The sequence below is a fragment of the Cryptomeria japonica genome, chromosome 10 (assembly GCF_030272615.1).
Source record: "Cryptomeria japonica chromosome 10, Sugi_1.0, whole genome shotgun sequence".
Classification (NCBI taxonomy): Eukaryota; Viridiplantae; Streptophyta; class Pinopsida; order Cupressales; family Cupressaceae; genus Cryptomeria; species Cryptomeria japonica.
The window spans coordinates 11600625-12177340 of NC_081414.1; the positions used below are offsets into that span (position 1 = coordinate 11600625).

At 38.1% G+C, this 576716-nt stretch overlaps 2 protein-coding genes across 5 annotated transcripts; both read left to right on the forward strand.

The window, feature by feature from the left end:
• The first annotated feature begins 147120 nt into the window (after positions 1–147120).
• On the forward strand, positions 147121–438363 carry LOC131069371 (translation factor GUF1 homolog, chloroplastic). Of its 3 annotated transcripts, XM_058004740.2 has the most exons (22): positions 147123–147635; positions 168482–168658; positions 192694–192783; positions 200144–200200; positions 200647–200712; positions 259966–260028; positions 260514–260558; positions 260746–260846; positions 278977–279073; positions 295526–295597; positions 324649–324803; positions 324932–324989; positions 330851–330931; positions 331061–331147; positions 332140–332211; positions 332374–332508; positions 332740–332813; positions 392587–392674; positions 424234–424311; positions 436504–436579; positions 436832–436872; positions 438008–438363. In XM_058004740.2, the coding sequence occupies exons 1-22, from the start codon at positions 147402–147404 to the stop codon at positions 438101–438103; spliced, it is 2043 nt and encodes a 680-aa protein (XP_057860723.2). In that variant the 5' UTR covers positions 147123–147401; the 3' UTR covers positions 438104–438363. The 3 variants fall into 3 exon arrangements, with proteins under 3 accessions (XP_057860724.2, XP_057860725.2, XP_057860723.2); XM_058004741.2 differs by lacking the exon at positions 295526–295597 and having other exon boundaries at positions 147121–147635; XM_058004742.2 differs by lacking the exon at positions 168482–168658 and having other exon boundaries at positions 147122–147635.
• On the forward strand, positions 182958–186658 carry LOC131036195 (uncharacterized). 2 transcript variants are annotated; one of them, XM_059212100.1, is made up of 7 exons: positions 182958–183201; positions 183522–184207; positions 184327–184559; positions 184660–184812; positions 184905–185305; positions 185419–185827; positions 185927–186658. In XM_059212100.1, the coding sequence occupies exons 2-7, from the start codon at positions 183570–183572 to the stop codon at positions 186523–186525; spliced, it is 2433 nt and encodes an 810-aa protein (XP_059068083.1). In that variant the 5' UTR covers positions 182958–183201; positions 183522–183569; the 3' UTR covers positions 186526–186658. The 2 variants fall into 2 exon arrangements, with proteins under 2 accessions (XP_059068083.1, XP_059068082.1); XM_059212099.1 differs by having other exon boundaries at positions 182958–184207.
• Positions 438364–576716: the final 138353 nt, after the last annotated feature.

Sequence of the window (576716 nt, forward strand, 5' to 3'; positions counted from 1 at the left end):
AAAGCTCTTCTTTGAGTTGGTTCTTCTTTGATTGGCTCCTTAATCAGGGCTCTTCTCATCATTAAATTTTCTCCATCTTCAGGAGCTAAGCTCACATCTTTTGTCTTGTTGTTTTCTGCATCTTCTTGTGCATATGTCACTCTTCTTTCACTTCCTTGATATGAAGAGGATTTCTCTGGACATCTATAGGCAGGGTGACCCAACTTTTGGCAATTGTACCACTTCATGGTGGAGAAGTAGGACCCTCTTCCCGGTCCACTAGATCTACCTCTTCCTGGGTTGATAGATGATCCCCTTCCTCTATAGCTTCTCTTGATATGTGAATCCTCACTTGTCTCTATAAGCTTGGACTCTCCTTGGGACCTTTGATCTGCCCCTCTTCCACCAAAACTACCTCTTTGGCCTATACCATCTTTTCCTCTGCCTCTTCCTCTATTTCTTTGTTCTTGTTTCTTTTTACTCTTTTCCTCCACCTTCAGTGCTGATTGATAGCACTTATGCGCAGTGTTAGGACATAACAAACTCAACTCCTCTTGAATATTCCATCTCAAGCCATTCAAGTACCTGGCTACCTTGATGCTCTCATCCTCTACCACCTTGGATCTTAGACACAACTTCTGAAATTCCTCAGCATAGCTGCTCACATCCAAATCTCTTTGCCTCAAGTTTTGTCTCCTCTTGTGCAACTAGATTTCATAATCTTCAGGGATGTATGCCTCTTTCACCTTGGCTAACATGCCCTTCCAAGTGGCTATGTGGTTCTTACCCTCTTTTTGCCTCTCTTCTTGGATAAACTTCCACCAAGTCAAGGCTGCCCCTCTCAATCAAGACTTAGCTACCTTCACCTTTTGGGCCTCACTGATTCTATCACACTCAAAGTGATTCTCCAATCCCTCTATCCATTCTAGGACTACCTCTGGCTCCATTTATCCATAAAAAAGTTGCACTCCTTCTAAAGATTTTCCTCCTAAGGCTTTAATTTCTTTAAGGAAAGGTTCTTCAGGTAGAATGTGGACCGCTTTATGAGTCCTATACTCTTCTACAACTTCTTTGTCTTTCCCCTCATTGACCTTGATTGTCACTTTCTTAGTTTTGTCTTCAACTACATCTAGTTTGCTCTCCAATTGTAGCAATCTTTCTTTCAAGAGTCTATTTTCTTCTTCTTGGTCTTCTACCTTCTTGGCTAACTCTACATTAGTCACTATTCTGAGACTATTTTCTCCTACTGATTCAGTATTTGACATCAACTACTTTCTTCCCAAGTCTAAACTTTCTTTGATACCAATATGATAGGGAGGCTACCTAGTTTACCATCAATTAGGATTCTTTGATGGTTTCTTCTATCCCTTCCCGGGTTCCAATTCTATCCCTTTAGACTTCTAAGGGCTTCCCTACCATTTGTTTGTTTATCTCACCTTCATCAAGCTCACAAAGTAACCTTGCTCACTATATCCTTGTAGGGCTGCAAGACACACACACACACATGTGTTCTCTCTTTGCAAAACCACCCATCCTGTTTGGTTTGGAAAATACTCTCCTTTTGGTTACACAATATCTAAGTTTCAGGCGTATAGCCTTCTGTATCTTCTTCTAGTTCTCAGCCATATCCTTCCCCGTGCAAGTTATCTCCTTCAAGTTATTGACACCTATCCAGACTATCACCAAGCTCGCCTAGGGCTAGTTTGCAAGAATAGCTAATGCCATCTCCTGGACTCTTACCAATAAAACCCTACTATACATAACTGGTGTTGCTTGACAATCTCCAATGATCATGTGGAGTCTCAAGTCAGAGCCATGCGTTTATTAAAAACAGGGAACAAAAACTGAAAAGGAAAACTTTATTTACAGATTCTGAGCTTATGCACGGGTTCAAACCAGCAACTCACAGAACAAAGAAAAGAAGCTTTACATTAATAGCATATGAGAACTTCAGAGATTTTTAAAACATTATTTCAAATCACGAACATAACGTAAACTCTGATTGGAAACCAGAAAATGGACTTCTCTATTGCATTTTAGAAGAAAGAAACAATCGTGTTCTTTGAGGCAATTGACAATCAATGACTGAACCATCAACCTCTTACAGATGTCTATTGGGTCTTTTATACATTTTCTCTTTTGTTATGAACTTCTCCTATTGGACCCGTGCACACTAGTTGGTATCCAAATCACAGGAGGTGTGGACCTGTGCACACACCAGCAGTTCATTGATGACACAATGATTCTGGACAAAGGGAACTTGAATGAAGCCAAGGAAATTAAGAGAATCTTGCACTCTTATGGGTTGGCATCAGGGGAAAATTTCAATGGGGAAAAATCAAAAATATTCTTTTTTAACATGACAGCATAGGAGGAATCTAGAATTTCATCATTTTTAGGTTACGGAATTGGTCATTTACCATGTACATATCTAGGAATGCCCTTGGATAAAGGCACCAAGACCAATAAACTTTGGGATCCCTTGAATGAGAAGGTTAGGAAAAAATTGTCATCTTGGAAAGGTTTATAGCTGACAGGGGCAGGAATATTAACACTTATTAAGACAGTCTTAGCAGCGGTGCCCATCTACCTCCTATCGTGTATCCCACTTTTGAAGGGGGGCTACAAGAAATTGACTCAAACAATCATAAACTTCTATTGGCAAGGCACAGAGGAAAGAAACAAACTTAAACTAATATCATGGGACAAAATATGTTGAGATAGATGTGACGGTGGTATGGGGATTAGGAAACTTCTATGGCAAAATAAGGCCTTGGGGGTAAAACTAGTTTGGAGATTATACACCTCCTCAAAAGCCAAATGGGCCAGAATTCTTAGGAATAAATTTCTGACAAATAATCATAGAGAGGCAATATTTAGGGATATGGATCCACCCAAGGGATCCAGAATCTGGAATTTCATAAAGAAATGTTGCATACTCATATCTAACCACATATACTGGGACATTCATGATGGCAAATATGTCTTGTTCTGGGAAGACTCCTGGAAGGAATATCCTCTGATAGACAAGCTTATAGATACTACTAGTATAAAGGAACAATTGAAAGTCCTATGGGGAAATTATGTAAGGGAATATATAACAATGGAACCAAACTCGACAATTTGATGGAAATGGAAAGACATGCATCCTTTCATGGTGGATAAAAAATTTCAAGAACTACATCAAATACTCAGATGTAGGATGATAATCTTCAGACATGGGTCAAATGAACTAATATGGTCTAAATCTAAGGATGGGTAGTACAACTGTAAAGACGACTTCATAACCATATACAATGAGGAAAAGATATGCAAGGATTACATCCTGACTAAACTATGATGGGACAAATTATGCCTCCCAAAAGCTGGCTTCTTTGCCTGGGCTGCAATACAAAGAAGGGTTCTCACAGCAAAACAATTTAAACTTAGAGGTTACGAAGGTCCTTCAATCTACCTCTTATGTAAGAAGAATGAGGGAACAAATGACCATATCTTAACAACCTGCAATTACTCATAGAAATGTTGGTATTGGTTGATGGCCCAACTAGGATGGTCAGGTGCTCTTATTCCCTTCCTAATAGAGTGATTCAAAGGTTGGTCGATCATCAAAAAAAATACTGTGTTCCACAACTTATGGATTTGCAGTCTAGCTATAGTCATCTAGGAGATCATGAAGGAGAGGAATAGGAGAATATTTAAGGATACATAAATGCAAGTGGAGAATCTCATAACAAAGGTAGAAGCCTCTATCACTGAAATAATCAACAGCAAGAATTATATTTACAAACTGGGATAACTTTATCAGAAATTTGTCGAAGGGGATCAAGATCCTTCCCTTTGCCGGGAAGGAAGGCATAGATAAAACTGCTATGAGGAAAGCATGCAAATGGCTACCCCCGAGGAATGGGTGGTATAAACTCAACTTCAATGGAGCATCCAGAGGAAACTAGGGTTGGCAGGTGCAGGCTATATAATGCATTCGGACAATGGTAGTTGCATTGGCTCTAAATCCATACATTTAGGACAATGCACTAACAACACCACAAAAATGTTTGGCCTAATAGAAGGATTAAACCTTTGTAGGAAATTGAAAATATCCAAATTAGAAATTGAAGGTGACTCGACCATTATAATGAATGCAATCGGAACCAAAATAATGCCAAACTGGGAACTTAGAAGCCCTTTGGACAGAGCTCTATCATTACTACAAAGCCTCTCAGATTACACAATAAACCATATATATAGAGAGGTTAACTCATTGGCGGATAATTTAGCCAATATAGGGGTAGATGGAATTAATAAAACCACGTCCTCCATCCCCATTTACTCAGAATAGTCAATGCACGGGCAGCTAGATGCATCCTGCACAGACACCCAAATCTTAGTACTCATTTACACTCATCCCCTACTCTCATATTTTCATCCTCATGCTCTCATCAATATATATATATATATGTACAATTATATATATATAGATATATATGTATATTTGTATATATATACTCATCTATGATAAACATAGATTCTTAGATGCCCAGGTCTTAAAATTTATTCATATACATCATATACTCTCATATTTTCATATACTCTCTCTACTCTCATACTTTCATTCTCATGCTCTCAATCGACATATATATATGTGTGTGTGTGTGTGTGTGTATACATAAATATATATACATACATATATATATATACATACATACATACATATATATATACATACATATATATACACAGGTATATGTATATAAATATATGTAGACATATATATGTTTAGTTATATGTATAATTGTTATATATATATATGTAGATGTATAAAAATGACCATATTCCTAAATGAATATTTTATGTTCATTTCTCTATTTAATTAAATCCAATTTAATTAAATTACCCACATTCCTCTATTTAATTAAGTAAATTACTCAATTTATTTAAATTAAATTCACTATACCCATTTAATGAATAAATCATTTTATTCAATTAAATCCAACCTATCCACTTTTAATTAAATTTAAATTTAATTAAATAGTTGTCCTAAATTGAATAAATCTAATTTATTTAATTTCCCCATTACAATTAAATTGAATTAAATTAACTTTATTTCAATTAAATCCTATTATCCCTCCATCCACTTGCATTTTCCTACATCTCCCACTTGCATTCTAAAACCTATTTCTAATCCCTTCTAGACTCTTCTAATCACTTCTAATTAGCCTAACCCATCTTCTAAACTTTGTCGCATCCCTAAGCAAGGGGGAGGTCACTTCTCAAAACCTTAAAGTCTTTGATAACCATTAAAGGCTTCAAGTCTTCAACCACTTAATTTCCCAAAGTCTCCCAAACCATTAATGGTTAATTCAACCCTCTTACATGGTTAGAGACTTTTTGCCTAGCTTAACCTTCATCCAACCCAAAGGTCTCATCAAGCCTTTAATGCTTTGACCATGATTATCTCTTAATCATTTGCACAAGGGTTTATCCTTGGATTAACTCTTAATCCGATGGGTAAGCCTAACTTAAGCTTAACCCTTATCTCTAGATAACCACAAGGTCTTCTCAGGCATTTAATGCCTCCAACCCCTTCTCTCAACCCAACCCTATGTTGACACTTGTCACCATTTCATTGGTGCAAATCGCAAACATGGATTCCCAACTTTCAAACTCAACCCTTGATCAACTCTTTCAATCCTGACCATCCATTGCCCTATTTTTGCTATAAATAGAGCTCTCATTCCTCCATTTTGAGATATCAATCCAAGTTTGTAGTATCATACTTATGCTCAAATACATTCAAGCTTTCATACCATTTTATGCTCATCATTTTAGCCTCTCTTTTCAATAGGAAATAGTCTAAACATGCATGTTTAGAATATTTTATTTATCATTTAGCTCAATCATAGACTAATATAGTATGTTAGGATAGTATTTATACTAACCTTGTCATCTTATAATCTAGTTTATTGCATTTTAAGATCATGCATAGTTTAGGATGCATTTCATTCTAAAATCTATCAAAGCATCCCTCGTTCTTGCATTTGCCATCCCTAAACCATTTTTCTCAATGATCTTAGAGCAAAAACATTGGTTTGAGGGACCGTGTAAGATAGAGAACCATGGGACCAACCTTGGGAAGCTGAGTGATACTCCATTACTCCATAGCTTGCACCAAAAAGTCTTGTGGGTGTGTGAGCAAGGCTCCCTAGAGCTCCATTTTCACATATTGAGTTCTATCGACCCGCTTTTCCCGCACACATTTCTAGCGCCCACCGTGGGGCCGGACCCCATATATCAAATCGGTTTTTCAATTTAATCACTTTTGCAGGCACGCAGGAAAAATGAATTAGCGCATTAAGGTAACTGTTTAGTGCATCCAGTTAAAAGCCTAGCGCATTCAATTCACTGTTCAACGCATGGAGTCCATCATCTAGCGCGTGAAGTCCATACATTAGCACATGACTTCCTCTAATCTTTTCCTGTAGGTCTCGGCGTGGGAGAAAAACAGAGCAGCGCTTTCGGCGCACAGAGTAGCGCATCCCGAAAATAGTGTAGCGCGTTGAAACCTTATTTTAATGCATCGAGGTTATATTGTAGTGCGTACAGTTTGTTCTGTAGCACATCACAGATAGAAAAGAAAAATACTAAAATTGTAACCGAAAGTTAAAAATTAGACTTGTGGAAGTCCACCAAATCATCTAACGTTTTTTTTTTTTTTTTTCTCTGGTTTTCTTGCAGGATTCTAACAAATTTGTTGCAGAAAGGAGCTTAATCTTAGAATATTTAGATAGTGAGGATTTTCACTAACTTAGTTAAGTTAGTTTAAATTTTTGAATGTCTTTTATTCTTAAAATTGAACTCACTTATTTCTTTTGGGCTATAAAAAGAACCACTATCAGAAATTTTCTTGCTTTTATAGGAGAAAAACTTTATTTGGGCTCTAAAAAGAACAACATAAAAAAAAAAAAAATTCGCAAAAATAGAGCTTAAAAAAAGAACCTCACCATCCTTTGGTGCATAAAAGGATCCACTTTCATTTTTGCAAAGGAAAGAACCGCACCGCAAAAGGTTTGTTACAATTAAAGAGGGAAGTGATTCCCCTTTTTTGTTTACCGATTTTTATTTGTTGACCAAATCGAACCTTTTGCTTTGTTGACGCGGTTATTTCCTTAGATTAAATAATCATTGCTATGGGGAAGTAAAATTAACACCATGTTTTTTTGGAGCAACATCTCCCAATAGAGATTAGAAAATCACTAAATTGAAAGTTTAAAAAGAATTTGTGATTGCCTTAAATCGAAAGAGGAAGGTATATGCTCTCCCCTTAACTGGGTGATCCAAAAAACCAGACCTCTCTTAAAAAGCTTTCTTTCCTTCAAAGCATTTTACATCCTTTACCAAGTCTGCCTTCCCAAGGAGTTGGAATCAACTCTTAAAGTCGTTTATGGCTAGTGTGAAGGGAACGACCTAAGTGGGGAACAGCTTTGACGCCAAGAATTCCAACCCACTATAATCAAACGTGGAAAGTGACGAAAGTCCTTTTCAACGGTTGCGCGCAGCGATTAGCCTTCCCCCAATATCCTCGAGATACGTAAAGCCTTTTTTCTAAAGGTTGGGAAGCCTCCTGAGGGAGTTTATCGCTGACGGCCGAACAGGAAGCCTGATTACGAACCATAAAAATAGAAGCTTTGAACCGAGTCAGTAACCAGACATTTATAACATCATAGTGCAAGGGTGGGGAAGAGTCCGCCCCCCAGATTACTCACCGTATATCTCCCAAGATAACTACTCAACTGTGAAGCGATTCACTTTGAGTTAATTTGTGGCAAAAAGAAAAAAAATGGGTGCCCTCTAGGGGGTGACATGGTTGTTTGAGCTGACGGAGTATCGAGACTAGTGGGCTATGATGTTATTTATGACCTTTGAATAAAGAGTCTTTCTGAAGTGTATTATTCGTATCCAAACCTATTAAAACGTTGGGGATTTGAACACATCCTCGCAGAACATACACTTTTTGTTAGATTAGGAAAAATGGTTGTACTTTTTGTGTCGTGCTTGCATTTACTACTTCAGAAAATCATCCATCAAACCTGAAAAATTTACAAAAAAACCAACCAAAGGAAAAATCAGGGCAGTTTAGCGCGTGAGGTACTTTTGTTAGCGCATCCAACCATCAAGTTAGTGCGTCAGTTCTAAACAGTAGCATTTTTATCCCAAAATCAAAACAGTGTGAAAATATTTAGCGCATCAAAAAAATAGTCTAGCGCGTGGAAGTTAAACATTAGCGCATCAGGTCCACAAGTTAGCGCGTTACAGGCCCTGGGTAGCGCATGACTTTTTAAACATGCAGAACAAATTTTTGAGCAGCCAACTCTTTAGCACGTGTCTAGGGGCAACCTAGCACGTGTGGTCATTATTTTAGCGCGCAGAGTAATTTAGGTAGCGCATTTAGTCTCTATTTTAGCGCGTGATCAAAACATATAGACAGAGGGCAAAACAGTGATAAATTTTAAAAAAATTGAAAACATTTTCAAAAGTCTCTCATTGTCAACAACACTTTTCATCAAAACAGAGTAGTGAAAACAAACCGTTAAAAACTATTTCTTGAGCTAAATTTGTGTCAAAACAAACGTTGTAAAAATCTTAAACTGATCACACGATAAAACGTATCTATCTTATCATAATCCGGAAACCTCATCATCAGTATCAACAGAATCCTTTACCATCTTACGGATTTCATCTCAAAAACACTTGTTTAAAGATTTCAAGTTGTCAAATCAAGTCTCCATATCGGGAGGCTTTTATCCATATCATTTGACATGCTTTGTCGTGAAGGGGCATCTAAACCTTCACTTTGATAGAGTAAGATTTGAAATTTTCCAAACAAGATCAACTGAATCGAAACAAATCAAAGGAAACCATTGATCACTCATGCATGACTAATTCCCATATTCTGAGAAGAAAGAACCTTTATCGTAACATCACGTTGAAGAAACAACAACCTAGTTTTTTCAAGTTCATCAAGAGAAATAAGTTTTTATACATCAATCGTCAACTCTTCAAATCTCATCAGGTATTTCTTCATCACGTCAAACGTTATATCCAAAACAAATCCAATGAATTTGACAAAGAACCCTTAAAAACAAGAGCCTACTGTCAAAAGTCTGCTTTTAATCAAATCATAAACCGCAGAGGAAAGATCAATCCAGCATTCTTGCCCGACGAGTGTATCACTTATAACACATCTCGACCAAAACCACCCACCCCCGAGCAACACATCAAAGAGGATTTTGTCCCCTTCGTCATAGAAATTTTTTACTAAAATGCCTGTTACTCGCTCTCAAAGAAACCAACAAAGCGAGACAGACGTAAACTCTAGTATAAATCGAAGGTTGTCAAATCCTTTTGAAGTTCCACACTTAGAAGAGACTGAAATTTGTGAAGCACTTCTTTAGGAATGTCAGGAAAACCCTTCATTCCAAAAGCTTGTAGAAAGGCTTATGGAAAATGACAAAGAAAAGTATCTACTCATGCTCACAAGTAAAGGCGTTAAACTTCCCAAAGATTTAGACACAAACATCTTTAAAACCAGATCTCAACAATATGCATATCAAGAACAACAAAGAGAAGAAGAAACTCGTAACTTTGAACAACACATACCTGAGCAATATATTCCAGAACATATACCAGAAATGCGTATACGTGAGCTAGAAACTCCAGAGCAAAATATACCATTTAACACACCTTTTCAGCTGTGAACTAATACAAAGGAAGAACTTTTCCCTCGACAAGACAATGTACCTTTGGCTGCCCTTACTCAACAAATGCAAATGTTACAAAGGCAAATATAGGATATGCAACAAGGGACAACAATATGGTACTCTTTAAATGAAATCTATCCTTATCCTTTCAACAGGAGATTACACATGATCCCTTTTCCTCCAAACTAAGATGTGCCTAAATTTGACAAATACGATGGAAAAAGTGATCCCCGGGATCATGTTCGAGAATTTTGCACAATGAGTCTTGAATTTGCTCATGATGACACCTATCTGATTAGGTTGTTCCCAAGAAGCCTGGGAGGGCAAACAATGGAATGGTTATCCAAAATTACACCACCTGTCAGATCATTTGATGAATTGGTTAACAAATTCATAACCCAATATTCCTATAACATTCAACATGCCATAACCATGCTAGATGTTTGCAACACCAAACAAAAGAACAACGAAACATTCATGATGTTCCTTCAATGCTGGCGACGTATGGTATCTAGATATCCTCGAGATATTCCTGAAAAGGAGAAGATGGAAATCTTCATCGACAATCTGAATGGTGAAATGAGTTACAGGCTAAAACTTCAATGCATACCATCTTTCGCTAAATTGATTGAAAATGGCATTCAAGTAGAGGAAGCATATGTCAAAAAGGGAACACTCAAATTCTACAAGGAAGGAACAAACTCATCAAACTACAATAACCAGAACAACAACAACTTGGACAAGTCTCGATTCTGGACTCGAAACAAAAACGAAGGCAACAATGAAACGCATGATCCGAAATCTAAGCAACCAGTGCTCGCATTATCTGGAAATTCTCAGGCTACGAAAAATCCTAAAAATGTTAATCCAAATGCTAACACATATGCACCAAACACCAATCAAGGACAACTCAACACAAACAACACCAATGATACTCAAAGCAAAAACATGAATCCAGGACCTAACAACAATTCACGCAACAACACAAACAATTTCCATAAGCGTATCTTCACACCACTGGGGCAATCACTAGAATTAGCATTCAGAGAACTTTTGGCGAACAAGATTCTTTCTTTGCCTCCAATCAGCAACTATGAACCCCAAATCAAACCACCTTGGTGGAATTATTCACACTATTGTGATTACCATCGTAACAAGGGTCATCAGACGAACGATTACATGAGATTAAAACACATGGTGCAAGATATGATTGATCGAGGTGACTTAACGATAGATGGTCTCAAAACAAATAGTGATCATGGAGCCTTTAAAAATCCTCTCCCAAATTACAACAAAGATGGAGCTTCAACCTCAGATGATACACGTGGAGCTCGTATCAACCATATCTACAACAGCACCATAAATCACATATCAGCTGAAGATCATCAAGTAAATGTCATCACCATCTGAGATCAGCGTAATCATGAATCTGTCAATGTAACAACCCGAACTCAGAAATATGTCTTAAAAGGACATACGTCCCCTGCAACTACTACACCAAAAATCCAATATGACTTGGTTAGCCAACTACATAAAACTCCAGCTCAGATATCTATACTGGAATTGCTGAAACTATCACCGAAGCACAAAGACATATTGGAACAAGCGCTATTGGAAACCAATGTACCTCAAAATATAGATACAGACATATTTCAAGCCATGGTTGCCCATATGACTGGACCTCATAACCTCACCTTCTCAGAGCATGACAATGCTTCCTTAAGTCATCCGCATAATACTCCTCTCCATATTGAAGTCATTGTTTGCAAACACCGAGTAAAAAGAGTCTTAATAGATGGAGGAGCCGAACTTAATATATGTACTTTAAAGCTTATCCGTGCATTAGGCTTTTCAGAAGAGTCTATTGATCCTTGTAAGAAGATTACCATAAAGGCATATGATGATGAGGAAAGATCCTCTAAAGGAACTATGATGTTACCCATTCAAGTAGGACCAATGCAAAAAGATACTATGTGTCAGGTCTTAGACATAGATCTCACCTACAATATTTTTTTAGGGCGACCCTGGATACATGAAATGCAAGAAGTACCTTCTACGTATCACCAGTGTGTCAAATTTCCTTATGATGGACAAGAAATCTCCATATCTGCTAATCACAATCCATTTCAACATTGCAACGCAATGGGGGCAGCCCAATACAGTTTGGTTCCTCATAATAGAGAAAAGCAGCGATCTTCAACATCAAATCTACAAACAACAAAGTCCAACTCCTTATTTGGAGATTTCAAGCAGCAAATGCAAATCAAAGACCAAGGCATGGGAGAATACTCTTTGGAGCCCCTATGTTTGGCCAAATTGCCAACATCACCTAGATCTCATGGATTGCCTACTAGATCAACGCATCTGGTAACTCAACCCATCACCAAATTTGATGGTACCTTCATCCAATTGGGCACTCTAGCACATGAATCAGAAGACAAGGATATTCTTAGCTGGTTATACAAAGATGAGGAAGAAGGTAACAGAGCAGCTGCTCTGGACATTGTTCTACCAACACACCTATATGGAAAAGGATACTTAATCATGCAACAAATGGGATATGATGGTAAAGGGCCTATTGGAAAATGCAAAGAAGGAGTCACTGAACCCATAGATCTTCCTTCACAGCCTAGTAGAAACAAAGCAGGATTGGGTTGTAAGCTCACTTTCCTATTAAGAAAGCCACCCCGCATAACTACAAAACCTCAATGGAAGGAAAAGAAGAAGTACAAAGAAGAATCCTGGCAAGAAACACTCTTTGAATTAGCAGAAACAATCCGCAAGGCACGGGAACGTCAAGATCAGAAATTACATCAGGGAAAGCTTCTAAGCCACAAGAAGGCCATATCTGTAGCAGTAGCTCATATTCAAACACCAATATCTCAAGAACAAATAATATCATCTCTGGATACCATTATTCCTCCCCGAGGAAGCACAATCTATGAACAAATACAGAAAGTAGAAGCAGGATCTGACACAGAATCAACAAAAACTATTAAAATGGCATCCATCATCAAAGATTTGTTTTCACCATACAACATACCTATTTACAGCACTGATAGAATCTGGGATGATGCCTCTGAGACCGATCCCAATGAATATGAATGGGGTACCTGCTCCAATGCTACTACAGATATCCCTAATGATACTGACTCCATATCCCTTTCTCAAGAAGAACATAACGCAGAAGATAGACCTCTTGAATTTGGACCACAGAATATCTATGATGCCAAGGAAAGTGAACAAAAACATTATGAACAAGTCTATACAGAAGATAATACCATCGAAGACCTCGATGAAATCCTGGACTTCTTTAAAACCAAGAACAATCATGATAAAAACTCTGTCCTAACACTTACAGTAGCAGAACTTGATCCACCTAACTATTCCTTACCGCTTGTCTTTCCTAAACTCATCGACTGGGATGAACCTGAAATCCATGATATACCAATTTTCCTAGATGATGAATCTATTATCCATTACCTATGTACCGTAAATCCGGAAACAGGCTCTACCAGTGAACAAAGTAACGATGTCTGCTAATCAGAGAGTGCCAAGTCTCTCAGTCACAAAAATAAATCACAAAAAAGATCTAATGCTGAAAACCAGTCAATGGCAGCTCTAGATCATAAAAAAGTAAAAATAAAGGACGCATCTGAGGGTGAAAACCTTTTTAAGGCACCTAACGATGGGAGACTTGACACTCTTCCTAAGCACTTTCATGAGTGATCACCCATATTGATTGAGCCCACTCAATCAATCAACATTGGTACCATAGAGGCAATCAAAAACATACACCTTGTAGAATCTCTGACAGAGGAAGAAAGATCAGCATTCATCATTTTCTTTAAAGAACAACAAATTAACTTTGCTTGGTCATATGTCGATATGCCCGAAGTGAATCCACATTTAATCATGCATCACTTGTCCATCTCTTCAGGAGTTAAACCAGTCAAGCAAAAGCTACGAAAGATGAATCCACAGGTAGCACTCATGGTCAAAACTGAACTAAAGAAACTATTAGATGTCTGATTTGTCCGACCCATTGACTATGTAGAATGGATTTCCAACATCGTTCCAGTATCAAAACCATATGGTAGTATCAGAATATGCACTGACTTCAGAGACGTCAACAAAGCTTGTCCAAAAGATGACTTTCCTCTGCCTAGTATCAACATAATTGTAGATCTCACAGCTGGCCATGCAATGCTCTCACTAATGGATGGTTTCTCAGGCTATAATCAAATCAAAATAGCTCCAAAAGATCAAGATAAAACCGCATTCACCTGTCCTTGGGGAACGTACTGTTGGAATGTTATGCCTTTTGGCTTAAAGAGTGCAGGGGCCACTTATCAAAGAGCAATGACAACAATATTCCATGACATGATGCATACCTTCATGGAAGACTATGTTGATGATTTACTAGCTAAATCCTTCACCAGAGAAGAACATCTCAACATCCTAACAAAGATTTTTGATCGATTGGAGAAATTCCAAGTCAGGCTCAACTCTAAGAAGTGTGTCTTCAGGGTTACATCAGGCAAGTTACTAGGCTACATAGTCTCAGCTAAAGGTATCGAAGTAGATCCAGCAAAAGTACAAGCCATTATGGAAATGCCACCACCAAAGAATATCAGTCAACTCAAGTCTCTACAAGGATGACTTCAATCAATCAGGCGGTTCATCGCTCAGCTAGCAGATAAAAGTCTACCATTTAACCATTTACTACACAAAAATGTACCATTCAGATGGGAGACCAAGTGTGCAGAATCTTTCTACCAAATCAAACAGTACCTAATGAATCCACCAGTTCTAGTATCACCAGTCGCAGGAAAGCCTCTTATCCCATATATCTCAACAACAGATATATCACTAGGGGCACTATTGGCACAAGAAGATCAACAAGGAAAGGAATGGGCCATATATTATATCAGTAGGACATTGAATGGCTATGAACTCAACTATACATTCATTGAAAAAACTTGCCTAACAGTGGTCATCACATCTCAAAAGTTTTGACATTATATGCTAGCACACACCATTAAGCTAGTCGCAAAAATTGATCCTCTCAAATATCTACTCAGCAAGGCATCTCTTACAGGTCGATTGGCTAAATGGGTCATGATTCTCAGTGAATTCAACATTCAATACATAGAAAGACGAGCCATCAAAGGACAAGAAATTGCAGATCAGCTGGCTGAAGCACCGCTACCAGGAAAACAAACCATGGAGATTGAATTTCCAGACAGGGACGTTCTTGCTCTTTCTACCAAACAATGGACCCTATACTTTGACGGATCCTACACACAACATGGTTCAGGTGATGGCATTCTATTCATCACTCCTGAAGGACACACTATACCAAGATCATATAGGCTTATGTTTCCATGCACAAATAATGTGGCGGAATATGAGGCATTGGTTATAGGCATCAAAATGGCCGTAGAATGGAAAATCACAGAGTTAAAGGTCTATGGAGACTCACAACTACTCGTCCATCAAATCAACAACAACTATCAGACAAAAGATGACAAGCTACTACCCTACAAGTGAATGGTAGATGACTTCAAACAGTATTTTGTGCACATCACCTTCGAGCAAATACCAAGGTTGAACAACAAAGCAGCCGATGCAATGGCTACTATCGCTTCATTACTACAAATTCCAGAGCAACAGAGTCATTACGAGTTCCTGGTAGAGCAACTGTTCTCCCCAGCCTATGACCACTTTGAATCTCATGTTATCTATGCCTTGACTGGTTCAGATCCTCCATTATATGGACCAATATACGACTACCTCAAGAACAATATCTTACCCGTTGACCAATCCCGTAACCAAAAATGTAACTTTATCCGGCAAGCTGCCCGTTATACCCTTACCGCTGATACTTTGTATCATCGAGGTCTAGATGGTACTCTTCTTCGTTGCCTTGATCGTAATGATTCCGATTCCGCTTTACATGAGCTTCACGAAGGTATTTGTGGCACACATTCAAGTGGTACTACTCTTGCTAAAAAACTTCTAAGAATGGGATAGTACTGGCCTACAATGGAGAAAGACTCATATCACTTCGCCAAGAAATGTCCTAAATGCCAGATCCATGGTAATTTGATACATGCACCAGCATAGGAACTGCAGCCATTTACAACATCCTGGCCCTTTTGTCAGTGGGGACTAGACTTAGTTGGCAAAATTCATCCTTCATCTTCAAATGGACACAAGTTTATTATGACAGCAACAGAATACTTTACCAAATGGATCAAAGCAGTTCCCATGACCACAGTGACTGGGAAACAAATTGCCTCTTTTATCCTCAATTATCTAATTTGCAGATATGGTATTCCAAGTTCAATCATCATAGATAATGGATGACCTTTCAAAAACCAAGATGTACAAGAACTGTGTGAAAAATTCAAAATCCAACATCGGTTCTCTACACCATACTACCCACAGGGAAATGGTCAAGCAAAAGCATCTAACAAGACAATACTGAAAATCCTAAAGAAAACATTGAATGATGTCGGCAAAGATTGGCACGTCCAACTCAATCCAGCACTTTGGGCATACAGAACCAGCATCCGCACATCTACCGGAGCAACACCATACTCATTGGTATATGGATCAGAAGCCATTTTACCACTGGAAGTAGAAATCCCATCTCTCAAAGTCTCTTTGAAAGGTTTAATCCCAGATGAAGAGTATCGAGTTAACCGACTGCAAGAACTTGAACTATTAGATGAAAGACATCAGCATGCTTACACTCATCTCAAAGCATATCAACAACGCATGTGTAGGAGCTACAATCACAAGGTCATCCCTCGCAACTTCAAAGTTGTAACCTAGTCCTCAAAGAAAATCCAAGAAATCGGCAAGATCGAGAAAAGAAAGGGAAGTTTGAACCTAACTAGTTGGGTCCCTATGTCATCATATCAGTCTATGGATCAGGTGCCTATCAGATAACAACTTCAGAAGGAGATGTGCTTGACAAACCAACCAACAGCATCCATCTGAAGAAGTACTACACTTAAGTAGCCTAGTGCACGGAAAAAGCCAAAACAAGCAAAAAAATCAAAAATCCAGAAAAAGCAAAAACACAAAGTACAATAAAAACAAATGGTGAAAACCTGATAAACAGGCGCTCTTATGAAAGAATGGCTCCTCTATCTATCTCCATACCATTTTATTCATACAAACACTATCGGCCATCACCCGACACTTAGCACATATCCATTCAGGACACACTTAATGCAGTCACTATCCTGGTTCATCCATATATATCCTCTTAACACATTCCACCATGGCTTGGAAATCACTGTACATATTCACATCAAGAGACACCCTCAGCTAGGGGCATTAAAATCGTCCAAAAACTTGCAAACATTCAAGACATCAAAATTGTTTACAAAACTCAAAAACCTGGCATCCAACAACTAAAACTACGCTTCATCGCAAAAACAAAACACAAAATTCACAAAAAATACCAAGGATGGATAATTTTCTGAAGTACTGAATGTTGCATTATAGCATAAAAATCTTGACTAGTTTTGCATTTTGAACTTTTTCAATTATTGGATTCTCTTCCTTTTCTCACTAAATGCTTCAAAGCTAGAGATCATGGGGCACTTCCAATATTTTCTTAGTCTTCTGTCTGGGAGCCGATCAATTGTACTGTGTGAATACTTGCCTCGAGACATGATACATCGAATATCACTGAAGGCCTAATTCCACTTCATGCATACAAATGATTTAATCTTGTCTGTTTACGCAATCCGCACTCAGGTCGTCCTGGTTCAATTATACCTTGACGCTTGTGCTATCTTGCAAAATCAAAACATCATGTAAATTTTTCTCAGGTCATTATGGTTCAAATATACCATTGTGCTTGTATAAATTTTCAACATATCCATAAATCAATAAATGCTCAATGATGATACCTACAAAGAAAGCAAACAACATATGGCTATATCGGATGGCAGAATGAGGATGCTACCAAAAACATAGGTGCATGTCATTTTAACATAGTTGCATATCATTTTAACATAGTTGCATATCATTTTACAATTAGTTGCATGTCATTTTAACATAGCTGCATATCATTTTACAATTAGTTGCATGTCATTTTAACATAGTTGCATATCATTTTACAATTAGTTGCATATCATTATCATACATCTCAAAGATACATTTCACAGCATATAAAATCATACATCTCATTTTCAAGATACATCTCAAAAACGTATTAAAAGCATACATCCTGCATCATACATTATATCATATCTTTAAGCATTGCATCATCATCACATAACAAAAAGAACACATAAACTCATCCATCCATATAAACACACCACATGATCAAAGACAATGATGCCGTATATATATCTCCAAAAATGATCAAAATGTACAAAATATATCATCATTGTGTCCAGTACAAAGAATACAATGATCAAAAATACAACAGAGACCACTTCTCTCAAGTATGGCTATCCCCTGACGGAGATGGTCTAGCTCCAGATGTCCCCACCCCTGGATCTTCAGGGGGTCCTGTCTTGATGGCCCGGTCACACCTCGGCTCTCGGACTGCGACCCAGTATCTCGAGATCGACTAGATCTCGACTATGTGAAGCTCTGTACTCGACGATCCCTGGGTACCGCAGCCTCATAGTGCCAACGGTAGTACTCCGCCTCCTGAGCTCTCAATGATAGCTCTCTCAGGGTGTCCCTCATCGGACCACCCGCTGCTGCAAGCTCCTCCGCTTGACCCCTTCGCTCTATCTTTGTGTCCCGCTCAATGGTCAACTATGCAATCTGCCGCTGATATATCAAAACCTGTGCCTACAGCTGCTGTACAGTCACCTGCAGGGTCTGAATCTGAGCATCCTCAACATGAGTAGGGACCCAAACCCGTAGCGGTACCTGTGCAGGAGCATCCCCTCTAACTCTGCCTGTCCTCGGTGCTGGAGGTGGGAGCACATCTATCCTCCTCCTCTGCACTGGTCGCATCGCCTCATCAGTACCCCCCACTGCAGCTAGCACCTCCCCCACCCTCCCCTCTCCACCGGCTCCAATAGCTAATCCGCCTCTCCCCCTGTCTATCACTGCCTGTCTAATTGCTCTCTCCACACCTCTATCTCCTCTCCTCCCTCTATCTCCCCGCCTCCCTCTAACTCCTCTCCCTCGTCATCCTCCTCCATCATCTCCATCATCCTCATCATCTCCCTCTCCCTCCTCATCATCATCATCGAATGCCATCCGCATCTCCTCGGGATCAGATATCCTGGCCACCGCTCGCGCAGCAAACAATCTCACGAACTCATCAGTCATGCTCGCATCCAAAATCTCTGGGGCATAATCCCATATCTGACCTACCAAACTAACAAACTCCTCCACCGCTACCGCGCTATCAATGGTCGAGCCCCAATCTAATACGTCCTGCCTCCGCCGTGCATATAAGCAAGCCCCCTGAGGTATGCCCTACTATCGACCAAACTATCTCAAAACTCTGGTGACCACAAACCTCTCAATAACAAATGGGGTCCTCCCAATCAAATATCTCATCATGAACACATAGGGCATCTCCAACCCGTCCTCCACCCACACCTCACACCTTGTGTACGGTCGCCATGTGACCGTATCGATGTCATCCAGCACTCTCCTCCAATGCTCTAGTTTGCCCAGCTTTCGCTGGACAACTAGACCCCTATATCCATAAGCATATGTGCATCCCACAGGCCTATCTCTATCTACTAATGGCCTAGCAGCTGGAATGTGCTCCCAGCACCATACCTGTAACAGCGTCATGCCAGTCGACAAACTGCCATATCCTAGGTATATCACCTCATGCAGGCCCCTGTACAGATGGGCTAGCATAGCCAATCCCCATGAAAACCTACGGCCTTGTGTGACCATCTCCTCTAAAACTAGCCCCCATCCCACAGAGAATCCCTTCGACCTGCGATCAGGACAAAGGAATCCATCGATAAACCTTGCCAGTACTGATGGAAGTGGTGCATAGTCCAGGTCTAAAAACTCCTGCCATGGGATCTCATATCCACAGACTATCTCATCGTGAAAAATGCGATGAAGTGCTTTTGTACCACCCTCCTCTGACTGCTCATATGGTAGTAGTGCACCTACTACTGGTATGCGCAAGATATTGTAACAGTCCTTTGGTGTGACTGTCATCTCACCTGTGGCAAAATGAAAGGTGTTTGTGTCACTGTGCCACCTCTCTGCAAGTGCTGTAAGTAGCCCCCAGTTCACAGTGAACCAAGGCATATCCAACAGGGACGTCAACCCACATCTCTCAATGATATCCAGGTCGACCTGAGTCAACCGCGGTATCAATGTCCACGGCCTCAAAAATCGCTCCCGCGACTGAACCACACCCAATCACTCATGTCAACAAGCAAAACAAATCCAATATCAATTTTCCACATCAAAACAAAGGTATCAAAATCAAACTCACATCAACAACATGAAACAATTTGCTCATCTACATCAAGTTCAAAATCTTCTCATTTCATATCAACTTGTAACACAACTCAAGTTATCACAAACCATATCAACACTTGTAACACAACTCAAGTCTCCAAATCCCATAAACTTGTAAAACAACTCAAGTTTCCCACCCATATCAGCTTGTAAAACAACTCAAGTTTCCAACCCATATCAGCTTGTAACACAAATCAGGCTTCACACATTGAACTTGAAACAGAGTGCCAAAACAAATCATGATTTGATCAAATCAACACATTAAATATCTATGCATAACTTGAAATATCGCAAATCAACACAAGTTATATCGACACTCATATTGGACAAATCAGTAAAAACTATGACAACAAGACACAACAATTTCACATATCACCTCATCTCGCAAAATTTTTCCAGATGCGCTAAAACAGGTTGTCTACGCGCTAAAATCCATGCTTGCGCTAAGCTGTTTTTCCTACGTGCTAATCTATTTACCCTATGCACTAGACTGACTCTACGCAATCATCTTTTCCCCCCATGCGTCGCCCAACCTACCCTATACACTAAAAACTATATACACGCTAACTTATACCTCGCTGACGCTACCTGTTTGACCCTATGCGCTAGGTTTACCCTACGCGCTAAACCCCTTTACCCATGCGAACCCCTGTGACCCCTATGTGCTAGGTCTACCCTACGCGCTACTCTGTTAACCTGACGCGCTATCCTACGATCGACATGCACTATTTTCACTCCCTGCGCTACCCTAGACTTTCTATGTGCTACCATTTTTGTTTCGGACGCAGCCCTAAAATTCAGCTTCATGCGCTACCTAAATTTTCATATGCGCTACTTTGTGACTTTGACGCGCTAAAACGCTAAAACCGAGTTTCAAAAATCAAAAAATGACCAAAAATGACCAAATCAAAAATCAAAAAGGGGTCAAAAGTGATGACTTACTGGTGGTCCATATGTGGCAGGTCTCCGGTACCTCCGAACGCGCTCAAAACGATGCCTGGAATACGGGATAGGCATTTTGACTTCAGACCAAATTCTCTTTCTCCAAAGTCAACAATGAACAAATGAATCAAATTAAACCACTTTTCCCCTTTTATAGGAGGAAAATGAAATTAGGGTTAGGAAACTGGACATGTAATATGGTCGCGGTCTCCCTTATACCCTAAAATCTGTAAATTATCGGGAGATGAATCAATTTAAAACATTTCACATAGACAAAATCATACACACCGCACACAAATCATCAATTCCAATCCAAATTTTCAAAATATTGATTCATCTCCCGAGGGGGCATCATGCATTAAATCAAATAAGGGGCACGACTTGCAAATCATGAGAGCAACACAAAAATTTCATTTGATCATAAATCACGATAACACATCATTTTCTTTGAAATAACATGTGCACACACGTCACTTCAAAGAGGGGTAAAATGTAGACGTATAAAAATGACCATATTCCTAAATGAATATTTTATGTTCATTTCTCTATTTAATTAAATCCAATTTAATTAAATTACCCACATTCCTCTATTTAATTAAGTAAATTACTCAATTTATTTAAATTAAATTCACTATACCCATTAAATGAATAAATCATTTTATTCAATTAAATCCACCCTATCCACTTTTAATTAAATTCAAATTTAATTAAATAGTTGTCCTAAATTGAATAAATCTAATTTATTTAATTTCCCCAAATTACAATTAAATTGAATTAAATTAACTTTATTTCAATTAAATCCTATTATCCCTACATTCACTTGCATTTTCCTACATCTCCCACTTGCATTCTAAAACCTATTTCTAATCCCTTCTAGACTCTTCTAATCACTTCTAATTAGCCTAACCCATCTTCTAAACTTTGTCACATCCCTAAGCAAGGGGGAGGTCACTTCTCAAAACCTTAAAGTCTTTGATAACCATTAAAGGCTTCAAGTCTTCAACCACTTAATTTCCCAAAGTCTCCCAAACCATTAATGGTTAATTCAACCCTCTTACATGGTTAGAGACTTTTTGCCTAACTTAACCTTCATCCAACCCAAAGGTCTCATCAAGCCTTTAATGCTTTGACCATGATTATCTCTTAATCATTTGCACAAGGGTTTATCCTTGGATTAACTCTTAATCCGATGGGTAAGCCTAACTTAAGCTTAACCCTTATCTCTAGATAACCACAAGTTCTTCTCAGGCATTTAATGCCTCCAACCCCTTCTCTCAACCCAACCCTATGTTGACACTTGTCACCATTTCATTGGTGCAAATTGCAAACATGGATCCCCAACTTTCAAACTCAACTTTTGATCAACTCTTTCAATCCTGACCACCCATTGCCTTGTTTTTGCTATAAATAGAGCTCTCATTCCTCCATTTTGAGATATCAATCCAAGTTTGTAGTATCATACTTATGCTCAAATACATTCAAGCTTTCATACCATTTTATGCTCATCATTTTAGCCTCTCTTTTCAATAGGAAATAGTCTAAACATGCATGTTTAGAATATTTTATTTATCATTTAGCTCAATCATAGACTAATATAGTATGTTAGGATAGTACTTATACTAACCTTGTCATCTTATAATCTAGTTTATTGCATTTTAAGATCATGCATAGTTTAGGATGCATTTCATTCTAAAATCTATCAAAGCATCCCTCGTTCTTGCATTTGCCATCCCTAAACCATTTTGCTCAATGATCTGAGAGCAAAAACATTGGTTTGAGGGACCGTGTAAGATAGAGAACCATGGGACCAACCTTGGGAAGCTGAGTGATACTTCATTACTCCATAGCTTGCACCAAGAAGTCTTGTGGGTGTGTGAGCAAGGCTCCCTAGAGCTCCATTTTCACATATTGAGTTCTATCGACCCGCTTTTCCCGCACACAATGTATACACATATAAATACATATGTATATATATACACTCAGAGTATCAAATATCATGTGTTAGGCCTTTTTTCTACAGATGTCACTCGGTTGCTTGAGGAAATCATTCACTTGAGTCACCAGAGCAAATGGTTAACAAATGATCATTAATAGTTAATTAATTGCAATCTCTTGAAACGATCCAGCATGGCATCCTAAACACGAATAATTGTTAGACCCACCCGATAATAATGGTACTCACCTATCATGAGATGAGGAGCCACTCATGGCAGGATATCATATCTCTTAGCCACGGTTTTATTGTTAATCCCTAAATCAAGTGGCAGAGTCGGTTATTAAAATCCTTTATATCTAGAGGCAGTATCTCCACTCCAACATTGCACTCTGTCTTTAACAATGGATTTTGGTATTTTCTTGTGTCCGGATAAATGAGAGATGGCATTTTTCGGAGAGATCTCTAAGAAGCGTTGGTCAGTTATTCTAAGATTAGAGGATGATTTGGTCATCCATGCGACCAAGAGAATTATGGGCAATGAGATCCTGAACACAGAGCATAGGAAACGTATTAACAGTGACATCCCTGTTGGTTTTGCAACTATTCTACTCACAATGGGAGAGGATAAGGTAATTGTAGCCTCATTATGCAGGCTAATCTTTAACAACGAATACTTGGTTAATCTTGAGATGGCCATTAACTGTGTAGATGACAAACTCCTTATTCCCTACCCGGAAGACTACGTTAGGGTATCTGAGGCTATTGATAAGGGTGAATCACTCAGAATAGACTTCAAGAGACCCATTCTCATTGTCAAGGATTAGAAATACTTTCTACGATGGAAACCAGATATAAGAAGGAATATCATATTCCTCAAGCAATGGCTTGGTGTGGTAAAAGAGCACAAATGAGAATGGTGGGTAAATTATATGATCGATGAGAGTTGGGTACCGATGCAGGCCAAAATCCCCCAATGGCATGGGTGATACAGAGGCATAGGCTTCTAGAACGGAAGTTGCATATGAGAATGAGGGATAAGGGTATCCTCGTATCAAGGTTTTTGCAACCGGAGATGTCTTTGGCTTTGGGAGGTGCCTGTATAGTTAGCTTTGTTATATAGGTATTGAAGTATCTATAGTTTATAAACTATATGCCAATCTCTGGGTTGTTTTCATTTTGATAATGGGGATACCCTGTTATGCCCTCGGATATGTTTTTACTTGGATCCACTAAATACACATAAACATGCTTATAATGATACTGATACTGTTCTAATTTGGATAACTAAGGATAATGATATGGATAATGTTTTCATTTATAATATATAGAGTTGTAGTTTCTATCATAATCAGGGCATCTCTTTTCACACATCTTACATCAATGCATATACTCTAGTGGTAGTATTCATGTACTATCTTTTAGATAGGACTTATCAGCTATGGTACTTTCTATGTGTCCCTCCATGGCTATAATTTCCTTCAGTATGCAAGCGCAGTAAGTAACATTGTGCTCCAAACTGTAACGTGGAACTAACCTATGTGGTTTGTTTTTCATTGAATCATCTCCCTTAAGATACTCCATTAATTATATTTTCTAAGTGGCAAATAAGGTGCTAACATTGAAAACAAGATAGATGGAAGTTGTCGGTTTTGAGATGTGCAGGTTGTAGGTAGTCAAGCTTATAAGCTTGGCAGTGCCAGAGTTGGAGAGGCCAGGGGAGTCTGCCTATCTTGATACAAGTTGCTCCATTATATTATAGATATATTTTCATGTATCAACAGCCCAAAAGGGCAATTGTATGTATGGTTTCAACATAAATTATAAAGAAGAGTATCCCTAAATGCTCCTCTATTGTCCGCATGAAAATGCTATGTAATCTCTTAAGTTTTTTATTTTTGGGGCTAGACTGGAGGTTTTCTCTACCCAGCTCTTTCCTACCAATGCCCCTAGTGAGCTAGGTTGTATTAGACCTTTAAAATTAATAAAATGATTTGGCTATGGCCTTTTACCAATTAAAAAAAATGTTATAAAACCTCTAGATTTAATTTGAATTTGCAAATAAAAATATAAGGGGAATTTTTTTTGCACACAGTTCTTGCATAAATATCAACGTCCAAACAAGAGTGCCCCATGTAGTTGAAGACAAGAATATCTCCAAATTTTATTATGTGATATCTGATAAATTCTTTTCAGTCGTGCCCAAATTCAAGTTTATTATTTTTGTTTACTAACTACACCTTCCATTGTTGCCTAATTCTACCTTGCAATACTACATGGGTAGCTTTCTCATTTGATAATTCAATAACAAATGCAAGGGAAATGATTTGCATGTAACACATTCCACAATTGAATTTCACAACTTTCAACAAATTTACATGAGATTTTCTAAAGTAAAAAACATTGGAGGAAAAGAAGTATAGAACTTATCAGCTTCTCCGCAAATTCTTCAAGCATGAGCTTAAAAAAAGAGGCATGCCTGCCATGCGTTTTATAATAGTTTTGATACATCTTGCACACAGTACAAAAATATTTTCTATCTTTTGTTTCTCCATGGCAAGATCAATTACAATGGCTATAAAAATAACATAAGATAAAACTATTAAAATTTTGTGTTGGTCTAAAAGCAATTATCAAAGGTGTTTATATAGATGTTCATATTAATAATCAATAAAAGTTATAAAATAAGCTCAATGCAATTAAAAAGATTAAATATATTATGGCAAATAAAATTAAATATACAATATGATCCACATAAGAATTCTTAACTAAAATAAATTAAACTAAATAAATGTAAATATTATATTATATCTTTTCGTATATAAAACTATAAATAAAAATCATTACTTTTAAAACTTACATTCAAAGCGAAAATCTAAAATATTTATTTTTTATATTTTCTCTTTTCCAAATATTATTTTTTTAAATCACATAATATATACTAATCTTAATATTTGTAGAAAACATTTAGTTTTATTTAAATTATATTTTGTGGGTTTCATACTATAGACGTCTAAAATTAATTAATTTAGCCTTACTACATATTTAATCTATTTAATTATGTTATCCCTTTATGCTTCTCAGTATTAATTTAATTTAATTTAATTAATCATGTCACTATAGTCCAAATAATTGATTTTATTTAATAAATTAATCATCCCTTATTCCTCTAAAGTTTCCCAATTAATTATTTCTTCTAAATTCCCTTTAGTTAATTAATTCAAATTAATTAACTAAATCATGTGATTCCTACAAATCACTCTCCCTAATTCTTTATTAGGCTAATTAATTCTTCTAGAATGCCCACTTAGCATTATTTCCTAATTTTTAATTCCTCCAGTCATTCTCTCTCCTCCTGTCAAATCCTCCTACAAATCTCACTTATCTTCTAATCTCCTATTATCCCACCTAATTGCCTCCTTAATCATTTGCTAGTGGCTAATCCCCATGACTAGCCACCAAGTCAACCAATAGCCATAAATGACTAAGTCCTCTTGTCCCCTCCTCACCTTCCAACCTTAAATGAACCTAATTGGGTCATTTCAAGGATTTCAAAATTTCACATTCTCCCATGTCTCTTACCTTTCCAAGGAATTTTTAATTTCTTGTCCCATTTCATTTTCCCATGCAAGTCATTATTTAGGAATTTTTAATTCCCTTGTCCTCTCCCCAAGGAATTTGTAATTCCTTTTATTCCCCCAAGGTACTTGTGGATATCTTCCCTATGCACCTTGTGGAGTGTGGAGACAAGAAATGCCTTTATGGAAAATCTCTTCGTCTCCACACCTTGTCCTCTCATGCCCTCTCAATCCATGTGCCTCCTCTCCTTCAATCTCCACCCTTGATTCATCTTCAATCTTGATCGTCCATTCCTCTCCCTTCCAATCTATAAATTGAGGTCTCCTCCCCTTCGTTTTTCATCTCATATTCATGCAATCTTATGGTGCCATAATAGCTTTAGAGTTCTCATTTGTGCACGCATACTATAGTCAATTGAGAATCCATAATCACTTAACATCCATAGCAATCCACTTCCTCCACCTATCTTGCACTCATCATTCCACCACTTAGCCATTTGTTGTGCATTTGCAGAGAAATCCACATCAATCAAGAAGAGCAAATCCAAACAAGTGGAGCACAAGGGCGCATCTTCCACTTCATCAAGCCTAATTCGAAGGAGAAGGTAAAATAGTGAGGTATAATGGTTTGTTTTGTGTTTTAATTGATTTGTTTGCATATTAACCATTGAATCTTGCCTTTCTACTTTTTCCTTGCTTCATTTTGGCACGCCTGGTGGGACCCACATCCCTAAGTACTAATTAGAAATTTGAGTTCTTGTGGCTTTAGCTCCCAAGTAGTGGTTCAACACCTGCGTCTGCCGAACAACGTTTCTGGTTTGTTGTTTCAATGTTTCCGCTAGGGAACAACGCATGAGTGGAAATTTTGAATCTTTAACCTATCTTTTTGTAAGTTACTATCTTTTGACACCTCTACTATCCTGTGACGTCTGCGCCTAGTGTCTTTTGACACTTAGTGTTATAATTTACTTTTCACATTTTCAAAATATTTTAATCAGTTAAAATCAACAACAAACACCTAAAAATCAGTCCAAAAAGAACAAAAACAATCTTAGATTAGTATTTTACTTTCTATTTATGCAATTTTAGCTAATTTTTTCTAGGCAATTACTTATGTTTTCAAGTTTTTCGACGCATCAACACCTGGGCAGACGGTTAATTTCTACGCACTACTTCAACGTCCCCGTTGAGGTAGCAAAATCCCACTCAAATTTGAATTTTTAAAATTTTAAATTTTCAAAATGCGAAATAGGTGACAGCATTTAGTTCTATGTAATTCGACGTTTGTGCAAACGCTTAACATATGTGCTTTGATTCAACGTCTACGCTTTGCATAGTTTAAAAATTCAATTTTTTAAATTTTGGATTATGTCAGTTTTTCTCGCCCACTATTTGATAGGGTCTGCACAGACTCTTTTGATGTCTGTGTAGACATTTCAACATCTGCACAGGCGTTTTAGCGTCTATGCCTGTGGATTAGCGCCTGCACTATATCCTTAGTATTTTTTGGGTTACTGATCATATTTTTAGTTTTTCATGTTCATCTTGTTTGTCCAAGACATAATCATTAAACTACTAATCATTTTCCTGTAGCAGGCTAGTCAAAGACCTATTTTTCCCACTAGATGAGATTTTTTTGCAAATTAGTTAGAAAACCTTGAACATGTGGGATTAAAATGAACATGTGTATTTTGTGATTGGTGCGCTTGCACACTTATTGTTGGGTGGACCCATCGTTGCACTCAAGTATCCTCTCCCCTCGCCTTCACGGACCTTGGGTGTAAGAGAAAGAGTGGTCAACAAAACCCTCATTTTCTTTCTGTAGTAGAGGGGTATTTATTGATTAGGGATTTCATCACCCCACAAGAATACTTCAAATTGGGACAGGTCAGGGATATTAACTCTCCTGACATGAGCTCGAGTGGGTTTTTTCGAGCCACTATATAAATAAGTTGGTCAGGTGGTTGAGCTGCTGAGTGAATTCAACATATGTGGGGGCCCTCCCTGCACCAATAAGCTCAGTTAGAGCTTTAAGTGGCTTGCTTCGAGAATCCATCATTGGATCAATGATCCCTCATAAACTACACTAGACACCAGTTTTAGTAGCCAAAATCCTACATTTGATAGTGCGGGGGATGCAGATTATACCCCGAAGTTACTTCTCATGTACCCGCTCAGGATGAGACAGGAATTCCCCATATCATAGATCCTTGGATCTTTGGGTTAAGAGAATCTAGTATGCTCGAGAAGTGGGTGCACTATAAGGGGGAGCCAATGCTACTATAGTCTCTATTATGTCCGCCTGAGTGAGGTATCGCTTGTGTTAGAGGCCTATCAAGTGGTTTCAACTTTCCAGCCTTAAGTCGTATGTTTTAAAAGCGTGTCTTCATTTGTGCAAAACCTATAAATCTGTTTGGGCTAATCTAGGCCCCTATCAATTTTATGCTCAATTATTGAACCATTACACTTCGCCAATGTGTATACTTTGCTTGATGTATTCTTGCCAAGAGTAGTTGACAATCACCAACCTTTAAACATTTTTCCAAACATTTAACAATCCACCAAATTTGCATAAAGCCCAAATCATTTTTCCAATCCTCTAATTACCTTTATGCCCACCTCAATCAAGCATCCCAAGAGGTCAATCTATCATCAAGTCAAGAATAAGAAGACTAGTTTGAAGCAAACCCTCAAGTGTAGCGAGTTTCTATATATCAATTGCAAACTCTTGTTGAAACATAGAACCTTTTTGCATCGCTTCTGTGATTACCTTCATGGTCGCAACATTGATTTTGATGAAGAATCTATAAGGGAGCATGCTTTCCAACAGAGGTCAGGCCTTTCACAATCCATTAATAGGAGTGGTCGTATTACCTTGTCCTACCTGCCTGAGAATCCCATCACCTATTGAGTCATCCTAGGGCGACCTTTCCATTTCACCACACTTTCTTTTTTATAATCAATTTCCTTTTTCTTATACATTCATCATCTAATCATCTTCTAAGGACTTAGCATAATCAAATCCAATCAATTCCTATCCTCAATCAACCAATCATTTTAAATCCCAACCAATCAATCAATCAAATCAACCTCATCCAAAGGTTCACATCTTTGGGAAATTTTAATTTAGACCTTATCTTAAACCAATCATCATTTGGATTTTGTGCTTGGGAAAGAATCTACCCCAAGTACCCTTGCTTAATCATTTGGGTCGATCAAAACCCTAATCCTTTGGCCTTATTTTTTTGGGGAACACAAGTTCATCCCACGTAAGAGAACACCTAATTTTATTGATCATAATCCTAAGGTCTAAATTGCACTTAACCTAGTTGTCACCTTGTTTGTGGTTCACATCAATTCTACATCTTCCAAGATATCATTCAAATCCAAACAATCTTTTCCTAATCAAACAACCCCATTCAAATCAATTTCAATCCGAATCAAATCAACATCAAAATTTTCTAAGTCCAATCATCATCTCTTCTCATCTAAATCTTGCATCAACTTTCACCTCCAAGGTCACCCATGTATGGTCTTAACTCATGCTCAAAAGGCAAAAATGGCAGCCAAAGACTTTGGAATGCTCGATACTAGTATCCTCTACAATCAAGATCTGCCACATCAAGAGCAACAACTTGTTGATCAACTTGACCTCTCTCCACGTGTCCAAACATTCATGAACGACCCTTATAACCAAGACATGATGGATAAATTCATCAAACATGATGTAAATAGACTTTTAGCCGAACTCATCGCCCAAGGGGCACACTTGCCCCCTGACTTTGACAGATACATACTTGATAGGCCACCGCAAGGTGACCTTGCAAATAATTCCATTCATGATCCTCTTCTTCATCCTCAACCTGCGACATCCGCACCCGTAATATCTGCACTTGTGAATTCCTTTCCTATGATCACACTTCCTCAAATTTTCATTTCTCCTCATATTTCCAACCCACCAAATTCATCTATCCCTCTTCACAACATAGCTAATTACATTAACACGAGCTTACCTTCTGTTACTATAGTTTGATGATCACAAGCTTGGACCCACATCTCTCAACCTCTCCATTTTGCATATCAATACATTGGTGGTGGCGACATCCTCTCTTCATCTCATCAAATCCCAATGAATCACTACATTCCCAATGTCCAAAATCAACAACCCGATATCATAAAAGAGATTCAAGATATGAAGGACCTCATCAAAAATCTCAAGGAAGGGACAAATAAAATACCTTATTCTTTCTGAGAAATATGTCCATCTCCTTATGACCCGTCCATCTTTGTTGCCCCATATGTGCCTAGTTTTTAGATGCCCAAATTCAAAAAATACAAAAGCGAAGGTGATCCTAGACATCATGTCCGAGAGTTCAACTTTTTATGCCAAAAGGTTTCCTACTGTGACATCTATCTTAGGATACTTTTCCCAAAAATTCTTATAGAAGAAGCCCTCGCTTGTCTCTCTGCACTGTTGCAGGGTTCTATTACATCATTCCCTAACTTGGTTGAGAAATTTATGGACCATTATGCCTATAACATTGAGAATGATGCTTCCATGATAGAAATATGCAACACGAAGAAGAGGCCTGGAGAGACCTTCACCAATTTCCTTCAAAGATGGTGGCATCTCATCAAAATATTCCCTTGGAAAATACCAGAGCCAAACCAGGTTGAATTGTTTCAACACAAATTGATACTAGAATTATCCAAATCACTGACTTTTCAATGCTTGACCTCAGTTGCAGAAATTTCCAAAAAGGGTATAGCTTTAGAGTGCATGCTCCTAGAGGATGGAACAATAAAACCTTATCAAAAGTCAAATTGAAATTCCTCCTCTAACAATGACAAGCCAAAATTATGGTTCAAGAATAAAAATATTGTCAATAATGGGGTCACCAACATCAAGCGTGTACAAACTGTTGTCGCACCATCCAATCCCACCACTACCAATAACTTCTTCAATAATCGATCTAATCCTCGTAACCAATCTAACATTCAATCACAACCTCGCAACACCACTTTCGTCCAAGGTCATCCTCCCCGACCCAATAATCAACACGAGTACACCCCGCTAGGCGAACCCATTGAGGTTATTTTCCAAAAACTTGTCAAGGCCTAAACATGCCCTTTTGATCCTAATCAACCCATCCCTGATGGTATAATGAGAACGAGTACTGTGACTACCATCGCATCAATGGTCATGATATGCGTAAGTGCATGAAGCTTAAGAACTATATCCAAGACCTTATTGATAAGGGTGATATTGAGATTGATGTTCCAAAACCTGGTAACTCCAATGATAAGCTCAAAATCTACCAGGACCCATTCCTCAAACATGGTAAGGATAAGGCCTTGTCATCTAACAATGTCAATTATGACTATACTAATCACATCTATGGCTTTGACTCCCTGGTAGGTCGCATAGAGCCTGTTGTCACCCATGTGAATACCATCACAATCTGAGGAGTTGACCCTCCTCCTAGACCCAGGGTTACCATCCAAGGTGAACCTCCCCCACAATCATCCTCGCAAACCTTTCAAGACAAGATAGTCATTCAAGGAGTTGCACCTTCAAATTATTGCAATGTGACCACCCACCAAGGGAGAGTAACTATCAAAGGAGCTCCTCCTCCTCTGCAACCTCCTATGTCATCCACCCACCGATATGATCTCCTTGATCACCTGGGGAAAAATCTTGCACAGATATCCATCCTTAAGCTCCTTAAGACCTCACCTGTACATAAGGAAATCCTAGAGAAAGCCCTCCTCAAGTCTTGCATCCCCGATAACATCAACGTAGCCCAGTTTTAGGCCCTTGTCAGTAACCTTGCTGCCTAGCAACACCTTATTTTCACTTCCAAGAATACCCCACCTGATGGACCTGACCATACCAAACCCCTCCATATTGAATTTATTGTACAAAAACATAAAGTTAAGTGATTCCTTATAGATGGTGGATCTAGTTTGAATCTATGTACATACAAGTTAATCAAATGACTGGGAATCTCTGAGGACCCAATTGACCCATCTAGAAAGATCATTATAAAAGCATATGATGATGCAAAGAGATTTTCCAAAGGCACTATCATGTTGCCTCTTCAAGTGGGCCTAGTTGTTGTGGAAATAACTTGTCAAGTTTTGGACCTTGAACTTTCCTATAACAACCTCCTTGGCCGACCATGGATCCATTTCATTCAAGCAGTTCCCTCCACCTACCATCAATTCCTTAAATTTCCATTCAATGGTAGAGAGATTATAGTCCATGCGCACCCCAAACCCTTTGAGTATTGCAAACTTCCTCAAGGAAATCACCCCTACCACTACCCACTTAATAGGCATAATCCGCTTCCCCATCTGATTCATCTAATGTTGCATCCACCTCATCTAAACTTAAGAACAAGGTCAAAATAATTGATAACGGTTGTGGAGAGTATACCCTACAAAATTCTATTTATGTGGGTCAACTCCCACCCTCTCTTAAGTCATATGGTTGTTGGTGTAATTAATTATTCATGTTGGATATTATTACACCTTTCTTAAGTTTACTTAGGTACATGCATATCATACTAGTTTGGGTATGAGACACTTGGGTGTTTGTGCCACATTGGGATAGTGTGTGTAGGAGAATTTCCACCTTTTGTGGTCTTATCTTTTTGTTACATTCCACATTCGATGTGTGATCCATCTCTTGTGAAATATTATATTGTTTATCCTACCCACCACACCTATTTCCTACCTACCCTTGTTTCTCATTGAGCCACATGTCATTTTTGTGGTCTCACATATCCATATAGCCTTGCCTATATAAGCAGGCTCATATTCATTGTATGCAATTGGTTGATGATCCAGTTGATCAATATTTTTATCTTGATAGAATACAGTTTATTCCTATAATCTATTTTGTCTCTCTATTGTACTTTTCATTGAGCTCTTGATCTTGGCAAAATCTCACATGGTATCAGAGCCTTACACCATGTCACAAATTTTGATGGGCAATCATACATACATGGATGTGATTGGGAAAGGATCTATTGCCATTGGGGATAACTCCTTCAATGATGTGTTGTGTGTACCCCACTTGATAAACAATCTTCTTTTCATCTATCAAATCAGACATGAGGCAACTAAGAAAATTGTGGAGTTCACACCTAATTTTGTTATCATTGGAGACTTGGAGACTAGAGATATCATTGTGATTGGGGTGGTTGATCATTCATCTCGGTTGTACTCCTTTTCACATTTTGGTCCTATTGATTAGGTTGATTCTTCCTATGTTGATGATTCATGTTTTGAGGAGAACTTTGGGTACTTGAACTTGGGTGTTCTTACATGTGACCCCATTATTGAGCCTTGCATTTCATCTCCTCCTATTGATATCACATCACCTCTTGCACCTGATGATGCAACTAGTGCGATAGTTTTTCCTTCTTGTGATTCAGTGCAACGAGATATTTCATGTCTTCTAGCTTCAGTTCATTGGGATGACTACTTGACAGACATTGCAGGTTTGTTTGTGGAGTCCTACATTGCAGATTTGGGAGACATCATTAATGACATTCATCTTCTCTTTGATGAAGATGATCCTTCTTCGATTGTTCAAGGGAACACTCTAACCCTCTCGTGCATTCTCCACATTATCCTTCTTTCGAGGTTGACATGATTGTGGATATATTTGTACAACAGTTGGAGGAGGTTTGTTTATTCCTAGAGGAGACATGTGAGTCTTTGGCTATTGTTCTACTTTCTTATCCACTAGATCTTGGAGTGTCATTTTCAGCGGTGTGGAGCAATTCACCACCTTTGGAGGGGGTAACCTTCAGCATCAACATGGGGACACTTAAGTAGTTTTCAGATATTTCATTCATCATGAGCTTTTTTCCTACATCTTCCCTTCATGATTGAGGAAACTTAATGGATACACCTTTGGTTTTATTTCTTCCTAAGGGGAGGAACATTGTTTGACATTCATGAAGCAGTTTCTTCATTCATCATCAAGCTTCTATCATTGGTGCAGATTCTAGATTGAGGGGGGCTACCTAGTCTCTCTTCTTCTTCTCTCATATGGGGGGGACTTTTTCCTCACATGGGGTTTTGTTCTTCTCATACTTCTATGAGAGTTCTATGTATATAGTTTTCATCTCTCGTTTGGGGGAGGGTTTTTTCCCATTGGTTTTTTCTCTCTTTACCTGCTTTGTGAGAGATTTTCTTGCATTGGTTTGTGTGCATTTATATTTGTACATAGGTACCTAGCATGGCCTAGTAGTCAAGACCCATCTTTCATTGCTTATTTGCATTGTAGACTTAAGTTTATTCCCCTCAGTTGCACTTAAGGGGGAGTGTTGGTGTAATTAATTATTCATGTTGGATATTCTTGCACCTAACTTAAGTTTACTTAGGTACATGCATATCATAGTAGTTTGGGTATGAGACACTTGGGTGTTTGTGCCACATTGGGATAGTGTGTAGGAGAATTTATACCTTTTGTGGTCTTATCTTGTTATTACATTCCACATTCGGTGGGTGATCCACCTCTTGTGGAATATTATATTGTTTCTCCTACAAACCACACCTATTTCCTACCTACCTTTATTTCGCATTGAGACACATGTCATGTTTGTGTGCTCACATATCCATATAGACTTGCCTATATAAGCAGGCTTGTATTCATTGTATGTAATTGGTTGATGGTCCAGTTGATCAGTATTTTCATCGTGATAGAATACAGTTTATTCCTATCATCTATTTTGTCTCTCTATTGTACTTTTAATTGTGCTCTTGATCTTGGCAAAATATCACAATGGCAAACTGAAGGAAATCAAGAAACAAGAAAAACCCATTATCCAATGCAAAGAAACTACCTTCTAACTGTGGGGCCTACTTGATGAGAAAATTTTGGAAACCGATGTTACCTCTTGGTTGTATCAGGAGGAAGATGAAGAACCAACAAACATCCCAAAACATATGTATCCAAAAGCATCTATCATAGTAGATAATATGGGATACAAAGGACATGATCTTGGACTAGAAGAAAAAAGTATAAAGGCACCCATCTCTCCAAACCCCTATTAGTACAATAGAGGCTTGGGTTTCTCTCCAAAACCTAAGATCACTATCGTTGATGTCCAACCAAACCCTCCTATTGAAGTCAAAGATTTCGATGAAGAGGAGTTCAATGAAATGCCCTTTGAATACCTCGACGACATATTTCATGACACCTATGTAAACACCATTACTCTTGTCATCCCTTCTAATTCATATGAGCTTAAACTTGTCCATCTCGAAATCATTAATGAGGACCCACAAGGACCACCTATTTTGGATATCTGTGTCAATGATGATGCTCTTATAGCATTGCTTAACATGCAAGACCTTGAGGACCACACATTTGTCAATGGAATTTAGCTTCATCCAGAAGCTTACTTTGGTAGTCAGGTCAACTCCCTTAGTTGTAAAAATGAAAACAAAAAGAAAAAACAGAAGTCCCCTCATGAAAACCTTTCTAAGGCACCTTCGGACATAGAAAAAGTAAAAATAAAGGACGCATCTTCAAGTAAAAGCCCAGATCAGTCGCTTGGAGATGAGGGAATTGACCTCCCTACCATGGTTCCCCCGCAATAGAAAAAGTCCCCTCTACTCATTGAAGAAACTAACACAATCAACATGGGCATAGAAGAAACACCAAGGAATGTACTCATCACCAAGTCACTCACTGATCAAGAGAAGCAGAATTTTATAAACTTTCTAAAAGAAACACAAATCAATTTTGCATGGTCATATGCTGACATGTCGATCCTTGATCCTGACTTGGTGGTACACAATCTTGTAGTTCATCCAGATGCTAAACCTATCAAGCAAAAATTACACAAGATGCATCCTCAAATTGACCTCCTAGTTAAAGAAAAACTACAAAAAATGTTGGATGTCGGCTTCATCAAACCTATTGATTATGAGTCTCCAACATTGTACCTATCTGCAAGCTTGTCGGGGGCATTACAATCTACACAAAATTTAGAGACTTGAACAAGGCATGCCCCAAGGATGATTTTCCTTTGCCCAACATTGAAATGAATGTGGAATTGATAGCGGGGCATGACATGGTCTCCCTCATGGATGGATTATTCGGTTACAACCAGATCAAGTTCGCAGAAGAAGACCAACACAAAACTGCATTCACAACACCAAGGGGTACATTCTGTTACCAAGTCATGCCCTTTCGATTGAAGAACATGGGAGCAACCTACCAAAGAGAGATGACCACTAATGAGATAAAATAATGGCTCCATTTTGTCAGATTTTGTCATAAAACTCTTGCTTTGGTCATATATTTGGACAATGTTTAGGTCATAGAACTGACCTGGTTGATGTCTTTTTAGTATTATTGGATCTGATTTATCCTATGCCTAAGATTGTTATCTGGTGATATTTATACAGTCAAACTATGCAAATTATCTGAATTAATCTTAAATTATCGTTTAATTAATGTTATGTTAGCAACAATATATACACGTGCTTTTGTGCACATTAACTCCATGATGCAGGGTCAACCAAGATGAGAGGATGACTAAGCTTGTGATTGAAGAGACACATTGATAGGGAGGATCTTATTTGCTCAAGTCAGCTTGGCTCACTCCAAGGCTTTCTTCCTAGCCTAACCCAGGAATACATATCTATAATCCCCTAATCCACTCTAGGTCCTCACTACCAAGGGTTGTTACTCTACTCCTTGTGAATTCACTTTCGTAAATATGCCAACTCACTAATCCACTGAATTTAACCAGACACCTATAGGGTTTTCTCTACCATGGATTATGCCTACAACTTCTCCTAAGTTGTTTTCTCCTCATGCTAGGACCTTCTCTACATTCGATCTCATCTTCTTCTGGTCTGAGGCCGATAGCCTAGACTCCAGTCTATCCTGCAAGTGATTTCCTTTTTGGTCACTGATACCTAGTCGGGCTATCACCAAGCTCATTTAGGGCCATTTTACTAAAATGGTCGATGCCATTCCCTGGTCTGCTACAAATGGAAATATATTGTACATGAATGGCTCTTCTTGACAACCTCCAATGGTCGTGTGGATCCCACGATGGAGAGTTAAGACAGAGCCATGTTTATGACTGGTTGACACCAACAGAAAACAAGAAACAAAATGACAACTTATTTATAATACCGAGCTTGGCACGAACACAGAATTAGAACTCACATAACGTAGAAAAGAAACATCTACTCTATCACACGGACATTTATAGATTAAGCCATTATTTACAGAACTCTGAGAAGGGAAACAAAAAAATGGTCTACAAATTGTTAGTCAAATATGTTCGTTTCATTGAACTATCACATCCAACAATCCCAATTCCACCCCTTACAGAATGCCCATTGGGTCTTTTATATCCTCTATGACATGTCATGAGAACATCCCTAATGAACAAGATCGAACTCGACAGAATCGGTTTCCCACTGTAATTGTCCTTCAACCTCCATCGGGTCATTGAGTTCGCATTGCAACACTAATCAGGATGTCGCATGGCGGTTTACAAATCGCATGTTTTCCTATTGGGTCATCAGAGTAGTTGCAAAAAACTTACTCTGATGTTCGATGGCATTTCGCACATTGCACACTTCCACATTGGTTTCCATCGGGTCATCGGGTTAACATGGAGACAGTCTTTCCGATGGCCGATGGTGCCCTCCCCACAAAAAGCTTCCTTATCAAGTTGTTGGTTTATCCCAAAACATGTTATGTTGATGGTCGATGGTGCGCTCCAAACCACATGCTTTCCCATCGAGTCATTGGGTTAGCCCAAAACATGTCTTGCCGATACCTAATGGCTCTACAACGGACTCACTCTACTCGCTCCACTATGCTTGTGACTTCATCGCCCTATCGGGGTAGGTAGAAAATATCCCCGTCGATAGTTGATGGCACCTCATCGGGTTATCGGGATAGGTAAGCCAATACATGAAATTTTCAAAGGAATTCAAAATGCACTCGAAGGTCCAAACATACAACCTAATGGACAAACACCAGTCCTTATGCCAAAATTGCCAAAATTTGAAAGGGTCTTTGCTCACCCTTAGGTTCTCCTGCACCATACTCCCCACACGAAAAATCAAGTCCCCCCTTGGGGCGCCAAGGCGACATCAATTCCTTGTCATTTGAAATCATATTTTGCAACCTAAGTGGCTTCGACTTGAGGTAAGTTACGCCACTTGATTAAGTGTTCCATATACACGCCATGCCTCATTTTCTTCTACACCCGGGAATCTAAAACATGTTCTGCTTGTGGTTTAGACATCGGTGGTACTGGAATATCACGAAGAGTAGTCTCCCCTTCTGGGTGCGGTCCATCTTCCATTGCTATGGGACCTTTAAACGAAACCAAGTCTTGCACATTAAACAGAGGGGACAATGCCAAATCTGCTGGCAAATCTATCTTATAGGCATTTCAGCCATACTTAGCCAAGATTTTGCAAGGAAATATTCTCTGCATATGAAACTTACTAGGGACTCCCTTCTACAATCTTGCCTTGTTCAGATGTACCATCACCATATCTCCAACTACAAATTGAATGTCCTTTCTCCTCTCATCTTCTTTAGCCTTAATCCTTTGTGTAGCATCGATCAATGTTTTTTGCACTTGTTCATGCACCTCTTTCATAGACTGAGTGAAATCCTTTGCATGTCCACTTCTTCCTTCCAGTTATCCTAAATCTCTAAGTTCACATACACTACATGGGTGGAGTCCATAAACAATATCAAAAGAACTCTTACCGGTAGTTCTGTTGACACTGCCATTATATGCAAATTTTGCCTATGGTAGCATTTGATCCCACATTTTTCCGTATTCTTTTGTCAGACACCTCATAAGATTACCCAAAACTCAGTTAATGACCTCAGTTTGACCATCTATCTGTGAATGATACGCAGAACGAAAAGAAAAGTTAGTTCCCAGTCTTGTCCACAAATTTTTCCAAAAGTGTCACATAAACTTCACGTCCCTGTCTGAAACTATACTGAGAGGTAGCCCATGAATTCTTACCACCTCTTTGAAAAATAAATGTGCAATGTAACTAGCATCATGCGTAGTCTTGCATGGAACAAAATGACTCATTTTACTAAACCGGTCAACAATGACAAAAATACTATCCAGGTCGGTCTTGGTCTTTGGTAATCCCACAATGAAATCCATATTGATGCACTCCCGTGGTCTATTGGGAATTGGTAAAGGTTGATATAGTCTAGGATTTGAACTGGTACCCTTGGCTTTCTAACACACAATACACTACTCAACATACTTCCTGATATCTTTGTTCATTTTCTGCCAATAATAAAATCTTTGCACCAACTCAAGTGTTTTATTTAGACCAAAATATCCACTAAGACTTCCATTATGTTTTTCCTGTATGAGATTTTCCCTCATAGATCCTCTTGGCACACATAACTGACATCCCTTAAACAAAAGACCACTCTTCAATGTGTAATCTGCATACTGGCTATTGAAATGATTACTAAACTCACTGCATACCTTGTATACCTCAGAAAAATCTTCATCTTCCTTGTAAAGTTCCTTGAAACTCTCCACACCTATGCTCTGTAATGTCACTTCCTAGATAGTGAGAAGTCTTCTACTTTAGGCATCTACTACCTTTTTCAACTGTCCCTTTTTGTGCTTGAGAGTGAAAGTGTATGCCTGTAGGTATTTTATCCATTTGATGTGCCTATTGTTCAACTTTTCTTGTGAATTAATAAAACTCAAGGCTTCGTTATCTGTAAACACTACAAATTCTTTGGGCCAAAGATAATGCCTCCACTTCCTCAGAGCTTGCACTAAGGCATAAAATTATAAGTCATAGGATGAATATTTCTGCTTGGCTTCATTCAATTTCTCACTATAGAATGCTACTGGTCTTCCCTCTTGGTTCAAAATAGCTCCTACTACTATATGACTGGCATCACATTCTACGATAAAACTAGGATGGGTTGGGTAGCTATCCTCTTTTTGAGTAATTCAAACCCTTGGTTGGCTCCTTTAGTCCACCTAAACTTAGTTTTCAACCCACCCTTAATTGTATCAAGAACAGGAGCACAAATTTCACTAAAACCTCGAATGAACTTTCTCTAAAATTGGGCAAGCCCATGGAAACTTCTTACCTCAGTAGCATTTCTCGGTGTAGGCCAACTCTATATTGCTTCCACCTTGCTAGGATCCATTTTCAAAGTGCCTTGTGACACTACAAAGCCTAGGTAAATGAGGTTGTGTTTCATAAATTCATATTTTTCAAGGTTGATTTGCAACTGTTCCTCATGCAGTTTCCTTAATACAGTCTGCAAGTGTTCAAGATGCTCCTTCTCTATTTTGCTGAATATGAGGATATCATCAAGGTATACCACTACAAATATACCTATGTAGTCCTTCAACACCTCATTCATCAGCCTCATGAAGGTACTAGGGGCGTTAGTAAGAACAAATGGCATAACTAACCACTCATATAACCCCTCTGTAGTCTTAAAAGTTGTTTTTCATTCATCCCCTTCTTTAATCCAGATCTGGTGATATCCACTTTTTAAATCCAACTTAGTAAAATGCTTTGCTTCTCCAAGACAATCCATTAAATCCTCAATTCTAGGGATAGGAAACCTGTATCTTATGGTGATTTTGTTTATTTCCCTAGAGTCAGTACATAATCTCCATTTACCTCCTTTCTTGGTTGCTAACACCATTGGTACAACACATGGACATACTTTTTCTAATTATACCTTGGTCAAGTAGCTCTTGTACTTGTCTTGCCACTTCCTTGTTTTGTTCAGGAGTCATCTTATATGTAGCCTTATTAGGTAGTGATGCTCCAAGTATAAAGTCTATCTGGTGACTTACTGTTCTAGGAGGAGGTAGCATTGTGGATGTTCCATCACTCACAATGTCCTTAAACTATTCTAACAACTACTGAACCTCTTTAGGTAAACTTTCTTGTTTAATCTTTTCTTCTTGACTAGGTTTCACTAAGAGAGCATAATGTTCTCCATCTCCTTTCTTGAGATCTCTCAAAAATTATTTTCCTCTAGCCAACAACACATTAGGACTACTAAGCTTGGTTCCTTCATTCTATACCAAAGATTGAATCCTTTATGTCACCCCTTCTTTTGTGAATGCATAAGAGTTCTTCTCTCCGTCATGGATAGCTTTTCTGTCAAATTGCCATGGTCTGCCTAGCAACAAATGACAAGCATCCATGGGTAGAACATCACATAAAATTCTATCATAATACTTCCCAATTGCAAACTCAACCCATACTTGTTCATTTACTAACACATGTTGTCCTTTATTCAACCACATGACCTTGTAAGGATGACTATGTGGCATGCTACTCAACCCAAGTTTACTTACTACTTCTTCAGAGATGATATTGTCAGTTGATCCTGAGTAAATGATTACTTTACAGACCTTACTAAGTATCTTGCACTTTATTCTGAAAAGAGACCTCCTCCGTTTTGGTTCTTCCTTAACTGGATCCCTAATTAGCATCCTTCTAATCATCAGATTATCTCCACTCTCTGGGTCAAGGTTTACTTCAGGAGACTTCACACTACTGGAATCCTCTTACACATAATTAATTATTTTCTCTTTATGTGATGAGGTTGCCTTCTCCAAACACCTATAGGCAGGATGACCAAACTTACTGCAATGGTAACACTTCATGTTTTCAAAGTATGAACCTCCACCAGAACTTCCAGATCTACCTCTGTTGTTGTTGTTAGGACCTCTTCCTCTACCATAACTTCCTCTTCCACTGGATTCATTGGACTGCTCAGTCAATTTCGCCTCTCCTTGTGATCTTGTTTCACTTCCTTTGCCTCCATGGTTTCCTTTGAAACCTCTTGAATCTCGTCCTCTGCCTCTACTAGTGCTTTCATGTTTCCTCTTATTCTTTTCTTCTACCTTCAAGGCCAACTGGTAACATTTGTGAATGGTATTTGGACTCAAAAAACTTAATTCTTCTTGTATGTTCCATCTCAGACCATTAAGGTATCTTGCTACTCTGATACTCTCATCCTCCATCACTTTTAACCTTAGACACAACTTCTGGAACTCTTCAGTGTAGGTACTTACATCTAACTCCTTTTTCCTTAGGTTTTGTCTTTTCCTATGCAATTGTACTTCATAATCCTCAGGAGGATAAGTCTCTTTGATTTTGCTTACCATCCCTTTCCAAGTAGAGATGGGGTTCTTACCTCTCTCTCTCTCTCTCTCTCTCTCTCTCTCTCTCTCTCTCTCTCTCTCTCTCTCTCTCTCTCTCTCTCTCTCTCTCTCTCTCTCTCTCTCTCTCTCTCTCTCTCTCTCACTCTCTCTCTCTCTCACACACACACACACACACACACATTTTGTATAAATTTCCACCAAGTTATGGCAGCACCTCTCATTCTTGACTTAGCCACCTTAACCTTCTGGGCCTCAGTCACACCGTCACACTCAAAATGGTTTTCCATTCCTTCTATCCATTCCATTACCGACTCTACTTCCATCTTGCCACTAAACAGTGGTACTCGTTCCAAATAATTTCCACTCATTGCCTTCAAAGCCTTCAAGAATGGTTCTTGATCAATAACCGGGTCTGGTATAGGGACTTCATCCTCTATTACCAACATTTTACCCTTCTCGTCTATCTTCCCACTCACTTCTGTTGTCTTGACATCCATCACACCTAGTTTCTGCTCCAACTACTCCAACCTTTCCTTACGCAATCGGTTTTCATCTTCTTGGTCAGCGACCTGCTTAGTCAATTCTGCGTTGGTCACCATCTTTACTCCTTCTTTTGATACTAGATCAGCCTTACACTCTTCACCCCAATTCCTTGACTTTCTCTAATACCAATCTGATAGGGAGGATCTTAGTTGCTCGAGTTAGCTTGACTCGCTCCAAGGCTTTCTTCCTAGCCTAACCTGGGAATATGTCTCTCTAATCCCCTAATCCACTCTAGGTCCTCACTACCGAGGGTTGTTACTCTGCTCCTTGTGAATTCATTTTCGTAAATCCACCAACTCACTAATCCACTTAATTTAACCAGACAAGTACAAGGTTTTCTCTACCAAGGATTATGCCTACAACTTCTCCTAAGTTGTTTTCTCCTCATGCTAGGACCTTCTCTCCATTCGATCCCATCTTCCTCTGGTCTAAGGCCGATAGCCTAGGCTCTGGTCTACCCTGCAAGTGATTTCCTTTTTGGTAACTGATACCTAGCCAGGCTATCACCAAGCTTGCCTAGGCCCAGTTTGCTGAAACTGCTGATGCCATTCCCTGGTCTGCTACAAATGGAACTCTATTGTACATGACTAGCTCTTCTTGACAACCTCCAATGGTCATTGGATCCCACGATGGAGAGTAAAGACAGAGCCATGTTTATGACTGCTTGACACCAACAGAAAACAAGAAACAAAATGACTTATTTACAAAACTAAGCTTGGCACAAACATAGAATTGGAACTCACAGAATGCAGAAAAGAAACATCTATCCTATCACACGGGCATTTAAATATTAAGACATTATTTACAGAACTCTAAGAAGGGAAACAAAAAATGGTCTACAAATTGTTATTCAAAGATGTTCGATTTGTAGAACTATCACATCCAACAATCCCAAATCCACCCCTTACAAAATGCCCATTGGGTCTTTTATATCCTCTATGACATGTCATGAGAACATCCCTAACAGACGAGATCGAACTCGACACAATCAGTTTCCTACTATAACTGTCTTTCAACCTCCATCGAGTCATCGAGTTCGCACCGCAACACTAATCGAGACGTCCCATGCCGGTTTACAACTCGCATGTTTTCCTATCAGGTCATCGGAGTAGTCACAAAACACTTACTCCGATGTCCGATAGCATTTCACACATTGCGCACTTCCACATTAGTTTCCATCGGGTCATCGAGTTAGCATGGAGATAGTCTTTCCGATGGCCGATGGTGCGCTCCCCACAAAAAGCTTCCTTATCAGGTTGTCAGTTTAACCCAAAACATGTTCTATCGATGACCGATGTTGCGCTCAAAACTACATGCTTTCCCACCGAGTCATCAGATTAGCCCAAAACATGTCTTGCCAATACCTGATGGCTCCACAACGGACTCACTCTGCTTGTGACTTCATCGGCCTATCCGGGTGGGTAGAAAATTGTCTCGACGATAGCCAATGGCACCTCATCGGGTTATCGAGATAGGTAAGCCGATACAAGAAATTTTCAAAGCAAGTCAAAATGCACTCCAAGCTCCAAACAGACAACCTAATGGACCTTATGACAAAATTGCCAAAATTTGAAAGGGTCTTTGCTCACCCTTGGTGCTCCTGCACCACACATCATCATGTCCATGGATGCAAACCCAGTCAAAGTGGATCAGCGATAAAGGAGCTCGTAACCAATGGATCGCTTCTTCAGCAAAGTGATTAGTGGAGCATTTATGGTTGTTCCTGATGAAAAGTAAATCTAGGAAAGAAGGTTGTGCTATATTTTCTCAGTAGTAGGATAGTTGTTTGTTCTACATTTATATGTGTATTACACATAAAATGGCTATGAACAATTAAATAAATATTTTATATATTTAATATTTATTCTTCTATTAAATAATTAATTTATTTAATTCATTTCATGTCTTTCTATTAATTAATTTAATTGAAACATTTTATTAATTAATTCATTTATCATTTTCTTCTAATCAATTAATTAAATATCTAATATTTAATTATTCCTCTAATCAATTAAATATCTAATATTTAATGGTTATTCCTATATCCTATAGTCTCAAATATTAAATAATTCTTAATTATTTAATTTCATTTCCAACTCATCCTTTCATCTCCACTTCATCTTTCCTTTGCCAACTCATCCATCATGTGGCTAAATTAATTCAATAAAATTAAATAAATAAAATATTTATTGGCCACTTATCTCCAACCTCCAAAATAAATGAAATATTGTGTATGTACACATATTTCTTAACCTTCTTCTATATTCTCTCCAACATCCCTACATCTTAGGAAGGACTTGATTCCACTTGTCCTCTCATGCCTAAATCTTCTCCAGCCATCCGTAGATTCCCTCAGTCGGCAACCCAGTCAAGGTGAGATGAGTGACACTTGTCTTCTCCTTCCCCCTTTCTCTCAACTTTCGCCTTTGCTCATAGCCATTCAAATCTGCAAATCTGATCATGGCCATTGATCTAGGACACATCATCTTATCCTCTCAAATTAAATAAATGTGGGAGTTTGAGTTGAGACAGAGTTAGTCTTCAAGTGAGTTTTCAAGCTAACCATTTGTGAAAACTTATCCATCCGTGAGTTTTAATCTTGAAGAAAATAGAATAATCATTCTAGCATAATCATTTAGCATTGCATATCATAGTATCAATTAACTATCAGTTATCAATCCATTCTTCATATGCCATCTTGGAAGCTATCAGTGCTTATCTGAGAGCACATCATCTGCAACTAGGAACAGTGGAGTTAGGACACAATGAGACTTAAATCATGAAGGTAAAAATAATGTTTTTAATTTTAATATTAATTTCATGTAGTTTCATTAGTTGAGTTTGGATTTCCTGTAGCATTTCCTTTGTATTTTGTGAAACTAACATGTTGCAGATAGTATTTTAATGATGAAATTCAAGTCAACACATTTTGGCACCCACCGTGGAGCTAGAGCCTCGCATATGTCTTTCCAATATCCTGTCTAGTTCTAGCAAAAACAAATTTAATGCATTTGTAATCCAGATTCATGCATGTGTGAGTTCTGACAACGCTTTTATTTAATAGGTTAGCTCTTTTATCCTGCAGGTTAGCGCATTTGTCATTTAGGTTAGCGCTTTTATCAGCAAATCAATGCATTTAATCCTCAGAGCAACGCTTTTCTCCTGCAGGTTACCGCATGTGTCATTTTGGTTAGTGCTTTTGTCAGTGATTTCTCACTTCTTAGTCTGCAGAGCAGCGCTTTTGTATTGTTGGTTAGCACTTTTGTCCTCTAGGTTAGCGCTTTTGAGGTGAAAGACAACGCATTTGTTAGGATAGCGCTTTTATTTACTATGAGATTTTGCCAAGATCAAGGGCTCAATGAAAAATATAATAAAGAGACAAAATATTGATAGGAATAAACTATATTCTATCAAGAGAAAATACTGATCAATTGGATCATCAATCGTTACATAGAATGAATATGAGCCTTCTTATATAGGCAAGGCCATATGGATATGTGAGCACACAAACATGACATGTGGCTCAATAAGAAACAAGGGTAGGTAGGAAATAGGTGTGGATAGGTAGGAGAAACAATATAATATTCCACATGAGGTGGATCGCCCACTGAATGTGGAGTGTAACAATAAGATAAGTCCACAAAAAGTGGAAATTCTCCTACACAAAATATCCCAATGTGGCACAAACACCCAAGTGTCTCATACCCAAACTACTATGAAATGCATTTCCTAAGTAAAATTAAGTAAGGTGTAATAATATCCATCATGGATAATTATTTACACCAACACCTCCCCTTAAGTGCAACTTAGGGGAATGCACTTAGGTATACAATGCAACTAAGCAATGCAAGATAGGTCACATCTACTAGGTCATGTTAGGTACCCATGTACAAATGCAAATGCAAGCAAACCAATGCAATGAAATCTCTCACAAAATGGGGAAAGAGAGAAAACCCCAATGGGAAAACCCTCCCCCAAAAGAGAGATGAAAGTTATACAAGAAACTCTCATAGAAGTATGTGAAGGACAAAACCCCATGTGAGGAAAAAGTCCCCCCCATATGAGAGAAGAAGAAGAGAGACTAGGAAGCCCCCCCTCAATGTGGAATCTGCACCAATGATAGAAGCTCGATGATGAATGAAGAAATTATTCCATGAACATCGAACCATGTTCCTCCCCTTAGGAAGAAATAAAACCAAAGGTGTATCCATGAAGTCTCCCCAACCATGAAGGGAAGATGTAGGAAAAATACTCATGATGAATGGAATCTCTGAAAACTGCTCAAGTGTCCCCATGTCGATGCTGAAAGTTACCCCCTCGGTAAACTACGCCACGCTGCTGAAAAAGGCACTCCAAGATCTAGTGGAGAAGAATGTAGAACAATATCCAAAGACTCGTATGTCTCCTCAAAAGATAAAGAGACCTCCTCCAACTGCTGAACAAAAGTATCCACAATCATGTCAACCTCTAAAGATTGATCATGTAGAGAATGCACAAGAGGGTCAGAGTGATCCCTCGCAATAATCGAAGAAGGATCATCTTCATCAAAGAGAAGATGAATGTCATCAATGATGTCTCCCGAATATGCAATGTAGGACTCCACAAACAAACCTGCAATGTTTGTCAAGTAGGCATCCCAATCAACTGAAGTTGGAAGACATGGAATATCTTGTTGCACTGAATCACAAGAGGGCAAAATTGTCGCACTAGCTACATCATCAGGTACAATAGGTGGTGTGATATCAATAGAAGGAGATGATATGCAAGGCTCAAAAATGGGGTCACATGTGAGAATCCACAAGTTCAAGTGCCCAAATCTCTCCTCAAAATTTGAATCATCAACATAGGAAGAATCAACCTCATCAATAGGACCAAAATGTGAAAAAGAGTACAATCGAGATGCATGATCAACCACCCTAGTCGCAATGATAGCTCCAAGTCTCTAATGATAACTGAATCTGGTGTGAACTCCATAGTTTTCCTAGTTGCCCCATGTGTGATTTGATAGATGGAAAGAAGATTTTTTGTCAAGTGGGGTACACACAACACATCATTGAAGTAGTTATCCCCAATGGCAATGGATCCTTTCCCAATCACATCCATGTATGTATGATTGTTGTATACACCTAAAAATTGGCTATGAGCAATTAAATAAATATTTTATATTTATTTAATAATTATTCATCTATTAAATAGTTAATTCGAAAAGATTAATTTATTTAATTCATTTTCATATCTTTCTATTAATTAATATTTTATTAATTAATTCATTTATCTTATTCTTCTAGTTAATTAAATATCTAATATTTAATTATTCCTCTAATCAAGTTAATTAAATATCTAATATTTAATTATCTCCTCCAAACAATTAAATATCTAATATTTAATAGTTATTCTCCTATCCTATAGTCTCAAATATTAAATAATTCCTAAATTATTTAATCCCTTATCCAACTCATCCCTCCATCTCCACTTCATCTTCCCTTTGCCAACTCATCAAACATGTGGCTAAGGAAATTAATATTTCTTAATATTAATTCATCATTTATCTCCAACTTCCAAACTTAATGAAAATTGTGTACGTACACACATTTCATAACCATTTCCTATATTCTCTCCAACACCCCCTACATCTTGGGAAGGACTTGAGTCCACTTGTCCTACCATGCCTAAATTTCCTCCAACCATCCCTAGACTCCCTTAGTCAGCAACCCAGTCAAGGTGAGATGAGTGACACTTGTCTTCTCCTTCCCCCTTTCTCTCAACCTTCACCTTTGCTCACAGCCATTCAAATCTGCAGATCTGATCAAGACCATTGATCTGAGCCACATCATCTTATCCTCTCAAAGTCTATAAAACCAAGAGCTTCAGTTGAGAGGAAGTTAGTCTTCAAAAATAGTTTTCAATCAATCATATGCATCCGTGAGTTTTTGAAGCAAATAGCAAATATCATCTTATCAATATAATCATATAGCATAATCATTTTAGCACAATCATGTAGCTTTGCATATCATACTATCAGTTAACTACAAGTTATCAATCCATTCTTGATATGCCATCTTGAAAGCCAACAGTGCATTGTCTGAGAGCACACCATCTGCAACCAGGAACAGTGGAGTTAGGACACAATGAGACATAAGCCATGAAGGTAAAATAGTGTTTTATTTTAATATTTATTTCATGCAGTTTCATTTGTGGATTTTGGATTTCCTGTATGCATTTCCATTGTATTTTGTGAAACTAACTTATTACAGGTAACATTCTAAGGATGAAATTCAATCTCACACAATTGCCATCAAAATTTGCGGCATGTGGCAAGGCTCAAATGTAGAAAACATAGACTACGAAGATGTCATATGATGAGAAGCCCCTGAATCTAGAAGCCATCTCCCTGAATCATGACTTGCAGTAGCACAAAGAGCTTGTCCCTTTCCTTTATCTGTCCCAAAAGAGTGATCCTATCCTTTATCCTTATCCTTGGAAGAAGTCGATGTAGACATTCTAGAAGGTAGGTTGATTTTGTTCTTCTCAAGAAGATTCTTCAACTCATCAATATCCTTCTTATAACAATGATGTTCATCATGCCCCAACTTCTTGCAATATCCACAAAAAATATTGTCCTTATATGATTTCCTCTTAGGTGAGAATGGTGAATCACCTTGTTGTGGGGAGGAAGATTGTGCTCCATCTTGTTGTGGTTTTGACTTAGGTTGCTTTTCATTCTTGCCTTTTCCTTGATTGCTTTCATTCCCTTTATTAGCCACCAAATCTTGTGACTTTGAAGATTTGAGAATCCCCATCGTGGTCAACTTAGATTGCTCAAGTATCAACATCTTCGTGAATTAATCAAATGAGGGAGAAGTGTATGAGGAACCTTGAGCTAACCTATGGGTGTGAAAGCTAGATACAAAGGGTGCATACTCTGATGGAAGCTTGTCCAACAAGTTATAAACCAATTAAGCATCCTTTTTGTCAATTCCGCAATCCTTTAGCTTTGCTCTTAGCTCATTTGCTTTTGTGACATTATCTTGCATTCTATCAAAATCCTTGGGTTCCAAAATTGTGAGTTCACTATCAAGTTTGTAGCCCTTAATCTCATCAACTTGACCATACAATTTCTGAAAAATATCCCAAGCCTCTTTAATTGTAGTACACCTATCAATGTGAAAAATGAGGTCATCTGATACATACTTTCTAAGAGTTCCAAGTGCCATAGAATTCTTAGTAAGCCATTCAATTTCAGCATTAGGATCAGCCTTAGGATCAACTGGTGTTGTAATAGTTCCATTTACATAATGAATGAGTCATTTTTCCATTAGTTTACTCCATGCCTTAATTTTCCATGATGCATAATTATGAGGAGTTAAAAGTGGAACTTTAGGAGAACCCATAGCACCAAAATGAAAAAACACAAGATAGAGAGAGGCACAATCATACAAGACACCCCCCTCAAATTCACTCAATCAAGAAACCACCCCCCCCCCCAAATGGTGATTTGGCACTTTATACTTAGTGTGTATACAATGGGCCACTTGCAAAACAAGGCAAAGTGGACTTTTGATTTCAATTTACAACTTCTCAAAATGAGATATAAGAGACTTCAACAAATACTGCTAGTGATCTAAACTGAGATCCAAGCAAAATGCAAGTACCGAATAGGGCAAAAATGACCAAATATTGAAACTACAATTTCTACTCAAAATCATTGCAAAATAATGGCAGATTATGAAATTAGACAAAAAAATGGCACTTGAAAAGGAGGTCGTATGACCCCAAACGAAGCCTCTGAAGTTGCAAAATCGGGGATTAAACAGGCACAGTCATGAAGATCTATAATTTCTAAAAAATCCATCCATAAAAATCAAAAAATTCTTCCACCACTGCGAAGAGAACAAAATTCTACCCCATTTCAAAAAAAATTGCACTAAAAAAAGAGCAAAAATGAGCAAGATATGGCCTTCCAAAGTTGAACTGCAAAACTGAAAAGCTCAATGAGAGGGGGGGTTAACAAGTTTTCAAAATACTGCTGATGTGGTGCTGACATCAGCAAATGATGGGCCTAAAATTGATTCCTTTCTGGCCACCAAATTTTTTTTGCCTCCCTGCCCATTCGTTGTCCATACAGTACAGACTGGGTGACGTGGTAATCTGCGTGGCAGGGGACAGTGGCAAGCTGACGTGGCCGGTCCACGTGGCAGAGATGGAGCTTAGGAAAATTGTGGAATTCCACTGGGAAACACCAGAAGACGTCCGACAGGAGTCGGGGACCACCTAGGAGGCGCCAGAAGAAGGGCCCACGAGAGCTAGGGTACAGGAACCACCTTTGGAGGCGGTGCAGACCGGCGAGGGCGAGAGTACAGGGAGCCACACAGCAAGGATGATGATAGGATGGTTGCTGGAGAAGAACATCATCAGAGAAGGATTGATGGTGCTGACAAACTAGGAGGGTCGGCAGACTGGCGGTGTTGGCAGATGCGTGAACTGGAGGAGTCAACGTGGGGGGTAGTTGTCGAAAGGTCACGGGGGTCGGCCGGAAGGAGTACGGGCGCTGGCGGAGATGCCCGGGGATCTGCTAGAAAGAACACGTAGTACAACACCTGGTACAATGGCAACACGAATGGCAGGGGCCCAAAGTAGCAAAAAAACTTGTGGTATGAAGATCACAGGGGGTCTACGGACCCCTTAAAAGATTTTTTTTTTTATTTTTTTTATTTTTTTCACTATCGCCTTTTTTTCAAAAAAAAAAATTCAGAAAATATATTTAAAAAAAAAAATTGAAATCCATACAACTATAGTCAAAATAGGCGAAAAAAAATTATCACCAAATATAGTGAACTTTATAGTCAAAATTTATGGAAACGGCCTCCCAGACGCAACCGTGATGTCCAAATTGTTGTACGACGCCCCCCAAAAAAATGAAGATCCCCAAATCTGAAAGTTAAAACCACCAAAATGTCTCCAAAAGACTAATCAATGAAGCCCTATAGGCTCTGATACCATGTGATATTTTGCCAAGATCAAGGGCTCAATGAAAAATACAATAAAGAGACAAAATATTGATAGGAATAAACTGTATTATATCAAGAGAAAATACTGATCAACTCGATCATCAATCATTACATACAATGAATATAAGCCTGCTTATATAGGCAAGGCTATATGGATATGTGAGCACACAAACATGACATGTGGCTCAATAAGAAACAAGGGTAGGTAGGAAATAGGTGTGGGTAGGTAGGAGAAACAATATAATATTCCACATGAGGTGGATCACCCACTGAATGTGGAGTGTAACAACAAGATAAGTCCACAAAAGGTGGAAATTCTCCTACACATAATCTCGATGTGGCACATACACCCAAGTGTCTCATACCCAAACTACTATGAAATCCATTTCCTAAGTAAACTTAAGTAAGGAGTAATAATATCCATGATGAATAATTATTTACACCAACATTTACAACTAACAAAATTTTCCTGCAAGTCCTAATGTCCAAGAACTTAAATTTTTCAAACTACTAACATATCTATGTGCAGGGTTATTTTTAAGCAAATTTCATGCATTTCCTCATTTAGTTAATTAAGAATTTTATTTTGGAAAGTAACACATCATATCTTGCTCATTTAGCTTAACTAAGGGGATAAATTGGCAGCATGCAATTTGCATTTTGAGTGACTTCTTTAAAGTAGTTGCACATAGGCTCTAGGAGGCTAAAATAAACTTGTGTTTTCCATGCTTGATGAAGTAGTAGGTACATATGCTCTCACCGTCATACGGTGATTAGAAAACTAGCCCTACTTTCTTTTATGTGTAACCTTTAGAGGGCCTGCCTTCCCGAGCTACCTTGAGGGGGCCAGTGAGAGGGGAACGACCCAAAGTGGAAATGGGCTAATACCAAGTCCTTCCAATCCACTCTAAATAAATTGTGTTTATGACAAAAGTCACAAACAACATGTGTTGATAAGTTCATATCGACACTATGTTTCCCCATAAACTCTATGGAGTGTAACCTCTATAGGCTGGGAACCTTTTGTATTTACAGAGCTGAAAGTGTCGCATGTATGGCCACATGACTAGAAGCCTTTACTAAAAACCACTTGTAATAGTTGCCAAAATCCTTCTAATTGTTGGTGCAGGAGGTCAGACCTTAGAAGCGGCTCACACACATATGGTTCTTAGTAGAGATATAAATTTTTCCATGGGGAGTTTTCATGGAAACTGGTGCTTGGCTGCCCCAAAAAAGTGAGTGTCAAGGGTGGAGCTAGTGGGGTCAAGCATCTAAATATTTGCTTTGAATAGCGAGGCCTCAAGGGAAACCCCATGTGAGATTCAACAATTATTGTCTTAGCCTGCCATAGGATTTGCACTTACTTGTGCATTTTGTTTTTCAAACATTGTGTCTTCTATGTCTATAACATGCTCATAATGGTAAAAATTTGAACAAAATCATCATCTAAAGATGAAAAAAATTCCAACAACTTGCTGGAAATTTTGAAGAGAATCCTTGAAATATAGTCAGAAAAGTGCTTTTAAGCCACAAAATAGCACTTTTATCCAATAAGTTAGCACTTTTGACCAAAAAGGTTAGCACAGAAGCTTTCACATCTGAAACAAAGCATATCAAAACAAAATTTCAAAATCAGTATCAAAACACTTCTTGAGTAGATTTGTCTTTAAACTATCACACATTTTCAAACTAGTTTGATAAACTGGGTCACCAATCCAACATGCTATTTCCAAATAGGTTTCCATAAGCATAAAACATTCAACAAGTTATTCATTCAGACATCTTAAGTGCAAAATTCAACATCATTGTCAATTTCTCATCAGGATATATCAAATCCTCTATCACGAAACTTGATCAATCCACCTTGTGTTCATTATATTGGATATATCTTTCCTATTTTGAACCTAGGTTATATCAAAATCAGAATTGCACCCACATTGGAATCGAGCAAACTTGTAAACTATCATATGCTTATATGAATTTTAAGTATCGCCTTAAGAAAAGAAAACCTAGTTATAAAGCTACTCAGAAAAGGATAAGATTCTTGTATATCAATCGCAAGATCTTATTAAAATATAAGACATTCCTACACCGCTTTCGTCACTATTTACGTGGCTGCGGGACAGAATTTGACGGAGAAATTTTACAAGGACGTACTTTTCAAAAAAGAGACGCTTTATCACAATGAACAAACAATAGTGGTAAAATAAACAAAGCATACCTTCCTAAACCAATAATCACCTATTGAGTTGTCTTGGGAAAACTTCAAAAGTTTCGAAACAATCACATGTCAGTTTGGACTAGAGCTTAATGCGAAAAACTCATAAAACAACAAAAACAAATAGAATAAGAAGATAATTCAACGTTCCACACTTTTTGGTGCAGGGCACCTATCACTCCATGCAAATTTTGGTGTGTTCTTAAATCTTTTATGTGCCTTTTATGTTGTAATAAGCGGTCCAACCATTTGGGACTTAATGAAGTCATGGTTGAGTTGTCCAAGCTTTTGTTGTGTTCAGGATATTGATATCCTAGAAAGATGTAATGTTGATGTTGTTCACAAGTGCACTACTCTAAGAAAAGAGTCATCATGTAATAAGGGTGCAAGGTATTGTTTTATGTCTCCTATAATGTATAGAGGGCCTTTGGAGTCTTGGAGTACACTTGAGTGCAAGTTTGCATCCTAAGAATAAAAAAGATGTAAAAATGCTAAGCAACATTTTGCAACATTGTAAAAGTTGCACTTTTTGTTGTTGGCAGTGAAGAATTGGGTTCTAACCAACTAAATAATGATGTTAAAACCCAAAGACAACATCATTGTATACGTTCAAAGATTTGGAATGCAAAACAAGTTTTGGTTGTAAGAAAAGAACCTTGTTTTACACCGTTTTCACTATTTTTTCTTTGTTTTTGTTGTGTTGTACAGTCCAGTACGGACTTGTCAGAGGAACCTACTTGCAGGGCATGAAGGACTGGTGAATCTACTTTCCATCAAGGTATATTTCAAGGTCTGATTGTGTCTGGTTGCAGAGATTCAAACCATTCTCTGTGACTAGGTGCAAAACCCTTGTAAGCTAGGGTTTAAGCAAGAAATGGCTCTAACTTGAGCATCCACTGATGGAACCGGTTAAAATATGATGGAATGATAGGTTAGGGTCTGCAAACATGTTTCATGTGAGTTTTGTATCTTTGTAGACCTATTTAGTGGTTTTACAATGATACCCTAGGCTCACAACTAGGAGTTAATTATCTTGGATATATCTTTCCTATTTTAAACCTAGGTTATATCAAAATCAGAATTGCACCCACATTGGAATCAAGCAAACTTGTAAACTATCATATGCTTATATGAATTTTAAGTATCACCTTAAGAAAAGAAAACCTAGTTATAAAGCTACTCAGAAAAGGATAAGATTCTTGTATATCAATCGTAAGATCTTATTAAAACATAGGACATTCTTACACCGCTTTCGTCACTATTTATGTGGCTACGGGACAGAATTTGACGAAGAAATTTTACAAGGACATGCTTTTCAAAAAAGAGACACTTTATCACAACAAACAAATGATAGTGGTAAAATAAACAAAGGATACCTTCCTAAACCAATAATCACCTATTGAGTTGCCTTGGGAAAACTTCAAAAGTTTAGAAACAATCACATGTCAGTTTGGACTAGAACATAATGCGAAAAACTCATAAAACAACAAAAACAAATGGAATAAGAATATAATTCAACGTTCCACACTTTTTGGTGTAGGGCACCTATCACTCCATGCAAATTTTGGTGTGTTCTTAAATCTTTTATGTGCCTTTTATGTTGTAATAAGTGGTCCAACCATTTGGGACTTAATGAAGTCATGGTTGAGTTGTCCAAGCTTTTGTTGTGTTCGAGATATTGATATCCTAGAAAGATGTAATGTTGATGTTGTTCACAAGTGCACTACTCTAAGAAAAGAGTCATCATGTAATAAGGGTGCAAGGTATTGTTTTATGTCTCCTATAATGTATAGAGGGCCTTTGGAGTCTTGGAGTACACTTGAGTGCAAGTTTGCATCCTAAGAATAAAAAAGATGTAAAAATGCTAAGCAACATTTTGCAACATTGTAAAAGTTGCACTTTTTGTTGTTGGAAGTGAAGAATTTGGTTCTAACCAACTGAATAATGATGTTAAAACCCAAAGACAACATCATTCTACAAGTTCGAAGATTTGGAATGCAAAACAAGTTTTGGTTGTAAGAAAAGAACCTTGTTTTGCACCGTTTTCACTATTTTTTCTTTGTTTTTATTGTGTTGTACAGTCCAGTACGGACTTGTCAGAGGAACCTATTTGTAGGGCATGAAGGATTTGTGAATCTACTTTCCATCAAGGTAGATTTCAAGGTTTGATTGTTTCTTGTTGCAGAGATTCAAACCATTCTCTGTGACTAGGTGCAAAACCCTTGTAAGCTAGGGTTTAAGCAAGAAATGGCTCTAACCTGAGCATCCACTGATGGAACTGGTTGAAATATTGTGGAATGATAGGTTAGGTTCTATAAACATTTTTCATGTGATTTTTGTATCTTTGCAGACCTATTTAGTGGTTTTACAATGATACCCTAGGCTCACAGCTAGGAGTTGGTGAGACTAGGACATCAGAAGATGTACGTTTTCAGAGCATGCATGGATTAGTAGGATAGAAGTGGATACATGTTTGAATAACTCATTGAATTCCCTTTGATAAACCTTGATTTGTTTTTTCATAAGTTTTGACTGGTGAAGTCTTCTAAGGGCAAGTTTGCAAGTCACCTGGATAGGCCTAAAACCCTTGAAAATAGGACAGTTCTATAAACCCCATGTGTACAAAGAACCCAGATGCAATTTTTCAATATTGTATGTAACTAGGAAAAGGGTACTCATAAATGTAATTTATTTGGGGCCTTGTGTGGGTAGATGTGAAACCAAGCCCTTAAAACCATAATAGGAGGGCTAATTGAATTAGGCCTGTTTGGAGCCCGGTATAGCCAAGGTGACCTTGGGAAGGCTTTAAAATGGGCTTAAAGGTGATCAAACCATTATAAGATACCAAAGACACTGTGTAAAATCATTTTACACTCATGGAACAAGTTTGTGAATTAAGATCATTTGCAGAGGTTTTTGGAGCATTAGGAAGGTGTGATAGGGATTGAGGTGGAATCCTCATTAGGAAGAGTTGTTATAAAAAACTTGTAGCTATACCTTGGAGGAAATATAAAGTGGATTAGGCCTTGGAGGTATAACTATCAGAATCCTTACCAAGTACCATTGGATGGGCTTGAGTAGTTAGTAGGTTGGAGAGAAGAAGAAAGACAACTAGGTGATTTGGATCAACTCCAATAATCTCTGCATCAGAGTGGTATCAGAGCCACCCTTTTGAAAAATTGGTGTATGTTAGATGTTGAGGAATCAGAAGCAATTTCAATGTCTCCAAAGGAAATGAATCAAGGAGCCATCTAATAGATGGTGATAGAGATGCTAGAAGGATTGAAGGATTAGGAAGAAACTAAAGGGACCCAAGATGCTAAGAAGGAGAAGGGGAAGGTTAAGACAGAATGGGGAGATGAGACATATGAAGAAGTAGAAGATTAGGAGGACCAAACAACAGTAATAATACCTCAAGACCAAAAACTATTTTTGGCAGTCAAATCCATCTCCAAGGATAATTTGGATGGAATACCCACCTGTGGAGGAAATCTCAATGGAGAGGAGTTATTAGATTGGATAGAAGCAGTGAATAATAATTTGATTATAAGGAGGTAGTAGAGGAGAAAAGAGTAAATTTATCCAAGTCAAGATTGAGGGGATCATCCCTAGTTTGGTGGAATATGATGCAAGAAGAAAGGATACAAGTAGGTAAGAAAAAGATAACTTCATGGGAGCGAAAGAAGATAAGGATTAAAGCTCAATTCCTACCAAGGGATTATGAATTTCAAATTCACAAGAAATTGCAAAATTTGAAACAAAGGGAACTAGATGTCAATGCATACACTGAGGAATTACACAAACTAAATTTGATGGCTAGGAAACATAAGAATGAAGTGGAGAAATTGGCAAGATACACGAATGGTCTTAGGAAAAACATACAAGATGAAATAAGCATTTCACACCAAACATTGTTCACAAGTGTTTTCAGTTGGCATTAAGGGCAGAGGAAAAGATCAAAAGGAGAAGTGAGCAAAATCATAAGCATAGAGGTGGTAAGAACTTCAAGGGTAGAGGAACCTTTGGAAGAGCATAGAGTGCTTCAAGAAATGAAGAGCATCAAAACCAAGAAGGAAGTGGGGACTCTCAAAGAGGAACATATAGAGGATCCTTTAGAGGGAGAAGCAATTTTAGAGGAAAGTTTGGAAGCTTGGGGAGAGGAAATATAGTCTTCATCGGTAGGTGTTACCACTGCAACCAAGTTGGAAATACCATGAGCAGATGCTTGGAAAAATCCTCAAGTTCATTAAGTCCATACATGAGTGAGAGAAGGACTCAGTTAGTGCAAGAGGAGGATATTCAAAGTGTGACCTCTCCAATCAGGAAGGTAGGGCTAGTGACAGATGGGGAAAATTTGATGATGAGAAGAACAATGTTAAAGATACCCCAAGCTCAAGAGACACCACAAAGGAAAAGTATATTTAGGACCACTTGTAAGTCACATGGCAAAATTTGTAAGGTGATTGTGGATTCAGGTTCCATAGAGAATATTGTCTCAATTGAAATAGTGGATAAGCTCAAACTGAAAAGATTGACTCATCTCACTCCCTATAAGGTATCATGGTTCAATCGGGGTCAACATGTCTTAGTTGATGAACAAGCATGGGTGGACTTTGAAATTGGTGAATACAAAGACAAACTTCTATGTGACATATTGCCTATGGATGCGTGTCATCTGCTTTTGGGTTGTCCATGGCAATATGATGTGAAAGCTTGTCATGATGGAGAAAATAATTATTATCTCATCACCAAGAATGGTAAGAAGTATCAAATGGATCCATCACCTGATCCAAAGGAGGAAAAACAAGTAGGGTCAAGTGTTATGTTGATGAGTGGCAAAGAGTTCCTTAAAGTGTTAAAACAAGAAGGTAATCAGGGCTCTGCTATAGTGCTAAAGCCTAAAGATGAAGCTAAGTCAAATCCAATGAGTGAAGTGCCTCAAGAAGTGTAAGATTTACTAAAGAAATATGCAGAAGTTATAGGAGATGATATGCCTAATTCTTTGACTCCAATGAGGGATGTAAATCATCAAATAGACTTGATACTAGGGGCAAATCTTCCTAACAAATCTACTTATAAAATGACACCTAGCCAAAATGAGGAGATTCCCAAACCAATGCAAGAACTCTTAGACAAAGGGTTTATTAAAAAGAGTTTGAGTACTTGTGTTGTTCCCACTGTTCTAGTGCCTAAAAAGAGAGGAAAATGGAGGATGTGCACTAACTCAAGAGCAATTAATAAGATCACCATAAGATATCGGTTTCCCGTGCCAAGGATAGAGGACCTATTGGACAATCTAGGTGGAGCATGCTACTTCACAAAGGTGGATGTAAAATCTGTTTATCATCAGATAAGAATCAGAACTGGTGATGAATGGAAGACAACATTTAGAACCAATGCAGGCCTATATGAGTGGTTAGTGATGCCTTTTGGCCTCACCAATTCACCTAGTACCTTTCAAAGGCTCATGAATGAAGTCTTAGTTTAATTTATTGGCAAGTTTGTTATTGTGTATCTTGATGACATTTTGGTCTTTAGCGGGTACAAGGAGGAACACCTTAAGAATGTGGAGATGGTCTTGAAGAAGTTGAAGGAGGCTCAACTCAAAATCAACCTTGAAAAATGTGAGTTCTTGAAAATAGAGTTAGTTTACCTTGGTTTTGTCATTTCACAAAGTTGTTTAAAGATGGATCCAAGTAAAGTAGAGGCCATAATTAATTGGCCTACACCTAGGAGCATAAGTGATATTAGAAGTTTTCATGGAATGGCATCTTTTTATAGGAATTTTGTGAGAAACTTTAGCCATGTTTGTGCTCCTATCCTTAACACCATTAAAGGAGGGATTAAATGTCAATTTAAGTGGATAGAGGAAGCCAATAAGGGATTTGAATTGTTGAAAGCTAAGATAGCAGAGTTTCCAACCCTTGGATTACCTGCTTTCAATCAGTTGTTTACAGTAGAGTGTGATGCTAGCCAAAGGACAATAGGGTTCGTTTTGAGTCAAGAAAATCATCCTATAGCATTATTTTCAGAGAAATTGAATGAAGCCAAGAAAAGATACTCCCCTTATGATTTGGATTTGTATGCCATGGTGCAAGCATTGAATAATTTGCATCATTACTTGCTACCCAAAGATTTTGTAGTTTATACCGACAACCATGCCCTTAGTTTTCTTAATGGGCAAGAAAAATTGAATCAAAGACACCTAAAGTGGGTTGAATACTTACAATCCTACACCTTCACTATCAAGCACAACAAGGGCACTACAAACAAGGTAGCTGATGCATTAAGTAGGAGAGTCATGACTATGCAAGAGATACAATTGCAAAGTGTGGGATTGACTGAGTTAAAAAACCTCTACAAGGATGATAAAGACTTTGCTGAGATATATATTATTTCTTCTAATTTTTCTAACGCCTCACATGTTTCTTATTCAGAGTATATGATACAAGAGGGTTTGTTGTTCAATGGACACCTTCTTTGCATTCCCCAATGTTTTATGAGACAAAACATTATTCAAGAAAAGCATCAAGGAGGTCTAGGAGGTCATTTTGGCATAGATAAAACTATGGAGTAGGTTAGTAGGTTTTACCATTGGCCCAAGTTACAATCAGAAGTGAGAAGGTTTGTAAAAAAATATGCAATTTGCCAAAGAGAAAAAGGTTCATCAAGTAATGCAGGTCTGTACCAACCTTTGTTCATACCTTAGAGGCCTTGGGAATGTTTAAGCATGGATTTTGTGTTAGGCTTACCAAGAACTCCAAGGGGATTTGACAATGTGTATGTAGTGGTTGATAGGTTCAGCAAAATGGCACATTTTATACCTTGCAAAAGCACCAATGATGCCACCTATATTGTAGGACTCTTCTTCAAAAGAGATAGTTAGAAGTCATGGCCTTCCAATTAGCATAGTCAGTGACAGAGATGTAAAGTTATTAAGCCACTTTTGGAGAACACTTTGGAGAAAGTTGGGCACAAAATTATTTTGTTCATCTGCCTACCATCCTTAATCAGATGGTCAGACAAAGGTAGTAAACAGATCCTTGGGTGATCTATTAAGATGCCTCACCAAACAACATGGGCAAACTTGGGATTTGGTAATTGGCCAGGTAGAATATTCATATAATGACTCAGTTAACTGAAGTACAGGTAAAAGTCCCTTTGAAATAGTGTATGGTTTTAATCCTAGAGGCATACTAGAACTCAGGGATCTCAGTTCTATGACACCTACGAGTGCACAAGGTGAGAATTTTGCAGAAGAAATCAAAGGAGTGCATAATAAGGTAAGACAAACCTTACAACAAAAGTTCGAGCAGTATAAGATGAATGTTGATAAAAACAAGAAGGAATGTGCCATTTAAGATTGGAGATTTGGTCCTAGAATACCTAAGGAAAGAGAGAATTCCAAAAGGGCAGCCTACTAAGCTATTGATGAAGAAGATTGGGCCTCTCAAGGTGGTGCATAAATATGGTCAGAATGCATATGAAGTTGAGCTCCCTCCCACCTTGGGTATTTCTCTCATCTTTAATGTATGTGATCTCTATCCATACAAGGGAGAATCACAAACACATCAGTTGGACACCTCATCACAAGGTACTGAAGATTGGGTAAGTGATTTGCCATCAAGCCAACCAGTCAAGTTGGAAAGTATCTTGGATACCAAGGTAATAAAGAAGACAAGGAAAAGTTTATACAAGCATTATCTTGTAAAGTGGGTAGGGTTACCTGAATCAGATGTTATGTGGATGTCAGAATCAGATATACTTCATCATGGTGTGGAAATTTCATACCTTTTAACTCAAGGGACTTGAGTTCTTTGTCTCAGGGGAGTATGGTGTAGGGCACCTATCACTCCATGTAAATTTTGGTGTGTTTTTGCTACCCCTATATTTTTGCTCGTGCCTAAAGCCCTATAATTAGCTAAAAACCAGCTATTGCTAATGTTTTAATGTTGAAAGTTTTGGTCACCTTTGTTCAAACTTTCAAGGACCCTCCTGGACATCCCCTACCTGCCAATCACAAAGAAATTATTATTTTTCAAATTCTGTAAAAAATAACACAAAATCCTTTTGTAAAGATAATTTTCACCTCATTTTATCCAAAATGACCAATTTTGATGGCCAAACTCCATGTCGGTTGGGAGATTTTAATTCTTTTATTTTTGGGTTACTCATATGCCCAAACAATTAAATCCCAAGTCTTATGTGTCCTATGTAAATATTATTTATGGCTTATGCTCTATTTGTCTTATTTATTCTACAGTTAAAATTTCATAAGAAACAGAGCCCTCAGTAAAAAGTTATGCAAGTTTTTCTATGGAAGTCCAAAAGAACAATTGTCATTGAACTTGAACTATTGAACTTTCTTTGGTTCAAGGTTCAAGGTTCAAAGGTTCAATGCACAGCCAAATATGAAGACAATGTGATAAATGAAGCATATTGTGGGAAAAGTCTATAATTTTGAACCATTTGATTGAACCCCGCAAGTTCAAGGTTCAAGGTTCAAGCTCTGCAGGTTCAAGGTTCAAGGTTCAAGCCCTGCAGGTTCAAAGTTCAAGGTTCAAGGTTCGCAGGTTCAATGTGCGGGAAAATGGAAAGGAAAAACAATCAATGAAACATACTATGGGCGCAGTTTGTGTTTTTGAACCTTTTGATTGAACCTCGCAAGTTCAAGGTTCAAAGTTCGCAGGTTCAGAGTGTGGATGTTTTTAAAAATGATCATCGAGCCAAGAGTAAAAGTGTTTGGATGACTTTTGAAATAGCCACACTAACAAATACAAAGTCCAACCTTCATGTTACAAAGGAAGATTCGGCTTCTTGAAAGATGAATTAATTATTAATTTATATGTTGATAACAAAGGATAGCAATTGATAACATTTTCAAAGAACTATTTCAGCAACACGGTATTACAAAAAAATCTAAAGAGTTACAATCCTCCTCTATTCTAAAGAGAGCTTTGTCATAAAATAGAGCTCATTCCTTCAAATGGCAGCTCAAAGTCGTGATCCATGTGCAAGTTTTGACATGTATATTGTTTATAGTTTTCAATGCAACCTGTAACCACGAATTTTTTGAGACAAAAAAATCAATCTCGGTGTGGAGGCATAACTATTAATTGAACTGTTGGATTGTGCTGAATTTTTTATATGTTTTAGAAAACCTCACCGGAGAGATTGGAAAAATATTATCCCATTCAAACGTGATTAATCTCTGAGTACGGGTCTATTAAAAATTCCAAGATAAAAGATTTGAAGCAAAAAAAAAAGATAAAAGATAAAAGAAAAGATTAATTAATAATCTTTTCAAGAATCAGTTATTGATAACTGAAAGTCTCAAAGGCTATATATATGTACTGAAAGAAAAGAGCGGGGGCTCTTCTTTTTTTGATCTTTTGGGCTATAAAAAAAGGGGGCAGCATTGTTTTCTGGACCGCATAGTTTTATTTTTCAGAAGTGTTGAGTCTGTGAGCTGATGGAATGAAGAAGATTTTGTTGATATGTGGATTTGCCAATATTTTCTTTTGATTACAATGAGATTTGTTTCTCTTGTGATTACCATTCATTGTCTTTTCTATTATATTAAATTATGTATGCATTTAATTCTGAAACTTTGATTTCAGAAAATAATTTGTATGTGGAAAGAAATGTACTGTCAGCTCTTTGTCTGGGTTTTCTGATCCCCCTTGTCCTTTGAGGCATGAGAGAGACTCGATCAAAGTCAAGAGAATTTTGATCTATTGGAAAGGATATTTTCTTGGGTGTGGGTAGTTAAACTATGTTTTACTTATCTTCATTCACTTCATTATAAATTTGCTATTTGCATCTGTCTCATGACTATGAACAAATGTTAGTTGCCTTTATTGCTTTCTGGTTAAAAGCATATTCAGAAAATATACATTTTTATCCAATGAAGGGAGCTATACCTTCATATCAAAATTCAGAGAGCACTTGCACTCAACATTGCAAGTGATTCAACTGTTGGTTCTTGTTTTTGTCTTTCAATTTGGGTATTTGGGAGTCATTTTTGAAGGCATTTAAGAAGGAAAAATATGTTAACCAACATTTCTTAAATATTTTATGTGCCTTTTATGTTTTAATAAGTGGTCCAACCAATTGGGACTTAATGAAGTCATGGTTGAGTTGTCCAAGCTTTTGTTGTGTTCGGGATATTAATATCCTAGAAAGATGTAATGTTGATGTTGTTCACAGGTACACTACTCTAAGAATAGAGCCATAATGTAATAAGGGTGTAAGGCATTGTTTTAGGTCTCCTAGAATGCATAGAGGGCCTTTGGAGCCTTGGATTACACTTGAGTGCAAGTTTGCATCCTAAGAATAAAAAAGGTAAAAATGCTAAGCAACATTTTGCAACAATGCAAAAAGTTGCACTTTTTGTTGTTGGCGGTGAAGAAGTTGGTTCTAACCAACTGAATCATAATGTTAAAATCCAAATACAACATCATTGTATAGGTTTGAAGATTTGGAATGCAAAACAAGTTTTGGTTGTAAGAAAAAGAACCTTGTTTTACACTGTTTTCACTATTTTTTCTTTGTTTTTGTTGTGTTGTACAGTCCAGTATGGACTTGTCAAAGGAACCTACTTGTAGGGAATGAAGGATTGGTGAATATACTTTCCAAAAAGGTAGATTTCAAGTTCTGATTGTGTCTGGTTGTAGAGATTCAAACCATTCTCTATGACTAGGTACAAAACCCTTGTAAGCTAGGTTTTAAGCAAGAAATGACTCTAACCTGAGCATCCACTGATGGCACCAGTTGAAATATTATGGAATGATAGGTTAGGATCTGTAAACTTGTTTAGTGTGATTTTTGTAGCTTTGCAGACCTATTTAGTGGTTTTACAATGATACCCTAGGCTCACAGCTAGGAGTTGGTGAGACTAGGACATCAGAAGATGTGTGTTTTCAAAGCCCACATGGATTGGTAGGATAGAAATGGATACATATTTTAAGACCTCATTGAATTCCCTTTGATAATCATTGATTGGTTTATTTTAAGGTTTTGACTGGTGAAGCCTTCTAAGGCCAAGTTTGCAAGTCACCCGGGTAGGCCTAAAACCCTTGAAAATAGGACAGTTCTAGAAACCCCATGTGTACAAAGAACCCAAATGCCATTTTACTATAATGTATGTAACTAGAAAAAGGGTACTCATAAATGTAATTTATTTTGGGCTTTGTGTGGGTATATGTGAAACTAATCCCTAAAACCATAATAGGAGGGCTAATTGAATGAGGCCTGTTTGGAGCTCAGTATAGCCAAGGTGACCTTGGGAAGGCTTGACTGTGGGGTTAAAGTTGATAAAACCATTAGAAGATACCAAAGACACTGTGTGAATTCATTTTACACTCATGGAACAAGTTTGTGAATTAAGATCCTTTGTAGAGGTTGTTGGAGCATTACGAAGGTGTGATAGGGATTGAGGTGGAATCCTCATTAGGAAGAGTTGTTGTTAAACACTTGTGGCTATACCTTGGAGGAAAGCTAAAGTGGATTAAGCCTTGGAGGTATAACTATCATAACCCTTACCAAGTACCATTAGATGGGCTTGAGTAGTTAGTAGGTTGAGAGAACAAGACAGACAACTAGGTGATTTGGATCAACTCCAAGAATCTTTGCATCACTTTTGGGTATACAACTATTGATGAAGAGGTGGTCAATAAAAACATTAGAGACCTTGATAAATATTTCAAATTTGATAGACTAATAGAAAAATTATTAGCAAAGAAAAAGAGAAATATCTTTTAATGTTGGCAAAATTAGGAGCTAAATTGCCACAAGACTTTAACATAGAAGGCCTGAAACAAGATGCGGAGACAAGTAATACTCAAAACACAGATGATCCGAATAATGAAGATATAAAAAAAAGCCTTGAAGAAATAAGAAAAGAACATGATGAAACAAGAAGAGAGCGTAGTGATAGAAGAACTTATGAAGAGACAAGGAGAAACCGTATGGATGATCCATTGTTAAATCTCACTCAACAAATGCAAACTCTACAACAACAATAGATACCAGATATGCAGAATGGGACAAGCTCCAAGAAGTATTCAGTGGAAGATATATGCCCATATCCTTTTGATAAAAGTTTGAATATGATACCATTTCCACAGCATTGTGAGATCCCTAAATATGACAAATATGATGGAAAATATGATCCTCAAGATCACATTAGGGAGTTTTGTACTGAGTATGGAATTTGCACATAATGAAACTTACCTGATGCGTCTATTCTCTAGGATTTTAAATGGACAATCAATGGAATGGTTCTCCAGATTACCATCTGGAATCAAATCTTTTACAAGGACGTGCTTTTCAACAAAGAGACTCTTTATCACAACGAACAAATAATAGTGGTAAAATCAACAAAGCATGCCTTCCTAAACCAAGAATCCCCTATTGAGTTATCTTTGGAAAAATTCAAAAGTTTCAAAACAAACACATGCCAGTTTTGACTAGAGCTCAATACGAACAACTCAGAAAACAACAAAAACAAATGGAAGAAGAAGATAATTCAACGTTCCGCACTTTTGGGTATACAACTGTTGATGAAGAGGCGGTCAATAACACCATTAGATACCTTGAGTAAGATTTAAAATTTGATAGGCTAATGGAAAAATTATTAGCAAAGCAAAAAGAAAAATATCTTTTGATATTGGCAAAATTAGGAGCTAAATTGCCATAAGACTTTAACATAGAAGGCTTGAAACAAGATGCAGAGAGAAGTAATACTAAAAACACAGATGATCCAAATAACGAAGATATAAACAAAGAAAGACATGAAGAAACAAGAAAAGAACATGATGACATAAGAAGAGAGTGTAGTGATAGAAGAACTTGCGAAGAGACAAGGAGAAACCGTATGGATAATTCATTGTTAAATCTCACTCAACAAATGCAAACTCTACAACAACATATACAAGATATGCATAATGGAACAAGCTCCAAGAAGTATTCCTTGGAAGATATATGCCCATTATCCTTTTGATAAAAGTTTGAATATGATACCATTTCCACAACATTGCGAGATCCCTAAATATGAAAAATATGATGGAAAATCTGATCCTCAAGATCACATTAGGGAGTTTTGTACTGAGTATGGAATTTGCACATGACGAAACTTACCTAATGCATCTATTCCCTAGGAGTTTAAATAGAAAATCAATGGAATGGTTCTCTAGATTACCATCTGGAATCAAATCATTTGAAGAACTCATGAATAGGTTTATTTCACAATACTCCTACAATGTAAGGAATGAGATAACAATGTTGGATTTATGCAATGTTAAACAAAAGAATGGTGAATCTTTTATGATCTTCTTGCAAGGATGGAAACGAATGTTTAATAGGTATCCAAGAGATGTACCTGATCAAGAAAAGATGGAAATATTCATTGATAATATTATAAGTGAAATGAGTTATTGACTAAAAATGCAATGTCCTCCCTCTTTCGCCAAGATGATTGAAAATGGTCTAAAAATAGAAGACGTGATGGTAAAGAAAGGAGAGCTAAAACTTTACAATAATTCTTACAATAACAACAACAACAATGACAAACCCAAGTTCTAGTCAAAGAATAGGAATGTCATCAATGGAGGAAACGACAACAGTAATGCTACAAAACAACAACCAATCTTTAATCTATCAAGTCAAATCCCAAGCAATAACAATCAAGAATACAATAAATCCAAGTCTTTCTTCTCCACTCCTTGCAGTAAATTCCCAAATATTGGATAACCCTTGGAATCAGCTTCAAAAACTCTTCTTGCGAACAAACTGATTATTTTATGAGAAGTAAGAAGTTATGAACCACAAATCAAACCGAATTGGTGGAACGAAAATCATTTTTCCAATTACCATCAAAATAAAGGACACCAAACTAATGATTGTCAAAGATTGAAACATCTTATCCAAGATTTGGTCGATAATGGAACTATCACAGTGGATAGCCATAAGACAAACGAATCACACCTAGCCTTCAAAACTCTACTTCCAAACTATGAAAAAGGTGAACAATCCAAATCAAAAGATGACAAAGGAAAAGCCAAAGTGAACTACATTTATACATATGACGATGTGGTAAATGTCATCATCGTTAAGGATAACACACCTTCAGAACCAATCAATGTCATTACAAGAAGCAAAGAAAGGGTCACATTTCTAGATATAACAAATGAATCAACCTCCACTGCATGACAATATAACTTAGTGGAGCAATTGCAAAGAATACCTGCTCAAATATCAATTTTGGAACTTCTCAAAGTTTCACCTATGCATAAGGAAATTTTGGAAAAATCTCTAACGAAAACAACAGTTTCAAAAGACTTGGATGTAGATCAGTTCCAAAACATGGTGGGACACCTTATAGCTCCTCATTGCTTATCATTTTCTGAAAATGATGACGCATCCTTGCAAAATTCTCACAATGCTCACTTACATGTTGAATTCACCATTAATAAAACTCGTGTCAAATGTGTACTCATAGATGGTGGAGCTGGCTTAAACATTTGTGCATTAAGTTTAATAAAGGCTTTGGGATATTCAGAAAATGTAATAGATCCAAAGAAGAAAATAACCATTAAGGCTTATGATGAAGAGGAGCATTCTTCTAAAGGAATTGTGGTGTTACCAATCAAAATAGGACTTGTGGAAAGGAATACATTATGTCAAGTTTTAGATTTGAATCTCTCTTATAACATTCTTCTAGGAAGGCCATGGACTCACAACATGCAAGCAGTTCCTTCTACATATCACCAATGTGTAAAGTTTCCTCATGAGGGACAAGAGGTCACTATAATTGTATAATCTAGTCAATATTGCAATAATCTAAAGCCAACACAAGATACAAGAGTTCCACATAACAAAGAATCAATATATCCTACCAAAGAAATTCAAGAAAAGTTATGGGAAACCTTTGAGAAAAAGCTCAAATTAAATGATGAAGGAATGGGAAAATATTCTTTGCATAATTTTCCATTTTCACCTAAATCATATGAAAAACCTACAAATATCCAACCACGGATCTCAGAAAAATCAAAAAAAATGTTTAATGCAGAATTTGTTAGAGTTGGAACACTTGTAGAAGAAACTGAAGACAGGTATATTCTTGGTTGGTTGTACAAAGATGAAAATGAAACTATAGCAATAACTGAAGAAGTCAATATTCCCATAGAGCAATATGGCAATGGTTATAAGATCATGCAAAAAATGGGATATGAAGGAAAAGGACCAATTGGTAAGTGACATCAAGGTATTTCAGAACCTATTTGTCCTCACTCGCAATCTAAAGAAGATAAATAAGGACTTGGATATTCAAAACCACATCAAAAGAACCATAATTATCAACAACCAAAGTGGAGAAAGAAATCAGTCTCTAAAGAATAACAATGGCAAGAAAAGCTACATCAAGCAACAAAAATAATAGCCAATAAGCAAAAACAAGAAGAATATGAGAAACAACAAGAAGAACTTACAATCAAAAGAGAAGAAGAATCTTGTAAACAAGTTCAAGGAATAGGAGCAAATGCAAAATCTGAACAAGATATTCTAGAAGCAGTAAAAGCAAAGATGACAGAAATCAGAGAACTATTTGAACCATAAAATATTCATGTATGGTATACTAGTGTAATCCTAGACAATGGTTCAAAAATAGATTCAAATGAATATGAATGGGGTCCAGATATATCATCTAGTATATCAAGTGAAGAAAAGAATGAAGAACTATAGCTATCACAAATGAAGACTTGTCTTTTACAAACCAAAGGATAGAGTTAGAAAGAAGACAAGAAGAACTCAAAATCCAAAGAAAAGAGGCATATACAAGACAACAAAAGAAAGAGGATGAAAAAGACCAAGAAGTAATGCCACAAGAAGCACAAACAGATATGGATCAAGCATCAAGAAATATCAGATTTCTATCAAATGAGGAGTAAGATGTATCAAGGTATGGTAGAACCATAGAAGAACTAAGAGATAGTCAAGTAGGATTGACTATTAGTCCAGAAGAAGCCGAGTTCAAGAGAAGACAAAAGCTAGCAAAAGAATCCTCTATATCATATACACAATTATATCAACTTCAAAATACAAATGAATCTATTGAAATTAATCAAGAAGGAACTTGTAATACTAAATATGTGTGTGTTGATATAATCCATTCATTTAAGGGATAAATGTCAGATGAAGAGCCACTTTAGTGTGAACTACAAAATACCAATACTGATTTTGTTAGAACTGATTGGAGAACACTTGGGAGAGACTATCCTCAAGATCATTCTAACTATAACATCACCTACTCTACGCCAAATTATGACTATTATGTCATGAACCTTGAAGCACCTAACAATGATGATAAATGTGACCTACCCCTTCTTCATCCAGAACTCATTGATTGGGATAACCTAGAAAACCCTAAATTGGATGTCTTTTCCAATGACCATGACTTAGCCATGTATCTCAATGTTGTCGAACACATAACACCTAAGATATATTCCATTGCAGAATCAAGTAACATTTCTTACAGTCAGGAGAATGCCAAACTTTCCAGTCGCAAAATTGAAATAAAACAAGGAAAAAGACCTAGTGTTGAAAATCATTTCATGGCAACACTAGATCAATCAAAAGGAAAAATAAAGGACGTATCTAACGGTGAAAACCTCTTTGAGGCACAAAAAGATGGAAAGTTTGACATTCTCCCTGCATATTTTTAGGAGAGATTTTCTATTCTAATTGAACCAACAGAAGCAATAAACATTGGCATGACAAAGGATCGCAAGATAGTTCATTCTGCTAGATCGTTATCAAATGAAGAGAGGAAAGAATACAAAGAATTCTTCAGACAAAAATAGAAAAAAATTGCTTGGTCCTATGCAGACATGCTAGGAATTAATCCAGATCTTATCATGCATCATCTCAATGTGGATCTAAAAATAAAACCAGTAAAACAAAAACTAAGGAAGATGCATCCACACATTGCTCTTCTTGTAAAAGCTAAGCTAAAGAAACTATTAGATGTGGGTTTCATAAGACCCATTGCCTATCCAGAATGGGTTTCAAGCATTGTGCCAGTTTCAAAGCCAAATAAAAGCATAAGAGTCTGCACCGATTTCAGAGATTTGAACAAGGCATGTCCCAAAGATGATTTCCCACTACCCAACATTGATATAATTGTGGACTTATCAGTGGATGGATTCTCAGGATACAATCAAATAAGAATTGCCCCTAAAGATCAAGAAAAGACAAAATTCACCTATGCATGGGGTACTTACTGCTGGAATGTTATGCCATTTTGGCTTAAGAATGCAGAAGCAACTTATCAAAGAGCTATGACAACAATATTCCATGATATGATGCATACATTTATGGAAGACTATGTAGATGATATACTTGCAAAATCTCATACAAGAAAATAACATTTGAACATCTTGGGCAAGATCTTTGATAGGCTTGAAAGATACCAATTAAGATTAAACCCAAAGAAATGTGCATTTGGAGTAACCTCTAGAAAACTTCTTGGGTACATTATATCTGCTCGTGGAATTGAAGTAGATCCAAAAAAGGTCAAAGCCATCATGGAAATGGAGTCACCTAGGAACATAAGTCAATTTTGTTCTTTACAGGGAATATTGCAATCAATCAAAAGATTTATCTCTTAATTGGCAGATAGATGTCGTCCATTCACTCATCTTTTACATAAGAAAGTTCCATTCAAATGGGATCAGAAATGTGAAGAGGCTTTTATGCAAATCAAAGAATATCTCATGAATCCTCCAGTACTTGTATCACCAATCAAATGGAAAAATTTATATCTCAGTGACAAATGTATCATTAGGAGCTCTCCTAGCACAACATGATGAAGAAGGAAAATGAAGAGAAGTGTATTACATCAGTAGAACACTTGTTGGCTATGAATTGAATTATACATCAATAGAGAAGACATGCCTAGCAGTTGTATTTGCAACTCAGAAGCTGGGACATAATATGCTGACTCATTATGTGAAACTGATAGCAAAGATAGATCCACTAAAGTATTTGTTGAATCTGTCAACTTTGACAGGCAGACTAGCAAAGTGGGTTATGGTACTAAGTGAGTTTGATATAGAATATGTTGATCGCAAAGATATCAAAGGACAGGTCATTCCTGATCAATTAGTTGAAGCACGTTTACAAGATGACATACCATTGCACATTGAATTTCCTAATGCAGACATTCTGACAATAAGTACAAAATTTTGGGAGTTGTACTTTGATGGTTCTTATACACAATATAGATCAGACGTAGGAATTTTGTTCATCACATCTTAGGGACACACAATTCCAAAATCATATAGGTTGTGGTTTCCATGTGTATATGGTGAAAATGGATAGCAATAAACAACAATATTGAAAGACTAAAATGGACTCAACCACCAAACCCTAGCCTAACAATGAACAAAGATCCACCATAACATATGAAGATAACCTAAGACAATGCAAATAACTCAAAAATCACAAAGATTATACCATCACATGTCCACTAGGGTTTTGATCTCCATTCTTCCTATCTCCATTGATCTTGTTTAATATGCTTGCTCTCAGATTTTTATATGCACAAGAGCTCAACAAAGAACGGAATGTGGTTGCAAGTAGAATTGTAGTGTAGTTAAGTCCTCCAAAATTAGTCATTAGTCATTAGGGTTTGTCAATGAAGAAAGCATCTCCTTAAATAGAAGACACAATAAGAAATGGAGGGTTAAGATTGAGAGGTGTAAAAAAGGAGGTCGGCTAGGATTAGAGGGTAGGTATAAGAAATACCAAAATAATGAAAGAGGTAGGTAGTGTAGGAAATAAGAGATGAATGACATGTGTCATGTGTAGAAAAAGATAATGAATTAATTAAATAAATAAAGATTTATTTAATTAATAGAAGAAGTAGGACAATTAAATAAATAAAATATTTATTTAATTTAGGAAAGGGATAATTTAAATAAATAAATGTATTTATTTAAATGAGAAATAAGGCTAGAAGAGGATAAATGAATTAATTAAATAAATAAAGATTTATTTAATTAATAGAAGAATTAGGCTTAGATAATTAAATAAATAAAATATTTATTTAATTAGACATGACAATTTTGAGTGTCTACATTTTGCCCCTCTTTGAGACAATGCGGCTTGTCGCGTTGTTTCAAAGAAGATAAGATGAACTGATACAGAGTTGCCCCAGGATGGGAATGATATGCCCCCTCGAGAGATTGGATGAAAAAGTCTGGAAAGATTGCAGACAATCTCTCGATAAGAAAGATGGGATAGAATGGACTGATCAGATAAAGTGACAAAGTCACGGGATGAGGAAGACTGACTCGGGAAATGAAGACGAGGGCTAGGCTAGGCTATAAGATAGACCACGGGCAAAAGACATCCTCATTGTCATCTACACCCTTACGAGATCACAGTGCAGAGCGAGAAAAGAGCAGCAGCAGTCAGCAGCGATGGCATTCGTTCATAGATTCGACCGTGTCCGCCGATTCCAGCGACCAGCCGATGCAGGAGAGCCGGCGGAGGCGGAGGGGAGTGGTGGGAGAGAGACGGGTAGCACCTCGAAGGGAGGGAGGTCAGGAGAGAGCAGCTCCAGTGGTGAGAGGACGGGGTGGACTGCCCCTACAGGTGCCAGCAGCACAGGGTCCCAGAGAGGGACAGAGACAGGTGCAGCCAGAGGGACAGAGATAGGTACAGCCACAGGTACCCATACAGGCACAGGGACAGGTGCAGGCAGAGGCACAGGGACAGGCACCTGTAGAGGAGGAGCCACAGGCAGGGACGGAGAGCGGAGACTCCGAGGAGGATGAGGTGCTTAGGCTACGGGAGATCTGCCAGGGCCAGGCAGATGAGATTGAGGATTTGGTTCGAGAGAGGAACCACCTCAGGATCAGGGTCCGAGATACAGAGCGGGAGAGGGATCAGGCCATCCAGAGATATACCGAGGCCGAGACAGCTCTGAGGGCAGGTAGGCGGGCAGCAGAGGATGCAGGGGCAGGCTACGCATATGTTTTGCGAGCCGGAGAGGAGATCGCCTACTGGAGGGATCTATATTATGCAGCCGTGCCAGCAGAGCAGCGGGCTAGGAGCTTCCAGAGATCGTCGCGCACAGCGACGGCTACGGGAGGGAGCCGCAGGAGACAGGCATCCAGCGGTGGGGTTATGGGGCCTCCACCACCACCAGAGGGACAGGGGGATCCTAGGGCGGGTCCATCTATAGCTCAGACTCCGTCGAGGCGAGGCGGCTCCGAGGGAGGGAGTTCCTCATAGCTATAGTGGGCTCCCATTGTATCAGTAGATGTATCATTGTTGTATTGTAGACACCTGCGGGTGATTCTTTTGTAGCCATATGATTCTTTTGACATCATTGTATTATGACACATTTGATTATATATATGAGATGATTCATCTTTTGCGGCAGCTATATGCATGTGTACCTTATGTGATGAGATGTTCTTATGTGATGCATGTTTTATGATATGGATGCTTATAGGATGCAATGCCATATATTTTTGTTCTTTTATGTTGTATATGTGATGCATGATGCAAATGAAAATGTATGTGATGCAAATGAATATGATAATGCAAATGATTATTTACATAATGAAAATGTGAGATGTGCTAACATGTGTTGTATGCAGGATGTGATGCAATTATAATATCTATATGTGTGTATGAAATGCTTATATGTGGTGATGCAGGTGCAACTATATGAAATGCAAATGTTTTTGGTGTGTCATTATACTCAGTCATGTGATAGCGGGATACGCGGACTCGAGAAGGACAATGGAAGTCAATCAAGAAAGGGGGATGGAAGACAGAAGATATGAACGTGAAAGAGCTTCTTGTGCGTTATCATCATTGAGCTTTATTATGGCAGAATAGGTTATGACAATCGAGGCATATGTTCGGCCCAGAAAGTCATTGTACCTGTTTGCATGGAGATAAGACAGTCACAAACAAGGAATGCCCCAGTTCATACTAGACTCACAGTGTCCTCATATCCTTGGACAAGTCATAGCATTACTAAAAGACAATCTACAGACAGCAAATGCAAGTAGGTGACGATACCCCATCCTCGCCTTTCTAGTCAAAGACATCCTGGAGATAGAATCTCTAGTCAAAGACATCCTGGAAAAGCTAAAAGACATGTCACCAAAAAGATAAAACCAAAAGAAAACCAAGACTCGACACCAACATCCACTGTAGTCCTCAAGTTTGTGTCTCTTGTCACTTGTTTAAGTCAAATTTTGATTGTGGTCACAATGTTCACTTTCACAAAAAGGATAGATAGCACTGAACCATATGTTGTCTGAGTCTGTTGAAAGATTTGATTTTGTTGAAGCCCATTGTTGCTGCTGTGTCTCATCTGAAACTGACTGATTCCATGAAACTGATACTTTATTGTGGAGAAGGTGGAACTTTATTGCGGATCTGTGATGCAAGTGCTGCTTTATTGCGGATTACGCGCGGATAGACTGAAGAGAGCTGAAAGAAACTGTACTCCTCGAAACATGTGATGTTCTCAGTTCCACACCCATTACTAGACGTAGGAATTGGCCGTAGTCACAGATAGGATCTGATTTATTATGGATGAAAAGAGAGTGAAAAGGGAGGGTTTATTATGAATGGCTAACCAATCTTGGGTAGATCAATAACAAGCCATGATGGGAACGGGTAAGTTTATTGTGAGTGAATTGGTCGTGAGTGTGTGCAAAGTGAAAGAATGAAAGGGAATCCTGAAGGAGGGAGGAGCAAAGTCCCTACGCATGGCGCTGGTGATCCAGTTTTCACCATGGTACTTGCCCAGGGTGCCACCGAAGTGGTTTTCACCGTTGGACGAAATTATTTCTCTTTACTTTTTTGATTTTTCAATTTTTTTGTTGTCACAAGGCGCCTGTTTGCCAGGTTTTCACCAAGTAACGATTTTTTTGTTTTATAATTTTTTTTTGTATTTTTGAATTTTTTGATTTTTTTTGTATTTTTGCATTAGGATACTCAAAAAGAGCTTACGTGTAGAACCTGCGAAGGTGCATGCTGTTGATAGGATCCTCCAAAGATTCCCCTTCTGTAGTTGAGAGTTGATATGCCCCAGATCCATATGCTGCTGTGATGATGTAAGGACCAAGCCAGTTGGGTTCAAATTTGCCCTTCTTTTCTCTATCTTGCTGATTCTTGGGGTTCTCTCTGAGGACTAAGTCACCTACCTCAAATGTGCAAGGCTTGACCTTGTGATTGTAACTGCGACTCATTCGTTGTTGGTAAGCCTTGAGATGATTAAAAGCAGTGTGTCGTCGTTCCTCCAGCAGTTCTAGTTCTTGTAAGCGAGAGACCCTGTAGTCTTCATCGTTGATTATGTTTCTCAAGGAGACCCGTAAAGAAGGTAACTCGACCTCAATAGGCAAGATGGCTTCAGCACCGTAGACAAGTGAGTAAGGTGTAGCTCCTGTAGGTGTGCGGACACTGGTACGATAGGCCCAAAGTGCGGGATTGAGTTGGACATGCCAGTTACGGCCAGCGTCGTCGACTGTCTTTTTAAGTATTTTGAGAATTGTTTTGTTAGACGCCTCAGCTTGGCCATTACCTTGGGGGTAATATGGTGTGGAGAAACGATGAGAGATATGGAAGCGCTCACAGAGTTCACGAACATCCTGGTTCTTGAAAGGACGCCCGTTATCGGTAATAATGGAAGTAGGAATCCCGTATCGGCAAATGATGTAGTTCAGGATGAAAGTAGCAATTTGTTTCCCAGTAACTTGCATGAGAGGCACGGCTTCAATCCACTTTGTGAAATACTTTGTGGCTGTGATAATGAATTTATGTCCATTGGAAGAAGGAGGGTGAATCTTGCCTATGAGATCGAGTCCCCACTGACAAAAGGGCCAAGGAGATGCAAGTGGCTGTAGTTCTTGTGTTGGTGCGTGTATGAGGTCTCCATGAATTTGACACTGCTTACACTTCTTGACAAACTGATATGCATCTTTTTCCATAGTAGGCCAGTAATATCCAGTCCTGATGAGTTTCTTGGCCAAGGTAGGACCACTAGTATGCGGACCACATATCCCTTCGTGCACTTCTTGTAACGCAATCTGAGCTTCGTCACTCTCTAAACATCTAAGGAGGGTGCCATCTAGACCTCGTCGGTATAGGATATCAGCTAGGATAACGTATCGGGAGGATTGGCGGATGAAAGTGCGGCGTTGGTTGTTCGATAAATCGGGAGGTAAGATGTTGTCGCGAAGGTATGTGAATATGGAACCATATAACTGGGATTCAGGACCAACAACACATATCATTTCCATAGGCGTGATCTCATATGACAGAATCAGCAGGTTGTCAACCAGGAACTCATAGCAGGTCTCATTTTGCGGTAGGTCAATGAGTGAAGCAATTGTAGCCATGGCATCAGCAGCGCGATTCTGTTCTCTTGGTATCTGCTCAAACTCTATCTTTGCAAAGTGCAGTTTCAGATTATCTACCAGTTGTTTGTAAGGCATTAGCTTTTCATCTTTTGTTTGATAATTATCGGTTGCTTGACGGATGACAAGTTGAGAATCGCCAAAAACACGAAGTTCTTGGATCTTCCACTGAACTGCAATTCTTAACCCAGTTGTTAATGCCTCGTATTCCGCTATATTGTTGGTACAAGGAAATGATAAGCGGTATGACTTTGGTATATAATCGCCTTGGGGAGTTATAAAGAGTATACCCGCTCCTGCCCCATGCTGTGCGTATGAGCCATCAAAGTATAGTTGCCATGGCTTTGCAGGTGATATTGTTAGAATGGACTCATCTGGAAATTCTGACTGTAGAGGAACATCATCTATCATGGGAGCATCTGCCAGTTGATCTGCAATGGCTTGTCCTTTTATGGCTTTTCTGTCCACGTATTCAATGTCGAATTCACTCAAAATCATTACCCACTTGGCCAGTCGCCCAGTAAGTGTAGCTTTGTTGAGCAGATATTTTAGTGGATCAATTCTGGCAATCAACTTGGTCTTGTGAGTGAGCATATAATGTCGTAATTTTTGTGAAGCGAAGACCACAGCGAGACATGCACGCTCAATTGGTGTGTAGTTCAGCTCATATCCCACCAATGTGCGACTGATATAGTAGACTGCTTTTTCCTTGCCGTCAGGTATTTGTTGTGCTAGTAGTGCCCCCAGTGCTGTTGGAGTAGCTGATATGTAAAGTAGCAATGGTTGATCCGGAATTGGTGGCATCAAAACTGGCGGGTTCAAAAGATAGTCTTTAAGTGCCTGAAAAGCCTGTTGACAGTTCTCGTCCCATTTGAACTTAATGTTTTTGTGTAGCAGGTGCTGGAAAGGATTGCACTTATCTGCAAGTTGTGCTATGAATCTTCCTATAGACTGGAGTCTCCCTTGTAAAGACCGAAGTTGACTGATATTCTTGGGTGGTGGCATGTCCAAGATAGCCTTGACTTTTGCTGGATCTGCTTCTATTCCTCTTTTAGACACAATGAATCCTAGGAGTTTCCCGGAGGTTACTCCAAAGACACATTTCTTTGGGTTTAATCTTACCTTGTATTTTTCCAGCCTATCAAAAGCAACTGAAAGTATGTCCAAGTGTGTATTTCTGTCTATTGATTTAACCAAAAGGTCGTCGACATAATCTTCCACCTTTACATGCATGAGATCATGGAAGATAGTAGTCATGGCTCGTTGATACGTGGCACCTACATTTTTCAGCCCAAAGGGCATGACATTCCAGCAGAAGGTTCCCCATGGACAAGTGAATGATGTTTTATGTTGATCTTTAGGTGCAATCCTGATCTGATTATATCTAGAGAATCCATCCATTAAAGATAACATCTCATGGCCTGCTGTGAGATCAACAATTAAATCAATGTTTGGTAATGGGAAATCGTCCTTCGGACAAGCCTTGTTGATATCCCTGAAGTCTGTACATATTCGGATGCTATGATCTGGTTTGCTAATAGGTACTAAGTTGGAAATCCATTCGGGATAATCAATTGGGCGTATGAATCCGACATCTAGTAATTTCTCTAGCTCTGCCTTGACTAGCAATGCCACCTGTGGATGCATTTTCCTCAATTTCTGTTTTACTGGTTTTGCCCCCGGTTTGACTGTTAAATGATGCATTACTAAGTCGGGGTCTAGTCCAGGCATATCAGCATAAGACCATGCGAAGTTGACTTGTCGTTCCTTAAAGAAGCTTATGAACCTTGCTTTCTCGGCCTCTGTCAATGATTGAGCCAAAAATATATTGTGTGGAACCTCTGCTGTACCAATGTTTGTCTTTATAGTCTCTTCTACCAACATGGATGATTTTTCCTCGTATGATGCTGGGAGAATGTCAAGCCTTCCATCTTCGGGCGCCTCAGAGAGGTTTTCACCCTCAGATACGTCCTTTCTTTTTACTTTTTTAGAGTCAGAGAGCGCCACAGTGTGGTTTTCGCCATAAGACCCTTGTTTTGTCTTTATTTTCACATTTTTGCGACTAGAAGGCCCGACACCCTCACCAAAGTATGCCATGTTATTTAGCTCTATGGCATATCCTGCTTTATGGTCTCCAAGAGGAAGATCATCGCGAATGCCAAGATAATCAACAATAGCTTCGTCATTTTGAAATGTATCAATCTGTGGTGGTCCATCCTGATCCCAGTCAATGAGTTGGGGGTGAACGAGGGGAAGGTCTTTAGTGTTTTTAGAGTCCGCAAGGCTAATAGTGAAGATGTGGTTATATTCAGGTATGTCAAGGTAGTCATCGAGGTCGTCTATGGCACTCTCCTCATCAGTGTCGATCGTGAGTGAGTCCAAATTATCATCACTAGTAGCACCCTCAGGGACAGGTGTCCTCATCCTATGTGATCCTGACCTAGGGCCCTGAAACGAAGCTTGTGCGGGATCCTTATGGGTCGGTTCTTGACCAACTCTGAATTTCTTGTAAAACTCCTCCTCCTCTGTAGGTTCATCTGGCTCTCTAAATGTCTCATTAAGTTCATAGTCGCTGGAGGATTTGTCTGAACCCCATTCCCACTCATTGGAGTCTGTGGAATAATTATCCTCTTGTTGAACTTCAGCCACTTTGACTCGCCATATCTGTTTTGTTCTCTTGTTTTGAATCTTGGGATTTAGAAAACCAAGCCCCTTAGAGCGTTCCCTTCTTGTAATTAGCTCAGGTTGTAGAGGCTCCATGACACCTTCTTTGCGTAGTCCGAGAGGACTTTTTCCATCATACCCGAATCTCTGCAGAATTTTGAAACCTTTACCATAGTTTTCACAGGGTATTATAATTTGATCATGTGTATCATCTTCAGCGTCCTTATATAGCATTTTATATAAACTTTCTTCCTCTAGTTCGCCCCATTTTTGAAAGACGGTAGGATCCCATTTGAGGAGCATGATGGAGATTTGCTTATTAGGATGTGGTCTCCCATATTCCTTGGGGGAGTTCATGACTTGTCGTAAGAACATTGTTTGATTCAGAGTGTATTCTCCCATGCCTTTGTCTTGAAACTTGGCTCTAAGTTCACCTTGTTTGGATGTCGAGGGCTTTAATGACTCAGGATCAATATATGCTGAAGAAGGAGTAGCCTCACGATTGCTGGGAATGATAATCTCAGTATGTGATCTCAAGTTATTGCAATATATGAATGGATTTGGATCACCATTGACCGTTACCTCGACTCCATTATGAGGAAATTTTATGCACTGATGGTACGTTGATGGGACTGCTCTCATTTCATGAATCCACGGACGTCCTAGCAATATGTTATACGTGAGGTCTAGATCCAGGACTTGACAAATCACGTCCTTTGTGACTGGCCCTATTCTTAGTGGTAAGATGACTGTGCCCTTAGACGAACGCTCTTCATCATCATAAGCCTTAATAGTGATTTGGTTTGTAGCATTCACAGCTTTGTCAGAATATCCCAATTGTCTGATGGTGCTCAATGTACAAATATTAAGACCTGCTCCTCCATCTATCAGGACTCGTTTTATTCGGTGTTTATGTATGAAGGCTTCAATATGTAGAGGTGCATTGTGAGGCTGACTTATGGAGGCGTCATCGGCTTCTGCGAATGTGAGGGAGTGTGGAACGGATAAGTATCCCACCATGGCTTGAGACTGATCCACGTTTAGATCCGTAGGGACAGCAGTATCTCTCAAGGTTTTGTCAAGGACAGCTTTATGTGCAGGAGATATACGTAAGAGCTCAAGAATAGAGATGAGTGCGGGTGTTTTCCCTAATTGCTCTACAAGATCGTACTCAGGCTTAGTTGACGGAAGATTGGTATTCTTAGTAGAGGTACCTGGCAATGTGATCTTACCTCGACGGGTTGTAACATGACATTCAGAGGTAGATGTGGACGAAGATCCCACACCTTTTAGGACAATTTTAGGTCGTTGAGGAGGATTCTCAGGATTTTTATTTTTGATAGTAATGGTAGAAATATGATTGTCCATTGAGATGTGATTAATAGTGGAATCATAATTGTAAGATGTTCTGGTGTAATTGGCTTGATCATCTGTGACTTTGCCTTTTCCCTTGTCATGTTTCGGGAATGGTTCCTTAAACACCTCATGCTCTTGGTTAGATGAATGTCCCTCAATCTCAATATCTCCTCTGTCAATGAGATCTTGTACAATGTTTTTCAATCGATGGCAATTACTTGTCTTGTGACCCTTGCTCTTATGAAATTCACAATATTCATCATCATTCCACCAATTCGGTTTTACCTTTGGTTCATATGGAGGAAAATCTGGGACCGTGATCACTTTGTTTGCTACAAGCTTTTTGAATACTGATTCAAGTGGTTCTCCCAATGGAGTGTACTTCCTTCGTGGTTTAGCAGCCGTTTGATTGTTTACTTGATTGTTGGTAGAATTTGATCCAGAAAAGATGAACTTTGGTCTCACTATGTTGGCATCAACAACACCATCATTAACTGTGTTCTTGTTCTTGTTCCAAAACTTTGGTTTGTCCTTTCCCTTAAAGTCCTCTTTGTTTTCTTTGAATAGTTTGATAACTCCTTGTTCAATCAAGACCTTTTCTGTTGCTAGGCCCTTTTCAATGACATCCTTGAATGTAGACAAACAAGCTTTTCTGAGATCATAACCAATAGCCTTGTTAACATTTTGTGTGAACATTTCCACCATTTGTTTTTGCGGGATTTCACAAGAGCATCTGCTAGCTAAGTTTCTCCATCTTTGTAAAAATGACGCAAAAGATTCTCCTTCTTTTTGTTTCGTATTGCACAAGGTAGTAACTGAGACATCTGTTTCAATGTTGTAAGAAAAATGCTGAATGAATGCCTCTGCCAAGTCGCCCCATGACTTAATACCAGGAGGTAATTGAGAAAACCATTCCATCGCTTGATCTCCTAAGCTCTGTGGGAACAACCTCATTAAGTATGTTTCTTCTGCCGCTACCTCAATGCAAGCTGTGAAGAATTGTCTTATGTGTGCCTTGGGGTCTCCTCTCCCTCTATATTTGTCAAATTTTGGTGTTGCAAAGTGCGGAGGAAACGGAGGCATTGGAATGCTCTTATCAAAGGGATAAGGGCATATATCTCTCATAGTATATGTGGGTTTTGATGTGCCCATGTCTTCCACTTTCTTTTGTAGATCTCTAATTTGTTGCTCCAAATTATTTTTGGGAGGAGATGGATTTCTTGTAGCATATCCCATGTTTGAAACACCCATTTGAGGAGGAGCTTGTTGCATATATGGATGATACTGATCGTAGACATGTCCATATGGAGGTCGATATTGTTGCGACATGTATGGAGCACTTGGCATAATTTCTTGTTGAGGGACCCCATATCTGTTTTGTGTATATAAACCATATTCAATGGGCCTTTCATTTTCCATTGTGTTGCCCCCAATTTTGGCATGAGGTCTTCTTGTGTCAAAATTTTGAGGAAGTCCTTGATTATCCATTTGTCTTGGTTGACCCATATCTTGAGCATGTGTTTGAACATAAGGCCTCCATGATGGTCTTTGAGTGTAAGTATCATGCATTTGAGCTTGTGTATGTGGGATTGCTGGTTTTTGAAGTAAAACTGATGGTGACTCCGGCATCATATTATTTGGTCCTCCACTATTAGGTTGAGTTTGTTGTGAAGGTCTACTTTCCATAAGTTGAGATAAGTCAAAATCATGTGGTATTTTATCTCCACTTTGTGCCATCATGTTTAGAAAGTATTGACGATCTCTCCTCATTATCTCTTCAACCAATCTATTGAATTGAGGATCCATTATAGATTCTTGTATGTCTGCTGATAGTATTGAAGAATTGTCAACATTGTCATTGTGTGTAGCGTTGTGTATAGCGTTTGCGCTTTCCATATTTGGATTGTGTCTATAAACATTCATGTCTGGTAATGTAGTGTGCTCAGGATTGTAGAAGACATCATTGTCATACTCATAAGAACTCATGTTTACGGGCCCTTGAGCTTCTTTAGCTTTTCTCCTAGATTTTTGAAGACGGGTTTCAACCATGAACTAGGTGTTAGACCAATATGTGAGAGACTTAGACGAAAATGACAAGAGTATGTAAGACCAAGAGTTGTATGGAGTGTAAATGAATCTGAAGTTTACTTGCAATGTCCAAAGTGTAAGACCAAGTATGTATGTTGTAGAGTAGGTGTGACTTCCAAAGAGAGGATAGTTTCTCTTGATGAGGTAAGCTGACCTTGACTCTAAGTAAGACCAAATGAGACCCAAAGGTAAGAAACCTTGATGAGGGACCACTTAGCAAAGTGTAGTAATATGTAGTGTTGACAAAGTATAGTGAGGACAAGCAAGTGACCTTTTGACTCAAGTTTAGACAAGTATGAATGTAAAATGAGGTATGAAGTAATGATGGACTGTGTAAGACCTTAGAACAGGCTGAATGCTAGATGAAACCTGAAGAGACAACCTAGGAAGCTCAAGTATGCCGAAACTGATTTCTTTGTTTGCTTGACTGTTAAACTTTTTTGAAATCCTGACATAGACGCCTCTGTATACTTCACAGACGCGGTTTGAAGACACAGATGCTATTCTGTTTGACACAAACGTGATTCTGAGATTTCCTGTTGATGTTTGCTAAGACTGTAACAGTTTTTGCAATTGTGGACACAGACGCGCCTGTATACTTCACAGACGCGATTTCCAGACACAGACGTGTCTCTGTTCGACACAGACGCTGATAAAAACACAGACGCTATTCTGTACTTCACAGACGCGTTTATCAGACACAGACGCGTTTCTGTAACCTTAGTGCAATCTTTCCTATCTGTGAATTTGTTTTGCTGTGACCAAATCTGATTTTTCGACTGTTTTTCGTGACAAGAGGACACAGTGTTGATGACCCAATGTTTGCAGACTGTTTAGACTCCAAAAAGTGTGTTGTTTGATGTAAAAAAAGTTTTTGCATACACTTGAAGACACAAAAGACAATGTTTTGTTGTTTTGTCTTGATTGTTTGAATGTTTATCATAAGTCAAGCACAATTCTTATGGCTGGCCAGGACAATAATTGTTGATCCCACATGGGGTTTTACCCCCGAGGCTACGCTATTCAGAGCGGATACTTAGATGCTTGACCTCACTGGCTCCACCCTCGGCACTCACTTCTCGGGTCAGCCAAGCATCAGTCCCCATGAAAACTCCCCATGGCGAACTTTGTATCTCTACTAAGAACCGTATGTGTGTGGGCCGCTACCAGAGGTCCGACCTCCTGCCTCAACAACTAGAAGGATTTGGGCATCTAAAACAATGAGGTGCTAGTAAGGGCATCCGCTCGTGTGGCCATACATGCGGCACTTTCAGCTCTGTAAATACAGAAGGCTCCCAGCCGGTAGGGGTTACGCCCTACAAATGATCAAATAAATTTGATCAAACGGGTTTATGGGGAGACATAGTGTCGGTATGAACTAATCAGCACACGTTATTCATAGTTTTCACCATGAATACATTTGATTATAGTGGCTTGGAAGAAGATGGCTTTTCTTTTGCTACCACTTGGGTCGTTCTCTTCTCACTAGTAGTCCTAATGACCACACGGGAAGACAGGCCCTCTAAAGAGTAAACAAAAAGAGCCTATTGCTCAAAACACAAAAGACAATGATTCAATTTTAGTGCACCAATTGAAGTGTTTGCTAAGCTATGAAGACAAGGCACACAAATAAAATTACAAAACCCTAGCTAAGGCCCTGCAACAAAATTGTTAGTAGTTTGGGCTGTTTCAAATGATAACCCCTTCCTGCAAGCACACAAGTTAGATAAATTTTAAGAAAACCCAAAAAGACTTTGTGAAAAGGGGCCTTCAACAAAAACGTATTTGCCTCCAAAGCAAGCTGCACAAACCAGGTTAGCTAGATCTGCAAAGGTTAGCCAAAAATAAACCAGATCTGAAACCCTAAGTACAAAATCCGAAAACCCGAATCGAAAAACTTAAAAAAATTTGCAAAACAGAATGCACAGACGCTGTTATACCAGACACAGACGCGTCTGTCCGACACAGACGCGGTTCTGTGATTCGCAGACGTGATTTCAGAACACAGACGCCTTTTTATTCTGCAGACGCGATCAGATGGTTCACAGACGCGATTCGGGATCACAGATGCGATTCGAGATCACAGACGCGACTTTCGGAAACCTGCAAAAATATAAAATGACAGAAACACAGACGCGATCCAAGATATCACAGACGCCTCTGAAATACAAAAACGCGATCCGAACACTCGCAAACGCGGAAAAAACCTAAAATGTCGTCGAAATCATCCGATCTGCAACTTCAAAAATGCAAAATCTGCAACAAAAATGTTAAATGCAAAGGGACAAGAGTCCCACCGGGCGTGCCAAAATGTATATGGTGAAAATGGATAGCAATAAACAACAATATTGAAAGACTAAAATGGATTCAACCACCAAACCCTAGCCTAACAATGAACAAAGATCCACCATAACATATGAAGATAACCTAAGACAATGCAAATAACTCAAAAATCACAAAGATTATACCATCACATGTCCACTAGGGTTTTGATCTCCATTCTTCCTATCTCCATTGATCTTGTTTAATATGCTTGCTCTCAGATTTTTATATGCACAAGAGCTCAACAAAGAACGGAATGTGGTTGCAAGTAGAATTGTAGTGTAGTTAAGTCCTCCAAAATTAGTCATTAGTCATTAGGGTTTGTCAATGAAGAAAGCATCTCCTTAAATAGAAGACACAATAAGAAATGGAGGGTTAAGATTGAGAGGTGTAAAAAAGGAGGTCGGCTAGGATTAGAGGGTAGGTATAAGAAATACCAAAATAATGAAAGAGGTAGGTAGTGTAGGAAATAAGAGATGAATGACATGTGTCATGTGTAGAAAAAGATAATGAATTAATTAAATAAATAAAGATTTATTTAATTAATAGAAGAAGTAGGACAATTAAATAAATAAAATATTTATTTAATTTAGGAAAGGGATAATTTAAATAAATAAATGTATTTATTTAAATGAGAAATAAGGCTAGAAGAGGATAAATGAATTAATTAAATAAATAAAGATTTATTTAATTAATAGAAGAATTAGGCTTAGATAATTAAATAAATAAAATATTTATTTAATTAGACATGACAATTTTGAGTGTCTACACCATGCACAAACAATACTATAGAATATGAAGCATTGACTATTGTGCTCAAAATAGCTATTGAATGGAATATCAAGGAACTACATGTCTATGGTGATTCACAACTTATCATCAGCCAAATAAATAATGATTATCAAACTAAGGATGACAAGCTCATGCCCTACAAAAAGTTGGTAGAAGAGTTTAAAGAACACTTTGAAGAAGTATCATTCACTCAGATCCCAAGAAATGAGAATAAAGTAGAAAATGCAATGGCTACAATAGCATCTCTCTTGCAGAATTAGGAGAATCAACAGCGTTACGAGTTCCTAGTGGAAGATATCTTAACCCCTACTATTCAATCCTATCATACCTACATGATTTTTCATACGGCCAAACTTATTAGTACTTAAAAGAGAATATCCTTCCTCCTGACCTATCCCGCGATCAAAGAAGAAATTTTATCCGTCAGTCATCCCGCTATACTATTATTGTTGATACCTTATATAGGTGAGGTCTAGATAGCACTTTATTGAGATTTCTCGAACAAGAAGAATCTAAGAAATTTCTTAACGAAGTTCACGCAGGTTTTTGTGGCACACAATCAAGTGGATTAACACTGGATAAGAAAATTCTTCGTATGGGTTACTATTGGCCTACTATAGAGAGATATTCATTCACATATGCCAAGAAATGCAAACAATGCCAGATCCATGGGAGTCTCATTCATGCACCAGCACAAGAATTGTATCATATGGCAGGATCATGGCCATTTTCTCAATGGGGCCTTGATTTGGTAGGTAAGATAAATACTTCATCCTCTAATGGACATAAGTTCATTATGACTGCCACTGAATATTTTACTAAATGGATTGAAGTGGTACCTTTGACAAAAGTGACAGGAAAACAAATATAATCATTCATCTTGAATTATATAATTTGTCGCTATGGAGTTCCTATGACCATTATCCCTGATAATGGATGACCATTTAAGAATCAAGATGTGAGGGAACTATGTGAGAAATTCCATATCCAACATAGGTTTTCTACTCTATATTATCCACAAGGAAATGGTCAAGCTAAGGCATCAAACAAGACTATCTTGAAAATCTTGAAGAGAACAGTCAATGAAGCTGGAAAAGACTAGCACATTCAGCTAAATCCAGCTCTTTGGGCATACCGAACCAAAATCCACACACCAAGGAGGGAAACTCCATATTGCTTAGTCTATGGATCAGAAGCCATATTACCAATAGAAGTAGAGATACCTTCTCTACAAGTTTCCTTGAAAGGTCTTATACCAGAAGAAGAAAAATGAGTCTCTAGACTTCAATAACTTGAGTTGATCCAGGAACGTCGCCAAAATGCAATAGATCATTTGAAGGTGTATCAACAAATAATGGCAAGAAGTTATAATCACAGAGTCAAGCCGCACATTTTTCAGATTGTAGATATAGTTCTAAGGGAGAATCCAAGAAATTCGCAAGACCGAGAAAATAAGGGTAAATTTGAACCAAATTGTCTAGGTCCTTTTGTCATAGTAGCAACATATGGCTCAGGAGTATACAAGTTATCTACCCCTGAAGGTGATTGTTTTGATGAACCTATCAATTCTATCCATCTCAAGAAATTCTATGCTTGAGATTTAAAGTCCTAGAAAAATCAATAAAAAGCATATAAAGTCCTGGAAAAATCAATAAAAAGCATATAAAGTCTTGGAAAAATCAATAAAAAGCATATAAATTCCTGAAGAAATCAGTAAAAATCAAAAAAGAAGATATCCCTAAAAAGCATAAAACAGCAGAAAGAAAAAATAAATAAATAAATGCAATAAATTTAGATAGTGAAAACCTGATAAACATGCGTTATCTAAAAAGTGAGTTTTTCCATCTATGAGATCGCTTTGCACACCTATCCACTCCATCTTGTCACATCTACTGCTTCCATCTATCTAGCTCATCCATTTCATCTTTCACATCCTTTGCTATGAACCATTAGCAGAAAATATACAGCTTACCAACAGTAATCAATCTTTGACACACTTGTCGTAGTCATTGTCTTAGATTTTATCAAAATCAATCAATCTGCATTTGTATCCCACCATGGTTTGGATCTTGATCAATTCGTACATCCATAATAAATTTTGTTTCTGCTGGGGGAAAAATCCTAACTCCTTTTGCTAAGGTGATCTTTTAAATCTTTGAAAATTCAAAACATTCGGAAAACTTAGAAAAAACAAAAACACCTAGAGCAACAAAGCAACGAAGATCAAGCCCTTTTATAACAACTGAATCGTGAAACTCAGGATACAAAGATTCCACCAACAAGTAATAATAGATTATCAATGATCATTCATCAAGATGATTATATCAGTTAATGACCATGAGAACATGTGAATGCCATACAAGATTCATTGTTTATATCTTGATTTTATTGCTAATCATGTACTCTATGCAACACAAGGATGTCCATGACTAGAGAAGCTATGATGGAGCATAATTATTTTCTTTGATTGTTGTCAGTGGTTTATCTCTTATTAAGGTATGTACTTGTCTAAGGATATGATCGACAAAAGATTAAGGAGGATGTTTTGAGCCATGCATGAAAGGGGATAATCCTTGTCTATTCTGCTAGAAATACTCAGGTCACCTTGGTTCATTATATCAAGTTGCTTGTATTAACTTGCTATATCAAATTCCATGTAAGAAATAATCAGGTCAACTTGGTTCATTATGTCAAGTTGCTTGTATTCTCTTACAATATTTCAAAGCTCAATGATGAAATCAAACACTATTACAAGACAAGCATATGAAGAATGGCAGTATCATTTTTAGTTAGATCATTTTAGATTAGTTCATTGTTCATCTACATTATAAGCATTCATTGTCAGTTGCATTATAAGCATTTCATTTCATTCAGAGATCAACGGTCATAAATAAAGATTGAGTATACTTGGACAAACAAAAACAATTTACATTTGATCATTGTAGGTGCATTAATTTTTAGAATCATTTTAATAATCATCCATTTCATTTTGTTGCATTTCAATCATTGCATTAGTTTGCATTACATTAAGTCCATTTCATTTAATCGTATAGTATATCATCATTATTATTTGCATTATTATTGAAGTTCATTAAGATCATTTAGTTGTATTTTTGCACTTAGATTCATAATCATTGGAAGCATTACATATAAAAATAAAAAACATGTCATGTAGATCATTTGCATTTACATCATCTTACACATTAAAAATAAAATAAAATCACTCATTCATTTGCATTCCCATATAGATCATCGCATTTGCATCATTTAAGTAAAGCATATCATTTAAGTTAGTGATCATTTTCATTTTCATCCAAGCTCATCAAAATCAAAAATCAAAAGCATTTTTCATTTCATCATCATTGCATCATATAGAGCATCATCATCATGAAAATAAAGGAAAAGAAAAGATCATCATAAAATCATCCATGTAATTAATGCATATAGAACATCATCATCATATAGAGTAACATGTATCATATATATTATAACCATATAGAGTCCATGTCTGCATATAGATCATCATAAAACAATAAAACTCCAAGTATACAATGATATCGGATCAAAAATACAAATGCCTCATCAAATATAAATCAAGTCAAGGTTGTCTTGTACCACTACCACTTGACTTTGTCCTCCTCTGTTGTTGTGGGCGAGAAGATCCTCTAGATGCTTGTCTCACACGATCACCACTCGTCTAAGGAGGTCCCATGACTACACCACTGCTAGTATCCATCCTCACAGTGGTATGATAGCTACATGCCCTCTGGCTCTCTGTAACTAAATCCTCATATAATTGTTGCCAGTGTGATGTCTCATTCCCGGTCCGAAATAGTGCTCTAATGGTATCAGCTGAGAGAGTGTCTGATCCAACCTGCTGAATATGATCAAGGAGACCCTGAGTATCTTGTTGTCTCCTAACAGCCATGTCTCTCTTTGTCATGAGTATCTGTATTTGTGCTCTAAGTTGCTCTATCTGTGCTCTGAGACTATCCAAGGTCTTCTGCTTTGGCACGTCCTGCTGAGGAACATGACCCCCAATCCCCTCATCTCCACCTCCCTGTCCACCTACTGGAATCTCATCTTGAGTAGCTCTCAGAACCCGTCATCTAATAAGTGGAACATGATCCTCTAGATCCTCATCCTCTCCACCATGATCTGCAATAACCCTAGGGTCTGGCTGAATCTGACCATAATCAATGCCTCTCCCGCAACCCCCATCTAGTCTAGTAATCCTGCCTCCTCCTATAGAGGGTAACCCTCTCACTGATCTCATCCCTGCCCTTCCAGTATCCCTCCCAATCCATCCTACCTCTCTCCCACCCATAGGAAGTGGTCTCCCAATCTTGCCAACCGGTCCAAAAGGTCATCCACGGACTCTCAATCGACCTCCTCTTTGTCTGGGTCTCCTACCGCCTCCACCTCCATCTCCTCCCTCATCTCCATCACCTCTGGCCTCCTGAGAATCTCTAAGATCTCATCTCCATCTTCATCTCCTAATAATGGGATCGTCTGAATTGTCATCCTCATCTCCTGAGCTGGGAGGAGGTTCAGCTGGATCGGTAATATGAGGAAACAAGTGTACAAGCATGTACTGAGCATAATATGCAGTAACACCAGGATCTAGAATGTGTAATCTCAAATCATAAGACACCCTAGGAGTAGCCAGAAACTCTGCATGTGCTATCTCAAAAGACAAAGATGGTCCCCAATCTCGCCTATCCTTGTACCATTGTGCATATATCAGGACACCAGTAGGCATGTGCTGAATGATACCAAATTGTCTCTGAATGCGACTAATCAACTGCCACTGGGTATATGCATGAAGTTGTGGTACCAAAAAGGTGCCACACTTCAAAAAAATGAAAAATGCTCATAAGGCGCACGCCTTATCCTATAGGCTTGGTGTGCCAAGCCTAAGGCTTGGCACACCAAGCCTATAGTGTGTGTGCCTTATAAGGTGTGTGCCTTATGAGACAATGTGGGCTTGGATCACGGGTCAAGGGTCCCATATAACCATTTTTTAGTGCAGCTCATTTGGCTAGCGCCAAATATGGCGCTAGTCAAATGACTTCCATTGAAATTTTTTAACCTTTGATAGATTTCTAATCTATAACCTATAATCTATACTATATACCCTATAGTTTGATAGCCACAACCATAAAAATTAAACCATCTCAAGCCTATAACAAATACCCTAGATCGTATGACCAAATATGCTAAATCCTCGACCCTATACAATAACCATAGACCCTATAACCCAATATGCTAAACCATATGAGGTCGTTATGGGTCATATGGTGTCCTAAGGGCTCATATGGTGTCCTATGACCCCTTAGGACACCATACCACCCCTTAGGACACCATATGACCCCTTAGGACACAATGTGAACCCTAATGACACATAAGGGGTTATATGGTATCCTAAGGGGTCATAGGACACTATATGACCCTTTAGGACACCATATGACCCCTTAGGACACCATATGACCCATAACAACACTATATGGTGTTCTAAGGGGTCAAATGGTGTCCTAAGGGTTCATATGGTGTCTTATGACCCCTTAGGACACCATATGACCCATAACAACACTATATGGTGTTCTAAGGGGTCACATGGTGTCGTAAGGGGCCATATGGTATCCTAAGGGGTCATAGGACACTATATGACTAGTTAGGACACCATATGACCCCTTAGGACACAATATGGTGTCATTATGGGTCGTATGGTATCGTAAGGGGTCATATGGTATCCTATGACCCCTTAAGACACAATATGGTGTCGTTATGGATCGTATGGTGTCCTAAGGGGTCATATGGTGTCCTATGACCCCTTAGAACACCATATGACCCCTTAGGACACAATATGGTGTCGTTATGGGTCGTATGGTGTCCTAAGGGGTTATATGGTGTCCTATGGGGCCATAGGACACCATATGACCCCTTAGGTGTCCTTACGGATCATATTGTGTCTTAACATGTCATATGGTGTGTTATGACCCCTTAAGACACCATATGACCCCTTAGGACACCATACAACCCATAATGACACCATATGGTGTCCTAAGGGATCATATAGTGTCCTTAGGGGTCATAGGACACCATATGACCCCTTAGGACATAATATGGTGTCGTTATGGGTCGTATGGTGTCCTAAGAGGTTATATGGTGTCTTATGGGGCCATAGGGCACCATATGACCCCTTAGGCATCGTTAGGGATTATATTATGTCTTAACAGGTCATATGGTGTGTTATGACCCCTTAAGACACCATATGACCCCTTAGGACACCATATGACCCATAATGACACCATATGGTGTCCTAAGGGGTCATATAGTGTCTTAAGAGGTCATAGGACACCATATGACCCCTTAGGACACAATGTGAACCTTAATGACATGTAAGGGGTTTAATGGTATCCTAAGGGGTCATAGGATACTCTATGACCCATTAGGACACCATATGACCTCTTAGGACACCATATGACCCCTTAGGACATAGTATGGTGTTGTTACGGGTCATATGGTGTCGTAAGGGGTCATATGGTATCCTATGACCCCTTACGACACAATATGGTGTCGTTATGGGTCGTATGGTGTCCTAAGGGGTCATATGGTGTCCTATGACCCCTTAGGACACCATATGACTCCTTAGGACACAATATGGTGTCGTTATGGGTCGTATGTGTCCTAAGGGGTCATATAGTGTCCTATGACCCCTTAGGACACAATATGGTGTCGTTATGGGTTGTATGGTGTCCTAAGGGGTCATATGGTGTCCTATGGGGCCATAGGACACCATATGACCCCTTAGGTGTCGTTAGGGATCATATTGTGTCTTAACGGGTCATATGGTGTGTTATGACCCCTTAAGATACTATATGACCCCTTATGACACCATACGACCCATAATGACACCATCTGGTGTCCTAAGGGGTCATACAGTGTCCTAACGGGTCATAGGACACCATATGACCCCTTAGGACACAATGTGAACCCTAACGACACGTAAGGGGTTATATGGTGTCCTAAGGGGTCATAGGACACTATATGACCCGTTAGGACACCATATGACCCCTTAGGACACCATATGACCCACAATGACACTATATGGTGTTCTAAGAGGTCACATGGTGGCCTAAGGGGTCATTTGTTGTCCTATGACCCCTTAGGACACAATATGGTATCGTTATGGGTCGTATGGTTTCCTAAGGGGTCATATGGTGTCCTATGACCTCTTAAGACACCATATGACCCCTTAGGACACAATATGGTGTCGTTGTGGGTCATATGGTGTCCTAAGGGGTCATATGGTGTCCTATGGGGCCATAAGACACCATATGACCCTTTAGGTGTTGTTAGGTATCATATTGTGTCTTAATGGCTCATATGGTGTGTTATGACCCCTTAAGACACCATATGACCCCTTAGGACACCATACGACCCATAATGACACCATATGGTGTCCTAAGGGGTCATATAGTGTCCTAAGGGGTCATAGGACACCATATAACCCCTTATGACACAATGTGAACCCTAACGACACGTAAGGGGTTATATGGTATCCTAAGGGGTCATAGGACACTATATGACCTGTTAGGACACCATATGACCCCTTAAGACACCATATGACCCATAACGACACTATATGATGTTCTAAGGGGTCATATGGTATTGTAAGGGGTCATATGGTCTCCTATGACCCCTTAGGACACAATATGGTGTTGTTATGGGTCGTATGGTGTCCTAAGGGGTCATATGGTGTCCTAAGGGGTCATATGGTGTCCTATGGGGTCATAGGACACCATATGACCCCTTAGGTGTTGTTAGGGATCATATTGTGTCTTAATGGGTCATGTGGTGTGTTATGACCCCTTAAGACACCATATGACCCCTTAGGAAACCATACGATCCATAATGACACCATATGGTGTCCTAAGGGGTCATATACTATCCTAATGGGTCATAGGATACCATATGATCCCTTAGGACACAATGTGAACCCTAATGACACGTAAGGGGTTATATGGTATCCTAAGGGGTCATAGGACACTATATGACTCATTAGGACACCATATGACCCCTTAGGACACCATATGACCCATAATAACACTATATGGTGTTCTAAGGGGTCATATGGTGTCTTGTGACCCCTTAGGACACCATATGACCCCTTAGGACACAATATGGTGTCATTATGGGTTGTATGGTGTCCTAAGGGGTCATATAGTGTCCTATGGGGTCATAGGACACCATACAACCCCTCAGGTGTCGTTAAGGATCATATTGTCTTAACGGGTCATATGGTGTGTTATGACCCTTTAAGACATAATATGACCTCTTAGAACATCTTATGTTGTCATTATGGGTCATATGGTTTCCTAAGGGGTCATATGGTGTCCTATGGGATCATAAGACACCTAATGACCACTTAGGACACCATACGACCCATAATGACACCATATGGTGTCTTAAGGGGTCATAGGATGCCATATGACCCCTTAGAACACAATGTGAACCCTAATGACACGTAAGGGGTTATGTGGTATCTTGAGGGGTCATAGGACACTATATGACCCATTAGGATACCATATGGCCCCTTAGGACACCATATGACACATAATGACAATATATGGTGTTCTAAGGGGTCACATGGTGTCCTAAGGGGTCATCTAGTGTCCTATGACCCCTTAGGACACCATATGACCCTTTAGGACACAATATGGTGTCTTTATGGGTTGTATGGTGTTGTAAGGGGTCATATGGTGTCCCATGACTGCTTAGGACACCATATGACCCCTTAGGACACAATATGGTATCGTTATGGGTTGTATGGTGTTCTAAGGGGTCATATGGTGTCCTAAGGGGTCATATGGTGTCCTATGGGGTCATAAGACATCATACGACCCCTTAGGTGTCATTAGGGATCATATTGTGTCTTAACGAATCATATGGTGTGTTATGACCCCTTAAGACACCATACGAACCCTTATGACACCTTATGTTGTCATTATAGGTCGTATGGTGTCCTAAGGGATCATCACACACCATAAGACCATACTGACCCCATATTGTGCACTAGGGGCTCATATGGTGTCCTAAGGGGTCATAGGACACCATACAAACCATACTGACACCATATGTTGTACTAAGGGTTCATATGGTGTCCTAAGGGGTCATAGGACACCATATAACCCCTTAGGATAGAATATGACCCCTAACAACACCTAAGGGGTCCTATGGTGTCCTATGACCCATCAAGACACCATATGGTGTCGTTATGGGTTGTATGGTGTCCTTAAGGGTCATATGGTGTCCTATGACCACTTAAGATAGAATATGGTGTTGTTATGGGTCCTATGGTAACCTAAGAGGTGATATGGTGTTCTTGTTGTCCTCAAAATTTGATTCCCTTCAATGTCCTTAAGATAATATGGTCTAAACTGGGTGCAGAGAAAACATCAAAGATAAGGAAATTCCAGAGACAACATATGACAAGGTTTGATTAAACCTTCTACACTTCGGGCTTCCTTAGAGCCCAGGTGGGTATACCTTTGTGAATTAACTTCACACTTTTAAACAATAAACCCACAGCAAACCAGTCCAGAAAACTAGTGGATTTATTCACCTTGAAATCAACTGAAAACAATGAATAGAAACTGTACTTAACTTCAGCATTTTTGATCAACAAAGTATGCAATAAACAATCTCGAGTAACACCAGTGCCTTATCCAAGGTTACAGAGCCACCTAAACTCAAATAAAACTCCTGAAACAATATATCTTTATGCTTCCCGTCGGCTTGGTTTCCACTAATCCTGATATATGCCTGACACATACAAGAATTCAATCATTCTAGACTAAGCTATGGTCCTCAAAATTCAAAGTTCCTTCCAAAGAATTTACTGGTATGAGTGATCCCGCGTATTTAATTTCCCTCCTAAAGAGAAAAGCTAACAAACACTTATACTGAGATTGCTTTGCAATTCCATTCAAACTAAACAACCCTGGATTATTCAGAATAAAGACAGTAAATAAATTTGTGAACAAACTTGAAGACAACACATAACTTTTACTCAAAACCGATGGCCTGTATATTGATATTCATTTCAAAGAGTATTACAATAAATTCTGATTCTCCATTAGACTTAGAAAAGCTCAGATAAATTTCTGCAGCGTTTTCTTACAAAATTTTGTGATCCCTTTCCCTCTAGTCCTGGTATCCATTTATAACAACATGGATGCACAAAGCTTCGGACTTCTCGAGGAGAGTTTGTTACAATTATTTCCAAAATTGATGAGGTTACAATTTTTACGTGAAACAGTTATGCGCTCTTTTCAGCCTCTGTAGTATGTTCAACAGGTTGTTCAGTTGCAACCTCTTCTGGCTTTTCAGGGGCGCTCTCCAACTGCTCCAGATCATGGGTGGAATATTTAACTCCCCACTCATTATATGTCTCTTCTGTCGGCCATGAAAAACTAATCACATCATTTTTAACTTTAGTCAACCTTTTCCAAGAATTTCTCAGTTTGTTGACTTCTGAGTTAAGAAAACTATAATGTGATTTAATTCTTTCTATTTCCTATATGGTTATAACAAAGAAAGAGGTATCATCAAGATCAATGATTCCCTTGACCCTTGCTGACAACTTGGCTTTTATCTCATTGAGCCATATTTGCTTATCTTTCAGCTGATCTGGATTGGCAAAAATTCCTGGGAGCAACTCAAAAACCTGATCAGTGTATTCCTTCTTACATAAATTGACCTTCCTATCCACATTGTCTACATCTGCAGCCAATTGCATTAAAACTTTAGCAACATCAAAGGTAGATTTTATAATGGGATTGGCCCTTGCTTCATCACAGGAAACACATATGAACTCTAAATCTTGCTCCCTAGGCCTCCATCTGTCAAAAATGGGTGTCAAAATGGCCTTATCTCTCCTTAATTCATTCCATATCTCCATGACCTTTCCCACACTATTGTGAAGCAGTGAGGCATTTATAGTATCTGCAAAACTGGAGATTGTGGCTTTTATTTTCTCCTCATACTTCCTTGCATAAAAGGCCTGAGCTTGCTTTAGGTTCTCCAATTCTTGGGGAGTTATCTCAATCATTTGGGAGCTAGAAGGCGTAGGAGATGGTGGGAGCTCAATAATGGGGCTAGTAGGTGGAGGTCTTGCAGGAGAAGAGGCAATCATCAATGTTGAAGACTCACCTTGTTGGTGTTGTCCCATCAGCTGGCTCTGCAATTTGGCAATGATGCTATCTTTGCCTCTTACCTCCTCCTTGGCACTGTCATAGGCCTTCAAAACTGTTTCCAATTTAATCTGGAGGGCCTCCTTTTCTTTGGCTTCCTTCTCAACCACTGCAACACTAAATTTTGCAGTTTCTAGCACAGTGCTAGTAGCCTCTACTACCCCTGTACTCTCTACTCTTTTAACCATCAATCCACCAAGGTGACTTGACCCTGAAGTGTCTTTACCTTTCTTGTCCTCATTTCTTTTGAGGGACCACATAACTAGTGCAGCATTGTCCTTACTGAATGTAACCCCTTCCATGGGTTTAGTCTCTTTTCTTACTGCATCTAGCACCAGAGCATCAGCAATATTCCATTCTGGTAAAATGAGCACTCCAGCTTGTGCTACTAGATCCCTTCCCTGTTCAGGAGTGATGGTTTTGAATTCTTCCATCATCTCCTATTGTATTTCTTCCTCCACTGAGGCTGGATCTTTGTTAGGCTGCTCTGCCTTTCTTGTTTCACATCTAGCATTATATGTATCTATATGCTGCTTCCAGACAAATTGCATGAATGCTTCAGATGTGACAAAGTTATCATCAGCTAAAAAGGCACTACTGGCCTTCTTTATCTCAGGATCCCACTCTTGGCCCTTAAGTTCAGTTGAGGTGATGTCCATTTGTGCTTCAGTGGGCTCTTCTGGCATCCCTTCTTCCACTTCATCATAAGTGTATGCAATTTCCCCCAAGCTGCCCAACTGCGAGAGGTATTCAGTTGCTGCTTGTTCATCTCCTATGTGGATAGGGGATTGGGATGGGGAATACAAGGGTGTATCTGATTGCACTTCCTTCCCTACCCTTTGCTTCTTTGGACTATCCTGGATGTCAATGACATCTTGCACCTTCCTCTTTCCTTTGGATGAAGAGGGCTCCCCTGTTGTAGGCACCAGCACATTGTAACCTGATTTCTTATGCAGGGTGTAGTCACCAGGAGGGATTGCTTTAGTGGAAGCTGACTTGCCCAAAATCATTCTAGCCTTTTCAGGGTTGCTCTTAATTATAGCTTCCCTCTTTTCCTTTAGTGTTTGCATCACATCTTCGAAGCAAACAATCAAAAAATTTATTTTTTCTTCCAATGGGAAGAAGCTAGACAATGGGTCATAGCTAGCATCAAATTGATGCACAAAATCCAAGGCTTTCTTGTAAGCCACCCATTTTTCTTTCCTCAACTCCTGTTCATCTAAATCAAATTCATTCCTGATGAGGTCTTCAGGAAAGTGGAATTGATGAGGCCTACCTCTGCATGCTACCTTCTTCCTGAACACACCATTGTAGAAGTCCTCTGGATCAGCACATCTGGACACTGCAGTGGATAAATGGTAGGGTTTGAGGAAATCCTCAAAACAATTCCAGCCTCCCTTTGTAATTACAAATTGGTGGGCTATTGTAGCTGTAGGGAAAATAGTCCCTTTAGCTCTGCCTGTTAGCTCTGCCTCTTGTAGGCCACCAATTTGTCTAAGGATCTCAGCTATTCCTACTTTGAGAGGGACCTAGTATGGTAACAAAAATGGGGTGCCTCTGAAACCAAAAACTCTGAAAACCGTGGAGACTGGATATAGGTACATGTCACCCCAGTTATGAACAATTTTGATGTTCTCTGCAAATTCTTTTGGCCTTAGGAATTCCAGAAGAACCTTGGGGACTCTTGGGTTATCAGAGCAAAGGAGAGTCCTTATTTTGGATGCAAACTATTTATCGAACTTTAGGAAACTAGCATCCTCTCTATCCCATGACAACACAGTGCTCCATAGTTGTACTGGCATCTTCTCTCCTTCCTTCTCTTTTACCAGGTCCATTCCACTGGCGAAATAATCACCACCTTTGAAGAGGAAAAGGTGCATCAAGAGTGAGTACCATCCAAATGGCCTATCCACCTTCCCATTTTTTATTCCTATCAACCCTCCATGGATAGCATCAGCAATATAAGAAGCATAATCAAATGTGATAGCAAGAGAAGGATTCAAAATCTGAACAATCATTAACAAGTAATGATTTGGCATATTTGCTTCAGCGTCCTCTCCTAGAACTTGGCAAAGTGCCCAATACATGCCTTTAGCCCTTAAGGTAAACATACTCAATGAAAAAGGTTCTTGTGTGTTGGGCCCTACAACTGCTAACCCTCCTATTTTTAGGAAAAGTTCTTTAAGAGGCCCATTCCTAAGATGACTCCTCTATGCACTATACACTTGGGCTAATTGTGTGAAATTTATGGGTTCCAGGAAGTTTGTGAACTCATTGAGCCCAAACGTTGTTCTCAATTCCTCTGCATTGATTTCCACAAGGGTTTTTCCATTAACATCCCGGATGCATCTCGTGACTGAATCATAGTTCAATGCCATTTGGGTTAACAAGTCTGTATCCATGAACACCCCTGGGACTACCAATTTCCTGACATCTAGTTCCCAAATACTATTTTGAGGAGCGGGAGAATTCCTCATCCCAAATCCGACTCTGAACAGCCCCAACCCAGACAGTCCAACCTGTGGGTCTCTTAACCAATTACCTTTGTCATATAATCCTTCTCCTATCTTCAGACGGGGAGCCCTAGGCACTAACTCTTTGGCCTTTGATGCCTGGTTAGTTGACAACGTCAACTGTTCTAAAAAATCATCACATACACTTCTTTCTAGATAATCAACCTTGCCAGAAAATTCCCTTTTAGGAGCCATTGGAAAATACAAGAAAATGAATACACTCTTAAACAATCCTGCAATACGAGAATGATTTTATCTAAAAGCCACACAAGAATTGCTTCAAAACATGAGAGAACCTGATGCTTGCTTGAAGGAAATTGCTCAGCAACTGAACCGCTTGCTCTGTTTCAGAAAAGGATAACTCTACGTCTGCTCTTTTGCAAAAATCTTTTAAAAGATATCCTTACTTGGTTTTTAGGAAATCAAATGCTTATACTCTGGGCCTTAACTATAACATTGATTCCGCATGCTTCGGCCGTCCCTTCAAAATCGAATTCATACGAGAATTCATATTTTAGCTCCAACGGGTCGCAACCTTCCTGCAAGTGTCTCACTGTTAATTTCATTTTGACGGCTTTGTCTTTAGTCTGGGTCCCGTTATTCTATTCGCTACATAATACCACGTGGCACCCGACCATTGGCTTAGAAAATCCCTTCGCATTCCGTTTTGATACTGGCCGAATGCCTCCCTTTATACTGTGACGGGCCCACATTTTTCCCTTTTGGCCATGTCATCATCATGACACGTGGACGGCCCTCGTTAACTCTCGCTAATTCGCGGGCTTAAAGGGGAAGCATTTTACCCTTGCGAAATAGCGTGGGCCATTGGATCATCCTTCAAGTTGATCACTAATTAATCCTTTGAAAAGGTTCTCAGGAATGGTGGGCCCGCTGAGTCGTCACTAACACTTGGCACCTAGTCACCTGCTGCGCTGATTTGTCACTCTGTCACTTGCCAGAAGAAAAACCATGGGGGCCCCACTTTCATTTCAACAGGTCTATCTCCCACATCATCATCAAAACACGTGGACGGCTGACACTCATTCTCGCTATTTCATGGGCTTAAAGGGTGAGCACTTTACCCTTGCGAAATAGCGTCGACCGTCAGATCATCTCTGCAGTCGATCGGTATTTAACCCTTCGAAAAGGCTCTCAAAAATGGTGGGCCCACGGACACGTCACGGACATATGGCGCCTTGTCACTTTCGGAGCTGACTTGTCAATTTCTCATTTGTCAAGTAGGAACCATAGGGACCCACAGTTTCCTTTTAGACCGCGTGTCATCAAGACACGTGGACGGTCCTTGTTCATTTTCGCTATTTTGCGGCCTTAAGAAGTGATCACTTTACCCTTGCGAAATAGCGCGGGCCGTTAGATCATATTTCAAATTGATCAGCATTTAAACCCTTTTAAAGGTTTTCAGAAGAGGTGGACCTGCGGACATGTAATGGACACCTGGCGCCTTGTCACTTTTGGATCTGACTTGTCATTCTGTCATTTGCTGGAAGGAGCCACGGGGTCTCAATAAATTGTTAAGAGCTATCCCTGCCAGGTCATCTCCACCTGCGACCCGACTCATCTTTGGGGCCCACTTTTGAACCTTTAATCCTGACCCGCTGACTGTGGTGACTTGTGCCACGTGCTACCTTTTAATACGCCAGAAGAAAACCACGGGGGCCCCACTTTCTTTGACAGCCACATCCTTTGCTTCCTCCGTCATGACACATGGACGGCTAACATTCATTCTCGCTATTTCGCGGCCTTAAAGGGGAAGCATTTTACCCTTGCGAAATAGCGCCAACCGTTGGATCTTTTCTCAAGTTGATCGACGTTTACTGGGCCCGACACTTTAGAACGAAATAATACAAGGTGAAAATTTTTCAAATAATCAACGTAACCACCTAGGTTAATAATAAGGGGGGGACACTTCCTATGACCCCACGACCCATGACCTAAGTGAAATAAAGTAACGGCAAAATAGAAACCAGGGGGTTTAAAATAAAAAGATAAGGTCTGAAACTTAAAAAACCCTTAAACCCTCTAGGTTTAGAATAAAGCTGAAGCACTTGGGACTACACCCTATTCGAAAATTTTCAAGGTACCACAGCCAATTATGGGGAAAGAAGAACCCAATTTTAAAACAGTGATAACAGTTCTATGACCCCTTAGGTGTCGTTAGGGGTCATATGGTGTCCTATGACCCCTTAGGACCTAGAGAGAGGAGGGAGTGAGGAAGAAACTGAGGGAAAGAGGTGAGAGAGGGAATTAGATGGGTGTAAGGATGAAGAGGGAGATAGCTCAAGGGATACGAGAATAAGGGAATTGTGAGAGCTAGAGACGGGAGGGATAAAGAAGAGTATGTATCTATAAGAATGAAGAGCCCGAGAAGAGGTAAGCGAAGAGAGAATATGAGATCTAGTTCATAGAGAGAGATGGAACTACGAGGGAAGGGAGATAAAGAAGGGAGAGGTGAGATCGGGGTTTCTATGTACATATTTGGCGCTCTCCCTATTTGACGCTCGCCAAATGGAAAAATCCATTCATCACATTTGGTGCATGCCAAATGGCCCGCTTTGGCAAACACCAAACCTATGGGTTTAATTTGCCTTGGGCATCCAACCCAAAGGTTTGGATGATCATTTCAAGCTAGAGATGTGTTTTTATCAGAACATTGAAAATTTTGACATATTTTTGGTCGTGCTCTCCGTCAGGTTTGCACGCATTTCAATGAAGTTAAAAAAAATACCGTGGTAACCTTGAGCTCCCTCTTAGCTATCCAAGAATGTAATTTGTTTCAAATTTTGATTTCATTAAGTCTTTCATCTATAATTTCTTTTGTCAGTGTGTCCGGTTTTTGTCAAAAACCAACATGCACTATTTTGGGTATAGATTTTTACGCGTTCATCAGATTTTGAAAAAACTTCCATTTTTAGAAACTAGACTCTATTATTCACAATTTTTTAAAAAAAAGTTTTTATTTTTTATTAGTTTTCAATGATTTTAGGTGGGGGCATGCTCAAATTTCTATTTTTCCAAGATGTGTCCACTTCGAAAATTAGTAAAAAAACATTTAGTCATTAAAAAATTAGCTGAAAAATCTGGCATAAACTAAAAGGTGTTAGCTAATTTCTCATTGAAGTGATTTTAAAAGTTAAAAAAAAAAGTTAACATTTTAGGGGGGCCACAACAGACGCTATGTTATGTTTTTTGCATAAAAACAAGACCACTTTTTGCGGGCCCCCTTTTTGAAGCCCTTAATCTCCACCATTTTCCAAAAAAAATACTAGTTTAGAAAGTAGATTCGAAGCACTCTGACTCTTGTTCTTGTTGCATCTTCAAATTTGGGGTGTAACTATCTTCAATTTGTCATTGAAGTTCAAACTTTGCTGATTTCAGAAAAAAAAAAGAAAAAGAAAAAAAAAAAAAAAGTGGCATCTTAAGACCCCCTTTCGGTACCACAACTTGGTGCACATACCCCGCTCAACAATGTATGGAGTCCAGCCAATGAGATATCTACTCTGCATAATAAATGGTAATGTATGTGCATCATCTATCCATGGCTCACAATCAATATACGATCTCCAAATAACACTATCCAATGAATCAAGAACCCAACGCCAATACTCCATCTTACCCAAATTATGTTGAGTAAGGATACCTGCATATAAATAGACATATGGTTTCCTCTCACCACAAACTCTATGATGGATAGGCCGAGTAATAGAAATGTGCTCCCAGCACTAGATCTGTAAAAGTGTGCATCCTGATGACAGACTAACACTCTCATAGAAAACAACCTAATGAAGATCATGATACAAATGAGCGAGCATACAAACACCCCAAGCATATCGAGTCCGATGTTGCATCATGCTCTAAAGAATATCACCCCAACCAATAACAAAATCTTGAGATCTCATGTCTGGACAGATGAATCCCCCAATCAAACTTGCAAGAATCACGGGGAGAGTCTCATAATACATAATTATATCCTCCCATCAGATCTCTCCTCTCAAAATGCTCTCATCACCAAATACAACTCTGTAAGTGGCACAGGAGCACCTAGGACTTAGGATAGTAGCGATTTCTCAATTTTGGCTCGTACTAACCCTAGCCAAGTCAGTTAGTAAATAAGGACTCCGGGAGAGTCCAAGAGTTAGTGTTTAGAGTCAATGTAGGCCTAGGTTGAGTTCATTCTTCTTAGGTTTGCATTTTGTGCTAAATAGTGGTTTGAGTAGGTAATTGACCTTCTTGATGGTCAAAAGTGTCAAAACTTGGTATAGGCATTAGGGAGGGTTAAATTAGACTGAGACATGTTTTAAAAGTCATGTGTGAAGAGTTAGAATAGGCCTCATAGGTTGAGAAGGCCAAAAAGTGAAAAAGTGCAAAGTTGCAAAAAAGTTGTCATGACAACTTTTGTCCTAATTTGATTAGCGACGGAGTTAGGGATTGTCCAACTCCCTAGAAAGACCCCATATGTGGGAAATTCTATAATAACCCTCTCTTGAATGGTTACCAAGGTTGGAGACTTGGTTTTGTAAGTTCAACAATCTGAAACTACTCATTTTCAGACTAGTTGGCAGCATTTTGGCTTGTTTTGTTCATTTTTGAAAATGCAAATGGATTGAATCCATTAATCTAGTAATGGATTGAGTTTCTTTAGTGTGTTACATAGTTGTTAGTTCCATTTTAATCTTTTTAGATAGTTTACATTAGTGGTTTCTTGTTTTGGTTTGCACACAACCAATTTTGGCTTGTATATAACAGTTTTATGTAAAATGGTTTCCCCATGAATTCCACACGTGCTACCATCACGGCCTATTGGGAAATGAAGGGAAACCACTTGTATAGTATACATATGCAGGGACAAGTGTTGGAGATGATTTTCAATATGACTGTCACCTTGTTCTAGGCGAGTTCGTGAGCAACCTGGCTAGAGGAAACAAGGTGAAATTGAAGTGCAAAGTGCAGGGGTGAATGCCAAACCACCATCTAAGATTTTGCACGGGTCCATGAAGTTGGGACAAAGCTTCCAATGCAAGGATAAGCCTTGAAAAAATTATTTGATGCCCAAATACCAACTTGACCAGTCACTGTTGGCTAGAAGGCCTAAAAACCCTTCAAAACCCCCATTTTGGGGTTAGCATATTGTACGGTGGTGTAAGGAGCCAAAACCACAAAAATCACTTGATGTTAGGTGTATCTTTGAATAAAATCCAAACTTTCTAGGGGGTCTTTTGGACTATTTTCCTCCAAGCCCTAGAAAAAATGATTTTGGAGGCTTAATAAGGCTAATTCCTTGTAGCCCTTTTCTAGGCAAAATGGTGAAATCGGTAAGGAGGGAAAAGATTGAAAACCTCAAATGGTCCCAAAAGGCATTCAAAACATGTTGGTAGCCACCTCCACACCTTACATCAAATCACAATAGTAGGAGATCAATTTGACAAGTTGAAGCCAAGAAAGCCATAATTGAGCACATGGTTAGCATTGTAACTTGGTAGGGTTCCTAGCTAAAACACTTGAAGAAAACACCTTGGAATGGTTAAGAAGAAATACCTAGAAGAGATTGAGAAGGACTTGGAGGTCTAGAATGAAATTAGGCCTAAAGAGTTGGTGGAATTGAGCAACACCAACTAGGTGAAGTGTTGAGAAAACTAGGTGAACCGCTATCAGCAAGTCTCCATCCCTCCACGATCCTAAAAAATCATACTGGACTAACTCACTAGTGATGGGGATGTGGAGAATCCTGTAGACATCCTTGAGTGTCACACTAATCTCACCAGTAGGCAGGTGGAAAGTGTTATGCTCATTGTGCCATCTCTCTTCTAAAGCAGTCAACAATCCCCTATTATGGGTAATATCAGACATATATAATAAGTGACGCAATCTGCAGGTATCAATGTGTCTAATCTTAGCCTGTGTAAGCTCTGGCACTAAGTGGCGCATAGCCGAGAATTTCTCCCGACACTAGAGAACATCGAGTTTCTCCTGTTTAACAAGATAATTTGATCTTTATCAATCATCACTCATCTATCAAATCAAAGAAATCGCTAATCTATCACATTAACAATTAGTACATCTTTTCAAAATGAAGCAAATCAGGCTATCAAATCAATCTAAACCTATCAATGAGTTAAATCAAACTCTGTTATGCTCTTCATCAGAAATTGCATCAATTTCTTAGAGATAATCTATCAATCTATTAATCTATCCAATCAAATCAAATCAATCAATCGTTTATCCTATCAATCAACATTATCAAATTTCTATCAATCAAGACATCAATCGAATACCTATCAATCACAATTGCGCATCACAATGCCTAAATCTAATCATTAAAGTAAATTTTAACATGAACAACATAAAACAAATTCATTTGGAGCATAAGCGCTAATATTTTGACAAAAGCGTTATTCTATTGAACACATACGCTAAATCAAACATATGCGTGAACCTTTTTTGCAAAAGCGTTACACCTTGCAACAAACGTGTGAAATAGTCATTAGTGCTAACCTTTTTAACATATGCGCAAAGACTCAAAGCATAAGCGCTGACATAACAAATGCGCTAACATACATCTTAAAAGCATGAACAAAATAAACACAAGCACTAAAACTAGCAAAAACGCTAACATCAATTGCATAAGCGCTAAAATAAAGCCGAAAATCGAAAAAAAAATTTGAAAATAGCCTCACACGCCGAAAAACATGGAAAATCGTACAAGTTGCAAAACAGCTTGGGATAAGGTACATACTGGATAACCATAGTCAGGAGGTCACTAATATCGTCGAACGCGCTCAAATCAATGGTTCTCGAACCGGATCACCATTTCACTACCTCACCAAAGACAATTTTCTTCACAAGATGACAAGGATGCAAATGAGATTAAAATTAACTTTGGTTAATTTTATATTTACCATTTGGAAGGGTAATTAATGTTATTAAAATGGGGCAATTTTATTTATTTTTCACAAATGAATTTAATTGAAGGACCATTTCAATTATCATGAGATCAATCATTCAATCTAAAAATTTTCAACAATTTCACGATCAATCTCCCAAGGGGGCACAATCAAGATTTTTTATCTCCATTAGGCGCACTATCGAGACTTGATTTAATCTTTGAAACAATGTTGTCTCGAATCATTTGAAAAAGGGGCAAAATGTATACACATAAAAATGGCTATGAGCAATTAAATAAAAATTTAATATTTATTCTTCTATTGTACAACCTGAGTTAGCCTAGTGGTGGAGAACTTGTGCTCTTGAAATAGAGGTCATAAGTTCAAATCCCCCAAAAGGGGGTTAGGGTATGTACACCTTATCGGCTTCGGCCCATTAACTATATTAAAAAATATATATTCTTCTATTAAATAATTAATTTGAAAAGATTAATTTATTTAATTCATTTCATGTCTTTCTATTAATTAATTTAACTGAAAATTTTTATTAATCCTTTTCTTCTAATCAATTAATTAAATATCTAATATTTAATTATTCCTTTAATCAATTAAATATCTAATATTTAATGGTTATTCCTCTATCCTATAGTCTCAAATATTAAATAATTCTTAATTATTTAATTTCATTTCCAACTCATCCTTCCATCTCCACTTCATCTTTCCTTTGTCAACTCATCCACCATGTGGCTAAATTAATTCAATAAAATTAAATAAATAAAACATTTATTAGCCATTTATCTCAACCTCCAAAATAAATGAAATATTGTGTACGTATAAATATTTCTTAACCTTCTTCTATATTCTCTCTAACATCCCTACTTCTTAGGAAGGACTTGAGTCTACTTGTCCTCTCATGCCTAAATCTTCTCTAACCATCCCTAGATTCCCTCAGTCAGCAACCCAGTCAAGGTGAGATGAGTGACACTTGTCTTCTCCTTCCCCCTTTCTCTCAACCTTCACCTTTGCTCACAACCATCCAAATCTACAGATCTGATCGTGTCCGTTGATCTAGGACACGTCATCTTATCCTCTCAAATTCTACAAATATGGGAGTTTGAGTTGAGAAATAGTTAGTCTTAAAGTGAGTTTTAAAGCTAACCATTTGTGAAAACTTATGCATCCACGAGTTTTAATCTTGAAGAAAATAGCATAATCATTTAGCATTGCATATCATAGTATCAGTTAACTAGCAGTTATCATTCTATTCTTCATATGTCATCTTGAAAGCTATCAATGCTTGTCTAAGAGCACATCATCTGCAACCAGGAACAGTGGAGTTAGGACACAATGAGACTTAAATCATGAAGGTAAAAATAATGTTTTTATTTTAATATTCATTTCATGTAGTTTCATTGGTTGAGTTTGGATTTCCTATAGCATTTCCTTTGTATTTTGTGAAACTAACATGTTGCAGGTAGTATTTTGATGATGAAATTCAAGTCGACACAATATGTTGACTTCTTTTGATGTAATAAATCTTACTCACCTATTCCTTTGGGACGTGGGTTGATCAGTTGGAAGTTTGTTATAAGTTTTTATTATAAATAAGGTCTCTTTCCCCTCCCGAAGGTAGATGGAGTGATCGTAGAGTTAATAGTATTTTGGTTTCCAGACTTATGTATATTGAAATTAATTTGAAATAAATAAGATGATGGTATTATGAGCTTATCAATTATTATCTGAATTTTGGATATACTCGCTCAAGGGGCCCACTTGGTGAGTAGTTCCTATGCATTTGTTAGTTAATTTCTATTTGCTTGTAGTTGTTGTTTTGGTATTCAACTGTTCCTGCATCCACTAGAAACAGTTCCTATGTTTGTTCCTGCAGCCAAAGCAGGCAAAGAAGTCCCTCTCTGCTGAACACTCTCTACTGACCACTCTCTGCTGACCAGAACATTTTCATTAATAGCAGTTTCTTAAGTTGTTTTCAATTGTGAGTTTTGATAAAGTGTTAAGTCATTATGTTTCTGCATATTTCTTTCAAAAAAAATATTTTTCCTGCAGTGGGATAGAATGGCTTCAACTTGAGCTTAGTGCACATACAGTGCCGACCCATTTCAAGTTCACGTCCTTGGTCGATAAAGTAAATGAACCTTTTCCACAGGAGAGGTAGCTGCGCAGTAAGGATGTCCAATCCCTGAGCTGACGTTTCAGAACCCAGTTACTATTCCAATTGTGAGGACCAACATTTTTGGCGCCTTTGTCGGGGATGGTACCAAACTAAGAACCTGTTGTAGCCATCAATTTTAAGTATTTCAGTTTGTTTTAGGTTTAAAATTAGTTGTTATAATTCATTCATAAAATTTGCATGCATAGAAGAACAAGAGATGCATTATGTAGATTTCTTCCCTCGTAGTCTCCTCTTGAAATAAGCCCAAATCAAGCCCCGGATATAAATCATTTTGCTGAAGTTTTTGTGGAAGCTGGAAACCAAGGTATTTTTTATTTATCAGAAGGAGACCTTGATTTCTTAAACGAACCCCCTGAACAAAATATTTTATCTCTGGTTCCTTATCAACCACAAATGGTAGCTCCTGGGGGAGGAGGTCCACCACCTCCTAATCCTGTCTTTGAATTTCCTATTCTTGGCCTGCATGATAATGCAAATTTGAAGAATATACTAGCCTCCTCTCTTCCAAAGTTCCATGGCTTGATCACAAAAGTTCCAGATACTTATATGTTTGAATTTGATATTCTCTGCATAAGCTATGATTATACTATTGATGCCCATAAACTCAAGCTATTCCCTACTACTCTAAAAGAAGTTGCTCTTAGGTGGTTTATGAGTTTAGGTAGAGATGCAATAACTACCTGGGATGAAATGACGAAAAAAATATTGGAGAAGTATAAAGATTACTACAGAGGAATTGATCGACATGGTTATGATATCTTCCGCATGGCAGAAAAAGAAGATGAAAGTTTGGAAGATTACCTTGAGAGGTCTGGAAGATTATCTTGAGAGGTTTCCAGACTTATGTATATTGAAATCAATTTGAAATAAATAAGATGATGGTATTCTTAGCTTATAAATTATTATTTGAATTTTGGATATACTCACTCAAGGGGCCCACTTGGTGAGTAGTTCCTATGCATTTCTTAGTTAATTTTCATTTGTTTGCAGTTGTTGTTTTGGTATTCAACTATTCCTGCATCCACTAGAAACAGTTCTTGTGTCTGTTCCTGCAGCCAAAGCAGGCAGAGAAGTCCCTCTCTGCCGACCAGAACATTTTCATTAATAGCAGTTTCTTAAGTTGTTTTCAATTGTGAGTTTTGATAAAGTGTTAAGTCATTATGTTTCTGCATATTTCTTTCAAAAAAATTCTTTTTCTTGTAGTAGGATAGAATGGCTTCAACTTGAGCTTAGTGCATATACAGTGCTGACCCATTTCAAGTTCACGTCCCTGGTCGATAAAGTAAATGAACCTTTTCCACATGAGAGGTAGCTGCTCAGTAAGGATGTCCAATCCCTGAGTTGAGGTTTCAGAACCCAGTTACTATTCCAATTGTGAGGACCAACATTTTTGGCGCCTTTGTCGGGGATGGTACCAAACTAAGAACTTGTTGTAGCCATCAGTTTTAAGTATTTTAGTTTATTTTAGGTTTAAAATTAGTTGTTAGAATTCATTCATAAAATTTGCATGCATAGAAGAACAAGAGATGCATTATGAAGATTTCTTCCCTCGTAGTCTCCTGTTGAAATAAGCCCAAATCAAGTCCCAAATATAAATCCTTTTGCTGAAGTTTTTGTGGAAGCTACAAACCAAGGTATTTTTTATTTATCAGAAGGAGACCTTGATTTCTTAAATGAACCCCCTCAACAAAATATTTTACCTCTTGTTCCTTATCAACCACAAATGGCAACTCCTGGGGGAGGAGGTCCACCACCTCCTAATCCCACCTTTGAATTTCCTATTCCTGGCCTGCACGATAATGCAAATTTGAAGAATATACTAGCCTCCCCTCTTCCAAAGTTCCATGTCTTGATCATAGAAGTTCCAAATACTTTTATGTTTAAATTTGACATTCTCTGCATAAGCTATGATTATACTACTGATGCCCATAAACTCAAGCTATTCCCTGCTACTCTAAAAGAAGTTGCTCTTAGGTGGTTTATGAGTTTAGGTAGAGATGCAATAACTACCTGGGATGAAATGACGAAAAAATTATTGGAGAAGTATAAAGATTATTATAGAGGAATTGATCGACATGGTTATGATATCTTCTGCATGGCACAAAAAGAAGATGAAAGTCTGGAAGATTATCTTGAGAGGTTTATGTTCAGTGTTAGAAAGTCTAAGAATAACACCTTGAGTGAAGAATCCTTGAAATGATTTTTCTAAGGGGAATCAATGAGAATTATATTGAATCACTAGCCCTCATGGAAGGATGAGCCATTTCTCAAGCTCGATGGGATGACATCAGGAAGATCTGTCAAAAATACTCCAGGGCTTCTGCCAAGAATAGTAGATACTATAGGCATGAATCTTCAGCAGCAAAGGCATCTTCAACACTCTTATAGATGGAGATAACTCATCTACTAAAGGATTTAAAGGAAGAAATTATTAATAACATGGCTACTCAGTTGGATACACTTCAAGCAAAGAAGAAACATGAATAAGCAGAGGCAATGCTTGTTGAATTTTGTCCTCATTGTAGGCAAAAGAAAAAAGGACTGCAAATGTAAGCTTCTTGCTAAAATTGACAGTCACTAAGCTCCTCCATATTTCAAGCCAGTTTATGGAGACGATGAGTAGCTCTTCTAGATTGCACAACGAAGGCCAAGGCCCCCAAAGACAATGTATGCCACAAGATCCATTATCTTTTTCCGGTCCTTATATGAATTTATACACAAAATAATGAGTGGTGTAGACACCTAAAATTGTCCTGTCTAATTAAATAAATATTTTTATTTATTTAATTATTTTATCCTAAGTCTTCTATTAATTAAATAAATCTTTATTTATTTAATTAATTCATTAATTCTCTTCTAAAACTTTCCTCATTTAAATAAATACTTTTATTTATTTAAATTATCCTGTTTAAATTAAATAAATATTTTATTTATTTAATTGATCTCACTTCCTCTATTAATTAAATAAATTTTATTTATTTAATTAATTCATTAGCCTTTTCTACCCATGACACATGTCATTTATCTCTTAATTTTTCTCTTACCTACCCCCTTTATCATTTAATTATTTCCTCTACCTACCCTTTGATCCTAGCCGACCATTTATCCTCTTCACCTCTTAATCTTATCCCTTCATTTTCTTACAGTGTCTTCTATATAAGAGGTTACTATCCTTCATTATTAGCCCTAATCATCTAATTGTCAAATCTCTTATACAATCAAGTCTTCTTGCAACCAAGCTATCAACCACATTTCCATTCTTTGTTGACCTCTTGCGCACACATAAAATCTGAGAGCAAATATATCATATAAGATCAATGTAGATAGGAGACAATGGAGATTGAAACCCTACTTGACATGTGAATGGTCATATTACTTTATTTTGTTAATTTACATGATCTTAGGTATCTCTATTGGTATTGGTGAATATTTCATTATAGGACCTAGATTGTTTATATGGTTGGATCTTTATGGTTTTACAATAGTTTATCATCCATTTTCACCATACACATTTTTTGGCACGCCCAATGGGACATGGATTTTTGTTAGATCTTTTTTTTTTTTGTAGGTTTTTCTAACCCTATATTGTTGTTTTGTAAAACAATTTGGAGAATAACCCTGTGAATGCTAGGGTTTTGAACACAAGATTAAGATTTTGGAGAGATTTGATGAGATCTCACAAACGACTTGGAATTTTTGCATCAAATTTTTGTTTCGAGTTGGAGACAGTATTAGGAGTGTTCAATCCAAAATTCATTTTTTGGAGCATATTTGAATTTTCTATGAATTTTTATGATTTTTCAAAAAAAAAATTTGAAGAAAATTAGCGAAGTTTTTGGATTTTCTTATATTTCTGAAAATTTCTAAGAATTTTAGAGGGGATCTGTTCTTTGTGATTTTAATTTTTATGCAAAATAATTTGTGAAAAATTAGATCTCTAAAAATTAGGGTTTTGCAATGTTTTGATCATATCTCCCAAATGACTTAGAATTTTTGCATCAAAATATTTTTGCAAGTTGAAGACAGTAACAGGCGTGCATAGTGGAAAATTCAGATTTTTTGGAGCATATTTGAATTTTCTATGATTTTTTTATGATTTTTCATTAAAAATTAATTTTTGAAGAAAAATAGTGAATTTTTTGGATTTTCTTAAATTTATGGAAAGTTCTCAAAATTATACAGGGGGTCTATTCTTTGTGATTTTAATTTTGATTCTAAATAATTTGTGAAAAATTAGATCTTTAAAAATTAGGGTTTTGCAATGTTTTGATCATATCTCACAAATTGCTTGGAAGTTTTGTAGGATTTTTTTTGTGAATGGTTGAGGACAATATCAAGAGTTTTCAATACAAAATTTAGATTTTTTGGATCAATTTTAAATATTTTATGATTTTTCATAAAAATTAATTGTGAGAGCAAATTAGCAATTTTTTTGTATTTTCTTACATTTCTTGAAATGTCTTGAAATTATACATGTGGTACAAAAATTGATATAAAATGGGTTTCAAGAGAGCTATGATGAAGACTCTCCCTCAGAGCTAGCTAGTCTTAAAGGAATCTAAGCTCCCGAAGGACCAACCCCTGAATCATCTCGTCTGTCCGCTCATGTAGACCCTGTGGGACCATCTTTTCACCAAAGTTGTTAACAGTCTTGTGTTTTCCCAAATATCAAACATATAAATAATGTGTCTCAATCCCATCGCCTTGATCACGGAGTGGTCCTCAGCAGCCAATTTTTTTCGTAATCGTTGTGTCACAGAGAATCGCTCTCTAGACTCAATCCTAATGGTACTCATGTTCATCACATAGTGTTGCTTATCTTATCCTATCCTAGCCTGGTGGTACCTATCTCCATGGTGTTGTTTATCAGGCTCTATCCTAGTGCTTATGTCTATCACATGGCATTGCATCCTAGTGTATATGTTTGTCACATTGCATTTAATCCTATCTTGCTAGAGCTCTCACCGGATTTTATCAATTTGACGACTTATCCTATACTCAAGTTAGTAAACCTACCTATTTAGGGAACCTGTTTGAGTGAATCCTCTCAATAACTTATCTAATTGGCAACGTATGTTTATCATAGAATTGTCAATTCTAGCCTTGTTTTCAGTTTGTCTTCCCTAGGGCACCTGTTTGAGTGAATCATCTTAGCAATGTATCCAATTGATAGCATATGTTCACCACATAACTATCAATTTTGTCCTTTTAAGACATAGACATGATTTTGTTGATTCCTCTTGAGTTAGTCTTTTTCCTGTGTGACCTTGTCACCCTATCTTGTCAGTCATGTCTAGCCTTTCTTTCTTATCAAGAGATTGTCTGAGATATTTTCAAACATTTTTGTCCAATCTCTCGAGGGGGCATATCATTCCCATCATTGGAAAACTTTGTATCAGTTTATCTTATCTTCTTTGAGTCAACACGACAAGCTGCATTGTCTCAAAGAGGGGTGAAATGTAGACACCTAAAATTGTCCTGTCTAATTAAATAAATATTTTTACTTATTTAATTATTTTATCCTAAGTCTTCTATTAATTAAATAAATCTTTATTTATTCAATTAATTCATTAATCCTCTTCTAAGCCTTTCCTCATTTAAATGAATACTTTTATTTATTAAAATTGTCCTGTCTAAATTAAATAAATATTTTATTTATTTAATTGATTCCACTTCCTCTATTAATTAAATAAATTTTTATTTATTTAATTATTTCATTAGCCTTTTCTGACCATGACACATGTCATTCATCTCTTAATTCTTCTCTTACCTACCCCTTTATCATTTAATTATTTCCTCTACCTGCCCTTTAATCATAGCTGACCATTTATCCTCTTCACCTCTTAATCTTATCCCTTCATTTTCTTACAGTGTCTTCTATATAAGAGGATACTCTCCTTAATTATTAACCCTAATCGTCTAATTATCAAATCCCTTATGCAATCAAGCCTTCTTGCAACCAAGCTATCAACCACATTTTCGTTATTTGTTGAGCTTTTGTGCACACATAAAATCTGAGAGCAAATACATCAAACAAGATCAATGGAGATAGGAGACAATGGAGATTGAAACCCTACTTGACATGTGAATGGTAATATCGCTTTATTTTGTTGATTTGCATGATCTTAGGTATCTCTATTGGTATTGGTGAATGTTTCATTGTAGGACCTAGATTGTTTGTGGTTGGATCTTTATGGTTTTACAATAGTTTATCACTCACTTTTCACCATATACAAGTGGCAACCTCCGTATTCCCAAAACTTTGGGAACTATATACCTCAGCCTTGTAATAATTCCCAAAATCCTTGGCCCAGTTATCAAAATCATTCCTTTCAGTGGCAGCAACCACAAGGGAATTGGTCACAACCTCAGGGTCCATGGCAGCCATCCCAGAGTAATTGGTAGTAGTCACCTCAATGGAGGGAAGGTCAACAATGGCCAAATCAATCATTTGGTTTCCTGCAACCACCACAACAGTCCCAATAGCCAGCTTTAATGCCACCAGCTGCTAATGCTAATCCACCTAAGTCCACTCAATTGTCAACTTGTTCTATGCCAAATCCTAATAATAAACCTCAGCAACAACATAGATTTTATTCAGATGATCCTAATCAATATCCTGCATACTCTCTCAGTGTAAGTGACATTCACTTGCGGTCAGGAAAAACTTTACCTACCCTATCTCCTCTAGTTATAACTGAATTGCCATAAGAAGAAATTGCACAAGATACTATACCTAACCAACCTGCAAATCCTAAACAGGTACCTCATTCAAAACACCTCCATTTCCTCAATGATTGTAGGTAGAAGTGACTAGGCAACAAGACAACATAGCTTTTGATCTTATTGATCAGTTAAAAGATATGTGTAAATATTCCATTGTTTCAAGCTATTAAGGATATTCCGATATATGGTAAAGCTATTAAGGAGGCATGTTTAAAGAAATCTGGATGAAAGAAAAAAAACCCACAAACAGTCCATGTAATGGGAAAATTGGCTGATATTATGTTAGGTAAAGTTGTTGTCCCTTAGTATTTTTCCCCTGGCAGTCTTGTTGTGAAAGTGGTTATCAATGGAACTCAAATTAAGAATGCCTTGATAGATTTAGGAGCAGCTATAAATGTTATGACCAAGGATGTCATACAACAACTCAATATTACTAATCTTAGGTCTACCCCAACAGTCCTACAACTTGCAGATAGTTCCATTGTCTGACCCAATGGGATGGTTGAGAATATTGTTTTCACTTTAGATTCTTGGGAATATCTAGTTGACTTTATGATACTCTTTCCTAGAGAAACATTGGGGGGATATCTAATTATTTTGGGAAGGCCTTGGCTTCCTATAACTGATGCATACATAGGGTATAGATCAGGGGATATGACCATTTCAGATGGTATCACCACTGAAACACTTGCACTTTATTCTCCTGCACAACCTCAATTTGATGAAGAGCAAATAGTGTGGCTAGATGTAGGAGAAGAAATAAAGGAACTTAATTATGTTCAATAGCTTATGATGTTGATCAGGGAACCATTCATAGAACTCTAAGAGGATGATAATGTACTCTCTATCATCATAGAAAATCATTATGGTTCAACCCAATAGCTACCCGGTCTACCATTGTGTCCTTTGCATACTCTTCTTCTATCTTCCAATTTTTTGAGTTCTCTTGTAGCCATAGATATATTTCATACCTTACTGCCACAAGAAATCCAAACCTCTTGTTTAACTGAAGTGTCTCAAATTCAGTCAACTACTCAACTAGAGGTTGCTTCAGGAAGATACTAGAATATCAATAGTCAACTTACGACAAATCAAAGATTGTCTTTGACAAAACTACTCAAGACCCATAAACAGGCTTCTGCATGAGATTATCATGATATGAAGGATTAGATTCTAAATTGTGCACTCGTAGGATTTATATCAGAGAAGATTGTAAGCTAGTTAGACAACCTCAGCAAAGGATCAATCCTACTTTAAGGGAAATAGTCAAGGAAAAATTGCAAAAGTAACTCAATGCAGGGTTCATTTATCCTATTTAAGACAGTTTATGGGTATCTCCTCTGGTCATAGTCCCTAAGAAAGGAGGTAAATGGAGAGTTTGTGTGGACTATAGGGAGCTCAACACTACCACTAAAAAGGATCATTTCCCACTTCATTTCATTGATCAAGTACTATATTCTTTAGCAGGAAAATACTACTCATTTTTAGATGGGTTTAGTGGTTATAATCAGATTAGAATTATTCCAGAAGACCACAAAAAGGCAACCTTCACCTTCCCTTGGGAAACATATTCCTAGTAAGTTCTTCCATTTGGTTTTTGTAATGCTCCTACAACCTTTCAGAGGGTGGTCCTTGGTATATTTTTAGATATTTCCCATGATTGCATGGAAATCTATATGCACGATTTCACTGCTTATGAAATTACTTTTGAGGAAGCATTGCATAATCTTGGTAAAGTGTTGCAGTGGTGTGAGGATCATAATTTATCCCTAAATAGTAAAAAATGCTTCATGATGATGCAAGAAGAGATAGTGTTGGGACATCGTATTTCTCAAGTAGGCATTCAAGTCGACCCTGCCAGAATTGAGGTAATAATCAACCTCCTTGTCCCTATAAAATAATTTAGAATCAACACATGAAATGGCATGATAAATATATCAAATAAAAAGAATTCAAACCACGAGACTGGGCCCTTTTGTATGACTACAGGTTTAAGGATAATTTGGGGAAATTGCAAATGCGCTGGTTGGGGCCCTATGAAATGATTGAAACATTCCCAAATGGTGTAGTACAATTGGCTACTATTGATCTTGCAAAATTTAAGTTGTTGGTAAATGGTCATCAATTGTGCCTCTATCATAGCCCTCTTTCCAAATAGGAGTTCCTACATCAATTCATTACTCAAGAAGCTGTCGAGATTGTTGCAGAAAAAGTAGGGGGACTTGTAGTCCCACCTTCTTCCTAATTTCTTGCCGCATTCACTCATAATAAATACTTCCATATCCCATAGAGGTACCCTTCTTCGCCAATAAATATTCTACTTTCATCCTCACCCATCACTCTTCCATATCATTCCACTTTCGCCATTCATTTCTCCACCTCACCCGCTGTACCTAGTGGTTAGACTTCATACATGATGGAATTCTCTAACTGTTGTCATTATGGCACGATAATAGGTACGCTCGTGTGTATTTATTTTTGTTGCATGTATTTTTTAAAATTCATTTTAAATCATAATGATATTTGCATAGTTGATCTTGTAGTCACCCTTCGCATGTGTGGACACATGTTAAGCCTTAGGTTGGGGGGAAAGTATAGTGGTGAATTATTCTCATGAAATTATTCTTATGTAATTTCAAATAAAAGTTTAAATTTAAAATCATTATGGCTTGATGTGATATTTTTTTCTCTACTATACCTTATGTAGCTGTCGTTTTCTTGCTTGTCTTGAGTTATTTTTCAAAAATGGAGTTGTAGAATGGTTGATTGCAAAATAGGGTATATTTTATTTTGATAATTTGCAGAGTTTTAGGTGAAATTGAGCATATTTCTACAGTGGTGTGTTGTGAATACCAACATGGTAATGGGTGGTCTGCTAGTTCACCATTAATCTACAATGCATGATATCCTTTTGTAAGATCAGGTTTGCGAACCTGAATTCCACAACAGTGGCCAGTTGGATTATATTCTTAAGTTAACTGAGTACAATGAGGATGTTGCAAGAGAATTCACTTGTACATTTTCTGATGGGAAAGCTCGAGTGAAAGAGCTGAGAGTTATTGCAACAAAGGAGCGGATTGCAGAGGTAACAAGGTTGCCAGCCAACAGAGAGAAATACCTCAAAACAAAAGACGCACGAAGTGCGAGGGCAGAATTCACGCAACCGGGTGACCCACCTTTGGTAACAGATAAGCAGGGGACCAGACGAGAATCCCTTCCTCCCAAATAGAAAGAATTAGCATTTTATATCATGAAGTATTTGACTTGTGAAGGGAGATAATCATGCCTGCATTCCCACCATTTTAAGTTCCTGAGTCATCTATGCCACGGAAGAAGAATGAATGTTCCAAATATATTGTATAATCTTCTTTCCATCAGTGCAACGGAGACACAAAAAGGTATGCCTCACTCCATTACTCACCATTGTTTGATTAAATTATTGGTAGAAAGGTCTTTCAGATATGTTTCCTAGATGACTTGGGATGAATTTCTAAGGGTTAGAAGGTTTAGAATGAACGATGTGGGCCCAACAGAGTAGCCCTCGTCTCAAGAGGGGGGAAATTTGGGAGGACATGGCCCTACCATTGATCCCTCATCCTCTAGAATGTCACCAGTTCACGATCTTGTTGCAGCAAAGGAACCCTCGCTGAAAGAAACCTTTTCGGAGCCATCAGAAGCATCAAGAGGGATTCCGTTGCAAACCCCAATGAGAACTAGGGCCATTGTGAAAGGAGAAAGGTAAAGAGAAGCAAAGTGACATGGAGAAGAAGAAGGAGAAAGGAAAAAGTGTTGATCTCGCCCCTCCTATCATAAAGAAAAGAATAATCGTAGAAGAAGATTATCTTGCAGCCACCGCAGGAGCTGCAGAAACATCTAAAGAGTTGGATACAGAAAACCCTCCTGTAGCCACTAAAGAAATGCCTTTGAGAAGAATCCACAGGCTTTGAAGGAAGCCTAAAAATAAAAATAAGCTAGAGAAGCCAAGTGCCAACATTCCTGTTGACTCCCAAGAGAAAGAACCAAGCAATCATTACTGGGATGTTATTCCAGCTTCCTCACCTGTGGAATCGCAGGAAGGTGTGAGCTTGGGTGGGCTTGACAACTTGGCCTTTGTCGCAAAACAAATTGTTGAAATAAAAGGTGGAGCTGAGAAGTTGCAACCTAGAGTACTGGTTCCTAGACCACCCTCTTTTCTTACTAGTCATGTTGTTGCTCTTGCCTTCTACATGGAATGGGAGCTAGAGAAAACACAGATGCAAAAAATTATTGATCAACAAAAGAGAATGTTTGAAGAAAAAGATGAGGAAATTGGTCAGCTAAAGAATAAAGTGGATACCGTAGTCACTATGATACCACAACTAATGCAGTGCAGGGCACCACCTCGAGTCTACTCCCTTTATTTGAAAGAGCAGCATATTTGTTTCCAATTGATGAGAATTGTTAGGGGCTTAAGTCCTTCTTTAGAAACTCCTCAGGAGTTTTACCATGTCTATCAAATGTCTCCCGCAACTATCAAAAAACTACTTTGTGAGTTCTATCTACATAATTATGTTGTCCCTAATGATATTGACTGAAATCCCCTACTCTACATTGGAGATATTCAACTAAGGGCTCTCATGTCATGGATTCAAAATGATATTACTAGGGGAGAGAAATCTAGGGTACACAGGAAGGAGGAACTTCACCTCTCACTTGCATTGAGAGATGAATCCATGAATCCAATAAGGCTTTATTACGATTGGCAATTTTTTTAATATCAATCAGATTATGAGACTAACATTCTGCCCTTGAGAGAAGAAGCATTCAAGGATTATGAGCATATGGCTACGGTTGAGGGTTGGGTGGCAATTGGACACTTAGTGTAGTGCTGCAATAGTGTAAATGATGAATTGAAATAATTCGAGCCACATTCCTTATCAAATTATCATGCAACTCTAAGACGGGCACCCAAATATATACATTTGGGCATAACAAAAGGAAGACACTGGCTACCCCTTATATTTGAGCCACCTATTCTTCTCTGACCATTGATGGGATGCAGGGACAATGATCTGCCTTATGATGAAGAAACATAGCACTCCAGGTGGACATGGTTTGAAAATATGAAGGGATTCTATTGGAACTTGATTACAGGAGACACTAGATAGGTTACCCCCAGGGATTTCAGAGTTAATGCTAGAATTAAGAACTTCCTTGTTGCTGGAGGACCATCAAGAAGCTAGGTTGGGGGGATATGATGAGACAAAACAATGGCTCCATTTGGTCAGATTTTTTCATAAAACTCTTGCTTTGGTCATATGTTTTGACAGTGTTTAGGATATAGAACTCCCCTGGTTGATGTCTTTTTAGTATTATTGGATTTGATTTATCCTAGACCCAAGGTTTCCATATGATGATCTTTATATAGTAAAACTATGCAAATTATCTAAATTAATCTTAAAATATGGTTTAATTTATGTTATGTTAGCATCAATGGATACATGTGCTTTTGTGCACATTAACGCCATAATGCAGGGTTAGCCAACATGAGAGGATGACTTAGCTTGTGGTTAAAGAGACACATCATCATGCCGATGGATGCAAACCCAGTTAATGTGGAGCAGTGATGAAGGAGCTCATAACCAATTGATTGCTTCTTCAGTAGAGAGATTAGTGGAGCATTCATGATTGTTCTTGATGAAACATAAATCTAGGAAAGAAAGTTACGCTATATTTTCTTAGTAGTAGGACAGTTGTTTGTTCTACATTTATGCGTTGACTTCTTTTATCCTACTCACCTATTCCTTTGGGATGTGGGTTGATCAGTTGGAAGTTTGTTATAAGTTTTTAATTATAAATAAAGGTCTCTATCCCCTCGTGGGGGTAGACAGAGTGACCATAGAGTTAGTATTGTTTTAGTTTCTAGACTTATATATGCTAAAATCAATTTGAAATAAATAAGATGATGGTATTATGAGATTATCAATTGTTATATGAGTTTTGGATATACTCACTCAAGGGGGGCCACTTGGTGAGTAGTTCCTGTACATTTGTTAGTTAATTTCCATTTTGTTACAGTTGTTATTCTGGTATTCGACTATTGTTGCAGCCACTAGAAACAGTTCCTGTGTCTGTTCCTACAGCCAAAGCAGGTAGAGAAGTCCATGTCTGTTGATCAAAACATTTTCATTAACAAAAGTTGCTTAAGTTGTTTTCAATTGTGAGTTTTGACAAAGTGTTAAGTCATTATGTTTCTACATATTTCTTTCAGAAAAAATTCCTTTTCCCGTAGTAGGATAGAATGGCTTCAACTTGAGCTTAGTGCACATACAGTGCCAACCCATTTCAAGTTCACGTCCCTGGTTGATAAAGTAAATGAACCTTTGCCACAGGAGAGGTAGCTTCTCAGTAAGGATCTCCAATCCCTGAGCTGAGGTTTCATAACCCAATTACTATTTCAATTGTGAGGACCAACAACCACAATTATTCATGACCTACTACATGTATAATGGAAGATATGTTGATGACCTCCTTGGGAAATCTAAGACAAGAGATGAGCATATCTTGGTCCTAAGGAAAATATTTGAAAGACTTGAAAATTACAAGCTACATTTAAAATCCAAGAAATGTGTCTTCGGTTTCACATATGGAAAACTCCTTGGCTTCATAGTTTCCCGTAGAGGCATAGAAGTGGATCCTGCCAAGGTGAAAGCTATTATGGAAATGCCTCCTCCAAAGACTCTTAGGCAGTTACCCAGTCTCCAAGGAAAGCTTAATTCTATCATAAGGTTTATTGCACAACTTGCTGACAAGTGCCACCCATTTGCGCACCTCCTCATAAAGGATACAAGGTTCAAATGGGATTGTTTGTGTCAAAAGGCTTTTGAAAAATTAAAAGAATACCTAGCTTCACCACCATTTCTCATGCCTCCAATTTCGGGACAACCACTTCTCCTGTATATATCAGAAACCACAGTGGCACTGGGGGCATTATTGGCACAAACAGATGATAAGGGTAAAGAGCATGCCATTTACTACATCACTTGTACACTTATGGGATATGAGCTCAACTACACCCCTATAGAAAGGGCATGCCTCACACTTGTCTTCAGCATGCAAAAACTCTGCCATTACATGATCAACAATAAGACAAAATTAATTGCAAAGACTGACCCCTTGAAGTATCTACTATCAAAAGTTGCTCTCATAGGAAGAACCGCAAAATGGGTCATGCTTTTAAGTGAGTTTGACAACGAGTATGTAGACATAAAAGAAATCAAGGGACAAATAATTACAGATCAACTAGCTGACGCTCGAGTACAAGGGGATCATCCTCACATCACAAAATTTCCAAATGATGCCATTATGAGTGTTTCCACATCATCCAAATGGCAATTATACTTTTATGGCTCTTGCACACAAAATGGATTAGGGACGGGAATCCTACTTGTGAAACCTTGTAAGGTCCCCTTCTTCGTAGTGGTTAGTTCAGTTGGTCGTTAGCCTATTTCAAAGGCCCACGGGCTAGTCAAGAGAAGAAATTATGGTTTCCTATTTTCTAGGAGGATTCTTTGGTGTTTTCAGGGGGTGAGTGTGGGAGCTTGATAGTTTAGATTATGGATTCCTTTTGGGTTTTCAGAGAGCTTCAAGATGGTTTGACATGCATTTGCATCAGGTGACTTTTTCTGAACTTACTATTTTTAGTAAGTGCGACGACTATTCAGAATGTGGTTAAAATCACTTTGGAAACATTTACTATTTTTAGCAGTATGCTATTTTTAGTAAGTACTATTTTTAGCAGGATGTCAACAGGCTTGTTCAAATGGCTATTTCCAATAGGTTAGTTTGAGCAATTGGTCTTCCAACATTTTTTGGTGTTATTCTTGGCAAGGGTTCTTTAGCTCAGTTCAGTGACTATTTCTTGTAGGGCAATTCTCTTAGCTTGTTTCCCCATATCCTTGGAGCTTGTTTTGGCAAGTTCAGTATTTGATAAAAAAAATGGTGTTTTAAATTAAATTATAACTTAAGGCAAAGGTTGGACGATTTATTTTAAAGGGATTGCTTAAGCTATATTGATATCTAAGTCATTTCCTTAATTATATATTGGGTGATTTATTGTTGAGGAAAAATACTTTATAAAGTGAATTATTAATAAGGCAAGATGGACGTATTATGGAGAAATAGGTTAATTTTATAATATATTTCACTTATCTACCTTGGATGCCACATTATGATTTTATTGTCATTTTTATAAAGTATATTTGCTCCTATGAGAAGGTCGATTTGGAGAAAGGAGAAATGAAATGTAATTTCAAAATAATGTGAAGTGAATGTGCATTTGGGTTTGGCGTTCATTTGGAGAGAATGTGAATTTGAATTTGGAGACACAAAGTCTATAAATAAGAGTGTTGGGATCTTGTTTTTAGTATCCAAGAATTTTTATAATGAAATGTTGCCGAAATGCATAGTGAAAGCTCCAGGGAATGCTTACCTCCTAGCCATAGCTTGATTTCTTGCTTGCAATACAACAACTAGTCAAGCCAGAGACTGTTCTTCATTCAGAGGAGTGGATTGAAGATAATGTTGTAGATTTATATATTAGATTTCTGATTTTTGGGAGTCCTCTAGTGTGTTCTAGTTGCTAGTCACGGAGTGTGTTGAAGTGGATTTTGGGTTGCAGGTCTCTGTGTGTCATTCTCCTTGTTCTGGGTATTTCATCTATCTTTCTTTATGGTTTAGGCGATTCATTTTGCAAGTTTATAGAGCTTAAAATGGTTTTTTGGATTTTATTTTTGCAAAATCGTACCTTACCTGATCGTACCATGTGGCTATGAACTTTGGAATGTGTGCATAAATTATTGGGGTTGGTTTACCATGTTTTGTTGTCCTAAGAATGATCACCTACCTCCTAGTGATCATTTTCTTTTAGTTTCGTGTCATTTAGTTAAGAATTGGGTGAGTTGTGAGTGTTTTAGTGGGATTTGGTGTTGCTGGTCTATGTGTTTTCAACGTGCTAGGAGTTTATCAGAATTAGAGTTTTTGGTGTTAGGAGTTATCTTTTGAGTGTGTGAGTTCATTGGTGTGAAGAGAAAGGACTTGATTTCATTTGTAGCTGTTAGCCATGTTATTGCACTTGGTTCATCACTCTTATATGCTATGATTCATATTGTAATGTTGCTAGTAGTACTAACAATAGTTTCTATTGTTCTTTCTTGTCCCACTGCATAAGTGGAAGAGGTTGGCCTTGCCACCTATCTTTGGAATAGTGATTTCCCTTAGATTGTAATCCATATTGTGCATTGGAAAGCTGGTTAGTAGTACTAACAACTATCTAATTGGATTATTGCTCTTAGTCCCACTGCATAAGTGGAAGAGGCTGGCTTTGCCGCCTATTTTTGAATATTGTAATACCATCCTCCCACTACATAAGCGGTAGAGTTGATTGTAATTTCATTTCTAGTCCTCCCACTGAACAAGTGGTTGAGTGATTGCATTCTTCAATTCTTTAGCTTGTCCTTGGCTGGTTTACCACCAAGTGATTGCATTGTTTTCATTATCTTGTTGTATAAGCGAAAGGGGTTGACTTTCTGCCCATTATTGTATTTAGCTTTCAGTTGGTTTATGCTGCTAACAATCCTTGAAACTGTTAGTATTTTGGTATGGTTTTGTCATTGATGTCAACACCTACTAAAACTCTAGCACTTTGGAGATCCAGCAACATTCACCGATAAGCGACTTTTGCACAGTCACCGGTATATGATACACCGACAGGATATAATGATCACCAACACTTGGAATAGCATGGAAAACACTTGGAAATGTCAAAGACATTGTTTGGACATCTTATTTTGGAGAATTGCTTATTGGCATATTCGTAATTGCATATTTGTTGTTACTGGCAAATAGGTCCAGGGTTACACCGGCGGGTTTATCTTTTCCAGATCAGCACGACATATTATGAAGTTGATTAATTATTGTTGTAAATGCATCAAGCTGACATGTTCAATCGATTATTGCATCGAATATTGTATTATTTGTAAAATGATTTTATTGTAATATCTTGTAGAGCCGACCTACTAAAATTGGTCTTAGGTTATGGTATAAATGTAAGCCCTTAATTGTAAGATCGACAGAGGAGTGTGAAAAAGGATTTGTGCGAAGGTATATGTGAGATTAAGCAGAGCTATACACACAAACATCATTTGAAGGTGAAGCTAGGTTTTTGTGAAAGCATATCAGAATACACCGGTATTGAATCCAGCATATGAAGATGCTATTTTGAGCAGTACAATTTTATTGGATTTAACCATCCAACTGTAGTCAGTGTGACTCCCATTTGTGATTAAGTAGTGAGATCTAGGCGCTTGGCCTTTCTGCATGTGCAGACCCTATTTATGTACACTTACTATCTGCAGTAGTCTCATCTGATTGTGGGTAAGGTTTCCCACCATGGTTTTTCCCCTTACAGGGTTTCCACGTACAAACATTGGTGTTATGTGTTGTGGATGATTTTGTCTTTTAATTTCATGCATTAATCTTTATCAATATTGTATTTATCTGTTAAATATGTCCAACGGTATAGCAGACAGCTTCACCGGTATTAAGCAGTAATTTGATAAAGTTGTTTTGGTTTAATATTTTTAGACAACTAATTCACCCCCCCCCCCCTTTCAGTTGTCTCTGGGACCTAACAGAAACATTGTATGCTCTCACCCTCCCAGATTGGGCTCTCGGTGAACAAAAGGTAGAAGGGTTCCTTTTAGTTATTCTAGATTATTTCTCTAACCTTAATGGGTTACTGTGTTTGCTTTGTAAATCTTATTGTAAAATTTTTAAAAAAAATTAAGGGGGATATTGCAAACCTTAAGGAGATTGGATCCATAAGTCATACAAAATGGTCTTTTTATGCACCAACAATATAGCAGAATACAAAGCACTAATCATTGGACTTCACTTGGCTCTTCAATGAAAGATATTGGAATTGCAGGTTTACGGTGATTCCCAACTTGTCATAAAGCAAGTAAATGATAAATACTAAACAAAAGACGACAAGCTTATTCCTTACTTTAGTATGGTTGAGGATCTCAAGCAACACTTCACAGTCATTCAATTTGAGTAGATCCCGCGTATAAACAAGAGAGTTGTGGATGCTATGGCTACAATCGGTTACCTCCTCCAAATGTTGGCTAATAGTCAGAAGTGTGAGTTCTTGGTTGAGCAACTCCTTATTCTGGCATATGACATCCCTGAATCTAAAATGGTCTATGTCCTTGTTGGTTATGACTCCCCTTGGTATCAAGAAACCTTCATTAACCTCTGAGACAACATCATCCCACCCCACCTCACCAAAACCCAACAACAAACCTTCTTCTATCACTGCGCCCGTTACACTCTTTGGCGACACCCTTTTTCAATGGCATTTTGATGCATCCCTCTTAAGGTGTTTAGATAAAGAGGAGGTTGAATGAGCACTACACGAAGTGCACGAAGGTATTTGTGGATCACACTCAAGTGGCCTCATATTGGCTAAAAAGATCTTGTGCATAGGATACTATTGGCCTACAAAGGAAGAAGATGCATATCATTATGTGAAGAAATGTGTCCCCCGTCAGAAACACGATGACAAAATTCATGCACCCTCTCAGGATCTACAGCCGTTCATTACACCTTGGCCCTTCTCTCAGTGAGGGATCGATCTCATAGGGAAAATCTATCCCGCCTCATCCAATGACCACAAATTCATAATAACTGCCACTAAATACTTCACTAAATAAGTGGAGGCCATACCCCTCACCTTCACCACTGGAAAACAAATTTATAAGTTCATCCTAAATTACCTTATCTATCGATACAAAAATTCCTAAAGCAATCATCACAGATAATGGTAGACCATTCAAGAATTAGGATGTCAAAGAAATTTGTCATAAATTTGGCATTCAACATCGCTTTTCCACTCCATACTACCCTCAAGGTAATGGTCAGGCTTAGGATTCGAATAAAATCCTCATCAAAATTCTTAAAAAGATAGTCAATGAAGCTATCAGTAATTGGAACTTGCAACTCAATCTTGCCCTTTGGGCCTTCCGCACAAGCATCCATACACCCACATGTGTCACCCCATACTCCTTAGTCTTCGGTTCCAAAGTTATTCTACCCTTGAGATCAAGATCCCGTCACTAAGGGTTTCACTGTAGAACATCCTCCGTGATAAGGAATATAGAGTCGCTAGTCTACAAGAGCTTGAACTATTGGATGAAAGATGCCTCAAGGCCTTAGATCACCTCTAGGTATATCAGAATTGCTTGCAATTGAGCTACAACAAGAAGGTCTAAACCCAAGAATTTTACATCGGTGATCTTGTGCTTATGGAAAATTAGAGAAATCTACAGGGTTGTGAAAAGAAAGGCATGTTTGATCCTAATTGGCTCAGACCATATGTGATCACAACAAAATATGGATCATGTAACTATCAGTTGGCCACTCTTGAAGGTGAACCCTTGGATGAGCCTATGAACACCATGCACTTGAAGAGGTTTTATGCCTAGTCCTCAAGAGATTACCAATTTTCAAAATCAAAAAATAAGAAAAATACAAAAAAATGGAAAAAGGTAAAGAAAAATCAATTCGTCTATCAGTGAAAACCACTTTATGGCACTATGGGCAAGTAGCTTGGTGAAAATATGGTTTCAGGCGTCAAGGTAAATAAGAAACTAGATCCATCGTCTGCTCGGACAAATTGGCTTCCCCCCATCTCACAGTTTTGCCACTTTATAGTGTTCATGACCAAATTCTGCTTCACGACATATCCTTCCATCGCCCACTTGCCCGGTGTTCATATTCCATAAATCGAATAATCTGGCATGCAATTCACAATCACTCACCCATGGAGACGATCAATTTAAGTGTGTGAAATTAATTGACATGACTCAAACAGTCAAATTTGTAGTTTCAAATGCTCTGACGTGATGAGAGTCATCTAGTCACCTGATTCTCATATTTCATAATAAAAAATAAAATATTCTAACATCATTCTCGCATCCTAGCAATGAGGAGGATTGTACAAGCCTACTTATAAGGTCTTCTATGCAGGATGACACCCGTGTTGATTTACCATCATTCCCCCTACTTCACTTTGCAGCTAGTTGTCTCCTTCATTCTATAAGAAAATCAATCTTGTGACCCTTCATTCCATTCCCTCCCGCTTCACTTGTAGCTAATTGTCCCATCCATTTCCTAAATCCACACCATCACATAAGCCTTCCCATCCCACTTTTGGAATGTCTAATCTCTTAATGAATCTACATAATGGTGCCATTCCCTAGCCTCGCTTGCAGCCAATTGTCTCCTTCATTCTTTGATCCACGCCATTGCGTAAACCTTCACCACCTCACCAACGGATATCAAGGTTATTTGTATCTTCATGAGATGATGATCTTTTGTCCTAGCCATGAATAAGGATCACCCCAAGACATTGAGCTTTCATCCCACTATCCTAAGCTATCCACCCATCACATTGAGCTTCCATCCCAATACACTGAGCTTAATCCCCAATTTCTAATATTGAGATTCTTCTTGACTTGTACGTAGTCCAAGCACCCATCCACATGAGCTTAACCAAGTCTTTGCAGTCAACACCGCATCCACATGCATATGTCCATACCACCTGCTCTATTGCCTAATCAGATCCATCGCTTAGTTTGGCCGATTGGGATGCATCCTTCCCGTGTCTGGCAATTTATCCATAATCCTAAGCCCTACTCTTGGCAAGAGATGTCAGTTGGCCTTGTGAATTTTGTTTGTGTGATTTGGTCTTTTTGTTTTATTTGCATCATTTTGTCCTATGACTACTCATATCTATCCTGTGACTACTAGGTTTGCTCTCCACATTTTGCACAACAACAAATCCCTCCATCTCAATCCCATCATTTGTATTTCATCCTACAATTTTGCATTTTGGAGACCTCAATTTAATCACTTTCCTATTTTCTTCTATCTAGTCCTATATCATTGTACTACGATTGACACATTCTCAAAAATTGTTCCACTTGCATTGCATGTTCATTATCATATAGTTTCAATATCATTTAGTATATTTTCATGGCATTAATCATTTTTATATAGTTTCATTATCATCTAGTTGCATTATCATTTAGTTACATCTTCATAAGTTACATTTATCATTTATCATCTTTCATTTTAGTTGCATATTCATTTTAGGTGCACTTAATTTTGGATTTATGCAATTCAAACATTAATATCTCACGTGAATGGTAATGCACACCATTAATTGACCTCTTTTATTTATGCAATCATTAATAATCACACTATTCAATATAAAATGTTTGAAAGTAATCCCATTTACACACATTACATTGCATCTTCATCTCATCCTAGGTGTAGGAAACAAGATCTCGTTCATACATTAATTTTTTATGTGAATGGTCAAGTGACTCATCAATAGGCCACATAGTTTTGGTTTGTTATCTTTTAGTGATCAAATAAGGGTTTTCATTGCATCACATGGAGCTTTAGTACATTTTTACATTCATGCCATTTAATTATCACATTCACTATCATTTTAGGTACATTTCATTCTTAGAAGCATTGATCACATCATCATATACATATCACATTTAGCTACATCGCATCATAATATAATAATAAAAATTAAAAAACTATATATCATATAGGCATAAATCATCCACATGCATCCGCATCCACAAACATGTCAGCAATATCATCAAACTATCACACACATACATATATAATCATACATCCATCCCACATCACAAATAAGTCAAATAATATCCATCAAATGTATCTCATAACAATCATCGTCCATTGTATAAAACAATAATCTTTGTCAATCAATGTCCATAATAAAGTCCATATATGCATATACGATGCCAAAATCGCACCTCATATATATCAAAAAAATGAATGTGTCAATCATGGTACAATGATATATCCTCCCCGTAGGGTCAAAGTAATCAAAATGTCACATACATCTGATGAGTTCTATCCCACACTCTTTCTGGTCTCATCCCCACCTACCCCTCCTCCTCCTGATGGTCCTGCCCCAGGTGCTTGATGAGGCCTCATCGCCATTGATCCTCCTGACTTCTCACTACGGGTCTTGTGAGATTGAATACTCTTAGTGTACGACACAACCCTCTGATCTACCAGTATTACCCCATGATACAAGCCCCTATAATAGGTTGCCTCTCATCCCAAACTCTTTGTCCTTCACTGCGGGCTGGTCAGATCGACATACACCTCTGCAAACCCTGTTGGCTCCAATAATTGTCGGGCTGCATCTCGCTCACCCCACAACCTAACTACATTTACTTATGCCCTGGTCACCCTAATCTGGAGAGCTGCAAGCTCCTCATCCTACCTATCCATCATATCTCACAGCTATTTCATAACTGCTCCACTCCACGCCTCCTCCAAGAGAGCATTTGTATCATCTCTCTCCTGCCTCAGGGATGCCACCTCTGTCCTAGCCATCTGTAGGCTCTTAGTCAAGCCACCCACCTCCCTAGTCAGTCAATCTACCTCTGACTGCAGACTCGCTGCCCTTACCTTGTCCATTGCTAGCTCCTCCTCCAAACTCCCAAATCTACCTCGAGTAGCATCCCTCCCCTAAAACTTTGCCTTCAATCTACTCTCCCTCTCCCTTGCTCTATCCCTCTCCCATACCACCTTGTCCTACTCAACCTGTGCAACCCATCCTGCCTGTGCTGACACCTACCCCTGTACCTATATGTTCGAGATATCCATAGGCTTTGGCTATTCCCCTCTCCCCCTCCTCTTCTTCCACCTTGACGATCTATCTTGTTGGTGGTTGTACCTGTAATGGTACCTCTACTAGAGGCACCCTTTGTCCTCTCCTCCCTCCTCTCCTTTGTCCCCCTCCTCTTCCTCGCCTTTGTCCTCCTCCTGCTAGCCCATCCTCCTCTCCTCCTACAACCTCATCAACTAAAGGTCGTAGCTCATCCTCGTCCAGCACACTGGGTATGCTCAGTCTAGCTGGTCTGTGGGCCTCCCACTTATGCAGGTATGTCACTGTATAACCTGGATCCTCCTCTTCTTGATATCCCTCATCCCAGACAATTGTGTTTACTGTCTCCCAACTAATCTAGACCTCTAATGGTCTGATTGCCTGTCTCCATACCTCTGTCTCCCATGTAATATATGGGTATAGCCTCTCATAACTGATAAGATCCTGCACCTACCTGAATTGTCTCATAACTCTGTGCGGTGCATAATGCTCAATAACATAAACAGATCTGCTAAATAGCGAACACTCTGTTTGCGCCCACGCCAACTACCAATCCTCTCACCACCGCTCACTATCCATGTATGGGCGCCAACAAAAGAACATCATCTCATCAAAAGTGCACCTCCATAACCACATAGCCCCCATTCGGTGATAATGTAGCAGTCCTCTATACCTATTTACATATGGGAACCGATGCCTCCTGTCTTGTTGACCTATCGGTCGCGCCACTACGATATGCTCCCATGCCCAAATGTGAAGAAGTGTAACCCCTGTGTCGAGGTTTAGGTAATCTTGGTAGAGACATAGATGCATATCATGTTATAGTTGCCCGGGCATCGTTGCACCCCAACAACAGACCACACAGTCCTCTAGCATATGATAAATGCAGCAAGCCCATTCGATAGAGAATCCATGCCCACTAAGGTCTAGCATCAAGTGTTCGTTGATCAGTCCACATATCAATAATACCAAACATGATATATGTCTAATTTGCATCACTCAACCTAGGTGCATCCACGTCACCTCCATAGGTAGCGTCACATACTCGCACACATGTCTCAGGTAATACTCTCCTCCGTATAGCCTGTACTCGGGAATCATACCTCAGATGGGAATCTTTAAGATCCTCCAAACATCTAGTAATGTAATGGTGGCCTCTCCTGTCTGTAGTTGGAAGGTGCATGTCCTTCTATCGTAGCGCTCCACCAATGTTGTCATCATGGCATTACATTCCTGAATCCTTGACCATCTCCCAACAAACCCTATACCTACTGCACTCAGGATCTCCCTTTCATTTTCTATAAGTCATCTGTATAGCCTCATGGTGGGAGGCCAACGCTCTCATGATGTCAGTGGTCCTTCCTCCTCTCACACCCAATCAATTTACTTCATTAGCCTACTTATCCTGCCCTATGCTAGCCTATCTCAGCCTATTTCTATCCCATGCCATCCCAGGGGCATGCATGCACCCCCTTGAACCCATTCTACCCCCTTACCATCCCTCATTTTATCCCCCCTAGCCTCCCCGATGGAGATGTTGATCTCCCCTGGCGAAGACGTTGAAACCATGGCGCATGCGTCGCGGCACAAGTGGGGACAACAAACCATAGTCTCTACCCCCTTCTAACCCCTTTCACCCCCGATCAACACATACACTTGCGCTAGTGTCGATCCCCCTTTCTGCGTAATTTCAACGCCTGCGCATGTGTTAGTCACCTACAAAGATGTTGAACCCTTGCGGAGACGTTGATACGATGATCAACATCTCCACCCTACCTAGATTTTAGCCTATTTATTATCCCTAATAAATACCCTAGCCTATTAAACCATGAAGAGGGGTCGGGTACCTACCGGTGGGCCATAGTGCTATGGTCGTTGGTGTTGGCGAACCCTCTTGGCACAACGCTCGTGCACAGGAATGCGATCCATCTCTCTCCAAGGGCTCTGTGCTCTCCAAATCTCCTAAAGGTGTATGTGACAATGACCCTTCCTTGGGCCCCTTGTGGTTTATATAAGGCCCCCAATGGGCCTGTTTCTTCACCCATCTTCTAATTTGCCAATTTTCTTCTTCCCCTATCATTTCTTTTTCTTTTCTCTCTCATTTTCTTCCTTTTCTCATCATTTTCTTCTTTTTCGAGAATTTCTCCATTTTTATTTTATTTTAAAATTTCAGTTGAATTCTCAAGGGGCATATACCACCCGCATCTTCATGTTGGGGCATCCTTTTCTTGTCTTTTACCCATCGCCAATTTTACCGTTGCGTAAAAGAGGGGCAAAATGTAGACGTCTAAAATTAATTAATTAAATATTTAATTAATTTAGCCTTACTATATAATTAATTAATTTAATTATGTTATCCATTTATGCTTCTCAGTATCAATTAAATTAAATTTAATTAATCTTGTCACTATAGTCGAAATAATTGATTTTATTTAATAAATTCATTATCCCTTATTCCTCTACAGTTCCCTAATTAATTATTTCTTCTAAATTCCCTTTAGTTAATTAATTCAAATTAATTAACTAAATCATGTGATTCTTACAAATCACTATCCCTAATTCTTGCTTAGGCTAATTAATTCTTCTAGAATGCCAACTTGACATTATTTCCTAATTTTTAATTCCTCCACTCATTCTCTCTCCTCTTGTCAAATCCTCCTATAAATCCCACTTGTCTTCTAATCTCCTATTATCCCACCTAATCACCTCCTTAATAATTTGCTAGTGGCTAATCCCCATGATTAGCCACCAAGTCAACCAATAACTATAAATGGCTAAATCCTCTTGTCCCCTCCTCACCTTCCAACCTTAAATGCACCTAATTGGGTCATTTCAAGGATTTCAAAATTCACATTCTCCCATGTCTCTCACCTTTCCAAGGAATTTTTAATTCCTTTTCCCATGCAAGTCATTATTTGGGAATTTTTAATTCCCTTGTCCTCTCCCTAAAGAATTTTTAATTCCTTTTATTCCCCCAAGGTACTTGAGGATATCTTCCCTATGCACCTTGTGGAGCGTGGAGACAAGAAATGTTTTTATGGAAAATCTCTTGGTCTCTACACCTTGTCCTCTCATGCCATCTCAATCCATGTGCCTCCTCTCCTTTAATCTCCACCCTTGATTCATCTTCAATCTTGACCGTTCATTCCTCTCCCTTCCAATCTATAAATTGAGGTCTCCTCCCCTTCATTTTTCATCTCATATTCATGCAATCTTATGCTGCCATAATAGCTTTAGAGTTCTCATTTTTGCACCCATACTAAAGTCAACTGAGCATCCATAATCACTTAGCATCCATATCAATCCACTTCCTCCACCTATCTTGCACTCATCATTCCACCACTTAGCCATTTGTTGTGCATTTGGAGAGCAATCCACATCAATCAAGAAAGACAAATCCAAACAAGTGGAGCACAAGGGCGGATCTTCCACTTCATCAAGCCCAATCTGAAGGAGAAGGTAAAATAGTGAGGTATAATAGTTTGTTTTGTGTTTTAATTGATTTGTTTGCATATTAACCATTGAATCTTGCCTTTCTACTTTTCCCTTGCTTCACATACAATCAAATTGTAAATAGTTGTAATATATAGATATTCATAAGATAATATTAATATTAATAATTGATTAAAGCTATAAAGTAAGCCTAATATAAAGTATCTTTTTTAATTGGTATTCAATTTTTGTTTTTAAATATGTAAATAAAAAAAAATATTAATAAAATTTAAGAAATATGTAAATAGAAAAAATCATTTCTATTCCATCTTTAGAAATATGGTTTTTAAAATTCTTAGAATATTTTATTTCCTAAATTTATATTAAAATATTACAAAAGCGAAGATAACACATACATATATAGAATAAAGCAAATAAATATATGCTAAATACAAAAACATTATATTTTTTTTAACAAACAAATTTTAAAATAATATTTTTATTTAAGTTAAAAAATTTATTTATTAAATTAGAAAAAATCTATTTTAATATGTTTTTTTCTAATTGAAAAAATAACATATTATATGATTGATTAATAAATGGTTACATCTAGATAAAACCAGGTTGAGATTTTAATGTTGAACTAGAGCTTAAATCATTGTCTATTTGGGTTTTAGAAAAGTTTTTCAATTTACTTCCACTTATTATTAAGAGTTAAAAAAGTTTTTCAATTTACTTCCAATTATTATTAAAAGCTACATCCCTAAAATATATGGCCCGCAAGAGTGGTAACATAATTTATAAGGAAAAAAATATGATTGTTAGTACAATTTCATTACAATCTTGCTTGCACATTAGGGAAGATTGCAGCCAAAGACTGGTATAATTAGTTGAATTTCACAAAGCCCAAAATGACATAATTACTTAATTTCAACATCATCTTGCCTAGACATTCAAAGAAGAGACTCACATGGGCAATCAAAGTTATGTCCTCACATCATCTTTACTGGACATTCAGGAAAGATTCAGAAGGCAAAGATTGATATAAAGGAAAGATTCAGGAGGCATGAAATGCTTAGATTAATATAGTTTGATTCATAAATCAAAGACCCCTATCATTACTTCAATTTCCTCATAACATTGCACAAGCATGTGAGAATAAAATTCATAAATCAGAATTGAAAATGTAGAGATTGGCATAATTTTAATCTTATTTGACAATTGGAGACCTCAACTTTTGATAGCCCAGGCAGAAAATAACAATCTGGAATCTCTGTTAGCAGATAAAAAAAAGAATGGAAAGAATGGCAATCTGAATATAATTTGTATTCCCGTAAAAACTGTTTTCATCAAAATAAAATAAACAAGCAGATATAAAGAGAAGGCAAAAATAGTTGTAAACTGTTATACAAAACTGCTGGAACAAAAAAACCTAATAAAATAAACTAATGAAAAATTAATCTAAATAAAACTAAACCCCGGATGAGATATTAACATCCCCCCCTTAATCTCAAGGGGTTAAGCCGAGCATTTCTCTGAACTTCTCAAACTTTTCTTTGCCCAAAGCCTTGGTAAGAATATCTGCTGGTTGATCTGCAGTGGGGCAATATTTAAGGTATATGCTGCCATCTTTCACATAATGCCGAATCAAATGAAACTTTGTATTGATGTGCTTGGTGCAATCATGAAATACTGGATTTTTAGCCATTTTGATAACAGATTGATTGTCAATGAATAATGGAGTTGACGAAATATGTGGTGTCTACAAGTCTTCAAGAATTCTTCGAAGCCATAAGATTTCCTAAGTTGCTTCAAAGGCAGCCATATATTTAGCTTCGGAAGAAGAAGTAACCAGAACATATTGCTTTTTAGATCTCCAAGAGATGACAACAGATCCAAGATATATTAAATACCCGGATGTAGATTTTTCATCTGTGGAATCACCTGCATAATCGGAATCGGAATAGCCAACCAAAGAAAATTGGTTTGTCTTGGAGTATTTGAGCCCATAGCATTGAGTACCTTGCAAATAGCGAAGAATGCGTTTGGGAGCTAACCAATGAGTTTCTCTAGGTTGTTGCATAAACCTTGAAAGAACTCCAACAACAAAAGAAATATCCAGACGGGTAGTTGTAGCATAAGTCAAACTACCAACAAGTTTCCTGTAGATAGTTGCATCAACCAATGCTGAAGGGTCATCTGAAGAGAGCTTAAGATTTTGCTCCATAGGAGTACTAAGGGGCTTACAATCAACCATGCCAAACTTATGCAAAAGTTTACCAATATATTTTTGTTGGGTGATAAAAATAAAATGAGGTGTTTGAATTACCTCAATACCCAAATAGTAATGAAGATGGCCCAAATCAGTCATATCAAAACCCTCTGTTAGCAGATAGAAAAAAAAAGGAAAGAATGGCAATTTGAATATAATTTGTATTCTCATAAAAACTATGTCGTTCAAAATAAAATAAACAAACAGATATAAAGAGGAGGCAAAAATAGTTGTAAACTGTCATACAAAACCGTAGGAACAGAAAAACCTAATAAAATAAACTAATGAAAAATTAATCTAAATAAAACTAAACCCCTTATGAGATATTAACATCCCCCCCTTAATCTGAAGGGGTTAAGCTGAGCATTTCTTTGAACTTCTCAAACTTTTCTCTGCCCAAAGCCTTGGTAAGAATATATGCTGGTTGATTTGCAGTGGCCAATGTTTAAGGTATATGCTGCCATCTTTCACATAATGCCAAATCAAATGAAACTTTGTATTGATGTGCTTGGTGCGATCATGAAATAATGGATTTTTAGCCATTTTGATAGCAAATTGATTATCAATGAAGAATGGAGTTGATGAAATCTGTGGTGTTTGCAAGTCTTCTAGAATTCTTTGAAGCCATAAGATTTCCTGAGTTGCTTCAAAGGCGGCCATATATTCAGCTTCAGAAGAAGAGGCGGTTGGAACATATTGCTTTTTAGATCTCCAAGAGATGACAACAGATCCGAGATACATTAAATACCCAGATGTAGATTTTCCATCTGTGGAATCACTAGCATAATCAGAATTGGAATAGCCAACCAAAGAAATTTGGCTTGTCTTGGAGTATTTGAGCCCATAGTGTTGAGTACCTTACAAATAGCGAAGAATGAGTTTGGCAGCTAACCAATGAGTTTCTCTAGGTTGTTGCATAAACCTTCAAAGAACTCCAACAACAAAAGAAACATCTAGATGGGTAGTTGTAGCATAAATCAAACTACCAACAAGTTTCCTGTAGATAGTTGCATCAACCAATGCTGAAGGGTCATCTGAAGAGAGCTTAAGATTTTGCTCCATAGGAGTACTAAGGGGCTTACAATCAGCCATGCCAAACTTATGCAAAAGTTCACCAATATATTTTTGTTAGGTGATAAAAATAAAATGAGGTGTTTGAATTACCTCAATACCCAAATAGTAATGAAGATGGCCCAAATCAGTCATATCAAAACCCTCTGTTAGCAGATAGAAAAAAATGGAAAGAATGACAATTTGAATATAATTTGTATTCCCGTAAAAACTGTGTCGTTTAAAATAAAATAAACAAGCAGATATAAAGAGGAGGCAAAAACAATTGTAAATTGTCATACAAAACCTTCGGAACAAAAAAACCTAATAAAATAAACTAATGAAAAATTAATCTATATAAAACTAAACCCCTGATGAGATATTAACATCCCCCCTTAATCTCAAGGGGTTAAGCTGAGCATTTATCTGAACTTCTCAAACTTTTCTCTGCCCAAAGCCTTGGTAAGAATATCTGTTGGTTGATCTACAGTGGGGAAATATTTAATGTATATGCTGCCATCTTTCACATAATGCCGAATCAAATAAAACTTTATATTGATGTGCTTGGTGCGATCATGAAATACTGGATTTTTAGCCATTTTGATACCAGATTGATTGTTAATGAAGAATGGAGTTGATGAAATTTGTGGTGTCTGCAAGTCTTCAAGAACTTTTCTAAGCCATAAGATTTCCCGAGTTGCTTCAAAGTCGGCCATATATTCAGCTTCAGAAGAAGAGGCGGCTGAAACATATTGCTTTTTAGATCTCCAAGAGATGACAACAGATCCAAGATACATTAAATACCCGGATGTAGATTTTCCATCTGTGGAATCACCTGCACAATCGGAATCGGACTAGCCAACCAAAGAAAATTGGTTTGTCTTGGAGTATTTGAGCCCATAGTGTTGAGTACCTTGCAAATAGCGAAGAATGCGTTTGGCAACTAACCAATGAGTTTCTCTAGGTTGTTGCATAAACCTTGAAAGAACTCCAACAACAAAAGAAATATCCAGACGGGTAGTTGTAGCATAAATCAAAATACCAACAAGTTTCTTGTAGATAGTTGCATCAACCAATGCTAAAGGGTCGTCTGAAGAGAGCTTAAGATTTTGCTCCATAGGAGTACTAAGGGGCTTACAATCAACCATGAAAAACTTATGCAAAAGTTCACCATATATTTTTGTTGGGTGATAAAAATAAAATGAGGTGTTTGAATTACCTCAATACCCAAATAGTAATGAAGATGACCTAAATCAGTCATATCAAAATGCTCTGTTAGCAGATAGAAAAAAAATGGAAAGAATGGCAATCTGAATATAATTTGTATTCCCGTAAAAACTATCGTTCAAAATAAAATAAACAAGCAGATATAAAGAGGAGGCAAAAACAATTGTAAACTGTCATACAAAACCTTTGGAACAGAAAAACCTAATAAAATAAACTAATGAAAAATTAATCTAAATAAAACTAAACCCCTGATGAGATATTAACATCCCCCCTTAATCTCGAGGGGTTAAGCCGAGCATTTCTTTGAACTTCTCAAACTTTTCTCTGCCCAAAGCCTTGGTAAGAATATCTGCTGGTTGATCTGCAGTGGGGCAATATTTAAGGTATATGCTGCAATCTTTCACATAATGCCGAATGAAATGAAATTTTGTATTGATGTGCTTGGTGCGATCATGAAATACTCGATTTTTAGCCATTTTGATAGCAGATTGATTGTCAATGAAGAATGGAGTTGATGAAATCTGTAGTGTCTGCAAATCTTCAAGAATTATTCAAAGCCATAAGATTTCCCGAGTTGCTTCAAAGGCGGCCATATATTCAGCTTCAGAAGAAGACGCAGGCTGGAACATATTGCTTTTTAGATCTCCAAGAGATGACATCAGACCCAAGATACATTAAATACTCGGATGTAGATTTTCCATCTGTGGAATCACCTGCATAATTGGAATAGGAATAGCCAACCAAAGAAAATTGGTTTGTCTTGGAGTATTTGAGCCCATAGTGTTGAGTACCTTGCAAATAGCGAAGAATGCGTTTGGTAGCTAACCAATGATTTTCTCTAGGTTGTTGCATAAAACTTGAAAGAACTCCAACAACAAAATAAATATCCGGACGGGTAGTTGTAGCATAAATCAAACTACCAACAAGTTTCTTGTAGATAGTTGCATCAACCAATGCTGAAGGGTCATCTGAAGAGAGCTTAAGATTTTGCTCCATAGGAGTACTAAGGGGTTTACAATCAACCATGCCAAACTTATGCAAAAGTTCACCAATATATTTTTGTTGGGTGATAAAAATAAAATGAGGTGTTTGAATTACCTCAATACCCAAATAGTAATAAAGATGACCCAAATCAGTCATATCAAAACCCTCTGTTAGCAGATAGAAAAATAATGGAAAGAATGGCAATCTGAATATAATTTGTATTCCCGTAAAAACTGTGTCGTTCAAAATAAAATAAACAAGCATATATAAAGAGGAGGCAAAAATAGTTGTAAACTGTCATACAAAACCTTCAGAACAGAAAAACCTAATAAAATAAACTATGAAAAATTAATCTAAATAAAACTAAACCCTTGATGAGATATTAACACCCCCCCTCAATCTCAAGGGGTTAAGCCGAGCATTTCTCTGAACTTCTCAAACTTTTCTCTGCCCAAAGCCTTGGTAAGAATATCTGCCAGTTGATCTGCAGTGGGGCAATATTTAAGGTATATGTTGCCATCTTTCACATAATGCCGAATCAAATGAAACTTTGTATTGATGTGCTTGGTGCGATCATGAAATACTGGATTTTTAGCCATTTTGATAGCAGATTGATTGTCAATGAAGAATGGAGTTGATGAAATATGTGGTGTCTGCAAGTCTTCAAGAATTATTTGAAGCCATAAGATTTTTCGAGTTGCTTCAAAGGTGGCCATATATTTAGCTTCGGAAGAAGAGGCAGCTGGAACATATTGCTTTTTAGATCTCCAAGAGATGACATCAGATCCAAGATACATTAAATACCCGGATGTAGATTTTCCATCTGTGGAATCACCTGCATAATCGGAATTAGAATAGCCAACCAAAGAAAATTGGTTTGTCTTGGAGTATTTGAGCCCATAGTGTTGAGTACCTTGCAAATAGCGAAGAATGCGTTTGGCAGCTAACCAATGAGTTTCTCTAGGTTGTTGCATAAACCTTGAAAGAACTCCAACAACAAAAGAAATATCTGGATGGGTAGTTGTAGCATAAATCAAACTACCAACAAGTTTCCTGTAGATAGTTGCATCAACCAATGCTGAAGGGTCATCTGAAGAGAGCTTAAGATTTTGCTCCATAGGAGTACTAAGGGGCTTACAATCAACCATGCCAAACTTATGCAAAAGTTCACCAATATATTTTTGTTGGGTGATAAAAATGAAATGAGGTGTTTGAATTACCTCAATACCCAAATAGTAAAGAAGATGACCCAAATCAGTCATATCAAAACCCTCTATTAGCAGATAGAAAAAAAAAATGGAAAGAATGACAATCTGAATATAATTTGTATTCCCGTAAAAACCGTGTCATTCAAAATAAAATAAACAAACAGATATAAAGAGGAGGCAAAAACAGTTGTAAATTGTTATACAAAACCGTCAGAATAGAAAAACCTAATAAAATAAACTAATGAAAAATTAATCTAAATAAAACTAAACCCCTGATGAGATATTAACATGCCCCCCTTAATCTGAAGGGGTTAAGCCGAACATTTCTCTGAACTTCTCAAACTTTTCTCTGCTCAAAGCCTTGGTAAGAATATCTGCTGGTTGATTTGTAGTGGGACAATATTTAAGGTATATGCCACCATCTTTCACATGATGCCGAATCAAATGAATCTTTGTATTGATGTGCTTGGTGCGATCATGAAATAATGGATTTTTAGCCATTTTGATAGCAAATTGATTGTCAATGAAGAATGGAGTTGATGAAATTTGTGGTGTTTGCAAGTCTTCAAGAATTCTTTGAAGCCATAAGATTTTTCGAGTTGCTTCAAAGGCGGCCATATATTCAGCTTTGGAAGAAGAGGCAGTTGGAACATATTGCTTTTTAGATCTCCAAGAGATGACAACAGATCCGAGATACATTAAATACCCAGATGTAGATTTTCCATATGTGGATAGAAAACTGCAAGGGCCAACAAAGCACGAATGGTGGTCCATTTTGCTGTAGGTGCAAAGGTTTCATCATAATCTATGCCCTACTTTTGAGCATAACCTTTGGCAACAAGTCGGGCTTTGTGTTTGTCAAGTGTACCATCTGCTTTATATTTATTCCTAAAAATCCACAGGTTTACAACCAAGTGGAGGATCAACCAACTCCCATGTGCCATTTTTCAAAAGAGCATCATACTCATCTTGCATAGCTTTCCTCCATACTGTAATATTTTTGGCTTCATTATATGATGATGGTTCAGAGTCAATTATGAGATTGAGTTCACCAATGGTCTCCAAGTTATTTGCACTATTGGTTTGAGCTTAGAGCCTTGCTTTGTAAGAGCTTCTTGTACCCGTTTTACCTATTTCATCAGGTCTTAAATCTTTCAATGTTTGTTGGACTTGTTTTGCCCACTTATGAGACGACTTTGGTTGCATAAAAGATGTGACCATTTCATTACTAGATATTGTATTAGTGGTTAATGGTTCAAAGAGTTCAAGCTCATCATGATGAGTTTCTTCTTGGTCATTTATTGATGGAGCGACATGAATTAGATCACTTGGAGATATAGATTCTATATGTGGAATCTCACAAGAGTTTTCTATCCAAGGAGAAAAAATTATAATTGTATAAGGCTGTTTGAATTTACATTCATCATTTTCAGCAATGTTGGAGGTTTCAACAAATACAACATCATATGTAATAAAGAAAGTTTTGTTGACTTCATCATACAACCTATATGCTTTGGAAGATTCTGAATAACCACGAAAAATACACTTAATACTGTGATGCTGCAACTTACTTCTTTTGTCCTTGGGAATTAAAGCATAGCAAGTGGAACCAAAAATGCGAAGATGTCAAACAAAAGGAGGATATCCAAACCACACTTCATATGGAATAGATTGGTGTAATACAGATGATGGAGATCTATTACGAAGATAAACTGCAGTTCTTACTGTTTTAGCCCAAAAATGTAATTTGATTCCTTTAAAATATAACATTGCACGAACCATATTCATGATAGTTCTATTCATTCGTTCAACAACACCATTTTGTTGAGGAGTACTTGGAACAGTAAGATGATGTTGGATCCCATTTTGACGTAGATAGTCCTAAAAAACTAGAGAAGTAAATTCTCCACCATTATCTGTTCGAAGAGTACCAATTTGAGATTGAGCTTGTTTTTCAATCATAACACGAAACCTTTTAAAAATTTCAAGAGCTTTTGATTTTTTCTGCAAGAAATAAATCCAAGTCATGCGACTGTAATCATCAATAAACAACATGAAATACTTAGATCCTCCCACATAATTAACTGGTAAAGGCCTACATAAATCAGAATGAATAAGCTGCAATTTTCTTTGTGCTCTCCAAGTGGAGTGAGAAAAATAATTTCTATGTTGCTTGGCAAGAATACATGCTTCACATTTTTCAATTGTTTTAGGCAAAATAGGTAAGCCATCAACACCATTCTATTGTAGGATATGAATGTTATCACAACCAATATGCCCAAGTCTTGCATGCCATAAAAGAACAAGAGATATACTACCTTCTTTAGTAAGATATGCAAATTTTTTAGAAAAAGAAGAAGTGCCATTTAGTTTTAATAATCTCCCATCCTCACATCCGGTGAATACAACTTGATTATTTGATTGTTTTCTAACAACAACTTGCCCATCTTTTAACAGAATAGAGTAGCCTTATTGTCGAATCAATACTAGTGATAACAAATTACATTGCAATTGAGGAATAAACAATACATCATGAAGCACAAAGTCTAGAAGATTAGACAACTTAAATCGAATAGTTGCATTTCCAATAGGTTTGAGACTTGATTTATTAGCTAAATAAATTGGACCACATGCACTTTCATGAAATTCCTCAAAGTAATCACGTCAGAATGTCATATGTTGTGTGGCTCCAGTATCTAAGATCCAAGAATCATACCATGAGGAATTAGATGCAAAGTCAGAAACAAAAAGCACATATTGATCATTATCACTATCACAAGCAAATTGGGCTGCTCCTAGAATTTTATCATCTGAATGTTTATCATCATTATAAACTTTTGTTTTATCTTTTTGCTTAAAAGTATTTCTTTAAAACTTTCTATCTTATCCCATGACAACTTGCATTCATGTGCTTGATGACTTCCTTTTCTACAACATCTTTTACAATATAAATGTTGCCTATCATTTTGATTATCATTTTTCCTCCATTGATCTCTACCTTTGCCTCTATCATTATAACCTCCTCTTGAAGAGCTCTTATTTAGAGGTTTTTCTTGATGAGCAAAAAAAAACATTTTCATTAGTATTATCTATTTTTCTTCCAAAAGCTTTTTCATGTTCAGCCAACTTTTCAACCAATAAATCAAAAGTAATGGGTTTCAATTGGTTACTTGCTTGAAGGGACTCTAGATAAGTAGAATGTGTAGGAAGGAGTGCCTTAATAAAAGCAGTGAGATAAATATCAACTTTCCCACCAACAGCATTAACATCTTGTTTTATGGCTCTAATTTCAGAAGCCAAACTCATAACATCACCATTTTTTAATTCAAGATTGAACAATTTTAATTGTAACGGAATAAATTCTAATTCTGAATTAGAATCAAATAATTTCTTTAACTTGTCAAGGGCTTCCCAAGCAAATTTGCATCCTTGTATAGGACGATATACATCTCTATTAACTGAAGCTCTTATCAAAGCCAAGGCTTTTGAATTTTTATAATTCCAAATTTCTTTTTCTTTAACATAAAAATATACTCCAAACTCCAAAGCTTTGATACCAAGCAGATATAAAGAGTTTTGAATAACAGTGCCAGAACAAAAAACCTAATAAAATAAACTAATGAAAAATTAATCTAAATAAAACTAAACCCGTGATGAGATATTAACAAACTTCAACATAATTATTAACATAGTTTACATGAATAAGAATAAAACTTACTGAGAAAACTTTCTATTTAAAAGAAAAAAAAAACAAAAAAAACAAAACATTACAATGCATGAAAAAAAAACATTACAATCAATTGAAAAGTATTAATTGTTTAAGAACACTCATCTAGAATAATTTGCACCTTTCTTTTGCAAAAAGAATTGTCCCTAAACTAAAAGTTTCTTCTTGCTTTTGAATTCTCAAGGATAAGGATAAAAATGAATATAAAATAAAAATCAATATCATAATCTAAAAAACATTAGAAAACTATTCCAATATTTTAATTTCTTCTTGCTTGAATTCTAAGATAAAGATAAGAATGAATATAAAATAAAAATCAATATCATAATCTACAAAACATTAGAAAACTATTCCAATATTTTCCCTATCACATTTGATTTGCCATCTGATTTTTAAAAAACTCAAAAATAAAAACTCAAAAAAATTAAAGAAATGATTTTAATAAAAAATAAAAATAAAACATAAAATAATTCTCTTATGAAATATCAATGAGTGAGATGAAAGCATTAGTGTCATATAGATTAATGAATGTAGAAGCTTGTCTCGGTGGTATTACTGGGGGAGATTTAACTACCCAAGGACAAATGCTGTCGTCTTAAAAACTCCGGAAAATTAAATTAACTCCGCACAGGATAGGATATGACAAACATTAGTTGCAGCCTCTATGCAAGTTTTTGGCTCTGTGGCTACAAATACACACACTAGACAAGAAGTTTGGAGTTTAGAAATCCAAAGTTAAGAGTAAATCTTGAGTGCTTCGATGGCAGTGTAAATCTTTGGAACCTGAAATACTCTTTAAGTTTGGAGAGTGAGAGGCAAGCATAGCAATTATGGCCCTGCTCTCCTGCAAATTATTAGGCGTTGTTGAAGGTGCAGATATTTCTATCAGCACCGCATTTACAGGCAAGACATTAGTTGGCGTCTCGCGTCGAGTCTCGTCTGGACAAAATAATAAATGTCTGGCATGGCGACGGAAGCTCACCTGCCGCGCAGTCATGGAATCCGTGCCTGCTTCAAAATTACAGGCACAACAGAAGACCGCCGGCCAAGACCGTCTCTTAAAGGTCAGTAATAAATACAGTATCACACATTTTGTCAGAATTATTTGGGGTGCAGGCTACATGTAAAATTTATAACACCCAATAAGGAATTTGAGGGAAGCATAATCACTCTGTCAATGTTGTGATGGTTGTATATTGTATTATGCTTAAACCACTATATTCCTTTTTTTGATGATACGATCCTTCTCTCTCATTCTCAATGGTGGTCTAGGAAAACAAAATGATGCACTGGCCAGATTTTTTAAGCTTTACTAGCTTGTAGTCAGACTGAGTAAAACTTATGTCATGGTTTTGGACACTTGTATAATTATACTTTCCACTTTAAGTTCCTCAACGAAGGCGAGTCATTGAAGATCACAGTTACTTATACCTAGGGCCTGATAGCCTACTTGTGTGTTTATTTTATTGGACTGCATTTAGCCTGACGTGTGCCTCGCAACTACTGTTTGTATTATGTAAGGGCTATGCCTCACTTGTTCGAGATTGCAAATGCTTTTGGACATGCCTCTAGTGTAGTCCCTTAGAGATGTGCCTATTTAACAGAGTCTGTAATCCACAGTCCTTCATTGGTTAGAGGTTTTCCAATACTTGTTCCACTGATTGAGCTTTTATAACTTAACGAGTGCATCCTCATAGCCATATCTATGTATTCTTTTAGTTTCTTTGGGTTATTCAGTTTTCCTTTTTCTTGGTTCAAATAATGTTTTTGTTCCATTGTTGTGAGTGGTTCTTCAAGTACCCCCTTCTATTGTTTTTTGTGTTCACTAGTCCGATTGACTTGTTTTGGTCTGTTGTGGATACTAACATGATATAATTTTTATCCATAGTTGAAAAACTTGGACTCAGAAAAAAACTTGAGGAAAAACTCGGCGAATCTATCAAACATTTTAAAATAAATAATTTTTAAAATATTTTTAAAAACAGACATATACTGAATTTGTAGAACATATTATTGACATCTATCATATATAAATCATATCATAGACAAAAAAAAATACATATGAACGTTTCAGTACCAATGAAAACTATAAATCATAAATTTCATCTATGGCTAAAGCTCAAAAATGTTTGTTGCTGTTGTGTGGATGTTGCTGAAGTAGATGACGTGACTGCAATATTCTAAATAGGAGCTTCATTATGTAATAAACACCCTCAATTTTTTTTTCCCCACTATGAAAGCATCAAATAGACACGCTAAAATTGGTTTACAACTGTAATAAAATGCCATGTCAAGTTTACAATGCTAATTCCAAATGTTGAAATTAGCATGGCATTGAGTCTTACAGGTCTGATATGACACAAATAAGCAGTTACAAGACTGCTGTCAGCAGTTGCAGGTCCAAAAGCAATGTGAACCCTTCAAAACACCCACCAAGCTTGCATATAATGCTTCCCAAGAATTCCCAGCAGCATCACACACCCAAAAACTTGAATAAGAGGTAATAACAATATTTGCAGGTCTGAAATTGAAAATATGTTGCTAATGACAGGTCATAACTGTTGAAATGTAGCTAGGTCGAATCCCTAGCGTAATTAATTTTAATGTGGCCCTTGGCCTTAAAATTAATTGTATTGATATAATTGATTAATGTTTAGGGCTGAGCCCCAATTTGGATAGCTTGTCATTGGGCTGGGCCCAAATAGATATCAATGTAACTTGTGAATGTTAAGGGCAGGCCCTATTTGGGCGCTCAACTTATGTAACTTATAATGGTTATGGGGCAAGACCTATTCATTGTGAAACTTGTAATTCAATGGGTCAGGAGACTCAGGACCATTTGAATATGTAACTTGTAACTTGGGGTAGGTTCTATGTAATTTGCAAATTGAATTTGTAATTTGGCACCAAGGCTGACCTAGGCATAAGGGTTAAAGGCATGTATATAAAGGAAGTGACTTGAGGTCACAAGACACATTCAGGGAATATCCTCTATCTTCATCAAGTAGGGAATTGCCTTCTGTAATCAGCGAACTATCTTCAGTGATCAGTAAATCTCATTTAGAAGACAACGACCATATCTAAAGGATAGCAAATCAGTATTAGAAGTCAGTGAACTTGATTGGAAGATCAACGAACATAATCTAGAGGTCAGCGAACTCCTTCCAGTTGTGAGCGAACTACTAATCAGCGATCTTCCCTTGTGTTCTGATCTACAATCTTCAGCAAGCGAAGTAGAGTTACAGCCCAGGAAACCCTATCAAGACTGAGTGAACATCTTGCAAGGCTGAGTAAACTTCATACAAAGCCAGCGAACTCAAATCTGGGCTGCCAAATTGAGCTACAGGGATTTGATTCTTCAAATTGTATATCTCAGATAAGTTGTGCTTGTGCCATAGAAGGCTATATTGTAAATCTGCTCTATGGTTAATATAATACAATCTGAGATAGTTGTTGCTGGGTTTTTCACCTCCAAGAGGGAGGTTTTCCCAGGGTACATGTGTGTTATGCGTATGATTTACTTTGCATTCTGATTTTCTGTTCTATACTGCTAATTTTATTGCTAAAACTAACAATAACAAGTCCGATATGATTTAAGAGCTGATGCAGGTTGAAAGAAGGTTGTTGCAAGTCAAAACATGTAAAAAAGAATGCTAAAAAATCATCCAAACTGGCATATTCACCTTCCAGAGTTGCTGATATGAGATTAGACAGGTCAGGAATATTCAATTGAGGTATGACAGGTCTGAAAATGACTGTTGCAGGTTTGCTGTTCATAATTTGTAGGTCATAGTGTCATGCCCGCGCCATGATACCTTCTCACCATCCTTAGAAGGAAAATAAAAACGCCAATGCTCAGAAATTGTCTTATTTATAAGACTTCACAATTTTCTGTGATTTAGATTAAAGGATTAATGTAACAAGCAGCAGCTTGTATGATTAATATAAATACTAATCGGCCAAGACAGGCAGCAATTATCTTCATTAAAATAGAGATGAGAAAGCAACAAATTTATCCCATCGAAAGATAGCAATCTAAGTCAGCATCGATGCATAGACTTGTGTATACACAGCGAATACAATAAATTAAGGCGCATGTTAAAGATTTGTGTAGATTTGTGTTATTAATCATGTTGAGGAGCTATTTCACTTAGACAGCGATTTCATTAAGTTAAACAACAGCAATTTATAAGTGAAGAGGCAAAGGAGCTAGTTATAAAGAGAGGCTGTGACCGTGGGAAAGGACGTCACACACACACACACATATATGTGTGTGTGTGTGTGTAAAAGCAGATAGGCACTTAAAGGAAGGCATCAAAGAGATAAGATCATATATACAAATCTACAATCAGTAAACAGCAGACTGGTAATCCAGCAAGTGATTGGTATGCTATATATATATCCGTGCTCTTGGGCTTAGTTGTGATGGATAGTCTCCGGGCATCCTATCATGCTTTTCCTTCCAATCCTATGCTTGGTTGTTGGAAGTGAAACTATAGAACAGAAGTAATCATGTATGGGTTAGAAAGGAGACACTTTAGGGAGAGACAGCAGACTGGTTCCCACAATCTAAGCACACCACCCCTTGTTGGATGGATGGGAATTCCTGCCACTTGTGGGCCAAGGGGTTGAATTGTCTTAGTTGGAATTTTTGCGCTCTTGTGCTTAGTTGTGATGAACAGTCTCTGGGCGTCCTACATTCTTTTCCTTCCAATCCCTACCTATGGTTGGTTGTTGGAAGTGAAACTATAGAACAAAAGCGATTATGTATGGATTAGAAAGGAGACATGTTAGGGAGAGGCAACAAATCGGTTCCCACAATGTAAGCACACCACCCCATGTTGGATGGACGGGAGTTCCTACCACTTGTGGTCCATGCTCTTGGGTTTAGTTGTGAGGTCCATGCTCTTGGGTTTAGTTGTGATGAACAGTCTTTGGTTGTCCCTATCATGCTTTTCCTTCCAATCCCTACTATTGTTGATTGTTAGGAATTGTAGAATGAATCCAAATAGGAGAAATTTGCTATCCTTTTTTTTTTGAATGTAAATTGCTTATTTACTTTAGAAGTTCAATAGTTACTAAATGATTTAATTATAGAATATTATTTGTAAACAAATCATGTTGTTGGAATTGTTACTTTGGGCAAAAATCAGGGATACCCCAACAAGGGACATTACACATAGCAGCCATGGAAACCATCAAACCACCCTTCAAACGTGCATAGGATACCACCAAAGGTTTCCAATTAGCTTCACACATACCCAGCACTGTTGAACAGCCTCAGAATGATAGAGATTAACAAATTGCAGTACTGATAAACATTTTCAGTCACACCCAGCATTGTACTTGGTGCTGAAACAGGGGCGGCCAGAAAATAAAATATCACAAACTCCTCAAAACGTTGCTTACCCAATGTAAAATGGTATGAAAGTGAAGAACCAAGACAAGGTGCCACTAACAATGCTGAAAAAGTTCCAACAAGCTAGGCACTTCAGCCTAGGACTCTCATGCCTACTCCTGGGAAACCTTGCAAGTGGTACGATCCTTCATGGGAAATTAAATTATCTGCTAATAACCTAAAAGTAACCCTTCAAAATGGATGACTAGTCATAAGAATCACAACACAACCAACCCTTGTCAATTTCCAACTCATCCAACAATGTAATATCCTCCTTAATTTTTTTTGATTTTTAACACAACAAGACTCACCCGTTAAGGTTAGAATAATCAAACTTGCGCAGAAAGGAAATGCTGAAAGTAACCCTTTCACTTTCTGATCACCAAGAGCCCAGTATGGGAGGGTGAGAGAATACGGTGTCAAGGGGATCATTAGCTCAAATAACTGCTGGAAATGAAATCTCAAATACAATACTGGGCAGCAAGCCAGCCCCCTTCTGCTTATCTAGCGGGTGTAAGAACTTCTACAACAATATGATGGTGCAACCAGCCAATTAGAAGATTACAAATTGAAAGAACAACAATCACTCGACCGCTTATGCAGCGGGAGGACTAGAAATGAAATAGCAATCAACTCATCTGTTTATTCAGTGGGAGGACAGTGTTACAATAGATAAGAAGGCGGCAAGCCAGTCTCTTCGACTTATGCAGTGGGACAAAGAACAACAATCCAAGTATATAGCTGTTAGTACTACTAATCAACTTTACAATGCAAACATGGATTACAAAATAACTAGAATCACTGTCCAAACTAGGCGGCAAGGCCGACCTCTTCCACTTATGTAGTGGGACTAAGAGAGTTCAAATAAATTGCTGTTAGTACTACTAACCAACATTACAATATGATTCATAATGGATATTCAAATGCCAAAACCCAAACTAACAACTGCAACTTATTACCAAGACTCTTCACACCACACCAATAGACTCACACACCTGAAAACCAGCTTCAACCCCCAAAAAACTAAATCTGATATGAATGAACAGCAAGCTGGAAATACAGACCAGAAACATTAAATTCCTCACAAACACTTCTAAATCACTCCCCACACACTCAAATTATCTCTAAACACACTCCAAAGGCCCTAGGCTTAAAGTGACTAAGGCTACACTAAGAATTTGGCACCAACAAATCACAATCAGCATAACACACAACCCCGAACACCTCCCAGCAAAGACACCTACAATTGAAAGGTTCGACTTGCTATAGAAAATCCAATACTCCAAGATATTCAATAAAAACTTACAGGATGAATCGCCCAAGGCATAGGAAATGAATGAGGAAGTACCCAGAATGATCTGACACACGAACTGAGAGTTATGAACTAAAATATGCTACAACCACACCAAAACCAGCAAACTGAAAATCCACACACATCACTCCAGAATCATAAAACTAATACATAAATCTGCAACATTTTCTTCAATCCACTCCTTTGAATGAAGAGCAGTCTTTGGCTTGACTAGTTGCTGTATTGCAAGCAAGAAATCAAGCTATGGCTAGGAGGTAAGCGTTCCCCAAAGCTTTCACTCTGCATTTCGGCAACATTTCGTTATAAAATTGTTCTTGGATAGTCCCAAATGAAGGCCAAGGCACATATTTATAACTTCCTCCTCAAGTCGAACTTGTTTTCCCTCCAATATGGGATTAAACAACCACATTTCAATTTCCTTAATTTGCGTTTCATTTCATTTCTCCAAAATTGCCCATTACTTGGTGGCAAATACACTTTATAAAAAATACATTGATAAAGTGTATTATGGCGTTTAAAGAATGAAGTGAATTATATCATAAAATTGTCTTATTTTTCCTCCTAAGGTGTCCATATTGCCTTAACAATAATTCACTTATAAAAATATTTTCCTCAACAAAAAATCACCCCCATATAATTAAGGAAATGACTTAGATATCAATATAACTTAAGCAATCCCTTTTAAATAAATCGTCCAACCTTTGCCTTAAGTTATAATTTAATTTAAAACACCATTTTTTCATCAAATACTGAACCTGCCAAAACAAGCTCCAAGGATATGGGGAAACAAGCTGAGAGAATTGCCTTGCCAGAAATACTCACTGAACTGAGTTGAAGAACCCTTGCCAAGAATAGCACCAAAAATGCTGGAAGACCAACTGCTCAAACTGACGTGTTGGAAATAGCCACCTGAATAGGCTTGCTGACATCTTGTTAAAAATAGAACTGCTAAAAATAGTACTTACTAAAAATAGCATACTGCTAAAAATAGTAAGTGTTTCCTAAGTGATTTTAACCACATTCTGGGTAGATGTCGAACTTACTAAAAATAGTAAGTCGTAAAAAGGTCTTCAGATTGATTTGCATGTTATACCATCACGAAGCTCTCAGAAAACCCAGAAAAACCTAGAGAAATTAGCTGCTTTCGCCACCACTTACTAAAAATAGTAAGTTGGTTAAACTCCATTGCTTGCTATGCATGTACCCCCATTGCAAAGCTTTCTCAAAACCCAGAATCAGAATTGTAAAATTCCAACGTGCAAGCCACCAAAACTGCCAAAGCATCCTCCTAGAAAATAAGAAACCCTAATTTCTGCCTTTGATTGACCAACAGATCTCGGATTTGGCCAACACTCCCCAAAACCAACTAGAGTGGAAAAGGGGACATTACAAACAAGGTTACTAGTAGAAAATGAGTGGTATGACCAGCTAGGGTAAACACCAAACCCTCAAAATTGTATGGCTAGCAAATAAGAAACTCCAAATCTCCTCAAACTCATCAACAATCTCTACAAAATGACAAACAATCCAACCCTAGAATATCTCCAAACTTAGAAGTTTAGAACACATCAAATACCTTCATTTTGAAACCCCAAAATTGAAACTTTGATGAAGAACAGTGGTGTTTCCTGAATAGAACCACTCCAAATGTTCTTGTCCTTGAAAAAATTCAAGGAAAAACAAGTAGGTTCAATTTGGCAGCATCATGATATGTGTAATCTTCATCATATCCACAATGAGGCCCAACACCTCCTTTTATAGTTTTTTGGAGAAAATATGCAATTTAAAAATTATGAAAATCCCTTTTCCCTAAAAAATGATCCTTTTTTTTGAGGTTCTTCCCATAGTGTATTGGTTAAGTGGTGTTGTTCTTGTTGTGACCACCAAGGTTCAAACCCCTGCCTAGCCATTGTGATCGCAAGCTTGTGCCTTCGCTGATCTAATGTGCTCGTGGGTTTGACCCTTAGCATTGTTATATGGGGATGAGGTCCCCCATTTGTGACTTCACTGGTTCATAGCTCCGGGTCAAAAACGTTTCACGTGGAGCTGGAGGGTGTGTTGTGCCAGCATCACTGGTCAAATTAAAAAGTTTACTCGACACTTATTAAAAAAATGATATTTTTTTGGAATAATAATAACATTTCATGTTCAGAGGTCCCCTTAACTATGCGTCCAACTTTTAAACCATTTTATTCCCTTTCTAACAAGCTATTATACTAATCTGTCCTATTATTCTTTTTTAACGTTAGGCAACATTAGTGAAATATTAATCAATTATTCAATAACTCACCCAACTTGCGGAAACCATTGAAATTTAAATTATATCAGATTCTGATCACAATGGGATGACACTGAAGATGTAGGATGATGGTTGAAGCTCATCAAGTGACTTGCTTAAAATAGATATGCTCTCCAAGAAGTTTAGAGAACACCCAGAAGCTTGAAAATGCTTTAGAAAATGTCACTACAATTCATAACGTCCACTGAGCTAAATAACTAAGGAAAACAGAACTTTCATCCTCCAAGAAGTTTGGAGTTCTCCCAACTCACCTAGAAGCTTATGGGAACACTATGAAATTGAGCAAAAGCTCATGAAACAATGTTGTATTAAAACATGGGGACATTACACAATAAATACCTTATCCATAGTGATAGGATCAAGTTGTGTATGTGAGGAACCTACTCTTAATGCCTAACCAACCTTGCCTTTTGCCTCCTCATATGCTGCCACATCTGCTTCCCTGAAATATCCCACTCCCTTGTAGAGATATTACACCTCAACAATTACGATTTATGGAGCAATGTTTGCATTATTGAAGATACAGTAATCAGATATATAATAAAGATACAGTAATCAGATATATTGAAGATACAGTGATCAGATATATTATGAAGATACAATAATCAGATATATTGAAGTTATGGTGATCTACTATTCACTGTTTTTGTCACAGTCATGTATACTTACAGTTACAACGATCTACTATTATTCCAGTAATATTATTATTATTCTAGCACATCAATATTATTAATAGTGATATATTTGTAAATGAATCGAACATATTAAAAGAAAAAGATTCTTTGACAAGATGAATCGGTTTAGTTAAACACCGATTAAGAGCAGCCATATGAAACGGTGCATATATGTCTTACACAACCGACTCACTAAGAGTCATTGACATGGCCAAGGAATGCATTGATGTGGCCAAGGAATGCATTGACTTTTCAACGGAAGATAAGGAGGGGATTAGTAGTTAAAGATTACTCTATAAAGAAGTTTCGATAACTTTGATAATAATAAAATCAAAGACTTACTTTGTAAAAGTTTGGGTTACTATTATTTCCATTAAATAAGAAGGCATCAATTTGAATAAAGAAAGTTGTAATGGCAGTTGTTACTAATATTTACTAATGGGTATCTAAGAATACGTGACCATTCACGTGGGGGTATAGAGAATGGTTGTGTTCTTTTGTTTGTAGATAAGATATTATATATTGTAATTCAGTTTGAAGATGTGTGGAGTGTAGAAGAGAATGCTGGAAATATAGAGAAGCTGCTGACAGTTCGTGGTATGCAATAGATTGCATACATAAGTATATACATCACAAGGAAGTTAGAATATTGTTGTGTGGTGAAGCATGAAATTATAGAGTGAAGAATTTAATTCTGAATTTTTTTTTCAGACTGTGTGTAATGCGGAAGGTGCAAGAAATATAGAGTGTGTAATGATGAAGAAATAATTCTGAACATAAGAAGTATAATGCAGAGAGTTGAGTATGAAGAGTAAAATAAAAAGAATATATTTTGGATGAGTGTGTGGAAGTTTGAAGATGTATACAGCAGAATAAGAAATTAAGATGAAGCAGATATAAAAAGTATATATGGGCAGACTTATGATAGTTTTATAGCAGAGCTATGGAGAAGACTTATGTGCAGATTGAAGATATTATAGAAGATTATTGAATGCAGATTTCTGAAGATTTGTATAGACAGATTCATGAAGTATTTATGGCAGATTTATGAAGGACTGTGTGTGCAGATTTATGAAGGATTTTTGAGTAAGTGTGATCAGTTTATCAGAATTATTAGGAGGTGATTGTAGCGGTTTGAAGAAGGAAATTTGGGAAGAATAGAATCCATCATCCGTTGTTATAGCAACATTGTAAAGGTGGAATTTCAGATTTAAGTGAAGTGGGTTGGTGCGCACAAATTCTGAAGTGGGAGTTGGTGCTTCCAGTGGGTTGGTGCTCACACATTCTGAAGTGGGAGTTGGTACTTTCAGTGGGTTGGTGCTCACAAAATTCTGAAGTGGGAGTTGGTGCTTCCAGTGGGTTGGTGCTCATGAATTCAGATTTGGGAGTTGGTGCTTCCAGTGGGTTGGTGCTCACAAAATCAGATTTGGGAGTTGTTACTTCCAGTGGGTTGGTGCTCACAAACAGGCTTAGGGGTTGGTGCCTCTAGTAGGTTGGTGCCTACGAAATATTGTAAAAGAAGAAGTATATAAAAGTATTGATTTACCGTGGTTTTCTCCCGTAAGGCTTTCCACTTATATATCTTGTGTTCTACTTGTGTTCATATTATTTAGATCACATATGAATATTGGTGTGCAAAGAATATGTTAATAGATAAGTTATATTCTTGTGATTGAAGTTGAAAAAGTTTAAATTAGTAAAAGATTGTTGTTATACTCATTCACCCCCCTCTCAGTATAACCGTGTGCTCTTCAAAAAGTAGCTGATTGTGCTTGAGAATTATAATAGTCAATTACATAGCAAAGGTAGCAGTGGATATGTTTAATAAACAACAACGGTAGAAGCTATTGAGAACAACAACTCATGAAGACAAAAGTCAGCGACTTATATGCTCAAGTCAAAGACTTATTAAAAGATGATTAAGGAAGCAATAACAAACAAAACAACGATCCTCTTTGGTGTGATTTTGGAAACGTACACCTATATCTAGAAGGATAGCATTCAAGCTAGGGAAGATATTGTTAATTATTAAAATTAAAAAGGAGATTGTCTAGAAGACAACGATCAATTATAAATGACAGCCATTACAAATATAAGTAGCGACTCATTATCCAAGTACAAAGTACAATTGATTAAGAGATTAAAAGATGCGATCTATTATAAAGTGGTGCGATTTCATGAAAGAGTACTATCTGTTTTATTAATTATTTACTAATGAAAAAAAGTTGGTTTTTTCCTAATTAAAGACAGATTTTTAATATTTGCATTTGTTTGCAAAGATGCCTCCCTTAAGGAGGGCATAACTTTTGAGAAACATTGTGTCTCAATAAAAAGTCACATTCCTTGAGAAGAATTTGAAGAGATATATAGAGATTGGAAATGGAGAGGAGGGGGTGGGGTGAAAAAAGGAGATAAAGATGGAAATAGAAGATGAGCATTGGATCTAATAAACATTGAATATGTATGCTTAATACATGAAGCCTGATAGTATTCTTATGCAGAATTTTAATGATTATATAAATATTAATAATAATAGAATAATGATTTTTATTGTCATTATTATTGGAAACTGCTCTGCAATAATATATCATATAATAGGTGATTAATAAAAGGTATAATATAATATAATTCATTTATTTGTTTATTTATATGTTCAAATCACAATAAGGATTGCACACACACATACATAATTATTATGTAATATCAATAAGATTATATATATACACATACTATACATAATGTCTTAATTAGACAAATAACAATATTAGATTGTAAATCAGAAAGAGCTCATAAGATATTATTTTAAGTCATAAATATATTGAAAATAGATTAATTATGGTTAAAACTGGCCTAAATCCAGTAGGGGACATTACATGTAGGCTAAGGGGAGTGGGAAGGTGTTGACGTGTATTTTGTACACAATCATACACAGAATAAAATACCCAAGGGTACCTTATCCTCTCTTGAATAAAATCTCTAACTGCTGAAGATATCGCAAGAAGGATCAGTTAGGGTGACTTCAATGTTCTTTTAAGTAGGGTCTCTACGTGTGGATAAGCACCAGTGGTCGTTGTGATTGCTGTGTCATCAAGGGGCCTTACGTTTCCGAAGTAGAATTTCCTAAACTAAACGGATTTTCAAAAAAATCAAAAGAGTAGGGCTTGCAAGAGATCTAGTCTAATCTAATCCTAAGAATGACTCAATGCGGACGAGACTTGGCAAGATTCTACCAACTTCAATATTGCCATAAAATAACAACTCAATTGAAATTGATGCGATCTTCTAAGGTAACAAATGATTTTCAATTCACCAAGGATCATAGACACTACCGCAAAGGCACATATCCAAGATACAACAATGATTGAAGGTTTAAGTGATTCAAGTTTATCCAGTTGACCACGCAAGGCGTTCCTACAATCAGCAAGAAGCTAGTGGTTTGGAAAGTGAACCTCACCGACGATCAAGTCCAACACTTTGTCCTTCAAATTAAAACACTATTTTGATTGAGAATGATTCAAGAAAACGAACAACCATGAAGATAACCACAAGAATTGCAATAAAACACCATAACTTCAATATTTTATTGATCTCAAAGCCATCATGAACAACAATTGTTTGAAATTCCTTCTTCAAAGCTCAATCTTGCTACAAAATACTTGCTTCTATCAAATTGCTAATCTTTAATCACTAATGCTGATATCTAATCTCTAGTTTTCTAGTTACAAAATGAAAAGAAATGAGGGTATATATAGCATCCTCAATTACAATGAACGGTCCAGATCAAAAGAAGATCAATGGCCAAGATTATGACACCTAAACCCTAATTAGGGTTTATTACAAATAGCCCCCTTTTTACTGAACAATATTAAATGCATAGCCAAATATTAAATTTGGCACGAAAATCTAGGAGACATAGACCAATGACAATTAAGGTACCACATCATCTATAACAACCTCTCATCTAGAATCTTATTCCCTTTCCAATGCTCCTTTTTAGCATATGCAATGAATCTAGACACGATTCCTTCGATCTCAGCAATTGGAATCTCGGGAAGATTCTTCATTCGTTCCTCCAAGTGGATGACCTGATCGAAAGCCCTGAGAAGAGCAGCGTCCCATTCAGGTTCAAGTTCCTTGGTCTTCTCAATCAGGAGCATGGTAGCAAACATCTGGTCCCGTTGCTCATTTGTAATAGCCTTGATAATGCCACTTTCAATTATTCTCCTTGCGACAGGTGACGGCTTGCCAATGTAAGGGACCTCTCGAAACTTCTTCGTACTGAAGTTTCCCAAGTTGGTATCTCCAATGTTGCTCCACTTCGACATGATCTTGGTCTCAAATTCTTCGTTCTTTTGATCTTCCTTCATGAGAGCTGGATGACTGGTGGATGCTCCCGCTTTTGGGGTCGCCATTGTAACACCTACACAACATTTCATAATAGATTAAAGATTGAATTTAGGAAACTTCATGATAAGTCCTTGAGTTATCATTTCCTAAATACAATTGAGCTACTGGAAATTTCAAAATTTCAAAATTCAAAATTTAAGATCAATATTCAAAATTCAAGACAAGGGAAGACTTCGCCATACCTCACTTGAGAGCTAACTCTAAAAATGCAAAATAAGGAAATCGCCTAGGCAAAAAAATCGAAATTTGAAGTATCAATGCGATCCTCCTCTAGCAAAGGCGCCTTCCTTGTTAACTTCGCCAACTTGTGGGGTCTTCAATGTCTTGATGGCAAATTCGCTCCACTTGAACACAAACCAAGTTCGCACTCCCCTTTGAATGGAAATTTCGCACCTCGTAATTGTCTTCTCCAAATCGCATGCAAAGGATGATTGAATGATGTTTTAAAATGCCATATCACACCCCCTTTATATAAGCTTTTACCTCCTTAATTACCTCTAGGCCGACTTTTGGAAATAAGGCAAAATAAAAACAAATTTTAAATAAAAATCAAGGCCGACTTTTTTTAAAATATGGAAAATAAAACCCAAGAGCCCCAATTTATTTATTTAAAATAATAATTAATTAATTTAATGCCTTCGTATTTAATAGTTTCGATTTAAAAGACAAAATTAATTAATTAAATGTCTTGTGCGCACTTATTAAATGCCCATTTTATCGAAATTTAGCATTTGAAATAATTTGAAAATGATGTTAGCGCCAAAACATGGGAGATGTAAGGGGTACAAACCACATCGCTCTGGTCCCTGGGAGAGGGACAGGATCGATCTAGCATTTTGCTCTTGAATTTCTCGCCTTTTACGTTCAAAATCACTTCCTCCACGTTGAAACTGGCATCTACATTGGGAATCTCGAGCTTGATCTATTCAATTTTGTAGATGAATGCCTCTTAAGATCATTATCGCCCTGGTCCCTTGGAGAGGGACAGGAGCGAACTTTGCATTTACTCCTTGGTCTTCGCCTCTTTAATCACCAATTTGCATCACAAGGCAAGTAACAATTTTATCCTTTCATTCCATGCGTACTTTACTTGTCCTTTACAAGGCAAATTTGATATTCAAGTGAATATCGCCCTGGTCCCTTGGTGAGGGACAGGAGCGAACTTGCCTCTTTGCTCAAGTTGGTCACCTTTTGATGTTTGGTTCCTTGCTTATCATCTTCTCAAAAACATTTTCGACCTTGTGCGACCTCGCCTTGACGTGGTTTTTGAAAGAAATGACCAGTCTAGTGAATATCGCCCTGGTCCTTGACTGAAGGACAGGAGCAAACTTTAGTCTATGGTGCAAATCTTCCATCATATTGATATCAAATTGTCTTCAAGGCGTAAAATGATGTCCTTTATTCCTTCTTGAACGTATGAAATGGGAGTGACATTCAACATTTAAGCACATTTGACTATTTCGCTCTGGTCCCCTAGTGAGGGACAGGAGCGAACTTGGGTAATTTCATCAATTTCCATGGTCCTTGCAACTTTGTTCTTCTTCGAGGCGTTCCAAACATCATTGCCACCTTGTACCTTGGCTTGGAGTGGTTTAAACTTGGAGGAGAATATTAAATAGCCTTGATTTCGCCCTGGTCCTTGACTGAAGGACAGGAGCGAACTTTCACTTGTAAGCTCATTCATGCTTTGCCAACGTTTAAAACTATCTTCAACGGATCCGCTATGCTCCCCTTCGTTCACCTTTGACATGGAATTCGTTTCAACTTGGCAAGAAATTTGTCTAAGGAAGAAATCGCTCTGGTCCCTTGGAGAGGGACAGGAGCGCCTAGGACAATATGGGCTTCACTTGGCGTTTTACAATCTTCAAATTATCTTCAATGGGTTCGTTACGCCTCCTTTGCTTGCCTCAAACTTAACACTCACTTGATCTTTGCCCAAAACTTGTTTTATAAGGAAAATCGCTCGTGTCCCTGGGAGAGGGACGGGAGCTATCACTAAAATTCACCCTGGTCCCTGGCAGAGGGACAGGAGCGATTTTGCTTCTAGGGCCAATTTTCCTCATTATGGTACTTTCAAGTTATATTCAACTAATAAGATGTACTTCCTTTGTTCTTCTCAAATCGCGAAATCATTCAAATCTTTCAAGGACAAGGCAATTTTGGATTTCAAGCTCCGGTCCTTCAGTGAGGGACAGGAGCGATTTTTGTTCCTGGCACATTTCCTTGTTTGCAAATTTCTTCAAATTATATTCAATGGACAGAACATGCCCTCCTTTATATCTTCCAATCCAAAAATCGTCTTGATCCTGCAAGGACAGTGAAATTTTGAGAAACAAGCTCCGGTCCTTCAGTGAGGGACAGGAGCGATTTTTGTCCTTGAGGGCAAAAGTTCAACTTCTTATTGCAAACGACTCAATCCTGGCGCTCTATCATGTTGATTTCACCTTCCATTACATCCTTGACGCTTCAATTTGATCAAAATGAGGTCAAAATGGTCTAAGTGAGTCATTTCGCCTTGGTCCTTGACTGAAGGACAGGAGCGATTTGGCCTCAAACTCCAAAAATTTGCCATTTTCGAATCTCAAAATCCTCAAAGCTTTCAATTTACGTTCGACCGCATCTCCTGGCGACCCTGCACAAGACAAATGGAACAAATTAATAACCAGGATGCATAAAATATCATTTTCGCCCTGGTTCCTGGCTGAGGGACAGGAGCGAACTTGCTTCCATAGGCCAAAATATCAAGATTTTAGGACCTCAATCACTTCACAAGGCAAAATTAAGCTATTTCCAATGCCTAGGATCAATTATCAAAATTTCCAAAGTTTGGTCAAAATCACAAAAAATTCACAATTCCATCATCAACACTTAGGCAAAAATTCGGAGTTGCATTCAAAATTCCGACTGAACCTAGATAGACTCACCTGACCCCTGACAATTTACCCTATTTCAAAATTGCATCTTACGAGAGGAAGCTCAACAATCTCTCAAAATTGGACTGGACTCTGGCTTAAAATCATTGAAACGGAAACCCTAAGGCTTAACCCTGGTCCAGACGACTGACTCACCTACTCAAAACCCTAAAAGCAGAGAGAGAAACAGGCAAAACCGAGCAAAAAGAGGGGGTCCCCATTTTAATGGGGCGATGTGTGAAATGGTCACAACAGAAGGTAGGATGGAAGGGAAGGTGAGGGTGATTGGAAATAAATGGAAGTGGAAAGGGAGATGTGAGAGATGTGGTGAAGGCATAGAGGGGTGGAAGTGGAAAGTAGAGAAGATGGAAGGACTGTGAGATGAAGAGGGAAAGAGATGGAAAGAATGGAAGGGTGAAATGGTGAGGAATGGAAATGGGAGTGATCGGGTTTGGGCATCCATTGATAGTGTTGGGAGAAGTGGAAGTGATTATGCCTTTGAAAGATTCCAAACTGAAATCTTTTGTAATATCCCCACAATTTTTTTCAATTTATTTTCAGTTGCAATCACAACAAGAACCTCTTAAGGTTAGGAAATCGAGATACAATAATGCTGAAATTGTAACCCTTCCACTTTCTGATCACCAAGTGCCCAATATGGGAAGGTGAGAGCATACGGTGTTGAGGGGTCGTTAGCTTCAAATAACTGGAAATAATACAATGCTTGGGCTGCAAGCCAACCCCTTCCACTTTTCAGCGGGATTTGGAGAATATTAAAAATCACTTGGCGGTAAACCAGCCAAGGATGATGCAAGAAATTGAAGAACAATCACTCTACCGCTTATGCAGCGGGAGGACTAGAAATGAAATAACAATCAACCCCACCGCTTATTCAGCAGGAGGACTGAAAATGAGATTACAATCAACTCAACCGCTTATAGAGCGGGAGGACAGAATTACAATAGATAAGAAGGTGGCAAGCCAGCCTCTTCCACTTATGTAGTGGGCCAAAGAACAACAATCCAAGTATATAGTTGTTAGTACTACTAATCAGCTTTACAATGCAAACATGGATTACAAAATTACTAGAATCATTGTCCAAACTAGGCGGCAAGGCCAACCTCTTCCACTTATGCAGTGGGACTAAGAGAGTTCAAATAAATTGTTGTTAGTACCACTAACAAGCATTATAATATGATTCATCATGGATATTCAAATGCCAAAACCCAAACTAACAGCTGCAACTTATTACCAAGACTCTTCACACCACACCCATAGACTCACACACCTGAAAAACATCCTCAACCCCCAAAAACTAAATCTGATATGAATGAACAACATGCTGGAAATACAGACCAACAACATTAAAATCCTCACAAACACTTCTAAATCACTCCCCACACACTCAAATTATCTCTAAACACACTCCAAAGAACCCACACACTCTAAAACCAACTTCACACAAGGAAACACTCCAAACCAACAATTTTTCACATTTTGATATGCAACCCATGCGCTGGAAACACACAGACCAGCAGCCTAGAAACTCACAAAAATGCTCGTAACTCTATTCACACTCAGCGAAATTACCCCCAAACGGATGCAAATGAGAGATACAAGACAAGCGATGAGATTAGAACCAACAAACTGCACCCAAAACCCCCAAATGAATTTATGCATGCATTCCCAGGCAGCCTAGCATAGTACTGCTAGGAAAGAAATACGATTTGCATTTAAAAATTAAATACTCAACATTAAGCTCTACAAACTTACAAACTTGATCGCCTGTGGCATAGGAAGAGAATGAGCCACTACCTAGAATGATCTGACACACGAACTAAGAGTTATGAACTAAAACGTGCTACAGCCACACCAAAAACCAGCAACACTGAAATCCACACCCCACTGAAAATTTGCAAATGCACACTAAAATCGAACCACACATTCAAAAGATCCAATCACAGCTAGGAGTGATATCTCACACTTGAAGTCTGTCAAGAGCCCTAGGAGGTATTCACCCTTGAAGATTGTCTGGAGTCAGTCCGACAACATAACAATATATTTTCTCTGGATACCAAAATGAGAGCCCAAGTCACTTATTTTAACTTTTTGCTAGCCAAATTCAAATTCAAATGCACTCCAAATACACCCAAACCAAATGCCATTCCATTTCATCCACATTTGGCATTGCATTTCATTTCATTTCCTTGCACAAGTTCGCCCAATTCACATTCACCCAAAATTGCCCTTTTTAATAAATATAAGTGTCATAAAATAAAGTGTAAAGTGGGCGCCCAACTATGACTTCCAAATAAAAAATATTACTAAGGCAATATACTTAGAAAATTGCCCCATTTGCCTTGAGTTATAATTTAATTATTAACACCATGACGACCCCCTTGAAGTCATATGCAAATTTCACCCAAATAGACTTAGGATAAAATTAATATTTTCTCCCTTCCTAAGTCGTCCATTCATAAAATTATCAAATATTGATACCGCATACCTAAGGTATTAATATATTAAAAATACCTTCTCCTCAAATACTGATTATTGCCAAATTGAGCCGGAGACTGAAGTGCTCGAAATCACCAAAACTGAACCGAGTTGGGGCTCTGAACTGAACTGCTAAAAATAGTCATCTGAGTGAATACAGGATCTTGCCAAAATAATACTACCAGAAATAGCCACTGAGCTGAGCTGCAGAATCCTTGTCAAGAATAGCACCAAAAAAATGCTAAAAGACCAACTGCTCAAACTGACCTGCCGGAAATAGCCATCTGAACAGGCTTGTTGACATCCTGCTAAAAATAGAACTGCTAAAAATGGTACTTACTAAAAATAGCATACTTCTAAAAATATTAAGTGTTTCCAAAGTGATTTTAACCGCATTCTGAGCAGCCGTCGCACTTACTAAAAATAGTAAGTTTGGAAAAAGTCACCCGATGTAGATGCATGTCAAACCATCCTGAAGCTCTCTAAAAACCCAGAAGGAATCCAGAATCCAAACTGTTAAACTCCCACATATACCCCTTGAAAACACCAAAGAATCCTTCTAGAAAATAGGAAACCCTAATTTCTGCTTCCGACTAGCCTACGGGCCTCCGAACTAGGCTAACGGCCAACTGAACTAATCACTGCGGAGAAGGGGACATTACATCTTTACCAAACTTCTGATTTGTTTCCAATTTTTGTCTTTGACCAGTGATGGGATTTTGTCAAGTTTTTTTTTGGTTTTTTGATGTTTTTCTTATTTTTTTGTGTTTTTTTGACTTTGAATGAATTTTGAATGCGGAATAAAAGACAATAAATGACTGAAATATAATTCCAAAATTCTGAATTTAATAATAGCAAAATATAAAAACAAATCTTTGAAGATTCCCTACCAAGAAGGACAAATAGCATACTAGGAAGTCCCACGCCTAGCCTGGAATGAAGATTTTTATTGATATTTTGCAAAATAATGATGTCCAAAGCAAATCCCGGCTTCCATTGAGGTTTATTTGCTCTAACAATAATTATCAAAAACAATTCTTGCAAAATAGATAAGTCTGATGCTTATTCCCTCAGGGCCCCAGGAGACTTCACTGAAATTGGTCAAGTTTCCCCATTGATTTGCTCAAATCTCTCTCCAATGCTTGAGATGAACCTGAAGAAATGATTTATTTGCCAATTCCTACTGCTGATAATAATTTTTGTACAAAAAGACTAGCTGCAAACCCTTTATTTTATTTTTATTGAAACCCCAGGCAAGCTGAAATGGTACGGCTAGCTGGGAACTGTACGACTGACTCCAAAATGGCACAATTTTCAATGAAATGTCTCTTATTCCTGCTCAGATCTGAAAATCAGACCCTAATGATGTTGTATTACTCCAATTAGCTCTTGAATTTGGTTCTAATAACTTGATAAGAGCTTCCTTTGCTAAACAAATTGCTGATTAGTGCAAGGGATTTCATCCTATCACCAAGAAATGGAGGTTTTCGTCCTCAATTCCATTCCAGAACTCTGCCAAACTCGTTGCAGACCTTAGAAGATAATATCCTTTCAAAAAACATATAATTCAATGCCAAAATGATTGTCAAATTCACTTTTTATTTCAACTCTAACCCTAATTGCGAATTAGGGTTTCATCTCCCTTTTTATTAATAAAATAGTAAGTTCAAACTCCACCACCAAATCAATTGCATGTTATGCCATCTTGGAGTGCACGAAAAACCCAGAAGGAATCCATAAACAGAACTGAAGAATCCCCTCCTGACAACCTTAGAAAGCTCGTGTAGAACTCCACAAAAGTAGGAAACCCTAATTCTCCTTTCCAAATAGCCTACGGGTCTCCGGAATAGGCCAATGGACCGCTGAATACACATCACTGAGAAGAGGACATTACACAACCTTGGCTGGGCAAATGAAGTGCTGTCAATGCCCCCATTCAAAGGAAATTTTCATGCCTTAGCTAAATTTAGCATTTCATCCCTAGTTCTGCAAGCAAAAGATGTAAATCCTTCATTTCGAAAGCCTTGGAGACTTGATTGACCTCACTTAATCAAGAGAGAGAGACTTGACTTGATTAGCTCTTTACCAACTATACTTCTTCAACGCAAAGGCTAATAGCAAAAGACTCTACCAATAGCTAAGCTAAGACATCTAAGCTAGAAAGCAAAAAAATGGTTGCTATATAGTTTTATTATTCTTCATACATATTCATCATCATCAATGTTGATTGGTGCCTTCTTTATTTCAATATTTTGCTTACATTAATTGGAGGTTGAAAAGCACATCATAGTTTAACAACTTCATACTGGAGCTTTTTGTTTTGGACCATGGCCATTACCGGGAAATGCTTTAGAGATAGTAAATGCAGGTATAGCAAATAAAGTTGAATTTTGATTATTTGTAAACATGCAGGTGCCAGTTTCTAATATCAGGAATTTCTCTATAATTGCTCATATTGACCATGGAAAGTCAACCCTAGCAGATAAATTGTTGCAATTGACTGGAACAGTTGAAACGAGAGAAATGAAAGAGCAATTTCTTGATAACATGGATCTTGAGAGAGAGCGGGGTATCACCATCAAGCTACAGGTACTCTACCCTTCATGTTTTATTTCATTTGTCGCCCCATACCATTGCTAGACTTATACACTATGATAGTTGACATTTGGAGATTGTTGAGATTGAACTTATTATGCTATAGGTGTTAGAATATGTAAAACCTGTCTTATTGGGTTGCAGTGAGTTACCAGTTCTTGAGGTACACCTTTGGTTATGCTTATTGTGGTACTATGAACCTTGTGTATGGAGCCTATATGTGTCAGTAAGTCTCTTCATACTAAGTGGTCTTCATGTGTAAGGTATATACTTAAATCTATGCCATTGTTTGATTAGGCCATCCTCGTGTCATATGCATGAATGGTGTATGATGTATCAATAGAGGCAATGAATTTCACCCATTCATGCAATTCATTCCAGTTTTATTTTATATCACATAGTTGTTTCTGATCTTTGGTGTCTTTTGACACCTCAACATTGTGTTCTATCTCTGTTTCTACTTGCAAGTTTATATAGGCTGCTTCATACCTATTAAAGATTAGTTTTACTCTTCCATGTGATCTTGTGTATACTCCAAAAATGATGCCTTATTTCTAGAATTTCAATGAAACCTCTTGAGGCTATTTAAAAGCAATGAAAGAATAAATGATGCTTTGGAATGGGTTCTGATTGATTTTTTAATATTTAGGATCAACATGGAGATTAAAATACTTTTTGTTTATGTCGTAATAAGTTAACATAGATTCTTCTTTTCTAGAACAAAGGTGTCAAGGAATTGTTTTCTTCAACTAGATCATCTACCCAACTGCCTCCAATTTTCTGCTTTAATGTTCCATGGGAGCTAGATCAATTGTTATGATAGTAGGATGTTAGCTCATTTATTGCTAGAGCATTCCATGCTGGTTCATTTCTTCAACGCCAACTCCTTTGGATGTCTTCAATATCAACTCTTTCATCATGTCCCCTATAGCCACTTGAAATGCTTTGAGGAACATTTCGTTATCTTGTAAATTCTACTGAAAGCATCTGTTATTCATGTTTAGTTCATCCTTCAGCCAATTTTCAACATAAGAACTTAGTTCACCAATTCTAGAAGATCATTGATTCTTCCCTAATGGTTTTCCAGTGTTGACTCCCTAGTGATTTCTCTATAGTTCAGTTACATGATTCAGCAGACATCTATCTCATAATATTCTTATTGATGAAAATTTCATTATTGTTATTTTATTTCATCCATAAAACAATGTTCCACCATGAAAGCACAATTTGCTGAACTATTATTTGTAGGAAACTCTTTTCTTTATAATGTTTTTGGCTCCACATTAGTTGGGGTAGGATAAAATTTTAGATTTTGATTGAAAGTAAAATTACTACTTTAGGCAGTTATGCATGATGGAAAATGGTTCGACCATGTTGCTTTATACATTCCTTACAGTATGCAGTTTTAAATAATCTTCCACCAGCTGTAAAATGTATATACTCTGATCTTTTCCTCCAAAATATTTTGATGGGCTGGCACCCTGTGCTTTGCTTTCTTGCACTAATTAGAATATCAATAACACAATTCTTTCATCATATAGATTGCTCTTTTGTCACCGTGTAGGGTAGATGCAGAATAAAAACATTTTGGTTAACTCTCCCATTGGGTGAACACACAATTTGAAGCAATTCTTTTGGAAATTTTGGTTCATTTTCCTCCCACAAAAAGATCAAAATTATGTTTGGAACACACAATTTGTCTATCTTGGAGAGCAGTTCACCTTTCATATGAAAATTGGTCTTGCGAGCAAAATAATCATTCTTACCTTCTTTGACCTGCTGATAGAGCTCCCCAAAATCCTTGTCATGCTCATAATCCTCTGCATAAATGGTGCTTGCAATTGTTTCAAGAAGAGAAAGTGTGCTTACTACTGCCATCAAAGGCAGTTTAGACAACATCCACAAGTTTGTTAGTTATGCCCCTCTTATACTTTATGAATGAGTGAAATTGTTTTAGAAATCCCATCCACTTGTAGTGCCATGCTTGCTGAAGCTTGGATTGAACTTGCAAATATTGTAATGGTTGGTGATCTATGTGAACAATTGTCTCATTCCCGCTAATGGTTGGATTGATCTTGCAAGTAGTTTCCACTTTTTCACTACTTGCACTGATATAGAGTTATTTCTCGCGATTGCAATATCCAAGGACAGATCTATGATAGCACACAAGCTTACCACCTTACATTGGGACAGCTCCCATAATTAGTGATTAGTACCTGTTTCCACCTCAAGTGATTGTTGCAAATTTGGAAGGGCCAACACAGGTACATTGCTAATGGAAGAGAATAGAGTTAATAAATTTTCTCAAATTTTGAAGTAACCCTACAAAGCACCGTGTTTTGATGACACTTGTAGGTTTGGGCATGTTCAGTATGGCGTCCATGCTGAGTCAATTTGACTCACACCATGCCCAACTACACAACCAAGCTAGACTAATGATTGCTTTGCACGTTCACATTTCTTATCATTGAAAAGAAGCTCATGCTCATTCAAAATCTGTAATACCTTTTCTTGGTGTTTGACATCTTATCATAGGTCATGCTGAATATTGATATGTCATCCAAGTCGAAAATCACACACTCATCTATAAGAGGGTGTCATATCTCGTTCCCAAGCCTCATGAAGGTCACAGTGCATTGCACAAACCCAGAGGTAGCACTAACCACTTGGCAAGGCCTTGTCTTGTCCTCAATGGTGTAATATTGTAATATTTAGTGTGTAATGGTCATCTAGTTAGTTTTAGGAAGTTTCCTATCTGTCTTTCGTTCTCAATCGTTTCTTTTATAGAAACATCGCTTGTACTCTCTATGTAAGGAGTTTCATCATCTTTGTAAATAATGAATTATCATTTCATGGTATTAGAGGTTAGTAGTTTTTTGATGAATTTTTATAAAATATTGTGGTCTTTACCTAGAAATTTTGAGGAATTTTCTGGAAGTGTTTTGCTCGATTTAAAATAAAATAAAATCGAGGGTTTTTTGTTTTTGGTGGATTTTTTTTTTTAAATTCGTGTTTTTTTTCTTGATAATTCTGTGAGGAGTTTTTAGGAGATTTTTTTGAATGATTTTTTTAAACAAAAAATCGTGGGATTTATATTGTTCAAAATTGCAAATTTCTTTTGTAGTTGCGACATCTGTCTTTGGCTTCATAAATTGCGTTTTTTAATAAAGGTTTATTGATTGATTTGGCTCAAAAAATTGAGGGTTTTTCCTTCGCTGGAAATTGAAGGGTTTTTATAGTTTATTTCCAAAATTGCAGGCATTTGAGTTGCTAACCATGAAGTTTTTGTTTTTGATTGCGGCTAAAGTATTTCATCACGTGACTTGGTGATTGGATAGGTTTTCGCATGAAGGTTTTTTCCTACGATGGGTTTGATTATTCTCAAAATTATGGCAATGGCTCTGCAACTGCGTTGCGTTTAAGGTTTTTTTTGCGGGCTTTTTTCAATGTGAAAAGTCTGTTTGCCCTCTCGGGTGAATAACTTAAGACATAAAGGACATAACGCAGAATAATGCCGTAACTATCAGACAAAGTGTATTAGATGTTCTATTCATCATAAGTGTATGTTACAAGTTACATTCCGAAGTATAAAAGGGTACTGAGGGGGTGTGAGCGCCAACCGTCGCACCACAACTTCCACCCCTCGGTTGCCAACTAACCAAAACAATTACACATAATTAACTAATGTTATTCCCGTGTACAATAATGCCGCCAACATCATCCCCCCCAAAAAGAAAAGTCGTCTCCAGGCGACTTACAAAAATGGAGATAATGCAACCTAGACAAGATATCTGAAAGACTAGGGAGGGGGTTGAGAAAGCGTCATTGAAGTAGAAGTATGAGATGGCGGTGTCTGGGTCGCCAAGTAGGCACGAAGCTCATACACCTGCTGAGTGCGTGCAGCTACATCCCGTTCTGCTACGAGGACCTTCTCTAGAGCTGTCTTCACCATGTGTGCTGCCTCCAGTAACTCCTTCTCTTTTGTATCCACTGCCTTCGTCGCGGAGGCCAACCGTGTCTGCTCGGCTGCCAGGCGGGTCTCTACCTCGGCCTTCGCTGTCCGGGTCTCAGCCGTCTCTGTGCGGGCCACCTCTAGCTGTGCCAACAACTGCGCCCTCTCGGCTGCCCATGAGGCCTGCTGACTGGCCACCTCTCTCTCCAACGCTACTCGGGCAGCCTCCCTGGCTGCAGACTCCTGCTGTGTACGCCTCAATGTATAATAGGCATCCCGGTAGACCTGCTCGATCTCGCGGACCACTGCCATCACCCGACTCTCCACAACGGGCTGACGCAGCCTCCAAGCCTGGAGCATCTCCTCTGTCTCCACAGTCGGCCACCCCTGAGACTCAAAACAGGTAGCAAAGGCTGTCGGGCAGCCCACCCGCATAAACTGTAGGACCTGCTCTAGCTCCACCACCACCTGCTGCAATGCTTGCATCTGGGCAGCAGCCACCACCCGCCTACCCCTCGTTACCATATCAGCCATGTCAGCGAGATAGGTCTCAACATCCTCCCCCGTCTGTGCCGAAGACTGGGAAATCCCTGGTGGAACAGTCACCACTGTATCCTGCTGTGAAGGTACCGCCTCCGCCACTGAAGGTGTACCATCTCCTGGTGCCTGCCCAGAGGCGACCTCCCCTGCCTCGTGCCCAACTGTGAGTCCATGTGCCTCCCCTGACGAGTCGTCCAAGTGGACTACCTCCGCTCCAGTCTCTCGACACGGTGAAAATACAACAGCTCCCTCCGGCTATGCCAGTGTCATCTGAAACCGCTGTGTGAGCCAGCTCTGCATAGCCTCGAGGTCAGCACGCATCTCCGTGACCTGTAGATGGTTCACTGTCGTCGGCTCCTCCAACAACGAAGCCGAAACAGTCACCATAGCGTCACTACCCACGACCTCCAACCGCATGTGAGGCTCGGTATCCTCCACCTCCGTCTGCCCCTGCTCGACCACTACCCGGTGCGGTGACTCCTCCGTCCCTGACTCTGCCATGTCCTTGGTAAGTGCCGCTGTGGTTGGGCCCGTCGGTGCTCCCTGTTGCTCGTGCTGGAGGGGACCAAGTGTAATAGGTGTATGGCTTTGCCCGAAGGCCGGAATACAAGTGCCGCCTACTCTAGATGCTGGCACAGTCGTGCCCATTGGTAACAGAGGTGGGGCAAACCGGACTCGTACAGGCTCCTCTGTTGCCTGGCTGCTATCGTCCTCCTCATCTTCCTCCTTGGAATCCTCCGTGCTGCTGGACTCCCTCCCGCTGTCAGGCTCCCTTGAGGCCGAGGCCCTATCCATCGCCCGTTTCCACTTCGCGGAAGAGTGCCCAATGTCCAAGTGCCTCCAATACATTATTGGAGGCTCTGCCGTTGTCAATGGTCCCTGTGGCCGTACCTCCAACTCGTCCTCCGGCACTACTTCCCGCGTGGCCTCCAGGAATAACCCTATAGCGTAATGAGGCATATAGAATGTGTGATGCTGGAGCGTCAGAAACTCATACATATGCTTTGCCAGTAGCACTGCCCAGTCATACACGATGCCATTCATCAGTCCATTCATCAGCATAATCTGAGGGAGGGCAATGTCCGACGCCCTACCCGACCCTTTCAATCTGCTCTTGATGACATCCATGATGCACCTCCAGTGGCCCTCTGCAACAAAAGTCTTACGGATTCCGCGACTCTTCGTGGCTCTAGCCACGCTGTCCAACTCCGCTATGGTCAAATTCCGGGAGACTAATTTAATCCACCGCTCCTTTTCCTGTGTCCTTTTCCTGTGTCATCTTCTTGGCCTTCAAGTCTATTTTCTTACCCTGGCTGCCCGGAATGCCGAATACCCTCGTGAAATCCCTTGCTTTGAAGGATATAGTGACATCCCTCCGGAGGTATTCGAACGTGCTGGTGCATGTATGCCTGTCGAAGGTGTCCACCATGAAGCGTAGGGCACCCTCGTACTCCCGGATAGGGAACACGGGCATCCGAATAGCACACTCTACTTGTGCCTTCTGGAGGTTTTGCTTTACCAGGTCATTATCGGGGGTGTCCTGCCACCATTTTCGGCATTCTAATCCATTCAGGCCCTCGAAAGTAATATTCTGTGGCGTCACTATGTTTTTCGCACTTGCGGCAGCCTGTGGTGTTTTCTGTTTTTGTTTTTGCCGGGCGCTGGCATCCATGGTGCCGCCTGCAACACGCACTCCTGAAGCTAAAACCCTGATATTGCTACCCTTATCCCTCTGGCTGGTACTGGAAGAAGCGTGCAGCTGTTTCTTCCAACTCCTCTTCCCGGCTGAATCCATCGATCTCCCTGTAATTGATTTTTTTTTAGAAAAACTCCACCCTTCGTAACGGCCCTCTCTTTTTGGTTGCCGCCGTGCGGCTGCTTGGTCTACCTGTGGCTCTATTCCTCCCTTTGCGCTTGTTGCGCGTAACCCTTGCTGTTTGGTCTACCTGTGGCTGTGTGGGATTTGTGCGGCTTGGTCTCCCTCTTTTTGCCTTCGGCTGCTGCGCGTGTTGACTGGGCCGTGCGGTGCGTGGGATTGTGCGGCCCCTCTTTTCCTTTGGCTGCTGCGCGTGTTGATTGTGCGGTGCGTGGTGGTTGCTTCTTTGTGCGGCGGGGTGGCTTCCTCAGTGTGCGGCGTTTTAACCTTGCGCGGCGTGGTGGCTTCCTCGGTGTGTGGCGTTTTAACCTTGCGCGGCGGTGTCTTCATGCGGTGCTTTATATTTTCTGCGGCCTTCGGTGGCTCCCACCGCACAGTGTGACCACCGCACGGTGGCTCCACCGTCGGTGGTCCCACCGCACGATGGTTCCACCGCACGGTGGCTCCACCGTCGGTGGTCCCACCGCACGATGGTTCCATCGAACGGTGGCTCCACCGCACGATGGTTCCACCGTACGGTGATGCCACCTTCGGTGGGCCCACCGTACGGTGGCTGTTTTTTTTTTTTTTTTTTCATAATATATATTTTCCAAATTTTCTTTTATATATATATATTTTTTTCAAATTTTCTTTTATATATTATTTTTTTTTTTTCAAATTTTCTCAATTTTTAGTAGCGACTGACTGACTGGGGGGTTCCGGTTCCCTCCGTTCGTGATAGATCTTCAGTTTCGACCTGTTGACTGCGTCTGGTATTTCCTTCCCGTCCAGCGTCCACAACTTTATCGCCCCTTTCGTATTGACCTCATGTATTCGAAAGGGCCCTAACCATCGGACTTTGAATTTCCCAAGCTTAATTTCGTTCTTCCTGTTGAATTTTAGCACCAACTGTCCGGGAGTAAAATTCATTCGCCGGAGATGCTTGTCGTGCCACACCTTCCGTCTTTGCTGGGCTGTTTCTGTCGCCCACTGAGCCATCATCCTTCGCTCGTCCAATTTGTTCAACGCGTACAGCCTCTCCCTCAGGCTTTCCATGTCGCCAAGGCGATTATCCATGGCAATCCGCAGACTCGGTACCATGAATTCAACTGGCACGACGACTTCTTGTCCATACATTAGCTGGAAAGGAGTCTGTCCAGTAGTTACTTTGTAGGTCGTCCGGTATGCCCAAAGTACTGACGGTAGGCGTTCCTCCCAGTCATCCTTCTCTACTCCGCAAGACTTATATATCACCGACATTATTATTTTATTTGTGGCCTCCGCCTGGCCATTGGCACATGGGTAGTACGGACTTGAGAATGAGTGAAAAATCTTGAAGTCTGATGTCAACCGGTGTATGACATGGTTCACGAAGTGGCCTCCCCGGTCACTGGTCAACTGAATAGGTATACCATAACGCGTAATGATTTGTTCATAAATAAACTTCGCTGTGCTTACTGCCGAATTATCCTGGAGGGCCCTTGCCTCTACCCACTTGGTCAAGTATTCTGTCGCAACTATAATGTACCGGCACCGTCGTCTGCGGCTGGCCTTAAGAGGACCCACAAAGTCGAGTCCCCATCGCTCAAAGAGTTCTTGTGCGTGCGACGGGTTAAGGGGCATGAAGTCCCGCTTCAGAGGTTTGCCCGCCCGTTGGCAAGTGTCGCATCTCACGACCCACTCGCTGGCGTCGTGATATACCGTTGGCCACCATAGTCCTGCGAGAAGCACCTTTCGGGCTGTGGTGTCTGGACCCATGTGTCCACCTGCGGGCCCTTCGTGTGCCTCCCTTAGTACACTCGAGACTTCCTCTTCCATGACACAACGCCTTAATATCTGGTCCGGCCCCATCTTGTAAAGTAACCCATTGATGAGCGAAAAAGTCCTGCTCCTTAATGCGAGCTTTCTTCGTTCCCCTGGAGGCATACCCTCCGGAAATCGGGACGTTGATAGGTACTCACCAATCTTTCTGTACCATGACGGAAGTACGGCTATTTGGAATAAGTGTGCATCCGGAAAATCGTCATTTACTCCCTCTGGAGGTTCCCTTGACTTAATCCGCGACAGCTGGTCAGCTATGACATGGCTTCGCCCTGGTCTTACCACAATTAAAAATGTGAACTCCTGTAGTAGCAATAGCCAACGACTTATCCTCCCTTGGATAATGGGCTTGTTCACTAAATACACGAGTGCCTGGTGGTCTACGTAAAATGTGAATGGTGTGGCCAGGAGGTAATGACGAAATTTCTGTACGGCATAGACCATACCAAGTGCTTCACGTTCTGTGGTACTGTAGTTCTTTTCCGCCTTCGAGAGCAACCTGCTGGCAAAATAAACGGGGTGGTCCAGCCCGTGTCCTCCTACTTGGGCTAATGTAGCCCCGATGGCATAGTTCGAGGCATCCACGTGAACGTGGAATTCCTTATCCCAATTCGGGTATGCCAGTATGGGCGCTCCCATCAACCTTGTCTTCAGCTCTTCGAAGGCCTTGCTCTGTGGCTCTGCCCAAATGTATGGTTCCCCTTTCCTTGTCAACTTATCCAACGGGTGGGATATCTCAGCGAAGTTCTTGATAAACCTCCTGTAGTACCCCACATGACCAAGGAAGGACTTTACCCCCGTGACGTCCGTCGGAGGTTCCATTTCTACTATTACTCGAATCTTGTCCGGGTCCATTTTCAATCCTTCTTTACACACAATGTGTCCCAGCAATCTTCCCTGTGGTACCATGAATCTACATTTCTTCGGGTTGAGGGCCAACCGTGCCCTCCGACACCTCTCCAGGCATTCTCCGAGAGTTTTTAAGTGGGTGCCCTGTTCGCTGTAAATTGACCAATGATCCAGGAATGCTTTGAAGTTCCCCACCAACATCTTGTCGAATATGTGCAAGATGATGCGCTGAAAGGTGGCAGGCGCATTGCATAGACCGAAGGGCATTCGGTTGTATGCGTACACACCGTCCTCCACCACGAAGGTTGTTTTCAGCTTGTCTTCCTCCGCGATGGATATCTGGTTGTAACCAGAGAACCCATCCATGAAGGAATAGATTTCGTGTCCAGCTACTTCCTCCAAGATGCTGTCTGTGAAGGGTATGGGAAACGGGTCTTTAACGGTGACAGCGTTTAGGCACCGGAAATCTACACAGATCCGGATCTGATTGGCCTCTTTCTTGAGGGAAATCACAATGGGGGACACCCATTCGCTTGTCTGCACTCTGAAGATTATGCCCGCTTCCAACATTCGCTCAATTTCGTCATTCACTCGTACAACATAATTTTTGTTCATTCGGTACGGCCGCTTCCTCATTGGCTGGGCTCCTGGTACCAACGTTATTCGGTGCACACAGTTCTGGGGGCACGCCCTTCAAGTCCTTGTATGTCCATGCAAAGACATCCTTGTATTCCAGGAAAATTTTGAAGGCTGCGGCCTTCAACACTGGATTCCAATCATCTTCGACCAGGATGATCTTGGGGTCACTTGTCTCCCCGAGATTCATTTCCTTTAACTTGGCTTCCTGATACTTAATAGGCTCCCCCTTCAGGAATTGGTGTGCCCGCGCCTCATTCACTGCTGCCTCCCCTTCCTTATACTCACCATATTCTGGGGGAAATATATCTGGTTCTTCTTCGATGCTCAATACGTTGCACGAGGGTGTAAATAGTTCATAATCTCCCATTTGCCAATGGAAGAGGCCATTCAAGGAGTCCCCATCGTCTCCTGAGCATGCCTCCAGTTCTAACACCCCTTCATCACTGGGCTCCATGCGGCATCTATTTCCACCCTCCGCTAACTGGTGTCCCTCAGACTCCGAGTCGGAGTAAGAGGCTAACTCCTCGCTCACCATCTGCCTACGGAGGTCAATTACGTACTTCCTCCCGACGTTTTCCAAAGAAAGGGTATTTTGCTTCCAATTATGGTTCGCTTTTGCTGCAATGAGCCACCCCCGCCCCAGGATGGCGTCATATCCTTTCTGCTTTAAGGGAATTACCACAAAATCCAGCACGAATGGCTGCGTACCGACCATCACCTGCTGGCCCATGAGGGTACCAATGGGTTCAATCCCATGTTGGTCTGCCCCTAGCAGGTTGAACGTAGGGGGCCACAACGTAGGCTTTCCCAATTTTTTCCATGTCGCTTCTGGGAGTACATTTACTCCTGATCCTCCGTCCACAATAGTGTCTGTTAAGGTGGTCCCTAGTATACCCATTTCTACCACCGCTTGGTGGCGTCCGCTGTTGACTACTAACAACATGGGGTCGACCGCGGGGCTCGCGACCTCCCTAAACGCGGGGTTGGTTGTGGGGCGCACGACCTCCTTCGTTTTTACTTGTGGGGGTGCAGAGTTTAAAATAGCCGTTTTTAGCTGCGGCATACTCTCCAGGAGGTCTTGAATTCTCACCGGTACTTCTACCTGCAAGATTTGCCGTAAGATTTCCTCTTCTCCCTTCGTCCGTGGTGGACTTGCTGTCTGGTGACTGTTCTGTCCTTGTGCGGCTAGTTCTTTTGTGATCTCGTCTCTGGCCTCCCGCACTCTCTCGGTCTCTGTGTGGGGATTTGGGTAGGCAATCTTCTTAGCCTGTGCCCTTGTGATTGCCAATACTTCTGCCTTCGTAGGTTCTATGTTCAGAAGGTGTACACCAGGCTTCGGGCAATTTGCGTCCTCGTGGTCGCCTGGCCCGCACCATCGGCAGAGGTGCTGAGTGTTGGCTTCCTTCGTACAATCGCGGGCGAAGTGTCCCCACTGATTGTAGGCCCTACATTGAATCATTGGCCGGCCCTTGGCATCGTACTGGATCCGGTTTTTGTTGTTGTTATTGTTATTGTTTCTTCTGCCGCCGCCGCGTCTATTATCCCGGTATCCTCCAGATGATGCCGTTGTGTTAGTCTGCTGGCCCGTACCCGCTGGTGCGGATGTTGCGGCCTGCTCTGTGAACAACACCTGGTTCGGGCTTCGGGTTTTCATATTGTATGGGCACTCCTTGGTGGAGTGTCCCATCATTTGGCAAATCTCACAGAATGCCTTCTTCGGGCAAGTACCCTTTGTGTGGCTGTCACTCCTACAGTCTGTACACCACACTTCATTTTCTTCCGTCTTACTTGTACTCCCTTTCATGGCCTTGAATTCTCTCAGCATTCGCTTCATGTCCTTCTGGAGCGCGTGTACCTTTTTACCCGATTCGCTACTGCTACTGCTCTCTCCGTCAGAATCTTCGTCATCGTCCGATGAATATCTATTACTTTTCTTCGTCCTTGATGTTTTGTATTCGCTTTCTAGATCCATCGCCCTGTTATAGGCGTCGTCGTATGACGTCGGGGGTACAATCTTCATTTTTTTCCGTAGGGAGGATTTCAATCCTTCCACAAACCATCGTTTTTTTAAGCCCTCAGCAGGCTGGCTCTCCATTTTACCCAAGAGTTCTTTCAGTCTCCTGCTGTATGCCCGTACTGTCTCCTTAGTACCTTGCTTGGTACTATATATCTCTGTTACAATTTCGTTGTCGTCACGGAGCAACCGAAACTCCTCCGTGAATTCCTTCTGTAAGTTAGCCCATGTGGCCACTTTTTGCTTATCTATATCGGAGTACCAATCTATGGCGACTCCACGTAACGTGGCTGGGAACTGCTGTACCCAGTCATCCGGGCCTGTTACTCCGTTGGCAGACCAAATGGTTTCACATGTACGGAAGTGCCGTAAGGGGTCTTCCTTGCCGTCCCCTGTGAACTTTGGTAATTTTTGTTTGCTCGCCATCCCTGGTCGTCTTCCTAGAGGCGGTTGTGGCTGTGTCTGTGGTCCTGCGCTGCTACCTCCGGTAGTGTTGGTGGTGTGTCCTGGAGGTACGGTGTTTTGCCTGTCGCGTGTGGCACCTACACTCGTACTGTTGTCCTCCCCTTCGTTCTGACACGCTCCTACTCCTGCTTCCCGTTGGTGATCTTCACTCCGTGGCGTGAGGGATAAGTTCCTAAACTGATCCCGAGTCTCCTCGACTAGATTTCGTCGTAACCTTGTTTCTTCTAGAAATTCTTCGTGGCTCCGCGTCCTACGATGATTTGGCGACACGTAGAAATTTCCGTCGGCCTCTGCACCTTCCGTGACACCTCCTTGGTTCCCCTCAGGCCCCCCTTCGGCAGGTCGTCCTTCGGCAAGTTGCCTCAGCCTCCGTCTACGTTCTACTTGCTGCTCCAGAATCAAAGCCCTCTGCGCGGCCTCCCACTCGTTCGTTTCCGGTTTTCTATTCCTATCTTTATTCAATAGGTTTGGCATTAATTGTCACACATCTCCATAACTCTCAATTCTTAAATCAAAACATATCTTTATTAATTCATCTGCTCAAGTACAACTCGTGTCAATGACACTTTTATTTGAAAATAAGAAGTTCACAGTTCAATTCCCTCCTGGCCTGGCGCCATCTCTTTCTGTTTCCCGTCGGCTGTTTTCTTCGTAGCGTTGCAGGATTTGTTGTCGTCGCTCTTCCTGGGCAACTTCCTCCAGGCGGGCCTGTTGTGCCAGCGATGCCTGTGCAAGCAACCGGGGGAGGTGGTTCATTAACCGGTTTACTGCCGGGCTAACCTCCAGCGCTGTCCACACGGCACTTGGTGGGATTTCTGCCTCCGTCGCTTCTCGTCGAACGTATGTCTGAATGGCTACCTGGAGCAAAATCGAAAATTCTCGCGTTGCCGTGTCTTCTCCTGTGTAAAGTTCTGTCCGCGCGTCGTCGGCCTCCGGGTTTACTTCACCAACGGGTAGGCCCATTGTGTCTGTGCTCCATCCGTGTCTTCCGTTCCCGAGTTCGTCTAGGCAACGACGCCAAATGTTTGCCCTCTCGGGTGAATAACTTAAGACATAAAGGACATAACGCAGAATAATGCCGTAACTATCAGACAAAGTGTATCAGATGTTCTATTCATCATAAGTGTATGTTACAAGTTACATTCCGAAGTATAAAAGGGTACCGAGGGGGTGCGAGCACCAACCGTCGCACCGCAACTTCCACCCCTCGGTTGCCAACTAACCAAAACAATTACACATAATTAACTAATGTTATTCCCGTGTACAATAATGCCGCCAACAAAGTCGTGGGTCTCTTTTGGTTTTCACGACAAGTTTTCTAGGTTTGGTGGTGTTTTTCACTTGCGCCTAGGGTTCTGGTGTGGTGAGGGTTTCTTTTTGCATGATTTATTTGATAAAAATCATGTGTTTTCGGTTTTCTTTGCAACAGATTTCTGTAGGCTTGAACTAGGGTTTTGCATGATTTTTTTCCAAAAAAAATTGTGGAGGGTTTTCTGCACGATTTTTTTCCCAAAAATCGTGGTGGGTTTTTTAATGATTTTTTCCTAAATATCGGGGTCTTCGTTTGTTATTTTTTTGACTACTTTTTAAATCGTGGATTTTTACTATTTTTCCACAAAATGAAGGTTTTTGTCGATTTTTACACAAAATTGTGTGTGATTTCAGCATCACATTGAAGGTTTGACAATTTTGCCACAAAAATTGTGGCGCTATCTTACACGAACTTTCTTGACGATTTTTTAGACAAAATCGTAGGTTTCAATTTTTTTGCTGATTATTTACCAACAAAAATCGAAGTTTTTTGAGAAGTTGATCTTGGTTTCTGTTTTTCTAGATAATTGGAGGGATGGCTTAGTTAGCCAACATCATGTTGGGAGGCACTTAGAGGTTCAATGACAAGTGGTAAACTTGGTGTAATGGTTGGAAAATCAGGAGTTTAGGGTTTCACTAAGTAAATCCACAAAATAGTCCAATTAACCAAATTACATTGAAAGAGGGTTGAACCCAGAGAAACGAAAATCGCCTAAACTCGCCTGGACTCGGCGAGTCCAAGTGCGAGTCACCCTCGCCGAGTCCTGGGGACTCGGACTCGGACTCGGCCGAGTCCAGGCGCCAGACTCGCTAGACTCCCCGAGTTTGGCGAGTTTGGCCGAGTCCCGTGCTTGGGACTCGGCCGGCGGCGATGTGAAAGATAAGTTAAAAAAAAAACAATTTTAAATGGTTTTTTTGACTCTTTTTTTTTGTGTTATTTTTGTTTTATACCTAAAAGTGACTTTCATTTCATTCATTTGCAAAAATAGGAGGAGTAAAGTGAGATAAAAAGAATAACAAGGGTGCATTGAAGAAAAACCAGCAAGGAAGATTTCTTCAATTTCTTCAATTTTCTTCAAGAGTTCTAAGAGGTAAGTTGGTAACATTGTTTTTTTGAGATTTTTTTGTTTCTTATATGCAAAAATTCATTTTTCTATTCTTTTTTTTTTGAAAGTTTTACATTTTATTCCAAAATCTTTTCTATGTTACTATGTAGGCCCAGGGTTTGTAATTTTATTTTTTTTAAAGTAGGGTTTGACAAACCCTACAATTTAAAAAAAATAAAATTGCAAACCCTAGTTACCCTACTTTAGCTTTTTTGAAAAAAATGTTCAATGAGAATGAAATTATGAATGCACAACATAGAATGAATGTCTTAATTTATTTTTGCATTTGTAATGTTTTATTGCAGCAACCTTCACATTCTTATTTGCCTCAAGTTTCACAAAACAATCATACAATGTCCTCTTCTAGACCTCCCATTAGAAAGGACCCTGCTTGGAAATATCATGAGGATTTTCCAGGGCAAAGAAAAGGGCAAACAAAGTGTATATTTTGCAAAACAATATTCCATGGAGGCATATATAGATTGAAATACCATATTGCTGGTGTGCGTGGGCATGATGCCGACCCATGCACAAAAGCAGTCACTGAGGCCGTACGTGATTGCTATGTAATGGTTGAAGAAATTGAAAGGAAAAGGAAAGAAAAAGAGGATCTCACAGTCATTGGGAGACATGCACCTTTAGGAACAGGGACACAATTAGGTTGTGTTGGAGGGCCTTCTTACTTGCCTTCATATCGTCCCACTCATTTTGCTACTACTCATGCTTCCGGTTCTGCTTCTATAAGTGCCAGTGCTAGTGCCAGTGTCTCTGCCCCTTCTCATGTTCCTAGCACTGGCAGTGGTAGTGGGAATGTTAGCATTGGACCTAGGATTCGTAAATCTAGGTTGGATACCTTTTTTGCACCTCGCACTACTCCTGGGTCCCAACAGTCACTTGAGAGCATGGGTTGGAACAAGGAGGTCCATGATGCTGCTAAAATGGCAGTTGGCAGATTTTGGATCTATGGCAGTATTCCATTCTTCACAGCTAGGTAAATGTTTTATGTTTGATTGTTTTAATTTTTATAATTTGATTGTTTGTATTAATTTTTGTTGTATATAGTTCATTATACATAGTACATACTTATCTCATTAAAATTATTTGTGACAGGTCACCTTATTGGCAAGAAATGGTTGATGCCCTTACCATTTGTGGGGCGGGGTTCAAAGCCCCTTCTGAGTTTGATTTGAGCGGACCCATTTTGACTGAATTGGTGAATGATGTGAAGAAAGAATTGGGTGATCAACGCCAAATATGGAGCACTAAAGGTTGCACCATCATGACTGATGGTTGGACAGACAGGAGAAATAGAACTCTCCTTAATTTTCTTGTTTCTTCCGCAGGTGATTGATTAATTTTAGTTTCATTTAGGCATTAATTTTTTATTTTTCATTTAATGATTTATTGAATGATCATTGATCTTGCTTTATTTTTTTATTTCAGGGGGCACCGTTTTCATCAAGTCTATTGATGCCTCCGCCCATTGCAAGAATGCCACCTACCTATGTGAGCAGATAGAGGAGGTGATTAATGAGGTGGGTGAAGAGAACGTGGTACAGGTGGTGACTGACAATGCACCAAATTATGTTGCTGCAGGTAAACTTTTGATTACAAACTAATTTTGTTTGCAAATTAATTTCTATTTTGTAACCTCATTAATTACAATGCAACAAATTATGTTGTTGCAGGCAGACTATTGATGGAGGGGCACCCATCTATAGTTTGGACTCCATGTGCCGCCCATTGCATTGACCTCATGTTAGAGGATATTGGAAAACTTCCATGGGTCAAGACATGTGTAGAAAAGGCAAGAAATGTGTGCAAATTTGTATATAATCATTCATGGGTGTTGGCTCTTATGAGACAATACACAGAGCATAAGGAGTTAGCTCGTCCAGGAATCACAAGATTTGCCACAAACTTCATCACATTGCAGTCCATGCTTCGTTGTAAGATGGCCTTGAGACGTATGATTGTTGGTGAGGAGTGGTCTTCCTCATCCTATGCTGCCACCCCAGCAGGAAAAGATATGGCAGACTGCATTTTTGATGAGCGAGGCTTTTGGAGCCCTTGTGATGAGATAGTGAAGGTAATTTTTTTATAAATTCTACAATTTTTATTTAACTTTTTGTTTTATAACTTATTCATCATATTCTCTTATTTGCTCATGTTTTAAATTACACAATATTTTCAATTTTACAGTTTGTTAAGCCCTTGGTGGTTTTGTTGCGAGTTGCGGATGGAGAAAAGCCCGCAATGGGCTACATATATGAGGGCATGGATAGGGCGAAAGAGGGCATCAAATCTATCTATGTAGGAGATGAGAGCAAGTATGGTCCCATTTGGCAGATCATTGATAAGAGATGGCATCATCAGCTTCATAGGCCCATCCATGCAGCAGCCTATTATTTGAATCCGGCATTCCATTTTAGCCCTACTTTCAGGGCTGATGCGGAGGTCCTTGATGGGCTATACTCAGTCATGGAGAAGATGGCACCTGTTGGTTGTACTCAGTCAGATCTTATGCGAGAGCTACAGTTGTTCTCAAATGCACAAGGGGAGACCTTTTCTCGTCCTATCGCCAAAGAAAGTAGGACAACTATGATGCCAGGTAAAAATAAATTGTAAGGCTTAATTTTAGTTTTATTGTATATTGTTAAATGAGTTTATGAGAGACTGATTTTATTTATTTTTCTCATTTCAAACTCAGATAATTGGTGGAACTTTTTTGGCCCAACGACACCAAATCTTCAGAAGTTGGCCATTCGCATCTTGAGCCAACCATGCAGTGCATCTGGTTGTGAGTGCAATTGGAGTATGTTTGAGCACATACACTCCAAGAGGCGCAATAGATTATCCGTGGAGAAGATGAATGATCTTATCTTTGTTCACTATAACCTCCGCCTGAGAATGAGAAAGAATGCATTAGCTGACATCTCTCCTATCATTCTAGATGAGGTTGATCCTGAGGCAGAGTGGGCCATTGAGACAGATCTTGTGGCTGTCTTTAGTGATGATGACACTGATTGGATCGACCAGGTAGATATAGAGGCTGAGGCTGTAGCCATGGCAGAGGAGGAGCAGAGAGCACGAGCAGAGAGAGGAGATTCAGAGGCAGATGGTGATAGTGACAGAGATGGTGACAGTGACACAGATGTTCCTGATGTTGGTGAGCATGGCGTGGTGTCACGGGGAGCGGCTATGGCTGCCCAATCATCTATGACCTACCTTAGATGCCTTCGTAGGGGGGCGGGGCCTTCATCGGAGCCGACGTCGGGGCCGGAGGGTGCAGACTCCTCTGCGCCATAGGCTTGTAGATGTATTTACCTTTGTTATTTGTATGGAACATTTGATGATGATCATATGATGACATGGATTTTTTATTCCATGAGTTTTGTAATATTGTATACATTTGACAATATTTATATATCTATGTTTGTTATTTCCTTCAGCTACAATTTGCGTTTATGCTTATGTGATAGATCATAGATGTATACTTGTGTATGTATTATGTAATGAAATGAGCCAAGTTTGATGATGTTATTGTGTCTTATTCAATAAAGGGTGCATGAAACAAGTTTTAAATCTTAAAAAATCTCTAAATTTTTTGAGTTTTTCACTTTCCCGAGTCCAGCCGAGTCTGGAGCCGAGTCTGACGCCGAGTCCCGAGTCCGAGTCCGATTTGGCCTTGCCGAGTCCGAGCCGAGTCCGAGTTTCGTTTCTTTGGTTGAACCCAATAGATCTAGACTCAATCCTAATGGGGTAAGGTTTGATATTCTAATAGGATTCAACTGGTTTGTATTGTTTATCCTCTTTCTTAGTTGAATTTGTAATGTAATTGTGAAATTAGGGCAACACAATGAATTATTGAAGTAAATTGACAAAAATAATAAGCTACAGATATCCCATTGAGCCACAAACTTGGATCTGGGCAAAAGGAGATGTCTAGAACTTGTTTTCAGAAGTTCGGCTTGATTTTTCAGTACCAAGTAGTACAGATTCGCCTTGGTCCTCTGAATTTTCCACTGTCGAAAGCTGAACTTGTTCGTCACAGTTGACTTTGCTGGAATTCCTGAGTAAAACTCCACACCTATTCCCTGCACACAGAAAGAAAGGGAAATATGTTGGGAATAGGGGTTTTTACTTAGATCAAACCCCAGTTTTGGAATTAACCATGAAATTGAATTGACAAATGTAATTAAAGACTATAATAAAGTACTTTCCTTTTGAGGGAAAGATTGAATCTGAAATGTAATGCTTGAAACCACAATCTTTACCTTGATGAAGTTTTCTTTGTCTTCACACAAAGCTTTTAGGGTTTCATGTAGGATGTCTTCATAAAATATTGATCATGAATGCCATCATCAATGCATGCCATCTTCAATGCTTTATTTTGACTTCACTTTTGCTCCAATGCTTGATGAATGATTGATTGCTTGCTCACTTGAAATTGCTAGTGTAATTGAGATCTTGATTTCGGTTAGATTCAAATGAGAGGGGTAGATCTTCATTTATACTTGTTTGCCTGAAAATTCCATTAAATTTCTGGAGTAGGTTGACACAGGATCCAAATTTCTGCTTATTTGTGATGACTGTTATGAGGCTTCAATTTGGGGCCTAATTAAGAGGCCCAGGATGTGGTACGCCTTGTTCAGGACTCCAAAATGGGGGGAGAATTGGAAAGATGATGAAAACGCAGGGTAGATAGGTAGTGTGAGCAGAATCAACATTGCAATTAGGCCTTGGAAATCGGAATGCCAAAGTTGGGTGTAATATCCCCACAATTTTTTTTTTGATTTTTAAACAAGATTACAATCACATCAACACCTGTTAGGGATTAGAATAAGAAAACTAAACCAGCTGAAAGGAACCCTACACCTTTTGATCATTGAGAGCCCAAGCTGGGAGGGTGAGAGCATGAGGTAGCTTAGGGGATTGTTAGATGTAAACTTCTGAAAGTACTGATTACAATAATGGGCGGCAAGCCAACCCCTTCCACTTTCCAGCAGGAATAGAAAACTAGAAAGCTTGGCAGTAAACTAGCCAAGTAGAACAAGAACAAAACCAAGCACAAATCACTCTACCGCAATATTTTAGTGGGAGGACTGAACACTTACAACAAAGCTCAACTCAACCTCTTATGTAGCGGGAGGACTGAACGCTTACAACAAAGCTCAACTCAACCTCTTATGTAGCAAGAGGACCATTACAAACAAAATACCGCTTATGCAACGGGAGGACATAATTACAAATATCAAATGTAGGCGGCAAGCCAACCTCTTCCACTTTTCAGCAGGGTATGCTTTACAGTCTTGAATTGGTTGATAGTACTACTATTCAACCTTACAATATAGAGAGAAATGATTAGAATAGAAGAACAATGGGATCACAAATGAAAGCTACCTCTAAAACCAACTCAAACATTAAGCAACTATTGCTGTTCTTAATTCTGAAAGTGAATAACACGCAGACCAGGCACTACTGGAAACACCAAAATGCTCATAACTAACACAAATCTACTCGAAATCACACCAAATCAAAAGCAAATGACTAATATGGCATAAGCGGCCATTTTAGAACCTCAAACCTGCAACTCTGAAGCCCGTGACCAGCTGCACGCATCCCAAGGCAGCTAGGGGAGGGGTGCCCCAGCAGAAAAAATCGATCAACAATATAAAATTCAAATCAGAAAACTATCATCTCCCCTTTGGAGGACATCATCGCCTATGGGATAGAGAAAATCAAAGCCAATACCCATGTTGATATGCTTAGTAGACAAGGAGGTACGATCAAACTATTGCTTCAGCCAGTATACGCCCAACACACACACCAAAAACACAGCAGCAATTAGAAAACTGAAAATGTAGGAGCAAACTCCATCACTTTGAAGCTCAATCTACTTCTCTGAATGAGAAATAGGCTCTCTCACAGCTAGGTGCTATCTCTCAAGCACGAAACTGGTACAAGCTAGGAAGCACGCAACTTCGGAGCAAAGGTCTGGCACAATTTTGGTAGCACTTCGTTATGAAAATGTTCAAAGATGCTAAATGAGAGACCAAGCTCTCATATTTATAGATTCTAAGACCCCAAATTCACCTCCAAATGGCGTCCAAATTACACTTCCTCATTTGCATTTCATTTCAAACATGACTTTGCCTTGGCGTCCCCTTTCTTAGGCACAAAATTCGAACTTTTCCTTGGTCTCAACTTGCAACATAAAAGAACATTATACATGAGCGTATATTCCATCCTTGGGTGCCTGACTTAGGAGAATAAATAAATTTTGAATAAAATGCTCCTTTCATTTCCCAAGTCGTCCAACAATATAATTAAATATGAAACTTTAGAGTAAAGTATTAATATTTAATAAATCACCAGCAAAACAAATACTGATCAGTACCAAATTGAGCTATGGACTGCAGTGCTGAAAACCATTAAACTGAGTTGGGTTTGAACTCACAACTGAGCTGCTAAAAATAGAATTGCTTGAAATGACACTTACTAAAAATAGTATGTCATGAAAATAACTCCAAAAAGACTGTTCTTCGAACCCTGTAGCTCAGCTCGAGAAACCCAGAAAAACCTAGTAATCATGGCAATTGACACCAACTTACTAAAAATAGTAAGTTCAGCAAACTCCCCTGAACTGATTGCATGTCATACCATTGCGAAGCATATAGAAAACCCAGGAGGAAACTTTGATTCATTCTGCCAAACTCCAATCAAAACATCCCTGTAAACTGCGAAGAATCCTCCTAGAAAATAGGAAACCCTAATTCCTCATTCCAATCAGCCTACGGGTCTTCGGAATAGGCCAATGGACCTCTGATTACTCCTTACTGAGAAGGGGACATTACATGGGGCCTATGGGAGGACAAAAGTGTAGGGGAGTACAATTTAGGAGGGTCTTAGCAGAAAGCTCATGTTGCATAGTGTTTTGAAGTGGAGTCAACCTTCTATGCATTCGTAGCCAAATGACCTGCAGATTATGTCAAGTCTTTTGTATGGTAGTTAGTAGAATGGCCATTAAGGGAGGGTATTAAAGTAATATTGTAATATTTTGCGTGTAATTGTCATCTAGTTAGTTTTAGGAAGTTTCTTTTCTGTCTTTCATTCTCGATCGTTTCTTTTATAGAAATATTGCTTGTACTCTCTATTTAAGGAGTTTTCATCTCCTTTGTAAATAATGAATTATGATTTCATCCAAGGTGGACTTTGGGTGAACCCAAAGCTGTCCCAATTCTAGATTGGACCCATACAAGTATGAGGGGTGGGTAGGTGGGGTATGGTTAGGGGGCTGTTCCAAGAGAGCGTTGCAACATAGCAATGAACTGAAGAAAAGGAGGATGAACCAAATAATCACCAATGATACTGCAATGTGAATGAAAAACAAATTGAAAATGAGACTTATTTATAAAATAGTAGCAATCTCTAAGAAGCAATGAGGTTGCGACACTTTGATTATACATTTGGATAACAAGCGCTTTTTGCTTCCGAAAACTATTGTGGTGGTTGTAGAGAATGGACTAAGTTTTCCTATATATTTTTACTGTTTGATTTCCAATTAATAGATAAAGTGTTATGTCCTCTGCAAGTTCATGTACTAATTTCAGTATTTTTCCAAAATTTTGCCCTAAACTACCTTCTAGTTGAACTTGATTCTTTGTAAAGATAGTGATATCTCTTTGTAATGTCCCCTCTTTCCTATTTGATCACTCAGATACAGAGATTCATCTGCTCTCCATTTCCGTAGGTGGATTCAGTGCGTAGGAGATGTCAGTGCTGGCATTTGGGGTCCTTTACTTGACACTTGGGTGCTAGGTGTTATTATTTGAGAATTTAATGTTATTTTAATATAAAGTCACTTTTTCTAAAAATAGAAAAAGCTAATTAAAGTGACTTTAAGGGGTCAAGTTATAAAGTAATAATAAAACAGAAAAGCATCCCCATGGCATGCCCCCCTAGGCATAAGTTGTTTTTAAAAAGTGGCCAATCTCAATGTTGAATAAGATCCCCAAGTTGGGCAAACTTGCTTGGGAAATGATTATTAAATAATTTCGTTAAAAATAAGGCATGAGAACCCTAAAAGGTACGGTTAAGAGGCTATAAAGCAACAAGAGGAGCATTCATTTTGGCATCATTGAATTCATTTTTACATCATAGGTTGAGAATTGAGCTTTGGAGAAGATTTTTCAGCAGCATTTGAGTCTTTTGGGAACGAAAACTCTTTGAAGGCAAGTGTATTGGACGAAACCCCAATCCATAGGAGAGAGGGATTCACTCAGAATTCCTATTGGTGCATCAAAGAACACTTAATTTAGTGAATTGTAGATCTGATTGCCGATTTTGGAGGGTTTGTGATCTTCTTAAGGCAGCCATTGGACTTCCTAAGCCAGCCATACAACTCTTAGGCAGCCATACCACTTGCAGGAACCTTTGGTTGCCAATCTTGTACAATTCAGCCAATTGAGGGCATAATTCTCATGCCAATCTTATCATCCACATATCACAGCAGTATTTTGATAATTTCAGTAGGCCACAGGAATGAAATTCTCTTTCAGATTGTTGATTTTCTTGTAGTTTGAATAATTCAGCCTGGGAGCTAGGATCTTCAGTATTTGTTTTTAGTAATTGTGATAGTAGCAATTAAAACTAATTGGAGCCACTTGGGAGTTCCTATATTGTATTCTGCGTCAATTCTTCAATAAAACTCATTCCATGCTAGGTGTAGGACTCTTCGTATGTGATTCTGTTGTCCTGGTGAATTAGAATTCTTGAATTTGACAATTATTCTTCTACTGTTCCTAAATCTGAATTCTGAAATTAATTACCAGTCACTTTATTTCTGCATTTTGAATTCCAAAATTGTAGTACATTGGTTCTATTAATGATTAAACTCTATTCAATTCATTGGCATCAAACCCCCAAGCATAAAACTCAGAAAACACCATTAAAACCTTCAATTCAGCAGCATACAAATCAGATAATTACAAATTGGCTGGGGATCTTTCACTCTTGTGGATTCATCATTGGCAATTGTGTTTGAAAAAGAAATTCTCAATCTCTACTTTTTGGAATATTATTAAAATTTCAATCATCATATCCGTTATCTAATTTTGTGAGACCCACAAAATCGACTATGAAATATTACATGTATTCTTACACAAGTTAAAATCTATTGTCATACCTCCTCATACTACTTATTATTGTGTGAAAATCATTTAAAAAATGACTCTAAAATCAACAGGTAGGCTATTGTAGCATCATTTGTTGCTTGAAAGCACCTGCCAAATATAATTGTTACTTTAGAAACAACTCCTAGCATTACTTTTCTATTGTTCAGTTGCTTTAGCTAAATTTATTTGAAACTTCAGGTCACACATTTATTTACCTGATATACACTTTTTTGAAAGGGAACTGGAATAAATTTAAATTATATTGTGGATGTATTATTCTATAGATTGGGTTGTTTTTCAGGCTGCTCGAATGCGGTATCTTGGACAAAATGGTGAACCATACTGCCTAAATCTTATTGACACTCCTGGTCATGTGGACTTCTCCTACGAGGTAGGAATGTTCAGTGTACTTGGTAACTTTATTAATGTTTCCATGCTGCCAAATACTATATGGAATTATTTCTGCAAGCTAGTTTAGGAAATACAAAGCTGAATAATTATCATTTTAGTAGTATGGTGTTTACCTCCAAACTACCAGAAAAATGTATGTGGCTTTCATAAATGTGCTAGATTACAGCTATAGCTTTTCTGTATTTGTGTTGAAAGTTAATCTGATTTTTATATTATTGAAGCCAATAGTTCAAGTACAAAAGTCAATACATCTCCATATGGAGAAAAATGGCCAATGTTAAAAGAACTGTGCATTGTTGAGCTCTCTATTTTATGTGCTTGGGAGAGTTTTAGGAATATGTAAATGGATGTGCCTAAGCGGCACAACTGGTCATGTTGATGCTCTGTAAGAAATGATAAATCTTTGGGAATTTTCCAATTCATTAATAATACCTGAAACGAGAGAAATAAATAAGCATAACTTCAACACTAGCAAATACGAAAAGTCTAATTGTGGTAGTAAATTCAAGCTGATGATAGATATTTGAGCATTATGATGCAGTCTAATCCAAGCTGATTCTCATACAGTAAATCTGACTTTTCCCAAAGGAGGATAGCTACATTTTCCTAAAGATGTATCATTCTAGGTTACGGAAGAAAAATCTTTCATCAGAAGCATCAATTGCATTATATTCTAATCCAAGAATAGGGATAAAATGTCAAATGTCTTTAAAAGTTTGCAAAAGCCCCGTATTTGCCGATTTTCGGGAGACAAAGGTAAAATGTCAAAAAGTGAAAGAGTTCGCAAAATCTCCTTAAGGGCCGAAATTTGGCGAATAGGGATAAAATGTCAAATTTCTTTAAAAGTTTGCAAAAGCCCCATATTTGCCGATTTTCGAGAGACAAAGATAGTGTGTCAAATGTCTTTAAAAGTTTGCAAAAGCCCCATATTTGCCGATTTTCGGGAGACAAAGATAAAATGTCAAATGTCTTTAAAAGTTTGCAAAAGCCCCATATTTGCCGATTTTCGGGAGACAAAGATAACGTGTCAAATGTCAAATGTTTGCAAAAAAGCGTTTTAGCTCGAAGTTCGGCGCACCAAAGGGAAAACGTTAAAAGTGAAAAAGTTTGCAAAATACCCATGTAGCTTGAAGTTCGGCGATAAAGGGAAAACGTTAGAAAGTGCAAAGGTTTGCAAAAGCTCGTTTTGAGCCGAAATTCGGCGCAAAGGCAAAACATTAAAAGTGAAAGAGTTTGCAAAAGAGCAAATTGGCCCGAATTTCGGCGCATAGAGGTAAAACGCGAAACTTAAAGCAAACTTTATTTAAAAATGTCCATATAGCCTGAATTTTGGCGAAAAAGTTAAACGTCTGAAAATCTAAAAGTTCGCAAAAGCTCCATATTTGCCGATTTTTCGGGGGTTAAAGGCGAAATGTCAGAAGAGCAAAGTTTCAAAGGAAATTGCGGAAAGGTAAAACGCAAAGATGGAGGAAAGTTTGCAAAAGAAGGTTAAAGGCCGAAGTTCATGAGGTCAAGTGAAGTGTTTAAATTTAAAACCTTTCGAAATCGCCCCCAAACCTGTTTTCGCCAGAATGTTGAAGCGATTAAGCTTTAGCGTTTGCAAGAAAATCCCTCCTTTTCCCGAAAATCGCGAGTGATCAGGAAATCGCGAGAGGAGAATTTAGGAGGTTTCATGATTTGAAATTTGCAAAACTCTCCAAGCATCGAAATCGCGAAGTAGAGCCTAGGCGGTGTCTTAGGGTTTGCATGTGTTTCCTCCAGCCCGAAAATTGGGCAATTTGAAAATCACGTGAGTTAAAGGAAAGAGCATTTTCAAATTTTTTAGAACGACCTTGTAGGCCGAGCCTGCACAAAGCCCTTCTAACCCGAAGTTTGGGAAGATCGCAGGATTGACACCTTGTTTGCCAGGTAAGATCGCTTTGTCTCCTTTGAAATCATTTAAAATAAATGCAAGACTGGTCAATGTGTTTAAGCAGATAATATAAAATTAATCAAATGGTGAAATTCTGTAGACCGCATTTTTTTTCTTTTGAAAGGCATCAAACAAAGAATTTAAAGCAGAGTCTGTCAAGAAAATTAACCCAACAATGCAAATTTCAGACTTAGGAAATTTTGAACCTCATTTTTGAAAACTGAACTTAAAGACTTTAAGTGCAAATTTAGCAATCATTGAACACCCAAGCCCTGAACCCCAGCCGAGTAGCAAATTTTAAACAAAGTGCTTAATAACATTTCATTTCCAAATTAATTAGGCTCTTTTGCTGAAGCATCGTACTTTCTTTTTCCTTTGATCCTTGTGTGCTAGTGTCATCCTCTTTTTTTTGACTAACCTATTTGTTTCCTTCATCTCGTTTCGTAATCCGCGTCCAGTTGTGCATGATAAATGCCTAAATCTGCGGTAGAATCCTCAAAGACACCTGGTGCAGCCGGAACATTTCGGGTTTCTAAATCAGACATTCCCCGCAAAGGCGAGAAGATCAAATACTAGTACTAGAGAGGAGGATTGAGGGAGTCAAAAGTCCAGAGCATATGGGAAAACATAGGCAATACTGACTTGGGCCACAGGGACATTCAGGACTTCAGAGACCGGGTATATTCTCCAAACGCCTATGGCAGGCCTAGGTGGATGATGGAAAGTGGTATCGCCCAGGCAACAGGATTTCCTCCATCAGTGCAGAATTATGAGCTAGTAGTTGAGGCTGCCCGACATTATCACCCAGAGACCAGATTAGTGTTTCTGAAAAATATGGTCCTAGCTGACTTCACACCTGAGGCCATTGGCGAAGCATTCGACATCCCGTTCCCGGATAACCCCATTGCGACAACCATAGATGAAGCACAAGTTGCATATGACATGAACCCTGCTAAATGCAGGACATTGATAAACGAAGAATGGTATAGGGAGAGAATGCCTCCGAGTATTAGAATCAGGAAAAAGACCCCCAGAAGTGACTTTCACAATGAGCATGGTGATATGGTCACCTTGCTTAGCCGGGTTATGGGACTCCCTCAATCTAATTTTTTTGAAGAGTGGATGTTCTACTTTACGGAGCAGGTCTTTGCCGGGAAATCCAAGTTCGATTGGGCTCAGATCATCAGTGATAAAATTCATACCCAGTTGGTCGAACTTGAAGAGAGGAAGCACTTCACCATGACCTCTTACCTAGTTTATATATTCGCTCGACACTAGTCACTGACAGGGTTAATCAAGAAGGGTGAAATCGGGAACGGGCCCAATCAGATAAAGGTGTACGACTGCTATCCTCAGCTACATTACTATGACATAGCTCAGAGGTAAAAGAACAACCCGGCTTATGCAATTGGTCAATATGAGCGTGTCAATGACACCTTCACAATGCGCCTAGTTAGGTTGATGCAGGGGGGATTGCACATAAGGCTCTCAGAGCAGGCTACCATTTTGGTGCAAAAGTACGGCGCCTGGTTTATTCAATTCCCTAGGTTCTCCTATATCCGGATATCCGGCTTTGAGGGAGCTCCGTTCCCACTTCCATGTTATCCAACAGACAAAGTAATTCTTATGGAAGTTGCAAGGCAAGCACATCTAGCTGGCAGCCTACTCAGAGATAAGAAACAGTCCGGATTCACCTTCCCTATGATTTTGTGTAACCTCGATGTACATTTCAAGAATTCAGTGCAAGCCAATGAGTCACTTGCCGAGTTAGCATCTTATGGCCTATAGGAACATTTCCCAAGGAAATGTTTTGATCATGACAATTTGGCAAAAAGAGCCTATGGTAGGCGCTATAGAGCAAAGGAATCAATTGAGGACTATTGGAAGAATTGTTCTGATGACTATGAGGTCCGACGGTGTGAATATTCAAGGTTAAGTGTGCAGCAAATGCAACTTTATGAATATCGTTGGGTCCTAGATCAAGTGACAGACTCTAGCAATTGCTTGCAGGTTCAAGAGTTTGAGGCAGTAAAGTACCTCTTGCCGGGCATTGATTGGTCTCAGGATCTGATTACTGATTTTGAGGCAGTTATGGCAGCTCCGGGAAGGTACACCGATCATTGGATACACGAGCAGATTGAGAGACTAACCCATGAGGGAATTCAATTCACATACCATATGATGGGTAGTCTCGATTCTCAGTCCTCGGAAGATGAGGGAACCTCAAGTGCACCAAAGGAAGAGGTTGAGAAACCCGAAAGGAGGAAGAAAGCCAAAGCTAATAGAGGGACTCAGACGTCAAAAAGGACTAGAAAGGAAAAGATCCCTATTAGAAGGCCAGAAGTCACTTCATCATCCAAGGACCCCAGTTTCGAGGATAGTATCAATCCAAGAAAGATCAGATGATATAGGACTATTGAACTTTAGGGAACTCGTTCGAAACCAATTTCGTCTAAACCTCAAGTCCCCTTTGTGTTTCCAGCAAAACACATCAAACCGCTAAGCTATCCTGCAGTCAAGACCTGACAACCGAAACATTGAGGTAATCCCCATTGATCAAATTAGTACAGCATTAGGGATTCTTAGCATTCTATTCTTAGCATTAGGATTCTTAGCATTCTATTCTGCATTGGCCGGATGAAGTTATAGCAATGCGATTTTAGCCACATCAACACTAGTCTCCCTTCGTCCTTGGCCACAATTTCCCTCACATCTGGCCTATAGTTGCGAGCAATTGCAGCAATCAGATCAATATTCAGAAAGACATTGGGGCCACCAACCTTCCCAAATTGAAACTCGAGATGTTGCATACAGGCACCCTGTCCTTATTGTAGCACCTTCTTCAGAGACTGAAACCCGAAGGCTCAATTATGGGGTCCCTTTACACACTTTGTATAATCAATCAAGAGTTCATTTGGTCTAGCACCAAGCTTGGATCTCTTTTGAGTTTCAGTTGATCCTAGAAGTTGTGCAATGATCTCCTCTGAGAATTTCCTCTTTCCTTGGCTAGAGGATTCAACCATCTTCTATGATTAGGGTTTTAGGCAGATAAACACAAACGACCTCTAGGGTTTCAAAATTGACACTTTGCAGACAAGAACCCCTTTGAATCCCTTGACAATGCAACAATTCAAAGAGCTAAAGCTCAAAATAACATATAGAGATCACAGAATGAGACACGTATGATTGTCACTGCACAAAACCTAGGGTAAAACCCTAATACTTGAAAATTCAAATTGCAGAAGATACACAGAGCGCAAGGGAATAATACAAGAGAATAGAAAAATCAAAGTGGAATGAATTGGATAAAAAATCTAGGCTTTAATGGTGAAATTGGATCATTTACTGCAGGGATGTATGTGTTAGGTTGGCGCGAAGTAGCCATTAATTTTCATATTTGAACGTTGCAGTTTTAACAGCTGATTCCCTCTCTCAGGCGACAGCAAATGAGAAAAGGACACGTAATTTTCTTTTTATATTTTATAAAATGGCCACTGCTTTAAAAACTTTCGGAGTTGTGGAGTTAGGCTATATGAGCAACTCTCTTTAGTTGTGCAATTGTGCACTCAATCTCGGCCGTCGATCTCTCCAGATGCAAGTGCACATTATCTTGGCTACACGGTGGACATGCGGGGTTGACAATTTCTGTCATGTCACATGATAAAAATGTGTCATAATTTGACTGGTCCACATGTGATCAGTCATCCTTGGTGGGGCCCTCGTGCCATGTTCACGGGCGGGGTTGCGGAGTTAGCTTGTGCGAGCATATTTCTTTAGTCGCGCAACTACGCGAGAATCCTGACCATTGATTCTGGAGAACTTGCACGACAAAGATAACAAGGTATAGGCCATGTTGATGGGATGGCTACTGCGCGGGGTCGGTCAACGCAATTACTTAAAAGGCATAAGTTTTAACTAAGATGACTGAGAATGGGCTGCAACAGGTCAACACAAAAATATAACAAAATAAAAGGAAAGATTTAGGCATCAACACTAGGGTTTAGGGTTTAAGGTGTTTTAGGGGTAAAGTATGGTCTCTCAGGCCCTTAAACCCAAACAACACTTGAGAATAGAGGCAAAAATTTCACATCCCAACAGGTTCCTATAATGTAGGATATTAAACTCCTATATAAATATTATGTGTATTGAATGAAATCATGGGATGAAATAATAGACTATATTATTTGTGTGCAACCTTTTTAAAACTTATAAATGGAATTCTTGTTTTTTTTTGTTTAAGCACAATTGTGAACTTTGCATGAATCCACCATGAATTTGACTAGGAAAATATCTTTCATCTCCGAAGCCAAATACTCATAGGGTTTTTGTCCTAGTGTTTGAAGTTGAAGTCGCAGTCCAAACTTTGCAAATGAGAAATAAAGTGTCCAAGATGTGAAAATGAGCTCCTTCATTCCTCTTTTATAACTTTTGAGAAGTTAAATTTTAAATTCACCTCTATTAAAATAATAATTTTTTTGGCCCACATAAAGTGACTTTAATTTATTTCTCCTTTTTGACTTAAGTCACTTTATAAAAATTAATTAAATACAAGTTGCACGCAACCTTAATTGAAGTCAATTTAATTTAATTAGTTAAATTATATTCTTTTTTAGTTCTCCAAATTAAGCTATAGGAATAAAATAGGCTAATGAAACTCTCCCGAACACCTAAGTCGAAGAACCTCACATTACAGCCTCTCTAGGATTTTCTCTTCCTAGAACTTTCTATTGTTAGCTGGTGTACTCTTGAGTCCCATTTACCTACTTTTGGTCATTTGTGGACATTAATATGATTTCTTCTTTTTATCTTTCTTGTGAAGGCAGGTTATGACTTTGCTAATTTTGTTATTGTTTTGGGGCTATGGAAAAGGAATGGAACCTCTCTGCAGATCTTGATTCAATTGAACTCCAAAATTTAACAATGCTTGATTTTTTTTGGAAAAGAGAGATTTTAGAATTGTATATTGACAATTTACCACTCTGACTGACTGCATATAACTCAGTTTCTTGATGATGCCCCTGATTTAATCCATTTTAAAAATTTTACACTTGTTTTTTACAGAAACTGAAATGCAAAGATATCTACTCCCAGATAACACATGATGTTTAGTTTATATTCTTTTTCACACTGGCTAAACTTTTTACAACCGAATTTTGAAAGGGGTTATGGAAAAAATGGCACAATATTTAAAGATAAATTCATTGGTTTAAATTCATTGGTTTATCATGTCCATTATTTCATAGGAATTTTTTAAATATAACTATCTGATTCAGGCATCAATAATCTCATTTAAATGATTGCAGTAATGTGGTTAAATTGGAAAATTTAAAGAATTATATGATCAGCAGAGAAGTTACATCGGTCTCAAATAGAATATCAAAACTCTTAGTGGTTTGAAATGGTATTGCTCTTTGGATTTGTTGTGCAGGTTTCTCGATCACTTGCGGCTTGTGAGGGAGCTCTTCTTGTTGTGGATGCTTCACAGGTAACATATGATTATATATATGTAGAATATTGGAGAAATAGATCCTCTATACATATTCTATGTATATACATGTGTGTGTGTGTGTGTGTGTGTGTGAACATCTGCGTGTGTTCAGAACATCAGGAAAAATCCTCCTTTTGTTGTTATTTAGTTTTCTTAGTTGTCTGCTGCATTAATGTCTTAGAAAACCATAATTGGGTGGAAAAATTTCACACCATAACTTTAAAGGTATGCCATCATGACTATCATATGCTTGTAAACTGTGCAGAAAAGATCCCAAGAACACCAAAAGTAGAGTTATCTTGAGATGCATGTATTGAGTCATTAGATATTTGTGCTAGTAACATCCTATGTTTTTTGGTGTCAAGTGTATTATTTTTGCAGTTTAGACGCAATGAATACTGATGCAATCGCTTTAATTCATTTTATTGTTGCCTCTTTTGCAGGGAGTGGAGGCTCAAACTCTTGCGAATGTTTATATGGCTTTGGAAAATAATCTAGAAATTATTCCAGTAAGATATTTGCTTATTTCATTCAAAGTAATTTTTGTTTGGAATCTGCCTTTTGCATTTTTCTACTCTGATATGGAAACATATTGAGATGCTGTAAACCTCTTAAACTACTATGCCTTCAGAATAAATGTAACTATTTGTTTTGCTTAATAGAATAAGTTGATTGGTTGCTAAATAGCTGATTTTGCCTGAAAGACAGTTCTTTTAGTTTTTTAGAGAAATGCACTACACATCAAAATTCAGAATATAAAATTACATCAGTTCTGCAATAAGGTTATTAAAGCACAATTAAAAGATTTTGACAATCAATACAAACCATAAATAATATATGAAAATGAAAACAACACCCAGTATTTGTAAGAAGTCAAGCCACACAATTAAGAAATGAGATTTTCCAAAATGAGACAACCTTGAGAAAGGAAGCAAAACTTTGTACTTAAAGAATAATAGCAAATCTTAGAAAGGTAGCCATTCACAATTCAACCTCCAAAGGATTCAAAGATACAAGATTATTGTCATGGCCCTGAACCTAATATCTCAATAAATTCAAAATCTGAAATTGTTTAACAAGAAAATTAAATAGATCGTGATGCAAGGACAAAACAGTAAGGTTTGGTCCTCTCTAATAAGCAGTTAGTCAAGTGTAAACAATTTGTTAAGGATGATTCATTAAGGCAACAATTAGTTAAGAAAAAGAGCAGCAATTACAGTCAAGGAGGAGATGCCACCCCTCATGGGAAAGGCTCCAACCAAATGTCACAACTTTCCAGCATAGAAGAAGGGAATAAAAACGAGAGTACAGGTATAAAAAAGAGAGTTCGGGAACCATCATCGACAATAAATAAAAACAATCCGATAACAGTATCCTCATCAACAAGCATCAAAAACACATTATCAGAAATCATCGAAATGCATCTTCAGGAATAGCAGCACCAGACCAGCAGCACGTCAGCAATCAACCATCACTTGGCAATCAATAAAATCACCCAAGTAGAACAGGTCCTTCAACAACAATCAGGTTACAGCATGCAGCATCGAGTCTAGCAATTAACATCAGATCAGACAAGGTCCTAACCAGTCAACAAATAAACAGCAGTGGGGAGTTTCCCATTACGTCCCATATTCGTTGGTATAAGTAATACTCTCATATATTTGTTAATTCATTATATATATATTGCTGATGCTTAAGTGTATGCTTCTATGGTAGAGAATAGATATGCATACTGCCTGAATTCCACCTTGTGAGAGAAGGGCCTGAGGTGTAAGAAGAGGGTGGCAAGCGGGCTTGCGAGTAGGCCGTCCTAGAAGGACCATTGCGGCTTATGACAGAGAGGGCACTTACAGAGTCAAGTGACCCCCTTACAACCTTCCCTTGACTCCACAAGATGGCAACTGTCTGGAAAGAAACGAGACATGGTTGGGGACAGCAGATACAAGCCGCCAATCAAGCAAGAGGGCTGTGGTAGACATCCACTATTGGGCTTAGACATCCACTATTAGGCTTGGTGTAGAAATGGCTTCGGGTAGACTCATCATGTCTCTTCCCCCAAACCCTAATGTGCTTGGTAGTATTGTGGATAATCTATGAATATAATGCGATTTGCCTAACCCTAATGATTAAGTATATATATGTATATTGCACATGTTGTCCATGTTGTGATGCAAGTTTCAAATCTAGGATCGCATTATTGAAGAAATATTATTTGGTAAGTGTTGTGCTCGCACATCCTCGCCTCTAGCCTGCTATGTGAGAGAGGTTGGTGTTTTGTGGCAAAGATTCAAGCTTGCTATGTGATGTCCCCAAACAAGACCCCGTCCAGTATTGTTAATATTAAGAAAGCTCCTTGTATTATCTTTATAAATAATATTAATATTCAAAGCCCATACAACGAATGTCAATGAAGAATATAGGTGATTGTATAAGGAAAGATAATTGTGCTTATAGATACCAAAAGGAAGACTTAATAAATCAAGGATAAGAAACGATGATAAAAATATAGAGAAGAAATAATTAAAGAATAGAAAGAATATGATATGTGGAATAATACATAATCGGTTTTCCAAGCATGAAGGGACATTATAGAAGACATTAATATCATGGAGATGTTGCCACGTATACAAACATATGCTTGCTGATAATAATCCAAAGAGAATAGGAAGACATCTTTCTGCCGTCAAGCACTGAACCTTGATAACTACTACAATTATATCTAATATATTTTATTATGCCAAGCAAAGGAGCGTGGAGCAATGGATATGGGAAGTAGTTATATGGGCTCTTTGACTGGTCAAATGAAGAAAGTATACATGGAAAATGGGAGATAAAAAGGGGACACTACCTTTAGACACTAATATATAAAATAGCCATGATATCGACAACAATGATATTGAAGAGGTGTATAAAAGAATCGATAAAAGTTTATGTTGTTCATAATCATTGAAGTACATTGTAAGCAATTACGATGAATTATCAGTAGCACAGGCCTCCTACCACCATCACGACACTCACGTGTTTCTAGATGAAGCGATTAAGAAAGAATCGACATTATCTTTGCAAAGGATGAGATCATGTAATATCCCAGTTATTTTTTTTTTGATTTTTGAGGCCAACAATGGTCATCAACAAGAAGATAACCCGTTAAGGTTAGAAATCATAAACTGAAACATGATGGGAAAGTAACCCTTCCACTTTCTGATCACCAAGTGCCCAATGTGGGAAGGTGAGAGGATACGGTGTTGAGGGGATCATTAGCTTAATTAATTGAAAACAATGCAATGCTTGGGCGGCAAGCCAGCCCCTTCCGCTTATCCAGCGGGAAAGCAAGAAAACTTGGCGGTGAACCAGCCAAGTGAGATACACAAAAATACGAATCACTCAACCGCAATATTTCAGCGGGAGGACTGCAATTACATAACAATCTCAACTCGACCGTTTATGCAGCGGGAGGACCATTACACTTAGATATCACTCGACCACTTATGCAGTGGGAGGACTGAAATTACAATTTGCTTGATAATAGGCGGCAAACCAGCCTCTTCCACTTTTCAGCGGGATGAGAATTACAAAATAGAACTGGTTAGTAGTACTACTACTTAACCTTACAAAAATAGAAGATATGAGAAGAGAGTATTGCTGATAATCCCAATAAGAACATGAATTTTCTGCTAATATCAAACTGCAGGCTGGAATTGCAAAACCAGCAGCCTAAGAAAACTCTAACAAGTTCACAACTCTCTCAATACACATCCAAATCACCCAAAACCAGTCCCAAACCCCACACTAGACTAACTGCAATGACAACCAACCAAAACCATGATACCATAACCCCCTTATTGATTTTGCATGCATCCCAATGCAAAACAGAAAACCACGCCTAGCTTAGAATTTCGATTTTGTCTAGGAAATTCAAAACTTAACTAAAAATGCCACAAACTTACAAAGTATATCGCCATTACTGGGAAGGATGAAAGAGCCAATACCCATAATGGTCAGCCGCTTCAACAGAGAGGTGTGATCGAAAATGCACTTCAGCCACAGCCAAACCAGCAAGTCCCCAAAAATTGTTCCAACACCAAAAATGACTATGACATGCTCTGAGAATGTAGGAGATAACAGCACACAGCTAGGTACTATGTTTCAAGTACGAAACCGGGAAGCACTAGGGAGACGCACTCCGAAGCCTTAAAGTTTTATCGCCAAACCGGGAGCATAACATTACAAATTTTCAAGATGCCCAGAATGGGAGCCCAAGGCTCTTATTTATAACTTTCACACCATCAAATTCAAATGCAAATTGCTTCAAACTCAACTCTCTTCATTTGTATTTCATTCCAACTCACGTGGCCCCCAAGAGTGGCGCCATCCTACAAGTCAACCCTCACGCCAAAAGCATGGACCACGATTTTCACTTGGCAAACATTAGAGATAAAAAAATAAAATAATATCTCTCCTAATAATTTTGACGTCCCCTTTTGAGACATAAATTTCGCCAAGCATTTAGGAAATAATAGGCATTAATCCCAAATTCAATAAATCAGTAGCAATTAATCAGATTAATTAAATATTAAACCTTAGGATAAGGAAATAATATTTAATTGTGTCACATATGACTCCCGTATTGATTACTGTCAAAACCAGGATGAAACTGAACCAGGAAGACCACTGAACTGTTGCAGGATCTGCCAGAAATAGAATTATGCCATACTGCCACTTACTAAAAATAGTAAGTCATGAACTAATGCTCTGAAAAGCATGATCTTCGCGCCCAGTGACAGAGCATGGAGAGCTCAGTAGGACAGTATCACCAAAATAGCCATTCCCTGACTTACTAAAAATAGTAAGTCTTCGCCTCATCAATGCTGGACCCTCATTATTCATTGCACCTAGCCTGCGGGTCTCAGGAATAGGCTAATGGACCACTGGAAGGGCATCAACAAGAAGGGGACATTACAGATCAGAAGTAAATATTGATAAAGATGGTTGAACTAATCACCGTTTAGTATGCTGCGATAAGATACAACTCTGTAACTACAAACAAATAGACAAGACTTTGAAGATGGGAGTTGAGAATGAGAAAGAGGTTATCGGGAGCTGCTTGGGTGGTAGCTTAAGGCTACGGTGAAGGAAAAACATTCTAATCTATACAATGATTATCATTGTTGATCGTGGTAACTAAGCTACTAGAGATTGCCGCTGATGGAAATAAAACATTTACGCCAAACATTACAAGGGACGGAAGCTTAAGTAAAGATTTCCGATTATTAAAGAGGTGCGTAACATTAGTATGAGTCAAATATTGGTGTCACCATGGTTAGACACTGGACACAACTCCCTTATTGGGTGCTATTACATACAATCAATAATTGTTTCGAGTGAAAGGGCATCAAACTATTAAGGAAAGATGATTATTAGTTTATGAGTGACCAAAACCTTAAATAAGAGACAATGATTAATACAAATTGTTTATTAAGTATCATATCAAAGGCTGCGATGTCACTTGAAATAATAATAATCCATTTACAAAGATCAGCGATTACTTATATATATAGAAGGGTGCGTTTAATAATACCAATCCATAATTGTTGTGTGATGGAGTCATTAAAATAATCATCATTAAATGAAGGAATCGTTAAGGATAAAGGAGGAGATGTATCTATACCACATGACTTTTCACTTCATAAAATACATATAAGAAGTCATTCAATCTGACCATGGGAGGGATCATTGATGGTTTTGGATATCATTTCTTATTGCAGTTTGAAAGGGCTCGTATGAGCAAGGCCGAAGGCCCAATATCGGGTGCATGAAGCCAAGGATTATTTAGATCAGACAGAGCTTGACATCGAGTGAACTTAGTGAGACAATAAAGATCTTTTGCATATTTATCAATCTTTCATGTCTGGGACAGCACGATAATTTTATCCTTATTATGTTGAGTAGACCAAATCATCTTGCACGTGTCTTAAAGCCATATTAACGATAGCAGCCATTCTGGTAATAGCAGCATATAAGTGATATCAATTATAGTTCATCATTTACAAGTGGTATCCACTTCTACTGTTATTTTCTTAAATACTATTTTTCTGAAACTTGTGGGAATAAGTCTCTTGTAATTGATTAATTGAGTTAATTGTTCCCTAATTCATAAAGGATACCAAAAAGGGGACATTACATGCTAACCCGTAAAATCCCGAAAATGAAACGTCTAAACGCCTAGAGCAATAAAAGCTCGGGCCTTTTACTGCAAATCACACAAAGAACAAAGTTTGACTTTGTCTTTTCACCCTTCAAAGCACGATAAAAATACGGATAAGGGCAAAATGAAATAGGAGTCGTGTGTTTTGGCCGAAGTAATCCCGACTTGCGTCAAAGGGCAAACAGATAAAAATCAACGATATGCTTGAAGTAGCCCCTGTTAAAATGCTGATAAAACCCCCTGACATTGTTTCCAGAAGCCTTCGAAACTAACACTTGAGATCAGAGAAAAAATGTTAAAGTTCTTGTGTTTCGAAATGAAACGCTTTTGTATTCACTGAGGAATCCTGTGCTCTCCCAATGCCGAGAAAATACCGATAGGGTTAAGTCAAAGTGCGGAGTGCGTTTGAGGGCCTGAGTTCGATGATTTTGGAGGTCAAATCGCTTTGCCTATCATTGTGTTTGTTAAAGCCTCTGAAAGCCCTGATCAAAATGCCGAGCCAAGGCAAAAACTGTTGGAATAGTTGTCGTTGATGTCAAAGGGATTCATTGTTGTATGGAAAAGATCTATCATTGATGTCAAGTAACTACATTACATCATCATATCAGACAATAGCAAAGGATAAAGAAAAGCATTATTTGAATAGTCAATTAAATAGTAAACTTGAAGAAGTTTTGATAAGATTGAAACTACATGAACCTACAGATGACAACACATGTAAGTAATCAAAGTGGCAGTGATGAAGCAAGATAAAAGTACTCAAAAAGGAGTATCTCATATCTAAATGTCCTTTTCTTGCCGTGAGGTCATGCTTAGTATCGATTCCTTCTCAAACATAAGATTTGTATTCCAAGCATGAACATCATATTCAGTGGATCTATTACTCGTAAATTTTTGTGTTGATAACAGCAAACAAAGGTTATATAGTAATTGATACCACAATTACTCAAAAGATATAAAAGATATGAAAGATATTGATATCACAATTGAGATGGCAGTGACTATACATATCAAGGGTAGTCCGGTGAGAATAAAGACAGTAATTCGAATTGGAATGGTAGAAAATACAAAGGGCTATGATTGGTTATGAATACCGATAAGGATAGTGACTTAGAAGCATAAGAAATACTATAGATAATGATCTCTTTGTCTAAACATCAGCGAGTACATTTGACAGACAAGAGACATAATGGAATAGCGATTGGCAAATTAAAGACGTCTAATTAACGAAGTATTAGAGACAGCGATTCATAAAAGATGAAGTTGTCAAGACAAGTCAGCATACACGTCAGAAAGATATATGAATTAATACTTGTCAAAACAACGATTAATACTTGTCAAAACAACGATATATGAATTAAGTGTGCAGCGAATATCCTATGATTACGCATCATCATTTACACAGCATCGACTTTGTTAAGGAAAAATAATATATTTATCAATTCTATGAAGTCAACAACCAGCGATGATATTGGAGGATATATCTGCAGTTCATAGATTAAAAGATAATTACCAAAACAGACATAACAAAACAGTGTGTTATGATGCACAGCAATGATAGCAATGCTGGTAAATATCAAAGCGATTAAAGTCTTTCAAGACAAAGAAGGGAAGAACGTATTGATAGATTGCCGAGCAATACAATAGTGGCAGTATAATTATCAAATCTGTGATCTCTCATGAAGACATTGACTTACATAATAGAAAAAACATTTGTTAGTGGCAAACAATAATCATAGATAACATATACATGATGCAAAGCAGCAATAACAGATACAGTTTTCAAAAACAGCGACTTAAAGATTGTTCACTAAAAGAAACAAAGATCATTGATCTGTTCTAAGACAGCGATATGACTATGCAATGACAGAGATTACTCATGATTGGTCCGTTCTTGCATGTGACAAGACACGGTAATGTTTAAAGAAGCATTTGAAGTAATCTGTACGATCTGTGTTGAGCAAGTATCACAATGGGGATAATAATCAATGTAAAGACAGTGAACACCCACTATTGAATGAAGGAGGTAGCGATTAGTCATTGATATAACAATTTATGAATACACAGCGATCCAAGTCAAAGCCAAGGATCGGTAACCAGACTATTATGACAGCAACTCAATAATCATCGTTTATGTTTAATGTTTGTCAAAGACAGCGATTTCATAACACAAGGACGGTTTAATAAAAGTGAAAAGGTTAATCCACGTAAGCAATGTTTGAAGAAAAGTCATGCCGGACGACAAGTTCGATCAAAGACAATCATGTAATGACACAGATAGAAGCAGCGATTTTATTAAAAATATTTTTAATAAAGCAAAGTTACGATTTTTAGAGGTTGTGATTTATGTGGCCAAATGGTGCGATCCACTAAGAAGAAAATTTTATTAAGTTAAAGAAAAAAGGAGAGGTTTAGTTTAGAAACGACGTGACTCATGAAGAAAGTTAACATGAAGAGTTGTCTCTCTTCATAAAGAAAATTGAAGATATAAAAGGAACAAAAATGAGAAGTAAGAGTGTGTTGTGTGTACTATGTGAAATAAATAAAAGAAAATTCAGTTTCTAAGTAGAGAAGATTTATTACAACAGATGTGAATAAATGAGGTCGTGGAAGAAGTGAGAGATATGTGTGGAGTGTGGAAATTATATTGAATTAAGAGAAGCCTATGTATGAAGATTATATCAGAGTCAAGAAGGAGGTTATGAGGAATTTACAGCAGAATTAAAGAAGAGTACGTGGAAATTGTATTATTCTGATTTGTTACAGAAGAGCAGAAATAAACATGAAGAATATTTCAGACTTATGAAGGGTCACCTTTATTGGTGAAGAGACTTTTTGAACAGATTTGTGAAAATTTAATGAGCATATTTGTGGATACTTTATGAGCAGATTAGGGCAGACTTAAGAAGCATGTTGGAGCAGACTTATAGGATATATAAAATAGAGTATTGTGAGAAGTATGAAAAGATTTATAAAGTTTAGTGAAGATATCGTAATCAGTCTTGTCACAGATTTATTGTTAGCATTATAACAGTTTGTAGAAGGAAGTTTGAGAAGAATAGAATCCATCATCCGTTGTTATAGCAACATTATCAAGGTGGAAAATCAGATTTATGTGTAGTGGGTTGGTACTCACAGAATTCTGAAGTGGGAGTTGGTGCTTTCAGTGGGTTGGTGCTCACAAATGTAGAAGTGGGAGTTGGTGCTTCTAGTGGGTTGGTGCTCACATAATTAGGTTGGGGGGTTGGTGCTTCCAGTGGTTTGGTGCTCACAAAATCAGATTGGGGAGCTGGTGCTTCCAGTGGGTTGGTGCTCACAAACAGACTTAGGGGTTGGTGTTTTCCCTTACGGGTGTGAGTGTGTGTTTAGTGCATTGTAGATAACCAGAATATGACAATATACATAGAGATGCAGACAAATAGATGAACTCAATACTGCATTCTTATTGATAACATGTGCCAGTACATCAGATAACATCAAGCCCGTACTATCCTACCTCAAACTGGAAACAAGGACGACTATATAGGTGTCGACACGGTTACCCGGTGTCAACTCTCGGCAATCGTTAGTTAACCGTCGACCTTTAACACACAAATTAACACATACGTAATTACCCGACAACATCATCCCCCCCAAAAAAGAAGGGTCGTTTCCAGACGACATACAACCAAAATGGGAATGATGTAACATATAAAACAAAAGGAACTCAATACAAAGGGGGTATAGAGGGCGTCCCTGATGAAGAAGGCACGGGTGGTGGTGTAGTGGTGGAAGCCAATCGCTCACGCAGCTCGTACACCTGCTTAGTCCTCTTCAGATCTCGTTTTGCCACCATCTGCCTCTCCATGGCAGTCTTAACCATATAGGCTGCCTCCAACACCTTCTCCTTCGTGTCGATGCTCTCCAATGCACTAGCTAATCGAGTCTCTAATAGAGCTCTGGATGCTCTCTCCTCCTCCAACTGCGTCTCCATCCTCGCCCTGGTTGCCCTTTCCTCCTCCAACTGCGTACCCAAGGCAGACTTATGTGCTACCAGAACGTCCGTCGCTGCCTGAGCCTGTGCCAATGCAGCCTCAACCTCCTGAAACCTAGCAGCCATCTCCTCCCGAGCCGTCATTGCTGCTACGCGCAAGGCCTTAGCGGTGGATGCCATATGTTGTGTCCTCCTGAGTTCATAGTAGCCTTCTCGGAAGGCCTACTCCACCTATCTCAATAAGGACTGCATCTGGGTCTCTCCAACTCCCTCAGTGAGGCGCCAAGCCTCTAGCATCCCCAGGTTCTCCGTCAAAGGACATCCGCCAAGCTCAAAACACCTCACAAACTCTTCTCTGCATCTAGTGATGACAAAAGTCAACAATCTTTCCATCCGTTCTACCACCGCGACATCCTCCTGGAGTTTCGCAGAGGTCACAAGCCGCTGAGCTCTTAGAGTCATATCGGCAATGAACCGCTCAAACTCTCCCAAATCCTGCCGTACTCCAACTGTCACCCCCTCATCTCTGTGAGGACTCATCACTACATCCGTGGGGGGCGAATAAGCCCGCTGAAGCTCCCTACTATTTGGAGAACTCTCTCCCTCGAGATCAATAACATCTAGAGAATGCATCTCCCTGTCTGGAGATAGAGAAGCCTCGCCTATAGGTGGCACGTGTGTGAGCTGATAGCGGCTCAACCAGGCACTGAGGCCATCCTGGAATGCGCATGTCTCCACCATTTCCTCCTCTATATGACTTGGCACATCCTGTTGAATGGAGGCCCCCGCACCCTCCAAGATACCCGACTGCTCTACGGAGTCCACCACAAAGACTGCAATAGTAATAGAATCGGTCCCTGGTGTGGTCTCGGCCCTCGGTGGTGTCATAGTGATTGTCACCTGAGATTGCCCAAAACCAGGTACTGGCACGGTGGTGACTGTACTGACTGTCCCCAATGAATGTGGCACCGCCAACTAGCAAGTCACTGGTAGGCGTGCTGGTGCAAACTCGACCATAGCCGAACTCGATGTTGGAGCAGTGCTTACTGGTGAGGATCCTTCGACGCCAGCGAATTCCATTACTTCCTCATCCGGCAACTGGTCACCCCCTCTACCTGCCAACCAGAAACTCTCTCCGCTCACCTGGGAGGTGTTGGCGGATTCCTCCTCGCCACTATTAGCATCCTCCTCATCCGCGTCAGACTCCTCCGTCTCCGATTTCGTTTCTGACATGGCGGGCTTCTTCCGTTTCTTGCACAAATGTGCTTCAGGGCCATGTGTCAAAACATCCAAATGCGACCAGTAAAATATAGGTGGCTGGTCAGGTGCAACACGACCCTGTGGCTCCAATGGCTGGGAGCCTGGGGTAATCTACGTGCAAACTGCATCAAGAAATAGCCTGATGGCGTGATGTGGCATGTAGAATTTCTTATACTGGAGGGTCATGAATTCCTCCATCCTATTTGCCTACAATGATACCCAATCGTACACCACTCCATTGCGCAGCCTATTCATTAAGACAATTTGTGCAATAGCTATATCAAACGTACGATTGGCTCCTTTAAGGCGACTCTTCACCACGGACAACAAGCATCTCCATACTCCCTTCGCCAAAAATGATTTCTTGACCCCCCTTCCCTTACCAACACTTTTGAGGCTATCCTTTTTTGCTTGTGTGAGGTTATCCCGCAACATCAACTGTAGCAAGGTGGCACGGACATCTGGAGTGATTTTCTGCGAAGTATCAATTTTTTTTTCCCTTCACTCCAGGTATCCCAAAAACCCTTGTGAACTCGCTTGCCGTGAAGGAAACAGTTATCTGCTGATGCTAGTATTCAAATATGGACTGGCGGCGGTGTCTATCATAGGTGCCAATTATGGCAGGCAAAACTACCTCAAAATCTTTTATACAAAAAACTGGCATTTGTATAGCCCAATGTACCTGCGCCTGGCGGAGATGTTTCTTCATTGGGTTGTCATGAGATGTCTTCGTCCACCAATTCCTACAATCTAGTCCATTAAGACCTTCAAGCACGATGTTGTCCACTGTTACCTCTTCCTTCTCCTTTGCCGACTGGGTCTTCGGACGATTTTTCTTGCTTTTCTGAGTGCTGCTCATCCTCAGGTTACCTGCAACACGCACACCTGATGGCAAAAATCTCTTGCCTGTGTCCTTACTTGATTCAACGATTCTTCTCCCTGCTTGTAACTTTCCTTCTAACGGTTGCAACCGTTTTCTCCAATCCACCTTATTTCTGTTTGTGTCCATTGAACCGAGATTAATCACTTAATCTGGTTTTATTGCTCTTTAATCTCCTTGCACGTGCCTCTGGTACAGTCCAGTCTTTTCTAACTCCCCACCGTACGGACTTGTCTCTTCTTGTCTGCACTGTCCCCACAAACCGTACGAACTTGTCTTGTTGGCTGTAAAGTTTATGTTTTGGCAATATAGATTTCCTGCTTCGATTGTACGGTCTCTTTTGTGTACGACCATGCTTTTTTTTTCTTTTTCTAAATTTGTGTCTGTACGGCTTACTGTTCTTTTCCGTATGACCGTACGACTGTGCCTTTTTAATTCAATAAACTTTTGTCCTTACGACCCTTTCTATACGACCTTACTGTTCTTTTCCGTACGACTGTGCTTTTCTTTTTAAATTTTTTTTTTTAATTTGCTCACTCAGTTGGTATTGACCTCTTCCTGTCGAGCATCCACAATTTAATTGCTCCATTGGTATTGACCTCGCGCACCATGAAGGGACCTAGGCATCGTACTTTAAATTTTCTGGGCTTGATTTCGTTCTGCCCGTTAAATTTCAACACTAATTGCCCCAGAGTAAATCTCATTCGCCTAAGATGCTTGTCGTGCCAAACCTTCCGTCTTTGTTGGGCCGCCTCTGTGGCCCATTGTGCCATCATTCACCGTTCTTCCAACTTGTTCAAGGCGTACAACCTCTACCTTAGGCTTTCCATGTCACCCAGCCGATTCTAGATGGCAATCCGAAGACTTGGCACCATGAACTCCACCGGCACCACGGCTTCTTGTCCGTACATCAACTGAAAAGGGGTCTGGCCGGTGGTCACTTTATATGTTGTTCGGTAGGCCCAGAGTATCGATGGTAGTCGTTCCTCCCAATCATCTTTTTCGACCCCACACGACTTATAAACAACAAACACTTATTTTATTGGCTCCCTCGGCTTGCCTGTTCGCTCGAGGGTAATAGGGGCTTGACAGGGAGTGGAAAATTTTAAACTCTGTGGTTAGGAGTCCGATGATGTGGTTTACGAAGTGGCCCCCCCAATCGCTCGTCAGCTGGAAAGGAATTCCATATTGGGTGATGATCTGTTCATAGATAAACTTTGCAGTGCTGATTGCTGAGTTATCTGGGAGAGCTCGTGCCTCGACCCACTTTGTTAAGTACTCTGTCGCTGCCACGATGTATCTACATCGACGCGCTCTACTTGGCTTTAGGGGTCCGATGAAATCTAGCCCCCATCGTTCGAATAGCTCTTGCACCTGCGGTGGGTTGAGTAGCATGACATCCCTCTTAAGTGGCCTTCCGGCCCATTGGCACGTATCACAACTAATTACCCATTCTTGAGCATCGTTATAAAGTGTCGGCCACCAAAATCCTGCCAACAACACTTTCCTGGCTGTTGTATCCGACCCCATATGTCCAACTGTCGACCCTTTGCGTGCTTCACTCAAGACGCCTTGAACCTCTTCTTCTACAACACAACGTTGTAGGACTTGGTTAGGTCCCATTTAATACAAGAGGCCATTGATTAATTGAAACATCCTGCTATGGAGCACCAGCTTCCTCCTTTCTCCTGGCGGCATCTTCTGAGGAAACTATGATGTTGAAAGGTACTCCCCCATGCTGGTGTACCAAGCAGGCAAGACAACAATTTGAAATAGATGAGCATCCAGAAAGTCTTCGTTGACTCCCTTGGCCGGCTCGCTAGACCTGATCCTTGACAATTGATCAACGATCACATGGCTTTTCCTGGGTCGGACAATGATATTGAATGTAAACTCTTGCAGGAGGAGTAACCATCGGCTGATCCGTCCTTGGATGATCGGCTTGTTGACCAAGTACATCAATGCCTAGTGGTCCACATAAAATATAAATGGTGTTGCCAAAAGATAGTGCTGGAATTTCTGGACCGAATACACCATCCCCAGGGCTTCTCTTTCCGTGGTGCTGTAGTTCTTTTCGGCCTTTGACAGCAACCGACTCGCAAAGTAAACCGGGTGGTCCAATCCGTGGTCCCCAACTTGTGTCAATGTGGCTCCAATTGCAAAGTTGGATGCGTCCACGTGGACATGGAACTCCTTGTCCCATTTCGGGTACGTAAGAAATGGCACACCCACTAGTCGTGTCTTTAGTTCTTGAAATGCTTCTTCCTGCGCCGTTCCTCACGCGTACAGTTCTCTTCTCCGTGTCAATTTGTCTACTGGGTACGACACTCAAGCGAAGTTCTTGATGAATCCCTACAGTACCCAATGTGTCTAAGAAAGGACTTCACTCCAGTGACATCTGCTGGTGCCTCCATTTCCACGATCACCCGAACCTTGTCCGAGTCGGTTTTTTAGTCCATCCCTGCATACAATGTGTCCCAGTAACTTCCCTTGGGGGACCATGAATCCACACTTTTTGGGATTTAGTGCCAGTCGTGCCCTCCTACATCTTTCCATGCATTCCCCGAGAGCCGCTAAATGTGCATCCTGTGTGCTGTAAATTGACTAGTCGTGTAAGAAAGCCTTGAAGTTGCCCATCGACATTTTGTCAAATATGTGGAGGATTATTCTTTGAAAGGTTGCTGGCGCATTGCATAGGCCGAAGGGCATTCTGTTATATGCATAGACGCCATCTTCCACCACGAAGGTTGTCTTCAACTTATCCTCCTCTGCGATGAATAACTGGTTATAATCGAAAAATTTGTCCATAAACGAGTATATTTCGTGCCCGGCCACTTCCTCCAGAATGTGTCGGTGAATGGTATAGGGAACGAGTCCTTGATAGTGACTGCATTGAGGCACTTGAAGTCGACATAGATTCTGATCTGATTAGCCTCTTTCTTTAGGGATATCACTATCGGGGATACCCACTCGCTGGTTTGCACCTTAAAAATGATCCCCGCTTCGAGCATACGCTCAATCTCGTCATTTACCCTTGCCGCATATTTCTTGTTCATCCCTTACGACCTTTTCCGTACAGGTACGACTCCTGGTACCAAAGGAATCCGGTGTACACATAGTTTTGGTGGTACGCTCTTCAAGTCTTTATAGCTCCATGCAAACACGTCCTTATATTCCATGAAAATTTTAAATGCGGTAGCTTTTAATACAGGGTTCCAATTGTCACCTACCAGAATATTCTTAGGCGTAGCTTCTTCACCGAGGTTCGTGGCTTTACGGAAGGCTCCTCGTACCAAATGGGTTTTGCCATGTCAAACTCATGTGCTGGTGCTTCATTTACGGGTGTATCCCCTTCGGTGTACTCTCTGTACGCTGGAGGGAACTTGTTCTCCTCTGGCTCCTCTATCTGGAGCATGTTACATTGGAACAACTCATAATCCTCCATCTGCCAATGGAAGAGTTCATTCAATGAGCATATGTCGCCCTCTTAGCAACTGTCCAGTTCAAATACTCCTTCGTTATTTGGTTTCATGTTGTCTCTGCCTTCGTAGGAATCCCACTCCCATCTGTTTAAGTCTTCTGAATCAGAGTCCGATGCGAGCTCGTCGGTGATGGCCTGGTTCATGTGGTCAATGACATACTTCTGTCCATCTTTCTCCATGAAGAGGGTGTTCTTCTTCCAATTGTGATTCACCTCTGCTTTGACCAGCCACCCTCTCCCTAAGATGGCGTCATAGCCCTTCTTCTTAAGTGGAATCACCACAAAATCTAGGACAAATGGTTGTGTTCCGATCGTCACTTGTGCCATAAGCGTTCCCAGGGGTTTTATCCCATGTTGGTCCACGCCAAGCAAGTTAAAAGTTGGTGGCCATAGTGTCGGTTTTCCAACCTTCTTCCAGGTTTCTTCAGGAAGGACATTTGCCCCAAAGCCGCCATCTACAATGGTGTTTGTTAGGATGGTCCCGAGTATACCCATTTCCACGACTACTCGATGTCGACCGTTGTTCAATGTCAGGATCAAGGGGTCTGTTGCCGACCCGCTAGAGGCATCCGTAGCCTAGATTATCCGACTCTGCGCGGTTATTTATATTGAACGCAAGAGTGTCGTACATAGCTGAGGCATTGTTTCCAGAAGGTCCTTCACTTTTACGAGTACTTCTATCTGCAGCATTTGCTTCAGAATATTTTCCTCTGCCTCCGAGCAGGAGGTACTTGCCACCTTGTAGGTGTCCCTCTGTTGTGTCATCATCTCTTTCTCCACTTGGGCTTTCGCCTCCTGTGTTCGTTGTTTCTCCGTACATGGGTCAGGGTAGGTGACTTTCTTCGTCTTCGACCTTGTGAGAGCCAACACCGGCTCCTCCGTCCCCGTTCCCTCGATGTTTAGTGGGTTGACCCCAGATTTTGGGTAGTTTCCGTTGTCATGATCTCCTGGTCCACACCACTTACACAACTTTTGCGGGGTTTCTTCTGTTGTGCAGTCTCTGGCGAAGTGCCCCCACTGGTTGTAGGCCTTACACTGGATCATTGGTCGCCCTTTTGCGTTGCACTGGATCCGGCTCCGATTGTCATTGTTTTTTCCTCCCCGCTGGTTGTTCCAGTACCTGCCAGATGATGCATTGTTATTGGTGGGCTGGGACGTGCCTGCTATTGTGGACGTTGACGGCTGCTCTTGTGTAAAGAGGATTTGTTGATTCCTCGTCTTCATATTATAAGGGCATTCCTTCTTCGAATGTCCCATTATTTGGGAAATGTCATAGTAGGCCTTCTTCGGGCAAGAACCTTCGTGTGCCCGTCAGTTCTGCATTCAGTACACCATAAATCGCCTTCCTCGGTTTTGCTCGTGCTCCCCTTCATTGTTTTAAATTCTTTCATCATTCGCTCCATGGCTTTCTGGAGCGCCTGGACCTTCTTGCTGGATTCCCTGCCGCTGCTACTTTCTTCCGAGGAGTTGTCTTTGTCGGACGAGGATTTGTCCTTCTTCTTTTTAGATGTTTTATGTTCAATCTCTAGGTCCATGACCCTTTTGTACGCATTGTTGTATGATGTGGGCGGTACAATCTTCATTTTTTTTCGAAGGGAAGGCCTCAATCCTTCCACAAACCATCTCTTCTTCAGCTCGTCTGCTGGTTGGCTATTCATCTTCCCCAACAACTCTTTCAGCCTTTGGCCATACGCACGCACCGTCTCGTTTTTGCCTTGTTTCTCTTGTAGATTTTGGCCACAGTTTCATTATCGTCTTGTAGTAGCCGAAACTCTGCTTGAAATTCTTTTTGTAAGTTATCCCATGTAGTCACCTTTTGTTTATCTATGTTGGAGTACCAATCAATGGCTATTCCCCTCAGTGTGGTCGGAAATTGCAGCACCCACTCAGCCTGGTCCACCACCCCATTGGCGGACCAGATGGTCTCACATGTACGGTAATGTCGTACGGGGTCTTCCTTTCCGTCCCCCGCGAACTTTGGCAATTTTTGTCTGTTTGCCATCACACTTCTTTGTTGCATGATGCCTGCGCCTCCCGAACCTGACCCTCCAGAGGTTGGTCTTCTAGAAACTGGTGCATTGGTTCCTACTACGTGACTCTGACTTTTAGGATTGGATGCCGCCGAGCCAAACAAATTGCTTCTCGTACCATGCCCCTGTGTCCCTCAGGCACCTTCGGCCGCACTAGTATCCCCGACCTCTCTGTTCTCGGTTTCGGTCCCCTTCTCCCTTCTCGTCTCGTTTCCCCTAAATGGTGTGTACGGATCGACCGCATTCCCGTCACCGATCTCCTCCAACGTGAGGGACAAATCCCTCAACCGTTTCCTGGTGGTGTCGATTAGCACCGCATCTTGGCCCTTGCCAGAGCCATTGCTGCCGTTTCTGCGGCTTCCTTCCTTGGCAATCCTCTTGAATCTTCTTCTTCGTTCTGCTTGTTGTTCGAGAATTAATGCTCGTTGGTCGGTTTCAGAGTCCCATACGGATTCTTTTTTGTTTTTGTCCTTATTTAGCAGATTGGGCATTAATTCTAAATTCTCCTTATGAAATAGAACAAGACATCATATTAAAAAGAACACTTTTATTAATTCATCCCTTATATATAATGTATGTCCCCCTTCCTGTTTTTGAGCCTTTCGTCCTCGCCTTGTTGAGTTTTGCGCAGAGTGTCTCGCGTCCTTTCGAGCGAGTCCGCGACTGGTCCGTAAAGTGATGATGTCAAAGAAAAGAGCCGATGAATCCATCAGGCTAGTCTAGCCCTCGGGCATGAATGCCAAGAGTTTGTTCGAAATTTTGAAAATCGCCTTTAATAGGCGTAAGGTGATAGAAATTGGCGAAGCCCGCCAAGTAAGAGCAGTGCGTCTAAAGGTGGCACGAGGACCCAAAGTCGCCGTTTTTTGCACAAGGGCTATGAGGTAGATTGCATAAGGTTTGTCTCCGCGATGTTTGTGATGATTTTCGCCTGCTGGTGAAGGAGCGAATTTCCTGGCCAAAATGCCGAGGTTGTGAAACTTGCCCAAATGCTTTAGAGTTCCGAAGCCTCCAAAATCCAAAATTGGTAGAATCTGGCGAAATTGGCCTAAATTCCAAAATTTTGTTTAAGTTCCCAAAATTGCCTTATGGGCCGAATTTCGGACCCAGAGGCCAAAATGTTAAAACTTCACAAGGTTGAAAGACTGCTAAAATCGCCCAGGGGGCCGAATTTCGGACCCTGGGGCGAAATTTCCAGAATTCAAAGTTTCCCAAATGGTCCGAAAATGCTTTTTAATGTTGCAACAAGCCCCTTATGGTCCGAATTTCACTTAAAACCCCAATTTCGGAACCTGGGGCCGAAATTCGAAGTTTTGTCTAAATTTGCAAAAAGCATTCAAAGTCCGAAATTTGTAAAAAAATTTGCAAAATGTGTCCAATGGTCCGGATTTCGCTTAAAACATCAATTTTGGACCCTAGGGTTAAATTTGAAAATGTGGAGAAGTTGCAAAAAGCCCCTGGAGCCTCGAAATCCACTTAAGTCCCCCAATTTCGGACCCTGGGGCCGAATTTTAGAAAAGATAAAGTTGCGAAAACACCTAAACACTCCAGAATTTGTGAAATTGGCCTAGAGGTCCGAAGTTTTTTAAAGTTGCGAAAAAGCGTTCAAGGTCCAAAATTCATTGAATTTGTGAGAAATTCGTTGAATTTGTGAGAAATTCGTTCAAGGTCAGAAATTTACCTTGAGTTTGCAAAAAGGTGGCTAGGGTCCGAAGTTTTAAAGGAATTTGCAAAGCATGTTAATGGTCCGAAATTCGTAGAAGTTACGAAACATGCGCTAGGGTCCGAAACATATTACCCTAAAAATCGCAAAACGCCTTAGAACGTGAAATCCCAAACATTGTAGACGTCCGAAACACTTCCAAGTTTGCGAGAAGAGGCATTGAAGGTCCGAAATTGATAAAGGCATTAAAATTCATCCAAATACTCCGAAATCGCCAAGGACGCGAAAATCGCGAGGGATGCAACAGCTGCGAAGTTTGTGTAACTTGTAGAAGGCGCCCAATGGTCCGAAGTTCGTCCCTAGGGTTTTAGAAAACGCAGTTTGAAATTTGCAGAATAGCGCCAATGCTCTGGATTTCGCCATAAACTTCAAAACTGCAACGCGAAGAAGCAATGCAAGAAATTCGAAGATTGAAGATAAAACGCAGTTGAAATTCCAAAGTCCCCTACTTCTCCGAAATTCATCAGAAAGCAGATGAGAGTTAGGATTTTATAATTTGCAGGAGCTCTTCAAAACTCCAGAGTCACGTTGTAAGAAGCTTTCAAAATGCCATAAACCCCTCCATATTGGCAAAGTTTGTGTAAGAAAGGGATCGCGGAATGATTTGAAAGATAGAGCCAAGAAGCACGATTTGCATTCAAGGTAAAACACTGCATAAACTATTCCAAATCATTCAAGTTCAGATTACCAATTGCCCAAGGTAAAAACGTTTAAAAATGATAAAGTCTTTCCCATCCAACAGCCGTGAAAATTTGAATCAAGGAGATAACCGTTGGAATTCGAAACTTTGCAGAATTGTCCATTTGTCTTTATGCAGCAAGGTCAGGCAATTTCCTCGCCATCCGTTTTCGTCAAGTAAGTACGCTTTGTCTTTCTTGATCGTCTGAAATGCTTATAAATCAAATAGACATATGTGCGAAATCTGATTAAAATGCTTAAATTTTCAAAATCTGCATCTTTTTCGCTTGTAAAACGTTGTGCAAAGCAGTCAAAATTAAAAATTTGCTCCTAAGGTTTAACCAGAAATTGCATTTTCAAACTTAGGAGAATTTTTTGAGCTCTGTCCCTTTTGTTTGAAAATAAATCCAAAATGCCTAAGTGTAAGTTCGCGATCAAAAGCTTCATGAATACTTTGGTTTAAAATCAATCAAGCTTTTAGCTAGAAATGTCGCTCCATGCCCAATCTTAATTTTGAATTAATCCTTGAATGCTGGAGTATTCTCTATCTAACCTGCCTTACTTCTTTGTGTATCGCCTCGTAATCCGTGTTTGGTTGTGCAGGATAAATGCCTAAATCGGCGGTAGAATCATCAAAGACGCCCGCTGCAGCCGAGACATCGCGAGCACCCAAATCAGATATCCCACGCAAAGTTGAAAGGATGAAATACCAGTATCAAAGAGGAGGATTGAGGGAGTCAAAAGTTCAGAGCATCTGGGACAATATCGATGATACCGACCTAGGCCATATTGACATTCAGGACTTCAGGAATTGGGTCTTCTCCCCTAACGCATATGGCAAGCCTAGACAGATGGTGGAAAGTGGCATCGCCCAGGTGGCGGGATTTCCTCTAGTAGTACAAAACTATGAGTTAGTGGTAGAGGCCGCCCGACACTATCAGCCAAATTCCAGATTGGTGCTCCTTGAGAACATGACCATTGCCAACTTCACTCCTGAGGGCATCGGCGACGCATTCGACATTCCCTTCCCAAACAATCCCACAGCCACAATCATAGATGAAGCACAAGGGGCATATGACATGAATCCGGCCCGATGCAAAGCACTGATCAACGAAGAGTGGTACAAGGAGAGAAGGCTTCCAAGCGCCAGAATTGTGAAAAAGACCCCAAGAAATGATTTTCATAACGAGCATGGGGATATGGTCACATTACTTAGCCGAGTTATGGGACTTCCTAAATCCAACTACTTTGAAGAGTTGATGTTCTATTTCACAGAGCAAGTCTTCGCTGGGAAGTCTAAGTTTGACTGGGCCCAGATCATAAGCGACAACATCCACACTCAGCTGATAGAGCTTGAAACAAAGAAATACTTCACTATGACCTCTTATCTGGTCTACATGTTCGCCAAGAACCAGCCGCTGCCAGGTTTGATAATGAAAGGTGAAATCGGGAATGGGCCTGGTCAGGTAAAGGTCTATGATTGTTACCCGTAGCTGCATTACCAAGATATTGCTCAGAGGGAAAAGAGCAGCCCAACTTATGCAGTTGGCCAATATGAGCGCGTCAATGACACCTTCACAATGCGCCTGGTCAGGCTAATCCAGGTTGGATTACACATAAGGCTCTCAAAGCAAGCTGCTATTCTAGTACAGAGGTATGGAGCTTGGTTCATTCAGTTCCCAAGGTTCTCTTATATCCGAATAGCGGGCTTTGATGGTGCCCCTCTCTGACTTCCACGGTACCCAATCGACAAAATAATTCTTATGGACCTCGCAAGGCAGTCACGTCCGGCTGGCATCTTACTCAGAGAAAGCAAGCAGGGTGGATTCGCATTCCCCATGGTCATAGGCAATCAGGATGTCCACCTGAAGACTCCCACCCTAGCAGAGGAATCCCTCGCAGAGCTGGCCTCTTATGGTCTACAGGACCATTTTCCGAGAAAATATTTCGATCACGATAATCTGGCGAAGAGAGCCTATGGCAGGGGGTACAGAGCAAAAGAATCAGTTGAAGACTATTGGAAGAATTGCTCTGATGACTATGAGGTCCAGAGACGTGAATATTCTAGGCTGAGTGTGCAGCAAATGCGGCTCTTTGAATACCGTCGGGTCCCAGATCAACTCACAGATTTAGGGAATTGCCTCCAGGTCCGAGAATTTGAGGCGGTAAGGCACCTTTTGCCAGGCGTTGATTGGTCCCAAGACCCAATCACTGATTTTGAGGCAGTCATGGCAGCCCCAGCAAGATACACAAACCAATGGTTACATCAGCAGATTGAGAGGCTAATCCATGAGGGAGTCCAGTTCACTTACCACCTAATGGGCAGCGTCGATTCTCAGTCTTCCGAGGATGAAGGAACGTCCAGTGCACCCAGAGAAGAAATTGAGAAACCTGCGAAGAGAAAGAAGGCTAAGGCTTGCAGAGGGACTCGGACGTCCAAGAGAACGAGAAGGGAAAAGATTCCTATAAGGAGACCAGAGGTCACTTCATCGTCAAAGGACCCCAGTTCGTCCGATGATGTATTGGAATTAGATTATATACTTGCTCCGCCTTCTCAAAGTGACATTGATGCGTTTGGAACTGATGATCCTCCCGTGCCCGACATGCTAGAAGCTGAGCTAAGAGCCCTTGAATCAACCGAACCGGGCAACCAAATTGAAGAAGGAGAGATTCCATCCATCCAAGGGATCGAAGTGCATGAACCCACGCAACAAAGTCGCCATGAGTTGCTGCTCCACAATACGGCCAACGATGACTCTACCGTTGAAGGAGAGCAAAGGACAGAGGAGACTCGCGAGCTTGAAAGGACTGAAGAGCAACCATCACACGAAGGCGCTAGACAATTGTTCGGTGAAGTAGGAGAAAATTCAGCTGCAAGCAAGGAGCTTGGCACCTCTTCCACCCCTCCAGTAGCAGAACAACTGCAAATCGGTGACAAGTCGGCTGAAAACCTTAAGGAACAGAATGCAGACTTAACCTTATCGTCAACCCAGACAGTGCCTCAAGAGTGGTTGATTGCCAGAGCCCAGCGCAAGGCCGCCACCAAACCGTCTATTGATCTAGAGGACATTTTCTCGCGCATAGACCAAACGAAAGCTAAGGGGAAGAAAAAGCCTAAGGCATATTCTAGAGTGACCAAAGACGAGCAAAGGAACCACACTCTTCACATTGCCGCCCCGCTTGTAGACAAGCCAACATATCAGATCACACTGGCAGATTATAGCATCACAACTGTCCCCATTGGACGAAGCACTAAGGAGCAAGAAAAAGAATAATTCAAAGATTCAGTGCAGAATATACTCAGGCAGCTTGAAGAGATAACAGCTGAAAAGAACATGTATCGGGCTCGTGCTGAGCAGGCTGAGGGATACATCAATCAGCTCCTGAGGCCATTACACAATGCTTCCGAATCCCATATTCCCCTGATGGCATTGGCGCAAAGGACCACAACAGAATTTGAAGGAGTGCGGGACACTACAAAGGCTATTAGGGAATGGATGCAGGGCATCAAAGAGAGAGGGGAGCGAATCTTCGGGGATCTGCGCAAAATGGCCCTCCACAGGGAAGCTATTGTTATCAAAATGTGTAAACTGAAGAAAGAATGCTATAATATTCATGAGGTGATGGCAAAGACTTTGCCCCTTGTTCGGGCTTTATTCTGGACCTGTTCTCGGATTCCTGTTGCTAATGCTATTTTGAATCCTTATAGTATCAATACCTTCAAAGACTGGTATTGGACTCTCAACATGAAGGACGACATGAGGGATAGTATCGACAAAATGCATGATAAGTGCAATGACACTTTATCAAACATAAAAGACTTTGGTGAGAAGATCCTCAAGTCCATGGTTCCGGGTTGGAAAGACAGTATGGAGGATAGTGAAGTACAACCGCAGTGGGAGGACCGACTCATTCCCAAAATCACATACTCCATAGGGGATCTAGATTTCGCTTCTGAGCTTCAAGCAGACATATCATATTTTGAAAATCACAAGTCATACTGGAGAGAGGAACTGAAGAATTTAGATGACCTCCTACAAGGTATCAGTTACAAAATGTTTAATCCACCTATGCCGCCAACAACCGAATTATTCAAGTTATGCATGAGATTTCAGGACTACGTTCGAGTAGAACGTGCAGCTGATTGGGATATCTGGGGAGAATATTTGCATGACGAAGTTGAGTTCGTCACTGAAGAATCTAGAGCTGGAAAGGAAAAAGTGGTTTCTTAAAAAGTGCTTTTTTCTCTCTAAATCTTAAAAGTGCACTTTTGCACCAAAGGGTAATATTTGACTTCTAAGTCAACAAAAATGTAAAACTTTATTAATGCACCTTTTTGGATTATTTTTGAAATTGTTGTAATTACCTTTTTAGGTAGTTATTGCTCCTTTGGGGGTGGTTGTTGATATTTGCATCCGATTTATGGGTATGGGCAGCCATGTTTTATGGATGAATCTGGGCCACTTGTTTAGATTAGATTTGGGCCATTCATCCTGTTTTGAAGCTTATTTAAGGGACTGGTTTTCCCTCATTTGGTAAGAAGTTCTTGGATTGTTGCATAAGCTCTGGTGAAATTTACAGGAATTAATGCAAAGATTAAGACTGTTTTCAAGTTTCCTTGTGAGTGCATGGTCTCCTTCTTCACTTAATTTAGAAATCTTTCAGTTATGTTTATTTCCTTTACATAACATTTTCAAGCAAACATCCTGATAGAATCCTCGCAGTTCACACCATTAGGGAATGGCTGATTGCCTTTCTCTCTGCATGGTTAATCTGGACCTTTCATGCTTAGTTGGGTTGAATACTCACTATGAATGTAAAAGTTCTGATGTTGTACGTGATAACATGAAAAATCTTATTTTCCTTTGAAGATTGCACTAGATTTATGCCAACACTGTGCTTGAGTAGCTGGTAATGCTTAGTCTTGTTATTTGGAGGCTTCCGTTTGTTTGATGAAACTGCTATATTAGTTAAGATTTATATTTCATGTATCTCTCTCTCCCTATCCTTCCCTCCTTTTTCCCCCTTTTTTATCCAGAAAATCCGCAGTCCCACTAAAAACAGTATCAACTTAACCGAAATCATTTGGTAAGAAAGATCATAAAAGTTCCAGGGAACTCATCTATAAATTGCCTATCTCAACGTAAGTCCCCCTTGTGTTTCCAGCATAAACACATCAAACCACTGAGAAATCCTGCAGTCAGGACCTGACAAACGAAACCTTGAGGTTGTCCCCTTTGATCAAATATAAAAAAAAAAAAAAGCATTAGGGACTTCCTTATCTCTAGAGAGGATAGGATACTCAGCTGGTTATTCTATTCTGTGTTGGCCGTATGGAGTTTGCAGCGATGCGATTCCAGACATGTCAACACGCCCGTACATAGTTCAGGGATTATTTACCCCTCGTTTGGTTTCGTCGCGCTCGTAAAACTCCCATAGTATTTGCTGCTGTTGGTTCTCCCGATAGGTGTCTTCCCTGCGGTTTTGAAGAGCCAAAAATGCTTGTGCTAGAAGGTTGGGCAAGTTGCTCATCAAATGATTTACCGCTGGGCTTATACCAAGTGCACTCCACATAGTATCCTCTGGAACATCCTCGGTGGTGGCTTCTCTTCTTATGTGTGTTTCGATCGCCTCTTGGAGGATGCAGAAGAAATCTTTCGTAAGTGCTAGTTCTCCCTCGAACAGTTCTTCAGGCTCTTCGTCAGGGTTATTGCTCCTCCCTTTGGGCAATGGTTGTCCCATTTATCCACGTGCCATGTAGTATATTCCCGTGCTCTAGATTAATTTCGGCAACGGTGCCAGGTGTTTTCCCTTACTGGTGTGAGTGTGTGTTTAGTGCATTGCAGATAACCAGAATATGACAATATATACAGATGCAAACAAATAGATGAACTATATACTGCATTCTTATTGATAACATGTGCCAGTACATCAGATAACATCAAGCCCGTACTATCCTACCTCAAACTGGAAACAAGGACGACTATATAGGTGTCGACATGGTTACCCGGTGTCAACTGCCGGCAACCGTCTGTTAACTGTCGACCTTTAACACACAAATTAACACATACGCGGGTTGGTGCTCACAAACAAACTTATGGGTTGGTGCCTCTGGTAGGTTGGTGCCTACGAAATATTGTAATAGAAGAATTATATAAAAGCATTATTTTGTTGTGGTTTTCTCCCGCAAGGGTTTCCACGTATATATCTTGTGTTCTACTTGTGTTCACATTAGATAGATTACATATTAGTGTTGGTATGCAATGAATATGATAATGAGATAAGTTATATACTTGTGATTGAAGTTGAAAAGGTTTAAATTGGTGAAAATTATTGTTATACTGATTGACCCCCCCACTCAGTATAACCGTGTGCTCTTCAAAAACAAGCACAAATGAAAATATATCGGTCTTATGTGGGCTTTGTTGTTTTTAAAAGGCAAAAGAAAATCTCATTTTGGCCATCCTTAATTTCACCGACAAAATACCTACGAAGCTACTAATAAATCGACTTAAAATAATCTTGGGCATAAAAAGAAATGAGCCTTGTCATTGCCATGAAAACATCGATAAATATACTGAAATTGCCTAAGGTGTTGATAAAATAATAAAGGGAGTTATTTAAAGTCAAATTTGCATGTTTTGCCTTCATATCGCCAAGTTTGTGGGGCATGGTGTAATGGTAGTTCTTTCTAATTTTTCACACCCATTGCTTACCCCGAAAAGGTGCCAATATAATGACAAAGGTAAATCAAAAACAATAAAAGTTCAAACTTTTTTTTTTTAAATTGTTTTTGTTGTTCCTCCCAAGCCAAAAATTACACTGAAAAAGGGTGCTAGTGCAAGTATAGAATGAATAAAGTTCATGTGTTTAAAAGCAAAGCGCTTTCATATACGCTGATGATAATTCTGAAGTACGGGCATTCAAAATTTAAAAGGGAGGCAAATAGAACTTAAACAAAATCGTGCAATACTCCTGTTTCGCTAAGGATATCCCAACGAAATACAAAGAGTGTAAACCAAGAGAAAACCAAAACACTTTTCACAACACCTTTCAAACACCGAAAATCATACCGAATTGGTTAAGGCAGGTTGAAGTTTAAACCAAAATGTGAGAAGGAAGAAGTTGTATAGGCTATCTTCATACCTGAGAATGCCTTCATGAAGTCTCAAGGGGCATTTCCGGATCAAATCAAATTTTATTAACATTTATGCGTTAATATCAACTCACAACAACGCTAAGGATTTTTCTTTGTCTTTTCAAGTTTGAAGCTCTCAACGATTGAGTGATCATAAGCGAGAGCATCTCAGCGGCTTGCAATGCGAATGAAGAACGTGTCCCAAAGATCGGGAAGGCAAGACCACCACCACCGGACAACAAGTTGAAGTCCAGATCACAAGATTGAAGGCTGGCGATGCTACAAAATTATGGACAAAACACATAGAATGCTACCTTGGATATGCAGACCCAAAAATACATAGCTGGAAATTCCAGAAAATCAAGTTGTAAAAACTGAATTGCCTTATTGTAAAATAACTACCTGTTGGTCCCCATTAATGCAATTTAAAACAAAGGGGACACAGGTTAGTTATTTCTCAGCTACTTGATTTGCAAGATCAATGTCAAACAATTGTAGGCAGCTGAGAAAATGGTTGAGAGGGCAGCTGGGAAGTTACTAGGCATGGGCTAAAGTTGATAGGCTTCTAGAAGGCAAATTTGAGCATTTGGATGGATTCAATCTTGGCCTTCCATTCAAAAATGTAAAATCTATAAAAGGCCAGTGCCTCTCTTTTGTAAAGGGTTAGAAAGTTAGATAGTTAGAAATTTTAGATAGTTAGCAGATTAGGAGTAGAAGTAGAATAAAGCTGCTAGAAAGAAATTGTTGTAATGGCAGTTGAAACAAATAAATAAACATTGAAGTATGGTGTTTGTGATTTTGTTTTCTTTTGTTTGCATGGTTTCTCTTCAACTGATTAGTAGGAGTTTAGTGATTTTAATGGTGATATGTGAGGGTATTTGATTTGATTTCAGGTTCATACCATTAGGGGCTTGTTGATTGTAGGTTTCCGTGTATGGTTAGTTTGAACCCTTTTATCGTGCTTAGTTCAATTGTAGATATTTGTCTTAGTCTGTGCCAAAATTGAGTGCCTGAATGAATACCTCTAGTTTGAAAATCCTTCATTCCCGTGGAGCTTGCACCATCTTTGTGGAGTTGTGAGTATATCTTTGGCTAAGCAGGGGTTAGTTTATGCGAAATCTGTCTACTCGTAACATCAATTGTTATTTTCATTGTCCTTAGGTTTCTTAAACCCTATCCACTTTTGTTTATTTTTCCGACTTGAGATTCTAAGGCATCGTCAGATGCAGGCCAACTTGTTGCATTCGTAAGTCCCCTCGTGTTTACCACCAAAACACATCACTGTTGAGTTATCCTAAGCCGTCAAGACCTGATAGTTGGAACCTTGAGGTTGTCCCCTTTGATCATTTAAAACAACATTAAGGATCTCCTTATTCAAGAGAGGATAGGATACTTAGTATTCTATTTTGTGTTGATTGAAAGAGTAGCAATACAATTTCCTGCATCAATAGTAAGATGAAACTCTAATCCTAATTTGTTGCAATTGTGATTTTAGGGAAAATTCTAGGGCAAATTAGGAAGGGGACATTACATTGGTATCAAAGCATCTTTCTTGCCATCCTATGAAAAGTAGTAAATGCAAAATAGCCAAAGGGATCAAAGGGCTTTAGAAAGAGAAAGATGAAAGCTTGCATCCGCCATCCATCGTACGCCAAGCAACACCATGGGTGAACAAATGAGCAATGAGTTGAGGGCCTTCATGGAGCAAACTGCTCAAATCACTCAAGCTCTCATAGAACAAAATGAGAGGAATGAAAGAACCACCCAACTCCTCGTCCAAGCCATTCAAAATATATGCAGCATTGGTTCTCGATCCAATCAAACCAATGGAAGGGATACTGACTCCAACCACTCTGAGAATAATAATAATATCTTCCCAAGGGTATCCAACACTAGGCCAACAAGACCACCTTTCTTATCTAGGGAGGAACATGGGGAAGAAGAAGAAGCAAACACCCCACCAAGGGATAATGTTGTCGAAATTTTAGAAGCATACTCTAGACTTGACCCCGAATTAAAGAGAATTGTTTCTTTTAAGGATTACTGTGATGCCAAAATAAGAGCTATAACTAATAAGAAAAGAAAAAGTCAACACGAGAAAGACCTAAAGGAAAGGGTGAGTAAGATGACCCTTCCTGGCTTTGATGGATCGGGAAAACTCATGGCACGTTCATGGGTCCAAAAGTTGAACACTTATTTTTTCACTAAGCTCTATGATGGAGGAAAATGCCATAAAGTTTTTTGTGCTCCATTTGACGGGAATATCCCACGAGTACAAACTTATGCAATTGATCTTGAAAGATGTGGTTCATACAAGATTTAAATGTTGCCGGTGCATTGGTGAGTCCAAACGGCATGACTAGGAACTCAAACTGTTCGTAGTGACAGTGAAAAGCAGTCTTGCGTATGTCTTCTTTTTGGACTCGAATCTGGTGATAGCCTGAACAAAGATCAATCTTAGAGAAATACATGGTCCCATGCAATTCATCAACTAGCTCGTTGATCTTGGGAATGGGGTATCTATTCTTAATGGTCTTCTTGTTTAGGGCTTTGTAATCTATGCACATGCGCATACTGCCATCCTTCTTTTTGACCAAAACAACCGATGAAGCAAAGGGATTGGAACTAGGCCGGATGTGTCCCATGCTCAGTAATTCCTTGATTGTTTTCTCAATCTCTTCTTTAAAATGGCGTGGGTGTCGGTAGGGCATAGTGATAACCGGCTTGGCACCCTCTTCAAGTTCTATGACATGCTCAAATCTATGTTCAGGTGGCCTTCCCGGGGGAATTTCCCCAAACATGACGCTATGGTTATCCAACACTGTCTGGATATCATCATGATACTGTGGCTCACTATTGGGAGTAGGCTTGGAGGAAACAAAACATTGAACTGCCCAATCCATATCTCCATGCCTGAATAGAGCCTCCATCCTTGCTAAAACCACTCGAGAACCACCATCAGACATAACCTTAAGCTTTATCTTCTTACTGTCAACCATAAATTCTAGTTGCATTTGGCGAAAGTCCTGTACATATCGCTCAAGTGATTTTAACCACTGGAGTCCCAAGACAACATCAATATTATCAAGTCCAACAACATAGAAATCATCTGCTAGAGTGTAATCTCCCAACTGAATGCTAAGTTGGGGTACCACCCTGGTGCAACTCCATCATGTGATGCTTCTAAATCCTAATCTCAACACATAAGTCTCGACGTTAGGAGATATTTACAATGTTGGGCAAACAATGGGATAACCTAACCATTTGTAAAGTGATGAAAGAAACTTACAAGCCTTGCCTTGCCTAGGATATATATATTTTGCTGATGCTTAAGGAGATATATATTTTGTTGATGCTTAAGTGTATGCCTCTATTGTAGAGAATAGATATGCTTCAAAACTATTTCTACCTTTCCTTGTTGCGTGATCAAATTTAGGCGCATCATTTTGTCTTCATTCCAACTTTGATTAACAATTAAAAAATTCTATTTCTATTTGTGGTGGAGCTTTACAGCCATCGGCGCTAATTAGAGGAAATTGTCAAAATTGGCACTAGGTGGAAGTGTGTCCACTTGATCCCTAGTGGAGCTTTTGGTCAGTTAATGCTAGGTTGAGGTTTTCATAACTTCACACCTTTATCCACTTGATGGTAATTGGAGATATTTATCACTTAATGCCAAGTAAAGCTTTTAGATAATATCAATTTGAAGAAATTTTCCAATGATTAACTCAAAATTTTGAATTTCTTTTAAATTTCATTCATTATTTATTTTCAAACATTGATTTTTATAAAAATTCCGTTTGTTATTACCTTTCATCTTTTTGAATTCTATTTTCATGTTAGAAACTTGAAACTTGTCTAGTAACCTTTTGCCATTGTCATCAATTGCCATTTGCTGAAAAAAATAAAAATAAAAAAAAATGAAAAAACACCTTTCTAAAAATAGGAACTTTTGATTCTCGTGCCTCCTCAATTTTGGACACAGTGAAAAAACAAAAGGCAAAAAGCAAGAAACAAAAAGGTATTTTTAAAAATAGAAACTTTTCAAAAATAGAAAGTTTGATCTTTGGTGAGCACTAAAATTGCTTCTTGAATTTTGAATTTTCTATAGTGGCAATGTCATGTTTGGAAAATGATCCCGATATATGAATCCGTGGCCTACTGCAATGAACCAAAAAAGATTTGCCTTGACCTCAATCCTTCGTGCTTTTGCCTGTCATCTACCACCAAAGTCTTTCTTTCCTTTGCTAATGTTGGAGTTCTCTTAATGATTCAAAACTTGATAATCTTCATGACAAACAATTTGCATACGTTGTTAGTAGACTGTTATCACAAAAGCTTTCACCCTTGTTGAGCTATCAACTCAACAACCTTGTGAAACATGGAAACAACCTCAAAGTGTGGGACCTTGCGCAAGGGGGTTGAATCTCCGGAGAAGGCCGACTTCCTTCTCAATCCAGGTGCAGGTGTCAAACCAACTCAACGCTTCAAAACTTACTCTTAAGCCTATCCTAACAACTTGCAGAGGAAAAGGGAAGAGAGAAATGCTTCTCTCTCTACCCTAAATGACACAAAGAATCAATTGAAATACCTAGGAGATGCACAAACTTCAATTGTATGAATGCCTTAATGCATGTATGGAGGTTAGAATTCGTTGAATATCAAGAGGGGAGAAGGATTCCCACAAGTCACACTCAGAAATAAATTAACACAACATATATGAGAGGAGCCACAAGACATACACCTATGATGAAGGTGAGGAAACATACACCTATGATGAAGGTGAGGAAACATACACAACATATATAAGTTGAAGGAAGGCAAGAATGGTGATTTCAATTCATTATAAGGCCAATGGCCAAACTTACAGTTGCAAAAATGCAAGATAAATACAAGAGAAGTGAAAGAGCATAGAATAGCTCAAGACAACAGGGAGAGAACTCTTTACAATGAAGCTTAACAACCTTTATATAGAAAATTGGTTACAAGAGTGATCATGGCCCTTGTGTGTGTAGGGAAATGTTAGTCTGGGAGTGCAGGGAAGTGCATGCACCTGACTTTCTGTACATGCAAGGAACCTAGCGATACCTTGAAAATGCAACCCTGAGAAGGGTGGATTGATTGACCTTCCAAAGTCAGAGCATGCAGACATGACATACGTTACCACAACAAACATGGCCCTGTACCTCTCTTGATGGAAATTCTGCCAAAATCTTTAAATGCACTCCTGTGGCTCCACAAAAGAAGGTGCACAGGTCACAAAAGTCGTCAGAGCTTTTAAATCTTTGAGTGTTGATCATGTCATCCAGAAGTGTTGCAAGTCGGAAAGAAGTCCGAGGACTTTGGAAACTCGAGTTCCAGAAGTGGGGAAGACAAGGAAGAAACTTCAAAACCTCGGGGTTCCGGAGTTTTGGCAAAGGGAAGAAGAGACTAAGCAAAAGGGAAAGGGGAGACCTAGCAAAGGAACTTCGGAACCTCGGGGATCCGTAGTTCCGAAGATGGCAAGGAAAGGGAACTTCGGAACCTCGGGGTTCCCGAGTTGCGGGAAAACTGAAGAGGAGGGGGAAGGGAACGAAGGAACTTCGGAACCTAGGGGTTCCAGAGTTCAGCGAAGGAGAAAGGAGATGCAGCAAAGGGAAGGAACTTCAGAACCTCGGGGTTTTGGAGTTCCGGAGAAGGGAAGAAGACGAGGAGGGAACTTCGGAACCTCAGAGTTCTGGAGCTCCGGAGAAGAAAAGAAGAGAAGGCAAAGTGAAGGAACTTTGGAACCTTGGGGTTCTGGAGTTCCGGGGAACATGAAAGAAAAGGGAATCAAAGGGAATGGACTACCTCCAAACAAGACAACACTTCTCACCTCATAATTCTTCTGTTTTTCTCCTTGATCAATTGGGGCAACGCTGGTCCATGGATCGTATCTCTGATCGGTTTTTACTGATGGACCAAGGGTGTCATAAAATGACAACATGGACCAAGACAGATTGACACCTAGGAACTTGACTATTTTGATAGTGAGGATGACATAGTTGACATTTATTTGAGAAGAGTGACCCAACATTTGGCTGCAAAAATGATCGATTTTGAAGTATTTTAGAGGTCGCACTTTTGGGTAGCTCCAATTGTTTTTTTCAATAATATATTGTTATAATCCCTACTTTGACTTTTAAGTTGAAGATTCAAGAGTTAGAAAGAGGGGAAGAAAGAAATTATATTAATGTCCATGGATGACCAAAGGTAGGTGAATGGGATTGAAGAGAAAAATATGATCTATAAGTGCAGGTCAAGTTTGCAATCATATATCTATACTGACATGCATTTTCACCACATGTCTTCTTTGGGAGAAGCCTTTAAGTATATTACAAATTTGAAGGAAAAGCGTGGCGCAAATTTAAAAGTGAAAATTCCAAGTTCTAAGATAAGGAAGAGAATATACACTCAAAGGCTAGAGTCAAACTGAAGTCAATCCTAGAGAAAGAACACTACCTAAAAGTCAAAAGAAGCATCTAATACTACCAAGTGTTGCACTATATGCAATTCTAGAAGATACTTGTTGTGCTCGCACACATCACCTCGTCTATGACAAGGGACCCCCGTTTTGTGTCTAATCTGCCCATGTGAGAAAGAGGAGGTCTGACTGTGCGAAATCATTGTTGCTGGCATCCTCTTTAAGCCGCCAAAATAGCTGAATTTAGGCCAAGAGTTCGGTGACACAGCTGAATTTGCAAGATTGAAGGGAGTCGCTTTTGCTTTTGGCGAAGTAAAAATCACGCAAAATCTTCAAGAAACCCAAATTTGCTCGTGAGCTTGAGTTTGGCAGAAGACAAACAAAAAAGTAAAAATCACGCGACTTCTTCAGAGAGCCCGTAAATCATTAAAGAGAGGGTGAAATATCAACCTAAAGGTCGCGCATTTTGGTCTTTTAGGGCCGAATCTCTTTAGCAAGACACAAAGTCACACAATTTGTGCAAAATTCCTGAAACACAAGAAGGCCGAACTTCGGCATTTTCTAGCCCGCGATCATGTATTTCATCTCGTTTTGTTTTGAGATCACCGAAATGTAACCCGAGTTCCTTCTAAGGGCGAGCAAAGAATTGAAATCGCATACTTTTCCTCTAAAACTTGAGAAAAATCACGTCGCAAAATGAAACTCGTGAAAAAGGATGCTATGAAAGTCGCTTTTTTTTAAGGAGCCAGATTCAAACAATGTCGCATTCCTCCAATAGATGGCTGAAATTCATTAAATAAAAAGGTCCGATTTTTTTTTTAAGTAAAGGGGGGGGCATTTTAAAGTTTAGTGATTTTCTCAATTTTGTGAGAAATAAACAAGCTCGACATTTTAGTTCACTCTGTGCGAAATGTAAGGAGGGTCGAATTTTCTTTATTATTTGACTTGCAAGAAACATTTATAAATCGCACTTAAAGCCCAAACTTCTAATTTGCAAAGGGGCCTATAAGAAACTCAATATTTTTAATGTTTTTGTGAGGAATAGAACAAATCGCTCATTCCTGGTAGAGTGCCTGAATTCCATCTATGGCAGAGAGTGTTTAAGGACCAAGGCATGAAGTTCGCTCAAATTGCTCAATTAAACCCAAATTTGACATTATGCGTTTAAAAAATTCTTGCATCTTGGCTTTGAAGACAAAGTTCCTCGTAACCAAAGCCCAAATTTCCCCCTTAGGATAAACAAAGAATCAAGTAAAAGGGGCGGACTTTGTAATTAAGTGAGAATGTGTCTTAACCAAAATCACGCAAAAAGGCCAAATTGTCCAAATTTCATATTTTGCGAATTAAGCCTTCAAAGTTGCTAAATTGAAATCTCGCATTCCTAACCAAATGGCCGAACTTCATAGCAAGTCAAAGTTAGGCGTTGAGACTAAGTTAAAATCACACATTTTAATAAAAAAGAGAGAGCCTATTTTTTCCAAGGAGTTGACCAAGTGAGAGCTCGCGCATTTTAATCCTAAAACCCTAATTTTTCATGGGTGGTTTATATTGTTTGAAGGCAAACATCTTTCATTTTCGCCGAAATAATGCTCGACCCCGCCTTGAAAATTTAATATTTGTTAAATTAATTTATTTAATTTTTCGAGTAATTAATTCAAGTCGAAATTGATTGTTTGCAGGTCGACGATGTCTTTGAAAGAGCCAGGAGAAAGCCTGAAACACAAATCGAGGACTTGATCGCGATTAAAGCCGGAAGCATTGCCAATGAGGAACGCATCGCAGAGCTAGAAACAAAGCACGGAGAAGCGCGCCATCACCAGACAACAAGTTGAAGTCCACCCTCAAGATTTGAAGATAAAAGAACACTCAAAATGTGCAAACTCAGAATTACACAGCTGGAATTAATTCCAGAAAATCAGTGAAAAAACTGAAATGCTTTATTGTAAAAGTACTACCTGTGGGCCCCGTCTAATGAATTTAAAGTAAAAGGGGACACAGGTCAGTTATTTCCAACTATTGGATTGACCTGAATTGATGCCAAACAGTTGTAGGTAGTTGAGAATATGGTTGGGAGGACAGTTGAGAATTAATGGGCATGGGTTAAGCTGCCAAAGTTCTAGAAGGCAGATTGTGGCCCTTGGATGCAGTCAATCCTGGCCTTCAGTTCAATTTGTAAAATCTATAAAAGGCAGGACGCCTCTCATTGTAAAGGGTTAGATTGCTAGATTCTAGTTAGATAGTTAGAATTATTAGCAGTTAGTTAGATGTTAGAAGTAGTTGCAGTTTTTAGATTATTACGAGTATCATAGAACTGTTGCAGAAATTGTTGTAATGGCAGCTGAAGCAAATATATGAACATTGAATATGGTGTTTGTTGTCTTTGTTTTCTTTTGTTTGGATGGTTTCCCTTCAGTTGGTTAGTTAGAGTTCAATGATTTTAATAGCAAAGTGTGAGTGTATTTGATGCATTTCAGGTTCATACCATTGGGGACCTGCTGATTGTAGGTCACCGTGCATGGTTAGTTTGAACCCAAACTGTGCTTAGTTCAACTGTTGGTGTTTGTGTTAGGCTGCACCAGAATTGGATGTCTAGATGAATCCCCATAGTCTGAAAATCTTTTTATCCTTTGGAGCTTGCACCATTCTTGTCGAGTTGTGAGGGTGTCTCTAGCGAAACAAGAACAAGTTTATCGAAATCTGTCTACCAGTTGCATCAACTGTTATCATCGCTGTCCTTAGGTCTCCTAAACCCTTCTCTTTTGCTTTTATTTTCCAGTTTGAGATTCGTAGCATCGTTGGATGTAGACCAACTTGTTGTGAATGTAAGGCCCCTTGTGTTCCCAGTAAAACACATCAAACCGTTGAGTTACCCCGCAGTTGTAATATCCTAGTTATTTTTTTTTTGTTTTTAGGCCAAGAATAGTCATCAACAAATAGATAACCCGTTAAGGTTAGAAAGCATAAACTGAAACATGTTTTAAAAGCAACCCTTCTACTTTCTGATCACCAAGTGCCCAATGTGGGAAGGTGAGAGCATACGGTGTTGAGGGAATTGTTAGTTCAAATAATTGGAAACAATACAATGCTTGGGCGGCAAGCCAACCCCTTCCGCTTATCTAGCGGGAATGCAAGAAACTTGGCGGTGAACTAGCCAAGAGAGACACACAAAGGCACGAATCACTCAACCGCAATATTTCAGCGGGAGGACTGAAATTACATAACAATCTCAACTCAACCGCTTATGCAGCGGGAGGACCATTACACTCAGACATCACTCGACCACTTATGCAGTGGGAGGACTGAAATTACAATTTACTTGATAATAGGCGGCAAGCCAGCCTCTTCCACTTTTCAGCGGGGTGAGAATTACAAATCAGAATTGGTTAGTAGTACTACTACGCAACCTAACAATAATAAAGATGATATGAGAAGAGAGTAATGTTGAATATCCAAATAAGAACCTGAAATTCTGCTAACATCAAATCTGCACGCTGGAATTACAAAACCAGCAGCCTAAGGAATCACTAAAATGCTCACAACTCTCTCAATACATATCCAAATCACCCAAACTCAGTCCCAAACCCACACTCGACTAGCTACGATGACAACCAACCAAAGACAAGCTATCATAACTCCCTTATTAATTTTGCACGCATCCCAATGCACTTCAAAACCCCACGCCTAACTAAGGAATTTCGATTTTGTCTAATAAATTCAAAGCTCAACCAAAGATGCCACAAACTTACAGTGTATATCGCCAATACTAGGAAGGATGAATGAGCCAACACCCATAACGGTCAGTCACTCCAACAGAGAGGTATGATAAAAAATGCACTTCAGCCACAGGCAAACCAGCAAGTTCCAAAATCGCTCCAAACACCAAAAAGGACTAAGATACGCACTGAGAATATAGTAGATTACACCACACAGCTAGGTACTCTGTTTCAAGAACAAAACCGAGAAGCACTAGGGAGACGCACTCCGAAGCCTCAAAGTTTTGATGCCAATCTGGCAGCATAAAAATACAAATTTTCAAGATGCCAAGAATGGGAGCCCAAGGCTCTTATTTATAACCTCACATCACCAAATTCAAATGCAAATGCTTCAAATTCATCTTTCCCCATTTGCATTTCATTACATCTCACGTGGACCCCAAGGGTGGTGCCATTCCACAAGTCAAACCTCACGCCAAAAAGCAAGGACCGCGATTTTCACTTAGCAAACACTTGAGATGAAAAATAATATCTCCATTAATAATTTGACGTCCCCTTCTATTGACGGGTCTAAAGTCGGATTGTTGCAAACTCCATCCGGCCAACGCAAAATAGAATGTACTCGCTGAGTATCCTATCCTCTCTTGAGATAAGGAAATCCCTAATGCTGTTTTTCGTTTGATCAAAGGGGACGACCTCAAGGTTTTGATTGTCAGGTCTTGACTGCGGGATTATTCAGTGGTTTGATGTGTTTTGCTGGAAACACAAAGGGGACTTACGGTGATATGGATAATTGCCGGATGAATTCCCTAAAATTCTAACAGTCTCGTTATCGATTGGTTCCTGTTGGATGATACTATTTCAGCAGGACTGTGGGTTCTCTTCTTACTAAAAAAAAGGGGGAAAAAAGAGGGATAGGGAAAGAGAGGTACAAAAAGTCTAAATTATCTAACTAAGATAGCATATTAAGAAAACAGACCGACACCTCCAAATAACTAGATTAAACACTATCAGCCATTTAAGCACAATACTTGTATGAATCTAGTGCGATCTTCAAGGCAAATAGAGTTTTCATGCTATTAAACACATCTTTAGAACTTTAACATTCATTCAATAATTGTTCAATAACCGAACTAAGCATATGGACGGTTCAGATTAACCATGCAAAAGGAATGACAGTCAGTCAGTCCCTAATGGTATGAACAGCGAGGATTCTATTAGATGTTTATCTAGAAAATGCTATAGAAACAAAAGAAACATAACTGAATAATTCAAATTGGTGAAGAAGGAGACCATGCACTCACAATGAAATTGGAATAGTCATAATTTTGCATTAAATCCTGTAAATTTTGCCAGAGCTTCAGCAACAATCCGTCAACTTCTTACAAAATGAGGGAAAACAAGTCCCTTTAAATAGGCTTCCAAAAATAGATGAATGGCCAAGATCTAATCTAAAAAAGTGGCCCAGATTCATCCTTACAAAGGTACCCATACCCATAAATGGAGGGTAAATATCAGCAACTACCCCAAAGGGAGCAATAACTACCTAAAAGGTAATTAAAACTTATCCAAAATAATTCAAAAAAGTGTACATACACAAAGTTTTAAGTTTACAGTTGACTTGGAAGTCAAATATGACCTTTTGGCCAATAAGTGCACTTTTCAAAATTTAAAAAGAAAAAAGCACTGAAGGAAAGCACTTTCTCTTTTCCAGCTCTAGATTCCTCAGTGATGAACTCGACCTCGTCGTGCAGATACTCTCCCCAGATATCCCGATCAGCTGCATGCTCTACCCGAACGTAGTCCTGAAATCTCAGGCATAACTTGAATAATTCGGTCGTTGGCGGCATAGGTGGATTGAACATTTTGTAATGGATACCTTGTAGGAGGCTATCCAAATTCTCCAGCTCCTCTCTCCAGTATGACTTGTGATTTTCAAAACATGATATGTCTGCTTGAAGCTCATAAGCAAAATCTAGATCCTCTACGGAGTAGGCGACCCTAGGATTGAGCCGGTCCTCCCACTACGGTTGTACCTCACTATCCTCCATACTATTTTTCCAACCGGGAACCATGGATTTGAGGATTCTTTCACCAAGATCCTTCACATTTGATAAAGTGTCGTCGCACTTATCGTGCATTTTATTTATATTATCCCTCATGTTGTCCTTCATGCTGAGGGTCCAATACCATTCTTTGAAGGTATTGACACTATAAGGATTTAGGATAGTATCAGCAGCAGGGATCTGAGAGTAGGTCCAGAATAGAGCCCTAATGAGGGGCAATGCCCTGGCAATCGCCTCATTAGTGTTGTAGCATTCTTTCTTCAGCTTACAAATTTTGATAATAACGGTTTCCCTACGGAGGGCCATTTTGTGTAGATCCTTGAAGATTTGCTCTCCTCTTTCTTTAATGCCTCGCATCCATTCTTTGACGGCCCTGGCAGTATCTCGTACTCCTTCAAATTCTGTGGTGGTCCTTTGTGCCAATGCTGTCGGGGGAATATGGGATTTGGGGGCATTATGCAATGGTCTCAGGAGTTGATCAATGTATTCCTCGGCCTGCTCAGCACGAACCTGATACATGTCCTTTTCAGCTGTTATTTCTTCGAGTTGTCTGAGCACGTTTTGTACGGAATCCTTGAATTCCTCCTTTTCCTGCTCCTTAGTGGCTCGCCCTATGGGGACAATTGTGATGCTATAATCAACCAGTGCAATCTGATTTGCTGGCTTGTCTACAGGCGGGGTGGCGATATGAAGGGTACGGTTCCTTTGTTCATCTTTGATTATTTTGGCATATGCCTTAGGCTTTTTCTTCCCCTTGGCCTTGGCTTGGTCTATGCGTGAGAAGATGTCCTCCAAATCGATGGGTGGCTTGGTGGCGGCCTTGCGTTGAGCTCGAGCAATTAACCATTCTTGAGGTACAGTCTGGGTTGACGCTATGGTTAAATTGGCACTCTGTTCTTTAATGTTATCAGCCGGCTCACCGCATATTTGCAGCTGTTCCGTTACAGGAGGAGTAGAGGAAGTGTCAAGTTCCTTGCTCGCAGCCGAATTCTCTCCCACTTTATTGAACAACTGCCTAGTATTTTCATGTGATGATTGTTCCTCAGTCTTTTCAGGCTTGCGTGTTTCATCTGTCCTTTGCTCTCCTTCAACAGTAGAGTTATCCTTGGTAGTATTATGGAGCTGCAATTCATGGCGGCTTTGCTGGGTGGGTTCATGCAATTCAATCCCCTGAGCAGATGGAATCTCCCCTTCCTCAACTTGATTATCAGGGTCGGCTGATTCAATGGCTCCTAGCTCGACATCCAGCATGTCGGGTGCAAGAGGATCATCAACTCCAAATGCGTCAATATCACTCTTGGAAGGCGTAGCAGGTATATTATCTAGTTCAACTACATCATTAGATGAACTGGGGTCTTTCGATGATGAAGTGCCCTCCTGTCTCCTTATAGGGATATTTTCCCTTCTTGTTCTTTTGGATGTCCGAGTTCCTCTGTTGGCCTTAGTCTTCTTCCTTTTTTCAGGCTTTTCAATCTCTTCCTTTGGTGCACTGGATGTTCCCTCATCTTCGGAGGACTGAGAATCAAGGTTACGCATCAAGTGGTAGGTGAACTGGACTCCCTCATGAATCAGTCACTCAATTTGCTGGAGCAACCACTCGTCAGTATATCTTCCTTGGGCTGCCATAACCGCCTCAAAATCAGTGATTGGATCTTGCGACCAATCGATGCCTGGCAAAAGATGTCTTACCGCCTCGAATTCTCGGACTTGCACGCAATTTCCCGAATCTGTTAGTTGATCTGGGACCTGGCGGTATTCATAGAGTTGCATTTGTTGCACACTCAGCCTTGAATATTCGCACCTTCGGACCTCATAATCATCAGAGTAGTTCTTCCAGTAATCTTCAACTGATTCTTTTGCTCTGTATCGCCTACCATAGGCCCTCTTTGCTAGGTTGTCGTCATCAAAGCATTTCCTTGGAAAATGCTCTTGTAGGCCGTAGGAGGCTAGTTCTGCAAATGATTCCTCTTCCTGGGTTGGGTTCTTTAGATAGACATCCTGGTGACCTATAATCATAGGGAATGCGAATCCAGACTGCTTCTTGTCTCTGAGTAAGCTGCTCGCCGGACGTGACTGCGTTGCGACTTCCAGGAGAACTATCTTGTCAGTTGGGTACCGCGGAAGTCGGAAAGGAGCACCCTCAAAGCCAGCTATCCGGATGTAGGAGAACCTTGGGAACTGGATGACCCAGGTCCCATACCTCTGTATCAGAATAGTAGCTTCCTCTGAGAGCCTTATGTGTAATCCTCCCTGCATCAGCCTGACCAGGCGCATTGTGAAGGCTTCATTGATGCACTCATACTGACCAACTACATAGGCAGGGCTGTTCTTTTCCCTTTGAGCTATGTCCGAATAGTGAAGCTGTGGATAACAATCGTATACCTTCACCTGATCAAGCCCATTCCCGATTTCACCCTTCATGATTAAACCTGGTAGTGGCTTGTTTCTGGCGAACATGTAGACTAAATAGGTTGTCATAGTGAAGTACTTCTTCGTCTCAAGTTCGATCAATTGGGTATGAATGTCGTCGCTTATGATTTGGGCCCAGTCAAACTTGGACTTCCCAGCGAAAACTTGCTCTATGAAGTAGAACATCCATTCTTCAAAGTAATTGGATTGGGGAAGTCCCATAATCCTGCTTGGCAATGTGACCATGTCTCCATGCTCGTTGTGGAAGTCGCTTCTAGGGCTCTTTTTCCTAATCCTGATGCTTGGAGGTCTTCTCTCCTTGTACCACTCTTCATTTATCAGTGTTCTGCATCTGGCGGTGTTCGTATCATACACCCCCTGCGCTTCATCTATAGTTGTTGCTATGGGGCTGTTCGGAAAGGGAATGTCAAATGCGTCGCCAATGGCTTTAGGAGTGAAGTTAGGGAGGACCATGTTCTCGAGGAGCACCAATCTGGAGCTTGGTTGGTAGTGCCGGGCAGCCTCTACTACTAGCTCATAGTTTTGCGCTGCCGGGGGAAATCCTGCTGCCTGGGCAATGCCACTTTCCATCATCCGCCTAGGCCTGCCATAGGCATTAGGGGAGAAAACTCGGTTTCTGAAATCTTGAATATCAATATGGCCCAGGTCAGTATCACCGATATTCTCCCAGACACTCTGAACTTTTGATTCCCTCAGTCCCCCTCTTTGATACTAATACTTTATCTTTTCGACTCTGTGATGGATATCTGATTTGGACGCTTGTGATGTCTCGGCTGTAGCAAGTGTCTTTGATGATTCTACCGCTGATTTAGGCATTTATCTTGCACAGCCGGATGCGGATTACGAGGCGATATAAAGGAAGTAAAGTGGGTTAGATAAAGGATATGATAGCACACAAGGATCAATTTGAAAACCGAACTTAATGAACAACATGACTCTTTAGCTAAAAGCTTAATTGATTTAAACGGGTATTTATGAAGCTTTTCGAGTGCGAATTTATACTTAGGCATTTTAGGATCAACTTTTAAAATGGATGATGCTTTAAAACTTTCCTAAGTCTGAAAATGCGTTTTCTAGCTAATTCTTAGGAACAAACCCTGATTTCAATTGCTCCTGACGTCTTATACACGAGGAAAAAATGCATTTTAAGACTTAATCAATTTAATTGATTTTGCACATACACCTATCCAATTTTGCATATATTTCGAATGATTTCAAGAGAGGTGAAATTCACTTACCTGGCGAAAATGAATAGCGTGAATTCACACAACCTGCCCTGCGAGAATGAATTCTTTTGGATTTTGAAAAATCTCTGCCTTATGCCCTACATTTGAAAAGATAAATGCACAACTCGCGAATTTGGAATGGGAGGGTTTTGCAATTTTAAATTTTAACTGTTAACTCCCTATTCCAAATTTCGCGCCTAAGTTTGGAGAGAAAATGCAGCAATTTAAGAACTTAGATTTAGTCATTTTACCTTAGTGATTTAGCGATTTACTTCCTACGTGATTTACCTTGTGCGTTTTCTCTTTTACGGCTTCAAACTTGGGCGATTTCTGAAAACTCTCCAAACCTCCGCGTGAATCTGCCAAACTTTGGGAGTTTGGAATGCCTGTTTAAACCTCACGACATCTAACACTTGCCGAAGAAATTGCAATTTTACCCTCTTGGCGAATTTCAGCGAATGTAGGACATTTTGCAAGTTTGGAAATCGCGATTTACCTTCATAATGCAAACTTCAGTATTTAGGGGTTGTTTGAAAACCTTATTTCTTTCATTCATTTCCCCACAATGCGCCTTTCGGCATTCCATGTTGGTTTTCAAATTTTTAAAATCGTAACATTTATGTCCTTCCTGGCGATTTTCGGAGAATGGGGTTTCATGCATATTTTAAAATCGCGATTTTGGCTTCAGGGGAACTTTGATGCTTTTGACATGGTTTGAAAACCTTAGATATTGCAATTTTTTCCTTAGTTGAAACTTCAGGAGTTTTACACTTTTCGTAAGGTCTTTTCACTTTTTTGGCATTTTACTCTCTTCATGCGAATTTTCAAGGTTTGGAGAGCTTTTGCCAATTTCGGAGATATGGGGCACTTTGTAAACTTTCAAAACATTTCGCACTCATCCCTTGAAATGCGAACTTTGGGATTTTAGGAGGGTTTGAAAACTTTTAACTTAAACACCCCTTTTGCCGAATTTCGGCATTTTAGCCAGTTTTGAAAACCTTTTATGATTTTGATAATTTACCCCCATATGGCGAATTTCGTGGTTTCTACCCATTTTGCAAACTTTTAAAAACCTTTACAATTCTCCCCTGAAATGCGAATTTCGTTGATTTCGGGGGTTTTGGCAACTTTGCAAACTTTTCCGCACTTTACCCCAACTTCGGCTTCTTAGAGTGTTTTGCAAACTTTTACCACTCTTTCACTTTTCCCTTCAAATGCGATTTTCAGCATTTTAGGGTCATTTGCAAACTTCGGCAATTTGGGCCATTTGCAAGTTTTAAAACTTTTACTTTCCGCATTTTACCCTATTATGCCAATTTCAGCACTTTGGCGGCTTTTGCCAACTTCGGCACTTTGGCTCATTTTGCCAACTTTTCACCTTTTTCGCATTTGCACTCAAAAGTGCGAACTTCTGCATTTTGACTTATTTTGAAAATTTAGGCATTTGGAGCCATTTTGCCAATTTCGGCGATTTTCGGGCCTTGGAGGTAGTTTGAAAGTTTTAACTCTTTGCACTTTGTCCTTCTATATCCTTGACGAAAATCGACACCTTGGGTCTTCATGTGACCTTCAAACGCTTTATCTATTACTAGGGGGGATTTCGCCAGTTTCTACCATTCTACGCCCTTTTCAGGTGATTTTTCAAGTCTGAATGATCTCCTGAAATTTCAATGCCTGAAGGCTCAACTGATCTTACGGATTCACCGACTTCTGTTCCTAACATCGTCATCTCATGGATTGACTACGGGCACGCTCAAAAGGACGCAAGACACCTTGCGCGGAACCCAACAGGGCGAAGGCGAAAAGGCCAAAAAGAGGAAAGAGGACCCTGTCGGCGACAGGGAGCGTGGGCAACTCACAACACCTTCTAGACATAAAATTCGCCTAGCACTTAGGAGATATTAGGCATTATTTCCAAAATCAATAAATCAGTAGTAACTAATCAAATTAATTAAATATTGAACCTTAGGATATGGAAATAATATTTAATTATGTCACTTATGACTCCAATACTGATTATTGTCAAAACCAGGATGAAGCTTGAGCCAAGAAGACCACTAAACTGCTGCAGGATTAGGACCCTATCCATTGCCAGAAATAGAAATATGCCATACTGCCACTTACTAAAAATAGTAAGTCATGAACTATTGCTCTGAAAAGCCTGATCTTTGTGCCCAGTGACAGAGCATGGAGAGCTCAGTAGGACAGTATCACCAAAATGGCCAACCCTTGACTTACTAGAAATAGTAAGCTCTCGCCTCATCAATGTTGGACCCTCATTCTTCATTCCACCTAGCCTACGGGTCTCAGGAATAGGCCAATGGACCACTGGAAGGTCATCAACAAGAAGGGGACATTACAGTAGTCAAGACTTGACATTTGGAATCTTAAGGCTGTCCCCTTTGATCAATTAAAACAGCATTAGGGATTCCTTATTCAAGAGGATAGGATACTCGATATTCTATTGTGTGTTGACCGGATAGAGTTGTAGTAATACGAATTTAGCCTCGTCAACAATACTTTGCTAAGGTATCTTGTACTTGGAAATTCATAGTTGTCTACCATAAATGCAAAAGATAAAAGCAAGTAATTCATGCATGCCAACTTTTAACATTGTCTCGTCTACTAATCTAGATATAACTAAAAAGATTGCTCAATATTCTTAAATGTATACTTAAAACATCTTGTCATTGTTGTTAGTTAACATATTTTGTTTACCACATACGGTAAACGATTAAATACAGAAAGTAAATGCACAGAACATAATGGAAATATATTAAATAACCAATCTCTGTATTAATTCAACAGTCTATGTACATCAAGTGCTTATAACATTACACCCAAATACCACTATCATGAGGATACTAAGAAGGAACAGTATGAAATATATAATACCCGAAGGGGTGTGACCAACTGTCGCGTCCAATTGCCCTTCGGGACGACTAACTGATTGCTGTAACTCATTATTACTGACGACAACATAACATAATGATTATTCCCGACAACAGATTTGTCCCTTCGAAATAATAAATAAAGTGACTCTAGCTCGCCCAAGAATGGAGACAAAATTTTTAACAACAACTGGGTAAACTATGAATTACTTTCCCTCTAAATTTTATTTGTAATTGTATAGCTCCCTTTGTAAGATAGAATATTTTTTTGATTTTTGCCAATATTTAAAACTTTGTATACTTTTTAACCAGAGTGTAGAAAAGGTAACTAACACTTGCACATCACTATGCAGCAAATGCGAATACTTAAAATGAAACACAATAACAAAAACAAAAATATCAACTTTGAGTATAACGTCTCCAAATTATAAATACCCAAAAGTTTGCCCTAGATCACAATTTTTAATTAAAACCAAAGTAGGGTTAGAGATACCTTTCACTATGATTGAGATCTTGCAAACATGTTAGGAATCATTTACAATCATAATTCAAAAAATAGATATTTTAATTAGAAATCATCAAACATATATTAGAATTATGGAATCTAATCACAAGATTGCTTAAATTTGTTTGAGAAGGGTCAACCATAGAAGAGCTAAGGGTGACTCGATAGGGTGCCCTAGAGATCCTCTACACTAGGCACAAGGGTGGACCTTACCCCTCCCTCGGCGTCATGTGGCGTGTGCCATCCATTGAGGTGTCCTATAATTGTTCCCCTCAATCTTGCCACTTCTATCCTACTTCCCATGATTGAACATTCTTAATGCATTCATTTAGCATGATAGAGAGCATGAGAAGCATTTACCATAAGGTGCCCTGAAAGTCCATCCTTTCTAAGCCCAAAGGCAGTACCCTTGTACCCATTTGGCTCCTTGGGACTCCCTGATCTTATACCATGAGGTGGCGTACCTAGAAGATGACCCCATCATTGTTCTCCTACTTGTAATTCCCCATTTTCTCTACCATGGCTGGTTACAATAGTCAGATAGAATAAATATGCTTAACGTCTTATATCATAATCACATATTTCCTATATCCATATATTAAACCAGTCATAGATAGTAACACATCATGAAATCTATACCACAACCAATATATAAATTGCACTGCTGAGTATTATTGCTTTCCTTGTGATTTGATTTCCTTTTTTCCTTGTGTGTCTCTTCAAATGATGCTTCTCCTCCGTAATATCCCTGCCCTCCTCAATGGGCAAATAGTCATATGCTTTTCAAACACTTGCTGCCTTTGATAATTTTTTTAATTCTCAACCTTTCAGTTGCTTCCCATAAAACTCTTAATTTAATTTAATTTTAATTAAATTCTTTTGCTTTATGAATCGCTGTTATCTTTATTAACTCTTAATTGTTTAAAATGATATTCATAGGGGCTGCGATATTTGTGATAGCATATTTCTTTTTTAGAGAAATACACGGTTAGGTCAAGAAACTTCCCAGGCCTTAATAAAATCTGACAAAAGAGATCTATGTCAGAAATTGTCTCCTCAAGTGTTGGGGTTCCCTTGTGAAAGTGTACGGCTGGCAGCTCAAGGAAATAATGAACCAATTAATATCAATCTTTTATTTGAGTATATATATTTATATCATATTTTATTTTATTATTATATGTTTTGTAATATTTTATTTTATTGTTATATTAGAATATTTTAATTTTTTATTAAATACCATAGAAAGGGACATTTTATTGAGGCTCAAAGACTGTTTAGTTTCTCAAAATGAATCACTGCCGATACCAACACTTAGACTAAAATACCGACGTGAGCTGCTGACTTATGGTTAAAATTTTATCATGCTGAACTTCCAGAAAGAAACAAGATTTTCTTGAAATGAATATTCTACTCACAAAGTGTAATGTCCCCTTTTTAGCCGCTCTCATTTTATGATTGGTTAGCCTATCATTGGCCATCATAGGCTAAGTCAGATGTTTAGAGGGTCCCCAGTTGGTAGAGATCAGTGGGTCATTTCTCTCAGAGCTCAGTACGGGTATAGGTTTGGCCTTCACTGGACTCAGTTTGGTACACTTACTATTTATAGTAAGTCATCATTTTAGGATAGTCATGGTTTCTATTTATAGCAGGGCACCTGGACAGGCTATGTTTGCAGTGTCGACCCCTTGCACAACTAGTTTGATCAGATAATGAGGGGTTTACTATTTATAGTAAATTAGTGGTTGATAGAGAGGGACCCTTACTATTATTAGTAAGGTAGTTGGGTGCACAATGGACATAATGGTTAACTCCTAGGTTCAGGCAGAATTGAGAAATAATGATTATTTGTGGAGTTATGTTATTTTAATTATTTAGAAAGTGATTACTTTATTAATAATTATTTATAAATTGCAATTATAATGTTTTAAGTTCACTTTATATTCAATGGGGCCATGATCCTCGATTAAATGCCACTTAAAGTACATTATTAATTGCATAAAAGTGAGCACCCAATTTGAGGAGATAATATAAAGTTTTTATCAAAAACCTAAAAGTGGATTTCAAAAGGGAATTAAAGGCATTTAAGAGTTGTGAGGATATAAAAGGTTTCAAAAAGCAAATCAAACTCATTCTTGGTGTTATTTGACTTGTGCTTTTTGATATGAGAGCTGAGTGTAGAAATACACAAGGGTTGTAGTTATCTACAACATTGGAGAACGAAAACTATTTAGTGTTTATGCAATTTTGAGGCTGTGCAATACCAACTGATATTATTGCTTGAGAGAGCTTCATCCAGGAGTTTTATTTGTGCTTAAAAGTGAAGAATTTCATCTAGGGTTTGAAGTTTTTGGAGGTTTATCTACAGCAGACCCAGGTATTCACCATTGGCAGCCATTAATGACAGATTACAAGCTTATTTGAGCAGATTGAGGGCATATGTTTTAGGGTTTTGAAGAGCTGATTCAAAGAATACATTCCAGATTTTTTACTGCAGCATTTAAGAACAATACACAGCCAAATACAATCTGGCCATACCATCCTAGACAGGCCATACTGCTGTAGCATGTGGCATCTGTGGCTGTGATCAGGAGGACTTGTGAACCAAAGAGCAGATCGCCTAATTTTGGAGGTCTTCTTTCATCAAAGGTGGATGCCTAGCATATACAAGGTGTTTAGCATTGAATATAGGTTGGAGAAATTAGTGAATAAAGCAGATCAATCACTTTCAGCTGTCACATTCATGGATAAATGTGCATTTCCAAATTTCTATTAAAGTGAACAGCTTATCTTTCCGGTATGTTTTGGCATAAATGAGTTTGTATATATATTCCTAAATGAAATAACAATCTTTTCCAGCTCTCTAATTGCATTCTAGTTTCAGAATTTCCTTTATGCAAATCATAGCTGGTTTATTATCAATTTGCATCAAACATTCAAAACGAAACACAAAACAAAACAATATCTATTATTGGCTTAGCAAGTTTAGATCTTGTCTGCAAAGTGTTTGACAACATTCCTTGGAGTTTAAATCAGCAAAACAGGGTCAGATTACCAAGGGATACTACACAAAGATGAAACAACACCCAGTATATCCACTCAAACTCACATATTTAATATGAAAACAAAGGAAACTCAATGCACACAGACAATAAGATTCAATCCAGATGAATAACAAAATTTCATTGATCTTCCTTTTGATTGATTCTCACTCTTATATCATAGTATAATGGGGATACAATTTTCGGACCCTTTAATAGTCCATTAACCATATTGTCCAAATAAGTAACTGCCCAATAGTTCTTGAAATTGATTCTTTAATCTTTTTTAAAGGATCATTTTAAAATTGTCTTTTAAATACATTTAGAGAATAAACATTAAACTTTGCAAATGAAAAGAAAACTAAGGCTTGTTGGATTTAGCTGTGAAGCCACCCATGATCAATGTGACTGAAGGAAAGCAAGACAAGATTCCAGAGATGAACAAAATTCAGCACTCTCCTAGCACTGAACTAGACTCATAATCTGAGGTAGTGATCTCATTGGTATAGGGAGAGGTGACGGCTTGTTTATATAGAAAAATATGGGCATATAAAACCAAGAGGAATAATAACTTCCTGTAGTCCAAAATAGGAGCGAGTTTTACCAACTTGGTAAATGCCAAATACTTGGTTATGCCAACTTAGGGAAAGACAAGAAATGGTTATGGAGAGGTGGCAAATAAATCGAAAAGAGGGTGTGACATTCAGATGTGGGTGTGAATGACATGTGATTGCAGGATTATGCCACGTGTCCTCATATTAACCATTGTAATATAACCTAAGCAAGCTTAATAATGTGTAGGAAAATTAAATATTCCCTAACATAAAAGAAAATAAAAACCTATGCTAACACCTCCCCTTAAGTGTAGCTTAGGTGGGTGAAAAGACACAAAGATGGGTCCCGACTACAAGGTCATGTTAGGTACCCATGTACAAAACAAGCTCTTACAAACAGAGAAAAGGAGAAAACTTGATGGGACAAAACTCCTCACCGAAAGAGAGAAAATACAACAAGTTTCCCAACACAAAAAAGAGTTCCGTGCAAGGAAGAAATTCCCTCCATAATAGAAAGGATACGAATGACTAGGTAGCCTTACCAAAAGTAATCAACTGTACCAATGGTTGATACTCAAAACTGGATTTAGAAGATGGACCATAATCGTCGAACAACATTCCTGCCCTTAGGAAGAAATAAAACCAAAGGTGTATGTAGACTATCTTCCCATTCTTGAAAGGAATATGAAGGAAGAAAGTGCAAAATGTATGAAGTCTCTGAAAAATGCTCATGTGTCTCCATGTCGATGCTGAAAGTTGTCACATTCAAATCAGGCGTTCTAGGCCATATTGATGAAGATGAAAATCCAAAACATAGTAGAGATGTATGTTGAACAAGATCCAAAGACTCTAGTATCTCGTATAAAGATAAAGATAAAGACTCTAGCTTTTGGATGTTGGGGTGAAAAAGATTAAAGGAGATGAAGTTGAGCTTCAAGGCAGCCAGGAGTTGATTATTGAATTGATTGGGTTTTGTAGAACCAGGAGGTTTTTGCAGAATAGTGTCTTTGGGAATGAAAACTCCCATAGATAGCATAACTGAGGGAGTGAAAGACCTTTCGAGGGGTTGCAGCTGAGAGTGGGAGACAAATCAGTCTTCCATATTGAGCTTATTGAGTTACTATATTATCATGATGGTTGGGTTCATGAAGTCTTCAGACTATCTTATTGGAGGTCCTAATTACTACGATTTTCATGTAATATCCCAGTAATTTTTTTTTTTGTTTTTAGGCCAATAACAATCATCCACACAAATAACCCGTTAAGGTTAGAGAAATAATCCAAACTATTGAAAGGGAACCCTTCCACCTTTTGTTCACCGAGAGCCCAGTCTGGGAGGGTGAGAGCATACGGTGTTCCGGGGATCATTAGCAACAATAACCAAACTGAAATTACAATGTCTGGGCGGCAAGCCAACCCCTTCTGCTTATCCAGCAGGATAGAAACCAAACTCTTGGTGGTAAACCGACCAAGGGAAAATGACAAGAAACTGAAATTCAATCACTCTACCGCGTATTTCAGCGGGAGGACATTACATTAATCTGTCACTCTCCCGCATATTTCAGCGGGAGGACCATTTTATTGAACTTATCACTCGACCACTTATTCAGTGGGAGGACTGAGTACAAAAACTGAATTACAAAACTTAGAAGGCGGCGAGCCAGCCTCTTCCACTTATGCAGTGGGAATTACAAATGAAAGCAGAAAGAAGGGATGATCAGTACTATTGAAACAACCTTACAAAATAGAGATGAGATGAGAAGAATAATTGCAGATTTCTACAACAAGACTATAATTTTCTGTTACAACTGATCTGCAGGCTGAAAGTACAATTCAGCAGCCTATGGAAACATCAAAATATTCATAACTCCCTCATTTTTCACCCAAATCACATCAAATCAATCCCAATCCCCAAAGATAACACTAACAACAACATCCAATCCAAACTACAACCCAAACAACCCACTATTCATTTGGCACACATCCCAATGCAAGTGCAAAAACCCACGCTATACCTGGGAAATTCGATTTTTTCTAGTAAATTCATTGCTCATTTAAAAATGCTAAAAACTCACACATTGTATCGCCATGGCAAGGAAGGAAGGATGAGCCGGTACCCAGAATGATGGAGTCGCCTGGTTAAGAGGTGTGAGCAAAATATACTTTTAGCAGTCCCGCGACCAGCAACCAGAAACACTCAAATCCAACATAGAACACTCCATAATCTACAACTCATTCACCAATCAGCAATGGGAATACAAGGACACAGCTAGGTACTATCTTGCAAGTACGAAACTGAGACTTAGCTAGGAAGCAAACTTTGAAGCTCAGATTTTCAGTAGCCAAACCGGCAGCATAACGATACAATTTTCAAGAATATTGCAAATGGGAGCCCAAGCCTCATATTTATAACTTCACTCTTCAAATCCAAATGCCATTCCTCCAAATTCCACGCCTTGCATTTGAATTTCATTCCACTACAAGTGGACCCAAGTGTAGCGCCACTTTCTTCCTAAGTCAAGACTCACGCCAAAAAGGGGGAGGGCCCACGTAAATCACTTGGCAAATAATGGAGATGCAACATGAAATAATGTTCTCCTAAAATATTTTGACATCCCATAGTACACATGAATTTCGCCACAACTTAGGATAAAATAGGCATTAATCCCAAATTTAATAAACCAGTAGCCAATAATCAGATTAATTAAATATTAACCTTAGGATAAGGAAATAATATTTAATTATGTCGCAAATGACTCCCGTACTGATTATTATCACAACCAGGATGAAACTAAGCCCGGACGACCACAAAACTGCTGCAGAATCAGAACCCTGTCTACTGCCAAAAATAGAACTGTGCCACACAACCACTTACTAAAAATCGTAAGTCAAGAACTACTGCTCAGAAAAACATGATCATCGCATCCAGAGGCAAAACATGAAGAGCTCAGTAGGACAGTGACAATAGAATGGCCATTCCCTGACTTACTAAAAATAGTAAGTCCTTGTTTCATCAATATTGGACCCTCATTCTTCATTCCACCTAGCCTACGGGTCCCAGGAATAGGCTATTGGACCACTGGAAGGTCATCAGTGAGAAGAGGACATTACATTTCATTGAAGGAGAAAGGCGATTTGATTGAAGATAGTTTGGAGGACAAATTTGGGAAGATGCTGATCAAAGTGCAGGTCTGAGATGAATTAGGGTTCATTAACAAAATCCACGATTTTGCTCTTTGTCCATCATTGAAGCTTCATATTGAAGGTTGGAGATCAGCTCTAGCATCAAGGAGGAAAAGCGATTCTTTTGAAGCAATTTTGTAGGGACAAGGAGAAGTAATCAGCATCCAATCAGGTCTGAAGACAATTTTGTATCAAACCTCCATTTCTTGCGAATTGGTTCATAACTCCTTATCTTGGCATCAATTTTCACCAAAGAAGGAAGCGCTACATTAGGGGAGATTAGGTGATCATTTTAGGAGACAAGGAGAGGAGTTTAGCGCTGGAAATCAATAATGATCAGACTCTAATACCAGCAGCAGGGGCGATTTGGAGAAGAGGTTGATTTGGTTCATTTAAGGCTTCAAAATTCATGGTATTGATTGCTCTTTCAAGAACTAAGGATGGCAATTCATAATCAGGTTCATTAGCTAATATTTCTTGCACTTATCTTTCATATAGTTGGAATGCCAAGGGCTGCCATGAGTCCTCAGAATCTTCTGAGTACTTAGTGAATAAGAATTGATCATTAGCATTGCATTGCAATGTCCCATTTGATTATCAAATTGAAATAAAGAAAGGAAGGGTTAAGGTGGCATCTTGATACATTATTTTCTGAGGTTGTATGCCAACTGTTTGTTATAATGTCAGCTGCCTGTAAGTGCATGATTATGTGTCTAGTTGGATGAAGAATACTATAAATCTGTTGTATATGCATTCTTGGCTATCATACCTTCATTTGCAGACATTTGTAGTTTTTTCATGAGAAATATGGGTTTGATGACCTCCATATCAATCTGAAACTTCCGAGACACATATCAGCATAATACGCAAAAATCAAAGTTGCATAACATGCAGATTGAAAAGACAGCTGTTAGCAAATATCCCTTGTATTTTAGTCAATACACTGCTGGGGATATTTCACTCAAATAGTACAATTAAATCTTAGAATGAGAACCTCAAATCACCACGAATGTGTAGGGTTAATTAAAAATGACACCTTGATCCGAGGTCGTATGTGAAAGTTATATACACTTGAAGTTGAAAAAATGAGGATTGTTCTTCAGATTTGATGAGAAAGTTGAATTTTTGGAGAATTGGGATTATTTGAGCAAAAACTGATAACTCCACTGCGAAGAGCGCTAAATTTTGCGGTGGATAAAAATAATTGCATTGAAAACCACCTCTGTTTGCTCGAGATATTGCTCTTCGAAATTCAAGTGCAAAAACAAAACTTCAATTAAGAGGGGTGCCCAATGTTTAAAAATCTCCACCTTCGCCAACTTTATCAAAAGAGCCACTAAATTTAGAAAAGACGCTAGTCTGGAGATGTTGCCAAATGTGGTTGAACTCACTGCTAATCAGTTTGAAGTTCTCCAATTTAAAAAAAAACTCTACCAGCTCTAAATAGACCTCCACCCAAAATGGGTTTGTCTCCAACTAAAATTAGTTGTGGCCAAAATATGGCACAATATCTCGAAATTTGCAGATTTGATGCAATAGAAAACCTTTAAAAAAAATAAAATCAAAGGGCTTTGTGTGTGGGAGGCTCAACGCGGGAGGCTCAACGCGGCACCCTACATCCCACGACAAGGGGTCCCGTGGTACAAGGTGGAACCCACATAGGTAGTGGAGGGGTCGGCTGCTAAATGGGTCCATGCAAATTCAAAAGCACCATTGAAACCAATAATGTGTAGGCTTCAAAGAACGTGTAGGGTTTTTGCAAACAAAGAGGCATAGGGCTTAATGGTGCACAACAAACATGGGGGCCAACATTGCATTGCATAGCCCCAAGCATGAGGCGAGAATCAATGTGCAGGGGGTACTCCTATGTACTGCTTGGTATGGGCCGAGAGGGCCGTAAGGCTTGTTGGCCTTGTACAAATTTTTTTTTTCAATAAATTTGATAACATAAATATAAAATTTAATAATAAAAGCTTTTTTAATATTTTTTTCAAAAAATAAATCTGCATAATAATTATTTTGAATAATAACAAATTTTCAATGTAGGAAAAAATAATATTTTTTCAATTTAAAAAAATTCTATACCATATTGGGCAAGTGGGCCATAGGACCCATTTACTAAATTTGTTTTTGTCAAAAATTGACAAATTGATAGTCAATTTCAATATTTTTGGGCCTTTAAGACACGATAGCGTAGCTCTTTTGGCCTCAAAATACATCGAGAGATCAAAGACCCTCCAGATCTAGCTTTCAAACCTCTGCTTCAAACCTTCACCAAATTCGCATCTGGTGTCCAATGTGGATGAAACGAAAGGCAATTCTGACTTTCTCAGCTACTCTGGACTCAATGTTGAGCTCAGGTTTCCTCCAGGTTGCTCCCACTATACCTGCACTGATAACAAGAGATAGGAACCACCCCCCAGAAATTGTAATTCCTTCAAGCTTTTTTGATTCTCACTGCCATCATCGGATGCAAGAGATCATACTTTACTTTCAAGAATAAAATGAATCTAGATTCTTTGAATATCTACTAACCCACACCTCACAACTAGCTTTGATACCATGTTAGATCTAGCTGTGAAGGCACCCAAAATCAATGTGACTGAAGGAAAACAAGACAAGAACCCAAAGATGAACAAAACTCAGCACTCTCCTAGCACTGAACTAGACTTATAATCTAAGCTAGTGATCTCATTAGTATAGGGAGAGGTGAGGGCTTGTTTATATAGAAAAATATGGGCATATAAAACCAAGAGGAATTATAACTCCTTGTAGCACAAAATAGGAGGGAGTTTTACCTACTTGTTAAAAGTCAAAGATATGGTTTTGCCAACTCAGATAAAGACAAGAAATGGTTATGGGGAGGTGGCAAATAAATCCAAAGGAGGGTGTGACATTCATGTGATATCCCCAACAATTTTTTTTTGATTTTTAACAATTTAGCAAACACACCAACACCCGTTAGGGTTAGAATAATGAAATCTAAACCATCTGAAAGGAACCCTACACCTTTTGATCATCGAGAGCCCAAGCTGGGAGGGTGAGAGCATGCGGTAGCAGGGGATTGTTAGATGTAAATTGCTGAAAGTACTGATTACAATAATGGGCAGCAAGACAACCCCTTCCACTTTCTAGCAGGAATAGAAAACTAGAAAGCTTGGCGGTAAACCAGCCAAGGAGAACAAGAACAAAACCAAGCACGAATCAGTCTACCACAATATTTTAGCGGGAGGACCGAACACTTACAACAAAGCTCAACTCAACCACTTATGCAGCAGGAGGACAATTACAAACAAAATATTACTCTACCGCTTATGCAGCGGGAGGACCGAATTACAAATATCAAATGTAGGCGGCAAGCCAGCCTCTTCCACTTTTCAGCGGGGTATGCTTTACAGTCCAGAAGCGGTTGATAGTACTACTATTCAACCTTACAATATAGAGAGAAATGATTAGAAGAGAAGAACAATGTGACCACAAATAAAAGCTACCTTTAAAACCAACTCAAACATTAAGCAACTATTGCTGTTCTTAATTCTGAAAGTGCATAACACGCAGACTAGCCACTACCGGAAACACCAAAATGCTCATAACTAACACAAATCTACTCGAAATCACACCAAATCAAAAGCAAATGACTAGTATGGCATAAGCGACCATTTTCGAACCTCAAACCTGCAACTCCAAAGTCTGCGACCAGCTGCACGCATCCCAAGGCAGCCAGGGAAGGGGTGTCCCAGAAGAAAATTTCAATCAGTAATATAAAATTCAAAACAGAAAACTATCATCTCCCCTTTGGAGGACATCATCGCCTATGGGATAGAGAAAATCAAAGCCAATACCCATGTTGATATGCTTAGTAGACAAGGAGGTACGATCAAACTATTGCTTCAGCCACTATACGCCCAACACACACACCAAAAACACAGCAGCAATTAGAAAACTGAAAATGTAGTAGCAAACTCCATCACTTTGAAGCTCAATCTACTTCTCTGAATGAGAAATAGGCTCTCTCACAGCTAGGTGCTATCTCTCAAGCACGAAACTGGTACAAGCTAGGAAGCACGCAACTTCGGAGCAAAGGTCTGGCACAATTTTGGTAGCACTTCGTTATGAAAATGTTCAAAGATGCTAAATGAGAGACCAAGCTCTCATATTTATAGATTCTAAGACCCCAAATTCACCTCCAAATGGCGTCCAAATTACACTTAGTTTGCATTTCATTTCAAACATGACTTTGCCTTGGCATCCCCTTTTCCTAGGCACAAAATTTGAACTTTTCCTTGGTCTCAACTTGCCACATAAAAGAAAATAATACATGAGCGTATATTTCATCCTTGGGTGCTTGACTTAGGAGAATAAATAAATTTTGAATAAAATGCTCCTTTCATTTCCTAAGTCGTCCAGCAATATAATTAAATATGAAACTTTAGAGTAAAGTATTAATATTTAATAAATCACCAGCAAAACAAATACTGATCAGTACCAAATTGAGCTATGGACTGCAGTGCTGAAAACCATTAAACTGAGCTGGGTTTGAACTCACAACTGAGCTGCTAAAAATAGAATTGCTTGAAATGACACTTACTAAAAATAGTATGTCATGAAAATAACTCCAAAAAGACTGTTCTTCGAACCTTGTAGCTCAGCTCGAGAAACCCAGAAAAACCCAGTAATCATGACAACAAACATCAACTTACTAAAAATAGTAAGTTCTGCAAACTCCCTTGAAGTGGTTGCATGTCATACAACTGCAAAGCTTACAAAATCCAAAAGGAAACTTTGATTCATTCAGCCAAACTCCAATCAGAACATCCTTGAAAACTACGAAATCCTCCTAGAAAATAGGAAACCCTAATTCCTCATTCCATTCAGCCTACGGCTCTCCGGAATAGGCTAATGGACCTCTGATTACTCCTTACTGAGAAGGGGACATTACAATTCAACTACCCAAATGTGGGTGTGGATGATACATATGATTGTAGGATTATGGCACGAAAAACAAGGTAAATAACTACAGTAGCCAAATGTAATTTTTTTGGTCAAAATCTTTGCATGAAGCCCAAGGCATAGATTTCGAGGCACAGATTTCTAGGCATTGCTTAGAAAAAAATAGACCTTTGATTTAAAAAAAATATCAGTCAGACACAGGCAAAGATGAAATACCTAGATTGTAAAATATGAAGAGCCCACGATTCACAGAAAAATGAAACCCTAGCCATAGGTTTGAAAAGAACAGCAAAAAACCGTAGGGCGCAAAAAGAATTTGCTGTAAAACCCACGATTTATCGTGAAAATCGAAAAAAAAAGGTTGGAAGCTTGAGTTTGAAGGTTTGAGCCATAGCAACCCAAGGGCATAGAAAATCCCTAGGCGCATAGAGTAGAAGTCGTCTGCAAAAAAAGAAACTCTGACGCAATCTAGAAAAGCCAAAACCCCCGTTGTCGTGAAAAAACAATCACGATTTGTCAACAAAATTGTGTAAACCCTACATGCCCGGATTGAAGAAGACGCGACATGAACTCAAGACGGCCATGAAAACACTTAGAAGGCTGAGATGAGCACATAAAACCTGTTGTAGACAATGTAGAGACTCGACGTGATGCTGAGAAGAGTCGTGTGAAAAACAACTTTTGCAAACTATGATTTGTCGGGCAGCTCAATTTAGAAGCATCAACACACGACTTCAAACTCACAATGTAGAACTCTGCTACGATTTCCCAGACTCGTAACTTCAATTTTTTTATTAAAAAGGTCGAATTAAAAATCTATAAAAATTTCTTAAATTTTTTTTAGGATTGCCTATGAATGAAATAAAAATTTCGCCAAAAAATTATTAAGGCTCTGATACCATGAAATGGTAATTTCATGATTACATTAATGAAGATGAAAGAATACATATAGGTAATTATAGAACAATGTTTCTAAATGAAACAATTGTGAACTGATGACTAAATTGGAAACAAACTAGAACTAACTAATGACCGTTAATATAATAATAAATACTTTAATAATGTCTGCGAAATATATTATTATATTAATGGGGAAAATCCTACTATCAATACATGATATTATTAAAACTAGAGATAATAGAGAGCCATGCAGAATAACAATTTTGGGTCTAAAGGACATGCAAACTAACTCCTATTGAAACCATCTAAAGTTGGATATATGTGTATAATGTATTAATTAACAGAGAAAAAGAGGCTGGTGAGAAAGCTAAATGATGAAGTGTTGCATTAGATCTTATGTAATCTTTTTACAGGTCGAGAGTCATTTTTGTTCTTTGATCTCTGAATTTGATTTCAGCAGTTTCTGTTAGTTAACTCTTGTTATTATAATGGTGGGCAGGTTCTTAACAAGATTGATTTGCCAGGCGCAGAGCCTGAACGTGTTTCACAAGAAATTGAAGAGGTTTGATTTCCCCAAAGTTTGAATACTTGTGTTTGAAAAAGCTCTATAAGATATTATTATTCCATTTGTTATAATAGGAATGATTTGTTTTCTCATTAGATGATTTCAAACTTTTTTTATTAAGCCGTTGCTTACAATTCATGCATAATTTTTGAAGATAGTTTCTCCAGATAGCTTTGACAACCTTAGCTTTTGGCTTTTTGTATCAGTAATCTTTAAAAGAAAACTTTTCTTGTTAATGTGTTCCATGAATCAGAGGGGAAAATTCAGATAACATGTTCTTATTACTTTCATTTTGTTGAAATGTTTTGAGGAAGAACCATTGTTCCATTCATCCATTGAGGGAGTTCAGACAAGATATTATAATTGTTTTCATTTTGTCAAAAAAATTGAGGAAAAATCAATTGTCATTTGCTGTTCATTTCATAGACAATTGAGCTAGTAGTATGAATACTGGTTAAGCATGTTATTGGTTTCTATTGCAGATTGTAGGTTTGGATTGCAGTGAGGCAATTTTTTGCTCAGCTAAGGTTTGGTTCTGATTCAAAGCTCTAGTTTTGTGCAGCTTGGTTTGCTTTGTTTATGTTCCTTGTGATGTACACAGTCTTTCATAACTATTGATTTTCATCTATGCAATTTATAGATTTTTGGTCAAACTATAGCCACGGTCACTTTCTAGGACTGAATGGTTTTAATTGCTAAATATCATGAACCCAGGAAGCTCTAGGAGTACATGAAATTCTGGAGGCTATACTGAAAAAGATACCTCCGCCTCAGAATACAGTTGAAAAGCCTTTGAGGGCTCTTATATTTGACAGGTACTTTGATATTGAGATTTCCTCATGGTGAATGTGCTAATTGGAAACAAATCTCTTTTAATATTTTTAATTCAAGCTTTTCCAAACTTTTTTATTTTATGGAAAACTATAATTAGCAAATTAACCAGAATGGGAATACATAACTTAAACAAGGTACCTACTACAACAAAAAGACTTGTGTGTTGACCTAAAGCCTTTTTATCCCTAGCTTTGGATCCTTAACCAAAACCTTTGGGTATTTATAGTGGCGAAGTATATGAAAGTGACAATTGATACTTGAAGGTTTGCTATCCTAGTGACATGCCTTTTTTATTCAAGGGAATTTTCCAGTGCCTTGTCTAGTCTATGCTTCTCCTTTTGTAGGATCTAATCTGCTTCATTCTATTGTTTGGACTCTCTTTGAATGCCCATTCTTTTGGTTCTGTTTCAGAGATGCGCTAGAGTCTATGTGCGTAACTTCATTGACCTGGTTCTACTCCTAGTAGAATTGTTCAAGGAGGTTTGAGGGAATAGAGGAGAGTGTGGGGAGAAGTGACGGTCCTATGAATTTTGGTTACCAAAGAACCTTTTGGAGTTGAGCCAACTATAGCGATATCTGTAATGGTGAAAATATCATACCCTGCTCTTTTCCCATTTATTTTGGGCACATTTTGATTGTGCTGTTCCTAATGCTATGACACATTTTACCTAAAAAATGGGCAAATAATTTCCATCTGCATACATCCCTATGACCACTCCTGATTCTCAATTCATCCATTCATGTACTTGGGTCAGATCTGTGAGTGTGGAATTGAATTTGGTTCAGTTCGATAATTTGTTAAAATGATCCCCAAACTTTAGAAATATAACTTAAATTTGGGCCTTGCTGACTTGCTCTAGCTAGATATTATGAGCTGATTTAGCGTGAAGTTTGTTGACTTGTGTGCTAGGGTATTGTATTTAAGGATGAACCCTAATTCATTTGTACACATTTGATCATCTAGCACATAGTTAGCAGATTCAAACTCGTCAACTTAAAAATTTGCTTAAATTCAATGACAAGATGTATCCAATGAGTCCATAAATGAATACCAAAGTGTTTTCTATTAAAATTTGATTAATTTGAATAAAAATTGAGTACCAAATCACATCATCATGTGAAATCCTGATGGCTGATACAATAGATAGCTAACAAAATGAAATAACAACATTTTACATCTTCCTCTTCCCTAATGTGGTGAAAATTTGGGAAGAGGTTTATGTTATAGAATCTTTGGAGTCTGCTGTGGCCTCTCACTTGGCATAGAAAGCTATGGCTCAACCTCCATCCTACTAGTGGATGGCAATGACTCGCCGACCTCATCAATGTTATCCAATATTATATATCATGTTGCACCCACATCCTCCAATGCTTGCCTCCTAAAAATCAAGAATCTCATCTTTAGTAAACAATGGAGGTTGCTCATCCTGCCCTATCTAATTGCTATAAGGGTCAATTTCATCCAAATCAATGAGCTCTAATTTGTTCTCTATTCTTCTTGTGCGCAGTTGAAGGTTGTATTGCACAAAGACAAGGTCATTGAGACATTCTTTAGTTAATTTGTTTCTCTTCTTCGTGTGGATGGCATCAAACTTGCTCCAATTGCACTCATAAATGGATGCACTACAAGGTTGGCACACAATGTGGAGGGAAAATCTATGGAGGTTTGGGGTATTTGCATCCCAATCTATCGACCAAGAATCTACAAAATAAAGTATTCAAGAGTTAAAAGGGAAAGTCAAAACATATTTTATCAAATTATCAATAGTTGTAAATTTGAATTTTGTAACTTGTAAGATGCGTGTAATATGAAGACTTCAAATTTTATGCATGGTGTCTTAGTGCTTCTTCCTCATTTTGCTAAATTCGAAGAAAAGAGCCTACCCCTTTTAGTCTTGTATTTGTGCACTTCTTACTTAATGAGGTCTCTCACCACAACTTGGAATATCATCCTCTGAATGCATGTCGTGAAGCCCTCCATAACCTCTTGTTGATGTGTCTTTTGTACATGACCAAACACAGAATAAAATACCCAGAGGTATCTTATCCTCTCTTGAATAAAGTTCCCGAATGCTGAAGATATCGCAGAAGGATCAATCGGAAGAACTTCAAGGTTTTGTTATGTAGGATCTCTATTCGTGGATAAGCACCAGTGGTCGTTGTGTTTGCTGTTTTACAAGGGGCCTTACGTACTTTCAAGGAAAGCTTGTTCATGTGATTACTTTTCTAATGAGGAAACAGGATTCTCTTAATACTAACTGATGTTTCAAAAAGATCAAAAGATAGAGGTTTTAAGGAGGTGAGACTAAACTAATCCTAAGAATGACTCAGTGATGATTGGTCTTGATAGAACTCTACCAATTTCAGTATTACCAAAAGATTACAACTCCACTGGAATTGGTGCGATCTTCTAAGGGGATTCAATGATTTTCAAATCACCAAGGGGATAGATACTATCAGTAAGATACATATCAATGCCTGCAACAATGACTGGACTTCTTAAACAATCTCAATGTTTCCAGTTGACCACACAGGGCGTTCTTACAATCAGTAAGGAGCTAGTGGTTTGGAATATGAGGCTTATCAAAGATCAAGCACAACATTCGCCCTTCAAACTTAAAACTTAAATGCTATCTCTACTAAGAGTGATTCAAGAAGATAAACAACCATGAAAATAGCCACAAGGATTGCAATAAAACATCATAACTTCAATATTTTATTGATCTCATAGCCAAATAAAACAACAATCATTCAACTTTCTCTCTTCACTACTTATTTTTCTACTGCTGACAATATTATACTTATAAATCTCTCTCTCTAACTCTCTAACTCCTTGAAATGAAATGAGTGAGGGCTTATATAGCACTCTCAAATACAATGAACGGCTTGGATCAAAAGAAGATCAATGGCTGAGATTTTGACACCTAAACCCTAATTAGGGTTTGTTACAAAAAAGTCGGCATCTAGATAAACATTATCAATCCATAGCCAATAGGAATTGGCACAAATAACGAGGAGACATAGCCCAATAGGAATTAAGTTGCCACATCATTTTATAACAACTTTTCATCTAGAACTTTGTTCCCTTTCCTATGCTCTTTTCTAGCATATTCAATGAATCTAGACGTAATCTTCTCAATCCTAGCAATGGGAATCTCAGGAAGATTCTTCATTTGTTCTTTCAAGTGAAGGACTTGATCAAAAACTGTGAGAAGGGTCACCTCCCATCTAGGCTCAAGTTCTTTTGTCTTCTCAATCAGGAACATAGTAGCATTCATCTGATCTCGGTGCCTTTCTGTGACAATGTTCTCTTCCTTGCAGAAAATGCTCTTGATCCCGCCTTCCAACTCTTGGACATCCACATCTGTCTCGATCTCTATCCTTCTGTCAAGGATTGTACACAATACATCAAACACCTTGTCTTGAATAGGGTGGATGGTGTCTTCGACTCGGCTGCATCTGGTATTGATATATTCGAAAAGAACTTCCTTCATCTGGAGCAAAGTTGACCACTGCAGAAGGCTATGGGCTTCTCCATCCATTATCTTCTCTTGTGCTAAAATCTATCTCGGTGTCCTTATCACTTGCAAGACTAGGATGATAACGTCTCTAGTGTGAGTGAATGCATCCACAGTTATCATTAGATTATGGATGATCTCAAGGACCTAGATAGCTCGATGGACTGTCTTCATCATTCTTGTTGCAAATTCAATGGCTACCTTGTAAGCATCAATCCAAGAACTCATGAGTTGGACCAAGCTCTTCACCCTTTTTGCCTCATTTATTGATTCAAGAGGAAGTGCATGCAAAGGAGATATTGTTGGATCCTGCCGTCTCAAAGGCTGATTAAGATGGCTAAAATAATTCCTCCAATCATTGACCTCTCTTTCTAGCTTCTTATTTTTTTCCATTTCTTCTTTGAGTTTGTCATTAAGTGCTCTCACTGAATCAGTTGCTTCTTCCATAGCCTGCTCAGAGGTAAGTGGGCCAAGATCAATTGTATCTAGATCATATTCTTCTGCTAGAATGTCATCCTCATACTTGTCTACCACTGGTGTAGCTATCTGTACCTTTCTAGAGCCTGCTTCATCTCTAATTACTTTTGACATCTTTGTGGCCTTCCTCTTTTCGATCTCTTCATGAGAACTTCCTATGAGACTTTCCAAGTCGAACACTTGTTCTTCCTCTTCAACCACAACTACCCTTGTTAGCCTTTCTTTTAGACAATCTGGAATGAAAGACTTCCTTTCCCTCACTTGTATTTCTTTAGGCAGAGGTCTATCTTCCCTGAAAGGAGATGTTGCTTCATCATCATTCTTTTCTTCTTGTTGTTCATTAGCACCAACCTGGAGAGATTGACTCAATGAATGCTGAGGTGTCTGTCCTTAACCTTGTTTATCATTCTGCACCATGGATTCCATGGACTCATCAATTTCATACACTATCTGCCTTTGATCTTCTCCTTGACTTGCTTCCTTCTCATGCCTAGAAGATGTACTCGGCGGATAGTCAGGATTCACTTTTTGCTTATTCTTGGAAGGTTCTCTCTTCTCAGGTCCTTCCTTTCTCTTCGATCCCTTGGAATGAGAAGCACTCTCACTCACACTTGCTTCTCCTTCCTCTGTTCTTGTTTCCAGGGTGAATGTCATAGATACATTCTGCTCTTTCAACTTTTGATTCTGTATGTCCACCCATCTGCGAGTGCAAGTTAAAACAGGGTCCATCAATGCTCTTAAGTCTGCAACTTTGGGCTCGTTCCAATCTACCTTCACTTCTTTATCTTCCTTCTCATAGGAAGATTGGAGATATCTACCACTGCCCTGGGCTTGATCGGCTACTCTGTAAACCTTACATTTCCTGATGAGATCCAAGGGTAATCTGGAATGCATCTTTCTTTTCACCTCTATATCATCCTGAAAATTCATCCAGAACTCCTCTACTTGAAACTCATGCTTGTACTTCTTTCCGACTGTCTCTTCCATGTGACCATGAGGGTCAAAATTCTCCCTTGAGGCAAAGGATGTGAATGAATATAGAGATAATTCTTTCTTTGCATCTTCCGCGGCTTGAGAATTAGGACACGCTTCAGTTGAGTTTCCTAGCAGGATGGGCACGAGAATTCCATTTCCATGCTTATGTCTTGATGCTCTAGCATAAGCTGCCAATTATCTAGTCACCTCAAGTAATATTATTCTGTCCATAGGATACCTTGGCAACATATAGGGAGGTGAAGGGCATCCATGGACCCTGATATAAGTGAATTTTGGAAATTGAATGAACCATGCACCATGCTTCTTCACGAGTTCTTGTGCCTCCGGAGATAATCGATGATGAATCCCTCCTTGCAATGTCCTGGTGATATACATTGTGAAGGTGTCCTTGATTAGCTTGTAGTCATTCCTTGGCGGGTGATGTAGTTGAACATAAGAATCACAAACTCTTATTTCTCCGAGTCCTCTTCCAACAACTCCTCTGTGTGGTAGCCCTGCATGCTCAAAACTCCTGACTAAGGAATATATGACATAGGAACTCATGTGAAATGACTTGGTAGGGGCTAGCCTCCTCAACTGCACATCCAGGTTATTACTAATGATTCTAGCCCAATTGAGCTTTCCTTTTCCTTGCACAATCACTTGTATAAAGAAGAACATCCATTTGTCGAAGAAGAAGGCTTGAGAGGCACCAGTAACCCGATTGAGCATGGTTATCAAGTCCTTGAATTCTTCCTGGAAATCAATTCTGTGTGGCATATTGGGAATCTTGTTCAGGCGAGGTTTGCTTTTAAGCAACCAATTCTTGTTGATGAAGTTCAGACAGGAATCAGGATCATCCTCATAGATAGACCTAGCTCCTTCCAAACTTTTGTAGATCATGTCTCTCTGCTCCGGGAGATGAAAAGCTTCACTTATAGCTTCCTCTGAAAGGTAGGCTAAGACAGTTCCATCCTCTGCTACGATCGTCCTTGAATGTGAATCATAGTGCCGGGCACATTCGATCCTCAACTCATGACACTTGACTGCAGGAGGGAAACCTGCGGCCTTAATGATGCCACTCTCAATTATTCTCTTCGCAACAGGTGACGGCTTGCCGATGTAGGGCGATTCCCGAAACTTCTTCACATTGAAGTTTCCTAGATTGGTGTCTCCGATATTGCTCCATTTGGACACGATCCCGGTCTCCAATTCATTGTTCATCTGATCCTCCTTGATGAGAGTCTACCAGGTAGTGGATCCACTGGCCTTGGGGGTCGTCATTTGATACCTACAAGAAACGCTTAAGTTAGGTTTGAGCATGATATCTAAAACTAGGAGATTTGAGACCTTTCAAGATTATAATTTGAAAATAATGTGATAAATCCTTAGAATTATGAATTTTCAAATTGATATTATTTATGAATTAAATCAGATTGTAAAAGATTTAACCTTACAAAGGATTGATATAGCAAATCAAATCAAATCTTCTACATGCTTTCAAAATCTGATTGTACATACCTTCCTTTTGATTTTTAGCTATCAACCTTGAAAAATAAATAAAGGAAAAATGGAGATCTGCTGGACAAAGGTGTTTGATTTGAATTTCAGGTCCTTCTTGATGATGGCTTCAACCTTCAATCAGCTTCCAGCAAGGAGTTCGCCTTTAACCAGCCTTCAAGTATTCTTCAAAATCTGGAAATTCACCTTCAATCTACTCAATTTCGCACCCCTAAATCTGCTGGAATTCGCACCTTCATGTCTGCTGTCTAAATTCGCATAGGAGAAAATGAATAAATGATAAATGATTTCACAAAACACCTTTCCTTTATAGGGTGCTCACCTCATTTACCACTAGGCCGACTTGGTTAATATATAAATAAATAAAATAAAAAGCCCTTTAAAGCATGGCCAACTTGATAATAAACACATAAAAAATGTGTTATGTGCCAAAGTGTGGAAAATTTTGATTTTTTAAATTAATTTCAAAGCTTAAAGGTCTGTTTGTCAATTTTAGCAATTGTCTAATCAAGGCATATTTGCATTATTAATCAAGGATAAGGCTTAGGAAATGATTTGGAATAGGAAAAATGTGCCTTGAAGAGATTCACATGTGAATTATTTGAAGAGACAAGGTAAATCTAGAAGATGTTCTCTTAGACACTAGAATGTCCATGGTTTATGTTGATTTTCCTAGGTTTTATTGGATGTATTTTAATGTATATATCTGATTCAATCTGATACTTGCATTCTTGGAATTCTATGTGTTCTCAAATTGAATAACATTATACTATATATATTCCTTTGGAGAGGCATGTCCTTGAACAGACATGTCTCTCCTTTAATTATAATAATTTAATCAATATTATAATGTTTCATCAATCAATTATTAAGTTAGAATAATATAATAGATTAATATTGAATATTAAATTTTATATGATTAATAATAATATAATAATATAACATAATAATATATTATTATTAATCAACATATATTATATGTATTCTAAATGATCATTCAACTCAAGCTACAAACATTAACACTCCCTCTTAGCTAGGGAGGATGATCAGACAAAATGTGTAGTGATCTCCCATGTCAACACTTATGGCCCTCACCATAGATATACAAAACATAATTAACACTCCCTTTTAGCTAGGTAAGATGAATGTAGACAATATATTCAAGCATCATAATTTAATAGATAGTGATCATTTTAGTCATTCATGAGAATCATACCATCTAATCATTTGGTATGTAGTATCACCTAAACACGTGATCTTGAAGTTCATCACATCAATCTTGCGATTGATAGGATATCACCTAAGCATGTGATATCAGTATTGCCTACACGCAATACTTAAGGATAATCATATGAGAAAGCTTAATTTCTCACCTTATCCTAGTTGTGATAAGTGCACTAACATTTTATACAAATGTTATATCACCTAAATACATGATATGAAGTATCACCTAGACACATGATACAAATGTCCATCACGTCAATCTTGTGATGACAGGATATCACCTAAGCACGTGATATCAGTATTGCCTAAACACGCAATACTTAAGGATAATCATATGAGAAAGATTTAAATTCTCATCTTATCCAAGTTGTGGTATGTGCATTAACATTTCATATGAATGTTTTACCACAACACAATCATGGCTTCATCCATGATTCACCAGAGATCCACCATGATAACTGGTTTGGACATTATAAGATCGTCACCTTATAATGTCTCCATACAAGTGTTCATTATCTTGAGAGATCGTCACCTCTTAGATATGAACCCAGGGGATAAAATCCAAAAATGTCTTGTCATGACAAAGAAGTTTACACATTAAACATGCAAATACAAATTGCAAAGCAAATTACCTTTCTATCATACCTAAACTTTTTCTGAAGTGATCAACCTTCACTCTGAAAGAGGTTTTTGGTCAGAATATTTGCAGTTTGATCTCCAGGGGAAAACCCCCCTACTCAAGGGAGAAGCACCGAGCAGAAAATGTCTTTATATATCAAATATGTCTAGCAATAATGCAAGATACGGGCCCAATATATGTTGCTTCACTCCTTGAAGCAAATTTCACAAGAGCAAATCTAATTGGTTTTCTTCAGAGGATCGATCTGCTCTAACTAATATATAAACTGCTCTTCACATAAATTGAATGGATCAGAGAATGAGTTTGCATCTTCTATATATATGAGGGAGGCACCCTTTCACAAGGGGTCGGTCCTCAATGACACCATTTGTCTCTTCATAAGGGTGACCACAACATCAACACTCCCTCTTAGCTAGGGAGGAATCCTTGTTAATAATATAGTCATGAAATAACATCCACCATGGCTACTCCTAGAGAGTGGAACACGATTCATCATGGTACTCAACATGATGATATCCATCATGGCTACTCCCATGTATGAGAATGCATATGGAGTATGAACACAAGTGCCCATCACAGAGTTGCTCAACGTGATGTTTTCATCTCATCATGACATTCACCATGACTACTCCCAAAGGGTGGAACAGGGGCCTTCACCTCAAACTTCTCCCTCACAGAGAAGAGTGTATTAACAAGGGCTTGCTCCTCAAACTTATCTCTCACAGAGAAGAATGCATTAAGCATATTTTCATGATGGTGTGGCTCCCTCTGATATCAACCTTCTGACCTCCTTGTCTAAGGTTGCTTCTGATGAAATGTTAGTCTCCCTCAAAATCTGATATCAACCATCTGACCTCCTTGTCTAAGGCTACTTCTGATGAAATATTAGACTCCCTCTGAATCTGATATCAACCATCTGACCTCCTTGTCTAAGGTTCCTTCTGATGAAATATTAGACTCCCTCTGAATTTGATATCAACCATCTGACCTCCTTGTCTAAGGTTGCTTCTGATGAAATGTTAGACTCCCTTTGAATCTGATATCAACCATCTGACCTCCTTGTCTAAGGTTACTTCTAATGAAATATTAGACTCCCTCTGAATCTGATATCAACCATTTGACCTCCTTGTCTAAGGTTACTTCTGATGAAATATTAAACTCCCTCAGAGACTCCCTCTGAATCTGATATCAACCATCTGACCTCCTTGTCTAAGGTTGCTTCTGATGAAATGTTAGACTCCCTTTGAATCTGATATCAACCATCTGACCTCCTTGTCTAAGATTACTTCTGATGAAATATTAGACTCCCTCTGAATCTGATATCAACCATCTGACCTCCTTGTCTAAGGTTACTTCTGATGAAATATTAGACTCCCTTTGAATTTGATATCAACCATCTGACCTCCTTGTCTAAGGTTACTTCTAATGAAATATTAGACTCCCTCTGAATCTGATATCAACCATCAGACCTCCTTGTCTAAGGTTACTTCTGATGACATATTAGACTCCCTTTGAATCTGATATCAACCATAATTTCGTTTATAAGAATCAATTTATTTCTCCCTTTAATTCAATTTTATTGTGCTTTCGTCCTGAAGGTATGTCATAGAGAGATTACAAATAGCTCATAAACTAAATTATCTCGAACAGAAATACCAATGATAGAAGCATACAAGATTTTACTAGCCAATATTATAGCATAAATTACAAACTCAATAATTCATGTGCCTTAATAAAACATGGAATACTTATCTTAAGTTTAAAACATTTCCTTTCATAAGGTGAGCCCATATAAGAAATATCATGCATGAATCATCTCTCATCATAATTCCCTTTGAATGATGTAGAACATTTTCATAATTTTGATCAACACTTTCATTATGATCTACCACACACAGTCGTTAATAACTTTTGCAATTTACCAAATTTATCCAATCTCTTCGGTGAAATGTTAGAAAATCTATTTACAAACATTTCCTCCAAGTTATAGCCAGATCCAACAGTTAAAACAGAAGTTATGACATTTTTCCCAAAACTGCCAACCCTAGGTAGGGTTTCAAGTGACCTGCACCAAAGTTGTCATATCTTGCACAAAACTGAATCAAATTTAATGAGATAAACATATTTGAAAACTAGAAACACAGATCTTTCCATCCATATATTATAGTCCTCATTTTGAGGCCAACCAAGGGCCGTGCAATGGCATATTTCAGACTGAAAATTCTAAAAAAAACTGAATTCTCCAACCCTCTCCAACCTCCAAATTAAACTTCACAGGCTTGAGCTCTGATACCATGTTGATTTTTCCAGGTTTTATTGGATGTATTTTAATGTATATATCTGATTCAATCTGATACTTGCATTCTTGGAATTCTATGTGTTCTCAAATTGAATAACATTATACTATATATATTCCTTTGGAGAGGCATGTCCTTGAACAGACATGTCTCTCCTTTAATTATAATAATTTAATCAATATTATAATGTTTCATCAATCAATTATTAATTTAGAATAATATAATAGATTAATATTGAATATTAAATTTTATATGATTAATAATAATATAATAATATAACATAATAATATATTATTATTATTAATCAACATATATTATATGTATTCTAAATGATCATTCGACTCAAGCTACAAACATTAATAGTTTAGGTAATCCCAAGGAGGCTTGTTTGATTATTCTCACTTAGTTATATTTACTCCATTAATCAACATCTTCACAACCTTGATTTGTCATCACTTATGCTCTTATCATCATAATTTTGCAACTTGTCTTTGTCTTAGCCCAAACAAGGTGAAGAATAGGCTTCCTCAAGGATTTCGCCCTGGACCCTTTGGAAGGGTCAGGAGCAATTTTCTTGATTAGGCCTTAATTACCCCATTTTTTCACTCCAAAATCCTCTGGAAGGTGAGCATATGCTTGTTTTAGTCCAACAAAGCCTAGGGATCCATCCTTTTAGCTTCTCACATGGGCAAATTAGGTGATAATGGGAATTTCGCTCTCGACCCTTTGGAAGGGTCAGGAGCGAAATTCCTTCTTTAGGTCAAAACTCACCTTTGTTTGATTGATAACCTTCTCTAAGGTAATCTCCAAGGTCCATTCACCTTGATCACTGGCTTGGCTCAATATTATCTTGGAGGAGAACATGACTTTTTGTGAATTTCGCTTTGGACCCTTTGGAAGGGTCAGGAGCGAAATTCACCTTTGCTTGCTTATTCACACTCAATTTCACTTTCTTCACTTCAACTCATCTAGACTCCCTCATTTTGAATCCACTTCTCAACTTAGCAACATTTGTTTGATCTTCACAAGGCCTAAAAAGGAAAATTCGCTCGAAAACCTAGCCAGGGACAAGACCTATCAGAATTTCAGTGATATAATCAATTAACTGATACGTAAATATTATCAATGATATAATCAATGGTCAGCAAGTGTGGGATGACACGAAACTGTTTAGCAAGCATCAATTATTAAGAAGATTAATTATGGGATATAAAATGACATTTAATTTCAAACAGCCAGATCACTTATTGGACATTGATTAGGAAGTCTAATCGATAAGCATAATCATCTTGAAGAGGTGTGATTGGTATGAGGAAGGGAGGCAATGGTGAATGGACATGACTTGTCATTCCCATTGCAACATATAAGAAGATATTCAAACTCATTTCGAGAAAAGGGGAGGGGGAATGGGGAAAGTTATTTCCTGTATCTGTATAGTACTCCTATGAACCAAGGGAGAGTTGGATAAGAGGAGAGGAATACCCCTTCCGTTGCAAGGAAAGAGACTGCATGGTTGTAGGAAACTGTATCAGGAACAACATCATAATTGCATGAACATAAATTTATATTAGGAAAAAGCAACCAAAGACTATTCAGATCAGATTTAGGGGACGAAAGAAAGGGACTTGAGGCTGATGGCGAACTCCCAATCTACAGGCGACATCTACAGTGCGAACTCCAACTGCAGGCTACGATCTGCGTACAAGTAAGAGAGGTTAAGAAGTCTTAAGGTATATACGTGTGTGGACGTGTGTGCCACACACACACATATATATTATTGCATTTTTATGAATACATATATCTCTAATGATTACTTATATGAGTGCAGCAATTAAGATAGGTATCTATGTAGAATATGTATGTATATTTAGGATCATTAGAAAGATTAAAGAATATGTAAATGAGGACGTAAATTATGGAATGAAAAACAGTAATGAATTGTAAAATGTAATATTAATGTGATTATATGATGGAGGCTATAGGGAGGAAATGCCCTTAGCCTAATGGACGGATTATGATAATCCCTGGTAGGCAGTATATACTGAATATCTATATGCATATATGTATGGCTTGGTTGACAAAGTTCATCCAAGAAGAGACGGATCTAGCTGGTCCTCTCTGGTAGACTTGGATGATGAGATGCATCATCCAAGGCAAGGAATTGATCAGATATGATGGTCTTCCTTGGTATGGTTTGGGTGTAAGAAATTACATCCAAGACAGGAATCAATTAACCTTCGATTTCCTGGATGGCTTGGGTGTAAGAAATTACGTCCAAGACAGGGATCGAATTAACCTTCGATTCCTTGGATGGCTTGGGTGTAAGAAATTACGTCCAAGACAGGGATCGAATTGACCTTCGATTCCCTGGATGGATTGGGTGTAAGAAATTACATCCAAGACAGGAATCGAATTAACCTTCAATTTCCTGATATGGCTTGGAACCAAGATGGGTTCCAAGAAGGCGAGCTCCACGGCCGCCTAAGGACATGTCCCAGTGCTGCACTCTTATCGTTTTTAGGAATTGAAATTAGTGTTAATCAAGTAATTGAACTTTAATTGCAAATTAGATTAGTTATGTATACATTTTGTTGTGTTCTAACAATCTGTTTTGTAGGACAATGATCTCTAACTAGTAGGGACAGTACACCCGATCCCCGAAAATTTCCGGAAATCATCTTGGAAACTTGGGGAGGCTCAACATTTTCCTCGGGGACAGTTGACTGTCCCCGGGGTGGTAGGGGATGCCCAAGCTGTCCCTTAGCCGTCCCAGGGATGGCTAGCCATTTCTGGCTCATACAACAATAAAAAAAATTAATAAAAGAAAAATTAAAAGAATTATTATTATTTTAAGAGCAATTAATTTAAAATTTTTTTTTGGATCCCTAATTGTTAAAGTAATTTAAAAAAAAAATAAAAAATTCGCTTATATAATATTATAATATTTATTAATAATTATTCATACATAATAAATATTATAATAATTTTATAATTTAAAAATTACAAATTAATAAATTATAATTTATAATCTATAGTCTGTAGAAAAGTGAATAAGTTTATTAGCTTTATTATTATCACCGGTGATGTCATATAATATGATATTGATATAATATATCGATATTATATGGGACAATTACGCATAAGTAAAAAGAAAAAACAAACCACCAATGGCACAATAAGTCGGGGCTTCACCATTTGGCATATGACGAATAGGTGAAAATAGGCTCTCGACCACAGATGGATAAAAGTTTTCTTATTTACAAATAGGAAATGGATAAAAAATGACAAATCTTGTATTTATTTCTATTGGCGAATAAAAAAAGCACAAATAAAGTTCACCAGTATTCACATTTTTTTACTAAGAAGTAAAGTTCCATTTTGAATGCAGATACATTTGGAAAGACAATCCTAACCTAAGGTAATATTTAATTATTTATCTTCTCAATGTTATTATGTTGCTACTTGCTATTATTAAATTTCATTCTTCATATATATATATATAACTAGCCGTCCCCTGCTTCGAGCAAAAAGAAAAACGTCCTGGAAAACCGTTTCCCCGTCCCCCTGTCCTGGAAACTCCAGGTAACATAGGTGAAAACTGATAAAAGACCTTCGACGAGCCTTTAAACTCTCATGCTAGCCATTATGGTAAATTGACCAAGATGAAAGAGACCTCCACGTCTTGAATGTGCATTCAAAATGGTGACCATTTGGAGAGATATTTATTTCAACACCCAATGAGTCAGATTTCAGTACTCCTCAAATGAAGAAGTAATTGCCCAAATCACTAAGATATTTGTCCTTTAGCTCTTGATGTCAATTTCCATCATGGCCTCCATATTTGTCTTCCGGTATTACCAAACTTCAAAAATATCAATAATAAGACTTCACACATAAACTTCAGTCATACCTACAAATATTTCTGCTCAAATTGTGACTTTGAATGAATCACAAAGTATTATTAGGGAGGATTTCTCACTGCCTTGACTAATCTTGTCCAATAGGCTTTTGTTCTCAAGAAGGTTGAGATAAACCAAATTCTATCCCATAGAATCACAAGGGTTTCACTAGAGGAAATAAAATGATCTGTATACCCAAATGAGATCGCAAAATCTCCTTTTTCACTTTTTCTGTTGAACTTTCTAAAAGATATACTTTTAAAATTCGCATTTTAAATAAAATATCCCCCCTTCCCTTTAAAACGTATTTGATATGCAAGGTCCCCTTTCCAAGCATCCATGTTTTAAAACTTTTAGTTCTCTTTCCATTGAGCTATAACACTAAGTTGCTTTTCAAATTATTTTATAACATTATGTAACCTTAGTGAAATAATTAAATTAAAGCCCAATAATTCACATAAGTTGTGGAAAAGTCTAGATAGCATTGAAATTACAATTTGACCATATTGGAATGATACCGATGATGAATAATGGATACCAGGGTCAACTGAATCTCTTTCTATAAATTGACACTCTCTCCAGGAATCTTGGAGAGCACACAAGAAGCCGGAATTCACTTCAAAAAGTGCCAGAGGAGTCCTCAAGACCAACTAAGCTCACTACCAATAACAAACATCCCTGCAGAACATAACCTCCTTACTCGAAGAACCATGGAGCTCCCTCATAAACACCAAGCTGTTTCAATCAAAATAGTTGTTAGACAAAAGCTTGCAAACCAAAATAGCTAAAAATGGGGACATTACAATGTCACATTCACATTATAAAGGCATACTGTTGTAATACATTGTAATGTCCCCACTTCTCTAGTTGCTATCCAGATGCATAGATTGCCTGACATCCATCTCCGCAGGCGAATTCACAGTCTAGGGGGATGATTGGTTAGCCAAAGGGGACTAATACTTAGTCAAATTTTGCTTTGGTGAGCCATTTATAATAAAACTTTATAATATTATGTTGTAAAGTTACTTTTTCTAAATTTAGAAAAAGTTAATAAAAGTGACTTTATAAGTTACTTCATTTTGGGAACAAGTAACTTTATATTAAAATTTACATTGCACTTTTTCCTAGGAGGTTTAATAACTTAAAAGGTGGTTAATTTCACATGACGAGACCCCCCCTTCAAGATGGCGCCACTTTATGGGAGAGAAAGATTCCAAGGAATCTTCAAAAGATGCCTCTAGGAAGTTTGATTTGGGTTTGGATAGATAAAAGACTTTGTACGTTCATTTTGGGCATTATTGGTGTGTGTTTAATTTTGAAGAAAAAATACTTTTCAGGTCTGCATCGATTTTGCAGAGAGCTGGAGCAAGATTGAGGATGGAATCCTCCAATTTCTTGATGATAGGATGAAAACCCTTTCATCAACCATCAATCGATCTGCATAAAAGATTATATTTGGTCCTCAAGAGGTTCGAACTAGGCATTTGATTGGTAGCAGCAACATCATAGGAGTCTGATTGACAGATCTGGGTGGAAAGCAGACTGAATTTAATGAAATTTGTGCATTTTTGGGCCAGCCGTACTTCCTAGACCTGGCCGTACCATTTCATCTTACATGTGGATGCGAAAGAAATAATTGGAAGGGTTTCAATTCAGATTTATTGCTCAGAATTCATTGTCAGCAGCTTATAAGAGGAAGTCAAGGGTTTGTTTGGAAGAATTGCATCATACTGGAGCTACATCAGCGAATTAGGGGGGAAAATTTGGTCAAGTTGGTGATCTGTCCTGGCAAGATTTCAGAATAAGCTTCAGGATTGTCAGTTATTCATTCAATTGTTTTTGATAATTATTGTTTAGAAGAATAAAACATGTTGGAGCAGTTGGTGCACTTTGGAAGCTTCTGTAGCAGGATTTTCATTCAATAAAGACAAATAAGAAGCCTCCAGGCAAGGCGTTGGATCACTGGTAGGCCAAATTTGGCAATCTAGTGTTGAAATTCATTAATTCTTTGCATATGTTAATTGCTGTTAATAAATCAGACATTCTGAAATTTAGTTTCAGTAGTTTTCATTTGTTATTGCTTGCATTTACAAATTGCATTATACATTCTATCATCTAAAAATCCCCCAAAACGCATTACACTCAAACTTCCTCAAGAAAACTCCAAAGCTTCAATTCGCTGCTCAAAGATTGATTTTGAAACAAAACAAATCAGAATTGAGCCATCTACTAGTTGGCATCTTTCATACATTACATTTTCTATGCCACATGATTTTAATACGAGAACTCATAAAAATCAGTGGTGCAAGAAATTAGAAAACAGAGAAACAAAGAAGACCTTTTGAAAGATGAGAACTGCTGGTTTTATTGAAATCATTTTTCTCCCTTTCCCCCTCTCACGTACAATTTCACATCAGATCTATAATTGCTTGGGAGATGCATGTTCAGTCACAAAACTGTTTTTTCAGTTTCCTGAGTTTGTAGATTTTCTTATTGGCTCTATTATTTTTAATGGAAAGAATTATGAAATGCTATTCTGATGGACAACACATAGTTAGGACATTTCTAAGGGCATGAGTTATAACTGATCTGAAATTGTGGCAAACAAGATGAACAGTGAACATTGTTTAGAAGTGGGAAGGATATTGGAAGAATTTTAGTTTTCACAGTTAAGTTGGGCTGCAGTTAGTTTAATAGTTTGAACTTTGATTATGTATTTTGAAGACTAAAGGAATCCTCAAAAGTGATTTTATAGAAGTTGATTTTGCTATACTATTATTATATACATTCTAATCTATGGTATCATTGTTGTGAGCTTCCTATTACAATGATTGTGCATCAAACATATTGATTTGAAACAAAATTATCCCAAACCCATTAGTTGTATGTGGTTATATTTACATACCATTGAAAGCTACTTGCATAGGTTAGATTCCCAGAACCTGGTGAATAATTAGTTTCAGAATGAACAAATAACAAAGAACTTCTGAATTTGCTTTTAAAGAGATATGGGTTGTCCTGAAATACGAAGCATTTTGTTATCAGTAAATAATCTAAGTCAAAGTTGATTAAAGACCTTGACTATATATTTTGAAGACTGGGGACTCCTCATAATAGGTTCGCATATGTCTGGTTCTAGCTTGATACTTTCAATCGAAACTCTGATCTATACCATCACTTTTCGTGAGTTTAGTATTTCAATTACTGTGTATCATTTATATCGGCAAACCAGACTGTCTAATTGCTTAGCTGTATGTAGTCTGATTTGTGTATCTTTGAAATCTACCTGCATACAAGCTACATCTTTCTTTGTCTTGAACCTGATGAGTAGGTGGATTTAGCTTGAAGAAATAACAAAGATGTCATTGACTATCTTATTTAGAGATATGGATACTTGGTGATCATTATTCTTTGTTTATGAGTCGCATGTTGGTTTCCAATGTTTGCTTGTAAGCTAATAGTCTTTTTATTCATCATTTGATAGAAAATTATGGATAGTTAAAGAATCAAGTATAATCTCATTGATGAATATATATATTTTTTTGAATGGTGTCCAACAGCTACTATGATGCATATAGAGGAGTGATTGCATATTTTCGTGTTGTTGATGGAACTGTTAAGAAGGGTGACAAAGTGTTATTTATGGCTAGTGAAAAGGTATGATGTTAATGGATCAGTCAAATAATTGGACGTTCAAGTCATTTTGTGATTAGAACTACCTAATGAAATGAATGTTCACAGAGTTGTTTGATTGAGTTTCATGCTTTATGTGAGCTTATGCATGAATGTGTTTCATTGTATTTTTTATTGTCTTGTAAGAATATTTTTTTTTTTGGAGGAATTGCGTCAAATAGCTACATAACGCCTACATTTAATTATATCGTCTCTTTTGTTTTATACAGTGGTTATTTTCTTTGATACATGTCAAGGCTGATTGTAGTAGATTGGTATATAGCCCTTGATTGCAGCTTGCTTCAGATAATTTAAGATTTGTTATCCTAGAATCAAAGTGCTCTTGGATTTTGATATTTTTAGAGGAAAATAAATAGACGCATGCAGATATCCAACATAACATTAGTGCCAATTTAATTTTGATTTCAACTTATACATTGTGATAACCCTACGACATCACAAGATGTAGAATCACTTGCGGGGATAAGGACATTGTAAAGGAATAAATTAACATAAATATTCCAAAGGAAATATATTTATTTTGTTTTTATAAAGGGAATGTTATTTAATAACTAACATTTCAATGGAAAGGTATTTAAATATATTTTTATATACATTATCGAATATATTTAAAAGAAATGGATATATTTAAAAAGGAAATTATACATAATATTTCTATATATTTAAAAAGAAATACAATTAATATTTAGTATATTAAAAAGAAATAAAATATTGTATGAAATGTATTTAACATTTAATATATTAAAAAGGAATAAAATATTGTATGAAATGTAATTAACATTTAATATATTAAAAAGAAATAAATTGTAATTTATATATTAATATTTAATAACTTAATAAAAGGGAAATGAGGCAGTCCCAAACAGGCTGGGTTACCTCCGCACGAAGTGGTGCGTAGGTAACCCCAGCCTAGGCTGCGGTTACCTCTGAACCCCTTCATGCGGAAGGGGGCCCGTGGAGGGGCACAACCCCTCACGGGTTATAAAGAGGAGGCAGCGATCAAGCTTAAAGGCAGAAAGGGAGGAAGCGGACTACGGGGGGAAAAGAAAGAAGGTAATCAGGTTGCAAGGTAAGAATTCCTCCTTATTAAATAATAGGTATAATATATGATAGGTTCGTATTACTAGTATTAATAGGTGGCATTAAGGGTAAAAGCTCATTAATACTTGTTAATATTAATTAATGAACATCGGGTAATGGGTAAAGTCCATTGATAGGTAATGTTAATGGTGGTCTAGTAAATATTAATACACATCTTAACGTATAGTATTCACTAGTCATAAAAATAGGGTTAAGATATAATCTTGTAAATGTTGTGACATAAGTTTGCATATTAAAGGATTATGAATACAAGGTATTTTAGGGAATATATTGCATATGTAAAGGATGGTTAATCATATTGGTATATGTATATGTTAATTTAAAGAATACATTAAGAATTCATGTAACACAAGGAAAGTTTATGAACTGAAAATGTGATATGACTTGGTTGACTGAAACTCAACCAAGAAGAGAAGGATCGGGTCAATCCCCTTTGAGGACTTGGATGATGGAGGCATCACCCAAGACAAGGAAAGGCAAGGGTCTTCCTTGGCTGGCTCGGGTGTAAGAGGTTATACCCAAGACAGGACTCAAAGGTCGGGCCGATCCCCTCTAAGGACTTGGATGATGAAGGCATCACCCAAGGCAAGGAAAGGCAAGGGTCTTCCTTGGAGGGCTTGGGTGTAAGAGGTTACACCCAAGACAGGATTCGAATTCAACTTCGATTTCTTGGAGGGCTTGGGACCAAGGGGTTCCAAGAGGGTGAGCCTCACGGCCGCCTAAGGACATACTTACGTATGGCATTGTATCTTTTTTTTTAGATGAGAATTATGATTATGTTAAATTGAGCATTGAAGTTAGATTGCAATCTAGATTACTTATATATGTATATATATGTTTGTTATGTTCTAACAATCTGTTTTACAGGTTAATGATCTCTAACTAGCAGGGACATTACATACATGAATTATCCATTAGGTACTAAACCAATTTTGGATTTAATTAGAGAGCAACAAAGACTGTCATTAACCTAAGTTGTTAGATTGGGTATGGGTCTGTGGGTATGGTATGCCAGTATGCCAGTTTTTTTTGGGTGTTGGGTATGTTTGTACAAGAAAACACATAAAAATCTAAATATATGCACCTTTGCAGCCTAAAAAGTAAAAACAAGAATTAAATTTAACATACCACATATCATGCATATGCTAAACAAAACTTATGATATATTGAATGTATTGTTCATTGGTTCAACAATAAAATAATACAATTAGTAATCAGCATTGTATGGATCATGATGAAGATCAACATCAACATCATCATTGAGATTAGATGATGTAGGTGGATTAGTAGAACCACATGTAACTCCATTGCCACTTGCACTAGAAGCACGTTGGGTATCCGACTCCATAGAAAGTAAAGATTGTGTGGCAGCTGAAAAATCCAAATGAGTTCACTTTGGATCTACATGCCACAACTTCACTCCTTTTTTGTACTCATTATGCCTACGATTAAGAAGGCATAAATGGGAATGCACATATACTAACTCTTCCACCTTTCTTGCTGCCAATTGGTTGTATTTCATTGAGTGGATAAAGGAGTATGTACTCCAATTTTGGTCAAATGAAGAGGAACTAGCAACCTATTGAAACAAAATGAGAGGGTTACAATTATAAATTGTAAATAAAACTCAAAGTTGAAGTTAATAATTTTTATTATTTTTAAAATAGTTAACAATATAAATTTAGAGAGTGCAATAAAAATTACGGAACTTGTGATAAAAGTTTGCTTGCAAGAGTTTGGAGATGTGGTAATGCATGGCCTTTGAGTTACCACCAAGCACGAGCATCCTTCCGATACTTGTCGTAGAGAGCAGAAGCACTTTGATTGTTCGAGGCTACACAATCATCAAATTCACTTGTAAGTAAATCATCGAGGAAGAGTTTTGTAAGTGCTTTCCTACACCCATCATCGACTTCTATATCTTAGTATAGTGGCACCCTTGATGGCATTGCAATAAGTTTATCACTATGAAATTTGGGAGTCAACGCAAATGCAAGAAGATGTAGTGGGGTGGTCATTTTGTTCCACCACTCTACACAAATTTGTAATGTCCCCTTTTCTAGGTGACATGAGATGAGTAGGGGTTGACCTACCATTCGAGTTCCCATAGGTCAGCGACATGGTTAGGGGACTCATTCTGAGGGTCATGGAGCTTTGCAGGGGCTCTGTGAGCCGTTTCGGACCTTCGGACGAGATCTCCTATTTTTTAGGGAGAACTGACAGTTGACTGAATGACCACATGGGGGACCAAGGAGCAAAGCAGGATCCTTTAGAGCAGTTACAGGTGTTTGAAGGGAGGTTCCTACTCTTTAGGGAGATTCCCTACCTTTTAGGAGGTTGTGGCAGTTTCCATATTTGAGGTTCCATGGGACCATACTATGGTTTCAGTTCCAGGAAGATTGGGTGTGTTTCCTAGTTTCTAGGAGCATCCCTAGATTTTAGGGATGGGACTGCTAGTTAGCTCAGCTTTTCCGGCATCGGTCATAGATAGGTGACAAAGATATATTCATGATTGTTTGGTTATTTTGGGTTGTTATTGGATATCTGGAGATATTTTAATATATTTAAATATTTCCTAAGTTAGCGATTAAATAAATTAAAATAAGGCTATGTATTTAGTCATTTCGGAGTAATAAGGGGTTTCTGGCTTCATCTGGGTTGATATGCCTATGTTATAGCTCGTTGGAAAGGTCTTGAACTTTGCTACATGATTCTCACCTTCAACTTTACTCCCTTTTAGGGTTTGACTTGGAAAGGAAAGGAGATATAAGGAGATGAAGACCTAATTGTTCATTATCATTTTACACAATCAAACTTATTTTGTGAATTTGCTCTGAGTGAGTGATTCTTCATCTGGGATACAAACCCCAAGATCTGGACTGGCTGGGACGTAGCCCTCAGCAGTTATTAGCATTGGATTCTTCAGGCAGAGTGCATAGTTGACAGAGATTGAGTACGCCATTCTTCATTGTGGATTTAGGCTGTAGAGTAAGGGTTTCAGCGTGGCAGATTGATTCTTCAGCTTGGGCGTGATCCTTGTAGCCTTAGGGCCGCCATTTGCAGCAGGTACATCCCACGTGGAATGTAAGGAATGCATGTATTCAGCCTTAGAGGTATTCTTGATTCATGATATATTATTTTGTGAAGAACTTGGAAGTTGCAGGTCTGCAATTTACCACAGCAAGTAGGTTTGAGACGGAAACCTCAGATTTGGTCTTCAGGAGGACGGAATCCCTTCTACAGGAGGCACGTGGAACACATCAAAAGCTTGTTTCAGGCATATTGAGGGTCATTTCAACAAGCAAACTCAGTAATCATTAGCAGCAAGGTCATTACATCAGATTTGAGCAAGAATACATTCAATTTCAGTGCATTACTTATTTCTTTTGGCAGGTGTACTGTTTCCCAAGGGGGCCGTACCATTACAGATGGTTGTGGAGTGATAATAAATAAAATGGAGGGTTTTAACTCCATTTCTTATTCTTAACTTCATTGTTAGGATCAGCAAGGACTGTGTAGATGAAATCACAGTCATCAGGCTTTAGTTGAGATCAGGGTGAGCAAAACAGTGAGGATTTAAGGCTAAAATTGTATAATTTTGCCTGGCAGAATTTGGATTTCCAGCTGGTAATTGGGTTTTTGGCCCAATTTGTTATTGGTAATTCATTTGGAGGTACTATAAGTGTATTGGTACATCTGGACTGCCCTTGTACCTTCAACTCATGCCTGTATCCGTTTTTGGATAGCAAATCAACAACAAACCCCAGCGCTGGATCCGTGGTATGTTTCTAATTGTTTTGGTGAATTTATCTTCACTCCAAGTTGAATGTAATCTGCTGTCATCAATAAAATCAGAAGCTGATATCTAATTTTGTGTTGAATTCTATATTATTATTGGTTAATGGTTGCAATCCTCATTACCAAAAAATAAACAACACTTTCTACATCTTCTGTCTAGTCTCTAAGAACACCAAAAGGCTCTGAAAGATAGTTAATTAATTAAAACTTATCCAGGGCAGCAAAGAACCCATTTAGGGATCTTTCAGTGGTATCAGAGCTTTGATCTTGCTAGCCTGTTGGGTGAAGATCAAGAGTTCTAATTCAGATTTGAGTTTAGTTTGGTTGAGTATCAAATTGGACATCATGACAGGGTTGTTTAGAAATAAACAAGCAAGGAAAGAATTTGAACAAACACCTTCAAGGAGTTCCAGACAGTCTAAGGGTACAACTCCTTCAACAAGTACAAGGAGAAGGTCTCCTGCCAAGACATTCAATGATACAGTTATGAACAATTATGATAAGTATTGCTCTCTTCCTAAAAAGATACGTGACCACCTTTCCTTCACACAATTCATGGATGTACCAGTTGAAGATGACTTGATGTTTTCAATTCCATGTCATCAACCAAGAACAAAACAAGAGTCAATTGAGAGCAACAATATACATTTAGAGAGTGCAACAGAAATTAAGGAACTTGTGATAAAAGTTTGCTTGCAAGAGTTTGGAGATGTGGTGATGCATGGCCTTTGAGTTACCACCAAGCACAAGCATCCTTCTGATACTTGTCGTAGAGAGCAGAAGCACTTTGATTGTTCGAGGCTACAGAATCATCAAACTCACTTGTAAGTAAATCGTCGAGGAAGAGTTTTGTAAGTGCTTTCCTACACCCATCATCGACTTCTATATCTTAGTATAGTGGCACCCTTGATGGCATTGCAATAAGTTCATCACTATGAAATTTGGGAGTCAATGCAAATGCAAGAAGATGTAGTGGGGTGGTCATTTTGTTCCATCACTCTACACAAATTGTTTGCACATCTTTGAAGAAAGTTTCTTCAAGATCTTGCTCTTTTACATCGATGATGGGTTTCTTTTTCTCCATCATCAAGTCAATGCCACCGTACACCTCTCCCAAACATAGCTTATCCATGTCAGTAAAATAGATTATACTCATGACGGACTTAGTGAAACTAAGAAGATATTCCACTTGTTCCCACCAAGTGTCATCTAGGATCATTTGCTTCATATTTGTTGCCCTTTTAGTATTGGATTGCCTTAGTATGAACCAACTTTGACTAATAACCATGCTAGAAAGTGTCTCCTGCACCTATACAAGTTGCCACAAGACAATTGTATTGGATGCAAATTGGGTCTTAGCAACCTAATAAAAAATAAAAAATAAAAATGAATTTAAAAAATAAATTAGTAATTATTAAATTGAAATGTAGAATTTAACAATTGAAGTGTTTCAATTACCTTCAGTTAGCTTCAGCAATTCCAAATATGAAAGTGATATAAAAATGGCATGTTTAATGTGATATCAGCTGAAGGAGAACAACTGGAAGATGATATGATACCTGACTGAAATGGTTTGGGGGAAGGCTTGCAATTAAGCAAGCCAAATCTTTGAAGCATGTCAAGAGCATAATTCTGCTGAAAAATGGAAATCCCACCTGAAGAATGAATAACGTGTAAACTAAGAAAGTAATGTAGAAGGCTGAGATTTGTCATGTTGAAATGCTCTGTCCCAATGCTCTCTAATGTCACTAGATCGTGGAAGTTGAAATGCTTGTAAGAATCAAATCATCTACATACAACACAAGGATCAAAAGATCATCCACTTGTCTTTGACTGTATGCTATGGGATCATAATGACATTGTGTGAAGCCAAAGGAAAGTAGAAAATTGTTCATCTTCTCATTTAATGTTAATTGTTGTGGACAATTCTTGGAAAAATGTGAAAAATTGACTAAGAGTTGGAAATTCCTTCCGTCAGGACAGAATTCCAGGAAAGTGAAAAATTGACTGTTGGAAATTCCTTCCTTCAGGACATAATTCTAGGAAAGTGAAAAATTGACTGTGTTGGAAATTTCTTCCTTTAGGATAGAATTCCATTAAAGTGAAAAATTGACTAAGTGTTGGAAATTCCTTCCTCAGGGTTAAAGTAGAATCAAGTTCAAGAATGGGTGCCAAATGAAGGGTGTGTGCGGGAAATGTGGTGGTAAAGAAACGTAAAATTCAGTTTCCAAAAGATCCACACACCAATGGGACTCTTGGTGCAAGTTATGGAGTTATATTGAATAGCTCAACTTCCCAAGGGGTGTTCCATTGTTCTCTATCTCACAGGATCCCTCAAGTCAATGCCTTTGCTCTTAGATCACTGAGAAAAGTGACTTAGGAATGACAACTCCAAGAATGAGTGATGTTTGATTAATTTAGCATGAATGCATTCCTAGATATGTATGATATTGAATCTATGATGATTTAAACTAGCATGGATAAGATGTTATGATGAATCTTAGTAATCCTATCCTAACAATATATACTAGTCTAACATGGATATGCTATGATTTTTAAAATTATTTCTAAAATGCTATTTAAGATGATTTTATCAAAGAGAGGCTAAATGCTTAGTAAAATGACTATAGATTAGATGCATGAAAATTGGATATCTCAAAATGAGAGAATGAAAGCTCTATTTATAGGAAAAATAGGGCAATGGATGGTCAAGATTGGATAATCTTAACAAGGGCCAGGATTGAAAGTTATCAATCCATGTTTACAATTCTCACAAATGAAATGGTGACAATTGTCAACAAAAGATTGCTTGAGAGGAGGTGAAAGAAGCATTAAATGCTTGAGAAGACATGATGGTTACCTTAGGAGGTAAGGGTTAAGGTTAGGTTAGGGTTATCCAATGGATAAAGCTTTTACCCAAGGGATAAACTCTTGTGCAAGGGTTAAAGGGATAACGAAGGTTAAAGCCATGAATGCTTGATGAGACCCTTGGGTTAGATGAGGGTTGAGTTAGAGAGAAAGTCTCTAATCATGCTAGAAGGTTGAGTTAACCATTAATGGTTATGAAGACTTTGAAGGTTAACTTGTTGAAGACATAAAGCCTTTAATGGTTATTGAAGACTTTGAGGGTTTGAGAAGTGACTTCCTTTTGCTTAGGGATGTGACAATATTTAGGAGATGGATTAGGCTAAATTAGAGGTGATTAGAAGAATCTAGAAGGGGGTTTAGAGAGGCAAGTGGGAGATGTAGGATTTTGCAAGTGGATGGAGGGGAATTTTAATTAAAATAAATTTTATTTCAACAAAAATAGATGCAACTTGCATAAATACAAGTGGGGAATTTAAATAAATAAATTAGATTTATTTACTTGCAAGGATCAATTTAATTAAATGTAAATTTAATTAAAAGGGGAGAAAGGGGAATTAATTAAATAAAGTGATTTATTTAATTAAAGGTTAGAAAAAGGCTTAGGTGAACTTAATTAAATAAATTGAGTAATTCATTTAATTAAATAGAGGAATGAGGTTAAAATGAATATTAAATATTCACTTAGGAAAGTGGTCATTTTTATACATCTACATTTTGCCCCTCTTTTAAGTGACGTGTGTGCACATGTTGATTAAAAGAAAATTTTTCGGATATGCTGCTTGTGTCGAAATGTCGATATGATGCCCCAGATATGAATAATTGATTTGATATGAAAAGTTGATATGAGACTAATGTCGATATGAAAAGTTGATATGAGACTAACGTCGATATGAAACTGATATGAAATTGATTTGGAGTTTCGATATGATAACGCCCCCTCGGGAGATCGTTTGTGCACTAAAGGCATGAATGATCTCTCGAAAGAAGAAGAATGCTATTTGAAAGATAGAAGAGTGGATAGTGATGACATGCATGGGTTTGATAAGATTGATTAGATTGATTTGATTGAGATTAAGATTTGAGATCAAGTTTGGTTTCAGGAATGACACCTCCTGTATAAGACATGGATGATCTAATCGTCTAGTTTTGGGAATGATACTGCCTGTATAAGACAAAGATGATCGAAGCGTTTGGTTTCGAGAATGATACCATCTGTATAAGACATAGATGATCGAAGCGTCTGGTTTTAGGAACGATATATCCTATATAAGAGCTGATCAAAACGTCTGGTTTCAAGAACGATATATACTGTATAAGAGCTGATCAAAACGTTTGGTTTCAGGAACGATATATCCTGTATAAGAGCTGATCAAAACGTCTGGTTTTAGGAAAGATACATCCTGTATAAGACATGATAGATGATAGTTTGGAAGAATGATGAAGATATGAAAGTGAAGAAAGATTCCATGATAATGCGATAGATATGCATGCGAGGGATGCAATGATGAAAGATGAATGATATGCATTATGTTTCGATATGAGATTCTATGAGGATGATTTGATGCTGAGGATAATAATGCTCTTGATTTCGATTATGCCGTGAATGTATGATTTTGGATGAGATGAGCGAAAATGTGATGATGTATTGCATTAATGAATGAGATGTGAGATGTATCTTGAAAATGATATGTATGATATGCAAGTTTGCTTTAAAATGATATGCAACCAATTGCAAGTTTAAAATGATATGCAACTAAATGCAAGTTTAAAATGATATGCAACTAAATGATCACCTTCATTCTGTCGTTGTCATTCCTGTTTAGTTACTTGTTTTTGCTCTGTTTTGGTTTGTCATCATTGAGCTTTTGATATGTTGGAAGTTTATACAAGCATAATGGTATAATTGAACCATAATGACCTGAGTGACACTTACATGGATTTTGATATTGCAAGACGGCACAAGCGTTGAGGTATAATTAAACCAAGACGATCTGAGTGTTGCTTACGTAAAATAGACAAGAGTTAACCATTTGTATGTGCAAAGTGGAACAATGTCTTCAATGATATGTTTTCAATCATGTCGCAAGACAAATTTGCACCGTACAAGTGATCGTCTCACAAACAGAAAACTAAACAAAATATCAGACTCCCCCGTTGCCTCCTCTAGTTGATGCATTGTTGAGAAATTCAGTAGATCTAATGATTCAAAATTTTTAAGATACAAAATAGTCAAAGCCTCATGCTAGACGTAAACAAATTATAATTCAAAAAATCATCCATCATGTGTGTGTGAAAGTTTTTAGTTGGATAATTGCCTTGTTTTCTTGCCTGATGAGCTGTTGTTGATAGGATTTCCTCAGTGTGCTATGATTCTTTGTTTGTTTGTTGTTTGGAATGGTTAACTTTGAGAGGAATGCTGCCCCTAGCTATAGATATGTATTGATGTGGATATACACAGTGATCACCAAGCCATGGTGGGATATGATGAACTGATCTTCAGATAATCAAGGACAGTGACTACGCTAACTATGTCTAGGATAATGCTGCGCGAAAAGTGTTGGGCAATGGCCATTAGCTTTGACTTTGGATGGATGTAAAAGATATGAGTAGTGATAGATAGAGGAGCTGTTCTCTCACAAATAGCGCCTGTTGCCAGGTTTTCACCACTTGTTTTTATTGCACTTTTTTGTTGTTTTTCTGATTTTTTGATTTTTTTTGTATTTTTGGTATTTTTTTGTATTTTTTGTATTTTTGATTTTTTGATTTTTTTCATGCATTTAGACCACTCAAGTATAGAATTTCTTCAAATGGATGTTGCTGGTTGGTTCGTCGAGCACATCTCCTTGTGAAGTTGTTAACTAATAGGCGCTTGATCCGTATGCTGATATGATGACATAGGGACCTAACCAATTAGGTTCAAATTTCCCCTTCTTTTCTCGATCCTGTTGATTTTTGGGATTTTCTTTGAGTACAAGATCACCGACTTTAAAAATCCTAGGTATGAGTCTGTGGTTGTAGCTTCTGCACATGCGCTGCTGGTATGCTTTGAGATGATCATAGGCATGTTGTCATTTTTCATCCAGAAGCTCTAGTTCTTGCAATCTGTTTACCCGATACTCCTCATCTGGTATGAGGCCCTTCAAAGATACTCTTAGTGATGGAATTTCTACCTCGAGGTAGAATTGCCTCTGATCTGTACACCAATGAATATGGCATAGCCCCTGTAGGTGTCCGAATGCTAGTCCTATATGCCTAGAGTGTCGGATTGAGTTGTACATGCCAATCCTTACTCGCATCATTTACCGTTTTCTTTAGGATTTTCAAGATTGTCTTTTTTGATGCTTTTGCTTGACCATTCCCCTGTGGGTGGTAAGGTGTAGAGAAGCAATGCTGGATTTTGAATCGCTCACATAGCTCTCGTACGTCCTGATTTTTGAAGGGACACCTGTTGTTTGTGATGATGGAACCGGGAATGCCATATCTTCAAATTAGATAATTGAGAATAAATGAGGCAATCTGTTTTCTAGTTACTGTGGTCAGTGGGACTGCTTCAATCCATTTTGTGAAATACTCTGTTGGAGTGATAATGAACTTGTGTCCATTTGAAGAGGAAGGATGAATTTCCCCTACTAAATCAAGTCCCCATTGACAGAAAGGCCAAGTTGTCGTAAATGGCTGCAACTCCTGTGCTGGTTCATGGATAAGATTGCCATGAATTTGGCAATTAGGACATTTGTTTGCAAATTGATAAGAGTCTTTCTCCATTGTCGGCCAGTAATATCCCATTCTCAGAAGTTTTTTAGCGAGAGTAGGACCACTTGAATGCGTGCCACAGATACCCTCGTGAAGCTCGTGTAAAGCAAAGTCAGATTCATTACGATTAAGGCAACGAAGAAGAGTACCATCTAGACCTCGACGGTAAAGTGTGTCAGCGGTTAAGGTATAACAGGTGGCTTTTTGGATAAAGTTGCGTTTTTTGTTACGAGATAGGTCGAGTGGTCGGGTATTGGTTTTAAGATATTCATAGATTGTCCCGTATAGAGGGGAGTTTGAACTGGTTAAGGCATAGATGACTTGGGAAGCAAAATTGTCATAGGCCGGGGAAAACAGTTGCTCTACTAGGAACTCATAACGACTTTGTTGCTCTAGAATTTGTAGCAGTGAAGCGATAGTGGCCATTGCATCGGCCGCTCTGTTGTCCAACCTTGGTATTTGCTCGAAGGTGGTGTGTACAAAGTACTGTTTGAAGTCATCCACCATTCTTTTGTATGGCAGCAACTTGTCATCTTTTGTCTGATATTCATTGTTGATTTGATTTATAACTAGTTGAGAATCTCCATAGACTTTCAATTCCGTGATTCTCCATTCCACGACCATTTTGATTCCTGTGACCAAGGTTTCATACTCAGCGATGTTATTGGTGCATGGAAACATGAGTCTATACGATCTTGGAATAGTGTGTCCTTCAGGAGTGACGAACAAGATGCCAGCACTCGAGTCAAATTTTCATCAATATTTGATGAAGAAAAGTTTAGGATGCTTGAACATTTAAAACCACCATGAAGAAGACTTACAACACACCATCATTAGCATATTACTCATCCTCAATGCTTTTCGCTCCTGTACCTTTGGAAGGTACATGAGTGAACTAGGGGTTGCTCTTAGTTCTCTTGCCTTTCAAATGAAAGCACACTCAATACTCATGTTCTCCAAGATACTTAGAATGTATTGAACGTTAAAATGACCTTCAAGAAGTCCTTTAACACATCTTTACTAGCAAATCACTCCTTTTCAAGAGGTTTCGCTCCTGTACCTTTGGAAGGGTCAGGAGTGAAATTCTTCTTTTGATTCATTTCACGCTTCATTCCTCAATACTTCACCTTGAACCTAGTTTTTGAATCCTTCTTCCATCATGATCAAGTCAATTTGCTCCCTAACAAGATTCGTCCAATTGCTTGAGTGAGAAACTAGGACCTTTCAAGGATTTCGCTCCTGTACCTTTGGAAGGGTCAGGAGCGAAATGGAAGCAAGAAGCTTAGATGTTGATCAAATGCTCATTCTTCACCTCCATTCATGTTGCTTTAGCCTTGGTCCATGCTAATTAATCACCTTAAGGTTTTTATGCATCGATATTTTGGATCAAACATCAAGTTTTAACACCTTCACTTGTGTACCTTAGCAAGGTACAGGATTTCTTAGTGAATTCGCTCTTGTCCCTCTGAGAGGTACATGAGCGAATTTGGCCAATATGTCTTAGGCTTTGACAAAATACTCATTTCTCTTCCTTGCTCATGCTGTTTTAGCTTTGGATCATCCTAGGAAAGCACCTTGAGATAACTCTGCTTGGAATTTGGGAGCAAAGTCTATGTTTTAGCAGATTCGCTTGGGTACCTTAGCAAGGTACATGACCTCTTAGATAATTCCCTCCTGTCCCTTTGAGAGGTACAGGAGCGAATTTGCCATTTTGGCTCAAATTCTTTATTACTTTATGATCAAAGTTTGTTTTAATACATCTTCAAAGGCATGTCTAAGTCAATCTCTCTCTAATCAAGGCTTCGGAGCATGAGTTTGATTCAAATTGGAAGCAAGAGGGAGGCTTTAGAAGAATTCGCTCCTGTCCCTTTGAGAGGTACAGGAGCGAATTTGAGCTTTTCAGTCAAATTCCTTAGTTCTTAGCTCCATTTTCATCAAAAAATATCAAAGTTATATCAAGCTAGAGACGTTGGGAGGTCCTAAGGACAAGACTTCATTCCAACTTGCAAGCAAAGCATTGATCCATCTTAGTTCGCTCCTGTACCTTGGAGAGGTACCTGAGCGAATTTCTCCTTTCTTCCTTTGTTGCTTGCTAACTGGCTGGCTTATGAAATGTTTTGAACCCGGTATGTCATTCTCAAAGGCACAAGGTTGAACTTGGATAGTCACTGGAATGTTTCAAGTCTCAGATCTGAACCTTTATATTGCCACCTTGGAGGTCAAACTTGCTGAGGAGTGACAAATTCGTTGTCCTTTCAATCACTGTTGAAGTATCAAAACTTGATATTGTGTTTCTTCAAGCCTGATTTCAAAAAGAAATCTCCTTGATCATAAAGTGAGTGAACCAAATTGTCTTTGGGGCGATCTTTGATGACTAAAATGCCAAGATGAATTCTTTGATGCGAAGGATCAGGATCTCTATCTCAGAATTTGAACAATTGCTGCTGTATGCACTAACTGGGTGAGCCTCATCTTCCCTTCCAAGTGTAGTTATAGTTCTTCCTCTTACATCGTTCGAATACTCCTCATGATCTCAGGTTGATGAGCAGTTTTCTTAGTAATTTGCCAACCTTCATCAATTTGGTGCTTTATTTCTAGCAGATGATTAAATTGATCAACTATGATCACTTAATTGCTCCTCATGAACTCGGTCCTTAAGGCTTGGTTTGTGTAATCTGTTTTGAAGCAGCTTTGTAAGCTTCATTCGTACAATCTTGGACTTATACTGAGCAAGCACTCATCAAGGTCAGTTTCTTCTTTGAATGTTGATCCCATTGTATAGATGCACCCTATATGATATGAATTCACACATGATCTTCACTTAGATCTGAATTGAGCTGAATCTGTGATTGAATTGTATGGATATCGACCACTCTTCCTTGTTAAAATTTGCATTTCTGAGTTCTTTACTCCCCCTGTATTGGACGTGAAACCTGAATTCTTGATTGATCTCTTTCGTTCTATGCTCCATGCATCCTTGCTCCCATTAGACCTGGAAACAAACATATTTGATCAAGATACTAGAAAGAGAACAATGTTTTCTCAAATCTGGAAATAAATTTCGAATCTGATTTCCCTTATTTCTAATATGGATTTGCTCCTTTATGTTGTTATTTGCTTCTGCTGTTTTATACTCTGATTTTGAATTTGCTTTGATTTATTTCATTTGAATTTAAATCCCAAATGGTTTTGGTCTAAAGGACACGTCTTTAATTTCAAGGGCCAGCTTCCTTATCATTAACTCCACACCTTGCAAGGAAACGGTGTGGTGGATGCTTTCTTCTTTTCTTTTTCTTAAAAAAAATGTCTTAAAACTTTTAACTCTCCACCTTAGAGTTTGGTGGGGCCCAAGCAATATGTGGCATGGTAATTAAAAACACTTAAAATCCCCAGGCTAAAGCTCGGTGGGTCCCAGCAAGGAAAGTCCTTAAAAATCTTGTTTGATTCTCCATTTTTGAGTGTGTGTGGGGCCCAAAGGATGATGAGAGGAATATGGGGGAAATGGTAAGGGAATGTTAAGGGGAGCTGCTACGTGGAGAAAGAGGGGGAATGGGTTGTTGGAAGAAAGGGAGACATAAGGGTGTGGATAATGAAGGGAAATAGGAGATACGTGGGGCTACGGAGGGGTAGGGAGGTTTAGGATGTGGGAGGTAGGAGTTAGGAAGGGGGATAAAGGGGGTAAGGAAGGCGGTAAAGGTGGGGGGGGGGGGAGATGATAAGGAAGGGTTTGGGTGCAGTGTGGTAGGTAAAGGAAAAGGGTATGGTGGTAGGGTGGTAGGTTAGGATAGGGATATGATATGGGTAGGCTAGGATGGGGGTAGATGATAAGATGGAAAGGTGTGGGTAGGAAGAAGGTAATTAGGAATAAAGGTGGGAAATGGGAATAATTAAGTAGGTAGGGAGGTTAAGATGTGGTAGGCTAAGGGTTATGGAGATAGGAGAGTGGAAGCTGTAGTTGTGGGCAAAGGTAGGTGTAAATGTAGTGGATGAGTATGCTAGGATGGGGAGAGGGTTAGGTAGGTAATGGTATAGGTTAGAAGATGGGATGTAAAGTAAGGGACATGGAAGTGGTAGGTTATGTAGAGATGTGAAGGAGGTTAAGGCATGGGGTATGAAAGGTGGATGGAGGATAGAGGATAGGAAGGTAGGTGAGTTAGAAGGTATGGTAAATGGAAGTGAAGAGTGTTAGGGGAGGTGGAAATGGAAGGAAATGGAAATGGGAGTGATTGGGTTTGGGCATCCACTGACAGGATCGGGGGAAGTGGAAGGGATTATGCCTTGGCTGGGCAAAGGGAATGTTAAACCTCACTTCATCTCAAAGAGAAAGACTTGGCCAGCTCCCGAGTAACTACGAACAAAAGGTTAATAGAAAAGACTCGACAACAACTTAACAACTAAGCTAAGAGGACTAGCCTAGAAAGCGAAAAAGTGGGGGTCCCCATTTGCAATGGGGTGATGTGTGAATACATCACAACAGGCAGTAAAAAAGAAATGATTAGTAATGCATCAAATTTACCAAAGGCAATCGCAGAGTGACTGGTTATTGCAACATGCATAAATGGTTGTGCACATGTATAACATGCATTTCTATAGGGAGTGGATGAATGGAGTTTTACCATTGAGTGTTCATTGAAATAACTTAGTTCAAAGTATTGTGAATCCTTACATGTTGTGTAATTTGGAGTGTCTGTCATATGTTATTGATTTACAAAGCTTCATATTGGAGCAGATAAGAATTATATTTTCATTATTTATTTGCATACTCTAAATTGTGTCGTGAGATAGAACATGTTACTTTCATGATTTGTTAATTAATCATACTTTGTTTTGTGTTGCTTTGTTATTTTCAGGATTTGTTAATTAATTTTACCTTGTTGTTTGTTGATTGAAGAACAGGAATATTTTGTAGATGAGCTTGGTGTTTTGTCTCCTACTCAAATGCAAGTTGATGAATTATATGCTGGTGAGGTGAGAATAGACAGTTTTTAAATTATGACCATTTTAAATTACTGTTATTTCTTACAAGGTTCATTTGTTTAAAATTTTGTTTCCGTTTATGAGAACCACTTGAATGAAAAAGTATAAAAATGAATCTTGTAAGAAATAACATGAATTTATGATACGATAACCGCTTGATTAAAAGTATAAAAATGAAAGAATCTTATTGAATTCACAATTTATCTGACTCATACTATGTTTACTTAATTATTACTTATGCTAGTTTTTTTGTTTTGTTTGTGGTAATAATGCTATTGCTTATATAAAACTAAGTGTTTTAAGGTCCGATGTTGATGTTACTGTGCAAATGTCCCTTATCTGCATTTTAGTTTTTTTAAACCTTTACAAAATACCATTATTGCTTGTATGTCATAGCGACGCAGTCACAGATAGATGGTCTAATGAAAGAATATATCTTCATGCAGCGCAAACATAGAAACTGAACCCTCAATGTAAGAGCACATAACAAAAGCTAAATTCTTAAGACAAGAAAGTAGTACAAGATGTCACAGAATAACAGATTGTATATATTATTTCACAAGACGGAGGTTGCATTTGATTTAGAAACAATGATATATGCCAGGATCCCAAATTCATTTAGATCTGTGCTCATCAATCTATTATGTCTACCCTCCTCTTTGTTGCCCTCCTTCAATGGATTTACTTTGTTGCCGATTCGGGTGCGGGTATAGATACAAATACAGATTTGCATATGCGGGTATGGCAATTTGTTTCCTTGGGTATGCGTATGGTTTTTTTTGTTTTGTTTGGTATATATATAAATTGTTTAACTAGAAGAAGAGTGATACTCATAAATCCATAATTGCCAATAATTTTTTTTTCCAAATACCTTATAATATCATATTAACATTTGCAAAACTGATAATATCCAAGTCTCAAAATGTCATGACACAATGAAAATATAACTTCAAGCCATGGCACACATTTAATATCCATATTCATCTTCATCGGAAGCATCAACGTCAACAGTTGGTTCAACATCATTTGCACCATACTCCATTGGATTGCCACTCCCACTAGCAATGTCTGTGTCAACTGCAAGAGCTGCCTCATCTATCTAGATTTGGGCAAGTTGTGCAACTGCGGCATCTAAATCAACACACTCAGGGGCTAGATCCTAATTCCTTGTCACACCCTCATTGTATTCGCGTTTCTTATGTGACAATAGATGAAGGTTGGAGTCCATGTAGACCAAATGCTTTTATTTTTTTGCACCCAAGAGATTGTGCTTGACCAAGTGGATGAAGGAGTATGTACTCCAATTCCGCTCAGCTAAAGAACTTGCGACTTGTTGAGTTTGCATACAACATTTAGTTAAAAACTAAAAAACATAAATTATAAAATAAAAATATTTCAATATGATAGCATCAAATGAAAAACAATAAAAATAATAAATAAAAAGATACATACTTGGGAGAGAATTTTAATTGCAAGAAAATGGAGCCTTGACCATGCACATATCATGAAATATCCCTCTAAATTCTTCACCAAGAACTCCAATTTCGCTCAGCTAAAGAACTTGCAACTTGTTGAGTTTGTGTTTGCTGCTATATTTAATAAATTAAATACAAGAAATAGTAACATAAATAACAATGTATACCAGATACAGAAGTAAAACATATCTTTATTCGCACATGAAATTATTATAGAGAAGAAGACCAGCGATGGTCAGCCAAGGATTATAATTGTTCTGACTATATCCTCCTACCTTCCTTGGCGGTACACAACATAGTTAAAGAACTCGACGGTTGCCAAGAGGAACACAACCGTCAACCAACCAACTCTTATAACTACTTGAGAGTGACAACACTCTTAATACAAACAATTAATACATTGGCAGATAACCAATATTATCGAACATAATAGGCATTTTATGCCGACTACATCATCCCCCCAAAAAGAAAAAGTCGTCTTCCAGACAAAAAGTATAGATCAAGTAATATTCAGGAAAACTAGTGACAACAACATAGACAATGGCTTATACTAGACAACCCCAACTTGTAGTGTACCTGTCAAATCAAACGGGGGCCTGAGGGCAATGCTCCCAGTGGGGTCAAAGGGCAGCGCTCCTCGTGGGGCAGCCAACACTAAATTAAAAGTAAAAGGAGGGAAATATGAAAAGTTAACGAAGAATTTGAAAAAAATTAAATAGGAATTTGAAAGGTTATCTCCGTTTACCTACGAATGAGTAATGAGAGGTTCATTTCAACCATGGCTGGTTTTGTTATTTTTCCTTAGGGAGCTTGAGAGTGTTTGGCTTTAGGTTCAAAAGCCCTTAGGATTTCTTGGTGGATTAGATGGAAACCTAATTTACTTTGTTGGATGGATTCATCTGAGAATTCACGTAGCAGTCTTTGAGGAGACTAGGATCAACAACAAAGAAAAGCAAACACACAAAACTAAAGTAGAAATTTGAAAACATAAATCACTAATGTATTTGGTGATGTTGGATTGCCTGTGAACTATAGTTTATAATAAATTCAATCTACAACTTAACTAGAGGTTGCATGGTTTTAATCTTAGTATGTAATGTCCCCTTCTCAGCAGTGATCAATTCAGTTGGCCGTTAGCCTATCCCGAAGATCTGTAGGCTAGTTGGGAGCAAAAATTAGGGTTTCCTACCTCTGGGAGGATGTTTCAGCGTTTTTGGTAGCTTGCATGTTGGAGTTTGTCATTTTTGGTTCTGGATTCATTCTGGGTTTTTAGAAAGCTTCGCAATGATGGTACATGCATGGCAAGCAACAGAGTTTGGCAAACTTACTATTTTTAGTAAGTGGAGACAAGGGCAGCTTATTTCTCTGGTTTTTTTTTGGTTTTCAGAGAGCTTCGCGATGGTGTAACATGCAAATGAATCTGAAGATTTTTCCGAACTTGCCATTTTTAGTAAGTTGCGACGACTGCTCAAAATGTGGTTAAAATCACTTTGGAAACACTTACTATTTATAGCAGTATGCTATTTTTAGTAAGTGCTATTTGTAGCAGTGCTATTTTTGGCAGGGTTTTTTGCAGCTTAGTGCAGTGGCTATATCTGGCAGGGCAATTCTCTTAGTTTGATTCCCCATATTTTTGGAGCTTGTTTTGGCAAGTTTAGTATTTGATGAAAAATGGCAAGTTTAGTATTGGACGATTTATTTTAAGGGGGATTGCTTAAGTTATATTAATATTTGTAGTCATTTCCTTGATTGTATGTTGGGCGCTCACTTATCTATTATTTGCATTTTAATAAAGTGACTTGTCTAGGCACTTGGGCGATTTGGTGAGGGGATGAAATGAAATGCAAATTAAAGGAAATTTGAATGTCGTTTAATCTCATATTGGAGGGAAAAGAAGTTCGATTTGGGGAGAAGGTTATAAATAAGTGCCTTGGCCTTCATTTGAGATTATCCATGTTTGTTTGCAACGAAGTGTTGCCGAAAGTCAGAGTGATTGCTTCAAAGAATGCATACCTCCTAGCCGGTTCTTAGCTTCTTGCTTGGAAGATAGCAACTAGTTGAGATTGTGAGACTATTCTTTACATTGAAGAACAGATGGAGTTCATTGATGTAGTGACATTTGATGTTTTCTAATGTAATTTTGGGTGTTTTGTGAGTTTCCAAGTTGCAGGTCGGTTGTAGAGCTGAAGTGGTATTTTCATCATAAGTCCAAGGGTGATTTTTTGTGGCTTCTGGGTATTCTTGCTATATTTTCCTAAGGCCTAGGCGATCCTTCATGTCAGTTTTCAAAGTCTAATTTGGAGTTGTGAATTAATTATAGCAAATTGCCCTCTTCCCAGGCCGTACCATGTTTGGGGTTGTCTTGGAATGCGTGTTTTAATGTTTTGAGCAGGTTTGCAGCTATTTGTCAGTCTTGGCTAAGGCGTCTCCTTCCTAGAATTCATTTGCATTCAGTTTGGAGTCATTCTGTTGAGTTTGGGAGAAGTCGTAAGCATTTTAGTGTGATTTGGTGTTGCTGGTCTGTGTTTTTTCAGTTTGCTGGAAAAGTATATCAGATTTAGAATTTTGTAGTGTGGGGGTTGTTTTTGGGTAGTTAGTCTCTTGTAGCTTTGAGGTGCATTAAACATTATTCGCAGCTTTGGACTGCGATATCTTATGATCTAAAAATCTATGATATGAATTGTAAAGCTGATTAGTAGTACTAACAACTATCTTATTTCTGGATTGTATCACAACACCCATTGAATAAGTGGAAGAGGTTGGCTTTGCTGCCTATCTTATTTCATTGTACTTCTGTCCTTCCACTGAATAAGCGGTTGAGTGGATTGTTATTATCATTTTTAGTCCTCCCGTTGTATAAGTGGTTGAGTGATTGTCTCTTTACTTAAGTTATTTTGGATTTGTAATTGGCTAGTTACACTGCCAATTAGTGGTTTAGTTCCAGTTTTCTCTATCCCGCTGGAAAGTGGAAGTGGCTAGTAGAACCGCCATTTTGTATTGCTCTCATCATTTTATTATGGTAATGCTAATGGGTGAATGTATTGTGTGAAAAATTAAAAAAAAATTGAGGGGGACATTTCATAGTATTAGAGGATAGGATTTTGTATAGAAATTATATTTCATGCAAACCATTATTGCTAGAGTAGAAGTAATAATTAGCTTTTATTAGTTTTCATGCAATAGCTTTATAAACATTATAATTAAGTGATATTTTGCATTTGGATTTCCTAACGGTAATGCTCATGTCTTCTTATTGTTGGAATTGCTTCTAAATTACTATTGAGATGAGGCAAATGCCAAGCACATAGAAGAATTTTAGAGGTGCCAAGCACACACAAGAATTTTAGAGGCCCATAAAGTCACCACCAACTGTTTAGACTTTTCATGGAACAGTGGCCTTGTCTATTTGTGCTGAATTGTTATAGCCATTGAGTTCAATAAATTTCATTTGTTTAGTTCTAATCTTGGATGCTTCATCATGGTTGTACATTTTTTTGAAGGCCTTCATGGGGCTCTTCTTCATCTTGTTGTCATTGATTCATTGCTCAGGACAACTTTACCCAGCTTTTTCATTTCACTACATATGTGACCATTGTTGGAATCAATGAACACTGAGAAGGGAGGGGGGGTGAATTAGTGTTTCGATATTTGTAAATTTGTTAATCTGATTCTTTAACCACCAGATGCACAAGTAAGAAACTAAAATGCAGAAACACAAAGCAAATATGCATATAACCATAACACCAATATTTTTACTTGGAAACCCGGAAAGGGAAAAACCACGGTGGGATTTGAACCCACAGTATTGTTATACTATGGCCAGAGGTAAAACAATATTACATGAGGCGAATGCACATGCATTCAGGCACACTGCCTAGAGCTCATTGCTCAATTACAAGAGGGCTACAACCCGGAGGAAGGCTCACTGCCTTACAGGCTAATACAAAATGATTACAATGAGTAATGAAATGAAGAAAAGCATCTAACTATGCCAAATGACAGTTCCGGTTAGGCACAAAGTGATCCGCTGTTGCTGTTCTGATAAACTGCTCTGTTCTGCCTTGCTACTAATTACCGGATCAACAAAACTCAAGGTGCGCACGTGAAACTGCTCTCAATCGCTCCCAAAATCATCTCACACATTACATCCACACATAAATGCATTAACCAAGTCGATCTTATATATTCGCACAAGCAAAATTGATCTCCCACAAGTCAGCTTCCCAAAATATTAGAATATGAAACGTGTAGCTGGAAGTCGACTCAAATATTTACAAAACCATGTTCCGGATCCAAAACATATGATCACACACTTCCATAAGTCGGTCCAATTACCTCGAACTTGCAAACAACCACCGGAATCACCTCAAGGAATCCAGTCCACACGTTACACAATCAATAATGAAGATATCTCTGTTTTATTGTGTTAGTGTAGGTTTTTATTTTCCTAGTTGGGTTTATTATTTCTTTTTTCCTAGGTTTTTCCTATGCTTTAATTATGCTTGCTTAGGTTAATAAAGCATGTTTACTTAAGACAAGTGGGTGTTGAGGTGTCGACATGCTATGAGTAGGTGCATTTACTATGTTTAGACCATCATGGTGGTCTCTCCTCATTGGTTAGTATTGCCACCTCCACCCCTCACTTGAGTCTATATAAACACGCTACCTTGCTTGTATTTTCATTTTGGACATTGGGAGATTTCTCTTGATGCTATTTTGTCGTCGAGCATTCGCATCAATTTTCTCTAGTATTGTATTCTGTCCATTTTATTTTCAGTATTTTGTTCTAACTCTTTCAATTCGATTCTAGTTTAAATCTGTTTTCTCAGATTTTAACATGATATCAGAGCTTGTTTTGAAATATTAGATTATTGTAGAGATCTTGTAAAATATTGCTATGTTTTCTTTTGCATTTTGCATGATTTGAAAAACCAACAAAGGTTTATGAAGATCCATTAATATTGTTTTACACATTTTTTTTTGTAAAACAAGGTTTTTGAAGCTTAGATTTGTGAAGGAACTTTCAAACAATGTGTTTTGAGGCCTAACAGACATTTCCTTTGTGTTTGGAAGGCCCAAAAACCTCTATTTTCATATAAAGTGTGTGTAGATCGGAGACCAGAAGCTTTGCATGTCGTTTCTTCCTTGTTGAAGGCTTTTTTTAAGACTGTGGCCCCATCTTCTGCAAGTGATAAAGAAAAACGCTTTCTGGGTTTGTTTCGCCATTAAAAAAAACCATCTGGGTCGTTTCTAGATTTTGCATTCAGTCAACAGATCTTTCGAAAATCACGTCGAAAAGCTTGAGCCAGACCTCTCACTATTGCAGTTTTCATTTTTGCATGTAATCTTCAAATGAGTTGTTCTCAGTCATACAAAGGTATTGTTCAGTGCAATTGTTTTTGAAATGGGGTATTTTTTCGTGCTCTTTGCAGTGGTGTAATCAATTTTTTCTTAGAAGTTACCAATTTTCAAAAAATTAAGTTTTATTAGCAGATCTGAAGGGCAGTCCTCGTTTTATGAACTTCAAACCACTATAACTTTCACATATGATCTCGGATTCAGGTAATTCTTTGTTTGAAAGTGGATATTTTTTCAAGTAGAATACATTGGTGTTGGTTTGATGTTCATATTCTGAGATATTATTTTTGCCTTCAGTATTTGTGTCCATTTTTTGGACTTTGTAAAACTCTGGAAAATAACTCCAGCATTGTAAATGCACTAAATTATAAAGTGCTACCTTACAATATCTGGGGGGTGATTTCCGATCTAGTAAAATGGGGGGGGGGGGGGGCGGGGTGGTCTAGTGTGTTCTCTCTGAGTTTTTCGTCTCTCTTTCCTGCACAAGCAATCTTACTTTCTGCATTAAAATGGATCAAAATACAGTACCAATATTCACACCTTACAACTACTATGAGTGGAAGTCAAAAATGACAATCTATCTTAAGAAGTTGGGGTTGTTTAGAGTAACTATGGGACTTGAAACTGAACCAACACTAATTGCAGAAAAGCCAAAATGGTTTAACAGATGTGATGAAGCTTATGGTACTCTATGTATGTCTGTATCTTCTGATCTTCATTTTCATGTTGAATCTGCTACAACTCCAAATGATGTATGCACAACATTAGAAGGGTTGTTTGGTAATCAAGATGAGTTAAGGGGACACCAATTGGAGAATGAGCTAATAGGGTTAAATCCATGTAATTTTGATACAATTCAGGACTTCTTCACAAAACTAAAGGCTATAAGATTGCAATTGAAGGCATGTGGGATAGATAAGAAAGATGCACAATCGATTCTAAGCATTCTTTCCAAACTTGGTCCAAACTATTCAGTTTTTGTTTCTACTTTCTATGCTACAAAAAGTGCCTTAGAAACCAGCTTTAAAATGCCTTCTCTTGATGATTTTGCAAAAGAACTCACACAAGAACAGGATAAGCTAACTCAAATGGGCACAATTAAGCTCTCTAAATTTCAAGCCTTGGTTGCCAACCAGGGTACAAAAGCTCAATATGGGCTTTCTAAGAAAGATTAGAAACAAAAGAACTAAGGAGGGAAGAAGCAAGAACAAAAGCCAGTTACTTCAAAGGCAACTAATGATGTATCTTCTTCAAAGGGTGACAAGCCAAAGAAGGAGAAAACGAAGTGTTCCTACTATAAGAAAGCTGGTCATGATGAACATAAATGTCTGAAGAAGCAAATTGATCATTTGACTCATCTTCTAGAAAAGAACAACATCAAGCTGCCTGATTTTGTCAAACCAAGTTCATCTCAAGAATCTTCAAAGGACACAAGTAAGGGGAAAGGAAAGGGCAAGGCCCTGGTTGTTGTTGCTTCCCAGCCTAATTCCTGGTTCATTGACTCTAGTGCTTCACACCACATGGCTTCATCGAAAGATAGTTTTTTCTCCTTGGAGTCATATTCTATGCCATCTATTCTATTGGGTGATGACACTCCTGCAAAAGTTCATGGGAGAGGGTTTGTTGATGTGGGTGAAGGAACATTTCAGGATGTCCTTTGTGTTCCATCTTTGTCAACTAATCTCCTGTCTGTCTATCAGATCACTCACATTGGCTCTGGCAAGCGGTTGAGTTCACTCTAGACACAATGGTAATCAGTGAGATGCACAAAGGGTCTACAATTGCAGTGGGAAATTAGATCATCAGTCTAGACTGTATCACTTTTCTCACTTTGTTCTTGAGTCTCCTTCACTTGCATTGCTCACTCACTTTGATGACGTGAGTCATTTGTGGCATGAGCGGTTTGGCCACTTGAACTACCGCTACTTGCAACAACTCAATCAACATGACATGGTTATAAGGTTGCCTTATATTCTATTTTTTGATGGAGTTTGTCAAGGATGCATTCTTGGCAAGCACCTTGAAGAAAAATTTGATAAAGGCAAAGCATGGAGAGCCACACAGTGATTTAGCATAACCATTTCCACATCCTTCTTTCAATAGGGCCAAATATGTCTTGACATTCATTGATGATCTTTCTTGGTACACCTTTGTATATTTTCTCAAACAAAAGTCTAAGGCCTTTGAGTCTTTTTAGGAATTCAAAGCCTTTTCAGAGAAGCAATCAGGGAAAACCATCAATGTTCTGCGCACCGATAATGGGGGTGAATATGTCAGCTAGAGGTTTGAGCAGTTTTATATCTCAGAAGGCATTGATCTTCAACACACAGTTCCCTACACTCCACAACAAAATGGAGTTGCAGAACGTAAGAATCGGTCCTTGAAAGAAATGGCTAATTGTAGGATCCACTCAAGATCATTGGCACCTCAGTATTGGGCAGAGGCAATCAACTGTGCATGTTATATCTAGAATCGGGTTCCTCATCGAGCTGTGAAGGAGGTAACTCCTTTCCAAGCTTGGACTGGTCGGAAACCCACAGCCAAACACTTTTGTGTGATTGGGTCTCCTGCATGGGCCCACATTCCAACAGAGAAACGCAAGGCTATGGATCCACAGAGCAAGCCTTGCATATTTGTTGGGTATCCAGATGGTGTCAAAGGCTACAGGCTTCTCCATCCTACCACACATGAGCTTTTCATTGAGAGGATTGTTTGTTTTGAGGAGGATACTTCCAGTTCTTCTTCTGCCACTCCTCCATCTTTCATTTCTATGGAGACATTGCGACTTCATGACGATAGTTCTTCTGAGGATTTTAATCCTCCTGATCCTTCTGAGGAGTCTTCTTCCTCACTTCAGATGACGATGATGAGGATTCATCTTCCTCCCCTCTTAGTCATCATTCAAAGGGTGATGATTCTCATCCAGATTCTCCTCATTCTCCAGCTACTGGGCCTCTTTGGGCTCGTCAGCAGGTGATTGGGTTGGTGATCCTTCAGATGAGAGAAGAACAAGGTCTCAATTCGAGCATGCTCCACATCTCTTCTTTGCTACAGCTTCAGATCCACAGTCCTTTCGGGAAGCTTCAGGTGTCCCCAAGTGGGATGCTCCTATGCAAGAGGAGTTCAATTCCTTGGAGAGGAACCATACTTGGGATTTAGTCCCTCTTCCTAAGGGAAGGAAACTTGTTTGGTGCAAGTGGATCTACCAAACAAAATTGGCTGCAGATGGGTTGGTTGATAAGCATAAGGCTCGCTTGGTCACCAAATGATTCTACCAGGTTGCTGGGATTGACTACTCTGAGACTTTTGCGCCAGTTGCCTAGATGAATTCCATCTGACTTGTCCTTGCTATTGCTGCAGCCCATCATTGAGAAGTTCATTAGATGGATGTGAAGAGTGCTTTTCTTCACGGTGACCTTCAGGAGAAGATATATATGGAGCAGCCACAGGAGTTCATCCAGGATCCTTCACTTGCTTGTTGCCTTCGAAAGTTTTTCTATGGCCTTAAACAGGCCCCTCGAGCCTGGTATGCCAAGATGTACTCTTTCCTTCTATCAGTTGGGTTCACTTGGTGCCATTCTGATCCAAACGTCTACATTTTGCAGTAGGATGATACTCTCACCTTCCTTGTTCTCTATGTTGATGACTTGTTGATGATTGGGAGCCACTCATCCCATATCAAGGCAGTCAAAACTGCCCTTCATGATCGTTTCTTGATGTCTGACTTAGGTCTACTCCACTGAAAGATCCCTGATGGATCTCTTTTACCAATCTGCTGTAATTTTTATTTATTTAAATTGATTTTTCCTGCTTATTAATATTTTCTTTCAGAAATAGACAGAAGTTGCAGAAGGGTTGAATTCTTTTTGTATTTTGATGATTTTTCAACAAGTAAATAATGAAGTACAAGTACATGAACAAAGTACTGAAAATGAAGTTCATATACAGCCAAAACAAATTCGATTCAAGGCAGATTTCTGAATTTAAAATCAAATATTTGACCAGATGAAGATTTCCAATAATTTCAAGAAGATTACAATCAGGAATAATTCCAACCTGGATGCTGAAAGAGTAACATAACTAGGAATGAAGTTGTGGCAAGATTCCAGCCCTCCAAGTGCTGCACGTGGGAAGGAAAGTGGCTGCCAGGTACAGCCGTACCGCTGCTAAGTACACCCAACTGGTTAGAAACCCCAAACCCCACGCTGAACTCTGTCAGAATTGCTGAACCTCCAGAAAGAATGCCGTACAATCTCCAAGATGCTAATAGCTGCAAACAAATCCAAACCACTGTAATGGGGGCTACGTCCCAAACAGGCAAGGCATTGGGGTTGGCGTCCCAAATGCTGAAAAGCTCTTCCAGAGCCAAATCTCAAATCCAAGATGTAAAATGTGTAAAAGATAATAAGAATTAGGTCTCAACTTCCTTATAACACCTTCCCACTAAGCTCAAACCCTAAAAGTGACTCAATGGGGCGTTTAGGGTTAAAATGTTATATTTCTCATTTTAAGTTGTCAAGTGCATAGAAAATGACCTTTTTTCAAATATAAAGAAATCCGTTCACCGAAAGGATCTGAGTCAAAAGAGAAATATTTAGGAAAGTCCAAGACCTTTCCAACGAGCTATCACACCAAGGGATACGCATCCAGATGAGGCCAAAAACCCCTTATCACTCCAAAATGGCTATAAACATAGCCTTATTTAAATAATTAAACGCTAACTTAAGAAATATTTAAATATATTAAAAATATATCCCAAATAGCTGTAGAAGGCTCAAATGACTCCAAAAACCTGAAACGGAATTTGCCACCTGTCTGTGACTGAAGTCGGAAATCATGGATCAACTGGCAGTCTCATCCCTAAAATCTAGGGATGCTCCTAGAAACTAGGAAACACACCCAAATCTCCTGAAACTGAAACCATCTAAAAGGTCATGAATAACCTCACGACTGGCAACTGTCACGACCTCCTAAAATTTAGGGATACCCCCTAAAATCTAGGAACTGCTCCAAACTGGCTCCAAACTGCCTGTAAAGCCAAAATCCAATCACTATATGCACTGAATGAGTCCCAATCAACCTCTGCTAGCCTACGAGACTCCAATGATAGGCCAACTCCTCTGTCTCCGATGTCCACTCTAGAAAGGGGACATGACATCCACTACTTCTTAGGGATTGAGATCACTTAGTCGCCTTCTGGTATCTTCATTGGACAGCCTAAGTACGCTCTTGATATGCTCTCGAGATTTCGCATGCTTGACTGTAAGCCTGCACCGACTCCATTTGTCTCAGGAGTCAAACTTGAGGCTTCTCGTTCTTCACCCATGGCGGATGCTACCTTGTATCGTCAATTGGTTGGAAGCCTCATATATTTGACTCACACGAGGCCTGATATTTCATATGTCGTGGGCTTGATCTCCAGGTTCATGCAGGAGCCACATGAGCTGCATTGGAAATAAGCTAAGTGGATTCTTCACTATGTATAGGGTATTCACAGTTATGGGATTCATTATACATCGGGCATGGATATTGACTTGGTGGGATATACAGATTGAGATTGGGCAGGTGATTCTCAGGGTATTGCTTCTCTCTTGTTTCTAGTCCAGTTTCTTGGTCGAGGAAGAAACAATATTGTATTGCGCTTTCATCTACTAAGGCTGAGTATCGAGGAGCACTTAATGCTGCTATTGAGGCCATTTGGCTTCAGAACATTCTCACTGAGTTTGGCATTTTCTATCGAAATCCTACAGTCATCTTTTGTGACAACTAGAGTGCAATTTAGATTTCTCGCAATCCGGTCCATCATCAGTTGACCAAGCACATTGAGATTCACATGCACTACATTCGGGAGTTGATTCATGAGCAGGTTCTTGATCTGTTGGTTGAAAATTTTGTACACTTGGGGAAATATACAAAATTGTGGTTTCAACCACAGCACATGAGTAAAAACTCTCCTAATTAAGGGAAGGCTCCTCCTATCTAACTAAAACTGAAATAAAAACAAGATGGGACAGCAGTCTTCCTTCTTTCTTCAAGAAAGACAATATCCTTTTCTCTTCACAGAAAAGGATAACGATTGAATATGAACAGCAGTAACCACTTTCAAGTAAAATGAGAGAAAGGAAATGAAGTTTCCTGAAAGCGCAAAGACTTCCGTCACTTCCTTCGGGATGGGACAACAATATCAAGCTCAAAGACTTGACTATTAGAAGTCCTATCTACCCTTTGCTATACTAAATTTTACAACAAATAAAAGACAACAGCTCAAAGACTGGAATAATTTATTCTTTCAACACAAAGACAAGAACTAATGCAAGCTCAAAGACTTGCTGCTATTTCTTATCAAATAGTAATTTTTCCTGAATAATAGACGCAAGCTCAAAGACTTGCTGCTCCTTCTAGAGATTTTCCTATTTTAATTAATCTTCTCTACTTGCAGCTCAAAGACATCAAATCAGATTGGACTAAGCTCCTTTAGAAACACTTTGCATAGAAGAAATAAAAAGATTTAAACTCAAACATGTAGCTCAAAGACTCAAAACTTGAGTGATCCTTCTTTATTATTCTTCAAAACCTTCAATTCACATACATAAGCTCAAAGACTTCTTGCTGTAAATTTGGCAGAGTTTTTGCTTGCTTTCCCAAAAGATAATAATTACAATGGACCCTTCAAGTATTTATAGAAGAGGAGCCTTGAGAAAAAGGTGGGAGGATCCTAACTAACTTGAGAGATTCTCTCAACCACCAAGACTCATTCAATAAGTAACTGAGACTTCATTAACTAACTAAGAGTTACTCCAACTAACTAAGACTTATTCCAACTACAGTCCTAATCAGACACAACTTGTAGTTGCCTTACATGTATTACAAAAGTGCAAGTAATGTGTAACTTGCATTTTACAAAAAATACTTTTACATTCAACTTGTCAAAACTAAATTACAACTAAAGATTACAAAAGAGGGAAAATTCAACTAAGTGTTGAAAAACACTTAAGTTGAATTTTGTGAAGACACAAATCCTTGAAATTTTTGGATGCTCGCTTGTAATTCATCAGGATTCGGTTCATGGGTATTTTTGGCAACAACCATAGTCTTCACAATAGTGTCGTGACAGTGGAGGAGCGCAGAATTGTTTTTATCCAGGATAGACTGGATTTCATGCAGAAAGGCTTGGTGTTTCATCAATGCTTGAACCGAAGCTGCCGAAAATTGTTCGCTCCTCCATTCATTATGAATCCTCATCTGTAAATCAGCAAGAACTTCTTCTTCTGGAATCAGCTCTCCATCCTGACTTATTATGTTGCAAGAGGCCCTTTCACAATGTGAGACAATATCTCGGTAAACTTCACCCCGGAATCTCCTTGCATCACCGATCTCCTCAATGAGGGATTTAAGAACAAGGGTCTTGTTTTCCAGGAGTTCTTCAAATTCCAAGTACATGACTCTGGAAGAGATGATGGCATGCTCCTGCAAAATACTCAGCTGTTGTTGGGGCATGGTACGCCAGATTGTCAGACTTTTCTCAACATTTTCTAAATTCTTTTTGAAAGTGTTAGAAGTCTGATCCAGTTTCTCCTCAATGGTCTCTAGTTTAGACATTATTTGAAAAATGTCTGTTATTACTTGTACACATTGATCATGAAGTTGATCAACCCAGGAATCCAGTGCTTGTACCTTTTGAGCAGCCCTTTCCACTCCACGAATCGATTCTTGGGAATCAGAAGAACTTATGGAGTTACTTCCTTCAGCAGTAGGTTTTGTGATTTTATGAATGGCTGCCATAAGCTGTCGGTTTTCCTCTTCTAGCTTGTCTTTCTTCGCTAGAAGCTCATCACACCTTTGCACCAGTGAAGCAGCAAAAAACTGAGCATCATGTTTAATGACCTAATGCGTTTGCTTGCCCAACTCTATCCTTGTAACCTTATAATCAGCAGCTGACATTTCATCAAGTGGCTTATTTGCAATAGGTTCCACAATTTCAGCTACTTTCATCTTGTTGCTATCAACAGTTACTCTAGAGATAGTCTTGGCCTTCTTAGCAACTTTAGATCTGGACTGTTTGAGTTGCTGGTAATCAAAGGCATCAGGTGAGATTTCTTGCTTCTTCCTTTTCGGGGTAAAAGAACTAAGCCATGGAGGCAAAGTCATCAACTCTCTTCCAGTAGTAGCCGTAGGCAAAGGAGAAGCAGTTTCTGTTTGTATCACTGTGGTCATCCTGGGAGGAATATCTGTTTGGACCAGGCTTGCAAAACTCGGCGAGCAATTCAAAAACTCGCGAGTAATCGCGATCCATAATGCCGCGCGAGTTAATCGCGGAAATACTCGGGCCGATTTTTTTATATACTCGCCGCGATTTTTTTGGCAAATAATCGCCGTTAATGGCCAAAACCCGCCCGAAACGCGGCACAAAATGCGAGAAAAACGCGACTTAAGTCGCAAGCAAAAAAAAAACCGAAGTCTTTATTCCATTTCGCGGCTCGCGCGACTCCGGAAGGCAAAAAACGCCACGCGATTTGCATAGAGTTTGCATTTGCACGCACGACCAGGTATCTTTTTGTATTGTTTTATTTCGAATACACAGTCATTTTGACTGTGTAATACACAGTCATTTGAAATGACTGTGTATTACACAGTCAAAATGACTGTATTGTTTGCATTTGCACGCACGACCAGGTATCTTTTTGTATTGTTTTATTTCGAATACACAGTCATTTTGACTGTGTAATACATAGTCATTTGAAATGACTGTGTATTACACAGTCAAAATGACTGTATTGTTTGCATTTGCACGCACGACCAGGTATCTTTTTGTATTGTTTTATTTCGAATGACTAAGACTGTGTAATACACAGTCATTTGAAAATGATTGTGTATTACACAGTCTTAGTCATTTCAAATGACTGTGTATTACACAGTCACAGTCATTTCAAATGACTGTGTAATACACAATCATTAGTAATTACAATTTACAGTCATTTCAAATGACTGTGTATTACACAGTCATTAGTCATTTGAAATGACTGTGTAATACACAGTCACAGTCATTTCAAATGACTGTGTAATACACAGTCATTTCAAAATGACTGTGTATTACACAGTCACAGTCATTTCAAATGACTGTGTAATACACAGTCATTTCAAATTTTCAAATGACTGTGTATTACACAGTCATCATTACACAATCACAGTCATTTCAATTTTCAAATGACTGTGTAATACACAGTCATTTCAAATTTTCAAATGACTGTGTATTACACGGTCATCATTACACAGTCACAGTCATTTCAAATGACTGTGTATTACACAGTCACAGTCATTTCAATTTTCAAATGACTGTGTAATACACAGTCATTTCAAATTTTCAAATGCTGTGTAATACACAGTCATTTCAAATTTTCAAATGACTGTGTATTACACAGTCATCATTACACAGTCACAGTCATTTCAGATGACTGTGTATTCACAGTCATCATTACACAGTCACAGTCATTTCAAATGACTGTGTAATACACATTCATTTTCAAATGACTGTGTATTACACAGTCATTTCTCATTTGAAATGACTGTAATGACTGTGTATTACACAGTCATTTCAAATGAGAAATGACTGTGTAATACACAGTCATTACAGTCATTTCAAAATTTCAAATGACTGATGACTGTGTAATACACAGTCATTTTCAAATGACTGATGACTGTGTAATACAGAGTCATTTTCAAATTTTGAAATGACTGTGTAATACATAGTCATTTTCAAATGACTGATGACTGTGTAATACATTAATCATTAATGTACATTGTAATTAATGACTGTGTATTACACAGTCAATTGTGAAATACTCATAGTCATTTGAAATGACTGTCAACTGTGTAATGTCAATGTGTATTAAAGTATTTCATTTAAATTTAAATTTGAAGTTAAAAACTTAAAAAAATACACAACCAATTAAAAATTTTAATTTTAGAGAGTCATCTATTAATAGATGACTGTAAATAAAATACAGTTATACAGTCATTGTAATTTTTGGATGTTTGTGATTTTTTTTGGTAACAATGTTATTTATCTCTAAATGTTGCCTCTCTTTTGCTAGGTTCTTTTCCACATCTTTTTGAAAGAAAATGGATTCAGCTTCTACAGTTAAAGTTGGTGGCAAAAAGAGAGACCCTTGTTGGAAACATGGGAGACCAGGTCCAAAACGAGGAGATGTTTTTTGCAACCATTGCAAAAAAATTGTAAAAGGTGGCATTAATAGGTTCAAATATCACCTTGCAAAAATTCAATGCCGAGATACCACAAGCTGTACGGAATGTACTGAAGAGGCTACGAGAGATGCAATAGCAACGCTTGAAGCATATGATCAAAGGAAGGCAACAAAAAAGAGAACAGCAGAGGCAATGGCAGCCCCAAGGGCAGATTTGAGTTCCATGGGGTCACATACAGATGTGGGGACATCTGGTTCTTCCCTTGGGCCACGGATACGAGCAAAGGGAACTTTGGACAGCAACATGGAAAACTTCTTTATTCCACGTAACACTCCTGGTGCACAAACTGGATTGCTTGGCACTGCATGGAATAAAGAGGCTCACCAACAAGCCAAGGTGGCGTGTGCTAGATTTTTTATCTGCAACGATGTTCCGTTCAATGCTATTTCTAGTCCATCTTGGGACCAATTGGTCACCGCGTTGACTGTGGCAGGTAAGGGGTTCAAATCCCCAAGCCGTTACGAGGTAAGTGGACCGTTATTGCAGGATGAGGTCCAAAACACTCATGCATTAGTGGAAGAGCAAAGGACTATTTGGGAAAAGAATGGCTGCACCATTCTTTTTGATGGATGGACAGATGGTAGGAACAGGACACTCATCAACTTTCTAGTTGCTTCAGGAGGACAGTTAGTATTTTTAAAATCAATTGATGCCTCCAATGAAGTGAAGAATGCGGAGACCTTGTGCAACATGTTGGATGAAGTGGTGATGGATGTGGGAGTGCAGAATGTCATCCAAGTTGTGACTGATAATGCAGCTGCATATGTGGCAGCCGGCAAACTTCTAATGGCTAGACATCCGACATTATTTTGGAGCCCTTGTGCTGCCCATTGTCTTGACTTGCTCCTTGAGGACATAGGGAAACTAAGTTGGGTAAAGAAAGTGGTTGAAGATGGAAGGAATATCACCAAATACATCTACAATCACACATGGGTCCTGAATCTTATGAGAGAGCACACTGAAGGTAAGGATCTTGTGCGGTCGGGGGTCACACGCTTTGCTACCAATTTCCTCACCTTGCAGAGCATACTTGCTACATTGCCCAACCTGAAGCGGATGTTCGTGAGTGAAAGATGGTTGGGGAGTCCTTATGCTACAAAGCCTGAAGCAGAGAAGGTTGTGATTGCCATTTTTGATACTAATTTTGCCAAGATAGTGGAGGAGATCATCAATGTAAGTTTTGAAACTTTAATTGATGATTTATTATTTAATTTTCTAATATTTCAATCTGCTGATTTTGTTAGATTTTTTATATCTAGGTGTCGGAACCGTTGGTGAGGGTGCTATGAATGGTGGATGGGGATCATAACTCCATGGGGTATCTATATGAGGCCATGGATAAGGCCAAAGAGGCGATTCAACACTTGTATGGGTCAAACAAGACCAAGTATGAACCCATATGGCGCATAATTGATCGGAGGTGGAACCATCAACTCCACCAACATATTCATGTTGCTGCCTACTTCTTGAATCCCAAGTTTTTTTACTCTCCGAGTTTCAGAGCAGATGCAGAGGTTAGAATTGGCCTTGACACATGCATTCGGAGATTAGTTGATGATGAGATCCTTCGAGACCTGATACTTGATGAGTTGCAGAGTTATAAGAAGGCCTTAGGGGAATTGTTTTCTTCACCTGATTGCAAACGTAGGAGAGCCACCTTACGACCAGGTAAAAAAAAACATATGTTAATTTTTACCATTTATTTCTCTCTTTAAGATTATTGAAATCTTTACAAGTTATAAATCACATTTTGTATCCTTGCAGATTTGTGGTGGGAAGATTATGGTGCCACAACGCCTAATCTTCAAAAGCTTGCCATCCGCATATTATCACAGCCTTGTAGTGCTTCTGGTTGTGAGCGCAACTGGAGTGTTTTTGAGAACATCCACACAAAAAAACGCAATAGGTTGACTCAACAACGCTTGAATGATCTTGTCTATGTGCGGTACAACATTCGATTACATGAGAAGAAGGTGCTAGGGCAAGATTCACATGAAGCACTTGACTTGGATGACATTGATCCATATGCAGCAAAATGGGTTGCTTCTCCTGATGATGTTGATAATGATTTGGATCCATTCCTTACTAATGAGCAGCTGAGTGAGTTGGAGAGGGCAGGAGAGGAATGGGATGCGGAAGTGGCAGCACGTGAGGAGGAGCAGGAGGTTGATCATGCAGCAGAGGCACCTGTTAGTGTTGAGGATGTTGCCACTACTTCAGCACCACCCATCCAGCGGCCACAATCTGTTTTGAGCTTTAGTCGTAGACGCAATTTATGATTTCTTATTTTCATTGATACCAAACTTTGAACTTGATATGTAATCAGAATTTCAGAGGTTCTTGTTTTGTGGTCTATGACTCTATAACTTTATGAGACTGTCACTATGATACGTTGATATGTATTGAACTCTTATACATATGTTGCACTTGGTTTTTGGTTTATGCTATGATACTTGCATTTGTTGCTATGTATTACCAAAAAAATTTGATTTATATATCATGGAAATCATATATGTTATACAAATTTGGTGTAAATGTGTAATATCCCACTAAATTTTTTTTTGTTTTTTCAGGCCAATAGCAATTCATCCACAACAATTACCCGTTAAGGTTAGAGTAATAAGCAAAACAACTAAAGGGAACCCTTACACCTTTTGTTCACCGAGAGCCCAGACTGGGAGGGTGAGAGCATACGGTGTTTCGAGGATCGTCAGCATCAATAAACAAACTGAACATTACAACTGCATGGGCGGCAAGCCATCCCCTTCTGCTTATCCAGCAGGATAGAAACTAAACTTCTTGGCGGTAAACCGACCAAGGGAACTATTACAAGAAATAGAAGTTCAATCACTCTACCGCGTATTTCAGCGGGGAGGACATTACATTAACAATCACTCTACCGCATATTTCAGCGGGAGGACCAAAACATTGAACTTTATCACTCGACCACTTATTCAGCGGGAGGACATTACATTAAAACATCACTCTACCGCATATTTCAGCGGGAGGACTATTTATCAAAGAAAACTGAATTACAAAACTGAGAAGGCGGCAAGCCAGCCTCTTCCACTTATGCAGTGGGAAGTACAAAAAATAAGCAGATAGAATGGGATGCTCAGTACTACTGAAACAATCCTTACAATAAGTAGATGAGATGAGAAGATTAACTGCAGATTTCTACACAATACTGTAATTTTCTGTTACACTGCTCTGCAGGCTGAAAGTACAGTTCCAGCAGCCCATGAAAAACATGAAAATACTCATAACTCACTCAATGCTTACCCGAATTGACTCAAATCAAGCCCAATCCCACCATACATCCAATACAATGACAACCAATCACAGCCACACCCCAAACAACCCTCTTTTTATTTTGCACGCATCCCAATGCAACCCCAAAAACCCACGCCTAGACTAGGAATTTCGATTTTGCACAATTAAATCAATACTCAAACAAATGGGCTAAAAACTTACAAACTTATTTGCCAGTGCTGGGAAGGAAGATAGGAATAATACCCATAACTATCAGCCGCTCCAACAGAGAGATGTGAGCAAAAATGTGTTTCAGCCACAGGCAAAACCAGCAAGTCCAGAATCGTTGCAACACCAGGATGTCTATGGCAAAGCTCTGAAAGCGATAGGAGAATACAAGGCACAGCTAGGTACTGTATTTCAAGTACGAAACCGGGTAGCACTAGGGAGACGCACTCCGAAGCCTCAAGTTCTGTTGCCAATCCGGCAGCATAACATTACAGATTTTCAAGATGGTGCAAATGGGAACCCAAGCCTCATATTTATAACTTCATTCTTCAAATCCAAATGACATCCCTCCAAATTCCACGCTTGCATTTGAATTTCATTCCACTTTCATGTGGACCCAAGAGTAGCGCCCAACTCCCTAAGTCAAAAGTCACGCCCAAGAGAGGGGAGGACCCACGTTGGACACTTAGGCACAAAAATGGCGATGTAAAGTGAAATAATATCCCCTTTAAAAAAAAACATTTCACATCCCATAAAATAATTGAATTTCGCCCAACTTAGGATTAAACAGGCATTAATCCCAAATTTAATAAACCAGCATCCAATAAATAGATTAATTAAATATTAACCTTAGGAAAGGAAATAATATTTAATTATGTTGCAAATATCTCCCGCACTGATTATTATCACCTCCAAGATGAAACTGAACCCGGACGACCACAAACTGCTGCAGAATTCAAAACCCTGACTACTGCCAAAAATAGAAATGTGCCACCCAGCCACTTACTAAAAATAGTAAGTCAAGAATTAATGCTCAGAAAAATATGATCATCGCGTCCAGAGGCAAAGCAAGGAGTGTTCGGTCGGACAATGGCACCAGAACGGTCATCCCCTGACTTACTAAAAATAGTAAGTCTTCGTTTCATCGATGCTAGACCCTGATTACTCATTCCACCTAGCCTACGGGTCTCAGGAATAGGCTAATGGACCTCTGAAAGAACATCAGTGAGAAGGGGACATTACAAAATGTGTGTTTTTGAATTATATATAAAAAAAAAATGTATTTTCAAATGTTCGATAAAGTTGCCGAGTTTTTTGCCGAGTTTTGGCGAGTCCCGAGTTTTTAAAATTTTTTGGCCTTGCCGAGTTATTGCAAAATCCGAGTTTTTCATCTATGGTTTGGACAGCGACCACGGTTTCCTTAGTTACCAATGGGCATGAAAATTGCCTCATGAATTCTTCAAAACCAGAAGTGGAAGTATGAATTTCTGATAACTGGATGCAAGCAGGATTATCCTCAGGAACTTTCAACATAGTCTCTTGTTGATGACTAGGAGATGGCTCGTATGCTGAAATAGGAATTGCATTCTGAGGAGACTCATCCACAAGCAAATCAGGAAGAGAAAGAGGCGTCTCAATGGAAATTGGAGGAATGACCTCATGAGGCGAGTCTGAAACTGGAGACTTGGGAGCATCATCAGACTGCTGCCCCTCTTCTGGATTATCTAGATCAATTACCTGTACATGGAATCGTGATTTTTCCTTCCCACGAATAGTCGTCTCCTCAGGAGGAAGCACTACTGCATGACTGACTCGTAACTTGATCCTTGTGCCCGAAGATGAAGCACCCTCCTTGTTGTCAATCTGAATCTTAGATTTCCGTCAAAGAGGCCCCGTAGAATCATTTTCTTTACCAACCTTGATTTTTTATAAGTCTAACAACATTACTTTTTAGCCATGCGTTAGTGTTGGCCAAGATAGGCTGAAATCTGTCAAGGATGGATATGCACTCCTTGTGCGACCATTGGATCAAAGGAAGTGGAGCTTCTTCAACCCTCCGTGAAGTGTATTCAGGATCAAGTATATGCCCGTCATCAATCATCCCTTGTGGGATATCCACCAAGTTCAAATCAACAATTTGCTCAACAGTGAGCTTGCAGTAATCCATCTTGAGGACTTCAGCTTCTGTGCGGACGTCTACCCAGATGTCTTCAATGCGATGAACATGCACAAAGGATTTCTTGATTTTCTCCTTCATACCTCTATAATCAAAATCAGCTCTAGGTTTGAACCTTTTGAGCTTGATTTCCTGCAATTCAGCCTCCATGGCCTTTGCCTTCACAGATGTGACAAGGGAGTATCGGCCAATTTTCAATGGGTTTGTGGTAGAGATCCCAATTCCAACCTTGTGCTTAGCAGACTGAAAAGTGTGAACAACAATGATCTGTATTCCCAACTCCATAAGAATTATCTTATTGGTTGGGTATCTTGGAAGCATGTATGGCTGACCATCATAGCATCGTATCCTCATATAGGTGAAGGTGGGAAATTGCAGGAACACACACCCATACTCAGACACCTTGACCCATGCCTCATCTGATACTCTTTTGTTCCTGAGATTTCTGTCAAACTGACACATGAAATATCCGAAGAATGCATCTTGGACCCTTCTGAAATGCAGTTTGCTGGGTATCAATGGCAACTGGTCATAATATTCCCAAACTGGTATAAGCGAGCGATCACTCTTGGTAGAAAGACCTGGAAAGTGTCTAAGTGATGCTGCTAAATATACCAAATAAGAATTCATGAAGGTGGTCATGGTGGTAGGAACTGTTGCAAGTTGTTCGCACAAGGCATCGCTGATGACTTCCCCCCATGAAATGTGATGTGACTGTCGTATGAACATAATGAACTGATACATCCATGGCTCAAAGACATTGGAATGCTCAAGGCCCATCATCCTACTGAGAAGAGTGATGGTGTCTCCTATCTCCCATTTAAAATCACAACGGTACAACTTCACCCACCTTGAGAAAGAAGGTCGTGGTTCTTGAATCCACCTATTGATGTGCCGCTTGCAATTTTTTTCCCTCTTCACGTAATATTCCGCTGCATTTTCTTTGGTGATTTCCATATAAACAGGTGCAAGAGGTATTTTGAAGACCTTCTCGATTGTATCCGCATCAAGACGAATTATAGCTTCACCATCATCATTTTTAAGGACTCTTGATTCCTTGTCAAAATGATGGGCGCATGCAAGAACAAACTGAGGTTCTAGGGCAGCCACTGGGAAGGAAGATGCATGATGGATATGGCTGTCCAACAACCGCTGCAAGTTATTATCCTATGGATCTTCTACCCGGTTGACGAATTTTGCCATATCAATGTGCCCTATCTCCGTGTCTCTGATGCGATCCAAAGGAGAAGAAACTTGGGAAGGTGCAACCTCATTCTGATATTTGTCATATTTGTATTTCATTTTCTTTGGAGTTGGAGATGCTGGCAAATCTGACATTGATTGTGAACCTGGAATGCTGTGATGAAGACTTAAAAGAGTAAAGGCAACATCATAGTCAGCTGCAAATATCATTCTTCCTTCTCCAAATGGGTAAAAATTGGATTCTTGAATTTCACGATTTTGTGAGAGGAAGAGGGGAAATATGTAGAAATGGGAAAATCTTGACTTTGACCAATTTCGGATCTTGGGAGAATTTTCGCAAGTATACAAGTTGGAAAGGACATACATGCAATCGGGGTTTTAAAACCCGAATACAAGTACACTTGTAAATTCGAAAATGGAGAAATGGACGAAAAATGAGATTTTGACTTTTGGAAAATGACGGAAATGGAAAGTACGGATATGGGGAACATGAATGGATAGAAATGGGAAAATTCGGGAAAATCATTTTCATGAGAATGGGAAGAACTCTTCAACATGTAATCCGGTTTTCAAAACCCGAATTTGCAAGGGAGGGGTATTTCACACTTTTCAACTTGGAATTTTAACCAAAAATGGTTAAATTCCTTTACCGTAGGGGAAGAACAAAAATTTCCAGCGAACATGTAATCGAGATTAAAAATCCCGAATACAAGTAAAGAGGGAATTTTGGGAAGAACAATGAAAAATCCTCTCACAAAAACCGATTTTTGGGGGAAGAACAACACATATTTACAGAAAAGCAACAAAGAAAGCAAGAAAATAATAAAATAAAGGAGAGAAAGGAAAGAAGCCATACCTTTCTTGAAAATGCAAATGCTTCTCCAAAAATGCAACAATCCTTGGAATGAAGAAGCAAAATCAATCAATAAACCCAAACCGTAATGCCAAACCCTTAACACGTTTTTGTAAAAATGCCCCAAACTGATAAATGTAGCAGCAATCTCAAATTTGGAAGATCAAAGTGCCAATGAGAGAGCACGCCTAAAAGGATTGGAGCAAAAGGCCTAAGGAGGAAGTAGAAGACATGATGATTTGTGCTTGCAAAGTGTAGCCAAAGGAGTCACGTGGAAAAAACGTGGCCATCATTTGCACACCAAATGGCATCATTTAATTGCTCAACAATCCTCCTAAACTCCACGCCTAGATGAGAAAGGGCAAAACGATTTAGGAGAGTGGAGTTTGTTGAAGATTTAATCCCTCAAAAAGTGGCATTTATGAAAAACGTGGTTGCTGATTTAGGGCGAAAAACCAGTCAATGCAACCTCCATTTGGCGTGAAAGATGTCCATGAATGCATGAAAATAGGATGCAAACCAAAACGCCTCCTTCCTCCAACAATCTCTCTACAAAATTTGCCTTGAAATGGTCAAAAATCGTTTTCCTTGCATTTCGGGGTTTTTGGAGCAAAAGACAAGTTCGAATTTGCACAATAGAATGCAAATCGGGTTTTTGGGAGAAGAATTTAAGTTTTAATTTCACTTTTTCCACTTACAAGGCAAAATCGAGATTTTTTAGACAAATGACAAGTTTTATTTTTTACTTTTTCACTTGCCAAGCCAAAATCAGGTTTTTTTTGGACAAATGACAAGTTTAAATTTGTCAAAAATGCACTTGCAAGGCAAAATCGGGTTTTTTGGAGCAAACTACAAGTTTTAATTACTTATAAAAGGGAAATAAAATCCCTACAACAAGTTAGAAATACTTGCACATATGTAATGGGGATTTAAAATCCCTATTACATGCAAAAACCATTAAAGTAGGGGTTTTTTGACCAAACTGCAAGTTTACTTGTAATTGAGTCAAAAAATCCCTATTTTAACTAAACAAGACCAAAAACAATAAAAAAGACAAAAACAAGAAAGGAAAATTTAAAACAAATTGCAAGTAACATCTTTTAATAAAGATGCACATGTAATAAGCTAAAAATTCCCCTACAACAACCAAAACAATGAATATCATTAAAACTTGCAGTTTGAAGAAAATTCTCCACCTGCAGTCGGGGTTTTAAAACCCGAAATTGAAGGAAAGACATAGCAAACGAACCCAGAATTTGACAAAATTCGAAACGTAGTTCGAGGATAGACTGAGGACTAAGCCAGTCCAAGGATTCGTCAAAATTCTGCCTCGGGAAGCGTGCCAGAGTAATTTTTTTCATTTTTTCACAAAAATTTAACGTAGTGGTTCTTCATTTTTGGAAACAAAAATGATGACAACATGATCTTCAGTATTGTTAGACATTAGATCAGACTGCAAATATCTTCACCAAACCCTTCACTAAGAGCAAGTTCATTCATTTGAGAGCTTTGCTTGGGGTGCGGCAAGTGTTCTCTTTTGTTGGGGGGACTTCTTAGTTCCTTCTTTCTTTCTCTCCCTCTATTTTGGGGGGGGGGGGGGGGTTGCGTACTCTCCTTTGTTGGGGGGAGCTTCTTCTTTGTCGGGGGGGGAAGACTATGTACATGGGTACCTTATCAGGCTTCGTTTGCCGAGACCCATATTTTCACCCACCTAAGCTATGCAAGGGGGGGTTTTAGTGTAGGTTTTTTATCTTCCTAGTTGGGTTTATTATTTTCCTTTTTCCTAGGTTTTTCTTACACTTTTATTAAGCTTGCTTAGGTTAATAAAGCAGGTTTACTTAAGACAAGTGGGTATTGAGGTGTCGACATGCTATGAGGAGGTGCATTTATTATGTTTAGACCATCATGATGGTCTCCTCATTGGCTGGTATTGCTAGCTCCACCTCTCACTTGAGTCTATATAAACACGCTACCTTGCTTGTATTTTCATTTTGGATATTGGGAGATTTCTCTTGATGCTATTCTACCGTTGAGCATTCACATCAAGTTTCTCTAGTATTGTTATTTTGTCCATTTTATTTCCAGTATTTTGTGCTAACTCTTTCAATTCGATTTTGGTTTAAATCTGTTTTCTTAGATTTTAACATATTGCTTTACCAGATACCGGACCTTCTAGCATGCTAAAGAGACAACACAAGAGGGTGGTATTGCATGATAATCTGCTTCTGATACTCAATCAACTTAACTCAGATGACTGGAACCAAAAACACATCACCGGAAATGAGAAATTCTCACCAACACTGTACACAAACTATCACCGACATACTTATACCAGAACTTATTCAAAACATACTTAGGACATCCGGATATCCAAAACTCCATACCGGATAAGATCAGTAGGCTGTATTGCCATCAATGACAACTCCTAAGAAATCTCATGCACCATACATCATCAATCTCCACTGGAGCATCACCGGAATAGTGTCTTATGCAAACAACCACATCTACATGCTATTCAATTTCTCCCACCATCATTGAATAATGAGTTGTACATGTGTGTGGTAGAATTCAAGGTGGTTTCTCTCACAAATGGTGTCTCTCATTTAGCTAAGCATGCTATCAATGCATTCATAGATTTCCCCATGTCCAGGTTTGTCAAAATCCCCATATTTAATGCTTTTGAAAATTTAGGATACAAAAGATGTGATTTATCTTGCACCTAACTAGAAAAACATAATTGACCTCAACCTCCTTTAACATTTTTCCTGTCTTTGTCTTAGATTCCCCCACCTACTCAACTCTTGTGTCATGATTATAAGTTGCAAGGGCTCCTACAACTCAAGCATCCTTTGGAATATAATGATGAATGAAGCAAATTAGTTCTTAGTTGGCTTGAGGATTTGTTTCTTTGAAAAGTGGTGAAGCAATGCCAAGGAAAAGTGATGGTCACACGTGAGCATTTGCACCTCCCTTGCATTTGCCACAACCTTCTTGAACCACTTGATTTTGCTAGCGTACTTCAGTGCCTTATTAATGCACACAACAAAGGGTCCATTCGATGTGGCTGTAGGTAGACTCAACAACTTCACCTGATTTTACACATGTATTGCATTAATAAGCACTTGCACTATGTCTAAAGGCCCAACCTCCTTCATGGAATTCTTGCATTATTTAAGTCTATTTTACAAATTTTTGTGTTTTTGTTAAGGACTGAGTTTGAGCCAAATTCTAGGTTTGCCAAGTTTTTGCCTAGTTCAAGTTTTCTACCTATGGCTTGGCTGATGGAATCTTTCTTTGTGAATTGATTCATGAGATTGCCACTCCCAAACGATAGACCTCAACTGTCCTAGGATAATGGTTATGGACTTTATGGTATTTTGCCTTGGATTAGGCTGAGTGCCTATGGTTTCCACTAGTTTCATTCTATTGTCTTTTTTACTAGAATGAGTGAAGTGCATACCACCTAAGGTTGGCATCCTGCCAACCTTTTTTGTGGGTTTAGAGTCCATAACCCTAGGTGTCTTTAGCGAAAGAGAAAACCGGATTTTGAAAATGTTGAATCTAAAAACTGGATTTTAACATATTGAATCAAAATGTCTCCTGAAATTGATTTAACATCTCTAGGTGCACTTGTAATTGCTTACGACGTTGATCTAGCACATTAATGATTACACAATGTCCTTACAGTCCATTGGCTGCATGATTTGAATTTACCAATACATGCAGCTATTCCGGAAAGCACATAATGCAAAATAAAAATAATATACAGGTTTCAGTTTTATTAATTGTCACAATTACAATAGAAAGATAAACTAGAGGACTAAGACAAATTGTTCTATGTTCTATGGAAAGAATATTCCATTGCATGAATTAGATGATAAAATGGCACATTAGGTATTACAAATCCTTTTTACAAAAGTAGGTTTTTCCCTAGACCTAGATATTGGAAGCGTGCTTTTCACTTATGTATTTTAAACGTGCTGTTTTAGCCAATACTCTGTTGTGGAAAGATGAAAATATAATTAAAAAAAATTTGAACTTTTTATACAAAATCATTGCCTTTTCATCCTTCATTTGCGTCTTTTCTGAAATTCAAGAATAAGCTTCTCTGACATTTCTGTTAACTTGCTGACGTACGTTTTCAAAGATAAGCTTTACAGTTGTTGCTACATCTTGGAAAATTGGGGTCTTATTTTTTTGCTATCTTCAGTATAGTTAGAGATCATCCCAATTTTTTGTTTCTTCAGCAGTCCCTGGCTTTAATAATTTCCTCTTATGGAGGAATTTATAACTTTAGAAGAGATTACTTTCTTGAATTGTTCTCATTTTGGTAGTTCCTTGATTTTTTTTTTTTCGTATGATCTAATTTTTAATCATATTTCTTGTCAATATGTGATATGTTTACCTAGTTTTTCTATGATCATATTTAGTGTTTTTGTTTCTGTTTCTACAGGTAGGTTACATGGCAGCATCAATAAGGACTGTTATTGATGCAAGGGTTGGGGATACAATTACAAACTCTGTAAAAAGGGCAGAGACTGCTTTGCCTGGATATGTGGAAGTAACACCCATGGTGTTTTCTGGTCTTTTCCCTGTGGATGCTGACCAGTTAAAAATATCTGCAGCCCTTTAATATTTGGTTTATTTATAACTTTTTCTTGTGCTTGTAATTTATGCTCATACCCCTAAAGTCAATTGTTATAGACCATCATTTTGAATGAATTATTCCCATGTAGGTTTACAGAATTACGAGATGCTTTGGAGAAGTTACAACTAAATGATGCATCTTTAAAGGTGATTTCTAGATGTTATTTTCTTGTTCAAATGATATGCATCTTCTTGCAATGCTTGCTTTTGACCTGAACACTCTCAAGGATATGGAAGAATTTTTGAAGGAAAAATAAATAGTTTTGTGATTTTCATTATTACTTATTATCATTCCAGGATAAATGAATCTAAAGAGCAGATAGTATTACAACTAATCTTTTACTGGTTGTGTACTTTATATTTTTTTGGTTGACATTGTAACATCCCTGTTTCTGAAACCAAACATTGTGTGATCCAGAGATGGCAGGCATTTGGACATAGCAAGAATAAGTAATCTGTTTTGTGCAGAAATCATCATTAATCTGTAAAGCAATGATGAATAGCAAAAAGAAAGGTGGAGGATTGATGATAAAGCTGACTACATAATGTGCAAGTTGACTAAGCAGTGAAACAGTGATGAAGATTGCATGAGAAATGATAATGTAGCAATCAGAAAATAAGAATAGTTTGATCAAGATATCTGTAATCCTAATAGAAGCAAATTCATAAAAAATACATTAAGACATTAGATGGGATGGAAGTCTACTTGCAAGAGGTCTATTCAAGACAAATTGCACCAAGTCAAGGAATATAAATATGTTTTGAAATCCTATATTGATATGGAATATAAATCTGCCTGACTTCCCTAATAACTTATTCAGTACTCAAGCGAAAGTATTGTAAACACATAATGCAGCGATCTCCTAATACACTGTGATGACCTAATAATGATTAGCAATTATGTGATCAAGGGTGGCAGCCTTGAAAGCATCCTCAATTAGCTAGAAGTTAGAAGATAACATTTTGTACATAGTAATAATAGTTAGTTGTATATTTATAACAATAGTAGCATAGAGACATTGTAGAAAATCATCTTATTCTCAAGGATCCAAGTGAAGCATAGAAGGTAGGATGTAAGGAAACAAGAAGTTGATATGTTATCCACCTGTCAAGGAATGAAGGCTTTAAGAGTATACAACATACCAAGCTCACAAAATGTCATGTATGATGACCTTGCTAATAACCCATCTTACACATACATAGATCATGACCCTACCGTTAGTTACAATGATCAAATATGGTCGACATAACCAATAATAGATGCATAACCTAATATGCTCATAAGATGGTATTTCAACATCATCATCAAGACAACATGGAGGAGGTATGTGAAGAGCACACAGGTATACTGAGAGGGGGGGTGAATCAGTATAATGAAACTTTTCAATTCAATATTTTATATGATAGAATCAATCACTAAAAATAATTTTGCATATGAACACAATAACACAAAGATTTAAGTGGAAACCCAATGCGGGAGAAAACCATTGAAAATGAATGCTATATATTTATGTTCTTTTACAATTTTGTGAGTACCAACCCATTGGAAGCACCAACTCCCTAACTTTGTTTTGTGAGCACCAACCCACTGGAAGCACCAACCCCCGAACTTTGTTTTGTGAGCACCAACCCACTGGAAGCACCAGCTCTCTTTGCTGAAATTGTGAGCACCAACTCACTCTTCACAAGTCTAATTTTCCATCTTGAACATGTTGCTGTAACAATGGATGATGGACAATAGTAATACTCTTTAAATCTGCATACACATCTTCATACAAATATGTCACAATTTCTTTCTTAAATCTGCTGTAAGCTGATCATAAATCTGCCTTACTCTTCATTTCAAATCTGCATGTGCTAAGTTTATATATCTGTTATTATATTCTAAACTTATGCTCTTTTAGGACTGATTGTTCATGTTTCTCTTTGCACATCTCTTACTTCACCTACGTGAGGTATACTTTCAAAAATCCACAGTTTTATACAAAGTATATATATCCAGCATATCAACATCCTTCTCAAAGCATTTTTAAAAATTCATATATATATGTGCTAGTTCCACCGGTTGCAAACCAACATGACTTTTAGTTTGAAAAGTCATATCCTTCAATATTTCAATAACTTCTTTTTGTTAAATTCTATTAATAAACTTTTTACGGGAGTATTTGTTTGCCAAACACTTTTGTTTATATTAATAAACTCTTATGCCTCTATACCTTGGACAATACTTTTCATAATAAACAAACCACCGAACTTAATGAAGCCTGATAATATGTATTGTAAAAATAAGGTATGTAATTTATTTACGATATTATTTTCTCCCAGCCGGTATTAAGTAAGTTCCGCAAAACACGAAGTTTAATAATTTTTGCTGTCGAGATTTATTTTTCACTTTTAATTTTGCCGCTCCATATCTATCTCCGCTTTAATTAATTTAAAGTGTGCCGCCGATAATATTGTTCAATATATTAACACTCATGAGGTATCGTAAAAAATACTTGGTTAATACATCCGCCATCAAAACATTTTTTCGCTTTAATAAACTTGCCGCTATATTAATATATTTGCCGATAATTATAAAGTCTTTCCATATTATATATTGGGTAATAAATATATCGGATTATTTATAAAGTCTTTCCATTAATAGTTTTCATTTGATTTCTATTTTTGCCTTCAGATAATGATATAGATACGAACCATGCTCACTGTAATCTTCTGCTTCATCGTGCTGATTTGCTAGGAAACTTCCAAACCAACACCCGACTTTAGGATATATTTTAGATACTTTCATTCTTTCTGTGATGTCATTTTAGATGCTTCCTGCTTTCAATTAATTTGACATCAATGACAATACTTGCATCAGCATGATCCATACCGAAGTAGTGATCATAATGCTGGTGATACACAAGTAATCATGGAGGTCTTTTATGCCAATCCCTCTCCATCATGAAGACAATACATATCCATATATCATCGACCATATATAGATCCATTCTTTATTATCGCTGCCATATGAGATCTGACATAAGGGGATCCATTAATCCATGTCAGAGGAAGATGATCAGACTAAGGCATCAACTAAACTGATTGAGTATCCATAAAAGGAAGATTAAGCCTGATAAGTAAATCTACATCATCATTGCTGCAATTTTGAAGGCAGATGGAATATCAATTCCCATGGACCATGTTCGAGCAATTAGACCAAGTAATGGTTAATGAATAATGACAACCGATCTGAATTAATATAGCAGCGATTAAGAGATAACAACCAAAGGATATCAACTAAGACACAGATAACATGTGCGTTTGGAATAATTAATGGCAGCAATTAGTTAGACTTAACAAATAGTCCTTGATTATGAAAAGTAAAAATTTGCATATTAAATCAATCTGCTTATGTTATGAGGAGGTGCGATCTAATTATAGAGAGACCTAATTAATATGGGACATGTCTCTTAGGATGCAACCATTCCCAGCGTGTAAGATACATAAGGGAGTTCAAACTCATTCAATCAGACATCAATTGAATTTGTCTTGCCTTTATTTGTATCCTAACAGATCTGCTCTCTCGAGCATTCATTGCCTTTGGCAGTGTGGTTGCATACTTCCAAGTGTATATCAGAAACAACACCATTATTGCACGAGTTTCAAGTAACAATCAGAGACAGCAATCATATCTCATCACTGTTAGTAATTGAAGATCATTATCAGCATAAGTTCGATTTGCCTGATCAGATAGCTCTTATAGCATCATTGCTATAATCTAAGGAAGGAGATTCAAAGCATAATCACATGGTAACATATCAGAAAGAGAAGCATTCTCTCTTCATCTCTGCTGATTGGATATCTCATTTGCATACATAGTTGCAGATCATATATATATATATAAAGTGATATCATAAATTATTATTTTGCAATATAACTTCTATTATTATTATTTTAAGCATTATTTGAGACTTTTAAGTGAAGAAGTCTCTTGCAATTGATTGATAGAGTTAACTGTTCCCTATCTCATTACAAGTGGTATTAGAGCATTGCATTTTGTGGTTATATTGCATTGTCCCTAAAAAGAGACATTGCATACACATCAGTGATTATAACAAAACATCGCTTTTTTTACAAACACAAAGAGGGTGCAACATGTATGATAAGGTGGCATTCTAAATCTTCAAAAGGTATGAATAATAGGCTGGCCGATGATCATGTGATGCAAGCAATTTTCAAAAGACTAATATTGGAGCAGCGTCTATATTTTGGAAGAGTGGCATACTTAATAACAAACACAAATAATTGCTATGAGGTGCGATTATTAAGACAAAAGAAAGTCCAAAAGCAGTGCTTAGTATTATTCTATAAGAGGCAGTGATTAAGGTACATGAACAGCGAACAGATTATTGAAGTGCATCATTAAAAGGCAGAGATTTATTATTAAATAATTCAACAGAAGACACAAAATGTGATTAGATTAATTGCCTATTTTCGTAAAAAGTTAGTGATTAAATAATGGTTAGTTTGCAGGGGTCTGTGTTCCCAAAAGGTTCGATTGAAGTGTATCTTGTTTTTAAAAAGAAAAAGCATTAAAGGAAGAAGGGACTATTCCTAGAAAGGTGTGATTTGATTATTAACAAGAGTGTGATTAATGTTTGCATCTAAAGTGGTGCGATTCATTAAGAGAAGGAGTAATTGAAAGAAAGAAACAATTTGTTAATGAAGAGATGTGACCGATGGTTGGGAAGCGCCTATTTGTGAAAAGAAAACTCTCTTGGAAAAGATATATATGAAAGGTTATTTTGAGATTTTTATATATACTTCTTCAGTTAGCAGTGCTCAATCAAGCCATTATCAGCCTTGTGCAAGGAGGGTGTTAACCATCCATATACAAGGTTAAGTACGCACAATTGGAGAGCAATAATCAGACACAGCGCCAGATTATAGCAAGGATGTAAAGGTCAATCAGACACAGCTATTCAAGTGATGGATAGCCCTCATATCTCCATCGTATAATCATATAGAGTAATCTGAAACATTGGATTGTTTGTATTTTATACCTATTAAAGACAATCATTATATCAGATTTTCATTGACAGTGATTCAGATTAGAATATAACACCATTATTAATTGCATTATTTCTACTGAAATATACATATTTGATCAAGTATCAAACCATTATTAAGTTAGAATTGTTTCCTTAAGTAACCCATAAGTAACTTCATGATATTAGTTGCATGCTATAGCTATCTTTTTGAAGGCACATTCTAAGCATTCCAAGAAAGAACATTACAGACATGCAAATAATATCAGTTTTGGGCATGCATCTTCAGTTGTTATTGAAAGTTGATACTTTGAAGTTGAGAATTGAGGTAATATCTGTAGGATGTATGACCTCAAAACTAGGGGACTTTGATCATCATACCATACTCTTGTCATTATGGGTGGTAAATAAAGATACAAAACGCTGATAGAAATGATGGAGCAGTTTTAAGTATTAGTGTAAATGGGGGTTTTCTATAGAAATCTTGGTGTTTAATAATCCTGTGAAACTTAAAATGTTTTTTACTCCAAGACTTTCATAAGGAAAGCCTTTTGCACAAGGATTTGTGTTTTAGTCAGCATAGAAGAAATACTAGAGTTACTTTTAATTGATTGCATGAATGTTGAGACATAATTTTGTTGCTAATGTTGTATCTTGGAACCAATCATACAATCAGGCTATTCAGCATAAATCAGTAGATTATATAAAGATAAAATCGTAACATGATGATCTTTAAGGAAATTAGCATGCGAATGCAACACAAAGGCATATGATGGTGGCAACTGTTACCATCCTTTAGACAAGATTTACATCTATTAGGTCTCTATATTGGACAATAAAATATTAAGGTAGCGGAAAATAATTTCAAACTCTAGTTGAGCACGTGTATGGCATACTAATACTTTATTGTCCCTCTCTATAATTCCTGAATCTTGTCATGCGGCTATAAACGTTTTTTTTTATACACTGCCACAGTTTGAACCTGAGTCATCAAGTGCAATGGGCTTTGGTTTTCGATGTGGATTTCTTGGACTTTTGCACATGGAAATTGTTCAGGTATTATGAACCAATTAATACTTACATTGAATGTTATAACTCTGACACTTATCATACTTTGAATGCTATGACTCTGACTTTTATTGATCCTGAAGCAAACACTGAGAAATTGACATATGTGCTGGCCAGGAAAGGCTGGAGCGGGAATACAACTTGAATTTAATAACAACAGCACCAAGTGTGGTCTACAGGGTCAACTGCACAAATGGGAAAATGGTTAAGTGTTGCAAAACGTCTTCTTATGTGCTTTATTGCAATATGCTATTGCAATTATAGAACATGTTTTGAATTTTGTCTGCTGCTTATCTAATTCATCTTTTTATCTCTCCCTCATGTTGATTTGAACTTGCCATAGTGATTTGTACAAGTCTGATAGCATATCAGCCTATTCTATGTTGTCATTGAAAAGGCAAAGTGTACAGAAGCTTTATACTTGCAAAGAGAAATCTGCACGTCTAGGTTCTCTAAAAGAGTTGTCTCTGTCACATCGTTTTTTATTTTCCCTTTCTATTGACATTATCTTGTAGGTAATCATTTGTACTATAGAGTGAATATAAGTAGGGTAGGTATTAATGCATACAAGTAGATTCAATGGTGGTTTAAGAATGAAAAGATTGCAACCGAATGTATCATGCTGTAATATCTAAATTATAGTAATGAGCCACAATTCGGATCATGGTGTAGTTTGCATTTTAAATGTAGGTACATTAGATTTTCTCTTCTTTACAATGAAAATGATTGGGTGGATGCAATTACTGATTATTTTAACTGAAATTGCATCTTAATTAACATTATAAAATGCATTAACTGGCTAGCATCCATGAAGGCTTATCTCCATAACATAGGTGAGAGGTCTCACTTTGTGGCGACTTCCAAAATTATCTTTATCCTTGTTGAAACCTGAGGTTGTTGTTATTAAATATAGAAATGAGTTTTCAACTGGTTAGGAATTATCTAACCTCGCTCTATGGGTTAAGTAACCAGCTTCAAATTAAATAGCAACAATAATCTTTCCCTTCCAGACAATCTGTTGTCTTCTTTTTTGCTATGTTACCCGGGGACGCATCATATTGCAGAGACATTTTCAAAATCTCGGGCACTATCATATTCCATGATGGAAACACAAGTACTTCTTTCTTGAATGGATATGATGCTTTGTAGAGGAAATTTATTCTAGTATTTTATTGGGCATTTTTTATGCGATTCAGGTGGAATGCTCCAATCCGTCTGTGCTGCCAGAGCCTGGAATAAGAAAGTCAATTGAAGAACCGTTTGTCAAGGTTATAGCCCTTTAGATTTTTGACTATTTGATCACAAACATCTTTCTAATTTGATTTCAGTGTTTAATGTTTTATTTAATGATATTGGTTATACTTTCAACTAATCTGGAAAGAGTTTTATGTAAGGAATGCTAAAATATGTAATATGATTCCTATTTACAGATTGAAATGTTTACTCCTAAAGAGTATATTGGTTCTCTTATGGAGCTTGCTCAAGATAGGCGAGGTGAATTTAAAGAGATGAAGTACATGAATGAAAATAGAGTTTCGATTGTGTATGAATTACCGCTAGCAGAGGTATTCAAAAGTTCTATGTAGTTCAATTGTGAAATATGGATTGGATAATTTCTCTTGTGATATGTATTGGATGCTTCCTCACTTCTTACACCTTACATTCTAATTTGTCTTTTATTCACATTGATCAATTTTCACTACTTGATGTGATTAATAAAATTTCAATTTCAATTTCTAGGTTTGATGTCAAGAATGAACGCTGTCTTCCTCACTGTATGTTGGCCTGTTCATTAGATGGCGGGGGATTTCTTTGATCAACTCAAATCAAGAAGCAAAGGTTATGCTAGTATGGAGTATTCATTTGTTGAGTAAGTATCAACCACTGGTCAATAATACCTTTGTGGTCGACTCATTTCTAGAAAGGCATGTTTTTTCATTTAAATTGAAGAAAAATATATTTTCATGCATTGTGCTCAGTTTTTGTCGTTACTATGAAAATGACCTTAACAGTTTGATTATGAGGCTTTGGTAGTGTTTCTCCGAGTTGTGAGGATGGGGATGGGTTCCTAGAACGACAACTTTATCACGAATTTCTAGGTTGGTGGGGGGATGGCTATTAAAATAATATATAAAAACTAATATTTGAATTTTTAAAATATAGATTAGTTAAAAATTCCTAAAAATAACTTTAAAAAACCAAAAGACACTAAAATACAAAATTGTATAAGTATACTAAAAATTCATTTATTCTTGCTTGATAAGAGGCAGGAGATATAATGATGTCATATTAATTATAAAATCATTTAATAAAATCTTTAAAAATAATTCTTTATTTGCTTTAATGATATGGTGTATGGGGATTGGTTTGAAAGAATGCTTCATTTGTGCAAAGAACATCATAATTGTTGTCCTCATTTTTGTTTTAAAAAATGAAGGACCATTACATAAATTATTTGTGAAAAAATGAAAAAATTTACTCTATGGCACGCTTCCCGAGGCAGAATTTTGACTAATCCTTGGACTGGCTTAATCCTCAGTCCATCCTCGAACTACGTTTCAAATTTCGTCGCATTCTGGGTTCGTTTGCTATGCCTTTCCTTCAATTTCGGGTTTTTTCTCCCTGACTGCAGGTGGAGAATTTTCCTTGAACTGCAAGTTTTAATGATTTCCATTGTTTTGGTCTTTGTAGGGAAATTTTTAGCTTATTACATGTGCACTTTATTAAAAAAATAAAAACTTGTAATTTGTTTTAAATTTCCCCTTTATTGTTTTTATTGTTTTTTGGCTTTTTCAGTTAAAATAGGGATTTTTTGGTTAAGTTACAAGTAAACTTGTAGTTCTTTCCAAAAACCCCTACTTTAATGGTTTTTACATGTAAGAGGGATTTTAAACTCCTATTACATGTGTGCAATTAAATTATAACTTGTTAGAGGAATTTTATTTCCCCTTTGCAAGTGATTTTAAACTTGCAGCTCTCTCCAAAAAACCCGATTTTGCTTTGTAAATGAAAAAGTGACAATTTTAAACTTGCACTTTGTTTTCAAAAACCCGATTTTGCATTTTTGACATTTTAAACTTGCTATTTGGTCAAAAAATCCCGATTTTGCCTAACATGTTGAAAAAGTGAAATTTCAAACTTGTTATAGTCTCCAAAAAACCTGATTTTCATTGTTTTATGCAATTCGAACTTGCACTTTGTCTTCAAAAACCCGATTTGCAAGGGAAAAACATTTTTTGAGGATTTTAGGCAATTTTTTGTGGAGAATTTGTTGGAGGAAGGCGTTTAGGATTCCTTCCTATTTTCATGCATGATTGGACACCTTTCACGCCACATGGAGATTGGGATTGCTGGTTTTTAGCTTTATAACAGCAACCACGTTTTTTCAAAAACTACGTTTTTTGCCATTTGGAATGCCACGAATCAGCAATGTTATGAATCCTTTTTTCTTGGAATGATAAGGCGTTGAAGGTTGAAGGAGATTCAAACATCTTTCATGCCATTTCCTTTGCATTTGCTGCCACGTTTTTCTACATAAGGCATTTTTGCAAAACTGTGGCTAGCGTTTGGCATTGTGAATTCTCTCTATTTATTGGTTTGTCTTCTTCATTCCAAGATTGATTGCATTTTTGGAGAAGCATTTTCAGTTTTATTCAAGGTATGTTTTCCTTTCTTTCTTGTTTCATTTTATTATTTTCTCGTTTTTTTAGTTTTCCTTTCTAGTTGTAATTTTGTAAATATGTTGTTCTTCCCTCAAAAATTAGTTTTTGTGAGAGAGATTTTCCCCTTGATATTCAATTTTTGAATTGCATTGTTCTTCCCCATTTTCCCTCTTTACTTGTATTTGGGATTTTAAAATCCCGATTACAAGTTGGCTGGAAATTTTTGTTCTTCCCTTATGGCTGGAAATTTTTGTTCTTCTCTTACAGTTAAAGAATTTAACCATTTTTGGTTAAAATTCCAAGTTGAAAAGATGTGAAATACCCCCCCTTTTAAAATCAGGTTTTAAAAACCGGATTACATGTTGAAAAGTTCTTCCCATTTTCATGAAAATGACATTCCCGGATTTTCCCATTTCTATCCATTCATGTTTCCCATATCCATACTTTCCCTTTCCGTCATTTTCCGCAAGTCAAATTCTCATTTTCCATCCATTTCTCCATTTGCAAATTTATAGGTGTACTTGCATTCGGGTTTTAAAAACCCAATTACATGTATGTTCTTTCCAACTTGTATACTTTGCCAAAATTTCCCCAAGATCCGAAATTGGTCAAAGTCAAGGTTTTCCCATTTCCATACATTTCCCCTCTTCCTCTCACAAAATCCTGAAGTTCAAGAATCGAAGTTTTTCCCATTTGAAGAAGGAAGAATGTTATTTGCAGCTGACTATGATGTTGCCTTAACGCTTTTAAGTCTTCATCACAGTATTCCAGGTTCCCAATCAATGTCAGATTTGCCGTCATCTCCAGTTCCAAAAAAGATGAAGTACAAATATGACAAGTATCAGAACGAGGTTGCACCTTCTCAAGTTTCTTCCCCTTTGGATTGTATCAGAGACACAGAAATAGGGCACGTGGATATGTCAAAGTTTGTCAAAAGGGTGGAAGATCCACAAGATAACAACATGCAGTGGTTGTTGGACAGCCATATCCATCATGCATCTTCCTTCCCGGTGGTGGCCCTAGAACCTGAATTGTTCTCACTTGCGCCCATCATTTTGACAAAGAGACAAGTCATCAAAAATGATGATGGTGAAGCAATAATTCGTCTTGATGCAGATACAATCGAGAAGGTCTTCAGAAAACCTCCTGCCCCTGTTTACATGGAAATCTCCAAAGAAAATGCAGCTGAGTATTACATGAAGAGAGAAAAAGATTGTAAATGACATATCAACAGGTGGATCCAAGAGCCACAAGCCTCCTTCTCAAGGTGGGCTAAGTTGTACCGCTATGATTTCAAATGCGAGATAGGAGACACCATAACCCTTCTCAGCAAGATGATGGGTCTTGAACATTCTAATGTTTTTGAGCCCTGGATGTACCAGTTCATCATGTTCATAAGACAGTCGCATCATATATCATGGGGAGAAGTCATCAGCGATGCCTTGTGTGAACAACTTGCAGCAGTCCCTTCCACCACGACTTTCTACATGAACTCATATTTGGTATACTTGGCAGCATCACTTAGACACTTTCCAAGTCTTTCTACCAAGGGTGATCGCTCACTTATACCAGTTCGAGAATATTACGACTAGTTGCCTTTGAGACCCAGCAGACTGCGTTTCAGAAGAGTCCAAGATGCATTCTTCGGATATTTCATGTGTCAGTTTGACAGAACTCTGAGGAACAAAAGAGTATCAGATGAGGCATGGGAAAGGGTATGCGAATATGGATGTTTGTTTCTATAGTTCCCCACCTTCATCTATACGAGGATCGGATACTATAGTGGTCAGCCATATATGCTTCCTAGATACCCAACTGATAGGATCATTCGTATGGAGTTGGGAAGACAGATCATGGCTGTCGACGCTCGTCAATTTGCTAGACACAAGGTTGGAATGGAGATCTCTACCACAAACCCATTGAAAATTGGCCGGTATTCCCTTGTCACATCTGTGAAAGCTAAGGCCATGGAGACTGAAATGCAGGAAATTAAGCTCAAAAGGTTTTAAACCTAGAGCTGATTTTGATTACAGGGGTATGACGGAGAAGATCAAGAAATCCTTTGTGCACGTGCATCTTATTGAAGACATCTGGGTTGATCTCCGCATAGAGGTCGAGGTTCTAAAGATGGATTACTGTAGGCTCACTGTTGAGCAAATTGTTGATTTAAAGTTGGTGGATATCTGTTGACGTGTCTAAAGTCGCATTGCTGCAAACTCCATCCGACCAACGCAAAATAGAATGTACTCGCTGAGTAACCTATCCTCTCTTGAGATAAGGAAATCCCTAATGTTGTTTTTCGTTTGATCAAAGGGGACGACCTCAAGGTTTTGATTGTCAGGTCTTGACTATGGGATTGCTCAGTGGTTTGATGTGTTTTGCTGGAAACACAAAGGGGACTTACGGTAATATGGATAATTGCTGAATGAGTTCCCTAAAATTCTAACAGTCTCGTTATCGATTGGTTCCAGTTGGATGATACTATTTCAGCAGGATTGTGGGTTCTCTTCTTAGTAGGGGAAAAAAGAGGGATAGGGAAAGAGAGGTACAAAAAGTCTAAATTATTTAACTAAGATAGCATATTAAGAAAATAGACAAACACCTCCAAATAACTAGATTAAACACTATCAACCATTTAAGCACAATACTTGTATGAATCTAGTGCGATCTTCAAGGAAAGTAGAGTTTTCATGCTATTAAAAACATCTTCAGAACTTTAACATTCATTCAATAATTGTTCAATAACCGAACTAAGCATATGAACGGTTCAGATTAACCATGCAAAAGAAATAACAATCAGTCAGTCCCTAATGGTATGAACAACGATGATTCTATCAGATGTTTATCTAGAAAATGCTATAGAAACGAAAGAAACATAACTGAATAATTCAAATTGTTGAAGAAGGAGACCATGCACTCACAATGAAATTGGAACAGTCATAATTTTGCATTAATATTGTGTGTAAATTTTGCCAGAGTTTTAGCAACAATCCATGAACTTCTTACAAAATGAGGGAAAACAAGTCCCTTTAAATAGGCTTCCAAAAATAGATGAATGGTCAAGATCTAATCTAAACAAGTAGCCCAGATTCATCCTTACAAAAGGTACCCATACCCATAAATGGAGGGTAAATATCAACAACTACCCCAAAGAGAGCAATAACTACCCAAAAGCTAATTAAAACTTATCCAAAATAATTCAATAAAGTGCACATACACAAAGTTTTAAGTTTACAGTTGACTTGGAAATCAAATATGACCTTTTGGCCGACAAGTGCACTTTTCAAAATTTAAAAGAAAAAAGCACTTTCTCTTTTCCAGCTCTAGATTCTTTGGTGATGAACTCGACCTCGTCGTGCAGATACTCTCCCCAGATATCCCGATCAGCTGCATGCTCTACCCGAACGTAGTCCTGAAATCTCAGGCATAACTTGAATAATTCGGTCATCAGCAACATAGGGGGATTGAACATTTTGTAATGGATACCTTGTAGGAGGCCATCCAAATTCTCCAACTCCTCTCTCCAGTATGACTTGTGATTTTCAAAACATGATATGTTTGCTTGAAGCTCAGAAGCAAAATCTAGATCCTCTACGGAGTAAGCGACCCTAGGATTGAGCCGGTCCTCCCATTGCGGTTGTACCTCACTATCCTCCATACTATTTTTCCAACCGGGAACCATGGATTTGAGGATTCTTTCACCAAGATTCTTCACATTTGATAAAGTGTCATTGCACTTATCATGCATTTTATTGATATTATCCCTCATGTCATCCTTCATGCTGATGTCCTGTTGTCCTCATTTTTGTTTCCAAAAATGAAGGACCACTATATGAAGTTTTTGTGAAAAAATGAAAATTTTTACTCTATGGCATGCTTCTCGAGGCAGAATTTTGACGAATCCTTGGACTGGCTTAATCCTCAGTCTATCCTCGAACTACGTTTCGAATTTCGTCAAATTCTGGGTTCGTTTGCTATGCCTTTCCTTCAATTTTGGGTTTTAAAACCTCGACTGCAGGTGGAGAATTTTCTTCAAACTGCAAGTTTTAATGATATTCATTGTTTTGGTTGTTGTAGGGGAATTTTTGATTTATTACATGTGCACTTTTATTTAAAAGATGTTACTTGTAATTTGTTTTAAATTTCCCCTTTGTTGTTTTTATCTTTTTTATTGTTTTTAGTCTTGTTTAGTTAAAATAGGGATTTTTTGGCTCAATTACAAGTAAACTTGCAGTTTGGTCTAAAAACCCCTACTTTAATGGTTTTCACATATGTAATAGGGATTTTAAATCCCCATTACATATGTGCAAGTATTTCTAACTTGTTTTAGGGATTTTATTTCCCTTTTACAAGTAATTAAAACTTGCAGTTTGCTCCAAAAAATCCGATTTTGCCTTGCAAGTGCATTTTTGACAATTTTAAACTTGTCATTTGTCGAAAAAATCCTGATTTTGGCTTGGCAAGTGAAAAAGTGAAAAATAAAACTTGTCATTTGTCTAAAAAATCCCGATTTTGCCTTGTAAGTGGAAAAAGTGAAATTAAAACTTGTATTCTTCTCCCAAAAACCCGATTTGCATTCTCTTATGCAAATTCAAACTTGTCTTTTGCTCCAAAAAACCCGAAATGCAAGGAAAAACGATTTTTGACCATTTCAAGGCAAATTTTGTGGAGAGATTGTTGGAGGAAGGAGGCGTTTTGGTTTGCATCCTATTTTCATGCATTCATGGACATCTTTCACGCCAAATGGAAGTTGCATTGGCTGGTTTTTCGCAGGTTGCATTGGCTGGTTTTTTGCCCTAAATCAGCAACCACGTTTTTCATAAATGCCACTTTTTGAGGATTCAAATCTTCAACAAACTCCACTCTCCTAAATCGTTTTGCCCTTTCTCATCTAAGCGTGGAGTTTAGGAGGATTGTTGAGCTATTAAATGATGCCACTTGGTGTGCAAATGATGGCCACGTTTTTTCCACGTGACTCCCTTTGGCTACGTTTTGCAACATTAATCATCATTTTTTCTACTTCCTCCTTGGGTGTTTTGCTCAAATCCTTTTAGGCGTGCTCTCTCATTGGTAATTTGATCTTCCAAATTCAGGATTGCTGTTACATTTATCAGTTTGGGGCATTTTTACAAAAACGTGTTAAGGGTTTTGGCATTACGGATTGCTCGTTTTTTCCGGTTTTGCTTCTTCATTCTAAGAATTGTTGCATTATTGGAGAAGCATTTTGCATTTCAAGAAAGGTATGTTCTCTTTCCTTTCTTTCCTTCTTTTGTTATTTTCTTGTTTTCTTGTTTTTCTTTCTTAGTTGCATTTTTGTAAATATGTGTTGTTCTTCCCCCAAAATTCGGTTTTTGTGAGAGAAATTTTCCCCTTGGTATACAATTTTTCAATTGCATTGTTCTTCCCAAAATTCCCTCTTTACTTGTATTCGGGATTTTTAATCTCGATTACAAGTTCGCTGGAAATTCTTGTTCTTCCCCTACGGTTAAAGAATTTAACCATTTTTGGTTAAAATTCCAAGTTAAAAAGTGTGAAATACCCCTCCCTTGCAAATTTGGGTTTTAAAAACCGGATTACATGTTGAAGAGTTCTTCCCATTTTCATGAAAATGACTTTCCCGGATTTTCCCATTTCTATCCATTCATGTTTCCCATATCCGTACTTTCCATTTCCATCATTTCCCGTAAGTCAAAATCTCATTTTTCGTCCATTTCTCCATTTTCGAATTTACAAGTGTACTTGTATTCGGGTTTTAAAACCCCGATTGCATGTATGTCCTTTCCAACTTGTATACTTGCGAAAATTCTCCCAAGATCCGAAATTGGTCGAAGTCAAGATTTTCCCATTTCTACATATTTACCCTCTTCCTCTCACAAAATCGCGAAAATCAAGAATCAGAGTTTTACCCATTTGGAGAAGGAAGAATGATATTTGCAGTTGACTATGATGTTGCCTTAACTCTTTTAAGTCTTCATCACAGCATTCTAGGTTCACAATCAATGTCAGATTTGCCGGCATCTCCAACTCCAAAGAAAATGAAATACAAATATGACAAATATCAGAATGAGGTTGCACGTTCCTAGGTTTCTTCTCCTTTGGATCGCATCAGAGACACAGAGATAGAGCGCATTGATATGGCAGAATTCATCAACAGGGTAGAAGATCCATAGGATAATAACTTGCAGCGGCTGTTGGACAGCCATATCCATCATGCATCTTCCTTCCCAGTGGCTGCCCTAGAACCTGAGTTTGTTCTTGCATGCGCCCATCATTTTGACAAGGAATCAAGAGTCATAAAAAATGATGATGGTGAAGCTATAATTTGTCTTGATGCGGATACAATCGAGAAGGTCTTCAGAATACCTCTTGCACCTGTATATATGGAAATCACCAAAGAAAGTGCAGCAGAATATTACGTGAAGAGGGAAAAAGATTGCAAGCGGCACATCAATAGGTGGATCCAAGAGCCACGTCCTTCCTTCTCAAGGTGGGCAAAGTTGTACCATTGTGATTTCAAATGGGAGATAGGAGACACCATCACTCTTCTCAACAGGATGATGGGCCTTGACCATTCCAATGTCTTTGAGCCATGGATGTATCAGTTCATTATGTTCATACGACAGTCACATCACATTTCATGGGGGGAAGTCATCAGCGATGCCTTGTGCGAACAACTTGCAGCAGTTCCTACCACCATGACCTTCTTCATGAATTCTTATTTGGTATATTTAGCAGCATCACTTAGACACTTTCGAGGTCTTTCTACCAAGGGTGATCGCTCGCTTATACCAGTTTGGGAATATTATGACCAGTTGCCATTGATACCTAGCAGACTGCATTTCAGAAGGGTCCAAGATGCATTCTTCGGATATTTCATGTGTCAGTTTGACAGAAATCTCAGGAACAAAAGAGTATCAGATGAGGCATGGGTCAAGGTGTCTGAGTATGGGTGTTTGTTTCTGCAATTTCCCACCTTCACCTATATGAGGATAGGATGCTATGATGGTCAGCCATATATGCTTCCAAGATACCCAACCGATAAGATAATTCTTATGGAGTTGGGAAGACAAATCATGGCTGTTCACACTTTTCAGTCTGCTAGACACAAGATTGGAATGGGGACCTCTACCACAAACCCATTGAAAATTGGTCGATACTCTCTTGTCACATCTGTGAAGGCTAAAGCCATGGAGGCTGAATTGCAGGAAATCAAGCTTAAAAGGTTCAAACCTAGAGCTGATTTTGATTATAGAGGTATGAAGGAGAAGATCAAGAAATCCTTTGTGCATGTTCATCGCATTGAAGACATCTGGGTAGATCTCCGCACAGAAGCCGAAGTCCTCAAAATGGATTACTGCAGGCTCACTGTTGAGCAAATTGTTTACTTGAACTTGGCGGATATCCCACAACGGATGATTGATGATGGGCATATACTTGATCCTGAATACACTTCACGGAGGGTTGAAGAAGCTCCACTTCCTTTGATCTAATGGTCGCACAAAGAGTGCATCTCGATCCTTGACAGATTTCAGCCTATCTTGGCCAACACTAACGCGTGGCTGAAAAGTAATGCTGTTAGACTTATTAAAATCAAGGTTGGTAAAGAAGATGATTCTATGGGGCCTCTTGGACGAAATCTGAGATTCAGATCGACAACAAGGAGGGTGCTTCATCTTTGGGCACAAGGATCAAGTTACGAGTCAGTCGTGCATTAGTACTTCCCCCTGAGGAGACGACTATTCGTGGGAAGGAAAAATCACGATACCATGTTCAGGTGATCGATCTGGATAATCCAGAAGAGGGGTAGCAATCTGATGATGCTCCTAAGTCTCTAGTTTCAGACTCGCCTCATGAGGTCATTCCTCCAGTTTCCATTGAGATGCCTCTTTCTCCTCCTGATTTGCTCGTGAATGAGTCTCCTCAGAATGCAATTCCCATTTCAGCATACGAGCCATCTCCTGATCATCAACAAGAAAGTGTGTTGAAAATTGGATCAGACTTCTAACACTTTCAAAAAGAATCTAGAAAGTGTTGAGAAAAGTCTAACAATCTGGCATACCATGCCCCAACAACAGCTAGGTATTTTGCAAGAGCATGCCATCATCTCTTCCAGGGTCATGTACTTGGAATTTGAAGAACTCATGGAAAACAAGACCCTTGTCCTTAAATCCCTCATTGAGGAGATCGATGATGCAAGGAGATTCCGGGCTGAAGTTTACCGAGGTATTGTCTCACATTGTGAAAGGGTTTCTTGCAACATAGTAAGTCAGAATGGAGAGCTGATTCCAGAAGAAGAGGTTCTTGTTGATTTACAGATGAGGATTCATAATGAATGGAGGAGCGAACAATTCTCGACAGCTTTGATTCAAGCATTTATGAAACACCAAGCCTTTTTGCATGAAATCCAGTCTATCTTGGATAAAAACAATTCTGCACTCCTCCACTGTCACGACACTATTGTGAAGACTATGGTTGTTGCCAAGAACACCCATGAACAGAATCCTGATGAATTACAAGCGAGCATCCAAAAATTTCGAGGATTTGTGTCTTCACAAAATGCATCTTAAGTGTTTTTCAACACTTAGTTGAATTTTCCCTCTTTTGTAATCTTTAGTTGTAATTTAGTTTTGACAAGTTGCATGTAAAAGTATTTTTTGTAAAATGCAAGTTACACATTACTTGCACTTTTGTAATTACATGTAAGGCAACTACAAGTTGTGTCCGATTAGGACTGTAGTTGGAATAAGTCTTAGTTAGTTGGAGTAACTCTTAGTTAGTTAATGAAGTCTCAGTTATTTATTGAACGAGTCTTGGTGGTTGAGAGAATCTCTCAAGTTAGTTAGGATCCTCCCACCTTTTTCTCAAGGCTCCTCTTGTATAAATACTTGAGGAGTCCATTGTAATTATCATCTTTTGGAAAGCAAGCAAAAACTCTGGCAAATTTACAGCAAGAAGTCTTTGAGCTTATGTATGTGAATTGAAAGTTTTTGAAGAATAATAAAGAAGGATTACTCAAGTTTTGAGTCTTTGAGCTACATGTTTGAGTTTGAGTCTTTTTATTTCTTCTATGCAAAGTGTTTCTAAAGGAGCTTAGTGCAATCTGATTTGAAGTCTTTGTGCTGCAAGTAGGGAAGATTAATTAAAATAGGAAAATCTCTAGAAGGAGCAGCAAGTCTTTGAGCTTGTGTCTATTCTTGAAGAAAATTACTGTTTGATAAGAAATAGCAGCAAGTCTTCGAGCTTGCATTAGTTCTTGTCTTTGTGTTAAAAAAATAGATTATTCCAGTCTTTGCGCTATTATCTTTTATTCTTTGTAAAATTTAGTATGGCAAAGGGTAGATAGGACTTCCAATAGTCAAGTCTTTGAGCTTGATATTGTTGTCCCATCCCGAAGGAAGTGACGGAAGTCTTTGCGCTTTCAGGAAACTTCATTTCCTTTCTCTTATTTCACTTAAAAGTGGTTACTGCTGTTATTCAATCGCTATCCTTTTTTGTGAAGAGAAAAGGATATTGTCTTTCTTGGAGAAAGAAGGAAGACTGCTGTCCCATCCTATTTTATTTTCCAAGTTGTAGTTAGATAGGGGGAGCCTTCCCTTAATTAGGAGAGTTTTTACTCATGTGCTGTGGTTGAAACTACAATTTTGTATATTTCCCCAAGTGTACAAAATTTTCAACCAACAGGTCCAATACCATTCTTTGAAGGTATTGACACTATAAGGATTTAGGATAGTATCAGCAGTAGGGATCTGACAACAGGTCCAGAATAGAGCCCTAATGAGGGGCAATGCCTTGACAATTGCCTCATGAGTGTTGTGGCATTCTTTCTTCAGCTTACACATTTTGATAATATTGGCTTCCCTACGGAGGGCCATTTTGCGCAGATCCTTTAAGATATGCTCTCCTCTATCTTTAATGCCTCGCATCCATTCTTTGATGGCCCTGGCAGTATCTCGTACTCCTTCAAATTTTGTGGTGGTCCTTTGTGCCAATGCCGTTGGGGGAATATGGGATTTGGGGGCATTATGCAATGGTCTCAGGAGTTGATCAATATATCCCTTGGCCTGCTCAGCACGAACCCGATACATGTCCTTTTCAGCTGTTATTTCTTCGAGTTGTCTGAGCACGTTTTGTACGAAATCCTTGAATTCCTCCTTTTTTTGCTCCTTTGTGGCTTGTCTGATGGGGACAGTCGTGATGCTATAATCAGCCAGTGTAATATGATCTGCTGGCTTGTCTACAGGCAAGGTGGCAATATGAAGGGTACGGTTCTTTTGCTCATCTTTGGTTATTTTGGAATATGCCTTAGGCTTTTTCTTCCCCTTGGCCTTGGCTTGGTCTATGCGTGAGAAGATGTACTCCAAATCGATGGGTGGCTTGGGGGCGGCCTTGCACTGAGCTCGAGCAATTAAGCATTCTTGAGGTACAGTCTGGGCTGATGCTATGGTTAAATTGACACTCTGTTCTTTAATGTTATCAGCCGGCTCACCGCATATTTGCAGCTGTTCCGTTACAGGAGGAGTAGAGGAAGTGTCAAGTTCCTTGCTCGCAGCCGAATTCCTTTCCCACTTCATTGAACAACTGCCTAGTATTTTCATGTGATGGTTGTTCCTCAGTCTTTTCAGGCTCGCGAGTTTCATCTGTCCTTTGCTCTCCTTCAATAGTAGAGTCATCCTTGATAGTATTATGGAGCTGCAATTCATGGCGGCTCTGCTAGGTGGGTTCATGCAATTCATTCCCTTGAGTGGATGGAATCTCCCCTTCCTGCAACTTGATTATCAGGTTTGGCTGATTCAATGGCTCTTAGCTCGACATCCAGCATGTCGGGTGTAGGAGGATCATCAACTCCAAATGCGTCAATATCACTCTGGGAAGGCGGAGCAGGTATATAATCTAGTTCAACTACATCATTAGATGAACTGGGGTCTTTTGATGATGAAGTGACCTTTGGTGTCCTAATAGGGATCTTTTCCCTTCTTGTTCTTTTGGATGTCCGAGTTCCTCTGCTGGCCTTAGCCTTCTTTCTTTTTTCCAGGCTTTTCGATCTCTTCCTTTGGTGCACTGGATGTTCCCTCATCTTCGGAGGAGTGAGAATCAAGGTTACCCATCAAGTGGTAGGTGAACTGGACACCCTGGTGAATTAGTCGCTCAATCTGCTGGTGCAACCACTGGTCAGTATCTCTTCCTGGGGCTGCCATAACTGCCTCAAAATCAGTGATTGGATCTTGCGACCAATCGATGCCTGGCAAAAGATGTCTTACCACCTCAAATTCCCGGACTTGTAGGCAATTTCCTGAATCTGTTAGTTGATCTGGGACCCGACGTTATTCATAGAGTCGCATTTGCTGCACACTCAGCCTTGAATATTCGCACCTTCGGACCTCATAGTCATCAGAGCAGTTCTTCCTATAATCTTCAACTGATTCTTTTGCTCTGTATCGCCTACCATAGGCCCTCTTTGCTAGGTTGTCGTTGTAAATGATGTTCAATTCTCAATTCAATATGCAAGATATATTCTAGTTATATTTTATTGATCTATGTATTGTCTACTTATATGATAAATGTGATATGATAAATGTGATTGTCTACTTTTGTATGGCAGTTGAGAGGAGCATTTTATAATTTCTGTCCTTTTTCTTAAATGCCATATATATATATATATATATATATACATATATATATATATATATATATATATATATATATATGAGAGGGGAGGATCAAGCAGCGCCTTGACCGGTCATGTCTTATGGACATGACCGATCAAGACACTACTTGATCGCACCCTTTGGTATATAATATCAATCGGTGTTAAACATATTTGTCAGCCCAATATTAATCGGTGATCACATAACACATAACATATTTGCCAACCCGATATTAATCGGTGATCACATAACATATGACATATTTGCCAACTCGATACTAATCGAGACTTACGTAACATGTTTAACCAATATGCCAATCGGTATTAATTATGGCGTTTGGTATTGCAAGGTAACCGAAGTGAATCGGTGTCTATGTTAACAGACACCGATCACTTAACTAATGATTATATTCATTAATCATTGATCGGTGCATATTTTATTCGAAGTCATACTGATCGGTATATGGTTATATTAATGCTTCGAATGTTTTCCTTAACACCCGATATCAATCGGTGTGAGTTTATTACATCTCCCAGATAACAAGCGGTTCAAGCATAATCATTAAATACTAATTGATGTTCAGTTTACTGATAATCATCAAATCGGTTTTGCGATGGTTATCCTGATTTGCTAATCGGTGAATGCAACTAATATAATAGATTATCACATCGGAATTCTATATAAATAAAGAATGCTCATCAATTGAGGGCTTGATGATATTCATTTGAATAATCGATAGGATAAATGATTGAATGAGAGACTTCATTTATCTCTCATTCAGTCATTTATCTTACCGAAGCTATCTATGCATTAACACTCCCTCTTAGCTAGGTAAGATAAAAGCAAACAATATATTCAAGCATCACAATTGAAATCATAGTTAGCATTCTCCACTCAATCTAACACTAGAGAAAATTATATCACCTAATCACATGATATAACCTAAACACGTGATACAAATGTCCATCATGTAAATCTTATGATGACAGGATATCACCTAAGCACATGATATCAGTTTTGTCTAAACACTCAATCCTTAAGGATAATCATAAATTCTCATCTTATCCAAGTTGTGGTATGTGCAAAAACACCTTATACAAATGTCATATCACCTAACCACATGATATGAAGTATCACCTAGACACATGATACAAATGTCCATCACATCAATCTTTTGATGACAGGATATCACCTAAGCACATGATATCAGTATTGCCTAAACACGCAATACTTAAGGATAATCATATGAGAAAGATTTAAATTCTCATCTTATCCAAGTTGTGGTATGTGCACTAACACTTAATACGAATGTTTTACCACAACACAAACATGGCTTCATCCATGATCCACTAGAGATCCACCATGATAACTGGTTTGGACATTATAAGATCATCACCTTATAATGTCTCCATACGAGTGTTCATTATCTTGAGAGATCGTCACCTCTTAGATATGAACCCAAGGGATAAAATCCAAAAAATGCCCTGTCATGACAAAGAAGTTTACACATTAAACATGCAAATATAGATTACAAAGCAAATTACCTTTCTATCATACCTAAACCTTTTCTAAAGTGATCAACCTTCACTCTGAAAGAGGTTTGGTCAGAATATCTGCAGTTTGATCTCCAAGGGAAAACCCTCCTACTCGAGGGAGAAACACCCAGCGTAAAAATGTCTTCTTTATATATCAAATATGTCTAGCAATAATGCAAGATACGGGCCCAATATATATTACTTCACTCCTTGAAGCAAATTTCACAAGAACAAATCTGATTGGCCTTCTTCACAGAATCGATCTGCTCTAACTAATATATAAACTGCTCTTCACATAAATTGAATGGATCAGAGAATGAGTTTGCATCTTCTATATATATGAGGGAGGCACCCTTTCACAAGGGGTTGGTCCTCCTGTCTCTTCACAAGGGTGGCCACTACAACATCAACACTCCCTCTTAGCTAGGGTGGAATCCTTGTTAATAACATAGTTATGAAATGACATCCACCATGGCTACTCCTAGAGGGTGGAACACGATTCATCACGGTACCCAACATGATGACATTCATCATGGCTATTCCCAGAGGGTGGAACATGGGCCTTCTCCTCAAACTTCTCCCTCACAGAGAAGAGTGTATTAACAAGGGCTTGCTCCTCAAACTTCTCTCTCACAGAGAAGAATGCATTAAGTATATCTTCCTGATGGTGTGGCTCCCTCTGAGCCTGATATCAACCTTCTGACCTCCTTGTCTAAGGTTGCTTCTGATGAAATGTTAGACTCCCTCTGAATCTGATATCAACCGTCTGACCTCCTTGTCTAAGGTTGCTTCTGATGAAATGTTAGACTCCCTCTGAATCTAATATCAACCATTTGACCTCCTTGTCTAAGGTTGCTTCCGATGAAATGTTAGACTCCCTCTGAATCTAATATCAACCATCTGACCTCCTCTTCGAAGAACCAGATCGCAAGGACAAATTGTATGGGTTCTTCTTCTTCGATAAATACTTACTGCCATCAACTCAGTCCTATGACTGCAAGCATCAAGTTCTTTCTCCCTTGAATGAAATCTCTTATGCTTGTTGGTCTGTCCTTTCTTTATCTCGAAAGATCACCTGCAAAACATGACTTATAGAACTCTGGTATGTACTTAGCAAATTTTCCACTAGTAGCATAAACAAGAGCCCCTATGGTCAACATTGCTTCCTCATGGACTGTTGCACTTCTGCAGGCACTTGTTTATAGATGGAAATGTGAAATCTCAGAATCTCCACTAAAGTCCCCTCCATGTTCTTCCTGAATTCTTCATCACAAATAGTACATCAAAACTCTATAGCCTAAAGAGCAACAAGCTCTTCATGACTTTTAACTGCTTTTGTTGTGATTCCAAAGAAGTCTTGCATGTAAGGGGAAAGTTTCTCATAGTACGTTGAAGAAATTGAAACAAGATATTCAAATGCGGCTTGTTGTGTGTGGACACCTACTGACAATGTTTGATTCACAAAGAACACGCATAATGTAATTGCATGAATTAATAACAACATAGGAAATTGATGACCATTAATCAAACATGGATTACTTATCTCTTTGTTTATTAGTCTTCCTCGCAATCCAACAATTTTTCATTCCTGATTCTTTGCACTTGAAGATTTAGATCTCATTTGATGGTTTCTCTTTGATACACATGCTTTTAGTTGTTGTGTTCATCTGACATAACCAGGATCTGTGAGATGTTGAGCCCATATGCCACGTACAGGACACTCAGCAGTATCAATGTGGCATCGATCTTCCTCAATAATCTTCCCAGCCATGCATTCAAATGAAGACCCTTCTCTGCAAATCTATACATGCTATGGAAAGAGAGTATCAAATTGGTTTTGTCTACAGTAAGACCGTCGCTTCTCATGTCGCTCTCTGACTGGCAAATATATGAGTATTGTTTCCAATGTTGTGGCGCTAGCGCCAAACAACATTAAAGATAAACCTTAATGCCCAATTCAATAGATGGAACTATTAATCACAAAAGCTTGCTAAGTGATTCGATACACAGACAATCCATCAGATCTATTTCAGATCGAGATCTTGCCGCCTCCCTTGAACTTTCGTTGTTGATCATTTTTTTTTTTTTTTTATTACTACAGCAATTTGTTCTAGTTTCATAAAGACATTTGTGACTGCATCTTGTCTACATTTAATTGCATTGTCCAGTGGTGTTTGTTTCCGGTCATCTTGAACGTCTACTTCAGCTCCTTTCTCAAAGGCAAATGAAACGTATTTGCGTGACCCTGCCGAGAAGACAAGATGAAGAGAAGTCTCTCCACATTGCATTGCTTTGCAGTGTCTGCTTGGAACATGAAAGATCATCTCTCCCACATTTTGATGCTACATACTCTATCATCTTTGTAGCGCAACTGTATCCGTAACTGTGTTCATGGGGTGTGTGTACTATGGCATCGCCTCTGCAAAAACAGCCTGCGATAATATCCATCAACTTATGTATCATTACTCTATGAAAGTGATAGACCTCTTCATGCGGCATGTTCGAACCCATCCTCGTACAGAAAGGCACTTAACAAGCTAATATTGTCTCATGGTAGGAATGCCCGACAATTGATCATATAGTCATTGTTGTCTGATGATAACAAGGCACTACGAACAAGTGTTCATCCAGAGTGCACTGGTTACTCCTGTGATTTTATGGACAGTTAGAGGCACATATCTGCCATCAAACTTTGACTTGCAACCTCCTTATTTCCTTGTTCGATTTACAAAGAATCGCTCCCTGGTGATTCCACAAAGAACTTGGCTCTTAATGTGCAAACTGCAATTGATTCCCTGAGAGTAGAGTCGATCTTCTTTAATATCCAGATTGCATTAGAATAGGCAATCGGGATATCCAAATCACCACGCTCAAAGAAGTTCCGACCTAGACAAGGAGTTGTCTGATTGCTTCAACAAATCTGATAGGATCTTCAAATCTGATGGCGTTACCCATTAGAAGAATTTGATGTTGAATATATGCTTGTCTGAATTTTCCACAAAATTGAACAGCCTCAGGTTCGATTTAACTTTGCTGTGATACCATGTAAATGATGTTCAATTCTCAATTCAATATGCAAGATATATTCTAGTTGTATTTTATTGATCTATGTATTGTCTACTTAGATGATAAATCTGATTGTCTACTTTTGTATGGTAGGTGAGAGGAGCATTTTATAATTTCTATGTCCTTTTTCTTAAATGCCATATGATATATATATATATGAGAGGGGAGGATCAAGCAGTGCCTTGACCGATCAAGACACTACTTGATCGCACCCTTTGGTATATAATATCAACCAGTGTTAAACATATTTGTCAGCCCGATATTAATCGGTGATCACATAACACATAACATATTTGCCAACCCGATATTAATCGGTGATCACATAACATATGACATATTTGCCAACCCGATACTAATCGAGACTTACGTAACATGTTTAACCGATATGCCAATCGGTATTAATTATGGCGTTTGGTATTGCAAGGTAACCGAAGTGAATCGATGTCTATGTTAATAGACACCGATCACTTAACTAATGATTATATTCATTAACCATTGATCGGTGCATATTATATTCGAAGTCATACTGATCGGTATATGGTTATATTAATGCTTCGAATGTTTTCCTTAACACCCGATATCAATCGGTGTGAGTTTATTACATCTCCCAGATAACAAGCAGTTCAAGCATAATCATTAAATACTAATTGATGTTCAGTTTACCGATAATCATCAAATCGGTTTTGCTATGGTTATCCTGATTTGCTAATCAGTGAATGCAACTAGTATAATAGATTATCACATCGGAATTCTATATAAATAAAGGATGCTTATCAATTGAGTGCATGATGATATTCATTTGAATAATTGATAGGATAAATGATTGAATGAGAGACTTTATTTATCTCTCATTCAATCATTTATCTTACTGAAGCTATCTATGCATTAACACTCCCTCTTAGCTAGGTAAGATAAAAGCAAACAATATATTCAAGCATCACAATTCAAATCATAGTTAGCATTCTCCACTCAATCTAACACTCTAGAAAATTATATCACCTAATCACATGATATAACCTAAACACGTGATACAAATGTCCATCACGTAAATCTTATGATGATAGGATATCACCTAAGCACGTGATATCAGTATTGTCTAAACACACAATCCTTAAGGATAATCATAAATTCTCATCTTATCCAAGTTGTGGTATGTGCAAAAACACCTTATACAAATGTCATATCACCTAATCACATGATATGAAGTATCACCTAGACACATGATTTAGCAATTTTACCTTAGTGATCTGGCGATTTACTTCCTACGTGATTTACCTTGTGCGTTTTCTCTTTTACGGCTTCAGACTTGGGCGATTTCTGAAAACTCTCCAAACCTCCGCGTGAATCTGCCAAACTTTGGGAGTTTGGAATGCCTGTTTAAACCTCACGACATCTAACACTTGCCGAAGAAGTCGCGATTTTACCCTCTTGGCGAATTTCAGCGAATGTAGGACATTTTGCAAGTTTGAAAATCGCGATTTACCTTCATAATGCAAACTTCGGCATTTAGGGGGTGTTTGAAAACCTTATTTCTTTCATTCATTTCCCCACAATGCGCCTTTCGGCATTCCATGTTGCTTTTCAAATTTTTAAAATTGTAACATTTATGCCCTTCCTGGCGATTTTCGGAGAATGGGGGTTTCACGCATATTTTAAAATCGCGATTTTGGCTTCAGGCGAACTTCGGGAGTTTTACACTTTTCACAAGGTCTTTTCACTTTTTTGGCATTTTACTCTCTTCATGCGAATTTTCAGGGTTTGGAGAGGTTTTGCCAATTTCGGAGATATGGGGCACTTTGTAAACTTTTAAAACATTTCGCACTCATCCCTTGGAATGCAAACTTCGGGATTTTAGGAGGCTTTGAAAACTTTTAATTTAAACACCCCTTTTGCCGATTTTCGACATTTTAGCCAGTTTTGGAAACCTTTTATCATTTTGATAATTTACCCCCATATGGCGAATTTCAGGGTTTCTACCCATTTCGCAAACTTAAAAAACCTTTACATTTCTCCCCTGAAATGCGAATTTCGGCGATTTTGGTGGTCTTGCCAACTTTGCAAACTTTTCCGCACTTTACCCCAACTTTGGCATCTTAGAGTGTTTTGCAAACTTTTACCACTCTTTCACTTTTCCCTTCAAATGCGATTTTCGGCGTTTTAGGGTCATTTGAAAACTTTGACACTTTTGAGTTATTTGCAAGTTTTAAACTTTTACTTTCCGCATTTTACCCTATTATGCGAATTTTGATACTTTGGTGGCTTTTGCCAACTTCGGCACTTTGGCTCATTTTGCCAACTTTTCACCTTTTTCGCATTTGCACTCAAAAGTGTGAACTTTGGCGTTTTGACTTATTTTGAAAATTTAGGCGTTTGGAGCCATTTTGCCAATTTCGGCGATTTGAAGAGGTTTGCCAACTTCGCACTTTGAAGCCATTTTGCCAATTTCGGCGATTTTCAGGCCTTGGAGGTAGTTTGTAAGTTTTAACTCTTTGCACTTTGTCCTTCTATATCCTTGACGAAAATCGACACCTTGGGTGTTCATGTGACCTTCAGACGCTTTATCTATTACTTGGGGGGATTTCGCCAGTTTCTATCATCCCACACCTACCTCAGGCGATTTGACAAGCTTAAACGATCTCTTGGAATTTTCATGCCTGGAGGCTCAATTGATCATATAGATTCACCGGCTTCTGTTCCTAACATCATCACCTCATGGACTGACTACGGGCACACTCAAAAGGATGCGAGACACCCTGCGCGAAACTCAACAGGGCAAAGGCGAAAGGACCAAAAAGGGGGAAAGGGGACCTTGTCGGCAACAGGGAGCGTGTGCAACACACAACAATATCCCACAAGGGATGATTGATGATGGGCACGTACTTGATCCTGAATACATTTTGTGTAGGGTTGAGGAAGCTCCACTTCCTTTGATCCAATGGTCACACAAAGAGTGCATATCCATCCTTGAGAGATTTTAGCCTATCTTGGCTAACACCAACGCATGGCTGAAAAATAATGCTGTTAGACTTATAAAAATCAAGGTTGGAAAAGAAGATGATTCTACGGGGCCTCTTGGATGTAAGTTTGAAATTCAGGTCTACAACAAGGAAGGTGCATCGTCTTCAGGCACAAGGATCAAGTTGCGAGTTAGTCGGGTAGTAGTGCTTCCTCCTAAGGAAACAACAGTTCGTGGGAAAGAAAAATCACGATTTCATGTTCAGGTGGTTGATCTAGATAATCTAGAAGAAGGGCAGCAATTTGATGATGCTCCTAAGTCTCCAGTTTCAGACTCGCCTAATGAGATCATTCCCCCAGTTTCCATTGAGACGCCTCTTTCTCCTCCTGATTTGCTTGTGGATTAATCTCCTCAGAATGTCATTCCCATTTCAGCATATGAGCCACCCCCTGATCATCAACAAGAGAGTGTGTTGGAAGTTCCTGAGGATATTCCTACTTGCATTCAGCTGTCAGAAATTGATACTTCCACTTCTGATTTTGAAGAGTTTATGAGGCAATCTACTTGCCCATTGGTAACTGAGCAAATTGTGGTCGGTGTCCAAACAGATATGACCACGGTGATTCAAACAGAAACTGGTTCTCCTTTGCCTACAACCGTTACTGAAGGGGGGTTGATGACTTTACCTCCATGGCTCAGCTCTTTTACTCCAAAAAGGAAGAAGCAAGAAATCTCACCTGATGCCTTTGATTATCAGCAACTAAAACATTTCAGATCCAAGGTTGCTAAGAAGCTCAAGACTATCTCTAGAGTAACTGTCGACAACAACAAGATGAAGGTAGCTGAAATTGTAGAACCCATTGCAGACAAGCCACTTGAAGAAATGTCAGCTGCTGATTATAAGGTTACAAGGATAGAGTTGGGCAAACAAACACATGAGGTCATTAAACATGATGCTCAGTTTTCTGTAGCTTCGCTGGTACAAAGGTGTGATGAACTTCTAGCAAAGAAAGACAAGCTAGAAGGGGAAAACCAACAACTATTGGCAGCCGTTCATAAAATCACAAAACCTGCTGCTGAAGGGAGTAACTCCATAGGTTCTTTTGGTTCCCAAGAATCAATTCATGGAGTGGAAAGGGTTGCTCAGAAGGTACAAGCACTGGAATCCTGGGTTGATCAACTTCATGATCTATGTACACAGGTAATGAAAGACATTTTTGAGATGATGTCTAAGTTGGAAACCATTGAGGATAAACTGGATCAGACTTCTGATACTTTCAAAAAGAATCTGGAAAGTGTTGAAGAAAGTTTGACGATCTGGCGTACCATGCCCCAACAATAGCTGAGTGTTTTACAGGAGCATGCCATCATCTCTTCCAGTGTCATGTACTTGGAATTTGAAGAGCTTTTGGAAAACAAGGCCCTTGTTCTTAAATCCCTCATTGAGGAGATCGGTGATGAAAAGAGATTCCGGGGTGAAGTTTTCCGAGATATTGTCTCACGTTGTGAAAGGGCCTCTTGCAACATATTAAGTCAGGATGGAGAGCTAATCCCAGAAGAAGAAGTTCTTGCTGATTTACAGATGAAGATTCATAATGAAGGAGGAGCAAACAATTCTCGGCCGCTTCAATTCAAATGTTGATGAAACACCAAGTCTTTTTGCATGAAATCCAGTCCATCCTGGATAAAAACAACTCTGCGCTCCTCCGGTGTCATGACACTACTGTGAAGACCATGGTTGTTGCCAAGAACACCCATGAACCGAATCCCGAGGAATTACAAATGAGCATCCAGAAGTTTAAAGGATTCGTGTCTTCACGTGCTGCAACTTAAGTGTTTTTTAACATTTAGTTGTATTTTTCCACTTTTGTAATCTTTAGTTGTAATTTTGTTTTGACAAGTTACATGTAAAAGTATTTTTTTGTAAAATGCAAGTTAACTCATTACTTGCACTTTTGTAATTACATGTGAGGCAACTACAAGTTGTTTTCAGTTAGGGCTGTAGTTGGAATAAGTCTTTGTTAGTTATTGAAGTCTTAGTTAGTTATTGAAGTCTTAGTTAGTTATTGCATAAGTCTTGGTGGTTGATAGAATTTCTCAAGTTAGTTGGGATCCTCCCACCTTTTTCTCATGACTCCTCTCCTATAAATACTTGAGGGGGTCTATTGTAATTTTTATCATTTTGAAAGCAAGCAAAAACTCTATCAAATTTGCAGTAAAGAAGTCTTTGAGCTTTTATGTGTAAGCTGAAAGATTGAAAGGAATAGAAGAAAATTACTCAAGCTTTGAGTCTTTGTGCTACATCCTTGAGTTGGTGTTCCATATTTCCTTCTTTGCAAGTGTTTCTTTTAGAGCTTAATCGAATTTGATTTGCAGTCTTTGAGCTGCAAGTATTGAAAATTAAATTAGTTAAAGTAGAAGTTCTATTGGAAAAAGTTGTAAGACTTTGTTCTTACACTTGTTCTTAAACAGAATTTAGAAGTAGATTTTGGGTGAAATAGCTGTGAGTCTTTGAGCTTACACTACTTCTCATTGTTTTAGTAAGAAAAGAATAAGATATTTCAGTCTTTGGGCTGTCATAACTTGTCCTTTATAGCATTAGTATAGAAAAGGGTAGATAGGACTTCATATAATCAAGTCTTTGAGCTTGATATTGCTGTCTCGTCTCGAAGGAAGTGACGAAAGTCTTTGCGCTTTCAGAAAACTTCATTTCCTTTCTCTCATTTTATTTGAAAGTGGTTACTCCTATTTATTTTCAATCGCTATCATTTTCTGTGAAGAGAAATTGATATTGTCTTTCTTGAAAGAAGAAGAAAGATTGCTGTCCCATCTTATTTTATTTTCAAAGTTGTAGTTAGATAGGGGGAGCCTTCCCTTAATTAGGAGAGCTTTACTCACACGCTGTGGTTGAAACCACAATTTTGAATATTTCCCCAAGTGTACAAAATTTTCAACCAACAATAATATTGTATGAAGGCATACTCCTAGGAATGATGAGAAGTGTGCAATAGAGCTATATCTTGAAGACATTGGATTGGGTGCAACACGCCTAGGAATGATAAGAAGTATGCAAAGAAGCTATATCTTGAAGACATTTGGTTGGGTTCTGTTTGGGCTTGCTTTAAATAAATGTTCTTTTCGATTATATGTTAGTCGTTTATATCTTGGTGATAATCTTTCCTATGGGGAGTTGGTGAAATTTTATTACCAAAATCTAGTGCTTTGATCCCGTTTTTTGTGGCTTTTGGGTGCCTAATCCAAGTTACTATTAGGAAAAGCAATCCATTGATTTAATAATGCTAATCAAATTGATAAATTGATAGTGATAATCATAGACACAATAACTAAGTTGTTGAATTGGGTCAGGGTATTGGTCCATGGGTACAATAGCTTCTTTTGGGGGTGTTGGGAACGTTTTGGGTACATCCATATGTATATTAATTATTTGCAGCCTAAAAATAGAATTAAGTTTAGAATGTGTTGGTAAACAGATTTGTCATTGCGGTCGTTTATCTGAAACTGACCGTGTTTGCCCAATGAGCAGTGACAAATGTTCCAACAGTTGGAGAGATTGGAGTAAAATCGCAATCTTCCTCTACGTTTGAGAGGGGAAGCTCCCTCATATGATAGGGGTATTTAGGATTTTTGTGTACTTTTAACTTGAAAGTACATAAAGGAGAAAACGTAGAACTTAAACAAGATTAATAATATAAAGCCTACTAAAAGACATACAAATACCAAGTAGGATTCCATAAATGATAACAATTACAAAGGGGTTACCACAAAATAGGTTAGTCATACAACGATGATGAAAGCAGTACAATAAACCTCGACACACGAAGAGCTAGGTTGTACTAGCACATGCAAGTCAAGATACCATGAAATGATGTGTTTCATCAATAGATTTCATCAATACATAAAGGGATTACTAATTCAACATACGAGAAATTAGTAACAATAACTCATGAATACATTCAAGACACACGAACTCAATGCATTCTTCATTACTCCTTTTGAAAATATACAAGTTCAAAAACCCCTTAGTACAAAGGTATGAACATCAAAAGATCTCACTTAGTTACTCTACAAAATTCTGCAGAGTTTCCCCCCTGTAAGAGTCCCTCTTTTATAATGCAAAGCCTTGTATTTATAGGCTTGTAGGATAACTACCTTAGTAACTACCCTATAACTACCCAAATAACTGCCTTTTTGAAAATGCGTTGCTTTTGAAAATAACAAACTTTACATGGTTAGGATTTTCATCAATTTTGCGTAAATAACATTCATTTTCTAACCCTATTTATAATAAGCAACAAAAGTCACATTTTTCGAAAAGGTAACTTAAAACCCATAAATTTGAAGAAAGAATAAGCTATTAGTTTTTCCGAGGTAGCCATTATGTCTTTCGCCCAATCCACAACTCACACGTTCAAACTCAAGGGCTATCAATTAACCACCTGTCCTCAATGGATGTGCACATTGACAAAAAGTTGAACCTTCACTACTCTGTCAACTTGATCACCAAATTTTATTTGGAAACTCTAGACTAAGTCCGAGTAGGAACATAACTTTATATAGTTAGACATTGTGCTCGGATGAAGCACCTTGTAGCCCTCTTTCTTCTTCTTTGCATCGAACATATTCTGAATTAAAGGTGGTTTTCTTTGATTTGGAGTAGCTTCTATTTGAAATATGAACATTCATTCCTGTCTACTGCAAGCATTAGATCTACAGCTGATGGCTCAACCTTCATCGCGGTGAGTGCGGCAGATTGAGTGAAGGTGTTTGTGGATTCACAGTCGAAGGTCAACAGTGTAGTTTCGGTCAACTCTTATTCCATTGGTAGTCTAGAAGGATTCTTCTCTAGTCACTCAGGTAGTCAACGGTGTGGGCCTTCCCTGGGCAATCTTGTTAAAACCTCAATGGGTAGTGTTCATGAAGGTGGTGCTCCGATCACAAAGAGAGTTGGCTCCCCGGGTTGTCGATGCTTGCTTCGAAGGGTTGGACACTTGGTTTCGATTCAAAGGTTGAGATGTAGTCTACCTATCCCTTGTGGGTGAAGCTCCCCGCTTTACCTTAGTAACTTTGGAGTGAACAAATTGTGCGAGCGATTGGCAACAACATTGGAGTTTTCCTAGGATTTTCTGATCGCTCACTTACTTCTTTAATGAAATCAATGGCTCATATACTTGTGGAAATGGAACTTGGTGAAGGCTTATCTGATATGGTTGAAATTGAGGTTCAAAATAAAAACATATTCAAATCTTGGACTATGTATGCCCGGATCCCATTTCGCTATGGATACTGCCATAATCACAGCCATATAAAATCGAACTACGGGCTCATGATTTATACCACTTCTCATTAATTCTTTGAAATAGTTCGAGTATGTCGTCCATGATTCGTATTTTGCACACGATATCAGTGGTACAAATGCTCCACCGCAAGTCTAACTCATTCAAGATAACCGCCATGGGATTGGAAGGTTGACCACAGCCATAGAGCACAAACAAAGCTTATAGAGTTAAGAGGGTTCGACATCTTCCTTGCAAAACCCATTTTGAGCACATTCACTGCAATCGTTTCATTACATGAGATGGCATCTCTTTGAAACATTCTGTCAAAAAGTTCGCTTGCCTTGTGTGAGCTCCACGTTCTGCATACAAGTCTACCAAAGCGGCTGCAACTACCACGACTGACAAAATTCCTCTATCCTTTATGCTTTGACGAATGTCCATAACCTGTTTCAAAGCTTTTTCACCAAGTCCACTTTATGCAAATCCTTTTTCCATGCTTCCACGGTTTGCAACTATGTCTACCAATGAAGTTCGCGGTGTAGTCTTGCTTCAATGATCACGGCTTCCATCACGCCCTCAATCCTCCTTTATGCACAAAGAAAATCAAGTAACTCCAAGCAAAACATTTTCTTGATAATGGAAGGACAAACTTGTGTTGTAGGTTTGCATTGTTACTCATTTTGTTCTTGCTTACAAAAATCCATAAGATTGCATTTTCTTTGTACACACAAAAACTCTTATGGAAAGGTTAACAATGCTAAAAAACGGAGCATTTCTAACCTTCTTGACAAAGCGGGCCCACACAAGGTTAAGAAATAAGGTTAGAAATGCTCCGTTTTGGAGCATTCTTAACCTTTTTGTTCTTTTTTTTTTCCTTTTTGAGGTTAGGAATATGGGTTAAAAATGCTCGAAAACGGAGCATCTTTAACCATTTCTTTCAAACATTATGATCTTGACCTTGAAAGGAAAATAAAAGAGCAAGGAAAGGAAAATTAATCCAAGAAAGTTTATGATGAAGTAATTGTTACCAAGAGAAAAGCAATAACCTTGGAGCATCACCCAAATGTGAAGAAGGAGGCACAAGAACTTTTGAAAGGGGAAAAGCAAAGAAAAACCCCTTGTGATATTATGAATGAGGCAATGCCTAAAAATGAGAGAGAGAGAGAGAGAGCAAGAAGCTCTTTACAATATTGTCATTAAGAAGAAATGAGAGAGGAGGCATCTCTTAAATAGAGATGAGGAGAGGAGTTACAAAGTAACTCCCAAATCTATGAATGCCACCATTCATAAAATGTGTGTGCCATGTGTCCACATCCTCTTATGGAGGAAATCTAATATTCCTTAATAAAGGAAAATAAAAGAAATGACTTGTCCTCACACATGTACTAGAGGACAAATTACATGTAGGAATTCCAAAGGAATATCCTAAACTAAATAAAAATAAACCTAAGCTAAGTAAAGATTAAATATTCTAACACCCCCCCTTAAGCTTTACTTGGGGAGCTTACATCAAACCCTTCAATGGGTTGTAATCCAAGATTTTTACAATGAAATTGGAATGTTTCTTTACAAAGTGGCTTGGTCAAAATATCTGCAACTTGGTCTTCCCCCTTGCAATAGAGGAGTGAAACTTGCTTGTCTTCAATTTGTTCTCTAATAAAGTGGTGTTGGAGAGCAATGTGTTTTGTCCTTGCATGGAAAACTGGATTTTTAGCCAAGGCAATGGCACTTTGGTTGTCACAATACAATGGAGTTGGTTCATGTTGAGGTAGACCCAAATCTTCAAGTAGTCTTCTAAGCCACAAGACTTCTTTGGAAGCATTAGTGCATCCTTTGTACTCAGCTTCAGTGGATCCAAGAGAGGTAGATTGTTGCTTTTTACTATTCCAAGAAATTGCTCCTGAACCAACAAAAAAACAATAACCACAAGTAGATTTCCCATCATTGGGATCTCCACCTAGATCGGAATCAGTAAAACCTTTTAAAGTAAAGTCAGAATTTGCATCATAAAACAAACCTACATTAATAGTTCCTTTAATATATCTTAAAATTCTTTTAGCAACTTTAAAGTGTGTTTGTTGAGGTTTAGACATGAATCTTGAAACCAAACCAACACTATAAGCAATATCTGGCCTAGTAAGAGTTAAATAATTTAAACTTCCAACTAATTGTCGATACAAAGTAGGATCAACAAGAGGAGTTTGCATATCAAGCATTAACTTAGTGCCTAATTCAATAGGAATTGAAACATGATGAGCATCATTCATTTTAAACTTATCTATGAGATCTTGAGCATATTTACTTTGAGATAAGAAAATTCCTTTAGAGGTTTGCCAAATTTGCATTCCTAAGAAATAATGTAAAAGACCTAAATCAGTCATTTGAAATTTTTGATTAAGTTGAAACTTAATATCAGAAATCAAAGTATTGGAACTTGAAGTAAGAATCAAATCATCCACATACAAGATAATAATTATAATATCATCTTCACTATGTTTAATATACAAGTTAGGATCATTTTTACTTCTAATAAAGCCTTGAGAAAGAAAGAATTCATTAATCTTTGAATACCACTCCCTAGGAGATTGCTTTAATCCATAAATTGATTTCTTTAATTTACAAACTAAGTGTGCATTACCTTCTTTAATAAAACCAGGAGTTTGAGACATATAAATTTCCTCATGTAAATCACCATTAAGAAAAGCACTTTTAACATCCATTTGGTGAATAGGCCAATTCATTCTAGAAGCTAAAGCAAGCACAAGTTTAATTGTAGGCATTTTAGCAACAGGAGCAAAAGTTTCAGTATAATCTAAGCCTTCAATTTGAGAAAAACCTCTAGCGACTAATCTAGCTTTAAATTTACTAACTTGATTATTAGCATTCAATTTAGTTTTATAAAGCCACTTGCAAGAAACAAGATTTTTACCATGAGGCAAGGGAACTAAATCCCAAGTTTGGTCAGAAGTTAAAGTATCATATTCTTCCTTCATTGCTTTTTGCCAATGCGGTTGATTTTTAGCTTGATCAAATGTTTTAGGATCATTAGAATTCATAATAGTAGTCATTAAAGCATAATTACAATAATTAACTCTCCTAGCTTGAAGTTTATCTATTCTAGCTAAGTATTCATCACTATCTTGAATTAAAGATTTAAACCATTTAGGTCTTCTTTTAGAAGTAATGGATTCATCACTAGAAGAAGAGTCATGAGGAGTAGAGTTATTATTATCATCATCACTATCACTAGAAGGAATAGAAAGAGATGCATTAGGAGTAGGGTTAAGAGAAGGAGGTTGGTCCTCCACAAGCACAACTTTGGTTTGACCAAGTTCATCATCCTCCACTTTAGAACAATCATGAATGCCCTTTTCTGCAATACAAACATCTCTTGCAACTTTTACCTTGTTAGTAATAGGATTGTAAACTCTATAACCTTTAGTATTTTCATCATAACCAACAAAAATAAAAGGAGAAGATTTAGCATCTAATTTTTTTCTTTTCTCCTTAGGTTTGTGAACATAAGCTATGGAACCAAAAATTCTTAAATTCTGCAAATTAGGCTTTCTACTAGACCAAGCTTCTTTAGGAGTTTTATCCTTTAAGGCTTTGGTAGGTGTTCTATTAATTAAATATGTTGCACAAGCCATAGCTTCAGCCCAAAACTTGTAATCCATATTTTTAGCATGCAATAAACATCTAGCCATTTCAACAATTGTCCTATGCTTCCGTTCTGCCACACCATTTTGTTGTGGTGTATAAGGAACGGTAAGCTCATGTTTAATTCCAAATGATTTCAAATAAGCATTAAATGCATGATTGACATATTCTCTTCCATTGTCAGTACGAAGAATCTTAATTTTAGAACCAGATTGCCTTTCTACAAACATATGAAATTCAGTAAAAACATCAAGCACTTGATCCTTACTATGAAGGAAATATATCCATGTTCTCCTGGAAAAATCATCAACAAAGGTAAGTGCATACCTTGAACCTTGGATGGAGGGATTCTCCATGGGACCCAAGAGATCACTATGAACGAGGTGCAATTTAGTGTATGCCCTCCAAGATTGACCATGAGGAAAGGGTTCCCTATGCATCTTACCACTCATGCAACCATTGCAAACAATTTGAGAAGGAACAATACGCGGCAATCCATCAACCATATTTGCTTTTTGCATCAATGAAATATAATCAGAATTGAGATGGCCAAGTCTTTCATGCCATATAGTAAAATCAACAGTAGTAAGCAAAGAATACTTTGGAGGAGCAAATTCATAGAACTTGAATAAGTTATCACTATCCATTTTAGCAGTAGCAATAACATGATTAGTGTTTGGATCAATGATATAACATATGCCCCTATAAAAGTTAATCTTATAATCTTGACAAAGTTTAGGAACTGAAATCAAATTTGATTTTAATTCAGGAACATAAAGAACATCATGTAATTTCCCATTAGGAACATTCACATCACCAATAGCTTCAACTTTACAACTATGATTATTAGCTAATTGAACAGGAATATTAGAAGTATCGGGATGCAAAGATTCAAAACATTCTTTATGAGTAGTAACATGTTGAGATGCACCAGAATCAATAATCCACTCAAGTGGTTGAGAAACATTATAAGTACATGTAAATGCATGACGAGATGAATTACCATTATTATTACCTTTCTTATAATGAGGTTTATGTTGATTATTTTGATTATTTTGATTCATGGGCTTTTTACCATTTTGTTTCTTAAAACAATTATTAGTAATATGTCCATCTTTCCCACAATATGTGCAATGGGGTCTTGTTTGAGAATTATTCCTTTGATTATTGTACGTATTATTATGATTATTATTATAAGAATTGTTATGATAGGATTTAGAATGAGATTGATAATTAGAAGAGTTGTGATTATTATTATGATTATTATTATGATTATGATTATGTTTATTATTATTGGATCTAAAGTTATTATTATGATTTTGATTTTTAGACATAAAAGCATGTTCACTACTTTTAAGAGTACCAAATTGAATTAATTTAGCTTCCTCTTGACGCAATAAATTATGAAAAATATCATATGTTAATTGAGTAGCTAAGCTAGGAATAGCAAGTTGAGCATGAATATTCGTAATAAATTGTTGAAATTGACGAGGAAGACATTTTTTAAGAATAAGATGAATTAAACGTAAATCAGCAAGGGTAACTCCTAAACCAGTTAATTGACTATTAACAGAATCAAACTTTAATAAGAATTCATCCATAGTTTTAAAATCCGTATACCTTAGATCTTCAAGTTGATCTTGAAGTTGAATTTTTCGGGATTCATTTGAGCTATCATAAGTAGTTTTTAAAATTTCCCAAGCTTCATGCGCTTTTGTACAATTTCCAATTAAAACATACAAATCAGGAATCATTGAAATACCAATTAAACCAAGTGCTTCCTCATTTTGAGCCTTCCATCTATCTAGGTCGGCTTGAGGAGCAGATGTAGCGGGTTCAAAAGTTTTATCAGTCGCAACATCCAAAAGGTGTTTGAAACGAAAAATAAACGAGATATGTGTTTTCCAAGAATGATAATTGGAACTATTTAATTTAATTTCTGGAATTAATGTAGACATGATAGCAAAATAATAGTTTGTAAAAAAAATTACCCCTTTGATTAAAAAAATAAAAATTAACCTCCTTGATTTAAAAATAAACCAGATTTGAGTAAGAATTATAACAAAATTTATGTTAAAAAAAATGTTATATTCAAATCTTAAATAACAAATTTTTAAACAAAAAAAAATTTACCAAAGAAAAAATTATATTTTAATAATAAATTGAAATTGATTTTTTTTTTAAAAATTTTATTTAAACAAATTGTAAGTCTTAATAACAAAATAAAACTATTTTATATTTAAAGCTTTATTAAAAAAACTTTATTCAAAAAACTTTAATTTATTTTAAAATTAAAAAAAACTTTATAACTAAATTTTTTTAACGTTATTAATCTTTTGATATAAACTATTTAAATTTTTTAAAGTTAATAAACTTTCTAAATTTTTTGTATTAAATACAAGAGCAAATGGCGTTACTATGCAGAGGTGCAGAGACGTTGAATGACAAGAGAATTATTATGATAGGCAGGGAATCTACAGTGCAGAGACCACAGGGAAGTTACAGGGAAGTTTATTTTCGTTCTGTCTACAAACCCTAACTGGTCGATATAAACTTCAGTTGGTGTTCAATTTCTGTTTATTTTTGCAGGTTAGTGTAACTTATTTGCAGGATCAATGGCGCTTAAGGCAGAGAAGAGGCCTATTGCAGAGAAGAAGACGGCAGCCAAGGCCGAAAAAAAGGTTCCAAAGGAGATCCAGGCGAAGCTTAACCAGTCTGCGTTGGATCCAAACCCAGTTAACAAAATGGGCAAGGAGTTCTGGTTATTATGCTCGGCCCTCTTTTTGCTCACGACAGCTTTTGCTTCGGAATACGACCATAAGTATAGTATCACCTTATGGGTGAACAATGTTGGCCCTTATAACAATCCTCAAGAAACATACAACTACTATAGTCTTCCTTTTTGTCATCCAGGGAAAAATGCTGTGCACAAATGGGGTGGGCTCGGTGAAGTTCTGGGAGGAAATGAGCTTATTGACAGCCAAATTGAAATAAAATTTCGAAAAACTGTTGAGCGAGGCACAATGGAAATCTAATAAGTGGAATTATTCAGCTATTCAAATGCCGCTAGGTATTTTCCTGTGTTTTAATTTTCAATCTGTTTTGCATTACTTCGCAAGGATTTAACACAGTTACGAGTTTTGAAGAGTATAATCAAGCAGCACTAAAAAACGATTCACACAGACTGATTTCTCTGTGCATGATCAAAATATCTCACAGAAACAAACTTCCAGAGAGGAATAAAATGTAAGATTTATTATGTAAAATTTAAATGTAAGATTTAAACCAGGCTGAAATAAGCACAAACAAAGATTGAAATAGATCAATAGATGTTAGAAAAAGTTAGTATTCTGTGAATGAGGTTAGAAAATGAGAAAAATTTGATAACAAAATCCTGCAAGGAAGCTTAAATTTCTTTTTTTTAATCAAAAAAGCTTGCAAGTAAACAAAATGTGAGAACCTGCAATATGAATCAGAGAAACAACTTTATAATGAAACTGTTTTGGCGGCAAGCCTTCCAAAACAAATGAATATAAAATCTAAAGTATGTAGGAAAGGAAGTTAGCACCGGAGTTTTGGCGGCAAGCCTTCCAAAACTTTAAAAATAATTAAATTTAAACTAGAAAGAAGGAACTTTGGCGGCAAGCCTTCCAAAGCCCTTTTTTTTTTTAATAAAAACTAACTAGAATAGGAGATTAAACCTGCAGGCAAACTTGTTAACAAGTTTGAAAAAAAAATTAAAATCTGAAACCAAAACCTGCACAATAGAAAATATTAGAAAAAAGAACTTCTTCTCCTCTCAAGAATGCCTCCAACAAGGTGAACTCCACAGAATGGTAACCTTCAACAATGTCAACTTAAAACAAGGATTAGAAACCTGCTCTGATACCATGAAAGGAAAATAAGAGAGCAAGGAAAGGAAAATTAATCCAAGAAAGTTTATGATGAAGTAATTGTTAGCAAGAGAAAAGCAATAACCTTGGAGCATCACCCAAATGTGAAGAAGGAGGCACAAGAACTTTTGAAAGGGGAAAAGCAAAGAAAAACCCCTTGTGATATTATGAATGAGGCAATGCCTAAAAATGAGAGAGAGAGAGAGAGAGAGAGAGAGAGAGAGAGAGAAGCTCTTTACAATATTGTCATTAAGAAGAAATGAGAGAGGAGGCATCTCTTAAATAGAGATGAGGAGAGGAGTTACAAAGTAACTCCCAAATCTATGAATGCCACCATTCATAAAATGTGTGTGCCATGTGTCCACATCCTCTTATGGAGGAAATCTAATATTCCTTAATAAAGGAAAATAAAAGAAATGACTTGTCCTCACACATGTACTAGAGGACAAATTACATGTAGGAATTCCAAAGGAATATCCTAAACTAAATAAAAATAAACCTAAGCTAAGTAAAGATTAAATATTCTAACAGACCTCAAAATCCATTGACCATCGAGGCAAATAAAGGAGAAATGAAAATGACATTATTAGACAACTTATACCTCCTCAAATGACCACAATATTAAAATAATTTAAAATGTTAAATTATTTTTATTTTTGAAAAATAGTTTAAATATTTTAAATTTAATGCTCAAACTTAGGAAAAGTGGCCATAACTTTCAAATGGTAAGGAATTAAGATCTGAAATTCGAAACACATATTGATGGTAGGGAAATGAGAAAAAACCATAATTTATTCCTCATGATGATACCTAGGATGAGAGATTTTAATCATTTTCGGGCGAGGGATATCAAAATTTGAAAGTTTAAAATATGACAAACTTTGAATTGGGTTCATGTGAAAATTGGCCACATGACATGAAATGATGCTAAGGGCATGCCTATCAAATGATTTCCCTCAATTCTTGGTAATTTCCAAAATTCATCCATTTTTCATATTTTGACTGGCAACGACCTTGGATCACGTGCTCATTCTTTACGCATAGACACACATTTGGGCCTTCATTCAACATTGGGACCACTTTGAAGTTCAAATTTTGGGTATGTCAAATATGGGACTACAGAATGACAGACCATGAAATGCTATTAAAAATCTATTAATTTGAAGTTTAATTAAATTTAGTAATTCAATATCAAAAGGATAAAACTCGAATGTCATGATAGATAATCATTGTTCAATATTACAATAATACAATACATAATCACTAATCAACATCATATGGGTATCATCAAGACCAAAATTATCAACATACATTAGATGATGCAAGTAGATAGGAGAATGACATGAAACCCACGGCCACTTAGACTAAAAGTATGTTGGCTACTTGACTCCTTGAAAACTAAAGATTGTGTGATAGAAGAAAGATCTAAGTCAGTTCGGTTTGGTTTCAAATCTGACAACCTTTTTTTGCTTCTTGTATTCATCATCTTTGTGGGTAAGAAGGTGTGGTTGGAATGCATGTAAACTAGCTCCTCTGCTTTACTTGATGTTAGTTGGTTGCTCTTCACTTAGTGGATGAAGTAGTATGTACTCCAATCCCTTTCAGCTGAAAAATTAGCAACCTTTTGAAGCAAAGGGAGCTCTCATTAGAGTTGAATTGTAAATCACACTTCAAATTTGAAAATAATAAATTTTAAATGAAAAAATCGAAGTGTGTAAAACTAAAAATTCATAAACTTGTCATGAATTTTGATCGCAAGAACTTGGAGGTGTGGCAATTTATAGCTATTGAGGTACTACCAAGTGTGAGCATCTTTCCTATACCTATCAAGGAGGATGGAAACACTTTGACTAGTGGAGGTTGCACAATAAGCAAACTCACCAATAACTGCATCTTCCATATTAGGATCAAAGAAGAATTTAGTAAGTGCTTTCTTAAACCCTTCGTTGACTTTTATATCATAGTATGGTGGCACCCTTATTGGGATAGAAAGGATCTCTTTCCTAGGATATTTGGGAGTCAATGTGAAGGCAATTAGATAGAGTGGTTTGGCCATTTTGTTTTGTCATTCAAAAGGTTTCTTCAACATCTTGCTCTTTTATATTTGTAGTTAATGTACAATACCAATTATTATGTTTCAATAATATTGGCTATCCGATTATCTATTAATTGTTTGTATTAAGTGTTTGTTAGCTTGAGGTGGTTATAAGTGTTGGGTAGTGTTGATGTGTTTTTCATGCACATGCGAACACATAATAAAATACCTAAAGGTACCTTATCCTCTCTTGAACAAAGTTCCCGACTGCTGAAGATCTTGCTGAAGAATCAGTTGGAGTAACTCCAAGGTTCTATTATGTAGGATCTCTACGTGTGGATAAGCTCTTTGTGGTATGATGTGATTTTGTTGGAATCACAAGGGGACTTACACTTGATGACTTGAACGTCTGATTTGCTGGAATCACAAGTCCTATTTACTAATTGGAAGACAAACAAATGGCAAAAGATGCAAGGTTCAGGAAGTCTACTCTACTACCTAGAATGCGAGAAGATGGATGAACGACTAGGTGGAGTCCTACTGGGCTGGGTCTCACCATCAAGTTGAACAATTCAACACCAACTCAGTGCGATCTTCTGGGGGATGCTTCAAATATATTCAAATCGGACACCATCAGATACTGATCATCATTCAAGTTAATGCATGAACAATAGACGTGTAACGACTTGAGATTAAGCTCATTTTATGCCAGTTGACCACGCAGGGCGCACTTACAATCAGTAAGAGGCTAGTGGTATGGATTAGACGGATTCCACATAGGTGCATTCAACAACTTCTTTCATTCAATCTAATTATCTATCATCTAAAATGAAGATTCAACAAGATACCATGCATATTGCAACGAAACAACATATTTCACCATATCTTCAATGAAAAAAGAAGTCTTTACAATTAAGGCAACAATGTCTTGTCTTCTCTTCCTAGTCTACTCTAATTGATATTCTATCAACTGACTATTCACTTTTAGCTAACTATTCACCTTCTAACTACTGACTAACTATTAACTATTAGCTAACCATTGACTAACTATTATCCTTTACAAATGAGGAGCCAGGGCTTATATAGTGCCCTCAATACAATTCAATGGCTCAGATCAATTTGAGATCAATGGCCGAGATTTTACAATGAAAACCCTAATTAGGGTTTGTTACAACAAACTCAATTCTGGCCAATGAAATAATTGCATTATTTGGACACATGTCTTCTCTGGAATATTCGACCAATGGAGAACCAGGATAGGTACATTGAAGTTTGTGCCATCTCCCATGAGCTAGGTACATTGAATCTAGACATGTTGAAGTGGACCAACCCGACTGGAGGAGTGATGACTGGGATGCCACCTTGTCTTTCCTTCAAATGTTGGACTGGAAAAGATCGTCCTTGATGAGGCTGGGCTGGAGAAGGTCGTCCTTGTTGATGCTGGGCTGGAGAAGGTCGTCCTTGTCCTGGCCTGGTCTTCTTTCATCTGCCAAAACAAACCAAAAGATGATTAAGGACACATGATAAATTCATTTCAACATAGCATTTTCAACTTAAATCATCAACAAAAAGATATTAACATGAAACTTGCCCAAGATTTTCTCCAGGAACAGACCCTATAAGAATTTCGCCCTAGACCCTTTGGAAGGGTCAGGAGCGAAATTCCAACTTTAGCTCAAAATTCACATTTTTGAAGGTCAAACATCTTTCCAAGGCATTCCAAATAGCTTTTCTCACCCTAGTCCAGGCCTGACTTGGCACAAAATTTGGAGAAAAGGATGGTTTTAGTGTTTTTCGCTCTGGACCCTTTGGAAGGGTCAGGAGCGAATTTCATGTTTTGAGCTCATTTCTTCATATTTGATGACTCTTGGCAATTCAAGGACATGCCTAAGGACACCTCCAATCTTGATCCACACTAAACTTGGCATAAATTTGAGGGAAAATATAGGTTTTGCACAATTTCGCCCTGGACCCTTTGGAAGGGTTAGGAGCGAATTTCACCCTTTGCTTGTTTATCCTCACTCAATTCCATTCTTTTCACTGTGCTTACTTGGACTCTCATCCTTGGATCCCTCTCCCATGCTTGCAACATTTTGTTTGACCTCAAAATGACTAGAAAAGAGAATTTCGCTAGAAATCATGGCCAGGGACAGGACCTATAATGAATTTCGCCCTGGACCCTTTGGAAGGGTCAGGAGCGAAATTCTTCCTCTAGCCCAAAATCATCATTTTTGGAGACAAAAATCCATTCAAGGGCAATCTCAAGGGCTTCTATCATCTTTTTCTAGGCCTGGCTTGGCACAAATGTGAGAGAAATAGGTGGATTTTAGAATTTCGCTCTGGACCCTCTAGAAGGGTCAGGAGCGAATTTCTTAATTTAGGCTTATTCTTCCATCATTTCAAGTTGAATTCACCTCAAAAGGCTAGAAAACACTTCTCCTCTCACATCCAACCCAAGTTTGACTTGATTTTGCAAAGGAAAATAGGTGGTTGAAGAATTTTCGCCCTGGACCCTTTGGAAGGGTCAGGAGCGATTTTCATCATTTGGCTCAATTCCTTCAATCTTGATAATCATTGGCAATTTGGAGTCATTCCTAAGGCCTTCTTTAATCATGATCCTATTGACGTGTATTTTGTACACCATCATACACAGAATAAAATACCTAAAGGCATCTTATCCTCTCTTGAATAAAGTCTCTAACTGCTGAAGATTCGCATGAAGGATCAGTTAGGATGGCTCCAATGTTCTGGTTAGTAGGGTCTCTACGTGTGGATAAACTCCAGTGGTATGATGTGATTTGCTGGAATCACAAGGGGACTTACATCTGATGATTGAACTTCCGATCTGCTTTGCTGGAACACAGGCTCTTACTGGCTTAGATTTGAAAAAATGGAAAAAGGATGAGGGCGAAGAGAAGATCTAATCCTAATACTAAGAATGTAGGAGCAATGATTTGATTTTTGATGAAACTCTAACTAGGTCTTGTTTTGACATCAATGGACCATCTCCACAAGGCTAGTGCGATCTTCTAAGGGAAGCTTTATGATGTTCGAATCATCACCGCAGGCATAGACACCATCAAGTTGATGCATATCAATGAAGAAGCGACAAATTGAAATTGAGCTTAAGCTGAATGATTCCAGTTGACTACACAAGGCAAGTCTGCAATCAACAAATTGCTAGTAGTATGGATATACGAATCCCACCATTAATCAATCGCATTTCCTCCATTCATCTAATCATCTACCATCTAGGATTGAAGACTCAACAAGAAACCATGCAAATTGCAAGAAACGACACACTTCACCATTACTTCAATGAAAATGGAGTTTGTTTACAATCAATGGCAACAATTTCTTGCCTTGTCCTCCTATTCTACTCTAATTACTATTCTATCAATTTCTAACTACTCTCTATCTACTAACTGCTTTCTATTATTTACAACTCTCTCTCATTATTGCTAATTAGCCTTTACAAAATGAAATGCCAGGGCTTATATAGTGCCCTCAATACAATTTGATGGCTTTGATCAATTCAAGATCAATGGCCAAGATTTTACAATGAAAACCCTAATTAGGGTTTGTTACAACCATTACTTAACATTTAATGCTTGACCAATGATAAAATTGTATTGCTTGGACACATGTCCTCTCTGGAAAAAATCGACCAATGGATAGCCGGGGTAGGTACATCGGAGTTTGTGCCACCTTCCATGAGTTAAGTACATTGAATCTGGACATTCTGAGGTGGACCTCACTGATTGGAGACGTGATGACTAGGATGCCACCTCGTCTGACACTTGGTTGATACTCAATTTGGTAGCGTTGAGAAGTTATCTTTGATCAACTCTTCTAAAATTATTTGCTTCTTCAACGAGCCCTTGTCCTAACTCCATGTGTCCTTGATGTGTAGGATGATGATGTACCTCGCCTTGGAACGCTGGATTGAAAGAGGTCGCCCCTGTCCTGGCTTGATCGTCCCGGTGAAGACCGTCCTTGATTCGGCTTGATTATCCTTGATGAGATCTCCATTTGATGCCTACACAACATTTCAAAATTAGCAACATGATTTTGCAATGAATAACTAGATTAGAGATTAAATTTAGGAAACTTCATAATAAGTCCTTGAGTTATCATTTCCTAAACAACGATTGAGCTATTAGAATTCAAAATTTCAAAATTTAAGGCTATGACGATCAAAATTCGAAAATAAAACAAGGGATCTTGTCATACCTTACTTGAGAGTTTAACTCTAAAATGCAAAACAAAGGAATTCGCCTAGACACAAATCAAAATTTGATGGCTTCAACGTGATCTCTCTCCAAATGAACGTCCACTTTAGCAATTTGCCACCTTGGGGGAGGAGTCTTCAATGTCTTGAAGATAACAAATTCGCCTTACTTGAAACAAACACGCACTCCTCTTTGATGATAATTTCGCACCTTGTCTTCTCCAAAATCGCATATGAAAGAGAATAAAATAATGATTTGAAAATGAAATAAACACCTCCCTTTATAGGCGCTCACCTTCACATTGACCCTAGGCCGACTTTGGTGAATAAGGCAAATTTAAAATAAACTTAAAGGCCGACCTTTGTAAAATGAAACAAATTTTAAATCAAGCGCCCCATTTTATTTATAATTAATTAATTTAATGCCTATAATTTTAAATAAACTCGATTTTTAAAAGGCAAAAATTAATTAATAAAGACCCATGCGCTAATGTTAAATGCTAACTTTAATTGGATTTCAAATTTATTGATTTTTTCCTAGCATTTAATAAAATCTAAAGAATGTTTTAGCGCCAAATTTGGAAGAGGTAAGGACACAAACCTATCGCTCTGGTCCCTTGGTGAGGGACAGGAGCGAACTTCATGCTATGGCCAACATTTGCTATCTCTCAAGCTTTACTCCTTGTTCATCACCTTGCAAATGATATCCTTGATCTTGCGAACCTTGACTTTGACGTGATCTTGAAGGAAAATGAATGATTTAATGAAAATCGCCCTGGTCCCTTGATGAGGGACAGGAGCGATATAGCTTCCTTGTTCAAATTGATAGTCTTTTGACGTTTGAAATCTTTGCATATCATCATCTTAAGACGCCTTAGACCCTGTGCAACCATGTACAATCTTGACTTGGCATGAATTTTGAATGAATTGGCAAATATGGTGGATATCGCTCTGGTCCCTGCCTGAGGGACAGGAGCGAACTTTAATGTCCTGGGCTCATGCTTGCTTCCATCAACTTGTAATTACTTTCATAATGTAGAATGAGGTCCCTTTGATCCCCTTGGACACTTGATACTTGTTAAACCTTCAAAATCTAGGCCCTTGTGAAGATTTTGCTCTGGTCCCTGCCTGAGGGACAGGAGCGAACTGGGATATTTGGTGCAAATCCTTCAATTTGGTGGTCTTTGTGACTTTGTTTATCATCGAGATACCTCAAAAATGTCCTTGCCTCCACGTATCCGGACTTGGAGTGGTCTAAAACTTGGGATGAAGGCAAGATAACTAAGATATCGCCCTGGTCCCTGGCTGAGGGACAGGAGCGAATTTGTACTTTCAAGCTCAACTACACTTTGCCACCTTCAAAAATTATCTTCAACGGCTTTGTTGTGTATCCTTTCATTCATCCATGGCTTGGAATTCATTCTAACTTGGCAAGAAATTGACCTAAGGCAAAAATCGCTCTAGTCCCTGACTGAGGGACAGGAGCGCCTAGGCCAATATGGGTCTCATTATGCATCTTGCAATCTTCAATTTGTCTTCAACGGGTTCATTTTACCCTCCTTTCTTGCTTCAAACTCGAAACTTACTTGATCCTCGCCAAAAACATGCCTCATGAGGAAATTCGCTCTGGTCCCTGGGAGATGGACGGGAGCTACAATGGATTTCGCACTGGTCCCTGACTGAGGGACAGGAGCGATTTTTGCAATTTGGTCCACTTTCTTCACGTTTGTGCCTTCAAATTATATTCATCTGGTAAAATGCATCTCCTTGGTTCTCCTCAAGTCGTCAAATTGTTCAAATCTTTCAAGGACAAGGAAATTTTGGATTTCAAGCTCCGGTCCTTCAGTGAGGTACAGGAGCGATTTTTGCCCTCCAGGCCCAAATGCTTCACTTTTCAACATGAAATGTCTTTGCTAGGGAAGATATCATCCTGCCTCATGCTATGAATAAAAGTTAATGTCCAAAAAAAGTCTAAAATTGTGCATATAAAGAAAATCGCTCTGGTCCTTCAGTGAGGGACAGGAGCGAATTTGACCTTCTAGGCAAAAACTTCATCATTTCATTGTTTTGATCAAGTCTGGATTTTCTATCATGCTCATTTCGTCCTTCACCATGCCTTTGATGTCTCAATTCGTCCAAACACGGTCAGGAATGGCTCAAATAAGTATTATTGCCCTGGTCCCTTGGTGAGGGACAGGAGCGCTTCGCCTTGGTCCTCCTGAGAGGGACAGGAGCGAAATTCGCTCTGGATCCTCAGTGAAGGACAGGAGCGAAATTTGACTTTTCGAACTCTCTATCAGGATAACTTTTATGGAATATAACATTTAAGTATAAGAAATTCTTATACTTTAAGTTATATTCCATATATACTTTCAGGATGTTTGAGAGTGGTTTCGGACCTCCAGGAGTTATATTCCAAAATCTAGCTTTTTGAGGTTTTTCAGTTTCCAGACTTAGTCAAATTTCAGGATCAGGACATTCAGACTTAGCCAAATTTTCAGGACATTCCAGACTTAGCCAAATTTCAGGATCGAGACATCACTCAAGCCGGACTTGCTTATCCATGTGATCACCTGGGCGACACTCAAAATGCAAAGGCTAACTAACAAAACCCTAAGAGACCAAAAAACAAACCCTAAAAGGCAAAAAACATGGGTCCCCATTTGCAATGGGGCGATGTGTGAAAACGTCACAACAGATCCACATTGGATTTGGCATGAAACTAAGGGAAAAGATAGGTTTTGCACAATTTCGCCCTGGACCCTTTGGAAGGGTCAGGAGCGAATTTCCCTTTCTAAACCAAAATCATCATTCTTTCAATCCCAATCTTCTTTGCAAGGTAAAATCTCATCTCTCTTCGCCCTAGGAACAAGGTTTTAAGCTTAAGCAAGGTTAAAAGTATAGGCTTGTAAGGAATTTCGCTCTGGACCCTTTGGAAGGGTCAGGAGCGAAATTTCCTTCCTTGGCTAAAACACTCATTCCTCAACTCTTTCAAACATTCCCAAAGGCCACAACATGTTCATTCTCCCTTTCAACATGCCTTGGACATCAAAATTTGGTCGAACAAGGGAGGAAATGAGTCTTAGGTAGATTTTCGCTCTGGACCCTTTGGAAGCGTCAGGAGCGAAAATCTTGAGTTAGGCTTTGATTGCTCATTCTTCAAACTTCAATCTTCTCTGGAGGCAAACATAGATCATTTTCCACCTAAGGAACAAGGTTTCAAGCCCAAACAAGGTAGCAAATGAGGTTTGTAAGGAATTTCGCTCTGGACCCTTTGGAAGGGTCAGGAGTGAAATTCTCTTTTGGGCTAAAATCTTGATCTTCCAAATCATCCCACTCCCTCTCAAGGCAAGAACATACTAATTCCTCCTTCATCATGCCAATGCCTAGCCAAAACAAGGAAGAAAACAAGAGATATAAGGATTTTCGCTTTGGACCCTTTGGAAGGGTCAGGAGCGAAAATCATGTTTTGAGCTTGATTCTTGACTTTTCCAACTCCAATCCTCTTTGATAGGCAAGCATAGATCCTTTCTCTTGCATCTCCACCAAGATCCTGACTTTGGCTAGAGGGAAAATGAGTGCTTTCAAGAATTTCGCTCTGGACCCTTTGGAAGGGTCAGGAGCGAAGTTCACTTTTTAGGCTAGAACCCTTCATTTTTTTTAACCTCCAAACACTCTCAAAGGCAAGATCATGTCCATTTCCCCTTTCAACATGCTTTGACCATCACAATTTGGTCAAATAGGGAAGGAAATGAGGTCTAGGAGGATTTTCGCTCTGGACCCTTTGAAAGGGTCAGGAGTGAAAATCATGATTTGGGCTTGATTCTTCCTTTTCAAAACACTTCTCAAGGCAAGAACACATCAAGACTCACACACAATGCCTAATAAACCAACGACCATCCAAAACAAGGAAGGAAAATGAGGGTTATAAGGATTTTCGCTCTGGACCCTTTGGAAGGGTCAGGAGCGAAATTCGACTTGTTGAACTCGCCGTCAGGATCATTTTATGGAATATAACATTTAAGTATAAGCTTATACTTTAAGTTATATTCCATATATACTTTCAGGATGTTTGAGAGTAGTTTCGGACCTCCAGGAGTTATATTGCAAAATCTAGTTTTTGGAGGTTTCTTCAGTTTTCCAGACTTAGTCAAATTTCAGGATTAGGACATTCCAGACTTAGCCAAATTTCAGGATTAGGACATTCCAGACTTAGCCAAATTTCAGGGCATTTGAAGATCAGGATGACATTTCAGACTTCATTACTCACCAACTCGACCTAGCTCGGACCTTCAAGAATGATACCCACTCACAAAGCAAGACACAATTAGCAACGAGAGCAAAACCAGGCCCTAAGGAAGACTCTCAAAGAAACCCTAATTCTGGGACCCTGTGGACTCACCCTGGCTCAAGCAAAGCTTGCAATCCAACGATCCCCTCGACAACACTCATCCTGCAAAGGCTAACAGACAAAACCCTAAAAGACCTAGAAAACAAACCCTAGAAAGCAAAAAGCAGGGGTCCCCATTTGCAATGGGGCGATGTGTGAATACGTCACAACAGGTAGTTATAAGCATTGGATGGTTGACAATTGTGCTCTTGGCAACCGTTTGGTCTTTTAAATAGATTGTGTATCATCAAGGAAAGTAGTATGATCTACTCAAATCAACTTTGGTCCTTGGCTAACCATCTTTGGTCTTCTTTTGTAATAGTTGCCTGTGTGAATAAAGATATATTTTACTCTTGTATTTGGTATGTGTTGTGCTCGCACACATCACTCCGTTTATGACAGGGGACCCCCGTTTTAATCCGGTCTTCCCGCATGCAAAAGAGAATGCCTAAAGAATTTGAAACCAGAAAGAAAAGTTCAGGCCTTCAAAGGCCGATAATCTCCTAGTAGTCATGCTGTATGAGAGGAAGCAAAGCCTAGAATTTATCCTAAGTCCCAAAAATAGCAACAAAGTGGAGTTCGGTGAAATAATGAAGAAAGGTATAAGTTGCACAAACACCTCATTTGCCCGAGGAAACTTAGGAAAGTAAGAATCGCGCAATTTGGCCAAATTGGCCAAAATTAAAAAACGTCTAAATCTTCCAAATCGGCTCATAGACTGAAAGTTCTAAATTGCGTGTATTAACTCCAAAAGGTTCAAGTCGTGCAATGTTGTCAAAGGTCGAAAATGAGTTAAGTTCGCCAAATCCTTCATTTGGCTGAAGTTCACCAAATCGGCTAATATGCCAAAAATGACAGAAGGAAAACATATTCGCGCGAAGAGGATGAAAGAACCAAAAAACGTAAAGCTCGCAAAGTGACCTTAGAAGCCGAAAAGGGGTTCAAATCGCACCAAATGGACCCATGGGCATAAAATGAACTAAAGCACAAAACCAATTCGCACAAAAGGGATCATTTGGCCGAAAATCCTATATGCCGAAAATGAACGAAAATGTTGAAATTCGCACAAAGTCTCCCATAAGCTTACAATGCCGAAAGCCCAAAATTGCTTCATAGGCCGAAAAAGGTCAAAGGCACTTTAATTTTGAAAAATTGGCTTCTTAGCCGAAATTGGACAAGGAAGTTCAAATCACACATTTTGGTCTTTTATGTCGAAAAGTGAGAAGAAGTAAAAAAAAAGTCAAAGTTAAAATCGGCCTAAAAGCCCAAAATATTAGAAAAAGTTCTCAAACGAAATGAAGTCTCGCATTTTAGTCACAGGCCGAAAAGGTAAGAAGGAGACTTAAGTCGTGCAAAATCAAATTGGATGCCGAAGTTGAAAGACCGAAAGGCATTAAGTTCGCAAAATAACCTCATTTGGCCAAAAAACAAAATCTTCCAAAGGTGCACAATTCATATCGAATGGCCGAATTTCACTATCGTAAAGGAGGGCGTTCTAATGTTTCATTCTCTCCATAGCCCGAGTTTCACTTAACATAAGAGGGGCATTTAAAGTTAAAATTTAATATGATTGTTAAATTAATCTATTTAATTTTTCAAAATTATGATTAATGCAGATCAAAATTGATTGTTTGCAGGTCGACGACGTCGCCGAAAGAGCCAGGAGAAAGCCTGAAACACAAATCGGAGAAGGATCGTGATCAACACCGAGAAGCGAAATGAAGAGCGTGTCATAGAGTGCATGGTCGAAACAATGAAACATGGGGAAACATGCCACCACTGGACGACGAGTTGAAATCAACCAACCAGACCGAAGACAAAAAACACAAAGTGCTACCAAATATGCATTCTTAGAAGGATACATAGCTGGATTTAATTCTAGAAATTCAGTTTCTGAAAACTGAAATTGTTTATTGTAAAAAGGCCCTACCTAATGTATTCAAAACAAAGGGACACAAATCAGTTATGTCCAACTACCTGATTGACCAGATTAAAGCCAAAGAGTTGTAGGTAGTTGAGAATGTGGTTGAAAGAATAACTGAGGATTAAATGGGCATGAGTTAAGGCTGCCAAGTTCTAGAAGGCAGATCGGGGCTGTTGGATGCAATCAATCCTGGCCTTTGATTCAGAATTGTAAAATCTATAAAAGGTAGGATGCCTCTTTTGTAAAGGGTTAGATTCTAGTTAGATTTTAGTAGTTAGGAATAGAGTAGAATTGCTGCAGAAATTGTTGTAATGATAGCCAAAATCAATATATGAACATTGAAGATATGGTGTTTGTTATCTTGGTTTTCTTTTCTTTGCATGGTTGCCTCCAGCGGGTTTAGATAGATCCTTTTGGTGTGCAAGTATTTGATGGATTCGGGTTCATACAATTGGGGTTATGCTGATTGTGTATCCCTTTGTATGGTTAGTCTGAGCCATAAAAATTGTGTTTAGTTCAATTGCAGGTGTTTGTTTGAGCTGTGCTAGAATTGGGTGCTTAGGCATGCACCTGCAGTCTGAAAATCTTCTACGTCCCCTTGAAGATTGCACCGTTCTTGTGAGGTTGTGAGTTATTCTGGCCAAGCAGGGATTGGTTATGTCGATTCCGTCTACTTGCATAGCAGTCTTGTTAATTTTAGGTCTCCTAAACCTTTCTCCTTTTCTTTTATTTCCTAGTTCGAGAATCAGATGCAGACCATCTTGTTTCAAAACGTAAGTCCCCTTGTGCTCCCAGCAAAACACATCGAACCGTTGAGCCATCCCGCAATCATGAATTGACATTTGGAACCTTGAGGTTGTCCCCATTGATCAATTAAAAACAGCATTAGGGATTCCTTACACAAGAGAGGATAGGATACTCAACGAGTACATTCTATTCTGCATTGGCCGGATAGAGTTGTAGCGATACTATTTTAGCCACGTCAACAGTATGCACTATTATCTCTATTAATAATTTATGTCTTTATTTTATAAGATATAGCAATAAGTAAATAAATTGGGTCAAATTTGAGTGATTCATACTCGTAGATCCCAATAAAGGTGAGAAGAGGCCATAAGGTGGTCAAGACCATGAAACCAAGCGACCTTTAAGGATCATTGAGCAAAGGGAGTGGAGAAGATTATGAGAAACACTTGAGAAAAATACAACTATACAATTCCCAAGTCAAAGCCCTTTCAAAGAATGTAGTCAAGTTGAAAGTCAAGACAACCTTCTCTAGACAAGGGAAGTTGGGAGACAAAGTGAGTTTCCTTCACAAAATTGTACGAGAGTAGCCTTCGGGGCATTGAAAAGTTGTCAAATAGAGGAGAATTTGAGCCAAGGGTGTATGATAGAAAATCTAATGGCAAAACAAGTGCATGGAAAGCTGAAGATAAGGGAAGAGTTGAGGGTTCCTACATGGTTGAGAGTGCGAGAGAAGCACTGAAAAGTGTGAATCAAAACTCCCTAGAAAGTAGATTCTAGGCGCTATGTTTGCATCAAAATAAAATCATGGTAAGCCCTAGTGATGAGAAAACAAAAGTTGCTTAAGTTTACAGGCAATAAATTGGATGATTTTGTTAGGCATTGTAAGACTTGTTAAACAATCTAGACAACAAATGTGCAAACTAATAAAGCAATTTGGCTATGATCTTTTCCAATCACCTTGTGAGTAGCGATTGACTAGTATATAGAAATTAAAAACCTCCATAAATACATAGGGAAGATTAAAGGAAGCCTTTGAAGAAGAGTTTAAATTGCTTCATGATGATTATAAAATAGTAGCATTTAAATTGCTTCATTCATAGGCAGATTTTTGTATCAGACCTCTGCAAATCTATATTTCTGCTGTTCGTAGGGTTTGGAGGTTATTATTGGCATTATATTGACAAATTATCCATCTAGGGTTTGATCATCCCATTCTAGGGTTTGTTATTGGCTGTCATTTTCTTCAGATTGTAATCAGATTTACCTTAGGCCTGTACAGTGGGGTCTGCAAACATTTTCATTGGCAGTTCATGCAGTATATGACATCATATTGAGCTTACACAAGGAGGCAAGCAATTGGGTATCTAAAGTAACCAAATTTAAAGTTAATGTGTTTATTATAGGCATATTCTGTATGTATTATCAGTCTGATATGATCTGGATCAGACCTGATAACAAGTGTATTCAGACTTGGTTTAATGGAAATAAAGTGCAAGTTGGTTGTCTGATCTATTTTATTAGTTTATGTAAATATTATTTGGCTTTTCTATGCATTCTAATATGTGTTGACATTGAAAATCTAGGATCAAAGACAAGTCAGAACTCTGAAATCAGTCATCAGAAAGTTTGCATGCCAAGTGTTTGTTGAAACGTCAAACCTCATAACTGAAATTTAAGGGCGGAATTAGTGGGGGTTCTTACAATATGATGTATTTGACCCTCATCCGTACACCATTCGCCATCCACTAGTTTATGTCATTCTAGATGATGTTGTACAATGCAAGAGTATGATGACTGCTGTACGACGTGGGTGAAAAAGGAAAGCACCATATGATGTGAAATGTCTTATAGAGGAACTGCTGTATGATGCTAACAAAGATCTTAGGTCATACTTTAAAGGAAACATGCAAATTTCATACAATGTGAAGAGTATGGGGTTGTTGTACGGTTTGATAATCACTCCCTTCTCGCCATATGGTGTACTTTACACTTGACCGTACACTCTTTGCCAAATGATGATGTACACTTTGATGCCATTATACTAGATGAGATGCTGTACAATGTGAGAGAATGCTGACCATCCTATGTAGCTTCGTAGTATGACATAGTTGAACATTTTAGTGTAGTCAGGCTTTGGAATTGGACTTTTTAATTAAGTTGGGCCTTTGATGTCATTGGGCCTGTTATTATTTGCTCCTTCAATTGTTGAATTATATTTTCTCCTTTTATAATCCAATCTTTCCTTATTTTCTGATTTTCTTTTCCTTTTTCTATGTATTTCCCCGAAAATTGATTTAACTTGACAAGTATTTGTATGCTCTACGTTAAATAGTTTACTCTAAATAGTCTGAAACATACTTTTAGTAATTTTGCATTCTTCTGCACAGTCAGATACTTCTACTAGAACTATTGTCTTTTGCAAACCATGGATTGTGTCCGACACAATAAACTATCTATTTTTTTCATTGATATTAGTAGCTTCTATAAAATTATAGTTTGAAGGAAATACTTCATAATCCTCCATTTGGTAATGAAATAGACCATGGAGAAGATTTGTTTCATCCTCTGAACATGATTTTAACTTTAAAGCTCTTTCATTGTTTGGTTCCATCGGACCTTGATTCTCCACCCCTTCTCCAAAATCTGAATCTGACGAATTCAAGAAAGGTACTTTTGTTTACCATGTGGGGTGTGTTATTAATATTGCATATCAACAGTCAGATGATAACCATAGGGTAGAATAGTAACCAGAAACTCAAAGTAATGCTTTCATTAATGCCAAAATGTCTAGTACAATAATCAGTCTCTGCATTCGTGTATCCAACAAGTACAAGAGCACATATAAAGACACGGTTGAGGGTTGCGGTTACCACCCATGGGGAACCGTCGTGCAACAGACAACTACCCTCGATGACACTAACATACTTAACCAACGTAGCTTAACAAGTAGTACAAAGCCCATTTTACGACCAACATCATCCCCCCCTAAGAAAAGTCGTCTCCGGACGACAAGGACAAAAATCCACGACTAACACAACAAAATGGGGTCAAGTACATTGTATACAATAAGAAAATCACTGAGAAGAAGGGGCTGAGGGGGCATCCCTGAAGGAGGTAGTTGCAACGCCGATGAAGAAGATGCAGGAACTGCTGACGCCAGTCGAGCCCGAAAATCCATACACTTGCTGCGTCCTTGCCTGAAAACCCTTTTCTGCTACCATCCGATGCTCAATTGCGGATTTCACTGTTATTGCTTCTGCAAGGAGTTCTTTTTTCCTTGACATCATAGTCCTCTTGTGCCTAAACCAAACTTGTCTACAAAACACGCTTTTCAGTCTAAGCCTCCACCAACTGCTACTCAAATGATATTGTCTCCTTAGCCAATTTGTCTTCGATAGCCACTTGCGCTGCCCTCTCGACCTCCAACTCCTGGGTACGCCCACCAAGGCATCCTCACGTCCAGCCGAGACGTCCTCCGAGTTCCTCAAAGCGTACCATTCATGCCTGGAAGTGGCTACAACCCTCTGGTACAAAGGCTAGAAGATGCCTCAAATCCTCCATCACACTCCCCAAAGGCTGATAACTGAATTGAATAACTCCTGGTGTCGTACGACTTCACGTTCTTGCAATGCCTTCCCTCAAACTCTGTTTGTTTGCAACCTCCAAATCCGTCTCCCTCTACGGCTTATGGTTTCTTCGTCAGTGCTTAGCTTCAAGCTTCTTTCTCATAGTACAGAACAACCCCAACACTTACCGTGACTTTTTTGATGCCCTTAGCCCAACTCAAAAAGTATATTGTAGGCTGTAGCTCAAAAATAAACTGGGGGTTTGGGGGCAGTGCCCCCAGCGGGGTCGAGGGGCAGCGCCCCTCGCGGGGTCTGGGGGCAGTACAGGGCGGGGTCGAGGGGCAGCGCCCCCGTCGCCAACAACAATTTACAACCTTCATAACCACACATATTTTAAGATGCCAAAAACCTTCTTCTCCACTCTAATTTTTTCAGTGTCCTAGCTCCAAACTCCATCGAATGATTTTTTCAACTTGGTTGTCAATTTTTTTTTTTTTAAAATAAAATGTATTCTTGTTTGAATGTCGACGTATTTTTTTCTTTTCACGGGCCATCACCACTGTTTATCTCTGCCGTGCTGTGGTATTTTTCCTTTCACCCTTTTTTAAACTGTCGCCGCCGTCGCCGTGCTCCTTCAGGCCTACGGTGGTATTCCATCGCCAGTGACCTTCGTTGACAGTGGTGCACCGTACGGTGTCCCACCGCACGGTGGTCTCATTGTGGTGGTTCCATCGTATGGTGGTCCCACCACCACTTTCAAATTATATATATATATATATATATTTTTTTTTTCAATTTTATTTTTTATTTATTTTTTTCAAATTTTTTTTTTCAATTTAGTTTCCTAATCTAATTGTCCAGAGAGTCTTCGGCTTGGGTCTTGTGCCTCTAGGATCGCACTTCATCCATCTTGGTTTGCCTCGCCTGAGAGTCTCCCGCTTTGGTCCCGTGCCTCTCGAGTCACCTACCTGGCCTCTCGGGTCCCCCTCCGAACTCTCGGGTGTCCTGGCCTCTCGGGTCCCCTGCCCGCTTCTCGTGGTAGGGTTTCAATTTGGACCCATTGATGGCAAGTCTATTTTCAATGGCCATCCGAAGACCTGGAACCATAAATTCTACAGGGACCACGGTCTCCTTCCCGTACATAAGAAGAAGAAGAATAAAGATTTTGAAGGATGCGGCCTTCCACACAGGGTTCCAATCGTTGCCGACACGAATGATCTTGGGATTATCTACGTTACTGAGGTTTGGGGCATCTCCCTTCCAATATTCTCTGTATTCCGGCAGGTACACCCCCTCTGTTACTTGCTCTGGTTCCTCTACTTCGAGCCTGTAGCTCTGGAACATTTCGTAATCCTCCATCTGCCAGTGGAAGAGCCCGTTCAATGACCCCATCTCATCCTCGGAGCACTCTCCTAGTTTGAGAATCCCTTCGTCGTTGGGCTCCATGCAGCCCCGTCCTTCGCTCCTTAGGTCGCCTTCTCCTTCACCCTGCAATTCCGAAGATGATGCCAATTCCTCACTAACCAACTACGTCTCAAGGTGTATGATAAACTTCCTCCATTCTCCATAGACAAAGTGTTCTTCCAGTTGTGGGTGGCCTTGGCTGCCACCCTCTCCCTAAGATTGCATCATACCCTTTTTTCTTTAGTGGGATTACCATGAAGTCCAGTATGAAAGGTTGCGTCTTGATGGTAACTTGCTGGCCCATCAGTGTCCCAATGGGTTTGTTTCCATGCTGATCTGCTCCCAGCAGATTGAATGTAGATGGCCACAGCGTCGGCTTCCCCAACTTCCGCTAGGTTTCTTCTAGAAGCATATTCACTCTCGATCCACCATCGACGATGGTATCTGTTAGAATGGTGCCAAGGATACCCATCTCCACAATGGCCGGGTTCCTTCTAGTTTTAATTACCAGCAACTTGGGGTCTATTGCAGACCCCCCAGGAACATCAGTGCGGTGGTTGGTATTGGTGCGTGGTTGGGAGAGATTATTCAGCAACGCCGTTCGTAATTGAGGCATTGTCTGGAGGAGATCGTGTACCTTCATAGGCACCTCCAGTTTTAAAATTTGATTTAGTATAGCCTCCTCTACCTCCACTTGGCTGAAAGTATCCGCCGTACCCTTCACCTTCGCCCTCTCTCGTATCTCTTTCTCAATTTCTTCCCGTGCTTCCCGTACCCTTCGCTTCTCCGTCTCCGGGGCTGGGCACGTTGCTTGTCTAGCTTGGTGGCGGGTTACGGCCAACACTTCCTCTTCTTTGGTTTCCTCGATATTGAGCAAGTTGATGCCAGACTTCGGGCAGGTGGGGTCTTCATGGTCTCCCGGTCCGCACCATTTGCACAAAATTGTGTGGCCTCACCCTTCGGGCAGTCTCGAGCGAAGTGCCCCCACTGGCTGCACACTCTGCATTGTATCATCGGTCGACCTTTGGAGTCGTATTGGATCCGGCTGCTTCTATTGTTATTGTTGTTATTGTTGTTTCGTCCTCCCCACCGGTTATCTCCGTAGCCTCCTGATGTTGCATTGTTGTTCGCCTGGGAGCAACCGGTACCGCCTGATGTAGTTTGTTGTTCTTGTGGAAGCAATACTTGTTGGTTTCGTGTTTTCATGTTGTAGGGGCATTCCCTGGTGGGATGCCCCATCAACTGGCATATATCACAATAGGTCTTCTTTGGGCAGGAGCCTTTCGTGTGGCCATCCGTCTTACATTCCGTGCACCAAATCTCCCCTTCGTCGGTCTTGCTTGGACCTCCCTTCATAACCTTCAGCTCTTTCATCATCCTCAGCATGTCCTTCTGCAGGGCTTGCACCTTTTTGCCAGACTCGCCATCGCTGTTGCTTCCCTCGGAAGAGTCATCATCCTTGGACGAGCTATCCTTCTTGTTTTTCTTCTTGGATGTCTTGGTCTCGCTCTCGAGATCCATCGCTCTTGAGATCCATCGCTCTATTATATGCATCTTTGTGTGAGGTTGGTGGAGCAATCTTCATCTTCTTCCGGAGGGAGTGTTTCAGCCCCTCCACGAATCATCTCTTTTTCAACCCATCCACTGGTTGACTCTCCATTTTCCCCAACAGTTCCTTGAGCCGCCGACTATAGGCTCGGACCATCTCATTCTTGTTCTTTGTGCCATAGATTTCGACTACTATTTCATTGTCGTCTCTGAGGAGGCGGAACTCTTTCTCGAACTCCTTCAAGTTGGGCCATGTGCTGACTTTGGCCTTATTCGTATCGAAGTACCAGTCGATGGCCACTCCCCTTAAGGTTGCTGGAAATTGTGTTACCCATTCGTTCTGGTTGGTAACACCGTTCACTGATCATATGGTTTCGCAAGTGCGGCAATGGCGTTCGGGATCTTCCTTCCCGTCATCGTTGAAATTCAACAACTTCTGTTTACTGGCCATTGATGGGGGTCGTGTCGCCTGTCGTGTAGTTGCACCACTCCCATCCACGCCGGTGGTGTTTGCTATTTGAGTGACTGGGGGTATGGTGGTTTGTACCCGCGTGCTTGGTGTGATGGGTCCCAAGAGGGGGTTTTTCTTGTAGTGTGCCTATGCCTCCTCCGCACCTACGGTCGTACGGTTGCCCTCCCCTCCGTTCTCAACCTCGTCGTCTGTTCGCTCCCTTCGATGGTCCTCTGTGCGTGGTGTAAGGGATAAATTCCTGAACTGATCCCGGGTCTCTTCGACCAGATTTCTTCGTAGCCTTGTTTCCTCCAAAAATTCTTCGTAGCTTCTCACCCTACGGTGTTCTGGCGACACGTAGAAATCTCCTTCGGCTTCTGCTCCTGCACCCTCCGTGACACCTCCTTGGTTCCCTTCGGGCAACCCTTCGGCAGGTCGTCCTTCGGCAAGTTGCCTCAGCCTCTGTCTACGTTCTACTTGTTCCAGAATCAGGGCTCTCTGTGCGGCCTCCCACTCACTTTGTGCCTTCTTATTTCTATCCTTATTTAATAAATTGGGCATTAATTCCCCTACATCTTCGTAAATAGCAACAACACATAAAAAATAGAACACTTATTAATTCATCCCGTCGGATACAATTTATGTCAGTAGTACGACACCATTATTATAGTATAGAATGTTCTTTATTCCTTTTGGAGGTTCAGGGTTCAATTTCCCCTTTGCCTCTTGCCATCACGCTCCGCTTCCTAGCGATGATTGTTTTCTTCATACTGTTGGAGGACCTGTTGACGTCGCTCCTCACGGACAATCTCTTCCAGGCAGGTTCGCTGTGGCAGTGATGACTGTGCAAGCAACCGGGGGAGGTGGTTCATCAACCGATTCACTGCGGGGCTAACTTCCAGTGCGGTCCACACGACACTTGTTGGGACTTCAGCCTTCGTGGCCTCTTTTTGGACGTAGGTCTCGATGGCTGCCTGAAGCAGGATTGAGAATTCCCTCGTTGCAGTGTCCTCTCCGTTGTAGAGTTCCGTTTGTGCATTGTCGGCCTTTGGGTTAATCTCACCGACGGTTAGGCCCATCGTGTCCGTACGCCATCCGCTCCTTCCTTTCCCGAGTATGTCTAGGCAACGGCGCCAGATGTTTATCCCATGGGGTGTGTTTTTAATATTGCATATCAGCAGTCAGATGATAACCATAGGGTAGAATAGTAACCAGAAACTCAAAGTAATGCTTTCATTAATGCAAAAATGTCTTGTACAATAATCATTCTTTGCATCCGTGTATCCAACAACAAGTACAAGAGCATATATAAAGACACGGTCGAGGGTTGCGGTTACCACCCATGGGGAACCATCGTGCAACAGACAACTACCCTCAACCAACGTAGCTTAACAAGTAGTACAAATCCCATTTTATGACCAACAACTTCCTCACTGATTGCTTGGTTCTTCAAATTAATTATATATTTCCGACCCTTGTCCTCAATAGAGAGTGTATTCTTTTTCTTGTTGTGGGCAGCTTTGGTTGCTACCAGCCAATCTAACCCACAATGCATCATATGCTTTTTCCTCAATGCAATGGCCACAAAGCTCAACAAAGATGCTTGGGTTCCCATAATTACCTCATAAATTCCTGGTCAGTGCAAAGGGGCAGCTCGTGGATGTTTAAGGTAAATAATTCTGCCTTATTATTGGACATAGGAGACTACAATTTAGCAAGGGAGATGCAGATTTAGTTCTGAAAGTACACCAAATCTGGACACCATTAATCAACCATTAATATTCAGTATTTTAAAGATATATATGTTGCAGTCCTGTGTGTGGAAAGTTTACTGCAACAGAAATTAGAGAGGTTGGAAACAGAGAAGAATCCCTGAGATAAGGTGCAATCTTTGGTCTTCATTGAAATTGTAAGAGGAAGATATTGTCAGGTTGGAAATTATATTCATGCTCTTCATGTAGTCTGCTACATCTGGTGGCTTGTTATGATTGATGTTCACTGCCCATGATTTTCTGAGCCTAGTTAAAGAAATGTAATTTCTAAATCACTACTATTCAGAGACTGAATGTATATATTTCTGAGCATTATTGAAGTTATATTCAAAGCACCTCTTTGTAAGAAGGTTATGATGTATCTTGCTTGGCGTGGACAATTAAGAGGACAATAATTGGCTCATTCTATTCTTTGCTGGAAGTCATATCTGTGAATCATTTTGCTGCTGTATTTTATAGGACTGCGTATGTAATATCTGCTGCTCATCTCAAATTGAAATTAATATTCAGGTCAGATTTATATACCTTGCTTGTAAGCTTTCAGCAGATGCAATTAAGAAATTGTTTTAGTTATTCCTGTTCACTCTAATGCATGATTTAAATTTCTGAGTCAAGCAAACTATTCAAGCAGTCTTTGCAAACAAATTATTTGACATAATTCCTGAGCAGTAAAGTAGAAGGGAAAATTGCAAAAAAATTGGTATAATAGGGGTAGGACACTATGGTATGATAGGGTGTCCTTTGGGGTCATATTGTATCTGGCTTCGACCTCCTCTTTAATGTTGATAACTGCTTGGAAAAGCATTCCGTGGCTTCAATGGACTGGATTGTTCTCCTTGCAGAAAGAGTACTTGTGTACTCCTAGTCTTCAAATTGTATGGAATGACTCATAAACTGACAAATCTTACAAAACATCTTTCTAGGACAATTACCTTTTGTCTGCCCCTCAATTTTGCATTTAGTACACCATAGTTCATTAGTTTATTTGTTGGTTTCTTTCTCTGCCTTCAATTCTTTCATTATTTGGAGCATGCCCCTTCGGAGTACTTATACCATTCTCAATTGATTGCCGCTGCTGTCATCTGAACTTCCTTTTTCCTCTGTTTTTCTTTTAATGTATGAGGACATTTTATCTTCACTTTCCATGTCCATTGCTTGATTCTAGGTTTCAGAATAGGATGAGGGTGGTAATACCTTCATCTTTTTTCTTAATGATAGAAGTAGACCTTGAATGAACCATCGCCTTTTTAGACTATCAGTCGATTCAGTTTCCAAATTTACCAGCAATTCTTTAAGTCTACGATTATAAGCTCTGCTTACCTTGTTTTGTATTGAAAATTTCTGGTACTAATTCATTATCATCACAAAGTAATTTAAAGTCTTCTTTTAAGGACTTCTTTAATGTGTCCCATATATTTAGGAGGGTTAGCCAATTTCTGTATACTAGTCAATTGCTACACCTTGCAAGGTGGCTAGAAAAAATCATAGCCAAATTGCTTTATCATCTTGCCTTTTTGGTGTCTAGATTGTTTTACAAGTATTACAATGTCGTATAGAATCCTCTGATCCATTGCTTCTTGGACAACTTTTTCTTTTCTCCACTAGTGCTTACAATGTCTTAATTTTGATGCAAGCACTTGAAATCTACTTGCTAGGGAGTTTTAATTTATATGTTTCAGTGCTCTTGCATTCTCAGCCACTTGGGAATCCTCAACTCTTCCCTTGGCTTTAGCCTTCTGTGCAGTTGTTTCGCCTTAAGATTTTCTTTTACAGTCTTGTCTTGGCTTCTTCTCCTTTGTTGGACAACCTTTCAATGAACGTGACTTCGTCTCCCAACGTCCGTTGTCTAGAGAAGGTTGTCTTGACTTTTCAACTTGACTACATTCTTGGGAAGGGCTCTGACTTGGGAAATGTATGGGTGTATTTTTCTCAAGTGCTTCTCGTAATCTTCTCTTTCGTTCCTTTTTCTCGATGATCCTTCGAGATTCTTTGATCTCATGGTCTCGATCACCTTGTGGCCTCTTCTTGCCAATCACTGAAATCTGACCTGATTTCATTTAAAATTTTAAGGCAAAGGTGCCAAATGTTTACTGCTCTATCTGATAAAATGAATACGTGAATTAATAATAAAGATGTCAATGAATTCTAGATACAGGCATACAATATATCTTTTTTTGTATATGAAATTATTACATAAGATTAGAGGATGGTCAGCCAAGTATTGGAGTCGATTTGACTAGATCATCCTATTTCCTTGATGATACACAATCTATTTAAAGGACCCGTCAGTTGCCAAAAGGGACACAACCATCAACCAACCAATGCTTATAACTACTTGAAGCCGACAAACAATTAATACATAGTTGGATAACCAATACTATGGAAACATAATAATAGACATTGTACAAATCTATTTCATGCTTGAGAATCCTTCATTATTAGAAACTTTTAGAACTCATCTTCAAAATAGCACTCATGATATGTCTAGTAGTAAATATTGGACCAAAATGTGAGATGAAGCTTTTGCAAGGGACTGGTGAGGAATCTCACAAAGATTAGGTGTGGAAGAAGTCCATGTTTGGGAGTTTGTATCAAGGAGAGGGTCTTTCTGGACTAGGAGGCAGGAAAAAATGTCTTATAGGGTGAGAAGGTCATTCATAAACTTGCTTCTTCTCGACTGAAGGAGATCCTGGTTCTTCCTTTGACGAATGTGGTATTCTTTCTGAACTAAAGGAATCGAAGTTTGGTGGTGGATGAGACCATGATGAAATTGTGTGTATGGTTTAACTAGTAGCATCATACCAGTAGTTTTAGGCATGACCCTAAGAGTCAAATGGGCTTGGGAAACTTATCATGGAAGTCTGTGGTAGCTTCCCTTATGATAAGAAGTCATATTCCCTTATGAATTTAGTGAGTGAACTTGGAATTGGAGGATGTGTTCAAATAATTAGACAACGAGTGCCATTTATGAGGTGTTGATGCTACTTATAGAAGACATTTAAATAGGAACTAAGTCGGCTAACAGGTGCTGTTTCTAACATTGATTGTAAGTGCATATGCAGGTCAGTGTACATGGGTTCATTTTCAGTTGTTATCATCTTCCTCAAGCTGCCATGCAAAGCAGTCACTTTTATCATTACACAATTCAGTATGCAACTATTGATGGCCAAAGCAATCTTCATTTGAACTCAAAATTTATGGTCAGCGATCTATGCCAATGCTAAAATTTCTTACACACAATATTCAATAGCAGTACAAGCAGAAAAGAAACAGTTTAAACAACTGTAAATAAATAATGTGGTCTCACTTAATCAATTAGTAATAATTCTGAAGTATTAGCAGATTAGTTGCATCCCCACAGTCTTCAATCTAGTAGGAATACCGTGGAAATGATTAAATAATTTTACATGTTTTCCTTGACATGGAACTACATGTTTGGAATGTAGGGAGAAAAAGAAGTTTTTTCTTATGCTTAGGAACAGTTTAGCCTCAGTCACTTGCGTATTTTTTTGAGAGGTTCAGGACTGGTATAGGCATTATATTAGTTGTATATACTGGTTGTATCAATCAGAACAATCATTGGTGCATATGAAAATATTGGTGTGCCCAAGATAATTGGTTGTATTAATGAGAAAAATCATATGCTTTGTCTTTTCTAAATGTTATGCTCATAACAACTGTTTCTTGTATCACATCTGGGATAACTAGGTCTATTACAGATCTATAAGATCATTGGCATGATTTGTTCCTTATTAGAAATTCATTGTGTGCTTTTTCTAGTCTCTGAATTTTAACAGTCAGCTGATAAAGGACCCTATTATTTTTCTGAACCTTTTTATCAATTTAATGATATACATGCAGGTACAAAGAAAGTGACCTGATAAAGCTTGATATCCAGATAAATGGTGAAACAGTTGATCCCTTAGCAACAATTGTTCATAGGGACAAGGTATTAAGGTCTTTAGCAAGCTTACTTTTTTCAAGATTCTGATATGACAAAATGGAATATTAAAGGGCTGTTATTATCTATCTTCCACATTCTCACTCTAGATTTGATCATGGATATAATACAGGTATGGATTATGGACCATTTTACGTTCATGCAGGAATACAATTTTGGCATAAACAATAACTGTCAAAATTTTTCTGAGTTTATTCATGAAGATGACCAGTAGCAACTCGTTTTAAAAATGAACTTTATTTTAACAATCTTATTATATTTGTATTATAGCATGCTAACTGTATTCCAGGTTCCTATATTTAGTTTGTTTTGTTGAAAGAAAAAATCTGATTGAAAGTGGCACCATTCAGTTCCTTGCTTGTCCATCATATTCTGGCTGCACAGATTATCAATCATAATCTACCCCATTGACCTGATTTCTTCCCTGATGGTCCTTCGCTAGCTACTCTTTCCTTAATTTCACTTTCTTTGTGTATCATTTCCATCTCATCTTCTTGCCCTACTAAATTCCCTCCAATTTATGACTTAAAACAACTCAGAAGGGAATAGACTATGATTGTTACTTTGAAGAATGTTGCTTTCTTACATGGGCTTCATAGTTGATAGGCATCTCCACAAATATATTTTCTTTTATCAATCAAATCAAGGTTTCTTCCTAAATCCTTTTTGGTGTATCTCAAGCCTCCTCTTTTGTAATGCCCCCATTTGGGAACACCAGGAAACAAATTTTCTTTGTATTTTCTGATTATATGAAACTGAAAATGGAAAATGGAAATATTAACTAGAACCCTAATAAAATGCTGATTAGTAAAATGAAATTTCAGAAGTAAAATAACTCACTCATTGCAGATCTGGAAAAATGAATAACTAAAACAATTCTATTAACCCTTGGAAACAAGTATAATATGAGATCTAATTTATGGCATCCATCAATGTCGTTACTTGTTGGCAGTAAATGTTCAACATTCATAGTATTTTTGGCAGCTAAAAACCCTGTTCCAAAGGCTGGTAATAGCCCACTCAAACTAAGTGCGGCTGAATAAATGCACAAACCCTTGCTGATTTGACAATTTTGCTTGCGACTATAAGTCATTCTAGCTGAAACAATAAGCACAATTGCAATCTTGGAATGGAATTGCCACCAAATTGGATATGAGGTTTTTTGTCTCCAAAAATTGAATCCAAAGGGATTTTCATTTTTGAGAATTCGCCAACCAAATTTTTTTGTCCTCAAGTATTCAAATTTGAAAACTGAATTCAACAATGATAAGAATGGATGTCTAACTTGGGTGCTTGTCTCTCCTACATAGGTGCCCTCTATTTGGGCCCTTTATTAATCTACTTTTTTGTTTTTCCCTGTAAGTGAAATAAAAAGTAATTTTTAATTAAAGTTATAAATAGGCCTTATAATGTCTCATTTTTGCAACTATCAATAATAACATGTAAATTGACTTTTTTTGAAAGATGATTGGGCCCAAATTACAATGCTATTGTTTAGTTATTTCCCTTATTTTGTCCCCTAACCTACGAGAAATCAAAATAGGCTATGGGCCTTCAGTTAGTCCATTTTTGATAATGGGACATGACAATGTACCCTTCTTAGAATTGTTTGCCATCAAGCAATTGGAAAATTAAACACTTAAGTGTCTCTTTGGCTTCCCATGTAACATCTTTTGTGGGCAGATTTTTCAAACACTAGTTACTCTATGGTACTTCTGCTCAATTTGTTCTCTCGGATGTCTATGTTGGTGTAGAGTTTTTTCTGATTCTGAATTTGTTGAAGATGATCCTTGGGTATCCTCCACATTCCTTGGCTGTGCTCAACCAAATCACTAGAGATCAGTGCCCTACTACATGTAAGCACCAAATCAACCAAAGTTAGAACATCATAGTCATATAGTACCATAAATGGAAACATATCTATAGACAATTGGTAGGGCATGGTGTAGCAGTATTCTTCCAAATGCAACCATTTGACCCATGTTGTTTATTGATCTGGAATGTAGTTCCATAAAGCATGTGGCTCACCACAGAAGGAAGTTGCTTGATCTCCATGTGAACCCCTATCTAATAATTTTGAAAGACTCTTGAGACCAAAGCCTTCCTCTTCTATACCACTCTCACTGTTGATTCCCTCCTTGCCAGTAGAAATATTCCTAGTTTCTAGGAGCATCCCTAGATTTTAGGGATGAGACTGTCAGTTGATCCATGATTTCCGACTTTAGTCACAGGCAGGTGGCAGGTTCCGTTTTAGGCTTTTGGAGTCATTTGAGCCTTCTACAGCTATTTGGGATATATTTTTAATATATTTAAATATTTCTTAAGTTAGCATTTAATTATTTAAATAAGGCTATGTTTATAGCCATTTTGGAGTAATAAGGGGTTTTTGGCCTCATTTGGATGCGTATCCCTTGGTGTAATAGCTTGTTGGAAAAGTCTTGGACTTTTCTATATATTTCTCTCTTGACTCAGATCCTTTCAGTGAACGGATTTCTTTATATTTGAAAAAAAGGTCATTTTCTATGCACTTGGCAACTTAAAATGAGAAATATAACATTTTAACCCTAAACGCCCAATTGAGTCACTTTTAGGGTTCGAGCTAAGTGGGAAGGTGTTATAAGGAAGTTGAGACCTAATTCTTATTATCTTTTACACATTTTACATCTTGGATTTGAGATTTGGCTCTGGAAGAGCTTTTCAGCATCTGGGATGCCAACCCCAATGCCTTGCCTGTTTGGGACGTAGCCCCCAATACAATGGTTTGGATTTGTTTGCAGCTATTAGCATCTTGGAGATTGTACGACTTTCTTTCTGGAGGTTCAACAATTCTGACAGAGTTCTCCGTGGGGTTTGGGGTTTCTAACCAGTTGGGTGTACTTGGCAGCCACTTTCCTTCCCACGTGCAGCACTTGGAGGGCTGGAATCTTGCCGCAGCTTCATTCCTGGTTATGTTATTCTTTCAGCATCCAGGTTGGGATTATTCCTGATTGTAATCTTCCTGAAATTATTGGAAATCTTCATCTGGTCAAATATTTGATTTTATATTCAGAAATCTGCCTTGAATCGAATTTGTTTTGGCTATATATGAACTTCATTTTCAGTGCTTTGTTCATGTACTTGTACTTCATTATTTACTTGTTGAAAAATCATCAAAATACAAAAAGAATCCAACCCTTCTGCAACTTCTGTCTATTTTTGAAAGAAAATATTAATAAGCAGGAAAAATCAATTTAGAATAATAAAAATTACAGCAGATTAGTAAAAGAGATCCATTAGGGATCTTTCATAGTTTATTCTGAGCCTCTTGTTTTCTTTTCACTTTTTCCTTGAGACTTTTTTGGCATTTAGTTTCTTTGTTTGGTTCTTCTAAGTGTACAAATATCAGTGAAGTTATATCTCCATCTATCATTAAAGATACATCCATATGTGAGGTCATTGCACTTACTTTCTCCATATGATTTTGAAATATGCCAACTAGGAATTCGGCCCAATCTGATGGTTTTGGCTTGCTCTCAAATCTTTGACCAGCGAATTTGCTTTTTTGCTTTTTAGGTGAATTTTTTATGTTTTCAAATTTTTGGGGTTTTTTGCTTGATTTTGCCAATGAGGAATTACAAATTGAATGCAATACATGAAAGAACAGTAGACTGATTTGAAAACTCAGAATCCTGATTTTATTCCCAGCAAATTACAAATTCAAATAAATAACTTTTAAGACATCTAGAGCCAAAATTGGCCTACCAGGTATCCCACACTAGCCTGGATGAGCTTATTTTGATGCTGGGGGTGATGCACTATACCAAACAGGAACCTCGAAGTGCTTTAAATTGCTCCAAAGGGTTTTATTCTCCCAGTATATAATTACCAAAAACAATTGAATGAAGAAATAGTAGATCAAGTACTATATTTTGATTCTTGCCAGGAAAAGTCTCTAGAATTGACCAATTTTCTCCACTGAAATGCTGATGTAGTCCAAGGATGCTATGAATTCTCTAAAAGAACCCCCGATCTGTCTTTATTATCTCCCAACAATGAACTCTCAAACAAATTCTGATCCTAAAACCCTCCAATTTATTTATTTGGCTTCACAAGCCAAGTATGGATGGTACAGCCCAGCTAGGAATGGTAAGGCCTGCCAAAACAATTATGAAACTTGCTGGTCTTTGCTTGTATTCTGCCCAAATCTGATGTATGTGCACTGTAATTGCTGTATCTATCAATAAACTTCAAGATTTTGACCCTAAGTGGTCTGATTTGAAGTTTCTATCATGCCCAAACTGCTGAATGGTGATTGGGTTTGCATCCAATAACCTGAAAGCTGGGAGTTTTCCTTCCCAAATTGCTTCCAATTATGCCGCCCTGCTGGATGCAGACTGCTGCCAAGAAGAGTCCTTGGAAAAAATTGAATGATAATCCCAAATTCCTTCCCGTGCACTTCTTTTATGCCTTCTTAATCCCACGCCCAAATTAGGGATTCATTATTCCATTATTCCAATGGAATATTCCTCACTTAGGCGCCCAGCTTGAAGGTTTGAATTATCATTAATGGGGCCACCTTTTTAAAAAAAAAAAAGTTTATTTTACTTTTTGCCTAGGAAGGTGTGCAAAGGGGGGAAAGTTTATCTTTTATTATTGACATTTCATTAATCCCCTCTTTATAAAGTTACTTTATAAATTTGTTTAATTATAGAAAAAGTAACTTTATGATGAACTGTTATAAAGTTCATATGATATAAATCCACCAAAGCCAAAAATGGCTAAGTATGAACCACCTTGCTAGCATAATCATCTCCTATCCCCTAAATTTCACCTGTGGAGATGGATAACAGGTGAATGTTTGAGCCTAAGAGTCTAGTGGGAAAGTGGGGACATTACAGGTTTTCAGTATTAGCTTCTTCAATACAATGGTGTTACATTTCTGATTGAATTTTCTATTTTCTCCACAGCTACAAACATTGGGCTTCTAGGATCACTAATCTATATTAGACTGTAGCCTTCTATTTTAGGTGCAGTGTCATTGGCATCGTCTATTGTTGTCCCTTATTGTTCCAAAGGTCCTCCCAATAGAACAAGCCCATCCTTGCCTGGCTCTTTCTTGCAAAGAAAGGTTGAAGCTCAAGTTGTGCATGTCCTAAGTTGAAGATCCAAATAGGACATGCAACTAAATCCAAACATCCCATGGGCCTTCAAATTGCCAATGGAGAAAAACTGAGAGCATTTGCCAAGCAGTTAATATTCTCTTAAGCAGTGTTGATTTTTTAATCATAAAAGCACTAGCATTACAAATTATGCCACATATTTGGAAGGGTCCACTGATTTTATGGATATTCTTTGCAATAAGGACTCAATGGCAGATAAGGATATGCCAAGGGCATCACTTTCCATTGCTTGTACAATCTATTTCCCTAAAAGAGTTATTCCTTGTGCTTGTATGTTTGGAATCCCCAACAGTCCTTGATCCCTTGGAAGAGTGTGAACATTCCAAGGAACAATGGAGAGTCCTTTCTTCCTTCCTTGTTTGCCCCACAACAAACTTCTAAGAACCCTCTCAAGGGAATTTAAGTGTTTGTTGGGCCTTGAACAAGCAAGAAGAGTAGAATATATGCTTTGTTGATAGGATTTTGTCAACAATGGTAGCCTTCCGGGCAAGATAAATATCAACTTTGTTCCACATTAGTAGCTTCTTTTCAAGTTTTCTACTATTAATTGTCATTGATTAGCTGTAGTGAGATGAATACCAAATAGAATATGCAAATAACAAACAATTTCACTGGTTCAGCTAGGGTGGAGGGTCATCTTGACCAATGGACAATAAGCAAAACTTTTATTTTTACTTCACTTACAATTGCACTAGCAGCCTCAATAAAAACATCTAAACAAAGCATTGTACCTTCAACCTATTGTTGGGTAAAGTCAAGAGTTGGAGCTGAATCATTGGCAAAGTAAACATTAAGAATTGGATGCCATTTGGTAAAAGAATGCCTCTAGCTTCCCCTGAATTTTCACTGCCTCATGTAAATGATGAAGGCCATAAACAATAATGACATAGAGGTAGGGGCATACATGACATCCTTGCCTAATGGATTGTTATAATTGGATAGGTTGTAAGGGAATGCCATTCATATTAACTAAGCAAAAGTATGTGAAAAACAATGCCTTGTAGAAAAAAGAGCCAAAACCTAACGAATCTAGCACGTTCAAAGTGAAACTTCACTCTATCTGATCATTAACTCTATCAAAGTCAATCTTTACAAAAAGAGCTTTATTTCCAAATTCTTTTGTCCATTCCATACCCTCCCGTGCAATAATAAGGTTTTCCAGAATAAACCCATCTTTTATATGTTAATGTTTATATCAGATTTAAATATAGGATCTTTTAAATCTTATTAATGCAATTTCCACTTCTCGTATCAATATAAGGATTCCTTTGTATATCAATTAATTTAACATGAACTGCTGTACAATGATCAATTAAAACTGATATTAATCTTATTGCAATTTTACATGAAAATAGAATCAATAAATATATTAAATTTCCAATAGCAAATGGCCTGCAATATTCTGGGAGACAGTCGATATTGTTTCTGCACTGTAATTATTTTGTACATCCACAATACGATTGTCTCCCTCCTTATATAAGGAGAGAGACATGCCTTCGTAGAGGCATGCCTCTACGTGGATCATGTCCACGTAGAGACATGTCTCTCGGCCGTGTAAGAACACCCCGATACGTAATGTAATGCAATCGATAATTATTGGTAACCAATTTGCATTTGTTACATTGTTTATACGATTTGCCAAACGCACATAATCTGATCGATAGTAAATTTTCGATATGCATATGATTAAATGTTATTTGATATAATCAAATTAATTATATGTGTATATTTAATAATGTATAGTTATACATTATTAAATATATACATATGATTGATTCATAATCATATTTCAAGAGTAATATTTAAGCAAGAATCTTATTAAATACATAATGCAAATAATGGATTAATACTTGTAGAGGACAGATATCAAATGCTTAAGGCTGATAGGCCAATTAAGTATTTGATTTCATCGATTAGAATTATTTGACCGAAGCTACAAAACATTAACACTCCCTCTTAGCTAGGGAGGATTAATTCTATCCAGAACATAATTGATCCAATAATATCACCTCACCGTGATATCTGAGAGATATGGCATGTACACAAATATCAAGTCACATGATATTTGCCATGACTCTCATAAATATATATATATATCTATATATATATATATATATATATATATATATACTGGCATCACGTCACATGATACCTATCATAGGGATATAAATCATGGCATATCCATGAATATTACGTCACATAATATCCACCATGATTATCTCAACTATTATGGTTATCCATTGATATCAAGTCTCATTTTGAAAAATCATCATCTTTCAAAAATGTTCACAGGGCCCAAGCAGTCATGGAGTCTCACACATGACAAAGGGTTTACACATTAAACACCTTTTAGTACAACAAAATTTAAATAATTTAGATTTTATTCTCAAATTAACTTATATTTCCAACCATACCAAGTTTACCCGGAAGTGCTCAACCTTTGTCTTGGATAGAGGTCTGGTGAGAATGTCTATAGTCTGTTCGCCTATACTAACATACTTCAGCTGAATCACATTCCTTTCAACCATGTCTCTAACATAGTGATAAGGAATCTCAATGTGTTTAGACTTGTCATGAAACACTAGATTTATTGAAAGTTTTATATAACTCTGGTTGTCGCAATGGATGATAGTAGGGTTCAAAGGTTGTCCAAACAACCCCACAAGGAGTTTCCTTAGCCATACTGCTTCCCTTGCTCCCATGGAAGCAGCAATGTACTTGGCTTTTGTAGAACTCTGTGCTACTGAGGATTGTTTCCTACTGATCCAGGAAATCATAGCTGATCCTAGGCTAAAACAAGACCCTAATGTGCTCTTCCTGTCTACCACACTTCCAGCCCAATCTGAATCAGTGTAACCATGAAGATCTGGATCAACATTAGTATATTTAAGACCATACCCAATAGTACCACGTAGGTATATAAGAATATGCTTCGCTGCAACCATATGTATCTCCTTTGGTTCACACATAAATTGACCAAGTGCATTAACTGAATAACAAATGTCAGGCCTGGTGTTAACCAAATACATTAGGGACCCAATAATTTGCTTGTATAAGGTAGGATCTACAAATTTTGATTTTGTTGTTGCTTCCTTTAATTTGTGCAAGTTTGTTTCCATAGGAGTAGACAGGTTTGCATTCCATCATTCCAAATCTTTTCAGAATGTCAATAGTGTATTTTCCTTGATTTAGGATGATGCTATCTGCTTGTTACCAAACTTCTAAACCAAAGAAATAATGTAAAAGACCCATTCCTTCATGTCAAACTCTGAAGCAAGGTCTTGCTTACATTTGGCAATTAGGTGATCTTCTCTTGTAATTAATAAGTCATCAACATATAAAATGAGAATCAACATTTCACCATTTATTACCTTGAAGTACAAATTCGGATCTGCATCATTCTTGAAGAAGTTTAAGCCCAGAAGATATTTATCTATTCTTTCATATCAGGCTCGAGGGGCCTGTTTGAGCCCATATAAGGCTTTCTTCAACTTGCATACATATGCATCATTTCCATGTATGACAAACCCTTCAGGCTGCTCTTAGTATGCTTCTTCTTCTATTATCCCATTCAGAAAAGTTGTCTTCACATCCATTTGATGAATCTTCCATCCTTTAGATGCAGCAATGGCAATGACAACTCTAACAGAAGTATATCTGGCAACTGGGGCAAAAGTCTCTTCATAGTCAATCCCTTCCTTTTGAGAGAAACCTTTGGCTACAAATCGTGCTTTGTATTTCTCAATGTTGCCATCTGCCACATGTTTGATTTTGAAAAGCCATTTTGAGGATACTACTGATTTGTCTTTAAGTCAGGGCACAATGTCCCAAACATCATTCTCAATGATGGATTGATACTCTTATGTCATAGCATCCTTGCATACTTGATTTTCAATGGCCTCCTTGACACTGGAAGGCTTTGATTTGATGATCTCACTCATCAAGGCAACATAGCTGGAAAACCTGTGAGGTCTTTTGATTTCCCTGAAGGTCCCTTGTGGTGCTGCATAGTCTTTAGCTTCTTGAATCATTTTTCTTGCCCAAAGTGGCCTTTTTCGATTCATATGAGTACCTTTGGTTTCATTTGTAAGATCCATGAGATCATTTTGTCCTTCATTTTCTATTACTTCTTGAGTCTCCCTCTGAATCTCAGGAGCAAGATCCTCTTCCATGTTTAGAGGAGATTCTAGGTCTTCTGACTCTTGAGTACTTTTAGATTTTCTGAAAGCAATATCTTCTTCAAATATAACATCTCTACGTAATTCAATTTGTCTTTGTCCAGGTATATAGATTATGTAGGCTTTAGATATTTCACTATAAGCTACAAATATGCCCTTTTTGCCTGAGGGTTCTAATTTGGATCTTTTCTCTTTAGGTATATGAATATAGACCGGACATCCAAAGATTCTTAGGTGACTTATGTCAGGTTTAACTCTAGTGAAGGTTTCTTCAGGGGTTTTGTCATCTTGGAGAGGGTGAGGACTTCTATTTTGTACATATACAGTAGTACTAGAGGCTTCAGCCCAAAAAGAAGTTTCTAAGTTTTGATCATACATCATAGCTCTAGCATCTTCTACAATAGTTCTATTCTTCCTCTCTGCCACTCCATTTTGTTGAGGATTATAAGGAACTGTATACTCCCTTTTAATCCCAGCATTTATACAAAAGTTTTAAAGTTATTTGAAGTATATCCCCCCCCATTATCTGTTCTTAGTATTTTAATTCTCTTACCAGATATATTTTCTACTAGAGCCTTGAATTCCTTAAATCAGGATTTCTTCTGACTCTTTACATTTAAAAAAATATATCCATGTCTTCCTAGAGAAATCATCTACAAAGATAACATAATACAAAATCCTCATAAAGAGGTTACAGACATAGGTCCACATAAATCAGAATGAATAATTTCTAATACATTTTTAGATTTGCTATCACTAGTGTGAAGCGTACCTTTTGTGTTTTTCCCTAGAGCACATCCTTTGCATGTTCCTTCATGATTTTGCTTTAGTTTAGGTAGACCTATCACCATTTTTTGAAGGGAGAGCTCGGAAATGAAGATGTCCTAACCTCTTGTGCCAAATCTAACTTGTGCTTGTTGACTCATGCATTAAAGCTTGAGAGGAGGAAATACAAAGTTTGTAGAGGTACCCATGTCTTACTCCAATAGTATAGGCCTTCTTGATGGTTGAGTTCTTTGGCCATGCCAAGACCTTTCCTTCCATAAAGGTGATTCTATATCCTTTGTCTTCAAGTGCTGAAATGGAGACTAAATTTCTCTTTATCCCTGGGACATATAATACATCTGTGAGTTGAAGGGAGATGCCCGAATTTAGGTTTATAGTACAGGTCCCAATTCCTTTTACAGGATAACTTGAATCATCCCCAATAGTTACTTCCTCATCAGTGTTTTCTATTAGGCTATCAAGGTGTTCTTTGAATCCTGTAATGTGACGTGATGCTCCACTATCAATTACCCAGGTATTAGGGTTAGTTGATACTTGACTTGAAAGAGCTGAGTAGAACACAAGTTTCTCTGAATCATTCTCTATCCTTGACTTACTAACTTCTGCAACAATGGCTTGAGGTCTTGGTCTGTCCGGACACTTTATGGCATAGTGCCCATGTTGGTCACATCTGAAGCATTGTATTTTGGTCATATCCCTCTTCCTCTTGGATGAGTATTTTCCTCTTGAATCTTTGTCCTTCCTTTTGACATTCTTTTTCTTTCCCTTTTTGTGTGAAGAGGAGTTCAACACATGAATGTCTTCATTGATAGGGCTTTGACCATCCCCCTTGCAATTAGCCTGGATTCTTCTTGAATGCAATCTATTTTTAATCGATCAAATTTTGGAAGTTTTGAGTGAGCACTAATTCCTTGTATGAATCCTTCCTATGAAGCAAGCAATCCATTTAATGCTAACATAGTTAGCTCCTTGCTATCTATAAGGTGACCAATGGTGGAGAGTTGGTCCTTTAATTCTATGATCCTCATGAAATACGATGTAATGGATTCTCCTTTGTTCATCTTCATATGGTGAAGTTTTTGTTTTAGTGATAGAGCCCTGCTAGTATTGTTTATTTCATACATGCTTTCTAATGTTGAGAACATTTTGAATGATGTATCTAACTTGGAGATTATAGGTACTATGTGATCCTTGACTGCGTCTACTAACAACTTCATGGTCTTATTGTTGTTCTTTATCCATTGTCTCTTCTAATCTTCTTCATCCAGTATAGTTGTTTCCTTTAATACAAAGGCTTCTAACTCTTGCTCTCTTAATGTGATCATAATTCTGAATTTCCATGAGACAAAGTTAGAGGTGCCTTCAAGACGATCCTCAAATCTAACACCGTTGGCCATTAGGGGAAGAGTATGTGTTTTGAATAAATTCAAATGATAAATTCTGACTGCCTTTAGACTCAAATCTGATTGGATCTTGCTTAGACTAGTTCTAATACCATGTTAATGTTTATATCAGATTTGAATATAGGATCTTTTAAATCTTATTAATGCAATTTCCACTTCTTATATCTATATAAGGATTCCTCTGTATATCAATTAATTTAACATGAACTGCTGTACAATGATCAATTAAAATTGATATTAATCTTATTGCACTTTTACATGAAAATAGAATCAATTAATATATTAAATTTCCTACAGCAAATGGCCTGCAATATTCTGGGAGACAGTTGATATTGTTTCTGCACTGTAATTATTCTGTACATCCACAATACTATTGTCTCCCTCCTTATATAAGGAGAGAGACATGCCTCTACGTGGATCATGTCCACGTAGAGAAATGTCTCTCGGCCGTGTAAGAACACACCGATACGTAATGTAATGCAGTCGATAATTATTGGTAACAAATTTGCATTTGTTACATTGTTAATATGATTTGCTAAACGCACATAATCTGATCGATAGATTAAATGTTATTTGATATAATCAAATTAATTATATGTGTATATTTCATAATGTATAGTTAATTAGTTATACATTATTAAATATATACATATGATTAATTCATAATCATATTTCAAGATTAATACTTAAGCAAGAATATTATTAAATACATAATGCAAATAATGGATTAATACTTGTAGAGGATAGATATCAAATGCTTAAGGCTGATAGGCCAATTAAGCATTTGATTTCATCGATTAGAATTATTTGACCGAAGCTACAAAACATTAACATTATAAAGCTAATATGCTCTCTTCAAATATATACATATTATTAATTCATAATCATATTTCAAGATTAATATTTAAGCAAGAATCTTATTAAATACATAATGCAAATAATGGATTAATACTTGTAGAGGATAGATATCAAATGCTCAAGGCCGATAGGCCAATTAAGCATTTGATTTCATCGATTAGAATTATCTGACCGAAGCTACAAAACATTAACATTATAAAGCTAATATGCTCTCTTCAGACTATTTGTGCCATCAATACCTTATCCTTTCTGTAAGGGCTTTTGCTACAACTTCATAGGAAAGATTAAGGAGGGTAATAGGTTGCCAATCACTTACCCACTCCCTTTGGATCCCTTAGGAATGAGTTTGATCAATCTTTCATTAATGAGGTCATCCATGAATACCCTTTTGATGGATGCCTAACACATTAAATAATGCTGGCCAATAATAGGCTAGATCTAGGGTTTAATTTTTGTTTTCATTTTCTTAGGAAACAATTTTTCAATCGACAATTTTATCAAAAGGTTGGGTTTCCTAGTATATCGGGAGAGCTTTCAAATTGCTTTCATGGATTAATGTTTCAAATTTATAAAGAGCAGTATACCATTGAATCCATGGTTTCATCGTGATCCTTGAAAAGGTTGAACTTTTTTAAGGTTGAGTTCCAAATTCAAAAACACTAACGTATGTGCATGATAGGGTATTAGTGGATTCATCATGGTCAAGGTTCTAGTGTCAAGGTGTCAAGTTGTTAATGGCAAGATTTTTGTTAGATCCATGTTCATGAATTTTCATTGACTTTTAAAGCCTTCAAGAAAGAGTTTTCCCCTTTCAAAGGATTAAAAAAATATTCAATTCAAAGTCATTTTAGATTTTCAAAAATCACTTTAGTGCCAAAAGTTTCTGTTTTTCTAACATTGCCACATCAAGGAATTGTCAATCATTAGTTGTGGCCATTTCAAGATGTAGAAATGAGCCTATTATTAGGCTTTAACTTATTTGTTGTTTTGAATTAGTTTCATTAGAAGTAGTTTTATTTCCTCTTTATTATAGATAGGGATATGACCTCGTTAAGTTGTACTTTTCTAGTAATAGTTTATTATTATTTTATCCCTAAAAGTTACCTTTTGAGAGCTTATAAATAAGCTATGTTCCATGGAGTCTTGCAATGGCGGGACCAAGGGCTTAGATTTGGAGACAATGATGGTGGGATGGTGGTGGGCAATGGTCTAGGGGTGGACTCCCCAATAGGATTGAGGGGTAGTGCCCTTTTGGGGGTTTGGGGTAGTGTCTCCAATTGGGTCGAGGTGCAATACCCCTTGTAGGGGTTTGGGGAAGCATTCCTAGTAGGGTTAAGTTGTTCCACCCCTCATGGGGGTTTGGAGGCAATGTCCTTAACAAGGTCAAGGGGAAGCACTGCTCATGGGGGTTTGGGGGAAACATTCCTAGTAGGGTTGAGGGGCATTGTGGAAGTTTGGGGTAAACCATTTTCACAAACCTTCATGGTGCATGTCATTTTCACAATTTTATCACTATGTTTTCTACAACACAAAATCCATACAATTTTTTTTTTTTTAAAAATGCACTTTTTGAGCTGAATCATGTTAGAAACTTCTAGGTATTTTTGGTGTGCTTGGAGAGACACAAGAAAGTCCCTTGAGGTTCTTGGGGATGTCTTGGCGTCTTTGTGGTATCCCAAAATAGGGGGACATCTTGGAAATGTCCCCTCTTTGAGGGAATGTGCTAGAAACATCCCCAAAGACTTGGTGGTGGCGGTGGAATGGGGATGTGTTGTGACGTATTCACACATCGCCCCATTGCAAATGGGGACACCTACTTTTTTTGTTTTCTGGGGTTTGTTTATAGGTCTTTTAGAGTTTTGTCCTCAGTTACCGGTTCTTGCCAAAAATGGCCGGGTCCTGGTCCTGGTTCATGCCCGGTCCTGGTCCGAGCCTGGTTCGACCTGGGTCCCACCCGGGTCCTGCCCAGGCGGCTGGGTTCCCTGTGGGTCATGCAGGACCCGGGTGGGACCCAGGTTGAACCAGGGGGACCCGGGTGAAACCAAGCCTGTGGGTTCCCAAAATTAGGGCCCACGGGTTAGAAAACAAAGAAAAACAAATTTTTTAATCTTATTTTAACATTTTGAAACTTGAAACTTGAATATTATCTTTTTTGCAAATTATGAATATGATATTACATTTATGATTTACGATATATCAATATCAGAATATTTATTGGCATTGGCAATTATGGATTTATGATTTATGATTTATCTGTTATCATTTATGTATCATTGCGTGGGAAAGTTACATTGTATGTTTCATATTTGTATGTTTGAACTGTGAACATATAGAATTTTGATGTTTGAAGTTTGAACATATATATATAAAAAAAAACTAAAATATATATATATATATATATATATATATATAAATAAATTTTGCCGAATCCGCAAATCCGTACTCGAATCCGAACTTGAATTCAAACCGGAACCAGTAACTTAGGTTTTGTCTAGTATCCTTTGCATGCTGAGTGTTGCCAGAGGGATCACTAAGATAGCATGCTCTGTTTTAACTAAAGGTGAGTCAGTGGATGCTCCGGGTTAGGGTCATCTTTGAAAGTCTTCCTTAGGACAAAGTTTTCCTCTTGTTGCTAATTGTGTCTTGTTTGAGTTTGAGGAGGTCAATGAAGCTTGGTGCGTGAATATCCTCTTTGAAGGTCTGAGTTAGGTCAAGTTGGTGAGTGATGAAGTCTGGAATGTCATCTTGATCTTCAAATGTCCTAAAATTTGGCTGTCTGGAATGTCATCCTGATCCTGAAATTTGACTAAGTCTGGAAAATTGAAGAATCCTCCAAAAACTAGATTTTGCATTATAACTCTTGGAGGTCCGAAACCACTCTCAAACATCCTGACAGTATATATGGAATATAACTGTTGACGTGTATTTTATACACAATCATACACAGAATAAAATACCTAAAGGCATCTTATCCTCTCTTGAATAAAGTCGCTAACTGCTGAAGATATCGCAAGAAGGATCAGTTAGGATGACTCCAATGTTCTTGTAAGTAGGGTCTCTACGTGTGGATAAGCACCAGTGGTCGTTGTGATTTGCTGTGTCCTCAAGGGGCCTTACGTTGCCGAAGATTTTGCTGAACTAAACAAACTTCAAAAAATAACAAAAGGATAGGGTTTTGCAAGAGGTCTAATTTAGTCTAACCCTAAGAATGACTTCATGTGGACAAGACTTGGCAAGATTCAACCAACTTCAATTTTGCCATAAAATAACAACTCAATTGAAATTGATGCGATCTTCTAAGGTAACAAATGGTTCTTCAACACATCAAAGATCAAAGACACTACCACGAAGGTACATATCCAAGATACAATAACGATTGAAGGTTAAGTGATTCGAGTATTCTCCAGTCGACCACGCAAGGCGTTCCTACAATCAGCAAGAAGCTAGTGGTTTGGAAAGCGAATCCTACCAAAGATCAAGTCCAACACTTTGTCCTTCGAATTAACACACTACTTTGTTCGAGAAATGATTCAAGAAAATTGAACAACCATGAAGATAACTAAGAGACTTGCAACAAAACACCATAACTTCAATATTTCATTGATCTCAAAGCCATCATGTACAACAATTGTTTGAATTCTTTCTTCAAAGCTCAATCTTGCTACAAAAAAAGTAAATTGCTTCTAAACTCTAATCTCTCTCTAATACTGATTTTCTAGCTATCTCTCATTGACAAAATGAAATGAAATGAGGGCATAAATAGCATCCTCAATTACAATGAATGGTCCAGATCAAAAGTAGATCAATGGTCAAGATCATGACACCTAAACCCTAATTAGGGTTTGTTACAAAAGTTCCCCTTTTATTGCACAACATTAAATGCATAGCCAATTATAAATTTGGCACGAAAATCTAGGAGACATAGACCAATGACAATTAAGGTGCCATGTCATCTATAACAACCTCTCATCTAGAATCTTATTCCCTTTCCAATGCTCCTTTTTAGCATATGCAATGAATCTTGACACGATTCCTTCGATTTCAGCAATTGGAATCTCGGGAAGATTCTTCATTCTTTCTTCCAAGTGGATGACCTGATCAAATGCATCTAGAAGAGCTGCGTCCCATGTAAGTTCAAGTTCCTTAGTCTTTTCAATCAAGAGCATGGTAGCAAACATCTGGTCCTGTTGCTCATCTGTAATATTGGCGTCCTTGCAAAAGATGACCTTGATTCTATCCTCCAATTCCTGCAAATCCACATCTGTCTCAACTTCGATCCTCCTGCCAAGAATGGTACGAAGTACCTCAAATACTCTGTCCTGGATCGGGTTGATCACCTCCTCAACATGACTGCACCTAGTACTGATGTCCTCGAAGAGAACTTCCTTCATTTGGAGTAAGGTTGACCACTGAAGTAAACTGTGAGGTCCTCCATCCATAATCTTTTCCTGCGCTAAGACCTTCCTCGATGTTTGTCTAATTACTTTCAAGACAGGAATGATAACATCCTTGGTATGAGCAAAAGCGGCCACTGTTATCATCAAGTTATGGATAATCTCAAGAACCTGAATAGCTCTATGAATAGTCTTCATCATCCTTGTTGTAAATTCTACGGCAACTGTGTGAGATTTGTCCATCCAAGTACTCATACGCTGGACCATACTCCTGAATCTCTCCGCCTCACCAATTGATTGAAGGGGAAGTGCCTGTATGGGTGATCTTGCTGGATCCTGACGTCCTAAAGGCTGATTGAGATGGCTGAAATATGTTCTCCGTGCACCGACCTCTCTCTCAAGCTTCCTATTCTTCTCCATTTCTTCTCTAAGCTTGTCCTTCAATGCCTCAAAGGAATCTGTGGCATCATCTAATGTTTGCTCGGCTGTGGATGGACCTAGCTCAAATGTCTCTACATCATATTCCTCTGCTAGGATCTCCCCTTCATACTTGTCCACGGACGGTGTAGCTATCTGTAATTTTCTGGATCCAGTCTCATCTCTAATCATCTTGGACATCTTGGTAGCCTTTCTCTTCTCTGTCACTTCCTGGGAATGTCCAACAAGGCTCTCTAAATCAATCACATTGTCTTCGTCCTCGATCACAATCACCTTCGTTAATCTTTCCTTCAACCAATCTGGGATGGCTGATCTTGTCTCTTTGACCTGTATTTCCTTATGCAATATTTCTTCTTCTCTGTGAGGAGATGTTACCTCGTCATTGTTCTTGTCTTCATGTAATTCATAATCTTGGAGAGATCCACTTGGTGACCCTTGAGGTACCTGTCCTTCTTTATCATTCTGAACCATCGACCATAGACTCTTCCACTTCAAGTGTCCTTTTCTCTTGTCGAGAAGATGTACCGGATGAACGATCTCGGCTGGCCTCTTGTTTCTTCTTGGAAGATTCTCTCTTTCCAGGTCTCTCTTTCCTCTTCGAGCCTCTCGGATGGAGATCGCCTTCACTTGCACTTCGAAGGTTGCCTTCATTTGCATTTCTGGGATTAGGATTACCTTCGCTTACACTAGCTCCACCCTCGGCTGGTCTCTCCTCCAAGGTGAAAGTCATAGCTATGCCCTGCTCTCTCAACTTTTGATGCTGCACATCAACCCATCTGCGAGTACAAGACAAGACCGGAGCCATCAAAGCATCTAGATCCACGACCTCGGGCTCATTCCAATCTAACCTTATTGATTTGCTTTCTCGATCATAAGATGATTGGAGATGTCTGTCACTGTCCTGAGCTTGGTCGGCCACTCTGTAAATCTTGCATTTCATGATGAAATCCAAAGGCAATCTAGAATGCATCTTTCTTTTTACTTTAAGATCATCCAAGAGATTCATCATAAAATCTTCTATCTGAAACTCATGCTTAAACTTCCTACCGACTGTCTCCTCTATATATCCATGTGGATCAAAGCTTTCCCTCAAGGCAAAGAATGAAAAAGAATACAAAGCTAACTCCTTCTCTGCGTCATCCATGGCTAAAGCATTAGGACATACCTCAACTGAATTGCCCAATATGATAGGTACCGGAACTCCATTTCCATGTCTGTGTCTGAATGCCTTCGCATAAGCTGCCAACTGTCTTGTTACCTCAAGTAACACAATTCTGTCTGTTGGATATCTCGGCAACATGTATGGAGGTGAAGGACATCCATGAACTCTGATATAAGTAAACTTCGGAAATTGGATAAACCAAGCACCGTACCTCTTTACTAGTTCCTGTGCATCCTGAGATAATCTGTTGTGAATCCCGCCTTGCAACGTCCTTGTGATGTTCATAGTGAAGGTATCATTAACTAACTTGTAGTTGCTTCCTGGCGGATGATGCAAGTGAACATAGGAATCACAAACTCTGACCTCGCCGGGTCCTCTTCCAATCACTCCTCTGTGAGGTAGTCCTGCGTACTCGAAGCTCCTGATCAAGGCATAGATGACGTATGAACTCATGTGGAAGGACTTGGTAGCTTTGAGTCTCCTCAACTGTACGTCCAAGCAATGGCTAATCATTCTAGCCCAATGAATTGTTCCTTTACCCTGAACTATCACTTGGATGAAGTAGAACATCCATTTTTCAAAGTAAAAAGCCTGAGGGGTTCCTGTGACTCGGTTGAGCATTGTAATCAAATCTCTGTACTCCTCCTGGAAATCAATCCTGTGTGGTGTGTTCGGTACCTTGCTCAGGCGAGGACGACTCTTGAGTAACCAGTTCTTGTTGATGATGCTTAGGCAAGCATCTGGATCATCTTCGTACATGGACCTGGCTCCTTCTATGCTCTTGTAAATCATATCTCTGTGCTCTGGAAGATGGAAAGCCTCACTTATAGCTTCCTCTGAAAGATAAGCTAAAGTGTTTCCTTCCTTGGACACGATCGTTCTGGACTGGGGATCATAATGACGAGCACACTCGATCATCAACTCATGACACTGTACTACTGGAGGGAAGCCGGCCGCCTTAATGATGCCACTTTCAATTATCCTCCGGGCGACAGGTGATGGCTTGCCAATGTAAGGGACCTCTCGAAATTTCTTTGTACTGAAGTTGCCCAAGTTGGTATCTCCAATGTTGCTCCATTTAGACACGATCTTGGTCTCCACCTCTTCGGTCTTTTGATCTTCCTTCATGAGAGCAGGACGACTGGTGGATGCTCCTGCCTTCCGGGTCGCCATACCTACACAACATTTCATAATAAGAACTAGATTTTGCAATGCATAACATAGATTAGATTAAAGATTAATTTTAGGAAACCTCATGATAAGTCTTTGAGTTATCATTTCCTAAAAACGATTAAGCTAATGGAATTTCAAAATTTCAAAATTCAAAATTTAAGATCAATATTGAAAATTTAGACAAGGGAAGACTTTGCCATACCTCACTTGCGAGCTAACTCTAAAAATGCAAAATAAGGCGATTTGTCTAGACAAAAATTGGAGTTTTGAAGTATCAATGCGATCCTCTTCTAGCAAAGGCGCCTTCCTTGTCAACTTCGCCAACCTGTGGGGTCTTCAACGTCTTGATGGCAAATTCGCTCCACCTCAAACCAAGTTCGCACTCCCCTTTGAATGGAATTTCGCACCTCTCCTTGATGAAATTCGCACCTTGTAATTGTCTTCTCCAAATCGCATGCAAAGGGATGATTGAATGATGTTTTAAAATGCCATATCACACCCCCTTTATATAAGCGCTTACCTCCCTAATTGCCTCTAGGCCGACTTGGAAATAAAGCAAATAATAACAAAAATTAAATAAAGGGAGGCCGACTTTTGTATAAATATAAAAATAAAACCCAAGCGCTCACCTCCTTATTTAATTAATTAATTAAAATACCTTTGTAATTAATTGTTTCGGTTTTTTTAAAAGGCAAAATTAATTATTAAATGCCTTGTGCGCACCCATTAAATGCCAATTTTAATTAAAAATATCAAGGTTTATCGAAATTTAGCATTTAATGCAATTTAAAAAATGATGTTGGCGCCTAGACATGGGAAGAAAAATGAACATTAACTTCATCGCTTTGGTCCCTGGGAGAGGGACAGGAGCGATTATGCATTTAGGTCCTCCATCTTTCATTTTTCACGTTTGAAATTCATCCCCTACGTCCAAGATGAGGTTCTCGCTATGTATTTTGATTGTGACTTATTTCATCTTTGGAAAGAATGCCTTTTAGACCATTCTCGCCCTGGTCCCTTGGTGAGGGACAGGAGCGAACTTGTATTTACTCCTTGGTCTTTGCCTTCTAAGTTGCCAATTTATGTCACAAGGCAAGTAACAACTTTATTCTTTCATTCCACGCATAGTTTACTTGTCTTTTACAAGGCAAATTTGATATTTGAGTGTTTATCGCCCTGGTCCCTTGGTGAGGGACAGGAGCGAACTTTGAATCCTAGCTCAAATTTGTCATCTTTTAACCTCAACTCCTCGTTCATTGCCTTCCAAACGATATCCTTGATCATATGTATCCTTGCCTTGTCAAGATTTTGAAGGAAAATGAATGATCTTGTGAAAATCGCCCTGGTCCTTGACTGAAGGACAGGAGCGATATAATCTCCTTAGCTCAATTGATCACCTTTTGACGTTAGATTTCTTTGCATATCATCTTCTTAAGATACCTTTGATATTTTGCAACCGCGCATAACCTTGACTTGGCATGATTTTTGAAGGAATTGGCCAATATGGTAAGTATCGCCCTGGTCCCTGACTGAGGGACAGGAGCGAATTTGGGCATCCTGGGCTTCATCCTTGTTCTTGCCAACTTGCAATCACTTTCACTATGAAGAATGAGGTCCTTTGATCTCTTTTGGCCACTTGAAACTTGATAAACCTTCAAAACTTAGGCCTTCATGAAGATTTCGCTCTAGTCCCTGGGAGGGGGACGGGAGCTACACTAAATTTCGCCCTGGTCCTTGACTGAAGGACAGGAGCGAACTTGGGCTTTTAGTGCAAAAATCTTCATCATATTAACTTGCAATTGTCTTTAAAGTGCAAAACAATGTCTTTTACTCCCTTTCAAACATTTAAAATGTGAATGGCAACTTAAATTTGGCCTCATTTGAAAATTTCGCTCTGGTCCCTGCCTAAGGGACAGGAGCGAATTTAGGCATTTTAGTGCAAATCCTTTATCTTTGGCGATCTTCATAACTTCGTCCTTCGTCAAGACGCATCAAAATGTCCTTGCCTCCTTGTATCCTGGCTGGGAGTGGTTTGAACTTGAGTGGAAGGCAAGATAATCATCATTTCGCCCTGGTCCCTGGCTGAGGGACAGGAGCGATTTTATACTTGTAGGCTCCATCACACTTTGCTAACTTCAAAAAATTATCTTCAATAGACTCGTTGTGCATCCCTTCATTCATCCATGGCTTGGAATTCATTCAAACTTGGCGAGAAATTGACCTAAGGCAAAAATCGCTCTGGTCCCTGACTGAGGGACAGGAGCGCCTAGGTCAATTTGGAGTTCATTAGGTGTCTTGCAATCTTCAATATGTATTCAACGGGTTCATTTCACCTTCCTTTCTTGCCTCAAACCCAAAACTTGCTTGCTTTTTGCCCGAAACATGCCTCATGAGGAATTTCGCTCTGGTCCCTAGGAGAGGGACGGGAGCTACACTGAATTTCGCCCTGGTCCTTGACTGAGGGACAGGAGCGATTTTGGCATTTTGGTCCATTTCCCTTCATGAAGGCATTTCAAATTATATTCAATTGATAAAACATATCTCCTTTGATCTCCTTTAATCGTCAAGTTGTTTAAACCCTGCAAGGACAAGACAATGTTTGGTTTTGAGCTCCGGTCCTCCACTGAGGGACAGGAGTGATTTTGACTCCTGGGGCATTTCCGTGCTCATGAAATTCTTCAAATTATATTCAATGGAGAGATAATGCCTCCCTTTACCACTTCCACTCAAAAAATCATCTTGATCCTGCAGGGACAGTAAGATTTTTGAAAACGAGCTCCGGTCCTCCACTGAGGGATAGGAGCGATTTTGCTCCTACAGGCCAAAATATCATGATTTCGGGATTTTGATCACTTCACAAGGTAAAAACAAGTCATTTCCAATGCCCGGGATCAAATATCAAAATTTTCAAAATTTGGTCAAAATCGCTCAATTGGACAAAATTCGCAATTTCATCATTCACACTTAGACAAAATTTAGACTCTTCATTCAAAATTCCAATTGAAAATAGACCAACTCACTTAGCCTCTGGCGAATTCACTTTATTCAAAATTGCACCCTACGAAAGGAAGCCCAAAAAAAGCTCTCAAGACTGACTGGACTTTGGCCTGAAAACGACAAAACAGAAACCCTAAGGCTTGAGCCTAAATCCAGACAACTGACAAACTAAACCAAAACCCTAAAAAGAAAAGCGAAAGGCGAGCAAAAACGAGCAAAAAGAGGGGGCCCCCATTTAAATGGGGCGATGTGTGAAATGGTCACAACAATAACTTAAAGTATTTCTTATACTTAAATGTTATATTCCATATATGAATCCTGACGGAGAGACCAAAATGTCAAATTTCGCTCTTGACCCTTCCAAAGGGTTCAAAGTAAATTCCAATTTCGCTCCTGACCCTTCCAAGGGGTCCAGAGCGAATTCCTCTATAGGACATTCTACTTTGATCCAAACTTAGAACTAACTCATTCCTAGGCATTATTGAGGGCAAAACACTTATTTGGAGTGAAGAAATATGAAAATGAAGTCAGGATTTGAGCATAAGGAGAAATTTCGCTCCTGACCCTTCCAAAGGGTCCAGAGCGAAATTCATATGAGACCCTTTTTTCTTCACAAAACCTTGAAGTGAATGCTAACTTGGACTGGAGGATGATCAGGAGAGGCCTAATAAGTTATATCTAAGCCAAAGAAGGGAGGAAAAAGGTGAAAATGAGCCTAAAATGAGAATTTCGCTCCTAACCCTTCCAAAGGGTCCAGAGCGAAATTCACTTTTCCTCTATTTTGCTCTTTGATATGGCCAAGTTTTGGATTTTTGAGGCATGGTTGAGGAGGCTTTGATGCATATTTGCCTTTGAGAAGAGGTTTGAGGCGATGAAGTGGTAGAAATCAACCCAAAAGGAGAATTTTGCTCTTGACCCTTCCAAAGGGTCCAAAGCGAAATTCCCTATAGCACCCGTCCTTGGCCTAGGTCTAGAGCGAAATTCCTAAAATCCACCTTTTCCTTTCATTTTTGTGTCAAGCTAAGTGTGGATCAAGGTAGATTGAGCTTTGAAGGACCCTTAGGCATGCCTTGGAATGGATTGTGGCCACCAATGGCCAAGATTTTGAGCTAGGACAAGGATTTCGCTCTTGACCCTTCCAAAGGGTGAAATCCTAAATAGGTCCTGTCCCTGGCCATTATTTTTTAGTGAAATTCTCCTTTCTAGCCATTTTGAGGGTCAAGCAAGTGTTGCATGTATGGGAGAGGGATCCTAAGATGAGAGTCCAAGTATAGAGAGTGAAAAGGATACACCTTGGTGAAGGAAAACAAGCAAGTCAATAATTTCGCTCCCGACCCTTCCAAAGGGTCCATAGCAAAATTCTCAATTTCACCTAATTTGCTCATGATGAAGGTCAAGAGATGGATTCCCAGGCCTTGGTGGAGAGAATACTAGTGTATGCTTGCCTTGGAAGGCATTTTGGAGTAGAGAAATGATAGAATTTGTCCTAGAATGTGAATTTCGCTCCTAACCCTTCCAAAGGGTCTAGAGCGAAATTCTTAAAACCTCTGTTTTGCTCCGATTTTGCATCAAGCCTGGTGTTGATTGAGATTAAAGGCATCCTTAGACATGCATTTGAGCAAGTTGTGGTCACAAAATGTGAAGATTTTATCCTAAAATGCAAATTTCGCTCTTGACCCTTCCAAAGGGTCCAGAGCAAAATTCCTTATAGGTCTTGTCCTTGGCCAAGGTCCAAAGCTAAATCCTCTCTTTTGGTCTTTTAGGAGGTCAAATCAATGATGTCTTAAGGAGAAAGCAATTCAAAGGTCAAGGGAAGTTCAAGGCAAGGAGATGATGAAATTTGAGCTAAAATGTAAATTTCGCTCCTAACCCTTCCAGAGCGAAATTCTTAGGGCTTGTCACTGGGGAGGATCTTGAGCGAATTTCATTCTAATGCCTTTTTGTTGATGATTTAAGGCTAAGTTACTTGTTCCGGTTCGGATTCAAGTTCGGATTCGGGTACGGATTCGCGGATTCGGCAATTTTTTTTTTTTTGGTACGGGTACGGGTTCGTCCATACATATATATATATTTTTTAATTTTTTTTTTTATATATATATATATGTTCAAACTTCAAACATCAAAATTATATATGTTCACAGTTCAAACATATAATTTAACTTTCCCATACAATGATACATAAATGATAATAGATAAATCATAAATCATAAATCCATAATTGCCAATGCCAATAAATATTCTGTTATTGATATATTGTAAATCATAAATATAATATCATATTCATAATTTGCAAAAAAGATAATATTCAAGTTTCAAGTTTCAAAATGCTAAAATAAGATTAAAAAATTTGTTTTTTAATTGTTTTTCTTTGTTTTCTAACCCGTGGGCCCTGTTTTTGGGAACTCACAGGCTTGGGTTCACTCGGGTCCTCCTTGGTTCGACCTGGGTACCATCCGGGTCCTGCCCAGGCGGCTGGATTCCTTGTGGGTCTTGCCAGGCAGGACCCACAGGGAACCCAGCCGCCTGGGCAGGACCCGGATGGGACCCAGGTCGAACTAGGCTCAGACTAGGACCTGGCATGAACCAGGACCAGGACCCGGCCATTTTTGGCAAGAACCGGTAACTGAGATTTAAGGTAAGAAATGCTATGATCAGGATAAATATATCATGTGTCCTTAATCATCTTTTGGTTTGCTTTGCAGATGGAGGATCAGACCAAGACAAGGACAACCTGTTCTAGTCCATCATCATCAAGGATATTCCAAAGGCATAAAGGTGGACTACATGTGTTCTAGGAGTTGCCATCTATCTCCGAAACCTTCACTTCACCTCACTAAGGAACCACAAGATGACAAAGAAAGGCTTCGCCAACACTTCAAGGCGAGATATGCTACTGGAGAAGGAAGACTTGACAATAAGGAAGCCTCATCAAGCAAAGGAAGTACATCATTCATGAAATTGAGACAGAAAAGAGATCAACCAAGACACAGACGTCAGACAAGGTGGCATCCAAGTCACTGCTCCTCCAGTCGGATTGGTTCACCTCAGCATGTCCAGATTCAATGTACTTGACTCATCGGAGGCGACACAAACTTCGGTGTACCTACCCCTGCTTCCTATTGGTCCTCGCTCCGGGAATGTAATTTTCTAATTGGCTAAGGAAGTTTGTTGTAACAAACCCTAATTAGGGTTTCTATCTTGTAATCCTAGCCATTGATTCTAAGTCAATCAGAGCCGTTTGTTAGTAAAGGGTTCTCTATATAAAGCCCTGGCTCCTCATTTGTAAAAGTTACTAGTTAATAGTTAGTTAATAGTGAATAGTCAGAGAGTAGGAAATAGTTAGAGTAGAGTAGAAAGAGAAGGCAAAGATTGTTGCCAAGTTATTGTTGCAAAAGACTTGTAAACTTCATTGAAGAAATGGTGAATTCTATGGGTCGATTCAACAATTTGCATGGTCTCTATACTTCTCAAATTTGATTTAATGTTATTAGGTGAATGGAAGAAATTTGTATGATCAACGGTGAAATTCGTATATCCATACTACTAGCAGTTTGTTGATTGCAGACTTGCCTTGCATAGTCAATTGGAATCATTCAGCTTAAGCTTAACTTCAATTATCTCTTCTTCATTGATATGCATCAACCTGACAGTGTCCATGCTTGTAGCGGTGATCTAAACCTCATAAAGCTTTCCTCAGAAGATCGCACTAATCTAATCTTGTGGAGATGATCCTAGGATGTCAAAGCAAGACTTAGTTAGAATTTCATCAAAGGTCATTCATTGCTCTTACGTTCTTAGTGTTAGAAATAGATCCCATTCCAACCCTTATCCTTTTTATCCCTTTTAAAAAAAAATCAAGGACTAGTAAAGACCCACGTTCCAGTGATATCCAAAGTAAATCAGACGTTCAGGTCGTCGAAAGTAAGTCCCCTTGTGATTCCAGCAAAATCACATCGTACCGCAAAGAGCTTATCCACACGTAGAGAACCTACATATCAGAACCTTGGAGCTACTCCGATTGATCCTTCTGCGAGATCTTCAGCATTCGGGGAAGCTTTATTCAAGAGAGGATAAGGTACCTTTAGGTATTTTATTCTGTGTTTGGTTGTGTACAAAAAACACATCAACAGGATGTTTACCCCAATTCCTCGTGTCTTAAAAAATCTGTTCGTGTTGGAAATGTCAATTTTTTTTGCAGGGACACAATCCTTGTGGAACATATTTATGCCTTGAGTATTGTTGTGACGTATTCACACATCGCCCCATTGCAAATGGGGACCCCTACTTTCTGCTTTCTAGGGTTTGTTTTTTAGGTCTTTTAGGTTCTTGTCTATTAGCCTTTGCACTTTGAGAGTTGTGAGAGGGATCATTAAGATAGCAGGCTCTGCTTGAGCTAGGGTCAGTCAGTAGATGGTCTAGGTCAGGGTTTCTTTAAGGCCTTCCTTAGGTCAAGTTTTGCTCTTATTTCTAGGTGTGACTAGCCTGAGTTTGAAGAGGTCAGTGAAGTTTTGCGAGTGTCATCTTTGAGAGTTTAAGATTGGTCCAATAGGTGAAAGATGAAGCCCTAGGCATGATTTGGTGTGAAGATGACTTATTTATCCTTTGGGAACGCCTTGTGCAAGGCCAGACTTGGTGAGATAAGCGAGAAAGGTCAAGAAACTTGAGCTAATCATGAAATTCGCTCATGACCCTTCCAAAGGGTCCAAAGCGAAATTTCACAAGGCACCTAATATTTGACCCAAGTCAGTGAGTGGTTGAGCAAATTTGCAAAGATATGAAAGGAAATGCATCAAAGGGTTGAGTCTTAGGGCGAAGTCAAGTCAAATTCAAGGTAAATTGAGCCAAGAATAGGAATTTCCCTCCTGACCCTTCCAAAGGGTCCAGAGCGAATTCCTCTATAAGACAATCTACATTGCCCAAAACTATGAATTAATCCATGACCCAGGTATTATTGTAGGCAATTCACTTGTTTGGATGAATAAATGTGGGAGATGAAGTCAAAATTTGAGCCTAAGGGTGAATTTTGCTCCTGACCCTTCCAAAGGGTCCAGAGCGAAATTCTTGTAGGACCCTATTTCTTCACAAAATCTTGAAGTAAATGCCAATTCAAGTAGCAAATTCACTTGATCATGATAGGAGGAGGCCTAAGAAGTTATATCCAAGCCAAGGAAGGGAGAAGAAGGGTAAGAAATGAGCTCAAGGAAGAATTTCGCTCCTGACCCTTCCAAAGGGTCTAGAGCGAAATTCACATAACCTTTATTTTCTTCCTTGTTATGTCCAAGTTTTGGATTTCTAAGCCATGGTTGGAAGGACTTTGATGCGTTCTTACCTTTGAAAGGTGAATTGAGGTGATGGAATAGTGAAAATCAACCCAAGATAGGAATTTCGCTCCTGACCCTTCCAAAGGGTCCAGAGCGAAATCCTCAATTTGACCCCCTATTTTGCCTAAGACGTTGAAAAGACCTTGTTTTGAGCTAAGTGGATGGCAAATGGACTTGATTGTGGTGCAAAGAGGTGAGTTTGATCAAATTTGAAGGTAAATTGAATGGAAGAAGTGAGAAATCAACCTAGAATGGAAATTTCGCTCCTGACCCTTCCAAAGGGTCCAGAGGGAAATTCCCCATAAACACTATTTTCCTCCTTGTTTAGACTAAATGCCTTGTTCCTTGGACATAGTGGGGGTAAATGGACATGTTTTTGCCTTAGGAAGTGAATGAAAGCTTTGAAAAGTGAGGATTTTGTCCAAGATTGGGAATTTCGCTCCTGACCTTTCCAAAGGGTCCAGAGCGAAATTCTCCATAAACCTCATTTTCTTCCTTGTTTAGACAAACATCTTAGTTCCTTGGGCATATTTGGAAGTGGATTGACATGTTTTGCCTTAGGAAGTGATTAGAAGTGAAGGAGTGAAGGATTTTGTCCTAAATCATGAATTTCGCTCCTGACCCTTCCAAAGGGTCCAGAGTGAAACTCTTGAAAACACCTATTTTTCCCTTCGATAAGGTCAAATCCTTAATTTCTATGGCGTGGTTGAAGGTGGATTGGTTTATATTGACTTTTCAATGGAGATTGGAGTAAAACAGATGAAGAGTCAAGCCTAGAATGTGAATTTCGCTCCTGACCCTTCCAAAGATTCTAGAGCGAAATTCCCAAAATCTCCTTTTTATCTCAATTTTGTGTCAAGCCAAGTGTGGATCAGGGTGAATTAAGATTGAAGATGTCCTTCATCATGCCTTTGAATGGCTGGTGACCACCAAAAATGAAGGTTTTTGAGCTAAATCTTGAATTTCGCTCCTGACCCTTCCAAAGGGTCCAAAGCGAAATCTTAAATAGGTCCTATCCCTGGCCATGGTTTTGAGCGAATTTCTCCTTTCAAGCCATTTTGAGGTCAAACAAGTGTTGTCTTCGTGAGAGGGGGATCCAAAGTTGAGAGTCAAAGGAAAGCAAGGTATGAAGAATGAATCTAGGTGAAGGAAAACAAGCAAATCTTGGATTTCGCTCCTAACCCTTCTAGAGGGTCCAAAGCGAAATTCTCAAAATCACCTAATTTGCTCATGATGAAGGCCAAAATGTGAATTCCTAAGCATTGGTGGAGCAAAGATTAATGTATACTTACCTTGAGAAGCAATTTGGAGCAAGGAAGGGATGGAATTGTGTCTTAATCATGAATTTCGCTCCTGACCCTTCCAGAGGGTCTAGAGCGAAATCCTTTGAAACTCCTATTTGTCACATTGTTTGAGCTAGGCAAAGGGCTAATTTTGAGATCATGATGAGAAGAGGTTTGAGGGCTACCTAAGATTATGAAATGATGAAATGAGGTCTAAATTGAGCAAAATAGCAAATTTCGCTCCTGACCCTTCCAAAGGGTCGTGAGCGAATTTTATTATAGGGCCTGTCCCTGGAGAGGATCTTGAGCGAATTTCATTCTAATGCCTTCTTGTTAATGATTTAAGGTAAAAAATGCTATGATCGGGATAAATATATCATGTGTACTTAATCACCTTTTGGTTTGTTTTGCAGATGGAAAAAAATCAGGTTAGGACAAGGACGACCTATTCTAAGCCCATCATCATCAAGGACATTCCAAATGCATGGAGGAGGACTCAAGGTGCTTCTAAAGTGTTGGAAGACTTCAAGTGTTCGAGGAGTTCCAGGCTATCCTCAAAAGACTTCATTCTACCACACAAAGGAACCACATGATGACAGAGAAGAATGACCTTACCAACACTTCAAGGCGAGGTATGCCACCAGAGAAAGAACACTTGATAGTGAGGAAGCCTCATCAAGCACATGGAAGTCAAGGAGGTACATCATTCTTTGCATCAAGGATAGAGGAGGATCAACCAAGATACAAACGTCAGATAAGGTGTCATCCCAGTCACTTTTCCTCCAGTCGGATTGGTCCACCTCAGCATGTCCAGATTCAATGTACCTCATTTATCAGGGATGACACAAACTTCAGTGTACCTACCCCTGCTTCCTATTGGTCCACACTCATTGAATGTAATTTTCTCATTGGCTAAGGAAGTTTGTTATAACAAACCCTAGTTAGGGTTTCTATCTTGTAATCCTAGCCATTGATTCTAAGTCAATTAGAGCCATCAATTTGTAAGGAGCTCTCTAAATAAAGCCCCGGCTCTTCATTTGTAAAGGTTAATAGTTGGTGAATAGTTAGAGATAGTCAATAGTCAGTAGTGGTAGTTCAAGAGTAATTAGTTTTTTAGGGTAGAGTAGAAAGAGAAGGCAAGGATTGTTGTCAAGACATTGTTGCAAAAGATATGTAAACTTCATTGAAGAAATGGTGAATTCTAGTGTTGATTCAACAATTTGCATGGTCTCTATACTTCTCAAATTTAATTTCATGTTATTAGATGAATGGAAGGAATTTGTATGATCAATGGTGAAATTTGTATATCCATACTACTAGCGGTTTGTTGATTGCAAACTTGCCTTGCGTAGTCAACTGGAATCATTCAGCTTAAGCTTAACTTTAATTATCGCTTCTTCATCGATATGCATCAACTTGACGGTGTTTATGCTTGTAGCGGTGATTTGAACATCATAAAACCATCCTTAGAAGATTGCACTGGCCTTGTGGAGATGATCATAGCATGTCAAAGCAAGACTTAGTTGGAGTTTCATCAAAGGTTATCCATTGCTCCTACATTCTTAGTGTTAGAATTAGATCGACTTAGTTGGAGTTTCATCAAAGGTTATCCATTGCTCCTACATTCTTAGTGTTAGAATTAGATCCATCTCCAACCCTTATCCTTTTTTCCTTTTTGAAAATAGGACCAGTAAAGTCTCACATTCCAGTGATATCCAAAGCAAATCAGATGCTCAGGTCATCGAATGTAAGTCCCCTTGTGATTCCAGCAAAATCACATCATACCACAAGAGCTTATCCACACGTAGAGACCCTACATACAAGAACCTTGGAGTTACCTCGATTGATCCTTCGGCGAAATCTTCAACATTCGGGGAAACTTTGTTCAAGAGAAGATACGATACCTTGGTATTTTATTCTGTGTTTGCATGTGCATAAAAGACACATCAACAAGTATATAATTTGTTAATGGAAATTGAGAGCAGACGTATGTGACAGAAATTTTCATAGTCAATATACTGTATTTTTGTGCAAGTGAATGAATATGAGTTAATGTTTAGCCTATGCAGTAGAGACTTGTGTTGAGGTTATTGATCCCATGTTTTTAATTGCATTAACTAAAGTTCAGTGAGTAAATCTGTCAAGCTTTGCATTTATGCTTTTTATTGATTAAGTAATAACATTGCATATCATTTAGCAATTTAATTATTATCATCTCGTGATGTTCATCCATTTGATTCTTTTTTTGTTGGTATAGATTTATTGGTCTTCAATTTGATCCATTTAATTCTTTTATTAGTTTATTAAAATGAGAATAAAAGAAAGTTGAATTACTATTATATTGGCTAATACAAACTGAAGTGGGCAAATTTGTATTTCTGTTTTATCTATACAGGCCTATAGTATAGGAAGAGCGTTAACTCAAAAGCTGAAGGAGCTTATACCTCGTCAGATGTTTAAAATTCCAATACAGGTAAATCTGAAGCTTCTCTAAGCAGATATTATGACACATGTTATATGTACTTTCTTGACAAACTGTTGCTCTTGTTATGGCTGTTTGGCATACTTTTTAGAAGTGCTTGTTCTCTTCCTCACTAATCTTAATGCTTGTTTATGATTATTTGACTTTGTACCCTTTTCGAATATAAAAATGTTTTTTCTTTATAAAAAAAAGCAGTTTAGATGCATGGAATGCAAGAATATTGGTTCTGATATTTGTCGCTTTACGTTAGTTGGAAATGGGTTTGTTCTGATTTTCTAATCTGGTATTGACCCTTTACTATCTTCTCATGAGAGTGATATGATTTAGCATTTGAATAAGCTAAGTTATATGACACAATGAGGATACAGTGCCATTTTAATCATGTCCACATAGGGTTTGTACAAACATTTCAAGGCAGGTAGTTCAAAAGATTTAGCTAAGGAAAGATGCCAATGCAATCTTTCCATGAGGCAAACTAGTATGCTACATTTTTGGATTTCTGATTGTGTGGTTGACGTACAAGTGAACAATGAAAAACCAGGATCAGAGTGGACAGGGACAACATGAAATCAAATTTTCATATTCAAATATCTCGTTCCCCTTAAGTGCTTTTGCATAATTTATCACACTTATAACTAGTTGTTAGGAAACACACTATAAAACTTGATTAGAAGTTGGAACTTCATTATATCAACTGTTTTGCAGAATATGCCAACACACTAGACTTCTACTTCAAACTTGAAACAACAAACACACACCATATATAGCTTGACTTCTCAACATTCTAGCAATCTTGTTACCAGCTGCTCTCACCCTCTTGCTTGCAAGCTTTCCCATACTTTACAAACTTCAACTGAATATTCATATTAAATGTACTTGTCTATTGTCAGAGGGGAGAAGAACCAGTCATAAAAATAAAATGATCCTTTTTCCTACCTTTACAAAATTTCAAGCATTGAGATGAAACTCATAATAAACAACTAAAGATGAATGGAATCAGCTACATGTTGAATTTTGCATCTTAACATGTGACGAAGCATCAACATATGCACATTATATTTCTTTGCAAGTGAAATAACTTGATAATGTGTTAATGAAATGACTTGTGCTGGTGTCTATGATTTATGCTTCTTTTTCATGTTAAATTTCAATTAGGTTAGCGTATCGGCCTAAGTAAGCTTTGTAGCTTCCTTCTTTTTTTTGTAATTTACGATTATTTTAATAATATGGTAATTATACTAGTTGTAGTTATTTATTGGATGTTAGTTATTGTAACTCAATCTCTACTGCACTTTGATTAGGAGTTGTTTGTTGTTAATGAAAAGCACACAAATATTATTGAGAGTGGGGGGGGGGCAGTGAATCAGTATTTTAAACTTTTTAATAACAAGAAACTATATAAAACTTGGAGAGAGCAACCATCAAGATGCAAACACAATTTCTCATGGAAAACCCTTTAGGGTAAAAAACCACGGCGTACAATGTCATGTCCCCTCTTCAGTGACTGGTTTCTGAGAGTCAAATTCTGGCCTGCCGTATTCCCCAGGCTAGGATTAATAAATTAAATAAGGGAATAAGTGATTAATTTAATTTATAGCCCAAAAAGCTTATGTTTGGAAATCAAAGATTATAACTTATCGTTATAACCTAAGTTACCGGTTCAGGTTCGGATTCAGGTTCGGATTCGGGTACGGATTTGCGGATTTGGCAAAAATAAAAAAATTTTGGGTACGGGTACGGGTTTGTCCGTACATATATATATATATATTTTTTAATTTTATATATATATATATATATATATGTTCAAACTTCAAACATCAAAATTATATATGTTCACAGTTCAAACATACAAATATGAAACATACAATGTAACTTTCCCATACAATGATACATAAATGATAATAGATAAATCATAAATCATAAATCCATAATTGCCAATGCCAATAAATATTCTGATATTGATATATCATAAATCATAAATGTAATATCATATTCATAATTTGCAAAAAAGATAATATTCAAGTTTCAAGTTTCAAAATGTGAAAATGTCATGACACAATAAAGTATAAAGTTAAACATTCAAATTACAAGCCATCTATGGGATTTAAATTCCATATTCATCTTCATCTGAAGCATCCAACCCAAGCCCACGGTCATCAAGTGGTTCAAATTCAGCATCAATTGGTTCAAATTCAGCATCAATTGAACCAATATCAAATGGAATGCCACTCCCACTCGCTATGTCTCTCTCAAATTCCATAACCGCTTCGTCTATAGAGACTTGGCAAAGTTGTGCAACTGTAGCATCTAAATCAGCACACTTAGGGGCTAGGTCCCAATTCCTTGTTACACCCTCACTATATTCAGGGTCCTTATGTGACAACAAACGAAGGTTTGAGTGTACGTAGACCAAATCCTCAGCTTTCTTTGCACCCAAACGATTACGTTTGACTGAGTGGATGAAGGAGTATGTACTCCAATTCCGCTCAGCTGAAGAAGAACTTGCAACCTGTTAAAAGTTAAAACATAATTAGAAATTTATAAATTAAAATTATAAAATAAAAATATGATAGCATCAAATGGAATTGGAAAACTATAAAAATAAAAAATAAAAAGATACATACTTGGGAGTTAAGTTTAATTGCAAGAGGCTGCAAGTAAACGGAGCCTTGACCATGTACATACCACCACTCATCAGCATCCATCCCATATCTAGCATTAAGAGCTACAACATCATGATTTTTTGCAGATACAAATTGGCCAAACTCCCTCATGACAATATTTTTTGTCTCCTCATCTTGATATATCTTTTTAAAGGCAGCCCTATAGCCAGAAGCAACCTCTGCATCTCTATATGGTGGCACCCTCCTTGGTGTTGCAAGCATCTCTGCACTATAAAATTTTGGCGTCAAAGCAAATGCTAAGAGATGTAAGGGGGTGGTCATCTTGTTCCAACGGTCAACAACAATTTTTTGCACAACTTTGAAAAATGTTTCCGTTGGGTCATTTTCTTTTCTATTTATTACTTCTTTTATTTTTTCCACCATGCAATCCATGCCATCATAAATCTCGCCCAAACATGGGCGATCAGTATCAGCATACCTGATCATGCTCATGATGGGCTCAGTGAAATTCAAAACATATTCCACATCATCCCACCATTTCTCACTAAGGATCAATGCTCTTACTTTTAGAGCTTTCTGTGTGGGACTGCTTCCATACACTCCACAAGCTGTTGATGACCATAGAACTCAAGGCGTCTTGCACCTTCAAAAGTCGTCTTAAGACGAGCGTGTGAGATGCAAATCGTGTTTCAGCAACCTAACATGACATAACAAAATACACAACATATATCAAATGCAAGTCTATAAAAAATACAAATTTAAAACTAAAAAATTAAAAAATAAAATTTAAAATTAGTAATTATAAATTACCTTCAACAACTCCAACTTGGAGAAGGTCCTGAAAATGGCTTGTGACATATGATGATTAGTCACAAACATTTTAATCTCCTCGCCCTCCGCATACAGTTTTTTCACCCAATCAATTTGTGTGCCAAGCTTTTGCATGATTAAATTAAGTGAGTGTACTGCGCATGGTGTCCAAAAGATGTGACCATATGTAGCCTCCACTATAGTCCCTGTTGCCCTACAATTTTTAGCATTGTCAGTTACAACTTGGACAACATTTTGAGGCCCCACCATGTCAATGCATTCTATCAAGATATTGGCAATGAAACTTGCATCTTTCACTTGCCCCTCACAATCCACTGCTTTCAAAAACATTGCCCCTTTAGGACACACTACTATAACATTGATCAATGGCCTATTTTTACAATCTTTCGATCCATCAGAAACAATGGTCACACCTGTTTCCTGCCATGTATCTTTGATGACCTTCAACTGTGACTCTACGGATGCTTTCTCCTTTGCCAATAAGGTGGTTCTCACCTTTTCATACCCTGGACAAACATAATCAGAAGGTGTATTGCAAAGAGTATGCACCATGTCCCGAAAGTAAGGTGATCTAACAAGGTTGAAAGGAAGCCCATTGCCATAAAGGCAACGTCCAATTTTGGAATCTGCAATCTCTCTCAGTTCATTTTTGAAGGCAAAATCCAATGGGCCTCTTTTCCGTGAAGCCACAACATTCTAATTCTCTACTGCATCAACTGGTGGGTTTTGCATGAAAGGATGTGAACCAGCTGTCTTGTGGAGCCAATGCTACTAGAAGGCCTCTTAGACATTGAGCTTGGATGGACAAGAGGATGATCTGTCTTTGCTTTGCTACTTCTCCTATCAGCTTCCTCTTGTTCTCTAATATATCCCAAAACTAGAGCTTTTGACAGCCCCTTGCCATCTGATCCCTTACAAAATTTTATTCCACGCCCAGGGATGAAACAAAGGTGGCCTTTCACTCGAAAGTATGAGCTGGTATACTCAGTGCCACAATGGTTGCATTGCCAAACAAAACCCCCACCACCAGACACTGGCTTGATCATTGTTGTATAATGCCAAAGTGGTGAATCTTGATCAATTTTAAAGGGGGTATTTTCAGTTCGGACATTTGCAACTGAACTAGAGCTTGCACTTGCACTTCCAATTCCAGCCATTATGTATGATTATATGAATAATGCACCTAAAATGAAAAGAGAACGCACAACATTATTGAAAAAAATAATTAAAATTTCGGTATTATAACCCCATACTATGCATACAAAGTGTAAAAAAATATACAAGACTTCTTTAAAAAAAATTAAAAAAACTTTAAAAAACTTTAAAAAAAAATTTTAAAATTTGAAAAAAACTTGGAAAAATTCTTGAAAACTTGAAAAAAGTTCAGATTCACTTACCTTTAATGGCTAAATCTTTCTTCTCCAGTGATTCCTATGCCTTTGATGCGTGTTTCACACCTTCGTAGTTGTCACCTTCAAAGAAAAATACAAAAACTAAGAAGCCTGATTGTAGAGAAAAAATCTTCAAAAATGCAAGTAGAATTAGGTTGAATGCATGTTTTGATGCATGAAATGCATCATAGAGGGGCGGATTAGGGTTTAGATGTAAAAATAAGATTAAAAAAATTGTTTTTTAATTGTTTTTAATTGCTTTCTAACCCGTGGGCCCCATTTTTGGGAACCCACGGACTTGGGTTCACCCGGGTCCTCCTGGGTTCGACTTGGGTTCCACTCGGGTCCTGCTCAGGGGGCTGAACCCAGCCGCTTGGGCAGGACCCGGGTGGGACCCAGGTTCACACAAGACCCATAGGGAACCCAGCCGCCTGGGTAGGACCCAGGTGGGACCCAAGTCGAACCCAGGCTCGGACCAGGATAGGGCACGGACCAGGACCAGGACCCAACCATTTTTGGCAAGAACCGGTAACATAGGTTATAACTTAAGTGGAAACCATTTCAAGTTATAACTTTATTATCCCTAGGCGCAATACACATGGTGGGCAATTAATTCTTTATTAAGTCAAAATATTTCATTCCTAATGCCTAAGTCACTTCATTTAAAGAGAATTCCCTCAAGGTTGATGCTTTTTCTTGTTTGAAGAATTATATATAGAGGGATATCATGGGTTTGGATTTTATTATTCTCATGTTTTTATTATTATCTTGCTCTGCAAATCGATATCAAGGCTCTCACTTCTCAGGACGCAACCCCTATGAAGACTCGTCTTCTGGACGAAAACCCAGAAGCTTTTGTCAAGGTCATCTCCAGCATTGAAGACGTCTATCACTCCTATCGCTGCTGTTGGAAGGTGATTCTTCTAGCGATTAGAGGCAAAGAAATTTGGATATGAGTTAATCAAAAGGGTTATAGTTGGCGGCTAGCTTCAGCAAGGTTCAGAACATAGCCTAGATTTGCCATAGGCCCTGCTTGTTCATAGCGCAGTCTTGCAATAAAGATATGTGGTCTGAGTGAAGGGTTTGATGCCAAAAAGCAATAGTTACAGGTCTGCAACAAGTCTGAATCAATTATCACAGTAGGTGATCCTTCTGCAATTTGGTATGTGTAGCAAAAGAAAATAATTATCGAATACATGCAATCAAATTTGAGTAAACAGTTCTTGTTACCAGTTAATAAACATCTGCTGCTGTCCATCTTATTTCAGTCTTCTGTATGATTGTATGAACGAATAAATACTAGTGGAATTCATCTTATTTCATATTTAAAGTTAATTGTGTGGCTTAAGTTGTTAAACAGTAGATAGAATATTTCATACAATAGCTTTCATTAACAAATGGGCACCGACTCTGATTACAAAAGCGAGCACCAACTCACTAAGAGCACTAACCCTCTTTGAAGCACCAACTTTAGTTTAGCATCAACTCAATTGCAAGACCTGTTTTTTGAAAAAGAAAATCAGAATCCACTCAGCACTTCAAACATCGTACCAAGAAATACACAACATTCCCATTCATTACACCAACGTGTCTGAAAAAAACAACCATGCCAAACCTTCACTAAGAAATTAGCATCCAACCACTTTTAATTTGTAATGTCCCCCTTTTCTAGGTGACATGAGATGAGCAGGGGTTGACCTACCATTTGAGTTCCCGTAGGTCAACGACATGGTTAGGGGACTCATTCTGAGGGTCATGGAGCTTTGCAGGGGCTCTGTGAGCCGTTTCGGACCTTCGGACGAGGTCTCCTATTTTTTAGGGAGAACTGGCAGTTGACTGAATGACCACCTGGGGGACCAAGGAGCAAAGCAGGATCCTTTTGAGCAGTTACAGGTGTTTGAAGGGAGGTTCCTACTCTTTAGGGAGATTCCCTACCTTTTAGGAGGTTGTGGCAGTTTCCATATTTGAGGTTCCACAGGACCATACTATGGTTTCAGTTTCAGGAAGATTGGGTGTGTTTCCTAGTTTCTAGGAGCATCCCTAGATTTTAGGGATGGGACTGCTAGTTAGCTCAGCTTTTCCGGCATCGGTCATAGATAGGTGACAAAGTTATATTCATGATTGTTTGGTTATTTTGGGCTGATATTGGATATCTGGAGATATTTTAATATATTTAAATATTTCCTAAGTTAGCGATTAAATAAATTAAAATAAGGCTATGTATTTAGTCATTTCGGAGTAATAAGGGGTTTCTGGCTTCATCTGGGTTGATATGCCTATGTGTTATAGCTCGTTGGAAAGGTCTTGAACTTTGCTACATGATTCTCACCTTCCAGAGTCGTTTTGGATGCTTGACGCTATTTATTTGCAATTTAGTGTTATTTTCCTATAGTTGACGCCATTATTAGAAAATAACACTCTTTTCATAATGCGCCAACTTTACTCCCTTTTAGGGTTTGGCTTGGAAAGGAAAGGAGATATAAGGAGATGAAGACCTAATTGTTCATTATCTTTTTACACAATCAAACTTATTTTGTGAATTTGCTCTAAGTGAGTGATTCTTCATCTGGGACGCAAACCCCAAGATCTGGACTGGCTGGGACGTAGCCTTCAGCAGTTATTGGCATTGGATTCTTCAAGCACAGTGCATAGTTGACAAAGATTGAGTACGCCATTCTTCATTGTGGATTCAAGCTGCAAAGTAAGGGTTTCAGCATGGCAGATTGATTTTTTAGCTTGGACATGATCCTTGCAGCCTTAGGGCCGCCATTTGCAGCAGGTACATCCCACGTGGAATGTAAGGAATGCATGTATTCAGCCTTAGAGGTATTCTTGATTCATGATATATTATTTTCTGAAGAACTTGGAAGTTGCAGGTCTGCAATTTACAACAGCAAGCAGGTTTGAGACGGAAACCTCAGATTTGGTCTTCAGGAGGACGGAATCCCTTCTATAGGAGGCACGTGGAACACATCAGAAGCTTGTTTCAGGCATATTGAGGGTCATTTCAACAAGCAAACTCAGTAATCATTAGCAGCAAGGTCATTACATCAGATCTGAGCAAGAATACATTCAATTTCAGTGCATTACTTATTTCTTTTGGCAGCTGTACTGTTTCCCAAGGGGGCCGTACCATTATAGATGGCTGTGGAGTGATAATAAATAAAATGGAGGGTTTTAACTGCATTTCTTGTTCTTAACTTCATTGTTAGGATCAGCAAGGACTGTGTAGAAGAAATTACAGTCATCAGGCTTGAATTGAGATCAGGGTGAGCAAAACAGTGAGGATTTAAGGCTAAAATTGTATAATTTTGCCTGGCAGAATTTGGATTTCCAGCTGGTAATTGGGTTTTTGGCCCAATTTGTTATTGGTAATTCATTTGGAGGTAGTATAAGTGTATTGGTACATCTGGACTGCCCTTGTACCTTCAACTCATGCCTGTATCCATTTCTGGATAGCAAATCAGCAACAAACCCCAGCGCTGGATCCGTGGGCAGCAAAGAACCCATTTAGGGATCTTTCATAATTTGTAGCAAAGTATCATTTGATCTAATCCTATTGGAATTGTTTGTTGTTGTGCCAAAAGCTCAAACTATCAATCCCCAAAACAAACGCCAGATTTAGCCCGACTCACGGGAGGCAGTTAAGCCATGTCACAAGTCCCCAAGGAGGTACCGACCACCAAGTCAACATTCTCCCCCTCAGCACCGACTGAGCTTTCAGCACCCACTGAAGGGAGACTCGAACCCGTGACCCAAGGCTCTGATACCAATTGTTGGAATTGTTTGCCATTGCGCCAAAAGCTTGAACTATCAACGCCCGCAACAAACGCCAGATTTAACCCGACCCATGGGAGGCGTTTAATGTTGAGTTTAGCAATCAAACTGAAAGTAGATAACAAAAAACATAAATGCAACACATAACAAAGTGATACCCTGGGAAAACTTCCCTCTTGGAGGTGAAAAACCCAGCAAGAAAATCTCAGATCCGATTAGATTGGGCACAACAGATAATTACAACATTACCCTTCTAGGGCATACAATGCAACTTATCTGATATATGATGCTGATCAGAAATCTAAACTTGACAATGACGCTCAGAATATAGTTTGTTGATCCTAGATTGAAGTTTGCTTGCTCTTTGAGAGTGATCGCACCACAACCACAGGTATTCAGCAGTGTGAAGCAGGTTCGGCAGCCTTAGACAATCTTCAGCAGACCTAGAATGATATTCGCTTAGCCTGGAACAGATTCGCTCAATCTAGATCAGATTCGCTTCACCAAGAAACAAGTTCGCTGAAGGTTGCAGATCAGATTCGCTGATGTTTGATGTAGATTGCTATTAGATAGTTCATACATCGCAGAGATAGATGTATTTTTCTTATGACTTGATTGACTTGAGATTACAAGTCACCTTACATTTATAGGAAATCATACAATCAATAATCTTGGTCGGCCTTATACAATTTTGGCACCAAGTAACAATAAATTCAAGATCTTTACAAGTTTCTTGAATAGGTCTTGACCTATAATTACAAATAACCCCCAGTTTACACAAGATACATTTGGGCCAGGACTTAACCACAAGTTACATAATCCGCCCAAATAGGGCCAGCCTTAAATTGATCAATGCAACACAAAATGATGATAAAATGTTAAGGCCGACAGGCCAATTAGCATTTGTATGTGCTAGGTCGGCCCTAGAAGGGATCCGACCTAGCTACACATCAACAATTAAGCCATGTCACGAGTCCCCAAGGAGGTGCCGACCACCAAGTCAACAAATCCCATGTTTTCTTTTATTGCAAGTCCAAATTTGAGGATGAAATAATACAACTTAGAAAACATGTATCGACCTTGACTCACCAAAATTCATATGAAAGCCTTACTAATGTTCCTCAATCTTCAGTGAATCTGTGATGAGATGTGTTCTCAGCAACAACTCCCACACAACGTTAAAAAAACTGCAATCTTGTTGGTAGTGGCTGATAAAGACTAGAATGGAACCGGTACAAGAGTCCAATGTCTAAATCTCCCATTCAGAAGTAAGCTCCTCAAACATTCGAACAAACACATCATAGGAGATTTAGGATATGGTAAGCTCCTCAAACATTCTAACAAACACATCATAGGAGATTCAGAATATGCAAGAGTACAGAAATGTTTTTAACTCATCTTCATCAAAACAATTCTCCAAAACAACCTCCATCCCCCAAGCATATATCCATTAGCAAAAAAAATTTAAATGAGGATAAAATGCGAGCACCACAAAAACAGTCAAAATGTGAGTCATAAAGGATATCACCTACCACAATCTGTCAGTGCCAATAATAGGCTCCACGATAACTGCTGCACCAGACGTCTATGCTGATAATAGCATCCATGCTGCTGTGCCAAAAGATCAGGGTTCCCTTTTTAAAACAAAAAGCGCTCAGAAACTATTAATGTCTCCCCATACTCCACGACTCAACTCGCTCAGTTTTTTATTCAGAAAAGAATGCCAAAAAAATATCATTGGTATTAATTAGCACTCCCTATTTAAGGGCTACGCACAACTCAAAAATAAGCCACGATTCCTTCTAATGGCGGTAACTGCCACATGTCCCAAAATAAAATAAGTGCATTAAATAACCAATAAGCACCACAAATAGAAACCGCAGAGTTAAATTTTTTATGGATGATGTGTCACGCTGAAGTAGACAAGCTGGCAGGTGAAGTGGACAAGTAGCTATTTCAAGTTGACACCCAAGTAGCTCAACCAATCAGGCAAGTAGCTCAACCAAACAAGCAAGCAAGTAGCTCAAGCAGCTCAAACAGACAACCAAGCAGCTCATTCCAATTCTCTATTACTTTGACTAATCCATGAAATTTATATGACCTTGATCATCAACCTTGGACATCAATGACAACATATTCAACAGTTAGATTAAGATTGATGGATTAGGTAAATTGAGTGTATGCTGGAGTCTTATTGACACCTAATATAGTATCTCTTACTTAGCTTGCATAATTACAAGACACGTGTTTTATTATTCATTAGTAACATTTGTTAATAGAATGTGCTACAGTTTTTTTGGTGTGGTGTGAGACATTTGGTAGTATCTAGGATACTAGTTCCCGTGGCTTATCTAGAAGTCTATAGAAGTTCAACACTTTGAAGGGTCATGTGATTGATACACATGTTTAGCATCTCACACTTAGGCATAATGCATGGTGTTGTGGACAAGTGACAACAATTCAGCGTAAACATGCCATTGTATGTGTGAGGCAATAAAATCAGCTTCAAATGTTCGTAGGTGACTTACTATAAACTTGGATATTGTTGTGGCTGCTTCATGTTTCTCTTGTAAAACTTTGTGATTTGAAAAAATGGCACTTAATGTTGAGTCTATATGAGAATTTTTTTGGGTGAATTGGTTGCAAGAGATGGCAAGCTTATCTTTCATACTGTTGCAGGACGAAAGAGAACATACCTTGGTGAAATTAATACAATGATAAATTGCTCTTGAAAATTTTGGAATCTCAAAAGAGAAGGCACACAATTTTGAATCCGTGTGAAGAATTCTGACCGTTACACAAGTCTTGGGCTTACACTTCTACTTTTGTGCATTGTTATCATGCATGATTACATCCTTGGTGTGCATGCATGCATTGCGACATGATTATGTCACAATTCAATGCTAGTAGATTTCCACAATCCATGAGACTCTGCATGTGCTGCTTCTGGATTTGATTGTGTGAGTGTTTTTTGCACACAATCAAATCCAGAAGCAGCACACATAGTGTGTCACAATTGTTAACATGAAAAATCTGTTGGCCATGTTTTTTGCACGTTAATTTCTATAGTAACATTGGTGGATGCAATTTATATTCCCTAAGGTTTCTTATTAAACATAACTGTGGTGTATCACTGTATTATTTATTTATTACATCATAATCATAAACAATAAATGCCGGGTACAAATGGTCTAAACATTATATTATATCTTAAGATGTGTAGCCTTATAATTTGTTGGTGATTCACTGCAATTTCCTTGTTTGAATGGCGAGCTTGTAGAGAATGTTTTGCAAGTCTTTTTACATGGAACGATATGCCTTAACATTATATGATTTGCTGTAATTTTAACTAATGATTAATTTGTATTTTTGTGATAAAACTTATACAAATACCAAACTTAGGTATCTCAAGGATTCCACCATAGTATACCAATTATTTTTTTATTTTCTCTAAATCAACAATTTATCCATCTTAAAAAAACTAGACTAATTTTTGGGTGAGATGAAATTCTATGCTTTTCATTGACTTGTTGAACATGCCATTCTAATCGCGATTACAGGCTTGCATTGGAACTAAGGTTGTTGCAAGTGAGACAATTTCTGCTCTAAGAAAGGATGTTCTAGCGAAGTGTTATGGTAAGAGTTTTGGGCAAAATTTGTCTGGTATGTTCTCTTACAATAATTATAGCCGCATGGAAAAACATTAATGAAGATTCACTCAATGCAAGAGGTATCTTCTTGAAAATAGATGAGAATGGACAAGAACTGAGTAATAACTTATCCATCTTGAGCACATGGAACATTTTATTTCACTAGATAAAATGGTGGAAATTTTAATTCATTTGTACAGTAATTTTACTTAATTTGAATGCTTGTGTTTTCTTGTAGGTGGTGACATAAGCAGAAAGAAGAAATTGCTCAAAAAACAGGTATAACACTCTTCTTCTCAATTCTTGAGCATTCCAACATGTCTTATAAAACACGCAACATAATTGGCTGAATCAATTAGCAGTTTGTTTAGTGAGAAATAATCTGAGGGTTACCTCATATCTTAATCAACTTTCAAATGCTATAATGCAATATTTTCATGTGTGTGCTTAAATGTTACATATATGTGTTATGCATAATATGTAACAGGAAGTCTCTCCTTCCTTGGGATGATGTCACTTTTGTTTATGTTTCCGTTGCATGTTCAGCTATAACTTGTATAAATATGGTTTGAGAATGTGTATACAAGATTGTGAATGACTATATGGCCAATTAGAAGGGATGTCTTTAGAAAGGATTAACATAGTGTTAACAATTGTGTTGAGTTGATGAAAAAGAAAATTCTTTGTATATGGATCAAATTCATATCCCGTAAGGGAGAAGGTGTGCTTTTGCAAGGAAAATGCACAAGAGTCGCATAGGGGATTGTGGGTTTGTCATGGGTAAACTTGAGTGAACCCAATGAAAATTTGGGAGGACATAGAAGAACCAACATAGAACCCATGATTTTTTTTCCTTTTTAATTTCTTTTTGTTTTTAGCTTATTCATGTTGTCATTTGACTTTGATAGGGATGGACCAAAATGAATTCCTAACCTTAAATGCACTTGAAAACCATTTTAAACACTAAAACAAACTAGTTTTACCTCATTATGAATGCAAAACGCAAAAAACTTGTTCTTGTGTGCTATCATATGAATAGAGTTGAAAATTGGTCATTGAAGGTTTCTGAAAATGGTTGGAGTACTATTCCTCTGTGTGCGCAATAGCCTATTTGTTGTCAATAAGATCGTAAGGGAAGATTGTTTCTATCATATTGCTTTCGAGTTTTGTCCATACTGATTGACACCTCTAAAATTATTCCAAACTTTCCCCCATCTACTTATTTGGTTTTATTGCTTCCTAGTTTTTTTTACTTTCTTACTGGAGTTCATTGTTCAACTGTGATTAGCTTAATGGTCTGGGGTACTTTCTGGTTCCATTGACAACTTGGTCACTTATGACTAATTTCTCTTTTTCATTTTCCTTTCATTCTCTACTAAATTCCAGATAACCTAATATGCCACATGATGTTTAGGCTGCAGGAAAGAAGCGAATGAAAGCTGTTGGAAAAGTGGATGTTCCTCAAGAAGCTTTTATGGCAGTTTTGAAACTAGAGAAAGAAGTCATATAAGAACCTCTCAAAGACTTTGTATCCATTCATAATGGGTTGCGAGACTCTTATTATAAAGTTAACAGTTAATATTATGGAAGAAATTGTATGATAAACTGCAATATTGAAAATGTGAAGAGCATGAATGGCTAATTGTTTGCGTTGTTGAGAGAACACCCTTGTTCATGTGTGAATTAGTTGGATTGCTTCAGTTTCCTCCTAATATTTTCGTAGAAAAAATCAGTAAGTTTTCAAGTGGAATTATTATGGCTTGTTTGCATGGTAATTGATTCTAAGAATCAAAACATAAAATATAGTAGTTCCACTGGAAAGAATAAAAGTTCAATTAGGAAATTCATTTCATACATAACATACTGTAGATAATTGCTTTGGATAATGTATAATTTTTTTTTGATTGGTAACAAAGGTCAATTGAATTTAAAAAAACAAGAGTTAATGATGAGTGGTAACAATGTGGAGAATATATATATATATATATATATATATATATAGTAATGCTCTGCAAAAACGGATGTTAGGATGTTAGGAAGACAAACACAAACACACAAGAAACAATCCAAATGTTAGTGTTAGAAATCACAAATCAAAGACTATCCTAAGCAAACATGTCAAGAGAGGCACAAAACACAAAATAGAAAGCTTAACCAAACTAAGAAATGCAACAGAACATCTTCAAATGCCCTCCACCATGTTTGTAGCTTCTCCTCCCTTGTTCCTCTCTCCAAATTCCAAATGAGTGTAGCTCTCAATAGTTTTTGCACTATTCTAGATGTTTTATGGAAATTCAAGATTGTAGAATGAAAACTTGTGAGAGTGCAAATGTGAACAAGCTAAAATGAGATGTTATTTAATTATCTAATGTTAATTTTAGCCAAAAAGACAAATGTAGAATATTATGCTAAAATGCTCCCTAGAACTCACTATAAATTAGATGCATACAAGATTTCAGGATCTGGATTATGAAAAAATGAGCTCTATTTATAGGTAAAATGGAGCAATGGATGGTTGAGATTGAGTAATCTCAACAAGGGCTAGGATTGATGGGTTTATGATCCAAATGAGGACTTTCAATCCAATCCCTAGATGACAAATGTCAAAAGGAGATGGGTTGAGAGGGGAGAGAATAAGCATTAAATGATTGACATGATTTGAGGGTTAACTTGGGAGGTAAGGTTAATGTTGAGTTGAATGAATAAAGCCATTATCCAATAAATAATGCATTTATCCAATGGATAAACTCTTGTGCAAGAGTTAATGAGGATAACCATGGTCAAAGCAATAAATGTTTGAAGAGACCCATGGGTTAAATGGAGGTTGAATTTAGAGGGAAAGTCTCTGACCATGGAGGCAAGTGGATTTAACCATTAATGGTCATGTAAGAGTCATTAGTGGTTTGGAAGACTTTTAGGGGTTAGTTTGTTGAACACATAAAGCATTAAATGATTTTCAAAGACTTTGGAGGTTTTGAGAAGTGACTTCAAGTTGCTTAGTAATGTGACAATATTTAGGAAATGGGATTAGGCTAATTAGGAATTATTAGAAAGTGGTTAAAAAGGTCTAGAAGGGGATTTAGGATTGCAAGTGGGTTTGGTGGGCGAGAGAAAATATAATTTTAATTAAAATAATATTAATTTATTTCAATTATGGTTGCAACTTGCATTTGTAGGAGAATGCAAGTGGGTGGGATTTTTTTATGTGATTTAAATAAATATTTATTTATTTATTTAAAAAAAGAAAGGGGTTAAATTAAATAAATATGATTTATTCATTTAATTGATTGTGAATTTGGTTTAATGAATTAATTAAGTTAAATAATTTATTTAATTAATAGGAGAATGGTTGAAGATGAATTAATTAATAATTAATTTAATTAATTGATTATTGAAGGTTTATTAATCAAATAAATAGTAAATATTCATTTAATTGAATGGACAGATTTATGTGATTACATATAGTTTGTTTGAAACTTTGTTTTTGAGTTAGATACAAGGGTATATATTATTCACCTAAAGTACTTGTGTGTCAAACATGCAACGAGGTAGAAGTTGTTGCTTAAAAATATATATAATAATCATGAGTGACATGATAATACCTCTTATTATAGATTATTTTTTAGGAAAGGATTAAAAAATAAAGCTTTCAAATATTTGTTGACTTCAAAAAATTAAACAATTTGATTGGTTGGTTAGGGTTTATAAATATAAATACATGTTAAGGTTTATTTTGTAGGTTTTGTGTTTCTAGCTTTGCGTTGTTACAAACAACATTCATATTGCAAAGGACATCATACTGAGTAAAATTTGCATTACAAAACCAATTGATCGACAACCAATGCTCACTTTAGATCTGCTATAAGTTTCAGATTACAATTGGATTGCAAATCAGATATAAGAGATACAAACAAAATCAAAGTTTCGAACCTTTTAACGTTGAAAGACATCCACCACTTGAAAGGATGACTATTTATTTGCATAGTCAGGTCTATAAGTTAAATTCAGCATACAAGATTGATAGTTTTAATCTTCCCAATTGCAAGCATTCTGAAATCTTTCTTCTAGCACTCAAAATATTTGTCAATTCTTGAAATATTCATGAATCTCCTTATATATCACTGCTTCCCCAAAGCTTAGAGTCTAAAATCCATACGCCCAAATGATGTTGAATTGCATTACCACATGCCATCATTTAGGTGAAAGAACTCCCACATCCCAAACATAGCAGTAGGTTCTCTACGGCCTACAACAACTCCTTTAGTCTTACGTCTCCTTCCTAATCCGTAATGGAATAGGCAACAAAACAGTAGAGGTTCAATGAATATTTTTGCTCATGCAGAATAACCCAGTATCTTCCAGAAATGATGAATAGCGCCTCTGCTTCCTTCAAAAAGTCCTACGGTTATGATGGAGAGAAATATCAATAAATATGTCCTTGAAGGGGACCCTCAACCAAGGTAAGAAGCAACTAATTAACACCAAATAAGCACAAACTCACGCCATGTAACGAACTCACCCAGTAGTAAGGATATCCAAATGCCACAACCTATCCTTCATAGCGACGCTTCTCCCTATATAATAATGCCCATACAAATTCACTTGCTCTTATATACGCAATGCAAATTCACTAAGAGATTTGTCCCCAACATCAGTGTTAAGAAGGCACCTCTGATCATAGCACATGAAGACCCGCTATTTTCAGACATGACTTACACCAAACTATTATACCCACGTTTCTTACCCAACGGCCAAGATTGTAATTTTAAGCACATTCAGCATATCATGATTAGATCCAGCAAATAATTATTTGCCAATATTTTTTCGCCAATACAACACTTTCTCCTTTCTACGCCAATTTACCAGTGAGCAAGAGCTCACGCCCAATTATCCTTAAAATATACCAAAAATCAGAGGCCACTGCATTTTAGCTTTCCCAGATGCCAAGATTGAAGTAGCAAATCCTTCACGCCTTAGGGTAAACCTTGTGTTTTAGAAAAGAAAACCCACACAAGCCAGACTCTTCTTTTAAAAGTCTTGCTCCAAGCAAAGCTGGACGGCTCTCAGAAACACCAAGAATTTTTTGCCCAAACTTTATTATTTCCCTTTAATGAACAAATCTTTATTTTCAAAAAGTATACAACCTGTAACTTTATAATTCCTCTTTATTGAATTGACCCGTCAAAAAAGAATAAGGCCCTTTATTTTTCCTTATGCCAACTTTACGAAATCAACTAATATTAAAACAAACTTCCATGCCAATATAATAATGTAAAACTCCAAAGTGGTCTCTTTATAAAATGCACCCAATACCACTATCCAATGGACCAAGATAAATATATCAACATCAATATTATTTTCAGAAATATAGTTGTCTAATTTCTATTATTAAATCTTGAAAAAAATAATTATCTGATCAATAATCAAATCTTTTAAAAAATCTGTCTGGAAATGAGAATGTCTTGAGATTTCTAGCTGAAAGCTAAATGCTCTCAAGCTTTCCAAGAGAAAATAACAATACCAATCATAATTGAAATGAGCCTCTCATTGCTCATTTACAGCTCATTCAAGTGAAAATAACAATACCAATCATAATTGAAATGAGCCTCTCATTGCTCATTTACAGCTCATTTACAGCCAACTGCAAATGAGCTTTCAAATTCCCTTTTAATTTCTTTTAAATTTTTGTTTAATTTCTTTTCATATTTCCCTCTTTTTATTTTTAAACTTTAGCCAAAGGGAAATAATAGAGTGGCCCTTTTTAAATTTAAATTTTTGTTTAATTTCTTTTCATATTTCCCTCTTTATATTTTTAAACTTTAGCCAAAGGGAAATAATAGAGTGGCCCTTTTTAATTCTTCATTAACATAACATTAGCCACGTAATGACCTTATTAAATAATTGAGAGAAGTCATAATTAATTATATTTATTTTTTACAATTTAATTTAAATTATTTAATTATATTTAGTGGCTAGATACAAGGGGGTATTACAATCCTCCCTTCCTGGAGATTGCTTGCCCTAAAGTAATCCTGAACTTGTATGAGAATAGCAAGGTTCCAAATAAACTTGTAAAATGCTCCAACATGTATCCAACAAATCATTTTGAATCCAAAAACTTTGTCTAACTTTGTGATATTGTAAAACCATCAATTGTAATGCAATCCATCTATCATTAATCCTTGGATCCCAAGGTCAAATTGGAAATCTATCACTCCCATTAGCTGATGACTTATGCCAAATCTTCACTTCCTTTCTTTGTATTCTAGCATGGTAACCATCTTGTAGAAGCAAATGAGGATTTCTACAAGTTTTGAATTCCCCTTCTGAAAGAGAAATCACATGTTTCCATAGAGATGTATGAAATCCTTTACACTATCCATCCTTCAATTTTTGTGTATCGTTAAGGATGTGATCAAATCATCCATATGTGAGTTGAAAGAAAAATGATATGCATAGCTTGCAATGCAATAAATGTAAAATGCTTCAGCATGCTCATTTAGAAATCCTAAATAATCTCTAGGACTTCATAACTCACCACCCTTTTCGCAAGGACCAAGAGATGCACCACAAATCAAAACATGAGAAGGTAGTTTTGTATCAAAATTGAAGGATGTGTCACCATGCAAAAATTGATGATCAAACCCAATGGAATTGCGCTCATGATGGCTTCTCCAAGTGCTACCAGCATGGCAAATCTTAATGCTAGTATCGCTATTGTAGTCATTGAGTAATTATTCTTCCTACCTCTTACTCCCGCTATGTTTTTGCTACATTACTTTGATATAATTACAACTTGACAATCTATTATCACATGAAAACATGTCACACATGTGTGTTCCTAGACCCCCATGTTCAAATCATCAAGCACACTCATCATGAAATGAGGAATATTTCTCAAGAAATCACCATACACTCTCTCACCTAATTCCCTAAAGTTGTTGGAATAAATATGGTCAGTGTTAGAGTTATCTTTTATTAGCTAATAATTATTTATTTAATTATTAGTCTATTATACTCTATGCTTAAGCTAAACTTAGGAATCTTATAATTCTTTAGGGTTTTCTCCTTTAGGGTTTCGAGTATCTTCTTATATGGATTCTCTCTTTTTATTTTCATAAACAACTATAATTATTGAATTGCATTCTTGTTGCACAATCAATAAGACTCCTCTTTTCCGGATCTCTGAATTCTGGCCTCTATAGTTTTTTTGCTTCTTTCTTTTTGTGACAGGTTTGCATGCATGTGATCTTTGGGAGCAATCAACTCTAATATGGTATCGGAGCTCCAGATCTGCATGCCCCTGTTCTCTTCATGAGAGATTTTGGGTCTTGTTCTTCAGATCTGTGTATTTGGGGGTTTGTGCAGTTGTTTTTTTTTGTTTTTTTGTTTTTTAAATTATGGGGGTAGCTGATCTTTTGGTACATTGTGGTGCTAAAAGGGCCGCACAGCTGGATTCAAAAGGCTGATTCCATGAATTTTGATATATAATTTGCCTATTTTTGGTGACAGGGGCATCTAGGCCATGATTTTTTCATTGCCACATTTTATGAGGCACAAAAATCCCTGCGGCTGTACCTGCAAATGCGTCAAATTTTTTTCATCAAATTATATTTTTTTTAAAACCCTTTTTATGCCCTAAAAGGGTTTTTTTTCTTTTGGCCATAACTTGGTCATATGGAGGCACTTTTTCAAAAATCTTATATCGTCGGAAAGCTCTTTCCAAGCTCTATCTAGATTTGGGGGTTTGAATTTTTTATTTTTCTTTTTTGGTGGCGTTTTTTTTTTTGTCAAAGCTAGAGGTTCATTTTTGCACTCCGGGAGACATAACTTGAGCATCCGAACTCCGTTTTTTGAAAACTTTATATCGTTGAAAAGTTTGTTCTGTGTTATTTCCATTCATATGAGTTTTCTTTTCAGATTCTCCTCCAAGTATATTTTATTCAGTTTTTTGTTTTCAGCACTCTGGTGAATATCTTAGATGTTTTAGGTACTGGAATCTCTTTCTTTGAGTAGGATGTCTCATCTTTGGCTATTCTTTCTGTTTCCAGTCTTTTGTCTCTTATGATCATTGTAGCATTTTATTCATGCAAATGCACTGAGATAAAGTGTCATCATGCATTGTATACTTGGAATCTTACACATCTTGTGTCTTATTGTACATGCACTACTTATAAAGTACCATTGGGGGGTTGATGTTTGCCTTTTGTTTGCCATCTGTCTTTGTCAAGTGAGTGTTCCTTCCATGACACTATGTACTTTCTTTGCACCTTCGATGTTCCTGGTTCTTCGTCATGCAGTTCTTGTTTGCCATTCTTTTTAGTGTACTTGTCCCTCTCCCTTTTCAGCATTACAGGGAGGTTTGTCCTGTTGTTCTAATGCTTCCTTGGTTCGATTGATCAACTCTTCAGGATTTGGTATTTCATGCCATCTGTATCTTCGAGTTCAGTTATTTGCTTTTCTTTGCCATCTGATTCGAGTAGTGTTATTTGAGGGCACTCGTGTAAATTACAGTCTTCTCTACCTGGTCATGTTCTATTTCAGTGGAGGTTCTTCAAATCAGTAGTTACTCTTCGACAGTATTTGCAGCTATTTCATGCTTCAGTGGTGTTCTTCATGATCTTCCTTTGTTCCTGTTTTCTGGGACATTCTCTTGTTTGGAGGCTTCTTTAGACCTTCACTAGTCTTTATCTCTTTTTGGAGTAGAGTTTTGTTCCCATGTGGTTTTCTCTATTTCTCCGCCTTACAGAGACTCTTTTGTACTTGGGTACCTCATCAGGCCTAGTTGTCGGGACCCATTGTTGCTTTCATGCATTTTTTACATGTTTTTTTAGTCCTTAGTTGTTTTTAGCTACTCTTTAAGTTCATCTTAAGGGGTGGTGTTAGAGTTATCTTTTATTAGCTAATAATTATTTTTTTAATTATTAGTCTATTATACTCTATGCTTAAGCTAAACTTAGGAATCTTATAATTCTTTAGGGTTTTCTCCTTTAGAGTTTCGAGTATCCTCTTATAAGGATTCTCTCTTTGTATTTTTATAAACAACTGTAATTATTGAATTGCATTCTTGTTGCACAATCAATATGACTCCTCTTTTTTGGATCTCTGAATTCTGGCCTCCATAGTTTTTTTGCTTTTTTCTTTTTGTGACAAGTTTGCATGTAGGTGATCTTTGGGAGCTATACAGTTGATTTTTCATCAACTCCAATAGTCAGCTATATTAAATCTAAAAAATGATGTATAACCATGCATTTGTTGTCATAAATTGGTAAATCTCATCATCGTTCAACTTCTAAATGCTATAGTGATCATCTCATGCATACCAAACCATGCAATCAACTGCTATCATCACTGCGAAATCTTGAAACTTCATGATCAATATAGGATAGTCTTTAATTTTAAAATGTAAGATGGAGATCAATGAACCAAGTCTAAACATCTATTACCAATTTGTTACACATTGGAAGTAGAAAGAGTGTTGCCTTTGACAAACCATGCATTATCAAATTGCATTATCTTCCTTGTAGGTAATTACTTAGATCTCATAATCATCTCTACAATGCCATGACTCCCATGCTCATTCAAACTTCTTGCTACACCCATGCTAGCAAAATTTTTACATACCATATTCTCCTTCAATGTGATAATCTTCACTTAGCAAGTAAACATGAATCCATTGTGAAAAACCATACGTAGTGTGCAACTTGGATTAATAAACACAACCTCATTGCTTAGACGTATAATCTTGAACAAGGTGATCCTCCTTCCCAAGGGCCTCTATATAGATCATATCTATCACCTCATGATTATCAAGTTCATGCCAAGACAATATATTGTTACATTTCCACTTATAGAATTGACATTTTCTTCATCCCCTTCAATGGTGTATTCATGTATAATTTCTTCCAATTTTGGATGGTCATAATTAGTTGATAATCCAACAAGAGTATCATTTTGAAACTCACCTACAAAAATATATTAAAGAAACTATCTCATGGCTACAAACTATATTATCATGAGAAGATGGACCATCAAAATTTGAGAATTTAGGTTCTTGTTGAAGTCAAGTTATCAACATACTAAATCTCCAGAGTGGAAAGTATTGGAATCATTGTGCATTAATTCATCCCTACAAATTGCATTGATCCCTTCAACAATTTGTATGATCTCCATAGTATTAGTATTAGCTTCCTATTCCTTACAAGTAGTTGTAATAGATAACTGATTTTCTTCTTTGTGTAATGAATCGTGGGCCATACTTAGCTGTAGCAATGTTCATTAGCCTCTTTTCCCTTGTCTTCCACAAACTTCATTGCAAGATCCTTGTCCCTGAGCAATTGCAAGTAATCCGATTTCATTCTTTTTAATGCTTTTTTTAATTGTGCATGGTTGAGTACTAGTGGATCCACTTGCAACTCCTTTTTGCTTTTTCTCAATTTGGACTTTCTAAATGAGGTCTTCAATGTATGTATGAATATTATCTTCTCTTGTTAATACTTGCACAACTTTCTCTTCTAAAACCACAAATCAATCCTTCAAATCTTGCAAACCTAAAGTTCTTGATCAAATTCATTAAAGTGAAGTGAGTTGCCACACAATAAATTTTTTTTATTATGCCGAGAGGCATCTACAATGACATCTAAATGTCTGTAACCAAAAATTCAATTTTGAAACAATTTGACATGCAAATGATGGGTAAATGCATGAAATATGCCATCTTTGGTTTTTGTGAAGGTGTTATTTTATATTACTCCAATTAAAAGAGAACCCTCACCACTTGTCTCCAACTATATGAAACCGTTACATTCAAGTGATAGTGGAAGAGTGTCATACTTAAGCAACTCTATTATTATCCATATTTTTGAAATTCTTATATACTACTAATATTCTTGCAATCGTGAGATTTCCTTCTATTATAAGATATCTCTCGGTATAATTTACCTATATTTTTTAAATATAGATTTTCTAGTTATGCCGAGAGGCATCTACAATGACATCAAAATGTCCACAAACAAATATCTATTTTTGAATCAATTTGACATGCAAATGACAGGTAAATGGATGAAATATGCCATGTTTCAGCTTTTGTGGAGGTGTTATTTTATTACTCCAAATAAAACAGAACCCTCGTCACTTATCTCCAACTAGATTCACAAATTTTTGCATGCAGGACTTTAATGAATTTGTATTCTTGGTATTTTAGTATTTTAGAAGCATTTATTTTACAAATGATTCTCTTCTATTATAAGATATCTCTTGGAATATTTTACATATATTTTTTAAATATAGATATACTAGTTTTTATTGAATTGTTAGAACAATATCACCATCCAAATTAGCTGACTCACAAAAAGATGTCATGCACTCATCATGTAGAAACGGTGGGACAATGTGATGATCACATATAGATTCATCAAGGGAATCTATCCCTTTACAAAGGTTTATCAATATTGATTTGTAGGTCACCAAATAAGAAGTTTCGTACCCTTCATTAGTAGCAACAATTGATTATTTCTCCTCGCAACCTATTGTGTCACTCTGAAAAAAAAAATGGTATCAGTTCTATCTTCTTTGTTGATTGAGCATGATCAAATTCTTCGATCTCATGAACATCATTGCATTTATCTTCACAAGTAGAAGCACATAGAGAATTAGCTTCAACAACTATATCCTGTGGGAACTAAATTTTTCAATAGGCTCGTCATTAGCACATTTTTCAACTGAAACGTTAGGGTAGATGAAGAGACAATATTTCTTATTCCATTTTCTAGTCTCTCCTTCTGTAACTTTTAGCGCATTCACATTTTCACTTTTGCATTAGTGATTAGGCTCCCAAGGCCCTTTGCAGGAAAAGAGAAGATTTTGTCTCCTTAATTTATTCTGACTTTCTTCCCGAATCCTTGCACTGGAAGAACCATTTTCACTGACATCTACTTTCTTTTTAGCTAAAAAGAGGGCACTCAACTTCTCAGCGTGCTTGCCCAATTTTAATAACATCTTATGACATCTTTGATAGCTTTGTTTCAAGTTTTTCAGATCTTCTAAAAGACTCTCTTCAAAAGTCTTCATCTTTTCAACGCTCAACTGCAGCTGATTAGATGCACTTCTGAGAAACCCTCAAGCTGGCAGGATGCACAACTCTGATACCATTGTAAATAAAGAAATTTGCATTACAAAACCAATTGATAGACAACCACTGCTTTAGTATAGATCTGCTATAAGTTTCAGGTTACAGTTGGATTGCAAATCAGATATAAGAGATACGAACAAAATTAATGTTTCTAAACTTTTAACGTTGGCAGACATACACCACTCGAAAGGATGACTCTTTATTTGCGTACTCAGGTCTATAAGTTAAATTTAGCACACAACATTGATATTAATCTTCCCAATTGTAAGCATTTTGAAATCTTTCTTGTAGCACTCAAAATATTTGTCTACTCCTGAAATATACATGAATATCCTTAAATATCACTACTTCCCTAAAGCTTAGAGTCTAAAATCTATACACCCAAATGGTGTTTGCTTTACAAGTGCCAACATTCAAGTGAAAGAACTTCCACATCCCAAACATAACAATAGGTTCGAGCTACAACCCTCAACAACTCCTTTAGTCGCAGTGTCTCCTTCCCAAGACTCAATGGAATACACAACAAAACAGGGAAGGTTCAATGAATATTTTTGCTCATGTAGAATAACCCGATATCTTCCAGAAATGATACACAGGACTTCTACTTGCTTCAAAAAGCAGAGGAATATCAAAAATACGTCCTTGAAGAGGACCCTCAATTAATGTAAGAAGCAACCAGTTAACAAGTATCTTTTATGCTATAGGAAAGGGCTCATACTTGAGTGTATGCTCACATCCTGCCCTTCACTTCATATGTCTTATCCACACTCCAACGACAAGGAAGGATGAATAAACCTTAACAACAAATAAGCACAAACTCACCATGTAATGAACTCCCCAGGCAATAAGGATATCTAAATGCCACAAGCTGTCCTCCATAGCGACAGTTCTCCCTCTATGATGATGCCCATGCAAATTCTCTTGCCCTTCTATATGTGATGCAAGTTCACTAAGAAATTCGTTCCCAGCAATAGTGTTAAGAAGAAAGCAGGATAGCGGAACCAATGCTTAACCCTGTTAACAAGAAAGCTAGATGCTCCATTCTCCTGTTTCTAATTGAAAGCTAGATGCTCTCAAGCACTCCAGGAAAAAATAACAAAATCAAGTATTATTGAAATGAGCCTCTCATTGCTCATTTATAGCAACTAGAGGCCAACCAAATTCTTTTTAAATTTATTTTCATATTTCCTCCTTTCATTTTGTAACTTTAGCCAAAGGAAAATAATAAGGTGACCTTTTTAATTTTTCATTGGCATGATATTAGTCACTTAATGACCTTATTAAATAATTGAAGGAATTCATCATTAAATTTATTTATTTTCAATAACTTAATTTAAAATATTTAATTATATTTATTGACTAGATATACAGGGACATTGTAATGTAGCAATGGATGGATAGGGCACACACCTATATAGAGGCCTTGTGCATATCATCTAGGCTATGGAAGAGACTCAAAGTATATTTGCATGGGTATGGAGTATAGTCACCCATTTATATTATGCCTTGGTTGCTTCATCTATCATAAGGGTCATGATATTATGACATGAACACTATTTCAAGTTTAGGCCTTTAAACATATCACCTACATGAGACTAGTTGGTTTCCTAGGCCAAAGTTCATTAGATATGCCTAGTGTTAGGGTTTTAAGGTAAATTGGAGAAATGAACAATATTAAATATAATGTAGAAAATAGAGGCAAAAATAACAAATCACAATAACATAGAGATTTAATGAGGTTCACTTAATGTGGGCTACATACACCAAAGAAACAACTGCCCACTTTTTTTTTATTATTCAAGGAAGAGAAAATTACAATATGATATCTGTTGGCATATGATGAACCGGTGACAAAGTATGTTGTCATTGATGTCAATAGGTGTTCAAGCAGGTACATCGATATGCACCGGTATGAAGAGATGTAGTGAACCGATGTTAGGGTTTCACTAAGTGTGACTACCGATTGGTAGTCTCAACTTTAGGGTTTTCGGTTTGGCAATCTAGCTTGTGCGATGCTACCAATGATATTTTGTGATGAGTTATCTAAGAAATAAGGATGAAATTGAGATGCCACATCAGTTTTGTGCACGTGAAGGATTTCCTTGAGGATCTTGCATGTGAAGATCGATTGCATTAAATGTCTACCTCGGGAATGAACATTTTTCTTAGCGGTATGAGAAGAAAGTGTGATGGGTTACTGATTTCTATGTGCGATGAAGAATGGACGATGCAGAATGACTTGTGATCTGTTTGAGATTGTTTCATTCTATGAAATGTGTTTGGACGGTCAGGATTGGACCGCTTGTAATTGTAAACCTAAGATGCTTAGGGTTTAGGGTTTGTGTTACCGACCTAATTCTTGTCTATAAGGTCGATGAGTTTTGATATTGTTGTTGCTGGCAAAAGTTGTGTATGTATCTGAGTGATGAGATACTTGCCAGACCAGTGAGTGAAAACTGCAGAGTGTGATTGCAAAGTAGAGGAACTGAAAAGGATCTGCCTTAGTATATAGTGTTGTTATCAGATCAGAGTTTTACCTGTTGTCTTCTAACCATTTCAACAAAAGGAAAATCCCTTTGTCGAGTAGCTTTAATAGGTTTATTGTAAATCCTCTAACCAGGTGACTCAAGTTCATTGAGTTCTTTAAATCCTCTAGCGAGGTAACCTTTAACAGGGTTTCAACCTTTAACAGGGTATATAGTCATCCCTTAACCAGGTGATCTTTAACAGAATCGGTTCCTAGCAGAACCTTATTGTAAAGTTTTTAACCGAACTAGGCTCCTAACAGAGCGAGCTTCAAAAGAGTTCCAAACAAGCTTGTGGGTATTCATCCCCACCATGGTTTTTCCCATTTGGGTTTCCACGTGAAAAATATGTGTGTCATGATTTGTGCATTTTTCATGTGATGATTAAGCATTCTTTGTTTGAGTGATTGGTGATACACCACATGCATATGTTTATGGGTAAAGTCGTTATCAAGTATTGAATGTATTTGAAGTGTTCAGTTTTACTGGTTTATGTTGTCTGAAGTCTTACTGTGTTTAACCGGTATTGTCATGGTTAAGTTCAGTAATGAAGACAACCGGTTAGCATTGTTTTAACTTGATAAGTTGCAGAGAAGTTTTTGTATGTACCGATTCACCCCCCCTCTCTCAGTACCAGTTAGGGTATTTATTGTTCATCATTATTCATCAATTGGTATCAGAGCAACTCCAGGTCCTCGGTGATATAAGCTTAATTGCTTGAGATAAAAGATCCTGCCTTAATGATGAAGAGGGAAGGTCCTAAGTTCAATAGAGATAACTTCAAAATATGGAAGGACGGAATGAAGATCTATATCAAGAGTTTGGGTGCTCAACACTGGAGCTATTTTGAGAATGTATATGTAATCCCCACTAGCACTCTAACAGATGATAAAAAAAGAGAGATTCAAGAAAATGGGCAAGTTATGAAAGCCATTATTAGCAGTTTGTCTGTTATTGAGTTCATTGATGTACAAGATAAGGACACTCCTAAAGATGTATGGGACACATTGGAAACTATTTATGGCAGTGATGAGCATGTCAAGCAAGCTAAGAAAGAGAGCCTTAGAGGAAAATTTGAAGACATGAGGATGGTTGAAGGTGAAACCATTCAATAATATGGCATAAGGATCAAGACTGTGGTTGGAGATATCAAGAGTATTGGTGGAAGAATTAAAGATGCCACTGTTGTCAGTAAAGTTTTGAGATCATTGTTACCGATCTATGCAATAAGAGTTGCTGCTATTCAGGAGTTAAGGTCTATTGACAAAACCAAGATATCCTTAGACTCTATCATTGCAAAATTGATTGCATATGAGTTGAATAGCTATGATGGCAGTGTTCAGAAGACTAAGTCAACCTTTAGAGCATCTGTTGTACCAATCGGAAAAGGAAAAGAAGTAAGTATCATTTATGAATCTAGGAAATGTAGAGATATGGATGATGAAGAGATTTTTATGGAGTTTGAAGCTCTTCTTGCCAAGAGACTTCCAAAAGGCATTGGAAAATACAGAGGCAAGCTTCCTTTTAAATGTTTTTCCTGCAATAAGATAGGACATATAGCTGTTAACTGTCCTAACAATGACAATAAGGATAAACCAGAGAGGTTTAGAAAGTATAAAGGAGGAAATAGAAGAAATTCTCTTGTTGTAGTGGATGAAGGTGTTATTGATGAAGAATCTAAGGATGAAGAGAATGAGGACATAGTGTTTGTAGCTGTAAAGGAAGAAGTGTCTGACAAGAAAGCACTTGTCTCTCGCATTGACAACTCTAATGAGTGGATTATTGATAGTGGTTGTTCTCACCACATGACTGGTGATTGGGGAAAGTTTTTATCTCTAGAAGAATATGATGGAGGTGTTGTCAAATTTGGCAACAATGCGCCATGCTTGGTAAAAGGAAAAGGATCCATTTAACTGAATGGAAAGCGCAGTGCAGATGACGTCTACTAGGTAGAAGGTCTTAAGCATAACCTGTTGAGTGTTGCTCAGCTAAATGATAAAGGACTCATTCTGGAGTTCAAAAGTGGAGTCTGCAGTATAATTGGAAAGAGTGGTGAACTTATTGCTACCGGTAAGCAGACCATAGGTAACTTGTTTCAGTTGAGTGCCAAGATTAGTTGGTGTCTGATGGCAAAGTTTGATGACAGTTGGATATTGTTGGCATTATGTGAATTGATATGAGAATCGATATGTGGACATAATGACATTGTATGTTGTCATTGATGTCAATACACTGAAGAGGTGTGAATCGACATATGTAAGAACCGGTATAAAACTGTGAACCGGTATCTATACCAAAGTGAAGCGGTGTGCTTGTTCAAGGTGAACCGGCATAAGGTTATGGGAACCGACACATGGAAGCAGTGCATGACTACCGGTTGGTGGTCTCAACTTCAGGGTTTTCGATTGGAGCGCTTCAAGGTGACTCTATGTGATGAAGTTAGCATGATAACGAAGAACAGATATTGTTGCCACATAAGCCTTGTGCACGTGAAGGATCTTGCATAAAGAAGAGTGTTCCTATCTACCTCGGGAATGTGCGAAGTTTGTAAACAGTGATAATGTGTGATGGATTATCAGCCACCATGAAATCGATGGAAAACAAACGATGGAGAATGTCTTGAGATTGGATTAAGACTATTGCATTCAATACAGTATGATCAATGGTCAGGATTGAATCGTTTGGATTCCTTAAACCTAACAAGTCTAGGGTTTAGGGTTTATGCTACCGACCTGTCTGTTGTCCTATCAGGTCGATGTTGTGATTTTTCAGAGGTTGTTGGAAAAAGTTGTGTGTGTGTGTATCTAAGAGAAGAGATACATGATTCTTGTCAGACCAGAGGAGAGAAGTTATATCTGCAGAGTGTAAGTGCAGAAGGTGAAGAGGAGCTTAAGCGGATCTGCATTGGCATTGAGTGCTATTATCAGGTCATTGATATACTTGTTGATCTTTTACCACTTCAACAGTTGTGAAATCCCCTAACAGGGTAGCCTTAACCGGCTTGTTGAAAATCCTCTAATAGGGTAACTCGAAGCTACTGAGTCATTGATATCCTTTAGCTATTGAGTTCTTGAAATCCTCTAACAAGGTACCCTTAACAGGGTTTAACCCTTAACCGGGTATTGTAGCCATCCCTTAACTGGGTGATCCCTAATAGGATCGGTTCCTAACAGAACCTATTGTATCTGTCTTTAACCAGACAAGGCTCCTCACAAAGCGGACTTCCAAAGAGTTCAAAAACAAGCTTGTGGGTATTCATCCCCATCGTGGTTTTTCCCAGTTGGGTTTCCACATGAAAAATATGTGTGTCATGTGTGATTCTTTCTTCATGTGATGTTATGATTGTTTTCTGATTAAGTGGTGATGCATGCTGATCTTGCTGTAATATGTACATCTTTGATGGTAGATTGTCTGTTCATGCATTAGGGTGAAATGGGAATGAAGAGTTAGATTATATGTGAAGATAAGTGTCAACCGGTCTTTGCTTGTCTCAGTTACATTGGGTTTTGCCAGTTGAACTCTGTTGAAGGACCGGTGCTGCTATTTGTCTGTCAGTGCATAAGTGTTAGTTGACAAACTGGTTTAAGGTTGTGTTTTTGCCTGTACTGATTCACCCACCCCCCCTCTCAGTACCGGTTTGGTACTATTCGTTCATCATTAAGTTATCAATTGGTATCAGAGCATCCTCCAGGTCCTCTGTGTTGTAAGCTTAACCGCTTGAGGGAAAGATCCTGTTGTAATGATGAAGAGGGAAGGTCCAAAGTTTAACAAAGAAAATTTCAGTAAGAAAATTTCAGTATATGGAAAGACAAAATGAAGATATACATCAGAAGCATGGGTGCTCAACACTAAAGCTATGTTGAGAATCCCTATGTTGCCCCTACCGGTACTCTCACTGATGATCAAAAGAGAGAGATACAGGAGAATGGGCAAGTCATGGAAGCCCTAATCAGTAGTCTATCTAATATTGAGTTCATTGATGTCCAAGATAAGGTAAATCCCAAAGAGGTATGGGATGCTCTTGAAATTATCTATGGAGGTGATGAGCATGTAAAACAAGCTAAGGAAGAAAGCCTTAGAGGAAAGTTTGAAGACATGCGAATGGTTGAAGGTGAAACCATTCAACAGTATGGTATTAGAATCAAAACTATTGTCAGAGATATCAAGAGTGCAGGTGGTAAAATAGAAGATTCCACTGTGGTAAGCAAAGTCCTGAGATCCCTATTGCCGGTCTATGCAATAAGACTTGCTGCTATTCAGGAGTTGAGATTAATAGACAAGACTAAGGTATCCCTGGATTCCATCATTGCAAAGTTGACAGCATATGAGCTAAATAGTTTTGATGGCAGTGTTCAAAAGACTGAATCAACTTTTAGAGATTTTGCTGTACATCCAGGAAAGGAAAAGAAGCAAGCACTAGTGGTGAACCAAGATAGAGCAAAGTAATGGATGAGGAGGAGTTTCTGATGGAATTTGAAGCTCTTCTTGCTAGGAAATTTCCAAAAGGAACCAGTAAATACAGAGGTATGCTCCCTTTGAAATGTTTTTCTTGTAACCGGATAGGACATATTGCTATGAACTATCCTAATAGTGACAACAAGGATAAACCGGAAAGATTCAAGAAATTCAAAGGAGGAAACTGGAGAAACTGTTTTGTTGCAGTTGATGAAGGTGTCATAGATGAGGAATCAAAAGATGAAGAGAATGAAGACATTGTGTTTGTTGTTGTAAAGGAAGATGTGTCAGACAAAAAGGTTCTTGTCTCCCGCTTTGATAATTCCAATGAGTGGATCATTGACAGTGGCTTTTCTCACCATATGACTGGTGACTGGAGCAAGTTTCTATCCTTGGAAGAGTATGATGGTGGTGTGGTTCGTTTTGGCAATGATGCACCATGTATGGTTAAAGGAAAAGGGTCCATCTCTCTAAATGGAAAGAGTAGTGCTGACAATGTGTATTGGGTTGATGGTCTCAAACACAACCTTCTAAGTGTTGCCTAGCTAAATGACAGTGGTCTCACTCTGGAATTCAAGAATGTAGTGTGCAGAATCAAAGGAAAGAATGGCGAAATTGTGGCTACCGGTATGCAGACCAAAGGTAACCTATTTCAGCTAAATGCAAATATAAGTACACGTCTTATGGCTAAATTTGATGAAAGCTAGATATGGCATAGGAGACTCTGCCATATAAACTTTGATAACATTGTGAAGGCTAGTAAGATCAAGGTAGTTAGAGGGTTGTCGGTGCTAAGCAAACCGGATAATACCTTGTGCAGAGAGTGTCAATTGGGGAAAATGTCTTCCTCAACCTTTAAAGGTAAATCTTTCACTGCTGACAACTTTCTTGATCTTGTGCATACTGATTTGTGTGGTCCTATGAAACTAGAAGTGTGCAGGGTGATAGGTACTTCATGATTCTCACTGATGACTGCTCAAGAATGTTGTGGGTCACATTCTTGAAAGACAAGTCTGAAGCCTTTGTGAAGTTCAGAGCTTTCAGAGCATTAGTGGAGAAGGAAAGTGGTAAAAGGATCAAGTGCCTCATAATTGATCAACGAGGGGAATTCACTTCCAGTGAATTCAACAAGTATTGTGAAGAATTTGGCATCAAGAGGCAACTATCTGCCCCCTGGACTCCACAGTGGAATGGCCTAGCAGAGAGGAATAACTGGACTGTGGTTGAAGCAACTAGAACCATGTTGATTCAAGGAAAGGTAGCTCACACCTTTTGGAGAGAAGCGGTAAGCACTGCAGTCTACACAATGAACCGGGTACTCATCAAGAAAGGTAAGAATAAAACTCCTTATGAGTATTGGACCGGTAAGACACCTGTGGTTAGCTACTTTAGGGTATTTGGTAGCAAATGTTACATCAAGAGGAGTGAACATCAGGGCAAATTTGAAGCTAAATGTGATGAGGGAATATTCCTAGGATATTCCACCAAGAGTAAAGCTCTCAAGTGTTTCAACAATAGGACTCGGAGAATTATAGAAAGTATCAATGTGAGAGTTGATGAAACCTCTGAGAAATTGGAGGAAACTGACAGTGAGCAAGTTGTAAATGAACTGGTTGCAACCTTCTGGGAACCAGTTGTCAGACAACCAAGTACCAGTAACAGTGTCCCTGAACCGGTGAATGTTGATACAGATGAAGATGAGGATGAGGAGGAAAAGCAAGAAGAACCAATCAAGACTATTCCTTGGTATGTCAAGCTGAATCATGATCCTAAGCAGATCATAGGAGATAAGGATGCAGGAATCCTTACAAGAAGAAAGATCAGAGAAAACTCATGTTTAATCTTTGAATTTGAGCCTAAGTCATTCAAAGAGGCTCATAAAGATGAAGACTGGATCAAGGCAATGGAAGAGGAACTTGACCAGATAGAGAAAAATGGTACATGGTCTTTGGTACCCAGACCGAAGCATAAAAATGTCATTGGCACCAAATGGGTGTTCAGAAACAAGCTGAATGAGGATGGCATAGTGATTAGGAACAAAGCCAGATTGGTGTGCAAAGGATATGCTCAAGAAGAAGGAGAAGACTATGGAGAAACCTTTGCTCCTATAGCCAGATTAGAAGGAGTTCGTATGCTTCTTGCATATGCAGCTTTTAAAGGATTCAAAGTATATCAAATGGATGTAAAATCTGCATTCCTAAATGGTGTACTTGAAGAGGAGGTGTATATAGAGAAACTAGATGGGTTTTCCCTATCTGAAGACAGTGATATAGTGTGCAAGCTACATAAAGCCTTATATGGTCTAAAGCAGGCACCTAAAGCATGGTATGAACGTCTACATTCCCATCTTGTGAAGATTGGATTTGAGAGAATAAGTGAAGATAGCAATATCTACTTGAAATCTAGAGGAGATTAGATCTTGATCTGTGAGGTTTTTGTTGATGACATTATCTTTGGTGGAGATGACAAGATGAGTCATGAGTTTGCTGATGAGATGAAGGAAGAGTTTGAGATGTCACTCATAGGGGAGATTAAGTTCTTCATTGGACTGCAGATCCAACAAATGAAAGATGGAATCTTTATTACTCAGTCCAAATATGTCAAAGAGGTGTTGAAGACCTTTGGCATGGAAGATAGCAAACTGGTTGGTACACTGATGGTGATCGGTTGCAAATTATCAAAAGAGGATGATTCCGCATTGGTTGATGAGAAGGAATACCGATCAATGATTGGTAAGTTGCATTATGTAGTGCATAGCAGACCAGATATTGCACATGCAGTTGGCATTACTGCAAGGTTCTAGAAAAGTCCAAGAGAATCCCACTTGGTTGCAGTCAAGCAGATTCTTAGGTATCTGAAGGGAACAGTTGACTATGGATTGTGGCACCCATACAACAATGATTTCAACCTAAAAGTATTCACAGATGCTGATTGGGCAGGTAATGTGGATGATCGAAAAAACACAACCGATGGTGCATTATTTATTGGTGGTAGACTGGTCTCATGGATGAGTAAGAAGCAGAGTTGTATCTCTCAGTCTACAGCGGAAGCAGAGTATGTTGCAGCTTTCATGAACTGCACTTAGACAATCTGGATGAAGCATGTATTAGATGGCTTCAAAATCCCTGTATCTGAACCGGTAAGTATATTCTGTGATAACACAAGTGCTATCAATATTTCAAAGAATTTGGTTTTACATTCTAGAACCAAGCATTTTGAGCTTAAGTATCATTTCTTGAGGGAAAAGGTTCAGAATAAAGAGATTGCATTGGAACATGTTTCCAGTAAGGAGCAGTTAGCAAACATATTCACCAAGCCTCTCCCAAAGACTACATTTGTGTATTTAAGAGGTGAATTGGGGGTACTGCCCCTTCAGGAGGTAAATTAAAAGTATTTGTTCCACATCAGTTAGGCATTTCATAGTCAAATTTTTTTGTTGATTGATGTGTTGAAGGATGCTGCTCCTCAGGGGGAGCAGCATAATGGAACAGGGATGTTTGTGCCTCCACTTTGGCATTGTTGTCAAAGGGGGAGAAGAAGTGTAGCGGAGAAGATGAGTTAGCAGAGAGATATCTTTGAATATTGCCATCAATGCCAAAGGGGGAGATTGTTGGCATTATGTGAACCGGTATGAGAATCGGTATGTGGACATGATGACATTGTATTTTGTCATTCATGTCAATACACTAAAGAGGTGTGAATCGGCATATGTAAGAACCGGTATAACACTGTGAACCAGTATCTATACCAAAGTGAAGCGGTGTGCTTGTTCAAGGTGAACCGGCATAAGGTTATGGGAATCGACACATGGAAGCAGTGCATGACTACCGGTTGGTGGTCTCAACTTCAGGGTTTCCGTTTGGAGTGCTTCAAGGTGACTTTATGTGATGAAGTTAGCATGATAACGAAGAACAGATAGTGTTGCCACGTAAGCCTTGTGTACGTGAAGGATCTTGCATAAAGAAGAGTGTTCCTATCTACCTCAGGAATGTGCGAAGTTTGTAAACGGTGATAATGTGTGATGGGTTATCAACCACCATGAAATCGATGGAAAACGAATGATGGAGAATGTCTTGAGATTGGATCAAGACTGTTGCATTCAATACAGTATGATCAATGGTCAGGATTGAACCGTTTGAATTCCTTAAACCTAACAAGTCTAGGGTTTAGGGTTAATGCTACCGACCTGTCTGTTGTCCTATAAGGTCGATGTTGTGATTTTTTCAGAGGTTGTTGGCAAAAGTTGTGTGTATGTATCTAAGAGAAGAGATACGTGATTCTTGCCAAACCAGAGGAGAGAAGTTATATCTGCAGAGTGTAAGTGTAGAAGGTGAAGAGGAGCTTAAGTGGATCTGCATTGGAATTGAGTGCTATTATCAGGTCATTGATATACCTATTGATCTTTTACCACTTCAACAGTTGTGAAATCCCCTAACAGGGTAGCCTTAACCGGCTTGTTGAAAATCCTCGAATAGGATAACTTGAAGCTATTGAGTCATTGATATCCTTTAGCTATTGAGTTCTTGAAATCCTCTAACAAGGTACCCTTAACAGGGTTTAACCCTTAATCGGGTATTGTAGCCATCCCTTAACCGGGTGATCCCTAACAAGATCAGTTCCTAATAGAACCTATTGCATCTGTCTTTAACCGGACAAGGCTCCTAATAGAGCAGACTTCCAAAGAGTTCAAAAACAAGCTTGTGGGTATTCATCCCCACCGTGGTTTTTCCCAATTGGGTTTCCACGTGAAAAATATGTGTGTCATGTGTGAATCTTTCTTCATGTGATGTTATGATTGTTTTCTGATTAAGTGGTGATGCATGTTGATCTTGCTTTAATATGTACATCTTTGATGGTAGATTGCCTATTCATGCATTAGGGTGAAATGGGAATGAAGAGTTAGATTATATGTGAAGATAAGTGTCAACCGGTCTTTGCTTGTCTCAGTTACACTGGGGTTTGCCGATTGAACTCTATTGAAGGACCGGTGTTGCTATTTGTCTGTCAGTGCATAAGTGTTAGTTGACAAACCAGTTTAAGGTTGTGTTTTTGCCTGTACTGATTCACGCCCCCCCCCCCTCTCAGTACCGGTTTAGTACTATTCGTTCATCATTAAGTTATCAGATATGGCATAGGAGACTTTGTCATATGAACTTTGATAATATTGTAAAGGCTAGTAAGATCAAGGCAGTAAGAGGATTACCTTTGCTGAACAAACCGGAGAATGCTTTATGCAGAGAATGTCAACTTGGGAAGATGTCTTCCTCAACTTTCAAAGGTAAGTCTTTTTTAGCAGAAAAATTACTTGATCTTGTGCATACCGATTTGTGTGGTCCTATGAAAACTAGAAGTATTCAGGGAGATAGGTATTTCATGATTCTTAATGATGACTAATCAAGAATGATGTGGGTCACATTCTTGAAAGACAAGTTGAGGCGTTTGGAAAGTTCAAAGCCTTTAGAGCATTAGTAGAGAAGGAAAGTGGTCAAAAGATAAAATGCCTAAGAACTAATCAAGGAAGTGAATTCACTTATGATGAATTCAACAAGTATTTTGAAGATAGTGCTATCAAGAGGTAGTTGTCTGTCCCAAGGACACCACAACAGAATAGCATAGCAGAAAGGAATAACAGGGCTATAGTTGAAGCGGCCAGAACAATGATGATCCAAGGAAAGTTTGCTCACATTTTTTGGAGAGAAGCGGTGAGCACTGCAGTCTATAATATGAATTGGGTACTCATCAAGAAAGGTAAAAATAAAACCCCTTATGAGTATTGGACCGGGAAGACTTCCACTGTGAGTTATTTTAAAGTATTTGGCAATAAGTGTTAGATCAAGAGAGGCGAGCATCTGAGCAAGTTTGATGCTAAATGTGATGAAGGAATATTTTTGGGATATTCCACTAAGAGCAAAGCTCTCAAATGCTACAATAATAGGACTCAGAAAATTGTTGAGGGTATCAATGTCAGGGTTGATGAATCCCCTCAGGAGCCTAAGGAAACCTACAGTGAGAAAGTGGAAGATGAATCAGGTATAGCCTTCTGGGAACCGGTTAAGAAAGAAATAGGTAAAGACCTTAGTGTTCTTGTACTGGTAGAAGTTGCAGTAGGTGAAGAAGAAGTAAGTGAAGAAGAAGAGGAGAAGCAAGCATAACTAGTTAGATTCATTCCTAGATATGTGAAACTACATCATGATCCGAAGCAGATCATAGGAGATAAAGATGCAAGGATACTCACAAGAAGAAAGGTGAAAGAAAACTCTTGCATGATTTTTGAATTGGAGCCCAAGACTTCCAGAGAAGCACTTATAGATGAAGATTGGATTAAGGCAATGGAAGAGGAGCTAGACTAGGTAGTAAAGAATGCAACATGGTCCTTGGTACCCAGACCAAAACACAAGAATGTGATAGGTACCAAATGGGTCTTTAGGAATAAGCTAAATGAAGAAGGCACAGTTGTGAGGAACAAGGCAAGACTTGTATGCAAGGGCTATGCTCAAAACGAGGGAGAAGACTATGGAGAAACCTTTTCTCTTGTGGCTATATTGGAAGGTGTCTGAATGCTACTTGCATTTGCAACATTCAAGGGATTTAAGGTATACCAAATGGATGTGAAGTCTGCATTCTTGAATGGAATCCTAGAAGAGGAAGTGTATATTAAGCAATCGGATGGGTTTGCCTTATCAGAAGATAGTAACATGGTGTGTAGATTACACAAATCCCTGTATGGATTGAAACAAGAACCAAGGGCATGGTATGAATGGTTACACTCTCATCTTATGAAAATAGGATTTCAGAGAACAAGTGAGGAAAGTAACATATACTTGAAATCTGAAGGTGATCAGATTCTGGTTTGTGAAGTATTTGTAGATGACATAATATTTGGAGGAGATGATGAAATGAGTCATGCTTTTGCAGATGAAATGAAGAAAGAGTTTGAGACGTCTCTGATTGGAGAGATAAAGTTCTTCATTGGTTTACATATTCAGCAAATGAAAGAGGGTATCTTTATTACCTAGTCCAAGTATGTCAAAGAGGTATTGAAGACCTTTGGCATGGAGGAGAGCAAACCGGTTGGTACACCTATGGTGACCGGCTGTAAACTGACTAAGAAAGATAATTCAACATTGGTGAATGAGGAGTACCAGTCAATGATTGGTAAGCTGCACTATGTGGTGCACAACAAACTAGATATTGCTCATGCAGTGGGTATAGTAGCTCATTTTCAGAAGAGTCCAAGAGAATCCCACTTGGTAGCGGTAAAGAGGATTCTTAGATACCTGAAAGGGACTGTTGACTATGGATTATGGTATCCATACAATGGTGATTTTAATCTCAAAGTGTTTACCGATGCATATTGGGTAGGTAATGTGGACGATCGAAAGAGCACAACCGGTGGAGCATTCTTCCTTGGTGGAAGACTAGTCTCCTGGACAAGCAAAAAGAAAAGTTGCATTTCTCAGTCTACAACTAAAGCAAAATATGTGGCAGCATTTATGAACTGCACTCAGGCAATCTGGATGAAGCATGTACTGAGTGGCTTCAAAGTACCTATATCTAAACCACTGAGTATTTTCTATGATAATACTAGTGCAATCAATATTTCCAAGAATCTGGTATTGCATGCTAGAACTAAGCACATTGAGCTCAAGTATCATTTCTTGAGAGAGAAGGTTCAAAACAGAGAGGTCTTATTACAACATGTTTCCAAAAAGGAGCAGCTAGCAAACATATTCACTAAGCCCTTACCGAAGACTACATTTATCTATTTGAGAGGTGAATTAGGGGTTTTGCCCCTTCATGCACTAAACTAAAGATGTGTGCTCCACATTAGTCAGGTATCATAGTGACAAATCTTTCAGGATTGATGTGTTGAAGGATGCTACTTCATAGGGGGAGCAACATAGTGGAGTATGGAAGCTTGTGCCTCCACTTTGGCATTGTTGTCAAAGGGGGAGAAGATATATGATAGGGGAGAAGATATCTGATGAAGATATTTTAGATACACTGGTCTATGATGTTTATAATTGCAATGCTACACTAAGTATTGCCATCAATGTCAAAGGGGGAGATTGTTGGCATATGATGAACCAGTGACAAAGTATGTTGTCATTGATGTCAATATGTGTTCAAGCAGGTACACTGGTATGCACCGGTATAAAGCTTGGAAGCGGTACAGGTCAACCGGTATGAAGAGATGTAGTGAACCAATGTCAGGGTTTCACTAAGTATGACTACCGGTTGGTAGTTTCAGCTTTAGGGTTTTTGTTTTGGCAATCTAGCTTGTACGATGCAACCAATGATATTCTGTGATGACTTAGCTAAGAAATAAGGATGAGATCGAGATGCCACATCATTTTTGTGCATGGGAAGGATTTCCTTGAGGATCTTGTATATGAAGATCGATTGCATTAAATTTCTACCTCGAGAATGAACATTCTTCTTAGCGGTATGAGAAGAAAGCATGATGGGTTACTGATTTCTATGTGCGATGAAGAATGGATGATGTAGAATGACTTGTGATCTATTTGAGATTGTTTCATTCTATGAAATGTGTTTGGATGGTCAGGATTGGACCGCTTGTAATTGTAAACCTAAGATGCTTAGGGTTTAGGGTTTGTGTTACCGACCTAATTCTTGTCTATAAGGTCGATGAGTTTTGATATTGTTGTTGCTAGCAAAAGTTGTGTATGTATCTGAGTGATGAGATACTTGCCAGACCAGTGAGTGAAAACTGCAGAGTGTGATTGCAGAGTATAGGAACTGAAAAGGATCTGCCTTAGTATATAGTGTTGTTATCAGATCAAAGTTTTACTTGTTGTCTTCTAACCATTTCAATAGAAGGAAAATCCCTTTGTTGGGTAGCTTTAACAGGCTTACTGTAAATCCTCTAACCAAGTGACTCAAGTTCATTGAGTTCTTCAAATCCTCTAGCGAGGTAACCTTTAACAGGGTATATAGCCATCCCTTAACCGGGTGATCTTTAATAGGATCGGTTCCAATCAAAACCTAATTGTAAAGTCTTTAACTGAACTAGGCTCCTAACAGAGCGAACTTTGAAAGAGTTCAAAACAAGCTTGTGGGTATTCATCCCCACCATGGTTTTTCCCATTTGGGTTTCCACGTGAAAAATCTGTGTCATGAGTTGTGCATTTTCCATGTGATGATTAAGCATTATTTGTTTGAGTGATTATGCATGCAGAGCTAATGGTTATGGTATTGCTGATACACCACATCCATATGTTTATGGGTGAAGTAGTTATCAAGTATTGAATATATTTGAAGTGTTCAGTTTTACCGGTTTATGTTGTCTGAAGTCTTACTATGTTTAACCGATATTGCCATGGTTAAGTTCAGTAATGAAGACAACTGGTTAGCATTGTTTTAACTTGATAAGTTGCAGAGAAATTTTTGTATGTACTGATTCACCCCCGCCATCTCAGTACCAGTTAGGGTATTTGTTGTTCATCATTATTCATCAATATCCAACCATAATACAATGCCTTCATAAAATGGGGTTGCTTTCTAGGGCAAACAAAGCACAAAAATTATCCATTGTTAGATCTATATGACCTAATGCTAAACGTTCAGGATTCACAATGATAAATTGTAAATGAAATTTTGTTTCAAGGGAAAAATGTCGTTGAAAAATTCACCAAAATTTAAGCCTAACAACATGATTAGTCGACACATACCAACAATCTCCCACGTGGAGATTGATCCTAGATTAACACCATTGCACTATAGCTCCCACTAGATTGACGCATGTGGAATTGGCTTATTTCTCATTTTCACTAGTATCAACTTGAAGGCTAACAAAAACCAAGAAAGAAATCAATTTCTTTTTAGTTAGAACCTTGGTTAACATAGGTCTATAAGATTTTGGTTAGTGTGTATCTTCTCCAACTTCAATTGTCCATCTTCTAACACTGAGCATGTGAAATGGTACCGAAGTTGTCTATGTTTTGTCTTAGAGTGAAGTATTGAGTTATTTGCAAGATGAATGACACTCTAACTATCACTATACAATCTATTATTCTCCTACTGCTTGCCCAATTCCTCCATAGATCTTTGTAACCAAGTCATCTTCTTACTAGCTTCTATAGCAACAACATACTTCGGTTATGTGGTGGAGAGTGCAAAAACCTTTTGCAACCATGAAATCCAACTAATTGTCATTCCACCTATAGTAAACACATACTCTATTGTGCTTCTCCTACTATCAATATCTCTTACTAGATCTAAGTCAACATATCCTTGTAGAGTCGAATTAGAACCTCCAAAACATAATGATTGAGTAGTAGTAGCTCTCAAATAACTAAGAATCCACTATACTACATTTCAATGCTCTTTTCTAGGATTGTTCATATACCTACTCATATCTACTACAACATGCAATACTCGGCCTTGTGCACACCATGACATACATCAAGTTGTTAACTATTGAAGAGTATGAAACCTTGTACATGTAGTCCATATCTTCTTGTGTCTTGGAACACAAATCCTTAGTCAATTTAAAATGATTGAGAAAAGGTGTACTATTTGGTTTTTCATCCTACATCTAAAATTTTTTCAACACCTTTTTTATGTGATCACATTGAGACAATGTTAATGTACGATTTTTCCTGACTCAAGTTATTCTCATACCAAGGATTTTTTATGATCCACCTGAATCCTTCATAGGAAATGACTTCAAAGCTATTTTTTTCTTAAGCTCATTTATATGCTACATATTTGATTTAGTAACAAGCATGTCATCAATATATAATAACAACATGATATAGCTACCGCTATCCAATCTCTTCAAATAAACACAATGATCAAAATGACATCTATTGTAACCTTGTTCAACCATAAAACTATCAAATTTAAAATACCATTGTCAAGGTTCTTGCTTTAAGCCATACAAGCTTTTCTTTAACCTACACACAAAGTCCTCTTGACCTTTGACCTCATATCCCTATGGTTGTTGCATATAAATCTCTTCCTCCAAATCTCCATGGAGAAAAGTTGTCTTGACATCTAATTGTTCAAAATGCAAGTCTTTTGTAGCCACAAGACTTAGAATAGTTTGAATTGAAGTCATCTTAACAATAGGAGAAAACATTTCATCAAAATCATACCTTTTTGTGTATAAAACCTTTTACCACAAATCTAGCCTTATATTTTATCTTACGTCCATATTCTTCTTTTAGCATGTAAACTAGGTTATTTAGCAATGCTCTTGTTGGCATTATGTGAACCGGTATGAGGACATGATGACATTGTATGTTGTCATTGATGTCAATATGCTGAAGAAGAGAGAACTGGTATGTTACCAAGAACTGGTATATGTGAGAACTGGTATAACATTGTGAAGCAGTGTGTTTGTTCAAGGTGAAATGACATGTGGATATGGGAACCGGTACATGGAAGCTTTGTATGACTACCGGTTGGTAGTCTCAACTTCAAGGTTTCCAGTTGAAGTGCTTCAAGCCTGTGTGACTCAACCGATGACTTTGTGTGATGAGTTAGCATTGTAACGAAGAACAGATCGTGTTGCCACGTCAGCCCTGTGCGCGTGAAGGATCTTGCATGAAGGAGATTGTTCCTTTCTACCTCAAAAATGTGTGAAGTCTGTAAACGGTGAAAACACGTGATGGGTTATCAGCCGCCATGAAAGCGGTGGAAAATGAATGATGGAGAACGTCTTGAGATCGGTTCAAGAATGTTGCATTTAATGCAATGTGCTCAACGGTCAGGATTAAACCATTTGAATTGCTTAACCTAATTGGTTTAGGGTTTAGGGTTTAGGGTTTATACTACCGAACTATCTGTTTCCTATAAGGTCATTGTTGTGTTTCTTTCTGAGGTTGTTGGAAAAAGTTGTGTGTGTGTATCCAAGTGAAGAGATACGTGATTCTTGCCAGACCAGAGGAGAGAAGTGATACCTGCAGAGTGTAAGTGCAGAAGGTGAAGAGGAGCTAAAGCGGATCTGCATTGGCATTGAGTGGTGTTACCAGATCATAGTAATACCTGTTGATCTCTAACCACTTCAATAGTTGGGAAATCCCTTAACAGGGTAGCTTTAACCAGCTTACTATAAATACTTTGATAGGGTGACTCAAAACCATTGAGTTCTTGAAATCCTCTAACAAGGTAATCTTTAACAAGGTTTAACCCTTAACTGGGTATTCTAGCCATCCCTTAACCGGGTGATCCCTAACAGGATCAGTTCCTAACAAAACCTATTGTATCGGTCTTTAACCGGACAAGGATCCTAATAGAGTGGACTTCTAAAGAGTTCAAAAACAACTTGTGGGTATTCATCCCCACCGTGGTTTTTCCCAGTTGGGTTTCCACGTGAAAAATCTATGTCATGTGATGGTTTAAGTGATTTGTGTCTGAAGGTAAATCATGTTGATCTAGCTGTTTATATATTTTTGATGATAGATTACGTGTTCATGCACTAGGGTGAGATGGAAATGAAGTATTAGATTGTATGAAAAGATAAGTGTCAACCGGTTTATGCTTGTCTCAGTTATTCTAGGTTTTGCCGATTGTACTCTCTTTAAGACCGGTGTTACTGTTTGTCTGCCAAAGCATAGTGTCTACTGACAAACCAGTTTTAGGAATGTGTTTTTGTCTATACTGATTCACCCCCCCTCTCAGTATCAGTTTGGTACTATCCGTTCATCATTGAGTTATCAATTGGTATCAGAGCGTCCTCCAGGTCCTTTGTGTTATAAGCTTAACTGCTTGAGGAAAAGATCCCAGTCTAATGATGAAGAGGGAAGGTCCAAAGTTCAACAAAGATAATTTCAATATATGGAAAGATAGAATGAAGATATACATCAGAAGCATGGGTGCTCAACACTAGAGCTATGTTGAGAATGCTTATGTTTCCCCTACCGGTACTCTCACCGATGACCAAAAGAGAGAGATGCAGGAGTATGGGAAAGTCATGGAATCCCTAATTAATAGTTTATCTGACATTGAGTTTATTGATGTCCAAGATAAAGTAAATCCCAAAGAAGTATGGGATACTCTTGAAAATATCTATGGCGGTGATGAGCATGTAAAACAAGCTAAGGAAGAAAGCCTTAGAGGGAAGTTTGAAGAAATGTGGATGGTTGAAGTTGAGACCATTCAACATTATGAAATAAGAATCAAAACTGTTGTCGGAGATATCAAGAGTGTAGGTGGTAAAATGGAAGATTCCACTGTGGTAAGAAAAGTTATGAGATCCTTATTACCGGTCTATGCAATAAGGGTTGCTGCTATTCAGGAGTTGAGATCAATAGATAAGACTAAGGTATCCCTAGACTCCATCATTACAAAGTTGACAGCCTATGAGCTAAATAGTTTTGATGGTAGTGTTCAAAAGACGGAATCAACTTTTAAAGCTTCTGCTATACCATCCAGAAAAGGAAAAGAAGCAAGCACCAGTGGTGAACCAAGACAGAGCAGAGAAATGGATGATGAGAAGATTCTGATGGAATTTGAATCTCTTCTTGCAAGGAAACTTCCTAAAGGAACCGGTAAATAAAGAGGTAAGCTCCCTTTGAAATGATTTTCTTGTAACCGGATAGGACATATTGTTGTAAACTGTCCTAATGGTGACAACAAGGACAAACTAGAAAGGTTCAAGAAATTCAAAGGAGGAAACCGAAGAAACTATTTTGTGGCAGTTGATGAAGGTGTCACAGATGAGGAATCAGAAGATGAAGAAAATGAAGATATTGTATTTGTTGCTGTCAAGGAAGATGTGTTAGACAAGAAGGCTCTTGTCTCCTTCTTTGATACTTCCAATGAGTGGATTATTGACAGTGGTTGTTCTCACCATATGATTGGTGACCGGAGCAAGTTTCTATCCTTGGAAGAGTATGATGGTGGTGTGGTTTGCTTTGGTAATGATGCACCATGTATGGTCAAAGGTAGAGGGTCCATCTCTCTGAATGGAAAGAGTAGTGTTGACAATGTGTATTGGGTTGATGGTCTCAGACACAACCTTCTGAGTGTTGCCCAGCTGAATGATAGTGGTCTCACTCTGGAATTCAAGAATGGAGTGTGTAGAATCAAAGGAAAGAATGGTGAATTGGTGGCCACCGACATGTAGACCAAAGGTAACCTATTTCAACTAAATGTAAATATCAGTACATGTCTTATGGCCAAGTTCGATGACAACTGGATATGGCATAGGAGACTCTGCCATGTAAACTTTGATAACATTGTGAAGGCCAGTAAGATCAAGGCAGTTAGAGGGTTGTTGGTGCTGAGAAAACCAGAAAATACCTTGTGCAGAGAGTGTCAACTGGGGAAAATGTCTTCCTCAACCTTTAAAGGTAAACCTTTCACTACTGACAATTTACTTGATCTTGTGCATACTGATTTGTGTGGTCCTATGAAAACTAGGAGTGTGCAGGGTGATAGGTACCTCATGATTCTCACTGATGACTGCCCAAGAATGATTTGGGTCACATTCTTATAAGATAAGTCTGAAGCTTTTGGAAAGTTCAAAGCTTTCAGAGCATTAGTGGAGAAGGAAAGTGGTAAAAGGATCAAGTGCCTTAGAACTAATCAAGGAGGGGAATTCACTTCAGGTGAATTCAACAAGTACTATGAAGAACATGGCATCAAGAGGCAACTGTCTGCCCCCCGGACTCTACAGCAGAATGGCCTAGCAGAGAGGAATAATCGGACTCTGGTTGAAGCAACAAGAACAATGCTGATCCAAGGAAAGGTTGCTCACACCTTTTGGAGAGAAGCGATGAGCACTGCAGTCTACACAATGAACCGGGTACTCATCAAGAAAGGTAAGGATAAAACTCCTTATGAGTATTGGACCGGTAAGACACCTGTGGTTAGCTACTTTAGAGTGTTTGGTAGCAAATGTTACATCAAGACTAGCGAACACCAGAGCAAACTTGATGCGAAATGTGATGAGGGAATATTCCTAGGGTATTCCACCAAGAGAAAAGCTCTCAAGTGTTTCAATAATAGGACTTAGAGAATTATGGAAAGCATCAATGTGAGAGTTGATGAAACCTCTGAGAAAACCAAGGAAACCGGTAGTGAGCAAGTGGTAAATGAACCAATTGTAACCTTCTAGGAACCAGTTGCCAGTCAACCAAGTACCAGTAAGAATGTTCCTACACTAATAGATGTAGATGCTAATACTGATGGAGATGAGGATGAAGAAGAAAAGCAAGAGGAATCTATTAAGACCATTCCTCAGTATGTCAAGCTGAATCATGATCCTAAGCAGATCATAGGAGATAAGGACACAGGAATCCTTACAAGAAGAAAGGTCAGAGAAAACTCATGTATGATCTCTGAATTTGAGCCTAAATCATTCAAAGAGGCACATAAAGATGAAGACTGGATCAAGGCAATGGAAGAGGAACTTGACTAGATAGAGAAATGATACATGGTCTTTGGTACCCAGACCAGAGCATAAAAATGTCATCTGTACCAAATGGGTTTTCAGAAATAAGCTGAATGAGGATGGCACAGTGATTAGAAACAAAGCCAGACTGGTGTGTAAAGGATATGCCCAAGAAGAAGGAGAAGACTATGGAGAAACCTTTGCTCCTATAGCCAGATTGGATGGAGTTTGTTTGCTTCTTACATATGTAGCTTTTAAAGGATTCAAAGTATATCAAATGGATGTAAAATCTGTATTCCTAAATGGTGTACTTGAAGAGGAGGTGTATATAGAGCAACCAGATGGGTTTGCCCTATTTGAAGACAGTGACATGGTGTGTAGGCTACATAAAGCCTTATATGGTCTAAAGCAGGCACCTACAACATGGTATGAATGCTTGCACTCCCATCTTGTGAAGATTGGATTTGAGAGAACAAGCGAAGATAACTATATCTACTTGAAATCTGAAGGAGATCAGATCCTGATCTGTGAGGTATTTGTTGATGATATTATCTTTGGTGGAGATGACAAGATGAGTCATGAGTTTGCAGATGAGATGAAGAAAGAGTTTGAGATGTCACTCATAGGGGAGATTAAGTTCTTCATTGGACTGCAGATTCAGTAGATGAAAGATGGAATCTTTATCACTCAGTCCAAGTATGTCAACGAGGTGTTGAAGACCTTTGGCATGGAAGATAGCAAACCGGTTGGTACACCGATGGTGGCCGGTTGTAAACTATCCAAAGAGGATGACTCAACATTGGTTAATGAGAAGGAATACCAATCAATGATTGGTAAGTTGCATTATGTAGTGTATAGCAGACCAGATATTGCACATGCAGTGGGCATTATTGCAAGGTTCCAGAAAAGTCCAAGAGAATCCCACTTGGTTGCAGTCAAGCAGATTCTTAGGTATCTGAAGGGAACTATTGATTATGGATTGTGGTATCCATATATCAAGGATTTTAACTTGAAAGTATTCACAGATGCTGATTGGGCAGGTAATGTGGATGACCAGAAGAGCACAACCAGTGGTGCATTCTTTCTCGGTGGTAGACTGGTCTCATGGATGAGTAAGAAGCAGAGTTGTATCTCTCAGTCTACAGTGGAAGCAGAGTATGTTGCAGCTTTCATGAACTGCACTCAGACAATTTGGATGAAACATGTATTAAATGGCTTCAAAGTTCCTGTATCTGAACCAGTAAGTATATTTTGTGACAATACTAGTGCAATTAACATCTCCAAGAATCCGATTTTACATTCTAGAACCAAACACTTTGAGCTTAAGTATCATTTCTTGAGGGAAAAGGTTCAAAACAAAGAGATTACACGTGAACATGTTTCCAGTAAGGAGCAGTTAGCAAACATATTCACCAAGCCTCTCCCAAAGGCTACATTTATGTACTTAAGAGGTGAATTAGGGGTGCTGCCCCTTCAGGAGGTGAACTAAAGGTATATGCTCCACATCAGTCAGGTATTTCATAGTCAAATTTTTTTTCAGGATTGATGTGTTGAAGGATGCTACTCCTCAGGGGGAGCAACATAATGTAACAGGGAAGCTTGTGCCTCCACTTTGGCATTGTTGTCAAAGGGGGAGAAGAAGTGAAGCGGAGAAGATATCTGCAGAAATTGGGGGAGAAGATGTGAAGTGGAGAGATATCTTTGTATATTGCCATCAATGCCAAAGGGGGAGATTGTTGGCATTATGTGAACCGGTATGAGGACATGATGACATTGTATGTTGTCATTGATGTCAATATGCTGAAGAAGAGAGAACCGGTATATGTGAGAACCAGTATAACATTGTGAAGTAGTGTGTTTGTTCAAGGTGAACCGACATGTGGATATGGGAACTGATACATGGAAGCTTTGTATGACTACCGGTTGGTAGTCTCAACTTCAGGGTTTCTGGTTGAAGTGCTTCAAGCCTGTGTGAGTCAACCAGTGACTTTGTGTGATGAGTTAGCATTGTAACGAAGAACAGATCATGATGCCACATCAACCTTGTGTGCGTGAAGGATCTTGCATGAAGGAGATTGTTCCTTTCTACCTTGGGAATGTGCGAAGTCTGTAAACGTTGAAAACGCGTGATGGGTTATCAGCTGCCATGAAAGCAGTGGAAAACGAATGATGGAGAACATCTTGAGATCGATTCAAGATTGTTGCATTTAATGCAATGTGCTCAATGGTTAGGATTGAACCGTTTGAATTGCTTAACCTAACTATTTTAGGGTTTAGGGTTTATACTATCAAACTATCTATTTCCTATAAGGTCGTTGTTGTGTTTCTTTCTGAGGTTGTTGGAAAAAGTTGTGTGTGTGTATCCAAGTGAAGAGATATGTGATTCTTGCTAGACCAGAGGAGAGAAGTGATACCTGCAGAGTGTAAGTGTAGAAGGTGAAGAGGAGCTAAAGTGGATCTGCATTGGCATTGAGTGTTGTTACCAGATCATTGTAATACCTGTTGATCTCTAACCACTTCAATAGTTGGGAAATCCCTTAACAGGGTAGCTTTAACCGGCTTACTATAAATCCTTTGACAGGGTGACTCAAAACCATTGAGTTCTTGAAATCCTCTAACAAGGTAACCTTTAACAGGGTTTAACTCTTAACTGGGTATTCTAGTCATCCCTTAACCGGGTGATCCCTAATAGAACCTATTGTATCAGTCTTTAACCGGACAAGGCTTCTAACAGAGCAGACTTCTAAAGAGTTCAAAAATAGCTTGTGGGTATTCATCCCCACCGTGGTTTTTCCCAGTTGGGTTTCCACGTGAAAAATCTATGTGTCATGTGTGGTGTTATTCATGTGATGGTTTAAGTGATTTGTGTCTGAAGGTAAATCATGTTGATCTAGCTATTTATATATTTTTGATGATAGATTACCTGTTCATGCACTAGGGTGAGATGGAAATGAAGTATTAGATTGTATGAAAAGATAAGTGTCAACCGGTTTATGCTTGTCTCAGTTATTCTGGGTTTTGCCGGTTGTAATCTGTTTAAGACCTGTGTTACTGTTTGTTTGCCAAAGCACAATGTCTGCTGACAAACTGGTTTTGGGAATGTGTTTTTGTCTGTACTGATTCACCCCCCCCTCTCAGTACTGGTTTGGTACTATCCATTCATCATTGAACTATCAGCTCTATTACCTTCATTTGATTCAAATAAGTACCAAGTTTGGTTTTGTATCAAGAGTCATCTCCTCTTTCATTTCTTGCTCCCACTTCTTTCAAGTTTCAACCTGCATTGCTTCTGCATAACTTTTTGGTTCACCAGAATAAGTCAATAATACATAATATAATGAGGGAGAGTATCTTTCAAGGGGTCTACTTATCTTGGTAGATATTTCTTTAGGAGTTTGAGGTACCTATTGTTGTATAGGTTAGTCAATATTTTATCGCATTGATAGTAGTATTTTTTTGGAATTCATCAAGTATCGTGTATGTTATGTTTTCTTTTTCCAGTTTCTTTCCTTGTAGCTGATCTTTATACATGACCTTCTCATTGAATGTGGAATCTCTACTCTTAATGATTTTATGATTTTCATAGTCTCATACATGATAACGAAAAACCATTAACTTCATGTATCTAATAAAAGTACGCTTGGATTTTGCCTCAAGCTTTGTTCTATTTTCTATGTCAATATGGACAAATGCTTCACAACCAAAAGTTTTCATAAATGAGTAGTTTACCTTTTTCCTTTACCATGCCTCCTCTGGAATATCACCATATAAGGAACTTGAAGGCCCTCTATTTATTACATAAACAATAATATCCACATCATCTACCCAAAACTATAATGGTAATCCTACATACAATCTCATATTTCCTGCACACTTCATGATTGTTCTATTCATCATTTTAAACACACCATTTTCTTGTGGTGCTCCTAGAACCATCTTCTATCTACAAATTGTATGCTATGAATAGTAACTATCAAACTCTTTGCTACCATATTCAGCTCCATTATCTGATTTGAGACAATTCAACTTATTTCTTATCTCATTCTCAACCAAATATTTCTATTTCTTAAAAGTATCAAATACATTTGATTTCTTGGCAATGAAATAAACCCAAGTTTCTCTAGTTGTGTCATTAATAAAATTCAATAATAAGAGCCACCAATAGATGATAGTTAAGTTGGTCCCCATACATCTGAATGCACAAGCTATAACTTTTCACTCTTCTTTTCCTTCCTAACTTTGAGAAATTTGACTCTCTTTTATTTTTCATAAACACAATTTTCACAAAAATCCAAATCAAATTATTTCAAACCTAATAACAAATTTTTGGAATGGAGAATATTCATCCCCTTCTCACTCATGTGCCCAAGGCTATTGTGTTATAATATTGTATCTATTCCTATGAAAGTAGGGAAATAGAATAATTATAATTACTAGTTGATAAATACAATATATAGTTTACCTTTTCCCCTTTTGCTATTATCAATGAGCCTTTAGTAACCTTCCACAAATTGTCTATAAATGTAACTGTACAACTTTCACTTCCCAATTGTCCTGCTGAAATCATTTATCTTCTCAAATTAGGATCATGTCTCACCTCTTTCAATAGCTATTGATTTCTATTTGGTAATTTTATTTGTATGTTACCTTTTCCACAAATTTTTCATAGTTCATCATCACCCATATAAACCTGTCCAAAATCACCTTGATCATAGTCTAGAAAATATTTCTTATGGAGTGTGGTGTGAAAAGAAGCCCCTAAATCGAACACTCAAGAATCAATAATATTGTCTAAAGAAAGAATCAAAGCATCTTGTAACATATCACTTGTTGTATTTTCCTATTATTTTCGTATTATCGATTCCCTTGTTTTCCCTTTCAAGACCAACAATATTTATTTAGATGTCCTTTTCCCACAATGTTAGCACTCTAGCCTTGCCCTAGATTTGGATTTGTTTTTCCTATACTTCCCACAATTTGTGAAACTCTTTCCTCTTTCCGTATGTCTTCCCCTATTGCCAATTGTCAAAGCATTACTTGATGTCTCACCTATGCTTTTTATGTCAAATTTCCTCACTAATGATAACATCGCCAACATCATCAAACTTTAAAGTGTTTGAATTAGAGACATAATTACTTACAATCATGACCAAGTTATTCCAACTTTTTGGAAATGAGCACAAAATCAAGAGAGCCCTAACCTTATCTTCAAAAGTTACTTTTACAAAACTTAGCTGACTAGTGATCGTGTTAGGGTAAAAGAACAAAATTGTGTCACGTTTCAGGTCAACTTATCAACACAAGTGAATTTAAGTAATTATAACTAAAAACTAATTTTAATCAAACATATGGTCTATAGAGCTTCATTATAGCTATCTTATATATGGGCCACAAATTTTTCAATTGGAATTGTCTACTAAATGTATATTTTATACCACTTTGGATCTACTTACCCAAAAAAAATAAAAAAAAATGAAAAACTTGATGTTTCAACAACTCCTACTCTAATAACTAATATTTTTTTTGGAAATGTAAAAATACCCTTTTATAGATCTATAAGTGAATTTTCCAAAATATATATCTTTTAATATTTTAATTAGTTTTTTATATTTTATATTTTATACCTTTATTGAAAGTAGGTCATCAACACTAAAATATAAGGTTGATTATCTTGTAAAGAAAAAATATTAAAATTTATTTAAAATTTTTGAAAAAAATAAATGCACTAGAGAAAATAGTCTATGTCAAGATAATATAATTCTTTTCAAATTTGGATAAATAATTAAGAAAAAATGTGATGCCAAATGGAAAGAGTTATATTTCAGTACATGCAACTTTTCAAATTTATTGAAAAATATATATACATTAAAAATAGTTAAAAATATATTTTTGCACTAAAGTTTCAAGTTATCAATATACACAAAAAAAATTGAAGAGAAAAAGGTAAAATTTACTATATAAAGTGTGACACCTTGTGTAACTTCAATTTCAACATTTTATCAACAACTAAATTATGTGTTTACTTTATAAGAAAGTATATTCAAATAATTTTTTTAATTTAAAAAAAATTACAAACATAAAATTCATGAACAAATATTCATTTTATTAGTTTACATCATTTCAAAATTCAAACCATATATTTCACTTTCTATTGATTCAATTTAAAAAGTTGAATCAACATTGACCATTTCCTTTATAAAAGTGTGACACAACTTTGTGCTTTTACTTGTTAAATTTATTCAAATGATCAACAACATACCCACCTTCTAACATCTTCATATTAAATGAAATACCTTATTATAGTTTGAGGGTTTCTCATATAGTTTGTCTAACGCCAACAACACACCCACCATTGTTGTTTCTTTTGCTATATTGACAGACACTAATGATGCTAGGCACAATCATATTGTTTCTAGTGCCTTCCTATCGACAACCTCCCATTGTGGATCTATCATAGTCATTGACTTCTTTGCTACTCCACCTAATGTTAAATAAAGATCCTTCTGATATAATTTTTCATTTGCATCTTCCATAGTTGATAGTTCTGGTCATTGAACTTCTCAAAGTTAAGCTTTCCTTCTTTTGCCATTGCTCCTACTCGAATATGAAAACCCTTGCTAAATGATTGAAATGCATGACTTTGATACTAGTTATTTTTTGGCAAGAGAAAATGTTCCATAAGAGATTAGTGCTTGATGATTAATTAGGGGTTGTCATTGATGGCAACTCAGATCAAATGCATCATCTGGTATATGCAAATTTTTCTTAAGTCTAGAAGATGGAATACAGTATTCCGCAGAGTGTGAGTACATTGAGCAGAACTCGATTTTGGGTGCACATTTTATTTTGCGGTGGAAGAGATAGTTGATTTATTGGTTGAAATTGCTTTGTCTGCAATCCTAGCTTTCGATGTTGATTCTTGTGCAAGTTTGATGATCTGGTATCTGGTATTTCAGGAAGGACAAGGTTATTTTGGTGTAGTGTGTTATGTGGAATCTTTGGGATGATTTTGTTGATTGGTGTCATGTTTGAGGTTGGTGTGCCGACTTTTTTGAAACATAAGATCAATTTATTTTGGTCTGCATGAGCATTTGTAATTGGATTGAGTCGACTTCTTGTTACATGTTTCATATTTTGTGATTATGTTTGAGGCCAACATGTTGGTGACCAAATTAAGTGTTGCGGATATATTAGACCGATCTATATGAGCATTTTGGTGTTCGATGGTGATGTGCGAAGATTGTATAAGAGTTTGTGCACAGTTTCACATGCGGTATCCTTAGATTTATGCTCCAGTGTGTGATAAAACAACGGAAGAAGTCTCCTTGTGCTTAACTGGAACTACATTTTGGCATTTGTAGATTCTATTCATCAGTTTAGATGAGTAGTTATCAATTGTAATCATATGTATGACATTGAGTCCTCCGTGAGTTGCATCCCTCTCCTTTGTAATTGAGTGGTGATCTCTAGGCAGTGTGTTTGAATGCATGTGCATTCCCTTGTAATATTATTATACTCCTGATCACAATATTATAATATTGTGAGTCTCAATCCCACCGTGGTTTTTCCCTTTCCATGTTTCCATGTAAAAAATCCTCGTTATGGTTTTATGCTTGTGTGTGTTAAGTTTTTGCACTTTACTTTTATTCATTTGCATCTAGTGGTTTAAGAATCAATTAAAGAAAGTTATAAACTGCAGAACACTGGTTCACCCCCCTCACCTCTCAGTGTTCATTGATTCCAAAATTGTTATGGTTTTAAGGCGGAATGACTAGAAATAAATAATATTAAATATAATGCAGAAAATGGAGGCACAAAATAAAAAAATCCCAATAACATAGATATTTAACATGGTTCAACCAATGTGGGTACATCCACTAGAGAAACAACCATCCACTTCTTTTTTATTACCCATCAAAGAGAAAATTACAATAATATACAATCATAATACAATGCCCTCATAAATAGGGTTGTCTTCTTGGGCAAATAAAGCACAATATATCAACTATTAAACCTATGACCTAACAATAAATGGTCAAGATTCACAATGATAAGATAAATAAATTATTTTTTTGGGGTGTTTCCCCTAGAAACCCCACCAGGATTGCCGCCCCCTATACCCCCAACCAGTCAAGGGATTAGATCTTGCAAGGGGGTTACCTCCTCTTGCAACCCCCCACACTCACATGTCAACACTAACTAATCTAGGGGGAAATGTGACTGAAAGTCACCAAAATTTAAGTCTAGCAACATGGTTAGTCACCACATACCAACACCTAGAGCACATGGCTATCCACTATGATGAGATTGAAGGATCAACGATTTATTATTTTGGAGGAAATTTTTTGATAGATTATAGAGTTATTGGATACCTTATGTACACATTAGAGCATGATCAAGTGTTTTGAGAGAGATTTCTCAAATACAAAAGGAAAGAAATTTTTTCATTTTGTATGATTGTATAAGTGATTCCCTTTTATTATGGGTAGGTAATGGGGTGGCTCACATAAGTGTGAGCTTGTAAAATTATAAATAATGTATAACCTACTCTTATACCACAAATGACTAGAAATTCTACTTTCACAAGTACACCAATGAGACTATGAAGAAATCAATAAAACATGGATTATACCTGTACCACTAATTCCTTATTGATGTCCCATTGTGCTCTATCCCTTGATATCTTATTATCAATTTCTCTAAGATATTTTGCACAAATGATATTAAGATGACTTCAATGAGAAATAGCTATGTGGTGAAATGAAAATACAAAGTGAAATGTCCCTACAATGCAAAGAACTATGATGATGATATGGAAATAAAGATGGTATGAAGCTACAATGATTATGCGACTATAGATATGAAAGGCTATAATGATAATAAGCTAATGGTAACTAAGCCAAAGGCATGCTTGATAATTTCTATCATCTATTAAAAGTATAAATAGATCTACATATTCGCTATTTGCTAATTAGCCAAAATGAAGATGTGAGGTCTCCTTTTATACAAAATCCATGGCTTTGATCCTAAGTGGCAAAGATCAATGGATGATAATTAATCACCAAACATTTGATGTTTGAGATTGAGTTAGTTGAGTTGTGAGATAGAAAGGGGGAGAATGTTCCTCCTACATTGACAGGATGGAGGAAAAGATGGAAGGAGAGGCCACATGTCATGCGTCTCTCAATGACCATGAGGAAGAAAAGGGAGAAATTGTTGCATTTTTGTCATTGACGCCAATATTGTTGCTTTTGATAACATCTCTGATGAAATGTGGTTTGTGTATGTATTTTCTGAATGACAGTGGTGATCAATTTGATTACCATTTCTTTCTTCTTCAATGAGTGCCATTTGTATATATTATGTATGTGATGTTGTTGCAGGCAATGCAGAGATTGTTTGCTAGTAGAATCAATGATTCTCTAATTATTTTTAGTGTTATTTCTAAGTGCTGGAGAGTGTCAGGTATGTTACATTTTGTGTGATAGTTTTATATTCTCTGAATTGCAGTTTCAGTTATCGTTTGTACGGACAGTTTCAGAGGATCAATTTTCATGATGTGGCAACTTGTCAGTTCATCTTGTTAGAGACGTTTTGCTTCTTTTGTCAGCGCCTTCTATTCTTATTCTTTTTTTCTATAACATTTCAGTTGAAATTTTTCTTTTCAGTTAAATATGCCATTGTGCGATCTTGGTGAAGTAGCAAAAAAAACAAAAAAATATATTATTCGAATATAGTTACTAATGGTTTATTGGGCATATTTGATGAAAGACGTTTTGTTTTTTTAAAGGAGTTATTTTTGAAAGATTTTTTTTTTGAGTGCATATCCTCTTTCATTTTTTGATAGGTCTTTCTATCACCATGGCTGATTGACAGGCATGTATTGCTAGAAGTGGTGGTATGTTGCAGTTATTACAAACTAAGTGTTAAGGATCAACATTATTAATGTTGTTGCATGCTGTATTTTTTCTGAGCTGCAAGTGTTTCTTTCTTCTACCTAGTGTGAAGTTTGTTTTACTAGTCATTACTAAAGAAGGTGTTTTTGGGGTGAGAAGAATAGGAAGGTTTGGGTGTCTTTGCTCAAGAACTAAATCTATCAGATTTCCAGGCGACATAGATACATTTCTCTAGTCGTGAGCATATGGGTGTTGTCAAAGATGATGTGAAGTAAGAAATTTTTGTGTGAGGATGTAGTTGGACTTGGTAGATAGAAAAATGACTATGTTATGGTGCTACTTTGTGTGAAAGATGAGTTGCATGCATGACAACTACTGTTGTGCGTGGAAGTGAGTGCATGATTGTGGTTGCAGTGTTTGGAAGAGTGTGTCGTGATGATCTAAATGGTAATGTGTGAATGCATCTATGTTGAAGTTTCTTACATGATATAAAGAATATGAGTCTGTAGAAGTAAAATGTCTTGTTGAATGTGATTTGAATAGTTTTATACATTTTAGTATAAAACATAAGTCATATTTTGTAATTTTCTTTAAAAATGTGGAAGTTTGTTTTTGTTGAGTTAGAGCTCATCTTAGGGGCTGAAGACTCTTTCAGTCTAATGTTGGTTCTTTGTATGTGAGTTGCTACTCACGGTTGTACTTGGTTTGGTGCCCAGTTATTTTTAAGAAAGCTTGTTGTCGTGGTTTTTTACCCGAAAGGGTTTTCCATGTGATATATGCTTTTTCTTCGTCTCTGTGTTTTTATTTTCAGTTTGTGGTCATTAAGTCTTTATCATCTAAAGTATTGATTCACCTCCCCCCCCTCTCAGTACTTTCTATTCACTTTTCAATTGGTATCAAAGTGAGGTTCTCTCTATTACAGCTTAAAAGCCTTAGAGTTGGTCTGGTCTATTTTGGATATGAATGCATTAGAAGGTATTTCTGCAAACAAAGCACCTCTATTTGATGGTGCAAATTATGCTTTCTGGTGTATCCAAATGAAGACATATATTATGCCTTTGGGTTTTGATGTTTGGATGAGTGTTGTCAATGGGTACACTATTCCAACTACACCACCAATTGATCTTGATGGGAAGAGGGCATTTGAAAATAATGCCAAGGCTATGAATGCTCTTTTGTGTTGATTATTTGAATCTAAATTTTTCAAAGTAATGCACTGTGACATAGCTAAAGGGATCTGGGATAAGCTGAAAAATGCTTATGGAGGAGATGACAAGGTTAAAAAGGCTAAATTGCAAACTCACATAATGTTGTTTGGTAGTCTTAAAATGAAAGAAGATGAAAGTATTGCAGCATTATTTTTTGAGAGTAGATGAAGATGTGAATTCTCTAAAGGGTCTTTGTGAAATTATAGAAGACAAAACCATGGTTCCTAAAATATTGCGTTCGCTGTCCATGAGATTTGATGCTAAACTGTCAGCTATTGAAGAGATGGTTGAGTTAGATAAGTTAATAGTTGATAAGTTTCATGCCATCTTAACTACATATGAAATCATCAAAGAAAGAAATAGCCTCTAAATTTTCTAAGAAGAGTAAAGAAAAGGAGAAACTATCCAGTGTAAGTTCTGAAGACGAAGTTGCGCATCTTGTAAGAAAGTTGAAAAGAGGCTCTGGAAAATACAAGCGTAAGTTGCCATTAAAATTATTCAACTGTGGGAAAATAAGTCATTTTGCATCAAAGTGTCCCTATGAGAAAGAGGATGACAGAAATGATGAAACAAATTCAAAGTTCAAAAATAGTAAGAATTTTATGAAAAGAGGAAGGAAGATTCAAAGATTCAAGAAAAGCTTTTATTCTAAAGAAGACAGTGACTCATCTCCTAGCAGTGAGGAAGAAAATTAGAATGACGAGATTCTTTTTATGGTGGTTGAAGACTTTCAAGAAGAAGTAGATTTTTTTGATGAAGACAATGTAGAGGTTGATCTTGAACAAGAGATGATTAGTGCTCTTAGTGAGAACAAGAAATTAAAAAAGAAAAACAACAATCTCAAGCTGCTGCTACAAGAAGAAAATAGCAAAGTTCCTGAAAAGTCTTTGGCTCTAGAAGCTTCTAAGAAGATGGTGGTTGATCTCAAAATTCAGATTTAAGAAGAAAGAAAGATAGAAGAAGAGCTGAGAAAGCAAATTAAAGACAAAGAGGTAGTGTGTGAAAAACTTGAAAAAGAAGTTATCTCCTTAAGAAAGTTAGAAAAATCTTCACTACAGTTCAGTAATGAGAATAATTTTCAGAATAGTACTATGACTCCTGATGGTCTATTGAGCTCACAAAAGTAGTATCTTGACAAGAGTGGAGTTGGTCACGATGAAGGTCAATGTTATAAATTCTCTGGAGGTGAACAACGGAAGTCTAATGCTGGTTTTATTCCTAAAAACATAAATGGTAACTTCAATAAGTTTTCTAATGTTGGACAAGCTCATATGACTGAATACAACAATGCTTACTTTTATTGTTATTGTTTTTCTTGCAATTATTATGGTCACAAGGCTGCAAATTGTAGAATATTTCCTAAGAAAAATTTCAGTTTTGTGAATCAAAATCATTTTTCTCCTTTGAGAATTTATAATATTATTTGTTACAAGTGTAATAATCTTGGTCATTCTGCAAAGTTCCATAAGAGTGTGTTGACAGATTTGCCTAAGAAGGTGGATGAAAAAGAAAAAGGGAAAAAGAATATGAAAGTGTGGAAGAAGAAAGAAAGGTCAAGTCCAAAAGTTTCCTTAGTTGTGTAGACAACTTTTCTTGCACAAAATGAGAAGGATATATGGTATGTTGACAGTGGCTATTCCAGGCATATGACTGGTGACAAGAGTAAATTCCTTACTCTTAAAAAGATGAATGGGGGTAAAGTTAGGTTTGAAGGTAGTTCTTCTGCAAGAGTTGCAGGTATAGGCACGCTTGTTTTCAATGATGGTGAAACAAAAGTAGAAAATGTTTTATATGTTAAAGGTTTAAAACATAATTTATTAAGTGTCAGTCATCTGTGTGACCAAGGGTATGATCTTGTTTTCAACTCAAATTGTTGCACTATAAGACAAAGTGAAAAACATATTGCTAATGCTACTAGGGCGGAAAATAACCTTTATATTCTTGATGATTATAATGCTGAACAATGTTTTTGAGTCAGTATGACGAAACTTGGTTGTAGCATAGGAGGCTTGGGCATATGAATTTTGACAAATTGATCCAAATCAACAAAAAGGAAGTTATAAGAGATATACCACAACTTGAGAAACCACCTGATATTGCATGCAAAGACTGTCAATTGGGAAAGCAAACAAGAACACACTTCAAGCCTAAAGATTTGTCAAGCACCAAACCACTTGAGCTAGTTCATATAGACTTATGTGGACCTACTAGGACAAAAAGTCTGCAAGGTGAAAAGTATTTTATGCTACTAATAGATGATTTTACTTGTATGACATGGGTGACTTTTTTGAAAGAGAAGTCTTAAGCTCTAGAAAAATTTAAGGTATTTAAAGCTTTAGTTGAGAATGAGATGGATCTAAGAATTAAATGTTTACACTCTATAATAAACCCCCTTAATTTTTTTTTATTTTTTAGCAAGATTACATACACAACCACATGCGTTAGAATTAGAATAAGAAATCCAAAACCAACAAGAAGGAACCTTACACCTTTTGATCACCGAGAGCACAAATTGGGAGGGTGAGAGCATACAGTAGCAGTGGATCATTAGAAGTAAACTGCTGAAGTACCAAATACAATAATGGGCGGCAAGCCAACCCCTTCTGCTTAACTAGCAGGTGAACAAAGGAACATGGCGGTAAACCAGCCAAGTGAACAAACACTCCAAAGAATGAATCACTCCACCGCAATATTTCAGCGAGAGGACTGAACACACATAACTAAGCTCAACTCAACTACTTATGCAGCGGGAGGATCATTACAACAAATATCACTCAACCGCTTATGAAGTGGGAGGACTAAGTTATAAATATTAAATAGAGGTGGCAAGCCAGTCTCTTCCACTCTTCAGCGGGTATGCTTACAATCTAGAAATGGTTGATAGTACTACTATTCAACCTTACAAAAGAGAGGAAAGATAGAATAATAAAATAATGTTGATCACAGAAGATAACTATCACCAAACCAGCTCAAACACCAACTTCCTAAAATCTGATATAGATAACAGTAGGCTGGAAATGCATAACAAGCAACACAAAATCACACTAAAATGCTTCCAACTCATTCCAAACTCACTCAAAACACCCCACAACTCACCCAAACTGATACTAGGCACAAAGTGCCTAAGAACAAACTAAAAATGAGCTTCTAAACATCCCCAAACACCTAGCATGCATCCCAATGCACCCCCAAAACCCACGCCTAAGATGGAAAAGTATGATTTGCATTATAAATTCAAAGACTCCAAATTAGGGGCTACAAACTTACAAAACATATCGCCCAAAGCATAGAAATAGTTCAAGCCAATACCCATAATGATAAGTCACACGGGCAGGGAGGTAGGATCAAATCTTTGCTTTAGCCACACCAAACCAACAACACTGAAAAATCAAAACAACAAACCAAACTCTCCAAATCCACACAATCCACACAATCGAACTACAACTAGGAATGATGTCTCACACTCGAAACTACAAAGGATAATCTAGGAGGTTTTCACCCTAAATTTTTTTTGGAATCATTCCAACACCATAACATTATAATTTCTCTGGATGATGAAATGAGGATCCTCACATGTGTATATATAGATTTCCAAGTCTGAAATTCAAATTCAATTGCCTCCAAATTCACCCCTTCTAATTTGCATTTCATTTCCAAGGTGGTCCCAAGTATGGCGTCCCCCTTAAGTCAAAACCACACCTAGCAAAGGAGACCACAATTTTTGGCATAAAAAACACTTTATCAAATAAAAATAAAGTCTCCATATTCACTTTGGCATCCTCCTTCATAACACAAATAATTCACCTAGTAGACTTAGGAAGATCATGTTATGCATAATTCTCAATAGCATTAATCAGTAATAAAAATAATTAAATATTAAACCTTAGGATAAAGAAATAATATTTAACTGATTATCTTCAAAATAAAGGATGAAGTTGAGCGATGAAAACCACTAAATTGAACTGGATAGGACCCTATCCAAGACTGCCAAAAATGGAAATGCTCAAACTACCACTTACTAAAAATAGTAAGTCATGAAAAACTGCTCTGAAAAACATAATCTTCGCACCCAGAGAAAGAGCTTGGAAAGCTCAGTAAAATTGCACCATCCAAATAGCCAAACCCTAACTTACTAAAAATAGTAAGTTCACACTTCATCGTAGAATCAATTGCATGCTATGCCGCCATGGAGATCATGGAAAACCCAGAAGGAAACCATAATCAAAACTTAAGAATTCCCTTCTGACAACCCCTAAAATGCTCATATAGAGCTCCATAAAAGTTGGAAACCCTAATTATCCTTTCCAAATAGCCTACAGGTCTTCGGAATAGGTCACTGGACCATTGAATGAACATCATTGAGAAGGGGACATTACAGTCTGCCCTTTCCAAACTTGCTTGTCCTCAAGCAATCACAAGCCAGGATGTTGTAAAATCTCCTCATTCTCCCATGTAGCATCCTCAACCGGTAACTATTTCCACTTAACCAAATACTCTCTGATGGTCCTCCTCCTCAAAAATCGTTCTCTGACATCAAGGATTGCTTCTGAAACTAGCACCAATTCTCCCTCTTCATTAAAAGGAGTCAAATTAGAAGAGATTATCACATTGTGCCCAAGCATCTTTTTGAGGCGTGACACGTGAAGACATTATGTACTCGGCTACTTGCTGGTAGCTCCAACTCATAAGCCACAACTCCCACTCTCCTGATGACCCTAAATGGTCCATAAAAATGTGGCTTGAGTTTTTCCGCTCCACTCTTCTTATGAGTAGATTGTCTGAAGGGTTGTAGTATCAAGTAGACCATATCACCAACCTCAAATGAGCGCTCAATACGCTGCTGATCAACGCACAACTTCTACTGGTTTTGTGCAATTTGGAGGTTGTCCTACAACACCTTTAGAATATCATGACACTATTGAGCCACATCCCTATCTTGGGGTGCTCTACTATCTCCAAACACCAAGTTAGCAAAGTTAGGGGCCTCATAACCGTAGAGTGCCATGAAAGGAGACATCCAGATGGACATGTGATAAGTGGAATTATAGAAGTATTCACCAAGATCTAGCCATCTTACCCATGCCTTCTGATGTTATGAAACATAGTTTCTCAAGTAACCTTCCAACCACTTATTTACTATCTCCATTTGTCCATCTGTCTGAGGATGGTAACTTGTTCTTGGGGTGAGAATAGTACCACACAATCTAAAAATATCCTCCCAGAAAGTGCTTAGGAACTTGTTGTCCCTATCACTCATAATTTTTTTAGGCAGCCCATGTAGCCTAAACACCTCACGGAAGAACAAATCAACAACCTGAGCTGTTGTAAATGAGCAAATTTTGTTAATTTGTCTACCACCATATAGATACAATCCTTCCCGCTAGCTCTCAACAACCCAGTGATGAAATCCATAGAGATACTTTCCCATTTTTGACTGGGAATCGACAATGGTTGCAACAAACCAGCGGGTGCAGTGTGCTCATCCTTGTTCTTTTGACAAGTATGGCATTCCCTGATGTACTTCAAGACATCTTTCTTCAACCCTTTCCAAGAGAATCTCTCTTGGATCTACTTGTAGGTCTTGAAAAATCCTTGATGACCAACAAGAGGAATGTCATGAAAAGTCTGTAATACCTTCTCCTTCAACTTAATTCTGGCAGAAGAAGGATCCTCCCCTTGTACAAAATCAATCCATCAACCAAACTATACTTTTCATCATGAAAAGTACCTTCAACAATGTTGGTTGCAAAATGATTTTTGGCATAATTAGCAAGCAACAAGTCCCTCCAATCAACAGTGAGCTCAAATATAGAGCTCAGATGGAGTCTCCGTGAAAGTGCATCTGCCACTATGTTGTTTTTCCCCTTGACATACTCAATGTCAAAGTCATAAGCCTGAAGCTTACTAACCCACTTATGTTGCCTTTCATTCAAGTCTTTTTGGTGCATGAAGTGCTTAATATTGTTATGATCAGTCTTAACAATGAAATTACTCCCCACAAGATACTGCCTGAACTTCGCAAGGACATGCATTATGGCAAGCATCTCCTTGTCATATATTGAATATAGCCTTTTAGGTCCTCTCAACTTCCTACTTTCAAAGACAATAGGATTCTTGTCTTGCATAAGGACCACACCAACACCTTCTCCTGATGCATCACACTACAGTTCAAAAGGCTTGGTGAAATATGGTAAGGCCAAAATAGGGCATGAACTCATGATCTCCTTGAATTGATCAAACACCATTTGTTCCTTTTCTAACCACTCAAAGGCTCCTTTCTTAGTGATATCTGTAAGGGGGGTAGCCAGTTGAGAATATCCCTTCACAAACCTCTTGTAAAAACCACATAGACCCAAGAATCCCTTCAAGTAAGTTATGTTCTTAGGTGGTGGCCAATCAAGGATAACTCTAATCTTTTCAAGATCCACCTTCACACCTTCTACATTGATGATGTGACCCAAGTAGATCAACTCCTTCATTCCAAAATCACACTTAGGTTCTTTGGCAAACAATGATTCAGACTCTAGAATTCTAATAATTTCATCTAAGTGTTGCAAGTGCTCCTTGCAAGACTTGCTGAAGATGAGGATGTCATCAAAGATTATGAGCACAAACTTCTCTAGCTACTTCTGAAAGATCCTGTTCATGCAAGACTGAAATATGGCATCAGCATTAGTCAAGCCAAAAGGCATGACTAGAAATTTGAAATGCCCAAAGTGGAATCTGAAAGTAGTCTTCTCAATATCAGATGCCCGATCCAAGATCTATCTTGGAGAAGTACATGAGACCATGTAGCTCATCAATCCTCAGAATGGGGTATCGATTTTTGATGGTTTTCTGATTTAGGGCTCGGTAATCCACACACATACACATGGTCCCATCCTTCTTTTTCACCAATACAACAATCGAAGCAAAATGGCTCTTTCTTGGCCTAATGTAACCCATGTCTAGCATCTCCTTAATGTCTTTCTCAATCTCATCCTTCTGCTTCTTTGGGTATCGGTAAGGAGTAGTCATGATAGACTTAGTTCCTTCTTTCAACTCAATGATATGTTCAGTACCACGCTCAGGCGGCCTACTAGGGGGTGGATTGTCATACACCTTACTCCTCTTTGAAATCAAAACTTGAATGTCATCAAGATAGCTTCTGTTTTCTTTAAGTGAGTTAGATGGCATGACCATACACTCAGGAGATCTTCTAAGTGGATTTCCAAGGACCTTGCTCTTGTTTGTGATTAGAGCTTGAATATCACTAGTGTAGATGTCCTTGTCTTTTAATGGATTTGATGACATTATAAAACACTCTGTTGCCCACTCCACTTGATTATGATAGATCAAACTCTCCATCCTCTTCAGGGATACAATCTGCGGGCCTCCATTAGAAATCCCTCGCAAAACCACCTTATTTCCTTTAGAAATGAACTTTAACTCCATGGTTTGCAAGTTAAGAGTGATCTCACCAAGAGATCACAGCCACTGAATGCCAAGGACCACATCTTCAGTCCCTCTAATATTGATAATATAGAAGTCATCCTTGACTTCATAGTTACCAAGCTTCATTGACATGTTTGACACCATCCGTTTGCAACAAATGGTTGATCCGTCAGCCACCATGACCTTGAAGTCTCCAACATCATCAGTGATAAGGCCTCTCTTGGCAACAATTCTAGCATCGATGAAGTTGTGACTTACTCCAGTATCAATTAGAGCAACAAGTTGATGCTCTCCCAATGCTCCTTGAACTCTTAATGATTCAATCTTGTGGAAGCTAGAGAGTTGGGAAACTATACCTCTATCTTCATGATCACTTTCAGGCCCTTCTGGAACCTCCTCATACTCACTTCACTTTGAATCAAGCTATTGTTATGAATTTTCAGAATCTGATCAATTAGTTGAATATGCTTCCATTTGACGAGCATTACTCTTCCCATGGAATCTATGACCAGAAACCCAAGGTTCTTTGCAAGAATAACATGGTTAATTTCTCCAGAGCTCTTGATAGAGCTCATCATCCATCCGAGAGGGGAACTTCTTAGGCTAATTATAAAATTTCTTCTTGTCTTTAGAGAATGACAAAGGCTTGGATTGAAATTTAAACTTAGGGGCAACCATCTCCATGCTCCTAGCCTTCTTGATTGCATCAACCAAGGTGGGTGGGTTAAAGGCTTTCACCCAACCTTTCAATGGTTCTTCAAGTCCCTCAGTAAATAGGACCACTAAACTCTTCTTAGAGATAGTACTAACTGTAACTGAAAGACTTTGAAACTCAATTATGAAAGTATCCAAAGAGCCTTGTTGTTTGAGTTGTGCAAGCTCTCTAAACTTCACCTCTGGATCCTTGGTATCAAATCTTTCAATCAACTTGTTGGTGAATTCAGTGTAGGTATTAATCAAGTTATGACCAAGGGTGACCAACCCATGGTACCACCATTCATGAGCAGCTCCATCTAAGTGCAATGTGGCGAATTTGATGGCCTCTTCTTTGGGCATATGCCTCAAGGACAAGTAATTGTCCAACTTCTGCTCCCACGCTCTAGTTGTGCTCTTATTGCCTCCATCAAAGTGTGCTAGAGTAACCTTCCCAAGAGCTTGATGATAGTCTCTTGGAGTGGACTATCGATTGTCATACCTTCCTTCCCTCCTCTTCTTCTGATTCATGTATTGATCAAGATACAATACATTTCAAATCTCTTGGGGAAAAGTTGAATACTCCATGAAACTAGCCCAGATCTCCTCAACTACAAGGGTTTCAACTTCAGGAGGTGGCGTTTCCCTTGGAAGGAAAATTGGGTGCAATGACCTCGTCACCGATCCAACAGGCATTCCACTACTATTGATGCCATTGTTGCCACCATTTCCATTACTACTAGAGTTGTTGGATGTGCTGGCATTATTACCACTCATGTTCTAATTCTGATATTAGGCTTGCCCTCCTCTGACACACTATCTAAAAGTGGCCATCATTTAGAACATCATGTCCATCATAGTGTCAAAATTCTTTTCCATTTTCTGCACAACCACTGTTGCCTCATTTTGACCAAACAACCTTTCTCCCATTGAATCTTCCGAATCAATCTCTTTCTCTCTGTTTCTCAAGACCTCTAAAAAGGTCTCTTCCACCCGCACTGATGGTATTTGATACTGCTACCTTCTTTGTTCCCAGTTATAATATCTGATATCTCTATCACTCGTGGAACCCCTCTATCAGATAGGCTAGTGGGATGTGTGGCTTTGATACCACTGTAATAAACCCCCTTAATTTGTTTTTAATTTTTAGCAAGATTACACACACAACCACACCCGTTAGGATTAGAATAAGAAATCCAAAACTAGCAAGAAGGAACCCTACACCTTTTGATCACCGAGAGCCCAAACTGGGAGGGTGAGAGCATATGGTAGCAGGGGATCATTAGAAGTAAACTGCTGAAGTACTGGTTACAATAATGGGCAAAAAGCTAACCCCTTCTGCTTATCCAACGGGTGAACAAAGGAACTTGGCGATAAACCAACCAAGTGAACAAACACTCTAAAGCACAAATCACTCCACCGCAATGTTTCAGCGGGAGGACTAAACACACATAACTAAGCTCAACTCAACCACTTATGTAGTGGGAGGATCATTACAACAAATATAACTCAACTGCTAATACAGTGGGATGACTAAGTTATAAATATCAAATATAGGTGGCAAGCCAACCTCTTCAACTCTTCAACGGGTATGCTTACAATCCAGAAATGGTTGATAGTACTACTATTCAACCTTACAAAAGAGAGAAAATATAGAACAAAAGAATAATATTGATCATAGAAGATAACTATCACCAAACTAGCTCAAACACCAACTTCCTAAAATCTGATATAGATAACATCAGGCTGGAAATGCATAACCAACAACACAAAATCACACTAAAATGCTTCCAACTCATTCCAAACTCACTTAAAACACCCCACAACTCACCCAAACTGACACTAGGCACAAAGTGACTAAGAACAAACTGAAAATAATCTTCTCAACACCTCCAAACACCTAGCACACATCCCAATGCACCCCCCAAACCCACACCTAAGCTGAAAAAGTATGATTTGCATTATAAAATCAAATACTCCAAATTAGGGGCTACAAAATTATAAAACATATCGCCCCAAGCATAGAAATAGTTCAAGCCAATACCCATAATGATAAGTCACATAGGCAGGGAGGTAGGATCGAATCTTTGCTTCAGCCACACCAAACCAACAACACTGAAAAATCACAGTAGCAAACCAAACTCTCCAAATCAACACACGCAATCCACTAGAACACCACACAATCCACACAATAGAACCACAGCTAGGAGTGATGTCTCACACTCAAAACTGCAAAGGATAATCTAGGAGGTTTTCACCCTTGAAGAAGTCTGAAATCATTCTGACAACATAACATTATAATTTCTCTAGATGATGAAATGAGGAGCCAAGCACCTGTATATATAGATTTCCAAGTCTGAAATTCAAATTTAATTGCCTCCAAATTCACCCCTTCTAATTTGCATTTCATTTCCAAGGTGGACCCAAGTATGGTGTCCCCCTTAAGTCAAAACCATGCCTAGCAAAGGGGACCATGATTTTTGGCATAAAAAGCACTTTGTCAAATAAAAATAAAGTCTCCATATTCACTTTGGCATCATCCTTCATAACACAAATAATTTGCCTAGCAGACTTAGGAAAATCATGTTATGCACAATTCTCAATAGCATTAATCAGTAATAACAATAATTAAATATTAAACCTTAGGATAAGGAAATAATATTTAATTAAATAACTTATAACTCCAATACTAATTATCTTCAAAATCAAGGATGAAGATGTGTGATGAAAACCACTGAACTGAACTAGATCAAGACCCTATCCAAGACTACCAAAAATAGAAATTATCAAACTGTCACTTACTAAAAATAGTAAGTCATGAAATACTGGTTCGAAAAACATGATCTTCACACCTAGAGAAAGAGCTTGGAAAGCTCAGTAAAACTGCACCATCCAGACAACCAAACCCTAAGTTACTAAAAATAGTAAGTTCACATTTCATCATAGAATCAATTGCATGTTATACCACCCTAGAGTTCATGGAAAACCCAGAAGGAAACCATAAGCAGAACTGAAGAATTCCCTCCTGACAACCCCTAAAAAGATTGTGTAGAACTCCACAAAAGTTGGAAACCCTAATTCTCCTTTCCAAATAGCCTACGGGTCTCCGGAATAGGCCACTGGACCACTGAATGAATGGTGGTAAATTTACTTCTAACGAATTTGTGAACTTTTGTGAGAAAAATGGAATTAAGAGACAAGTTTCAACACACCCAAAACATTGCAACAAAATGGTGTTGTTGAGAGGAAGAACATAACAGTTCAAAAAATGGCTTGTAGTATGATGAATGAGGCCAAGGTTAGTGATGCGTTTTGGAGAGAAGTTGTTCATACAACTGTGTATAAACGAAATAGAGATTTGTTAAGAGCTAAATACAACAAGACACCTTATGAGCTATGGAAAGGTAAACCAACATCAGTTAAATATTTCAAAATTTTTGGTAGTCCTTGTTATATCAAAAGAGATGATGATAATCTAGGTAAGTTTGTTTCCAGATTAGACGAAGGAATTTTTTTGGGTTATTCTTCAAAAAGAAAAACTTATAGATGTTTCAATAAAAGGCGACACAAGATTGTAGAAAGTGTTAATGTTAAAGTTCATGAGATTACTAACACTTCTTGTGAGAATGGAAATGGCAGCAGTGTAATACCCTAAAAATGGTCATCTAAACCATAGGCCCCCTAATCTCGACAACATCACCAAGGTCCTAACCAAAAACAATTAAAATTAATCTTGAGCACACAATTAATTTTTTAAATCATCAATGTTACATGGCAAATTAATCACTCTGAATTAATTAAATAAATATCATTTTTAAACAATTTATCCTATTTGTTTTATTAAATATCCTAGTATATTTAATTAAATAAATCATTTGCCATTAAATCATCAAAAAGAAATTAATTGGAAAAAAATTAATTTAATTTGAGAAAAGAAATCAAATGGAGATAATCTTGAAAAAAGAATTAAAAATTGAAAAAAAATCTCAGAAAAGCAATTAAAACAATTAAATCTCAAAATTGAATAAAATAGAGAATAAATTAGTTTTTTCTGATTTTATCTTAATTTTAGTTCAATTTCCTTTAAAACTGAGAAAAGCAGCCAATCACATCAATTCACCTAGATTGTGCTTCTTCTAGTAAAATCTTGATCGCTCATCATCATTTGATCTTGGTCGTTGGTTTCTTTCTAAATTGTCTATAAATTCAAGCTCTCATCTCCTAATCAAGGATCCTGAAGAATATATTGTTATCATGTTGTTTTTGCTCTAGGTTAGCTAAGATTTCATATTGAGAACATTTGCATATTAGTTATTGCATATTTGTTAAATAATTTAGCTTAAATATTCATTCATAGCTTAATCATGTTAACCTAATATTCATTAATCTTGCATATCCTGCATTTATCTAGCTTAATCTTGCATCCATTTAGCTCAATTTCGTACTCATATAGATTAAATCCTTCGTTTAGGTGTTGTCTAGTCACTGGTATTGCATATAGACATCTAAGAGCTAGACTAAACTCACATCTACTAGATGGCAATAGGTCGCTTTGTGATGGTTTATTATTTATTGTTGATTGATTTACTAACCATACATCTAATGATTTATTGAAGTGTTGTGTATTCTAGATACAGATATAGGTCCACTTTTCACACACACATTTTTGGCGCCCACCGTGGGGCTCGAAATTCAATCGTTCGGCCTCAAAATCATTTCTTTATTTTTTAGGTCTCATCCGTACAGGCTCTGTGAAAGGTCGTAAGAGTATCTATCCTTCATCGTACGAAGTTCTATCAAGTCCTGTCTTTTATTTTTTGGTTCAGTGAGAATACTCATACGAGTTTCTTTTCTGAATATTTGATTATGTGTTTTGTCGTTTGGGTCTATGGAAATACTCGTACGATAAGGTATATATTGTCGTACAAATTTTTGCTTTCTCGTTTCAAAAATAGTATACTTTTCAGGTTTTTTCGTGAATGAAATTTGGATTTTACTGACGCTGATGCTAACCCTGATTTGTCTTCCATCTGCCTGAGATTTTCATAGCCTAACTGGTTTTCTGTAGAACGCTTGTCTAAGAATTTATCAATCGAACATACGCCTATCAAAGAATCAAAAGCAAAATGACTACTAATGCGTTGTTCTTGCAGGTTGCCTAAGGAGAATCGATTAAACATTGTGTATTCATTTAGTATTTTCGTAGGGCACTTAAATTTCTATTTGGTTAATGAACAAATATGTCTTTTGTGTTTGAAGAAAAATCTAAAAGGTAGGAGAGTATGCTCTTGTCTTTTATAGAAAATCAGAAATCTAGACCCTTGAGGCTTTTCTAAACTTGAGATTTATGTACCTTTAGTGGGCTTGTCATAGTGGGAAAAAGTAATCACATTGTGAGAACGACCCAAGTGAGTACAGCTGGACCTGAGCATTCCAACTCACTATAATAAATAGGCCTCTGGTGATTAAAGTCTTAGAGGAGGAGATTATTTGAGTTTACTCTTTGAGATCTCTCTTATCGTGCATTTTGTAGGGCCTTGCAGTCTCAATCACGTTTACGTGACTACAACTTGTTTTGGTACCTTGTCGGGCTATAGGCCTTAATCATGCTTGTGTGACTTGGAGGGGTAATTTCAAACATAATTCCTGAGAAGAACTATAAGATAGAGGCTACCCGATTCACCTCCGGAAGGGGGATAATATTTGTGCAAGAGAGATAGTAACTCTCCCAAGAAACTTGCCATATCATGCCCCCATTAGCGTTTGGAGTCGGCTAATATGGCATTGGGAATCCATTGCGTGAGACTTAGCGGCCGTATTCTGATTAGCTATTGGGTGTGTACCTAAGTTTGCAAGGAAAGGTTTTCTTCTCTAAGACAACTTCTGTAGGGTTAGCATGTTGTGCTTGAAAGTCATTATACATCTTGTGTATTTAGTGTGTTTTCATCCCTGAAACTGAAACTGGAGAAAACAAATCAAAAACATCAACAACTCAGTGATCAAAACTTTGTTCGTGTCCAAAACTAGTCTCTGTCAGTCATCAAAACTTAGTCCTTATCAAAAACCGGTCTTTGTCAGGCCTCAAAACTCTTTCTATCAGAATCTTGTCTATGTCCAGTATTCTGTCATATGAGTCTGGTGAATTGTCGTCGTGCTACATACTTATTGTCGTACGAGTCTTCATTCATCTTATCAGTTTGTCGTTTGGCTCTGTTAAAACTATCATACGAGTTTGCACAATTGTTGTCTAGCCCTTAACATACTATCATATGAATAACTATCATACTCAATAGACTGTCATCTGGAGGCCACCAAACTATCGTACGAGTTTAGGCAGCAACTCGTATGAAAAACTATCTCTATTGTCTGGGAGCTACTCAATTATCGTCTGGGTCTGAAAAATCTGTTGTACGAATTCCTGATTTTGTCAGTCCAGAATAGTCAAACTTGTCTAAATCAGTCTACAATGAGCATAAAATTGGTTATCATAATCCTGAGCATAAACAATATTGATAGTGTACCCCTGTCATTGTGTTGCACGATTTTTTCAATCATCTTTCTGCTAGTTCAATCAACTACTTATCAAACTTAAGTCACTTAGACCACGTCTTACACAGGATAGATTGTTCCTAAAACCAGACTGAGTCTTAGTCACTTCTCTCAAATTAAACTAAGTTACTTAGATCATGTCCTATATAGGATAGATCTTTCCTGAAACCAGACTAAATCTTAGTTACTTCTCTCAATCACTATGTTAAACGAACAACTAGCTGCAATTTGCTCTTGACTTCTGCATCACATCCATCTCTCAATCATATTAGTCATAAATGCATATTCAAACAAGAAGTTCTCGCAAGAAAGCTGACAAAGGTAAAGGGCCATCCTTTTCGTCAAAAGACAATCCATTCTTTGTAGAAGAGCCCATCTCTAAAAAACCTTCATCGTCAAATCTACCAATTTTTTATCAACCCTTATCTCCCACCATATCTGGAGAAAGGCAAGAAAGACAAGCTGCTAAACATGATACTTATGACAACCTCAACACCGATGCTAATGATAGTGATTCCTCATCTAGCGATTCTAAAGCCTCTGAACCTACAGAAGTTGTTAAAAATAGCTGTCTAAATGATAAACATTTCCAAAAAATGATGAAGATCATCATGGCTAGAGAAAAGGAAGATTATTTTCTAGAGCTAGCAAAGCAAGGCGCTAAACTTCTTGTTGATTATAACATTGAAACCCTTATCACTAAATAAGAAGAGACACCTTTAGTTCTGGTAAACAAACAATTGCAAGCGTTACAGACTGAAATCACAGAACTGAAAAACAAGGATAAATCATCAAAGCAATATTATTTAGACACGATATGCCCATTTCCATTTGATAAAAACCTTTACATGCCTCCATTTCCTTCAAGAGTGGAGATTCCTAAGTTTGACAAATATGATGGTAATGTAGATCCTCAAGACCATGTCAGAGAATTTTGTGCTTTATGTATGGAGTTAATGCACGAACAAACATATCTCATGCACCTTTTTCCGAGGAGTTTAGGAGGACAAGCTATGGAATGGTTTTCAAGCCTACCTATGGGAATTAAAACTTTTGAGGAACTAATCAAATTGTTTCTATAACAATACTCCTATAACATTCATCATCTAATCAATATGATTGAGCTTTGCAATACCAAACAGAAAACAGGAGAGCATTTTCTCACTTTTCTTCAACGTTGGAGAAAGATGTTCTCTAGATATTCATGGCCTATTCCAAATTCTGAAAAGATGGATATCTTTGTCAATAACCTAATCCCTGAATTGAAATACAGTATCCAAATGGAAGTGTACCCTTCATTCAACAAAATGGTAGATAGTGCCCTCAGAATTGAAGATGTGCCTATAAAGAAAGGAGATATATCACTTTGGAAAGAAACACAACAAGGTTCTAGTTCCAAAGAAAAGAACAAATATTGGAAATACAACAAAGATAACAACAAAAATGTTGTTAATGATGGAGTGGTAGAAAATATTAAAGCAAAATCAAAACCCACAATATTTAATTTGGCTAGTGGCACACAAGCACTCAAAGAAGCTGAAACTGCAGCTGAAAATCCTTCGAAAAAATCAAAAGAGTGGTTTAAAGAGAAACCGTGGCTTTCAAAACCTAAACGTGATTTCACTCCTCTGGAAGAATCATATGAATCATTTTTTAAAACTTTATTGGCAAATGATTTGATAACATTGCCAAAAAAATCTAGACCATATGATCCAGAAGTTAAACCCAAATGGTGGAGGGAAAATGAATACTGTGAATATCATCGAAACAAGGGTCATACAACAAACAACTGCATGAAGCTCAAACATGAGATTCAAGACCTCATCGTTGCTAGAAAAACTGTTGTTCGAAATCACACAACTAATGTTGATCACAAAGATTTTAAAGATCCCTTACCTGCTTATGAACAAGGTGATTCCTCAAAATCCAAGGGAGGTGCCAAAGTTAATTACACCTACACTAACAATGACAATGTGATCAACATGATTGAATCTTCCCAATCTAAGTATTGCAATGTGATCATAATCAAAGATAAATAAAATAAAGCACAAACTGCAAATGTTATGACCCGTGCTCAAAAGAAGGTTACTCTCCAAGGAGTTAGTTCCTCAACTTCTGCTCAAACAACATCGAACCTACCAACTTCTTCAAATAGACAACCAGATACAATCATGGCTAAATCTAAATAGCTGGATTAATCATCCTCTCCTAGTTATATCATTTTCGAACAATTGAAAAGAACTAACACTCAAATCTCCATTTTTGAACTGCTTAAGATCTCTTCTGCCTATAGAGAGATCCTAGACAAATCTTTACTCACTACTAATGTCCCTAAAGATTTAGATGTAGATAGGTTTCAATCTATGGTGAGTCACCTGACTTCACCTCATTACCTCACTTTCTCTGAAGAAGATGACAACTCACTGAATCACTCGCATAACCAACCATTACACATCAATGCTATAATCCATAAACACTGAGTCAAATGTGTTTTGATAGATGGAGGCGCTGGGTTGAATATTTGTACCTACAATCTATTGACACAACTAAGCTTTTCTAAAAATGTCATTGATCCAACAAAGAAAATAACAATCAAAGCTTATGATGAAGAAGAAAGAACCTCTAAAGGTATAGTACTATTACCGATCAGGGTAGGACCTGTGGAAAGAGATGTTATCTTTCAGGTGTTTGACCTTCCTCTTTCATACAACATCTTACTGGGTAGGCCATGGATTCATGAAATGAAAGCAGTACCATCTACATATCATTAGTGCTTGAAATTTCCTTATAACGGAGTTGAAGTCAGTATTCCTACCGATACAAGCTATACCTGTAATGCATTAACGTAGAGTATTGATACCTTTGTTCCTCATAATAGAGAAACCTCTATAGCTGAAAGTTTAGAAACTTTGATGAAAGATTTAGAAAATAAATTGAAAATCATAGATACTAGCATGGATGGATACAAAATAGAACCTATACTTTCACTAATGTCTTTTCCTCCATCACCAAGATAGTCGAGAAAACCATAAGAGGTTATGAAGCCACAAAATTCAACTCCAAATGTCATTTATGATGGTATCTTTGCATAGTCCTCTACTTCCCTTGCCGATGAAATAGAAGAGGATGTTGTTCTCAAATGGCTTTTCAAAGAAGATAGTAAAAACAAAAAAATACGACACTGTGAAATTTCCTCGACACAATATGGTCCAGGCTATAAGATGATTCAACACATGGGATATTCAGGTACCGGTTCTCTAGGAAAGCGTTAAGAAGGTATTGTTGAACCTATTTTGCTACAAACTAAGTCTACAAATGATAAAGCTGGACTTGGATACAATCTAAGAAAGTCATCGGATCAGAAACATACTTCTCATCATCAACCTAAGTGGAGGAAAAATATACTACCTTCAACATCACAGAAAATCAATACTCAACAAACTTAGGAAGAGTATGAAAATGAACAAGAATAATTGGAAATCAAGAGAGAAGAAGTAGCTGGTAATCAAGTTCCAATTGTGACAGCAATAACACTGCAAGGAGTAGAAATCCCATAAGACATGAGAGAAGAAATCGAAGGAATTAAAGAGTTGTTTGCACCACTAAACATTTCGATCACATATACAGGAAGAACGCAAATAGATGATTCAGAAACTGACTCAAATGAGTATGAATGGGGTCCAAATCATCTCTCATATACATCTACTATAGAAACTCCTGAAGAACCTGGTGATATCATAGATGAAGCACAAGAGATAACACGCTTAAAGTTGCAAAAGGAAATAGAGGAAATCAGACTAAAAAGACAAGAAGACTATGAACAACAACTGAAAGAAGAAAGAACACAAGAAAATTATTCACCTACTCTATCTCCCTCTAATGAGATAGAACAAATCAGGTATGGAAATACAAAAGAAGAATTAGAAGCTATAGGAGTAGGACCAGTCATTAGTCTAGAGGAAGCTGAATGGAAAAGATGATAGAGACTAACAGAGCCATCAAGGTTATGCCAATAGGTATGTCAAATACAAGTGATCAATGAACCAAATTACGAAGGAACTTACAACATCAAAGATGTATATATTGATACTATACATACTTTTACTAATTCACTTGAAGAAGAGTCAGAAACTTCATCTTATGACTCTGATCCCTCTGACATAAGCTGTATTTATGACAATACCTATTCGACATCAAACTATGACTACTCTATCATGAATGTCAAGATTATGCCTATTAACCCTGTTACTATCACACCAGGATATGTAGTCTATTCTGAAGTAGAGGATGGTGCTAGTGGTAGGTCTCTGGGGTTAGGTCCCCTAAATATTAACATGCACTTTGATAGTCATGTTGTAACTCTTCTTGGTCTCGAGACACTTACGCAAGGTAGTCTTTTGGAACTCGACTTATCGGTCTGAAGTTATGATGATAATTATTGGCATTTTGATGACTATGTTGTGATTGTGATTGATGGACACACACTTGCTATGAGATCACTTTGTGAATGTATGAATTATGCTCAACCGGTAATTGTTCCAAACCGGTATCATGTTGTAGTATTTAGACTATTGATGTTATGAAGAAAGTGTTTACCGATCTCAAGCGGTATAAAGACCCAAGCGGCATAAAGAGATCAAGCAATTTAAGGATCTCAAGCGGAGCGGAACAAAGGAGCCAGGAGCAGCAGTTATCTTTTTCCCAGTCTTCAAATTTTGTCAACCGGAAATCTATTTGAACTGGTATTACTCTAAGTTACCAACTGATAACTAGAAAAGTTGTATAAATTGGTAATACTATGTGATGAGTTACCATCCACCGACACTTTGATGGTGATTTTGTGTAGTGTTACCAAATGTGTCTAGATACAATGAACCTAGGATCTTGCAAATGTAATCCTATTGGACCGACATGAAATCAGATTCCTTTTAAGGACATCATGTCTAGGGTTTTGTATGTGTATGTATGTGTGTAGCTGTTAGGTTTTGAGTGTTCGTTGAAGCTCTTGTATGTACGATCTTAACTGAGAAGATCAAGTCTATGTACTGCAATAGAGTGTGGATTTACTAAAGACTGAAGTAATGTTGAAGAGAATTAGCTATGAGCTACAATGGATCTAATCAAGCAGACTATGCCATTTGCTAGATCATTCACTTGTTGATTACTCAGATCTTTGACAAGTCAGAAACCCTTAACCGGGTAGGCCCAGAAAAGCCTTTGTAAATCCTCTAACAAGGTGGTTCACATCTGTGGATCTAAAATCCTCTCAAAAGGTAGTCTTTAATCAGACTTATCTCCAAATAGAGATTGAGATTCCTAACAGGATCTATCCTGGTAAAGAACATTGTATGACCTTAACCGGTCTGACCTTAACCGATCTGGTTACTATTCTGCAGATAATTACTTGTGAGTTTCATCTCACCGTGGTTTTTCCCATTTGGGTTTCCACATCTAAATCTCTTGTGTTATGGTGATTGTGCTTCTATGGGTGAATTCCTTATTTTCTATTTGGTTTGCATGTGTGTTAACCGGTTTGTTTGTTAAACTATTTTACCGGTTTACTGCTAGACAGTTAAAGTGTTTAAGTATAGTATTTTTTGGAATACTAATTCACCCCCCCTCTTAGTATTCATCAATTGGTATCAAAGCCAACCTTTATATAATTCTAACTAGTTGGAAAGAGATATGGGGGAATACACTGTGAGGGAACTTACTCATCAGCTCACTCAGACTGAGCAAATCTATGATGAACTTAAGGTCAAATATAAGGCCTCTCAGGCAAAAAGAAGAAAGCATGTTGAAAAACTGATGGAGCTAACTGAAAATAGTTCTTCTGATGAAGTGGACATGGAAGCCCTAATTCAATAAGCTAAAAAACTGAATGATTCCAATGCCAACCTAAGAAGGGAACTTGAAGGACTAACTATCAGAATGTGTCAAGAGCTTGAGAACCGGAGGAATGATGAAGACCTGGTAAAAGACAAAGATCATGAGATCTCCAAGCTGAAGCAAGAAATCAGTGCACTTACTGCTCATCTTCTTGAAAATAAAATAGAAAAGGAAGGAATCCAAGCTGAACTAAACATGGCTATTTCTGAGAATGCAACCTTGAAGGAATCCAATGCTATTATTTCCAAAGAGCTCACTGAGTCGAAGGAAATACTTGCCAAATTCAATAAGAGCACTGTCAAGCTAAAATAGAAGCTTGAATAAGCTAAACCGGTAAAAAATAGCAGTGGACTTGGTTTCTTTGATTATGAGGAAGGTGAGACCTCTGGAACAAAAAATGGAGTATCAAAGAAACAACCGACATCAAAGGATAAAGGAAAGAAAAAGTTCAAACTTGTTTGCTTTAATTGTCTCAAGGAAAGACACACTACTAATGTATGTAGAAGTAAGGCTTACAATAATTTTCCTTATTTTCTAAACGATAAGCCTAGACCCAATAGATTCAATGGAAATTGTTATGCATGCAACAAGTTTGGGCATAGAGCATTTGAATGCAGGTCTGTCATGCACAATACCGGAAGGTATCATCAAAGGAGTCAAGGAGTTTTTCCTGAATCCTTTAAGAACTGGAACCCAAACTGGTTTAATACCTATAGTCATCAGTCAGGTAGCGATGGCTATCAAGCGGCAACTGGATGGCGAGCAATCTATGTGATTTGTCATGGTAATGGTCACACTGCTGCAACATGCAAAAGGAAGAATGGAAACATGAATAATGGACCTTGGAGAGCACCTGGAATGGTTTGCTATCATTGCAACAAACCGGGTCATACAACAAGATTCTGCAGAACAAGAAAGAGTATATCAGATGATATACTGGTCACTCCGGAAGGAAAGATTGATGTTGAAATTGTTCAAGTAGGTATGAAGAAAACCTAGAAGAAGAAGCCAAAAGAAGTGATTCAAGAAGAACCGGTTTCTACACCTAGTGTGGAAGTCGTTGAACCGGCAAACTAAGCATCAGAAAAGCTTAGGGGGAGCAAATGGTGAAATATCTCAAACCCCCGGTTTACACCGGTAAAAGACCTCAACTGGTATGTGATACCTATCAGTTGGCAGAAGACCAGAAATGGTAAAAGGCAAATTAGGGTTTACGCCCTATTAGTGGAGCATTTATTGTGGTAGGTGAAGAACTTGTTTAAAAGAATTTTTCAAGGTCATTTTTCACTTATCAGTTCACGAGTGAAAAAGTTTTCAAGTGCAGAGTGAAGGAAAGTGATTTGGATTGCGATTCAAAGAATTTAACAAAATCCTGAAGAAGAATCAAAAGAAAACATCTGTTGGTGAAGTATAGAACACAAAGCGGTATTTCAGCAACCAAAGGAGTGTGTAGCGAAGTTTAAATTGCATGCCCTAAATTTTGACTTACGAAGGTATTTTTCTCAATTTTCTGTTTATCAAGGCTTCTGCATCACAAGCTAGTTCTAGTGCACCTGATGATTCTGTAGACTTCATTCAACGGAAGACAAAATACAATGCCCTATCTCAAATACCCGCTGATGTTATAGTAGAGGAAGGCATTTCCGATTACATTGACTGTAAGATTGAAGATCTAGGATCTTTGATGATCCATTCTCAATTGAGTTTGTTATGTGGGAAGGACAAAAAGATTAAACCAGAATTCAACATTCTAGAAAAGAAGAAACTTCACAATACTATCTATTTCCTTGAAGAATTTTCAGATGATCACATCCGCATTATTTTGAGCAGATTACATGGTGACAAAATGTACTTAGAGCAGACGCATGATATTACACCAGAGGCAATTCATGCCATCACTGATTTCTGCAACGTCGGTGAAGTGCCAGCCTTAAGGAAGATTAGCAAGACAGAAATGACTAAGCTCACTAGTTCAATGAGCGACTCACGGGGAATGACTCTCAATTCCATCAAGGATGATTTGGTCAAATATGTGTTTATGGTGATAGGATACCGGATGTTCCATGCCAGCAAAATCAACTATGTCTCTACTGCAGCGGTAAATATCGCCCATAGGATGATCAAGGAAGATGCATCATTTGATCTATGCACTTGTATGCAAAGACAACTTCTGTTGAACCTCAAGTCAATCAAATAGGACAATGCCTTGAGATTTAAGTTTGGACAACTATTGGTTGGGTTTTTCTTCTACTTCCAAGGCCATTTTCTAGGAGTAGGTGATATTCAGTGGTCTGCTGACCAACTGGTGACAAAGAAAATCAAGGAAAACCTACAAGCGGTAGGAACTCGTTATCCGGAAGTGCTGAACAAAGACTTTGATGACTTCAGATGCAAAATGAACCAAAGGGTAAGAATATCTGGTGATATTGTCAAGAAGTATGAGGAGGACATCTGCTTCACCATTAGAGTTGATGAGTGCATAATGGAGGCGGTTGAGCCTAGATAGGAAGAAGTGGAACCGATGGGATATGAGGTAATGTATGACATGCTAGATGGGTATGCCTCTACCCTAATCGCCTCACCCCTTGATCCAAAGGCAAAGAGAACCAACACCTATTTGGAAAGGGTTACACCGGTTGAAGAACCCTCAGTAAAGAAGGGAAAGGCAGTGCCTTCATCATCGGCACCAGTTATCACAGCAAGTCCCAAAGTGACCAAGTGGTCACCAGCAAAGAAGAAACTGGAAGTGGCACCCGCCAAAGTCTTTGAGAGGAAGCGGAAGACAAAAAGCAATACACTAGACTCAGAGGACACTGTCTCTGAAGAACATCCTAAGAAGACTAGGCAAATGAGGAAAAAGACAAAGAGTGAACCGACAACATTTGCACTGGTAAATATTGATATTTCCTCTTACAAACCTTTGACACATTGTCAAAGAATAATTAAGAATATTAGAAGAAAAGTACTTGGTGATTTGAAAGAGTGCTTTGATGATTTTAATGATGATGAAAAGAAGGAAGTTGAACAGGAAGTTATCAATTATTTATGTATTAATGACCGATGGCCATTAGAAATTAAATCTGAGACACCTGATTCTTTGTATAATTCTTTAGCTAACAAGTGGAGTATTGCCATAGAAAAGGAACAAGAAATAAGAGAGGAAGTATTTGCACAATACTTTCCTAATGTGCCCAAAATAGAACTGTATGAAGTGGTGGAGAGATATAAGGGCCTCTTCTTCATGAGAAGAAGAAGACTCCTATTGTTGGAAGGAAAAGTTTTGAAAGTGGTCAAAGATACCCACTCCCTTGCTCAATCAGCTTTAAGATTGCATCAAGTGGCTGAAGCCAATAGGAAAGCTGAGCAAGAACCAGAAATCACTCAACTAGATGAAGTTTATGTCAGTGAAGGAGAACCGGTCACTACTCAATTGGACCTAATTGATGTTGATGCCTTGAATGGTGAAAATGTTATTCCAGATGCACCAACAGAAATAGAAGGTTAGGAGAAACAGGAGGAAGACAAGAGAAAACAGGCAGAGAAAGAGAAGAAGAAACAGGAGGAAGAAAATAGAAACCAGATAGAAATGGAAAAGAAGCAAAAGGAATAAGAGAAGAAAAAAGCGGAAGAGGAGAGAAAAGAGGAAGAGAAGAGAAAGGAAGAGGAGAAGAGAAAGGAGCAAGAGAAAAAGAAGCAGGAAGAGGAGAAAAAGAAGAAGGATGAAGAAAAAGAGAAGCGGAAAGAAGGCAGAAGAGGACAAGAAAAGAGCTAAAGAGAAAGAGGGAGCGACACAGAGCACTCAGATGGAGAACCCAAAGGCAACCGGTAGTCAAGCCAAACCAGTTGACATTACCAGTCCCATTGACCTCCAGTCTGCAAACAAATCAGAGTTGCTACAGAGCATTAAGGTTGCCCAAGAATGCCTGGAAGCAATAAGGAGAAAGAAAGAGCAAGATGTGATCCAAGTTGTGGTGGACACTCTTACCAGTTTGATACTCGGTACCAACCTCCCTAGTATCGATTCCTCTCTTGCATAATTAAAGCTCCTATGCATAGTTGTAGAAGACCAGGTGCAAATCCTGGAAGAGGTTGCAGAAGCAAATGCCAAGAAGGAGCATCAAAAGGATATGGACACTTCCTTAGTGAAAAAGTTAACAGAGCTTCGGTCTGATCTACAGAAGGCACATAAAGACATTAGAGATGCAATGGATGAGGGCAAATTATTGCTAAGTAAGATATGTCAACCTCATCTATTCTATGATGATGTGCTTGCTCAGAAAGCCAAACTGCAATCTGATATGCAGTCATTTATAAGCACCTTCAAGATGCCATATGATTCCTTCTCCACATATGGACAAACCGCTCACCGGATTCAACTCCAGTCTGCAAGAATAGAGGCAGAGATAAGCAACCAGACACGTAATTTGCAGGAACTTCAAATGGTCCTACTACCAAGACTGCAAATTCTTCATAAATGCTATCTAAATCTAGATGCCCTAATGGTCACTCAAGAGATGAGTACCTTGGATGCCATGGAAGAGCAGGTCTATCAGATGCAAACGGAGAATGAGGTTGCTACCTCATTGCTTGAATCATGGTCTTTATCCATCAAGACATTTATGCAGGACTTTAAATCAATTTTTGACAAGTTTCACTCTTTATTGTCATAAACTCTTTAAATTAGTTATTAATGCTAATGGAACAGGGGTTTTTCAGCTGTACTTTGTCATTATTGGCAAAGGGGGTGTAGTATTCTGTTTTTAAAATTTTTTGATGGGGAGTAGTATTCTGAATTTTAATGCATACTATGTGTAGACACCTAAAATTGTCATGTCTAATTAAATAAACATCTTTATTTATTTAATTATCTAAGCCTAATTCATCTATTAATTAAATAAATCCTTATTTATTTAATTAATTCATTTATCCTCTTCTAGCCTTATTTCTCATTTAAATAAATACATTTATTTATTTAAATTATCATTTTCCTAAATTAAATAAATATCTTATTTATTTAATTGATCCCACTTCTTCTATTAATTAAATAAATCTTTATTTAATTAATTAATTCATTAACCTTTTCTACCCATGACACATGTCATTCATCTCTTAATTCATACACTACCTACCCTCTTATTATTTTCTTATTTTCTTTACCTACCCTCTAATCATAGCCGACCTCTTTTTACACCTCTCAATCTTATCCCTCCATTTCATATAGTGTCTTCTATATAAGGAGATGCTTCCTTCATTATCAACCCTCACTATGCATTTAGCTCCGACTACGCTTTCGAACTTGCATATGCAATCAATCCTACTTGCAATCACATTTCCGTTATTTGTTGAGCTCTTGTGCACATAAAATGTGAGAGCAAATATATCAAGCAAGATCAATGGAGATAGGAAGAATGGAGATCCAAACCCTATTGGACATGTGATGGTATAATCTTTGTGATTTCATTTGATTTGCATTGTCTTAGGTAATCTTCATATGTTATGGTGGATCTTTGTTGTTGTTAGGCTAGGGTTTTGTGGTTGAATTCATTTTGTCTTTCATCATTTTTGTTATCCATTTTCACCATATACATTTTGGCACGCCCGGTGGGACTCTTGTCCCTTTTGCATTTAACATCTTTTGTTGTAGATTTTGTTTTTTGAGGTTACAGAACTGACATTTCCGACAACATTTTGATATTTCGCGTCGGCACACTTTCGGATCACGTTTTTGATTTTCTGTTGCGTCTGTGAAATCTAGAACCACGTCTGCGTATTAGACAATATTTTTTTTTTGCAGATTTCGGGAAATGCGTTTGTATTCCATAGTCGCATCTGTGAAGTCTTCAGGCATGTCTGCATTAGGAAAATGCGTCTGTGTTTGGGAGCTGTGTCTGTGTCAGATCTAGGCATGTTTGTGTGTTTTGGCAGTGTCTGTGTCTGTGACAACTGCGTTTGTGTTCAGTTGTTGCATTTTTTTATTTCATTGATTCAGTTTTTTGTCGGATTTCAGATCTGGTTTATTTTGAGCTAACATTTTCAGATCTAGCTAACAAAAGTGGTACAGCTTATCTTGGAAGCAAAATCGTTTTGTTGAAGGCCCCTATTTTCACAAAGTCTTTTGGATCTAAAATTTACCTAACTTGTGTGCTTGCAGGAAGGGGTGATTATTTCAGACAATCCAAACTACTAATAGATCTTTTTTGCAGGACCTTGGCAAGGGTTTTTGTTATTTTTATTGTGTGCCTTGTTTTCATAGATTAGCAAACACTTCAATTGGTGCACTAAAATTGAACCATTGTCTTTTGTGTCTTGAGCAATAGGCTCTTTTTGTTTAATCTTTAGAGGGTCTGTCTCCCCGTGTGGTCATTAGGACTACTAGTGAGGAGAGAACGACCCAAGTGGTAGTAAAAGAAAAGCCATCTTCTTCCAAACCACTATAAATAACTGTATCCATGGTGAAAATTAGGGATAACACATGCTGATTAGTTCATACCAACACTTTGTCTGCCCATAAACCCGTTTGATCAAATTTATTTGATCATTTGTAGGGTGTAACCCCTACCAGCTAGGAGCCTTCTGTATTTACAGAGCTAAAAGTGTCGCATGTATGGCCACACGAGCGGATTCCCTTACTAGCACCTTTTTGTTTTAGAAGCCAAAATCCTTCTAGTTGTTGGGGCAGGAGGTCGGACCTCTGGTAGTGGCCCACACACATACGGTTCTTAGTAGAGATACAAAGTTCGCCACGAGGATTTTTCATGGGGACTGATGCTTGGCTGCCCTAAGAAGTGAGTGCCGAGGGTGGAGCCAGTGGGGTCAAGCATCTAAGTATCCGCTCTGAATAGCATAGCCTCGGGGGGAACTCCATGTGGGATCAACAACTATTGTCTTGGCCAACCATAAGAATTGTGCTTGACTTATTTTGAACATTCAAACATTCAAGACCAAACATCAAAACATTGTGTCTTTTGTGTCTTCAAGTGTATGCAAAATAATTTTACATCAAACAACACACTTTTCTTTGAGTCATTTTGGGAAGTCTAAACACTTGCAAACATTGAGTCCTCATCAACACTGTGTCTTCTTGTCACGAAAAATAGTCAAACATTTAGATTTGGTCACAACAAGCAACTTCACAGATTGGAAAAATTGCACAAATTTTGCAGAAACGTGTCTGTGTCTGACAGACTCGTATCTGTGTCATCTCAACGCGTCTGTGAAGGGCAGAAATGTGTCTGTGTCTTTTGAGCAATATTGTAGCATCTCAAAAACGTGTCCGTGTCTGACAGAACCAGGTCTGTGTCATTTAAGTGAGTCTGTGAAGTATACAGGCACGTCTATGTTCAGGATTGAAAACTTTCATAATTCAACAAACAAGAACAGTCAGTTTCAGACTTATTGAGCTTCCTAGGTTATCTCTCTGGGGTTTTCATCTAGCATCCAACCTGTCTTTGGGTCTCACAAAGTCCATCATTTCTTTACATCTTACATTGAGTCAAAAGGTCACTTGCTTGTCCTCATCATACTTTGTCAGCACACTACATACAACAACATTTTGTTGAGTGGTCCCTCATCAAGGTCTATCACCTTTTGGTCTCATTTGGTCTTACTTAGAGTCAAGGTCAACTTACCTCATCAAGAGAAACTATCATCTCTTTGGAAGTCACACCTACTCTACTACATACATACTTGGTCTTACAACTTGGACATTGCAAGTACACCTCAGATTCATTTACATTCCATCCAACTCTTGGTCTTCCATACTCTTTCCATTTTCATCTAGTCTCACACATCTTGGTCAAGACCTAGTTCATGGTTGAAACCCGTTTCTAAAAATCTAGGAGAGAAGCTAAAGAGGCTCAAGAGTCTGCAAACATGAGTTCCTATGAGTATGACAATGATATCTTTTTCAATTCTGATCATACTACATTACCTGACATGGATGCCTATAGAAACATTCCAAATATTGAGAACATGGACACTACAAACAACAATGATACACACAATGACAATATGGAAAACTTTTCCATACATTCAGTAGAAGTGGAAGACACCATTATGAATCCTCATTTCAATTGATTGGTTGAGGAAATAATGAGGAGAGATAGACAATATTTTCTACAAGTGATGGCACAAAGTGGAACCAAGATCCCTCATGATTTTGACATGTCTCAAATAATGGAAAATCGACCTTTGCAACAACTTCACTCCAACATGGATCAAAGGAGGCCTAATAGTGGAGGCAATATAGGACCACATATGGTGCTTGAATCACCCTCATCTTTGTTTCAAAAACCAGAGGTCCCTAATGCACATGGTCAAGCATATGATACTCACCTTTGCAGACCATTATGGAGGTCTTATGCAGAAAAATATGCTCAATCACATACCAATGCTAAGGATCAACCACCAAAGCAATTGGATATTCAAAGGCATGCTCAAAATTTGGACACAAGGAAACCCCGCGTCAAATTTGGGGGCAACACACTAGAACAAACTCACGACATGCTTGTAGAGTATGGTATACATGGACAAAACAGATATTCCATTCCTCATCATGACTCTATACCAAGTGGTCATTATATGCAGCATCATTATAGACCTCCTCCATATGAACATGTGTATGATCAATATCATCCATATATGCAACATGCTCCTCCTCCAATTGGTGCCTCAAGAATGGGGTATGGTCCAAGAAGTCGATCTCCACCTAAGAGCAATCTGGAATAGCAAATCAAGTATTTACAAAAGAAAATGGAGGACATAAATACACCGAAGCCAACTTACACAATGAGAGACATATGTCCCTATCCATTTGACAAGAGCATTCCAATGCCTCCTTTTCCTACACATTTCGTGACACCTAAGTTCGATAAGTACAGAGGAAAAGGGGATCCTAAGGCACACATAAGACAATTTTTCACAGCTTGCATTGAGGTAGCAGCAGAAGAGACATATTTGATGAGATTATTCCCACAAAGCTTAGGTGATCAAGCTATGGAATGGTTCTCCCAACTTCCACCTGGAATTAAGTCATGGGGTGACTTAGCTGAGGCATTTATCCAACATTTCTCATATAGCATAGAGATAGACATATCAGTCACTACTTTGTGCAACACCAAGCAAAAAGATGGAGAGTCTTTTTCATCATTTTTACAAAGATGGAGGAATCTAGCCAGCAAATGCTCTTGTGAAATTCCACAAAAACAAATGGTAGAAATGTTCACCCAAAATGTTAACAAAGACATTGGCTATGATCTAAGGAAAGCTTGTTTGTCCACCTTCAAGGACATCATTGAAAAAGGCTTAGCGACAGAAAAGGTCCTCATTGAGCAAGGAGTCGTTAAGATATTCAAAGAAAACAAAGATGACTTTAAAGGAAAAGATAAGCCAAGATTTTGGAACAAAAACAAGAACACAGTCAATGATGGTGTTGTTGATGCCAATACAGTGCGACCCAAAATTATTTTTTTAGGATCAAGCTCTACAAACAATCAAGTGAATACTCAAACAAATTCCAGATCATGAAGGAAGTAAACCCCATTGGGAGAACCACTTGAGTCAGTTTTCAAGAAGCTAGTGGCAAACAAAGTAATCATAGTTCCAGATTTTCCTCCATATGAACCAAAGGTCAAACCAAATTGGTGGAATGATGATGAGTATTGCAAATTTCACAAGAGCAAGGGACATAAAATAGGAAATTGCCATCGACTGAAGAACATCATACAAGACCTTATTGATAGAGGTGACATTGAAATTGAAGGACACTCATCCAATCAAGAACATGAGATGTTTAAGGAACCATTCCCAAAACATGACAAGGGAAAAGCTGCAGCCACAGATGACCAAACCAACTATACCAGAGCATCCTATAACTATTATTCAACTGTTAATCACATTTCAATGGACAATTATGTCTCTACCATTATCATCAAGGACAAAATGCCTGAGAATTCTACCCAAAGACCCAAGATTGTCCTAAAAGGCATTGGATCTTCTTCCGAACCTACCCCTGAATGTAATGTCACAACTTGTTGAGGTAAATTCACTTTGCAAGGTGCTCTAGCTAAAAACACTGCTTCCTCATCAACCAAGCTTGAGTATGACCTTGTAGAACAGTCAGGGAAGACACCCACACTTATCTCAATCCTTGAGCTCTTACGCATATCCCCGCACATAAAGCCATTCTTGACAAAACCTTGAGAGACACTGTTGTTCCTACTGATTTGAATGTGGACCAGTTTCAAGCCATGGTGGGATACCTGTCCATTCCACACTCCCTTACATTCACAAAAGCTGATGATGCCTCTGTAAGTCAGCCACATAATGCACCTTTACACATTGAAGCCTTCATACACAAACATCGAATAAAATGAGTCCTGATAGATGGAGGAGCAGGTCTGAACATTTGTACATTGAGCACTATTAAACAATTGGGATATTCTAATAAAGCTGTGAATTCTACAAACAGAATTACCATCAAGGCATATGATGATGAAGAGCATTCATCCAAAGGCACAGTCACCTTGCCTCTCAGAGTTGGGCCAGTTACAAAGGATGTGGTTTGTCAAGTCCTAGACCTAGATCTCACATATAAAATATTACTAGGATGTCCTTGGACTCATGAAATAAGGTCAGTCTCATCTACATACCACCAATGCATTAAGTTTCCTCACAATGGAGTTGAAATAACAGTTAATGGTGATCCTAATCCATTCATATACTGCAATAACTTGAGACCAAAAACTGACCATCATTCCCAGTAATCGCGAAGCTGTTCCTTCTTTTGCATACATTGATCCTGAGTCATTAAAACCTTTGACATCAAAACAAGGTGAGCTTAAAGGCAAATTTCAGGACAAGGGCATGGGTGAATACACTTTGAATCAAACCATGTACTTATGACAAGTCATGGGTTCACCAAAAGAATATGGAAGACCACATCCTAATAAGCAAGTATCTATCATTATACTCAAATGGGACCCTACTATCTTTCAAAGATGGGGTGAACTGGAAGAGGAAGACTTATACAAAATTCTTTACAAAGACCTTGAAAATGTTACACAAGATCACATCAGTATACCATGTGAGAAGTATGGCAAAGGGTTCAAGATCCTACAAAAATTTGGGTATGATGGCAAAAGCCCTCTTGGCTTAAGAAAGGAAGGCATCATTGAGCCTTTACAACCTGAATTGACATTCAAAAAGGAACACTAGAAGGGACTTGGTTTCATGACTTCCAAGGTCCACAATCAAAGGAAAAAAGAAGCATTACAAATCGAAGGTACCAAAATTCAACAAGAAAATCGCTATTCCACATACTCCAATGAATGGGAATGGGGTTCAGACAAATCCTCCAGTGACTACGAACTCACCGAGATGTTCAGAGAGCCAGATGAACCCACAGAAGAAGAGGAATTTTATGAAAATTTCAAAGTTGGTCAAGAAACAACCCTGAAGGATCCCATATAGTCCTTGCCTCTAGGTCCTAGATTGAAATCACATAGAATGAGAACACCTGTCCTAGAATGTGCTACTAGTGACGATAATTTGGATTCGTTCACGATCAAGACAGATGAGGAGAGTGCCAACGATGACCTTGATAACTACCTCGACATACCTGAATATAACAACATCTTCACTCTTAGCCCTGCTAGCTTCAAAGACATCAAAGGCCTTCCACTTGTTCACCACCAACTCATTGACTGGGACCATGAAGGACCTGCACAGTTTGACACATTCCAAAATGATGAAGCTTTTATTGACTATCTTGGCATACGAGATGATCTTCCCCCTGGGGACCATAAAGCGAGATACACTATAGAACTCAATAGCATGGCATATTTTGGTGAGGGTGTCGAGCCTTCTAGTTGCAAAAATATAAAAATAAAAACAAACCAAGGGTCTTATGGTGAAAACCACACTGTGGCACTGTCTGACCCCAAAAAAGTAAAAAGAAAGGAAGTATCTGAGGGCGAAAACCTCTTTGAGGCACCCAAAGATGGAAGGCTCGACATTCTCCCAGCATCATATGAGGAAAAGTCATCCATGTTGGTAGAGGAGACTATCAAAACAAACATTGGTATAGAAGAAGTTCCACACAACATATTCCTAGCTCAATCTTTGACAGAGTCAGAAAGGTCAAAATTCATAAGTTTCTTCACAAAACGACAAATCAACTTTGCATGGTCATACGTTGATATGCCTAGATTGGATCCAGATTTGGTAATGCACCATTTGATAGTTAAACTGGGGTAAAACCAGTGAAACATAAATTAAGAAAGATGCATCCACAAGTCACATTATTAGTCAAAGAAGAGCTTGAGAAATTATTGGATGTCGGATTTATACACCCAATTGATTATCCTGAATGGATCTCCAACTTAGTGCCTGTCAGTAAACCAGATCGTAGTATCAGAATATGTATATATTTCAGAGACATCAACAAAGCTTGTCCTAAGGATGATTTTCCATTACCAAATATTGACTTGATTGTCGATCTCACAGCAGGTCATGCGATGTTGTCTTTGATGGATGGATTCTTTGGTTACAGTCAAATAAAAATCGCATCTGAGGATCAGCACAAAACAACATTCACTTGTCCTTGGGGAACTTTCTGTTGGAATGTCATGCCCTTTGGGCTAAAAAATATAGGCACTACATATCAATGAGCCATGACTACTATCTTTCATGATCTCATGCACGTAACTGTGGAAGATTATGTTGACGATCTCTTGGGTAAATCAATAAACAGAGATACACATTTGGACATACTTTCAATCATCTTTGATTGGTTGGAAAAATATAAAGTAAGATTAAACCCCAAGAAATGTGTCTTTGGAGTAACCTCTGGGAAGCTCCTAGGATTCATTGTATCAAAAAGAGGAATTGAAGCCAATCCAGCAAAAGTCAAGGCCATCCTAGAGATGCAACCACCACGAAATATTAGTCAGCTTCAATATTTGTAAGGGAGACTCCAGTCCATACGAAGATTCATAGCACAACTTGCAGATAAGTGTAATCCTTTTCAGCACTTGATACATAAAAACATCAAATTCAAATGGGATGATAACTATCAATAGGCTTTCCAGATACTCAAAGATTATCTTCTAAATCCACCAGTTTTGATGCAACCTGATCTGGACCAACCTCTATTACTATACATATTAGCTACTTCAACAACACTGGGGGCACTCTTAGCACAACAAGTTGCTGAGGGCAAAGAAAAGGCAGTATACTATATCAGTCGCACGTTGGTGGGATATGAGCTAAACTACACACCAATTGAGCGTGCATGTCTCGCTGTGGTCTTTGCTTCGCAGAAATTATGACAATACATGCTAACTCATAAGAGTAAGTTGGTTGCAAGGATTGATCTATTGAAATACCTTCTCAATAAAGCAACACTTACTAGGCGACTAGCCAAATGGATGATGATCCTGAGTGAATTCGACATTGAGTATGTGGACAGAAAAGAAATAAAAGGACAAGCTATCACAGATCAGTTAGCAAATGCTCCCATGATAGATGATGTTCCTCTAATTTCAGAATTTCCAGATGAATCCATTTTAACAGTGTCACATGCAAAGGCTTGGCAACTATACTTTGACGGCTCATACACACAGTATGGGGCAGGAGCTGACATCCTCTTCATAACTCCTCAAGGGGATTCTATACCAAAATCATATCAATTATCATTTCCCTGCACTAATAACATAGCGGAATATGAGGCATTAACAACTAGATTACGGATTGCAGTTCAGTGGAAGATCCAGGAACTTCGTGTTTTTGGGGACTCTCAACTTGTGATTTGTCAGGCAACTAATGACTACCAAATAAAGGACGATAAATTAATGCCTTAAAAAAGAATGGTCGATGACTTGAAACAATATTTCATGAAGATAGACTTTGAGCAGATACCCAGAGAGCAGAATAGAGCTGTGAATGCCATGGCTACAATTGCTTCACTAATTGATCTACCATCGAATGAGACCCGCTATGAGTTCTTGGTAGATAACCTTTTGGTTCCCTCATATGAAATCATTCCTACTGAGATGATATGTGTTGTTGATCCCGAGTCCCAGTTATACGGTTCCATTTTTGCATACCTTCATGACAATACCCTACCTCCCGATCTATCCAATAACCAACGTCGCACTTTCATTCGCCAATCTTCTTGATACGTCATTTTAGCCGATATCCTGTATCGTCGAGGTCTAGATGACACTCTTCTTAGATGTTTAGAAAGAGATGAAGCTCAGATTGCGTTACGTGAAGTACATGAAGGGATATGTGGTCCACATTCTAGTGGTCCTACCTTAGCCAAGAAATTCATCAGGACTGGATATTACTGGCCCAATATGGAAAAAGACTCATATCAGTTTGTTAGAAAATGTAAGTAGTGTCAACTTCATGGAGACCTCATCCATGCGCCAGCGCAAGAACTTCAACCAATTGTGACTCCTTGGCCCTTTTGTCAGTGGGGACTCGATCTCATAGGCAAGATTCACCCTCCATCTTCCAACGGTCATAAATTCATCATCACTGCCACAGAGTATTTCACAAAATGGATCGAAGTCGTACCTCTCACACAAGTCACTGGAAAACAAATTGCTACATTCATTCTCAACTATATCATTTGTCAATATGGTATTCATGTTTCCATCATCACTGATAATGGGCATCCCTTCAAAAATCAGGATGTTCATGAACTCTATGATCGCTTTTATATTACCCATCGTTTCTCCACACCTTATTACCCCCAAGGTAACAGTCAAGTTGAGGCATCTAATAAAAAAATCCTTAAAATCTTGAAAAAGATAGTCGATGACGCTGGTCGTAATTGGCATATCCAACTTAATCCCGCACTTTGGGCTTACCGCACAAGCGTTCGCACACCTACAAGAGCTACACCCTATTCACTTGTCTATGGCACTAAAGCTATCTTTCCTATTGAGGTCGAGTTACCCTCTTTACGAGTCTCTTTGCAAAACATTATTAGTGATGAAGACTACAGGGTCTCTCGCTTACAAGATCTTGAACTATTGGATGAACGAAGACAAACTGCTTTTAATCATCTCAAGGCTTATCAACAACGAATGAGTCATAGCTACAATCATAAAGTCAAGCCTTGCACATTTGAGGTAGGTGACTTGGTCCTCAGAGAAAATCTTAAAAATCAACAAGATAGAGAGAAGAAGGGAAAGTTCGAACCAAACTGGCTGGGTTCTTACATCATCACAATAGCATATGGATCTGGTGCATATCAGCTCTCAACCATGGAGGGCGAACCTTTGGAGGATCCTATCAACAACATGCACCTTCACAAGTTTTACACAGAGCTCTTCAGAGTATCCTAATTCAAAAAATAAAAAATTGTTACTTGGTGAAAACCTGGCAAACAGGCGCCTTGTGACACAAAAAAAAAAAAAAAATTGAAAAAATCAAAAAAGTAAAGAAAAACATTTTCGTCCAACGGTGAAAACCACTTCGGTGGCACCTTGGGCAAGTACCATGGTGAAAACTGGGTCACCAGCGCCATGTGTAGAGACATTGCTCCTCCCTCCTTCAGGATTCCATTTCATCATTTCACTTTGCACACACTCACAACCTCTTCATCCATAATAAACTTACCCATTCCCATCATGGCTTATTATTGATCTACCTAAGATTGGTTAGCCATTCATAATAGCATTCCTTTTCACCCCTTTCCATTCATAATAAATCAACTCCTATTTGTGGCTAAGGAAAATCCTACGTCTAGTGATGGGTGTGGAACTGAGAGCATCACATGTTTCGAGGAGTACAGTTTCTTCCAACCTTCTTCAGTCTATTCGCGCACAATCTACAATAAAGCAGCACTTGCATCGCCAATCCACAATAAATTTTTTCTTTCTCCATAATAAAGTATCAGTTTCATGGATTCAACCAGTTTCAGATGAGACACAACAGCAACAATGGGCTTCAACAAATCAAATTGTAGACATATAAAAATGACCATATTCCTAAATGAATATTTTATGTTCATTTCTCTATTTGATTAAATCCAATTTAATTAAATTATCCACATTCTTCTATTTTATTAAATAAATTACTCAATTTATTTAAATAAAATTCACTATATCCATTTAATGAATAAATCATTTTATTCAATTAACTCCCCCTATCCACTTTTAATTAAATTCAAATTTAATTAAATAGTTATCCCAAATTGAATAAATCAAATTTATTTAATTATAACCAAATTGAATGAAAATCATTTAATTCAATTAAATCCTATTATCCCCCCATCCACTTGCAAAATCCCAAACCCCTTCCTAATCCCTTCTAGAATCTTCTAAATGCTTCTAATTAACCTAACCCTCCTCTAAATTTTGTCACATCCCTAAGCAAAGGGAAGTCACTTCTCAAAAACCTTAAAGTCTTTGATAACCATTGAAGGTTTTCAACCTTCAACCACTAAAACCCTTAAAGTCTTTGAAAACCATTAAAGGCTTCCAATCTTCAACCACTTAATCCCCAAAGTCTCCAATAACCATTAATGGTTAATTCAAACCTTCCCACCTGGTTAAAACATTTGTTTTGACTCAACCTCTATCCAACCCAAGGGTCTCATCAGGCCTTTAATGCTTTGACCATGATTATCTCTTAATCATTTGCACAAAGGTTTATCCTTGGATTAACTCTTAATCCAGTGGGTAATCCTAATTTAGACTTGACCCTTAGCCTTTAGATAACCATGAGGTCTTCTCAGGCCTTTAATGCCTCCAACCTCTTCTTTCAACCCAATCCTATGTTGACACTTCTCACCATTTCATTGGTACAAATTATGCACATGGATCCCCCAAATTTCAAACCTGGCCCTTGATTAAACCTTTCAATCCTGACCATCCATTGCCCGGTTTTTGCTATAAATAGAGCTCTCATTCCTCCATTCTCAACAATCATCTTTCAAATTTGAAGCATCACACTTATGCTCAAATTCTTTCAAGCTTTCATTCCATATATGCTCATCATTTAGCCTCTTTTAGATCATAAATTAGACTAATATGCATGCTTAGATTACTTTCTTTATCATTTTAGTTCAATTATAGACTAAATATAGTATGCTAGGATAGTATTCATACTAACCTTGTCATCTTATAGTTAGTTTATTGCATTTTAAGCATCATACATAGCTTACAACACATCTCATACTAAAATCAATCAAAAGCATCTCTCATTCTCATATTTGCCATCCCTAAACCATTTTGCTCAGTGATCTGAGAGCAAAAATTTTGGTTTGAGGGACATTGTGAGATAGAGAACCATGGGACCCTCCTTGGGAAGCTGAGTAACACTACGTTACTCCATAGCTTGCATCAAGAAGTCTTGTGTGTGTGTGTGGACTAGTATTTTGAAATATTTTCACATATTAAGTTTTATCAGCCCACTTTTCCCGCATACATTTTTGGCGCCCACCGTGGGGCTCAACCCCAAATAATAAATCGGTTTTTCAAATTGATTACTTTTGCAGGTCCGCGGGAAACAGGAATCAGCGCGTCGAAAACATACATTGGCGCATCCGCTTAACAGTCTAGTGCTTCTAGCCTACCGTTTAGCGCGTGGGCTCTCTGTTTTAGCGCGTGAAGACCTTTTATTAGCGCATGATTTTGTTTAACAATTTTTCCTGTAGGTCTCGACACGGGCATAACACAGAGTAGCGCATCGAACCAATAGATTAGCGCATCCGATACCCATTTTAGCGCTTGTAATACATAATCCAGCGCTTAAAACCCAAACATTAGCGCATCAGATTTAAAATTTTCCTACAGAACTGATCGTGAAAAAAACAAAAAACAAACACAGAGTAGCGCTTCCAACACCCAAAGCAGCGCACCTAGGGAATAGAGTAGCACGTTTATCATAAAGTTTAGCGCATTGAACGTATATTGTAGCGCGTATAGTTTGTTCTGTAGCGCATCAAAAACAAAAAAAAATAAAAAATTCTTGTAACCAAATTGAAATTTTAGACTTGTAGAAGTCCCCGAATCACCTGACAGTTTATCTTTTTGGTTGCAGGATTCTAACGGTTTCTTGCAGGTAGAGCGAGGAATTTTATTTTTATAAAAACAAAAAAACGATTTCTTTTGTTGACCTCCAAAACGAAAAATTTGCTTTGTTGACCATTTCCATTTTTCTAGATTAGAAAATCTTTCTTTTAAAGATTAAAAAGAACATCATGTTTTTGTGGAGCAACATCTCTACATAGGTTAGCAAATCACTGAATTGGAGGCTTAAAAAGAATCTTTGTTTGCTTTTTCTCGAAAGTGGACGGTATATGCTCTCCCCTTAACTGGGTGATCAAAAATCCAGACCACTCTTCCTGCTTTCAGTTATTTCAAAGCATTTACATCCTTTAGCAGACCTGCCTTCCCGAGGAGTTGCAATCAACTTTTAAAGCCGTTTATGGCTGGTGTGAAGGGAACGACCTAAGTGGGGAGTGACTTTGACGCCAAGAATTCCAACCCACTATAATCAAATGTGGAAAGTGACGAAAGTCCTTTTCAATGGTTGCGCGCAGTGATTAGCCTTCCCCCAGTATCCTCGAGATACGTAAAGCCTTTGTTCTAAAGGTTGGGAAGCCTCCTGAGGGAGTTTATCACTGACGGCCGAACGGGAAGCCGGATTACGAACCATAGAATTAGAAGCTTTGAACCGAGTCAGTAACCAAACATTTGTAACATCATAGTGCAAGGGTGGGGAAGAATCCGCCCCCAAGATTACTCACCATATATCTCCCAAGATAACTACTCAACTGTGAAGCAATTCACTTTGGGTTAACTTTTGGAAAAAGGCAAAAAAACAGGCGCCCCTAGGGGGTGACACGGCTGTTTGAGCTGACGGAGTATCGAGACTAGTGAGCTATGATGTTATTTATGACCCTTGAATAAAGAGTCTTTCTGAAGTGTATTACTTGTATCCAAACTTGTTAAAACATTGGGGATTTGAACACATCCTCGCAGAACATACACTTTTTGTTAGATTAGGCAAAATGGTTGTACTTTTTGTGCCGTGCTTGCATTTATTACTTCAAAAAATCAACCATCGCACTTGAAAAATTGTCAACAAAAATAAAAAATCTCAAGAAAACACCCAAAAATAATAAAAAAAAAATCAGGGCAGTCTAGCGCATAAGAGCAACATCTTAGCGCATAGAACACTTCTATTAGCGCATCCAAACACCAAATTAGCGTGTGCAGTTAAAACAGTAGCGTTTCAATCCTGAGGTAAAACAATATATAATCCTTTAGCGCATCCAAAACACAGTTTAGCGCGTCGCAGAAATATCTTAGCGCGTAGGTATCCATAATTAGCACATAAAACAAAATAGTTAGCGCATGGCAGGCTGAGTATAGCGCGTAGATTTTATGAACAAATTCCACAACAATCCTATTTTAGCACTTGGAAGCAACATCTTAGCGCGTGGCGTAGATAAATTAGCGCATTCACTCAAACAATTAGCGCTTGGCAAGCCCAGTATAGCACGTAGCTTTTCCAAACAACTTAACAGCAATTTTCAACAGCTTGAATTTTAGTGCGTGAAAGAAATAGCTTAGCGCGTTGAAACCAAAATTTAGCGCATAAGGATGGACAGTTAGCGCTTGTAAGACCCAAGATAGCGCATAAAATTTTCAACTGTTAGACCGCCATTTTCCAAAAAATCAAATTTTAGCGCATGTCTAGGGGCAGATTAGCACGTGTGCTGAATATTTTAGCGCATCAAAGAAATTCAGTAGTGCATATAAACTCTGTTTTAGCGCGTGACTACGGCCGAAAAACAGAGAAGTCCAAAACTGAAAATTTTTGAAAATTTCAAAAACATTTTAAAGACTTTTTTTCATCAAAAAATCATCTTTTATCAAACCAGAGAGATAAAAACAAACTATTAAAAACTTTTTTCAAGCTAAATTTGTGTTAAACGAAGTTGTCCGAATCCGAAACAAATCGAACAATAGAGGATGTCTCTCCTATCATAATCCGGAAAATTTTCATCATCAGTGTCATCAAAATCCTTTACCATCTTATGGATTTCTATCTCAAAACACTTGTTTAAAATTCTCAAATCGTCAAATCCAGTTTCCAGATCGGGAAGCTTTTATCCATATCATTTGACACACTTTATCGTGAAGGGGCAGCCTTCACTCTGATAAAGTACGATTTGAAATTTCCAAAACAAAAATCAATTGAATCCAAACCAATCAAAGGAAATCATTGATCACTCTTGCATGACGAATCCCCTTATTCTGAGAAGAAAGAACCTCTATCGTAACATCACGTTGAAGAAACAACAACCTAGCTTTTCCAAATTCATCAAGCGAAATAAGTTTTTATACATCAATCATCAACTCTTCAAATCTCATCGGGTATTCCTTCATCACGTCAAACGTTATATCCAAAACAAATCTAGCGAATTTGACAAGGAACCCTTGAAGACAAGAGCATACTGTCAAAAGTCTGCTTTTAATCAAACTATAAACTGCGGTGGAAAAATCAATCCAGCATTCTTGCCCGACGAGTGCATCACATATAACACATCTCGACCAAAACCACCAACACCCGCGCAACACATTGAGGAGGCTTTTGTACCTTTCATCACTGAAAGCTTCTATTAAAATGCCTATTACTTGCTCTCAACGAGACAAACAAAGCGAGACACACATTGAATCAAGTATGAATCGCAGATTATCAAATCCTTTTGAAGTTCCACCCGTAGAAGAACCTGACCGAAACCCTTCTTAGGGAATGTCAAGTAAATCCCACCTTCCAAAAACTTGTCGAAAAGCTCATGGAAAATGACAAGGAAAAATATTTGTTGATGCTCACAAGCAAGGGCGTTAAACTTCCGGAAGATTTCGACCCAAATCTTTTTCAAACCGAATCCCGGCAATATGCATCTCAAGAACAAAACCGAGAAGAAGAAACTCACATACTTGAACAACATAACTTTGAACAACACATTCCAAAACAATGCATACCAGAAATGCGTACACTTGAACTCGAAACACCAGAGCAACATATACCATTTACTACTCCTTTTTAGTTGAGAACCAATACAAGGCAAGAACTTTTTCCTCGGCAAGATAATGCACCCTTGATTTCTCTTACTCAACAAATGCAAATGTTGCAAAGGCAAATACAGGATATGCAACAAGGGACAACAGTGCGGTACTCTTTAAACGAAATCTGTCCTTATCCATTTGACAGAAGCTTGAACATGGTGCCTTTTCCTCCAAACTCCGACGTTCCCAAATTTGATAAATATGATGGGAAAAATGATCCCAGAGATCATGTTCGAGAATTTTGCACACTGAGCCTGGAATTTGCTCATGATGACACCTATTTGATGAGGTTATTCCCCAGAAGCTTGGGAGGGCAAATTATGGAATGGTTATCCAAAATTTCGCCGCTTGTTAGATCATTTGATGAATTGGTTAACAAATTCATAACCCACTATTCCTACAACATCCAACATGCCATAACCATGCTAGATGTTTGCAACACCAAACAAAAGAACAATGAAACATTTATGGCATTTCTGCAACGCTGGAGACGCATGGTCTCCAGATATCCTCGAGATATTCCTGAAAAGGAGAAAATGGAAATCTTCATTGATAACTTGAATGGCGAAATGAGTTACAGACTAAAACTTCAATGCATACCATCTTTCGTTAAATTAATTAAAAATGGCATTCAAGTGGAGGAAGCATGTGTCAAAAAGGGAACACTCAAATTCTACAAGGAAGGAACAAATTCATCAAACTACAATAACCAAAACAACACCAACTTTGACAAATCTTGATTTTGGACTCGAAACAAAAACAAAGGCAACAACGAACCACATGATCCTAAATCGAAACAACCAGTGCTTGCATTATCTGGAAATCCTCAGAAGACGAAAAATGCTAAAAATGCTATTCCCAGTGCTAACACATATGCGCAAAACACTGATCAAGGACAATTCAACACAAACAACACCAATGATAATCAAGGCAAAAACATGAATCCAGGACCTAACAACAATCCACGCAACAACACGAACAATTTCCAAAAGCGTATCTTCACACCACTGGGACAATCACTAGAATCCGCATTCAGAGAACTTTTGGCAAACAAGGTTCTTTCTTTACCACCACTCAACAATTATGAACCTCCAATCAAACCACCTTGGTGGAATGATTCACACTATTGTGATTTCCATCGCAACAAGGGTCATAGAACAAACGAATGCATGAGATTGAAACATATAATACAGGACATGATTGATCGAGGTGATTTAACGGTCGATGGTCTCAAAACAAATGGTGATCATAGAGCCTTTAAAAATCCTCTCCCCAATTACAACAAAGATGGAGCATCTACTTCCGATGATACACGCGGAGCTCGTATTAATCACATCTACAATAACACTATCAACCATATATCAGCTGAAGATCATCAAGTAAATGTCATCACCATCCGAGATCAGCGTGATCATGAATCTGTCAATGTAACAACCCGCACTCAAAAATACGTCTTGAAAGGACATACTGCACCTGCAACTACCACACCTAAAATCCAATATGACTTGGTTAACCAACTACGCAAGACTCCAGCTCAGATATCTATCCTGGAATTATTAAAACTATCATCCAAGCACAAAGACATATTGGAGCAAGCATTATTGGAAACAAATGTACCTCAAAATTTGGATACAGACAGATTTCAAGCCATGGTTGCCCATATGACAGGACCTCATAACCTCACCTTCTCAGAGCATGACAATACCTCATTGAGTCATCCACATAATACCCCTCTCCATGTTGAAGTCATTGTTTGCAAACACCGAGTCAAGAGAGTCCTAATAGATGGAGGAGCCGACCTTAATATCTGTACTTTAAAGCTTATCCGTGCATTAGGCTTCTCATAAGAATCTATTGATCCTTGCAAAAAGATTACCATAAAAGCATATGATGATGAAGAGCGGTCCTCTAAAGGCACAATAATATTACCTATTCAAGTAGGCCCAGTACAAAAGGATACTATTTGTCAAGTCTTAGATATTGATCTAACCTACAATATTTTGTTAGGATGACCCTGGATACATGAAATGCAAGCAGTCCCTTCTACATATCACCAGTGTGTCAAGTTTCCTTATGATGGACAAGAAATCTCCATATCTGCTGATCATAATCCATTTCAACATTGCAATGCAATGGGGGCAGCCCAGGACAGTTTGGTTCCTCATAATAGAGAAAAGCAACAATCTTCAACATCAGATCCATATACAGCAAAATCCAACTCCTTATGGGGAGACTTCAAGTAGAAATTGCAAATCAAAGACCAAGGCATGGGAGAATACTCTTTGGAGCCTTTATGTTTGGCAAAATTGCCGACCTCACCTAGATCGCATGGTTTGCCTACTACATCAACACAACTGGCTACTCAGCCCATCACTAAATTTGATGGTACCTTCATCCAATTGGGTACTCTAGCACATGAATCAGAAGACAAAGATATTCTTAGCTGGTTATACAAAGATGAAGAAGAAAATCATAGAGCAGCTGCTCTGGACATTGTTCTACCAACACACATGTATGGAAAAGGCTACTTAATTATGAAGCAAATGGGATATGACGGTAAAGGACCCATTGGCAAACGTAAAGAAGGAGTCACTGAACCTATAGATCTTCCTTCACAACCTAGCAGAAACAAAGCAGGATTGGGTTCTAAACTCACGTTCCTATTGAAGCGGCCGCCTCACCTATCTATCAAACCTCAATGGAAAGTAAAGACACCGTACAAAGAAGAATCCTGGCAGGAAGCACTTTTTGAATCAGCAGAAACAATCCGCAAGGCATGGGAATGTCAAGATTAGAAGTTACATCAGGAAAAACTTCTAAGTCATAAGAAGGCTCTATCCGCAACAGTAGCTCATATTCAAACACCAATATCTCAAGAACAAATCAGGTTATCCCCAAATACCATTATTCCTCCCCGACGAAGCACCGTCTATGAACAAATCCAACAAGTAGAAGACGGCTCTGATATAGAATCTACAAAAACCATCAAAATAGTATCCATCATCAAAGATTTGTTTTCACCGTATAACACACCTGTTTACAGCACAGATAGAATCTGGGATGATGCCTATGAGACAAATTCCAATGAATATGAATGGGGTACCTGCTCCAATGCTACTACTGATATCCTAGATGATACTGATTCTATATCCCTTTCTCAGGAAGAGCATAATGCAAAAGATAGACCTCTTGAATTTGGACCGCAACATATCTATGATGCTCAGGAAAGTGAACAGAAACATTATGAACAAGTCTATGTGGAAGATGATACCATCGAGGACCTCGATGAAATCCTAAATTTCTTTAAACCAAAAATCCAGCACGATGAAAACTCTATCCTAACACTTACGGTAGCCGAACTTGATCCACCCAATGATTCCTTACCACTTGTCTTTCCTGACCTCATCAACTGGGACGAACCTGAAACAAATGATATACCTATTTTCCCAGATGATGCATCTATTGTCCATTACCTATGTACCATAAATCCGGAAACAGGCTCTACCAGTGAACAAAATAATGATATCTGTCAATCAGGGAGTGCCAAGTCTCTCAGTCGCAAAAATGAACCAAATAACGAATCTAATGCTGAAAACCAGATAATGGCAGCTCTAGATCATAAAAAAGTAAAAATAAAGGACGCATCGCCAGGTGAAAACCTTTTTGAGGCACCTAACGATGGGAGACTTGACACTCTTCCTGAGCACTTTCATGAGCGATCGCCCATATTGATTGAGCCCACTCAATCAATCAACATTGGTACCACAGAAGCAGCCATAAATATACATCTTGCAAAATCTTTGACAGAGGAAGAAAGATCGGCATTCATCATCTTCTTTAAAAAACAACAAATCAACTTTGCTTGGTCATATGCTGATATGCCCGGAGTAGATCCACACTTAATCATGCATCACTTGTCCATCTCTACAGGAGTTAAGCCAGTCAAGCAAAAGCTACGAAAGATGAATCCACAGGTGGCACTCATGGTCAAAACTGAACTAAAGAAATTATTAGACGTCGGATTCATCCGACCCATTGACTATGCAGAATGGATATCCAATATCGTTCCAGTATCAAAACCGGATGGTAGTATCAGAATATGCACTGACTTCAGAGACGTTAACAAAGCTTGTCCCAAAGATGACTTTCCTCTGCCAAGTATCGACATAATTGTAGATCTCACAGCAGGCCATGCAATGCTCTCACTAATGGATGGTTTCTTAGGCTATAACCAAATCAAGATAGCTCCTGAAGATCAAGATAAAACAACATTCACCTGTCCTTGGGGGACGTACTGTTGGAATGTTATGCCTTTCGGCTTAAAGAATGCAGGGGCCACTTATCAAAGAGCAATGACCACAATATTTCATGACATGATGCACACATTTATGGAAGACTATGTGGATGACTTACTAGCTAAATCCTTCACCAGAGCAGAACATCTTGGTATCCTAACAAAAATCTTTGATCGATTGGAGAAATTCCAAGTCAGGCTTAACCCTAAGAAATGTGTCTTCGGGGTTACATCAGGCAAGTTACTAGGCTACATAGTCTCAGCTAAGGGTATTGAAGTTGATCCAGCAAAGGTACAAGTCATTATGGAAATGCCACCACCACAGAATATCAGTCAACTCAGATCTCTACAGGGACAACTTCAATCAATCCGGTGATTCATCGCTCAGCTAGTAGATAAAAGTCTACCATTTAACCATTTTCTACACAAAAATGTACCATTCAAATGGGAGGCTAAGTGTGCAGAATATTTTTATCAAATCAAACAGTACCTGATGAATCCACCAGTTCTAGTACCACCAGTCGCCAGAAAGCCACTTATTCTATATATCTCAACAACAAATATTTCACTGGGGGCATTATTGGCACAAGAAGATCAACAAGGAAAGGAACGCGCCATATACTACATCAGTAGAACATTGAATGGCTATGAGCTCAACTATACATTTATTGAAAAGGCTTGCCTAATAGTGGTCTTTGCATCTCAGAAGTTTCGACATTACATGCTAGCACACACCATTAAGCTAGTTGCAAAAATTGATCCTCTCAAATATCTACTCAGCAAAGCCGCTCTTACAGGCTGATTGGCTAAATGGGTCATGATTCTCAGTGAATTCAACATCCACTACACAGAAAGATGAGCCATCAAAGGACAAGCAATTGCAGATCAGTTGGCCGAAGCACCGCTACCAGGCAAACAAACCATGGAGGTTGAATTTCCAGACAGGGATGTACTTGCTCTTTCTACTAAACAATGGACCCTATACTTTGACGGATCCTATACTCAACATGGTTCCGGTGCCGACATTCTGTTCATCACTCTTGAAGGACACACTATGCCAAAATCATACAGACTTATGTTTCCATGCACAAATAATGTGGCTGAATACGAAGCATTGGTCATAGGCATCAAAATGGTCGTCGAATGGAAAATCATAGAATTAAAAGTCTATGGAGACTCGCAACTAGTCATCAATCAAATCAACAACTATCAGACAAAGGACGACAAGCTACTACCCTACAAACGGATGGTGGATGATTTCAAACAGTATTTTGTGCGCATCACCTTTGAACAAATACCAAGGTTGAACAACAAAGCAGCCGATGCAATGGCTACGATCACTTCATTACTACAAATTCCAGAGCAACAGAGTCGTTATGAGTTTCTGGTAGAGCAACTATTCTCCCCCGCCTATGACCACTCTGAATCCCAGGTTATATATGCCTTGACTGGTTCAGATTCTCCGTTATATGGACCAATATATGACTACCTCAAGCATAATATCTTACCCGTTGACCAATCCCGTAACCAAAAATGTAACTTTATCCGACAAGCTGCCCGTTACACCCTTACCGCTGATACCTTATATCGTCGAGGTCTAGATGGTACTCTTCTTCGTTGTCTTGATCGTAATGATTCTGATTCAGCTTTACACGAGCTTCATGAAGGTATTTGTGGCACACATTCAAGCAGCACTAATCTTGCTAAAAAGCTTCTACGGATGGGATACTACTGGCCTACAATGGAGAAAGATTCATATCACTTTGCCAAGAAATGTCCTAAATGCCAGATCCATGGCAATCTGATACATGCACCAGCACAGGAACTGCAGCCATTTACAACATCCTGGCCCTTTTGTCAGTGGGGACTAGACCTAGTTGGCAAAATTCATCCTTCATCTTCAAATGGACACAAGTTCATTATAACTGCAACAGAATACTTTACCAAATGGATAGAAGCAGTTCCCATGACCACAGTGACCGAGAAACAAATTGCCTCTTTTATCCTAAATTATCTGATCTGCAGATATGGTATTCCAAGTTCAATCGTCACAGATAATGGACGACCTTTCAAAAATCAAGATGTCCAAGAACTATGTGAAAAATTCAAAATCCAACATAGGTTCTCTACACCATATTACCCACAGGGAAATGGTCAAGCAGAAGCATCTAACAAGACAATACTGAAAATCCTCAAGAAAACAGTGAATGATGCAGGCAAAGATTGGCATGTACAACTCAATCCAGCACTTTGGGCATATAGGACCAGCATCCGCACACCTACAGGAGCAACACCATATTCATTAGTATATGGATCTGAGGCTATTTTACCCCTGGAGGTAGAGATCCCATCTCTCAGAGTCTCTTTGAAAGGTTTAATCCCAGATGAAGCGTATCGAGTTAACTGCCTACAAGAACTTGAGCTATTAGATGAACGACGCCAACATGCTTATACTCATCTCAAAGCATATCAGCAACGCATGTGCAGGAGCTACAATCACAAGGTCATTCCCCGCAACTTCAAGGTTGGTGACCTAGTCCTTAAAGAAAATCCAAGAAATCAGCAAGATTGAAAAAAGAAAGGGAAATTTGAACCTAACTGGTTGGGTCCCTATGTTATCATATTCGTTTATGGATCAGGTTCTTATCAGCTAACAAATTCTGAAGGAGATGTGCTCGACGAACCAACTAACAGCATCCATCTGAAAATGTACTATACTTAAAGTAGCCTAGTGCACGGAAAAAGCCCAAAATAAACAAAAAAAATCAAAAAAAAAAAATCAAGAAAAAGAAAAGTACAATAAAAACCAAGGGTGAAAACCTGGTAAATAGGCGCCCTTGTGAAAGAATGGCTCCTCTATCTATTTCCATACCATGTTGTCCATACAAACACTATCGACCATCGCCCGACACTCAGCAAATATCCATTCAGGACATACTTAGCGTAGTCACTATCCTAATTTGTCTATAAATATCCTCATACCACTAAAACACCATGGCTTGGAATCACTGTATGTATTCACATCAAGAGGCACACTCAGCAAGGGGCATGTAAATCATATCAATATTACAAACACTCAAGACATCAAGACTAAATGCAAAACTCACCAGCATGACATCCAACAAACAACTACGCTTTATCGCAAAAACCAACACAAAAACAAAACATGAAAATATCAAGGATGCATGATTTTCTGAAGTACTGAATGTTGCATTATCGCATAAAAGTCTTGATTATTTTGCATTTTGAACTTTTTAATTATTGGATTCTCTTCCTTGTCTCACTAAATGCTTCACAGCTAGAGATCGTGGGGAACTTCCAATATTTTCTTAGTCTTCTGTCTGGGAGGCGATCACTTGTACTGTGTAAATATTTACCTCGAGACGTGATACATTACATATCACTGAAGGCCTGATTTCATTTCACGCATACAAATGATCAAATCTTGTCTGTTTACGCAATACGCACTCAGGTCGTCCTGGTTCAATTATACCTTGACGCTTGTGCTATCTTGCAAAATCAAATATCATGTAAATTTTTCTCAGGTCATTATGGTTCAATTATACCATTATGCTTGTATAAATTTTCAACATATCTAAAAATCAATAAATGCTCCATGATGATATTTACAAAGAAAGCAAATAAATGGTTATATCGGATGGCAAATACAGAATGAGAGATGCTCCAAAGACAATTAGTTGCATTTCATTTTACAATTAGTTGCATATCATTTTACAATTAGTTGCACATCATTTTACAATTAGTTACATATCATTCTTATATCATTCATTACATATCATTTTGCATCATTATTACATCATTTTTTTACATCATATCATATTACAATTAGTCGCATATTAAATCATACATCTCATTTTCAAGATACATCTCACAGTATATAAAAGCATACATCCTGCATCATACATTACATCATCTATGTAAACATTACATCATCATATGAAAAGGAACTAGCACACATAAACATGCATCCATCTACACATCACATGATCAAAAATGGTGCCATCCATATATATATCTCAAAAATGATCCAAAATGTACAAAATATGTCAAAACTGTGTCCAGTACAAAGAGTACAATGCTAAAAAATACAACAGAGACCATGTCTCTCAAGTATGACTATCTCCTGACGGAGATGGTCTCACTCCAGCTACACCCACCCTTGGATCTCTAGGAGGGTCCTGTCTCGCTCCAGATACACTCGCCCCTAGATCTCCAGGAGGGTCCTATCTCACCGGCCCCGTCACACCTCGGCTCTTAGATCGTGTCCTAACAGTTCGAGATCGACTCGATCTCGACTATGCAAAGCTCTCCACTCGTCGCTCTCGGGGTACTGTAGCCTCATAATGCCACCTATAATACTCAACCTCCTGTACTCTCCATGTCAGCTCTCTTAGGGTGTCTCTCATCGGACCACCCGCCGCTGCTCTCTGCACACTCGCCAAGGCCTCCTCCGCTCGTCCTCGCCGCTCTATCTCAGTATCTCTCTCAGTGGTCAACTAAGAAATCTGCCACTGATAGGTCAAAATCTGTGCCTGCAGCTGCTGAACGGTAATCTGCAGGGTCCAGATCTGTGCATCCTCCACATGACCTGGCACTCGAACCCACAGTGGTCCCTGTGCTGGAGGAACCCCTCCCACTCACCCTATCCTCGGTACTAGAGGTGGGAGTATATCTACCCTCCTCCTCTGTGCTGGTCTCACCATCTCCTCCTCACCCCCCACTATCGCCAACACCTCCGTCACTCTCCTGGCTCCGATAGCCAATCCTCCTCTCCCCCTCTCAATCCTCCCCTGCCGTACCGCTCTCTCCACACCTCTACCTCCCCGCCTCCCTCTAGCTCCCCTACCTCCTCCATCCTCTCCATCATCTCCATCATCTCCCCCGTCTCCCTCCTCCCCATCCGAATCAAACGCTGGCCTCATCTCCTCTGGATCTGAGATCCTCGCCACTGCCCACGCAGCAAACAAACGGGTGAACTCCTCTGTCATCTCGATGTCTTGAATCTTTGGGGCATAGTCCCAGACCTGCCCAGCTATCCCCACAAACTCCTCCACAGCCACCGCACTGTCAATAGTCGGCCCCCAATCAGCCACATTCTGCTGCCTCCATGCATAAAGGCACGCTCCCTGAGGAATCCCCTGCTGGCGTCCGAACTGTCACAAAACTTGGGTCACCAAAAACCGCTCAATAATGAATGGGGTCCTCCCAATCAGATATCATCTCATAAAAACAAAGGGCATCTCCAGCCCATCCTCAGCCCATACCTCGCAACCTGTATACGGTCTCCAGGTGACCGTATCTATATCATCGAACACCCTCCTCCAATGCTCTAGCTTGCCCAGCTTACGCTGGACAACTAGACCTCTATAACCGTAGGCATATGCTGCACCTATGGGTCTATCTCTATCTGCCAATGGCCTAGCCACTGGAATGTGCTCCCAGCACCATACCTGTAATAGGGTAACTCCCGTTGACAAGCTACCATAACTGAGGTATACTACCTCATGTAAACTCCTGTATAAATGAGCCAGCATCGCTGACCCCCATGCAAATCTCCTCCCCTACGTAATCATCTCCTCCAAAACCAGTCCCCATCCCACTGAGAATCCCTTTGACCTGCGATTAGGACAAAGGAATCCCCCAATGAATCCTGCCAGTACAGATGGCAGCGGTGCATACCCCAAATCCAAAAACTCCTGCCAAGGGATCTCATACCCACAAACTGTGTCATCCTGAAAAAAATCGGCGCAGTGCCGCCCTCCTCTGACTGCTCATAAGGAAGTAATGCCCCTACTACAGGAATCTGCAAAATCCGGTAGCAATCCTCTGGTGTCACTGTCATCTCCCCTGTCACAAAATGAAAGGTGTTCGTATCACTATGCCACCTCTCTGCCAACGCTGTCAAGAGCCCCCGGTTCACAGTGAACCGAGGCATGTCCAGAAGTGAGGTCAATCCACATCTCTCTATGATATCCAAATTTGCCTGTGACAGTCTCGGTATCAACGTCCACGGTCTCGGAAATCTCTCCCTCGACTGAACAACCCCCAATCGCTCCTGTCAAAACAAACAAAAACATATCCAATATCAGTTTCCACATCAACACAAAGATATCAAAATCAAACTTACATCAACAACATGAAACAATTTGCTCATCTGCAATCAAACCCTTTTCCCCTTTTATAGGAGGAAAATGAAATTAGGGTTAGCCGACTGGCCCTGTCATATGGTCGCGGTCTCCCCTATACCAAAACATCTATAACTTATCGGGAGATGAATCAATCTGCACACTTTTTATATGCACGACATCCTACACATCATACGAACTTTATCAAATTAAATCAAAAATTTTCAAAATTGATTCATCTCCCAAGGGGGCATCACACATCAAATCTGGGGCACAACTTGCAAATCAAAAGAGCGACACAACAAAAATGGCATTTGATCATAAAATCACAAAAACACATCATTTTCTTTGAAATAACATGTGCACACACGTCACTTCAAAGAGGGGCAAAATGTAGACGTATAAAAATGACCATATTCCTAAATGAATATTTTATGTTCATTTCTCTATTTGATTAAATCCAATTTAATTAAATTATCCACATTCTTCTATTTTATTAAATAAATTACTCAATTTATTTAAATAAAATTCACTATATCCATTTAATGAATAAATCATTTTATTCAATTAACTCCCCCCTATCCACTTTTTATTAAATTCAAATTTAATTAAATAGTTATCCCAAATTGAATAAATCAAATTTATTTAATTATAACCAAATTGAATGAAAATCATTTAATTCAATTAAATCCTATTATCCCCCCATCCACTTGCAAAATCCCAAACCCCTTCCTAATCCCTTCTAGAATCTTCTAAACGCTTCTAATTAACCTAACCCTCCTCTAAATTTTGTCACATCCCTAAGCAAAGGGAAGTCACTTCTCAAAAACCTTAAAGTCTTTGATAACCATTGAAGGTTTTCAACCTTCAACCACTAAAACCCTTAAAGTCTTTGAAAACCATTAAAGGCTTCCAATCTTCAACCACTTAATCCCCAAAGTCTCCAATAACCATTAATGGTTAATTCAAACCTTCCCACATGGTTAAAACATTTGTTTTGACTCAACCTCTATCCAACCCAAGGGTCTCATCAGGCCTTTAATGCTTTGACCATGATTATCTCTTAATCATTTGCACAAAGGTTTATCCTTGGATTAACTCTTAATCCAGTGGGTAATCCTAATTTAGACTTGACCCTTAGCCTTTAGATAACCATGAGGTCTTCTCAGGCCTTTAATGCCTCCAACCTCTTCTTTCAACCCAATCCTATGTTGACACTTGTCACCATTTCATTGGTACAAATTGTGCACATGGATCCCCCAACTTTCAAACCTGGCCCTTGATTAAACCTTTCAATCCTGACCATCCATTGCCCTATTTTTTCTATAAATAGAGCTCTCATTCCTCCATTCTCAACAATCATCTTTCAAATTTGAAGCATCACACTTATGCTCAAATTCTTTCAAGCTTTCATTCCATATATGCTCATCATTTAGCCTCTTTTAGATCATAAATTAGACTAATATGCATGCTTAGATTACTTTCTTTATCATTTTAGTTCAATTATAGACTAAATATAGTATGCTACGATAGTATTCATACTAACCTTGTCATCTTATAGTTAGTTTATTGCATTTTAAGCATCATACATAGCTTACAACACATCTCATACTAAAATCAATCAAAAGCATCTCTCGTTCTCATATTTGCCATCCCTAAACCATTTTGCTCAGTGATCTGAGAGCAAAAACATTGGTTTGAGGGACACTGTGAGATAGAGAACCATGGGACCCTCCTTGGGAAGCTGAGTAACACTACGTTACTCCATAGCTTGCATCAAGAAGTCCTATGTGTGTGTGTGGACTAGTATTTTGAAATATTTTCACATATTAAGTTTTATCAGCCCACTTTTCCCGCATACACAAATCTTTCAACAGACTCAGACAACATATGGTTCAGTGCTATCTATCCTTTCTGTGAAAGTAAACATTGTGACCACAATCAAATAAGACTTATACAAGTGACAAGAGACACTAAGATTGAGAACTATCATGGATGTTGGTGTCGAGTCTTGGTTTTCTTTTGATTTTAATTTTCTCGTGACATGTCTTTTAGTTTTTCTAGGATGTCTCTGACTAGAGATTCTATCTCCAGTATGTCTTTGACTAGAAAGGCGAGGATGGGGTATCATCACCTATTTTTCTTGTGTTGTCTGTGGATTGTCTCTTAGTAATGCTATGACTTGTCCAAGGATATGAGGACATTGTGAGTCTAGTATGAACTGGGGAATTCCTTGTTTGTGACTGTCTTATCTCCATGCAAATAGGTACAATGACTTTCTGGGTTGAACATATGCCTCGATTGTCATAACCTACTTGCCATAATAAAGCTCAATGATGATAACGCACAAGAAGCTCTTTCACTTCCATATCTTCTATCTTTCATCCCCCTTTTCTTGATTGACTTCCATCATCCTTCTTGAGTCCGTGTAGCCTGCTATCACATGACTGAGTATAATGACAAGCCAAAAATATTTGCATTTCATGTAGTTGCACCTGCATTACCACATGTTAAAAGTTCATACATACATATAGATATCACAATTGCATCACATCCTGCACACAACACATATTAACACATTTTACATTTGCATTATCATATTCATTTGCATTTCATACATTCACATTTGCATTGGCATAACATACAAAATATAAAAGAACAAAAATATTGCATTTCATCATGTATATATTTGCATCCATATCATAACCATCACATAGAAACATACATCATAAAACATCTCATCATATAGGTACACATGCATATAGCTGCCACAAAGATGAATCATCTCATATATATATATATATATAATCAAAAGTGTCATGATAAAATGATGTCAAAATACATATAGCTACAATCACCCGAAGGTGTCTACATCATCATACAAAATGGTACAAAACTGATACATAGGGAGCCCTCTATGGCTATAATGAACTCCCTCCCTCAGAGCTGCCTAGCCTCGATGGAGTCTGAGCCCTAGAAGGACCCACCCTAGGATCATCTCTCCTACCCCCTCTATCTGGTGGTGGTGGAGGACCCATAACCCCACCGCTAGACGCCTATCTCCTCTAGCTCCCTCCCGTAGCCGTCACTATCCGCGATGGTCTGCGGAAGCTCCTTGCCCGTTGCTCTGGTGGCACTGCCCTATAGTATAGGTCTCGCCAGTAACCTATCTCCTCCCCTGCTTGTAGAACATAGGCATATCTAGCCCCTATGTCCTCTGTTGCCTACCTTCCAGCCCTTAGTGTTGTCTCAGCCTCAGTATAGCGCTGGATAGCCTGATCCTGCTCATGCTCTATGTCCCTCAATCACCTCTTGAGCCTAGTTGTCTCCCTCTCCAGGTCCTGGATCTCATCTGCTTGTCCTTGGCAGATCTCCCTCAACTCAAGCAGCTCATCCTCCTCCTCCTCGCCCCCCTGTACTGGTGGCTGTGCCTGTACCTGTCCCTGCACTTGTCTAGGACCCTGTGCTGTTGACACCTGTAGTGGAAATCCACCATGACCCCTCACCACCCAAGCCTATCTCTCCTCCCCACCCTCTCTCCGTGGAGCCACCCTCCTATCTCCAGCTACACCCCGCCTCCTCCATCAGCCTCTCCCCCCACCATCTCCATCATCATCCCCATCCCCACCACCATCTCGATCTAGAGGCTCCCCTGGGTCTGTCAATTGTGGAAAGGGATGCTCAGCCCAATATGCCACGTACTCTGCATCCATGCCTACATCCTCAATCTCTGGCCACATATCCCATGGCATAGGCACCATCTCTATTAGCTGCATCATGGCTTGATCATACGACAACAATGGCCCAAAGTGTGCCTGATCCTTGACTATCCGAGCATACATCCTGAAACCCCGTGGCATCTGCTGAATATGGCCAAACTGCCTGCATACCCTATCAACCAGCTGTCTCTCCAATACATAAGGCATCCACCCAATCAGATATCTACTCTAAAAAGTATAAGGTAGATCCACTGCATCATCCTCCCACTGCTCGCACTCATAGTACGGCCTTCATATCATAGTGTTGATCTCATCTAGGACTCAACGCCAATGCTCCAACCTACCAATATGTGGCTGTGATGTAATCATATCATACAAATGAACAAAGATACATCCATGACCCCTGCCCCTGAAATGTATCGGTCGGGTAATCGACAGATGCTCATATGCCCACACCTGCAACAATGTAACTCCGCAGCCCAATCCTACGGATCCAAGATAAACAAACTAATGCAGCTCATAGTATAATTGTGCCAGCACGCATGGTCCCCAGGCATATCTGGTGTGCTGTGTAACTAGTGTCTCCAAGGTGCTCCCCCAGCCCACAACCAACCCTCGTGTCACCCTGTCTGGACATAGGAACCCACTGATCACTCCTCCTAGCACTGCTGGTAGTGCTAGTCTCATCGCTGTCATGGTATCCCATGCCACGTGTCTTGCCCTCATCTCTAGTCTTGGATCCTGAAACACTCATCTCAGGGCCTCCCTATCTCCATCTCGATTATAGGTATCAACTCCCCATCGATCGGTATCCTCAGAATCCTGTAAACATCCTCCAAGGTGACTGTCATCTCACCCATCGACAAATGAAAAGTGCATGTCTCAAAATGCCATCTCTCAGCAAGTGCAGTCAGCAAACCCATGTTCGCATGAAACTCAGGCACATACAGAATGTATCGTAGACCCATAACCTCAATGGAAGCCCTGTCCTTGAATGTCAACTCTAGTCGTAATCTCTAAGTCGACGGGAATCTCTCTCGGGACTCTAGCATAGGTAGATACTCCTGCAGTCAAGCAAAGCAATCATGTCAGTCAAAGTGACACTCATTGTTTATCACAAAGTGTTGCTTCTATCCTAGTGACACTCACTATTCATCACAAAGTGTTGCTATCTATCTTAGTGGTACTCCCTATTCATCACAAAGTACTACGTGTTTTACACTTTCTGTTCATCACAAAGTGCTGCTCATATTTGCACTCCCTATTCATCACAAAGTGCTGCTCCTATTGGTACTCCCTCTTCATCACAAAGTACTATGTCTTGGTACTCCCTATTCATCACGAAGTGCCTCGATCTATCCTATTCTTCCCTAGAGGAATTGCTTGAGTGTATCATCTCAGTAGCTTATCCAATCGACAACATATGTTCATCACAAAACTACTGATTTTGACCTTGAAGACACAAACACTCCTTCATGACATAAACGTGCTTACAGACTGCACAAACATGTCTGCTCTGCACAGACGCACCTAAAATACACAGACATGCCTATGCTCTGCACAGACGCACCAGTCCTACATAGACGTACCCACATTTCACAAACATGTCTGCACAACATAGACGCGTTTGCATTTGACATAGATGTTGCTGAATTCATAGACGTGCCTGGCACAAACACAAACGCGCCTAGCCAACCTAGACGCGCTTGGCACCAATGCAGACACGCCTACACATTTTTGACATTTTTTGACATTATCTTAAAGTTCATTTATTGCATTACCTAAGATGCATTAATGACAACAATTAATGTGACAAAGTACAAGGAGGTTTTGTGGTACTCACTGGCTCTCCTACGTCGACTAGCCTCTAAAATCGGAGAACGCGATCGAATCTATGTACCAATGCCATCGCCGCTGACTGCTGCTACTCTATTCTCTCTCTACATTCTGATCTCTTGGATGTGTGGATGACAATGAGGATATATTCCCCTCGTGGTCTATTTTATAGACTGCCCTAGCCCTAGCCCTGGCCCTCGTTTCCCAAGTTAGTCTTCATTATCCTGTGACTCTGTCACTCTATCCTATCTGGTCAGTCATTTCTAGCCTTTCTTTCTTATCGAGAGATTGTCTGCGATCTTTTCAGACATATTCATCCAATCTCTCGAGGGGGCATATCATTCCCATCTTGGGGCAACTCTGTATCATTTCATATTATTTTCTTTGAAACAACGCGACAAGCCGCATTGTCTCAAAGAGGGGCAAAATGTAGACACCTAAAAGTGTCATGTCTAATTAAATAAATATCTTATTTATTTAATTATCTAAGCCTAATTATTCTATTAATTGAATAAATCCTTATTTATTTAATTAATTAATTTATCCTCTTCTAACCTTATTTCTCATTTAAATAAATACATTTATTTATTTAAATTATCATTTTCCTAAATTAAATAAATATCTTATTTATTTAATTGATCCCACTTCTTCTATTAATTAAATAAATCTTTATTTATTTAATTAATTCATTAACCTTTTCTACCCATGACACATGTCATTCATCTCTTAATTCATACACTACCTACCCTCTAATCATAGCCGACCTCTTTTTACACCTCTCAATCTTATCCCTCCATTTCATATAGTGTCTTCTATATAAGGAGATGCTTCCTTCATTATCAACCCTCACTATGCATTTAGCTCCGACTACGCTTTCGAACTTGCATATGCAATCAATCCTAATTGCAACCACATTTCCGTTCTTTGTTGAGCTCTTATGCACATAAAATATGAGAGCAAATATATCAAGCAAGATCAATGGAGATAGGAAGAATGGAGATCCAAACCCTATTAGACATGTGATGGTATAATCTTTGTGATTTCATTTGATTTGCGTTGTCTTAGGTAATCTTCATATGTTATGGTGGATCTTTGTTGTTGTTAGGCTAGGGTTTTGTGGTTGAATTCATTTAGTCTTTCATCATTGTTGTTATCCATTTTCACCGTATACACTATGTATACTTTCATATTTATCTCTGTAAGGAAGTAGTATACATTGTATTTTCTACAAAAGGGATAGTGTATATGCTTAGGGGGAGTAATTTTGATTATGGCATAATTTTGTTGTAAAACACTTAGATGTCAATTTTTTTTTCCTAAGTGTTGCCTTCAATGCGAAAGGAGGAGATTGTTGGCATTTTGATGATTATGTTGTGATTGTCATTGATGGACACACAACTATGAGATCACTTTGTGAATGTATGAATTATGCTCAACCAGTAATTGTTCCAAACCGGTATCATGTTGTAGTCTTTAGACTATTGATGTTATGAAGAAAGTGTTTACCGATCTCAAGCGATATAAAGACCCAAGCGGCATAGAGAGATCAAGCGGTTTAAGGATCTCAAGCGAAGTGGAGCAAAGGAGCCAGAAGCGGTAGTTATCTTTTTTCCAGTCTTCAAATTTTGTCAACCGGAAATCTGTTTGAACCGGTATTACTCTGAGTTACCAACCGGTAACCGAAAAAGTTGTATAAATCGGTAATACTCTGTGATGAGTTACCATCCACCGACACTTTGATGGTGATTTTGTGTCATGTTACCAAATGTGTCTAGATATAATGAACCTAGGAACTTGCAAATGTAATCCTATTGGACCGACATGAAATCAGATTCCTTTTAAGGACATCATGTCTAGGATTTTGTATGTGTATGTATGTGTGTAGCTGTTAGGTTTTGAGTATTCGTTGAAGCTCTTGTATGTATGATCTTAAATGAGAAGATCAAGTCTATGTACTGCAATAGAGTGTGGATTTACTGAAGACTGAAGTAATGCTGAAGAGCATTAGCTATGAGCTACAATGGATATAATCAAGTAGACTGTGCCATTTGCTAGATCATTCACTTATTGATTACTCACATCTTTGACAAGTCAAAAACCCTTAACCGGGTAGGCCCAGAAAAGCCTTTGTAAATCCTCTAACAAGGTGGTTCACATCTGTGGATCTGAAATCCTCTCACAAGGTAGTCTTTAATCAGACTTATCTCCTAACAGAGATTGAGATTCCTAACAGGATCTGTTCTGGTAAAGAACATTGTATGACCTTAACCGATATGGTTACTATTCTGCAGATAGTTAATTGTGAGTTTCATCTCACCGTGGTTTTTCCCATTTGGGTTTCCACCTCTAAATCTCTTATGTTATGGTGATTGTACTTCTATGGGTGAATGCCTTATTTGCTATTTGGTTTGCATGTGTGTTAACCGGTTTGTTTGTTAAACTGTTTTACCGGTTTACTGCTAGACTGTTAAACTGTTTAAGTATAGTATTTTTTGAAATACTAATTCACCCCCCCTCTTAGTATTCATCAGATAATATCGTGAAATCCCTTGAACCTATTAAAAATTTATCCTTTGTACATCCTGAACTAATTGACTGTACTCTTTAAACCTAACCTTTGAGTATATTTACCTTCACCAATGACTATACCTTAGTGTGCTATCTTAATGCAGTTGAACCAATGGAATCTTCCACCAGTGAACAAAGTAGGAACATGATAACAACAAATGTCAAGTATCTTAGTCGCAAAAATCAAAAAAAGGAAAATAAGAGATCTGATGGCAAAAACCACACTGTGGCGGTGTCAGAATAAAAAATAGTAAAAATAAAGGACATACCTAACAGTGAAAACCTCTCTGAGGTGCCTGAAGGTGAGATACTTGACATTTTGCTCGATCACTTTCAAGAGCGATCATTAGTGCTAATTGAACCTACACATCCAATAAATATTGGAACAAAAGAAGCTCATCACACCATACATGTAGCTCAATCCTTGGCAGCTGAAGAATTAAAAGAATTTGCTGATTTCTTCACGAAAAAGAAGATCAATTTCACATGGACATATGCTGTTATGCTGGGTCTAGATCCTGACCTCATCATGCATCATCTCTCTATTACTCCTGGAGTTAAACCTGTTAAGCAGAAACTCTGAAAAATGCATCCTCGCGTTGCATTGCTTGTTAAGGATGAGCTAGAAAAATTGCTAAAAGATGGATTTATTAGAGAAATTGATTATGCTAAATGGATATTTAATATTGTGCCTATTTCTAAACTTGAAAAATCAATCCGCGTCTGGACTGATTTCAGAGATTTAAACAAATCCTGTCCGAAGGATGATTTTCCACTACCCAATATAGACATGATCGTAGACATGACTATTGGATATGAAATGTACTCTTTAATGGATGGTTTTTCAGGATACAATCAGATCAAAATTGCACCTGAGGATCAAGAGAAAACAATATTCACCTATGCATGGGGAACCTTCTGCTAGAATGTAATGCCCTTTGGTTTAAAGAACGCAGGTGCTACTTATCAAAGAGCCATAACAACGATTTCCAATGACATGATGCACAAAAACATGGAGGATTATGTCGATGACACTCTAGTTAAGTCCATGAAAAGATCAACACATCTATCAAAACTGGGTCCAATATTAGACAGGATGGAAAAATTCAAGCTCAGATTAAATCCTAAGAAATGTGTATTTGGAGTTACATCTGGTAAGCTCCTAGGATATATTGTTTCAACAAAAGGAATTGAAGTGGATCCAGAAAAAAGTTAAGGCTATCATGGAAATGCCACCTCCAAAGAATATCAGTCAAATGAGAAGTTTACAAGGATGCCTCCAATCAATAAGATGCTTTATTTCTCAGCTAGCAGATAAGGCTCAACCATTCACAAAGGCATTACGAAAAGGAGTCAAATACAATTGGGATGAAGATTGTGAACAACATCTAAAACAAATCAAAGACTATATTTCAAACCCACCTATATTGATGCCACCAATTCAAGGTAAACCATTGATTCTATACATATCATCTACAAATACATCACTGGGGGAACTTTTGGCACAACGGGATGAAAATAAAAAAGAACAAGCTATATATTATATTAGCAAGACCTTTGTATCCTATGAGATGAACTATACTATCATAGAAAAAGATTTTTTGGCATTAGTCTTTGCATCACAAAAATTAAGACACTACATGTTAGCACATTCTATTAAGTTGGTGGCTAAGATTTATCTGCTCGAATACCTTCTCAACAAAGCAACACTTACAGGAAGATTGGTTAAATGGGTCATGGTTCTTACAAAATTTGATATTGAATATGTAGAAGACAAAGCCATCAAAAGAAAGGTCATTGCAGATCAACTTGCTGATGCTCCACTTGAAGACAATCAACCTTTGCACATAGAATTTTCAGATGAATCCATCATGCACCTTACTCAATGATCATGGAAAAGGTTCTTTGATGGGTCTTTCACTCAACATGGTTCTGGTGCTGGAATAATTTTTATTACTCCTAAAAAAATTCAATCCCGAAGGCTTACAAGATTATCTTCCCTTGCACAAACAACATTGTAGAATATGAAGCTTTGGTAAATGGGATCAAGCTAGCTATCGAATGGAAGGTTGTTGAGTTACACATCTATGGAGACTCTCAGCTAATCATCAACCAAATCAATGATATATATCAGACCTGAGATGAGAAACTAATTCTTTATAAGAGAATGGTTGATGATCTCAAGCAATACTTTACCTTTGTATCATTTCAATAGATTCCCAGATCAACAAATAGAGCGGAAGATGCTATGGCTACCTTGGCATCTATACCATAGCTACAAGAACCTAACTTCCGCTTTAAATTCCTTGTAGAAGAGTTACATTATCCTGCCTATGATTCTCTTGAGTCCCAGATGGTCTATTCTATTATTGGATATGACTCATCTCGCTACAGCCACATTTACTCTTACTTGCGTGACCAAATTATCCCTGCTAATCTTACCCGTAATGAGAAAAGGAACCTAATTTGAAATGCTTCATGGTAATTCATCATTGATAATGATCTATTTAGGTGAGGTTTGGATAGTACTTTGCTTAGGTGTCTAGAAACTGAAGAGTCCCAACGTGCATTATCTGAAGTCAATGAAGGTATTTGTGGATCTCATTCAAATGGTCTAACTTTAGCTCAGAAACTACTAAGGGCTGGCTACTACTAGCCAGATATGGAGAAATATGCTATAAAATTTGCTAAAACTTGTGAGAAGTGTCAGCTACATGGGAATCTCATACACACTCTAGCAAGAGATCTCATACCTTTCATTACACATTGGCCTTTTCAACAATGGGCGTTTGATCTCATTGGCCAAATATATCCTGCATCATCTAACAAACATAAGTTTATTATAACTGCCACTGAGTACTTCACTAAGTGGGTAGAAGTGGTTTTGCTAATCAAAGAAACCGATAAACAAGTAGCTCTGTTCATCCTTAACTATATCATCTGCAGGTATGGGATGCCTTCTTCCATTGTGACTGACAATGGAGGGCAGTTAAAAAACAAAGATCTAGATGAGCTCTGTGAAAAATTCAAAATCAAACAACATTGGTCATCCATATACTACCCTCAAGGTAATGGACAAGCTGAAGCATCTAACAAATATCTGCTGACTATCTTACACAGAACAGTAAATAAATCTGGAAAGGATTGACATCTACAGCTCAATCTTGCACTATGGGCTTATAGAACAACTATCCAAACACCTATTGGGGCTACACCTTTTTCTTCAGTGTATGGGTCCGAAGCAGTCTTACTTATTGAGGTGGATATACCATCTTTGAGAGTTTCTTTGCAAGGTCTTGTTATTGATGAAGACTACAAAATATCTAGATTGCAAGAACTTGAGTTGTTGGATGAACGTTGACAAGAGATGTTTGATCATATGAGAGCATACCAAAAGAGAATGTCTAGAGGTTATAACAAGAAAGTTTGATAAAGAGAATTTTAGGTTGGTGACCTTGTTTTGAGAGAAAATCCTAAAAATCAACAGTTTCGAGACAACAAAGGGAAGTTTGAACCCAACTGGTTGGGTCCCTACATCGTTACTGCAGTCTTTGGCTTTGGTGCCTATCAACTCTCAACATCGGAAGGAGAACAACTCCATGAACCGATCAACACCATCCACTTGAAGAAATTCTTCACTTAGTATTCTTTTCTCCAACAACCTGTATAGCTAAAATATCCTGAAAAAAATCCTAAAAAATCTTAAAATGTCTTGAAAAAAAAGAAAAAAAGAAAAAAGAGAAAGGATCTTTGCCAAGCAGGTGAAAACCTGGTAAACAGTCACCTCTTTTACTCAAGTGCTCCATCTGTCAATGCAAAGTTGGCATTTCCCATTCTCATTCCCGCTCTCCTACATCTTTTCTTTCACTTGTACATAACTTCTAGTTGCTTTTGTGAGATTATGGTTCTTTTAGAACCCTCATGGCTTGAAACAGATCAATGTCCTAGTCTTAGGGTAATTGACTGATCAATTTACATGTCCTAAGAAGTATCAACCAAGTCATCTTTCTATCGGTAGTACCAGGTCATCTAATCCAAGTCAGTCACCTCTCTCCTATCCACTATAGAGTTTTATCATTGAGTACACAAGCAAAACAAGACTACTGAAAACAATCACTAAAAATATTTGAGATATGATTGAAATTTTCTTTGTATGTTGTCTTTTAAATTGGTTTTCGATTATTATTCCCTCTGAGTAACTCGAGGAAGTCTCTCTTGACTAAGAGGAGCAAGGATTGGGGGCATAATACTTTTCTTTATTTTTCTGCTTGAAGGAATGAATCAGATGATCTGGAAACATCTAATCAGCTAGGTGTCTGTGATAAGTGCCTTCACATCAAGGTGAAATTGCCACACATACCTCGACTCCACTAATTTGTATGCTACAGGGAGGTTGGAGTCATTTCTTTGTTTGTTTGAGGGAATTTATTTAATGTGCAATCCGGATGCATGCATAATTTGTCCAAGGATATGAACGAACAAAGGGTCATTGTAGACAAGATAATTTATATTGCATATTAAAAGAAAGGAACTCTATTTTGCCTACTATGTTTGTAAAGTGCTCAGTAATGAAAATTAAGCATACCAAATCTATTGACTAGGTTTAGGTTGCTCTCATTCTATTTTTTGTGCATTTAAAGTGATTTAGGCATGATAACAATGCTCTCTTTATCTTTTGAATGAGAGTCTAAAGCAATCGGCATTTTCTCAGCTAAGTGGTCTCTTTTTCATCATCATTTCTCCGATTGAGTACTTGTGTATTGAGATGTTAGCTACATACATGAGCATCTTATATATATCTATACATTTCATTATATATTTATTTGCATTCATATTATTGCATAAAAAAATAAAAAATAAATAGTTGCATTACTCGTTACTCATTTTCATCATTTCTTTGCATAAAAAGGAACAAAAACAAACATTCATATTCATAAGCATTCCATTCATCACTACTGAAAAGATATGCATACATGTAGAATAAAGAATATAGACATACATCTCATAATCAATCAACACATGTATGATGAAATCAAATCAAGAGATCGTATATATTATCATAATATCAGTATCTCAAAGTACAAATGATATCCACTATCATATGCAATGTCTCATCGGAGCAAGAATCGCAGAGGCTACAAAAATGGGGTATATAACAAAATCTCAGAGATATAATAAATCTATCTCTCTACCTCTCCCTCATCGCTAGGTGGAGGAGATGGTTCCTGTTGACCAACATCCTATTTGGGTGCCCTTGCTCCCTCATATCGAGCCATATACTCAGAATATGAAACAACTTGTTGTGCTACTAGGACTGCTACACTATAAGCGACAACATAATAGGTTGCCTGACTCGTCTGATGTAACACCTCTCGTTGAAGAGCATCACGCTCTGCTATGACCTCAACAAGTTGTTGATCATGCTCTTCTCTAACCTCTGCAAGTTGTCGATCCTGCTCTGCTAGCTGCATCTATGCCACTGTCAATTGTGACTGCAAACCTATCAACCTCAATCTCAAGGATTGTACTATGTTTGGTACCTCCTTCTCTCTCCCATCATCTCCACCTTCCTCTCTGTCTCCTTGCTTATCCCTTCACTGCCTCACCTCCACCCTCTGCTGCCCTAGCGCCACCAGCCTCAACCCCAACAACTCCTAGGGATCCACCCACCCCTCTTTGTCATTGTCTAGCTCCAGCTGGTACTCTATTGCTATTAGCCCCGATATCACCTCCTGCTCACCTAGGTACCTCTGCTCTATGTCCCTGTACCTGCCCTTGTCCCTGTCCCTAACCTGTTACCTATGCTTGTGTTGGAGCCTCATCCTCAGCCTCCTCTATAAGAGATGCATGCTCTCTGGGATTTGTAAACTGAGGAAAAGGATGTCTCTAGAACCAATCTCTGTACTAGGGAAATATCCCCCGCGTTTGCTACATCCTCTAATTAATCCCATCTCTATTGTTGTAACCCAATTAACTCCTACATGCTCAGTGCATATGATAGTCTTGGGGCCCATCCTCATCTCTCCTCCTCTCCATACCGGGCATAGGTTGTGAACTCCTGGGATATACCATGTGGTCTCCCATACTACCTCATCACCCTCGATACTATAAACTACTCAATGATAGACACTAATCTGCCAATGAGAGGCCAAGTCATGAGCATGTCCTTCCTCTAAGCTCTCCAATCGTCCAACAACTCCAGACCCCTATACGGTCTCCATACTATGACAATCAGATCATCCAGCTGCCTCCTCCAATAGTTCGTCTTGCCCAGATGGGGCTGAGTAACTTAACCTAAATAACAATAAACAATATGCTGGTGCACCTCTCTCAAATCATCTACTATCAGTCTGTATACTGGGATGTGCTCCCATGCCCATATCTGTAGTACTAGCACACCTGTTGCCATGCTCTTACCCTCCTGATACACAATCTTGTGCATCTCATGATACATATGGGCAAGCAAACATGATCCCCACCCTAATCTCTCAGGATGAGTCAACAGCCTCTCAAGAATCCTGGCCCAACCACAAAGAAAACCCTATTGTCCTCTATCAGGAATAACAAAACAACTGATAATACCTACTAAAACGCATGCTAGAGGATACTACTCACCATATCTACTCATCAAATCATCCCACATGATGGTGCGCTCAAGAATAGTCTCATCATGGAATATTCGTCTCAATGCTAAAATACCTGGTCGCTGAGTAGAATCATAATCAACCTTGTCTCCAGGAAACAAAATTCTCAAAATCTTTTATACATCCTCCGGTGTAATCATCATCTCTCCAACTGGTAGATGGAAGGTGTTATGCTCTGAATGAAAATGCTCTATTAACGCAGTCAACATCCCGTGATTCACATGGATATCAAGCATCTGAAGAAGGTATCCAAAACCACACAAATCAATATATGCTCTCTCTGCATCTGATAACCAACAGACTAGCCTCATCGTCGGTAGATATACACACCGAAATAGGATATCCGGCAATCGAATTTGCAAAATCAAACATACAAATTGTCAGAACGTGATCCAAATTGCGCTAAAAATATGTTAAAAATAATCACGTAGCCAAATACACAAAATGCAAAATCAAAAATTGATGTTTAGACCCTAAAAAATGCTTGTTGTTTTTCATACGAGTTTTCACAGGCACGCAAAAACTTGTATGAGTAAAGATTACACTCCACACAAGTAAACATTCCCATACGATAAAACATAGCATATCGCATGATACAATGGGAAACCAATAAGAATCTCGTACGAGTCATGGGACCAAACCAGATGACAAAACTTATATGCTCAAATGACAAAACAAAAGATGCATAGTTTGTCGTATGAGAAACAGTTTTAACCCTCACGACAAAACAATGCACACGACTTCAAACCAAAAATAAAATGCAAAAAATCAACAAAAATTCAAAATTCAAGAAATGCAAAGGCTTAAAATTGATCACTTACCACTTGAATTTCAAATCGATGCTCCTGGATCAAAATAGCCATTTTTCTTTGTAGAAGGCTTTTCAAATTTCAAACTGTGAGAGGTAAAAATGAATTTAAAGTGACACATTGAACCCCTTATATAGCCCAAACCCTAATTTTCAAGTTGCTCTGATTGACGTAAAAATTGTACCCTAAGTTAAATCGACTATCCTGAGTCCATTTTTGGGATCAAAATCAAATTATGACATCAATTCTCTAGTCGTAATTTCATGACGTTGACCACTTAGCACTTTCATCCTCAAGTCAATTTTCGAATCATTCTGCGCTCAATTCAACTTTAAATTCTCAAATCAACTCTGATTTTAATCTTCAACATCAATCTTTGTGCTCAAATAAGTTATCATCACTAAAAATTGCCTAAACTCATTGTACCCTCGCTATCTTTCGATTTCTCTTCTGAGGGGGCATACTCATAACACCTTTTTAGTAATCATCTTCAAAAGTCGAGAAAGTTTTTCAAATATTCATCTAAAGTCGAGCAAAAATCTTTTCAAATCAATTAAACCTAGTTACTAGGGGCATCTTAACTAAATCACGTCATATCAAGTTGAGATTATTCAATTTCAAATAGAGCAATCTCTAGGGGCATATCAATCTTTGTCCTTATTTGAATCAATCTTCAAATCGATGTTCAGTTCCATCACATCAAAACCAAGCTGGACATTCTCTCTTACTAATTGGTTTTATCGCTTCGCTCAGTCAATTCTTGTTCAATCAAGTTCGGAATCAGTTGCGTGTCTCGCTCAATCTAGTTCAATCAAGTTCTAGATCAATGCTTGCTTCTTGATCAATCAAGTTCAAGAACGATATCTCACTCTTTGTCGGTCCTAGTTCAATCAAGCTCAGGATTGGTATTGCTTTAATTAACTCTATTCAGTTTCATCGCTTCAAATCAAGCTGAACATCTTACTCTTCATCGATTTGTGATCCATCAAGTTCAGAACTGATTTCTATTTGACATCAATTATTCTTTGAACCAACACGATGTTGGCATTGTGTTGTCATTGATGTCAATTGGTATGGGATGACCACCAGTAGAAGAGATGTATGTGCAACACAGCTATGGAGGAGTACATGATGTGATATCTTGGAATCACCTTGTATTGCAGAACACTGGTAAGGTAAGGAAGATGACCTCAAGAGTCACCAATACACGAGTTAGTGCCTGACTAGTGTGGTGAGATTAGGAAGAAGAGGTGAAGGCAAGTTGAGTTGCCAGTATAGATGAAGAGTGATGAGTTTGTCAACATTACAAACTGGTTGATACATGGTCTAAGTTAATTAGGGAGAAGGCATAGCTGTGCAAATGCAGATAGAGGAAGAATGGCCTAACTAAAGATGGATTCTGGTGAAGGTTGATGACATGGTGTCATCAAGAGTGTTTATCGGTATGTAATGTCCACCGGTAATATGGACAAGGTGCAAATGCAGAAGATTCCCACTTTGTGGAATGTGCATCTCTTAGGTTAGTCATGTCTGAAGACCAGTTTAGGTGTTCCACTTGCAATTCAGCAAGGAGAAGACATGAGGAGGTAACTGGTAGAATGTGTGATCCCAGTAGGGTTAGTAAACTGGAAGGAAAGAGAAACTAGTAGAGTGGTTGGTCGGTGATCCTATCTGGACCAACATGAAGGAGCCAAGCTGGCAGATGGTTGACATAGAGGCCACATGGAGTCAATATGGTGAACCTGCATCGGATGAAGATGGAATGTACACTGACGGGGTAGGTGTAGAGTTGGATGACTTTAAAGAAGATTGTGAAGCTCGAGGTGAAGGTGCAGAAGTGCACGACTCGAGATTGAACGAACAAGAGAGGATCAAGGGTAGACTGATTGAGCAGATCGATGTAGTTGAAGCAACCCATCATGCCATCAATGGTGATTGACCAAGAAGTATGCAGATAGATTGTTTGCAGGTTGCTGAAGAAGGGAGGCATGTTCTAGAAGGCATTTTGATGACGGACTTGTGCAAATGGATGTCAGGAAGATCAGATTGAGAAAGATCTGATTTGTTTCGGTCTACCTCGAGGATGGTGAGAAAACCCTAACCGCCTGGATTTTGAATTAAGCGTTAGCGGGAAAACCTGGCTATAAGAATGAAGGAAAAAGAGATTGTTGAGTGCTGCAAAACAGAAGATCATTGTGTTATTGCGAAGTAAGTTACTTTTGCAAGTGAAGAGAAAATCCGCCAAGTGCTCACCGACCATCTGAGAAGTGAGTGGGATTGAGGGAGAACCTGGTTGAAGCGTTCAACTGGTAGGAGAGAAGAACCGGTAGTGTTCATACTGGTCGAGTAGAAGTAAAGGAGGCTGCAGAGAAGGTAGACAGAGAACTGGCAAAGTGTTATATTGGTGAAGAGTAGAGAGTAAGATCGAGATCCAGCAGAGAAGAAGAAGAGGAGAAGTATATCGGTAGAGTTGACCGATAGTTAAGCAGAAGAGTGGGCCGGTGTAGCAGAGAAGGTATCTCACCGATAGAGTAAGACATATGTAATGGTTGCAAGATTCACTTGTAACAAGATAACTACTTTTGTAATTAAAGTTTACATAGTTAACACTGAGTTTTAGCTCGGTGTAGGGTTTGTAGCTCCTTGGGTTGGTGCCCTAAACTTTGTAACTGCGTTTTCATTGTGAGGTTGGATTGGAGTAGTAGACTTTAGCAACATTGCTCACCAATGTTTTTCCCATCTTGGGTTTTCCTCGTATATTTTAGTGTTATGTGATGTCCCTTGTGTGATTACATTTGTGTTGGTCTCTCCTCTAATCGGTAAGAATACATTGAGTTATATCTATCTACTAGGACATTCACAAAGGATAGTAAGAAAAATAAGAAATAGAGAACCATTGATTCACCCCCTCCCCCTCTCAGTGGTGCATTGTGTCTAACACGCACTGCTCGCACATTAATTCAAAGAGGGGCAAATGTAATACCCTAAAAATGGTCATCTAAACCATAGGCCCCCTAATCTTGACAACATCACCAAGGTCCTAAACAAAGGCAATTAAAATTAATCTTGAGCACGTAATTAATTTCTTAAATCATCAATGTTACATGGAAAATTAATCACTTTGAATTAATTAAATAAATATTTAATTAATTGATCATTTCAAGTAAATCATTTTGAAACAATTTATCCTATTTGTTTTATTAAATATCCTAGTATATTTAACTAAACAAATCAATTTTCCATTAAATCATCAAAAATGAATTAATTAGAAAAAAAAGAATTAAAAATTGAGAAAAGAAATCAAATGGAGATAATCTTGAAAAAAGAATTAAAAATTGAAAAAAAATCTCAGAAAAGCAATTAAAATAATTAAATCTTAAAATTGAATAAAATAGAGAGTGAATCAGTTTATTTATTTATTTTATCTTAATTTTAGTTCAATTTCCTTTAAAATTGAGAAAAGCAACCAATCACATCAATTCACCTGGACTGTGCTTCTTCTAGGAAAATCTTGACTGCTCATCATCATTTGATCTTAGCCATTGGTTTCTTTCTAAATTGTCTATAAATTTAGGCTCTCATCTCCTAATCAAGGATCCTGGAGAATATATTGTTATCATGTTGTTTTTTTCTCTAGGTTCACTAAGATTTCATATTGAGAATATTTGCATATTAGTTATTGCATATTTGTTAAATAATTTAGCTTAAATATTCATTCATAGCTTAATCATCTTAGCCTAATATTTATTAATCTTGCATATCCTGCATTTATCTAGCTTAATATTGCATCCATTTAGCTCAATTTCATACTCATATAGATTAAATCCTTCGTTTAGGTGTTGTCTAGTCACTAGTATTGCATATAGAGATCTAAGAGCAAGACTAAATTCACATCTACTAGAAGGCAATAGGTCACTTTGTGATGGTTTATTATTCATTGCTGATTGATTTTCTAACCATGCATCTAATGATTTATTGAAGTGTTGTGTATTTCAGATATAGATAGAGGTCCACTTTTCACACACACAAGCAACAGTGCTCAAAAGGAAGAGACAAGTGGTGTTGTTCAACCATCATCTTCACAAATGAAAACTAGGACAACAAGTAGTAATACTCAGAATAGTCATAAAAATAGTCAACTAGGAGCAACAAATATCATTCCTTCTTCCAGTATGCAAGATAGAACAATAGGTATTGATGCTCTACGAAATGGGGGAAGGTTAGACTAGAACCTGTGGTGGAATGACACATAAAAAACACAACAAACTGTTAGTGTTAATTAACCAAAAACTAATCTAAGCAGGCATATCAAAAGAGACACTAAAAACATGAAAGAATATTTAACCATAGAAACAAATATCACAAGGCATCTCCAAATTCCTTCTAACATGTTCTTAACTCCTTCTCCTTTGTTCCTCTCCTCTTCAAGTTCCAAACTAGTGTAGCTCTCAGCAGCTTTTTGCACTATGGATTCTTATGGGGGTTCAAGATTGTAGATGATTACTCCAAATGCTATGCAAATGTGAATAAAAGCTAATATTAAATGCTATGATGCTAAAAATGATTTATTTTAAGCCAAAATAATAAGATATTAGTGATTTATACTAAATGCTCTCTAAAATTCTCTATAACTTAGATGCATACAAGTTTTCAGGATCTGGATTATGAAGAAATGGGCTCTATTTATAGGAAAAATGGAGCAATGGATGGTTGAGATTGACTAATCTCAACAAGGGTTAGGATTGAATGATATTCAATCCATGTGATGGCTTTCAACCCAATCCCAGGATGACAAGTGTCCATATGAGATAGGTTGAGAGGAGAGGGAATAAGCATTAAATGCTTGACTTGACCTGAGACTTAAGTTGGGAGTTAAGGTCAAGGTTAGGTTGAATGAATAAATTCTTTATTCAAAGAATAAAGCTTTTATCCAATGGATAAACTCTTGTGCAAAGGCAAAAGGGATAACCATGGTCAAAGCAATAAATGCTTGAGGAGACACATGAGTGCAAGTTGAATTAACCATAAATGGTTATGTAAGAGCCATTAATGGTCATGTAAGTGCCATTAGTGGTTTTGGAAGACTTTAGAGGTTAGATTGTTGAACACACAGCATTAAATGCTTTTCAAAGACTTTGAAGTCTTTGAGAAGTGACTCCAAGTTGCTTAGGAATGTGACAATAATTAGGGGATAGATTAGGTTAATTAGGAAGGGTTTAGAAGAATCTAGAAGGGGGCTTAGGAATGCAAGTGGATTTGGTGGGTGAGGGAAAATAGGTTTTTTAATTAAAATAAAATTAATTTATTTCAATAAATGTGTGTAAGTTGCATTTGTAGGAAAATGCAAGTGGGGGGATAAATAATTTAAATAAATGTTTTATTTAATTTATTTAAAAGAGGAAAAGGGGATTAAATGAAATAAATATGCTTTATTCATTTAATTGATTTGTGAATTTTTTTGAATGAATGAATCAAAATAAATTGAAAAATTTATTTAATTAATAGGAGAACGTTTGAAGATGAATTAATTAAATATTAATTTAATTAACTAATGGCTAGTGGATTTTTAATCAAATAAATATGAAATATTCATTTAATTAAAATGGATAGATTTATGTGACTACATTTGCCCCTCTTTGAGAAGGTGTAGTTTATCGCGTCGTTTCAAAGAAAGAAAAATAGATGTGAAGAAATGCCCCATAAAATGTTAATTTAATGGGTGGTATGCCCCCTCCAAAGATGGTTCGAAGAATTTCAAAAAATTGGGCGATCTCTCGAAAAAGAACGAGAAGTGGAGGGGAGGTAGAATAAAAGAAATTAGCAATAACACTGAAAGAATGGAAGAAAACAGAGTGAATATGGAGAAATGGCAAGCCAGTGAGTACCCGTATGTTATGCAGGAGAAACGATGAAAATGTGGTGTTGTGATTTTGATTGATGCTATATAATTGATCAAAATGGTTGGACAATCTGGTGCAATTGGTTAAACTACCCCGGTCGAGTCAAAGTGTGACAGTTGATGTCAATTGTTCGCTTGGACATGATAAAGTCTAAGTGAGTCAAAGTGACCTATTGGGACTTAGACAATTGATGTAATTGCCTGATGAAGTCAAGGTATTTGAAGCAAAATACTCATTGAGACTTAGACAATTGATGTAATTGTCCATTGGATTGTGTTTGATTGGTTGATCAATTGATAGTGTGTGCGTGTGATGGATGGTTGTGGGGAATCATGGCAGCCCCGTTGAGACTAGGTCATTATGATAAATGCCTATTGTAGTCTAGGATTACCATGATCAATTACCTGTTGAGACCCGAAGATACTTGATCAGAGTATTTGTTGATAGTCTAGGTGTGCGTGAGTCGAGGTACATGTGCAGATAGAGTAACTTTCTTGGCTTATTGGATAACTTAGGATAGGAAACACAATCCCTCCTATTTAGAGATGGATGGTGATGAACGTGGCTTGATTAGGTTGATTGGGACACGATGTAGGGTATGTGATGCTGATTACCAAGATGGAGAGGTGAGAGGGGGTTTGATGTTAGATAGAAGAAATGGAGGACCTATGACGCATTCCTATGGAAGACGAGGAAAATAGAGTATCCATTGTCATTACTATGTATGCATGATATGCATCTATTATGAATGTATGGATGGATGGAATGCAATGGAATGCAATATATATAGATGAGATGAAATGACGATCCATAGTACTTTATTTTTCATCATTGAGCTTTAAAATGTTGTAAGAAAAATACAAGCAACTTGACATAATGATTCAAGATGACCTGAATATTCCTTACATGGATTTTGATATAGCAAGTTAATACAAGCAACTTGATATAATGGATCAAGTTGACCTGAGTATTGCTTGCGGAACAGACAAGGATTATCTCCTTTCATGCATGACTTGGAACATCCTCCTTGATCTTTTGACGATCATATCCTGAGACAAGTTCATACCGTAGTAAGAGATAAATCATTATCGAGCGTGGATGAGGCAGTAGGAACCAAAGATGGAGCATTGTACCTATAAGCAAACAACATATATAAAGAATAAAGAATATGGATCCTCGATAATGGTTCATGCTCATATGGTTGAGGTATACACTGTAGTCAGCAAGCCGTAGTGATCTATAATTGTATTTTTGCATAAGATCACGTAACTTAGTGAGATTCCCATGTAGACACCATTAGTACATGCCCCAGAACTTCATCAGAATAATTTGCAGAAGACATACAAAACAATGCCGCAAGAACCATCTCGGCTACTCTAATATTGTGGATATCCCAGAGTAGCGTAGGAACCTGATATAAATGAATAAATAACCTACAAACCAACCAAGTACTTGATAGCTTTAACATAATTTTCTTGTCAAAGAAAATGTCATCTTGTCTTTGTTTTGGTAAGGAAGGATGCATCCTTGTTTAGATAGTTTGCGTGTTCGATGTTGATTGCTTGGTTGATCGGATAAGTGGTCATTGTTTGATTATTTCACAATGTTTGTTTGGTATCTGCTTTAAAAAACGTATGTACAAGGTGTTACCATGTTTTTGTTTGTTTGATGTTTTCTGATGTTTTTGGATTTTGTAAGATAGTTTTCCAATGTTTTTGGATTTTGATGATTGTTTTCCAATGTTTTTGGTATTTTGTGAGATAGTTTTCCAATGTTTTTGGATTTTGTGAGATATTTTTGAATGAAGGACTCAATGAATCACAAAAATAATGTATAATCTACTTCCATCAAACAGATTAAGGGCATTTCCCCCAATTTAGACATGACTATGAAAAAGTGGGATGCGAGATGTGTGAAGTACTATCCTTGATTGCAAATCAATAACTAGCCATGGTTTGGATGGATGGATGAGTGGATGAATGTGAATGTGATTGCAACAAGTTTGAAAGACAATGGAGCCATAGCTGCTGTGAGTGGCTCTTGTTTGCCAGGTTTTTACCATTGCATTTACCCAAGGTGCCATCAGAGTGGTTGTTCATCGTTTGGATGCATGATTTTTCTTTACTATATTGATGTTTTTGTATTTTCTTCAGCACATTTGTCTAAATGTTTTTGGTGTTTTTCTATACAACTTTTAGGTATAAAACCGTTTGAGGTGCATGTTGTTGATTGGATTTGCTAGCGGTTCTCCTTTTGAAGTAGCCAACTGATATGCCCCAGACCCAAATACAACAGTGATAACATATGGACCCAGCCAGTTTGATTCAAACTTCCTCTGATGTTCTTGGTTTGGTTAGTTACAAGGATTATCTTGAAGAACAAGATCACCTACCTTGAATGTGCGAGGTCTAACTCGATGATTATAGCTTCTGCTCATACACTGTTGATAGGCCTTGAGGTGATTGTATGCAACTTGTCGCTTCTCATCAAGTAGTTATAAGTCCTAAAGATGGGATACTCTGTATGCTTCATCATTGATGAGATTATGTAAGGAAACCCGTAGTGATGGTATTTCAACTTCGATAGGAAGGATGGCCTCTGCTCCATAGACCAGTGAGTAGGGAGTTGTGCCTGTAGGGGTTCAAATGCTAGTGTGGTATGCCCATAGTGCTGGATTCAATTAAACGTGCCAATCACGACCGACATCATTGACTGTCTTCTTGAGGATTCTTAGTATGTTTTTGTTTGATGCTTCGGCCTGACCATTTCCTTATGGGTAATAGAGAGTGGAAAAGTAGTGTTGGATGTGAAACTTCTCATAGAGCTCACGAACATCCTGATTCTTGAATGGAACTCCATTATCTGTGATGATGGACATGGGTACACCATACCGGCAGATGATGTAATTAAGGATGAATGAGGCGATCTGCTTGCTAGTTACTTGGGTAAGTGGAACAACTTTGATCCACTTTGTGAAGTATTCGGTGGCGGTTATAATGAATTTGTGGTTGTTGGATGAAGATGGATGGATTTTACCCACAAGGTCAAGGCCCCATTGACAAAAGGGCCATGGTGTTGTGATTGGTTGTAATTCTTGTGCTGGTGCATGTATCAGGTCTCCATGAACTTGGCATTTTTTGCACTTTCTGACAAAGTAGTAGGAGTCTTTTTCCATTGATGACCAATAGTATCCAGCTCGTATGATCTTCTTAGCGTATGACCATGCAAAGTTAATCTGGCACTTCTGGAAGAATTCAAAAAACTTGGGCTATTCCTCTGAAGTTAAAAGAGATGCCAGATGTATGTGGTGAGGTGTTTCAGGAGTCCCCACATTGTATTCTTTTGTCTCTTCAATAAGGATTGTTGATTGTTCCTTCTGTGTACTAGAAGGGAGAATGTCAAACCTTTCATCCTCTGGCACCTCGCAGAGGTTTTCACCATTGGATACACTCTTTCTTTTTACTTTTGTGGGATCAAATAGTCCCACAGTGTGGTTTTCACTAGAAGATCCATGTTTTATTGTTATATTTTTGTAGCTGAAAGGTTTGACATCCGCCCCGAAGTATGCTGTGCTATTAAGTTCAATGGTGAATCTAGCTTTGTGATCCCTGCTTGGTATGTTATCCCGTAGTTCCAAAAAGTCAATGATCGCCTCATCGTTTTGGAAATGGTCAAGACATGGGGGATTAGGTTGGTTCCATTCGATGAGTTTAGGATGGATAATGGGAATTACCTCATCAATTAGGTTAAGTTCGTTAGATGTGTCAGTGAGGGTTTAGACGTTGTGGTGAAGGTCGTTGATGGTAATCTCCCTATTAGAATCAAGTGTAGGATGTGATGTAGGGTCTGTGGAAGAAGTTTCTAGCTCAGGAACCCAAGAGGTCTTTATCTGTGCTTCTCCATAAACAGGGATGTCTTTGTGGGGTGGAGGTAGTGATGTGTCTTCCTCATCTGAAGTATTAAGCTGCACTGAATCAAATTCCCACTCATGCGAGTTGGTTTCTAAGTCACTTTCCAGGAGCCGATTATTGTACCATACTGGGATATCTTTTGAGTTAAATATTGCAGGTGTGATCGATTGATGTACCTTTGGAGGTGAGATGATTGGTGCTATAGGAAGGATTATAGGGATTAGAGAATTTGATACGGGGAGTATCGATAGTGTTGACTCTGTTGCTTCTGCTGGAACTGTTGGTGTTGTTGATATTGCTGTGGGTTCTGATATAGTTGCTACTGCTAATGGTGCTATTGATGTTATTGCTGTTGATGGGGTCGCTAGTTCGATTGATGGGACGACTAGCATTGTAGATGGTTTTGCTGGGATTTTTAGCCTCAATGGGGCAGTTGCTATGGTGTTTGATGCTGCTTTTATAATCAAAGGTGACCTCTTTGTAATAGGCTGATATAGTGGTTTGTTGGGTTTCCCTTTGAATCTGAGTTTAGGAAAGATATCCTTTTGAAAGCCTAGTCCTGTGTTATCTTTGGGCTTTAATTTTGGTTGCAGCGGTTCATGTTGTCCTTGCTTGCAAGGTCCCATTCTGCTAAGTCCTCATCTCTGGTCTCTTCTTCTTGACTCTTTCCAAGGATGAAAGGCGTCAAAGTACATGCTGGCTTGATCAGTGGTTGTTGAAGTAACCATTGAGGTTTACCATGAGTTCTAGGAGAAGTAGGCATTTGTCCCACACAAAAGAGTTGGCTCAAATTGTATTCCCCAGGACCTTCCTCTGCTATTTTCATCTTGAGCTTCTCTTGCTTGGGTATAGTGGTGTTTGAACTAGAAAGGGAGGCTGGACTTACGTATGATGTGAATGAGATGGCTTCTCTATTGTTGGGAATGGTAATCTCTAGTTGATGACTTATATTATGACAATATGCAAAGGGGTTTGCATCACCCAGGATTGTGATTTCTACACCATTATGTGGGAACTTGATACACTGATGGTAGGTGGATGGAACGGCTTGCATGGCATGTATCCAAGGTCTTTTTAATAATAAATTGTATGGCAGAGGAAGGTCCAGAACTTGACAGATGATGTGTTTCACCATAGGGCCCACTTGGATTGGTAGCACCACAGCTCCTTTGGATGAATGCTCTGCATCATCATAGGCTTTGATTGTTATCTTCTTGCGGGGATCCACTGATTCAATTGCATATCCCAAAGTTGTGACTAATTGTAGCGTACAGATATTCAGGCCTGCTCCATTATTGATCAAGACTCGCTTGATCCTATGTTGGTTGATAAACCCTTCAATGTGGAGTGAGGCGTTGTGAGGTTGCCGGAAGGATAAGTTGTCACTTTCAGAGAAAGTGAGACAAGGTGATGACCTTAGGTTTCCAACCATGGCTTGGAATTGATTTGTATTTAAGTTTGCAGGGACTGACACCTCTTGGAGAGCTTGGTCCAAGATTGTTTTATGAGATGGGGATATGCGCAATAGCTCTAAGATAGATATCAGTGCGGGCATTTTGTCTAACTGTTCCACAAGGTTATACTGCTTTGGGATAGATGGGGTGCCTTGTGGAGCTGCTTTTATGGTAATCTTGCTGTGACATGTAACAACATTGCAAGTGGAGCTAGGATTTTTTATGGTTATAGTTGCAATTTGTTCACTGGCATCGTATAGGCGATTCATAGTATAATTATACGTAGCTTGCGTATAATTGGTGGTATCCGCGTTTCGCCCTGAAGTGGAAGGACCCCTTTGACCTTGTGATGGAAGTGGATTTTTAAACATGAGATGATCATTGTTTGTTGTCTTTTGGTCATGTCCTTCGATTTCTATTTCACCTCGGTCAATAAGATCCTGAATAAAATCTTTCAATCTGTGACAATTGCTTGTTTTATGTCCTTTCCCTTGATGGAAATCGCAATGTTCGGTATCCCTCCACCATGAAGGTTTGCCTTGAGGTTCATAATTTGATGTTTTGGGTAAGGTTACCAGATTTTGAGAAACCAGCTGATGTAATATTGTTTCGATGGGTTCCCCTAAGGGAGTGTATGTTCACTTTGGTTTTTGTTGACGCTGTTAGGGTTCATCTTGAGATGTGATGCGGCCTTGATTTGAAGAAGCCACTATGTTAGTCTTAGGTGGGGGATTTTGTCCTGCAAATCAAACTACAAGTTGTGCACTTTTGATAGTTCTTGCATCCACAACCCTGTCATTGACGATGTTTTTGTTTTTGTTCCAGAAGTTAGGCTTGTCACTATTGAAGCATGGGTGAGGACCTTCCTTTGGCTCATTATATATCTTGATAAGCCCTTTTTTGATGAGAGCCCGCTCACATTTTAAGCTTTTGGTGATCATGTCATTGAAAGAGTTTGTGTCTTTTACATCGAGGTGAAATTCCATTTCGAAATTTAAGTTGGAAATAAATATTTCCACTAGTTCTTGTTCAGGTAACTAAAGAGAACATCTGCTAGACATTTGATGCCATCGTTGCAGAAAGACTGAAAATAGCTCACCCGGTTTTTGTTTAGTGTTACATAGATCAGCCATGGTGATATCACGTTCAATGTTGTGTGAGTAATGTGCCAAGAATTTCTGGACTAGCTCTTCAAATGTCCTAATGCCACCTGGTAACCGAGAAAACCATGATGTGGCTGTTCCTCCCAAGCTTTGGGGAAAAAGGTGCATTAGATATGTATCCTCATATGCCACTTCGAGGCAAGCTGAATGGAATTCTCTAATATGATCACGAGGATCTCCTTTTCCTCTATACTTTTTGAACTTGGGTGTTTCAAACCCTCATGGAAAAGGTGGCATATGAAGATTCCTATCAAAGGGATAGGGACAAATGTCATTGAGTGAAAATTGATTTGTTTTTATACCACTATAGAGTTGTTGGGTGAGATTTTTGACTTGTTGCTGCAACATGTCTATTTCATTTGGAGGAGGAGGAGGAGGGGGATTACCTTGATGAAAGTTGTATCTAATGTGTTCTCGACCTCTTTCATCCTCATTACAACTTTGGCATTCTGATGCTTGTCTTATTTGTGCAAGATCAAAGTTAGAGGGGAGTTTGGCTCCTTCTTGAGCAAGTTTTAAAAAGTGAGCATCATCATTACTCTTGAGTATCTCATCAAAAATCCTATTGAAGAGAGGGTTGTGTTGCACCCTTTCTATTGCCACAAGAGTAGGAGTGCCTAGATTTTCATCATTTACATTTCCTCCAAGGGCTTCTTGGAGCTCATTGATATTTTCTTCCTCTTCTTCTTCAATTTCTTGTTGTCTAGATCGTGATCTGGTATGAGCCATTTTGTTTATAAGTTTTTCATTGAAGTTGGGTGAAAATGATGATGAGTTGTTGATGAAATGAGAGATTTATGGTTGGTGTGGTGTGTTGCATATGGATCTCTATCACTTAAAGGTAGATGTGACCAAAGTTTTCTTCTTGATTTGCTTGTTGTTTTTGATGAGGTTTGATGTGATAAGGTTTAGAGGAATCTGAGATGTGTTACAGACTCAACTACCTAGTAATGAGAGGATTCACTCATAGACTAGTTTTAACCTACGTAGAAATGTTTCTTAGGACAAGTTTATCCTAGATGTAGAGACACTCTAAAAAGTGATGTTTTGTGCTTGATTCAAGCAATATTAGAATAGAAATTAGGACAAAAACCTTTGGGTGTTTTGAGAGTTGGAATGGAGTTGATGAGATATGGATATGATAATGGGTGAAATGTTTAACTTCAATAAAAGCTTTGTGTCACATATGGGACAAATTCTTCCTCTTCTCTTTCGGGAGTTGGTGGTTCTTCCCGAGCTACGTTATATGTGATGCAAATGTCTGGAAAGAAGTCAGGATTGATCTTTCCTCCTTTGTTTTTGTGATAACTCAAAGCTCGATATTGTGTAAAAGCTATGCGGTTTAATGACTCTGGATCAAATTCGTTTGATTTCCCTTGAAGATAAAGATGTATGTGATGTAAGAAGACTCTATGAGAGATGAAGATTTGTCTATTAAGATAGAAGAATTTCCTCCTTTTGATAAGAGCCTTTGAGCTCAATGGTCTTTTCTTCAAGTTGATGTGTTGATGAAGATTCTTCTTTCTCAAGATGTGAAGAATGGTCATATATTTTGATACTTTTGCTCTTTGTTTTTGATCTTTTGTTGGTTTTTTGAAAATGTTTATGTAGGATGAATACTTGTTCTTGGAATTGATTTTTGATCTTTCTTTGACAAGAAAACAAAGCAAACACACAAACACAAGAATGTTGCCTCAAAAGGCACAAATAAGTATGGGTCTAGATCAACCCAATCCTTGGACTTTTTATGACCCTTTTCCTTTAAATGTATTTTAGGTGTTTTCCAAAGCCTGAAGTCGACTCAATTTGCACTTGGTCTTTGACTAAAACAAAAACACTTCAAACACTCTTTATCCCTAAGGTCAAATGGTCAGTTGCGATAAATTCAACCCACATCTTGACATTTCTTTGACTTTGATACTACATACCTTATGAAACCCATCGTGGCAGGTAAGGATGTGATATATTAAGTCTTGCACGAGCATAACAAATAGATGATCCCTATGATGGGGGAGTCACCACTTTTATAGGGCTACAAGTAACCTTTCAAAAAGATATGTTTCTACCCAAGGAAATATGTATGGTGAGTATCTTGGGAGCAAAACCTTCTATGCTCTTGCACTGAATTTATCATAAATATCCTCAATCAATAGAATGGGTGGGCTACTACTTAAAGGTGTTTAGTAATGTTCGATGTTTTTGGACATAAGTTCATTCTGCAGTGACTCACTTAAGAGCCTTGTAACTTGTGGTGGGGCCCATTTGTCCTTTCGGCAAGTTACACTGTACGAACAACTATACCTAAGGCTACAGCTTTTGCTCTCACCTAATTTCTATAGCATCTCAAAGGATTTACCGTGCGAGGTCGTTCCCAAGAGTGATGTGTCTCTTGGCAGGCCTCTCTTAAAAAGATAAAACTTGAGTGTTACTAACACTTTTCTCTTGCACCTAGGACCACGAAAGCCAAGGGAGAGGATAGTGTGTGTTAGAAGTAGGACCACTCGACAAACTCTTTTGCACAAGTGTGCCAAACACAAAATACACTTGTTCTTTTTAACTGATTTTCATTGCAATGTGATCTAACTATTTGGAGATGTTGCTCCAACAATCATGGTGTTCTTTTTAACTTTCAAAGGTAAAATGTGTTGTAAACTAGGAACTTGAAATCCTGGTCAACTGAATTGAAAAACATGTTTTTGCTTGAAGTAAAATCACTTTTGAAATTTGAAGAAAAATAAATAAAAAATGGCTTGTTCTTTTTAGTTGGCCCCAAAACGAAATGTTGATTGTGAATTTCCTTAAGTTGATGCAAGAAATGAAAGTTGTGTTGTTGATTTTAAGCACCAAAATAAAGATTGTTCCTAACTTGCAAATAAACTTTGAAGTTTGTGGTTCTTTTTAATTTGCAAGTGGGGTTCTTTTTACAAACCAAAACTAAAGATGTGATTATTTTTATGATCCAAAATGAAAATGTGAGGTTCAATTTTTAAGCCAAAAGAGACAATGAATTTGTTTTAATCCAACTTTGAAAACAAAGTGAAAGAAAAGAATTCAATGCTTTCTAATCTAACTCCTCCAATCCTGCATAAACAAACAAATAGTTAGTCCAAAAAATAAAAATAAAAATGAGCTATTGGTGGGCTTCTACAAGCCTAGGTTTTGATTTTTGGTTACAATAAAAAAAAATTACAACTCTCTGTTACAACAGCACCACTCTGTGTAAACAAAGAAGCACTATTTAACACAAAAGCGCTAAAGTGCAACCTGTGTGGCAATTTAAACAAAAAAGTTAGTAGTTTTGTAAAGAAATCTTGTGTTGGATTCATGTCGGGTTCACCAAATGATGCTCTGCGAAATGGGGGAAGGTTAGACTAGAACCTGTGGTGGAATAACACATAAAAAATACAACAAACTGTTAGTGTTAATCAACCAAAAACTAATCTAAGCAGGCATATCAAAAGAGACACTAAAAACATGAAATAATATTTAACCATAGAAACAAATATCACAAGGCATCTCCAAATGCCTTCTAACATGTTCTTAATTCCTTCTCCTTTGTTCCTCTCCTCTCCAAGTTCCAAACTAGTGTAGCTCTCAGCAACTTTTTGCACTATGGATGCTTATGGGGGTTCAAGATTGTAGATGATTACTCCAAATGCTATGCAAATGTGAATAAAAGCTAATATTAAATGCTATGATGCTAAAAATGATTTATTTTAAGCCAAAATAACAAGATATTAGTGATTTATGCTAAATGCTCTTTAAAATTCTCTATAACTTAGATGCATACAAGTTTTCAGGATCTGGATTATGAAGAAATGGGCTCTATTAATAGGAAAAATAGAGCAATGGATGGTTGAGATTGACAAATCTCAACAAGGGTCAGGATTGAATGATATTCAATCCATATGATGGCTTTCAACCCAATCCCAGGATGACAAGTGTCCATATGAGATAGGTTGAGAGGAGAGGGAATAAGCATTAAATGCTTGACATGACCTGAGAGTTAACTTGGGAGTTAAGGTCAAGGTTAGATTGAATGAATAAATTCTTTATTCAAAGAATAAAGCTTTTATCCAATGGATAAACTCTTGTGCAAAGGCAAAAGGGATAACCATGGTCAAAGCAATAAATGCTTGAGGAGACACATGAGTGCAAGTTGAATTAACCATAAATGGTTATGTAAGAGCCATTACTGGTCATGTAAGAGCCATTAGTGGTTTTGGAAGACTTTAGAGGTTAGATTGTTGAACACACAAAGCATTAAATGCTTTTCAAAGACTTTGAAGTCTTTGAGAAGTGACTCCAAGTTGCTTAGGAATGTGACAATAATTAGGGGATGGATTAGGTAATTAGGAAGGGTTTAGAAGAATTTAGAAGGGGGCTTAGGAGTGCCAGTGGATTTGGTGGGTGAGGGAAAATAGGATTTTTAATTAAAATAAAATTAATTTATTTCAATAAATGTGTGCAAGTTGCATTTTTAGGAAAATGCAAGTGGGGGGATAAATGATTTAAATAAATGTTTTATTTAATTTATTTAAAAGAGGAAAAGGGGATTAAATGAAATAAATATGCTTTATTCATTTAATTGATTTGTGAATTTGTTTGAATGAATTAATTAAAATAAATTAAATAATTTATTTAATTAATAGGAGAATGTTTGAAGATGAATTAATTAAATATTAATTTAATTAACTGATGGCTAGTGGATTTTTAATCAAATAAATACGAAATATTCATTTAATTAAAATGGACAGATTTATGTGACTACAGGTATACATTCTGAAAATGATTTTGAAAGTGATCATGGTAAGACTACTTTCAAAACTCCTTCTAAGTTTGTGCAAAGAAATCATCCTATTGATTATATTTCACCTGAAAATAGGACTAGATCTACTAGAAGAAATGTTAATTATTTTTAGGATGAAGATGTTTGTTTGCTTTCCATGTTTGAACGTAAGTGTTTTGAACAAGAAGATGAAGATAAGAACTGGATAGCAACAATCAAAGAAGAGCTAGAGCATATTTAGAAAAGTGACACATGGGAACTTGTGCCAAGACTGAAAGACAAGAATGTCATAGGCACAAAGTGGGTGTACAAAAAAAAATTGAATGAAGAAGGTTGATTAGTAAGAAATAAAGCACATTTGGTATGTAAAGGGTATGCTAAGGTAGAGGGTGTAGATTATGATGAGACCTTTGCACCTATATCTCATCTTGAAGCTATTAGGATTTTTTTGCTTTTGCTTTCTATAGAGGGTTTAAGGTGTTTCAAATGGATGCTAAATCTGCATTTCTTAATGGTTATTTGAGTGAAGAGGTTTATATTGAACAACCTAATGGATTTGTGTTAATTGACAAACTTGATTATGTCTGCAAGTTGAAAAATGCACTGTATGGTCTTAAACAGGCTCCACGAGCTTGGTATGACAAATTGGATAAGTACTTGTAGCAGCAAGGCTTCAGAAAAGGTGTAGCGGATAGCATCCCTTATGTAAAAGAATAAGGTAACAAAATTTTGGTTGTTGTAGTTTATGTTGATGATCTAATATTTGGCAGTGATTGTGTACGCACGTGCAAAGAGTTCGCTGCAAATATGAAATAGGAATTCAAAATATCCATGTTGGGTGAGTTGTCCTACTTTATGGGACTTCAAATTCAACAATCACCAGAAGGTATTTTTATCTTTCAAACAAAGTCTATCAGAGAGATGTTAAAAAGATTCAGAATGGAGGATAGTCATCCTATTAGTACACCTATGGTGATAGGATGTAAATTGAGTATTGATGATGATTCTTCTAATGTTAACCAGACTTATCATAGGTCTATGGTAGGTAGTCTATTATATGTTACAACTGTTGGATTATTGGGGAGATTGCTGGATTTGGTTGTTCATTGTTTCTGCTAGGATATGTTGTTGTCATTTATGTCAACATATTCCTATGAGTTATTTCAGTGAGTTTGGGAAGAGTTTTTGGTCCTGTTTTGTAGTTTGGTTATGCTGATCATTGTTTTGTAGAATCTGGTATTTCCTCTGGTATATTCTGGTGTGATCAGATCTTGTGTTGAGACTTTGGATTATTGTTTGGGATGATCTTGTGTATCTTTATTTCAGATGGTTCATGATTTGGTGCTCTGCAAGTTATCTTTCCTCGTGACAGTTGCTGATTGGTTGTGTTCTTGAGCTTGGAGACGTTGACCGATAATGATTTAAAAAGAGGTATTGGTGCAACTGTTCTGGATGATTCTAACGTGCTTGTTGGTGTTTCCTAGTTGTTTCCTATTTGTTTTGGTGATCTGCATTGATCATAATGTGATTTTTTGGTGATTTCTATGAATCGGTGATGATTTGTGAGTTATACAGTATTTCTGGTTGTGTAGTGTGTTGCGGTTGATCTTGGCAGGATTTCCAGTGGATGTAATCATTTGGGAATTTGAATTAGGTCCGTGCTATGTAATGTAAATCATAATATTGGTTCAGTGGTTGATCTTTATACTGTGTAATGTAATTTTTGTAATTATGAGTTGAGGATTGAGGGTTTATCCAACCTTGTTATCAAGGTTGATGATTTGTATATATAGGTGATATGCTTATGTAATTTAGGTGTCGGTATTGTGTTTGCATTTTCAGAGAGAGGTAAATGTGTGAACAAAGATATCCATTATTCAGTGAAGTGTTGAGGTGTGTTTGGTGTTGCAGAGCAGACAACTGTGCGAACAAGGAAAGTTGCCCTTGAAATGTTTTTCTTGTAATAAAATAAGAAATTTTGCTTCTAGATGTCAGGAGAGAATGGATAAGTATGAAAGACATGACAAGTTTGATAGGAATGATAGATATGAGAAGCATGAGAAGTATGATAAGCCTTACAAGTCTAATTGGAATTTTAGAAACCAGAAGAACTGTTATTATGTTGCAGATAAGGGTGTTACAGATGAAGAATCGGAAGGAGATTAAGTTGTGTTTATTGCCATTAAAGAAGATAGACATGTAGCTATTGATTCCACTAGTTATTTTGTTGAGGAGAAAGCTTTGGCTGCAAAGGTAGAAGAAAAAGGTGAATGGGTGATTGAAAACGATTGTTCACATCATATGACTGGTGATAAAAGAAAATTTGTGAGCATGAAAATGTATGATGGTGGAATAGTTATATTTGGTGATGACAAAGCCTGTGTAATCCATGGGAGAGGATTAATTTCTTTTGATGGTAAGCATAACACTGATGATGTTTTGTATGTTGAAGGATTGAAGCATAATCTTTTGAGTGTTAGACAGATGGTTGATAAGGGTTATGATCTAGAATTCAAAGATGGTAAATGCAAGATCTTGAATGCCTATGGTATAGAGATTGCATCTGGGACTAAGACTGAAGGTAACATTCTTCATTTGAATGCTAGTGAGAAAAGTTGTTTGATTGATAAGATAGATGAGAGTTGGTTGTGGCATAGAAGGGTGTGTCTGTTGGTATGATGAAAGAATAAGTATTCGGTAGAATACTGAGAGGGGGGAGGGTGAATCTGTATATTGAAAAATTGATACAAAGTTCCCAAACTCAAATTTAGTCACACAAAGTAAACATATCTCAGTCAAGATCAATATTCATAAGAATACTTGACATCAACCAGTTTAAATGTTATGACAAATTAATAGTAAATAACTTTAGTCTTGTAAACATCAACAATGCTTAATCATAATTCAACATATTCATCTCTCCATGCTTCTAGTTATCATTCCTTATTAGAAGTTAACCAAATCAACAAATAAGATCATAACCACAAAAACATTCACCACTTGACACAAATTTTTATACGTGGAAAACCCAAATAGGTAAAAACCACAGTGAGATGAGACTCACAAGGATAGCTATTTGAACTCTTATGAAATTCACCCTGTTAGGAGCCAAGCCTGTTAAAGCTTTACAATAAGTCCTATTAAGAACTAATTCTGGTTAGGAATCACTCGATTAAGGGATTTACAAATATGCCTTGATGAAAAGCACAATACCCTATTAGGAGTAATCTCACTGGAGGATTTAATAATTCAAGCTAATGGACCACCTTGTTAGAGGATTTAATGAGTAACCAAGCTTGTTAGAGCTTACTCATTTAAGGGATTTCACTTCTACTGTAATTCTTAGAAAACAACAGGTTTTCTTGATCTGTCTGAGTAGCACTACATTTTCTTGATCAGATCCTTCTAAACTTCAATCTGGCTTCACTCAAAGTGCAGATCCATTCACTGGTTAGGATTCTAAACACTCAACAGGTTTCTATCAATCTTGCCAACAACCTTTACAAACAACTTCATCGACCTTAAATACAAATCAATTAGGTTGGTAACACAACAAAAACTTAATTCTCATCATCGAGATTACAAACAAGTCGGAACAATCTTGACTGTTAGAAATCATGACAATCTCTTCACATTCCTCAAGAAAATTCCAACCGCTCTATGATCACCGCTTCATCGGACTTTGTAACTCATCACGCGCTGTGCATTAGATGCAATCCACTTTGCTCCTTCCCTAGACAAAAACAAATGCGCTAAAACAATTTGAACTTATCCTCATACAATGATCACACCTATCTCCATCATTACCGCTCATCAGATAATAAACCAACAAACTTGATCAGTTAGGGTTTAACAATTGATAGGGTTTACCGGTTACATTGCATAGAAAGGTTTAACCCTTTACACAGGTTTACCGGTTCAACTTACAAACTTTGCATACCTATTTACAACATCTTCCACAAATCTTTTCTTACTAGTTACTAGCCAATATCAAAAACAACAATATCAACAATAACATGAAATACCATTACCGGTTCAATTGACATCAATGACAACATATGATTAATGCAATCTTTATGCAAAATGCCAACAAACTCAAAATGCCAACAATATCCCCCTTTGGCATTGATGGAAATACAAATATCAACGCCTCTAATTGCTGCTGAGATTGGTGAATAAGAATCCTGGTTTACATTACCAAGTATTCACCTTGCTTTGTCTATCTTCAGCCTACCGCTAGTTCACCTAATCAGACACATAATTATTCTCCTTAATCACATAATTATTCTCCCCCTTTGACAACAATGCCAAAGTGAAAGTAAAAAAAAATGTAATTCTGCTCCCACTGTGCATCAACATCATTCTGCAACTTGATGCTCTCCCTATGGAATACATCCACTTCTTCATCAATCCATGTAAAATTCTGCAAGTGGTTCAGGGATTGATGTAATCAGCATCATGCTCAACTAATGTCATGAAGACAGACAACCCCCAATTGACTTCTAAGATACTTGAAAGTGGTCTTAGGCAGAGGTTTGGTAAAGATATCTGCAAGTGGCTCCTTGGTAGAAACAAGCTCCAAGAAAACATCTTTACTTTGAACTTTTTCCCTCAAGAAGTGATATTTCAATTCAATGTGCTTAGTCCTTGCGTGCAAAACAAGATTTTTTGAAATGTTTATTGCACTTGTATTATCACACAAAATCTTTATTGGTTATGAGATTTCCATCTTCAAACTTTCCAAAATGTGCCTCATCCACATAGCTTGTGTGCAATTCATATAAGTTGCTACATACTCATCTTCGACAGTAGATTGTGAAGTGCAACTCTACTTTTTACTTCTCCATGAAAGTAGCCTTCCTCCTAGAAATAATGCTCCACCGGTAGTACTCTTCTGATCATCAATATTTCCTGCCCAATCAACATCTGTGTATGCTTTTAAATCAAAATTTCCACCATATGGATACCATAAGCCATAGTCAACAATACCTTTCAGATATCTAAAAATTCTCTTGGTTGCCATCAGATGTGCCTCATTTGGATTCTTCTGAAATCTAGCAACAATACCAACTACATGGGAAATATTCGGTCGAGTGTGAACAACATAGAGTAATTTTCCAATCATTGACCTGTATTCCTTTTCATCTACAGACTTAGATGCATCTTCCTTGGACAATTTACAACCTATAACCATTGGGGTTCCAACTGGTTTATAGTCACTCATACCGAAAGTCTTCAAAACCTCTTTCACATACTTGGATTGAGTAATGAAAATACCATTCTTCATCTATTGTATCTGTAAGCCTATGATTTTTTTTATTTCCCCTACTAATGACATCTCAAATTCATTCTTCATTTCATCTGCGAAACAATTGCTCATGTCATCATTACCTCCAAATATAATGTGATCAACAAATACTTCACTGACCAGTATTTTATCTCCTTCAGATCTGAGATAAATGTTGTTGTCATCACTGGTTCTAGCAAAGCTTATCTTCATCAAATGAGTATGAAGCCTTTCATACCATGCTCTGGGTGCCTTCTTTAATCCATACAAATATTTATGTAATTTGCATACCATGTCTTCCTTATCTATCAATGCATAACCATCAGGCTACTCTATATAAACCTCTTCTTCTAGTATCCCATTCAAGAATACAGACTTAACATCCATCTGGTATACCTTGAACTTCTTATGAGCTGCAAATGCAATTAATATTCTGACACCTTCCAGTCTTGCTACTGGTGCAAACGTTTCTCCATAATATTCTCCTTCTTCTTGCGCATAACCTTTGCATACTAATCTTGCCTTGTTGTGAACTACAACACCATCTTCATTTAACTTGTTTCTGAACACCTATTTATTACCTATAACATTCTTGTTTATCGATTGGGGTACCAAGGTCCAAGTGTTGTTCTTCTTAATTTGATCCAACTCCTCCTCCATAGCTTTCACCCAATGATCATCACCAAATGCCTCATTAGCACTTCTAGGTTCAAAGGTGGAGATCATGCAAGAGTTCTCTCTTATTATCCTTCTAGTTAGTACATTGACATCCTTATCTCCAATTATCTGTTTAGGACTGTGATTTAGTCTCACATACCTAGGAATAACATGATCATTCTCTCTAGGTTCAGCTTCTTCATTATTATCTTCTTCTGAATTTATTTGTTCCGGTTGAACAAGTACATCAGTATTTTCTTTACCAGTTTCTGATTTAACAGTTTCTGGTTCCAAAAGTAAAATGCAAGGATCTTCATCCTTCTTCTCAGAACTGGTTCCATCTAAAACCTCAAGACATTCATCTACATGAGCATCAACACTCTCAACAATTTTTTGTGTCTGGTTGTTGAAGCATTTATAGGCCTTACTCTTGGTGGAATAACCAAGAACTATGCCTTCATCACTCTTAGCTTCAAATTTTCTTATGTAATCACCTCTTTTAATAAAACATTTGCTTCCAAATATCTTAAAATAGCTAACATCAGGTGATCTCCCATATCAGTATTCATATGGGGTCTTGTCTTTACCTCTTTTCACCAGAACTCAGTTGATTGTGTAGACAATTGTACTTACAGCTTCTTTCCAAAATATTTTTGCTACACCTCCTTGTATCAACATAGTCCTAGCAGCTTCAACCACTGACCGGTTGTTTCTCTTTGCTTTACCATTCGACTGTGGTGTCCTTGGTGCAGAAAGTTTCTTCTTGATACCATTATCATCACAATACTTAGTGAACTTCATAGAAGTGAATTCACCGCCTTGATCTATTCTTAGATATTTTATCTTTTTTCCACTCTCTTTCTTAGCTAAGGCTCTGAATGCCTTGAATTTACCAAAAGATTCATTCTTATCCTTCAAGAATGTGATCCACATCATCGTTGAACAATCATCAGTGAAGATCATGAAACATCTATCACCTTGAATGCTTCTTGTTCTTATTGGTCCACATAAATCTTTATGAACCAAATCTAACAAGTGCTCGATTGAGAAGGACTTGCTCTTGAAAGTTGAAGAAGTATTCTTTCCTAGCTGACATTCTTTACAAAGAGCATTAACCGGTTTGTCTAGCTGAGGCATACCTCTACTTTCTTAGACTTGCTTACTTTAACAATATTGTCAAAATTTATATGACAAAATCTCCTATGCCAAAGCCAACTATTATCTAATTTTGCAATCAAATAGTTGCTAACTTTAGGATTAAGATGAAATAGATTACCTCTGGTCTGTTTCCCGGTTGCAATCAAATCACCTTTGTTGTCAAAGATTTTGCACATTCCATTTCTAAACTCCAGTGGGTATCCTCTGTCATTAAGTTGTGCCACACTTAAAAGATTGTGCTTTAGGCCTTCAGCCCAATAGACATCATCAACATTGCTCTTCCCATTAAGAGAAATAACTCCCTTACCTTTAACCATATAGGGTGAGTCATTGCCAAATCTGACAACACTGCCATCAAATTCCTTCAGGAAAATAAATTTTCTTTGATCACCGGTCATGTGATGTGAACAACCACTATCAATGATCCAATCATTAGAGCTATCCATTTTGGATACTAGTGCCTTCTGATATGATATTTCTTCCTTAATAGCTACAAACACAATATCTTCACTAGCATCACCATCAGATTATTCATCAGTAATACCACTATCAATAGCTACAAGACAATCTCTCTTTCCTTTACCCTTATACTTCTTAAATTTGTCTCTCTTGTATTCATTTTCACCATTAGGGCAATTAGCTTCTATATGACCAATCTTGTTGCATGTAAAACATTTTAAAGGTAGCTTACCTGTATATTTACCTATGCCTCTAGGAAGTCATTTTACCAACAATGCTTCAAGTTCCACTAAGTTATCTTCATCTTCAACATCTCTGTTGGATCTAGATTCATAGCTATGGCCGGTATCTCTACATCTTCTCATAGACAAGTTAGAGACAGAAGCTTTGAATGCATATTTTGATTTCTGTACACTACCATCATAGCCATTTAGTTCAAAAGAAGTAAGTTTGCCAATAATACAATCAAGAGTTACCTTTGTCTTGTCAATGGATTTCAGCTCCTGAATAGCTACAACTCGGATAGCATAGACTGGTAGCAGGGTTCTCAGTACCTTACTGATTACTGTGGCATCTTCCACTTTCCCTCCTGCACTCTTTATCTCACCAACTATCTCTTTAATCCTTTGACCATACTGTTGAATATTCTCACCTTTAGACATTCTCGTGTCATCAAACTTTCCTCTTAAACTCTCCTCTTTGGCAATCTTAACATGTTCATCACCGCTTTAAATCTCTTCAAGTTTTTTCCATACTTGATGTGCAGTTTCAAGACCATGAACATCTACATATTTAGCATCAGACAGAGAACTGATAATAGCCTCTAATGCTTGGTGATTTTCTTGTTGTTCTTTCTTCTGATCATCAGTCAAGATTCTAGTAAGTGTAATATTCTTAGTTCCTATATGATCCCAATAATGACTACCAAGACTCTTAATGTAAATCTTCATTTTGTCACTCCATATTCTATAGTTATCTTTGTTGAACTTCGAACCTTCTTTCTTCATCATGATCTACAAGATCTTTTCCTCAAGCTATTAGGCTTTTAGATTTAGAGGACTTGAGATGGTATGATGAAAGAATAAGTATCCGGTATAATATTGAGAGAGGGGGGTGAATCGGTATATTGAAAAACTGATGTATGCGTGAAAAGCAGGTCGATAGAACTCAAAATGTGAAAAATGGAGCTCTATGGAGCCTTGCTCACACACACACAGGACTTCTTGGTGCAAGCTATGGAGTCATGAAGTATAACTCAGCTTCCCAAGGTGGGTCCCATGGTTCTCTATCCTACAATGTCCCTCAAACCAATGTTTTTGCTCTCAGATCACTGAGCAAAATGGTTTAGGGATGGCAAATGCAAGAACGAGGGATGCTTTTGATAGATTTTAGAATGAAATGCATCCTAAGCTATGCATGATTCTAGAAATGCTATAAACTAACTATAAGATGACAAGGTTAGTATGAATACTATCCTAACATGATATATTAGTCTATGATTGAGCTAAATGATAAAGAAGGTATTCTAAACATGCATATTTAGACTAATTCCTAGTTAAAGAGAGGCTAAAATGATGAGCATAAAAATGATATATGAAAGCTTAAATGTATTTGAGCATAAGTATGATACTACAAATTTGGAGGATATCTCAAAATGGAGGAATGAGAGCTCTATTTATAACAAAAATAGGGCAATGGATGGTCAGGATTGAAAGAGTTGATCAAGGGTTGAGTTTGAAAGTTGGGGATCCATGTTTGCAATCTGCACCAATGAAATGGTGACAAGTGTCAACATAGGGTTGGGTTGAGAGAAGGGGTTGGAGGCATTAAATGCCTGAGAAGACCTCATGGTTATCTAGAGGGTAAGGGTTAAGTCTAAGTTAAGATTACCCATTGGATTAAGAGTTAATCCAAGGATAAACCCTTGTGCAAATGATTAAGAGATAATCATGGTCAAAGCATTAAAGGCTTGATGAGACCCTTGAGTTGGATGAAGGTTAAGTTAGGCAAAAAGTCTCTAACCATGTAAGAGGGTTTAATTAACCATTAATGGTTTGGGAGACTTTGGGGATATTAAGTGGTTGAAGA

Coding starts and splice junctions, on each gene's coding strand:
- LOC131069371 (XM_058004740.2), top strand. CDS start 147,402: ATGGCCCTGCTCTCCTGCAAATTATTAGGCGTTGTTGAAGGTGCAGAT. Junction 260,029..260,513: donor TTTCACAAGAAATTGAAGAG/GTTTGATTTCCC, acceptor TTTCTATTGCAG/ATTGTAGGTTTGGATTGCAG. Junction 331,148..332,139: donor ACTGCACAAATGGGAAAATG/GTTAAGTGTTGC, acceptor TATGCGATTCAG/GTGGAATGCTCCAATCCGTC.
- LOC131036195 (XM_059212099.1), top strand. CDS start 183,438: ATGTTCAATGAGAATGAAATTATGAATGCACAACATAGAATGAATGTC. Junction 184,813..184,904: donor ACCAAATTATGTTGCTGCAG/GTAAACTTTTGA, acceptor ATGTTGTTGCAG/GCAGACTATTGATGGAGGGG. Junction 185,306..185,418: donor CTTGTGATGAGATAGTGAAG/GTAATTTTTTTA, acceptor TCAATTTTACAG/TTTGTTAAGCCCTTGGTGGT.